This window comes from Miniopterus schreibersii, assembly GCF_964146895.1.
Source record: "Miniopterus schreibersii genome assembly, chromosome: 18".
Lineage (NCBI taxonomy): Eukaryota > Metazoa > Chordata > Mammalia > Chiroptera > Miniopteridae > Miniopterus > Miniopterus schreibersii.
This window is the reverse complement of record NC_138121.1, coordinates 8,287,214-8,749,364: the sequence shown is the minus strand read 5'-3', so window position 1 is coordinate 8,749,364 and position 462,151 is coordinate 8,287,214. Positions and strand designations below refer to the sequence as shown.

At 51.8% G+C, this 462,151-nt stretch overlaps 27 protein-coding genes, 1 long non-coding RNA gene and 1 pseudogene across 59 annotated transcripts; 14 read left to right on the top strand and 15 right to left on the bottom strand.

The window, feature by feature from the left end:
• Window positions 1-5,207: 5,207 nt before the first annotated feature.
• On the bottom strand, window positions 5,208-11,487 carry PPP1R14A (protein phosphatase 1 regulatory inhibitor subunit 14A). 2 transcript variants are annotated; one of them, XM_081118147.1, is made up of 4 exons: window positions 11,215-11,487; window positions 8,813-8,893; window positions 8,225-8,257; window positions 5,208-7,285 (listed from the first exon to the last, which is right to left on the bottom strand). In XM_081118147.1, exons 1-4 carry the CDS (start codon window positions 11,413-11,415, stop codon window positions 7,157-7,159), a joined length of 444 nt encoding a protein of 147 aa, XP_080974273.1. In that variant the 5' UTR covers window positions 11,416-11,487; the 3' UTR covers window positions 5,208-7,156. The 2 variants fall into 2 exon arrangements, with proteins under 2 accessions (XP_080974273.1, XP_080974274.1); XM_081118148.1 differs by lacking the exon at window positions 8,225-8,257 and having other exon boundaries at window positions 7,073-7,285; window positions 11,215-11,476.
• A 3,841-nt stretch (window positions 11,488-15,328) lies between these two features.
• On the top strand, window positions 15,329-38,354 carry SPINT2 (serine peptidase inhibitor, Kunitz type 2). Its single transcript, XM_081119802.1, has 7 exons — window positions 15,329-16,224; window positions 31,443-31,613; window positions 33,986-34,045; window positions 35,286-35,339; window positions 35,952-36,113; window positions 36,462-36,500; window positions 37,751-38,354. Exons 1-7 carry the CDS (start codon window positions 16,119-16,121, stop codon window positions 37,915-37,917), a joined length of 759 nt encoding a protein of 252 aa, XP_080975928.1. The 5' UTR covers window positions 15,329-16,118; the 3' UTR covers window positions 37,918-38,354.
• A 4,877-nt stretch (window positions 38,355-43,231) lies between these two features.
• Window positions 43,232-45,223, top strand: LOC308548377. The gene is made up of 3 exons (XR_013997598.1): window positions 43,232-43,304; window positions 44,892-44,969; window positions 45,073-45,223. It is a non-coding gene; the product is annotated as an uncharacterized lncRNA (long non-coding RNA).
• Window positions 45,224-45,320: 97 nt separating this feature from the next.
• On the bottom strand, window positions 45,321-52,523 carry YIF1B (Yip1 interacting factor homolog B, membrane trafficking protein). 4 transcript variants are annotated; one of them, XM_081119798.1, is made up of 8 exons: window positions 52,416-52,523; window positions 48,638-48,888; window positions 48,453-48,557; window positions 48,176-48,254; window positions 47,987-48,044; window positions 46,808-46,963; window positions 46,637-46,730; window positions 45,321-45,727 (listed from the first exon to the last, which is right to left on the bottom strand). In XM_081119798.1, exons 1-8 carry the CDS (start codon window positions 52,456-52,458, stop codon window positions 45,572-45,574), a joined length of 942 nt encoding a protein of 313 aa, XP_080975924.1. In that variant the 5' UTR covers window positions 52,459-52,523; the 3' UTR covers window positions 45,321-45,571. The 4 variants fall into 4 exon arrangements, with proteins under 4 accessions (XP_080975924.1, XP_080975926.1, XP_080975923.1 ...); XM_081119800.1 differs by having other exon boundaries at window positions 45,335-45,727; window positions 48,453-48,530; XM_081119797.1 differs by having other exon boundaries at window positions 45,335-45,727; window positions 52,407-52,509.
• Window positions 52,524-54,916: 2,393 nt separating this feature from the next.
• KCNK6 (potassium two pore domain channel subfamily K member 6) lies at window positions 54,917-60,194 on the top strand. The gene is made up of 3 exons (XM_081119801.1): window positions 54,917-55,264; window positions 58,527-58,922; window positions 59,105-60,194. The coding sequence occupies exons 1-3, from the start codon at window positions 54,943-54,945 to the stop codon at window positions 59,326-59,328; spliced, it is 942 nt and encodes a 313-aa protein (XP_080975927.1). The 5' UTR covers window positions 54,917-54,942; the 3' UTR covers window positions 59,329-60,194.
• Window positions 60,195-62,469: 2,275 nt separating this feature from the next.
• On the top strand, window positions 62,470-82,454 carry CATSPERG (cation channel sperm associated auxiliary subunit gamma; the record flags this gene model as incomplete). The annotated part of the gene is made up of 28 exons (XM_081119059.1): window positions 62,470-62,542; window positions 63,623-64,173; window positions 65,426-65,570; window positions 65,867-65,993; window positions 66,174-66,246; window positions 67,193-67,348; window positions 69,040-69,214; window positions 70,134-70,271; window positions 71,309-71,467; window positions 71,685-71,804; window positions 72,305-72,355; window positions 72,456-72,585; window positions 73,100-73,211; window positions 74,222-74,380; window positions 74,464-74,576; window positions 75,385-75,598; window positions 75,907-75,969; window positions 76,095-76,293; window positions 76,414-76,532; window positions 76,653-76,733; window positions 76,824-76,880; window positions 79,231-79,387; window positions 79,573-79,636; window positions 79,753-79,848; window positions 80,109-80,198; window positions 81,850-81,942; window positions 82,031-82,130; window positions 82,215-82,454. The coding sequence occupies exons 2-28, from the start codon at window positions 63,652-63,654 to the stop codon at window positions 82,452-82,454; spliced, it is 3,753 nt and encodes a 1,250-aa protein (XP_080975185.1). The 5' UTR covers window positions 62,470-62,542; window positions 63,623-63,651.
• Window positions 82,455-86,216: 3,762 nt separating this feature from the next.
• On the top strand, window positions 86,217-92,506 carry PSMD8 (proteasome 26S subunit, non-ATPase 8). The gene is made up of 7 exons (XM_081118529.1): window positions 86,217-86,773; window positions 87,728-87,800; window positions 87,918-88,020; window positions 89,090-89,255; window positions 90,214-90,314; window positions 91,468-91,579; window positions 92,271-92,506. The coding sequence occupies exons 1-7, from the start codon at window positions 86,603-86,605 to the stop codon at window positions 92,406-92,408; spliced, it is 864 nt and encodes a 287-aa protein (XP_080974655.1). The 5' UTR covers window positions 86,217-86,602; the 3' UTR covers window positions 92,409-92,506.
• Window positions 92,507-93,375: 869 nt separating this feature from the next.
• Window positions 93,376-96,223, bottom strand: GGN (gametogenetin; the record flags this gene model as incomplete). Its single annotated transcript, XM_081118811.1, has 2 exons — window positions 93,376-93,493; window positions 94,368-96,223. 2 exons carry the CDS (start codon window positions 96,221-96,223, stop codon window positions 93,376-93,378), a joined length of 1,974 nt encoding a protein of 657 aa, XP_080974937.1.
• A 3,330-nt stretch (window positions 96,224-99,553) lies between these two features.
• Window positions 99,554-104,892, top strand: SPRED3 (sprouty related EVH1 domain containing 3; the record flags this gene model as incomplete). 5 transcript variants are annotated; one of them, XM_081118888.1, is made up of 5 exons in its annotated part: window positions 99,554-99,742; window positions 100,875-101,043; window positions 101,142-101,215; window positions 103,266-103,418; window positions 104,004-104,892. In XM_081118888.1, the coding sequence occupies 5 exons, from the start codon at window positions 99,566-99,568 to the stop codon at window positions 104,625-104,627; spliced, it is 1,197 nt and encodes a 398-aa protein (XP_080975014.1). In that variant the 3' UTR covers window positions 104,628-104,892. The 5 variants fall into 5 exon arrangements, with proteins under 5 accessions (XP_080975014.1, XP_080975011.1, XP_080975012.1 ...); XM_081118885.1 differs by having other exon boundaries at window positions 99,562-99,649; window positions 100,803-101,043; XM_081118886.1 differs by having other exon boundaries at window positions 99,566-99,649.
• Window positions 104,893-109,189: 4,297 nt separating this feature from the next.
• FAM98C (family with sequence similarity 98 member C) lies at window positions 109,190-112,817 on the top strand. Of its 3 annotated transcripts, none has more exons than XM_081119964.1 (8): window positions 109,190-109,435; window positions 109,544-109,692; window positions 109,770-109,904; window positions 110,350-110,561; window positions 110,797-110,874; window positions 110,965-111,081; window positions 111,436-111,603; window positions 112,481-112,817. In XM_081119964.1, exons 1-8 carry the CDS (start codon window positions 109,389-109,391, stop codon window positions 112,619-112,621), a joined length of 1,047 nt encoding a protein of 348 aa, XP_080976090.1. In that variant the 5' UTR covers window positions 109,190-109,388; the 3' UTR covers window positions 112,622-112,817. The 3 variants fall into 3 exon arrangements, with proteins under 3 accessions (XP_080976090.1, XP_080976091.1, XP_080976089.1); XM_081119965.1 differs by having other exon boundaries at window positions 109,273-109,435; window positions 110,969-110,998; XM_081119963.1 differs by having other exon boundaries at window positions 109,273-109,435; window positions 110,758-110,874.
• Window positions 112,818-113,919: 1,102 nt separating this feature from the next.
• RASGRP4 (RAS guanyl releasing protein 4) lies at window positions 113,920-126,079 on the bottom strand. 2 transcript variants are annotated; one of them, XM_081119966.1, is made up of 17 exons: window positions 125,948-126,079; window positions 123,525-123,709; window positions 122,965-123,119; window positions 122,826-122,881; window positions 122,090-122,221; window positions 121,825-121,978; window positions 120,530-120,703; window positions 119,219-119,335; window positions 118,203-118,478; window positions 116,470-116,550; window positions 116,286-116,390; window positions 116,030-116,148; window positions 115,775-115,919; window positions 114,995-115,031; window positions 114,760-114,891; window positions 114,530-114,642; window positions 113,920-114,060 (listed from the first exon to the last, which is right to left on the bottom strand). In XM_081119966.1, the coding sequence occupies exons 1-17, from the start codon at window positions 125,968-125,970 to the stop codon at window positions 114,004-114,006; spliced, it is 2,061 nt and encodes a 686-aa protein (XP_080976092.1). In that variant the 5' UTR covers window positions 125,971-126,079; the 3' UTR covers window positions 113,920-114,003. The 2 variants fall into 2 exon arrangements, with proteins under 2 accessions (XP_080976092.1, XP_080976093.1); XM_081119967.1 differs by lacking the exons at window positions 113,920-114,060; window positions 118,203-118,478 and having other exon boundaries at window positions 114,407-114,642; window positions 122,826-122,895; window positions 122,991-123,119.
• Window positions 126,080-128,743: 2,664 nt separating this feature from the next.
• On the top strand, window positions 128,744-227,160 carry RYR1 (ryanodine receptor 1). Of its 2 annotated transcripts, XM_081119961.1 has the most exons (105): window positions 128,744-128,815; window positions 133,744-133,863; window positions 134,827-134,931; window positions 135,997-136,071; window positions 136,155-136,233; window positions 136,577-136,689; window positions 137,002-137,095; window positions 138,211-138,304; window positions 138,459-138,533; window positions 139,007-139,163; window positions 139,298-139,462; window positions 141,118-141,239; window positions 141,742-141,937; window positions 143,315-143,450; window positions 143,532-143,627; window positions 143,712-143,830; window positions 144,552-144,685; window positions 145,155-145,396; window positions 145,932-146,124; window positions 147,049-147,265; window positions 148,813-148,917; window positions 149,128-149,231; window positions 149,635-149,718; window positions 150,527-150,834; window positions 151,637-151,839; window positions 152,772-152,946; window positions 153,117-153,325; window positions 154,237-154,631; window positions 155,592-155,724; window positions 156,542-156,702; window positions 157,137-157,302; window positions 158,039-158,125; window positions 158,281-158,507; window positions 159,689-160,301; window positions 161,749-162,015; window positions 162,366-162,566; window positions 162,916-163,027; window positions 164,086-164,232; window positions 165,616-165,889; window positions 166,483-166,597; window positions 166,684-166,816; window positions 167,029-167,123; window positions 168,411-168,546; window positions 168,750-168,936; window positions 169,021-169,129; window positions 169,488-169,608; window positions 169,698-169,867; window positions 171,105-171,325; window positions 171,502-171,592; window positions 172,493-172,633; window positions 173,015-173,178; window positions 173,296-173,374; window positions 173,599-173,688; window positions 174,143-174,283; window positions 174,549-174,623; window positions 174,725-174,800; window positions 175,152-175,275; window positions 175,545-175,660; window positions 176,865-176,932; window positions 177,035-177,156; window positions 177,615-177,664; window positions 178,034-178,094; window positions 178,186-178,424; window positions 180,350-180,431; window positions 180,971-181,101; window positions 181,340-181,672; window positions 182,539-182,779; window positions 184,277-184,364; window positions 184,469-184,561; window positions 186,064-186,234; window positions 187,210-187,269; window positions 187,546-187,683; window positions 188,213-188,325; window positions 188,480-188,576; window positions 188,837-188,943; window positions 190,420-190,471; window positions 190,603-190,668; window positions 191,840-191,939; window positions 192,242-192,321; window positions 192,405-192,481; window positions 193,046-193,119; window positions 193,742-193,759; window positions 194,829-194,909; window positions 198,248-198,336; window positions 198,429-198,557; window positions 198,643-198,747; window positions 200,913-200,994; window positions 201,526-201,713; window positions 212,938-213,279; window positions 215,538-216,344; window positions 217,024-217,094; window positions 217,672-217,822; window positions 218,790-218,876; window positions 219,792-220,043; window positions 220,878-221,008; window positions 222,061-222,103; window positions 223,247-223,377; window positions 223,480-223,540; window positions 223,661-223,807; window positions 223,982-224,116; window positions 225,771-225,927; window positions 226,293-226,357; window positions 226,447-226,547; window positions 226,730-226,781; window positions 226,936-227,160. In XM_081119961.1, the coding sequence occupies exons 1-105, from the start codon at window positions 128,768-128,770 to the stop codon at window positions 227,029-227,031; spliced, it is 15,099 nt and encodes a 5,032-aa protein (XP_080976087.1). In that variant the 5' UTR covers window positions 128,744-128,767; the 3' UTR covers window positions 227,032-227,160. The 2 variants fall into 2 exon arrangements, with proteins under 2 accessions (XP_080976087.1, XP_080976088.1); XM_081119962.1 differs by lacking the exon at window positions 193,742-193,759.
• An 88-nt stretch (window positions 227,161-227,248) lies between these two features.
• MAP4K1 (mitogen-activated protein kinase kinase kinase kinase 1) lies at window positions 227,249-242,193 on the bottom strand. The gene is made up of 31 exons (XM_081119960.1): window positions 242,006-242,193; window positions 241,779-241,836; window positions 241,569-241,659; window positions 240,300-240,364; window positions 238,828-238,883; window positions 238,692-238,739; window positions 238,469-238,511; window positions 238,303-238,375; window positions 237,960-238,091; window positions 237,484-237,546; window positions 237,302-237,383; window positions 236,736-236,852; window positions 236,421-236,499; window positions 235,893-235,951; window positions 235,766-235,809; window positions 235,640-235,684; window positions 234,647-234,689; window positions 234,059-234,221; window positions 233,898-233,980; window positions 233,448-233,532; window positions 232,485-232,561; window positions 232,332-232,392; window positions 231,452-231,560; window positions 231,312-231,370; window positions 231,003-231,106; window positions 230,341-230,515; window positions 230,018-230,080; window positions 229,737-229,826; window positions 229,582-229,652; window positions 228,881-228,936; window positions 227,249-227,433 (listed from the first exon to the last, which is right to left on the bottom strand). Exons 1-31 carry the CDS (start codon window positions 242,102-242,104, stop codon window positions 227,364-227,366), a joined length of 2,463 nt encoding a protein of 820 aa, XP_080976086.1. The 5' UTR covers window positions 242,105-242,193; the 3' UTR covers window positions 227,249-227,363.
• A 1,067-nt stretch (window positions 242,194-243,260) lies between these two features.
• EIF3K (eukaryotic translation initiation factor 3 subunit K) lies at window positions 243,261-253,838 on the top strand. Its single transcript, XM_081119959.1, has 8 exons — window positions 243,261-243,506; window positions 244,315-244,413; window positions 246,023-246,143; window positions 247,887-247,961; window positions 250,233-250,299; window positions 250,415-250,492; window positions 252,529-252,654; window positions 253,773-253,838. The coding sequence occupies exons 1-8, from the start codon at window positions 243,448-243,450 to the stop codon at window positions 253,802-253,804; spliced, it is 657 nt and encodes a 218-aa protein (XP_080976085.1). The 5' UTR covers window positions 243,261-243,447; the 3' UTR covers window positions 253,805-253,838.
• Window positions 253,839-258,226: 4,388 nt separating this feature from the next.
• ACTN4 (actinin alpha 4) lies at window positions 258,227-326,444 on the top strand. 7 transcript variants are annotated; one of them, XM_081120078.1, is made up of 22 exons: window positions 258,235-258,517; window positions 299,845-299,959; window positions 300,167-300,286; window positions 302,583-302,669; window positions 303,471-303,558; window positions 305,262-305,340; window positions 306,524-306,605; window positions 307,331-307,416; window positions 311,847-311,939; window positions 313,548-313,778; window positions 314,322-314,469; window positions 317,754-317,904; window positions 319,868-319,976; window positions 320,172-320,312; window positions 320,386-320,568; window positions 320,662-320,796; window positions 321,890-322,069; window positions 322,863-323,009; window positions 323,858-323,938; window positions 324,235-324,300; window positions 324,877-325,035; window positions 325,160-326,444. In XM_081120078.1, the coding sequence occupies exons 1-22, from the start codon at window positions 258,356-258,358 to the stop codon at window positions 325,316-325,318; spliced, it is 2,802 nt and encodes a 933-aa protein (XP_080976204.1). In that variant the 5' UTR covers window positions 258,235-258,355; the 3' UTR covers window positions 325,319-326,444. The 7 variants fall into 7 exon arrangements, 5 of the variants coding, with proteins under 5 accessions (XP_080976203.1, XP_080976202.1, XP_080976204.1 ...); XM_081120080.1 differs by lacking the exon at window positions 307,331-307,416 and adding an exon at window positions 308,408-308,493 and having other exon boundaries at window positions 258,252-258,517; XM_081120077.1 differs by lacking the exons at window positions 307,331-307,416; window positions 324,235-324,300 and adding an exon at window positions 308,408-308,493 and having other exon boundaries at window positions 258,227-258,517.
• Window positions 325,624-337,974, bottom strand: CAPN12 (calpain 12; the record flags this gene model as incomplete). The annotated part of the gene is made up of 21 exons (XM_081119058.1): window positions 325,624-327,005; window positions 327,101-327,159; window positions 327,257-327,373; window positions 329,990-330,068; window positions 330,972-331,034; window positions 331,134-331,204; window positions 331,567-331,624; window positions 332,035-332,094; window positions 332,178-332,220; window positions 332,443-332,651; window positions 332,844-332,855; window positions 333,323-333,552; window positions 333,633-333,796; window positions 334,346-334,420; window positions 334,490-334,575; window positions 334,647-334,721; window positions 335,619-335,787; window positions 336,509-336,642; window positions 336,823-336,941; window positions 337,086-337,155; window positions 337,738-337,974. 21 exons carry the CDS (start codon window positions 337,972-337,974, stop codon window positions 326,979-326,981), a joined length of 2,157 nt encoding a protein of 718 aa, XP_080975184.1. The 3' UTR covers window positions 325,624-326,978.
• Window positions 337,975-344,577: 6,603 nt separating this feature from the next.
• On the bottom strand, window positions 344,578-346,818 carry LOC308547772 (galectin-7-like). The gene is made up of 4 exons (XM_081118596.1): window positions 346,763-346,818; window positions 346,298-346,386; window positions 345,338-345,539; window positions 344,578-344,727 (listed from the first exon to the last, which is right to left on the bottom strand). The coding sequence occupies exons 1-4, from the start codon at window positions 346,775-346,777 to the stop codon at window positions 344,614-344,616; spliced, it is 420 nt and encodes a 139-aa protein (XP_080974722.1). The 5' UTR covers window positions 346,778-346,818; the 3' UTR covers window positions 344,578-344,613.
• A 3,373-nt stretch (window positions 346,819-350,191) lies between these two features.
• Window positions 350,192-352,705, top strand: LOC308547730 (galectin-7-like). The gene is made up of 4 exons (XM_081118498.1): window positions 350,192-350,245; window positions 350,899-350,987; window positions 351,737-351,938; window positions 352,556-352,705. The coding sequence occupies exons 1-4, from the start codon at window positions 350,231-350,233 to the stop codon at window positions 352,667-352,669; spliced, it is 420 nt and encodes a 139-aa protein (XP_080974624.1). The 5' UTR covers window positions 350,192-350,230; the 3' UTR covers window positions 352,670-352,705.
• A 1,544-nt stretch (window positions 352,706-354,249) lies between these two features.
• LOC308548035 (cyclin-dependent kinase inhibitor 3 pseudogene) lies at window positions 354,250-355,137 on the top strand (annotated as a pseudogene). The gene is made up of 2 exons: window positions 354,250-354,256; window positions 354,604-355,137. The product of its transcript is annotated as a cyclin-dependent kinase inhibitor 3 pseudogene (transcript).
• A 2,150-nt stretch (window positions 355,138-357,287) lies between these two features.
• On the bottom strand, window positions 357,288-364,070 carry LGALS4 (galectin 4). 2 transcript variants are annotated; one of them, XM_081118720.1, is made up of 10 exons: window positions 363,993-364,070; window positions 363,580-363,668; window positions 362,505-362,709; window positions 360,207-360,341; window positions 358,638-358,664; window positions 358,472-358,513; window positions 358,276-358,305; window positions 357,909-357,997; window positions 357,606-357,771; window positions 357,288-357,526 (listed from the first exon to the last, which is right to left on the bottom strand). In XM_081118720.1, the coding sequence occupies exons 1-10, from the start codon at window positions 364,035-364,037 to the stop codon at window positions 357,380-357,382; spliced, it is 975 nt and encodes a 324-aa protein (XP_080974846.1). In that variant the 5' UTR covers window positions 364,038-364,070; the 3' UTR covers window positions 357,288-357,379. The 2 variants fall into 2 exon arrangements, with proteins under 2 accessions (XP_080974846.1, XP_080974845.1); XM_081118719.1 differs by lacking the exon at window positions 358,638-358,664.
• Window positions 364,071-365,486: 1,416 nt separating this feature from the next.
• Window positions 365,487-373,426, bottom strand: ECH1 (enoyl-CoA hydratase 1). The gene is made up of 10 exons (XM_081118718.1): window positions 373,343-373,426; window positions 372,720-372,927; window positions 372,482-372,570; window positions 367,625-367,749; window positions 367,492-367,540; window positions 367,229-367,293; window positions 366,547-366,617; window positions 366,385-366,456; window positions 365,959-366,109; window positions 365,487-365,788 (listed from the first exon to the last, which is right to left on the bottom strand). Exons 1-10 carry the CDS (start codon window positions 373,392-373,394, stop codon window positions 365,684-365,686), a joined length of 987 nt encoding a protein of 328 aa, XP_080974844.1. The 5' UTR covers window positions 373,395-373,426; the 3' UTR covers window positions 365,487-365,683.
• Window positions 373,427-376,034: 2,608 nt separating this feature from the next.
• HNRNPL (heterogeneous nuclear ribonucleoprotein L) lies at window positions 376,035-390,441 on the bottom strand. 6 transcript variants are annotated; one of them, XM_081118525.1, is made up of 13 exons: window positions 390,390-390,441; window positions 386,023-386,141; window positions 385,160-385,397; window positions 384,951-385,036; window positions 383,858-383,954; window positions 383,704-383,776; window positions 380,344-380,415; window positions 379,952-380,232; window positions 378,306-378,427; window positions 377,788-377,989; window positions 377,200-377,257; window positions 377,004-377,099; window positions 376,035-376,443 (listed from the first exon to the last, which is right to left on the bottom strand). In XM_081118525.1, exons 3-13 carry the CDS (start codon window positions 385,382-385,384, stop codon window positions 376,385-376,387), a joined length of 1,371 nt encoding a protein of 456 aa, XP_080974651.1. In that variant the 5' UTR covers window positions 385,385-385,397; window positions 386,023-386,141; window positions 390,390-390,441; the 3' UTR covers window positions 376,035-376,384. The 6 variants fall into 6 exon arrangements, with proteins under 6 accessions (XP_080974651.1, XP_080974650.1, XP_080974652.1 ...); XM_081118524.1 differs by lacking the exon at window positions 390,390-390,441 and adding an exon at window positions 388,003-388,286; XM_081118526.1 differs by lacking the exon at window positions 390,390-390,441 and adding an exon at window positions 387,415-387,628.
• Window positions 390,442-392,326: 1,885 nt separating this feature from the next.
• Window positions 392,327-399,860, bottom strand: RINL (Ras and Rab interactor like). 2 transcript variants are annotated; one of them, XM_081118522.1, is made up of 11 exons: window positions 399,756-399,860; window positions 399,401-399,560; window positions 397,490-397,592; window positions 396,482-396,554; window positions 396,331-396,395; window positions 395,911-396,060; window positions 395,426-395,827; window positions 394,717-395,040; window positions 394,290-394,421; window positions 393,974-394,137; window positions 392,327-393,892 (listed from the first exon to the last, which is right to left on the bottom strand). In XM_081118522.1, exons 1-11 carry the CDS (start codon window positions 399,803-399,805, stop codon window positions 393,836-393,838), a joined length of 1,680 nt encoding a protein of 559 aa, XP_080974648.1. In that variant the 5' UTR covers window positions 399,806-399,860; the 3' UTR covers window positions 392,327-393,835. The 2 variants fall into 2 exon arrangements, with proteins under 2 accessions (XP_080974648.1, XP_080974647.1); XM_081118521.1 differs by lacking the exon at window positions 393,974-394,137 and having other exon boundaries at window positions 392,339-393,912; window positions 395,911-396,395.
• Window positions 399,861-401,270: 1,410 nt separating this feature from the next.
• On the bottom strand, window positions 401,271-418,011 carry SIRT2 (sirtuin 2). 4 transcript variants are annotated; one of them, XM_081118518.1, is made up of 17 exons: window positions 417,901-417,989; window positions 417,029-417,075; window positions 416,675-416,780; window positions 413,996-414,044; window positions 413,632-413,745; window positions 410,845-410,886; window positions 410,588-410,694; window positions 410,414-410,470; window positions 409,831-409,899; window positions 405,418-405,547; window positions 403,693-403,752; window positions 403,359-403,414; window positions 403,149-403,225; window positions 403,013-403,064; window positions 402,340-402,410; window positions 402,130-402,196; window positions 401,271-402,009 (listed from the first exon to the last, which is right to left on the bottom strand). In XM_081118518.1, coding segments are annotated over exons 4-17 (1,059 nt in total). In that variant the 5' UTR covers window positions 413,997-414,044; window positions 416,675-416,780; window positions 417,029-417,075; window positions 417,901-417,989; the 3' UTR covers window positions 401,271-401,853. The 4 variants fall into 4 exon arrangements, with proteins under 4 accessions (XP_080974644.1, XP_080974643.1, XP_080974646.1 ...); XM_081118517.1 differs by lacking the exon at window positions 416,675-416,780 and having other exon boundaries at window positions 417,901-417,990; XM_081118520.1 differs by lacking the exon at window positions 417,029-417,075.
• Window positions 418,012-418,260: 249 nt separating this feature from the next.
• Window positions 418,261-426,526, top strand: NFKBIB (NFKB inhibitor beta). Its single transcript, XM_081117711.1, has 6 exons — window positions 418,261-418,558; window positions 423,952-424,057; window positions 424,137-424,488; window positions 425,230-425,318; window positions 425,409-425,669; window positions 426,385-426,526. Exons 1-6 carry the CDS (start codon window positions 418,380-418,382, stop codon window positions 426,475-426,477), a joined length of 1,080 nt encoding a protein of 359 aa, XP_080973837.1. The 5' UTR covers window positions 418,261-418,379; the 3' UTR covers window positions 426,478-426,526.
• A 92-nt stretch (window positions 426,527-426,618) lies between these two features.
• Window positions 426,619-429,695, bottom strand: CCER2 (coiled-coil glutamate rich protein 2). Its single transcript, XM_081117710.1, has 5 exons — window positions 429,051-429,695; window positions 428,752-428,792; window positions 428,519-428,606; window positions 427,621-428,123; window positions 426,619-426,963 (listed from the first exon to the last, which is right to left on the bottom strand). The coding sequence occupies exons 1-5, from the start codon at window positions 429,121-429,123 to the stop codon at window positions 426,874-426,876; spliced, it is 795 nt and encodes a 264-aa protein (XP_080973836.1). The 5' UTR covers window positions 429,124-429,695; the 3' UTR covers window positions 426,619-426,873.
• Window positions 429,696-430,537: 842 nt separating this feature from the next.
• On the bottom strand, window positions 430,538-438,826 carry SARS2 (seryl-tRNA synthetase 2, mitochondrial). The gene is made up of 16 exons (XM_081117709.1): window positions 438,530-438,826; window positions 437,657-437,752; window positions 436,159-436,188; window positions 435,398-435,538; window positions 435,262-435,316; window positions 434,607-434,670; window positions 434,266-434,371; window positions 433,497-433,544; window positions 433,147-433,255; window positions 432,804-432,849; window positions 432,634-432,721; window positions 432,444-432,553; window positions 431,692-431,785; window positions 431,506-431,598; window positions 431,325-431,390; window positions 430,538-431,021 (listed from the first exon to the last, which is right to left on the bottom strand). Exons 1-16 carry the CDS (start codon window positions 438,791-438,793, stop codon window positions 430,878-430,880), a joined length of 1,554 nt encoding a protein of 517 aa, XP_080973835.1. The 5' UTR covers window positions 438,794-438,826; the 3' UTR covers window positions 430,538-430,877.
• Window positions 438,827-439,029: 203 nt separating this feature from the next.
• On the top strand, window positions 439,030-440,441 carry MRPS12 (mitochondrial ribosomal protein S12). Of its 3 annotated transcripts, none has more exons than XM_081117706.1 (3): window positions 439,030-439,094; window positions 439,343-439,410; window positions 439,718-440,441. In XM_081117706.1, the coding sequence occupies exons 2-3, from the start codon at window positions 439,362-439,364 to the stop codon at window positions 440,086-440,088; spliced, it is 420 nt and encodes a 139-aa protein (XP_080973832.1). In that variant the 5' UTR covers window positions 439,030-439,094; window positions 439,343-439,361; the 3' UTR covers window positions 440,089-440,441. The 3 variants fall into 3 exon arrangements, with proteins under 3 accessions (XP_080973832.1, XP_080973834.1, XP_080973833.1); XM_081117708.1 differs by having other exon boundaries at window positions 439,036-439,103; XM_081117707.1 differs by lacking the exon at window positions 439,030-439,094 and having other exon boundaries at window positions 439,110-439,410.
• Window positions 440,442-441,190: 749 nt separating this feature from the next.
• LOC308547400 (F-box only protein 17) lies at window positions 441,191-461,934 on the bottom strand. The gene is made up of 6 exons (XM_081117705.1): window positions 461,599-461,934; window positions 447,312-447,677; window positions 446,631-446,742; window positions 444,563-444,658; window positions 443,513-443,648; window positions 441,191-442,122 (listed from the first exon to the last, which is right to left on the bottom strand). Exons 2-6 carry the CDS (start codon window positions 447,658-447,660, stop codon window positions 441,979-441,981), a joined length of 837 nt encoding a protein of 278 aa, XP_080973831.1. The 5' UTR covers window positions 447,661-447,677; window positions 461,599-461,934; the 3' UTR covers window positions 441,191-441,978.
• Window positions 461,935-462,151: the final 217 nt, after the last annotated feature.

Below are 462,151 nucleotides of genomic sequence, written 5' to 3'. Positions count from 1 at the left end.
CAAAGGTTTGTGTGAGATCACTAGTAAACCCTCCCTCCTAGACCCCTGGGGCCTCTGAGGAAGACACTATTACTAACCCCCACCCATGCCTCTCTTCCCCACTAATCTTCAGAGGATACAGCCCTCCCCTAAGCTGCCCTTGAGATATTGGGACATGACCTTCAGAAATCTCCTTCCCAGATGGGGAAAATGAGACACAGAAGACGTGAGGCTGGTGTCACACAATACCAGGGCAACAACAATGATTAATAATAACAATTCTAAAGGTCCTGCTGATTTGGCTTTTCCTGTGTGTCAGGACCTGCACTGAACTTTTACAGGTTTTACATCACTGAATCATACAGACCATGCTTAGGAAGCAGGACTGCAGGACTTGTCACCTCAACATCACCTCAGCATCAGACAAGGGAACAGAGGCTCAGAGAGTAAGTAATACCCTCGCCAAAAGCCCCCACCCATCAAGGAAGGCAGATCTGGGATTTGAACTAAGGCCTGATTCAGACTCTAACACCTCATGCCTCCTCCCTGTGCTCCTCTGGGAGTAGGGGTGCTAACTGCCAGTGTCAGAATCCTCCTAGGCCTTCTGTGAAAATGTCATCCCTGCCCACTCACCCCAGCCCCCCCAGTCCTAGGGATTGAGGGTCTTTGTAGGCATATCCCAGAATCTGTCATTAACAAGCACCCAAGCCTTTCTGATGACCACCAAGGCCTGAGAGTCACTGGGTTTGGGGACAAAGAAAGAAAGAAGAAACAAAATGCAGTTGAAGGGAAGGTTCTCAAGCTCTGGGGCCAGGGGCGCTGCTCCTTTGGAAATGTCCAAAATCATGAGTACTAAGAAAAATGGAAGTTAAAACAATAGAAACATGGGCGTTTACTATAAAATGTCTTCCAACTTTTCTGTATGTTTGAGATTTTTCATAATAAAATATGGGCAGGGGGAATAATGAGATATCACTTTGCACCTAGTAGACTGAGTGAGAAAGCTGAATAAATTATGTGGGGATCCAGGAACCCCCATGCACTGTGGGTAGGAGCATGGCCTGCCACAGCCATTCTGGACGTCAATGTGCTCCTCCCTCCCTACAGACAAATTAAGTATACACATAGCCTACGACACAGAAATTATGCTCCTAGGTGGCATCCCCTAGAATTCTCACCTGGGTCTGTAGGGAGAGGGGCCCAGGATGTTCACTGAGCATTCCTTGTGGTGGTGGAAGCAGGAGAAAACCTGGGAGAGTGGGGCAGGTAAACTGTGGGGAGGCATACCAGGGAGTCCTGTGTAGCCAGTGACAAGATCGGGTGAGACATGCACAGAACAACGTGGACAGATCTGTATAACACAGCGCTGAGGGACAGAAGTAAGTAAAAGAGTGAGCACATCGTATAATTCCAATTACATAGATCAGAAGTATAGGCATGAAATCCATCAATATATGTTTTCTAAGAACATATGTAAACAAAAGATACTGTGGAGTGACATAGATGGGCAGGATTGTCCAGTGAACACCCCCAGCATCCCAGGAGCAAGGGCTCCCCTTTCCCCAAATCTAGCCTTCCAGGGGAGTGGCGCCTTTGGCAATGAAATGCAACATAGGCCAGTCCTCAGGGTTTTGGACTCAGAACTCCCCCAATACTGGCTGGAAAGCCTCTTTGGAGAGGCAATTATTAGCCTGCTACTGGCCCCTGGTGGGGAAAGATGGCCCCTTGGGAGGGAACATGGGAATCTGAGAGCTGACATTCCTGTCCTTCAATAGCTCTCTTATGTGGCAAGACAAGCAGATCTCCCATTTTTGTTGTTGTTAATCCTCACCTGAGGATATTTTCTATTGATTTTTAGAGAGAGAAGAACAAAGGGAGGAAGGGGGAGAGAGAGAGTGAAAGGGAGGGAGAAAGAGAAACATCAATGTGAGAGAAACACATCGATTGGTTACCTCCTGCACATGCCCCAACTGAGGCTGGGGATCAAACCTGCAACCCAGGTATGTGCCTTTTACCAGGAATCGAATTTGAGACCCTTTGGCCAGGGCTAAGGTTCATACTTTTGAAGTTTTGTTTTAGAAGTCATCCCCCACCCCCAAGTCTGCTCCTGTTATCATGGGCTGCAAAACAAACTATACTAAAAGTAGTGGTGTAAAACAGCAACCATTTATTACACTTATCTCTCATGGTTCTGAGAGTGACTGGGCTCAGCCAATCAGTTCTCACTTGGGGTCTCTCAGACCATTGCAGCCAGATGATGTCTTGGGCTGGGATCATCTCACTCACTCACTCACTCACTCACTCACTCACTCACTCACTTACTCACATGTCTGGAAGTTGATCTTGGCTGTCAGCCAGGACTCACAGCCTCTCCATGCACCTTGGGCTCCCTCAAAACATGGCAGCTGGACTCCAAGAGCGAGCATGCCAAGAGAACCAAGCTGAAGCCTTTTATGACCTAGCCTCAGAAATCACTGTTTTGGACTGAATGTTTGCGTTCCTCCTGAATTCATACGTTGAAGCCCAAATCCCAAATGTGATGGTATTTGGAGATGGGGCTTTAAGAGGTAATCAGGGTTAGATGAGGTCACAAGGACAGGACCCTGGTCTGATGGGATTGATGTCCTCATAAAAACAGACACCAGAGAGCTTAGTCTCCTTCTGACATGGCAGGACACACTGGGAGGGTAGCGGTCTGTAAGCTGGGAAGAGAGTCCCCGCCAGAACCCAACCATGCTGGATCCTGATCTCAGACTTCCCAGTGTCTAGAACTGAGAGAAAAGTGATTTGTTGTTTAAACCACTCTGTCTGTGGTATTTTGTATGGCAGCTTAAGACAGTCAGTACCACTTCCATCACACTTTATGTGTTAGAAGCAAGTCACTGAAGCTGGTCTATATTCAAGACAAGGGGAATGGAAAACCACCTTTGATGGGAAGCAGAGCAAAATATTTTGTGGACATGTTACAGTGTTATTCTCCAGTTTCTTTTCTTAACTCCATAGTTTTATTATTTACACTTAAGTCTTTATTTCATTTGGAGTCCACTTGTGTATGTGGTGTGAGGTAAGGATTTTTTTTTCTTCTCCCCATGTAGTGAAGCAGTTTTCCCAAAGCCACAAGGAACAAGTCATCCTTTCCCCCACGGAATGGCATAACATTTCTTTATGTTCCTGTACATACCTGGGTCTGCCTGTGAGTCGGCTTTTCTTTGGTATATTCATCTGTTCTTGCACCAGCACCACACTATTTTTATTATTATGGCTTTGCAGTTTGTCTTCATCTCTGGTAGAGCACGCATTCCCCTTTCCTTTTTAATGTTGACTTAGCTATTTTCACAGCTTTATTCCTCCATAAAATGATTGGAATAGGTTTATCAAGTAGCTTAAAAAAACCTATCTGGAATTTTGATTGAAATTGCTTTAAATTTGTTGGCTATTTAGAAAGAACTGGCATATGGATAATATTAAGCTATCCTATTCAAGGCCATGAATGGTGTCATTTTCTCAGATTACCTTCTATATCCTTTAGCAGCATTTAAAATTTTTTCCATGCTTATGCATCTTTAAGTGGTTTGATAAACTATAGTTTTTATTGCTATTAAAAACTGTACAGTTTTTCGTTTTTGCTTTTTTTAAAATCTTCACCCAAGAATATTTTTTTCTATTGCTATTTAGAGACAGTGGAAGGGAGAGAGAGAGAAACATTGATGTGAGAGAGACACATCGGCTGGCTGCCTCCCACACATGCCCACATGACCCAACCACCAGAGCCGAGAATCTAGCCTGCAACTGAGGTATGCACCCTTGACCAGAATCAAACCCGAGACCCTTCAGTCCGAGGGCCGACACTCTACCCACTGAGCCAAACCGGACAGGGCAAAAACTGTACAGTTTTTAAATTATATTTTAATTGGTTACTACCGTGTTGGTGAATAATACTAATTCTTGTTGGTTGATTTGGTATCAATCATGATAATCCTTTGCTAAGAGCCTTCCTGCCCTCTTTATTATGAGGTCAAGAAGCATTTCCAAGATATTTTAGCCAGTTGTGAATACAAATCATATCGTCGATGCTAGCCCATTTCTAATAGTTATCATTCTAATCAGCAAAGCCGCCAGTGTTGACCAAAGATAAAGATAGGTCAGTACTTTCTAGTAGCTTCCTCAGAGCCTGCTCTTTGAATGCAACGTCTGCTGACCATAGTGGACTAACTGACCTTTGGGGTTTAGTTATAAAACAACTCGCACAGCCACGAGGGGGCGCCGAGGCCTCACTTGTACACAAGGAGGGTTACTGTACGGTGGCCACCAGGGGGCACTCTTATTGGGCAAGCACTACTGTTTGCCAGGCGCTGTTGCAGACATCAGGAACACAGCCATGCTCAAGGCAACCGAGGAGCTAATATTCTAAAGATGGGGGAGTGTAGACGGATGATAAAATGATAGATAACTTCAGGGTGTAATGAATTATATGGAGAAAATAAATCAGGGTGACAGGATAGAGACTGAGTGTGGCTCCTTCCATAAGGGGCTCATGGACACCTCTGTGAGATTACATCTAAATAAGGACAAGGAACTCTGTGCAAAGGAAAAGTGTCTGTGGGTCCCAGAGGGGAAGAGCCTGATGGATGGAGTGGCGAGTGTCAGCAAGGGACAGAGAGGACAGGGACGGAGGCAGAGCAGTGACTGGGAGGAGCATGGAGGGCGGGGGGTTAGCTTCTGCTCCACGGCCAGGGGAAGCCTGTGGAGGGCTGTGATATGAAAGATCCCAAGATGGGCTGTTACAGAAAAATGCAAGGGTAGGACAGTGTTCCCAACGTCTGCCTTGTGTAGAGGGGAAACTACAGGTTCACACTGGCTTGTATCTACATGAAGATGTACTGGAGCCATAGCAAGATGATCCAAACAGTGACCTTTGGAGGAAAGGGAACGGGGAACTAATGTGAGAAGGAGAAAAAGCGCCTCCTGACTGCTGAGTGGGAAGCAGCCCACAGGCCTTCAAAAGCCAAGCCGGGGGAAGGAGGTGAGGGTGGCAGGTCAGGCTCTTCCATGTCACAGGGCCTGTGAGTTGCTGTTCCCAAGGGACAACTTGCTGGCCAGGTATGGTGGCCGTAGGAGCAAATGGTCCCGCTCCTCCCTCCCTACAATGAGGTTCATAACAATGCCTATTATGTGCCTGGCACTAGTCTATGGTCTGCATTTAAGCCTCACAACAACCCTGGGAAGTAGGTACTATTATGTCGTTTTAATTCTACAGATGTGGAAACTGAGATACAGAAAGGTTAAATGACTTGCTCACTATCACACAGTCAGGAAGTAGGACAAAAAGCATTTGAATCTGGGCTCTTACCCACTGCAGCATGCTGCTTCCCAGCCCTTTTGTTGTAGCCTTGTTTTCAGTCAAGTGGTATTGCCCTTTAGATAGGAGGCTGCGAGAAGTCACTAGCAGCTTAGTATGAATCAGTCAGCCTCTTCCTGCCACTGAAGAACAGCAATCATTGCTGTCGTTTAGAGGACCCCTGTAGAGTAGGAATTAAATAGCTGGGCTCTGGAGTCATAATGCCTGCAACTAAAGCCCAGCACCACTTCCCAGCTGTATGACTTTGGGCAAGTGCCATCACTAATCCGGGCCTCATTTTCCTCATCTGTGAAGTCCCCATTTTCCTGATGAGGAAACCAAGAGGTACACCCAGAACTTTAGAACCTGGGTCTGAGCACATCCCGCCTCCACAAAGATGAGGAACCAAAAACAGGTTCTGTGAGAGGGAAGTTCAGAGTTCTTAGGCCTCAGTGGGTGTCCTGGGAGATGGGCCCAGGTGCTCGGATGCCAGGAGGTGGGATAGCTCCAGTCTCCACACATTCATTCTCTACACATTTGTGTGGAGGAAAGGGAGCACTGGAAGCTTGGGCCTATCTGTGCAGGGACAGCATGGCCACCTAGAGGGTTGGACAAGCCAGGCCCTCCTGCGTGCTCCTCTTCAGGGGCACCTTTTCTTCCTGCCCCTTGGACCCCTTGGGTTGGGTGCCTGATCCTGGCCAGGCTGCTGGGAACTGGGGCCCCAACTTCAGTCAGTAGAGGCGAGATGGGATATGTGCTTTGTCCTGGGGAGGAAGACACCCTAGCTCTGGCCCAGCCGGTCCTTGTCGCAGCCCCAGCTGCGCTCTATCTCCTGACTGTACCCAGCTGGGACCACTGGTACAACTAGACCTGCTGTTAAAATACTGAAATACCTTCCAGCTTTTGGTAAATAGCCACTACCCACTTCTGATGCCCTGCACCCCCCCCCAGGACCCTCCAGGCCTCCCCAGGCCCCAGCCCAGGGGCTCTCCTGAGGGAGCCCTGGGAGACTTGCCCATCCTGATTGATGGAGGGCCCCGCCAATGTTTGATATCTTTCCTGGCTCGGCAGCAATGTCAATCCCCTGCCCGCAAGTTCAGAGTCCTCAGATATGGGTGTCCATTTCACATAGATGCCTCTGCATCCTTCAAAGTCCTGTGTCAATGACACTTTCTTCAGGTAGCCCCCCGAAACTTTTACCACCCCAAGAGTGAATGGCTCCTCCCACTCCCTGGGCTCCCAAGTACCGTGGACCATTCACCACTTTGTTCTAACCCTCTGCACACAGGCCCTTCTCCTTGATGCCAGGGGCCACCTTCTACTGGTCTTTGTGGTCTCAATTCCAATGGCCCTGCCAAGCACACAGTAAGTGCCCAATAAAATTCATGGAATGGGTGACTGTTGATGATGTGCTGTGGTGATAGCGGGCATATTTGGTCCTGTGAATCTCCCACAGGCCGTCATTCCCACAGGAGCCGAGTGCCACCCGCACACTAGGGCCTGGCTGGGACTGGGCCAGGGCTGGGGGAGGTGAGGACAGGATGTGAGTCCCAGGGGTGCAAGGTCAGCAGAGCCTGTTCTCATGCTCTCTGGCTGAGGAGGAGTGATTGAGGAGGAGTGATTTTCCATCTGTCTGGGCCAGCTGCGGGCGCTGGGAGACGAGAGCAGCAGGAGAGAGGGGGATTTGGGGGGGTGGAGCTGGGGGAAGCCCAGAGTGATGAGGGAGAGGAAAAACAGGCACTCAGTGTTATTGTTAGAGAATCATTAAATACTACTTATAAACAAGCCAGGAGGGAGCTACGAGGGGGGCGGTGGAGGGGCCGCAGAGGCGAGAGGGAGTCAGGGCCGTGAGGTCCGGGCCCGGTCCTGGAGGGGGCTCAGGCTGCGGTCACTGGAGGGGCTGGGCTGGCGGAGGCCTGGCTGCTTGTGGAGGCCTCGCAGCTTCACCAGTAGTTCCTGGACGAAGTCCTGAGGACAGGGTGGAGGGTGCTGAGAACATGGGGAGAGGTGGGGGCCCCTGCCCAGCCCAGCCCCTACGACCCAGGCCCCTGCTTCTGCTTTTTGGTCAGTGAGAGGGCGTGGAGGTGAAGTTAAGGAGGGGGAGAGGCCATAAAGACAGAGAAGACTGGGGGGGGTGGGGAAGAGAGACAGATGGGAGAGAGCAAAAGGGAAAGATACAAAGAATGAGAGATGGGGACAGACAAAGAGAGACAGGGAGATATAGAGAAAGAGAGATAGGGAGGCTGGGAGAGGGATGGAGACAGAGACTGGGACACAGAGACAGAGATAGAGATACAGAGAAAGATGCAGAGATAGTGAGAGGGAGAAACAAAGGGACAGAGAAAGAAACAGAGCCACAGCGAACATCTGAGATGTTTCTCAGGCCAAGAGATCACCAGGAGGGTCCCCGGGGACAGAAGCCTGAGCCTCCAGGACAGACAGACAGACACACAGGGTCCCTCGGGCAGCCCAGAGCTAGTTAAAGAAACATGAATATTTTTCCCTTTTAAAGTAGGGAAGGAAGAGGGAGGGGTTGGGCCACTCAGCTGCAGAGCCTGGAAGGATGGCCCCCCCCCCCAGAGATGGGAAAGGGAGCCCCAGGGTGGAGGAGCAGTAACGGGAGAGGGAAGGAGGGAGACAGCTCCCGTAGTCAGAGCGCAGCAGAGACAGAAACAGGAGACACATGGGGGAGCGTCTTGGAGGGGAGGAGACAATGGAGCCCAGTGGCAGATGGGGACAGAGGAGGCAGGAGTTAGGAAGATAAAAGACACCACTGGAGAGAGGAAAGGGCTCCCCAGAGTTCCTTCTGCTGGTTCCGGGCATGGCCAGCTTTCCCCTGCTCCCCAGAGACCCCCTCCCCCATGAGGGTGCAGGGGCCAGAACGGGCCTGTAAGGGAGAAAACTCACCTCTGTGGGGTTCATGCACGATTTCAGGAGCCCCTAAACCCCCCGCCCATGCAAAAAACAAACAAACAAAAAGTAAATGACTAACAACACCTCGACCCCTCCCGCCCCTTCCCTTTACCAACAGAGCCCCAAGCAACAAGACTATGAAGTCAGACTCCAAGGTGGACTTCCCACCTGGCTTCAAGGGAACACAGCCTGAGTGCCCCATCAAATGACTGGGGTCAGGGCTGAGTCAAGAAACTCTAGATCCCGAGAGGGCAAGAAGGTCACACAGCATTTCCTGCCTCTAGGAGAGAACAGGCCATAAGAGCCAAAGGGTCTGGCTGTGACTTCCAGCTCCTCTCTTTCTGGGCTGGGGGACCCTGGGCAGTGATTACATCTCTCTGGGGTTCACGGTCCTCATCTGGAAAATGGAGAGCAGTACCTACTTCATAGGGTTTTGTGATGATTAAATAAGTTAATAAGTGTAAAGCGATTGAAATAGTGCCTGGCACATAGTAAGTACTCAATAAACATGGAACCATTGCTCTGATTGTTAGGAAGGAGCAAGGTAGAGGAGCGGGGGAGGCAGCTTTCCCCTCCACCTACCTGGATTTTCTGGCTTCTGTCCTCTTCATTCTCTAATTCCAACAACTCGTCAATGTTGACTTCATCAGGCATGTCTGCCTCCTAAGGCAAGGAGGAGGGAAGGCTGGCCAGACGCCCTTTCCCCTCCCTCCCACGCCTTTGTCCAGGGGCTCTGGAGGAGCCCGAGGCCCCAGGGCCCAGCTGGTGGGTTCTGGAGCAATAATGTGGCAGTCAGGGACAGCACCGCCTAGGCGAGACATCTGGGTGCTGGGGGGAGGAGTGACAGATGGGTTGACAAAGGCCCAGGGCCTGTATCAGCTCAAATGCCTGGGCCCCTATGCCCAGGGGACCTCAGGGTTGGCATGGGCCTCTCTGCTTGGCCCCAGTTTCCACAGCGGGGGGAGACAGGCCTGGTCGAGTTTTGGAATGTCCGATTCTGGGATTCAGGAGAGGGGCTGGCTCTGCCCTTTCAAGGAAAAGTCTAAGCTAGGTGCGGGGGAGGTGCTGCAGCCCAGAGCCTGCTGGGGTTGGCCCCTTGCCCCGGAGGACAGAAAGGAGCACAGAGGGCCAAAGCGCAACCCCTTGTGTCCAAGGAGATGACCACCAAGGCCCGGCCTCCCCACAAAGTAGGTGGGATGAGCCATGAGCCTAACTTTAAGCAACTAAGAGGGGGACTCCTAGTATAGCCTCTTGAGGCTGAGGGCCAAATTCAGGCTGGCTCAGTATCCTTGCAGGGGACAGAACCCAGCTGTTGGAGAAAGAGATTCCCCGAGGCTACAGATTTTTTCTTCCCCCACCCAAAGTTCTGCTGACTTAGTGCAGCCTTCAGGACTGGGTGGTCCAGTGTTCAGCAAAGGCATGGAGTGTCTGTAAGTGTGTTCCACGCCTGTGGGTGTCTGTACAAGGGGCCTGGGCCAGCATGAGGGTGCAGAGGTATGTGGCATCATGTGTGTGGCCTGCACAGGGGCCTGTGATCCTGTGGGTGTGAAGTGTGTGGCTCTAGCTTAACTGTGTTTGTCTCATCATATGTATCACAGGCAACCATAGTGCCCACCGCCCGAGGGTGACCTCATAGGATGCGACCTACCACGAGCAACTGGACCTGACTGTTCATCTGTACAAGCCCATGTGTGTCTGGGAACAGAGGGACCTCGTGTCACTGTGAGGGGCCATGGTTTCTACCACCTTCACACTGTGCTGAGGATTTCTGCCTCCTGTGTGTCTGTGTACTGCTGTGACCATCAGGAACCTAGGACTGTGTTCCATAGCGTGTGTGCTGTGCAAAGTATGACTTCCATCAGAGGCTCCAGTGAAATGTCTGTGTCTGTCTGTAGCCTGTGTAGCAACACCTGAGACTATGGGTCATGCCCTAGGTGCCCAGCAGCAGCTGTAGTTTGTATGTCCATATGTACCTACAGCTTACACTGTTTTCTATCTGGGTGTAACTATCATTTCTGTCATTTTTTTGGTTTGTTTTTTAAAATCCTCACTCGAGGACATGCTTAGAGAGAGGAAAGGAGAGAGAGAGAAACATTGATGTGAGAGAGAAACATCGATTGGTTGCCTCCCAAACATGCCCTGACTGGGGACTGAACCCGAAACCCACGTATGTGCCCTGACTGAGAGTGGAACTAGCAACCTTTTTGTGCAAAGGATGATGGTCCAGCCAATCCAGAGGGGCTCATTTCTGTCATTTCATGCCTGAGTGCCTGCAGCATTTGTCATGTGGTTATTGTTTTTGCCATTACGGAATAGCGGTAATGATTTAGCTGTAGGGGTTGTAGCTTGTACTATGAATGGCTACAGCTTCTGCTGGTGTACGTCTGCGATGAACTGTAACTGTAGTCCTTTTGTGTGAGTGTAGTTGTGTTGTGTGTCTGCATATGGCTGTGGCCTGTGCTACTGTGTCTGTGGATGCTCTTGGCTGGAGCATATGTTGATCTGTAAGTGATCACAGCTTGTGTCCTTGAGAGTCTGTGTATGGCTGTTGCTTCGGTGTCTGTGAATGGCTATAGCTTGTCACTGTGCACGTCTGTGAATACTGTTGCTTCCTTTGCTATATATCTCTGTGTGGTTGTATCTCCCCTGTCACCATTTCTATGTTTGGCTTTAGGACATCCCCTCCCCCCACCCTTTCTCCAGATATGGCTGCTCCGACTCCCCAACTTTGCCTCCTCACCCCCTAGATGGTAAGCCCCTGGCCCTCCCCAGATATTTGGGCACCTCTCTGGTGATTCAAGTGGATGTCTCTCTCTGTGTCCACAAGCAGAGTGCCATCGAGGGAGGATGGCCAGGCTAGTAAGTCCAATGAGTGCCTGACCTCTGGGCGTGCGTGTGCAACAGCGAGCACAAGCAACCAAAGACCCCAAGGACGCAGGATGCCCGGTACTTCCCTTACGTCCCCATACCCCTCCCCGCCTCACCCTGCCGCGGTATAGCTCCTCCAATCGCCCGTCGATCCACTTCTCCACGTCCAGCCGCCGCTGCAGCTCCCGCCGGTCGTACTTGACTGTGACTCGCGCGTGGCGTTTCTGCAGCCCCCCGGGGCTGCCCCCTGGACCGCGGGACCGAGACGGAGCCTGCAGCTTGCTCAGCACCCTCTTGCCCAGCCGCTGAGCAGCCATCGCGTCCCGGCTCCGGACCCCCGCGCTGAGCAGCGCGCCTCCGCCGTGCGCCCACGGGGCCTCTTACGGGGCGGGGCGGGGCGGGGCGGGGCGGGGTCGACAGGGGGCGTGGCCTCGGGCTTGCCCGGGGGTCGGCCCCGCCCCAGCCGCCCGGGGCCTCAGTTTTCCCGCTTGCAACCCGAGGACTTGCCGTCGCGCCGGCGTAAAGCCCGCAGCCGAGCGGGGCTCAGGTATGGGCAGGGTCCGGAGCCCCTGGCCCGGCTGGGCGTCTGGGGCTCCAGGGCACTGGATCCCGGGGTCGGGGTACCAGGACAGGCTCTGGGGAACCGGCCTGTGTGCGCCCTCTGGCGGTTGCAAGGAACGGTGCAGGAGGTTCCTGACCACCTTTCTTTGCAGAGGAACGTCAAATCAGGAACGTCAAGTCACAATACTCACAGGACGTCATTTGTTTGTTGTTTCATTTTTCCACTCATCCGCGCATTCATTCGTTTATTTAATCGTTCACTCTACAAATATTCATTGAGTGCTTTCTCTGTAGCAGGGCAGTGAACAAGAGACAAGCCCAGTCCTCATGGAGTTGACAGGCATATTATAAGTTTATTAGAATATAAGTTCTTTGGAGAAATAGGAAGCAGAAAAGGAGGAATGTAGTGAGGGCAGGGTTGCGATTTTAGCAAGGGGGACAAGAGAAGACCCTTACCTTACTTCACAGGTCTTCCCACTTCTACTTATAAGTAGTAAGAATGATACTTTAAAACTTAATTTTGACCATGTCCCTCCCCTGCTTAAAACTATCCATAAGTAGGCAATGGTTTCTTGGATATTGACATAAGAAACATTAAAGGCCCTGGCTGGGTAATCCGTTGGTTAGAGCATCGTCCCAATATGCCAAGGTTTCGAGTTACATCCCCGGTCAGGGCACATACAAGAAGCAACCAATGACTGCGTGAATAAGTGGAACAGCAAGTCGATGTTTCTCTCTCTCTCTCTCTCTGCCTCTAACAAATCAATAAATAAAATTTTAGAAAGAAAAGCCTTCAAACCTGTAGAGAATTTTTATGAGTTTATTTGAGCCACACTGAGGACATATGCCAGAGAGCAAGATCTGAACTGCTTCAGGGAGTAACAGTTTTGCAGTTTCTTTCATGCATTTAAGATTAAGGAGGGAACTAAGGAAGATTATTTGAAGGTGGGAGAAAGCAATGCAGGGACTGGATTACAGGATAAGATCATGTGTTCTCTCTCTTTTTTTTTTTATGCTTTAAAATTTAGAAAGCCATGTAATCCTATAATTTGAGAAGTGATTTAGACCATTTAATAGTATTAAATAATAACCTGGAAGTAGCAGGTAATGTTGAGATGCTGGGCTTTAAATGACAGGGTGGATTTTAGTTCTGTTGTTTACATGTGTTCTCTTGATGGTGGTTAAGTTTATGTCAAAGGTGTGTTAACCTAGAAGCACAGAAACAATGGACAGGGCTTACTTAAAGCAAAAATAAATCTTTTACTGAAAAGTTATAGACCTGGGCCTCTTTACCCACAGTGACCTGCCCAGTTAGGAATTTATTACCAGGTCACCCGTGAGGTTGGTATTTTCGTCCACAGATGACATCCAATTTATGTATTTTTTTCTTTTGTTGCTTGTGCTTTTGGTATAACACTGTGGACTTAAAAAAAGTGGGGGAGGCGGATATGGAAAGTAACCTCGAAGGGTGATTTAATCATAAATTCCTAACTGGGCAGGCCACGGTGGGTAGTAAAACGTTTATCTTTGCCTTAAGCAAGCTCTGTCCACTGTTTCTGTGCATCTAGGTTAACACACTTTTGAAATGCCTCTTTTCAGACCCCTCCTCCTAATACCTGTTCACCCTTCCAGACCCCTCCATAACCTCCCCTGTAATACATCCCTGCCTTGCTTCATCTCACTCTCATGGAATCTTCTTTATGTTCCTGCTTAATTTCAAATTCATAAAACAAACTGCAAAACTTATTTTCCAGAGCAGCTGAAATCTTGGTCTCTGGCATATGTTGTTAGCTTGGCTCAAAGAAATCCTTATAAAAATTCTCTACAGGTTTGGACATTTATGGCAACTTATTACTTTTTTTACTTTTTAAAAATGCATCTTTATTGTTGAAAATATTGCAGCTGTCCCCTTCCCCCCCCATTGACCTCTCCACCCCATCTCCAGCCCATTATATTGACACATTTAAATTAAAAACTTTTGTGTTTCAAAGGACACTATTAAGAAAGTGAAAAGACAACCCCATAGAACTGGAGAAAAAATTGCAAATCATATATCTTATTAGACACTCGTATCTAAAATAAATAAAGAAGTTATGCAACTCAATCACAATAGGACAAATAACCCAATTTAAAAATGGACAAAGGATCTGAATAGACATTTCTCTAAAAAGTAAACGTGAAAGACAATCAACACAATAAATGATGTTCAACATTATTGGTTATCAGAAAAATACAAATCCATGATGAAATACCACTTCACAGCCACTTGGATGGCTATAATTAATTTATTTTTTAATCCTCACCCAAGGATATGTTTTACTGATTTTTAGAGAGAGAGGGAAGGAGGGAGAGAGAGAGAGAGAGGGAGAGAGAGAGACATAGATTGGTTGCCTCCCATATTCACCCAGACTAGGGCTCAAACCTGCAACCTAGGTACGTGCCCTGACCGAGAATCTGAAACTAGACAACAAATGGGTCTGGGCTGCCTGTCACTACTTGAGCCAATGAAGCAAAGAGAGTTGACTTGTATATGAACATTTACTCCAATATTGCATTTATTCCAATATTGCCAGCAAAATGGGGGAGCAGGGTGTTATCCAGGAAAATCTGCTCTAAACATTCCCCTACCCCCCATAAACCAGCTGCTTATATTGGGTAGAAGGACAAAGATTACAGGGGAAGCAGGCAAAGGAATTACAGGCCTAGGGAAGTAGGCAACATGAGTAAGAATGGGTGTAATGGTTCAATGCAGCTGGACTCCAGGTTCCCAGGTCCCAGGGGTACAACTCCCAGCCAGGTTAGAAAGTACTTTTTCTAATTGGGACAGAACAATCACAGTTAACAGAACTTGATTAATATTTCTTATAGCTATAGCTAACAATCACTGTCAACAGAGCATGATCACCATCTCTGCCCCCAAGAAATCGAACCTGCAACCTTTTGGTGTCTGGGATGACACTCCAGCCAGCTGAGCCACCTGCCCAGAGCCGGCTATAATTTTTTTAAAATGGAAAATACCAACTGTTGACAAGGATGTGGACAAATCAGAATCTTCATACATAGATGGTGGGAATGTAAAATGGTGTAACCACTTTGGAAAAGTCTGTCCGTTCCTCGAAAGGTTAAACTTAGAGTAACCATATAACTCAGCAATTCCACTCCTAGATGTATAGCAGAGAATTGGAAACTTAGGTTCACACAAAAATTTGTCTATGAATGTTCATAGCAGCGTTGTTCATAATAGCCAAAAGGTAGAAACAGGCCAGCCCATCAACCGATGACTGGATAAATAAAACGTGGTTTATCCATACAATGGCACTTTACTCACCAGGTACTTCCCGTGGGTTTTCCTCCTTTCCGGCCTGATTACTCTGTGCTTCCCTGTCACTGCCCCGACACCTATCCCAGTCTGGTGAATAATTTGTCTTCATCTCAGACTGGGAACCGCAGAGGCAGGGCCTGAGGCTGGTGTTCATTCATGAGTCTATCACCTCCCTCGCGGAAGCCCTTTCTCACACTGAATGGGGAACTTGTCTGGGTTCCCATCCTCCATCGCCCCAGCCCACGACTTAGCCCGTGCTTGCCCCTCATATCCCTAATCACTCTGCCCCTATGCTTGCGTCACCACGACTCTGGGCTGCTCCTGTCTGGTGACGCAAGGGCTGGTCTGACGTGGTCGATGCTGAATTACCAACAAGTAGGCACTTTAGGGGAAGTCGAATTTAGGAAGAATATAAATCCCTCTTCCTCAAAGGAAGGCTGAATTGAGGCGGGAAAAAGCCAGATTTCCAGGAAGAGCGTGTCTGCGCCCTCTGCTCCTGCCCCCAGGCGCAAGGCCAAGAGCGAAGGTGCGGGGACGTCATAAACCAGCCCAAGGGAAAGGGTATCGGGGAGCCTGTGCTCGGGGGGGCGTGCGCCTACCCCCAGGTCCGGCTCTAGCCCGGGCGGAGCCGACGCCAGCCCAGGCCCTTTCCCCAGCGCCAGGGGGTGGGCCCAGGTGCGCCCCGGGGGGAGCGCGGCCGCGCAGGTGCCTGCTCCCTGCGCCTGCGCCAGGTGCGCTCCGCCCCCTCCTCGGCCGGCCACCTTCGGTGGCTCCTTCAAGGCGGCCGCCATTGGTTTCAGTCTACACCGAGCATTTGGACGTGTGGCGGGGTCCGAACGGTGGGCAGTCGCCGTGTGTCACTGGGGGCAAGGGGGCTAGAGAGGAGCGTTCTCCCGCCCTGTGGGCGAAGGAGGTAGAGAGTCCTTACGCCGAAGGGCGGAAAAAGGCTTTCTTTCCGAGACTTCGGCCCGAGCGCCGGCGCGGCCCCTCAGCGGGCGAACGCACCTGAACGCGGGGGCGCCCCAGTGCGCGTGCGCGGCAAGGGGCTTCCCGCACCTGATCGCGAGACCCCAACGGCCAGCGGCTGGAAGCTTCGCCTGTGCGCGCGGCCGAGGGGAGCTAGTTGTGGAGCTAGTCATGGCGCAGCTGTGCGGGCCGAGCCCGTGCCGGGCGCTCCTCGCCCTGCTGTCAGCGCTGCTCCTCGTCGGGGCCGAAGCGGCCGACGGAGAGCGCGACGTCCACGGTGAGTGCCCGGGCGGCTCTCCTGGGAGGAGTGAACGGCCCAGAGGCCGAAGGCGGGGCGGTTAGGGGTAGGATGTGGGGGGCAGGTTGGGGTCTGAGGGGCCCTGGGCAAGGTCTGACCGGGGGGAATTGGCGGGGAAGGAAATTAGGGGCGACTTGGTGAAGCTCAGGGGGTGTGGTGGAGCCAGCTCGGGGAGAGAGAGCCTTGCGAAGGCGTTTGGCAGCTCTCGGGAGTGAGGACCGGCGGAGTCAGGGTTGAGAAAGTTTCCTGCGGGTGAGGGAGGAGACTAGCGCGCTATTGACCGAGGAACAGCACGGCCCCTCCGTGTGGCCGGAAGGGGTGAGAGGCCCGCCGGACCAGCGTCTTCCTGGCCGCAGAAAGTTTCAAGGCCCAGGAAAGCCCAGGGAGGCCTGGCCTGAGAGGCTGGGGGTCGGATTAGGTGACCTGGTGACAGAGTGCTTCAGGGAAGAAGGCCCCACCCCACCTTTTTAGATACTGGACCTCAGCCTCGCTAGAAACCTTTTCTGGTTCAACCGCAGTAGAGCGCTTTCAAGAAGGAAGGTGATTCTCGGTGATATCCACAGGAAGGAGAAGAAAAGCGAAAGTGTTGGAGGGGAGAAATTTTTCCAGATGCCAGGGAATAAGAAAAGTATTGGCACCCTGGCTGGGTGTTTCAGCTGGTTGGAGCATCATCCCGTACACCAAAAGGTTGCGGGTTCGATTTCTGGTCAGCGCACATACCTAGGTGCTGGTTTGACCCCCGTCAGGTCGCCCACGGAGGGCAACCGATGTTTCTTTCTCACATCGATGTTTCCCCCTTCCCCACCTTCCCTGCCACTCTTTCTAAAAATCAATGGGAAAAGTATCCTCCAGTGAGGATTGACAAAAAAAAAAAAAAAAGAGTATTGGCTTTGAGGAGCTGGGCTTGCAGCCATTTGATTGGTCCCTAAGAGGTTGGTGGAGCCTAAGTTGGGATTTAAACCTCTTCACTCTTAAGGAAGTTCAGCTTGAAAGGCCTTTTTTGAACAGGTGTTGTTAGAATCTTAACTGCTTGAGACAAGCACAAATGGACTTTGAAAATAACTCTTGAAAGAATTCATTGATTCAGCAAAACTTATTGAGCCCCTGTGCTATGTGTCTGGGAAAGTGCTTGTGACTCATAAGCCAGGTTTCTGCACTCACAGAATTTATATTCTGGTGGGAGAGACAGAGACAGTAAACATTTAAATAAAGAGCAGTCATCACAATATTAAATTACTAAATGAACAGGGCGAAGTACACGAATGAGGTGATATAAGATGATGGGGGCCACTCCCCCCCAATATAATTACCTAAAATGTTATTCTCTTTTTTTTTTAATATATCTTTATTGATTTCAGAGAGAGGAAAGGAGAGGTAGAGAGAGAAACATCAATGATGAGAGTCATTGATCAGCTGCCTCCTGCATGCCCCTGACTGGGGATCGAACCTGCAACTCGGGCACGTGCCCTGACTGAGAATTGGACCATGATCTCCTGCATCCTAGGCCGATGCTCAACCGCTGTGCCATGCCTGGCCGGGCTATTCTTGTTCTTGGTTCATTATTATTTAAAATTTTTTTTTTTTAATTAAATTTACTGGGGTGACATTGGTTAATATGATCATCTAGGTTTCAGGTGTTGTGGGTTTCTGTGTTACAAGATCTGTATATTGCACTGTGTGCCCACCACTTGGTTCATTGTTCTTGCAGTGTCAACCAGGATTTGTCAGCCCTTCTTCACTTTTGTAGATGAAGTAATTATGTTAAGGATGTATATATAGTACCTTCCAGTTACCTGGCCTGGACTTTGTCAAAACTGAGTTTGGGGCTAATATCTATTGCTTACTCTGATCTTACATGTATTATTTACTCCTTGAGATAACCTGGTGTGGTGGTCAAGTTACAGATCTTATCTAAGGTCACACAATAGTAATTGACAAAGCCAGCTCTGGCTGCAGAGGCCTTTTCTGCACCCAGTGGCCTCCTGGCTACTGCAGATGGCTGGACCTACTGACCTTTCAGAAGTACTCCTGTCTGACTGGGTCAGCTAATGCCCTCACTTATCTGAAGTTGTTTGTTTGAAAGCTTTCAACCATTTTTGACTTTTTTTCTTTCCCGATTGCTTTGATTTTCACTGAGTGAGGTGTTTCTCCAGGCACATGCAGCTGCATAGGCTCTGCCAGATAAGTAGGGTGGAGATGGGAAAGTGTGTAGCGAACCAAACGTTAAGGGGGCGATTATAATGGTAGATCGAGGAGTTTAATCTAAGTGAAGACACGAGGGGGCTGAGGAGTCATGGAAGGGTCATAAGGCCAATGAATTGTTGGAGGGAATGAACAAGATAGGTAGGATGTGATGGGCAGTGAGTGAGATGCATGAAGCTGAGGTTCTGAAGAGAGGCTGCAGTTATTGAGACAAGGCCTAGGCATGACCATGGGAGAGAGAGTCTGGGGGAGGGATAGGATCATTGGAGAAGAGGAGGTCTAGGAATCAAGAGGTCAGGAAGGTTCAAGGATCACCGGCCTGGATATGGAAATCACTAAGAATGATCATGGAAGGAGGAGGAGTGGCTGTGAGCCTGGAGCTAAAGTCATGGAGAAGTGAGGTGTAGTGGTCTGGGTCAGAAGATGATGCACGAAGTAAGTACGATCTTCTCTGATGACAAGATTTTTAACTGGGGGTTGGGGAGAGGATGGAGGGAGAATGGTCTGGAAGTAGCACCTAGGAGCTACTTGGAGGGCACAAGAGAAGGCATATCCTCAGGGGAGACCCGATTAGGTTAGAGATAAGAAAGGGACAATGTTTAGAGAAGTGATTGAGAAAATGATTTTGCCTAAGATAGATCTCAAGTAGAGAGCCCTAAGAGTCAGGGAAAGGGACACAAAACAGGATGATGGGAATGAGAGGTAACTCAGGAGCCTGGGACTGATGTGATAAACAGGTAAGAGGAGCATCGTGGAAAGCACAAAGAGATTATAAATTGACTGTTCCCTGAAGGCCTCAAACAGACTTTATGTAACTTGTACAGTTTCTAGAATTGGGATTTTTTAATGGAAAAATTTGTGTTTTGGCTTTGCCTGAAAATATGACCTGGCGCCACCAGGCCTTTGTTCCCACATAGCACCCATGGCTGGGGCCCATCACTCCTTTGGGACAGGCTAGGTACTACTCTCCCTAGGTGTGTATTTATTCACTTGGTCTGCCCTCTATATCAGCAAACAGTTGAGTTGTGATCCCAACCTTAAGATTATGCTCCATTTAGTAAACAGAGGTGGATAAAATAACTCTTTATAAATTGTACAATGAGTATATGTATGTGTACTATTGATGTTGAGGGAAAAACTCCTTATCAGGTGGCCACAAATGTGCATAATTTTTCTCTCTTCCCCAGGTGGTAATTCCTGGTATTTGGAGGGCCCCAAAATATATAATTTTGATCAGTACAAGGACACATAATGCATTCCTCTTCAGAGTAGAACCTCAAAAATTCCTTGCGGGAATGGTTGGTTAGGTGTAGTTCCTGTTGCCGATAACTTTATTCCAGACTGGGGCATCAAAACTTTTGTTAATGGTTACTTGGCTCTAGTTCTTGGGACTTAACACTAAGGACAAATGCAGCATTTGAGAGCCTCTACTGCACTTCAGGTGACCTTCAGTTTTCATCAATCTCTGGGGTTAATTAGTTTACCCAGAGCTTTGAAAAGGGTGAACTTTAGCAAATCTCCAGTAAGTGTATTAATAGTCACTACATTTTTCTCTTCTCCTTACCCCCATGGATAGTTAACCTGGTGGTCAAAGACATAGTGACAGGAGCTAACAGTTGGTGTGGTGATCAGCTGGGGTTCTCCAAAGTAACATCTTCTGGTATTCTTGTCCACCATAGAAGAGGCTCTTGTTCTGCTTGCAGGCAAGAAAGTTTGGTTCCAGGACAGTTTGAAATAATTATTCAACACATTTATTGAGCACATACCAAGCTTTATGTTTAGGCCCTGGAAATAGAGCACTGAAAAAGAGAGTCAGTCCCCAATCCATGGTAGTTAACTTTGTGATGAGAGGAAGACAATACGATAAAGAAATGAACAATGAATATAGATCTGGGGATGAGCACTGCAAAGAAAAGGTAGGTAAGGTTTGGTGTGCTTAATACTGAAAACATGGCCTTTGAGGTTCAAATGGTGACAATCGCTAAAGAACATTCAGGGCCTTGTTTTAGGGTCACTGAGGGAGAGTGGACCTTTCCCTGGAAAAAGAAAGTGGAAAAAGATACTTTCCACCAGAAACATTCCTTTGCCCTGGTCAGCATTTGAAAGTGCAGCCTGTTGTGGAGAAAGCAAGCTTCTCTTTCACCCCCACTGCCCCACCTGTTTCTCATTTTACCTGTCCCCGGAGCCATTTGCTTGCTCACGCTTGTCTCTTGGTAGTTGGCCAGGCAGCCAAGCCTCTGTTTGCCATGTCCTGAGGCTGACAGGGGAAGCCAAATAAGGGATAAGGTAGCCTGTGATTCATGTGAGGGGAGAGAACTCTGAAGGTCACACTGAAATGACTTCATTAACCCCAGGAGGCCTTGGTGGCCTACTGGTCACATGACTAATGCAGAATTCACAGATTAGCCCAGAAGCATTAGCTTATGGATTATGGATGTCTTTGTATGATCCTGATTGCAAATGTCATTTCGTATGTTGTTTCTGACAAGATCTTTTTGAAAACTCCCTGTGAAGGAATGTGAGGCCCAGGAACTTTGGAGAAACTTTTTTTTTTAAAATATATTCAGAGAGAGCGAGGGAGAGAGAAAGATAGAAACATTAATGATGAGAGAGGCATTGATTGGCTGCTTCCTTCACACCCCCTGGTGGGGATTGAGTCCGAAACCTGGGCACTTGCCCTGACCAGAAACGCACCACGATCTTCTAGATCATAGGTCGATGCTCAACCACTGAGCCACACCGGCCGGGCTGGAGAAACCATTTTAGAAATAAGGGTTGCCCTGGCTGGGTAGCCTAGTTGGTTAGAGCATTGTCCTAATATGCCAAGGTTGCAGGCTTGATCCCTGGTCAGGGCACATACAAGAATCAGCTAATGAATGCATAAATAAGTGGAACAACAAATTGATCTAGATCTCTCTCCCCCCCTTCTTTTCCCTCTCTCTAAAATCAATAAAAAGAAAATGAGGGTAAAAATTTAATAATTGTTTTTGAGATGAATCTCACCAATGGGGTCCTGAGTCCATGGCTTCAGAAGCCCCTTAATCTGAAGTCCCTAAATTCACATGTGATACTTTGCCCATGTGTGTCCCAGGGTCTGTCATTTAGAGTCTAAGGCATGTTCTGGGGTAGGGGAATATTAGATATTACAGTAGTTTGTGACCTTTCAGAAGGCCACTCTGTAAATATACAGTATGTCTGTGGTATTGGAATTAGGGTGATTAGGAAAACCATGTCAAGGTTCCTTGGAGGGGAGGTGATAATAAAAAGTATAAGTCGAGAAACTGCTCTAGGGAGAGGGTCCGTTAGGTTTTATAAGTTTCTGAAAATGGTCTGTGATTCAAACAAGATTAAGAACCCTGAATGTGAACTGACAGTCCCATGAAAGACTTTGAAACTACTTGTTTCCAAGTTGTTCATATGGGCTACTGTATTTCTAGTTATGAACTTAGGTAAGGGTAGAATTTATAGTCCTGTTTGAGTGATGAATAGAAAGTGACGGTGGGCAGGAGTGTTGATATCTAAATATTTTATATCTAAAATGTCAAGATTTTTAAAGTTTCTGAATTACTTATCCTAATAATGACAACTTCCAGACACCTGGACCTAGAGGAGATGGGTAGTTAGTAGTTTTCCGTCCTGTAAACAGAAGCACTCAAGTATGTAGAACCTATCTGGCTAACCAAAATAGGTGAATTAAGGCTGACTATAAAATAAATGTCAACTTGGGAATTTGGCATGGTAGAATTGAAACAGCTTGCTTACCTCCTTGGCATTCATTACCTCTTCACTCACAAAATGAGATTCTCTCAGTCCTTGGAGGAAAGGTATTTGCAGTCCAAATGGGTATCCAAGGCTTATTTATTTATTTTTTTTCTCCAGTCCCACCCTTGGGCCTTCTGTCCCTGAACTCTTGATCTCATAATAATCTAGTGGCACAGGACTTTGATCTGTGTGATAGCTTGCCATTGCCTTGCTTTAGGTGAAGATAAGGAACCTGGGTCAGAGACCAAATATTAGAACAAAAGATGCTCCTAGCGCTCAGGAAATTATAAGGGTTTGAAGTGGTGGGGGCAAAACGGGGCAGAAACCAAATATTTCTTACTATGTCACAGATATGATGAGTCCATAATGAGAGCACTGCCTAATCTTCATAAACCTCCGATTTTTTTGCATGATTTTTTTTTTTTTAAGTAGCTAGGCCTAAATCAATGAATAAGGGGGCTTGGTGAGTTAAGGAATATGGGGCTTATACATTTTCCTGCTTTATTGAGAGGCTTATACATTTTTGCTGCATGTAGTATTGTTCCGATGTTATATATGAAGAAATACTAGGAGGTTAGAAAAATGCCCCCAGGTAACTTAGGCAGATAAGAAGGAAACCAGTATTCCTGCAAGTTTAGGTCCTTTATTGGAGTTCCTACAGGCTGTAGTCTATCTTACACACTTTTGCCAAATGACTCTTCTTTATTGTGTCACTCCCCTATACCAGAGTCTTTGGTCATTTCCTCTCTACCTTGTGTGGTTTATAAGCCCTTTGAATTTAGGCTGTGATTGTAATCTTTTACCTTGTGTGATTTTTTAATTTTTTTTTTCCCCTCTCCTTTTTTCTATCCAAGGGAGTCTTGTGGCTGTAATTGAATTATAAACCCCTGGAGAGCAAGGACCACATCCCCAGTCAGAGAGAGTGGAAGAGAGAGACATTGATGAGAGAGAGGAACATCGATTAGTTGCCTCCCTGCCCGTGCCCTGAACTGGGGCCAGGGATGGAGTCTGCAACTGAGGCATGTGCCCTCGGCCAGAATCGAACCCAGGACCCTTCTTATGCTGGCCGATGCTCTAGCCACTGAGCTAAACTGGCCAGGGTGACTATTAATACCCCCTTTCATTCTGAAAAGTGTCTTGAGGATAAATTATGTAGTCACTCTATTTACATAACATAGCTATCACAAACACTTGTGGCTTAGTGCTGCTCAAGATACTAGGGAATTTAGTACATTCAGTTTTAAATACATGTAATTTTAAATTTTTTAACTGAAAATTTAAAGCAAACAAATGGGACCATAATCCATTGTCCAGATAAAGCCACTGGTGATTTACCAAAAGATACAGATGGAAAAGAAAACCTGTATGGAAACATCTCTCTCCTTCCAGAATCAAACCCAGGACTCTTCCGTCCGCTGGTCCCTTGAGGGTTAGATTCATACATGTGTCTAAATTAAAAGTTTTAAAAAGGAATTATGATACAGAAACCATTCTTTTGCTTTTTCCCCATCTCAGACTTAGCCATGTTTCCATACCAGCACATACACATTGGCCTGTTTTCACAGCTCTGGGTATTCCATTATGTGGATATCTCAGTTATTCACTGGCACAGACAAGGGTTCTTGGTGGTGGACTTTCAGGTGTTGTAGGTCTCTGAAAGCCAAGCCCTTTGTGGATGTGGTAAAAGTTGCCCCTGGTCTTTGAAACTCTTGAATTATATGACTCATTACTTTCTTTGCTTTTTGATACTGAGGAGTAAAGTGTACCTTGTCTTATTTTGTGTGTGTAAAATATGATTTTTGCATGTCCAAGGATTTTTATATCAAATAATTTCTCTTTGGCCATTATCTCTTAGAATTCTAAATGGCTTCAGTGAAGAGAGTAGAGCTGTTTTTAGTGATGGAAGGGTGTGCTACAGCGTTTTTAGCGAAGGATAAACCTGAGGAATGTATGGTCAGTGCTGTTAAAGAAATGTGAACCCTAAAAAAAAAAGTGAACCCTAGCAGTCAATGTGATAGCTTTGGACTACACATATATGATTGAGTTCTGTAGGGGTGGAAAATCTAAACAGGGTGTTTTTTATAAATGCTCTAAAAAAAGAATTGGCAGGCTGAGTACGATTTTTACATTTTTTAATGGTTAAAAAATCAAAACAGTTTTTCAAGACGTACAAATTATGTGAGATAAAATTTTAATGTCCATAAATAAGGCTTTATTGGAATGACAGCCCTGGTCATTTATTTACATATTGTCTGAGGTTGCTTTTATCCTACAATGACAGAGTGGAGTCAAAACTGTGATAAATGGTGATGGGAAAAAATAAAATTTAATTTTAAAAAATTACAACTAAAAATAAAAAAAGAACTATGTGGCCCACAGTGCCTGAAATAAGGGCAGTCCTTGCTTTGCAGGGTTTTTAACATGCAAGAATTTTCAATTGCTACACTTTCATTAAATAATTTCAGTCCTGTAACAACAGGGCTCAGATTTCAGTTACCACAGTATAGTAACTGTGAGTACTTGGGTACAGGTTTCCCCTGCTAGCCCTACATGCAGTCACAAATCTCTGTAAACTACACGTGTGACAGTGACTAGTCAGTGCACATCTGTTCATACACAACAAAGCATGTAGTTGTGTTGTCTCCTTGTTTCCCAGTGATAAACCTATGTGACAGTTTATAAAAAAGGTTTATCAGTAGAGGGAATTGGCCAAAAAAGACTCCAGTGCAGCAAAGAGAAAAAGTGATAATGTCGGAAGTGAAATTCCAGCGGAGCATAAGTGGAGTGAGTGATAGAACTGGCTGACTGGGAATGCTGGCTGTCTCTAGTTGAGAGACTGGATATGCCCCCAGAGGACCTTAGTGAGGGCCCACTTAGCCACAGAAATGTGGCAAAAAGGATGATGTCCCAGAGGAAGTAACACTGGCAAAAATAAAGTCTCAGAATATATTTATTTATTTATTTATTTTTAGATCCTTACTTGAGGATATGTTTTTCATTGATTCTGGAGAGAGAGGAAGGGAGGAGGGAGAGAGAGAGAAAAAGAAAGAAACATCAGTGTGAGAGGGAAACATCAATCACTTGTCCTTGCTGTGCACCCCAACCAGAATCAAACCTACAACCTAGGTATGTGCCCTGACTGGGAATCGAACCTGCAACCCTTTGGTTCACAGGAAAATACTCCAACCAAGTGAGCCACACTGGCCAAGGCTCAGAGCAATTTTATTACATTGAAAGAACGAAGGGTAAAATGTTGGAGGCTGATCCAAACCTAGAAGGAAGTATGACAATTCCCTTAGGCGAGTTGAAAAGATGAGTGCTCCATGGTAAGTTACACTATGACTGAAGACCATTGCAATCACTGTTCAAACTACTATTGGTAATTTTTTACAAAAAATGTAAGCTCTTCAATTTTCGAGTTTCTAATGTTTTAACTTACAGTATACTAAAGAAATATTTGTTTTACTATTTTTCATTCTGTACCTTTATAACCCATAGTTTTTAATGTTTTTACCAAAAACTTTTAAAGGTCTTGAAATAGTCATGTTTTATCCTCTTGATTTGTATGATTCCATACTAGCATGAAAGGCAAGTACTACCTGTATGTGCTACTTGGCCCATCGTAAAAGAAGTTTACTGACATTTGGTCTAGAGGAAACAGATGGTGGTTGGGAGGAGGAAGACCATTTCATGGCAGGCTTCAGGCTTGTGAGATGATCTGACTTTCTTATCAGGCCTACAGTGAGGCAGGATGTTCTTCAGTTTATAGCACTCGTGGAAGTAAAAAGTGTATCAGGGACTAGAATCCTAGGAAAGTTATTTTTGTTTGTTTTAAATGTGAACTGACTCTGAATGAGTATGAAAATATGAATAAAAGAAAACACCAAGTTCAAGATGGTTGTTAATTGCAAGTGGGATTGAAGTGAGGGGCATAGAAAGTATTTTAGCTCTGTCAATGTTTTAGTTCTTTAAAGTGTTACAATTTGATAAAGCTGAGTAGATAAACCAGTGTTATGATGTTTTCTGTACTTTTCAGAATGTTTGAAATATTTTATTAAAGTAAACTTTTAAACTTAGTTTTCAGTCAGCACAGCTGCAGTTGTGCTTTTTATTTTTATTATTTTCTGTGCATTTTTGAAGAATGATTAGACATCATCTTTTTTAGCCTGTGATTAGATTGGTAGTGCCTAGGAGCCTACCACCAGGCTACCATTTCTGTGCTGTCCTTGTTAGGAAGTGACAGCAGATGGTTCCATCCAGCTGCACACAGGGAAGTTGTCTGAGCCACTGGCTAGGTGTCTGGGTTAAAGCTTTAGTGATTTCAGAACCTGAGAAACCTGTTTTCCATGACAAAGATCCTCCTGTTTGGTAATTTTGTAATAGCTAATGTTCAAAATGCCTGCCAGGGTTTATAATTAAACTGTTCATATTTCACATAATGTGTGATTTTTAACCGGTTTTGGTGCTCTTCCAAGAGTATGTTACTGTTGTTTGAAGGCAGAAATTCCATTTTTGCATATTGCGAAGCTAGTATATCCAAATTTGGTTCCCTTCAGCTTTTCTTACTCTGTATTTTGAAAACAGTATTTAATTTAATTTTTTATCCTCACCCAGGGATATGTTTATTGATTTGAGAGAGAGAGAAACATCGATCGGTTGTCTCCTGTATGTGTCCCGGCTGGAGGAGTGAACCTGAAACCTAGGTATGTGCTCTGACCAGCAGTCGAGCCTGCAACCTTTTGGTGCATGGGACAACACTCCAAACCAACTGAGCCATCCAGCCCGGACAAAAGTGTTTAATTTTGCACTAGCATTTGTGAGCATACAAGTAGGACTTAGGACATTTTTCATGATTATTTCCTAACACTATTCTAAGACAATGTATCATTTTGTCATCTCCTTAATAATAGAATTATTCATTTAAGAAATAACTTCCTGCCTGGCCGGGCGTGGCTCAGCAGTTGAGCATCCACCTAGGATCCAGGAGATCAAGGTTCAATTCCCAGTCAGAGCACATGCAAGGCTGCGGGCTTGATCCCTAGTCCGGGACATGCAGGAGGCAGATGATCGATGACTCTCATCATTGATGTTTCTCTCTCTCTTTCCCCCTCTCCCTTCCTCTCTGAAATCAATAAAGATATATTTAATAAAATAAAAAAGGAAAGAAAGAACTTCCTGAAAATTTGTCCAACAAATCCCCCTTAGCCTTGCCCAGTTCCTTTAGTATGATGTTGTCCCTGACCCTGTAATAGAATGTGACTGAAAACAGAGGCCCAGCCAAGGGCATGGCCTTGGTGAGCCCTCAGATTGTGATAAAGGTCTTCAAGAATGTTGTGGCTTTTAGGCAACTTCAGTGTCCTGTTTTTCCCACTGCCTGGTACTGTAGTGGCTTTTTCAGTCTGAGGAGGTCATTACAGTTGTACTCCTAAGTCAGACCAGTATGAATTGAGTGCACATCCAGGTCTTCTGCTCACTTAGCTTAACCATCCAACCACACCTGTGTCCTCGTCTGTAAAGTGGGGATGTTACTACATGATTCACAGTTTTATTGTGACCATTAGAAATAGTGCACATAATGTGTCTGACATACTACTTGGTGAAGGCAATAAACGGGGTGTCAAGAAATAAGTAAATCTCTGCATTTTTATTTTAATCTGGATCTACCACAGTACAGTACTTTCACCTTTTTTTTTTTTTTAAGTTCTTTTAAGGAAGATAAGTCTGAGACGTCGTCTTATATACTGAAAGTATTTCTGGTTTCTCATACAAGCTTTTTTGAGAACAACAAAAGAGAAAATGTTTTGTTATTTGGGATGAAAGCCAAGAATATATAGCCTGTGTTTCCTAAAGGAACACTGTCGCCTTTGAAACAAACAAGCAGACACTTATTTTTCATGAGCTCACTTCTCTCAAGTCTAGAGAGTAAAAACTTATATCATAGAAACTCAAAAGCAGTTTAGTTAGTAACAGCATGTGACAAAATGAGATTTTCCTCCATTCGGCACGGAGCTTCTGTACTCACAGAAAGCACTTGTCTTGACACAGTAGGGGATGGTTAAATTTCATCTTAATTGAACCTAGTTTGGGCCAATTAATCTGCTACTTAGAGCTCTTTTACTTGAATAAGATTTGATTGAAAAAGATATTCTTTTCTCTTTTTATAAGAATAGGAATTTTCAAGTGTGCACAACAAAGTAATAAACAGTTTTATGAGCCCCCATAAACCATCACACAGCTTTGACAATTATCAATATTCTCTCCAGACACAGTGTTTTGTCTAACTTTTCTCAATGAAGAGACACTTCTAGATTTCCCTGGGACAAAAGTAAAGTTTCCCCATCTTCTCCTACTGCACCCAAGGAACCTGGAAATAGGCTGCTTTTGAAAGTTAAACTATGAAATCGGTGTGTGGTAATTGAGAGCAGCTGTGAGCAGCTGTCTGCGATAGAATGGCCTCCTGGGCCTGAATGATTAGTAAGGAAGGGACCAGCACATCCTCAGAAGGAACATTCCAGTCAGGAAAGGAAGCGTCCCAGAGGCAGACCCGAGGGAGAGGATGTGCCTGGGAACCCTACTTTCTCAGGTGGTATGCTGGTGAATGTACACATCCAGCCCGCTTGACAGTTATTTTCTCAGTATCCTCTTGTGTGCATCCCTGTGTGTGTGTCTACTACCCCTGTAAAGAGGGCCACATTCCAGGCAGTGTTGACTTCCTTCACCAAGGAAACTGCCATCCACTCCTGGATAGGCTTTTTCCCCCTGTTCTTTACAAACCCTGAGGTTTCCATACTTATATAGATTGTGTATCTGGCATCTTTGCTTATGAAAAGCCACCAAATTTCCACTCTTTATACTGCGGTCACCCTGTTGCATTGGTATCTGGTGGTTCCTACTTTGAGCTTCAATTGACCCTCTCTCGGGGTTTGTTTGTTTGTTTATTTATTTCCTCACCCAAGGATATTTTTTCCATTGCTTTTCAGAGAGAGTGGAAGGGGTAGAGGGAGAGACAGACAGACAGACGGACATTGATGTGAGAGAGACCCATTGACTGGTTGCCTCCCACATGAGCCCCGACTGGGGCCAGGGATCGAGCCTGCAACTGAGGTATGTGTCCTTGGCTGGAATCGAACCCTAGACCCTTCAGTCCACAGGCTGACACACTAACTACTGAACCAGACAAGCCAGGGCTCGAGTTTTGTTTTGAGATATAATTCACATACTATATGGTTCACCCATTTAAAGTGTACAGTTCCACCCTTGGGTCTTTTCCAAAAAGGCAGTAGCTGAAAGTACTTAGGAAGCAAGGACATGGCGGTCAGGGTGCTTCTAGGGCTCTCAGCTTGGCAGGGCATGGGGCAGGCTGTTGCAGCCTCTAGCAGTTGGGTGCTCCCTGCCTTGATGATGATTTCAGTTCAGGTCATAAGTGGATCCACTGTAGATCCTCACTGTCTTGTCTCGATAGCAGTGCTGCCACTGACATTTTACCAGCCATGTGGGTACGGCAGAATCATACACCAGAGAGCTCTCCTGCCTTATTTTCCCTGGGCCATGTTGACTGGGTATATTTTGTAACCTTTGGCACATTGTTGAAAGTACCTGCTCCAGGTACACCCAGCTGGTTCTGGTTGCTGTGTTATGGACAAAAGGTATCCCTACTTTCTTAAAAACTGCTTTTTTAAGGTATTATTTACATACCAAAGACCATTGGTACATTTACAGAGTTGTACAACTACCCCCACAGTCTAGTTTTGGAACATCTCTATCATCTCCAAAAGATTCTTGTGCGCATTTGCAGGAACTCCACGCCCCACTCTTCAGCACTAGGAATTAGTAATCCATTCCTTGTCCTATTGATTTGCCTTTTCTGGACATGCTTATGATTTTGTTTGTACCCCATGTCCAGGTAAGGTACATTTTAACTGGTGGTTTCATTGATAGTTGCTTTCAAATGAACAATTTCTCACTTCAGAACATGCTTTTCCTGCTATACCAGTAACGTGTGATTTATTGATTGGGGGGGTGGCGTTCTGGGAGGTGTTTTGCACAGCACCAACCTTTTTTGTGCAGACTGATGTTTTGTGGAACATTTGGTTTCATGTTCTTCACTGTGACACATTTTGGGGGACAAGAGAAGCACAAATCCTTCTTTGTTTTCTAGAGTCATCCTCTAGTTGATGAAGTAAACCTAACAGACATGAAAACAACTAGAAAGGAGTAAATGACAACATGGAACCAAGTGTTAGGCCCTGGGATGTTTATCGAGATGCTTATTGAGCACCCTGTGCTAGTCGCCCAGAAGGCAGATTGTGGAGGCCAGGATGTGTAGCGAGAGGCAGTGTGGACTCATGATCACGTGGGAGGGTGATACAGTGGTACAGGGCAGATGTTGACTCACAGGGCCTTTTTAAGTTGCTTTCAATCCTCCTCACTCCTCCAGGAGAAAGTCTTATTTTGATGACGGTGATACCTCCAACACTTGCTTATCTCTTACTTTTTTTAAGAGAGAGAGCAGATTGCTAGGCCTTTCTCAGGCAGATGTATCTGGCTGGAATTTGATAACATTGTTTTGTTTCCTTTGTACTAGAGTGGGGCCAGATTTGGGGGCACTTTGGTATGCTCAGGTGGGAGCCATTACAGCACTGGAGCAGAGGAGTGACCTGAGTTGCCCTTGGAGCTGGGGGTTGGCAGTGGGAGGGAGCTAGAGTTGGGGAGTTCTTTCTGAGGTTCTTGTGGTAACTTAAATATGCAAGGAGTGGATAGAGAAGGTTAAGAAAGTTCCTCATGAGGGTTGCTAAGAGTGCCAGTGTGCTTCCTTCCCAACCTCCCATCGCAGATGCTGACCTTTCAGACACAGCTCCCCTTGGCCCCCTGTAATGGGGCACGCATTCAAAAGGACCTTGAAGTCTGTTTTTTGCCTTTGAACGCCATATTTCTATACTGGATGTGTGTGTCTTTGGTAATCAGGGCAGGGACAGAATTAACATGCAACCAGAATACAGTTGGTATCTTTGTCATTAGATGATGTCCTTCTTTCCTGTACAAGAAAGGAATCACCAAGGGGGCCTGATAGTGACCCTGTAGAAACAGCTCACAGAGCAACTGTGCTGGAATTGAGGCTCTGGCCCTCCTTTTGGGGCTCTGGAAAACCGTCAGCCTCCTCTTGCAGGTCTGGGCATGTTCTTTGTTGCTGGGATTGCCCTGCCAAGCTAACTGGTCTCTGCTTTGTGTTTCAGACTTTTGCCGAGTTCCAAAGGTAGTGGGAAGATGCCGGGCCTCCATGCAGAGGTGGTGGTACAATGCCACTGGCGGATCCTGCCAGCAGTTTGTATATGGAGGCTGTGGTGGGAACGACAATAATTACCTGACCAAGGAGAAGTGTCTTGAGAAATGTGCTGATGTCACAGGTAAGACAGTGGTAGTTGAGATGTTATTACTTAGAGTCAGTTGATTCACTGGGATGTGAATTACTAGTTCTTCATGGCTGAACCTGGGGGATGTTTTAAAAAGCAGAAGAAACAGGCACAGTGCGTAGGTCGCTCACACAGTGGTTTCACAGTGGTCCCCTCTATCCTCTTCCCAGAGAGAAGAACAGGCCGGGGTAGGGGAAGGACTGCGTTTTCCTTATGACTTCCTTTCTCCCACTACTGAGTGCAGGGTCCCACACCAGACCCTGCATAGGAGGAAATGTCTTCCTCTTGAGCAGAATCCCCCACGTCCACTCAGACAGGCTTGCTCCCTGGGCATTTGGGTTATTTTTACCTCTGGAACAAATGACTTGAGGAGCTCACCCAGCCAGCCAAGTTCTGAGTCGAGTTAAAACTAGAACATACTTCCTGGAGCCCATCCTTCTTCCTGGAATCACCTGCAAAGGATTCTTCAGAACCAAGATAACAGTGACCCTGAGAGCCTCACAGTTTGAATAAAAACCTAAAGCCCCATAACAACCTGCACTGACTCTGAACTGAGCTGCGACGGACCTCTTGATGGCAATGAGACATTGGCCTTCTGGAGCCTGATCTCTCCCAAGTATTCCAGAGACTCCCAAACTACCAAACATTTTAATTGGCAGTCTCCCAAACATTGTTACTTGACTTCCTGCTGCCATTCTTCATGGCTTAGCATTGACATTAGGACTTGATTTTCATTCTGTGTCAGGATGTGCTGGTGTCTTTACTGCTCCCTGCATACCACCAGCCTGTGAGCCCGTGTCCTGCATCCTTGTGGGATTTTTATGTCTTCTCACTCACTGGTTGTAAGCTGTCTCGGCTTTGTGCTGTGCATTAAAAAATCAGATAAAACTTATTTTAAAGTTATATGTAAAGATGGGGAAAACAGTGCCCTTGGCTATGACTTGAGGTTTGAAACATACTGCTGAGCACCCAAGCCCGTGTGACTGAGCGCCTTGAGGAATGTGTTACTGATCTTTGTGTGCCTGGTGCCCAGCAGGCGCTCAACAAGTGTTTGGAGAGCTGGGGTGGCAGGGTATTGTTTTTGAATCATACAGGTGAGCTCACATTTCAGGGAGCACCTGGCAACCTTACCACATGGAGACTGAGGAAAATAACATTTATTGTAATTTTCCATCAGCTGAGATCAAGTGTGGGGGGAGGAATTAAGGGGAAATGTCATTGCTACTTTTTCTGTTCTTTTCTAATTGAGTTGACTATAGGAAGTGTACCTGCCTATTCTGGTTGTTCCTCATTTTCTCAGGAAGAGAGTTGTTTTTAACAATGCGAGCAGTAGACACTAGGCATTAAGACAGGAGGTCACTACAAGGTGGTTGTGTTTTGCTGGAGAAAGGAATAGCTGTCTTTGTTCAGAGTCTGGCCCTAGTCTTAAGGGCCCAGAAAGCTCCTTCTTGGTACCAGAGCATGTCTCCATTGCCCATCTCTTGAGGCGTCTCTCATGAGTCTGTATAAGAGCTTGAACTACGAGAGCAGCTAGGCACTGTGGCCTTTTGCCAGCATGTTCTCTCCCAGGCAGGCAAGCTCTGTGGGAAGCCACATGATAATGAGAATGCCAGTTTATTAATTTATAATAACCAGAACCACCCAAGGGACCAGACACTTGGGTCCTGTGCCTGCACCTGTAGTCCATGTAGGCAGTCCTCTCGGCCAAGTTCCCAGAAGATTGCTTGATGAAGAGAGAGGCAGAACAAGGGGAGCTGGTTTGTGACATGAATGTTTAATGGCATCTGGTCAGGCTGGCCTTGTGCCTCTCCAGAAGGTCTGTTGGGATCAGTAGGGAGATGGGGAGTCAGGGTCCCTCCCTCCTGCACCCTGCTGGCACTCCCTTTTTTGTGTTTCCTTAAGTGGCTAGCCCTTCCACCTCACCCCCTTCACTCTGTGTGTGTGTGTGTGTGTGTGTGTGTGTGTGTGTGACATAAAATTTACGATTTTAAGCATTTATAATTGTACAGTTCAGTGGCATTAAGTACATTCACATAACTTTTTATTCATTAGATGGGTTAATACAGTTAACAGGGTATTTGGCCCTGGAAGCCATATTGTCTTTTTACATTCATTTCACTTGTCTTTGCTCCCAGCAAGTCTATTTAAAGTTTAACCCACAAGGACAGTCTTGGTTCCTTATTTCCAAGTTCTGGCAGGCTTGTGGTCCAGCATGTACATTGAAAGGCCCACATAAAGGAGAAACCGGAGTCTCCATGAGATGTACACAGGGCCACAACTGCTCAGCAACACAGCTTATTTGTTTCACCAGCAATCTTGGAGGGAGGGGCACTTTCTCACTGTGTGGTTTATTTGTCCCCTCGTAGATAACATCATTGATGGTCTGGCCACCAGCAAGAATGGAGCAGATTCCTCTATCCCAAGTGGTAGGTTCTTAAAAAAACCCAAGATGGAATGAGGGCCGTCCAGATGGGTAACTGAAAGGACATTTGTAATATGGGCCTTGTACATGGGCTTCCACCTCCGGGCTCTATTGACTCAGTATTGGCAAACAGGGGCTTTGCCTGGGCTGCCAGCTTCTGGCTCCTTACCAGCATCCTTAACAGAAAGGAGGGCCGGGGGTTCTGCAGTGCTTCTGAGCTGGCCTCAGCTTCCTCCTGGGGGTCCAGGGATTGTGGTCGCTGCCCATGTGGCCCAGGCCCCTTCTCTCTAGGCTGGCCTCTGCTGTCTCACTGCCCACTCACCTGTCCTTGCCTGTTCTGTCTCCTCTCCTCCCTGTGGTCCTTGCCATCTCCCTCCTTATCCTAATGGCCCTGTCCTTTGCCGCCCACCTGTTTCCACTGCAGTTCTTGATCTCGAGCTTTGTGTTAGCTTGCTTTGTAGTGCTGACAGCAGCTGCCCCATTCCTCCTTAATGCTTAAAGGACTCTGCATCAGGAGCCTTGGGGTGAGTGGTACAGACACACTAGCAAGTCCAACCCAGCTTTCCCGAAGGCCCTGCTGGGCAAGACCTTCTGTGGAGGGAGGGAATCTGCCCCCACCCCATTGGAGGACAGCCCCCAGTAGGCTAGTGGCCACACACCGATTGCCCTCTTGGCTCTGGTCCTCTGACACCAGCACTTATGTGACAGTGGGTGTTTATTCTGTGATTTGCAGAATGCCGGAAGTTAGGCTAGAATCGCTTTCCAGTTTGCTAGGCCAGGAATCCTATGACCGTCCTGGCCATTGCTTTGCCTGGGCTGTTTATTCCTGAGCTGGCTTTTCCAAGGTCATCCAGAACCCTGGGGCACTGGCATAATAACTCTGATTTCAGTCCTGTTTCAGAAGAAAATTTCCCCAGGAGAGTAAGGGAAGGGCCTCCTCACTGTGTAGAGAGTGAAGAAGACCAGCTTCCTCATCACCCTAGAAATTGTGGCTGGGATTAGTTTCCATAGCAACCCCTGGAGTGGCAGGTGGGCCTCCCCATCCAGCATTCATTTGGTGTGTGCTGTAGAGCCCATTAGAACCGGGGGTGATAAAGTAAAGCTGCCCACTCGGAAGCTCCACACCCTTCCTTCTAGGTGCCAGTGTCCACACTCCCTCAGTGGGCCCTTCTAGACTCAGCCCCAGCCAGATCATGTGTCCTGTGTTTGTCCCAGCCTCCCTGACTTGGATGTTTGTGTTTTAGCTCCTAGAAGTCAGAATTTTGATGACTCCTCCAGCGATATTTTGAACTACGAAGGTATAACTTTAATACATTTTTAAATTTTAGATGGTAGAAAGTATAACTTTTAAAAAATATTTTTATATGGGCAAGATGTATTTTCTTCAGTTGGAATTGAGACACACTTGAGGATCTCCACTAAGGAAATTGTAGCGTGGGGCTTCCTGACCTTTCCCAGGTGGTGTAGAATGCACGAGGATGCCCCTGGGTGGCAGGCAGCAGGATGTACACAGCGTGCTGCAGGAAGCTGTGCTTCAGAGGCAGTACAGCGTGTAGGCCCTGCCTCTCCCCAGCTCCTCAGAGTCCCTGAGTAGGAAATCAGGAGCCTAGGACAGATCTCTCAGAGACTGGGTTAATACATGGAAAGTGCCTAGAACAGCGCCTGGCATAGAGGAATCTGTGTAATAACATAGTCTGGCTGTAAAGAGAATGATGCAAGAAATATGGAGGAGGGTGTCTAATGGGCTAGATTGGCCACGTCTGTAGTTCACCAGTTTCTGAAGCACCAGTTTCTGTAGAGAGACTGTTCTCCCTTGGCTGGCAGCTGTGGGACTGCCTGGGGACACTCTCACTCCATCTCCCTTCCCCTGGGCCCTGCTCATTTGTGCTCCTCGGCTCTTCCCCTCTCAGAATACTGCAATGCCAAGGCGGTCACTGGGCCTTGCCGCGCATCCTTCCTACGCTGGTACTTTGATGCCGAGAAGAACTCCTGTGGTAACTTTATCTATGGAGGGTGCTGGGGCAATAAAAACAACTATCTCTCCAAGGAGGCGTGCATGAGCCGCTGTTTCGGTGAGTCTGCCTGACCCCTTGATCCAAGAAGCAGTGGTGGGTGGGTGGCCCTCCCTCAGTCCATCCCCCATCCCTAAACCATGGCCTTGGAAAGGCTGTCATCTGGCCTCCATCTTTCTATGGCTCCCTAGTAGGGAACAGGTGGGCTTTGGCCCCAGCTGTTGGGCAGACATGTTCTAGGTCTCCACCAAGGTCACAAGGTCTTAAAGACCTCAGAAGAGCTGGCAGAGGAAGCACCTCAGAAAGAGCCCGCTGTGAAGGCCCAGGCTAAGGGGATCTTCAGGTGGCAGCAGCTCTGGCCAGGGGGAGGACTGTGAGCTGACTTCAAGGTTGTGTGTTCTCTTCCAGGCAAGCAGCTCTATCCCGTCCTGCCCCGCAGCACTAAAGGTAAGTGGCGTAAGCTCAGCTGTGTTTTGCAGTTTCGTGTTGTCTTGGGAGACCTCATCGTTCACCATAAACATCTTTAGCTAGAAAGTTGTATTTCTGCACGAGAATGGCTAGGTGGCTTGGAACATGTGATAGATGTTTCCCATTGCAGAGTGTACACGGCGGATGCTGGGGGTTACTGGAGGGGACACGTCCTGCTGTTAGGTGCGGGAATCTGCTGCACACAGGTCTGAGTCTGACTCCAGGTTTGGGATATACAGAGTTGGTCATGGGTGACAGGAAGGAAGTTGGAGACCTTGCTTTGTGAGAAGCACAGCCAGTGCTGTTGTCCCCGAGCAGTGTGGTCTGACAAGGAGGCTGGGCCTCTGGCTTTTCTGATTCTGAGTCATGGAGGGTAGTGCTTGCACAAAGGACCTGCCACACTGGTTTGGCCTCTTTCCACCTGTTTCCCTAGTAAGCAGCCCCAACCTAGCCTGCTTGCCTGCTCTGTTTTAGAGGAGGGGTGAAGCTAGAACTGGTTTGCCAGGCCTGGGCTGAAATCAGCCCACTTCTGGAGTGCTGGTGGGGTAAAGATAGAGAGGGACTCACCCCTATCTGATTCTGTAGCCAACTGGGGAGAGGGAACCAGGTAGCTATCACAGGAGCCACATTCCTTTGATGGAGCCCCACCTGAAAAGAAAGCATCTTAACTGACCAGTAGGGTGACCACTATTAAATTTACTAGGGCCATTAGGAGCACAAGGGGTCCCCTCCTGGCACTGCTCCAAATACACCCTTACCTCATTCCACAGGTAGCCTCCCACTGCTGGTGGCCCACCTTTCTCTGTGGCTGGTTGGGGGTGGAGCATGTGTGAACACAAAACCTGGGGTTTTATGTTTCCACACACCCCAGAGGTGTATGCTGTTTCCATCCTGGTGTGCAAGGGCTTGGGACTCCTGTGCAGCTTGCCCCTGAGCAGTGGAGGGAAGTAGAGTTGAAGTGCGGCTGTTTGTTCAAAAAGAAGGAACACGGTTCCTCTGTTTGTGTGCACATAGCACAGCGTCTCCCTTTTTCAAGACCAGCTTCTTAGAACTATTGTGACTCTCCTTGATGACTTCCCAGGTGGCCGTGACAGTTTTCCAGACCCTCCCAAGTTGGGTGGAGGGGGGACATCAGGCACAAGGGCTGCTGATCCTAAGCCCTATGCCACCCCACACTGGCCATGGCCCTCCTTGTCCCACCAGTCCTGAGGCCTCTCTCTCATCCCCAGTGGTGGTCCTGGCGGGGCTGTTCGTGATGGTCCTGATCCTCCTGCTGGGAGCCTCCGTGGTCTGCCTGATCAGGGTGGCGCGGAGAAACCAGGAGCGCGCCCTCCGCACTGTCTGGAGCTCTGAGGATGATAAGGAGCATCTGGTGAAGAACACATATATGCTATGATTGCCCAGTCGCCAAGAGGCTGCCCCTCTTCAGGATGCAGGACCCCCTGTTGATGGAGAGAACCTGGGGGTGGGGGCAAGTATAGAATGTGTGTGTGCTTTTTAATAGAGTGATTGATTTGTATTTTTGCAATCATTAGGGCTTTTGGTCTGTTTGTTATTTCAGAAGTTAAGAGGGCTTCCTGGCCTCAGACCAGAGTCAGGTTCTCTTTGATTTCTTTACTCCAGGTATAATTTTCTTTGTCTATATTGAAGCCTTTTGCCTCCTTTCCCACCACCATAGAAGTGATGTTTTAATAGTTTCCTTTGTTTGTTTGATTTGTGAGGTTTGTTTGTTTTTTTTAAGTAAGCAGAAACGAAAGTTTTTTATTAGAATTCTGAAAGGAAGAGAGTAAAATGTACAAGTTCAATAAAAAGGGCCTTCCCTTTTAAAATAAATTTCAGCATGTGCTTTCTTTCTTTATGGGCCTGCTAATTTAAACTCTACCAAAATTATCACAGGACACTACATGGGATGTCCCATTCTAGAAACAAACTGTTAAAGAGCATCTTTCAGATCTTTTGAAATGAAACATATCTTATATTACACTTGAATGCCCGTAAAGTTTTACCAAACACTTAGCCTTATCATCTGTGGTGAGCTCTGGTATTTTCTATTCTAGTTCCCTTTTTAAAAATTCTGGCCATACTCCACTGAATTAGCATGGGGGTTGCTCCTAATTGATTTTTTATTTTTAAATGACCCACCATGGACTGTAACCCACACCTTGAAACACTGCTTGAAAGGCACAGGAGAGTTGGAATAAGGATGCATCCTGTTCAGAGGAAGACCGAGGCCTTCCTAAAATTGGAGTGGTTCTAACCAAAATCATGTGGGCCTCATGATTTTCATATTTTCCTGCAGTTCTAATCTTCTCAGGTCTCCCATGTGCCCCTGCATTGAAATGGGGACAGGGCACCACCCTGCTGAATTCGGCCTCTGGGCTCAGTCCTAATTCTGCTGCCTACCTGTGGGTGTTCCCTTCCTGGCCAATCACCTAGCCCACCTGAGCCCTGTGGCATCTGCAGCTGGCAACATGACTGGTAGACATGGCCAGTCCTGACCAATTCTGCTGTGTTGATCCCTTCTGTAGCAGCTTCTGAATGTGGGCCCCACCCCTAGACGTTCATAAACACATTTACTTGCACAGCCTTGTCCTAATCTGGCCGATAAAAATCACACATTCTGCCACCTGAGCAGCCCTGGATTATGCCATGTATGGCAATGAAGGCTATAACTACTCAGTGGCACTGCCCATGTGGCTTAACCAAACCAGGGCATTGTTGTTCCAAGTCAAGTTGACAACAAATCCTGAACCAAAGTGCCCTGTGCCCCAGCAGTCTGTTTTTGTATGTGGGAAAGAATGAGTCATAATGTCTCTCCATGGGGCATGAGGGCTGCTTTCCAGCCTTGTGATTATTGGCAATGACATCGAAGATCAGCAGGTCACCCTTAGCTCCCTGTGTGGGTCCTAATGGATGACAGATACAGCCTTAGACTACATCCTGGCTGAAATAAGCCCTGCTCATTCACCACCTGGATGGCCAGTTAGCCTCATAGCAGCAGAACCAACCCACTGCTGTTTGGAGTTCCTGTTCATTGTAGCCTTAATTCAGGAGTGGGGAACTTCCAGCCTTTGGGTCTGGCCCTGCCAAGCAACCCTCAAGTGGGACTCAAAATTGAATAAATCTGGGAGCTTTTGAAGTTGATAATTTTGTGTGGCCTGTGAATGATGTTATAAATATCCAAATGGCCCTTGGCAGAAAAAAGGTTCCCCACCCCTGCCTTAATTAAATGCTATATGAGAAAAACTGAATAAATATTGTTCCAGCCCCTGTTAGATTTATTAGTGGCTGACAGAATGGCATACTTGTGTAAAAATTCATCAGAAGCTGGGGAGGGGGAGGGTGCGTTGGTAGAAACAGTTCTCCATGCTGCTACAGGTCTTGCTTGGTGTGCCAAGAATGCATGACCCTGACAGCTGCTTGCTTGGCCATTTCTCAGGGTTGGATTTGCAGCAAGTACCTTGAGGGATGAGGAAATGGCTCCCTTTGGATAAAGCATGCTTGCATACTGCCTGCTATAAAGTGGCAGGTCCCCAAGCTCAGTGTCCCACACTTGTCATGTAACCCTCTGCATGTGCAGGGCCCATTTGGACCCTCCACTTTGTCCCCATGGGGCAAGGGAAACCAACACAGATGGTGATGCTTATGTGGCTTGCTGTGAGTAATAAAGCCTTTTGACTCTGACCCAGGAGTCTAAAGGCTTTTGCCAGCATTTTGGAAACTACTACAGGCTAACTTACTAGCTGGTAAACAGTAAAATCAAAGCCTAGACACAATAGTCAGCTGGGTGGAGGCCAGCTGGGCTGTCAGCCCCTTGGCAACTCCCAAAGGATGGTTGTCAACATTTTCTGATTTTTAGCATTCCGGAATGCCCAAGGTCAGTGCAGCACTTGTGTCTTGTGGGAAAGGCGACCGAGGCACTGCATACTGTGTGCTTAAGGTCGTCTATCTCCTGAGACGTGGTTAAGTTCTAAGGAAACAGTGCACAGCAGGGATTATGGTGTTTATAGGACCAGGGCACTCTGTTCGTGTAAACTTCAGGAAAGAGACTAAACCAGGCCTTGAAGCAGTTGCTTTTCCAATGAGCCGTGTCAGTCCTCAGCCGTGTAGGAGTGTGGGACTCCCATGGAGGGCTGGGCCTCCCTACACCATCTTGACCTCACTGGCTACTAAAGTTGGCATTCAGAAATCTCCCTAAGTTGTAGTGATTAAAACATCAGGGTGTGCTGTGCTAGTGAAGCTTCAAGGAAGAGGAAGCTGATGTCGTAGTGAATGACATCAGTATTGCAGGCCAGTTGGGAACACAAGACTCCTTTTCCTACAAAGGAGAAGATATTGCTTACACCCTTAGGTAGGTTTTTTATTTCTACCTTTTAGGCAGAAATAATGAGGAAACAAGCAGGGGAGGTCAGTGCCATTAGATGCCAGGGGTAGGCAGGGACTGGAGAGGACAGAAGGATGGACATACTCTCATCTTAGGATCTCGCACCTGTTTTTTTCATCCAAGCATTTGTGTGCTCCTTCCCAGCTTTAATGTGGCCTCCATTTGTAAACTTGGGTCTGGGTCAGGCAGAGCAGGGCAGTAAGGGACACTCACTGCCACCAACAGGGAATAGACAGGCTCCTGTGTCCATCTTCCTCTTCTCCCTTTCAGTAATAGAAGTCCCCAGGTTTCAGTGGGTATGTGGCTCCCCAGCGAGGAACTATATTTCCCAGTCTCCCCTGCAGTGACCATGTGTCTAAATCCTGGCCGAAGGGGTATATGCTGCCTCCAGGTAGGTTCCTTAAAAGGAAGTGCTGTGCCCTCCACTTGCCCCTTCAGGAGGAACTGATGGTGGGTGGGGGCCAGCCTGTCCAAGACAACACCCTGGAGGGATTCAGAACAACCAGATGGAAGGTGCCCGGATTCCATACCCACCCACTCACCCACTCTGGACTCCCACCAGCTCAGGCTTTTGTGGGAAAGATGAAGTTATCCCCGCAATTTCTAGAAGACTGCTCATACTGCTACTCCACAACCTTCTAGCCCAGTATCCTAGAGCATGGAATTGTACCTTTTGAGGCTCAACATGAGGATCCTATTGCCAACTTCACAAGGAATCATGAGATAGATTGTGGATAATAAAACCGCACATTTGTTGAGCATCTATTTACCTTGTACCAGGCAGGCTCTGTGCAAAACCATCTACCTCATAAGGTAAGTTTTCCACTTTACAGAGGAAGAACTGACACCCAGAGTAGTTGACATATTTGTCCACAGAGCAGTAAGGTAGAGTGAGGGCTCACCTGTAAGCAGATTGATCTCTGGAACCCAAACTCATGGCCACTCTGTGCTTGCTCTAACCTGCCATTAGCACAGTACCTGGCATCCGGTAACCTCACTCATTCACCAAATGATAGCAAGCACCAACTGAGTTACGGTGTTCTGGGCTCTAAGCAAAGCAGACAGGGTCCTCACACTAACGGAACTTATGACCTGCCAGGAGAGACAGCCACTCTCATATCCTGCATCCAGTTGTGGGGAACAGCACAATCCTTTCACTTCTCATTCAGGGTAAAGAACAAAGATCTTTGATTTACAAGACTGCCTCCCATTCCTCCCCATTTTCTTTCCCTCCATTCTCACTGCCACTCTGAGGGCCTCTGCACTTGATATGCCTGCCAGATGCTTGCATGGCCTCTTCTCATCTCCAGATCTTTACTTAAAAATGACTTCACTGATGCTTTCCCCAGCAACTCCACCTAAAGTGCAACCCCTCCCCAACATACCACACAGTTACTACCTAGTCCCCTTTCTTGCTACATTTTTTTTTTTTTTTAAATATATCTTTATTGATTTCAAAGAGAGGTAAGGAGAGAGAGAGATAGAAACATCAATGATGAGAGTCATTGATCAGCTGCCTCCCGCATTTCCCCAACTGGGGATGGAGCCCACAACCCGGGCATGTGCCCTGACCAGGAATCGAACCCCGATCGCCTGGATCCTAGGTTGATGCTCAACTGCTGAGCCACGCCCGGCTGGGCTACATTTCTCTTCTTAGAAAATATTATTTTTTAAATATATCTTTATTGATTTCAGAGAGGAAGGGAAAGGGAGAGAGAGAAACATCAATGATGAGACAGTCATTGATCGGCTGCCTCCTGCATGCCCCCCGCTGGGGATCGAGCCCAAACCTGGGCTTGTGCCCTGACAGGGAATCAACTGTGACCTCCTGGACCATAGGTCAGTGCTTAACCACTGAGCCACATCTGGCCAGACAGCACATACTATTTTTTAGAATAGCTTTTATTGGGGTATAAGTTACATAAAACTCACCCCTTTCAAATGTACAATTCAGTGGTGTTTAATAACTTTACCAAGTGGTGCAACTGTCTCCATAAATCAATTTTAGAACATTTTCTCCCACTACCATTCCAAGATCCCTCCTGCCCATTTACAGTTAATCCCCATTCCCATTCAACTCTCAGCAGCCACCAACCCACTGTCTCTTTAGTTGCCTTCTGTGAGTACATCACATGAATGCTGTCATACAACAGGTAATCTCTGCGTGGCTCCTTTTACCTGCGATGTGGCACGTGTCAGTTCATCCTTTTTGTTCTAAAGATATATCACCTTTTGCCTATCCATTCACCAACCAATGGTCATTTTAGTCTCCAGTGTGTGTTTGTTTTTCTAACGTTCTATACATTTTACTTTGTTTCCCCCATAGAATGTCAATTCAAGAGGGCTGGAAATTTTGTTCACCTCTGTACAGCTCTTGAACTGTGCTGGACACACAGAAGGTACTCGATAAATATATGCTGCTGGAATGAGTGAAAATAAAGATAGCAGCAGGGACTGTGCTGGCCATCAGGCAGGGAGGAGGAGATGGTGACGGGCTCTGTGGAGCCGGCAGTCAGGGCAGGCTCCTCTAAGGAATGGACTTTGGAGCAGAGCCCTGAGTGCACAAGGCTGATTACTGCACAGTCGTCGTCATCCCCAGGCCCAGTCACTTGCTGTAGGTGCAGGTTGTCCAGCTGCTGGCAGTGCTGGGCTGGGCTAGAGAGAAACTCCAAAGGACATTTAGCCTGACAGTAAAGGAAGCAGGTGGCTCAGCCTGGCTCTTCCCCAGCTCCTCCCCCAGCCTACCTGGGTCCAGCCCACTGTGGGGAGGGAAGGCTGGGTTCTGCTGGCTGCCCCTTCCCCTGAGCACCCTCCAGGGTGAGATGGAGGGGCCAGGGACAACTGCAGACCTGAGCCACACTGCCTGGGTATGAATCACAGCTTTAGTCTGTTTATTGCTGCACTTGCCCCTGGTCATCTTACTTAACTGTTTGGTCCCTCAGTTTTCTCATCTGTAAAACAGGGATAGTAACAATATCTACCTTTTATTTTTAAAAAGCCAAAACAATGTTTCATAAGCATTTACTCTGTGCCAGGTACAGATCTAGGAAACTAATCCATCTGATTCTTTATCCCATATGGTAGCTGTCATTTACAGATGAGAAAACTGAGGCACAGGGAGGCAAAGTTAGTTCCCCAGATCACCCCACTACCAAGTGGTACAGCTGGACTTTAAAGTCAGCAGGTTGGTCCCAAGTTCACACTCTTCACCCTTTTAGACTGCTTGTCACCAAGCCACAGAGGGGTTGTTAAAGTAATGTCCGTGCAGCTCTTGGAACAGTGCCTGGCACGCAGTAAGCACCAAGGGACTGCTAGTGTTCTCACGGCACCCACGTCACAGGGAGCCACCCTCCCTCCCTCCCTCCTTCTTCAAAAGCAGGCATCTGACACTTTTAGGGGAAGCTGATGACAGCTCTAGTACCCTCACCAGAAATCTGCAACTGCCCACCCCAACCCCCATCCATACAGCCCAACCTCATTTGCCAAGGCCGGAGGGGAGTGGGATTTTTGGTTTGCAGTTAACTGTCCACCCTCCCCATTGCCCACAGAGAAGTTGGGCGGTGCTGAGGAGGGGGTGAGTCAGAGCTAAGGACTCTGAACACAAAGTGAACTGTGTCTACTTTGGACACACCTCTCTCACCATATAAAGTTGGACCTGTGCTCCTGGGAGTGGGGGCCTTGAAGTGCAGGAGACATTCCCTGTGCCGATCCAGCCAACTTCTCTCAGCAGCCCTGGAGTCCACCTCCAAGAAGCCTAAGGGGGCAGGCCAGGTGAGGGACCCCAACCACAGCTCCCCCAAAATTCAGGGTCTGTCAGAAACAGGGGCAGCTGGCCCAGGGCAAATCACCTCTCCACAGGGCACATCCATGGAGGAATGGGGTATATAGTGGAATGGGGGTGCTTTTGACCCCAGGGCCTTGATGAGCCTCAAACTCGGGCTTTCAACTTGGGGGGACCTCGGCCTCACTGTTATGCTTTCAACTAGCATGGCCATGGCCCCGGCAGTTCCTCAGATTCTGACAGCAGCTCCAGCAGCTCCAGCAGCTCTGACATGGAGGCGAAGGTAAAATGCTTGTCCCTCCCAGACGGGTGCTGCGGGCCAGGGCAGGGGCCAGCCGGAATCTGGGCAACCCCTTCACCAAGGAACCCCCTCTCCTCTCCTATAGGCACAGCCCCGCCCTGCAGACTCGACTCAGCGAAGCACCCCCGGCAAGGTCAAGAAGCCCAAGGTGAAAAAGAAGGGGAAGAAAGCTTCTCACTGAGGGCCTGGGCTTGGCTCATTAAACCGTCTTCAGGCCTTCTGGTGGCCTTCTGGTGACCTCCTGGTGCAGGCAGCTGTGAACCTTCCCCCGGCCGGCCCCCTTCTCCAGCGGGCCTGGCCTGCCCCCTGTCGGGCAACGGCGCCACCACCAAGGAGAGGCCACCCATACAGGGCCCACCGCGGTTTATTGTTTCCAGAACAGTGACCGCCTGCTGGGGGGCGGCTAGTGCAGCTGGGGATCTCAGCACCTGGCGTGGGGTGGGGTGGGGTGGGGGCGCAGGAGGGTCTCAGGCTGGGGGGCTGGCGGCAGCGCCTGGACCACAGCAGGGCGGGCAGGCAGGAGCTGGCAGGTGGCCCAGAGATGAGGCAGTAGGAGCAGCAGTTAGAGGCAGGGCGGGTCGCCCTCACCGCACCAGGTGGAAGGTGAGCCAGTACATGAGTAGAGGCTGCGCAGCTGCCACCGCCATGGTCAGGTACATGCGCAGCTGGTTCCGTGCTCCGCGCACTGGGACTCCCTCAGCCGCAGCCTCAGCCAGGATCTTCAGCCGCAGCGTCCGGATCTGGGGCCGGTAGAAGTTACCCTTGAGACCTCTTGGCCAGCGGGGGCACCTGGACACTTTCAGTCCCTGACCCTCTGCAGCCTCTACTTTCTCCCTCCCTAAACAGGGGCAGCTAGGGCTCTGCTTCTGGGGCTCCTTGGCTTCCCTCAAATCTAATAGATGGTGATACTCCTCCCCAGGCCTTGTGAGAAAATGTGAGGGTTCAAACCCAAGCCAGGCCCCTAAGTGAGTGAGGTGAGGAATAGCACTGTGATTACCCTGCCTGAACCGGGTGGCCAGGCTCGGCTCTGGCTGCTGTCACCTGCTTACGTTGGCCAGGTGGTAATTTAACACAAACCAGAATGCCTTTTATTTTCAATCTTGTAAATAACATTTAAGTCAAAGTTTATGCCCTCCACTTCCCACACCAAGTCATCCAAGTATCCAGAGGTGCAATTGTGATCCCCATTTTACAAAAGAGGAAGCTGAGGCTGTAAAAGAGGAAGTGATCTGCCCAGGATCCAGCTAAGCTTGCAAACCCAGGCCTAGTGAATGCTAGCGCACTTAACCAGCCCCCACTAAAAGCCCTCAACAAGCTGCTTCAAGGGTGTCAAAACTGTTAATCCTAAAGGAAATTCTGGCAGGAAAGTCCACCATGTAAGAAGAGCAGTGTGATGGTAATCACCCACCCACCTTAGCAGTCTGGCTTGCTCCTCTCTTCCTTTAGGCCCCAGCTTGGACACCCCCTCTTCCAGGAAGCCCTCCTGACCCCCAGGCTGTGGTAACCACTTCAGGGCTTCTCAGTTCAGCAATGCAGCTCTGGTCTAAACTCCCCACCTGACAGCCTCTGCTTGGATGTCTCCAGGGGAACCCAACTCTGCCCAAGAGCCCTGTGTCTTCAACCTCATGCTCCCTGGAGCCCCAGCTCACCATGAACACAAAGATAGACACACAGCACCAGCCCAGCACCAGGTAGTAGCCAATCTTCCCAAAGAGCAGGCCCATGAGGACCCCGCCAATCATCCTGGGGGGAAGGGAGAAGGCTGGTGTGAGGAAGAGTCCCAGGCCTGGGGTTGGTGGTGGGGAGATGGTGGTACTCACCCGACATATTTGTAGCCCAAGAAGGCCACCAGGTCAATGGTGGTGAGGTCGGTGTTGACGGTGACCAAGTAGAGGCTGAGCAGGATGGCCAGCACCTCCAGCGTCAGCCAGGCCAATGCGGAGCTGGCCTGTAAACCTAGGAGATCGGGGGAGAACCTGCCGGCACCCAAGCTGTCATTCAACTGGCCTGCTTAAACCCTCCCTAAACATTCACTTGGGGACAGCCTGTGTTGGATAGGGCTGGAGACCCAACAGTGACCAAGATGGATGTGGGCCCTGTCCTCATGGAAGTCCCATTCCAGGAAAGGCAGACCTGTCCTCAGTGACACCCTAGACACATCAGGGCTGGGGCTGGGGAAGCACAGGGTAGGGGAGGTGCCTAACCCAGCGGGGAGGGGGTGTCAGATAGGGCTTCCCAGAGGAGAGGACACCTGCACTGAGGCCTGAAGGAGTAAGGAGCTGGTTGGGAAAGAAGGACCTTGGCCTCTGCCATATTCAAATGACAGTTATTTTCAGTGCCACAAAGGAAATGAACAGGGGCGTATGAGCAAGAGGTGGGGGCTTAACCGAGCCTGGGGGGGTGGGAAGGCTTCCCCAAGGAAGTGACATTCGAGTGGAGACATTCTGAGTGAGCAGGTGCTCAGCACGTGATGAAGTAGGGGAGGAACATACTCCTGAGCAAAGAGAACTAGATGCAGAGGCCCTGGGATGGTGGTGCCGGGCCCAGTGGAGGCTGGAAAGAGGGCCAGAGTGGTGCAGCAGAGTGGGGAGGGACAGAGAAAGGCCTCGTGGGGGGCAGTGCGGCGCTAAGGAGCTGGGGCTTCGTCTGGGGCCAGGGGAGCTATAGACAGCTTCTGAGCAGGGTGGGACATGGTCAGGCCTGCTGTCAGGCAAGACCTTCCTGGCTGCTGCTGGAGTCAGGGTGCAGGGGGTGTGGGGTCAGGGCAGCTAGCTAGGAGAGGGAGAGGATGAGGCTGGATCTAGTGGTGGAGGCCAAGGGGAAGGATGGATTTAGAGAATCACCCAGCAAAGCTGCCACATGTGGGTGGGAGAGGGTGACCCTGAGTATGACATGTAGGGAGCAAGGTGGGGCTGTTCTGAGAGAGGGAGCCAAGAGACTCCTGACTGCCCCCTTAACCCCCAAAGCCCATGCCACTCTACCCAATCGAGTCCTCTTACCTATCCTGGGTTCCCAATGCCAGGCCAGCCACCAAGATGTAGGTGATAAAAGCCATAGCTGTGGGACGTAGACACACAGACACAGGTCAGAGGAAGGACCATCCTGGGCCTCCAGGCACCTAAACCTCTGCCCAAGACATGCCCACCCAGAGGGAGGAGGGTGCCAGGCAGTGGTGAGTAGGGTGAAACCTGGAATGTAGAGGTCAGGAGCGTTGACATCGAAGCGGGGGGCCACTGGCGTGTCCTGCTGGTACTGCACCTCCCAGTCCTGTAGGGATAGTGGGGGAGCAGGCAGGACCCCCAGAGCTGGGCTCCTTCACCCTGCTTATAGGCCCTCTCTTAGGGCAAATCACCCATCCTGCCTCTCATGCTTGCCAGGCTCTGACTCAACCCCCACCCACCACCCCCTACCCAGAGCCTGTCTCCCTCTCTGACCATGGACCCCTCAGGAGGGTAGTACTCTCACCTGGTGCAGGTACGGAAAGAAGAGCAGCCCCAGTTTTCTGCCCACATACAGGGTGTCCACAGCGAAGTAATACTTGAGCTTAGTGACAGGGATGAAGCGGTCAATCTGGGGAGGCAGAGCTCTACCTGAAGCCCTGGCCCCATGGCCCCAGCAGTCCCCCACTCCCACCAGCCCAAACCACTCACGTTTTTATCCACCAGCTCCTTGCCCTGCGCGGCTAGGCTGCTCCCATAGGCCATGGCCATGTTGGACACAGGATCAGCCAGGAAGGCTGCCTGGGGGGACGCGGAAGCTGCAGGGTAGCCCAGGCCACTGGGCCCCCGCTGGGCCCCATAGCCCCGGCTCTGGGCCGAATTCTGGGCAGAACTTGTGTCATCAAAAAGCTGGTGGGGGTCAGCCATGCCCAGCTGGGACACAGGGATCCTCCGCTTTGAGGCTGTAGGGGAGAGAGGTGGAAGCCTCATTCATTCTGTGGGTACACTTGCTCCCACCCTGCCGCAGTGGGGAACTGGCTTTCATGTTAGATGGGCTGGCCAGTCAAGTGTGTGCAGGCTCTGCTTGCTATTCATCCATCCAGTAAATATTGCAATAATTCAGCTTCAACTGAGCACTAACGACATATCAGGCCATGTTTTAAACACTACAGGTTAACTCATTTAATCCTCATAACAACCCATTGTGTTGATGCTATTAGCACCCCCATTTTACAGATGGGAAAAGCGAGCCCTAAAGAAATTCAGGTCCTTGACTAAAGTCATACAGACAGTATGAGGCAGAGCCAGGGTTCAAGTTTTTTAAAGGTCTCTCTGGCTTCATGTTGGGGGTGGGGACAGAGAGGGGAGGAGGGAGGAATCTGTTGGTGGTCCAGGTAGAAGACCAGGATGGAGGGTGGGGACTGAGGGGAAAGGGGTGGCTGCTTCTGGATGGATTTTGGAGGCAGGAGGGAGGGCCAGGACCTGCTGGAGGTATGCTTAGCTTGGATGGGGTAAGGAAGAGAAATGAAAGAGGAATATGGAGACAGCCAATTTGAACCCAGCACTCTGGCTCCAAGGCCCCTACTCCTAATCAATAAGCGATGTTGCTGCAGCCAATATTCACTGAGTTCTTCCTATGTGCCAGGCACCAATCTGGACACAGGGAACAGGGTTGTAGGGTTACAATGGATGGGGTAGGAGGCAAATCATCTGCATTGTTACTTTCTCTGGGCCTCAATTCTCTCCTCTGTAGAATGGGGTTAGCAGTTCAAGGGGAAGTGACACCAAAGCAAAGTGACACTCATAAACAGCTAAGCCCCTGGCCTGGCACCTTTCATCAATTATGACCCCCTCAGCCCTTCATCTCAATTATTTGTAGCTGGAAAACTGACCTAGGTGACCTCAATCCCAGTGCACGCAACAGTGGTTCAGGCCCCCGCATCCTCAAATCCCATTTCTCTTTTCTCTCTCCCATTTTTGGCTTAAAGAGTCACATCCTAAAAGCTTTGGTGTGAGCCCTTCCCTCCCTGTCACCCCCTCAGCCAGTGGCATTTGGGGTCCTGCCTCCTAAAGGCTCTCTGCACCACCAGGTCGAGGCCATTATATTCTGCTCTCATCCAACTTAAGCCCTCACAGCACTGAACGCATTGCTCCAAATGCCAACTTCCAACTCTGCTCTCTTGGCTTCCAAGACACTGTACCTGTCTTTTTCTCATTCCTATATGAGTCCCACAAACACCTACTGAGTACCCCCCTGTGTTAGGCTCTGATGCAGGTAGCAATGATCAAAAGGACAAAAACCCCCGCCTTCATGGACCTGATGATCTCACGATCTGTCCCTCTCAATCAGTGACTTATTTCCAGCTCCCTGAAATGTGTGACCTAATTTTCCACCCTTGCCTTGTCTTCTGCCTCTCACCTAGGGCGATAGCACCCACACCCACAGCTTTCACAGTGACACTGTGCCTTCGGCTCTGAGCTCTGTCTTCTCTCCTGTAGCCACACCCAGATCAGGCACTTCTTGGCAATGCCCTCTGGCTGCCCCTGGGCCCTGACCTCAGTCCCCAAATCCCTGATTCCCCTTCTGTCTGGCATCCAACCAACCAATCGCTAATGCTCACCCACTATGTCTCAATGTTACCCTTCCCTCTCAGACTGTGTCATCTTGCACCTCACTTAAATGTCCTCCTCCTGGGTCCTCCTGTCCATTCTTAGCTGCACCAACCTTCTCTCCAGTGGGCAGGCAGAGTGACCTTTTTAAGTGCAAATGAGAACATTTCCTGTCCTCTGCCTAAGATCAGGGCTCACGGTGTTGAGGAAATCCAAATGCCTATGAGGACCAGCAGGACCCATCCCTGCCAACCACCCTCGTTTGCTACCTTACCGATCCTCGGACAGTGGCCTCCTTTTGGACCCTGACTCTGCCAAGCTCCTAGCCCCCACAGCCTTTTTTAAAAAAATATGTTTTATTGATTTTTTTTTTTTTTTTTTTTTTTAGAGAGAGGGAGAGGGAGAGAGAAACACTGATGAAAGAGAAACATCCATTGGCTGCCTCCTGCAGACCCCCTACTGGGGACTGAGCCGGCAACCTGGGCATGTGCCCTAACTGGGAATCGAATGGTGGATGGGACAACACCCAACCAACTGAGCCACACAGGCCAGGGCCCCCACAGGCTTTTGAACATGCAATGCCATCACCTTGGAACACCTTCCCATGATTAACAACTGCCAGTGTAGCACTCAGGCCTCAGCTCAAATGTTTCCTTCTCAGACCTTTCTCACTCCTCAATATAAACACTAGCCCCACCTTGTTCTTTCTCATAATATCCAGTGATTCTTTGTTCCTTTCTGAGCACTTACCACAATTGCTAGATATATATTCATTTGTCTACTTGTTTACTCGGCAGAAGCCTCCAATGCTTTTCCCTCTCACCATAAATCTCCTTCTCTGGGTTAATTCCTCATTAGTTATACCTCTTCCAGGAAGCTTCACTGACACCCCCAGGTTAGGTCACAGGTGTAATCTGGGCCATCACAACACCTTCCTCCCAGCCATAACCACTCTGATGGCGCTACCCCCACCCTGACCCTAACCCCTCTGCCTGTGCTGCTGCTCTCATCAAAATGTCCATCACTCTAGTCTGCTGCTGTCTTCTGCTCTGCACTGGTAGCTCCATGAGGACAGGAACCTGTCGGGGCACCGCTGTATCTCCAGCATCACCCACCACAGGACCAGCCAGGCACCTTACTGATGGTTGAAGGGAGGAATGAGCGCATCACACTGTCTCCCTCAACAACCAGGCCTCCTCAACTCCTAGTCACATCCTGGATTAGTCCTTTTAGGGCCCAAATCACCTGGCTGACTTGTGTCTGAGTTTGCTGTCTGTATGCCCACTAAACTTGGAGCTGTAAGTTAACAAGGACCAATGCTATTCCGGTCACTACCAGGTACCCAACTTCCAGCACGGGGCCGGCGCAAGGGAGCTGAGGCAGGGTATGTTGAATGAATAAATGAGATACACTCAAGGAGAGTAAGAGGAATTCAGACATACAAATTCACAAAGATGGAAAAAGGAGGTTAACAGCTCAATAAACACAAGTTAAAATCTTAAATAAGGGATAGCCATGGTCCTCTTCCCTCACGGAGGGCTATGAACGCTGTCCTAAGGCATGGGCGACAGCCCATGGCCACGAAAGGGTAGGGGGTAGGCTGATCGCTTACTGCAGATCAAAGGAAGTCGCGCTTTACTGTTCATCATACAATATCCTGCCCAAAGTTGTTTTCTTTCAAAATAATTTCCTAAAGAAAAGAAGACTCGACCCCAAGGCACCCCTACCCGGAGCTGGCACCCCTGTCCGATGTCCACCTCGAAGCTCTAGATCCCTGACTTCGTGACCTCAGACCCGCAGCGACCTCACCAACTGCCGCGGCGGCCCCGCCACTCCCCCGCCCTCCCGATCACCTCAGCCGGCCACGTACGCCACTTACGCTGCCGGGGAGTCCCCGCCGCCGCCAAGCCTGCCGGGTGCATCCTTAGCCGCCGCCGCCGTCGCCCCAGCCGCGGTTCGAAATGTGCCCGCCCGGCTCCCGTAGCCACGTCCTACCGGCGACGCGACAGCCAATGGGCGTTACGATAAGTCAGAGGCCACGCCCTCTTGCGGAGGCGTGGACGAGTTGGCTGTAGGTAAGAGGGGAGGGCTGGAGGCCCGGGGCGTGAGCCGAGAGTCAAAAACGGAGCCGCAAGAGGGCGGGGCAGGGAACAACCCTAGGAGTAGACGGTGTGGTGCATGATGGGAAATGTAGGTATCGAGCGACGAGGCCGATGGGACATGGAGTCCTCTACGGACAGACGCGTCTCCGAGAGCTCGCTGAAGCCAGGGAAAGGTGCGGAGCAGGGAAGGAGAAGTCCGTTCGTGTTCCGGAGCGGCTAAGCGGAGTGGTGCGGGCTCTGACCCTTATGTAATCTTGGTAGACCTTAGATATTAAAGTAAATGTGTAGAGTGAGAAAAGGACATTCAGCAAGTTAGGCGGGAAGAACCAAGGTGTCTGTCTTGGAACATATCTTTAGACACTTCCCCAGAAAACCATAAAAATGCTTTGCGTTGTGACCTGGCTTTCCCAGTCCTCCAAAAACACTCTCTACACCCCCCAGCACTCACAGCACACAAAGGCACACCAGCAAGTGAGAAGCCCTGAGAAGTAAGTTTCCTTAGTCTCTCCTCTCTTTGTCCCTCGGTCTCCCCGTGTGTCTCACTCGGTCTCCCCCTTTCTCTCCCCGCTCAGCCTCCCCTTTTCTGTCCCTCACTCTCCTCCACTTATCTCAGGCAAAGATAATGGTAGAAGTGACTTTCTGGGCAGTGATAGCACTCCGGAAGGATGTCAGCAAGAGACTGTCACTGTGGCTTTCCCTTTCCTCCTCTGAGACAGTCTTTTTGAGGGACCTCGAAGACTGTTCTGGTCTCTCAGTTGTGAGTCCTGGCTTAGTCACAGGCTTTCTTTTTGAGTGAGGTGCCCCCATTCCTGTCCTGCACCTCTGGATTAGCATCTGTTCCTTGGGCTCTACCACCATTTTCTCATCTTCTGAATATTTTTTATTAGTAAAGCAAGAGTTTTAGCTTTCTGCTGGCCTTGTGTTCACATGGTCACACCTTACCAGTTTTGTGACTACTCCATTTTTAAGCCTAAAATTTCTCATCTGTTTAATGGAAATAATAGAGGAGGGGTTGAGGATTTCATACAACCTCGTGTCCACAGGGCCTGACATGTTGAAGCCTTTGATCACTGGCCCCTACTGTTACTGTTGTATTATCAGGCGTCTCTTCCTGTGAGTTCTCAGCCCCAAGTTGGGTTCTTCCCCAAGAGCTGCGGCAGTTTTATAAATAGAACCAGCCGGGGTATGTCTGAGCTGGGCCCCCAGCCCCACTCCTGTGCCAGTCGGATGTGGTCAGGATTCGGGGCTGCGCTCCGGAAGGCAGAGAGTTCCAGATGGAGGGGGATGTGGAGAAATGTACAGAGAGAACAGGAAAGGAAAAATTCCCTCTTCCGTGGAGGTGTGGATCTGTGGATCTGCCTGGAAAAGAGACCCTGGCTCATTCCTGTCCATCCTTAGTCTCTCACTTCGGGTATCTCCTTCCTCTGGAAGCTCTCTTGATCTCTCAAAAGCTGAGAGAGCTGCCTCCTCTGGGCTCCTCAGGGCTCCCCAGTGCTCTAGGCATCCGCCATCCCAGCCCTGGTCACTCTGCCTGTATTTCTCTCTGGGCTCTCACTCTGGTGAAGCACTGGGAGCCCCATCAAGGCAGGTTCCAGAACTGACTTGGTCACTCACTGCTGCGTCCCCAGCATCACCCAGCAAAGGGCCGGGCACAAAGTGGCTCCTAAGCAAAGATTTGGTGAAGAACTAAAGATCCCGACTCCGTCCTGAGGGCGCAGGAGGCACCTGTCCCTGTGGCGTCCTTCGTTGTGAATCAGACCTCCCTGCGGCGGACGCAACTCCACTCCAGAGCGCCCGGCTCGGCGAACGGCGCGAGGACTGGATGTCCGTTTGTCCCCTTGTAAGACGAGCGCCGTCTTCGTGGCGGAGCGGGACGGCGCGGAGGAGCTGGGACGCGACTCCCGGGGCCGCGAGCAGGAGAGAGCTCGGATTCTTTCTGACCAAAGGAGTCGAGACGCCTGGGACGCCGAGCGGGAAGGGATGGAAGGAAAGCCAGCATGGCCCCGCTCTTTCCATCCCGCCCGTCCGCTGGGTCCCGGAGCGCTGAGCTCCACCCTCTCATGCTAACACCTGGCAGCGGGGCGTGCCTCAGTTTCCCAGAGGCGGGGCGCCTCTCCACCCCCGCCCCTCCCCTCCCCTCCCCTCCCCTTTTTCCTCTCGTTCCTCTTCGGGGCGTTGGTGGCCCAGCCTCGAGCACTCCGGAACTGAAGCTGGGCGCCGGGCCATCGGGAGGCCGGGGCCACGTCAGCGGAGCGGCGGGGCGGCGGGGCTCGGGGAGCCTGTGGGGGGCGGCGGGCGGGCGCCATGCGGCGGGGCGCGCTCCTGGCGGGCGCCCTGGCCGCCTACGCCGCCTACCTGGGGCTGGGCGCGCTGCTGATGTCGCGGCTGGAGGGGCCGCACGAGGCTCGGCTCCGCGCGGAGCTGGAGTTGCTGCGGGAGCAGCTGCTGCGGCGCAGCCCGTGTTTGGCCGCCCCCGCCCTGGACGCCTTCGTGGAGCGAGTGCTGGCGGCCGGCCGGCTGGGGCGCGCTGTGCTCGCCAACGCCTCGGGGCCCGCCAACGCCTCGGACCCCGCCTGGGACTTTGCCTCTGCGCTCTTCTTCGCCAGCACACTGGTCACCACCGTGGGTACGTGAGCGCCGCCCCAATCCCCAAGCCCTCGAGGACCCGGGACCCTCACCTCATCCCTGCCCCCAGGGGCACCCGGAGCTCTCAGGAGATAACCCTATCCCAGCGGATCGCTCAAAACCCTCAGAGAACCCGGGATCCACAGTCGTGGGACCCGCCCCCCTCGGGAAGCCCTTGTCCAAGCCTCTACTCCCAGTTTCCTCCAGGAGGAGGGCTGTACTCAGAGTATCTTCCAGGGAGCATCTGGGACATTATTTCTCTGCCTCAGCCCCCTTGGAGACCCGGGTCCGTCCAGTCCCCTCTGGGGCTAGGACTACCCTCAGAGACCTCCAGCAAGGACCCTGGACCTGAGACCCTTACCCTCTCTGGACCGGGACCTCAGCCACCAAGGACCTCTGCCCTTCTCTCTGGGCTCCGAATGCCATCCCCTCCAACAATGTCTCCTGACTGATGACATATATCCTTCCTGAACGCCCTTTGGGAAGTCCTACCCCAACCTCCTTCTGACCCTGGTGCCCAATGAGAACCCTGGATCTCCAGACCCCTCAGGGTGTCATCACTAAAGACCTTACTGCCAGGAGAGATCCCTCAGTGAGGACCTGGGGCCTCCCTCTGAGAGGTCCACTTCTCTGGATCTAGACCACTCCCCTGCAAGGGGCCCTGCCCTCCTTCATCCCCACTCCCCAGCGGGTGAGCCCTGACTCCAGACACAGGCCCCCTCTCCACATACCCCACTCCATCTTAACATCTCCCCTGTACTGGGGAGCCCTCAATGCAGAGTTTTCTCCCAGTAGAGACACTGGTTTTCTCTGAACCTGGAATTTCCATTTTTAGCAGCCCTCAACTACGTATGTGTGAGAGGGACCCACTGTGGAGGGAGTTGGATTACCGTCTGGAAGTCCCCTGGCCAGGACTCCCTCCCCTCCAATCCCAAAACTGACTCGAGCAAAACCCCTACTGCTTTCCAAGCCAGGGACTCCCCACAGGAGCCTCTTTCAACCTTTGAACCCCTCGTTGAGACTCTCACCACTCTCTGGACCCTGACACCCCTCAGCAAGAGCCCTCGACCTCCTATCAGGGACCCCAGGGCCCTCCACACACACTGTTGGTGAGAGCAGAACCCCCCCCCACACACACACACACAGGATACCAGCGCAGGGACTGCTTTCTGCACCTACTACCCCTGCCCTGAGACCCCCTGTGCCCAACCTTCATGTGCCAAGAAAGGGAATCTCCTGGGCTCCTGGAAACCTTCCAATCTCTAGGCCCACAGTGGGGAACTCCCTGTTTACTCCAATGCTGCCACAGCCTGTTTTGGATCCAAAATTCTCCCCTCCACTGAGGATGCTTCAGGCCCCCGGCATCCCAGAGCCCTTCAAAGTGTCTAGTCAAAACCATTACCACTTTCCACCCTTGACACGCTCAGGACCTGAGACACCCACCCCATCCCCTCACCCCCTTAGCATTGTCCACCTTCACCATGTCCTCTCAGCATCCTTGGGTTCATAACCCCCTCAGCCCGAGGATTCCCCTCCCAATCCTATTTGTGATCCAGAAAATGCCTCCACTGGTACCTGTCCCCTCTTTCCTCTGGACCCAGGATCCATTTCAAACCGGGACACTGGCCTCTGATTTCAGATTACAGACTCCCTAGATCCCTTTCTCTGAAACCAACCTCCTCAAATGGGACCAACCACCTCCCCCAAAGCCCTACCTGGGAAATCCCTTCCCACCTCAGCTCCCAGCAGACCTGGGAAAACCCTGTTGTAAGGCTCTGCTGGTCCTTCCACATCCCTTCCCCCAAACTTCCTTCCTCTTCCTCTCTTTGCTTGGAATTTGACCTGGGGGGCGGGGCTGGGGGAGGGCTAGGGCAGGCCTAGCCAGACTCCTAACTCCTCCTCCCCGCCTGCAGTAGCTGGTGGCCTTTGCCTTTGGTGCCCCATTGTGTGGACCAGCAAACTGAGGCCATGGGCAGCAGGGCTGGACGCTCCTCTCACACTCTGTTCCGCTGGCTGGGCCTGCCCGAGCGGCTCCCGGGCTGCACTGGGTCACATGAGTATCTCCATCAACCTCCTCCCAGATCTTGGCTTCTGAGAAGTTGTCCCAGGCAGGACAGGAGAAGAAGCCAAATTCAAGGCAGGTACTGCCTGGGTTTGAATCCCTGCTCAGCTGCCACTCAGCAAGAGGTCTCAGTGTCCTCCCTCATCCGTAAAATTCAGATAACACTCCCCACTTCACAGAAATAGTAAAACCTGGTAGAGGACTTGCCACATGTGGCTTTAACTCAGCACAACAGCCTTGTGAGGCAGGTACCATTAGTGGCCCTATTTTTTTTTAGCAATACAAACTGAGGCCCAGAGAGGCTGGGCACCCTGCCCAAGGACACACAGCTAGGAAGGTGTAAGAGTGGAAGTCTGAACCAAGGCCCTCAGGCCTCAGAGTCCTATGCTCTTTTTTTTTTTTTTTTTTAAATGTATCTTTATTGATCTCAGAGAGAGGAAGGTAGAGGGGGAGAGAGATAGAAATATCAATGATGAGAGTCATTGATCCGCTGCCTCCTACACACCCCCTGCTGGGGATCAAGCCCACAACCGGGCATGAGCCCTGACCAGGAATCGAACCATGATCTCCTGGATCATAGGTCAATGCTCAACCGCTGAGCCACGCTGGCCGGACAAGAGGATGTAACACTTTAAAATAAGGTAGTCTGGGAAGGCCTCACCAAGAAGGTGATATTTGAACAGAGACCCAGAGGAGCGGAGAAGGGATACCTGAAGGTAGGGTGTTCCACAGGGAAAGAACAGACAGCACAAAGGCCCTGGGGGGGGAAGTGTACTTCCCTGCTTGATGGCGTGGCGCCTTGTGGGTCATGATGAGGACTTTGTCCTTTCACTTGAGTGGGATGGAGCCACAGAAGGGCTCTGAGCAGAGAAGGGATGTAATTTAACACTGGTGTTCATAGCGTCCCTCCGGCTGCGTTGGGAGGGCAGACTGTGGGGGCAAGGGGCTTGGTGGAGGGAGGCCTGGGAGGAGACTACCAGGGTAGACACGGGGGTGGGGTGGGGTGAAGTGGGTGGGTTTGGGATCTATTTGAAATTTGAGATGACAGAAAGTGGGTGTGAGTGATAGGGCAGTCAAGAATGTCCAGAGATAAGAGAAACAGGGGCAAGTTCAAGGGTAAAATTAGGTCTTGGTTTAGGGTGGCCACAGACCCCCACGTAGGGGTGCCAAGTGGGCAGAAGAATTTCCATTTTTCCCGCAGGTTATGGGTACACTACGCCACTGACTGACGCGGGCAAGGTCTTTTCCATCGCCTTTGCGCTCCTGGGCGTGCCGGCCACCATGCTGCTGCTGACTGCTTCTGCCCAGCGCCTGTCACTGCTGCTGACCCATGCGCCCCAGTCCTGGCTGGGCATGCGCTGGGGCTGGGATGCCCGGCAGGTGGCCCGCTGGCACCTGGTGGTTCTGCTGGCGATCGTGGTGACCACCTGCTTCCTGGTGCCAGCCGCAATCTTCGCCCACCTTGAGGAGACCTGGAGCTTCCTGGATGCCTTCTACTTCTGCTTCATCTCTCTGTCCACCATTGGCCTGGGTGACTATGTGCCCGGGGAAGCCCCTGGCCAGCCCTACAGGGCCCTCTACAAGGTGCTGGTCACAGGTGAGTAGGGTGGCTGGCTCCGGATCAAGGACGGGGACAGAGCCTTGACCTGAAGGGCATGAGGGGAACCTGGCCTGTCTGAAGGGGAAGCTGAGGGTCACAGCCCCACCCTCGGGGGTCCGGTAGCCCCTTGGGCTGCCTGGGTTCTGAGTCTACCCATGGCCCCTCTGCTGTCTCTGCAGCCTACCTCTTCCTGGGCCTGGTCACCATGGTTCTGGTGCTGCAGACTGTGCGCCACGTGTCCGACCTTCATGGCCTCACAGAACTCATCCTGCTGCCCCACCCGTGCCCTGCCAGCTTCCATGACGATGAGGATGATCGGGTGGATATTCTAGGCCCCCAGTCAGAGCCACGCCAGCAACTCACCACCAGCTCCCACCCTGACTATGCCTCCATCCCCAGGTAGCTGGGGCAGGCACCTTGAGACTGGATGGACCACATGACTACAGCTGACATACTAGACCGTCATGGGCACATGCCAGTGCTTGTGAGAGCACTGCCACCAACTGTCCATCCTTTGTCGTACCTGCCCTGGGCTCCCCAAACACCTGCATTGCTTTGTTCTCCTGGCCCCTTCTCTCATCTCCCACACACTCTGTGCCTCTCTGGCTTCCTCACTGTCTGTCTGTCCTTCTCAACATCTCTTTGTTTCTTACTTTTTTATTTTTAAATATATTTGCACACTTAGAGATATCTTCTCTTTTTAAATATATCTTTATTGATTTCAGAAAGAGGAAGGGAAGAAGAGAGAGAGATAGAAACATCAATGATGAAAGAGTCATCATTGATCGGCGGCCACCTGCACGCCCCTGCTGGGCATCGAGCCTGAAACCCCGGCATGTGCCCTGACCGGGAATTGGACATAGGTCAATGCTCAACTGCTGAGCCACGCTGGCTGGACTGTTTCTTTCTCTTTTATTCCATCTGCTTCTCTCAGGCTATGCTGACTCATTTCTCAGGCAAATGCCAGCAATATACATATGTGTATATGTGTGTCAGTTTTTCTTTCACTATACACAAGTGGTACCTAGTATGGTGAGGTGGTTACCATTACAGACTCTGGAAGCAGAGTCCCTGGGTATAAATCTGAACTCTGTCACTCCCAATCAGGGCAGGTGATTTTGTCTCCCTGTGCCTGAGTTTGCCAATCTGTGAAATGGGAGGATAACAGCACCTACCTCATGGACTTGTTAGAGGATTAAGCAATTTAATATCTGTAAAGCTCTTAGAACAGTGTCTGGTATTCATTAAAATGTTGGCTAATGATTATTATCACTTCTGTACTTGGTTTTTTATATTATATAAGTTATATAACACTATATATTTTTCAAATATTATTCTCATTTCTGCACCTTGGTTTTTTTCACCAACCCAGTGTAATTCATAGACAGTTCCAGAGACAAAAAAGTAGGCCTCATATCCTTTCTAATGTCTGCAGTGCCTCCTCTAGGACACACATCCCATAAATTATTCCAACATCTCCTTAATGGACATGTGGGTGGTTGGCAGTCTATGGCATAAAGGATGCTGCAAGGTGTACCTTGTACATCAAGGCTAACAGAGGCACCTCCCCCTCATGGGACTGTATTTCTAAGTAGGGGTGCCATGAGAAGACCACAATCTGTCTGACTCTCCTCCCTGGCCCATGGGGCGGGCTGGGGGTGGGGAGTCTAGACATCCATCAGCTGTTCATTTACATAGAACACCTATTCTGTGTTGGACAAGGCTGGGAATAACAGTGACAGAGATGTCTGCAGTGCCTCCTCTAGGATGACAGCCCTGGGCCCTGTCATCCCGGAGCCTGTGATTCTATGGGAAACAAATGCTCATGGCCTAGTGTGGTCAGGGAGGGATAGGAGCTGGTCATGAATCACAAAGACCCCAGGGAAAGAAAGTGGTAAGCCACTGACAAAGTAAAGTATCTCAGAAGGTGCTACAGCATGTGTATCCTGGAGGGCCGAGAGTGTGCCTTCTCCAGGAATTCAAGTTGCTCTGTGTGACTAGACTGCAGGCTACACAGGTCCATAGAGGGAAAAGAGATGAGCTGGAGAGGAAGGCCAACAAGCCTGAAGTTATGCAGGGCCCTAGAAACCAACTTTGGAGGTTTCCCTGAGGTTCCAGGGAGTCCTGGAAGGTTTTAGAGCACTGGTTCTGAAAGTGTGGTCCCAGACCATCAGTATCAGCATCACCTGTGAGGGGGACCAAAGTTTACCTCCCCTAAATATGCCTTTTAGGATACTGATTATTTCAACCTGGTTATTTTTAAGAAACAGAAGATAGAGGACCTGCTCCAAGAAGGGAGCTATCATCATAGATACTATAGTTTAATATGAACCAGGTGTGATAGACAGGGAGGAACCTAGAAAGGCTCATTTGATCAAAGTCATCTCTGTGTCCCAGTGTTAAACATGGCTCCGAAAACATTTATTTACCAAACATTTGCTTTCCATCTCCACGTGAATTGCCTTCCTGCCTTTGAAGTCCCAAACCATAACCCCCACCTCTCCTTAGCTCCAGAATGGCATATATATCTCAACTGCCCAAAGCCTCTTTGGATCTGCTGTCTTATGTACATCTGTACATCTGTAATAAACTTGTGATGTTTTCTCTTGTTAATCTGTCTCATATTAATTTGATCATTAGTCCAGCTAGAACACAGAAAGGTGGGAGGAAATTTTATTTTTCTGCCCCCACACCTGGAAACTTGCTAGAAATACAAATTTTCCAGCCCGACCTCAGACCTCCTGAATAAAAAACGCTGGGGGTGGATCCCAACAACCAGTTTTAACAAGCTCTTCTGGAAAGTCTAATACTCGTTAAAGTTGGAAAACTACTGGTTTAACGTAAAGTCAGCTTTGCAGTTCATCAAAAAGTCATGCTCTGGCCCTAGTTGTTTGGCTCAGTGGTTAGAGTGTCAGCCTTCGGAATGAAGGGTCCGGGGGTTTAATTCGGGCCAAGGACAGGTACCTGGGCTGCAGGCTCCATCCCCGGCCAGGTTAGGGTACCGTGAGGGAGGCAGCCAATCCATGTGTCTCACATCGGTGTTTCTCTCTCCCCCTTCCACTCTCAGAAAAGCAATGCAAAAAACATCCTCAGGTGAGGATTTAAAAACGTCATGGTCTGAGTGCTTAATGTTAGGCATCAAAATATAAACGGAAATTGTTAACTTACGGAATATTTGCTTGTACCAGGCACTCTTCAAGTGTTCCCGTATTGACTTCCCACAACTCTACACGATGGCTGCCTTTGTTCCTGTTCTGTAGAGGAGAGTGTTAAGCTGCCTTCAGATTAATTCCCACAAGGAGACCAAACTTTTCTTTTCAGGTGTAGAATTTTTTATTTAAAAGCCTGATTGGGTAGGAGCGGGCGTAGGTATCACAAACTGTGTCTCCAGCACCCTCTGCCGGCCAGGCCCCGCGCGCCTGGGTGTTGAGCATTACCTTCCTTTCGCCCCCAAGCCCCGGGAGCCTGTTACCATGGAGACAGGCGTGCCGGCCCGGCCTGCCACTCCAAAGGCGGAAGTCGGTTGCGGAAGTGCGGGCGGCCATTTTGAGACCGGGAAAAGTGGGGCGGGACTGGAACGGCCCAGTGACGGTTGGCCGGTTTTACCTGAGAGACTGGTACCGAGGGGTGGGGAGAAAAGGGAGGTGCCTAGTACCATCCCAGGGAAGGGGGAGAGGCAAGGAAAGGGCAGAAGCAGGGAAAGGGTGGAGAGTGGAGGGACGGGGCAGAAGAGGGACGGGGAGGAGAAAGGGCGGGGCGAGAAGCAGGGAGATGAGTAGAGGCGGGGCTAGAGGAGGCCGGGCATAGAGCCCATTATAGTCCAGGGCTTGGTAAGGGGTGGTGAGGAGAGGGGGCGGGACGAAAAGGAGTCGCGGTTCGGCGAGGTGAAGATCGAGGCGGTGCTGACCTACCTGGTAGCCCCGGCGTGGAACGAGGAGAAGGTGCAGGGCGAGGAGGGTTCAAAAGGCAAAGAGAGAGTTTCTAGGAGGGGGCGGGGAGCAGGCTCTGGAAGTACGGCTGTCAAGGACCAGCGGAAAGAGAGCGTCGCTAAGGGGCACGTTGAAGAAAAGGGACCGAGCCCGAACCGATCAGAAAACAAGCTCTAGAAGAGAAACAGGCGGGGACAGGGGATGGGGCGTAGAGACGGTCCGAGACCGGGGGAGGGGCGGCGCTAGGCACAGGATCGGGTATGCAGGTAAGACCGGAGCAATGACAAAGTGGCAGTGCGAAGAGAAGTGGGCCTGCGGGACAAAAAGTGGGGGCGGGGCGAGGTATAGATGGGACGCAGCCAAAGCGAGAAACAGAATCCGAGAGCGGGTGAAGAGTAGGGGAGGGATGCAGAGCAAGCGCGGAGAAGAACGACGGGGAAGGTTAGCGGGAGAGAGGAGGAGGGGGAGGGAAACCAGGAGCAGGGGCGTGGCCGGGAGTGACGGCAGGGGCGGGACGTGGAGAAATAGCCCAAGTGGGGTCTCGCGTTCCCGCAGATGCAGCACCTGGGGAGGGAACGACGTCTGGAGCAGAGGCGGGACCCAGAGCAAGGGCAGGGGTGGGGTCAGAAGCCCTAGCAGAGGGGAGGCCTGGCGCAGGTGCGGGGCCAAAGCGCAGGAGGCGGGCGAAGCGCAGGGCAGAGGTGGGATCTCAGAAGACGGCCCTGGAGCGCAGTCTTGCCAGCTGGTGTTGATCCCCGCATTCTCCAGGTTCGAGCCACGCTGCGCACTGCCCCGCGATGAACACTGCTGCTGGCCCTGCGTGTCCGAGATTCCGAGTCCCGTGGGCGCTGTGGTCACTGCTGGTGCTATTGTCACCGGGGAGGCTGTGGGCTATCCATGATGAACCGAAGTGCACCTGGCAGGTTGTCCTGAACAAGTTCCAGACGGTAGGCAAGAACGACGGGAATGACCCCTTCTTCGATCAAGAGCTCGGGGACACAGTGAACAGCTTGTTTGACCTACTGGTGGCCACGCCTTTCCACGAGGAGGAGGTGAGAGGACTGGGGTCAGGCTTTCGGGAGAGGTCCTGGACCTGCACCCCACTGGGCTCTGGCCACTTGCCCATCCTCTCCTTGCAGTACTATATGGGCTTCCCTTACTACCTGAAGATCAACTACTCCTGCGTGGTAGAGGTGAGTGCAGCTGGAGGGGGCTCATTCTGTGTGAACCTCAGTTTTCCCATCTCTAACGTTTTAATGGTGGTGGCATCACCAACCCTGGGGGCGCCTAAGTATTCACAATGGCCAGTGCCCCACCAGGCACATAGTAGGTGCTCAAGTAAGCATTTTTTGTTTTTTGCCATTTAAAAATTTGAGAGCTAATTCACATACCATAAAATTAATCATTTAAAGTGTACAATTCAATAGTTTTAGTGTAGTCACAAAATTGTGCAACCATCACCACTATGTAATTCTAGAACATTTTCATCACCTCAAAAAGAAACCCTGTACTCCCACCCCTCCAGACCTGGAGACTACTAATCTACTTTTTGTCCCTATGAATTTGCTTATTCCAGACAGTACAATATGTAGCCTTTTGTATCTGGCATCTTTCACTTAGCATGTTTTTTTGTTTGTTTTTTAATCCTCACCTGAGGTTATTTTTTCCATTGATTTTTTTTTTTTAATCCTCACCGAGGATATTTTTCCATTGCTTTTCAGAGAGAGTGGAAGGGAGAGAGGGAGAGAGAGAAACGCTGATGTGAGAGACACATCAGTTGGTTGCCTCCCGCACCCACCACGACCAGGCCAGGGATCGAGCCTGCAACCGAGGTACGTGCCCTTGGCCAGAATCGAACCCAGGACCCTTCAGTCCTTGGGCAGATGCTCTAACCACTGAGAAAAACCAGCTTGGGCGTATTTCCACTTTTTTGGGGCAGTTATGAATAATGCTGCTATGGACATTTGTGTACAGGTTTTTGTGTAAACATGTTTTCAGTACTTTGGTATACACTTAGGAACCGAATTGCTTGGTTATATGTTAACTCTGTGTCACTTCTGAGGAACTGGCAGATTGTTTTCCAAAGCAGCTGCACTATTTTACATTCCAATCTATGAGGGTTCCTGTTTCTCTTCATCCTCACCAACACTAGTCATTGTCCATCTTTTTTATTATAGTAACACTAGTGTGTGAAATGGTATCTCACTATGGTTTTGATTTTCAGTTCTGGGTGCCAGGTTCATTCCCACCATCATGATTTTACTTATCCCATGCTGCCCTTTTCTATGTATTCCCTGCATTCAAATTCTATCTGAAGACCTTGGCCGTGGACTCACCTCCTCCAGGAAGACCTCCTGACTCCCTCCATGGTTCCTAGCCCCTCTGCCCCTCTCCTAGCCTGGCCTGTCCCCCACCCCAGCTCCAAACCTAGACCAGGTTCTCTGACCTTCCCATGGTGGAGAGTCTGTTCTCCCTTTCCAGCCCAGGAAGACAGGCTCCTAAGGGGGGGTCAGGGCAGAGGGGCCCAGCGGTTATCTTAAGGACACACCTGTGGGGCCATCTCGCCCTCAGACCTCCGAGGCTCAGGTCCGCAAGGGCTTCCTGACGGGGCTGAAGCCTATGGTGCTGGTCACCTTCCAACCCTCAGTTAACTTCAATCACTGGAAGTTAGAGCAGCTGCAGATCGAGATGGAGGCAGCCCCATTACGCAGCAAAGGTGGGCTGAGGGGTGCCTGGAAGGGTCATAAACCTGACAGGAGCAGGGGAGGGATTGCTGGGGGCCTCAAAGAGGTTCATAACTTGGAAGGGGAGGCTGGGGTCATCAGAGGGGTCCATGACCTGGTGGGAATGTGGGGTTTGTTGGGGGCCCTCAGTGGAGGAGGGCATGGGGAGGAGGTCTTAGCAGGTTCCATGGCCTAAATGGGGCTACACAAAGGGGTTCATGACCTGGAGAAGGACATGGGGAGTTGCAGGGGGATCCCAGCCACCTCAGTGCCCCCTGCTTACCAGCAGAGCAGTGCAACGAAGAGGAGATGTGTACCATGAGCTGGTACACGCCCATGCCCCTCAAGAATGGCAGCGTGGTCATGTATGTGGATATCAGCAGCAATGGCCTCGGGCCCTTCATCCCCAGTAAAAGGTGCCCTTCCCCATGCCTGTGGTAGGGGGTAGACTGGGAGGGACTTCCTCATATCCAGATTCCCTAAGAAGCCAGGAGGAGACCAGTGGGAGGGAATAAGTTGGGGAGAAGACTGTCAGCTATGGCAGGAGCCCCTGAAACCAGAACCTTCGCATGTACCTGCCTCACACCTGCTGCCAGGTTTCAGGTGAATATCAATGGCTTCCTGAAGAGAGGGGAAGACAAAAGACCCAAGTTCACTGTGGGAACCGAGGTAAGGGGCCCAGACAGTGGAAACTGTAGAAAACATGGATTAAAGACAGTGGGCTGGGGCTCTGATTACTTCCCACACAAGTGGCAGGCTCCACTTTAAGGGTGCTTACTTTGTGCCAGGCCCCAGATGAAGTATTCTGCTAAACACACAATCACGCTACAGTCTTCACACTGACCCTGTGAGGGGAGGTACTCTTACACACCCATTTTAGAGAGGAGAAAACTGAGGCCCCAAAGGGATGGAACCATTTGTCCAGTCTCTCAGCATGTACATATGGACTTGAAACTGTGTCTGCCTGACTCTTGCACCCATATTCTTAATCACAGTGCATTCATTCATTCATTCATTCATTCAGCAGGCTCTTACTGAGCACACAGGGCAGCCCTGTGGGAAGAAAACAGTGAACACACAGACCCAAGTCCCTGACCTCTTAGAGCTGACATTCTAGTGGGAGAGACAGACAGCAAACCAGTACACATGAGATCAAGTACATTCCATAGCAGGCTAAAAGGCGGAGGGTGCTCTGGATGGAATTCAGACAGAGTGCGGAGATCGGCTCTGCGCAGGAGGGGACTACAGTGTTTGATGGAATGGTCAAGGAAGGCAGAATTGAGAAGGTTGACATTTGAGTAAAGCCTTGAAGGAGGAGAGGAGGGAATCATGCAGATCCTAGGGGAAGAGCATTGCATACAGAGGGAAGAGCCAGTGCAAAGGCTCTGAGATGGGAATGTGCCTGGTCAGTCTGAGAAGCAGTGAGGAGGCTCATGTGTCTGGGAAAGAGTGAGCAAGGGGGAGAGTGTGGGGGGATGAGGTCAGAGAGGTATGTGGGAGCAAATTGCTTGGGGCTTTGTGGGTCAGGGAGAAGACTTTGGCTTTTATCCTGAATGAGATGGAGCCATGGGAGGGTGGGGGATGTTGAGCAGCCCTCCTTCCCCTCCCCTGGCAGCACTTCAATCTGAGACCCCAGTACTTCGTGAAAGTCCCGTCAAGGCCTCTGTGGTACACTGTGGGCCAGGCACCTGTGCTCATCCTGGGGGAAATTCCTAAGGAGAAGTACATTCTGCTGACTGACTCCAGCTTCAAGGACATTTTTCTTGTGGAGGTGAGAGGTGCAGGGCAGATTGTGGGCTGGGGCCCCTTGAAAGGTGCTGGCCCTCAGCCCCTAAAATGGGTTGCAGCCTGGGCCTATGGAGGGGGCCCCCAAAGACATACCCATCCCCACATGAGGCAGATAGCATGAAGGAAGGACATAAGACTCTGCAGCCAGACAACGTGGGTTCAAATCCTGGTTCTGCTACTTAGTCTTTTTGTATCCCATTTAGTGTTAATATTCAGATTCTGCCCTGCAGAAATCTTAGGTGTTTGATTATGGGGTGCTGCCCCAGGCCCCACTCTGAACCTGGGGAGGGATGAAGGGAGGGAGGGAGAAACATCAATGTGAGAGAGACACATCAATTGGTTGCCTTCCTCATGTATCCCAACCTTGGCCAGGCATTGAGCCTGCAACCAGGTATGTGTCTTTGGCCAGAATGGAACCCAGGACCCTTCACTCTGCGGGTTGATGCTCTAACCACTGAGCAAACTCAGCTAGGTCTAACATTTATAATACCCAGAAAAGTTAGCAATAACTCCTTATTATCATCTAATCTAATCATAGTCAATTTTTTCCAATTAGCTGTAAATGTCTTTTAAAGTTGCTTTGTTTGAGTCAGGATCAATACATGGCATTTGACTGTTAAATCTCTTAAATCCCTTCTCACCTGTAAGTCTGCTCCCCACCCTTGTCTCCTTCCAGCCCCCTTTTTTCAAACAGTTTAAGAAACCGGGCCTTTTGTCCTATAGTATTTGGCTGCTTACTTTTTCATGGAATCAATTCACTGTTCCTCTAACCCTGTGTATTTGTCAGCTCAAGCTGCCCTAATAAGGTACCACAGCCTTGGGGGCTTAAACAAAGAAATTTATATTCTCACAGTTCTGGAGGCTGGAAGTCCAAGCTCAAGGTATCAGCAGGGTTGGTTTCTGATGAGACCTCTATCCATGGCTTGCAGAAAGTGTCTTCTCTCTGTGTCCTTACATGGCCTTTTCTCAGTGTGCGTGAATGGAGAGAGAGAGATCTCTGGTGTCCCTCTTCTTATAAGAACAAAGATTAGAGCCCCACCCTTATGGTCTCATTGGACCTTAAATATCTCCTTAAAGGCCATATTTCCAAATATAGTCACACTTAGGGGTTAGGGCTTCAACATATTAATTGGGGAGGGGAACATAATTAGTTCATAATACCCCATATTGCCAATAAACTGGTAGTGAGCTCTAGAAGCTTGATTAAATTTAGATTCAATCTTTTAGGCAAGAGCCTTGCATTGCTGGTGCTTTCCCACTGTTGGCGATATTGCCAGTGTCCTTGATCAGTCAGTAAGTTCAGATAGTGTCAGTCTGACAGCCATCTGTGTTCCTGTTAGAGCAGGATTATTAAAAATGTGCATCAGGCAAAGCATTGGGTCTTTTGGATCCATGCGGGCACAACCCTCAGGGACCATTGAATATGCTGTGCACTGTTCAAATTTGGGTAACACACAAAGCCCCAGGCTCCTGCCTGGCTCACCTGCTTCCTTTGACCATGTTGGGGAAGTTTGGCCACTAAGGTGCTGCTGCAGGATGAGCAGGGAGGGCATCCTGGGGGCAGCTGCATGTGTCCATCCCAAGCAGTTGTCAGAGTAGGAGCCTCCTCCCAGGGCAGGATGCAGGGGCTGAGTCCAAGGCCACCCGCTTACCGCTGGCTGTACTCCTCTGCAGTTGAGCATTGACAGTTGCTGGGTAGGCTCCTTTTACTGCCCCCAATCCAAGTTCACCGCCACCATCCACGACACCATCGCTACAGAGAGCACCCTCTTCATTCGACAGAACCAGCTCGTCTACTATTTTACAGGCACCTACATCACACTCCATGGGAGCCACAACTATGGCAGCGGTGAGGGGCTTGTGGCTGGATCACATGCCTAGGGGTCCGTGGCATCTTGGACAAGGGAACTGCCTGTTGGAGCCCCAGGGGTTCACCTGAGTGAACCCATCCACTCACTGTATTACCTGAGGCTGGTATTTCCGTGGGTGGGGAGGCGGGTGTTGAAGGGCCTCTCCAAGGTCCTGAATCATCCTGCCCATCCTGCAAGGCTGTCTCCCACTCTCTCTCTGCTGGGGTAGGGCCTTCATCCAGGCCTTCCCAGGAACTGGGAACCAGCTGAGGGAAGAGGGAGGTTGAGAGTGAAGGGAGAGAGAGAAAAAGTCACACTCATGCACATGCGGGCACACACTCGCAGACACATAGTCATACAGACAGAGTGTCAGAAAGACAGAGACAGGCATACGGAGAGGGGCATACTGAGAGAGGAATTGGGGGGTGGGTGCGGAGAGGCATAAGGGTCGGAGAGAAAAACACAACCAAGAAGATGTTGATTTCACACATAGATCTAGGGACTTACTGTAGCTGATAGGCCCCTCCTGTGCTGGCTGTGGTGACTCCCTGTTCACCCAGCAACTGCAGACTTTTATACTCTCAGAAACCTTGGGAAAGAGCTTCTTTTTGTTAGTGGTTGCAAGCTGGAACTGTCTCTGATTTGCTCTGCTGGTCACATACCCAGCTCGGAACCAATGGCTCTGGCCAGGGGAATGCAAGGGAAGAGTCAAGCCCAATCAGAACCTCCTGGACAGAATGTGAGCCAGGAGGATTTTCTCAAAACCAGCTGGGGCCCTGTGCCAAGGCTCTCTTGGTCAGCACACTGAGCAGCTGCTCCAGGGGGAGATGATGATAACAGACTCATTACGGCCAAGGGAATGTGGGCGGGGGCACAGTCCAAATGTCTGGGCCTGAGGCCCCATGCTGGCCCCCACAGAGAGCTGGGTTCGTGTACTGTCCAGCGAGTGCATCAAGAGGCTGTGCCCCGTGGATTTCCATGGCAATGGCTCCGAGTACATTATAGCCCTCACTGCTGGGAAGCACGAAGGTTACCTCCACTTTGGGACCATCTCAGGTAAGGATGGAGGCCTCTGGCAGCCCAAGAGACTCCTCCATGCCCTCTCACCTCCAAGAATCCTGACCTTAGGCTCTCACCCTTCACCATGTGCCTTCAGAAGGAATCCCAGGCTGGAGGCTGGCCCTGTGAGTGGGGATGGGTTTAGGCATTTGTAGGGATAGTGCCTGGGGTATATTATATATCTTGCATTATATGTTTGATTTCAATGGGCAGAAGTCCAATTCAAAAATCATTTAGGCATAAAATGTGGACTTATAAATGAAAAGACAAATTGACAACTTCAGACATGGCTGGATCCAGGAGCTCACAGGGTATATCGTCAAGACTCTGTCTATCTCTTGGTAAGGTAGTATAGCATAGCAGGTCTAGAGACTGCTCCAACACTCCCAACCTACTCAGTCACCTGTTTTAGACGCATGACTTAACCTCTCTTTTTGGCCTTATTTCATTAGAAAAATGGTGCTAATGATACTACTAGTACCTCCTTCATTGTGTTGATATAAAGATTAAATAGCCCAGCCTGTGTGGCTCAGCAGTTGAGCATCAACCTATGATCCAGGAGATCGATGTTCTATTCCCGGTCAGGGCACATGCCCGGGTTGCAGGTTTGATCCCCAATGGGGCATGTGCAGGAGGCAGCCGATCAATGACTCATCATTGATGTTTCTATATCTCTCTCCCTCTCCCTTCCTCTCTCTGAAATCAAAGATATTTTAAAAAGAAAAAAAGATTAAACACATTGCCATCTGTAAAGCTCTTAGAACAGTGCTAGGGACACACTGAACGCTAGAAAAGGGTTTATTATGAGCCCTGTGAGTTAGCTTCATTTTCAGGTAGATAACTCCTCTTGTGGGGGTTAAGGAGGGCTCCCAGGAGCTTGAGGATCTCCCACCCCCAGGGTGTACCCTGATTGGCAGATTCTAGGTCTCGTACCTAGACCTGAGCCAATTACTTTGACTAGAGACAGACACAGATAGGCCAGGTATGAGTGACTGAATAGCCAGGGGGTGAGACCTGTCCCCTGGAATCCGTAGGCCTATGGAGTGGCTGGGGAACGGGCATTCCTCTGTGGTGGGGTGCCTGTTGGGCTGAGAATGGAAGGGGCCTGAACATGGACCTGCCCTGCTCCGCAGATGGCAAAGTTTCCTTCGAGATGCTGCCCAGGAAGCAGTCCGTGTGCAGAGAGTTACAAGGTACCCATAGCTCAGATGGGTCTGCAGTGGGCGGGTGTGGGGATCTAGGGTATGGGAGAGCAGGGGAGAGTGGGAGAGGTCACGGGTAAGGGAAAGGAAGGGCAGTGTCATGGAGAGAGGTGGAGAGTTACAGGGATGGGATGGGGTGGCAGTCACCAAGAGGGAGGAAGTGATCAAGAGAGGCCGGGTGGGGGGCTGCTCTGACCTTCCCTTCCAGTTACCATCTGCTCCATTACCTGGGCTATATACATTGAGAATGAACAGGATCTACTGCTGCTGGTGGAGATAGAAGACATTTTTTCCAGGAAGTCTTCCCGGGTGGTCCGCTACAACCTGAGTAATTGGGGCACTAGGGGTGGACAACGGGAGGGAAATGTTGCTCATGTCACTCCTGGGTAAGGGGTAGTGACGGAGAACAGGGTTGGTGGGCTGGAGAAACAGAGCAAGTCAATGTGCCTGGAACAGAGCTGGAAAGGGAAGGGAGGGAGATTGAAGAGGTGAGCAGAAGCCAGGTCTGGAAAGGCCTGTGGCTTCCAATAAGGAGACTTGGTTTTATTTTACCTGAACCGAGAACAGGGTGTCACATGTGGTTGTATAGGCTGTGCACTGCTCGGGAGAGCGAGCCGGAGGAGGCAGGTCCTGTGCCCTAACAGGACTGTATCTTCTCAGAGGCAGTGCCTTTGTATAATTCCCATAAAGAAACAAAAAGGGCCAAGAGTCCCAAATGGGAAGCCAGTGGAGGGTGTTTGGGAGGAACTGGGAAGCTGGTGCCTTGCCCAGTCTACGGTTTGTGAAAGCGCAGGTCCTCAGGCGATTTTGCTGTGTTCTCCCCTGTAGTCACTGATTACCTGGCCATCCTCTACACCATCCCAGAATTCATTCCTGATGGTAGGATGGGGAGGCAGAGGGGGGTCAAAGGTGGGGGGGCAGGAGGGGCCCAGCTGACCCCGCCTCACTGCTGTATCCACTCTGCCTCTGTCCCGGCCAGCTCAAGGCCTGGAGTTCCTGATGATCTTAGGGACAGAGTCTTACACCACCCTCCCGATGGTACCCAAGGGCATGTCCTACAACCCATTTAGCCACCTGCTGTTCATCTGGGGCAACTTCCTCCTGCAGAGGTAGGGGCCTGGGCATATCCTGCTTTCCCAGCCCCATCAGGGTGGGGGGCCTTTCTAAAGTCACCAGGTTTTCAGTTTGCCCAAGTCCAGAAGTTATGAGGACTGGGATGGGGAAAACACAGGCTGGGGTGGTGAAGGCTAGGATGGGGGAAGCTATAGGAGCCCTGATGTGAGGGTCCAACCTATGTGAGTGATAGAAGGCACTGTCTGGGGAAGGTGAGGGTGAGGACACTTTTTACCCCTCAGGAACCTAGGGACCCCTGAGCCAACTCCATGAGTTGTTGGCAATGTGCCAGGTTGGCCCAATGCTCCTGTTTACAGATGGACAGGGCACCCATAGGGTTTGGAGTCAGGGGCAGAAGCCAGAATCCCAGGCTTCCTTTGCATGTGCTCACAAAGCTAGTGGAGAAGTGAGCAAACAGCTCTCATGTTGTGTTCAGCCTGGACTGGGGGAAGCAGATACCCTCCAGAGGTCTTACCTGGGCACTCCTAGCTTCCATCTCTGTTCCTGCAGCTATGACAATGAAAACTTCATCTTCCTGGCGGATTTCCCCGTGGAGCTGTCCATCAAGTACCTGGTCAACTCATTCCGTGGGGAAATAGCTATTGTGACAGAGACTGAGGAGGTGGGCTGCCCTGCCTCTCTCCCACTTCCTCTCTGCCCACCCCAAAGCCCAGAGGTCTCCTTTCTTCCCCTGTGAGGGTACAGGAGCCAAAGGGAACACCTCCAGGGACTGTGGGGAAGAGCAGCAGAAGCTCTATTCATAGCTGAGAACCCTGGAACTCAAAGAGGCTAAGTGTCTTTTCCAAAGTCCCTCAGCAGAGTGAAAGGTCTGTGCTCAGAGTTATATGATTGGATTTCCAGAGGCAGCCTCTTTTATTTCATCATGCAGGCATTCCCTTCATAAATATGGAACACTTACTGGATGCCTGACCCAGTGCTGGGGACACACTGGGCCCTGGGCCCTGCCCTCACAGGGTGACAGGCCAGTTGGGAAGACACATTCACTCCCAGACAGTGACAGCTGAGGGTGGTCAAGCTGTAGCAGGGGCAGTCAGCACCTATGGACATTCAGAGAAGGGGCCTGACCCAGTCTGTATGTGTGTGTGTGTGTGTGTGTGTGTGTGTGTGTGTGTGTGTGTGGAATGGCCTCACAGAGGAGGCCACATAGAGGGGGTACATCCTGGAGGCTGAGGCTCATGAGGAGGTGAGGTCCAGAGTCAGATGTGCTGGGGCCATGGGGGGCAATCAGTGCAGAGATGGGAAATTGAGGCCAAGGGGATGGTGATACCGTGGAGAGAGTGAGAAGAAAAAGAGAGAGCTCAGTCCTAGGAATCCCAGCCATTAGGGGGTGTATGTATGAGGAATGCTTAAGATGCAAGTAATAGAAACTCCAGCAGACTGAAACATTGAGGAAACTTATGGCGAGCTGCAGCTGGAAGCAGAGGTAGTGGGTTCTGTGAAGCAGAGAGGTGGCACTATAGAGAGAAGGGATGTGAGCTCACCTGGTCCCAGCTAGAGGCGAACTCCCAAGCCTCACCCCTCAAGGAATGGGGCCATCACACTCAGAAGAGGGAAAGGGGGGTCAGAAGTCCCCATAACTCTCACACATACACCTGGCTGTTGCACCCCCAGATCTGGTTCCTCCTGGAGGGCAGCTATCGGGTATACAAGCTGTTCCCGTCCAGGGGCTGGGAGGCGTACAGCAGGCTAGAATTGATGCACCAGTCCACTCTCTACACCTCCAAGGAGACCATGGTCACTCTCTTCTATGAAGACAGAAATCTGTACCAGGTGGCAGGCAGGGGCTGTGGGGAGACTGGGAGGGGGGAGTGCAGGTTGACACCAACTCACCTGGCCCTGCCTTCCTCCTGCAGCTGGTATACCTTGAAAACAACTCTCGGGGCGAGCTTGTCAAGAGGCTTGTGCCTGTGGAGCACATTTTGATGTACCATCAGCTCAGCAGCCCCATAGTCTTGCAGCAGCAAGAGTAAGAAGATACGGGATGGACCACAGCAGTAGTCCAAGAGCCCCAAACAATTCCCACACAGAGCTCCCATTCCAGAGGGGGTGGGACAGAGACCAAGCCATCCCCAACTGACAACCTCAGGGCCATGATGGGGGAGGTCAAGGTATATGAAAGCTCAAAGGAGGGGCCCAACCCAGTCTGGGGGGAGGAAGCATCAGGGAGGGCTTCAAGGAGGAAGAGGTGCATGAGCTGTGTGTGACCTGTTAGGAAGGATTGGCCAGGTAATAAGATGGAGAAAGGTATTACAAACCGGGGAACCATGTGTGCAAAGGCCCTGCAGAGGGAAGGAGGTTGGGTGTTTGAGAACTGAGAGAAAGTTTAGTGCAGACACAGTGCATGGTGGTGGCAGGGCAAACAAGGTGAGCCAATGGGCATAGGAAGACCTTACACTTCATCTTGAGGGTCCTGGGGAGCCATGATGGGATTAAGGGGAGGGACTGTCTGGTTAGATTTTATTGTGTTTAATAATAATCCTCCGGGTCACCTTTGGAGGAGCCCAGGAAGGGGTGGGGGGTGGGGAAAAGGGAGGTGGAAGGACTCTTAGGAAGGGGAAGAGAGTCTAGGATGAGGTCCAAGGCTTTGGCCTGAGGGACCCAGGGACTTCCCGGGGAATGTGTCCAGGGGCACCAGGGGCTGAGGCTGAGAAGGAAGGGCAGGGTTGGATTAGATTTGGGAATCAGCAGTGCAGGGGTGGGAAACAGGCCTGTGGAGGCTCTTGGGGCCCCGGGCACAGGAAAGTAAGCCGCTATCCCCCACTACCACCGCCCAGGGATCACGTGGAGCTCTCCTTCACCAACTTCTGCCCCTTCACGAAGATGCATCTGCAGAACCTGCCCAAACAGCAGATCTACTCCCGCCAGGAGCGCTACAGGGTGCGGCCGCCAAGTGTCCTGCATCGCTCCGCCTTCCACAGCCAGCACTCACTCGCCATCTATCAGGGCCTCGTCTACTACCTGCTGTGGCTGCACTCCAAGTACGACAAGGTGGGCACCTGGTGGCAGGAGGCTGTCCCAGGCTGGGCCTTGTCTGAGACGGAACTGCGGAGGCACGGAAGGCGAGGCCTGTGGGGCTGGAGGGACTGGCCGCGGAGGGGGCGGCGGGGGCGTGAGCAGGGGTCCGAGAGACGGCTTTGCGGCTGTGGCTGTTGGGCTGAAAGCACGACGGGCCAGGTTATGACCTTTTGCTTTAGGTTAAGGGCTGGGACTGAGGCTGGGAAGGGGTCTGGGGGCGCTGCCGGCCTGGGGACTCCCCGCCCCGCCCCGCCCCCCGACGGTACCGGCGGTCTCAGCAGCCCTACGCGGACCCGGTGCACGACTCCACCTGGCGCTGGTGGAAGGACAAGAAACACGACCAGGTGCGTGGAGAGGGCTGCGAGTCCGGGCAGGGGTGACCCGGGACCTGGACCCCCCTCCCACCCCCACCGCCCCACTCCCGCCCCTCACTTGGGGTGCTGATTTTGCCCCGCCTCCCATGCCCCAGGATTACTACTACTACCTGGCGAGCAACTGGCAGACTGCGGGGAAGGTGCACATCGACATGGACAACTACCACAAGGTCCACGACTTCAAGGCCGAGCACCAGCTGCCCGAGCGCATCTACCTGGACAAGGGCAACAGCTACAGCTTCTCCATCTTCCTGAACATCCGGGGATACTCGTTCAAGTCTCATCTGAACCCTGGTCGGTGGGCGGGGCCTGCGTGGAGTCAGAGGGAGGGGGTTGGGGGGTTGGGACCTGAGCACCATGAAGGTGGGGGTCTGGTCTGGTTCCAGGCCTTAACCTCTCCTGTGCTCCAAACAGCCCAACTCTACCAGGCACAGAGCTCAGTGGACCTGGGCGTGGTGGTGGCGGACCCAGGCTGCATTGAGGTGATTGTGAAGCAGGAGGTCTTTGTTAATCGCAATTCGGTGCTCTTCCAGGTGAGACCAGGTGGTGAGCTGTAGGGGCAGTGGACCTGTTGGAAGCTCCTGGTACCCTGAACCGTCCCCTGGATCTTTGGGCATGCCTGCTGACCCTTTCATTTTCTTCCCCATCCCCAGATTACGCTCAGGGATAAAAGGTTTTGCTTTGACCAGGCTGTTAGTGGACATAACTACATGAAGACCTCCATGCTGGTCAAGGTGTGGTCCAAGCCTGGAGAGGAGGGAAACAGAATGACGGGAAAGGCTGAGCCCATGGGACCCACCCTCAACACCTGCTCCTACCCACAGGTGGTGGGGTCGACTGGGTACTGCTTCCAGAAAACGGACCAGGGGCCCCGCATGCAAGTATTGGACCTTGGAGTACTGGGCCCTGTGCTGGGAGGGAAAGGGTTGGGTAGAGTGAAAACAGGACTGATTCTTTGTGCTCTCTGGGAGTCCCACCCACACACTCCTTTCCTCCGTTTCTGTTTTCAGAAAGGGATGCCTTTACAGTTATGTAGCTTGCACCCAAGCTTATATGTTCCTTCTGATACTTTTCTTCAGAGGGAAGTAATGTATCTGTGACATAGGCTTCCTTTTCTTTCTTTTTTTAAAAAAATATGTTTTTATTGATTTCAGAGAGAGGAAGGGAGAGGGAGAGAGAGAGAGAAACATCAATGATGAGGGAGTCATTGATTGGCTGCCTCCTGCACACCCCCTGCTGGGGATTGAGCCCAAAACCCAGGCATGTGCGGGGACCAGGAATCGAACCTCGATCTCCCAGATCATATAGGTCGATGATAAACCGCTGAGCCAGGCCAGCCAGGCTGGACTTCCTTTTCCAATTGGCACAAAGGCACCATGTGAACCAGCTTGGCCCTTTTCTTACATGTAGCTCTTCATGTGCCCACTTACATGTGCTTTGTTCACTCCTTTGGGCCCTTGGTTCTTCAACCGCTTACACATGTAATATCCCCTTTGCACAGAGGCAGACACTGAGGCTCCAAGAGGTGCAGACATCTGCTCAGAGTAACCCAGTGAGCTAAGTGGTAGAGGAGGGATGTGACCCAGAGGCCTTGTTCTCACCCACTTCCCTGCCCACAAACCAGCAGACAGACCCTGGTACTCCTCCCTCCTGGCTTGGTATGACCCAGGGCAGTAAAAATGGGGGTTATAACAGCCTGAACACCTTGGATTACAGGAGCTAATTCGGGTCATGTGCAGGGTAGCGTGACTCACCTCAGTCTCCATAAGTTTCATTTTTTTTAATTAAAAAAATTGTTTTAAAAAATGTCTTTATTGATTTCAGAGAGAGGAATGGAGAGAGAGAGAGACAGAAACATCAATGATGAGAGAGTCATCATTGATCGGCTGCTTCCCGCATGCCCCCTACTGGGGATTGAGCCCGAAACCCAGGCATGTGCTGGGACTGGGAATCGAACCTCGATCTCCCAGATCATAGGTCAATGCTCAACCGCTGAACCATGGTGGCCAGGATCCATAAGAGGGAATATGTTTCATATGTTAGACTAAAGGAACATGGAGTGGCAAGTGTGGTGGGATCAGGGCGAGCAAGGAGGAAAGTGGTGAGAAATGAGGTCAAAGTGGGGATGGGGGCAGATCACATGAGGTCTAATGGACCACGGTGAGCAAGATAGTGCTAGGGGAGGGCTCTGAGCAGGGCAGTGACTGAGGTGTTCACAGGGGCCCTCTGGCTGCATGTGTTTGCGGAGGAGAGACCAAGGAGGAAACAAAATTAGGCAGGCAAGAGTAGGGCAAAGGAGCTGAGAGATGGGAGAGAATGGCTCTGTTTTGAAGTCTAGACACAGGCTATCTGAATGGACTGGATATGGGTATGAGAGAAACAAAGGTTTCCAGGATGAGGCCAAGGCTCTTAGTCCACACCTGGAGGGATGAAGTGCCATTAGTTGAGATCGGAGTGGATAGATTGAATTGGAGATGCCCACTAGTGAGTAAGTGGCTGGTAGGTGTAGTCTTTGGCCTGGGTCCAGCACGAGAAGCGCTTAATCTATGGCTGCTAACTCATCTGCACAGCCTCTGTGAAACCCAGACCACAGTTTCTGGATGCCCATGTCCATTTGACAATTGGGTGACACCCTTGGGCCCTACCCCTGAAATGGGCCAGGGGTCATTCATTCTGAAGACAATGTCACAAGGGTTCCCTGACCCCTTCCCTCATATATCCCATGCTCCCCCAGGTCAATTGCTTGAGAATTCAGGCCCAACTTCAGCCCTGTAAAGTCTGCCTAGGAGTTGGCTGCTTCCTTGGTGTAAGCGTTATTGTTATTGTTTTGTATGTCTTTCTCTGGAGGCAGCTGGAAGCTACCTGGCCCAGTTTGGATCCCAGCTCTACCACTTAACAGCTATGTGGCTTTGGATAATTAATAAGCTACTTGACCTCTCTGTGCCTCACTTTTGCCATCTCTAAAATGGAGGTATTAATAGCCTCTACCATGCAAGGCTGTTTGGAGAATTAAATGCACTTGAATGTGTAAAGTGCTTAGAACACCAGTTCCTTGCACACAGTAAAAGCTACATAAGTGTTCGCAGTTATCAGAGTATTGTTTTAAGGAAAAGAATGATCAGCTTGCCCCCCTGGGTGAGGGGGAGCCTGGCAGGTAGTGATAGTGTGCGTGGGAGGAGGGGCGTCCTCTCCTTCCCACTTCCCAGGTGAGGATTTTCTCCTTCCACTCAGGGAAACCTGATGGTGCCGGTGCTTATCGGCTGCCCACCGGGCAAGCGCCTGGCCTTTGACATCACCTACACGCTGGACTACAGCAGCCTGAAGAACAAACACTACTTCGACTGCGTTCGGGTGGACCCCGAGATGCCCTGCTTCCTCTTCCGCAACAGTGCGTGTCCGAGTCCAGCCTCCTCCTCTGCATCGTTCACTGTACTCTGTCCCCCCTTTCCTCCCTGCCCCTTACCCCCCCCCGCCCTTCCCCTTGGCCTCTCTCTCTTTTCTCCCCTCCATCCTCCACTTCTCGAGCCAAGGTAATTTCTCTTCCTCCTGGCCTCAACCCCTTCCAACCCACAGTGTTCTACCCCTTCTTCTTGATCCAAGATTTGGTGACGGGAGACTCGGGCAGTTTTCAGGACAGGTAAAGGCTTGGTCAAGCCAGCGGTGGATGGGAGGGGGGAAGGGTAGGGGGGTGGAGTTGGGGGGGGCGTAGCTATGACCCTGAGGCCGGTCGGTGTGCCCCTCTGTTCCTGGCAGCTACCTGCTGAAGGTGGTGGGCGGTGGGCCCACCCTGGACACCATCAGGGAATACAGCGAGGAGGAGATCTACCGCTTCAACAGCCCCCTGGACAAGTACTCCACGTGGGGCCCAGCCCAGTCCTCGGGTCTTCCTTCCCCTGCAGGCCCTTTTGGATTCCCAGCCCCGGACCTCACCCTCGCCCTCGCTGCAAGCCCCACCCACCTCGGTGTCTCAGCCAGGCTCCTAAGGTCCCACAAACTCTTGTCCAGCCCACGATGTGAGGCTCCAACCCCGACCCCCCCCTCCCTATACTGCCGGCCTCCCGGAGTGGGAGGCTGAGGCCCTGCCACCAACGAGGTGCCCCGCCCCACAGCACAGACAGCCTCATCTGGATGGCCAAGAACTCAACGGTCTCCAAAAACTCGCCTTTTAGCATCATGTCCCATCAGAACTTGGGCATCGAGTGAGTGCACACCCCAGCTGCTGGCCCTTTGTCCCCCCATATGCCCACAATCTGTTGGGCCTGTCCATCCCTTCTGCTTCTGGGAGACCTCTTGATCCCCAGGCCACACTGACCGCCTTTGTGTTCCTCAAATGGGGCTGACCTTCACGGAAGCGGGATCTCTGTCTGCAGTGCTGGTCCCTCTTACTTTGTCTTCAGGCCTTAGTTCAGATGCCTCTTCATCTAGGAGGATTTTTCTGACTGTTCTAGACGGGACAGTTGCCTCCCATCCTTCTGTGCTAGCCCGTCCCAGCTTTGACCCTCTGTGTTCCCCATCCCAGCCTTTGTGTGTGTGTGTGTGTGTGTGTGTGTGTGTGTGTGTGTGTGTGAAACTTTAAAAAAAAAATCTTTATTGATTTCAGAGAGAGAGGAAGAGAGAGAGAGATAGAAACATCAATGATGAGAGAGTCGTCATCAGCTGCCTCCTGCATGGTTGGGATCGAGCCCGCAACCCGGGCCTGTGCCCTGACGGGGAATTGAACCTTGATCTCCTGGATCCTAGGTCGGTGCTCAACTGCTGAGCCACACTGGCCAGGCCCCACCCCAGCCTTGACCCTCTGCCTGTGCTTCCTCCTGTTGAAGCCCTGAGCACTTGGCCAAGGATTTAAAAAAAAAAAGAAAAGAGGAATGCCTGGGGCTCTGGCAGCTCTGTCTCAGCCATTATCCCCTTTAGTTTTCAGACTGCCCTTCCTGGCACTGTAACCCTGGACTGGGGCCTGTCTCCCTTATAGGTCCAGATTCAGAATAAGCTGAACATAGTGTCTGTGGAATGAACAAATTAATTCATGGTAGGCATTACTGACATCTGAACGGAGGTCCTAATGATGAACAAAACAATGGAGGAGCGACTTAGTATACAGGGGCTCAATTACTATTTTTTTATTCAATGAAAGGAAGACAATGGTACCATGAGCAAATAACAGAAGTGAGTGAGTGAACAAAGTAACCAACTTGCACCCAGCTGGCATTCAGCCTGTGTTTGTTGAACAAATGAATAAAGGAAAGAGTAAATGAATGAAGATGTGATTTTGTACCTAGTAGGTGCTCAAGCTGTGTTTGTGGGATGAAGGAATGAAGGCAGCAAGGAATAAGTGAGGAGGTGGCACATCATAGGCATACAGCCCAAAACCTAGATCAGGGGTGGGGAACGTCCGGCCTGCGGGAAGGCATTTGGTCTGGCCCTGCCAAGGCCTCACCAAAGAGAAGCTGTTCCAGCCATCACATTAGGGGTGAGTTCATTAAACGTTTGGTCAAATATAGCAGGCTCATTTTTAAGTTGATCATTTTGTATGGCCTGCGAATGATGTTATAAATATCCAAATGGCCCTTGGCAGGAAAAAGGTTCGCCACCCCTGCTCTAGATGAATGCATAGTAAAGGGAACTGGCAAATGGACGGGGGAAGGAGGAGGAAATGGATGAGTAAGCAGGGGCCCTGTCCCTTGCTAGGCCAGCCTCACTGGGTGAATGAGTGGAGGAGTGAACCAGGGATACAGGTGCAAGGTTGTACCCGGTTGGTGCTCACCCAGAGTTTTGGGGGGCAGAGGGAGAAATCGAGGGTGGGCATGTGCTATGCATGATTTGCAGCACAAGTGTCTGAACATGGGCCCCTAGGTGGCTGTGTCTGGAGAACTCCCCATGCCACGACACCGTTCCCCAAAGCATCTTCGCCCCCGAATTCTTCTTCAAGCTGTTGGTGAGCAATAAGTAAGCCAGGCATATGGCCCGGGTGGGGTCGGGGGCTTCCTGTGGGGTGCCTGGCTCCTCCCCAATCCTGGACCCCTTCTCCCCCCAGAGGTGTGGACAAGAGCACATACTGTGACTATCAGTTCACCTTCCTGCTGCATGTCCACGGGCTTCCACTCAGTGCCAAGCGCGCCATCTTCATCTTCATGGTGAGTGGCTGCTCAGGAGCTGCCCTGCGAGGTGGAGGGGCTCCCCCAGGCTGCCCAGCCACGCCTGTCGTGTGGTTTGTGCAGGTGACAGCTGGCGTGTTTCTCAGCCTGGTGTGCCTCTACATCACCTTCTGCCTCTTGCTGCCCCTTATGTTGAAGGCCTGCGACTCCCTGCGCTGGAAGATTAACAACATGATTGCCTCAGATTCCTACTACACATACAGCTCCTCCTCCAAAGCCACCCTTGAGAACAAATCTAGTTCTGTCTTCAAGGCCAGCTCCAAGGCTGAGCCTGAGGGAAGGGTGAGGAAGTCACTGGCCTAGGCCTCTTACCTGTCCCACCCACCCTCATTCCCTACTTCCTGGGCCATCTTTGAAATGCCAACTGTCACCCATTCCCACCTTTCTTTCTGTTTTGCTTGAATTTTTATTTCTCCTTCAGACCACACAGCTACATAGGCCATTAAAATAACAAAATCCTTCTGTGCCAGCTGGTAAGTAGTGGCTTCTCTGTGTGCCTGCCAGCTCAGCTCCGCCCTAGGGTTTCCCCAACCTCTCTACAGTCCAGCAGGGTCCTCCATGACCCAGGCCCATTGCTATGGCCTGAAGTCTGTTCTGACTGTTCAGTGCCCAGGTTTAGTACCAGTCCTTAAAAATTTCAGATGTCAACACCTTAGCTTAAGGAGAGGACTCTTGAAAGGTTAGGATCTTTTTTTAAAAAATTTTTTTTATCTTTATTGATTTTAAAAAGAGGAAGGGAGAGGGAGAGAGATAGAAACATCAATGGTGAGAGAGTCGTCATCGATCAGCTGCCTCCTGCACACCCCCAACTGGGGCAGATCGAGCCCTCAACCCGGGCATGTGCCCTGACCAGGAATCGAACCATGATCTCCTGGATCCTAGGTTGATGCTCAACTGCTGAGCCATGCCCGGCTGGGTGAGAGGTTATGATCTTTGTTTTAGTTGCAAGTAGCAAAAACTTCACTCAAATAGTCCAAATGGAAATAATAATATATGGGTTTTGTCAAGATAAGCTTCAGGTACAGTTTGATCCAGAAGTCTTCAATATCCACAAAATTCTCATTCCATTTCTCTGTAGCTTTCCCTGATCTGCCCTACTCTGAGTGTGGTCTCTGACCTCAGGCCAGCACCACTGCCCCCCTCTGCCCCAAGCTGAGGGTACACATCCAAGTGTCCTATTGTCCAGAGGAAGAAAGGGCTGGAGTCTAACATTCCCAGGCTGTCAGTCCTGTCAATCACTCTGATTGGTTAGGTCATAGGCTCACCAGTTTACTACTCACACTGCCAGAGGGATTTGACCTTGAGTGGTTTAAGTCAATCAGAGCACGCCCCTGGATCTGAGGGAAGTCATTCTTATCCTAATTTAACACTTGTCTTTGTGTGTGTGTGTGTGTGTGTGTGTGTGTGTGTGTGTGTGTATAAGAGCATTTCTTAAAAGAACAATGTGCTATCAAGAAGGGGGAAAAGCCCCAGCCAATGAGGTTCAGTGGTTAAACATCGATCTATGCACCAGGAGATTGCCAGTTCGATTCCTGGTCAGGGCACGTGTGTGGGTTGCAGGCTTGATCCCTAGTGAGGGGTGCGCAGGAGGCAGCTAATTGATGTTCTCTCTCCTGGATGTTTCTTTCTCTCTCTCCCTCTTTCTTCCTCTTGCTCTAGAAAATACAGTTTAAAAAAACTTTTTTTAAAAAAAAAAAAAGGGGAAAAGGAAGCTGAAAGGCAAATAGCAAATGCATGTTTGTACTCCACTCCCTGTCTACACAGTGGGCTCAACTCCAGCCCCTCCCCAGAGGTCTCAAGTGAGCTGACTCTGGGAGTCCTATGACTACCCCTCTAATCCCTCATTCTAGGAGTAGAGGCCCAGGGGACATACGTTCTGAAGGGACAACAGGGAAGAGAGCCAGACCAGCTTGTCCATAAGGAGACAGCTCCAGAGCAGACAAGGCCAGAGGTCATGCTATTGAGCTTGGGAATTATCAGAGGAGCACTCAGAACTGAGAGGCTGAAGGATGTGGTCAGATATTACAGTGTCCCTGGTTGCCCTGTGGAGAATGGCTCAGGACTGGAGGCAGAGATCCCAGGGAGGCAGTAGGCCAGGGACCTGGGCAGAAGAGGATGGTGCTCGACCGAAGCCTGGTTGAGGAAGGAGAGGAGCAGGCAAGAGGGAGAGATGCTTAGGGAGGCCTAGTGAACACGCTGTGGGGTGGTGGGACACGTAAGGAATAGGAACAAGGGAGAATTTAAGAAAAGGCCCAGGATCTTAGGTCCCGGGGGACAAAGAAGCCATCCCTGAGATCAGAACCAGGGAGAAAGAGCAGGTTTGGGAAAAACACTGAGGCCAGTTGGGGTCATGGTGTGTGTAGGAGATCTGGGAGACTTCTAGAGGGAGGCTATGCAGGAGGCTGCAGGAACCTCAGGTTTGGGATTCAGGAGGGAAGTCAGGGATGCGCAGTAGAGACTCGTCTATCAACAAAATCAATTGCATTGATGCAATTATGGACGATGTGATGAAATGACATCCTGTTTTGACCCTTCCTAGTTCGTTCAGGCTGATTTCATACCAGAATCCATGGACACCAGAAGGTAGTAGAATAAAATATTTAAAGTTGTGAAAGAAAACAACACTAGTAGAGTAGGTAAATGTGCTTCCCTTCTCCCACGACCACATCAAAATTACAGCAAAACTACAGAACCCCCTGAAGTCTAACTGAACTCCTATAACTAAGGATATGCAAAAGAAACCACAACAAGACTGGTAGGAGGCGTGGAGATGCAAAATGGGCTGGTCCCACACCCACGTGTGGTGGTTAGAAATCTGGACGTCCCTATAATCCAGGTGATTGAGGTTTGATTCCCTGTCAGAGCACATGCCCAGGTTGCAGGCTCAATCCCCAAGAGGGGGCGTGCAGGAGGCAGCCAATCAATGACTCTCATCATTGATGTTTCTCTCTCTCTCCTTTCTGAAATCAATAAAGATATATTCTAAAACAAAATCTGGAGGTCCCCCCTGAGGAGTGAGGGGTCCTAGCTCCACACCAGGTTCCCCAGTCTAAGGTTACTTCACACCATATGCAAAAATTAAGTCAAAATTAATAAAAAGTACACGTGGGAAAACAAATATTTTATAAAAAAAAAAAAAAAAAAGGTAAGGGTCTTTATTGTAGTGTTGTTAGCGGTAGCTAACAAACAAAAATAACCCAAATTATCAAAATGGAAGCATTACATGAATTTGGTATATTCATACGATGGAATATTATACAGCCATCTTTTTAAAGGTGTCCAATATATGTCCCTTGATCTCCAGGGATAGCTTTAATATATTGCTAAAAAGCATGTTGCTTTTATTTATTTATTAATCCTCACCAAAGGATATTTTTTCCATTGCTTTTCCAGAGAGAGTAGAAGGGGGAGCAAGAGAGAGAAACACCGATGTGAGAGTCAAGACACATGGATTGGTTGCCTCCGGCATGCACCCTGACCAGGCCAGGGATCAAGCCTGCAACTGAGGTACGTGCCCTTGGCCCCAGTCGAACCCAGGACCCTTCAGTCTGCCGGCTGACGCTCTAACCACTGAGCCAACCGGCTAGGGCAAAATCATGTTGCTTTTAGAAAATATGTATCTTATGATTCAGTTCTTAAAAGCTTTTTTAACTGATACCGCTTATTTTACATATCCATTCATTCACTCCTTTAACAAATTTTATTGACTGTCTACTACATGCCCGGAATACAGCAGTAAAGAAAACTGATAAATATCCCTGCTCTGGCGGAGTTGACATTCTAAATGATGGTGACAAGAGAGTTGGGTCTGAGAAAGAGTGGAAATGTTGAATATGGAGGAATCGGGGAAAAGTTGGGAATCTTCCGCATGTATGAGGCATTTAAAGCAGGAAGCCTGGATGATTTTTGTAGTTTGTGCGTACTTGCATAAACTTGGAGACAATGTGGAAGTTCGCACTGAGAGACTAGAGAGAAAGGCCTAGGTTACCCAGGCTCTTAAAGCTTGTTTATAAAACGGAAAGAATAACACAGCTTTCCAAATGGCTCCACCACTGCCACCTCTAGGCTTCGAGAAGCTGCCGTGGAGTTGGAACCTCCAAGACAGAAACGTAGCGTCCGGAAAACCGAGGTTGAAGCCAGGGCAGCCATATTGATTTATGGGAAGTGTGGAAGCGTTGCGTCTACAGCCATTTTCAGTGAGGGCAGGAGGCACCTTTCAGTCACCATCTTGAAAGACAGAAGACGGAGCTCAGACTGATAAGTTCATTAAGGGCCGGGCTTCGAAGGCACCGCCCCGTCAGCGACTGAACGCTAAGCACGGTGGGCGGAGCAGAGCAGACGTAGTCCCGCCCCCGGCTTTGGGCTCCGCCTCTCGGCCGCACTTCCGCCGGGCGAGCGCCGGTAGGCGTGGCTGCCGTAATTCGCCCCGGCCTTTTGCCGCATCACGGAAGATGGCGGCCGCAGCGCTGAACGGGGCCGTGGGCTCCTCTAACTCGGGGCCTTCGGCGACCTCGGGAGCGGTCCTGCAGGCCGCGGCCGGCATGTACGAGCAGCTCAAGGGCGAGTGGAACCGCAAAAGCCCCAACCTCAGCAAGTGCGGGGAAGAGCTGGGCCGTCTCAAGGTAGGGGTGCCCACGGGCACTACGAGGGGTCTAGACGGAGCCGAGTTCCTGGCCGCGGGGGAAACCGCGGTGCCGACGGACCAGGTCGGGGATCCAATAGAGTGAAGGATACGGAACAGCCAAAGGGCTAACTCGGCGGGGTGAAGAAGTGAGAGGGGCCTGGAACCGACCAAATGCGGCCCCGCAGTAGGGGGGTGATGGAAAGAGTGGTCTTGGCACAGCGAGTAAGAGGTCAACGTTTTGGTGCTTGGAAGCCAAACTGGCTGGAGTGGGGTGTGGGAGCTTTTCTGGTGGCGGGTTCTGGACAAGACCAAGTGGGGAATGAGGACTAGATAGGGTGATGAAAGAAGCCTGAGATAATGGGGCGTATGGTGTAGACCAGACCAAGTTTGGGTCTGAGAGATTTGGGGTTACGGGAGTATCTGTGGGGAGTGGGAGGCTGGACTAAACCTACAAAAAAAAAATCTTATAGTGGAGGATTAGAGTGGGGTTCATGGTGCTTCAGACCAACTGTGTTTGGGAAAGTGCAAATAACTGTGAGCTGGACCAAGTTTGGGGGGGGTGTCAGATAAGTGGGGTGTGGGCTGTACTATACTGGAGGTTAGCATTCCTCCAGTCTGGTGTGGATTTAGGGTGGAAAGGCATGGGAAAGGCCTACCAAGAACTGAAGGTGCTAGTGTCCCCCCACCCCCTTGATTCCGTTGGGCCAGGCATGGATTTTGTCTCCTGTTTCCTCAGTGGGGCTATTAATAATTGTAATATGAGGCAATCCTGACTGAGTACTCAGTGCTTTATGAGGACTGCCTCCTCTAATGCTCATAATCTCGTGAGTAAGGGCTGATGCTCAGCTACATTTTCTAGATTGGGAAACCAAGGCCTAGAGAATGTAAGTAATCATTACTTGGAGTCCCATCTTCTTTCCTTCCTTTTTCCCTTTCTATTCCTTCTTGTCAGCTGGTTCTGCTGGAGCTCAACTTCCTGCCAACCACAGGGACCAAATTGACCAAACAGCAGCTCATTCTGGCCCGTGAGTATCACTGGAGTTGGTGGAGGGTGATGCGTTGGGGGTTGTGGCAGGAGTGGTACAGTGGTGGTCCGGAGGAGGACTCAGTCATCTCCTGAGAACCTGCCCTGTCACCCACAGGTGACATACTGGAGATTGGGGCCCAGTGGAGTATCCTACGCAAGGACATCCCTTCCTTCGAGCGCTACATGGCCCAGCTCAAATGCTACTACTTCGATTACAAGTGAGGATGGACTCTGGCCCTGACGGGGGTTGGAGGGGTTACATGACAGCTCTTTGATCCCTGGTGCTCTAGCCTGGGAACTTCCCCTTTGCCTAGCTCCATCCCCAGAGGCTTCAGGGTCAGGGAGTTCGCCTTGAGGTCCTGAGTCTCTGTTGGTCCTCAGTCTGTCTTCCCCTCCACATTCCCACACTGCATTTCCACTCCCCAATGTAGCCACCATCACCTTTCATCTGCCCTGATCCGGGCCTTGACCCTTGGATTATTCCTCCCCTGCCTCCCCATGGCAACCAGTAGGATCTTTGTGATACCAGAATTTGACCATGTTGATCCCATGCTTAGAATCTGTCATGACTCCCCATAGCCCTCAGGTTCCAGGCCAAGTTCTTTCCTGTGGCCTTCAATGCTGTACCAGCCCTATTCCTAGCTGCCCCCATCCCAGCCCTGACCCCTCTGCCTGTGCTTCTCTCACCACAGGCCTGTCTCTCTTGCTGGACTGTGAGCCTCCTAAAGGCAGGTGGGTCTTGGTCACTGCTGTGTCCCAGCAGGCCCAGGGCATGGACTCAGTTGGATATGTGTAAAACCTGAGTTTGAAACTGATTTTTGTCACTTCCTGTTTATGTGGTCTTAGGCAAATGGCCCTACCTCCCTAAGCCTTACTTGCCCCCTTAAAATAAGGGTGGTGATTCTTAATATCATAATCATAGCTAACACTTATACAGTACTTATTTGTGTCGGGTATTCTAATTACTTTATCTAGGTTAAGTCATTTGATTCACTTAACCTTCATTCATTTAACTCCCCTCTTGTGATATGGATAATGTAGCGATACCCATTTTACAGCTGGGGAAACCAAGGCTAAGTCACTTTACTGAAGTGAGGTCACTTACTTGGGCCCATATGACTTGTGACTTCTTTGTACCTCTGTGGACATCAGTTTCATATGAAACCCCAGGACTCAGTACCTCTCCAAGGAGACAGCATGAGACAGTCATCAGGGTTCCTGGAACCTGGAGTAGGGGCACAGTAGGTACCTAAGTTCTTACCTTGGTTCCCTCACCCTGGTTCACAGGGAACAGCTCCCCGAGTCAGCGTACATGCACCAGCTCTTGGGCCTTAACCTCCTCTTCCTGCTGTCTCAGAACCGGGTGGCTGAGTTCCACACGGAGTTGGAGCGGCTGCCTGCCAAGGACATTCAGACCAATGTATACATCAAGCATCCTGTGTCCCTTGAGCAAGTGAGTCTGGAGAAAGGGGAGGGGGCTGGCTAAAGGGGGCGGTGCAGGGACAGACATTAGGGAGGGTTTTCTGGAGGAGTGGGTAGGGTTCAACTATCTTTCAGCCCATGGACTCATTTGTTTATTTGTCCAACAAATACTGAGCACTAGCCATGTGCCAGGCACTGTTGTTGGTTTTCAGACTGTACAGTGAACAGAACAGATAAAATTCCTGATCTTGGGAGCATGACATTCAGATGAGGAAGCAGACAAAAACCAAAAAAATTAAGTAGCCCATATGGTCTGTCAGGTATTAAGTTGGAGGAAAATAGAGCAGGAAGGAGGGTGGAGAGTTGGGGGCAGGGGTGAATTTTTAATAAGGGTGGTCATGGAAGGCCTTACTGAAAACGTGAAATTTGTAAACAACTTGAGGGATGAAGAACCCAACCATGTGGACATCCAGGGGAACAGTGGTCTGGGTTGAGGGAGCTGTCAGACCAAAGGCCCCAAGACAAAAACATGCCTGGTGTGGCTGGGGAGTAGCAAAAAAAACTGTTTCTAGAACAAGGTCGGTAGGGTGAGGGAAGAGCCTTAGTACCCGAGGTTTCATGGGAGGATTTGACTGGTGGAGGGAGGCTGGGGGAGAGGGCAGTTAAGGCAAACAGCACAGCTTGGGCAAGGGAGGAATGGGCTTGCGGTGCATCCAGCTCTGTTTCCTGTGACTGGGGAATAGATGAGATGATTACATACCAGCCTAGGGGAGGCTGGGAGTGTGGGTGTTTATATGTATATGTGTGTGTCTATGTAAGTAAACCAGGGAGGCCTTCCTGGTAGAGCGGGTGCCATTCTGCATGAGAAATGGGTGTTCTAGCAGAGTGGGGCTTATGGAGGCCCTGGAAGTATGCTGAAGCCTTGGCGGATAGGCCACTGTGCTGCCTCTGCCTCATCTTCTCATCTTTCCCACGCTTCGTCTCTGCAGTATCTAATGGAGGGCAGCTACAACAAGGTGTTCCTGGCCAAAGGCAACATCCCCGCTGAGAGCTATACTTTCTTCATCGACATCCTGCTTGACACTATCAGGTGCATGGGGGACCAGGGGCCTGTGGGGTTCAGAAAGAGCTCAAAATCTGGAGTCAGGCAGCCCTTCATTGGATCCCATCCTGACCACTCCTGAACTGGGGAGGCTGGGCACATCAGTTTTCCTTTTCTATGAACCGTAACTGGACATGAGATTGTGGAAAAGAACCCTTATCTTGCTCTGGGCAGTTTACGAGTGTACCCATACATGTCAGACCCAGAGCATGGATGTGATACCCAGACAATGCTCAGCAAACAGGGACCATGCTGCCTCTCTTAGAAATGTTCCGTGAGTCATATGACCTCCCCTCAGATCACCTAAACTGTGGAGCCCTTAGTTTCCACTTCTTTAGAATGGGACCCTTAAGTCCCACTAGCCTTTCAGGGGTTGCTCTGTGCACAAATGGCATCACAGAGGAAGGTGGGCATGATATTTACAAGTCCTTTGAGGAGTAAAAGGGTGTCCAGGTGGTGGCAAAGTATCAGATTGAGATGGGTTTCCACTGCTTGGGTGGCAAAGCCAAGCCCAAAGAGGTGGTGGGAGTGAGGAGGGTAGTTTTGCAGGTTGAGGTTATTTTTAATTATGAAATATTTAAAACCAACAGGAGGTGAAAAATGAGTGCCCACATAGTACTTGGCCTAAGAGATACAATACTTCAGAACAGATGCACTCTCCTTGTCATTTTCTTTCCCCACAGCTAACCCCTTCTCCCGTTTCAGTGACTCAGTTCCTCCCTGTTTTTCTACTCAGCGTTGATCATGATACCTCTTGGCAGGGGTGCAAGGAATCCCCTCAGTATTGGATCTAGAAATGGAGTGCAGCACCCTTGTGTGTGGGGGTGTTATGTAAAGAGACCCCCTTCACGGGAATCCCAGGCTGGCTTTCAAATAGCCTGACGTTCTCGTGACTGGGAGTGGGATTCAGAGTCTGGGCTTGGAAGCCAGAGAGACCTGAGTGTGGCTCTGGCTTTGCAATTCTGGTCAAGCTCCTCCCTCTTTCCCTGAGCCTCCATTGGTTAAACAAGACAGGTAACAAACATATTCCCAGTAGTCGGTGCTGAACTCTGAAGGGTCAGAGCTCACCCATGTCAGACCAGGGAGAACAGGGCCTGGAGTGCTGTTTGTGTAAAATAGCAAGAACCGCCTCTTCCCCCAGAGATGAGATTGCTGGATGCATCGAGAAGGCCTATGAGAAAATCCTCTTTACTGAGGCCACCCGGATCCTCTTCTTCAACACACCCAAAAAGATGACGGACTACGCCAAGAAGGTGGCTGGGGTGCAGGGGGTCATGGGGCCAAGGGGTGCACTAATAGCAGTGAGGGTGGCCTGGAGGGACACTGGAGCAAGACTGGCCAGGTTTGAAAATCCAGATGTGTAACCTCAGGCAAGTTGCTGAACTTCTCTGAGCTTCAGTTTCTCTATCTGTAGAATGAGGCTAGAATTTAACATGTGGGATGAGCTTAGCACAGCATCTGATACAAGGTGGAGGTGGATACACAGCACATGTTGGCTGTTGTCCTTATCAGAATTCCTTGGAGGTTGCAGCTTTTCCCCACACAACTTTGCTTCATTTGGTCTGGGGTATTTGTGCAGGAGCAGTGCTCCTGGAGATGCTGGTGCAGTGACCCTGGCTAGAAGAGGTGAAAATGCACTTGAGTGATGGTGAAAGCTGATATTTAGTGATCATTTTACTCTGGGCTAAACACTATTCTCAGCACTTTACAAGTGTTGATTGAATTCTCATAGCAGACCTAGGGAGGAGTGTGATTAGGGTCCTCGTCTCAAACATGGGAGAAACTGAGGCACAGAGAGATGAAGTTACTTGCCTAGAGTTTTGCAGGTAGATTAGGGTTGGTGAGTAAAGCAAGCCAGGGCCTAATGGGTAAGTGCTGACTAGGGGGTGGGGAGGGGAGCCTATGTGATCACCCCACCCATCTGTCATCCTTCCCTTTCTGCAGCGAGGGTGGGTCCTGGGCCTCAACAACTACTACAGCTTTGCCAGCCAGCAGCAGAAGCCAGAAGATACCACCATCCCCTCCACGGAGCTGGCCAAACAGGTCATCGAGTATGCCCGGCAGCTGGAAATGATCGTCTGAGCCCAGCAGGCACTGGGGTGGGGCAGGGCTTGCATTATTGAGAGCAGTTGTAGTGCAGGGTTTCCTCCAATAAAACTGAATGGACATTTTGTCTTCTAGGCCCTTGTCTCCTGGGGTGAAATGGTGGGGAGACAAATCTTTGTCTCTGGAGAATTTGCAAGTTTGAGGGCTCTCTGGGGTCAGCCTTTGTCCAGTGGCCTTTGCTCAAGGTATCAAACAAGTGCCCCCTGCAGGGTTCTAGTGGCATTATGGCTTGGGGGAGCACAGGCCTTGGGTAGAGGGACTGTTGCACCCAGCTGTGGACACAGGGCGAGGCTAAGGCACCAGAGTTTTTTAGTGAAGGGATGAAATGCCCCAATTTTAAAAAGTATTTGCAATGAATTAAACCAGTTTTTCAATGACATGCGAAATGGAACCCTTGTGTAGGCTACCACTTTGAGACCTCTTGGAACAAAAGGCATGGGCCCTGGCATGGACTTGCCTTGGTTCCCACCCTTCCTGAGCCAGTGCTATGACTTACGACCTCCCACACCTCCAGCCTATGTTTCCTGCCTTGAAATCCTTGAGATGTTTAGGGCTGAGTCCAAGTCTAGCTGAGCCATTTGTGGGATTTTCAAGTCTTCCAGAATTAGTTTCTCCAGCTGTAAAATCAGAGCGATCACCCCTGCTTTCCAGAGTGATTTGTGCTGAACACTTGAGCTTGGCATGAGGTCAGCTCAAAAATGGGGCTGATAGTATTAAGAGGAATGAGACCACCTCACCCTGGATGCTGGATGAATGGAACTTCGATTGCTGTTGCTCTGTGTCCAACCTCCTGTTTCTAGGATGTGGTGCCTGCATGGAGACTTCTCCCCTCCCCACCCCACTCCTTCAGCCCTTAGCAGATGACTTGACAGGCAGCTAGGCATCTGGATGGTTGGTTATTTTATTGTCGAGGGGAAGGTAGAAGCCATTGAACAGACTACACTCAGTTGGAATGGGTGGCCTGCAAGTCGAAGTGCTCCAGTCCGGCTACCAGGGAGCCGGCCAACTTGATGGTGGCAACCCAGGATGGCTCACTCAGGTGGTTGGTGGGTGTGCTCAGCCTAGGATGAAGGTAGAGTCAGCAGGGTCTCGTTAAGTAGTCAGGCCCTTACCCCTTCTAGGCTTCACTTTTTCCATTTATGTGAGGGACCATGTGTGAATATCCCATAGGCACTCCAGGCCAGGGCTGTATCCATTTAAGTAGGAAAGGGGACTGAGGGTTGATGATAGTGTGACATCCCTCCCACCCCCAGCTGAGCTCCAAGGGGTCCAGGGCAGAGGGTTTCCTGGTGACTCAGGATTCTCAGGAGCCAGGGACAGATAGACCTTGGTGACCTATCCTGAAATTCAGTGTGTGGGGTAATTGGATTGATGCAGTGTGTCTCCCCTGGATCTGAAGACTCAGTAGTAGTCTCTGCAGCACAAGGACTGGGATATCAGTGCCCTCGGGCCGCCAAAACCTTGGATCCCAGTCAGAAGTTGCCAGAGGCTGGAGGGAGGGGTGGCAGTCTGAGGGGCTAGACCAGGGGCTTCCTTTGGAGTCCTGCATTTATATCCATTTGGTTCCAGAAGACATCTCGCCTCCCATCCCTGAAGGGTTTGGAACATGATCCCTCTTGGTACTCCCAGGGACAATGTCAAGGCTGTGAAGACTGTCAGCTGGGACCAGCTTCCATCCCCCTGATGGCTCCAGAGAGTAACGAAAGTAACAAGAGGGCCAGGGGTCAGCTTGGAGGTCTGGATACCAAAGGGATGGGCCAAGGTATTCCTTGGAGCTCAGCTGGGTTTGAGATGCAGCCAAGAAAAAGGTCAAGGGTCACCTGGGATCATGAGCAAAAGGGCTGAATGGTACTCTATCCAACGAAGTTGGGTTTGGGGATTAAAAAAGGCATGCCCCCCCCAACTCCCCTTCCCTAACCCCCCTCCTCCCCTCACCAGGCAGACACGTTGCGTGGCAGGCGGCGATGGCGTGGCTGGTGGCGGCAGTAACACTTGCAGGGACAAGAGTTAAGCACCTGGAAGGGCGGCCAGTGGCGCCGGGCACCAGTGTTAGCCGACCCCGCTGGAGGAGCCCCACCACCACCTCCTCCACCACCGCTGTCAGTCATGGTAGCAGCCGTCCGTTCGCGAGGACCCTCTCCAGCCGCGCCATTCTCACGAGTCGCGGCCCTGGCAGCGCGGGGTCCCTTGTTTCTGCGCGTACGGACTTTGACGGGCGTGGGCGCAGGTGGCGATGGTTCGGCCTTAGTGGGAGCTGGAGCCGGGGATGGGGCTGGGGCCTGGTCGGCAGCCAAGGCGAGGGGCGGGGCGGGAGCCTGGGCGGACTCTAAGTGGCCTGAGCTTGGGGTTGGTGGGAGCGCTGCAAGCAGTGGCATTGGCTCGAGAACTGGTGGCTGCGGTATGGGCGGCGGCGCCGGAGGCGGGGTGGGTGGTGGTTTGGGCGGTGGCGGAGGCGGTGGCAACTCCTGTGGGCCGGGAGGCCCGGGGCGCACAGGCTCTCCATTGGTGGGTGCTGGGAAGATGAACATAGGAGGCGCCAGCAGGGCGGGAGCGGGCCTCCGGGGCCCGGGAGCTGGGTGCATCTGCCCTGGCGGAGGCTGAGGGGAGCCCCAGGGACCTGAGAGCGCGGCTGCGCGCCGTCTGGGAGCCCCGATGCCTCCGCCAGCTCCATTGAAGCGGAAGTGGCGTTCAGGGCCATCGGGAGGGCTCACCCAGTCAAATTTGGGCTTCGAGCCTGGGAAGGTGGTGTAGGGTGGCGGCGGAAGGGCCCGGGCGTGGGACGCAGGCGCCAAGGGAGGTCCAGAACACCCCTCGCCATCTCCGTTACCGCCCTCTGCTTCCTGCGTCCCCCGAGGGACCTCTCCCGTGGAGCGAGCCGCCCCAGGAGCCAGGGGCCCTTGCTTCAGGACCTCGGCGTAAGAGATGGCGCCCGAGGCAGTGGAGAAGAGTCCCCTGCCTCCGCTGCCCCCAAGAGAGACTTTGGCGACTAAGGAACTCGACGCTGCCGCAGGGGGCAGAGGGGGCCCCGACTTGAAGGTGACTTTACACAGCAGACTAAGGCCAGACTCGGAGGCCGCAGGCCGGGCCATTTCGCCCTCGCCTGCCTGGGGAGGCGCTCCTCCGCAGGCCCCACCGGCTGTCGGGCACTCGCTGCTGCGTCCGACCAGGCTTTCTTTCGGGGTTGCGACGGGTGTGGCCAGAGCAGGACTTATTCTGCGGTCGGGGGTCTGCCGGTCGGAAGGCAGCGGGGGTGGCGGCTTTCGCGGCTCCAAGGGTGGTGGAGTCGGGGATGGGGCCCTCGGGACAGGGTCGGGGTCCTCTTCGGTTCGGGGCAAGGGCGGCGGCGGCGGCGGCAGCGGGCGGAGGCTCGGAGGGTCGCCCTGGCCGCGATGGCTTGCCTCCAGCAGACCTCGGATCCGGGGCACCGGAGTGCCCGTGGGTTTTCGCCACTTAGACGGCGCGGGCAACAGGGTCCCCACGGGGGGCGGGGGTGGTGTGGAGACGGCGGCCGCAGCCGCCTCCTCTGAAGGGGGCGTCACTGGCGAGGGCAGTTCTAAGGTCAGGGGCAGGGGCGAGGGTGAGGCCTGGGGCTCCGGGGGTGCCAGGAGTCCCGGGGCCGCTGAGCTGCTGGGGAACCAGACGCCCAGCCCGCGAGCGAGGCGTATGGCAGGGGAGGAGGGGGTCACCTCGGGCTCCGCCAAGGGCGTCCGGCGGGAGTCGGAGGAGCGGTCTGAGGCCTGCTCTTTTCGGGATCCCCCGCCCGCGGACGGCTCCGACTGCACGTTCCCCATTTCTGACGGAGGTCGACTACGGTCAGAAAAACTTCCACGGGTCAGTCTGCCAGGTCTGTGGGAACCCGACGAGGCTGGCTGTACTTGGTCCTACCAAGACCCACTCAGGCACCAGTCTCTAGCCGCATTCGAGTTTCCTGACTCTCGACGCTCACGCCTTCTTCCCTATGACCCTACACAGCTGCTGTTCAGACACAGGCTCTGTCCTCTCAGTTTTATAAGGTTCCGTCCCTCCCTGGCTGCTGGTCCTCTTTACAGCGCCCCGCCCCTCTAGAAACCCCTCACCTTAACCCCGCCCATTAGGGACGCTACGTAGCTCCTCCCTCATGGGTCTCATGCGCCCCGCCCCTCAGGTCGCATCCCTACACTTTGGCCACCGCCCAGATCTCCAGGCTTCAAGACCCAGGTCTTGCCCGCTTTCCTGTCACTCAGGCCACATCACTGATGATGGCTGTGCTCAGTAGCCTGTAAGGCCTACAAGAAGTTCCAGCTTCTCTTCCCGCACTGTAACCCCACCCCCACTCTCTGGTCCCGCCCCCGATTGTCGGGGAATAGGGCCTCCTCAACACCTGCCCGGGTCCGACCCCGCCTCCGCCTAACAAATTCCAGGTGTTCTAGTCATGCTAAGCCCCAAGTCCTCACCTCTAACCCTCCGATCCCTTTCTCTCTCTCGATCATTTGGGGCCCACCTTCTACCTAAGCAGTGGCGGATCTTCAAGCCTCACTCAAACTCTTCCCGCTCGAGGGAGGCCTGCGGGCCTCCGCACTCAGGCCCCACCCCTTGCCCCAAGCTCCGCCCTTAGCTCCTCCGCCCAGAGGTTCCCACTCACCGATTTCTCCTGCCCACCAAAGTTCACACCGCGGCCCCGTGGGCCCAGGGCAGGTCGGGGAACGGCCGTAGCAGAAAATAACCGAAAAGAACGGGGGTGCGGGTGAAGGCAAGTGGGCGAGGCAGCGAGGGCGGACCCCGAGATCTAGGCCCCGCCCCCGGGCTCGAGGCCACGCCCTCCTGTCAGAAAGCTTTAGGCCGGCCCCTTACGAACCTGGACCTCCCTTTGAAATACTCGGGTGTCTTCTTCCTCGCTCCCAGGCTTCCGAGTTCTAGGCTCCACCCCTTCAGAACGTTCTCCTTAGCTCCTCCCCTTTACAATGCCCCGCCCCTCTATTAACCCCTCTCTCAAGCCCCGCCCATTAGGAACACTGTACACAGCGCCTCCCTCACGGCTCTCTCGCGCGCCCCGCCCCTAAGACAATTTACTCCTCAACTCCCAAGACCCTCGGTCCTGCGCCCACCCAGAAGGCCTTTCCACTGTCGACCCGCCCCCTCCATGACGCACTCGCGGGTCCGCGCCTTAGGCGTCCTCAGTCTCTCCTTTCCCGAGCCCTCCGACCTCGCCCCCTTGTGAATTCTCCCTTCTCGCCCCACCCCTTTTCGAACCCTGCCAGGCACTTAGCCCCTTCCATTTAGTACCCAAAGCATAGACCCTCGCCTCTTTAGAACGCTGAGGCCAGACCATGTCCCGGACCCCTTCCCCACATCCTCAGGAACCAAGGGTGCGCATGGGTGGCAAAGTAGGGGATCCTTTCTGGATCCTGGGAAAATGGGGGTTGGGGGGCTGTTCACTGGAGCCGGTGCCGGGCTCTAGGACCCAGCGGGCAAGTACGCCCGCCTCGCGTTTACACCTCCCCCAAGCCGCCCCCTCCCCCCCACCCATCTTCCAGGCTCCCCCTCCCTCCCCCCTCGCCCCGGCTCCCGGAGCCCGTCTCTAGCGCCGCCGGAGCCAGCGAGGGAGCCGGAGCGAACAGGAGGAGGAGGAGGAGGCCACGTCGCCGCCGCTCGGAGCCCGGCCGGAGCCTCCCAGGCAGGTGCCAAGGAGGGCGAGGGGGCGGGGGCTGTCCTGATATGGGGGCGGCCTGGACCGCGTTGCGCCTCCTGCCCACCCGGGCGCCCCCCACATCCCGGCTGGAAGGACAAGGGGATGGGGGCTCCTAAACTGCGCGGCAGCCATTTAGGGTAGCAGTCTCCATTTGGGGGGCCTGGACTTCCTCCGAGGATGCTCCATTCATAAAATTCCGTACAGGACCCCCACCATTGAGGAACTGTGGGGACCACTCCCCCCGGGAAACAGATATGTGGGGAGCATAGAGCACCCAGAAATCCCGGCGTCCCGTCACTGCTAGGCCCTGCAGGGGACCCCTGCCCTTTTTCTCGGCTTCACCTGTTGTCGGGGGAGGCGGGCGGACAAAGGAAGCAGTGTCACGTGACTGCTCATTCACAAAATCCCATCCCATTGAGAAAAGGGGGCTGGGGGCGCGGGCGGCGCTGAGGCCGCCCCTTCCCCTATTGAAGGGCCGGGAAAACCCGGTAGCCTGCTAGTGGGGGAAAGGGCTACATCTCGTTTCATGGATCCCTAAGTCTGGGACGCCGGGGCCCCTCAGCTAGGTGGTAGTGAGGGGCTGGACGCCGATAAGGATTACTGGGCGGAGGGCTACATCTCCTGAGCTGGGGGGCGGGGTAAGATGGTTTTGAAGGATGCTGGGGCGGGAGGAGGAGGGATCAACCCCCCTCCCCCCCGCCAATCTCTCCCCTTCACCTTCCTTCGGCTGGGGCCTGAGGGAGCAGGCTTGGTTTTTTGTGAATGAAATGCTCTCTGGATGTGTCTCGGTCGCCGATTTCTGGCTTCCTCTGCCTCCATCTCCCTTTCGGCCTCTCTGGCCATTTCTGGTTCTCTCCCTGACCATCTCCCGTTGCTGGGTGACTCAGTGAGCTTTGCATCCGGTCTCATTCATAAATCCGGGAAGGAGTGGGGGGAAGAGAGCCTGGGTTTCTCACCCAGCCAGTGGCCTGGGAGGCAGGGTGCAGAGGCAGTGAAGGGGGACTGGAACTGAGTCGATGGGCTCTAAGAAAATACATATGCGCAGGCACCCAGCTGTGAGGGGGAAGGATGGGTGGGGCTGTGGGTCTGAGAAGGAAAGAAGGAAGGGAGGCGGGGGTTGATGGGGGTGAGCAGGAGGGGGAAGGGAAGTGGAGGCTGGGGGAGTTCGGATGGGGAGGAGGAAATGGGTATGGGAAAAAAGGTAGATAGGGAGAAGGTTGGGATGGGAGGAAAGGGATGGCATGAAGACGAAAAAAGCCAGACTGGAAGAAGGGCGTGGGGAAGAGAAGGTGGGTATTGGGGGAAAGGTGGGAATGGAAGGTAAGCTTAATATCAGTCGCGAAGGTTGCAATGGATCCAGAAGTGAGAAACGAAGAGGGGAGATGAGGGTTGGGGGAACATTGAATGGAAGAACAGGATTGGAATTCACTGACCATGTCGTCCCTGTCCCCCCACCTCCAGGTACATGGTTCGGGTCCGAGCTGTGGTGATGGCCCGAGATGACTCCAGTGGGGGCTGGCTGCCTGTGGGGGGCGGGGGCCTCAGCCAGGTGAGCGTATGTCGGGTCCGAGGGGCCAGGCCCGAGGGGGGGGCCCGCCAGGGGCACTACGTCATCCACGGGGAGCGACTTCGGGACCAGAAAGTGAGCCACCGTGGGGCATGGGAGTAGGGTGGGGGCCTGGGGAAATAGAGAAATGGGCCTGGGAGTGCAGAGGTGAGGTCAGGTCATCTCCAAGCCTGGGAATCAAGCCTGGGTGTGGGATAGAGTTTGGAAGTGAATATCTGTTCTATGGATAAGAATCAGGAGTTTCAGGAACATTTGGGGTATTAAGCAGGTCCTGTCCACTGCCATCACCTGCTGGCCTCCTCACTGCTCCCCTGGCCCTGCTCCCTCCCCCACCTCAGTGTGATCCACAGGGGCTCTGCCAACCAGCAACTCGAAACTGGGATCATATCCCTCCTCTGCTTAGAACCCTCTCATGGCTCCATCTTGTTCAGAGATTTTCACCACAAGGCCCTACACTCTTGGCTCCTGTTTGCCCTAAATATATGGAGGCATTTGGTGGGGGACCATCTGTAAATGTCAAATAGGGTTTACAATTTTACATTTGGGTTCAGCAGGCATATTCTGGGCTGTCTGGCACAATATGGAAAGACAGTGTTAAAGTTTCAGTTGGTGAGGTAGAAAGATCTGGGTGGTTTGCAAAGGCTTGGGGGAATGGTTGCATTTCAGAGCAGTGGTCAGAAGGAACAATGCATGGGGATTGGAAATGGTTGAAAGAATATAGTGACGTTGGGCAAGGATGAGATACATCTAGGGTGTTGACCAGCATGTGTGGGAAAATCTGTGGGAATTTGATAACAATTTGGGGTAGCATTTTGGGAGATTATTTGGGCACTGAGAGGGGATTAACAGTAATATTTTTTGAGGTGTTTAATAAACTTTGGGAAGTACTATTGAGTCAGAAGGAGGATATTTGGTTATCAGAAGGGGACTAATTAATTGTTTGAGGCATTCAATAGATTTGGGATTCCTGCTGGGATATGGGGAGGGGGATAGGAAAATGTAGAGATCAAGGGGTTTGGGGGAAATATTGGAGTATCAGACATGTGCTCAATAAAATTGGGAAGTGGTATTGGTCAGGGTTTAGGGATCCACCAAAGATTGAGAAATGAGGTTTATAGGATGCTGGGATATGCAGAGAGGCCAGGGGTGGAGAAGTCCTAGGCATGGCTGGATTCAGGTTTCTGACCTAGCTCCCTCCTGCCCTCAGACCACCTTGGAGTGTACACTAAGGCCAGGCTTGGTTTACAACAAGGTGAACCCCATCTTTCATCACTGGAGCGTGGGTGACTGCAAGTTTGGGCTGACGTTTCAGAGTCCTGCAGAAGCTGATGAGTTCCAGAAGAGTTTGCTAGCAGCACTGGCCGCAGTGGGTCGAGGTGAGTGGTACAGGTGGTGGGCACTGGGGGCTGAGGTGGAAAGGTGGGAGAAGCTGGGGCCCATGGAACTCAATTCTCTGTTTCTCTCCCCACCCCAGGCTCGCTCACCCCCTCCTCCTCCTCTTCCTCCTCCCCTTCCCAGGACACCGCAGAGACACCCTGCCCTCTGACGGTGAGTCTCCAGGACCAGCTCTGCTGGAAGGGTAGGGGTTTATTTCTATTCTACAAACATTCTTGAGCACCTACTGTGGATCAGGCATCATGCCACAAGCTGGGGACAGAAATCTGGGCCTAAACTATCAGGTCAATTCAGTTCCAGTTACTAGTTTCTGATCTGTCATGATAGAACATATTCACACATTCATTCAAGGTTATTCATTGAGCACCTTCAATAAGCAGTGTTTTAAGCACTGGGGATATATCAGTTAACAAAACAAAGTCCCTCTCCTCATGGAGCTTTCTCTTCTAGTGTGGAAAGGCAGGAAAAAAAAAATTTTTTTTAAAGATAAACTATAAAAGATGGATAAATATTAAAAGAAAATGGATGAACAAGTTAATGACAAGTCTATCCTTTTAGTTTCTCAGGGTATAAACCTTGGAGTCATCCTTGACTCCTCTCTTTTTTTATGCCCCTCATCTAATCTGTCAGCAAATATTGGTTTCACTTTCAAAATGATAAGACTCTGCCTCCAACCTGGTAACTGCGCAACCTCATCTCCCAACTAGACCACCCCACCAGCTTCCCATTGTCAACCCTCCCTTCTCCTAATACCTCTTCCTGTACACAGCCAGGGGGGACCCCATTGACATCTAAGTCAGATTATGGCCATCCCCCACTCAGAACGTTCCCAGGGCTCCATCTCACTCAAGGTAAAGGACAGTCCTTATAGTGGTTCATAAAATCTTACACCATCTGGCCCACTCCTTTTTTCCCTCTTCCTTACTCTGCTTCAGCCATACTGACCTCCTCACTGTTACTCCAAAAGGGCAGGCACATTCCTGTCTCAGGGCCTTTACACTGGCTGGTCCACCTGTCTGAAACACTCCCTCCTAAATTTCCACGTGGCTCATTCCCTTATATTTTACACATGTCACCTTCTCAGTAAGGCCCTCCCTAAGAAACCTGTTTAAAATTGCAATCTCCTAATGCTCCTTATCCTATTCTAATTTTTCCCCAGCTTCTAAGATATTTTCCTTTCCCAACAGACAATTTTCTTATCTTTTAGTTTACTGTCATTCTCTCATGCTAGAATGTCAACTCCTGGAGGGCAAGGATCTTTTGTTGCTTTCTTGCTGTATCTCCAAGGCTTAAAACAGGCCTGGTAGGTATACAGTAAGTGTTCAGTAAAGATGTGTTGAATAAATTTATTGAATCAATAAATGCACAAAATGTCCGATGTGATTTGGCATTTGCTGGGAACAGTGGGAGGGAGTTGCTTGAGAGCACTGAGGAACAAAACTGGTTCCCTGGGCAGACCAGGGGGACTCCCAGGGTAATGGGAGATGCAGATGAGACCACAAAGATCACATAGACAGTTCTCGATTATTGAGCGCTCACTCAGGAAAGATGCCATGCCTTCCATGCTCCATCTCACATCCTCACAACAGTCTCTGTGAGCCTGGCATGTCGTGGGTGTTCAATGAATGGCTATTGAAGATAGTAAACAGATGAGGTAGGAATGATTCCCAAGTTACAGAAAAGAAACTGAGGGTCTGAGAAGTGATGTTTCAGCTTGTAAAGGACAGAGCTTGGTCTGGGTGGGAAGGAACAAATTCTAGGTGGGTGAAACTGCCCCAATAAAGGTGTGGTGGTGAGCATGAGGCAGGAAGGCAGCTGACTGGCCAAGGGAGAGGGCATCTTAGAAGGGAGAAAGATGATGTTCTGTAGGTTGGTGAGCTGAGCAGATAAGAAGAGGGGGTCAAATAATAATAATAACCATTTCCAGTTCTTCCTGAACTGCAGGCATGTGTTATGCCCTTTACAGTGGGGTCTAACCATAGCCTTATGAATAGACACTATTATAATCCCCGTTTTACAGAGGAGGAAACTGAGGCTCAAAGAGATGAGCTCACTTGCCGGAGTTCACACAACCTGTCAGAGGCAGAGCCAGGGTTTGAACCCAGGACTGTCTGGTCACAGAGCCCTCGCTCAAAATGGGCGGGGGGTGGTCTATGTGAGGGCATCGGCCGGGCCGGGCTCTGAGGCCGCCAATCTCCCCCAGTCTCACGTGGACAGCGACTCCTCCTCCAGTCACAGCCGCCAGGAGACGCCTCCCACCACCGCCGCGGCTGCAGCGGCCCCTATGGTCACGGTGGAGTCAGCTTCTGGCTTCGGGCCGGTCACGCCCCCCCAGCGCCGACGCTCCTCTGCTCAGGTGCACCCTCCAACCCCCAGCAGAAGTCTGGGGCTCCCCACCGGGCACGGGGGTCCTGAAGTGGGCAGGAACTGAGGCTGCAGAGTGGAGAGAAGCCACAAACACCCTAAGGGATGGCTGACCGAGTTAATGGGTGGGGTACGGGGGAGTTTAGAGGCCTGGGTTCCTTGGAGGTTTGGGTGAGGGCTACTGTGCTCCTGGAAATTTTGGATCGTTCTGAATTCCAGAGGGGTTTCGGGGAGCACTCGGACAATGAATTCTTGTAATATATTAGGGGGTTGCTCCCGGATTTTGAGAGAGGACAGGACTGGGAGTCTGGACTACTGGATCCTTAAGGAGTGGGCTCGCTGCCTGGATTCTTCCGTCTGTCCCTAGATTTCCTCGGTCCCTGGGAGAGGAGTGGGCTAGGGGTTTGGAAGTCTGCTGGATTCAGGCCCCAGGGTCCTCGGATGCATGGTGCCTGCGGAGAGGTGTTTGGTCTCTCAGCTTTTCTGAGTCTAGGATAGATTGGGATTGTGGTGGGAGGTGGGGATGTTGGAGATCACAAACCCCGCTAATGGGTTCTCCTGTGCCTTCATCCCACAGAGCTACCCTCCGCTCCTGCCGCTCACGGGATTTCCGGAGCCCTCGGAGCCCCCGGCCGGGGCGGGGGGCCCGGGCTGGGGCAGCCGCGGCTATGAGGATTACCGGCGCACGGGGCTGCCCGCGCCCCTCGCCCTGTCCACTTGCGTTGTCCGCTTTGCCAAGACTGGCGCGTTGAGGGGTGCAGCCCTGGGGCCCCCCGCCGCCCTACCAGCCCCTCCCCCGGAGGCTGGGCCCCCGGCGCCAGCCAAGGCCTCGCCGGAGGCGGAGGAGGCAGCGCGCTGCGTGCACTGCCGCGCACTCTTCCGCCGCAGAGCCGATGGGCGTGGCGGCCGCTGCGCGGAGGCCCCAGACCCGGGCCGCCTGCTGGTGCGCCGCCTCAGCTGCCTGTGGTGCGCCGAGAGCTTGCTCTACCACTGCCTGTCGGACGCCGAGGGCGACTTCTCGGACCCGTGCGCCTGCGAGCCGGGCCACCCACGCCCTGCTGCGCGCTGGGCTGCGCTGGCCGCGCTCTCCCTGGCAGTGCCCTGCCTCTGCTGCTACGCACCCCTGCGTGCCTGCCACTGGGTTGCAGCGCGATGCGGCTGCGCGGGCTGCGGGGGTCGCCACGAGGAGGCAGCACGGTGAGGATGGCTTGGTGGATCTGGTCCCCAGAACGAGGACCCAAAATGGAGGGTCCAGGATCCTGGGCTCCGTTCGGACCCCAAACCTAAACCTAGGCACACCTGGAACTTGGAGCTCGAGTTTGGATTGAGAGGCCCCAGACTTGGAACCCGGACCCCAAATCTAGAATTGAGGGATCCCAGGCCCGGCTTCATTGAGCTGTCTACCCAAGAAGTCCCAGGCACCCTGAGTTGTGGCGTACTCATCCTGCTGTCCCCCTTCTCCCATGGCCCAGGCTGAGGAGACTCCAGTCATCCCCAGGCTCCGCACCTCAGGCAGGCCTGGGAGCACACAGAGTCCTGACGGCCGCAGGGCCCTGAAAGAACCCTGACTGAACCCTCAGATTACAGCCCCAGAATTAGGAGTTTCAAATATCTGACCCTGCCTGTATGTAATTACTCCCAGATCTTGAGATCACAGGGCCCAGAAGCATCCCAAATGGTTCCTGAATGCTCACCTAAAATTTGGGACGTTTGTATCTGAGGTGTTCTTCTAGCCCTAGGACCCCCGAGACACTGAGCGCTCTTAAAATGCTCTGAGTTCTAGGATATACTCAAATAGAAGTTCTCTAACCAAAATGGCTTGGGAGACCCATCTCAGAGTCTCAACCTCTCCCCCTCCAGATATCAGACTCCAAGATGCTCTGGGATCCAGGAATCAAGGACCACTGTAGACTCCCCATTCCCCCAGCCAATGTTCCCAGGAGCTTTGAACTCCATATATAGGATGCTGAGGTGCCTAATACTTTCGGATTAGGACTGAAGGCCACCAACATCTCAGGGCCAAAGACACTGGTCCCAAATCCTTAGATAGCCCTCTTAGACTTGGATTGCAAGCCCCAGAATACCCTGGAATCTTTGGCTTCTTTTTACCTATAGACCCCCCAATCTCCTAAAGGCTGGAAGCCCAGCTCCCAGTGGATGGGATGTTCATGACAACCCTGACCTCGGTCTCCTTGGTTCCCAGACCCTAAGTGACCCTAAGGTGCTTTAGGAGCACTGAATCCAAGACCCCAAGGTGCCACTGACCTTTCAAATTCAGGGCTCAAGCCTACACAGCATTGGGATTATCCCTGACCCAAGACCTTGGTCCCTCCATACCAGAGACAGGTTTGAGGTGCCCCAGGGCCCTAGCACTCTTGGGTCTGATTTCTTTGGACTCAAACCTCTCTAGTCTGATATTCCCTGTGACCTGCCACCCCTTACATTCTGCTGTCCATAGGCCTCTCAGACCCCAAGATCCCGGACTCTGGAGTTCCAGTTCTAAGGGCCCCCGCCCATGTCCCCAGCATCCCACAGAGTGAGGGGATAACCCCCTACCATTTTGAGCTTACGGTTTTGGATTCCAGGACTGAGAGTTCCTGGAACTGAGAGTCTCCCCACTCCCATCTCTAGGACCCAACATTGCCATAGATGATTGTCCAGGCTGTTCCCTAACCAAAGGCACATGGCCGAGGTGGTGAGTGGGCTGGAATTTGCACTACTCTCTGCTGGCCACACTATGCTCTCAGAGGAAGGTGTGCCTTTTTCCAAGTTGCACAAAGGCACTGTTGGGGCTATGGCTCTGTTGGTGCACACACACTCTCTCCCCAGCCTTGCAGACTCTTTCCCAAGCCCAACCTTGAGTCCTAGCCCTAGTCCAAAATTTTTACGTTTTGCCCTCCATTAACCCCTTCTCTTGCATCTCAGAGTTGAGGGTTGCTTCAGGAAGTTTGAAAGCCTGTTTCATGGCCCTCTGAGACCCCTTCTCCCCCTTGAGGAAAAGGGGTATGCCACAGTCTCTTTCCCCTGAGTGGAATGGGACTTCCAGGATCCCTCAGATCTGATGACCTGAATAGGGGTGGAGGGGTCAAGGTCTTGGAGCAAGACCACCTCAATGTTGTATGGGCTTGGGACCTGCATCTGGTCCCAAGCATCTGGAAACGTGCACTTAACCTTTCTTCAATACCCAGACTTGGGTGGCCTTGTTGGGGTTCAAGGAATAGGTCAAGGGGGCTGGAGAGATAGAGCCTTCTGTCACTTTAAATGATTAACTATTTATTACATCTGAAACCTGTGAGATTCAGCTCTCCCAACCAGACCCTGGGATGGGTGAGAAAAAATGGGGGTATCCCTTTCATCCCCACTCTGCCCGGCTCTCATCACTGTCAGACCCACCAGAGCTGAGGGCAGAGGGACTGGGGGCTGGGGCACCCTGGGTCCCCATCCCCCTCTCTGTGCCTCGGTCTCCTCCCTTCCGTGGTGGGCGGGGGGAAGCTCCATTCTTAACCTACCTCGTTTTGGGGAGGGGTGGGACAGGGGACCAGAGTGCTGTAAGGTGCTGTGGGATCTGCGAATGAAACGGTGGGGGCTGGGGGAAGGTTCCCTCAGCACCACCTCTCCCAGGTCTCCCAGTCCCGCTTCCTGATGATACCCACCTCTGATCCATGAATTCTCTTCATCACCCCAAAATCGGGTGCATGGAGGGCTGACCCTGGGAGCCAGGAAGACCTCACACCCTGGAGCCCCCAGGCCCAATTTTCCAGCTGCTTGCCCCTCAGATTGGATACTTGGCCCCCAGACTTAGGGGAGGCACCCTGACATTTATCTTCCTGATCTTGATTCCAAGCCAGTCTGTGACCTCAATATTGTTATTGTCAGTGCCGGCTGAAGTGGTGGGGGAGCCAAAGACCCAGCCTTGTCATCGGGGGAGGGGGCATGAAATATTCGCTCCAAGAAATGTCTTCGACAAAATCTCAGCCTGTGTTCTTTATTGGCATTGATGTGCCCCATCCACTCACCTTCCTGAAGTGCCAAAGCAGTGTCCTACCCAATTCTCTTCTCTTTCATGTCCTTTAGTCCCAAGCAGACCCTCCAGCTGAGTTTATACATTCCATCAAGTGCATTTATGGAATGTCCATTATGTGCCAAGCCCTGTTTTAGGCTCTGGAGATAAAGCAGTGAACAGAACACAAAAATTTCCCACAAGTTGCTTATGAACTTTATAGTGAAGGATACAAATAAATGATGCTATAAATGATATGTATCATAGAGAAAATGTGGAGATGAGAGAGGAAGTCTGTTTTAGCCAGGGTAATTAGGTTATGCCTCATTGAAGAGCAATTGAATAAAGCCCTGAGGGAGTTTTGTGGATATCTTGGGGTAGGGTGGGGTGGGGAAGAGCTTTGCAAGTAAAGGGAAGAGTCAGGGAAAAGCCGTGAGGGAGGAGCATGTCTGGTAAGTCTGAGGGACATCAAGGGAGCTGGAGTATCTGGAGGGGAGGAAGCAAGAAGGAAGGTGCTTAGGAGATGAGGGCAGATCTGTGGGGCCTGCAAGCCGTTGCATGGACTTTGGTGTTCACCCTGAGGTGGAGCTATGGGAAGGCTCCAAGCATGGGAGGGATGTGACCTGACAGGTGTTCACAGGTGCCCCCTGGCTGCCTGTGGGGAACAGACACTGAGGAGGGAGACAGGGAGGAGACTTATGTAATGGTCCTGGGGGAGACAATGGTGCACAGGGCCACGGTGAGAGCAGCGGAGGTGGCGAGAAGTGTTTTGAAGGTAGAGTTCACAAATTTAGATATGGAGTTTGCTATATAAAGAGTCAAGGTTATGACTCCAAGATTTTGGCCTGGGCAACTTTTAATGTTTTATTAAGGTCAACGGAAGGCCTGAGGACCCGGTCTTGAGGTAGACAGGACTAAGATGGAACCAGGTTAAGGGTAGGCTCTGCCCCTGAGGAGGAAGTCCTGGCCTTTGTTTGTCCCTGAGCCTCAACACTTAGCCCACTCCTACTCCCAGCAGAATTATCTAGGAACTACTGGGGAATAAGAGTCGATAAGAGATTAAATCTGGAACAATTTTAACAACAGCAACAAGACAGTAGCAGTAGTAGTAGGTTAAGTGGTTAAAAGTGTGACTTTGGAATGAGATCTGAATTTGAGTTCTGACACCACCACACATTCAGTATGACTTACCCTCTCTGAACCTGTCAGATGGGAATAAGGTTATTGGCCAGTGACACACAGGAAATGCTCAATATGTTATTGAGTACCACCCTATGTGTCCACTAAGCACTTACATACAGGACTCCAGCCCTCACAACTGTAAGAGGTTAATTATCCCCATTATAGGACAGAAAGGAACTTGGCAGGGACACATGCGGTGAGTGGTGGAGTCATATCCCAGCCCTTGTTGGCCTTACTCCTAGGGTGTAACTTCAATCACGGTGGCATGTTGCACCTGCTCCTCTCTCCAAGGCCTGGGAGACAGACGCGTGAAGGCGTGACAGGCACATTGTGATCCACGAGGAGGGCCTCTGTTGGGGATGGGGTGTGAATTGTAAGCTCTGCTTTCTGGGTCCCCGACGTAACTCCAACCCTAAGCAGGGAAGGAGGAAATAAGTTCTGGACTTGGAGCGGAGTTGGAAGAACACTAGGTCTAGGCTGCTTTAAGAGCAGAGGATATTTGAGGGAGGCTGAGGAAAAGAAAATCGAAGGTACTTCCACGTTGCAGCAGTAGCGACACCCGCTGGCCCGTCGCGACGGCCGCGATCCTGAACTCACGCTCAGGGTTTTCAGAGCCGGGAGTGTTTCCCGGGCAGGGATTAGCTATCGCGAGGGCGGCGCTCTAAGCTTCGGCGCGGGCGGGCCTGCGGCGGGTTCCGCCTCGGTGCGCACGCCGCTCCTGGGGCGGGGCCTCCCACGGACCCGCAGGGGGCGTGCGCCTGGCGAAGAGGCGCCGTTTCTATGGAGGGGGAGGAGGCCGCTGTGGCGCGGGACCTGCAGGCCCTGGGGTACGAGGCGCGGGGTATGGCTGGGGGCGGTGCTGGAAGGGGTAGGTTTGCCCTCAGAAATTCTTATGGCCTCCCCCGCCCCCTCTCGCTGCCTCGGCGCCGCCGCAGGTACGAGAAGTTCCTGGGGGCGGCGGCGCTGGGCCCTTCGTGCCCAGACTTCAGGGCGCTGTGCGCGCGGCTGGCGGCGGAGCTGGCGACTCTGGGCGCCTTGGAGCAGGAGCGAGAGGAGGGCGCGGAGGCGCTGAGTGCAGGCGAAGGTACGTGCGGAGCTGCAGGCGCCGGGGGCGGAGCTCGGGTGCCGCCGCCGCGCCCTGACGCCTCCCGCCTCCCACAGGCCCCGGCGCTGAGGAGGAATTCCTGCGACAGTTGGCCCGCCTGCTGGAGGAGCTGCACTGCCCCGACCGCGCGCTCGGCGACCCGGACTGTGCGACCGCGCTGCGGGAGCCGGGCGCGTGCCTGCGCCTTCTGCGTGAGCCCGGGGCGGGCCGGGGATGCGGAAGCGGGCGAGGCTTCAGCCTCTAGAGTGGGCGGGCTCAGCACTTTGAGGTGGGGCCAGGGTTTTCCCGAAGGGGCGTGATCCGAAGGTAGAAGCTTGCGTGAGGGTCCGAGGTGGGAGGGGTCAGGACCTTGGGGCGGGCTTAGCGCCCTGGGGGGCGGGGTTAGAATTTGGATGGGAGGGTCTTGAAGCTCAAGTGGGTTGGTTTAGGTGGAGCCTGGCAGTTGGTTCTCAGGTGGGCGAGGTTCGAAGTCCGAGGAAGGGACTGGGTCTCAAAGTGGGTGGAAATTATTTTGGAGCTGGAGCCAGGTGGGCGAAACTAGAAAGAGGGAGGTTTTGAAGCTGCTGGAGCTTTTTGACCCAGGCGGGTGGGCTGGCGGCACTCCTAGATTGCACCACTCCCTTTCCCTACTTTCAGGGTTTCTCTGCACTGAGCTCCAGGCTGCCCGCCTCCTCCGCCTGCACCCCCGGCTGGACCCCACCCTCGCCGTGCCACCACCCGGTGGGGAGGGGGCAGAGGAGGGAGCTGGCATGGTTCAGGAGCTGATCCTTATCCTCCAAGCCCTGGGGCTGCCCAGACCTACGCTGGGGACCCTCGCCAGCAGGCTGCTGCGGGAGTTGCATGCCAAGGTAGAGAGCGAGAGTCCTCTCCGCATCAGAGCCACCACACCTTACTTGCAGGGGAAGAGCCCTTTCTTCAAAAGAGGCTCTGGGAGGAGTGTACCCTAGCCACTGCTGTTTTCTGGAAGTGTGACTGCCATTCTTGATTCTGTGGTCTGGGTCCTCAAGGCTGTGGGAAACTAGGGTCCACGGAGAGTTCTTACAGTTCCTTACAGTCCAGACAGCCTCAGACTCCTTCCATCAGGTCTCAGAGCTGCTGCCTTCCCTGCCCCCAGGATCCCTGCAGCCCCTCCTAAGCTACCCGCTAGACGCACCCAGATGGGTAAGACTTTGTATGGCTGTATGTAAATACTGTCCTCATTCAGAGATGGTAGTGAGGGGGACCTGGCATGACTAAGACCTTTCTCCCCAGGAAGCTTTGGAGTCCCTGTGCCAAAGCCTGCAAGGTCAGTACTGGTGCCGCCGTTGCCTCCTCCTCAAGCGTCTGGACCTCACAACATCTGCATTCCACTGGAGTGATCGGGCAGAGGTGTGGGCATAGGACTGTGGCAGGAGCAAGGAGGCCCAATGGTGGGAGCTACCCCTGCAGGGAAGAGGAATGAGGGCCAGGAATATTATCCTCTTGCATGTTCTGAGGCCCAGGACAATGTAGAATCTTGTGAGGTTGGAGCTCTAGAATATCAGGGCCTCCAGGGCATTCTAGATTTCAGGGGCCTAGAGCATTCTAAAATTCCCTGCTCTGAGCTGGGAGTGTCTTCAGAGCTATACTTATTTAGAGATGTGGGAAGTGAGACCCTGAGTGAGGAATAAATGCTTCTAAAATGAGAGATTCCACCTTGGTTGGCTCTTGGGCATTTTCTCCATGTCCCTTCATTACCCCCAGGCTCAAGGGGAGGCCATGAAGGCAGTGCTGATCCCAATTCGAGAGAATCTGACAGCAGAATCAGATGTCTCCATTGCACACATCCTGGCTGCCCGAGCTGATCTGTCTCGTCTTGTCCCAGCCACAAGCAGGGCTTCCCGCCGAGGGACCTGCTGTGCCATCAACAAGGTGGGCACCTGTAGGTGGGGAAGGGCCCCAGAATCTTTGGCCTTCAAACTGGCCTTTCAGCCTCTACCCTGGCCCAGCCTTGTCCTCTCCTGCCTGGGTACCTGGCCTCTAGACTCGTCACCTCTAATCCACCCTCTCTACATGGCAGTTGGAAGGATATTTCTAACTCAGAAATCTGGCCATGTCTCCCCTAGATAAAACCCTCCTATGGCTCCCCAGTGCCTTCAGAACAAAGTCCAGCTGAGCCCCCTGCCCACCTCTCCAGCTTTGGCTTTAACTCCTCCCCCAACATCTCACCCTGTTTATTGTATTAGTTTTCAGCCATTTTAAAAGCAGAAATACCCTTTGTTTAAATGATTATGTATTTGGCCTCATACCTCTCTGTTTAAATAGTCTTATACTTATGTGAATGAATATTAGAGAATAAAGTCTAGCATAGCAAAGAGTAAAGTAAAACTTAAGAAAAAAAGTTATTTGCTTGAGGGAAATACAGTAAGTAAATAATATTATAGGTGATGCTTAGTGATGGATATTTAGGAAAAAAAACCACTGGTTTGCTGGAAATGCTATACAAAGCCCCAACTATGAAATAGACATAAATTGAGGTGTCCTCATTACTACTGGTGGGGACTTGGACCTCTGCCATCACTTTCCACTCTCACTTTTATTTCCCTCTTGCTGAGGCCCTGGAAACCCAGTTTGAAAGCTCCAGGCCTGTATCTTCCACCATTCCAGCCCCCCAGACCCTTCCACCCATTGTACCCAAATAGTCAACATCTGCCCTTCCTTTTTTAACCTCATGTTGTTCACTTGGCTTTCTGGCCCCCTTGTCCAAGATACTTTTCTTCTCTGGAACTCAAGTCTAATCAACTCTCAGGTGCTTATGGGCAACGTGCCAGACCGAGGGGGCCGCCCAAATGAGCTGGAGGCTCCCATGCCCAGCTGGCAGAGCAGAAGAGAGGATGGAGGCGGGCGGAAGGCCGGCCGCCAGTGCTGGGGCCGGAAGAAGAAGAAATAAAGAGGCCTGGTGGCTGTGTCCTGTGTGAGATGCTGATGCTGTTGGTAGTCTCTGGGGCGTCAATTTGAGGGTTTTTCTTGGCACCTGGCACCCAGGCTCCACATCTCCTGTTCCTGAGGCCCCAAATGTTCTCCCCCCCATCCACCATTTAACACCAAGGACCATGTTCTCTGGAAAATAAATTTAATTTATGACAGCTGTAGGACCCATCTCTGGAGGGGGGCAGATCAGGGGTGCATGGGTTTGAGGAGGAGAAGGGGGTCTCAGTCCCTTGGGTCTAAGTAAGGCCCCTGGTGTTCTGACCCTCAGAGTCCTTTGCTCTTCAGCATCACATCTTTCCTTTCCTGTAGGCATGGGGAAGGTGACATGTAGGCATTGGATAGACAGATACCAGGTACCCACCACGTGCCAGCCCTGTTCTAGCCCCTGGGGATAAAGCAGTGAAAGGTGCAGCTAATGAAAATCTGACTTTTGACAACAATAATGATAATGAAATGTACAGTTGCCAGATGAGGAAAGGACTTTAGAGGAAAATAAAACAGGAAGGTAGGATCGGGACCATGGGGAGATTGCAACTTTGAGTATGGTGAGGGCTGGCCTCACTGAGGTGACACTTGAGCTAAGTCCCAAAGAGGGAGTCATGTGGGCCTCTGGGGAAGAATGTTCCAGACAGAGGGAACAGCCAGTGCAAAGGCCCTGAGGTAGGAATATTTTTGGCATGTTCTAGGACCATTGAGGCCAGTGTAGCCGAAGCAGGATTCGTAAGAGGGCAAGTGGTGGGAAGTAATAGGGGCAGATTGTGTGGAGTGGGCTATAGTGAGGGCTCTGGCTTGAAATGGAACCATGTGATCAGACTCAGGTGTCACAGGCTCCCCTTTCCACCCCTTCTCTAGCCTTCTCTCCTGTCGACCCCAGCATTTGGGACTCTGTCCATCCTATCCCCTCCCCCTCCTGATGCACGCTGACTGTCAGTATTGCACATTGGTCAGAAGCTTTTGTTTTAGAGGTAGACAGAAAACTTGGGTTTGAGTCCTGCCTCCAACACTTAGGAGCTCTGCCACCTTGGGTGAACAGAGCCTCAGTTTCTTCATCTGTAAAATGGAGATTTAAGGAGTTGGTGAGATAATGCTAAAGTTTAAACGTATCCAACATGGAGCTGCATACGTAACTAAGTGCAGGGAAAGGGAGTGTGATTAATAGCTACTCTGATGCAAAAGAAGAAAATAACTTTCCAGGGTAAGAGATGATGGACACTTCAATGCCTCAACAAAGGCAGTGTGAATGCAAAGGAGGCAGTCCCTTTGGGAGTTCTGCTGGAGGCCCAATAACATGACTTGGGACTGGCTCTGTGGGGAGGGAGGGAGAGGAGACCAAGGTGATGTCTAGGTATTCGGCTTGGAGGACTGGATGGGTGGCGATGCCATCGTTGGGAGGGGGACCTGGAAGGAGGAAGACATTGGGTGGTATGGGGGGTGTACAATGTCCAGATGTTTCACTGCCAGGAGCAGTACCTCACCAAACTTTTGTTAAGTGAATGAATGAATGTCCCCTGTGGACATTTTAAAAACCAAATCTGAGAGTCTCTGCCTTTGAATGGTGGAATTTACTCCATGGACATTTATTGTAGCTCCTGATATACTTGGCCTTATTCTTGCCATCTTATTTTATTTTTTCTCCTTAAAATCCTTTTTCTATTCTAGTGGCTATCCCTTTTCCCCCTCAACATACTGAAATTTCTATTTTTTCTAACAACAGTAAAAATTGACCAGAATCTATACTCTCCTACTCAAGTACTTAAGGACTTTGGCACCTTTTTTCCCATGCTTCCCCAAATCTGTTTGGGTTCTCCAGGCAAATGAGTTGGTCTCCCCTGTATCCAGCTGGGGATAGGGGGGAGTCCCTCCTCACCGTCTCTGGTTCCCAGGAAGGGTGTGGGAGCTCTGTCTGGGTCCAAGCATGGTGAAGGTGGCACCCCATCTCAGGTTCCAGGGAGTGTGTGTAGGAAAGACTGTCCTCAGAGCCTGTTTGTGGGGTATGGGCGGGAGGAATGTGGGTCTGTTAAAAAGAACTTCATGGCCTTGGGATTAATCCCTACGCACTGAGCCCCCTTCCCAGGACTGCAACTCCCTGGGTCTTACCACAGCTGGCATGGGGTATTGGTGTGGGTGGGACGGGGGCTCCTGGGGGGCTCATATCGCCTTTGACCCCTGGTCTCTTACACTCCTCCTTCACCCGGTCTCTGCAGTGTTTGTGGCAACACAGCCCACAGTCTAGGGGAAGGCAGTGGTTAGTGGCCAAAGGCCCAGTCCATGCCCTTACTCTTCCAGGCTGCAAGTCCTGAATTCCCTCCCTCCTCACTGATGTCCTACTTACCTCGACAGCGGTAGCCTTGCTTGGTGACACCCCAGAGCTGGGGAGAGAGCAGAATAGGTTACCAAAGTTAGGGGAGGGAGGGATGTGGATGGGGTGGGGGCTGTTCAGAAGTGTGGAAACCATCCAGGTTTTGGGAATTCTCAAGGCTAGAGGCTTGGGATCTGATGATTAAAGGAATTTGGAGGTTCTCTCAAGCTTGGGGAGTCATCTAGGCTATTAGAATTGGGTCAGATTTGGAATTCTGCGGGCAGGGATTGTGTCTGTTGTTTCCTGTTGTGTGCCCCCCCACATACACCCTGAGCCTAGAACTGTACTGGCATACAGGAGGTACTCAATAATATTTAGCGAATGAAAAGCAAATTTGGGAAGGCCAAGGTTTATAAATTAGCCTTGGCTTAGAGACTGAGATCTGTCCACTATCCAGAGTTTGAGGGTACATTTGGAAATTACCCAGGGTTTGAATTATCTAGAGTCTAGAGACTTGGAGATCGGTTGATTGGACATAATCTACCCAGGCTTGTAGATTAAATGGGGTTTTAGGTGTTATGCCTTTCTTGGCAGTTATCCAGGATATAGGTCATCTGGGATTTGGACATAAGCTAGACTTTGGAATCATACGGATGTAGAGAACATCCAATGTTTAGGGTGTAGATGAAGTGTAGGGGTTATTTGAGGCTGAAGGATTTTCTGGATTTCAGGGCTGGCTTCTGAGCCCAGACCGTGAGGAGCTAGGACACTCAGAAGATGGGCCCCACGGGTGATAGCAGGCCAAGTACTCACGAAACCACTGCAGCTGTCACAGAAGGTGGGCTTGCGGAAGGTGACCTCGTGGAAGGTGTGCAAGAAGGCCAGGCCCAGCTTGGAGCAGATGGCACTGGCCCGGAGCAGGTATCCCGTTAGCTCCTCTCTGCTGAAGGAGCCACTCCTGGGGGCAGAGACCTTGCTTCAGCGTGACTGGTCCCCTTCTTCCAGACCCCAGGTCCTAGTAACCCCAGTATCCTCATCTGCAGGGGACCTAGGAGTCAGACCACTTACTTCTGGCGCGGGGGTGGGTGAAGCCCATGGCAGGCGAAGGGGAAGTTGCCTGAGAGTCGCTCAAAGTCCTCAAGAGAGATGGTTCCCCGGCCTTCAGGGTCATAATTCTTGAACACGGACTTCAGAGGAGCATGGGAAGGGGAGAGTAAGGCCAAGTCATGATCCCTTCAGTCTCAGATCCCCTCTCCCAGGTCAGAGCTATACAGATAGCTTCCTTCCTGGCCCTCCAGCAGCCAGGCCACAGTCCCCTCCTTACCTCCACCAGCTGCTCCACATGCCGACCCAGGGTGGCCCTGTCGGGCTTGGGTGTCACACCAGGGGCCCATTCCACCACCAGGGGTGCTTTGAAGGGGGAGGGTGGCTGGGGCAGGGACAGAGGGGCACAGTGAGTCAGTGCATAGGCATGGGTTGGAGGTCAGAGATCAAGGGTCGGGTCTTACCAGATTCTTGGGACAGCGAGGCTCCCGGGCGTAAGAAAGCTCATAGATCTCGTCCTCCGTGTAGAAGAGATCCAAGGAAAGCTGGGGGTGGGCAGGGTGTTACAGACCCTCTGTCTCCATCCTCCTACCTCCAGCCCCCTCCTCTCTGGGGACGCCTAAGGTCTTCTCTCCCACTGAGACCTAGTCACTCTTCACAGCACCTGTCCCCTAGTACAGATGTGCCATTTTCTCACCGAGGCTTTTTTGATCCTACTTAAAAACCCCTCCCCCTTTCCATGCCTTTTTCTGCCTGAACTGTCTCTATCACACTCACCTAAACGCCCATATGATTTACTTATTTGCTTTGTTTTATGGGCTGTCTCTCTTACTAGGATGTCAGCCCCACAAGAACAGTCAGTATTTGTTTTTTTTCTGACTTGCTCACTGCTGTGAAACTAAGTGCCTGTAGCACTGCCTGGCTCACAGTGGGTGCTCAGTAAATATTTGGGCTGATGGCCATTTAGAGTCAGCAAAACACAGGGCCTTTGGCAGCACTCATATTGGGGCAGCACCAGCTTCCAGGGCAGGCCCCACACTTAGAAGGATCCCCACTTCATTTAATGCCCTGCTGTCACCATCTTGAAAGTCTTAAGAATTTGGAACAAGGAGGCCCACATTTGGGCCCTGCAAATTATGTAGCTGGTTCTGTGTTAGGGTCTGAAAACCAATGTTTCAGTCTTAGACTTGGGGATTTAGACAGGGCCCTCAAAATCCCAGTCTCTTCATTTATAGAATTATATTCTAATTCCTTAGACTATTAGAATATATACAGGGCAGGCAAAAGTAGCTTTACAGTTGCAATACAAATAAAACAACAATAATTAATAGTACAGGAATAAACTTTTAAATACTCACAACTATAAACCTACTTTTGCCTGCCCCCGTATATATGTGTCACCAGAATCATGCACTTCCAGTCTTAGGACATAGTGTGGTGGTTCACATATGCTACACACATGGGTTTTGAAGCTGGCCTGCCTGGGGTTCAGATCCAGGTTTTACTGCTATGGGAGAGTGGGCAAGTGACCTCACCTCTGTAGCCCTGTTTCCAAATCTGTAGAATGGGCATGATAAGGGTCCCCACCTTGGAGTTGTGCAGATGGAATGGAGTGCCTGGCCCAGAGTAAGTGATCAATAATTATTACTAGCTTTTAGCTTAGGTTTCTAGATATGTTAAAGCTGGAATTTTGGACTAGTGATGTGAGCTCAGAACCTTGGAGTTCAGAATTGGGAAAGCCCAAAGCAATTCTAGAGCTCAGATCAATGGATACTTGTGTTGCTGGGGCAATGGGAAGAAAATGCACCATTTATGTAGTGCTCACTGTGTTCCAGATACTAAGGTAAGCACTTTATGTGAATTATATTATTGATTGGTTCTTCTCAACCACTCTCTGAAGTAGATCCTATTAGTCCCATTTTGCAGATAAGGAAACTGAAGCCAAGGGGTTAAGTGACTTGCCCAAGGCCACACAGTTAGGAAAAAAACCCTACAAGCTCTGGTTTCAAAGCCCAAACATCCCAATGCTATTCTCTCCTGGCAACGCAGCCCCTCACCCACACAGGACCTAAACCTCAGTACCCCAGGCTCAGCGTCCAGGAGCCCCACCAGGGCAGGGCAGGGCAGGGCAGGGCAGGGCAGGGCAGGGCAGGGCAGGGCAGGGCAGGGCAGGGCAGGGCAGGGCAGGGCAGCTCACTGTGAGCAGATGCAGCAGGTCCTCATTGGCACTGCAGGGGGGCTGCTGCTTCTGGAGCAATGCCAGCTCCTGCAGCCTCAGGTAGAGGCTGTTGAGCTTGGGAAGGTGCAGGCGGTCATCAGGCAACCTACTGGGCTGTGCCTCATGCAGGGACACCAGGTCCTTGAGATGCACACCCAGCACAGGCAGCCGGAAGCCTGTGCAGCCAGCCCAGGTGCGGCGATAACAGGCATAGTTGTTGTGGGCAGAGAGCAGCTCAGTCAGCTCCAGCAGGGCCTGTGTGGGAGGCCATGTTTAGGGGGGAGCAGCATGTTATTCGGGAAAGCAGGTTCTCCCTTAGCCCCCTGGAGGGGTGTATACTTGCAGCCCCCTGTGTGCGCTCCACCTCCCCAAGCCCCTCCATGTCCCACATTGGCCTCAGCATCTTCTCAAACTGCTCTTCCTCTTGGGTTGCCAGGCTAGAGAGATTTTTCCAAAACCCATTTCTGATCATGGATGCTGCCATCACTCCCAAAGGTCCCCTAGCTCCCCAGTGCCCTCTGGATAAAGCCCAGACACCTTAACTGAGCTAGCAAGGCTCACCTGATCTCCCCCTGGGCATCTTCTGCCACTTCCTGACCTCAGCCACACACCGTACTCACGAATGACACACTCTCCCAACACTCCCAGGACATCCTATCCCACGCTCCTCCCATGGGTGCCCCAAATGTTGGCATTCTTGGGGTGTCGTTTACTCCCCACCTGGACTGCAAGTTCTCCGCTAGCATCTCTCTCATCTGTGTCTCTCCAGTCCTGCTCAGGACTGGACATGCAGAGAATAAGAGGGGTCAGCATGACAGGTGGATGGATGAGTAAAGAGGGAGGAAGAATGGCAGAGAACAGAGCCTGGGGGTCTGTTGAATTTGGACAAGCAAGGTCTCCAGATGGCTCCAGGGCCCAGGGCAGGGATGGAAAGGGTTGGAGAAAAGGGAGGGTTCAGGACCACTGAAACTTTTGGGAGGGTAGTGGGGCCTCACCTTGGTGCTGTCAGGGCTCAGGTGGGCATGGGAGTCCTTGAGCCTGGAGATGGCACTGTGACACAGGCCCCCAGTGACCGCCATCAGTGTGTTGAAATTCTGCAGCTGGTGGAGTTTCTAGGAAGGGAAGGTGATGCAGAGGTGATGGGGGTCTCATGGAGCACAGGCAAGTTGGGGGTTCAGATGACTGCATCCCAATTGAGAGTATCCCAGTTGAGGTTGGGGTCTCAGGCATGCTTGGGTGTGGGCCAGTATGGACATCAGATAGGTGAGATGTGTCAGGCCGGAGTGGGCCACAAGCAGGTACTTAAGCATTAGACGAAGGTCAGGCAGTTGATAGACTACTGTGAGGTCAGAAAAAAGTAGAGGGAGTCAGTCGAGTTTGGGGAGCTGGACTAGACAGATGTGTGTCAGACAGGTGTGGGGGATTCGAACAGATGTCAAGGTGTCAGGCACCTGGAGGTCCGACTGCCCAGTCAGACAGATGCGGAGAGACAAGAAAGTCCAGCTCCTGGCAGGTGTTAGAAACCAAGCAGAGGTGAATGGGGCCAGAGTGATATGGAGGAGTCGGATAGCCGTGAGACAGGTGTGGTTAGCTGGACAACAGGGGGAATTGCCTCGGCCTCCCCTTTTCCTAGTTTGAAGGGCGCAGGTCGCTGCGGGGAGAAAGTGGAAGCGGCGAGGAGACCCCCAGGCAGACAGCAGAACCGCAGGTCTAAGGGGCGGGGTAAGGGAAGCGAGCGCGCGGGGAGACGCCGGAGGAAGGGCGTGGTTGCAAGGAAGTACGCAAAGGGGCGTGGCCGCAAGGACGTACGCAAGGGGCGTGGCCACGCTGGGGGAAGGAGGGCTTCCCTTTTCTCCAGAAGGGAAGGAAGGTTTGCAGGGGAGGGGCGTGGCACTTGGGGCGGGGCCAGGTAGAGATCAGAAGTGAGGGGAAGGGCTGCAGTCACTAGCCCGAAGGGGTGGCTGGGGCCTAGGGACTGGGGTGGAGGATGCCGCAGAGGTGGAGGCCAAGGCTTTCATTGCCTTGGACACAGAATATTCGGGTATAGGGCTTGAAAGACGGGGCCAGGAGGGGCGTCGTCAACTGCCAAGTTTAGGACCGCGGGATAGGGCCAGGAAGGGTTCAAAGAGGTGATATCAAGGCCAAGGAAGAAGGGCTCTCACAGTCCTGGTAAGAACCACAGGACTGAGGCCTGAGGGGGCGCGGAACGCAGCCAGGACATGGTGACGTCATCACCTGGGATGACACCTGGAACCGAAGGAGTGCAAACTCCCATAAAGCGAGCAGAACGGCGGGGCGGGCCTCACCTGTGCCACATGGATGAACTTGTCCAGCACCTGTGCGCGCTGTGTGGGTCCCGGACGGCTCAGCACCATGACCTGCACCCAGCGGGACACGCTGTTGCTGAGACCTACGGATCCCTCTAGGGCCGAGGAGGCCCGCACGGAGCCCTGTAAAACGTAGTCTCGCAGGTCCTGGGGCTGGGGATGAGGTGGGCATCAGGGTGGGCTGTGGCGCTCAGGCCCTGCCCCTCACACGCCCATCCCCTAGCCATCATGACCTCCTATGTCCTAGCCTGGCTGTCATGTCCCTGAGTCACCATGGCCAAAGTCCAGTAAGTAAATGTTTATTTATTTATTTATTTAATCCTCACCTGAGGATATGTTTACCAATTTTAGAGAGAGGAAAGGAGACAGAGAAACATCGATGTGAGAGAGAAACATCAATCAGTTGCTTCCCCTGTGGCACCTGGACCAAGAATCCAACTGCAGCCTAGGTATGTGCCCTGAATGGGAATTGAAGCTACAACCTTTTTGTGTACAGAACGACGCCCACATGCGCTCTGCTGTGTGTGTATGTGTGTGTGTGTGTGTGTGTGTACACAATCAAGAAATGTTCACATTAAGAAACCAGAGCCCATCAGGGTTATCACTTTGTAAGGTATATAAATGTCTAATCACTATGTTGTACACCTGAAACACAATATTGTATGTCAACTGTCATTGAAAAATAAATTTAACAAAACAAAACAAAAATATAAAACAAACAAAAACCAGATCCTTACCTCCCCTTAAAAGGATGATGGCAATAATTAACACTTACTAGATTGAAACATATGAAATTACCATTGGGTAGGTAAAATATGATAGCATTTACTCTGGACCAGGCACTGACTCTATTTTTAGCATTTACTATGTGCCAGGCATTGTGACAAGCATTTTCAAACGGACATATTAATTCAACTCTCCTAATCATCCAATGAAGTATTATGACCTCCATTTAAAAAACAACACCTGAGTCTCTCCTGTCCACTCTCTCTGAAAAGCAATGGAAAAAAATATCCTTGGGTGAGGGTTAAAACAAAACAAAACTGAGTCCCAGAGAGGGGACTAGTTCAGAGTTATACAGGTAAGAAGGGGCTGATGGGTTTGAACCCCAGGGGCTCTGTGCTCAGCCAGCTTAATTCATTTTCCAGGACCTTCTAGCACCAAGTTTGAGAGTTTGAGATCCCTGCCCAAAGTCCAGGCCAGGGTCCTTTCAGTCCCAGCCAGACCCCGACCCACCACAAGCCCTCCCTAGCTGGAGGGAGGGGGGTTCTCACCATGATAGACTGAAAGGACCGGAACTCCAGGTAAGTAAGGTGCTGAGCCAGCTCCCCTGCCTCCAGGTGGTCAAAAAGCAAGGACACTTTGCACTTCTTGCCCAGGCCTGGGCTGCTCATGCAGGGCGGGGGGCCAGGGCCACCAGGGCTCAGGCTGGGGGTAAAGAGGGGCAGGGTATTGGAGGGGCTTAGGGTGGAGGATGTGGGGGTATGGAGGGAGATGGCAGAGTGGAGGTGAGGAGGGAAGGAGGAGCGGCTGACTCACAGGTTAGAGGAGTCTCCCAGGCTCCTCTGGGCTGAGTTGCCTTCCTGCTCCACAGTGGCCCAGAAGCGACCTATAGCCTCTTCTAACTGGGGCTCCTGGTGCACTGTCTCAGGGTGTCGGGTCAGCCAGTACCTGAGGGTGGTTTAGAGATGGTGGGATGAGGCTGGGGGTGGTGGTGAGGGTAGGGAAGTTCTCTAAAAGGGGTCCCTTGGTCTGAGGAATCTCTAGGTGCTGGGCTGGGGGATCTCTAGAAGGTCAGGGTTTAGAGAGGCACCAGGCTTGTGTGGTCTCTGGGATTAGGATTGGGGGCCTCTTCGCACAGGCTGGTGGATCAATAAGACATAGGCAGGGGATCTCTTGGAAGTGGCATTACTAGGTGGCAGGATAGTGAGGAAGTCCCAGGGGGTGAGATTTGAGGGGACCAGGATGAAGGGGGTCTTAGAAGCTAGGCTGGAGTATGTGGGAGCTAGGGGTTTGGGGATCAGAGCTAGAGGTGTCAGCACCAACTGTGAGAGGGTCTGTGGGGTCTGGTTAGGGGTCTCTAAGAGGTGAGGATTCTAAGAAGAACTGGGAGGATCTTAGCAACCAAACCACGGTGTCTGAAAGTGGGATTTGGGGGAGCAGGGATGGATGGATCTATCGGGGACTGAGCTGAGGAGTCTCTGGAAGGTGTTTTAGGGGAGTAGCAGGGTGAGGGTCTTTGGTCATGGATATGGAGGTCTTCGCCCAGTCCTACCTGACCAGGTGACAGATCTGCAGCCGCCTCAGGTCCTGCGTGTTCCCTGTGGCCTCCTGGTACTTGAGTTCTGGTTAAGGCTCTGATATCCAGCATCCCAAACCTGCCCTCTCACCGTGTCCCTATCTCTCAGACTCACATATCTGCCTTCTGCCCTCCACCCACTGCTCATGGTGCTGGGAGGATATAAGGTCAGAAGACGGGCAGCAAGGTGGGCAGAAGGCAGCACCCAGCTGTGCATGGCCAGTACCATGTTGAGAATGTGGTCCCCGCGGCGCAGGCTGCCAGCAGAGTCTGGGGATGGAAAAGGGAGACTGTTCAGAATGGCCTCCAGGCAATGAACTGCTGTCTCCAGAGCTAGTTGGACCACTTGGTTCAAACCCAACCCTGCTTGTGACTCCCTGCATGAGCTTGGGTAAGCAACTTGGCCTCCTTCAGCCTCGGTTTCCGGGTCTGCACTATGCATGAATCAGCACGGTGCCTGGCAGTCATGTTGCAGATGGAAATATCATGAGACTTCCTCCCTCTTCACATCTCAGGAAAGAAACTCAGGTGTCTCTCTTATCTCTTATGTAGTGATTGAGATTCATTCAACACACCCTATGTTATACCCCTCCCCCCAAACTGAGGCCTAGAGAGAGGAGAATGCTTGGCCCAGCCTTAGGATTGGGGAGGCTAGCCAGGGAGGGGGACACTCACCAAAGGACTGAATGCATTTCTCCAGAAGCTCATCTTCACTGCAGCTGCCCTCTTTCAGTATGTCCAGAGCCATGGAAGCCATGACCTTGCTGATTTCCCGGGGGCTGGGGCACGTCTTGTGGCGGCGGGCCTGGCGGAGCCGGCCCCGCCCTCCTGTCTTTCCTGGGCATTCCTGGTGGGACTTCCTGTGGGCATTCCCCCCAGGGAATCATGGGAATCCCTTCCTCCAGGCAGGCCCCCAGAATCCTTCTTGACCTTAAAGCCCCAAAGGCAAAGCCCCAGGTTATTCCTGACCTCCCATGGACTCATGGGAGCCTCCTCCTGCAGGTAAACTCCAAGGGTCACTCCTGTCTCCTTCAGGGAATCAGAAAAAGACTCTCCAGACTACCCTGAACCCCCCACCAAGAGAATCATGAGAGATGACTCTCTAGGGAATCATAAGAAATTTCTTCTCCAGGCATTGCCTCCAAATTCCCCTTGACTATACAGTCCCAAGGCATCATGGGAGATACTTCCTGTTGACAGATTCCTGGGCTTACTCCGGATCTTAAAGGGAATTATGGGCGAAGATCACCAGAACCCTCTTCTCCCCAGGGGCATCATAGGAGATTCTGCCTTCAGGGAGACTCCTCAGAATTCCTCTTGGTTCTCCAATGCTGTGCCTTCTTTCCCCAGCCCTTATGAGAGCAGCAGACCCCTGAGATTCCATCTCCCTCTCCTCCCCTACTCTGATCCCTCCACCAAGCCAGCCCTTCTGTAGGACTTGAGTCTTAGCCCTCACTTGGGTCCCTGGATTTGGAGCCTAGAGAGAAAGTATTGGTGCTCTTCAGAGCTGGGTGGGGTCCCTGAAGCTGAGACAGTTTCAAGGAAAGTTTAAAAATAACCCTCACTCTGCCTTGTGCCTCCCCAAGCCTCGAGGCTGGTGTTGCAGTTGGGGAAAGAGGGTAATGGAGAGACAGGAATAGTGGAGGGAAGAGGGAGCAGAATCCAGGCAGAATAGCCTTGGCTTCCACAAGTCAGGCAAAACGAGGTTGGAGAAATGTATGCTGGCTGTGCGGCTATGTCAGTCACTTAGTTTCTCTGGACCTCAGTTTCCTCATGTGAAAAAATGAGAGTCATCCTTGGATCTTCCCCTTCCCCAGGGACCTGCTATGAACATTCAATATCTTGCCCTTCAAAAGTGTGAAGCAAGGGACTTGGTTTCCTTAGGCCTGTTAAGTGGCCAGAGGTGGGGAACTTGAACTTGAGATGCAGAGAGAGAAAGTGATGGAGCAGACTAAAACCAGGCCTGGGGCATGGAGCCAGAAATAGGGAAATCCTCAGAACAAGGGCACTGCCCTGTCCCTGGCACATCCAAGGTATTGAATGTTGTTGAGTAGCAGCTGGCATTTATTGAGTACCAAATATGTCCTGAGTGGAGGGTTGAACAATTATCTAGATCAGTGACTCCCAAAGCATGGTCTCCAACCTATACCAATAGCATCACTTGGGAACTTGATATCAATACAAGTTCTCAGGCCCCACCACAGTCTCCCAAAGAATCAGAAACCTTGGAGGTGAGCCCAAGCAACCTGTGTTTTGCAATCCCTCCAGGCAGTTCTGATGCATGCTCAAGCTTGAGAACCACTGGTCTGGAGTCTCCCTGAGGACTTAGGCAACCCTCTGAGAAGGGACTCTGATTATTCAATTGACAAAAGAAGAAACTGAGGCACAGATCAGGTAAGTGACTTACCTAAGATCATGCAACCAAAAAATGAGGCAATTAGGTCCCAAACACTAAACTGCTGGATATTATGTCTGTACATCAGAGACATGCTGGAGGAGACTGGAGGAGCTGCCCAGACTAGGAACCTAACTCTCATCACCCTGTGAGGACAGGAGGGCCAGCTTGCCTAGGTAGTAGAAGCCCATTCCAGAACCTGCTGCTATAGCCAGCTACTGGGCCCTTGCCTGCAGACTGTCTGCCCCCTGTAGTATCTGAAGCAGCCAGGAACGGTTAAGAGGCAGGGGAGTCGCTTTGCCTTGTGTCACATTCCCCTCTCTGGGGCAGGGCCTTGCAGGAGCCTGGAGTTTCCAGTTCAGGGGGCAGCAAGCGACTGTGATGGGGAACCTGGAAGACCCCACGGAGAACAGAGAACCCAGCCTAGGGAGCTAGGATGAGTGTGGGGGTGGGGAGAAGGGGAAACAGAGCAGATCCTGCTCCAGAGAGAGCGAGGACAAGACACAGACACTCATACAAAGAGCCCCAGCCCTGGCTGGCTCTGGACTCCCTGAAGCATCTTTCCACCAGGTGCCCCTTGCTCCTGCCCATGCTCCTGGAGGAGCCCCACACCCTACTAACTGGTTAGTGCCTCCCAACCTTCCCATGCAGCAGGAGGCCCAGAGGCTTTGGGCACTCCCAGTCTCCTCAAGGGTCCTCTCACCTCTTGCTGTCTTTTCTGTTCATGCTTCCTGGGGGTGGGGCTGCAGGGGGTCTTGCAAGAATCTGGCTCAGCTCCTCCCCCTTCACCAATGCTCCAGCTTCTTAGCCTCTTGGGAGCCGGGGCCTCCTCAGTGCTTGGGAAGGAAAGAGGAACTGCCCCTCCCCACCCAGGCCCAGGCCAGGGGGAAGGAAGAGGCTGGGGAGAGACCAAAGGCTCCCCTCCCCCCACATGGGGATCCCTTCAGGCTGAGGTTTCCGGTGCTGCTGGCCCCCACCCCCAATCGCCCAGCGGGCTCTCTCTCTATCTCCCCATCTTTCTGTCTCTAGACCCGTGATTCTCTGTTCTGTCATTTTCATACTTCAATAAAAGCAGGGTTTTTTGTTTTTTTTAAAAGTAGACCTAATATGACACATTTATGTAAAAACACACTCAAGAGAAAAGTCTCTATTTCTATAAGGACATATTCATGTATGCAATGCACAAAGCTTTGAATGGAAAGTTACAGACATAATACTTTGTATATTTCTTCTTAAGTTTCTTTTACTCCTACTTTAATCTTAATAACACCATTTGTACCCCAGAAAACATTTTCACTTTATTACCTTTATTGTAACAAACCTTTATGTATGTCTACTGTGTACCACACACTGTTCTAAGGGTTTTTAAAATATTTACTCATTTAATTCTTGCACAATCTTAAAGAATGTTATCTTATTATGAAAACATTAGAGATGGAGGTAAACCCTCCATTAGAGATGGAAGTAACCCCCCTCCCCATCCCACTGTCCCTTTTAGGCAGGGGTTACCAGTAGCACATGTCATTGTGTTTCATCTGCACTGTTGGCTGTGTGTTTATTTGGGTACATGAACACATGCTCCTAGAAACACACTTTTCTTTTGAGTATATGTGTGTTTTTCATTTACCCAAATATGTCATGCTTGACATATTTTTTAATTGACATACAAAAAAAAAAGAGCACAAATCATAAGTGTTTAGGTTGGTGAATTATGACAAAGAGCATATCCATGTGACAATCACACAAATCGAGAAACAGAAGATTCCCACCCCTACCAGCCCCTTGGAGCTCCTTCCCGGGGCTACCTCCCAAGGCTTAACCACCAGTCTGATTTCTAGCAGAGGAGTTTTGCCCGGTTTTGAGCTGTATATACATGGAGTAATTTACTGTGTCTGGCTTCTTTCATCTAGCATCACGTCTTTGTAATTCTTCCATGTTTTCCTATTTGGTTGTAATTTATTCCTTATTTTTAGTTATATCATCTTTCATTGTGTGACTGTCCTAGGAATTGTTGATTGATCTTCCTGGGATGGGTGTTTGAACTGCTCTCAGTTTGGGGCTGTTGTGAATACTGCATCTGTCTTTTGATGACCATTAAAGGGTACAATTCAGTAGGGTACATACTCAGGAGTGGAGTAAATGGGTCATAGTAATTAATATGATTGCGCCAAACCTAGAGTGTTATTCAATTCAACCAGAGCTCTCTTAGAATTTGCTCCTTTCTTTTTTACACCAAATGAGGTCACCATGGGTGTTTTTTTCACACCAGAACATTTAGAGCCCATTCTCTTTAGTTTTTCCATGACGTGACACAACATAGTTTCAGACCCTTTTTCTGCATCTCTCCGTCTTCCTGCTCTTTTCCTTTCTCTCTTCCCCAGCCTCAAGCTGTGCTCTCCATGTTGTGCTGTCTGCCTGTCTCTCAGCCCATCTCCTCGGCACCTGCATCTCACAGGTGAGGTAACGTTCCTGAGCTGAGCTTGTAGTGTGAGAGTGCAACATGCACACAAAGACCTCGGCTATGGCTATTATTCCTGCCTCATCAGTTTTTATAATAATGATGGTAGTGATAATAATAGCAACACTTGCATAACATTGACTATGCATTGGTTCTGTTTTATTATTTTCCCCCCCAAAATCCTCACCCGAGGATATTTATTGTTTCCATTGCTTTTCAGAGAGAGTGGAAGGGAGAGAGAGAGAAACATCGGTGTGAGAGAGACACTCATCCATTGGTTGCCTCCCACATGCGCCCCAAGAGGGGCCAGGGATCAAACAGGCAACGGAGGCACGTTCCCTTGGCGGGAATCGAGTCAGGGACCCTTCATTTCACCGGCCGCCGCGCTAACCACTGAGCCAAACCGGCTGGGGGTGGTTCTGTTTTAGGTGCTGTGGATAAATGATCTCATTTAATCCTCGCAACAGCCCTGTGAGATAGGTACTATTAATATCCTTCTTACCAGCTGGGGAATCTGAGGCACGGAGAGGCGAAGTGACTTGTCCAAGGTCACACAAGGGAGTGGCAAGGTTGGGACTCGGACTCAGACTATGTGGCTCAGAGGTCTTGCTTTTAATCACGACGTATGCTGCGTTTTAAAGCCCGGAGACCTAGTGCACGTCCCGGCTCTGCTGTATGACATCACGCAGGGGCTTCCGGCTCAGAGTCTCGGCTTGCTCCCTGAGTGGGAGCAGGAGGGCCCCTTCCTCACCGCGGAGGTGGAGACGGGGCAGCTACCTCCCAGACACTCCCTCCGCGCTAAACCCTCGCCGATTCGGGGCCTGTGGGCGGGGCTCCGGCGAGGGGGCGTGTCCGGCGTAGTCCTGGCCCAATGGGAGCCCGGGGGCGGGGATCCCCTGCCAGCTCTGTCCAGCACGCGGGGCCTCCTCGCAGTTCCATCTGCCGCGCTGGCCCTCGGGTGTCCCCGGAGGCCTCCGACCCCAGCCCGCCCCGAGCCCGCCCCCCGGCCGAGTCCCCTTCCTCCTGTCCCCCGACCTCAGCGCCGGCCCCCCCGGCCTCGGCATCATGGGTGACGGAGGAGAGGGCGAGGATGAGGTTCAGTTTCTGCGGACGGTGCGTATCTGCGTTAGGGGGTCTCCGGGGCTACTTCTCGGGTTCCTCCGAGCTGCCTGTCCCGCTCGCTGGTGGTCTCTGACACTCGGGGTCTCTTCCTCTGTCCCTGCGGGTGACTGTCACTCTGTCTTTCTCAGTTTTTGTCTCTCTTCCACCCCCACCTATTTCACTACAGAGAATTAGCAGACTTTGGGACTGCAGAATGGGGAGGGGGACCTTCGGCCTCCCTCTCTTCTGACTTTAGCGGCTTGTCCTGGAGAAGGGGACCTCTGAGGGAGCACCCTCTCTCACCACCCTGGAAGCAGGCACTCGTGGAAGGTGGTACTAATTCCTGAGCTTAATTTAGCAGTCCCCCCTTCTCTCCAACCTAGCCCTAATTCTCTTCTTGCCCCAGGCTCTGACCTATTTAAATTCTTGAGGAGGGGGCTGGGGTGGGCTGGAAGACCCAAGTCCTCTGAACCCCCACCCCTTGAGGGTCTTCTGGGGGGTCCCTCAGGTTCTGGGTCTTTCTTCCCCACTTTGGTTTTAGGGAGGAGGGTCAAATATGGCTGTTGATAATCTCCAGGCCATGTCTTTCCCTATCCATCTCTTTGGGTTGTTTCTGTGTCTGTCTCCCTGTCTCTGTCTTTGTCTTTGTTTCTTGGCTTCAGGTCCTCTGTGTTTCTCTGGCCTCTCTAGCTCTGTCCCCACATCTCTGATCCTCCACTGGGGGCAGGGATGGGAATTGGAACAACAGGTGTCTCTCCCAGAATAGCCACTCTTCTGGGGCTGGGCAGGGGACAGGGAGCGGATGGGGGGAGGAGCTGCCCGTCTTGGAGTCCTTCCCAATTTTCCCTCCCAGTGGATGTGGGGTGTGAGTATGGAAGGAGATGTTCTCTCTTTTGGGCCAGGTCTGCTGACCCTGCACTAGCCCCTCCCCTCCCCCTCTGGGCCCTAGGAAATGCTGACACAGCATTCCGGCCCCAGAATAGGACCCTGGTTCTACGGTCTGGTTTCCTGGGAGGGAGGAACAAACAACTGGGGCTGGTAATGAAGGGTAGGGACAGCTGAACATTTGGCCACAGGAGGGGGCCTAGCTTCACCCTAGACTCTTACCCCAGCTCAGTCCCTTAGCAGACACAATGGGTTGGGCTATCTTCTCCTCTGGGCCCTAATGAGGCCATGGCCAAGGCCATCAGCCCCTGAGTCCTTCTGAGGCATCTAATTATATCCTCGCTGCCCTATCTTCTGAGGTAGGGCCCTATCTTTATCTCTCTGGGAGATCTGAGGGAAACCAAGGTATGAGTGGAATCACTTGCCCAAGGTCAAGGCCAGGAAGTGTCATCTCTAGATGCCTCTGGGGCCCAGCCCTCCTGCTTTCACAAGAGGAAAACTAGGCTCGGACTTGCCAAGGTAGCCAGTGTTGGGTTCTAGAGGCCTGGCCCTGGCATCTCTTGGCCACAGACGGAGTGTGTTTTCCTGAACTTTATTGAGGTTGTGTGGTGGTTTTCTCTAAACTGTTATACCTCATTTCACCAGTAAGAAATATATTTTATATTGTAACCCAGTACATACACATACATTAGTTAAAAACCAACTTTGTTGAGGTATAATTGACATATAATAATTGCACCTCTTTTAGGTGTTGCAGTTCAATGAATTTTGACAAACTCTACACAGTTATGTAACAAGCATCATAATTAAGACAAAACATTTCTTTTACCCCAGAAAGGTGCTTCTTGCTCTTTGCAGTAATTCACCCTGTCCATCTGCTTTATGTCACTACAGATTCCATCAGTCATTCTAGTGTTTCGTATGCAGTTTATGCTCATTTGTCTTGCTTCTTTTGCTCAGTGTAGTATTGTAGACATTCATCCTTGTAGCATGTATCAAAAGTTCATTCCTTTTTGGTGGCGTGTAGTATTTCAATTGCGTGAATATAGTAATTTGTTGATCAGTTCACCTGCTGATGGACATCAGGCTGCCTCCCATTCATGTTATTATGGACAAATAAGGTGCATTCACACACACACACACACACACACACACACACACACACACACACACACATGCACACACACACCTATTTTTAACTGAAACAAGTTTCATAAAATGTAGGTAGCCCTTAGAACATGACGAGCATGTTGGTATTTTTTGTTCTTACTCTACTTATTTCCTTTTCTAAGCATGATGGCTGTGGACCCCTAAACTCATTTCATTTCCCTTTGATGGGTGGTTACCTCTAGCCCCGCTCTGGCTGGGTTTCTCAAAGCTTGGCCTGGGTCAGAATCTCCTGGGGGCATGTTAATGGTCCAGATTTCCTGCTCAGGCAGAGCCAATGGATCAGGCTCTTGGTGCTGGGTGGGGGGTGGGAACTGGTGCCGCAGGGAAGCTGCATTTTAACCAGGTCACCTCCCTTCATTTGATGCCCGAGAAAATTAGAGAATCACTGGCATAGCGATTAAGCCCCTGTCTCTGGTTCAGGCCTTGGCCTTGCCATTTGCCTGCTTCCCAACTTTGGGCAAGTAATTTTTCTTTTTCTCTCCCAGCTTTAATGTCCTAATCTGAAAAATGGGGACAGGGCTCACTTTGGCAGCAAATATACTAAAATTAACAATGGGGAGAAAAAAAATGAGCCATAAGGACCCAAGGGACCGGTGCAGATACCTCTCTGAACTCATCTCTTTCCTCTCTCCCCTGGCTCCTGCCGCTGCCACCATCTGAACCCCCTGGTTCTCCCCAACACTCTCGGCCCCTCCAGCCACAGGCCTTTGATCACGCTGATTCTGTCTCATTATTTGGATAAGGTTTGTGGCTTGGGATAAAGTGTTAGGCTCAGCTCAAATGTCACCTCCTTGGAGAGGCGGCCACTTCATCCCCTCACTGATGTCATCCCTACCCTGGGGAATTTTTTCCATTACACTTATCACTGACATTTAAATTATGAACCTACTCACCTGCTTATTGCGTCTCCTCCACAGGATGTCAGCTCCATGTGGACAGGGTTCTGTCTGCTTTACTCGCTGCTCTACATCCAGCTTCTAGATCAACAGCAAATGCTCAATGGCTGTCTATCATATGGACATAAAGCCCTGAGCATAAGGCCTAGCAGACAGTAGTGCTTGGTAAATGCAAGCTGGATGATTCCTATGAGTGAACAGTGCCAAGATGTCGTGGTTGGGGATTACAAGACAAAAAAGTTGTGGGGCCTCCTGCCAACAGGTCCACCCTCCCTCCCTCCTCCCACGCTGGATGGACTGAGGGCTGTCTGTGTGGGTCAAAGCCCAGGACTGGAATATGTTTGTGTGATATGCTGGAAGGGCTGGAGGCTATGCGACCTCAGGCAGGACACCTAAGCTCCTTGAATGTTTCCTTAGCTACAAGATAGAATAACCACTGCCTCCTTCAGCAGCTACGGGCTGTGGTCTCCATAATTTTTTATTGAGACCTCTGTTAGCAAAAGCAGGGAGCACTGCCCATGGACACTTGTACTAGTTATAATGGCAGATATGGGCTACCAGAATCCTGTATTAAGAGGTGGTCTAGTGTTCCAAGAGTATGGCATACAGAACCACACAGGTGGGATCAAATACCAGGTATGCCATTATGTGAACCTGTGGCCTCAGTTTCCACAGGTTCACATACTAGGACTTACCTCACAGGGTTCTTGTGAGGATTCAATGAGTTAATACACGTTAACTTCTTGGAATGGGACCCAGTACATGAAAATGCTCCTATTTTACTTACAATTTTAAATTTTTCAAAAAAAATATGTCTTTATTGATTTCAGAGAAAGGAAGGGAGAGGGAGGGAGAGAGATAGAAACATTAATGATGAGAGAGTCATTGATTGGCTGTCTCCTGCATGCCGCCTACTTGGGATCGAGCATGCAACCCGGGCATGTGCCTTGACTGGGAATCAAACAGAGATTTCCTGGATCATAGGTTGATGCTCAACTGCTGAGCCACACCAGCTGGGCTAAAATTTTAATTTATAATCTTGAAAAGTTGCAAGGTCACTTTAAAGAACTCCCATACAGCCTTCAGCCATTCTCTCCAAAGTGAGGATTTGCTATATCTGCTTCCTCTCTCTCCCCCGCGTTTCCCCCCCCCTTCCTCTCTCCCTCCATCTATTTTCCCCAAACTGTTTTAGGGTAAGTTGTGAAGATGATACCCTTAACCCCTAAATACTTTAGTATCTCCTAAATATCAAAGGCCATCTCTTAACAAATCACAGTACAGTTATCAAAATCAGGAAAATTGGTATTGTGATGGTACCGTTATCTAATTCACAGTCCTCATTTAACTTTGACCAGTTGCTGCAGCACTGTCTTTTTTTTTTCCTTTTTTTTAAAATATTTTTTTTAGAGAGGAAGGAAGAGAGAGAAACACTGATGTGCGAGAGCAACATCGATCAGTTGCCTCCCTCAGGCACCCAAACTGGGGATAGAACCCACAACCTGGGTATGTGCCCTGATTGGGAGTCCAACCCACCACCTCTTGGTGTACAGGATGGCACTCCAACCAACTGAGCTGCCTGGCCAGGGCAACGATTCTGTGTAGAGAAGGCTGGGCTTAAAAGCCATTGAACTTGAGGGGTCCATGCTTTCCACCCTCCAATGGCTCACCTTGAGGACCCCACTGGGAGGCCTCTGGAACCAGCTAGACTGGGGTTCAAATCCCAGCTCCCCCTCTTATTAGTGGTGTGGCCTTGGACAGCCATGTCCCCTCTTTGAGCCTGTTTCCCCATTTTAAAATGGGGGTGACACTGGCTCCTATTTCATGGGGGCATTAGAAGCATGTGGAGTGTTCAGCCAGGCACCTACTTGATAAATTGCAAGGGTGGGTATCCCTTTCATGGGGACAGGGTGGGATGAGTGGCATGGTATGTGGCGTCTGTGGGGTGAGGGTGGATGCCAGGGAGTCCTGACTCCTCTGTCCTGGCCCCAGGATGATGAAGTAGTCCTACAGTGCAGTGCCACCGTGCTCAAGGAGCAGCTCAAGCTCTGCCTGGCGGCCGAAGGCTTTGGCAACCGCCTCTGCTTCCTGGAGCCCACCAGCAATGCCCAGGTTAGCAGGGGAGGGGGAGCGGGGCCAGGGAAGAGAGGTCTAAAGGGGCACAGAATCTGGGGTCCAAAGAAAAGTGGTCTGGGAGTCGCAAGAGAAGGTGCTGGTAGGAGAGAAAATGGGAGGGGCCTAAGAGGAAAAAGGGGCTGGACCTCTGAGGAGGGAGGGGCTGGGGTCTTAGGAGGCAGGTGTCTGAGATGACAGAAGGCCTTGGATCCGAGGTGACAGGGTCTGGAGGGGTCAGGAGGATGCTAGCAGGGAACTGAGTGTGTGTGTGGCGGGGAGGCTGAGAGGTGGAGGGAGCCTGGGGTCTCAGGGTGAGGTGGACTCAGGGTTTGAGAGAGGAGGTCACCTGAGGGATGCGGGGATGGCTGGGAAAGGGAGGGGGTGTGGCATCTAATGGGGGAAAGGGCCAGGGTCTGCAAGGGACAGAGAGCCTTGGGCCCAAAGGGGGAGGCTGTCTAGGAGTCTGAGGTGACAGGTGGGAGACTGAGGAGGGTGGCTAAGGGTGCCCTCCTGTGATTCTGAAGCAGTGCTCACAGTGTCCAGGGCAGGAGGCAGGGGCTGGGCTGCACTGTGCCGGCGGGAGTGGGGTTCCCTCTGCAGTGGAGAGATCCGAGTTACCTGCAGGGGAATCGGAGGAGCCTCCTGGAGTTGGGCGGGTGCAGTGTGTCTGAGGGTGGGGGCACGGGCTGAGGCATCCTTTGAGGTTAGGTGGGGAGTGTGGTGCCTGAGAGGAGAGTGGTGTGGAAGCTTCTGAGAGGTTCAGGTGGGGTCAGGTTTGTGGGAGCACGCAGTTTGTTCTGTGTCATTGGTGAGGATTCAGGATGTCTGAAGCTGGTGGCAGAGGGCAAGACTTCTGGGGGTTTGGGGTCGAGTCTGGGTCTCCAAGGGGTGTGAGTATCTAGAGGGGGGGCAGGTCTTTGGGCCTATAGGCCCTCTGCTCACATCTCACCCCCCCTCTAGAATGTGCCCCCCGATCTGGCCATCTGTTGCTTTGTCCTGGAGCAGTCACTATCCGTCCGAGCCCTGCAGGAGATGCTGGCCAACACTGTGGAAGCTGGAGTGGAGGTGAGGCTCCCACCCCAGGCTGAGGGTGGCTGGATGGGTGGGAGGACCGGGCATCATTCACCATCTGCTCTTCCTCTCTCTGCCCTGCCCCCACAGGCCCTCAATTTGGATAAGTGGGTAGGTCTGGCCTTGGGTGTCACCTGTCCTTCCCACCTCTTCTGACCCCAGGCCTGCCTCTTGGGCTCACATCCTGCATATGAGGCTGGGGGGTCTCCCTCAACCCAGTTGTCAGGGCTGTGAAGCCCAGAACAGGCCAGGAAGGAAGGAAGGAAGGGAGGAAAGAAGGAAGGAAGGAGGGGAGGGGATGGGGGCTTGTGAGCCCCCGTCCCCACTGCCTGTTACTTCCTCCTCTTTCCCACCCTTTTTCTGACCCTGATCCCAGCTCTTCTCCGCATGGGACCTCTCCCCTCACCTCCCTTATCCCAAGTATGGGTCCCCTCCGTTCCAGGAGTGGGTCCGCCATGTGATCATGTGGCCCCATCACATGGCCCCCTGAGCATGGGCATGTGAGAGCTGGGATGGAAGGCCTGTTGCCATCGAGTGGCTGGGTGTCACCCCCCAGGAGGGGCACAGTCTCCCTGTTCTTGGGTGTATGTGGCAGCACAGGGCAGGTCTCCACAAGTGATGTTCAAATCTTTACAACTGGTAGGACTGTACCAGTGCACACCAGCTGCGGCTCAGCCGTGATGCGACAGGTTAGAGTAAAAGGAGCTGAGGACCATGGAACATGAGATGCTGGGGCTTCTCGGAGTGTCTTTGGTACCTAGAGGAGGGGGCCAGCCTCCCTGAGGGACCTGGGGCCTAGTAAACAAGGTGGAGGAGGCAGGAAGGACAGAGTGGGCTTTGGGGGATATAAAACACCCCCCACCCACAGACTTCTCAGAAACAGAGCCCCTGCTTCCAAGGGCGGGGAAACTGAGGCAGAGAATCTGTTGAGGGTCTGAACTGAGGCTTCCTTGCATCCAGGCCTGAGCATGGTATTTTATGGGGATCACATTCCCACCTGGGATAGGCCAGATGTATTGGGCATCTGTTCTCACTCTGTGCCCTTCATCCCCCCCCCAGTCATCCCAGGGTGGGGGACACAGGACACTCCTGTATGGCCATGCCATCCTGCTCCGGCATGCACACAGCAGCATGGTAAGTGCATCAGCAAGGGGTCAAGGGCAGGGGCAGGGGGGCAGTGCCTGCAGGAAGAGGCTGACCCCCTTCTCTGACCTTAGTACCTGAGCTGTCTCACTACCTCCCGCTCCATGACGGACAAGCTGGCCTTTGACGTGGGACTGCAGGAAGACGCAACAGGTGGAGGAGCTGGAGGGGGCAGGATGTGACAGGGACAGGGCAGGTGGGAAGTTGGGGCACAGGTCTATAGAACTATGGGTGTGGACACGGGAATGCTCTGGGGGTAGCAATGGGGGCTTTGGGACAGAGTCTGGGGTGCAAATGGACACATTTGGATGGGGAGACTGAGAAAGCATGGGGGAACCATAGGCAGAGGGTCTGAGGACAGAAATGGGAATCTGAGGCAGAGAGTGGGTGGCAGAAGTAGGAGAATTTGGGGCAGAAGGCTGGGGGGCTCAGGACTGGGGAGGCCTTGGGGAGAGAATTCTGGGCAGCCATTGTCCTGAGAGCCCTACCTCCGCAGGAGAGGCCTGTTGGTGGACAATGCACCCTGCCTCCAAGCAGAGATCTGAAGGAGAGAAGGTCCGAGTTGGGGATGACCTCATCCTCGTTAGTGTCTCCTCTGAGCGCTATCTGGTGAGAATCCCACCCCCTCATGGCTGCTATTGCCCTTGGGTTGGAGGCACATGGGGTCCACCCTGTCTCCTTATCACTGGTTAGCCTGGTCTCTGGCCCCAGTGTCCTGACTCCCAATTTGCAGTTTTCTGAATTTGATGCCCAATTCCTGGTTTCTGACACCCTATCTCCTGACTCTGTCCTGGTTTCCTGACCTGTGACCTCTGATGTTCTGTCTGCCGGTTTCCTGGCTCCTGTCTCTGGTTTTTGGCTTCTGCCTCTGGAACTATTGCCCCCACCACTCTCTGACCATCGTCTCCTGGTTGCCCTCAGCACCTGTCAACGGCCAGTGGGGAGCTCCAAGTTGATGCCTCCTTCATGCAGACATTGTGGAACATGAACCCCATCTCCTCTGGCTGTGAAGAGGGTAAGGGTTCCCCTAGTTCCAGCCCCTAAACTGAGACCCCCCAACATAGACTTCCCATACTGCTCCCAGACATGCCCAAACAGAACCTTGTTAGCTCAGACCCCAAACTATGACCCTCACACTGAGATCTCCAACTGGCCCCAAATCCAGATCTCAGGATCAAACTCCCCAACTCAGACTCAAAGTATTGGTCCCCAAAGCTGACATGCCAAACTCAGGTCCTGGAGGCCAGGCCCCTAAACTCGAATCCAAGCTTAGAACATCCAATATGGAGCTTATTCTCAACCCTAAGCCTCAGGTGACAAGCATAGACAGTGACCTCAGACCCCCAAATTAAAACTCCGATCCCCAATCCAAAACCTTGAATTCAGACTCCAAACCTCAGCCAACCTACCTCAGACCTCCACCTTCAACCTCATATCTCCAGAATCATCTCTCAGATCCAGACCCCCATGCTAAGACCCCAAAGCATGGCCCCAAAACATTGATTCCAACTCTCACACCTCAAACCTCAGAGCCCTAAGCCAGACCCAACCTGAGAATCAAAAGACAGATCCCAAAACGCAGGCCTGAATCTCAGACCCACCAACTTCCAGTTGTAAAGCCCAGATCTCTCCAAACTCAGACCCCAAAGCTCAAACCTCCAAACCTCAGACCCCAAACCTCAGCTACCAGCCTCAGACCTTCAAAATCACACTCAAAATTCAGATCCCAACTTCAGAGCCAACTCACCATACCTCTAAATCCAAACCCCAAGTCAAGCCCTGGAATGCAGACCCTAATATCAGGGAATATGACCCCAAACCTCTAATCCCGACCTCAAATATACAAACTCAGACCCTCAAATCCCCCAACCTCAGCTCTGCACACCCAGACCCCCAAACTTTGATCCCCAACCTCAGACCCCAAATCTTAATGCCCCCACTTAAGGCCTCAAACTTAGCCTAAATCTCAGACTACACTTCACACTCTGAAACTCAGATCTTTAATTTTAGACCCCCAACCTAGCCCCCAGCCTCCCCTAGGGGAGAAGTAGGTTCCTGGGCTCCCCTTTGGCTCCCAGACTTGTCTGGGGCTCCAGCCCCACAGTGATCATCTTCCTTGCTCTTCTCCAGGCTTTGTGACGGGAGGCCATGTCCTCCGCCTCTTTCACGGACACATGGATGAGTGCCTGACCATTTCCCCTGCTGACAGTGATGACCAGCGCAGGTCTTGGTGGGGGACAAAAGGGCTTGGGGTCTCAGGGCAGGGCAGGGGGAGTGCAAAGGTCCGTTGAGGGGCTGGGGCCCTAGGTGGGATTAGGGGTCAGATTCTGGGGGACTGGAACCTGAACCCCTGACCTCACTCTTTCCTGTGTCCCCAGACTTGTCCATTATGAGGGTGGAGCTGTGTGCACCCACGCCCGCTCCCTCTGGAGACTGGAGCCTCTGAGAATCAGGTGGGGGCCTTGGGGTTGAACTGGGGGAGGGGATAGGGGCCAGGGGGGTTGTTGGGAAGGGAGAGAGGGTCTTGAAGGAAAAACTGAGGAAGAGACTGGAGGGTTTTGAGGGAAAATCTGGGGAGCCCAAAAGAGTGATGAGGCTCTCAGGTTCCTAGAATCCTGGAGTAAAAGGAGGTCTTGGGGGATGGTAGGGGGTCCTGAGTGAAAATGTGGGGAGTGGAGGGAGATAAAGTGATGGGTCTGGGAAAACTGGGGACACCAGGGACATCTGGGGAGCCTGGGGGAAGCTGTGAGGGCCTGAGAGGGGATTAGGGCCCCTGAAGGAGGACTGGGGAGCCCTAAGAAAGATCTGAGGAAGGCTTAGGGCACCCTGGAGAAGGACTTGGGGTTCAAGGAGGTTTGAACTAAGACCGTGGTGTCCATGGGACACTTGGGGGGTCCTCTGACCCCCTTGATCTCACCCTCCACAGCTGGAGTGGGAGCCACCTTCGCTGGGGTCAGCCGCTTCGCATCCGCCATGTCACCACGGGGCGGTACCTGGCACTCACCGAGGACCAGGGTCTGGTGGTGGTTGATGCCAGCAAGGCGCACACCAAGGCCACCTCCTTCTGCTTCCGCATCTCCAAGGTCGGTGGGGTGAGGGCATTCTCCCTCACCTGGAGCCCCAAATCCCACATCAGCCCCCACTCTGCAGTCTCTCAGGGGGGCTCCCCTATTAGCTGCACAGCAGAGGAGCTGACCTCTGGCCCCTGCTCCTGCAGGAGAAGCTGGATGTGGCCCCCAAGCGGGACGTGGAAGGCATGGGCCCCCCTGAGATCAAGTATGGAGAGTCACTGTGCTTTGTGCAGCATGTGGCCTCAGGCCTGTGGCTCACCTATGCCGCCCCGGACCCCAAAGCTTTGCGGCTCGGGGTGCTGAAGAAAAAGGTAGGTGCCTGGAGGGGAAGGGAGGAGACTGGGGGGTGTTGGTGCTTGAGCCTTCAGGGCTTTGAAGATGGGACTGAGAGAAAGATGCAGGCTGGGAGAAACCAAGATTGAGAAAGACAGCAAAAAAGGAAGAGAAATCCATATGTTAATATATATGGAGAAGGGAGAGAGAGAAATAGAGAGACAGGGAAGGCAGAGACAAAAAGTTATGGAGACAGAAAAACAGAGAAAGACAGAGACAGATGGAAAAGACAGAGAGTGACAAGCATACTGAAGATGACATGCAACAAATTAATGAGTATCCCAGTTGTTTTGGATGTGCGTGTGGGAAAACAGGCCAGCTCTGCAGACTTGTTCCCCACCCTCCCTGTGCTCAGAAATGGTGAGTCAACTGCCTTCAACAAAGTACATAGTTTTCTAACTGAGGAGTGGGAAAACTACTTTTGACAAAGGGAAGGTCATATGCAAAGGCCCTGAGGTTGGAATGAGGTTGGTGTATTGCAATAACTAAAAGAATATCCAATTTGCTTGGAGCAGAGTGAGCGAGGGCGAGTAGAGGGGCGGAGATGAGACAGAGGGGGTAGGAGCAGATCGGTGGGCCTTGTGGGTCATGGGGAGGGTCCTGGCTTTTACCTTTATCGCGCATGAGATGGAGCCACAGAGTGTTCTGAGCAGGACAGGGAGGTGACCCGATTCACAGGGTTCCTTAGCTGCTTTCGGGAACAGATTGTGTGTGAGGGCCAGGGAGAGGGGGTGGTATAGAGCTGGAGTAGAAAGACCAGGGAGGAGATTGCTCGGAGGGTACAGGTGGTAGATGACGGGAGAGACCCAGGGTGAGGACTGTGGAGTGGGGAAACATGGTGGATTCTGCTTGTATTTTGAGAGCTGAGCCAACAGGATTTTCTGATAGATTTGATATCAGGATGAGAGAGACAGAGGTTGGGGTGATGCCATGATTTTTACCCTGAGCGACCGAAAGGATGGACGTGCCATTAACCAAGTTGGGGACAGTCAAGTGTCAGCTCAGGAGGACAGGGTTCTAAAGTTTTACCCCCAACGTCTATAACAGAGTTACTCAGTAAAGACTTGCTGAGTGAATGAGTGAGAAGACTAAGGAGGCAACTGTTTGCAAAAAGAGCAAGGCTTGTAGTTGGAAACATGAGCAGAGAGGGTGATATTTACAGCCGCAGGACTAGAGGAGGTCAGCTCAGGGGAAAGCTGGCGCTGTGATGGCTTTACTCACAGAGGGTGTCAGGCATTCTGTCTGGGACATGTTAAGTTTGAGGTGCTGCTACAGCGCTCTGATGGGGGAATGTTAAGCCATTAGTAGATACAAGTGGAGAGGATGTGACCTGGAGAGAGACAAGATAAGAGAGAGACAGAGAAGGGGAGACAGGGGAAATGAAACAAAAGCGTGCAATATAGATGAGAGACATAAGGAGAGGGAGACATAAAGATGGACAGACAGGAACAAAGAGACAGAGACAGAGAGAGACAGAGATAAAAGGAAAAAGACAGAATGAAAGACAGAGTCAGATGAAGAGGGATAGAAGGGAGGGACTGGCAGAGAGATTTGGTGGAGGAAGAAGGCAGCTTTGGGGCTAGAATCTGGGGAGCATGGCCCCCTCCTGATTTCTCTATCCTTCCACTGCCAGGCCATGCTGCACCAGGAAGGCCACATGGATGACGCGCTGTCACTGACCCGCTGCCAGCAGGAGGAGTCCCAGGCTGCCCGCATGATCTACAGCACGGCTGGCCTCTATAACCAGTTCATCAAGTGAGCCACCTGCCCACTCTGCCCGGTGCCAGGCCACACCTGACCCCCATGCTCCTGGCGTTCAGGCACCTGACCCTGTTAATCTCTACCTCTGACATCCACAGCCCTGCTAACAACCACATGACCACTAACCTCTAAACTCTTGACCTTTATACTTGGCCCCTAATCTGACTTCGCATCCCTCATCACCGTCTTTCACACCCCTGACACCCACACCTTGGCCCTGGGCCTCCCCAGACCTGCCTCCTGCCTCCAGGACACAGGCATGAGTCCTAGTTCCAGCTCTGCCCTTGGCCATGGGTGACCTCAGGCCAAAGCCCTTGCCTCTCTGCATTATCAGCCTCCCTCTCTGTTAAATGGATGTGTCTGTGGGAGCCCTGCGGGGACTGGGAGTGGGACTGGAGAGCGCCTCACCGACAATCAGCATTCGCGCCCCCCCCCCCCCGCCCTCGGCGCCCCCCCCAGCCCCCCGCCCGCGCTGAGATGTGCGCGATTCCCACAGGGGCCTGGACAGCTTCAGCGGGAAGCCGCGGGGCTCGGGGCCGCCGGTCGGCTCAGCGCTGCCCATCGAGGGCGTCATCCTGAGCCTGCAGGACCTCATCGGCTACTTCGAGCCGCCCTCGGAGGAGCTGCAGCACGAGGAGAAGCAGAGCAAGCTGCGCAGCCTGCGCAACCGCCAGAGCCTCTTCCAGGAGGAGGTGCGGGCCGGGGCGGGGCCTGTGCGGCGGGGGCGGGGCCTGTGCGGCGGGGGCGGGGCCTGTGCGGCGGGGGCGGGGCCTGCGGGGGCGCGGAGGCGGAGGTCCGAGAGTCCCAGGTGCAGACCGAGGGGCTCCAGGGAGGACGCCGCTGTGCCAGCCCCGCAGGGCGGCGGGTCGTGGGGGACACGAGAGGGGTCGGAGCTTAATAGCCATAGAACAAAATAAGCTTTTCTGGATGGGAAGAAAGAAAAACGAGAACGCTTTAACATTGCATCTTTCAATTAGAACTCTTCCCCTAGGTGTGTAAATGAAGGTGGGCGCAGAGTTCTGGATTCTTTAGCAGGGCTTCCCCAGGAGTGGCCCACGGGCCCTCGGGGGAAGAGTCACTTTTACAGAATCCTAGCCAGAGACCCCCCTGTGCCCACAAGGCAGGGCCCGGGTCGTGGGGGACAAGAGGAGGGGCGCAGCCTCCAGGGGCAGGATGTCTGGCGGAGCCGGGGCTGGGACTGTGAGAGCGAGAGATGAGGGGGACCGGCCTTGCTCCCTCACCTGCGAGGCGGGGCCAGGTCCTTGGGGAAGGCCTAAGAAGTCAGAGGATGAACGCCCAGAGGCTGCGGAGCCGGGCGGTGTCTGGGGGGGTGCGGCCTGCGGGGTGCGAGAACAGAACCAGAGTGGGGCGTGGGGGTGGGGGTGGGGGCAGGGCCAGAGGTGGGTCTTGGGAGACTGAGAGGACAGTGTAGGGAGGGACCTCAGCTGGGGTCCGGGGCTAGCAGTTTGTGTGTTAAGACAGCACGAGTGTGTATCGATTCATTGATGAAATTATGGTGCCTAGATATTTAGAGGAACTGCCTGTGTTTCCCCTGGGAGTCATGGTTCAGGATTCCCTAACTCAGTGTTCACCGGGGCTTGACAGAACCTAAATATCAGGAGTAACAATTGACTGTATATGTTTTGTGTGATTTTCTGTATGTCTGTTATAATTCACAATTAAAAAGGACAATAGATTAAATGTAAAACAACAACAAAATCTCTCTGATGGTTCGGGTGGAGAGTGAACTGGGCCAGCTGGGACCAGGAGTGGGGTGCTTGGAAGTGAAAAGAATGGAAAGAAAACTGGGAAGGAGAAGCACAAATTCAGCCCTGCTGCTAATAAGGCTGTATTATGTTGGGGACGGAGGCACAGAGGACAAGGACTGATGTGGGGAGCTAAGAAGGGGAGGAGGGTGATGGGAATGAAGGGGGACATGGAGCTAAGGGTGCTGGTGTAGATCTGGGAACTCAGTCACTAGTTGTTGAAATGTGAATTAGTAAATCCAAGAAAGGCAAGGAACTGGGACTGGGACTCCTGTGGTGACTCCCTTGTCTTCCTCACCTTAGGGGATGCTCTCCCTGGTCCTGAATTGCATTGACCGCCTAAATGTCTACACCACTGCTGCTCACTTCGCTGAATTTGCCGGGGAGGAGGCAGCCGAGTCTTGGAAAGAGATTGTGAACCTGCTCTATGAACTCCTGGGTAAAACGTCTAGTTCTGATTTCCCCTAGAGCTCCACAGGTCCCCAGTACTGTTGGGTCTAACCCATCTCTTTGCCCTCAGCCTCTCTGATCCGTGGCAATCGTACCAACTGTGCCCTCTTCTCCACCAACTTGGATTGGTTGGTCAGCAAGCTGGATCGGCTGGAAGCCTCATCTGGTAGGAGAGCCCATGGGAAGAGACAGGGACTTGGGGAAGGGAAGGGCCACAGCCACCTCACCTCTCACTCTATTAACCATGCAGGAATCCTAGAGGTGCTGTACTGTGTCCTGATTGAGAGTCCCGAGGTCCTGAACATCATCCAAGAGAACCACATCAAGTCCATCATCTCCCTCCTGGACAAGCATGGGAGGAATCACAAGGTCAGCCCCTCACCCCTGGCTTCTCACCCTCTTAGCCCTGAACCCTTACTCTGGCCCCAGAACTCAACACTCCCCTCCCTCCCGTCCCCCAGCTTATCTCTTACCTGGACTCCTCTTCCATGTGCTTTTGTTTCAAGACAAGGTCTCTAACTCATGATTCTGAAATGGATTCTGGGCCATAGATGTACTTCATTAGATCTCTGAAATATTTTTTAAAATTTCCTATAATTTTCCAATTTTATAGTCTTTGGTGGGGTGCATATACACTCTCCACTTTGCCACAGGTCCTACCAGTTCATGCTGCATTATTTCTAGCCACGTCACAGATTTGCATTATGTACCTGGCCCCTGAAGACACTAGTTTGCAACCCCTGCTGATCTCAAATACCATCCTGACCCTTATGCTCTCTCACTGATCTGGCCCTTGCACTCTTCCCCCAACATCTCACCTCTAATCTCTTACTGCAGTCCCTCATTTCTTACATTGCTGATGCTTTATCCCAACTCATATGGCCCCTACCCTCTCACCTGATCTTTCTCTTTGATCTTGACCTTTCTCTGTGATCCCTGACCTCCTACTTTCTCTACCTCCTCTTGGTCAAAGTGCCCATCTCCTGCCCTGATACATCCATCATCCTTTACTTGTAGCTTCTCACCCAGGGCCTCCCATTGGGACCTGCGCTGGCGCCCTCACATACTCACTTCTGACCTTGACCTTCAGGTGCTGGACGTGTTGTGTTCCCTGTGTGTGTGTAATGGCGTGGCCGTGCGCTCCAATCAAGATCTCATAACTGAGAACTTGCTCCCTGGCCGTGAGCTTCTGCTGCAGACAAACCTCATCAACTATGTCACCAGGTCTGCCCCCTAACACCTGACCCTAGCCTGACCACACCCTGACTCGGAGACTCTACACCATGTGGCTGTCTCCTCCTCCATCTCCCACCTTGGACTTAACACCTGGTCCACTCAGCTGTCTACTCTTGCCCAGCTCACCCAGCATCCCGCTCTTGTCCTCTCTCCCTGCTCCATTTCTGCCTCTCTGTTCCTCTCTCTGCTTCTGTCCCTGTATTTCCCCTCCACATTTCCCCCTGTCTCTCCCATCTCTCTTTCTCTGTCTTTGGTGTTTCTCTGTCTGTTTCTGTCTCTGCTTTTTCTCCCTTTGTCTCCATTTCTTATTCTTTGTCCTTATGCCTCTGCCTCTCTCTTTTTCCTGTGTATATATCTTTCTCTGTCTGTCTTTCTCTCCCTCTCCCCCAACCCCTGCAATAACCTGGCTCTCTCCACCTTGCCCTCATCTCCCTCTCTTGTTCCGTCTCTCCTGCAGCATCCGCCCCAACATCTTTGTGGGCCGAGCAGAGGGCTCCACACAGTATGGGAAATGGTACTTTGAGGTGATGGTGGATGAAGTGACTCCATTCCTGACAGCTCAGGCCACCCACCTGCGGGTGGGCTGGGCCCTCACTGAGGGCTACAGCCCCTACCCTGGGGGCGGCGAGGGCTGGGGCGGTAACGGCGTTGGCGACGACCTCTATTCCTATGGCTTTGATGGGCTGCATCTCTGGACAGGTATCTGAACCCTTCCAGGGAATGATCAACCCTGACAATTGACCCCAGGGTTTCCAAGTCTCTCACCACACATCTTAGGGTTCTTGGGATCCTGACCCCCAAAAGAGGCCAACTTTTGATCCCTCACTCCTCATTTATCAAGACCTTGCTGCTAGAGCTTCCAGAATCCTGTCCCTAACACATTTCTTCATAGCCTCCAGAACTCTGACCCCAGGGGATGTGTGACCATAGGGATCCCAGAAAACTGCCCAGATTTTTATGACCTCTGATCTTTAACTTCTGACTGCGAAGGATCCAGAATCCTAACTCCAGGAAGGCTTTCATCTCTGACCCTACAGCTTTCAGGATCCTAACCTCAGGGGAGCCTTGACCTCTGCCTGTTGCAGAGCTACAGAACCTCTGTGGGAACCCTTGACCTTAGGGTTTCCAGGATCCAAACTCCATAAGATCCTCTAATACCTGCCCCTTGTCTCTTGATATCATTGGTCCCATGGGACTTCTGACTTCTGACCCTTCCCTGGTGACCCTGCTGCAGGACACGTGGGACGCCCAGTGACTTCCCCAGGGCAGCACCTCCTGGCCGCGGAGGACGTGGTCAGCTGCTGCCTGGACCTCAGCGTTCCATCCATCTCCTTCCGCATCAATGGCTGCCCCGTGCAGGGTGTCTTCGAGGCCTTCAACCTCGATGGGCTCTTCTTCCCTGTCGTCAGCTTCTCAGCTGGTGTAAAGTAAGGACTTGCCCTTGTCTCCTTGCTAGTCCCCAGACCTGGGACTGTCCTGAGACAACTTCCCCAAGCACTGCCAGGACCCAGCAACCCACCATCAGGACTGACTGTGTGAAGGTCCCAGTGAACTCTACATGACCCCGGCCCTTTCAGTGTCCTCCCAATGACCTCAACTTCTCCCCAACTCCAGGTTCTTCTGGTGACCTCCAAGTGTCCCCCAAATTTCACAATGACCTTCTAAAAACTTCAGACTCTTAAATTACCTCAGACTGTCCCAATGACTCTGTGTTACTCCAGTGACTTCCAAATGACTCCAGAATATGACAATGATCTTCTAATGACCCCGAAACCTCCCAATAACCCCCCCAATGATGTTGGGCTTTCCTAATGACTCCATGCTCTCAAAATCTTCTCAGTGACTCCAGCATCTCTCAATGGTCTTTCAATTGCTCCATAATCTCCCACTGACCCTTCAGTGACCCCAGATATTCCAAAGACCTTTCAATAACTCAGCCTTTTCCCAATGACCCCCCCAAGCTCTGAGGATGACTTTCCAGTCACCATTCAGTGGCAATTATAGTTATCTCATTGTTACACCAGATTCTCAGTGACTCCCAAGTGACCTTCTTGGTCTCCCCAAAACCTTCCAATATCCCTAAATGCTCTGTTGACCCAGCTCCTCCAAAGAACCCGTGACTTTACGTTAACTCTCCAATGACCTCATACTTTCCTTCTTTGACTTTCCAATGATTCCCATTGACCTCAGACATTCTTTTCAACCTTAAAATATCCTTTTTGACTCTTGAATAATCTTTATCCTATGACTGCCAGTGATCTCAGGTCTCCCCAGAACCTTCCACCAATCCCAGGATTGCTCCCTTACCCCACTAAGCACTTACCCCACCAGTGACCCCACTCTCCCATCAGGGTGCGGTTCCTCCTTGGTGGCCGACATGGTGAATTCAAGTTCCTCCCGCCACCTGGCTATGCCCCATGCCATGAGGCTGTGCTCCCAAGAGAGCGACTCCACCTGGAACCCATCAAGGAGTATCGGCGGGAGGGACCCCGAGGACCCCACTTGGTGGGCCCAAGCCGCTGCCTCTCACACACCGACTTTGTGCCCTGCCCCGTGGACACTGTCCAGGTAGTGCCTGCCCTGCAGGGGTTTCCTGGGGAGGCAGGCTCCCTTGGGAGCCAGGGAGGTGGGGAGCTGAGCTGGAAGTTGGGAACCTTGCTCTTTAACAGAGGGGGAAACTGAAGCCAAGAGGAGGCAAAGGGCTCTCTCGAGGCAGACTCCCAGTTTCAGGGAGTCCTCACTTTAGCCCCCAATTTACAGTTGAAGAAAACAAGGCCCAGATAAGTTGAGTAACCTGTGCAAGTCACTCTGCTGATTTGAACCAAGGTGGTGTGACTCCAAAGTTTGTGATCTTATCCACTACAATTTGTTGGGCATCTCTTCTATTCTAGGCTACTCCCAACACTCATTCCAACCCGAACCCCCCACCTTTCCTCCAAGTATGTTTCTGTAGCAGGAGATTTAATTCATGTTCAAGAGACTGACCACGCTGTGGCTCAGTGGGTTGGAGCATTGTCCCATACACCAAAAGGTTGCAGATTCAGTCCCTGGTTGGGGCTTATACAAGAGGAAACCAACCAAGGTTTCTCCCTCTCTCTCTCTCGCTCTCTCTCTGTCTCTCTCTCTCAAATCAAAAAGCATGTCTGAGGGTGGAGGATTTAAAAAAGAGAGAGAGACTGACCTCAAGGGTTTGATTTTCAGTATGCCACCGTAGGCATGTGGTTTCACCTCTCTGTGCCTCAGTTTCTTCATCTGAGAACAGGGGATAACAATAGAACCTACCTCATGGCATTGCTGAGAATAGTAGATAAATTAATAATTAATATATGCAAAGAGCTGAGCACATTCCTGAGTAAATGGTAAGTACTCATATAGTTCCTGCTAGTAGCAGTAGTAGCAGTATTATTTCAGGGATGAACTTGCCACTGTCTAGCCAGGCCAGAGCCCTGGATTGGCTCTCCTTGATGTCTCCCTCCCCAGCCCCCCAGCCTGTGAGTCAGCCTCACTGGTTGTCCACTCATCCTCCTGGACATCCCTGCACCCCTCTCCTATCCTCCCCATGGCCCACCCAGGTTCAACTATTATTATCTTCTGCCTGCAGAACAGTGACAATATAAACATTGATTAGGTACCTACCATGTGCTGGACATTTCAATGGACTATATAACATTTAATAGTTTATGGATGTGATTTCACTGAGTCCTTGTGAGTCAAGTATTGTTCAGATCCTCACTGTACAGAGAAAGAAAGACACGTAAATGTTCATTCAGCTAACATTTCCTGAGCATCTCCTCTGGGCCTGGCTCTGGGCTGGGCAGGCCTGGGGAAATGGCAGGGACTGAGGAAGCCCAGGTTCTGTCCTCATGGAGCTCCCAGGACATGGGAGAGACAGACCCGTTCACAGATAATTTCTTTATTCTGACGATGCTGAGTCCTTATTGGCTGGTGTCAATCCTGGAGTCAGGACAAGGTGATGGGGAGCAGGGCTCAGAATAGCAGGAAAGGTCAGAAGAGGACTTTGAGGGTCTGTCCAGAGTCCGCACATGTTCTCTGGAAGAGGGGTCATGGTATGAGCTGGAGGGAACTCAGGGGCTCACAAACGTCTTCTACCCCAGATTGTCCTGCCACCCCATCTGGAGCGTATCCGGGAGAAGCTGGCAGAGAACATCCATGAACTTTGGGCGCTGACTCGCATTGAGCAGGGCTGGACCTATGGCCCGGTGAGGGACGAAGGATGGCCTGCAGCGTCAGACTGGACTTGCCGGGGGCAGGGTCACTATCAGGAGGGGCCGGTGGCTGAGAGAAGGGCCTTTGGAGATGGGGTGGGGGTGTCCTTGGGTTTCCAGTGGCAGAACTAAGGGGGGGGGGTCAGGGTCAGCCTGGGAGGGTGGGGGAAGGAGAACCCGGAACTTGACTGTGGGGTCCTCCAGGTTCGGGATGACAACAAGAGGCTGCACCCGTGTCTTGTGAACTTCCACAGCCTTCCAGAGCCAGAGAGGAACTACAACCTGCAGATGTCGGGGGAGACACTCAAGTGAGGAGCTGCCGTGGGGCAGGGGCTGGGCCTGCCTGCTGGCGGGGAGGCAGGGAGAATGAGACAGAGACTGAGAGAGAATGAGAGAGACAGAAAATGGCAAGAGAAACAGAGAGGGAGGCAGGGCTTAGGAGGCAGAAACAGACATAGGGCAGAAAGAGAGAGACAGAGGGGAAAGATGAACACAGTCAAAGAGATACGGAGACAGAAATGGAGAGAGATAGGAGTCAGAGAGACAGAGACTGAGACAGAGAGAGGTGGGAACAAAGACCCCAGGAAGCTGAGGAAAGATATGGAGAGAGCTGGAGACCCAGAGAGAGACAGAGGCAACAGGGCCTGTGGGACAGGGACCAGGGCTAGGGGGCTGGGTGGGGTGACTCTGTACCTATGCCCCCCGCCGCAGGACTCTGCTGGCACTGGGCTGCCATGTGGGCATGGCAGACGAGAAGGCAGAGGACAACTTGAAGAAGACAAAACTCCCCAAGACGTGAGTGTGGGCGGCCTGGGTCCCACCTGGAGAAGAGTGGGGGGCTGGGGTGGTTGAGGGATCCTGTGGGGAGACTGGGGTCAGAGAAGAAAGGACCATGGGTTATGGTGAAGGTCATAGGCTCAGGGGTCAGGGTTCTGGAGCCAGTGGTGAGTGTCTCGGGAGGTGTTAGGATTGCGGAGTTGAGTTAGGAGTTCCAGAGGGAGACTGGGAGCATGTCAGGCCCCAGGGTCAGGCTCTGCCATAGAGGTAGGAAAATGAGAGAACAGAGGTTGTGCCTCTAATTTAGAGGCCAGGAATCAATGGAAAGAGGTGAGGAATTGTTGAATTGTAAATAAGGGATCCTAAAATTACAAGTGAGAGGTCCTGGGGATAGAGATCAGGGTTCAGAGGTCAAGGACTCCCAAGCGAGGAGTCTGGTGCAATAGGGTCTTGGGGTCAGAGTTAAGAAACCTCAAAGTTAGAAGTAAGAGGTCAGAGCATTCCAGGGTTAGAGATGAGGCTCCCCAAATCAAGATAGAAGACTAATGGAAGCCAGAGTTCCATGAAATCAAAGCTTTTGCTAGGGTGACAGGATTCTGGAGTCAAATGTCAAGTATCTCCAAGATTATTCAGAGAGTCATAGAACCCCAATGTCAAAGATCAAAGGTCAAAATAATAATTTAAAAATAAAAAGGCCAAAGGTCAGAAATTCCCAGATTCGAGGCTCCTGGGATCCTGGGGACAAGGGTCAGTTCAGTCAGGGATCCCATAGCACAGAACCCAGAGTGGAGGGGAGGTCTCCTCACCAGCACCACCCCACCTGTAGGTATATGATGAGCAACGGGTACAAGCCAGCGCCACTAGACCTGAGCCATGTGCGGCTGACTCCTGCACAGACCACATTGGTGGACCGGCTGGCGGAGAACGGGCATAATGTGTGGGCCCGAGACCGTGTGGCCCAGGGCTGGAGCTACAGTGCTGTGCAGGACATCCCTGCACGCCGAAACCCTCGCCTGGTTCCCTACCGCCTGTTGGATGAGGCTACCAAGCGCAGCAACCGGGACAGCCTCTGTCAGGCTGTGCGCACCCTGCTGGGCTATGGCTACAACATTGAGCCACCTGACCAGGAGCCCAGTGAGTGCTACCTCCAGCCCAGGCCTTGACCCCTGATCTCTGAACCAACTCAACCTCCGAGTGGACTATATCCACTATACTGACCCCTTCTCCCAACCCTGACCTTTAGTTTGACCTCAGTCCTGAACCTGATCTTAACCACTGACCTTGACCTAACTCAGGCTCTGCCTGGGTTATGGCTGCAACACTGAGCCACCAGACCAGGAGCCCAGTGAGCACTGACCCTGACCCTAGACTCCAATCCCTGACCCTCAGCTATGACCCTAACCTCTAACCTCTGGACTATAGCTACAACATGGAGCCACCCAACCAAGGTCTCAGAGACCCCTAATTTGACCCCTGACCTATCACTGACCCCTAATAGCAACCTTGACCCCTATGGTCCCCAACCTTCAATTTCTCAACCTCTGTCCCCAACCCCAATTTCTATTTCCTCCATGACCCTGACTCTGACTTCCTCTCTTTGATCCAGTTCTCAACATTTGATTCTAAACATCAACCTTTATCTCGACCCTTAATCCCAGACCATGACCATGACTGACCTGACTTTCTCCCTCTATGTCTCTGTCAGTATCTCTTCTCTGAGAGCTCTGACTGCTAAAGACAATAAGAGAGGAGTCTCACTCAGTAGGTCCCTTCTACCTTTTCCTGGCTAGTATGAGATTCCCCAATTCTCCTCTAACACCAAGCAATTGTCCCTCTTCCCCTAGACTAACCTTTGCTGGTCTCTCCCACCAACCTCTCATGTCTTTGGATCCACTCCCCACCCATCCTCTTTGACTCTGGCTGGCCCTGTTTGTAGGTCTGGTGGAGAGCCAGTCCCGTTGGGATCGGGTGCGCATCTTCCGGGCAGAGAAATCCTATGTGGTGCAGAGTGGCCGCTGGTACTTCGAGTTTGAGGCAGTTACCACGGGCGAGATGCGAGTGGGCTGGGCCAGGCCTGAGCTGCGGCCTGACACAGAGTTGGGAGCTGATGAGCTGGCCTATGTCTTCAACGGGCACCGCGTGGGTACCTCCCTGGGCTCCACTCTGCTAGGCCCTGTAGTCCCTCCCACAGCTCATACACTCTAGCCCTGCCTCTATCTGTGCCCCACACTGTCCACCCATTCCTGCACCTACCTTACCTCTCATCCATCCATCATCCATCCATCCACCATCTTTTACTCTTTCTCTATCCATTCACATGTCTATCCATCATCCATCTCCCTAGTCAACCATCCATTAATCTACCCACAAATCCAACTATCCATCCATCTGATCATCTGTCCAGATACCACTTAACCATCCACTTTTCCACCTATTCATTTGTTAGTTCAGCCACTCACGTCTTTAATTAATTTGCAATTCATTTATCTATCCATTCATCTATTCAATAATTTTATGTGTGAATCCATCAATTCATTTATTTATGCACCACTCATCCACCCAACCACCCATTTATCTGTATATCTGTCTAAGCTTTCTTCCTTCCCTGCATCAACCCTTGTAGACTCAACTTCATTTCATTCTTCTAGCCAGTCGTACACCCTGCTTCCCATCTGTCTCACTAGCCGTTTACCTATTCTGGGGCATATTGGGTATATGTGGGTCTGTATGGGGGACACTGATAGGTTCCTTTTCCTTTCCTTTCCTTGCTGCCACCCCCAACCCCCCACTATCACTTGGTGGTCTGTATAACCCCAGCCCCAGTCATGGACACAGTAGAGAACCCAAGCAGAAGGGAAGCAAAAGCATAAAAGCCTGTCCCTTACATTCCAGGGATCATGGATGCAAATGTGGGGAAAGATGGGGACATGTGGGGTGATTGCTGCTCTGTCCCACATGCCCTGGACCTGACACCTTGCACGTATATCTTTACATGTCTCTCCTTGCTTTCTTATGTCTCCATTTCTTTGTGCATCTCTCCCATGCCATGTCTCCCCCTCGCCTCCTCACAGGGCCAGCGCTGGCACTTGGGCAGTGAGCCATTTGGGCGCCCCTGGCAGTCGGGCGATGTTGTGGGCTGCATGATCGACCTCACAGAGAACACCATTATCTTCACCCTTAATGGCGAGATCCTCATGTCCGATTCAGGTTCTGAGACGGCCTTCCGGGACATTGAGATTGGCGATGGTGAGGGCCAGCCCCATGGCTCCTTTCTGGTTTTCTCCTGCCTGGCCTGACCCTACACTGCCCCCTCCAGCCTCCTGCTCTCCCATCCTCCCTTCCATGCTATCCCCTCCCCACAGACCCCTGCCCTGCCCAACTATCTCACCTCTGCTCACCCATCCCCTTCCCACCAGGCTTCCTGCCCGTCTGCAGCTTAGGACCCGGCCAGGTGGGCCACCTGAACCTGGGCCAGGATGTGAGTTCCCTGCGGTTCTTCGCCATCTGCGGTCTCCAGGAGGGCTTTGAGCCATTTGCCATCAACATGCAGCGCCCGGTCACCACCTGGTTTAGCAAAAGCCTTCCCCAATTTGAGGCCGTGCCCCTTGAGCATCCCCACTATGAGGTGAGGACCGACCTCGCTCAATACTCTCTGATTGGCCTCAGGACCTCACTTCTCCCACAATTCCCTTCCTTGAGTTTCTCCTTTCCTTCAGGCATCTGCCCCTTATTTAGGCCAGGTTGCTGCATTTTCCTTATCAGAACCCCTCATGGCCCTTAAGAGGGTAGTGACTGAACAGGCACCGAGGGGCTCAGCTGTGTCTCATTGTCCTGTGTCTCCTTCTGGGTGCTGGGCACATGGGCATGTTCACTCTGGAAACTCGAGGTGCTATGCACTTATGATGCACGCACTTTTCTGAGTGTTATGTTTCCACTTATAGGTGTAACAACATTTTTCCTGGGGAGCCTTTACCAAACCCTGGGCTGCTGTCCCGAGGAGGTCTCCCTGAGAGACCAGGGTGGCAAGGCCTCTGTTCCATTCACTGCTGTGTTCCCAGCACCTGAAGCAGTGCCTGATACACAGTAGTTACTCAGTAAATATCTGGGTGGATGGATAGGTGGACAGGTGGACAAGTGGACAGGCAGATGGGCAGATGGATGCACGGGCAGGTGGATGGACAAATGGATGAATGGACGGGTGGATGGACAGATGGATGGGTGGATGGATGGGTGGGTGGATGGATGACTTGGTCAGGAGTAAGGCCTGTGCATAGGTAGGTTGTGAAAGCTCCCCAAGTGATCCCAGTGTCTGACCAGGGCTGCCACTGTACCAGGTGCCCAGACAAATGTTCACAAAGGGCTGACCACACCCCAGGATAAGCCGTGTGCCCCATGGGGAGTTCATCCACCCAGACGAGGGGACACCTTTGGCCGATTCTCACACAGGTGCTTTAAGGCCTATTGGTATGTGACCAGGTTTAGGACCAATGGCCTAGCCCACCCATCAGGTTCAGTGTTTCTTGCCCCTTCCCCCAGGTGGCCCGTGTAGATGGCACTGTGGATACGCCCCCCTGCCTGCGCCTGACTCACCGCACATGGGGCTCCCAGAACAGTCTGGTGGAGATGCTCTTTCTTCGGCTGAGCCTTCCTGTCCAGTTCCACCAGCACTTCCGCTGCACTGCGGGGGCCACCCCTCTGGCATCCCCTGGCCTGCAGCCCCCTGCCGAGGATGAGGCCTGGGCAGCAGAGCCTGACACCGACTATGAAAACCTGCGCCGCTCAGCGGGGCGCTGGGGCGAGGCTGAGGGGGGCAAAGAGGGAACTGCCAAGGAGGGGGCACCCGGGGGCACCCTCCAGGCTGCAGCGGAGGCCCAGCCTGTCCGGGCCGAAAATGAGAAGGATGCTACCACAGAGAAAAACAAGAAGAGAGGGTGAGTCAAGGTGGGGCAGGGTGGAGCCCGGGGTCTGTCCTGGGACCCCCAGTTAGGCAACCTCAGTAACTTGAGAAACCCCATTGTATTCCAAGCTGTCCCCATATGTGCTAAGGGAGTCAGAATACCGAGGGATCCTAGCATATCTTGGGTGAACACCATTATTTTCCTAGGAAGCTCTAATTTCCCTGAGAATGTAAAATTGGGATACCCTACTATATTTATGGAGAACTTTGCTGACCTTGGGGTACCTGGTGGTCCTCAAAGCATTTCACCCAGTGGGCTTCTTAACCATGGACACTAAAGAGAAGACCTCAGTATCTTGGCAGAGTTGACCATACCCCAAGTTATCCCCATGGTCTTCTAAATCAGGGTCATTGCTGTGTCTCAAATGTACCCCCAAAACTATTTCAAGGGACACCCTCAGAAGGCATTAAACTTGAATTGAAATGAAGTCAGCTTTCCCCCTCCTATGGCAGTGGTTTTCAATGGGATATAGTCCTGTATCTTTTGGGGGTGTTTGGAAATTGTGGAAGATTTTGGTTATCACAGTTTCTGGGGTGCTGCTGCTGGGGTCTCCAGGGATTCTACTTGCTTTCAGTGTACAAGACAGTGCCACACACAAGGAATGGTCCTTTCCCCAATTACTTTAATGCCCATATGAATAAGACATGAGAAATGCTGACTTAAGGGGACCGCTGTATGCCCACAAGGGAAGCTCCGTGTTCCCAAATGCACCTCTAAATTTGGGTCAGCCAGCACCCACAAACACAGAGTGCAGCACTTGAATGGATTAGGCTGGCACAGTTGGGAATTCCTCCTTTCTGGAGCAGGGCCTTGGGTATGAGAAACAGGATGTAGTTAGGACAGGTGTGGGGGGGCATGAATGTTGTGGTCAGGAGGACTGGAGGACTGGGCTTGAGAGCTGGTTCTTACGCAGCCTCTCCTCCCCACCACCAGGTTCTTATTCAAGGCCAAGAAGGCCGCCATGATGACCCAACCACTAGCCACTCCCGCTCTGCCCCGGCTCCCTCGAGAGGTGGTGCCCGCCGATAACCGTGATGACCCTGAGATCATCCTCAACACCACCACGGTGTGTACCGAGGACCTTCAACTTCAGGAACCCCTCAGAGTTCACACAATTTTATGCTGTGGCCCCCAGTAACTGCCCATACCTCATATACACTGGAGACCTCAAAATACAGCACATACTGATTTAGTCCCTTGGACTCCTGGATCCATAGAGCTAGGGGCCTAAAAGTTGCTGAGAAAACTATGAAGTTATAAAGCACAATGATATAACTCCCAGGGATCTAAAAATCTAAGAGATAAACCAATATAAACTTGGGACCCCAATATTTGTGTTTACCCATATAAACTCAATATATCCAAATTTAATTATTCTAGTATATTCCTGGGGACAAAAATTTACAATTATTCCAATAGTTTGGGGATTCCCCAAATCTGAAATATTTTCTGAGACAAACAGCCTAATGTGAGGATCATGGGTAACCTGGGTGCCACTTGGGTAAGTCATGTCACTGCTCTATGCCTTCTTGTCTATGGAAGCTCTATGATTTTCCTAGCAGTAAAATGGGGATAAGAGTTAATTTGTGAGCTAATTAGTGAGCTGCTTGTTAGACATTATTTATTTATAACTTAGCTGTAACCTGAGGAGAGACCCAAATTTGGGGGTTTCACAAAATCGTCCCAAAGGATTCCTGAATTTAGAAATACATCAGTAGACACAGAAACAGAGAGACATAGACCCAGGGGGGGATCTCAAATTTGGCGACTTCTTGTCAAACTCCCAGGAGACACTGAGAATCCAGAGAAACCCACTTAAAGTCCCAGGGAGGCCCCGTGTCACCATTTTTCTGGGCTGACTGGTCCCCCCTTTGCCTCTCCAGTACTATTACTCCGTGAGGGTCTTCGCTGGCCAGGAACCCAGCTGTGTGTGGGTGGGCTGGGTCACCCCTGACTACCATCAGCACGACATGAACTTTGACCTCAGCAAGGTCCGGGCAGTGACAGTCACCATGGGGGATGAACAAGGCAACGTCCACAGCAGGTGCAGGGGAGGGGTGGGGACTGCGGGCGGCGGGAGGTCAGCGCCGGGCACCTGGTTGGGAAGCTTCCCTCCTGTTCCCTCCTCTCTCCCTGTTTCTTTTCCTCCGGGGGCTCTTGCTCTGCCTTTTCCCTTCCTCCCCTTGTTCCATTTCTTTGTTTATTCCTCTTTCATCTCCCCCTCCTCTTTCTCCCTCACCTACTTTCTCTGTTCTCTCCTCCTTGCTCCCTTCCTTCTCCTTCCAGAACAGCCCACCAGCTGCTAGCTCCAAGGGGCTGGGGTCTGGCTGAGGGGTTTCAGTGCTCAGGCTGCAGGTGGTGGAGGTTTGGGGTGAGCCCTGAGATCATGGTGTTCTAGGAGCTTGGGGAAGGGGGTGTCCAGGGTCCAGAGTGCCTTGCCTTAGGACCCCGTGCACTGACCACCCCTGTCTCCTCCAGCCTCAAGTGCAGCAACTGCTACATGGTGTGGGGCGGGGACTTCGTGAGCCCCGGGCAGCAGGGCCGGATCAGCCACACAGACCTTGTCATTGGCTGCCTGGTGGACTTGGCCACAGGCCTAATGACCTTTACAGCCAATGGCAAAGAGAGCAACACCTTTTTCCAGGTGAGCCGAGACCTCTGCAACTTAGCAATTGCACCCTGTCCCAGCATCCTGGGACAACCCTTCCAGGAGGACAACCCCTGGAGGCCAGACCTTAGAAAAACAGGACAAAAACAGCACCTAGTCTGTCCTCAAGACAGGCCAGAGCTGGGAGGTCCCTGGGAACTTGCCTAGTTGAACCATCCATTGAACTGAGGCCCAGAAAGGAGACAGAGAGTGCCTTGACCTTAGGCTAATAGGTCCATATTCCCTTTTAGGCTGGGCACCACCAGTCGCCACCTTTTCACCAATCAGGGAACACCCTATGTGGGCCAGAATCCTAAGGTGGACTTTTCCTTTTCAACATTTTTTATGAAAAATTTCAAGCATACAGCAAAATTAAAGGATTTGTACAGTGAACACCCATATACCCACTACCAAGAATCCACCATCCATGTTTTACGGTGGCTTTATCACATATTTATTCACCAGTCTACACATTAATCCATCTAAGTGTGGTCCCTGGGTCAGTGGGGTCTGCATCACCTGAGAGTTTGTTAGAAATGCAAACTGGCTGGATCAGAGGCCGTGTGGTCCAGAGGTGATTTCAGGGCCATTGTGGAGCCCATAGCGCCTTAGTTTGGATCTGCAGGTGCCAGCAGGATCAGGATGGGCCAATCAGCCCCAGAGTTTGGGTTCCAGAGTCAACACCACCTGCAGCTCAGCGTCTTCCTCACCCTGCCCTGTTCTCCCTTGCCAGGTGGAACCCAACACGAAGCTCTTTCCTGCTGTCTTTGTCCTGCCCACCCATCAGAATGTCATCCAGTTTGAGCTGGGGAAGCAGAAGGTAAGAGTGCAGTTATGGGACAGGCTGGGGAGGGAGGTATGGGAGGCCAGGCTGGAAGAGTAGCCAAAGGGGAGGGGACAATCTGGGAGGTCTCCCTGGAAGTAGGGTGGCAGGACAGAGGGCTGAGCATCCTGACCCGTGCACCACACCCCCAGAACATCATGCCGCTGTCAGCTGCCATGTTCCTGAGTGAGCGCAAGAACCCGGCCCCGCAGTGCCCACCACGGCTTGAGGTGCAGATGCTGATGCCCATCTCGTGGAGCCGCATGCCCAACCACTTCCTGCAGGTGGACACGCGACGGGCTGGCGAGCGGCTGGGCTGGGCCGTGGAGTGCCAGGAGCCACTAATCATGATGGCACTGCACATTCCCGAGGAGAACCGGTGAGGGCCAGCCCGGCTGCCTGGGGATGGCAGAGGGGGGCCGGAGGAGGGTATTGTAAGTCCCCTAGGTAGAAAGGCACAGACCTACCTTATTGTTCCCAAGTAACACCCCAGGGAGCTGAAGATTCATCTCAGTGGACCCCAGACACACCTCGGGGGCCCAGACTCAGCCCAGGCATCCCAGATGCACTCCAGGAAACTCCAGACCCACCTCAGGGGACCACAGACAACATCCCAAGGGGCCCAACCCACCTTACAGGGCTCCAAACCTATCTTAGGGAGCCCAGACCCACATCAAAGAGCCCACATACACACCAGGGGCCTGGGCATTACTTGGAGAGGCCTGGATGCACCCCAGGGTCTCTCGGGCACACCCAGGAAGACTTCGGATGTATCCCATGGAGCTCTTCTAACCCACTCCAGGGGACTCAGACACACCTGGGTGGACACGTGTTCACATGGGTGGCAAGAATGCTCTTAGGGACTCCGAACATGGCCAGGAATCCCAGACTCACCCCACAAGGCTTTCGATATGCCTCATCTTTCCTTTATTCATTCGACACATGGCTTTGAGCTCCTCCTATGTGACTGGCAGCATTCCAGGCTGGAGACCACCAAGCCCTTGTGAACAAACATTCTAGTAATGCTCATGTATAACTTATTGGGCTCACACCCATCCTGGGGCCAGACACCTCCATTTATTCAGTCAACAAATATTTATTGAACACCTGCTATGTGCTAATCCTGTTTAGGTGCTGGGAATATAGAAAGAAAAAAAGCAGGCAGAAATGTCCTTCCCTGGTGGTGCTTACATTCTAGTGGTGCTCAGATGTAACCAGGGTACTCAGACCTGCTGGGGGTGGGGGGAGGGGGATCAGGCCCAATTCTGGATCCCAGATACACCTCAGAGTCACCAAATATTCCCCGTGAAGTCTCAGATACCCCAGAGTGCCAGACATTCCCAGGGCACCCCCAGACACCTTAGGGACTTCCAGAACCATTGAGAGACTCCTAAACCCAGCTCCATAGACCTCACAGAACCTTGGCCAAGCAGAAAACTGGGATTTCTTGCTGGGGCTGCCAAAACTCACTACACACCTCTTTGCCTCTCTGTGGTCTGTGTCTCTGTCTCCCACCTCCCCTGCCTGCTCTGTCCCTCTCTGCGGCTCATTTTGCCACAGGTGCATGGACATCTTGGAGCTGTCCGAGCGCCTGAACCTGCAGCGCTTCCACTCCCACACCCTCCGCCTCTACCGTGCAGTGTGCGCCCTGGGCAACAACCGTGTGGCACATGCTCTGTGCAGCCACGTGGACCAGGCGCAACTGCTGCACGCCCTGGAGGATGCACACCTGCCCGGGCCCCTGCGTGCTGGCTACTACGACCTCCTCATAAGCATCCACCTGGAAAGTGCCTGCCGCAGCCGCCGCTCTATGCTCTCTGAGTACATCGTGCCCCTCACGGCTGAGACCCGCGCCATCACCCTCTTCCCACCTGGAAAAAGCGAGGATAATGGTCCCCGCCGGCACGGCCTGCCTGGCGTTGGCGTCACCACCTCCCTTCGGCCTCCACACCATTTCTCACCTCCCTGTTTCGTGGCTGCCCTGCCAACTGCTGGGATAGCAGAAGCCCCAGCCCGCCTCAGCCCCAGCATCCCTCTGGAGGCCCTGCGGGACAAAGCACTGAGAATGCTGGGGGAAGCAGTCCGAGATGGTGGGCAGCATGCACGTGACCCTGTTGGGGGCTCTGTGGAGTTCCAGTTTGTCCCTGTGCTCAAGCTTGTGTCCACCCTGCTGGTAATGGCTTCCTCCTGCTTTCCTCTGTCCCACTCTTCCACAGTCCAAATAATCTGTCCATCCATACACCGACTCCCCTTCCCTTTATGTACCCAACCACCCATTCATCTCTCCGTCTATGCACCCTCCACCTTTCAATTTATCCCTCCATCATCCACTCACCCTTCATTCACTTTTCCTTCCATTCATTAATCTGCCATCTATTCATATTTTCATTAAACTCTGCTTTCCATTCATCCACCCACCGTCATTCATCCCGCTACTTATTCTTCCATTCTCCAACCACATATCCATCCATCCATGTATCAATCTGTTTAGCCTTCAATCCAGTTTCCCATTCAGCCTTCTGTTCACTCACACATCAGTTCATCCACCATTCCATTTATTCATCTGTCTACTTACCCATTTACTTACTAATCTATCTTTTCTTTCATACATCCAACTATCACCCTGTTTCTACCTGTGCATCCATACCTCCATATATGCCTCCATGCACCATCCACAGATCCACCCATTCTTCATCTTCCACCTACCTGTCCACCCACACATACATGTCTCTATCCAGATATATGTATTTTCCACCCATCAACCAACCTGCGAATCTATCCAACCACCTGCACTCCTTCATCCACTCACCCATCCACCGAGCCTCCATCTTCTAGTCACCCTTTATTTTATGTACCCTTTCATTCACATACCCACCTAATGGCTCACCCATATACCTACTGCAAACCCACCCAGCTTTTCATACAAAAAATTATCCATCCATCCCACCCCATCCCATGACTACTCACCCATTCATCTGTTTACCCATAAACTCATTTACTTGCTGGTGCGTCTATCAAACCACCCATTCACCTACCCACCTATCCATAGGTCATTTGTCCTGTCACCTGTTCACCTGCCATAGTCCCCCACCTTTAACTTCACCTCTCCATTCCTTATCCACCCACCCATCTTTCTCCTCTTCAACCCTTACTGTTCCGTCTATTAATTCAGCCACCCAGTTCTCCCCCCACTCATGCAGGTTTCCCTTTCTCATCTCTTCTCCCCTTTTACCTACCCACTGCCCTCCCATCTGTTACCATCTCCATTACATTGACTGAGAACCGGCATGTGCTGGGGGCTATAAGGGCCTCCACTGGGTGTGGGGTGCGTCCAGCTCCAGAGGCACATGTGCTCCAGCTTGGGAGCGCAGACACTCACTTATGAAGGGAGAGGTGCTCACGTTTAGCTGTGTGGTCTGGGCCATGCGGGCGGGACCCTGGATCTGGATCTGGGGGAACCTTAAGGGGGATGAATGTGGGGGCAGAGGACTGCCGGTCCTGCCTGTGGGAGGAGCCGCAGAGCCAAGGCAGGAATGACGGCTATGGGCAGGGGAAGCGCGTCTGGGAGGTGATGCTGGGACTGGCTGGGGCGCAGTGAAGGACCTGGCTCTGTTCCGCAGGTGATGGGCGTCTTTGGCGATGAGGATGTGAAACAGATTCTGAAGATGATTGAGCCTGAAGTATTCACTGAGGAGGAGGAGGAGGAGGAGGAGGAGGAGGAGGAAGATGAGGAGGAGAAGGAGGAGGATGAGGAGGAGGAGGCCCAGGAGAAGGAGGAGGAGGAAGAGGAGGAGGAGGAGGAGGAGGAGGAGGCAGCAGAAGGCGAGAAAGAAGGCTTGGAGGAGGGGCTTCTCCAGATGAAGCTGCCTGAGTCTGTGAAGTTGCAGGTGGGCTGGCTCTTCTCACTTTCCAGCCTCTGGCCGTCTGGGGGGAAGGCACAGTGGGAGGCTCCAGTCTGGGCGCTGGCGTGGGAGGCACAGTGGGAGGCTCAAGTCTGGGGATCTGGGCCGGTGCAGAGAGCAGTGGAGTGCTGCTGGCCTGGAATGATCTGGCTGGGTTAAGTGGGAAATTAATTGGAGCAGTGAGATCATGGAGAAGTCTGGCTTAAGGATCCAGGCAGATGATGGTGGCTGAGCCAAGTCAGAGCCACTGAGAGGGGACTGAAAGCAAGAAAAGCTTCAAGGAAGCGCTGATGGCCTTGCTGGCATCCCTCCTACTGCGTGGCTGTTCCCCACAGATGTGCCACCTGCTGGAGTATTTCTGTGACCAAGAGCTGCAGCACCGGGTGGAGTCCCTGGCGGCCTTTGCAGAGCGCTATGTGGACAAGCTCCAGTCCAACCAGCGGGACCGTTACGGCCTCCTCATGAAAGCCTTCACCATGTCTGCAGCTGAGACTGCCCGGCGTACCCGCGAGTTCCGCTCCCCACCCCAGGAGCAGGTCCTCTGACCCCTGACCCTGGTTGGCCTTACTGTCTAAGCCCCAACCTCAACCTCTCCCCTACTCTGATCATGAATGGTACTCGACCTCTAAACCCGTACTTGATCTCTGACCTTAATGATATACTTATCTCTTACTTTCCTACCGATCTCTGAATTAACTTGACCTCTGAGTCATACAGATCGACCCTGACCCCTTTCAGACCTCTAGTCTCCCAGATAGCCTTCATTAACTCACACTTTGGCCCATGGCCTTAGTCAGGAACTCACAATTGAATCTGTGATCTTTGACCACAGGGTTCCTGCTCTGGGGTCTCTGACCCTCATTCTGACCTTTGACCTTTTCCTAGATCAACATGCTAGTGCACTTCAAAGATGGTCAGGAAGAGGAAGATTGTCCTCTCCCTGAAGAGATTCGACAGGATTTGCTCAAATTTCATGAAGACCTACTGGCACATTGTGGTAAGGAGAGGGGATCAGAGAACCCTTCTCCCAAACTTCCTCTTGAGACCTCTCCTGAAGTTTCCCTAAGATTTCCTGATCCTAAACATCTATGGCATTGGTGCTATGTAATGGTTGGTTGATTGGTTGAATGAATGAATGAACAGATGTATTAGTGAACAGATAGATGAGTTGAAGGTATGTTTACATGGGTATTTGGGTGGATGTGTATATAGATGGGTGGTTATAGGCAGAGGGATGAGAGTAGAGAGATGGCTGGCTGGAGGGATGGATGGATGACCTCCATTGTTCCTGATGAGAAGTCAGCTGACAGTCTTACTGAGATTTCCTTATAATGTGTTGTTTTTCTCTGGCTGGCTTTCCAATTTTTCTATTTACCTTTGCCTTTAAACAGTTTGAGTATGATGTGTCTAGGTGTGGAGCTCTTTGAATTTATCCTACTTGAAGTTTAATTTCGTGGATGTGCAGATTAATATTTTTCATCAAATTTGGGAACTTTTGGTCATATTTCTCCAAATATTTTTTCTGCCTCTTTCTCTTCTAGAACTCTCATTATGCACATATTGGTACACAATGGTGTCCTACAGGTCTCTGAGGCTCTGTTAGTTTTTCTTCATTATTTTTCTGTTTTTCAGATTAGATAATCTCTATTGTCTACCTTCAAGTTCACTGATTCTTTCTTCTACCAGCTCAAATATGTGGTCATACCTCTCTAGTGATTTTTAAAGTTGTTATTATACTTTTCAACTCCAGAATTTCTATGTGGTTATTTTTTATATTACCTACCTCATTATTAACATTCTCTATTTGATGACTCATTGTCATCATGCTTCTCTTTAATACTTCAGACATGGTTTCCTTTAGCTCTTTGAAGATATTTGCAGTAGCTGATTTAAAAGACAAATGAAAAAACATGTAGACATATAAAGAAACAAATAAAAAAACCCATGAATGCACACATGAATGAGTGAACAGATGAAGGAATGAAAAAGTGAATGATTAAGCATAGGAATAGCAAACAGATGAGTGACACTCCCTCCCTTCTTGACCACCTCCAGGAATTCAGCTGGAGGGGAAGGAGGAGGAACCAGAGGAAGAGGTCACCCTGAGCAGCCGCCTGAGGAGCCTGTTGGAGAAAGTGCGGCTGGTGAAGAAGGAGGAGGAGAAACCTGAGGAGGAGCTGCCCGCTGAGGAGAGCAAACCCAGTGAGGACCCGCCCACTAGGGGGGCTGAGGTGGGGCAGGCGCCCCTGTGCTTGGGGGGCCACTAGGCCCAAGACAGGCCATGAAGAGTAGTGCAAGGGAGGGTAAATGGTATTAGAGAGGAGGAGTGGAGGGCGAGGAGGAGTGGAGGGAGAGGAGAGAGGAGGCGTGCTGGACGTGTGGCCCAAATATGGGGCTGCACAGTGGGTGTGCTGGACCAGGGCGGCATATGGCCCTCCAGAGCAGATTTACATCATACATGGCAAGTCCTGCACCACCATGGCTTCCATGTCCTTGTGGCTTTTTGTTTTCCTTCTCTTTCTTGGTGAAATTATTACCATGCTGAGGGATTAGAAAAGCAGAGTCCCTGATGTTTTACAGGGTTTATTCTACAACATTGAGAAAACTATTACTGGGCCAACTCTGGGCTAGGCACTGTTGGCAGGGCTGGGGAATAGAGTAGGGGGAAGCATCAAAGTCCCCGCCCTCAAGGAGTTTAGGCTATTATGACAGATACAAATATACATATTGCATAATGTCAGGTGGCCAGGGGTGTTAAGAAGAAGAATAATTGAGTGAGAGGGAAGAGGGACAAAGAAGGAGGAGTGGAATTGCAGGAGCGAGGTGTGCAAAGGTCTAGGGAAGGAACAGCCAGTGCAAAGGGCCTGAGGCAGAGACATGCTTGGTATGTTTAGAGGCCAATGTGGCTAGAGCGAAGTGTGCAGGTGGAGGGGGCAGGAGGTGAGGTCAGAAGTGATGGTCCAGAGTGGGGAAGGAAAGTAAGATGAACACATCACAGGTCATGGATTGACCCCATCGTTTCATGCCAGTGCCTGGAGGTTTCTTTTAACCCCGAGACACAGGAGATATGTCTTCTCTCCTAGAAATCCTGGAAAGAAAAAGGGTTGGGGGAGAAAGAGGGACAGAGAGCTAAATGGATGCTGACTGAAGGAAAGGCGAGGCCCAGGGAGATCACCAGGGAAAATAAAAAAGTTATCTGACATCATTTTCAAATAATAGTGAAGTGTTCGCAGTTTTTCTTTGTGTCTGTTGACTCTTGTGATGAAAAGTGGGCAGCACATGGAATCGAGGCTTGAGTGTTTAGAGGTGAAGGAAGAGCTTATAATAGTGCTCACGGGTTCTCTGGCGATTCAATTTTTTTCCTCTTGAAATTTGTAGGGGCCTTTTGGAAGGGGTATTAGGGTGAAGAGAACAGAGAGACTTTTAGGGCAATAGAAAAAAATCTGCCAGACTCCGTGCACTCCTGGCAGGTGGGGGAGGTGGTTAATAACTGGGAAGACACTGGAAAGTGGGGCCCCTTCTGCATGGTTTGGGCTTAAAGCCCTGGCCAGGCATAGTGTATTGAACCTTGTGTCCCCTTCCCAGAGTCACTGCAGGAGCTGGTGTCTCACACAGTGGTGCGCTGGGCCCAGGAGGACTTCGTGCAGAGCCCTGAGCTGGTCCGGGCCATGTTCAGCCTCTTGCACCGGCAGTACGACGGGCTTGGGGAGCTGCTGCGCGCCCTGCCCCGGGCGTACACCATCTCGCCGTCCTCTGTGGTGGACACCATGAACCTGCTTGAGTGCCTCGGCCAGATCCGCTCGCTGCTCATTGTGCAGATGGGTCCCCAGGAGGAGAACCTCATGATCCAGAGCATTGGGTGAGGCTCTGCCCCCTCCTTGACTGTGCAAGTCCCAGGGGAAGGGAGGGGGGACCTTCTGGGCTCCAGCTTGTCCCCTGTGTTACATCCTCTGGATAAGATAATGTCTCCTTCCTCCACCTCCTATCCTCTGGGTGATATATTTCCTCTGGTAGCTGGCTCATCTCCCTGGAGAATGTCCCTTCCCTTTACCTCTCCACACCCCCCCCCCCGGGGTAACAGATCCTGCTCCCCTGTGACTGACTCTTGGCACAGGTTTTACCCTGTTGGAGCATCAGTTTCCTCACCTCAAATGAGGAAGAGCCACACCCACTTTGTAGAGTCTCCTTGCAGCTTCAGTGAACTCTTGCTTGTAGCAGTAGCAATAATAATAATAGTATTGAGCACTCACTTAGTGTCAAGTGCTTCAATCAGTCACTCAGCAAACATTTATTGAGCACCTACTGTGTGCCAGGCCATTTCTGGGCACTTGAGGATATAACAGGCAACATGACAAAGGTCTCCCTAGGGGAGCCCACCTGGTGATGGCTCCCCCAAGAATCTGGGGCTCTCTCTAGACCTGGGCCCCACCCACACCCTCCATCTATCCCCAGGAACATCATGAACAACAAAGTTTTCTACCAACACCCGAACCTGATGAGGGCACTGGGCATGCACGAGACGGTCATGGAGGTCATGGTGAATGTCCTCGGCGGTGGTGAATCCAAGGTAAGGGTCCTGCACAGGCTGAGGAGCTCAGCGGCAGGGGCCATGGAGGGCAGGCACTGACCACTGGCCGACCCTGCCCACCCCAGGAGATCCGCTTCCCCAAGATGGTGACAAGCTGCTGCCGCTTCCTCTGTTACTTCTGCCGCATTAGCCGGCAGAACCAGCGCTCCATGTTTGACCACCTGAGCTACCTGCTTGAGAACAGTGGCATTGGCCTGGGTGAGTACTCCCGAGCCCAGTGCTGCCCCCCAGACAGCAACAGCCCAGAGTGGTCAAGCCTGGGATGGGGAAGCACAGGCCAGAAGAAGCACCCGACCCAGGCTGGAGAGGGGTGGTCAGGGAGGGCTTCCCAGAGGAGGTAAGATAAGCAGGAGAGAGACAGGTGGCTTTGAACCTCCAAAGCGCATTCTCACCACCTCTGTCCCCCACAGGCATGCAGGGCTCCACACCCCTGGATGTGGCAGCTGCCTCTGTCATTGACAACAATGAGCTGGCCTTGGCATTGCAGGAGCAGGACCTGGAGAAGGTGCGGAGGGAGGAGGCCTGGACCCTGTGGGCACCTGCTGAGTCAGGACCCATTCTGCAGGGCCATTCTGGATGGTCCAGGACCAAATCAGAAAGGGAATAATTTTCAGGGAAAGAACAGGACCCAGTCACTCATTCACGGGGCTGAGGGCAAATTGACGCTCCACCCTCCCCAGCTGTGTGGCGTTGGCACATTTCTTCGCCTTCTGTGCCCCTACTTCTGGGTGTAGCGCTGAAGGGCATGGCTCTGGAGTTCAGCAACTTAGATTTAACTCTCCCCACTCCCTTGTTGCGTGGCCTTGGACAAATGACTTAAATTCTCCAGGCCTCTGTCTCCTCATTTGCAGAATGAATATAATAATTAAAACAATGTTATAGAGTTGGTCAGAGGATTAAATGAGCTGATCTGTGAAAGCATTTACAAAACAGTAAGCACTCAGTAACACTTATCCACTATTATAGTATTTGTTTAACAAATATTTATTGAGCACCTGCTATGTGCCAGGACCTGTGCAGGGCAGTAGGGGTATGGCAGTGATTGAGACAGTCAGGAACCCTTGTCCTCAATCTAGTTGGATAGTGTAGTTGGGAGGATGGATAATAAATGAGATGAAAAGGTAAAATATGTGGCACATTAGCTGGTGATGGGTGATAAAGAGGAAAAGAGCAAGCAGGGGAAAATATCGAGTGTTAGAAGGGCGTCCAAGTTTAGACAAGAGCGGTCAGAGAAAGCCTCCCTGAGAAAGGGACATTCAGGTAAAGCCATGAAGGGGGTGAGGGGCCTGCGGACCCCAGGGGGAAGGGTATTCCTGGCCGGGGAGTAGCTAGCCCAAGGCATGAGGCGGGAGTGGGCCTCATGATTTTGAAGAACAGTAAAGAGACCAGCATGGCTGGGGCAGAGGGAGCGAGGGGTGAGTGGTGGGAGGTGCGGGCAGAAGGTGTGGGGAAGGTTGTGTGGAGGGTCTTGTGGGCCACAGTGAGTGTTCTGGCTTTTACCAAGTGTGATGGCACTACCGGAGCATTCTGAGCAGGGGGAGGACATGACCCAATTTAGGTGTTTGCAGGGTCCCTCTGACTGTGTGTGGCACAGACCGGGAGGGAGGAGGGAGCCCAGAGTAGAGGCCCCCTGATGGCAGGTGGGAGATGAGGGTGGGCCATGAGAGTTATCGTTTGCCGAGGGTTCCAGAGATAATCGGAGTGTGGAGCATCGGGGATTGGCAGGGACCTGAGACTTGGGGAGGAAGGTAGTGTGGGTCTGGCCTCTGGCTGAGCCCTCCTCTGCCCCCAGGTGGTGTCCTACCTGGCTGGCTGTGGCCTCCAAAGTTGTCCCATGCTCCTGGCCAAAGGATACCCGGACATCGGCTGGAACCCCTGTGGTGGCGAGCGCTACCTGGACTTCCTGCGCTTCGCTGTCTTCGTCAATGGTGAGGCAGGTGGTGGCGGAGGTGGCAGCTGAGGCTGGGGTCACCGGCCAAAGCCTCCCTCGAGTGTGGCCCACATCTGGAGCTGCAGGCCTGGCCTGGGCAGGAGGTGGGGTCTGGGCATGAACCCTTGAAGTGCTGGGTCCAAGGCTGCCCAGGGAGGGACCCTGGGCTCATGAGGCCTCCTGACCCCACCGAGCCACCAGGTGAGAGCGTGGAGGAGAATGCCAACGTGGTGGTGCGGCTGCTCATCCGCAAGCCCGAGTGCTTTGGGCCGGCCCTGAGGGGTGAGGGCGGCTCGGGACTGCTGGCCGCCATCGAAGAGGCCATCCGCATCTCCGAGGACCCTGCAAGGGATGGCCCGGGTGTCCGTAGGGACCGGCGGCGTGAGCAGTGAGTCTCTTGCCCCCTCCTCAACAGAACCTGCTCTCCTCTTCCCTTTTGCTGCCTCCCCACACCACCCTCCTTCCCCTGCAGCTTTGGGGAGGAGCCCCCCGAGGAAAACCGGGTGCACCTGGGACACGCCATCATGTCCTTCTACGCTGCCTTGATTGATCTGCTTGGACGCTGTGCACCTGAGATGCATGTGAGAACCAAAGACCGAGGGTGGGGGCAAGCACGGCCAACCTTAAACCTCTTTGTTCGGTCATTCAAAATTGGTCCTGGGTTAGGCAATGCTGGGGACACAGCAGTGACCAAGGCAGCCCCAGACCCCACTCTCCCAGAGCTCCCTGTCCAGTGTGGTGGAGGACCAGGCAGTGAGAGCACAGGGTGGTCAAGGCTGCATGGGAGATGCACAGGCAGGGGCAGGGCTGTGTATCTTGGAGTTAGCCCCGTGAGAAGGAGTTCTGCTCCACCTGCCAATCAATGCATCAGGAGGGACAGAGTGGGGTAATGACCAAATGGGTTATGGCTTCCCAATAATATGCCCCTCTCCCCTCCAGCTAATCCAAGCTGGCAAGGGTGAGGCCCTGCGGATCCGTGCCATCCTGCGCTCCCTCGTGCCCCTGGACGACCTCGTGGGCATCATCAGCCTCCCACTACAGATCCCCACCCTGGGCAAAGGTGGGATGGGATGGGACTCATCAAGGGGGTGATGCTGGGGAGAGAGTTCTGAAGGGCATCCCTGACCCCCCCCATTTCCTTGCCCACAGATGGGGCTCTGGTACAGCCAAAGATGTCGGCATCCTTTGTGCCTGACCACAAGGCATCCATGGTGCTCTTCTTGGACCGTGTGTATGGCATCGAGAACCAGGACTTCCTGCTGCACGTGCTGGACGTGGGATTCTTGCCCGACATGAGGGCAGCTGCCTCGTTGGACACGGTGAGTAGCCTGGCCACCCTCCCTACTTCCAGAGTGGGAAGAGTGTGCTCTGAAATTGTGTGCACATCCTGATCCGCCCTCCCCCACCATCACATAGAAGACAGAAGACAAAACCAAGGAAAACTGAGTTCTGGGAAAGGGGGTGGTGGGATCTCCAACACCTCAGGTTGTAAGAAATTATCCTCAGTGACAGCTCACAAAGATCATGGAGACACAAAGACCTGAGCACAACAATACTAATGACAGGTGACAATGCCAAGTAAGGTGAGGACTGAGAACTGACCACTGGTTGGGCCAGATGGAGGTCACTGGTGACCTTGACAAGCAGTTTCAACAAGGCAGTGGGGCAAATGCCCTACTGGAGAGAGTTTAAGGAGCCTGAGAGGTGAGGTGTGGGGACAGTGAGTGTTGACAGTCTTTACACAAGTTGGTGACAAAGAAGGCAGAGGGACGGAGATGTGCTGGAGGGGTGACCTTGGTCAAAAGAAGTCTCTTCTTAAGATGGGAGAAATAGCCGTTAACTGGGAAAAGGAACACAGGAGCGTGACCCTATAACCATCAGCTTATCAGAAATGCGGGAACAGAGAAACAAGCCTACTGACACCACCAGGAAGTGACCAGGAAGCCAAAATGTAGGAAATTCCTTTGGACCAATGATCCAGTTACTCCGGCAAATAAATACTATTAAAAGGGGGAGGAAAAGGGACAGTTGCAGATGAAAAGACCTAAGAGACCCATCAGCTAAACATAGTATGTTGATCCAAACAATCTCAGCTAAATGCAAAGCAACTTTTGAGACAATTGGAGAAAGCTGATCATGAATATTAAGACATTGTTAATTCTGTGAGGTGTGATAATGGCAGCATGGAAGGTTAAATAGAAGTATTTGTCTGAATGGAGACACATATTTGGGTATCTTTGGGTAAAATGGTATATGGCTGGTGTTGCATGAAAATATCACAGGAAAAAAGGTGGGGTTAGAGGAAATAAACATGCGGAAGGTGGAAACTGCAGAACAGTCTCATCGAGGTAAAGAGGGTTCACTAATTGGCTTCTCCACTTTTGTACGGGTTTGAAAATTTGCACAGTCCCAAGTAATAAGGGAGTGGAGACTAGGAGGAGCAGGTTTGGGGGACAGCCCAGAAGCCTGGGCCGTTTGCTCCGAGTTGTCCAGCGCGAGCGCCCGGGCAACTCCAGGAGCCAGCGTGGGGCCTGACGTCCCCCGTCTGCGCCCCAGGCCACTTTCAGCACCACGGAGATGGCGCTGGCGCTGAACCGGTACCTGTGCCTGGCGGTGCTGCCGCTCATCACCAAGTGCGCGCCGCTCTTCGCGGGAACCGAGCACCGCGCCATCATGGTGGACTCGATGCTTCACACGGTGTACCGCCTGTCCCGCGGCCGCTCGCTCACCAAGGCGCAGCGCGACGTCATCGAGGACTGCCTCATGGCGCTCTGCAGGTGGGGCGGGGCGGGGCGGGGCGGGGGCGGGGCGGGACCCGGGGCGGGGCGGGACCGGGGGCGGGGCGGGGCGGGACCCGGGGCAGGGCGGGGCCAGGGCGGGGCCGGGGCGGGGCGGGGCGGCGGGCTGCGGGGGCTTCAGGGTGAGAGCCCGCGCCCGCGGGATGTCCCCGCAGGTACATCCGCCCGTCCATGCTGCAGCACCTGCTGCGGCGCCTGGTGTTCGACGTGCCCATTCTCAACGAGTTCGCCAAGATGCCCCTCAAGGTGAGCGCGGGCGCTCTGTAGCGCGCTTATTTCCGTGCCCCGCCCACCCGGTGCTCCGCCCTCGGACTGGGGGGCTCATTTCTGTCAGCACCCCCAGGCCAGTTAAATTGCAAATGTGAAGCCATTCTGTAGCATTCTCGTTTGCCTACCGGGGTTCCCAGAATATTCGCTTTGCGTCATTGGTGCCTCTAACACTCTCTAATTAATGTTTAATTTGCTTAACAGTGAGCCAGCCGGCACATATATTAGCATATATTTGCATGGGGCACACCACTTTCCCTAAGTGGCATGCTTGTTTTCATGCCCAGACCACCAGCCTTCTACTATTCAAATGAGTACATTTATTTTAATAAACAGTACCACAGCTATTCTGAATATTTGCACACTGTCTCTCCTGTTACTTTTTTTAATTTGCAAGCTAGTTTTCCTAAAGAGATATTTCCAACTCAGATATCTTGACTATTTTGCATCTAAATCAGTCCCTATTTCAAATTTACATATTGGATACGGAGGCCCTCTTCCCAATTACCATATATCTGTATGGAGTGCTGCTAATGTTTCTATTTGGCATGATAATTTACATAAGAGCAAACCACTGCATCCACACGTCTGTTTACTCACAACCCTACTCATGGATTGCTTGTGTAAAGCAACACCAGACAAATCCAGCTCCGGTTTAATGCCCATCCTGACTCTAAATTAGAATTGCTAAATTTGCATATTAAACTGTCCAGGACCCCTCCCCAATAAGAATACCATTCCCCTCATTAGCACCATTTGCATAACCCACACCTCCTTTATAATGTAAAAGCACTGGCAGCCCTGGGCCTCCCATGACTTTCATTTGCCTGCCACCTGCTTTTGTCCCCTCATTTGTGTGTCCCCCTTATTCCCACCCAGCTCCTCACCAACCACTATGAGCGCTGTTGGAAGTACTATTGCCTGCCCACCGGCTGGGCCAACTTCGGCATCACCTCAGAGGAAGAGCTGCACCTCACAAGGAAACTCTTCTGGGGCATCTTTGATTCGCTGGCACACAAGGTCTGAGCACCCAGGAACCCTGAATGAAAGCTCTTTGGAGGGGGTGGGGTCCGAAGTCAGGAATCAGAATGAAATCCCTAAATGTGGGGTTCAGGGAGGAAGGCAGTTTGAATCCAAGAGAATCCATGAGTTGGACCTCTGGTTTGTGTGTCATGGAAGATGGGATGAGCCTCTCATTTGGGGACCTGGAGGAGGTAACAGGATAGTTTGAAGGTCCAGATGGGACTGAGGTTTGGGTTTCAGGAAGAGAGACTATAATTCATGTTTGTGGGTGCAGGGAGGGGGGTGGCTGATGGGAGGGGTAAATTTGAGGTCATTGGGCTCCAGGGACTGCAGGCTCAGCCAGGCCTGCAGTGACACCCCTGTCCCTGGCATCCCCAGAAATATGACCCAGAGCTGTACCGCATAGCTATGCCTTGTCTGTGCGCCATCGCAGGGGCCCTGCCCCCTGACTACGTGGATGCCTCTTACTCATCCAAGGCTGAGAAAAAGGCCACAGTGGATGCTGAAGGCAACTTTGATCCTCGGCCTGTGGAGACCCTCAAGTAAGACCTAGAGGCAGGAGAGGGTGGGGCCTGGGGGCAGAGAGAAGTAGAATGTGACTGTCAGAGATGGAAGGAAGGGCCAGCCCCACCATCTGCTGACCCTGTGCCCCCTAATAGTGTGATCATCCCAGAGAAGCTGGACTCCTTCATTAACAAGTTCGCGGAGTACACACATGAGAAGTGGGCCTTCGACAAGGTTGGCCTCAGGGTCCTCCCCTCCCCAGGAACTCCTAGCCCTGCCTCAAAACCCTAGCTTTCCTGAGACCCTTAACTCTTCCTGAGACCCACAGCCTCCTCTGGAGCCCTCAGCCCCTCCAGGGTTCCCTCTCTGTGTTCCCCCAGCTGCTGTCTACCCCTCGTCCTGCCCCCACCCTCAGCTCTGTGGTAACACTGCCTCCCCCCACCCCTTTTCACCTCCAGATCCAAAACAACTGGTCCTATGGGGAGAACGCAGATGAGGAACTGAAGACCCACCCCATGCTGAGGCCCTATAAGACCTTTTCGGAGAAGGTGACCAGGCCTTGGGGGCCAGTGTCAGGGTTCTGAAATGAAACCTCCAAATTTGGGGCTTCAGGGAGGAGTGAATCTGCTTCACGGGCTTGTATCTAGTTAGATCCCCCTCCATGGACTATGCCTTTTCCGTGAACTTGGTTGCCTCCCCCAAACCCAGGACTCCTAGTGTTCCTTCTGGAAGAGCCAGAGAGCCTGGGTTTGATTCCTTGACCATACTTAACTTCTCCGAGTCTCGTGTGTAAGATGGGACATTGAGAGTTTGTTCGGGAAGCTCTGTTACAGAGCAGGGGAGAGACCTAGGTTCGAATTCTACTGGCCCACTTCCTAGCCATGTGCTGGGGGCTTCCCCCTTCTTGGGATCCTGGAAGCCAGGAAAGCTGAGCCAGGATCTCATACCTCCACCTTCCTCTCACCTCATTCCACCAACTCCCCTTTCTCCTGTCTACCCCAGGACAAAGAGATCTACCGCTGGCCCATCAAGGAGTCCTTGAAGGCCATGATTGCCTGGGAATGGACCATAGAGAAGGCCAGGGAGGGTGAGGAGGAGAAGACGGAGAAGAAAAAAACGCGGAAGATCTCCCAAAGTGCTCAGGTGGGGGCGGGGTCATGGGGTGGGAGCGGCTGGAATAGGGCCAGGGAGGAGGTGGGATGAGGGCTGGAGGAAGGCCAGCAGCGGGGTGCAGGAGAAGGCCCAGGAAGGGAGAGGGCAGAGGAAAGAGGAGGGGTGGCTTAGAGGCAGGGCCTTAAGGAGAGGGTGCAGAGCAGGGGCCTAGGGCCAGGTGAGGGGGGTAGACTGGCTCCCGGCCTGGGCTTCCTGCTAACCCATCAACCCCCACATCTCTCCCTTGCCCTCCCAGACCTATGATCCGAGAGAAGGCTACAACCCCCAACCGCCCGACCTCAGCGGAGTTACCCTGTCCCGGGAGCTGCAGGTGAGACCCCTGACCTTTTATTTGGGGGGTGTGGAGGTGTCTGTTGGGGTGGGGAGGACATCTTCTGAGTCTGGGCCTTGACTCTCCGCATCCACTCCCAGGCCATGGCCGAACAGCTGGCAGAAAATTACCACAACACATGGGGGCGAAAGAAGAAGCTGGAGCTGGAGGCCAAGGGTGAGGGTGCCCATCCCACTCCCGCTCAGGTCCCCCTTCTCCACGGCCTCCTAGTCATAGGCTCTGGAATCATAAGGGCTTACGTTACAGTTGTGTGACTTTCACCTTCCACAATTGCTTTCATCCCCTTGAACCTCTGTGTCTGCTTTGGTATGGTGGGAGTAATGGCGTTTACTACCATAGGGCTGTGGTGAGCATGGGACGAGCATCCTAAAGCAATGTTTTGGTTATTTTAACTCTGTCTTTATTACAATAATCACATAAGCCTTCAACTGCAGGAACCACTTCAATGAGAGTGGGAGTGGCCTGGGTCCCTCCCAGCCCCCTGATTTCTGATCTTTGCCACCCCAGGTGGTGGGACCCACCCCCTGCTGGTCCCCTACGACACGCTCACTGCCAAGGAGAAGGCACGAGATCGAGAGAAGGCCCAGGAGCTGCTGAAGTTCCTGCAGATGAACGGCTATGCGGTCACCAGGTACTTGTTCAGGGAGCTGGACCTGGGAGCAGTGGGGAAGAGGGGCAGGACTCACCAGGCAGCGGCTGGGGGAACTGAGGCCAGTGTAGGGAAGGCAGGGCCAAAGAAGGGAGGAGGCTAAGAGGGTGGGGTCTGGAGAGAAGGGGTAAAGAGGCAGGCCCACTCCAGGGAGGAGCTGGGAACTCGGGCGAACAGAGTTGGAGCTAGAGAAGGATGGGAACAGGGTGTTCTGCGTCTGGGCCAACCCTTCCCTCCACCTGTCCATGCAGGGGCCTTAAGGACATGGAGCTGGATACATCTTCCATTGAGAAACGGTTCGCCTTTGGCTTCCTGCAGCAGTTGCTGCGCTGGATGGACATTTCCCAAGAGTTTATCGCCCACCTGGGTACAGAGAAGTCCCTCCCTGCTGCCCACCCTGCCTGGGACCCCAGTCATGCATGTCTCCTTCCTCCCTCATCTAATTGCTGTGCCAGACAGTGTTCCAGGTGTTGGAAATAAGCAGAGAACAAGACAGACAAAGACCCCTGCCCTGGATTCCGACAATTAACGTCAGAAATAACTAAATCTCTGCACTTGTCGGAAGGTGGTTAGTGTTATGGAGAGAAGACTATACTAGAGCCAGCTAAGGATTGTGGGGAGGGGAGCATTCCAGAAGACCTTGATGGACAGAGGAGGGAGCCGTGTGGACATAGGGGGAGGGTATTCCAGGCAGAGGAACAGCCAGTGCAAAGGCCCTGAGAGGTCCCTGCTACGAATACTACGCCCATTTGGCTGCAGCAGAGTGGCTGAGGGGGAGAGTGAGAGGAAATGGGGTCAGAGAGGTGACAAGGCAGCCTCTGGAGTGGTTTCTAAACCTATATAGAGCTCACATTTATTTCAAAGTTTCACATTGGAAGTGTTCGGGGTCTTTATTTAGAAGTTTGGTGATGCTTTGGTGATGAGAAATATGCCATAGGAACTTAACTCTTGTTTCTATCAATTAGCCTATGGTCAAGTGGGTTTCCTTATACATGGTTTTGCTTGAAGTTGCAGTTTCCAGGAACCTAAGGAGGATGTTAAACGAAAACTTACTGTATACAGACCTCCAAGGTGGGAGGAGATGGTGCGAGGATGTTTCTCACGGTGCCAAAACAGAGCACACACATAATAATTAGAGTCAGCATTATTATTTTAAGAGTGTTAGTTATTACTGTCACCATCATTATTGTGTTTCAAGTTGATTTCCGTTTTAAAGTTACCAATATTGACTTCTTGTTTCATTTGGTCTATCATTCAGTAATTCCAAATTTACTCAGTGCCAGGTATGGACGTTCAGGAAGAAAAGGGCTGTGATAGGAGAGGAGGGGGACATTCCATGGCCTTGCCCCATCCCAGCTTGCCCTCTTCCCCATTCTTAGCCTCAAGAAGGGTTTGATCAAGGAGTTAGGGCAGCCGATGAAAGGTAGGAGAGAGGGGTTTATCTCAGGGCCAACAAAGTGACTTCATGTCCAGAATTTACCTCCCATCACACCCTAACTCTGCCCCATCATAACACCCTGAGTTCCCTAGCCTTGAACACACCGTGACCCCTTTTTGCCCCCCGCCACCAGAGGCTGTGGTCAGCAGTGGACGAGTAGAAAAGTCCCCTCATGAACAGGAGATTAAATTCTTTGCCAAGGTGAGAGGTGGGCTCAGAAGCTGGAGGGGGCTGGGAATTGAATGATGGGTTCTCCTCACCCTTCACTCAGTCACACTTATCTCCTCCCCACCCCACCCTCAGATCCTGCTCCCTTTGATCAACCAGTACTTCACCAACCACTGCCTGTATTTCTTGTCCACACCAGCCAAAGTGCTGGGCAGTGGTGGCCACGCCTCCAATAAAGAGAAGGAAATGATCACCAGGTGGGCTACCCTGTGACCTCTGACCCAGTGCCCTGACCTCACAGCACTGTATCCCTGGACCTTATACTCCTATGGCGCACCTTAGGGCCTCTGGCTTGGGTGCTGGGCACTCACCACCTCTGCCTGCTGTCCTGGTGTGCCCAAGACCAAGGGCTTTCCCAGGACACGGGACTGTCATGCAAACAGGTCGCCCAGTCAGAAAGGCAGACCAGCCTCCCCACCCCACCCCCAACATGCCAGCTCTTGCCAGTCACTTTCAAGCTTACTCATCTCTCTGCCCCTCCCTACCCCTCCTGTCTCCTTTTTTTCCTTCCCCATCATCCTACCTCCTCCTGGCTCTGTCTTCTGTCCCTCTCTCCCTGTCCCTGCCTCCTCTAATTGTGTCATCACCGCCCTTGTCCCCTTGGAGTCCTTGTACCCTGCTTCCCCTGTCCTTCTATTTCTTTCTCTATCGTCAGCCTCTTCTGCAAGCTTGCCGCTCTTGTCCGTCACCGAGTCTCTCTCTTTGGTAAGTAACTTTGCTCCCTGAGCTCTTCTTTATCTCCCCCCTCTTCCCTCATCACCAACCCCACCCTAAAGAAACAAGGCCCAGGTTCATGCCTTAATTGTAACAACCTTTACTGTGTTCTTTCCCTGGACTCGACGTGGACTAGGTAGACTTGGGGACAGGGCAGTGACTTGGAGAGTCCTGGGCTGTGCCCTCATGGAGCTCCCAGACCAGGGTGGGGGAAACAGACTCATCACCAGAGAGTAGGAGCCTGAGGGGTCAGGGCTTGGATGGGGAGTCTGGGTGGGAGTGGACAGAGATCATTTGGGGTGAATGTAGAGGGAGGTACTGTCCTGTAGTCCTTCATCCAAGCTCGTCTTCCTCCCTCAGGGACGGATGCCCCAGCTGTGGTCAACTGTCTTCACATCCTGGCACGCTCCCTGGATGCCAGGTAGGGCTACAGGTCATGGTGCCCATTCCTAGATTTTCCGAAATCTAAACTCTCAGATTCTAGAACTGTGGTGCCCCCACTTCACTCCTAGGACGGTGATGAAGTCAGGCCCCGAGATCGTGAAGGCTGGCCTCCGTTCCTTCTTTGAGAGTGCCTCAGAGGACATTGAGAAGATGGTAGAGAACCTGCGGCTAGGCAAGGTGTCACAGGCACGCACACAGGTGAAGGGTGTGGGCCAGAACCTCACCTACACCACCGTGGCCCTGCTGCCCGTCCTCACCACCCTCTTCCAGCACATCGCCCAGCACCAGTTTGGAGATGATGTCATCTGTAAGGACTCCTGACCCCAAGGGAAGAGGTGGGGGGTGGGGGGTCAATTCAGCCAACACCACCCATCCCTGTGTGCCAGATAGAATCCTCAAGTGTTTAAGTGTGTATTTATTGAGTGGATTTATTGCCATAAGCAAAGTTTGCGTTCACTAAATTAGTAGGTGATAGAATGAGTTGATTAGGATATGAGTTCAGCAGCTCTAGCCAAAGAGTCTAAATCACCAGTTTAAGCAAGACAGAATTATATTTTTGTCTCATGTAACAGTCTATTTGTAAGTGGATCATAATGTCAGGATCCCAGGTTCCCTCCATTTTGTTGCTCTGCCATCTCTGAAATATTGCTTTTACCCACGTGGTCCAAGATAGCACACCATTATATCCTTATTCTAGCCAGTATGAGAGGAGAAAAAGCAAAGAGGAGGGCATCTCAGTTTTTTTAAAGGAACAACCTAGAAGTGGTCCTCATCACTCCTGCTTACATCCATCCCATTGGCCAGAACTTAGCATGTGGCCCATGTTGCTGCAAAGGAGGCTGGGAAAGTAGCCTTTATTCTGGGAGGTCATGTGTAGAGATAAATATTGTAGGTCTATTATTAGAAAGAAGAGAAGTACAGAAAGAAGGTAAGAGCAGGCACTGGGAGTCAATTAGCAGTGTCTGCCATGTTTATTCTACCAAATGGCACCTCACCTGGGATCTTGTGACAGAGTACACACAGTGTGTGACATACTGTCATTAAAAAGACATAGGCAAGATGAAACACCCAATGGGGTGTCAGGATATTGTGTGTTCAGGTACTCAAAAGTACCCTATAAGATGTGGCCTGGACCATGGGGGAGCTGGAGAAGGACAGGAAGGGTTGGCAGGAGAGGTGCTCAGGAGACTGAGGGGACAGGCTGTGGAGGGGAGGTGTTCAGCATGAGGTACAAGGCCCTGATGTGCGGGCCTTGGCACAGTGGGGCCTCCATGAGACAGACTAGGGAGAGGCTGAGGTCACTTTAGGACTCAATGGTTGTGAGCAGCCTGCAGAAGCCCCAGGGGAGGCATCCAGAATGGACTGTAGGGCTTATGGGCTATGGGGACTGAGGGATAGTAGAGCCATATCCCCTCTCGCTGTTAATTTGAAATTAGAACCTAGTGATAAAAGTAAGAAAAGTAGCACTTGGATGGGGTTTTCCCCCCAGAATTGTTAAGAACTTGACCCATTTGCTTTACCTTTCACTTTATGGGTGAAATGTTCTGCAGACTTTCCTGAACTTTTGAATGTGAGTTGCACACATAGTGACATCTTATCTCTAAATATTCAGCTCGTGTCTCCTAAGAACTTTCTCTCATGTAACCACTATATCAATATCAGCCCTAACCTGACTATATTTAAATTTCCCTATTACCCTCAAAATGCTTTTGATTTTTTAAAAAAATTCAGAATCCAGTGAAGTTTTTCTCATGGCTTTGTAGTCTCTTTTCAATCTAGAACAGTCCCCCTGCCCTTTTGCCTAGTGACATTTGTGAAGTTGATGAGGTCCTTAGCCTGACCTTCCCAGGAGAATGTGTGGCTAACCTGAAATTGTCAGGATTGCATGCTTGTTTGCATTTTTCTGGAGAGAGTTCCTGTCACTATCATCAAAGAGATCCATGACTCCTCTCCAAGGGGAGGACAACATGAGCCTTTATTGAGTGCCTGCTGTGTGCCTTGTTTTAATTACTTTCCAAGTATTAACTCATTTGATCCTCACAATAACCCCCACGAGGAAGATACTATAATTATCCCCATTTTACAGATAGGAAAACAGACCAAGAGAGTTATATTTGATCAAGTCACAAAACTAATAAATAGCGGGCAGATCTACAGCCCCTGCTCAGGGCAGGGGGGTTGTGGGCACTGGTATGGTGGGCACATCCTTGACCCCTGTTCTCTCTCTCTCAGTGGATGACGTCCAGGTCTCATGCTACCGAACACTGTGCAGTATCTACTCTCTGGGAACGACCAGAAACTCTTATGTGGAAAAGTAAGAGGAACAACCATAGTTTTTGAGCTGGAGTGGGCACTGTGGGGGCTCAGGGAGGGGAGGATGCAAGAGAAGATGGGGGAGTGAAAAGTAGGGGAGATGTTCAGTCTTCAACAACAGACACCTACGTTGTGGCAGCTGCAGTTCTCCAAGGTGGCCACATGAGGGCACTCAGGGGAAGGCCAACAATGGAAGCGGCGATCCCAGGCGCTGGAGGGGTACTTGCTGGCCCTGATGCCAGGTTGTTCTTCGCTGGGGAACAAGTTTGCCCTGGAAGGGGCTTGCAGAAACAAGGGTGGCACATAGCCATAGCACACTGGGGGCACTGGGGAGAGCCCTGGCAGTGCCCATGTGGGCTCTCCTGAGCCAGGATCACGAGTGGAACAAGAGGGCCCTGAGGGAAAAGCCACGTCTATGCCCACGGTGAGCGGCAGCTCTGCTCCAAAGGGTTCTGGGGAGAGTCACTTCTGGGGAGGCCAGGGCTGGGACGCAGGTCCAGGTGGAGGAAGACATGGGAGCTAAGGAGCTCCCTCTTCCAGGCTGCGACCAGCCCTTGGGGAGTGCCTGGCCCGCCTGGCAGCGGCCATGCCTGTGGCGTTCCTGGAACCTCAGCTGAACGAGTATAATGCCTACTCAGTGTACACCACCAAGTCTCCCCGGGAGCGGGCCAGTAAGTTGTGTGGGCTAGGGCAGCTGTCAGGGTCCCATTCCACCCAGCACAGGACCCAGGGCAGAGCCCATTTTGGGGGTAGTGTGGCCCAATCTGGGCCCTGAGGGGCTGGGGATTCCCAAGCTTGGGGGTGCTCCAGATTGGGGAATCCCAGGGTTTGTGGGGACCCTAGTATATGGTATGGACTGATGTCTGAGGGTAATGGGTTGGCATGCCCTGATCCCTCCCTGCACCCCAGTCTTGGGGCTCCCCAACAGCGTGGAGGAGATGTGCCCTGACATCCCGGTGCTGGAGCGGCTCATGGCAGACATCGGGGGGCTGGCCGAGTCAGGGGCCCGCTACACAGAGATGCCACATGTCATTGAGATCACGTTGCCCATGCTGTGCAGCTACCTGCCCCGCTGGTGGGAACGTGGGCCTGAGGTGCCCCCACCCGCCCTGCCTGCTGGGGTCCCCCCACCCTGTACAGCTGTCACCTCTGACCACCTCAACTCCCTGTTGGGGAATATCCTTCGAATCATCGTCAACAACCTGGGCATTGACGAGGCCTCGTGGATGAAGCGGCTTGCTGGTGGGTCTGGGGGCGTAAAGCTTTGGAGGGCTGGGGCCCCTTGATCTAATGGTCTGTTGGGGAGATCCCGGGGTCCATGGTCTCCTGGGAGTTGGGAGGAGTCAGAGTCTAGGTTTTCTCAGGATTAAAGGTCAAGGGTCATCACAAGGGGTCAGAATCTCAGGTTCAGAGAGTCTGGGCTGGATGGATGGGTCCGGGGAATCCTCCAGGCTGGATTCTAAATTTCTGTAGCCTTGGAGGGGATTAGGTCAGGGTTTAGGAGCTGGGTCAGAAGCCTGAGTTCCTTATGCAAATTGTCAGAGGATGAGGTCCGTGATAAGAATGGGGTTATAGGTCAGAGGTCAAGAAATTAATCTTTAAAGGGTTGGGATTTCTGGTTTGGAAGTTCCGTGTCAAAAGTTGGGTCAAACTAGAGATGGGGGCTGGAATCGGAGGCCAGGATCAGAGCCAAAGGCTGGGGTAAGAAGCCATAAGTCAGAAATCATGTAGTGAGGAAGAGTCTGGGAAAGGACCAGGTCAGAAGTTAAAGACTAGGGTGAGAGGTTACAGGCTAGGGTAAGATATCAGCTAAAGATTCAGTTGGGGTCAGAGGTCAAAAACATGTGTTAGGCTGGGATCATAGGTTAAGGTTAGGGGTTATGGTTGGGATCAGGGTTCAGGGGCGATGTTAGAGGTCAGGGCCCAAGGTCAGGTGTGGGATTAGAGATAGATGCTGGGGTCAGAGGCCAGAGTCAGGCTGGGGTCAATGATAGCTGCTGGGTCAGAGGAATCATGGGATGGAAACAGAGGTCAGAGATGGGATCAGAGGTCAAATGCTGGAGTTAGAGGCCAGCCAGCTATGAGTGTCCCCCACTTTGCTCCTGCAGTGTTTGCCCAGCCCATCGTGAGCCGGGCTAGACCAGAGCTCCTGCACTCACACTTTATCCCGACCATTGGGCGGCTGCGCAAGCGGGCGGGGAAGGTGGTGGCCGAGGAGGAGCAGCTGCGCCTGGAGGCCAAGGCAGAAGCTGAGGAGGGTGAGCTCCTGGTGCGGGACGAGTTCTCTGTGCTCTGCCGGGACCTGTATGCCCTCTATCCTCTACTCATCCGCTACGTGGACAACAACAGGTCAGCATGTCCCCAACCATCCCCTACATGCCCTAGCCTGACCTCTGGCTTCCCGGAACCCCATCTGGCCCTTCACCTTCTGACTTGCTATAAACTTCTTGCAATTCTCACTCAACCTTCCGACTCCAACCCCATTGCCTCTGGCTCAACAAAATCCAACCCACTGGATTTGCTCCCTCCTGCCCCTCTGTACCTCCTAAACCTGAGCCCCTGTACAGTTGCAACGTCAGCCATAAGGAGCCCTGCTTTACCCTCCAGCACTGGGCCTCCAGGCTTGGGTAGATGAGCTAGCTGTCTGATATTTGTGCAGTGAAGCCCAATCATCGGGCCTTCCTCTGTCATTGGGAGAAGAAAGGAAGAGTCCAGATGTTGCCAGTCTCATTTTCCCCAGAAACACAGAGCTTTAATAAAATTGCTAACATCTCCCTAAAATCAGAAACTGTTTAAAGAATTATTAACTCCTAGGTGGAGCCTAATCCAGGGATAGTAAATGAATTTCAACTCCACTACCATCCGGGTAGGAAAATCTTTTAAGGTTGCACAGGGCTTTGTGAGAAAGCCCTGTCTGTTGTGGAAGCAGGAAGGGATGTGGTGGTGTGTGCGCTGGATACATCTTTGCACACCCATCTCTCTCCTCACCAGTGGGTATTACTACGGGGTAGATTCCTAGGAGTGGGAGTGTTGGGTCGAAGAGTTGTGTGTTGCGACTTTGTTCATTTGCATTAACATGGATAAATCTCACAAACATCAGGCTGAATAAAAAAAGCCAGGAAAATAAAAAACAGAGTACACATCGTATCACTTACTTATGTAACGTTCAAGAACAGACAAAAATAATTCATGGTCTGTAAGTCAAGATAAGGGTCATTTTTCAAGAGGAAGGAAGTAGGTGTGGCTGCGAGGGACACAAGGGTAGTTCTGGGGACTGGAAATGTTCTATTTCTTGACTTGAGTGGTGGTTACACAAGTGTGTTCACTTTGTGATAATTCATCAAGCTGACACTTTATATGTACGTTATATTTCAATAAAAAGGTTAAGAGCCCTAACCAGTTTGGCTCAGTGGCTACAGCATCAGCCCATGGACTGAAGGGTTCCGGGTTCGATTCTGGCGAAGGTCACATACCTTGGTTGCAGGCTTGATCCCCAGCCCAGCTGTGGCGGGTGTGGGAGGCAACCAATAGATGTGTCTCTCTCACATCAATGTTTCTCCTTCTCTCTCTCTCCCTCTCTCCCTTCCACTCTCTCTGAAAAGCAATGGAAAAAATATCCTCAGCTGAGGATTAAATAAAAAAGTTAGAGAAAGAAAAAAGTTTGTAAAGCAATGGTCATTTAACAATTTTAAATGATCTGAATGGCCAGCCAGATTACCTAGAAAACTCCACCCCTTCCTTTGGAGTCTCCTGGTCCCCCTGATCCCCTCCCCTGAGATCCTCTGTGTGGAGCCCTCTCCTGGGTGTCCCACCCCACTCCTCACCTGCCCTTTCCCTGATGCCCAGGGCGCACTGGCTGACGGAGCCCAACCCCAGCGCTGAGGAGCTGTTCAGGATGGTGGGCGAGATCTTCATCTACTGGTGCAAGTCCCATGTGAGTCCCTGCTCACTCCACCCTCCCCTCATACCTGAGAAGCTGCTGCCCCGAGGTGCCCTCCCCCCACCCTGTCTGACCCCTAGTACTACCTCTGCCACCAGAACTTTAAGCGTGAGGAGCAGAACTTCGTGGTCCAGAATGAGATCAACAACATGTCTTTTCTGACTGCTGACAACAAGAGCAAAATGGCCAAGGTGGGAGCTTTGCTCTGGGAAGTGGCCTTAGCAGGGAGGGAGGGAACACCCCCCAGGCTTCCTACCGGCCCCCTCCTCATCCGGCTGGCTGCCCAGTCCTGGGTCCTGGTCACATTCCCTGCAGCCCTCACAGCTTGGTCCTCTCTCATCTTGCATTTCCTTCCTCTTATCCCCAGGATCCCATGTCCCTCTGTCCTCTCCCCCATACTTCTCAGAACCGCCCTCTAGAGGGTTCTAAAGAACAAACAGGCCCACCCTGATGGAGGTCTGGGAGGGCCCTACTAGGGGATGCACGTCGGTGGGGCAGAGGAGCTTGGGTCGGGCCAACTTGGAGTTAGGCCCGGGGTTGTCTGAGGGACTGGGGTAACCCTTCTTGTCTCTGTCTGCCACCTGATGAAGCAGGCGGGAGATGTACAGGTCAGCCCCTCGTCTGGAACCTTCTGCATGGCTCTTGGCTAATACCCTCTTCCCCACAAACCCCAATCCCTGCACCCCCTCCAGAAAACCCCTGCCCCGCCCCCATCCTTGGCCAGCCACCATCCTCTTTCTCTCCCCCCTCCTCCCTGCCCCCAACCATCTATTCCCTTCCCAACCCTCAGCTTTGAGCAATTTTTTTTTTTTTTAACTTTTATTAAAAAAAAAAAAAAAAGACCACCTCTCAGCTTTACCCAAAGCATTGAAGCATTGTGGGCTGAGGTCGTGAGGAACGGGAATGGGGTGGGACAGGCACGCGCATGGTGAGTTTAAGGCTTGGGCTCTGGAATTAGACAGACTTGGGTCAGAATCCCGACTCTGGCAGTTGGCTGTGTGACCTTGGTCAACAGTCATCCTTTTGAGCCTCTGACGGCATTGGGCCAGGGCTCTGCATGTACGGCCTCCACATTGTAAGCCGGTGTGGATGTGGCTCTGGCCAAAGCGTGTCACCAGGGCTTCTCATTGGCATGACTGGGGTGGTCCTGACCACGGGTCTGCACACAAGGCTGCAGAACATGGCTGTGGGACTCTGTGCCCCATGTTTCTGTTCCCAGATCTTTCTGGATCTCTCTTGCATCTTCTGTCTTCCTGTCTCCTTGTACATCTCAGTCTCTCTTTTTCTTCCAACTTCTCATCTCTTGAGACCCTGCATCTTTATTTCATTCTTGGGAACTCAGTCTTGATATGAAGTGTGGGGTTGTGCATGTTGTTTGGGGGGGGGTGCTGTTGTACTGAGAGTTCTTAGGGGATTCTTGGAGCCCTCCAGAGGTTAAGAAAGGCCTGGAATTGGGAATCTGTAAGGGTTTGGGACAGGAATTGGGAATTTGGGATAGAGGCTTGGGGCTGGGAGGGTCAGGGCTGGGCATCTGAAGTGAAAAATCAGCAAGGTCTGAGGCAGGCTCTGGGATTAGGGAGGGGCTGCCTGGTATCCAGGCTGGGGGCTAGAGTATGGACAATGGTGTTGGGGTGGGAACCGGGCACGGGCTGGGCTGGCACTCAGGCTGGTGCTGAGCCCCATGTCCTCGCAGTCAGGTGGCTCAGACCAGGAACGTACCAAGAAGAAGCGCCGGGGGGACCGGTACTCTATACAGACATCTCTGATTGTGGCCACGCTCAAGAAGATGCTGCCCATCGGCCTGAACATGTGTGCACCCACTGACCAGGACCTCATCGCGCTTGCCAAGACCCGCTATGCCTTGGTGCCTGCCGAGCCCCATTTGGGAATCTGCCAGGATCCCACTCAGCACCCCACTGAGCCCCCAAGACCCCAGGAGCCCACTGGGAGCCCTCCCTTAAGACCCTACTGAATCGTTCCCCAGGACCCTGAGGACTTACTGGGCCCCTAGGATGTCCTGAGGGATGCCTCAGGATGCTAAGAACCCCACTTGGGAAACTGCCAGAGCCCTGGGACCTAAGGACCCTACCTGGGACCCCACTGAAACCCAGAAATATCACTAAGACCCTCTCAGATCCTCCCCACACAAGCCTTCCACCAGCTGCTGGGGTGATGGGGCTAGCCTTAGAAGGACCACATTGAGCCTTCAGGGACCCTACTGAACACCCTCCCCCAGGCCCTTGCCAAACCTATTATGACCTTGAGGACCCCACCCAAGATACCATTAGTACCCTTGAGACTCCTCTGAGACCTCCTCCAGGACCACCCATAACTCTTTGGGACCCAATGATCTCCTCATGATCCCACTGAACTTCTGGGACCCCACTGAGCTCTCCAGCTCACCACCTCTTTCCCTCAAGACCCTGCTGGTCTCTCCTTCTGGACTCTACTGACACCCAACTGAGCCCCCCAAAACTCTCAGGGGCCCAGTGAGCACCCTATGACCCTAAGTAGCCCTGCAGAATCCTAATGGCCCCTTCCCTAGGTCTACACACAATCCTCTGAGGTCTCAAGAATCCATGGGATCCATTGCCCCTGCCCCTGAACCCTCTTAAGCCCTCTGGGACTCCAAGGAGGCCTCGCAAGACCCCACTTACCCCTTGTATGGAATAACACCCTCCCCCTGATCCTTTTCAGCTGCAGGAATCCTAAGAAGCCCTCTGAGGATCCTGTCCTAAGACCCCCAGCTGCTGGGGTGACGGGCCTAAAAGGGAAAGGGTTGTGGGTCAAGGAGGACGTGAGCCCTCCGGAGTGACCCAGCCTGGCCATGTTTCCCCAGAAAGACACGGATGAGGAGGTCCGGGAATTTCTGCATAACAATCTTCACCTTCAGGGAAAGGTACGCCTCCCTAATGTGCAGCGGGGCACGCCGGGATAATAGCAACGATAAGAGCCAACTTTTGAGCACTTACTATGTACCAGGCATCAAAAGAAGGACCTCAACTTGTACTCACTCCCCATTGAATTATGCTTGATGGCAGTGAAAGGGGGCGGGGCACCGAGCAGCCTCGCTGAGCGCAGGGCCATGCCCCACCCCCACCGCTCCCGAAGCCCGGCCAAGGGCGTTGGGGTCAGGGTGGGGGTCCTCACGCCCGCCGACTGTTCCTCCTCTCAGGTGGAAGGCTCCCCTTCTCTGCGCTGGCAGATGGCCCTGTACCGGGGCCTCCCGGGCCGCGAGGAGGACGCGGACGACCCCGAAAAGATCGTGCGCAGAGTCCAGGAGGTGTCCGCGGTGCTCTACCACCTGGAGCAGGTGGGCGGGGCCCGCGGGGTCCAGCTGCGGCGCCGCGCGCGGACGGGCAGGGGGCGGGCCCTGAACGCGTGGGCGGGGCCTGGGGGGAACCTCGGCGTTTCCCGCGGGGCAAGGGGCGGGCCTTGGGTCTGTGGGTGGGGCCTGCGTGGAGCCTTGAGTTTAAGTCGAGGCTTAGGATGGAAACTTGGATCGGCGTGCTCAGCCTTGGGCCCGAGGCAGAGCTGTCGGCCTGGTCGTGGGGCCTGACGGGGGCGACTGGACTCTCTGGGGAGGGCCTGGGGTGGCTCCTGGAATGGGGCGGAGCCTGGGCAGAGGCCCTGGCCTGTGGGCGGGGCCTAGGAGAGGCGCTTCGGTCTGGAAGCTGAGACCCGATGAGAACCTTGACTCTGTCAGTGGAACCAAGGTGTTTCTTCGGTCTTTTCGTCGGGCCTGAATTTGGACCTGGGCACAGATGGGCAGTTTCACTCGGGCTGGAAGTGGGGGTCAGGCTAGGGGCAGAGTCTGGGGACGTGACATTGTCCCCCGCCAGGTGGAGCACCCGTACAAGTCCAAGAAGGCCGTGTGGCACAAGCTCTTGTCCAAGCAGCGTCGGAGGGCGGTCGTTGCCTGCTTCCGCATGACCCCCCTGTACAACCTGCCCACGTAAGACACCCCGGGCGGAGGGCGCTAACCTCGGAGAAGGGGTGGCTGAGAGGGCAGGAGGATGGAGTGCGAATGTTGGTGGAGGCACATTCGTGGGAGGTCAGGAAGCAGAGGGCAGAAGGTCCCGCTGTCACCCCGCACCTTTCTCGTGCAGGCACCGGGCATGTAACATGTTCCTGGAGAGGTACAAGGCCACCTGGATCCTGACTGAAGACCACAGTTTTGAGGACCGCATGATAGATGACCTTTCAGTGAGCTGGGGCCTGCCTGGGGGTGTGGGGGCAGACCTGGATAGGGCTGGGGCTGAGGCTGCCTGTTGCACACCTCCAGGGGTCACCCTTCACATTGAGGGGTATAAGAAAGGTGGCCTCTGGCTTGGGCAGAACCGGGGGTGGAGGGGCTGCAGGATGTGGGGCATGTGAGAGAAAAAAATCCAGCCCATCAGGGCTATGGGGGAGACAGGAGGGGATACTCTAGAAGTCCCTCCCCCAAGCCCCACACGTCCCCCCAGAAAGCTGGGGAGCAGGAGGAAGAAGAGGAAGAAGTGGAGGAAAAGAAGCCAGACCCCCTGCACCAACTGGTCCTGCACTTTAGCCGCACTGCCTTGACTGAAAAGAGGTGAGGACCCTTCCTAGGTCTTGGGAAATGAGCCCACCACCTCCCTGCCCCCAGCAACCTCCCTGTTCCTTCAGAGACCCTCTGTGTCCTAAGGGAGCCCCCAGGCTGATCTTTCAATGTCACTTTACTAGAACAGGCAGGGCCACCATGTACCCTTGTGCAGGCAGAGCACTTAACAAGCGCATCTCTGAAGGTTTCACATCACAGGCAATACCAATTTTGACTTTTCTAGAAGAAAGTGTCTTGCTCAAACAAAACCAGTTTATTATAGGAACAAACCAGTAAATTATGACAAATTTCCAACAGAGGGAAGTGTGGAAGGGGGCCCTTTTTCTAATTCACACAAAGGCTTCATATGGGATAATGACAGTCTTGGGAATAAATAACAGTAGTAATGGTGCTGCTGCTAACAGGTGACATTTATCAAGTGCTTATTATTTGTCAGGCACCACGCTAAGCACCTGACATCTATGTTCTCTCACTCAATCTTCATACTATGAGATAGACACTATTACCCACTCCTTTTTGGGGACAATGAAATGGTAGCACAGGGATTTATTTTTCTCACATAACATGAAGTCAGGAGGCAGTGACACAGTGACAGTCACAGGGTCATTCAGGCTGACAGGCTTGCTCAAGCTTTCTGAGCAATTCTGAGCTTTTGTCTTGTGTCACAAGATGGATGCTGAACTTCCAGACATGACACATGCCAGGCAGAAAGAAGGGGAGAGAATTTTTTTTTCCCTCTAAGCAAGACCAAGATCTTTTTATGCAAGAGAAGCCCTCCTTGGTGGGCTTCTGTACATATCTCATTGTCCAGAATTCTGATATCAGGCCATCACTAGCTGCAAAGGAGGCTGGGAAGTTGAGTGTCCTGGAAAAGCAATGACTCTGGAGTTAGACTATCCAGGTTTGAATCCCAGTAGTAGCTGTGTGACCTTGGCCAAAAAGGATCTTTGTGCCTCAGTTTCCTTGCTGGTAAAATGAGCCTCGTAATATACCTACCTAATAGGATTATTGTGAGAATTAATTTATATATATAACTTAGAACAGGGACTAACATAGGGTAAACATTTAATAGGTCTTGGCCATTATTATTATTATTGTGAAGCCCAAGGACAGGGTGGTTGGTTATAGTTGTCAGGGTGACAAGATGGACCCAGAAACTCCAGGCTTCCATCACACCATTTTAGCCACCCCAGTGGAAAGGGAGCAACTCTACCAATAGCTTCAGCAAAATTCCCCAAATGAGATTCACTGGACCATCTCTGACCTGCTCTTGTTGCCAAGCAGGTAGAAAGTACTGATTGGCTCAGCCTTCATCACAGGCCCACTCTGGCAATGGACAGTTTGCCCTGTGTGAACCACACAGGCTGAGCATGGGGAGGGGTGGCTTTCCAAAGGAAAACTGGAAGCTGCTATAAGATGGGGGTCCTCTCCGTTGGGTCCTGACTATCTCCCTGATTACTTCTTCAGCAAACTGGATGAAGATTACCTATACATGGCATATGCTGATATCATGGCAAAGGTGAGGCCCTGCCCCCATCCCTGGCAGGTTCCCTTCTCCTCAGTTGCAATGTCTGTCCACTGAAAGGACTGGGGGTGGGCAGAGGTATCTCCTCTGTTCCCCACCATTACTAACTGATGCCCCATCTCCAGAGCTGTCACCTGGAGGAGGGAGGGGAGAACGGTGAAGCTGAAGAAGAGGTTGAGGTTTCATTTGAGGTAGGTGGGATCAGGAGGTCTGGAGGAAAGGGATGGGAGGCCCTGACTTCAGTCATCCCCATTCATTTAGCATGCATTCACAGAGCAGTGCTCTGGGCCAGGCCCTGTGCTGGGTGATGTTGGGGACACAGCAGTGACCAAGTCAGTCCACTAGGAAGACAGAAGCATCAACCAGACAGTAACAGCACAGAGTATTCACGGTGGTGATGAGGGAAGCTCAGGCAGGGGGGTCAGGGCTTGGGAAGCCAGAGCAGCTCAGGGCACCAGGGGGAAGTTCAGGGGACTGTGGTGGCCCAGGCAAGGTGCCTGACCCAGCCAGAGTTGAAGGGTGGCAGAGAGGGCCTCTCAGAGGAAGGGATGTCTGAGTAGGAGTATGCCAAGTGAAGAGAAGAAAGACGTTTCAGGTAAAGAAACAGCATTTGCAAAGGCCACACAGTGAGGAAGATCTAGTAGACGTGCAATTAACCCATCCGCTCATCATTAAGGCAATCAGCAAGCATTTCCCTGAGTTTCTTAACCTTTTTTTGTGCCAGGGTTCCTTCTGTATCTGGTGAAACCTTTCTCACAATTATGTTTTTAAATGTATAAAATGAATTCATAACAGAGGAAATAAGCATATTGAAATAGTTATCAAAATATTGTTTTTAAAATTTGTGATACAGTAATATCTGTGCTTTTTAAATCTATCCAATAAGATCTAACAGTGGGTCCGGTAGCTACTGTAAGAGATAAGTAGTGAATATAAACAATATTTTGAGATGTTTACAAAAATGTGACATCTGTGATTCTTATTGATGATACAGCCACGGGTTCTGCTAATATCGCTGATTTATGGCCTCATCTGTAATGGGAAGAATTGCTACATTTCAGTTAGAGGGTGGTAAATATAACATTTTTCTTCATTCAAGTTCACAGACCTCCTGGATTTTATCCATTGACCCCTTGGCTGTCTGTGGGCTCAGGTTAAGATTGCGCCATGCTCAGCCCTGCACTAGGTGCCAGAGACAAATGGCAGACTTCAGTCCCAAGGGATAGAGGAGGTTTAGGAGTTGAAGGAATGAACCAGTGGCTGGAGCAGGGATCACAGGGGTGAGGGACAGGGCTGTGAGGGGAAAAGGCTGGGCTGGTGAGCCTGAACTCACTCGGCACCACGGGCCTGGCTCTGCCCCAGGAGAAAGAGATGGAGAAGCAGAGGCTCCTGTACCAGCAGGCGAGGCTGCACAACCGAGGGGCTGCGGAGATGGTGCTGCAGATGATCAGTGCCTGCAAAGGTGCCCTCCACAAGCATCTGGCTCTCCTGAGCACACTCATCCTGTCTTCAGTCTCCCCAGCCCACCCATTTCCTGTGGACCCTGTGGCACACTCCCACCCCTGCATGCCTGTGGTTTGCACACACCCCAGCCCTTGCATGTTCCAATTGTCTTGTGATTTCTCACTCATCCTTCGGGCACGATCACATTCACACATTCCTCCAACCCCTTCTCTCACATCCCCTGCAATGGCTGCTTTCTGGTGGATGGAGAACACCGATCCCAAACTGGGTAGACCATCTTTTGTCCCCTGCCCCCTCCAGGAGAGACGGGAGCCATGGTGTCCTCCACCCTGAAGCTGGGCATCTCCATCCTAAATGGGGGCAATGCTGATGTGCAGCAGGTAGTAGTCGAAGGGATTTGGGAGGAGGGCTAAGAGGGTGGGAGGTTCCTGTGTGACTAAATGGCTATGCCCTGAACCTGCAGAAAATGCTGGATTATCTGAAGGACAAGAAGGAAGTTGGCTTCTTCCAGAGTATCCAGGCGCTGATGCAGACATGCAGGTAGGCTCTAGTGCCCATCTTTTAGTGAAACTGGTATGCTGTGGCCCTACACCCGCTACCACTTCCAGTTCTAGTTCCACTCTCTTGGTTCCAGGAACAGAGACCCATTCAGACTAGCTCAGATGACAGGGAGTTTATTATAAGAATTCACGTGCAACAATAAGGAAGGCAAAATGCAGCCCTTATGGATCCAGGCAGCTGGAACTGGAAGGCTGTTGAGAACGGAAGGGGCACCCAGCAGCAGGGAATCGGGTTCTCTCTGATGACCCCTATTAATGTGACTCTATGACTGTCTGCCTTTGCCTCCCTCTCGCTGTTGACCCCTCTGTAGCTTTTGCTATCTGATGGTTTCTGTACCCCCCCTATTTCAACTTGTACATATTTCACCCTTGCCCTGCGTTACTTCACAGCTGCCACCGCATAGCTTCTGCCAGCTTAGTTCTTGCTTCCTCTCGCCCTCTCACTCGTGGTTTCCCACGGCTCTCCACCTGCCACCGTGGGGGGCCGCAGGGCTCTGGAAGGGGGCCTCAGCATATCTTCCCATCTTTCCTTGCTTCTCCTCAGCGTCCTGGATCTCAATGCATTCGAGAGACAGAACAAGGCGGAAGGCCTGGGCATGGTGAACGAGGACGGGACCGGTGAGGCCCCCTCTTGGGCTCCCCTCTCCATGGGATTTCTTCCTTCAGGATCCGCCCCTCCCCCAATACTGCCCACAGCTCCTTCCCCCAAGACACCCCTCCCCAAGAGCATCCCCAGGTCCCCCCTTCCCGTGCAATGGTTCCCAGTCCTGCCCCTCCCCCATTCCCCATAGTCCCCACCCCTGGGTGCCCTTGTGTCCTGTACTCTCTCATCCATCCACCACATGGACCCCGCCTTCCACAAGCCCCAAGTCTCCCACCCTGGTTGCTGTTCTCTCATTAATGTCCCTAATCCGGGTTAATCAAGTCTCCTCTTTGCTGTGTTGTGATGTGTTTAACCTTTCTGCCCTGATCCTTGCCTCCTGCCTCTCCACCTCTACCTGTCCCTCTCTCTTTCTCTTCCCTCTTCTTTCTTTCCCAATGCTCTTACCGTCACTTCCTACTCTCTTCCTGGCTTCCTTCTGTCTCCTTATCGCTCTTTCTGTGTGGGTTGTACCCTTCTCCACGTCTGTGTCTTCGTCCCGGACCGTGTGTCACTGTGTGTGTTTCTGTCTCTGTCTCCTTCTGTCCCTTTTTCCCTCTTTTCTCCTGCTTCCTCCTCCCATCCTGTTGGCTGCCCCAGTCATCAACCGCCAGAACGGTAATTCCCCCAGCCTATTCCCCGTGCTGTGCTACTCTGCCCCCCCTTCTAACCCCCACCTGGGGGCTGAGGATCTGGGACATTCAGGGAGGAAGAAATTCTTTTGTGGGTCACTGTGCCCGCGGAAAATCTTGAGATCAGGGTGCACAGACCAAGATTCTGGTCCCAGATTAGCCACTAAGAACATCTGGGACTATGAACCATTCGCTTACCTTCCGTTGGCCTTAGTTTCCCTGTATATAAAGTAGGAGCTAGAGCAAATGGCAAAGGTCCCTTTCCAGATGGATGTTCTCGGGTTTCCAGACCCAGATTCGCAGTCCCCGGGTGGGGTGACCCCCATTCCCACCCACCCTGCTCCCCGACCCCGCATTGGTGGGGCCCGCAGTTCCCATCCACCGAGCCGAACGGTTGCCCCCGGCTCCCAGGGGATTGGTGTGCGCGCGCGCGCGTGCGCGCCTGCTCTGCGCCTGCTCTGGTTGGCCCGTTCCCCGTCCAGCCTCCCCTCTCTCTTTCCTCTCCTGTGTCCCTCCTGGATGGGCTTCGTTCAGATGCCCTTGGTGATTGGCCCCTGTTCACACACACTCCCTGCTCCTCCTGGATTGGCTGTTTTCAAGGCATCTGAGCCAATTGGCTGGCTTTCGATCCTATCCCACCCTGCTCAGAGCCTTTGCATGAAAGTGACCCCAGCCCCCATAATCCATTAACCCCACGGTCCTGGAGGAGTGCTGAGGGAGGTGCTGTTTGAATCTTTGCTGGATCAAGCAGACACTCCCGGATGGCACAAAAGTGGTGACATCAGAGGGACACTGATGTTGTAGGAAGACACTCAAGGTCCCAACTTCATGACTCAGGGCCCCTCAGGTCTCCATCAGCTGTCCCGGATTCTGAAATCGGGACCCCCTGGTGTCATGGATGTCTGTGGCCTTTACAGTGTCTTTGAAGTGGTGGCTGCTCCTCCCCGCACCCCTATGCTTTGTGCATGTGTGTGCAGTGTGCATGGGCCATGTGCGAGTGTGCTTTGTTCTGGCCCACCTGACCCCTTCTGGGCTCTGCCCCTTTTCCTACCCAGGAGAGAAGGTCATGGCAGATGATGAATTCACCCAAGACCTGTTCCGATTTCTGCAATTGCTCTGTGAGGGGCATAATAATGGTGAGAAGGAGAGGTGGGTGGAGAGGGAAGGAGGCTAAGGTTTGGGGACAGTCTGGAAGAGTTGCCTGAGTTCGTCTCCAGTTCCCTCCTCCCCTTATCAATGATGGCCTCACCATCCATCCTTGATCCCATTGTCCATCCTTTACTTTCAGCCAGGGTCAAACCCAATGCACCCACCTTCCTAAATCTCTTTTGAATTTCTGGAGTCTAACCATTTTGCTGTACTTTCACTTCCTCCGGCCAACCCAAGTCTCCAAAAGCAATCTACCAGAAGCCAATTTAGCCAGAAATCAATTTGCCCAAATGAGCAATTAGCCACATGCCATTTTTCCACAGGCATTTTGAAGTTGAGTAAATGTGGTGGATTTCCATACTTTGGGTCTGTAGAGGAGGGAAAAAAACCACATGGCATTTTTCAATGCATCTATAGAATCACTTACTAATTTGCTTATACTTTGCCAGGAGGAATGACTACAGGTTCTTTCCTAACTTAAGCAAGAGTTTTCACATTTGTTCTGGTTCAGGCAATTTAACCAGATCAAGGATGACCGGCAAGTTAATTAAACTCATAGTTGGTGACAAAATATAACCCCTTGTGGCACATTCAGCTTATAACACTAAAGGAACAGCCCAAATTCTGTCCAACAAACATTCTACCCAATGCCATTTCAGTCTCAGGGTTGCGGCTGTAATGCTTAGCAGGTGATTATGAAATCACAGACTGCCCAGAAATTAGCCTTCTTGACAAGAATGGGAGTAATTATAAATCTAACTTCTGTAGAACCTGTGCCCACTTGGCTAGTGTTCTCTAAGGTAACTGATTTATAAATATCTCTAATCTTCATTCTATTTAAAGATCTATTGCTTTACATTCTCAAAAGCTCTTATGTCCACAACTCATTACTCTTCAATGCTTAATAAATACCCTTCTGCCACATAACTAGGGTTCCCTTTCTTTAATTTCAGCCAAAGTAGAATCACTCTTTGGGATTTAAAATGAGTTTTATTCTCTGGGTCTGTGACTTTTTGGAAATGAGAATGTTCTTAATGGGGGGGATTTCTCTCTCCCAGCAAATTTGTGATCTGCCTAAGTTCTTGGATTCATTAACCAGCCCAATCAAATATGTATTTGAAATATATTTCAATCTCAGATGCCTTGCATGTCTTGAGTACTCAATACAATTCAAGCAAATGAATTGTACTTGCTCAAGTCTATGAGAGTATTCTCAGCTGATAGAGTTCTTTACAAGACTGGAGAGCTGTATATCTAACCATTTAGGCATATAGTCCGATTTCAATGAACACAAAGGAGTTAGCCAACAGGGTTGATGAGAAAACCTGTATATTTGCTTATAAAATTGTGAACATTTGAGTATACTTTATCTATAATGTGAAACCAGGCAAAATGGATATTTAGCCTGACACAGTGATTGTGAAGTGGCTATGGGGAAGTCGGGGAAAGTGAGACACGTGTGTGGGGGGTGCTTTCAAGGGCCATTAAAGCCATCCTGTGCAACATGACATTGCTATAAACATTAAAAGGGCTTCACTGAAACCCATGTTTGTTGCCTTGATAATCTGATGATTTGATCATTTGGCGAATGGGTGGTTCTCAAACTTAAGCATGACCGAGAATCACCTGGAGGCTTTGTTAAAATACAGACTCCTGGGTCTCGCCCCAGGATTTCTAATTTAGTAGCTCTGGGGTGGAGCCCAGGAGTGTGCATTTCTAACAGGGTCCCAGGAGATGCTGCTGATTTGGGGCCACACTTTGAGAATCACTGCTCCAGAGTGTAGCTCTTAACCTTGGCACTTTCTTTAAAGCCCTTTAAGAACAGCTAACATTCATTGAGCACGTATGTACCAGGTGCTGTCCTAAATCCTTTATGTATGCTAATGTATTAAAACCACAGACAGCTCTATAGAGTCTATTGTGACCACCGTGTTACCTATGAGAAACAGGCAAGTCTGTACTACACAGAGAGGTTCAATAACTTGCTCAAGGTCACACAGCTGGGAATTCATGCAGCCAACGCCTACTTATCTTTCAGGTCTCAGCTCAGAGGTCCCCTCCTCCAGCCTTCCTTGACTACCCGGCTGGGTCAGGCAGCTCCTCTGGGCCCCTGCAGTCCCTCTGAGTTTCCCCCATCACAACCCTGATCATTCTGCCCAGTATTCCCCACCAACACTCCTGCCACCAATGAACAGTGTATTATTATTATTACCACATTTAAGTAGAGAGAATGGTCTAATAAACTCCCAAGTACCCATGATCACTCTGTTTTAATAGTTATAAACTTTCTGCCATTGAACAATGTTTTTCAAATAGTGGGAACCAACTCACCAGAGGGTCATGAATCAGTTTATCATAGAGGTTCTTATCCTAATTGCACATTGGTATGCCTGGGAAGCCTTAAAAGGTACTAAAGCCCAGGTTTCACCCCCCAGATTCTAATTTAATTGGTCTAGGGTGGGGACTGAGTAGTGGGATGTTTAAAAATGCCTCCAGGTGATTCTAATGTGCAGCCAAAGTTGAGAGGTTGAAAACTACAGATTTAGTGGGTTGAGATCAGAATCCTTATAGTTAATGAGAGAAAATACCAGGCTGCATGGCACACAGTAAGGGTATGTGAAACTTCTGTGTCAAGTATATGTGGATGTAATTTCAGATTAAACACATGTACTGGGTCTCCATGTAAAATGGGTTTCCTACCATAGATTGCAGTTAGAAAAGAATGAAAATTACTACATGAGATTATGAGCTTCACAAGGGCAGGGATTTTGTTTTCTTTTACCGCTGTATCCCAAGGGTCTAGAACGGTGCCTGGCACATAGTAAATGCTGAATAAATTTGTCGTACCAAAGAATAAGTGGCGAATCTTCATCTCCCATTAGCACACAGTATATGATCAATAAATATATAATGAATAAATGAACAAAGAAATGACAGATGTTTATCTCCTCTGGCTTTTGGTAGGTGCTCAATATTTGTTGGATAAATAAATACACAAAAAAACAATCTCCATTTACCCTGCTACACTGTAGGTGCTTCAGAACCATATTTTGGAAAGTAATCAATGAATAAGTGACTGACCCTTTACCACATCTTGCATGTAGTAGGCCCTCAATAAATATTTATTACATAAATGAATAAATGATCCTCCATCTTCCTCAATCACAGAGTAGGTACTTGATAAAGAGTTATTACATTAATGATTATATGCCTTCCATCATACAACAGGCACTCTATTTAAACACTTACTGCATTAATGAATAAATGACCCACTGTCCACCTCCCGTAGCACAGGGTAGCTTCTCAATGAATGTTCATTTCCTAGATTTCCAAAACTACCTACGGACACAGACAGGGAACACGACCACTATTAACATCATCATCTGTACGGTGGACTACCTCCTGCGGCTCCAGGTGAGGATGTGAGGCTGTGCAAGGTGTGACCTGGACCGGGGACTGGGGCCGTCGTTGGCCCAGCGCCCCCTCACCTCCTGTCGACCCCCCAGGAGTCCATCAGCGACTTCTACTGGTACTACTCCGGCAAGGATGTCATCGAGGAGCAGGGCAAGAGGAACTTCTCCAAGGCCATGTCGGTGGCGAAACAGGTGTTCAACAGCCTCACCGAGTACATACAGGTAGGGCCCGCCCTCTGCGGGGGGTGGGGTGGGGCAGCCCGCGTCCCGCGCAGGCGCTCAGGCTGCGCTCCGGCTCTGCCCGCAGGGCCCCTGCACCGGGAACCAGCAGAGCCTGGCGCACAGCCGCCTCTGGGACGCCGTGGTGGGATTCCTGCACGTGTTTGCCCACATGATGATGAAGCTAGCTCAGGTTCGGGCGCCTCAGTTTTACTCCCGGCTGCTTCAGGGCACCCCCATCCGGCCAGTCCCCAAGTCCTGCCCCTCCGCTCCCTTTCTCACCCAAGTGCTCCCGGCATGTTCCAGACCGGTCCCCTCCCCGAGGCCAAATCCATCTTCCTTCTGGATTGGCGCTCTCTGCATGACCCCGCCTCCGCCTTTGCCCACCACCAATCGGCTGGCTTCCCATCCACACTTCCATTAGTCTGGTGTTTGGGCCCGCCCCCCGGCCCGGAGCTCGTCTATGATTGGTTGGTGTTCTTTCCTCTCTGATGAGGTCATCAAATTCAAACAGCCCCAGGGATAGGATGCCCGCAGGCTTCTAAGTGAGGGCCTGGGGCTGGAGGAGTTCTCCTGGCTGTAAGGTCCGTCTCCCAACTCTAGAACCTTCGTGCTCCCCTTTTCCCACCACTCCCTCCCCTTTGCGGCCTAGTCAGTGTCTGACGAACACCACCTGCATTTGCTCTGCTTCTGTCTGAACAGGCTGCCATAAATGAACACTGCACCAGGGCGCAGCGTCTGAAGGGGAACCACTCACATCCTAGACATCATACATACATCCGTGTATTAATTACCATAATTTTCCAGCAGATGGCAGTAAAGTGTTCTGTATATTATTTCCCAACAGGAAGAGTCTTCTTCTAATTTACTCAAAGGTGCCACAGGGGCTGGCAGAGACCCTGTATGGTATCATCCAACTTTTAGAAAGGAGTTAATTTAGGAATGCAATTGCTGAGTGCAATTGAAATCGAATGTTGGTGTAATCTTAAGATTCTAGAGACAGTTGGAATCATAGCATAGTTTTAGACCCCGCAGAATTTATTCATCAGCCATGGTCTAGGTTAGGTTGCAAAGGCCAGACATCCAATGCAAAGTGGTGGTTTATGGGGAAGGGGCGGGGAATGATCAGTTCACATCACAGTTTCAGGGCTTAAAGTGATGTCAGCAGAAATGTCTCTCTCCTGTCTGGCTTCATTCTCAAGCAGGCTCTCCCCAGGGGTTGGAAAAATGGTGCCCTATGCTTTCAAGCACCCCACTAACAGCTCCAGAGGGAAGAGAACCCCTTTTTCACAGGCGCTCCAGGGAAAGACCATCAGTTCTTTCTGATTGGGTTATTGGGTCACATGCCTATCCTGAGCCAATCATGGGGGCCAGGAGAAAGAAGTCTTTGATTGGCCAGACCTGGTCATATACTCACCCCTAGAACCAAGAAGGTGGGTTTAGCCTCACTTGCTCTGAAAGTGGAATTAAGAGAAGCCAGGGCTGGATTCTGGGCAGGCATATGCCACAGGCACCCATCCATCTCAGGGACTCGCAATCCTGGAATGTTAGAATCTTAGAGTCAGAATGCAGAGCTTTGGAATTGTGGAGATGTGTTAGGATTAGAATCAGCAGCTCCAGAACTAGCATTGGGTAGAAGGAGCCTTGAGTCCCATTTCTCTGCTATCCTTTCCCCTCCTCCGTTTTATTAGGTAGAACCATATGAAATTACTACTTTGTGGGTCAAAACGGTCAAATATTGGCAATTTTTATAGCTCAACCTAATACAAATATGGGCCAGGAGGCAGAATTTTGACCATGTTGAAAGCTTTTCTGGACCTTACATGAGGCACTGTGACAGGGGAGGCAGTATGTCCCCACATTTTCCCAAATGTCTTGCCAGAAAGGTTGTGCCTTCCATCCTTCTTCCTGAACCCAGAGTCCCACTTTTTCCATCACACATTCATTCACCAACCATGTGCCTTGCACCCATCATGGCCAGGCACAATGCTGAGCTCCTTCCCAGATCTGTGTCTCTGACCCAGCATTTGCCCCTGTCTGCCTCTGTCTGTCTCAGCCCCAAGCGTCTACTCTGCAAGCCCCATACTCCTCCCAGTCCTTGTCTGCCAGCCCTTGCCCCTACACATCACCTGTTGGGCCTGCTCCCCCTAAATGCAAACCCCACCCCCACACTTTTGTCTCTCTACCCCCTTCCCCTGCTTCCGAGGAACATGTCTGGACTCGGGTTCCCTCGGAGGTAAGAGGGGAGGAAAAAGAGGTCTTAGGCCCTGCTGGGTGGTGAGGAGCAGAAGCAGCTGGAGAGGGGGCAGTGTCTCTGCAGAGACCAGTCCTCACATAGCTGTGATGTGGGGTCTCTAGGACTCAAGCCAAATTGAACTGTTGAAGGAGCTGCTGGATCTACAGAAGGACATGGTGGTGATGTTGCTGTCACTACTAGAAGGTAAACACCTTCTGGGTGGGGGGAAGGGAAGGATACAAAGGTACAGACAAATCTGAGAATGGACCTTTGAGGCCCAGGATATCCTAACCTTCAACCCATCTCATATCATGTCAATATCAATGGGTTGATGAAGAATTCACATTAACAAACTTAGCACTTATTGAGAACTTATGTGCCAAGCCCTGACTGTGCATATATTAGTTTATTGAATCCCCAGAAAAATCTTAATAAGGTAGGTGGTATCTGTCACTTGCCATTAGCTTTTGCCATCGTTATCTTTATTAATGACTCCTTCAGCTATCCAGGAGGTGGACAAAGACAGCATCTGCCAGGTTCACGCATGATGCTGATTCAGATCAGGAAGTGACCCATGCCCTTTGAGGGGAAGCTTGGGTGCTGGCCAGGGAAGCTTCCACCAGCACAGTGGGTCCTGGGGAGCCATGGGTAGCTCTTGAGCTGGAGAGGGAGGCAAGCCATGGGACTCCAGAAAGGAGGCTCTGCTGGGCCGCACTGACCTGGGGCTGCCTACAGGGAACGTGGTGAACGGCATGATTGCCCGGCAGATGGTGGACATGCTGGTGGAATCCTCATCCAATGTGGAGATGATCCTCAAATTCTTTGACATGTTCCTGAAACTCAAGGACATCGTGGGCTCAGAGGCCTTCCAGGACTATGTCACTGATCCCCGTGGCCTCATTTCCAAGAAGGACTTCCAGAAGGTGAGTGCTGGAAGGTAGCTGGGAGTGGGTACCAAGTGCCAGTCATACACTTCCCGCTGCCTGCCGTGGGCAAGACACTTCTCTGTGAGCCTCAGTTTCCTTATCTGTGAAATGGGATAAAACAGCCCTTGGGGTTGTTTTCAAGGTGAAATGCATTAACACAAATGAGAAACATTACTTCTATTATTATTAATAGTTATAATATTATTATTAATATTATTATAATAAATAGAGATCAGTTATTTAGTTGATAAGCATCTACTGGGTTTCTCCTCTGTACCACAGATACAGCAGTGACTGAGATAGACACAACCCTGCCTTCATGAAGGTAATAGTCTAATGACAGAGGCAGTCACCAGTGGCCATGGCAGGTCTAAATAATGAGGCTGTTAGGAGGGAAATGCAGGCACCAGCTTCATTCAGGAGCCTGCTCACCTGCCTCTGTCAATCCCTCCACCCCAGCTTTACCCTCTCTCTCCCTATGTAACCCCAGCTTGTCTGCTCTGAGCCTCAGTCTCCTCCTCTGTGAAATGGGGCCAGGATAATAACATTCACTATCTGACAGGACTGCAGGGAGGGTGGGCAGTGCCTGAAACACAGGAGCACTCAAGAGCTGTAAGCTACTATTTTTACAGGCATGCCCTGGAGATAATGCAGGTTTGGTTCCAGACCATAGCAATAAAGCTAATATCGCAATAAAGCGAGTCACAAATTTTTTGGTTTCCCAGTGCATATAAAAGTTATGTTTACGCTATACTATAGTCTGTTAAGTATACAATAGCATTATGTCTAAAAAACAATGTACCTACCTTATTTTTAAAACCCTTTGTTGCTAAAACTTGCTAACTATCATCTGAGCCTTCAGCAAGTCATAATCTTTTTGCTGGCACAGGGTCTTACCTGCAACTTGTGGAAAAAACAATACCTGTCAAGCACAGTAAAGTGAGGCATACCTGTACTATTATTGCCACTGGATCATTTCCATCACCATTTTGTTTACTTTTCCTTGTGAAGTAACTTTAAGTTTATAGAGAAGTTACAAGAACAGCCCATCGAATTCCTGAATACCCTTCACCCAGATGCCCACATGTTAACATTTTACCACATCTGCTCTATGATTCCCCTTGACCTCTAAGTACTTTAGTGTGTGTCTCCTGAGAACATGTTCATTCTCTTACACAACCACAGAGCATTTATGCAAACCGGGCAGTTAACACTGATGTAACACTGCTACCTGCAGGGCTTATTCAGTTTTCATTCATCTTTTTCCCCTGTCAAGCGTCCAGTCCAGGATCAGGGACTGCACTGAGGCCTTCTGTCTCTTCAGCCCCCTTCAGTTCGGAACCCTTCCTTGCTCTTTGTCTTGCATGACCTTGACATTTTTGAAGAACAGAGGCCAGTTGTTTTACACAATGTCAGACAATGTGGTTTGTCTGAGTTTTCATCATAATTCAATTCAGGTTACACATCTTTGGCAGGAATATCATAGAAGTGATGTGTCTTTCTCCGTGCATTGTATCAGGAGGCACGTGACATTGCTTCTCCCCATTCCTGTTGGTGTCAGCTTGACTCCCTTGGTTAAGGTGGTGCTTCCCAGGGTCTCCACTGTAAAGAGACTATCATTCCTTCAATATCTTGTGAGGACCAGCTTTGAAACTATGGAAATATTGTGCTCACCTTCTGGTGTTAGAACTCATTGATAATCCTTGCCTGAAATGATTATTACTGTGGTAGTTGACATATGGTGGTTTTCCAATGTCATCATTACCTTTACCTTGATTAGGCACCATTTTACCATATGGAAGAGTTTTTTCCTTCTCACCCATTTATTTAGCCATTTATCTATTTATTTATTCATTTATATCAGCATAGACTCACTGCTTCTTTTATTCTAGGAGTTGCAATCAATACTGTTAATCAGCATCTAAATAAGCTCAGGGTGCCCTCAGAGTGGCTCAGTTTGTTGAGCGTTGTTCCGTACACTGAAAGGTCAAGGGTTCGATTCCTGGTCAGGGCATGTACCCAGATTATAAGTTCATCCCCCATTGGGGTGCATACAGGAGGCAACCAACTGATGTTTCTCTTTCACATTGATGTTTCTCTCTCTCTCTCATTCCCTCTAAAAAAAAAAAATCAATTAAAAAAAAAGATGGCCAGAACTTAAATAAATAAATAGGCAAGCTCAGGGTCTCATGAGTTAAGATAAAATGCCTCATACCTCTCACTTGTCCTCGGAGTCTCCCTGCATCTCTCCCCCCATCTCAGCCATTCCTCTCAAGAGCTGTCTTCCCTGGCTCACTCCTTTCTCACCTCCCACTCCTTCCCTGATTTCGGGCTTGCTGGTGTCTTTCCCTGTCACTCCCCTCAAACTACCCTGACCAAGATCATCAGTAACCTCTTCACCTCGACTCTCTCCTCTGACTTACTATGTGGGCACTTGCCTGCCCCTAGCAAGGCCCACTTTTCTAGGTGTCTGTGCCACACACTCCTGGGACCTCCACCTTGCTGCCAATCCCTCACAACGCCACTGTCCCTGAGCTCTCTACCTTTATTTTTTTCTAAAATATATCTTTATTGATTTCAGAGAAAAGAAGGGAGAGGGAGAGAGAGGTAGAAGCATCAATGATTAGTCATTGATCGGCTGCCTCCTGCACGCCCCCTACTGGGGATCGAGCCTGCAACCCTGTCATGTGCCCTGACCTGGAATTGAACTGCAAACTCCTGGATCCTAGGTTGATGCTCAACTGCTGATCCACACCAGTCAGCTCTGTACTTTTAGGAATTTGAAGAGCTAATATGTCTCATGTCTTCACACTGTGCCAGGTCCTAGGTGCAAATGAATTATAGATGACCCTTGCACAACACGGGTTTGAACTGCACAGGTCCACTTATATGTGGATTCTATTCAGTAAATACAAAATCAGCACTTTCTATCCCCAGGTTTTGCATCCACAGATTTGACCAGCTGTGGCTGGGAATCTGCAGATGCAGAGGACTGGCTGTATGCATTGCTCTATGCTACTTTATACAAGGGACTTGAGCACCCATGGAGTTTGGTATCCACAGGAGGTTCTGGAAGCAATCCCCCTCGGATGCCAAGGGATGACTGAAGTTTTGGGGGAGTCAAAATTTATACATGGATTTTCAACTGTGGGGACCAGTGACTGAAACCCTGTGTTCAAGGATCAACTGTAGTTCATCTAACCCATATAGCAACCTTAAGTGGGAAGGACTATTTTTATTACCATTTTGCATAAGTGGAAACTGAGGCACAGTGGGGTGAAGTAATGTTCTTAAGGTCACACAGCAAATAAGTAACAAGGCTGGGATTAGAACTCAGGAAGTCTAGCTCCAGAGAACACTGCCTCTGGATTCATTCATTAATCTAGTCCAATAAATAGTCCATGAGTGCCTCTCAGGTGCCAGGGCCTGGCTGGGAGTCTTAGGCCTACTCTCAAGGCTGGCAGAGTTAAGGAGAGAGTCTCAGTGGGGGCTGCAAGAGAACCAAAAAGCACTATGCAGAAGCTAAAGTGCACATCATTCATAATTTAAAAATGATTCTGCTTAGCAAAGGAAACCATCAATAAAGTGAAAAGGCAACCTATGGGTTGGGAGCAAATGTTTGCAAACAACAGATCTGTTGAAGAGTTAATATTCATACAACTCAAAAGCAATGAAACCAGTAACCCAATTTTAAAATGGCCAAAGGACCTGAATAGACATTTTCCCAAAAAGAACATATAGATGACCAACAGGTCCATTAAAAGGTGCTCACCATCACTAATCATCAGGGAAATGCAAATCAGAACCACAGTGAGATTTCACTTCACATCTGTCAGAATGGCTTCCATAGCAAGACAGATGACAGGTGTGGGCAAGAATGTAGAGAAAAGGGAACCTTTCTTCATGTTGGTGGGAATGTAAACTGGTACAGTCATTATGGAAAACAGCGTGGAGGTTCCTCAAAAAATTAAAAATAGAACTACCACATGACCCAGTAATCCCACTTCTGGGTAAATATCCAAAGGAAATGAAACCATTCTCTCAGATACTTGCACCCCCATGTTAATTGCAGCATAGTCACAATAGCCATGATAGGAAACAAGCTAAGTGTCTGTTGGTGGATAAGTGGATGAAGGATCGATGTTAGTGGATATATATACCCACGCACAATGGAATATTATTCAGCCTTTTAAAAAAAGGAAATCCTGCCCGGCCGGGCGTGGCTCAGCAGTTGAGCATCGACCTAGGATCCAGGAGATTGGGGTTCGATTCCCGGTCAGGGCACATGCCCGGGTTGCGGGCTAGGCAGCCTATCAATGACTCTCTCATCATTGATGTTTCTAACTCTCTCTCCCCCTCCTTTCCTCTCTCTGAAATCAATAAAGATATATTTAATAAATAAATAAAAATAAAATAAAAAAAGGAAATCCTGTCATTTGCTGCAACGTGAATGAAACTGGAGGGCATTATACTAAGTGAAAAAAGCCAGTTAGAGAGACAAATACCACATGGTATCACTTATATTTGGAATCTAAAAAAAAAGTCAAACTTGTAGAAACAGAAACAGAGAGTAGCAAAATGAGTGGGGTGGGGAATAGGGAGAGTTGGTAAAGAGTACAGACTTTCAGTTATAAGATGAATTTTTTCAAAAAATGGGTAAAAATCTCTGGACTGTTCAAGGCTTCACAAATCACAAGATTTGGCTGCATATACACAACACTTTTGTAGCTCAGTATCTCTGTTTCACAAAGTTACAAACAACCTGTAACTTTAAAAGTACGTTGGTTTTATTTTTGAATGAGTAATACATTCACATGATTACATATGTAAAATAATGCCCTGGCCAGGTGGCTCAGTTGGTTGGAGCTTCGTCTTGTGCACCAAAAGGTTTTGGGTTCGATCCCCGATCAGGGGGTGTGTGGGAAGCTACTGATCGGTGCCTCTCTCTCCCTCCCTCTCTCCTTTCCTCTCTCCTTCTCTCTCTCTCTCAAATCAATTAAAGACCATTTTTTAATGTAAAATATAACAAGGTATGAAGTGAGAAGTCTCCCTCTCCCCTCTCCCTCAACCTGCCCTTCTCCGACTCCCACTGCTGTAAGCATTAGTTTCTTCTGCACCCTTCCATCATTTTTTCCAGATATTATTTCTCTCCTTTCTCTTCCGATAGGTAATGAACTACTTACACTAGTCCATATCACTTAATATATTCTGGAGATGCGTATTTTCACAGGTCCCAGCACTGCACTTTGGTCCTGTAGGGCTCATCTGGGACCCCTTGCTTTGCTCCCACCCTACCCTCCGCAGTCAGGGCTGCCGTGGAGAGCTGTGCACCTCACAAAGGTGCGGTTTATGGCGCAGAGGCCGTGGGTGTCTAGGAGACGGAGCAGGGGTGCCGAGGAAGGCTCCCCGCGGCCCGCCCGCAGTGCTGGCTACAGCGTCGCTCGCACACGCGGCGTTCTGCATGGGCCGTTATATCTAAGAACAAGCTTCCAAGAGCGGCGTTGCTGGGGTGAGGGGTAAACGCGCTTGTCATCCGGACAGATTTTGCCGTCCATTTTCCCCCTCATTAACATCATGTGAGAGTGCCTGTTTCCCCACAGCCTCACCACCAGACCGCACTGTCAAATATTTGGATTTCTGCCAATCTGATAGGTAAAAAATGGTACTGCATTGTAGTTTTAATTCACACTTCTCCTGGTATGGGAGCAGTTAATCATCTTTCATGTTATTTCTTTCATATTAGTTGCTCAGTGAAACGGCCATGCCCTTGGCTTACTTTTCTCTTGGGATGTTGGTATTTTTATTCTCGACTCTAGGAGCTCTTTATATATTAACTGATTATAACTTTGTTAGTGATAGGAGTTGCACCTATTTTTTCAAGTTCATCATTTGTCTTTTGACTTCGCTTATGTTATTTTGTTTTGTTTTTGTCATGCAGAATACTTAATTTTTATGTAGAAAACCATTTAAAATATTTGGTTAATTTTTAATGAAACTGATAATACAGAAATACAGTCCTCTTGTAAAGAAATTCAGAACTTACAACTATGATTGAGGTCACCTTTGTCCCCACCCCCAATCCTGTTCTCATCTCACTTCTACAAAGGCTACCACTATTATCCATTCTCCGTTTTTTTTATTTCCATATTTCCATTCATATATAAATCTGCATTAAACCCATATAGCATTGTTTTATGGTTACTCAAGTTCTTGATGGTTGACAGAGTTCTTGACAGTTTGCAAAACACATCTCCATTAATAAGTACTTTGCAGAGTCCAAACTGCTTCAGTTTGGAAAGCCATTTCTGGTGGTTGAGAACACATTAAAAGCTATTAATTTATTCTTGGTCAGTACTGTTTTGAGGCTTTATTTTTTAATCTGCAAATATTTTTGGATATACATATAAATTAAAAGACTCCTTTTTAAAAATATCTTTGTGGGGATATAATTCACATACCATAAAATTCACCCATTTAAAATGTACAATTCAATGATTTTTTGTTTTTAGTATATTCACAGAATTGTGCAACCATCACTACAACCTAATTTTAGAACATTTTAATCACCCCCTCAAAAAAAACCCATACCCTTTGGCAGTCACTTCCCATTCCCCCCCCCCCAGTCCCCGGGCACCCACTAATCTACTTTCTGTCTCTATAGATTTGCCTATTCTGGACACTTTATATAAATGGAATTGTACACTAGTTGGTCTTAAAAGGCGTTCCTTTTATTTAACAAGCCACAATGTCATTATCACCCCTAACCAAAACCCAAACAAAAAATATTCACAATTCTTTACATCGTCAAATATCTAGTTGGGTGTTCAAATGTCCAAATCTCATAAATATCACATATAATTTTTTACAACTTCTTTGAACCAGGATCCAAACAAGGCCTACCCATTGCAATTGGTTGATATTTCTTTAAACCTCCTTTTATCTACTGCTTCTCTCCATCACTTTTGCTTTTCCTGGCACTTTATCTGCTGGAGACCCAGTGATTGGTCCTGTAGAGCAGCAGGCACCTGGCAGAAGTACAATATGAGCAATATGCATAATTTAAAACTTTCTAGTACCCATGCTTTAGAAAAAGGGAAAAGAAACATGTGAAATTATTATTATTATTTTAAGCCTCACCCAAGAATATATTTTCCATTTATTTTTAGAGAGAGTGGGAGGGAGGGAGGGGGAGAGAGAGAAGAAACATGGATGTGAGAGTGACACATGGATTGGTTGCCTCCCACACCCATCCTGACAGGGACCAGGGATCGAACCTGCACTCCAGATACTTGCCCTTGACCAGAATCGAACCCGAGACCCTTCAGTCCCCAGGCCGATGCTCTAACCACTGAGCCAAACCAGCCAGCGCATGTGGAATTATTTTTAACAATATGTTTTATTTAACCTAATATATCCAAAATATAATTTCAACATATAACCAATTAGAACATCATTAAATATTTTACATTCTGCTATTCATACTAAGTCTTCAAGATCCAGTATCTATTTTTTACACTTCGAACATATCTCAGTTTGCTCCAGCCACGATCCAAATGCTCAGTAGCCACGTGCAGCTGGTGCTACCGTGAAACAGTGCTGTTCTTGTCAAGTTCCACACTGTTTGGATCTGGCTGATGCAACTTTGTCGCATCACCTACTGTGTTCCTTGGTCCCCCGTTTCCTGTAAACTTGGACTTAGATCAAGGAGCTCGATCAGACTCAGCTGTGGAATTTTTGTTTCTGTTTTTGCTGTTGTTTTGCCAGCACCTCCCTTTTCGGTGCTGCATCCCTCTGCAGGAGGCATATCCTGTCCTGGTTTTGTGATGTCAGCAGCCCTCATATCAATGCCCAGACACATGAGTTCACTAGAGATTGCAGAATGGCCACCTTCTCATTTCTAAATGTTTCACCACTTACCCAGCATTATGTGATTTTCCAAACTCTTCACAAATCTTTGTATTTTTACAATATGCTTTTCAGTTTTTTATGGTTTAAAAAACAAGTTCAGAATTTTTTTTAAGGGGATTTTTTTAAATTTCAAAAACTGTAACAGTTACAGACACTTCTCTGTTTTCAAGATGCTTAATTCATTTGACAAATATGTGTTGAGCACGGTGTGTAGTAGTGAGCAAAACAGAGATCCCACCCTCAGAGCCGATGGCCCAGTGTGGAGGGGCAGATGAAAAAAAGTAAATAAAATAATGTCAGATTATAATCTGTGGTCTGAAGGAAATGAGCGGGGTAGCTTGTGAGAGAGCATGGGCTGAGTAAACACTGTAAGCTGGGTGGTCTGGGAAGATCTTTCTAGATGAGGATATTAAAGCTCAGAGCTGAAAGTTACCAGGTGAAGGTGGCGCGGGGTGGGGAGGACAGTTGCAGTATCCCAGGTGAAGGGCACAGCAAGTGTAAAAGCTGAAAGGTGGGAACAGAGGGATGCAAAGGGGGCCGTAGGGCTGGGGAGAGCTGTTGAGGGCGAGAGAGGGAAGAAATAAAGTCTGAGAGATGAGGGGGCAGACGTGCAAGGGGGTCTAGTTGGCTGCAGGGAGGACTTGGACTTTTAACTTGAATAGATGGAGCCAAGGGAGGATTCTGAGTGGAAGTGGGGGGTGGCAGAATGTGGTCTGACTCAGATGTTTCCAGAGTCCCTTCAGCTGTGTGTAGGGGACAGACTGTGGGGACAGATGGGGAAGGGGGAGACCAGGGAGGAGGTTGCTGTGATGGTCCAATGAGAGACAATGCGGGGGGCGCGAAACCAGGGTGGGGTCCATTGAGGGGGAGAGGGTGTGGGTCCTTGATCTGTTGAGAGCAGAGCTGACAGATCTGCTGATGGATCAGGTGTGGGTGGTGAGATGTAAGAGAGGAATCAAGGATGACTCAAAGATTTTAGCTTCAGCTCCCGGGTGGGTGGTGATGCAGTTCCTGAGATGGGTAAGACTGTGGGAGGACAGCTTTTGAAATCAAGAGTTCAGTTTTAGCCATTTCCAATTTGGGGTAGGGATCTGCAAAGAGATGGCAGGTAGGGTTTCAGTTGTGTCTGGATTCTGGAGAGCAGTCAGGGCTGGGATGCAGACTTGGTCATCACTGGTGTGAGATGACATCCAGAGCCTTGGACCTTAATGATATCTCCATGGAGAGTGTATATTTAAAGAAAAAGATGCCAATTCCAGGCCTGGGGTCCCCCAACCTCTAGGGGCCTGGAAGAGAAGAACATTTTAACATAGGAAACCGACTACAGTCAGAGGAGAAGGTATTTTGAAAGCAGGGGGTGGACAAATGGCCGATGACGAAGAGAGAGCAGCGAATCACAAGAGCAGAGTCTAGGACTGAATGGGGGGGATGGATTCCCAGGCCCCCACTGGGTGTGGAGGGGACTTCTAAGGGGGACAGTGTCACACGGCATCATAAAGGGAGGAGGACATCGTTCTGTGGAGCAAGGGTAGGTGAGGAGTTCCTGTGTGATTATGTCTCCACGCTCTGCGGTTTCTAGAGCCCTTCATGATTTGCAAAGCGTGTTACTCATTTAGAAAGCATTTTGCAAAGTTCTTGGCTACAAAGCACTTTTTAGAGACAGAAAATTTCGCTTTTGTTCATTCCCCAGAGCAGCATTTCTCAAACTGCATGTTGCAACCTACCTGTGGGTCATGAAATTAGTTTAGTTAAGTCATGACCAGCATCTTTAGAAAGAAAATAGAACATTACAGAGTGAGTTGCACAGTGAAAGTCAGAACTGTGTCATGAAACCTCTTTTCTATAAAATGTATTCTTACTGTGGGTGCAGTCAAAACATTTGAAACACTGCCATAGAGAGCCTCTTACATAGGAGAACGGCACCAGAAGGTTCAATGTAAGGGTCATGTGCAAAGTAAAACACTGGAAACAACTTCAATAAAGAGTATTATATTTATGAAAAAGGAATACTACACTGCAGTGAAATAAATTCATTTGATCCAGATATATATCAACATGGATAGTTCTAGAAAACATACAGTTGAGTGAAAAAAAGCAAGTTTCAAATTACATGATTCTTTAAATTAAAAAAAAAAACTGCACAGGATACATATTATTTATTTATTATTTTTGTGGGAAATGATGGGATATAGGTAGTTAAAGTATTGACATGTTTGGAAGGGTGCACCGACTCTGGGATAGTGGGTACCTTGGGGGTGGGGGAATGGAACAAGAGAAGGATACTAGAGAGGGCTCCAATCATACCTGTAATGTTTTAGCTTTAAAATATGTAGTATTTGAAAATATCTCATCATGAGCATTTGTTAACTCTGGGGTGATGAACATATGACTCTCTGTTACCAGGTGAAATTCAGAGGCCTCCATGTGTCAGGTGTCAATTATTTAGTTGCTGGATATGGGGGGGACACTTGGTTGTGGCGTGTATTAGTCAGGGCCTTATCCTCGAGGGGGCTTACCTGGAGGAAAGAGTAGTTTCCTAACTTGGAGAAAGAAGGAGCTGTGTGGACAGGGCTGGAGGACTCGCCTTGGAGCCAGGGACACAGCCAGCCCAGGAAGGAGGCCAGGGGGAGAAATGCCACAGCTCCATTCTCCTCCTGCTCCCTGACCCCAACTGGTGGGACCCCACCTACAGCCAGGGGACCAAGAGAGCTGCTGGTGCAGACCGTGGGTGCCATCAAGCAAGAGAAGGGGGAGGAAGGCAGGGTGGAGAGGGGCCTGTGTGACACAGAGAGAGCTTGGGGCAGCATCTCTTACCAATTACTACACGAGGGCTTAGTTTCATCGGTTTGCATCTTACCGTCTCTGACAATGGGATGCACCTTCCAGCGGATGGTGGCTCACCTTTGTGGAAAAGCAGCATTTCAGTACTTGAATGGCTGGTACAGCCTTGCCCGGGCCAACAGGCTGAGCGTCAGCCTCGGGTGCTGGCGATATGATTCTGGACTTTTCCGTCTCCCTGAAAAGTCCACAGTTGTTTTAAGAGGAGCTTTGAGCCCAGCCCGGCGTGGCTCAGCGGTTGAGCATCGACCTAGGATCCAGGCCATCAGGGTTCGATTCCTGGTCACGGCACGTGCCGGGGTTGCGGGCTCGATCAATGACTCTCTCATCATTGATGTTTCTATCTCTCTCTCTCCCTCTCCTTTCCTCTTTCTGAAATCAATAAAGATATGTTTAAAATATATATATATAAAAGAGGAGCTGTGAGCTCCCCGGCCACCCCGCTGACCTCTTCCCCGCCCCTGCCCACACCCAGGCCATGGACAGCCAGAAGCAGTTCAGCGGCCCGGAAATCCAGTTCCTGCTGTCGTGCTCCGAGGCGGACGAAAACGAGATGATCAACTGCGAGGAGTTCGCCAACCGCTTCCAGGAGCCGGCGCGCGAGATCGGCTTCAACGTGGCCGTGCTGCTGACCGACCTGTCGGAGCACGTGCCGCACGACCCGCGGCTGCGCACCTTCCTGGAGCTGGCCGACAGCATCCTGGAGTACTTCCGCCCCTACCTGGGCCGCATCGAGATCATGGGTGCCTCGCGCCGCATCGAGCGCATCTACTTTGAGATCTCAGAGACCAACCGCACGCAGTGGGAGATGCCCCAGGTCAGGGCCGCGCGCCTGCATGCTGGCCTCCCGGGGCTTCGGGGCGTGCTCCTCGCTCGCTGGGACCCCACTCGGGGCTGTGCATGCTTTGCATGAATGGCCTGGAGATCCTGGTGGGTCCTTGCTCTGCACGTGCAAGCCCATGCCTACCCTTCTGCACACATTTTATGGGCCCTGCAGTGCCCTTGCTCACCTTCCCAGCAGAGCCTGGTGTGCCCTCTCTTGGCCCTGGCCTATCCATGCCCACATTTTTTCACATTCGGTTTGAGGGCCCTGGGGGACCATGCCCTTGCCAGCCACTGTATGTGCCCCCAGGTCCTAGCGCTAGCACACAATGCCCATCCCACCTATTCTGGACCCACATCTCGCACACTCACTCGGAGGATGCAGCCCTGGTGTGCCATATGGCTGTCCATTTAGTCATTCACCTCCTACATGCTCTCACTGTAGCCTGGCACACTCATGATCACCCATGCACTCTTGGACCACCCTTTCAAACATCCCATAGGAGTCCCCACATGTCCTTGGCGGCGAGGCCTACTTCTTGGCCCTGGCTCAGCCCCTCCTATGCCCAACCCAAGTGTTTGCATGCCTTTACACATTCACTTACCCCGAGAGTACACTCATATGGTCTTAGCACACCCCTGGCCTACCTCACACACTTAGCTTGTATATCCTATCACTCACTCTCTGCCACTTGCACATGCCCCTGACACACCTCAGCCCCCAGCCGTGCCCTTGCCCTGGTGGCCCTCCTGCACACACACACATTGCACACCAGCCTGCATACACCTTGCATTCCCCTTAAACTCACACTTCCGTTTTGTTCCTCGTATGCCCCCAGGCACCTGCATACTCGGCCACACATTCTTGCACACCCCTTCCCACTTGTAGCCCAAGAGGCTTTGACTCCCATCACCTCCTCACCAACTGGGCCCCTCATGTCTCCTCAGTGGACACCTAACTCATGCACAGCTGCGCTCATGGCCCACACCGAGCCCTGTCCTCATGTCCTGGGCCCCTGCAGTGATCCTGGGGCCCCCTTGCACACTATGCCTGCCTCACATGCACTGACCCTATGAATTGTAGACCCCTCCCTCCACCCCCATTTTGGCCTCAGGCCCTTGCATGCCTGCCCTGTGTGCCCATCTCCACATGCACACTGAGCTCCACATGGTCACATATTTCCCAATCTTCCCATTTCACCACGCCCTCGCACCCGATTCCTCCCTTAGTCCTGGTGCCCTCTCAAGGCTCTTGCACATCAGCTCCTTCCCATAGCCCACAGGAATCCTCAAGAGTTTGCATGCTCAACTATGTCCCTTGGGGTACCATTGCATACTTACTACCACCCCTAATGTGGCCTAAAAGTGGTTGCACCATCCTTGCACCCAGATGTCTGCCACATCCCTGCACCCACCAGAAGTCCAGGTTCACCCCTGGCCCTTCATACTCCTGTCCAGGCTCAGGGAGCTCTGCCTTTCCCTTTGCCAGTCTCATGCTCCCCACGTGACACTCATTCCTTTAGTGTGTTCCTCTAAACACAAACTTCCACCTGCTCACCCCTTCCCGGCCCACTTTCCCCTGCTGGTTGGGAGTCCACATGTGCGGGTGTGGACCTGGAGCATTCCTGCAGCGGTATAACAGTAGCAAACACTACGTGGCACTTATGAGGTGCCAGCTGCTGTTCTAACCCAGCATCTATTAACTCACTTAACCATCACACCAACTCTATAAGGTAGGTCCTATCATTGTCCCCAACTTATGGAAGGGGAAACTGAGGCCCAGAGTTACATGGAAATCACCCAGCTACTCAGTAGCAGAATAGGGATTTGAACCCAGGCAGGCTGGCTGTTGTCTCAGGCACTATGTTGTCTCTCAAGGAAGCTAAAATCATGGATTCTGGAGCCAGCTCGTTGGGATTTCCAGTCCCACCTATGTCACCCCTCAGCGATGTCCCCAGAGCAGTGACTTTCTGGGTCTCCGTTTCCTCATCTGTAAAATGGGGTTAAGAGCCCCTAGGGGTTGTTCGTGAGGGTTGAACAAGGTACTATATGCAAGATGCCTGGTACGGGGCCTGGCCTTGTTGAAGTTCTTACAAGAGGACCTACAAGGGCTATATACGTTTACTATTAATAACGAAACATTGATTTCGCTTTAAGCGATTAAACTCTACTGAGTATAAAACAATATCGTTAATAACGAGGCGGAGAGCCGAGGCCGCTCCGCTGACCCCGGGCCCCGCCCCCGCGCCGCAGGTGAAGGAGTCCAAGCGCCAGTTCATCTTCGACGTGGTGAACGAGGGCGGCGAGTCGGAGAAGATGGAGCTGTTCGTCAGCTTCTGCGAGGACACCATCTTCGAGATGCAGATCGCCGCGCAGATCTCGGAGCCCGAGGGCGAGCCCGAGGAGGACGAGGACGACGGGGCGGCCGAGGCGGGCGCGGAGGGCGCGGAGGAGGGCGCGGCGGGGCCCGAGGGCGCGGCGGGGCCGGCGGCGGGCGCGGCGGCGAGCGTGGCGGCCGCGCTGTCCCGGGCGCTGCGCGGGCTCAGCTACCGCGGCCTGCGGCGGCGCGTGCGGCGGCTGCGGCGGCTGACCGCGCGGGAGGCGGCGGCGGCGGCGGGCTCGCTGCTCTGGGCGGCGGTGGCGCGCGCGGGCGCGGCGGGCGCGGGGCTGGCGGCGGGCGCGCTCTGCCTGCTCTGGGGCTCGCTGTTCGGCGGCGGGCTCGTGGAAGGGGCCAAGAAGGTGACGGTGACCGAACTGCTGGCGGGCATGCCCGACCCCACGGGCGACGAGGTGCACGGCGAGCAGCCCGCCGGGGCCGGTGCCGACGCGGACGGCGAGGGCGAGGGCGAGGAGGCCGGCGACGCGGCGGAGGGCGCGGGCGACGAGGGGGCTGCGGGCGAGGCCGGCCCCGGGGGCGCGGACCGCGCTGTGGCCGCGGCTGACAGGGGCGGCCCCTTCCGCATCGAAGGGGCCCCGGGAGGCCTCGGGGACATGGGTGACACGACGCCGGTGGAGCCGCCCACGCCAGAGGGCTCCCCCATCCTCAAGAGGAAGCTGGGGGTGAGAGTGCGGCGGAGGGGCCGGGGCGCTTTGGGGCTGGGAGAGCTTGGGGTTAGGAGAGACGTGAGGGGGAGGGAGACCCTCAGAGACAGGGATGCGCAGAGAGAGACAGACAGACAGACACTCAGACACAGGAATGGGCTCAGGGGTGGAGACCTGGAGAGAGGCTCCCGGGGGAAAAGGTGGTGTTTCTGGGAGAGACATATCTGGGGCCACAGAGAGCGAGAGACCCCAAGACGGCATTTGAGGGGAAACAGGACCAAAAACTAAAAACAACCGAGGTGGGGTCAGGGCCACTGGGAAAGGTGCTGAGAGATACAGACGGTTGTGGGGAATAAGTCGCCCGCGTGACCAGGACCCCCCAGTGTCCTCAGGCCCTTGGTGCTATGAGTACCCCATGAGGTAGGCTCCTCAAACGGATGGGAAACGTGGGGAGAAGAGCCCCGTTTGGAGTCAGCCTGAGCCTGCACCGTGCTTGGGCAAGGTGCTCCACCTCTCTGAGCCTCAGTCTCCCTTCTGTAAAGTGAGAGTCATAATCCCTCTTCCTTCCAGTGGGGGGGATTGTAAAACTTAGGTGGCCCCAGGGAACTGAGCAGAAGGGGGCACAGAGGTGAGCAGCGGGTCAGCTCAGAGAGGCACTCGGGTGGGGGCTCGGCTCTGACGCTTGCCCTGCCACCAGGTGGATGGAGAGGAAGAGGAGCTGCCTCCAGAGCCAGAGCCAGAACCTGAGCCCGAGCCCGAGAAAGCCGAGTGAGTGGCCTTGGGGCCCAAAGGGCACAGCCTCTATCGTTGCCTCCCTCCTGGACTGCGAGTCTCCTGAGGTCAGGGCCCGAGCCAGGAGGCTGTCCTGGTCACCCAGTGTCCTCAGCATCATCTAGCCCAGGCCCAAAGGAGGGGCTCTGTGAAAGGGAGAAGAGAAATGAGTGTTCCTCTCTTACCCCCAAGTCTTTGGGGGTACAGGACTCTGCCCAGAACACCTCCCCCTATGCTTCTCCTCAGTCTTCCTCATCTTCCCCATTTTGGCTCAAGCCTACCCTGACACACACACCCCCCCCCCTAAGTTGAAGAGGTGTCTCCTCTGGGCTCCCACAATGCTTTGAGCATCCTCACGCCAGCCCTGACCACACTGGGTTGCCAGTGCCTGGTGACAGATCTGCACTCCACTGGACTGGAGCCCATGAAGACAGGGCCTGAGGCTGTCTCATCACTACGTTCCCAGTACCATCTACACCTGGGCCAGGAATGGGGGTGGGCCCCCAGGGCACGGCTTTGAATGAATGAATGGACAAATTGCCGGGGCATCTCCTCACTCTGTTCTGCCCTGCAGTGCTGAGAATGGGGAGAAGGAAGAAGTCCCCGAGCTCCCACCAGAACCCCCCAAGAAGACAGCACCTCCTCCACCCCAGCCAAAGAAGGAGACCAGAGGTGGGGGCCTGGAATTCTGGGGAGAACTGGAAGTGCAGAGGGTCAAGTTCCTGGTGAGGACCCAGCAAGGGCATGCTGAAACTCCCTCTTCACGCCACCTCTCCCCATCCTGTTCTTGAGCGAGAGCCAGGCTGGGAAGAGGCAGAGATGGCCCCAGACGGAGCCAGGACCTGGGCACAGGGCAGCATTTTGAGGTCCCCCACTTGGCTCTTCCCTATTTCAACCTCCACACCTTTGCTCATCTGAGGCCACCTGCTTGGGCATCCCACTCCCATGCTGGAGCTAAATCCTCTGTCTGGAGCTAAACCCCTCTAAGGCCACAGCTCTGTTCCTCTTGCCATGGCCTGTTTCTTGGCTGTCAGCCTTCGGGTTGGAGCCACCCCACCAGCCCCAGCTACTCCTATTGGGGGGACCAATAGGAGAATTCATCTCATCCAGGAAGGAAGATGGGAGGGCATTTGGGAGAGGAGAGCCCAGGGCTCCATCTCCTGTCTCCTCTCCCAGGGCCAGCCGGACATGAGGGGCTAAGGGAAAGATGCTGGACAGAAGGTAGTTCCGTGAGGGTTTCTGGGGGAAATGAAGATGGAGAGAAAGGTGGAGAGGACAAAACAGGAAAGATGGAAGTGGGTGTGCTCTGTCTGAGGTAAAGCAGACAGGGTAACCTCACACAGGTAACCTCTGCAGCAGAGCAGAGGGGTTGGGAAACTGGACTCTGGAGCTTGACTGCCTGGTTTCAAACCCCAGGTCTGTCACTTCTTGGCTATGTGACCTTGAGCAAGGCATCTTGTCTCCCTGAGCCTCAGTTTCCTCATCTATAAAGTGGGCATACCAGCAGTAACCACTTCACAGAGTGGAGTGAGAAACAAGTTCATGCAAATAAAGCTCTTAGCCCAGGTCTTGATATACAGTAGGTACTCAATAAGTAGGAGGTTGTGGGACCAAATATTGAGGACCCAGGTGCTTGTATTATGGGAAGAGGGTGGCCTGCGAGCTCTCTTTCTCTTTCTCTCCTCATCATAGAACTACCTCTCCCGGAACTTCTACACCCTACGATTCCTTGCCCTCTTCTTGGCGTTTGCAATCAACTTCATCTTGCTGTTTTATAAGGTAGTGGTCATGAGGGGCCAGGAGGATCTGGGCTGTGGGGCGGGAGGCTCAGCCCCTAACAAGTTCACAGGGCCCCTGCAGTTCACCAGGGACAAGGTGTTGAGCCCGGGATTCCCAGAAGGGTTCAGGCTGGACACCTAGATCTTGGGACCCCACTGGGGTTGAGTGTGGGTGTGTGGGTTCATCTGGACAGATGCCTGAGTGCCTGTAGGAGTTAGAACAGGGAGCCATTTCTGGGTTCCATGCTCAGCTCTACACTTGTCTGCCCTATGTCCCTGGGCACAGGCCTTCGCCTCTGCAACACTCATTGATTCAGTTAAACTTCTTGGTTTTCACATAAGCTAAAGAGAAATTTGTAGGGAGGAGGAAATGGGAAACTCATGGAATGGAAGGAAAGGGTTAAGAACCAGGCCTCCTGAAGGACAAAGGGATCTTTGGGGTCCTGTCAGGGATCTAGGTAACAGGACAGAGAAGTGTCTAGCAGAGTGATCAGAGCATGGCTCTGTGAGATTGAATCCTGGCTCCATCACTCACTGGCTGCATGACTGAGAACAGTACCTGGCATACAGAAACAGCTGTGTAAATGTCAGCTACTACTGATTTTAGTATTAGTGTAAATATTAGCAGTCAGTCTCTTTAAGGCTCCACTACTAAGATGATCGACTCTGCGTTCAGTTCTCCTGTCACTCAGCTCAGGAGTGAGATTCCCAGGGCAGAGTTTGATTTGCTCGCTAGGGTTCTGGGCCCACCCCTTGATCTTGATTGACAGTCCTTCCAAGACTATATCGAACCGGGGCCCAGTACAACTCAGAAATGGAGGCCGTTAATTTCTTTAGTGGGTTCTGCTATTGGCTGACCAAGTGCTAGTTCACCGGGGTCACCCCGCCCCCGTGACTGACCTCTGCTCCCCTTCAGGTCTCAGACTCTCCACCAGGGGAGGATGACTTGGAGGGCTCAGCAGCTGGGGACCTGGCAGGCACAGGGTCTGGCGGCGGCTCTGGCTGGGGCTCAGGGGCCGGTGAAGAAGCTGAGGATGACGAAGATGAGAACATGGTATACTACTTCCTGGAGGAGAGCACGGGCTACATGGAGCCTGCCTTGCGCTGCTTGAGCCTGCTGCATACACTGGTGGCCTTTCTCTGCATCATTGGCTACAACTGCCTCAAGGTGGGCCATGACCATGTTTCCGAGCAAGGGCTTGCATGTTGAGGGTAAGGGGACTGGCTGAGAGAGGCCCTGGGGCAGGGGCTGGGGATCTCACACAGTGGTTGGGACAGAGGGGCCCCTGATGTTGGGGTAAGGGCTGGGGGATGGGTACAGGATTGGGGTCTTTAGCAAGAATATTCAAACTGGGAACTGATGCGGGTCATAGCTGGGGATCCAGGTCCTATGACTATGTTCATTTCTGGATCAGGAGGCAGATTTTGTTATGTGGAGTATTTTCTGCATGTTGGTCAGTTGGTGAATTAAGATCTCTGGGGTCTTTGGGGTCTCAGATATAACATGGGTTCTAATGGGGATGTGGATTCTGACATCAACTATGCCTGAGGTTTGTGATCCCCCATAAGCAGTGTTATGAGAGTTTCAATTTGGATTCCATAAGCGCTGACCATTTTAGCAAATCTTGATATTTTACAATTAGATGAACAGAGTTCTTTAGCTTAGAACTTTCCCATATGCTGTTCCCTCTGCCTGGAATGCTTTGCCCCACTTCCACCTCCTTTCACCTACCTCTGTTTTATTCATCTTTAGGATCTGAGTTCAGACCTCCCTCCCTTGGGAAGCCCAGGCTGCATCAGGCACTACTTCTGGGCTCTCCTGCTTTTCTCCCATCCTAGCCCTGACCCCTCTGCCCCTGCTTCCCCATCCCTAACCTGATCACTGGGAAGGCTCCTCTCATGTGGGGGCTCACAGACTCCTTCAAGATATCCTGGCACCTGCTGAGGCTGTGGTCTCCTGAGGCGCCTGACGCCAGCCCGTTTGCCTCCCTGCACAATCTAGGTGCCTCTGGTGATCTTTAAGCGGGAGAAGGAGCTGGCCCGGAAGCTGGAATTTGATGGCCTCTACATCACCGAGCAGCCTGAGGACGACGATGTGAAGGGGCAGTGGGACCGTCTGGTGCTTAACACGCCGTGAGTGCCCGGCCCCCAGCCTAGTGGGCGAGAGCAGAGCTGGGTTTCCACTCCAGTCCTGGCCTCCTCCAAAGACCAGGGTTTCGGTCAGGGCCAGCCCTGACTCATTCCCCCGAGCCTTGGGCTTCCTCTCTGTAATGCAGACACATTTCGTGTGCACTAAAGTACCTGCAGGGGTGTTGGACAGTTGGACACTCCTGGGCCCTGGCCTTGGAGATTCTGGTTTAGAAAGTCTGGAGTGGAGCCCAGGAACTTGCATTTTAAACCCTGCCCCCATGTGGGATTCTCACCCAGGCGCTGTGAGTGGGAAATACAAAATCATTTGTTTTTTAAACTGAGCCCAGAGAGGGAATGAGAGTGTGTGAGAGCAATGTGTGGGACTGTGGGTAAGCGCACGATGAGCCTGATTATCCTGTTGTGTCAAAGAGCAAGGACGTCCTTGCTGAAAAATGGCACCATGCCAGCTAGGAGGGGCTCCCCATGAACAAATCAGGGACAACTTGAGCATTGAGAATAGGGAGTACCATGAATTAAAACACATCAAATAGGTCTAAATCCATGGATTCATGATTATCTCCACTCCACCCCATCCCCTTGCAAAAACAAAAACAAAAACAAAAAAACATTGGTTACCTTTGCAGGGTGCTAGGGCATCAACTTATCAGTCAGAAAACTGGTCAGTAAAAGGCCAGAATCATCAAGTAACATTACATAAAACTGTGTGAGAAGGCGCACCCCTCCCTCCAGAGCTGGAGCAGGACCAGGCGACTGGCTGGGAGTCCTCCGCACTTGAGTGCAGGTCTGGGTCTTTTTGTACATCTGGGCTCTGGATGCAAGCCCCCTGCCTCACCTGGGCTCCACCAAAAGACAGCAGTGGGGGTAATGGTTGGCCTGAGGCAAACTTCACTAGGCCTAGGTCTTCAGAGCTGGACCCCAGGTGAGAGTGCGGGGTCCCCTGTAAGAAAAACATTGGTATTTCAAACCACCCTGGCCTGGCTTGTGGTTCCTATTCCCTCCTGCTCTGACATCTTGTGGTCTATCTCTCTTGACAGGTCCTTCCCCAGCAACTACTGGGACAAGTTTGTCAAGCGGAAGGTGAGAGGGCATGGATGGGGAGGTGGCAGGGCCTCCGGGGCTGGTTCCCTTGCTGCCACCAGGCCATCCCAGCCCTATCAACGACTTGCTCTGTGTGCAACCTCAGTTTGTTCATCTGGGAATGGGCATACTAATCACCCCTCCCTCTCTGTAATAAGATGATGCAGGTAATGAGCATGGCATAGTGCCTGGCACAGAGTGAGTACTCCATAAATATTAGCTTTGAGGGAGGAAGTGAGGCATACTCTTATAAGCACACAGACTCAGGAGCCAGATCACCTGCTTTTCTACTCCGAGCTGTGTCGACCATTCTGTGCCTGTTTCCCTCATATTCAGAGTGAGGTGATAATAGGGCCAACTCCATGGGGTTGTTGTAAAGATTATATGACCTACTACATGAGCAGTATTTGGCATAAAGGAAAACACTAGATAAGTGTTGGCCGTTACCATCATTTATTCACTCAACAAATGTTCATTGAGTACCTACTATATGCCAAGAACATTCTAGAGACCTGGAATCCAGCAGTAAACACAACAGTAATTCTGATACTCGAATTGGAAAGACATTTGATGAACATGTTTATAGCATTCAAGTGGTGGTAAGTGCTCTAGAAGAAAAAAGGCAGTGAAGAGGTGTGTGTTGGCCAAGAAAGGTTGCTCTTTCATGTAGGGTGGTCAGGAAAGGACATGCTAATTCATAAGGAAGTGAGGGAGTGAGCCAGGTAGAAATCTGGGGGAAGAATCCTAGGAAGCGGCAACAGCCAGTGCAAAGGCCCTGAAGCAGGAGTGTTCCTGGTGTATTTGAGGAACTGAGAAGAGGTGGGTATCTGCAGCAGAGTGAGTGAGGAGGTGAGTGGAGGAGATAAGTTTATAGATGATAAGTGACCCAATTATATATGATTCCTTGCTTACCTACCTAATAGTAAGAAATTATCCCAATTAATTTGACTAATGATTCAGCTGGACCTTTATTGTTATTGGGCTCTCTCCCTGAGGATCCAAAGAAAGCCCTGGCCCTTCTCCCTAGGAAAATGTACCCCCAATTTCTCACACAAAGTTCTTAGTGTCCCCAGAATCCCCTGTGCTGGTCATGGCCCTCCCCCACTCCAACTGTGTCTGCATGACCCAACCTCTTCTGTGCAGGTCCTAGACAAGCATGGGGACATCTATGGGCGAGAGCGGATCGCCGAACTGCTGGGCATGGATCTGGCCTCATTGGAGATTACAGTCCACCATGAGCGCAAGCCTGAACCACCGCCCGGGCTGCTTACCTGGTGAGCTGGGTCAACCCCATGCAGGCCTGGGGCAGGCAGGGAGTTGGCCAGGGTTCTGACCCTCGGGCATCTGGCCATCCCTCTTCTCCCCACCCTTCACAGGCTCATGTCCATCGACATCAAGTACCAGATCTGGAAGTTCGGGGTCATCTTCACAGACAATGTGAGGAGGGGTCAGTAGGGAGGGAGGGACCTGCTGGAAAATGGCCCTAGTAGCATTGTGGGCCCCTAGGCATCCCTGACTAGGGACTGACTCCTGACCCCTGACCCTGTGTGCCCACAGTCTTTCCTGTACCTGGGCTGGTACATGGTGATGTCCCTCCTGGGACACTACAACAACTTCTTCTTTGCTGCCCACCTCCTGGACATTGCCATGGGAGTCAAGACGCTGCGCACCATCCTCTCCTCTGTCACCCACAATGGGAAACAGGTGTGGAGGGGACCTGATGGAGGGGTGTGAGCCTGGCAGGGATCAGCTTAGCAGTCTGAGTAGGGGTGGAGGGGCGAGGGGCAAGGCTGGGCCACCCAAGTAAAGGAAAGGGAAGGCGGGGCAGGGGGGAGGGGCAAGCCAATCGCGCACTGACGTGCCCCTGCCTGTCCCCAGCTGGTGATGACCGTAGGCCTCCTAGCGGTGGTGGTTTACCTGTACACCGTGGTGGCCTTCAACTTCTTCCGCAAGTTCTACAACAAGAGCGAGGATGAAGACGAGCCTGACATGAAGTGCGATGACATGATGACAGTAAGCCCCTCCCCCTAACGCTCTTGGGCAAGTGACTTAACCATCCCTGACCCTTAGTTTTCCCTGCTGTAGAGGGGGTTAATAATAAATAGTACCTGCCTCGTAGACTTACTGTGAGCTGACGCTTGTGAGGTACTTTGAACGGTACTGGGCACATAATCAGTGCTCAGTCAATGTCAGCCCCTGGTATAGCATTATCTGAGCCTTTAAAGCTATTCTTTTTGGAAAAGCACTCAGGCAAAGTGTCCCTGCCACTCTGTCCCAAGCCGTGTGATCTTGGGCAGGCTACTCAACCTTGCCATGCTCTGGGGTCCCCGCCTGTCAAATAGATGTACAGTAACAGTATCTACAGCCTAGGGTTGCTTTTAGGCCTCAGTGATGCTCCCTGACCATCTTAGACTTAAATATCTGAGAACAGTGCCTGGAATGTATGTGTTAAGGATTGTAAATGTTAGCTACCACCATCGTTTTCCATAATTGGAAGTTTCACGGAAGTACCAGCATGCCACACGTTTCTATTTTGTCTTCTATTACAATAATGGTGGTCATAACCTAAACTGAGTTTAACCTACTGGAGGCATGGGGCACAGTTGAAAGGATCATCTCAGGTTTTTATCTGAGAAAATGTCCTATAATCTTGGCACCATGCTCTCAGGACACAGTCCAGCTCCTCAGCCTGACATCTGAGACCCCACCAAGCCTGGTCTTGCCACTCATAGCCTTGTTTCCACCAGTCACTGGCCTTAGCTTTTCCCCAAGACATCTGGGTTTTCTCACTTCCTGGGGACACAGAAATAGCAAATGTGAATCTCTCCCAAGATCCAGATAGGTGGTGTCCCCCACTCTGCATAGAACTTTCTCGTGGCTCCCTAATGCCACGTGGATTAAACTAAATCCCCTTGCCATGGTTTACAAAGCCAGGGAAAAGCTCAAGTTGCTGAGTCTAACCACAGTCTTTCTTGCTTTTTGCTCTCTGGCTGCCTCATCCTCTTTCACTTCCCCTGAGATTATGTGTTTCCTCCTAACCCAAGCCCTTTGCTTCTGACATTCTCTCTGCCTCCCACCCTGGCCCTACATGCACACACACCCCTTCACTTGACCCCTATTTTTTCCACTTAAATGCTGCCTCCTACAGGAAACCCTTTCTGACCATTGGTTGGGCCTCATCTCTCTCCCTGCTCTTGCTCACAGGATCTCTATTTTCTAACCTCACTGAACCTCTTTCAGTTCCTCACGGGAGCAAAATATATTCTTTCCTCCCCAGTGGTGACGTAGCACATGTGGTTTTCTCTGCCTGGAACACTGTCTCCCACCTAACACCTGCTTCATGTTCCAACTCACACATGTCCCCTCTTCCAGGAAGCTGCGCCTGCTCACCCTGGCTCTCAAGTTTCAAAGCTTCCTGTGCTTCCCCATCTTACCCTAATCACACTGTGCCTCCCTCATCCCAGCCCTGACCCCTCTTCCTGTGTTCTCCCCTTCATAGCCCTGATCATTTCTGGTGCCATGTTTGTGAGCCCTGTGAGAGCAGAGCCCAGGGCCATCTCTGTCATTGCTGTGTCTCCTGCCCCACTAGCCCAGGGCCCCACAGAGACTCGATGAATGCCGAGTTATCGAACGTGTGACCAGTATGCTTCTCACCCTGTCCCTGCAGTGTTACTTGTTTCACATGTACGTGGGTGTCCGAGCTGGTGGGGGCATCGGGGATGAGATTGAGGACCCAGCAGGCGATGAATATGAGCTGTACAGAGTGGTCTTCGACATCACCTTCTTCTTCTTCGTCATCGTCATCCTGCTGGCCATCATCCAGGGTCAGTGCTGCTGGGGTTGTGGGAGTGGGCTCAGGGCCTGCAGGCAGGCTAGCTCCTTTGAGTGCAGGCCCAGAATCCAGCCTGATTGGATCCATATCCTGGCTCTGCCCCTCCCTACTGTAAGATTTTGGGCAAGTCACCTCTCTGGGCGTCAGTTTCTCCATTTGTAAAATGGACATATTAATGACATGACCCTCATATATATGGTTGTGAGAATGAAGTCAGTTCATAGGTGGTAAGTGTCTGGCTCATAATAAGTGCTCAATAAACACTAGGGATTCGTATTTTTAGGAAGCAGGATGAAATTAGGGAGAGGAGGGTGGGTGGCTCAGAGGTGAGGCACTGACTTGCGCCCTGCCTTCCAGGTCTGATCATCGATGCTTTCGGTGAGCTCCGGGACCAGCAAGAACAAGTGAAGGAAGATATGGAGGTAGGTCATGTCTGGGGCCGACCCAGAGGGATTACGGGACCCTGGAGAGTCGAATGGGCCGCCACTCCGATGTTTCTCACCATCCACAGACCAAGTGCTTCATCTGTGGCATTGGCAGCGATTACTTCGATACCACACCCCACGGGTTTGAGACCCACACTCTAGAGGAGCACAATCTGGCCAATTACATGTGAGCATGGGCCTGCTGGCCAATCAGGAGGGTGGGGGCGTGGCCACCGACAGCTAGAGGGGGGATACTGGGCCTTGGCCAGTTAGGGAAGTGGGTGTGGTGTCCGTGGGGGAGGGTTCCAAGCCAGGTAATCAGGAAAAAGTAAGGATGGGCCTGACCTGTCTACCGCGCTCCCTACCCAGGTTTTTCCTGATGTACCTGATAAACAAAGACGAGACAGAACACACGGGTCAGGTAAGGGGGTGTTACTGGGAGGACAGTGGGCAGGGACGTGGAGAGTTTTAATATAAGGACAAACAGCAGGTGGCGGTAAGAAGCTCATAGCCCTATCAAGCGTTTGAAGATGTGGCCAACCTACTTTCCCCCATCCCCCAACCCCCAACCCTAGGAGTCTTATGTGTGGAAGATGTACCAAGAGAGATGCTGGGACTTCTTCCCGGCTGGCGATTGTTTCCGCAAGCAGTACGAGGACCAGCTTAACTGAGTCCCGCCCCCAGCTGGCCCTTCACCTCAAGTGCCTTATTCTCACAGCAAGCCTCTTAGCCCCGACCCCTCCCAAGGCCCTGGGGAGGGTAACCATGTGCTGGAGAAATAAAATCTGTGCTACACCCCAACATCCTTGTGTTGGCTTGTTGACCTTTTGGTGGGAAGGACATCTAGAAAATCTGTCCTCCCACCAACCTCAGAGAAACAAGATGACAGCAGAGGCTAAAGTCATGTTTATTGGGGCAAAGGGGCATATCCTGACCACTACTGTGTGTCAGCTGGGAAGGGTGGGACAGGGAGTGGTTCCTAATCCCCCCCCCCCCCAGGGACTCATTCCTGGATATAGAGGTTACTGGGAGCAGTAGGATCATCTGCTGGGCGTGTCTCCACCACCACAGGCCTGAGGAAGGAAGAGAGAAGTCAGTTCAGGCATTTCATTCATCCATTCATTCATTCATTCACAAAGGAATTAATAGAGATTGTGCCTGCATGATGCTAGGCTGTAGCCGTAAAAGAGCAGACATGGTCCCTGAACTCAATCTAGAGCAGGAGACCAACGTGAATCAGTGAATTACATAGTGCAAAGAAGCACTGGGCACACAGCAGGGACACCTAGCTCCAGGGGGGTCAGCCAAGGTGCCTCCAAAGAATGGATGGTGGAGCCTGAAAAGGCTCAGGAGGGAACTTGGTGAAAGGACAGGGGAGAGTGTTCTGGGCAGAGAGAACAGCCTGTGCAAAGGCCTTGAGGTGGGAGAGAGGCTGGGGCATGGCTGCAGAAGTCATGGTCTTGTAGGCTGTGGACAGAATTGGGTATTTATGTCGAAGCCACAGGAGAGTTTTAAACAAGGGGAGGGACAAATTCAGATTTGGAATTTAAAAGACCCCCTGGCATGTCAAAAGGTCACAGAAGATCCTTGAAGGGGCTCTTACTGGTTAAGTATGGGAGTATTTGAGCCTCAAAATAAATATAGTAATAGATTATATATAACCCATAGAATAAAATGGAAATCCATGAGACTATGTTGAAATACACACACACACACACACACACATAAATGGTGGAGAAGGGACAGCTTTTCCCTACAGTAGAATGCCAACTAATAAATGTAGAAGGAATGCCCTGGACAGTGTGGCTCAGTTGGTTGGGTGTCATCCCATGCACCGAAAAGTTGCCAGTTAGATGCCCAGTCAAGGCACATGCCCGGTTTTAGGCTCAATTCCTGGTAGGGGGCATGTAGGAGGCAGTGGATCCATGTATCACTCTCACATCTGTTTTTCTCTCTCTCTTCCTCTCTCTAAAAATCAGTAAAAAATATTTTAATAAATAAATGTAGAAGGAATGATAGAAATAGAAAAATCCCCTTTTAGTAACCATCCTAATAATAGATTCAGGCAAAAATCATCTATAGCCCTGGAGGGGTAGCTCAGTTGGTTAGAGCGTCGTCTTGATATACCAAGGTTTTGGGTTCAATCTCTGGTCAGGGCACATTACAAGAAGCAACCAATGAATGCATAAATAAGTGGAACAACAAGTCGATATTTCTTTCTCTGTCTCTCTCTTCCTCTCTCTCAAAAAATAGGCATCATGTCTGTAATTTACACCCACATAGTCAGAAAAAAATATATATGAGAAAGCTAAAGCAAACGGGGTTTTTAAAAGTTAACATCTAGGGAAACGGTGTACGGGTGTGTAGTAAATGGATGATAGGGGGCAGAGATGGAAACAGGGAGACCAGGTTAGAGAATGTCCAGACCAAAGATTCAGGTGGCTGGGAACGCCTCAGGATGCCCTCTCCACATCAGAAGCTCCCCTCCCAGATCCTCTATCCCCTTTCCCAAGTCCATACCTGGGGGAGCCAAGCAGACGGAAGGTGAGGGTGGGGTCTCTCAGCTCCTGAAGCAGCTGGGGGAGAAGATGTGTGTGTCAGTATCTAGAATACTCCCCGTCTCCCTTAAAGAGAAAGGGGTGGGGGGAGTTCTCTGAACTCCCAGCCTTAGATTCATAAATAATCATTCTTGCTAATACCACTCACCAGCTGTGTGACTCAAACAAGTTACTTAACCTCTCTGTACCTCAGATTACTAACTTGTGAAATTGCAGTACCTACCTGATAGGTGATCATGAAAAGTAAATAAAATACAAACATGTAAAGGCAGATCTGACACATAGTGTTCTTTGAGCTAAGCACCATTTTCACCCCATCTTCCAGATGAGGAAAGTAAGGCGCAGGAAGGCTAAGTCATTTCCCTAAGGTGACTCAGCTGGATTCCAACCCAGGCAGCCTGGTCCACGCTCTTAACCACCCATATATCTCTATAGTGACTCCTATTTTATAGTTGGGAGACTGAGGCTCAGAAGGAAGCAAAGTCTTTTGCACAAGTTCACACATGGCCTGGGATGAGCTCTGGACCCCAGACTCTGGAGTAGAACAGGAACCAGTCTGAACCAGTCCTCCAGGACTTCACGCCCTGTTCTCCTGGTCTCTCTCATGCGTGAGATGACCGAGGTGGGAGGGGCAGGTTGTAGGCTTGGGATGGAGGGGCTTACCTGGTCAGAGCCGAGAGCCCACACCTGCACTCCATGCTTCCAGAAGGCCTGGAGCCGCCCTCCGACCATAGCTGGGAGGAAAGCAGCGCCTGTTACCCTTGGGTATCACTTGAGCCTCCTCTCTGTACCCCGGGCCCTCCCACCCCTGCACGTACCCACAGCTTCCACAGCTTCCGTCATGGGGATCTCTGGAGTTCGAAGTCCCCTGACTGGGGCCCCCTCTGGAGTCACCAGCTTCAGGGACCCTAGAAGAGGGTAAAGAGAGGGCTCTAAGAGAGGTCTTAGAAGGTTAGTCACCGTTACCCAGGAACCGAACAGGAAATTCAGTGTGAGAAGCAAAGCAGGACGGGGGGCAAGGCCTGGAGAGACTCAGCGCTTCTGAGGCACAGGGTCTGGAGAGCGGGAACAGTGCGGGGAAAGAGAGGACCGTCCTTACCGTCCATCAACACCATCACCTTGTCTTCCTCCACCTGGGTCACCTGAACCGGTCCCTTGTGCTCTGTTGGAGGAGAAGAGGTGCCAGGGCCAATTCCGCGGCATTCCGCCTTCCCCCCGGCACCGTCCCCATTCCCGAGCAAGAGGCTAAGTCCCGCGCATCACGGCGGTCCCTCCGGGGCGCCCACCTCACCAGGCGCCTACCGGCCTTTCCCCCGCCCCGCCTCCGCGCCAAGTTCAACCCCCTTCCCAGGGCGCCCCAGGCTGGGCCCCGCCCCCATCAGCCCCGCCCCCAGCCCCGCCCCCGCCCCCGTTCCCGCTCACTAGTGCTCATCTCGCCCAGCCAGCAGGAGAGCGCGCCGAAGCGCACGGTGTGGAAGAGCACCGACTTCGCCGGCCGCCCGGCGCTCACGCCGATGCACACGGCGGGCAGCTCGGAGCCGGGGCCGGTCAGCAGCGCGAACACCGGCAACGGCGTGGGTAGCGGGAACAGCACCTGCTGCGGGGGGGGAGGCACAGGCTCGGAGGAGGCGGGGGGCGGGGCCGGGGCCTTAAGGACTCTGGGCCTCAATCTCGGGAGGTGCCAAATCTAGAAATTTCAGGGGGTTTAGGTGGTGCCTCCTTAGAAATGGACAGGTGTGCCCGCAGAGTCGTCGTGGCTTCCGTTTGGGGGCGTGGTGCCCTGGTCACAGAAAGGCAGGGCCCCCCTGGGGGCGTGGCCTCAAAGGCCGCAAAGTCTCAGGGGCCCAAAGGACCTGAATAGGGGTCTCCTTAGAGACCCCAGGTGGGGAGGGGCCGAGGGGGCCTGAGGAGTAACTAGGCCAAAGTGAGGGGCGGAACTTGAGGATTAGGAAGCTGTCAGAAGCGGGAGGCTCCCGCGCCGACGGCAGGTGAGCAGAGCCTTGGGGGAGGTTGGGAAGAGGCCTCGAGTGGAAGTGGCGTTTCAGGGAAGTCTCTACAGAAGCCAGCCTCCCCAGGCCCCCTACCCGGATCAGCAGGAACTTGTTCATGGGCTGGTACCACTGAAGCAGGACCACGGAGGTCTCCAAGGCCCCGCACAGGAATGGGCCCCCGGAGCTCGCGCCCTCCGCTGTGGGGGTGGGTAAGGACATGTTAGGGTCAGTCCTCTCTCCCCTTTCCCGCTCCTCAAAAGGCCACACATCTTTCCCCGGGCTCGGGATACCGTGCCTTAACCGCAAACCCCTAAGCTGGATGCAGCCCAAGCCCCCCACCCCCACCCCGCCCCGCCCCCCCTCCCCGCGCCCAGTCCAGGCCTCCAGGAGTTTTTCTCTCACCCACGCAGCACGCCCGGCAGCCTTTGGTGTCCTGGATCTTGGTGGAGACCATGTTCTTTCTGCAGAAGAAGGTAGGTGGGAATGGAAGGTAGGCAGGAAAGGGGATTTCAGGGGCCTGGGGTGCCATTGGGGGCTGATACCTTGCCAGGAGCCGGTGGGGACTAATATGAGAGATGGGGCTTCCTGCTCTGGTCTCTTTCCTCTCCAGCAGGCCCAGGATGCTATGAGAATACAGGTGGGGGGTCTTTCCTGCAGTGTGCATATACATAGGGGGAGGCAGGCAGTTATAGGACACTGGGCACTCCCACCTTTCCCCATAGCTTCACCAGGCCCCATTGCCTTGTCTGAAACTCACAAGCCTTCAAGCCTTAAGCACTTTTCATTAATTATTTTTCACTTAACATGTTTTATACACCCACTGTAGGCCAGGCACTGTGATTGGCCCTGGTGAACAGTGGTAAGTAAAAGAAATACGTTCCTTGCCCTTTGGTGCTTGTAGGCACATAAACTATGGACCCTTAACTAGTCAGATGAAGTTATACACATTGCCAAGTTTAAGAAGAAAACTATCTAGAAACTTTTAAATTTGTCATCACAGATATTAACTAGCTCATGAGTCCTATTTGGCTTGGAATTTCCCCATAAATTAGAAATTCTTTTACACAAAGTGTTTATAAAACAATGGCACAAAATTTTCATCTATAACTTGCTCACTCTATTTTTGTAGTGCAGGGTAAATTCTAATTGTCATCTGGACATCAAAGAAAAGTAAACACTAACTTATTGTAGAAATTCCCTCAAAACTGACTTGAAAGGTGGGCCCATTTCATAGATGGGGAAACTGATACTCAGGGAGCAGACATCTCCTGCCCCAAGTGAAAGAGTGACTGGAACTTGAACCTCAGGCTCTGTGAAGGGGGAACCTAGGCTTTTGTCAGCTATGTCCATCTACCTCCTAACCCCCTGACCCTCAACCCCTTAACTTCTGACCATATCCTTCCCATCCCCCAACAGCCAGACCTGAGAGAGACATGAGGACATTGTTGATGGAGTACACCCAGGTAGTCCGGCTAGGAAAGAGCTGCAGAGAATGTGGGAGATGGCTCCTGTAAGACCCCAGCCATCCCCAGCTCCAGCCCCCACCCTCGGCCCATGCTGGGTACTGTCCCTCACCATCTCCAGCGTGGCCTCCTGATCATTCCGGTTCAAGATGAAAATGCCTTCCTCTGCCCCTAGGATCAGGTGCTGGTCTTGGGGAAAAGACACAAGGACAGTGGGACCTGCCTCATCCTGGAGAACCTCCCAGACCCCCATCTGTCTGATCCCAAGCACTGGTACTCTGTCCCCCAGCGCTGACCCTCAGTTCTCTAATTTTCACCCCCCACCTCAACACTCCCAGCCTGTTTCCCCAAATCTGAACTAAAACCCTGACCCAGTCCCTCTAACTGGTCTCATTCTCACCTACCTCTGACTTCTCACATTCTGGTCGTTCTTCCATCACTGACCCACAAATCCTGACCCTCTGTCCCCTCAGGGCTGACCCAAACATTAGACATGCCCCTCTGAATAGCCCTCTAAGTCCTGTCTCTCTTTTGCCCTCCCTAGCTCTGGTCCCTGAAGGCTAATCCTGTCTCAGCACTGATCCTCAAACTTGACCCCCCAAATATGGCTTTTTCTGTTCAATGTGACACTCCTCAAACCCTAAGCTTTTTAACCTCTCATTGACCTTGTCTCCATATCTTTGAGCCCCAAACCCTGTCCATTTCTGCTACATTCTAATCCCTAAATCTCCTGACCCCAAAATGCTGATCTTAGTCTCTCTACCATTAATCTCCAACTGAGGTTAATGAGGTTAATGGGGCCCAACTGTCCCCATCTCGTACTCCAAACTTTGCTCTTTCTGCTGTATCTGATACTTGCAGCCCCCAAGCCCTAATTTTCCTAGTTTTCACTCACAAACCCATCTTCACACCACCCATCTTTGATCCCCAAACCCCACTGTAGCTCCAGGCACTGTCCCTGCCTCAGCTTTGCCACTCCCCACCCTATTAAGAGCCTCCCTGGTCCCTGCCTTTGCACCTTCCATGGAGGTCCCTCCCCATCCCCCCACACTCTGTGACCCTCCTGAATGCCCACCCTTGGTGGAGGGGTGTGTCCAGGCAGCCGTGCTGTGGATCCGGAGGGGGCAGCCGTTGAACAGCTTTACAAGAAGGGCACATCCCTAGGCAGGCACAGGGAGCAGGGCAGGAGATCCAGCACAGGGGAGGAGCAGACAGGAAGGGCAGTGGTTAAGGCTCTGGAGCAAGAGCGCCAGGGTTCAGATTCTGCCTCTGCCTCCTCAAAGGTTTATGACCTTGGCAGGCTACATATCCTTCTCTGCCTCAGATTCCCCCTCTGTGAAATGGGGACAATATCTACCTCTGTCTGTAAAGGTTTACACCATGTGAAGACATGAGACCAGCGTCCGGCACAGAGGAACTGCTCCGCAGATGTCACCTGTTGTCATTATTGGTCTTCCCACCCCCACCCCACCCAGCACCCCCAGTCCCATCTAGAGGTGTGAGTCCTCAGCATCACTGGCCTCACCTTTTTCTTCATCTTTTCCTTCTTGGGGGGCAACAGTGGGGGCTGGTCAGACTCCTGAGGGGCTGGGTTCCAGAGTGAGGGTTCTGAGACAGGATGGGGGGAAATCAGTCCCCAAAGTCCTCCCACCCCTGCCCTCCTCCCACCCTAGCCTGCCCCGGTACCTGAATGGGCAGTTAGATGGGGGCTTCGGGTGGCTGGGGGAGGCACAAGATGGGGGGTACGTGGGGGAGGCCCACTGGCACACCGGACCAGCACCCCCGGGCTCAGCTGCCCCTCCTCCCCAGGCCCCCCGGGACCCTCGTCTGATGGAGACCGGAACTTGGGCTTTGGAGATAGAGAAGGGGGGCGGGCAATACATTAGATGATCTCAGAGACAGGACACCCTGCCTTCCCAGCCCTGCCTCAGCTAGAACTGAAATTTGGTCATAGCCCTGACCCTCCCTACAATGTCCTATCACCACTCCGGCTTCCCCCTCTACCCTCCCCACCCCCATCAACACACTCCAGCAACTAAAGGGTTCATGGGGGGTGCACCAGCTACTGACCAGTGTCCATCAGGCTAAATATTTGGAATCACACCTGTAGGTTCAGGGATGCAACTTCCATACCCCAATGTGCTCACTGTCCCATTTCCCAGACTTCAAGGGACCCGGTGTCCCTGACTCCAGCCCTAGAATGCCCTGTATCCCAGCATCTAAGGACCCTGACCTCCTGGCCCCCAGCCCCCCAGCTCTGGCCCAGGACCTCACCTTGGGGGGCAGCGGGGGAGGTGTGTCCTCTGCAGGGGTGGGGCTGAAACACAAAGGTTAAGCAGGTGGGGGTGTGGTTTGGGGCTGGATGTCTGAGCTGGGAAAGGTCAGGGGTGACTTGGTCTGTGTTGGAGCTGAGGACTAAAGGGCTAATTAATAACCCTGATGACAATACAACAGCAACTCTTGGAGATCAAGTGCTGACAAGGCATCAAGTCTAAATCTTCATGGTGACCTAGCAACACAGATTTATCTGAACTCCTGGAGGTCAGGTTCTCATGAGTTGCCCAGTGCCCATGCGAGCCCATGACAGGCACGAAGGGAGCCCTGAGGCTGGTACTGGGCCTGTGGGCTGGGACTGCTGGGGTTGAGGTTGGGGTTCGAGACCCAGGGTCTAGCATGGGGAAAATTCCCAAGGGCCAAGGTTTGGTCTGAGGTTTCATGAGAAGATGAGGAAAGATGAGGGCCTATGGTTGAGGGTTGGGGCTACCGTTGAGGTCTGGGGGTTGGAACAACATCTGGGAGGAGCTGGGGGCTGGGATGTGGCAGAGGGTCCAGGACTGAGCCAGAGAGATGGGGAAAGAGCTCAGGTTAGAACAGAAAGAACTGGGGGCTGAGAGCAATTGGGGGCTGAAGTTGGGAGTCAGGTCAAAAGTCCTGTGAAAAGATGGAAGGAAGGTGGGGACTGGAGTTGGGGTGGGGTTGGGGGTCAGGGGTCTGAAGTGAAGGAAGGTGAAGGATTGAGGTTGGGTGGGGTTAGGGAACAGGGGTTGGGGAGGAAGGAGAGTGGGAGCTGGGCTGGGGGTCAGGTCGGGGTCATAGGTTGGGGGTGAAGGAAGGTGGGGCTGCATTGAGGGTCCAGTCAGGGGTCAGGGATGCATGGTGGAAGGAGAGGAGGGGCTGAGGTTGGGGTCATGGTGGAAGCAAGGCAGGGGTTGTAGAAAGGCAGGGCCAGGTGAGGGCCTCAAGAGCTGAGGGCCCAGCCTCTCTTACATGTCCACGTCATCGTAGTCATCGTCAGACTCCGACTGGTGCCTCCTGAGGAGTGACAGGCATGAGCCTCAGGCAGTTCCCACACATATCCTAGCCCCCTCCCCTCCCGGCCTGAGGGTCCCTCACCTAGGACTGCTGCTCCTGAAGTCTTCAGGGGGCTGTAAGCGAGCCTGTGGGATAGTAAAGGGTCAGCAGTGGCCTAGGGGAAGGGGAGGGTGTCTGAGGCCAGTGGGGTGGGAGAGGGGCTTCTCACAGTTTCAGCTGCAGGTCTGGACTCCATTGCTCTGAGCTTCCTGAATTCCATGTGCTGCCCTGGAAGTTGGGGAGACGGGGAGGTAACACACAGTGAGCTGGGGAGATGGATTCAGAACTAGAGTAAATTGGGGGGTTTGGGGTGGGCATCTTAGGATTAGAGCTTTTCCTTAAAGGGAGGGATCTTGGTTTACAGGGGGTCTCATTTGGGGGCCAGGGTTTGGGATTAGGGAGGGGGGGGGCTCAAAGTAGCGACAGAGTGTTCCGTTTCAAGTTCCATTTGGGTATCAGGGGTCTGCCATATTTCTGAGGTCTCTTTGGGAGTCAGGGTGGTAATGGGAAGCCTGGTGGGGTCTGTTTGCAGGTCAGAGCAGTGGGTCCTTTAGAATCACCTTATAGGTCAGGTAGTGATGAGGTTCTCTGGGGTCTCTGAGGGTTTGTTTGGAAGTGATGAGTGATGTAGGGGTGGAGGGGGTCTCTTGGATCTATTATAGGGTCAAGGGTTCCCAAGTTAGAGGACTCTACTCACGATAGCAATCTGCATCTGGAACCCCCAGGGTGCTGGCTCGGTGGGTGGATTTGATCCGCCGAGGGATGGCAGGGGGCAGCTGGGCAGAGCGGCAGCAGCATCAGGCCACTGCCTTCTAGCAGCCCCTCCACCCTGTGGGCCCAGCCCGGAGCCCTTGACCCTCCCATAACCTCTGTGCCCTCAGCCCTGTGCCAAGCCCCCCACCCTTCCTCCCATTTATCCTTGTAAGAGAAGCAGCAGGAAGGCACAGGCAGGGGGCACAGCCTGAACAAAGGCTGGGAGGTGCCAGGGCTTCTGTCAGCAGGGACGCCTCACCTCAGGCTCCTCATCGTCAATCTCACCAACAGGGGCCCCCTTCCCTGGGTTTCTCAGTTTGTCAAGAAGATCCAGGATCAGGCCTCTATTGAGCCCGGGCTGCGACACCAGTTGATGCTGAAGGAGGGGATGAGGGTATCAGCAGTCAGAGGGCTGGTGTGAGGGAGAGGCTGGGACAGGGGCTGGAGAGCCTGTCTAGGGGAGCAGAGGGAGAAGGCGGGAAACTGGGGAACTGGCAGAAGACTAGGGAATTCTGAAAAGTCTGAGGTATTAAAAGAATTCAGGGATCCCGGTGGGGGGCTTGGAGAATTCCATTCCAGAATACACCCAGGAATGGGTCTTGAGGCCCTTGGGAATTTGAGTTTTAACAACTCAAGATATCTTGGGAAAGGGTCTGGGGTACAAGCTGGAGGGTCTTGGGGCACCCTGGGGAATTCTGAAGGACTAGGGACTCTGAGAGGACTATGGGGTTCTGTGGAACTAAACCATCAAAGTTCTAGGGGTCCATGCGACCCTGGGGAATTCTGGGGTGAGCTTGAGGAGGGTTTGGGGGAGGGAAGGTTTACACTGAGCATCTTGGTGGCACTGGGTCGTTTCTTGGGGTTCTTGGTGAGGGAGACTTTGACAAAGTTGTGGAAGGCAGCCGACCTTGGGAGGAAGAAGCCAAGTTCTGGGGTGAGGGAACCAGAGACATTCCCATCAGACCATCAACCCTGGCTCTGCCCTCCCTCCCATCACCTCCTCCTACCATTTGCCTTTTTCCTTTAGCCGTGGGGGCTGGTAGCCGCTCTTGGTCATGAGGAAGAGAACCCTACAAGGGGAAGGAGAGTACATGGAGTTCAGACTCCCAGTGGGGGCTAGAGGGGCTCCCAAGAGCACTGAAGTCAGCAGAGAACCAGTGAGGGGCAGAATGAGAATGAGGCTTAGGTTTTACCCTGCACTGAACCGCCACTTCCAGGGGACACCACGTATCACATTATAGAGCTACGAGAGTCACAGAGGGAGCTCAAGGTGGGGGTCCCTGAGCTGGGGGTTCCCGGTGTGGAGGGCTAAAGAAAAGGCTTTCTGGGTTGAGGGGATCCTTGGGGGTCTCAGGTTGGGTTTTGAGGAAAGGGAGGTCTCCTGTAGGTGGATCTTGATGGGGGGAAGCAGGCTGATGGGGGTGTTTAGAGTCAGTGCTGGGTGGGGTCTCTGGGCCCAGGGCAACCAGCCACACCTGCCTACCTGAGAGGGTGCACATCAAAGAGTGGTGGCTGTAGCTCAGCTAGTTCGATGGCTGTGATGCCCAGAGACCAGATGTCACATAGCTCGTTGTATCCCCCCTTCAGGGCCACGGCCGCCACTTCTGGAGCCATCCTGGGGGAAAAGACCGACCCTCAGAGAGCCAGGGGTAATATAAAGAGGGGAAGGGGAGACTCCATGATGTGGGGAGTGGGAGGGAGGAGAGAGACAAAGAGAGAGAGCAAGGCAGAGGCTGGGAGATGGAGCCAGAAGAGTCCCAGAGGTCGGGGTGGGGAAAACTGGTGCCCCTCACTCCACCCCCAGCTGCCTGCCAGGCATCCCTCACCAGTAGGGTGTCCCAATGAAAGAGAGGCGTCGAGCCAGCGTTGCCCCAATCTGGGCCGAGATACCAAAGTCAGCTGGAGGCAGAGGGAGAGACATAGTGACTTAGGGTCCTCTGTCCCCTCAGGCCCCTAGCCAGTCTGCCTCCCCAACCCCCCAGCCACACTCACCCAGTCTGACCTCCCCAGAGTCATTGATGAGGATATTCGCTCCCTGGGGACAAGAGGAGGGATTAGAGGCTGTCAGAGACCACCACCCCTAGCCCAACACTGCCTCTGCCCCTTGGCCCCCTACCCCTGCCCCATAGCTCCCTACCACCCTAAGCCCTCCAAATACCACTCCCATCTCCTGGGCCCCCCATCCACCAAGGCCACCTTTCTGCCCCTAGACCACCTTAATGTCCCGGTGTATCTTCTTCTGTGAGTGTAGATAGGCCAGTCCCTGGGGTGGGGGTAAATATGGGGGCTGTGAGAGCCTGGGGCTGGAGCAGGGCCCTGCCCCCACCCAGGCCCACCAGGCCTGTCCTCACCTGGAGCACTTCTCGGCAGACGTAGCTGATCTGGAGCTCTGACAGGGGGCCCGTCACTGCAAAGGTCACCCCAGCACAGTGTTGGCTGGGAACCAGGAAATCTGGTCCTAAGAGCCCCTGGTCCCCACCCAAACTGGCTGAGAGGGTGGCATGTGGGGAGTGGGATGCAGGTACAGGATGGGACAGGTGGGAGGGGTAGTCAGCGACAGGGAGAGGTAGCAGGCAATCAGAAGGCAGACAGAGACAGATTCATTCAGCAGACATCTACTGTGTGCCAGGCACTGTGGTAGGCACTGGGGACGAAAGAGACGGATCCCTCCCCTCATGGAGAGAACATCCTCGTGGGGAAGATCAACAATAAGCCAGATAACTAAGTAAAATACACGGTACGCAAGATGCTAATAAATATAAGAAAGAGCAAGAACGAACGACAGGAAACGCGTGGGAAGGCTATGACATTTTACACAGGCTGGTCAGCGAAGGCTACTCAGCGAAGGTGACAGGATGACAAAAGACGTGAGTAGTCCTGCTTGGAGGGGAACGAAAGCCAGCGCAGAGGCCGGGAGCTGGGAGGGTGCCTGGCAGGTGTGGAGAGCAGCGAGGGGAGGCGAGGGCAGGGGAGGGGAGACAGCAGGGGAGGTTGTGCAGCTTGGGGTGCAGTGGGGTCAGGCTCATGGGCCACGATGAGGAGCTTGGATGCCACGGGAAGGCTCTGAGCAGGGGGTCATGGGGCTTTGCAAAATGAGGAAAGGCAGAGAGACAGAGAAGAGGGAACAGAACCACACTGAGACAGAGAAAGAAAGATGGTCGGAGACCAAAAAGTGGGACGATGTACTGAGAAAGAGAGACAGAGGGTGGAGAGGAGCGACAGAGAAAGGCGGTCAGGGAACAGGTCTGAGAGTCTGGCTGTGTGAGTCACTTCCTCTCTGTGGGCCTCAGTTTCCCCACCTGAGGACTTCTTAATGAAGTCCTTTCTTTTCTAAAACTTGAGGTGTGGGCTGGAGGGGGACACAGAGAAGGTCAAAGGCAGAGGTTGGCATCAGAAATTGAGAGATGATCACACCCCACCCTCAAATTCTCCAAGACAGTGAAAAGCAGGCTGAGAGAAAGAATCAGAAATTCATTCACTCATTCACTGAAAATGTGGGCACCTACTATGAGCCAGAAATGCAGAAATACTCAAACACGAATAGACCTTGGTGAGAAAATGCAGACACAGAGGAAGCTAGGGAGGGGAATGTAAAAAGATTGGGACTGTCAGGTCCTGGAGGGGAGGGCCAAAGGCCCAGGTCCTCCATTTGGTCACCACAGTGTCCCCAGCATCATCCAGACCAAGCCCAGGCCCAGAGGAGGGGCTCACTGTGTGAAATATGGACCAGAAAAAACGGTTCCAGGAGACACAAACACAGAGAGGCAGGAGAGGTAGATTGGAGGGGCGGGGGCTGCCTGGGTCCCCTTGCCCTTCCTCTCACCTTGGTAGATGTCCTGAAGAGAACCAGCCCCACAGAATTCCATGCAGATCCAGAGCTTTTGCAGCCTACAACAGTCCAACAGTAATAATAATAATAATAGCAGTGATAAATTATTATTTATTAGACAGCCCCTTGCTCACTGTCTTGTTCCCACATTTTTGTTGTTTTTTTATCCTAACCAGAGGACATATTCACTGACTTAGAGAGAGAGACGGAGAGAGAGAAACATCAATCACACCAAACGTGCCCTGACCCCCAACCAGGGATCGAACCCACAACCCAGGCATGTGTCCTAACCAGGAATCTCACCCGAGACCTTTCAGTGCATGGGAGGATGCTCCAACCAACTGAGCTACACCAGCCAGAGCTCTGAATTTTAAATGTAAGAGCTGTCATCTCTAACTCCTCTTGCCCACAGAGTGAAATTATCCCACTTTCATTTTATAGATGGGGAAGTTGAGGCTCAAAGAGGAAATGTATGTTCAGGATCAACTGGACTCAAACCCATGTCTTTGGGCTCCTAACCCAGGGTATCCTCTGCTGTCCCATGCTAACCTAGGAGACAAGGCAGAGATCTCACAGGTTGAGGAAGTTTGGAGGGGACACAGAGGCCGAGGGTGCCAGGTCTGAGGAACAGAGTCATTGGGGCATCTGGGATGTTAATGTGGGGGTCAGGTAATTTAGGGGTTGATATTCATATTAAAAGAGCAGAGAGTGCCTGGCCAGGCATGGCTCGGCGGTTGAGCGTCACCTAGGATCCAGATCTCGGTTTGATTCCTGGTCAAGGCACATGCCCGGGCTGTGAGCTCGAGCCCTACCTGGGGGTGTGAAGGAGGCAGCCAATCAATGACTCTCATCATCGATGTTTCTCTCTCTTTCTCTTCCTCTCCCTCCCTCTCTCTGAAATCAATAAAGATATATTTTTTAAAAATAAATTAAAAATAAATAAAAGAGCAGAGAGTGAAACTGGGGTGACCAAAGGGCAGGATGATGAAAGATTAGTTTTAGGGAACTTAGTTTCAGATTTGGTTACTATGAAGAGATCAATTTTTGGGCCCCCTGGTCAGAAATGGGAGTTCTGAATTGGAGGTTAGATTATGGGGTATTCTGGTCAGAGATGTGGAACTTTGGACCTGGGATTAAATTAGGGGTGACTCAGTTAAAATGGGGTCCAGGATTGGAGGTCAGGTTAGGGGGTACCCTGGTCAGGAATGGGGGTCCTGGGGTAGGGGCTGGGCTGGGTCCCAGGGCAGATCTTAGGGTCATCACCAGAGATAACTCCCATGGTAGGCCACAATGTTGGCGTGCCGGCAAGTTTTCAAGATGAGGATTTCCTTATGAAGTGTGGAAACATCATCATCTGCAAGGAGAGGCAGGAGAGAAAAGTCCACTGCAGGGAAGTAGTATGGGGAGGGGGCGGGGATCCCAGTGTCCCCGGAGGTGGGGGGGTGGGGAAGATCTCCTGGGTCCTCTCCTCACCAGGCTCCATCTTTACCATCTTCAGTGCCACTAGGTCCCCCGTCACCTTGTCTCGAGCCTTGTAAAAGGGAAGTTGACAGTCAGACAGGCTCCGTTCCCCCCAATCCCTCTTCAGCATGCCTGAGCCAACATCAAGGACTGGGACCCTTGCTCATTCCCTTCCCTTCTTGGACTTCACCCCAAAGGCCGCTGGTTAGAGGGTGATGGAGAAGGAGGAGGGTCCTCACCTTGAAGACTTCTCCATAGGTGCCGCCACCCAGCCGCTGCAGCAGGTCGTAGTGGTCCCGGGGGTCCTTATTAAAGATGTCGGGGTCCAGAAGGTCCATTCCTGGGAGCCGGAGCTGGGCCTCCGCCCAGGGGCCAGCAGGGCCTCAGGGCTGGAGTGCTGGCACCTCCCTCCCTCCCCACACGCCCTGCACCCGCCTTGCCTCCACCGGCTGTGGCCTCCCCCTTCCCCACTCTCGTTTCCTGCCCCAGCGCAGGGCTGTGCAGCCGGCTCCACCCCTTGTCCCCTGGGCCCTGAAAGCCTGTGAGGGACAGCTTGCCTTGGGACCCAGGGGACCCCTCTCCACCTTCAGGGCCCTGGGCTGAATGTAAATCAGATGCAAACTATCTTAAGTGTGACCCGGTGGGTACCTCAGCACCCCTTCCCCCATTCTGGGTGGTGGCTGAAAACCACAGTTGAACCTCTGCTGAGTGCTTGAGGATTTGGCCACAGCCCAGAGATGGCAGGTCTGCACAGGGATGATCATTCAGTGCACATTACTGTTCACCTTGGGCAGATATGCACTTAGTGGAACACCCCTGTTCAGTGAGCAGACCAATCGACGTGCAAATGCCTGGATACCCATGTGCACACATGTGGGTGTACCCAGAGCCCAGAGCACATTCACCCACGTATATAACGCATGCCTGTGCATTTATGCCTGCAGTGTGCAGAATCTGTACCCATTTAACTTTTGAGGGCACATTTAACTTGTGGGGCGCTCGCCTTCACCCACAAGACTGCGGACTGGATACAATTCTGGGGATCCAGGAGCCCCTCACCCCTGCCCCTACGGGCAGACCATCACAGTAGTTTTGCAGGCCCCTACCCCTGGCGTTAGGCTGAAGCGTGGGGACCAGTTTCAGGACTTGAAACCATGGAGCTCAGAATCCTGCCTCAGGGGCCCAGGCCTCGGTGAAAGTTGCCCTCGGAGCTTGGACCATGGGGCAAAGGGAAGAGTACTAGGTGTTTTCCAACAGTTTTGTGAGTTCAACGCAACGAGCAACGCGCCGTGCGCGCGCGCCGTCAGAAATTCGCCTCCAGCCCACGAGTTCGCGCGCACGTCCTGGGGACTAGAGCGCGACGCCCGGGAACAGCTTAGCCCCGCCTCCTCGCCTGGAGACGGCGCGCCAGCGCACTGGGCTAGACTAAGCTTTTTCTCACGCTGTTGGCCCAGTTCGGGTGGAGCGTATGCGCACGCGCCAACTGCGCTCGCTGAGAAGTCACGTGGCAGCCGGAAAGCGTGGCAGCCTCCGCGAGAGCCGTCCTCTTCAGCGCCCCCGGGACTGGAGCGAAAACAGCGACGTATTTCCGTTTCCGCCATCTCTTCCTCTTCCGGTCCTCTAGGACGCTGCACAGGCGGGTTCTTCGGCTCCATCCCCCGTGTGGGAAGCGATCGCCGTCATGGCGATGTTTGAGCAGATGAGAGCTAACGTGGGCAAGTTGCTCAAGGGTATCGACAGGTCTGAACCCGGTCGGAGGGACAGCTTCGGGCCAAGTGGGGTGGAGGAGAGGCTTTCTGGGGACGGCAAGGGGTGGTGAGGATCCTGGGCTTGCCCTAGGGTGGGATTTTCCAGTCTTCTGGAGATGTTAAAGGAAAACAGCATTGCAAGCGCCTAGAGGCAGGAGATAGACTTGTCTTAAGGCCTCTCTCAGCCCCTAAATTTTCCTCTCTCTCTCTGTTCCTCATCCTCTCAGAGCCTCTTCGTCTCTACCTTCTTTTCTTATATCATTCATTCAACACATGTTCACTAAAATCTGTCAGTACTGGCCAATGTTGGGGATCAGAGGTGACCAAGACAGCCTCGGGCCATGCTTTCGTGGAGTTTCCAGTTCAGAGGCCAGACAAAACCAACAGTAGACAGTGATACCTGAGTGCATCAGAGATGTGATGGGGGAAGCACAAACAAATTGGTCAGAACTGGAATGGGGGCAGCTAAGGAGGAGAGAATGGGGGCCGAAAAGGGAAGGAAGGGGGGGTGTTAAAGATGTCCCAGAGCCCAGATATACAGACTGCAATGGCTGATTGTCTGAGAGGTTGGGGAGGCATCCTAGGCCTTAGACCCAGGCCTCTGATGGGATTTAGAGCTTAGGCTCAGGTCTGGGATATGGACTAAGTTTTATTATTAGAGTTTACAGAGCTGAGTGCCAAATTTAAAGGGAAGAAAAGGAGGGAGGAGCATGTTTCTGTGCCCACCCCACCCCCATCCTCAAAGTCCCTCGCCTCAGCTTCTGTCTCCTCTCTGCTCATCAATCTTGATTCTTCTCTAGGTACAATCCTGAGAACCTGGCCACACTGGAGCGCTATGTGGAGACACAGGCCAAGGAGAATGCCTATGATCTGGAAGCCAACCTGGCTGTCCTGAAGCTGTGAGTGTCTGCCTCCAACCCCAGCCCCATGCCAGTGGCCAGCAGGGTACCACCCCCAACACTGGGTGGTGCAGGAGCTGGAGATAGCCTGCAGCATCTTTTGGTGTACAAGACTAGGAAGCTAAGGAAGTTAGAGCAGGAAGATGGATGGTTTTTTAAAAATTAATTACAAAACACACATACAGACTAGTACACAAAATAAATACAGCCGGCCCTCCATATCCACAGGTTCCACATCAGTGGAAAGATTGAAAACATTCCCCTAAAAATGTGATGGTGCTGATGTGCACTGTGTAGTTAGGCCTACTATGGTTACATCTGTATTAAACACCTACAGACTTTTTCTTGTTATTCCTGAAATAATACAGTACAACTACTGTTTACATAGTATTTAGTTTTGTTGGGTATTGTAAGTAATCAAGATTATTTAAAGTGTACAAGAAGATGTGCACAGGTTATATATAAATACTGCAGCATTTTATGTAAGGAACTTGGGCGTCTGTGGATTTTGGTATGCACAGGGATCCTGGAACCAATCCCCCGTGGATACTGAGGGATTACATATAGTTTAACGACTAATTATAAATGTACCCATATGATCACCACCCATATTGCAAAGTTGAGTGTTGCTAGCAACCCAGACCCTTTGCCCCATATGTTTCACATGTTTTGTGCCAGCCAGTCCTGCCCCCCACCTTGGTAACTGCTCTTAGGTTCTCATGGCCTGACTCTGTGAGTTAACAACACCTCCTGATCACCTAACTCAGGATTGGCTGCTTTGAATGCTTTGAACTTGATATAAATATAGTCCTGCAGCACGAGCTCTTCTGCATCTGGCTACTTCCACTCAGCACTGGGTTTATGAGGTCCAGCCATTTTCTGTGTGGCTGCAGTTTGCTGTTGTCATTGCTGTATAGTGTCCCACTGTATAACTTCGTCCTACTTACCCATTTTCCTGTTGACAGACGTTTGGGTTCCTCCCCTTCAGTACTTTATTGGCACACTAACAGCTGTGTAATTTTTACAGATTGCATAGCCTCTATTTTGATATCTGGAAAGTGGAGATAACAATGCTTGTATTTGTGGGGTTGTTGAGGTTATTGGTGATAATCGTTTCTTGGGGAGTACTTGCCATGTGGTAGTTTTTGTGCTATAAGCTTTGTGTATGTTAACTCATTTAGATGCTGTATTGCCTTTGTGAGGTAGATATAGTTGTAATTGTCCCATTTTGCAAGGGAGGAAACTGACGCACAGAATTTTAAATGAGTAGTCCACAGCCACTCAGCAGGGAAGTTTAAACCCAAGCAGTCTGGCTCCAGAGCCCTTACCCACTATTCCAGACTGCTACTATGTACTCATTTATATGTGAATCACTTAACAGTATCTATCATACTGGGTGGTTGTGAGGATTAACAGTCCATGTCTACAAAGCAGGAAAGTAGGGTCAGGGAAGTCACACAACCAGAGAATGCTGTGGTTGGGATTGGAGCCCAGGCATGTCCAGCTCCCAGGCTCTGGGTCAAAGCAGTGTGTAGCCTTCCTCACACCTGGTGAGGCTTCTGGGACCTGAAGATGCCACCTGTTCCTGTGTCTCTTGTTCTCTTCTCAGGTACCAGTTCAACCCAGCCTTCTTTCAGACCACTGTCACTGCTCAGATCCTGCTAAAGGCCCTCACCAACCTGCCCCACACCGACTTCACACTGTGCAAGTGCATGATTGACCAGGCCCATGTATCCTTCCAGCTTTTGGGCCCAGGTGTGTGGGGGAGGAGTCGGGAAAGAGATTATTTCACAGGGAAGTGGTCTGTGAGTTTAGCCACAAACACTTGAGTGCCTACTTTGGGCTTAGCCCGGTGCTTGGTAGGGCTGGGGCCCTGTGGTGGTTAAGAAAGGCCTGTCCTCTGCCCTCACACAGCTCATAGTCCAGTGGGGGAGACAGGTCCTCTGTTAGTAACACTCTGGGGTAGTTAGGGCTTGGGGTTAGAGGGGCCAGAGGAGACACATGACCCTGTTTGGATGTTAGGGAGAGCTTCCTGGAGGAGGGACCATCTGAAAGATGAGAGTTAGGTGAAGTGGTAGGGAAGGTGATCCAGGTAGAGGAAACTATGTAGGGAGGCCTGGAAGAAAAGAAGAACTCAGGCTCTTTTATTTATTTTTATTTATTTTTAAATATGTCTTTATTAATTTCAGAGAGAGGAAGGGAGAGGGAGAGAGAGAGAGAGAGAACATCAATGATGAGACAGTCATTGATCGGCTGCCTCCTGCATGCCCCCTGCTGAGGGTCAAGCCCGAAACCCAGGCATGTCCCCTGACCTGGAATCAAACCACAATCTCCTGGATCCTAGGTCAGTGCTCAACTGCTGAGCCACACCAGCCAGGCACTCATGCGCTTCTAAAGGCCATAGAAGAAGCTCAGCATAACCTTGCCAGTTTTCAAAGTAGAATTCAGTCAGACTCAAAAGGGCACGAGGGAGCCATAGAAGGCTTTAAGGCTGCAGAGTGATGGGAGTAGATTTATGCTTTAGAAAGATCTTCATGAGGATTCTAGCTGAGTAAAGACCACCAGGCCAGAGGCAGGGTGGCTGGGGGCTGGGCACCAGGCAGAAGCCATGAAGCTGGATTGCCGGCTGAACTCCATTTTATGTATCCTCATTGCCTAACACAGTGCTGGCCTTCAATGAAAAAATGTTGTGTGAAAAATCAATGAACTGGATTCCCCCACACTCCATTTGATTTTTTGTGGCTGGTCTAACACTTGGCCAGGAGAGCCTCTACCTTTCCATTAATTATTTGAGAAACTTGGCAGAGTCTCCATACGTGCTGGGCCCTGTGCTCGTAGCACTCACTGTCCCAGGGCTGTCACACCTTCCTGCCCATTAGTGACTAAGCTGAGAAATGGCCGCTTACTCACTGATCCTGTTCTGCCAGGTGTGTCCATGGGAGTCCCTGCCTTTTGAGAGATTGTCCACCTTCCCCAGGGTTCTGCTTTGGTGGTTTTGAAAAAAATAGGCATACAGTATATTATTAAAAGTATAAAAGTATACAGGGGGTGAAAAACAAGGCTTCTTTCCCCTGTCCCATAGCTATCCCACTCACCTCCCAGGAGGCAACAGTTGCTGTTCTTGGGGACCTTTCCCCAGATATCCTGTAGCTGGATAAGTAGAGCTATGTGTGCTTACATACACATGTGTCCCCCACCCGAATGGTTGGCTCTTATACACATTGTTGTACATCTGGCTTTTTTTCATATCACATTGTGTTTTGTCACGTTCTATACGAGTTGGCTCAATCTCTGGACAGCCCATCATGGATGTAATTGTCCCATTGGATCATTAGATTGTCTCTCACCTTTGCCATTACCATCCATGCTGCAGTGACCAGAAGGAGAGAGGGAAGGAGAGAGGGCTGGCCCAGGACTCAGCAGCAGCTTCCTTAGGCTTCTGGACCATTTTCCCTTAACGTTTCCTCCTCCAGCAAGAAGAACAGCCCATCCGACAGATTTTGTACCTTGGAGACCTACTGGAGACGTGCCACTTCCAGGCCTTCTGGGTAACTTCCCTTGAGTCCAGGGGCGAGATGGGTGACTGGGCCACACAGAGCTGGCTGCTAAAAGTAATGACCATGCCTGTGGGTTGGCTGCCTGTGTGCTCATGGGCCCTGTGCTCAGGGCTTTGCAAGCAGAATCTCATAGAATCATCATCCTCACACAGAGCCAGGACTCCCAGGTTGTCCCCTGTGCCCACAGGGCTCAGGCTGACACACGCATCCTTCCAGTAGAAGTCCTCCATCGCCTGCAGGCGAGCCCTTTCTTGCTCTAACCGGAACCTGATCCTCCACTTCTACAGCCTCCCAAGTGGGAGCCACTGCCCTAGACTTGTCTTCAGCAGCAATTGCCCCCTCCTCTGGCCGTGAATGTTAAACATTTCCACCCTCAGACCACTTCCTCCCAGCTTTCCAGCTCCTTGCTGTGAGGTCTCCAACCGACATTCTTGGGCTGACCTGCACTGTAATCCTCTGTTCTGCTTCCTCTTTTAGCATAAATCCTGTGCCTCCCCCCCCCCCCGCCCCCACGCATGCACACGCACACACTTGTATCTGAAATGATGAGCGAGGCTGGAGAAAAGGCCATCCGGACCACAAGACAACCCAGGTCCACAGTGCTCTGCCCCTCCTGGCCTAGGCACTTGCTTCCCTCCCCAGTTTATTTCCTCCCCACTCTCCTGGACAGCTCTTCAGACCTCCCCCACCCCCCCAAGCCTCTGCCCTTCTCACCTCGGCTTATGATCTGGCTGCTTGCTTTGCGGGAAAATAGAAGCAGCCTAAACAGAACTCTCACACGTTGCTGGCCTGGCCCTGACATCATAGCAGCTGACTGAGTACTCTGCAGTTTTAGAAGGTGCGGTGTCCCTCCTCCTGTCCCAGGCCACCCCTCCCCTAGTGCACTGTCCCCTTTCCCTTGCACTCACTCGTGGCATCACAACAGCAGTTCTCCCCACTGTCTTACAACACCAAATGTGGTCTTCCTGGATTATTTGTGTCGCCACAGAACATGTCTACCCTGGAGTTTATTCTAGCATAAAAAAGAAAGCTCTCCCTGACCTCCACACTCCCAACAGCCCTGCCTCCTACCCCCTTTCTCTGTGCCCCTTTACAGCCACACTCTTAGCTAGGGGACTGGCTGCCCAGTTTGCCTGGGTCTTTCCAGGAAAGACCTCAGTTTCAGGCAGGTGGGGACTGTTGGTCACCCTGCTCCTGGGACAGGTTACCTGTGGTCAGTCCCCTGCTGTCCCTGTTCACTTGAACCCACTCCAGGCTTTTGTGACCAACCCTCTGACCCTGTCCCCAACACAAACACTCCATGAACCTGCTCTTGTTGAGGGCAATAGTGACTTCCCTATTGCTAGATCCAGTAGGTAGTTCTCAGGCCCTTCGTACCTGTCCTGTTGGCCCCTCTGATGGACAGTCACCCACTGCTTCCTCAAATCCTTTCATCACATGGCTTCCAAGACAACCACTCACCTGACTTTCCTCCTACCTCGCTGGCTGTTACTCATTGCCCTTGTGGCTTCCTCATTTCCCTCAATGCTGGAGGGAGCCCTTGCTGGGAAGATGCCATTTGAGCAGAAACCTGAAGGAGGTGAGGGTGCTAGCCATGTGGGAGGGAAGTTCTAGACACAAAAACAGCCAGCGCAGCCCTGGCCAGGTAACTCAGTTGGTTAGAACTACGTGGCCAAGTTTGCAGTTTCGATACCTGGTCAGGACACATACAAGAATCAACCAGTGAATGTATATGTTAAGTGCAACAACAAATTGATGTTTCTCTCTCCCTTTCCCACTCTCTCTAAAAATCAATAAATTAAAATTTTTTAAAAGCCAGTGCAAAAGGCCCTGAGGTGGGCGAGCACCTGGTGTGACAGGAGCAGTGAGGAGGCCCCTGTGGCTAGAGTGAGGGGATGAGTGGAAGGAGTCAAGGGCACAGATCCTGTGGGGCTTCATAGGACGTGGTAGGCCTTTTCTCTGAGAGGAGCAAGGTGAGGTAGTTGAGTGCATTTTGCTCATCTGTATCTGCTGCCTCTCTTGGGACTGGGTTCTGTCTGCCAGGTTTAAACCCCAGGTCTAATTTGGGGCAAATCACTTAACTGTACTGAACCTTGATTTCTTTATCTCTAAAATGGGCATAAAAACAGTAATGTTACATCATAGGGTTGCACACAGAAGGATGGCTGGCATGTGGGGTGAATGCGCAAGTGTTAGCTTCAATTGTTAATATTATTAATATTAGCATTCTTGATATTATTAACACTGTTATTCTTCTCACAGCAAGCCCTGGATGAAAACATGGACCTTTTGGAAGGTATAACTGGTTTTGAAGATTCTGTCCGGAAATGTAAGTTCCTTTTTGAGACTGAGCTCCCTGGCATGGGGAAAAGGGGGTAGGGAGTGGCAGCAGGGTCCTGGGAGGGGGCATCATTCTTTACCATCTTTGTCCCTGACCTCTGCAGTTATCTGCCACGTTGTGGGTATCACTTATCAGCACATCGATCGCTGGCTGCTAGCTGAGATGCTTGGGGACCTGACAGGTAAGGTGCTTTCTCGGTTCCTAGTGCCAGTCTAGGAGGTTCGGGGTAGTCTGGGGCAGTGGGCCATAGTCAGTTTCTCCAATGGACCCATCCCTTCCTCACCCAATGGTTATTGAAGGCCCAGCTTAGGGAGGAAATAAGGTATCCGTATAAGACATCCCCTTCCTTGGGGGAGATCTGTGACATTCATTCATTTATTCTGTATAAATTATTGAATGCCTACTTTGTACCAGACACTGTTCTAGGTCCTGGGAACATGACAGTGAATAAAACAGAATGGCTCAGATTTATTCTCATGGAGATAGCATAACATAAATTAAGATGTATGTGGCCAGTGACAACTCATTCAAGACAGCTTGTAGAGCAGGGCGGGGCCAGCATTTGAACATTTGCCTCACTGGAAAGAGATGGGCAGCCTGAGGACAGAGCAAGTGTGAGGATCCTCAGGCAGGAGTGCCCTGTCACATTCCCTCAGTGGCTGGAGCAGAGTGTGTGTGGGTGGGTGTGGGGGAAGTCGAGGGCAGAGAGGTGGTGGTGGGAGGTAGATCTCTGGATACAGCAGATCCTCCTAAGGACTTTGACCTTTACGGTGAGTGAGATGGAGCCACTGAGGGTTCTGAACAGGGAGGGACGTGATCAGATTTCTGTTTTAAAAGATCCATCTTTTTCCTCTCCTGAGGATATTTTTTCCATTGCTTTTCAGAGAGAGAGAGGGAGAGAGAAACATCAATGTGAGAGAGACACACTGATTGGTTGCCTCCCACACGCACACTGACTGGGTTGGGGATCGAGCCTGCAACCGAGATACGTGCCCTTTGCTGGAATCAAACCCAGGACCTGTCAGTCCAAGGGGTGATGCTCTAACCACTGAGCCAAACCAGCTAGGGCAAAAGATTCTTCTAAAAAGAAAGAAAAAAGTGTGTATTTCCCCGTTTTTGCAAAAAGAAACACAGGAAGGCAAATAAAAGATAAAGAAAATGGGGCAGAAGTGAGGGGGTGAGAACAGGGAGGAGAGAAGGGGGGGTTGGGGTGAGATTTCTCTGAGTACCTTAGACAGTTTTGCCATTTGATCGGGTAGTTTTTTTGTGGGTTTTTTTGTTGTTGTTAGTGGTAATGTGGGTTTTTTTTTGTTTGGTTTTTTTTGGTGTTTTATGTTTTTATTGACTTTTCAAGAGAGGAAGGGAGAGGGATAGAGAGAGAGAAACTTCGATAAGAGAGAAGCATCATCAGTCGGCTGCCTCCTGCACACCTCTGCCTAGGGATGGAGTCTGAAACCTGGCCATGTGCCCTGACCTGGAATCGAATCGTGACCGCTGGGGTTCCTGCTGCTGAACCACTGAACCACTCCCAGCTGTGCTATTGTTTTTAATGGGAGCTAACTTTTATTGCATACTTTGTGTCAGGCACTGTACTGTTTTACATCAGATAGTTGTTTGACATACTTAAAAGTGAAATTAAATCAAAAGGGGATGAAACAACCCTTAGAATTGAATATAAAAAGAAGCAGATGAATCTGTATTAAATTGATAATGGTTATACAGAAGACGATTATTTCAAGTAACAGTACACTCTGGCCCTACATCCTTAGTGGCATATTTTGGAAGGGCAAAAAAGAACTGCAAAGAAATTCTCAAACCTGATACCACAGACTTATTGTTAATGGTGATGACGACATCATGGTTTTGAAACCATTTCATGTAGGTTGTGGGAGAAAGCAGATAAGTAAATACACTGCTGCTATTAGAAACCAAGATTTGATTTGCACTGGGAGAGAAAAGAGATAAATAGAAAATAAAAGAAGCTAAGACAAAATCCCTGTGACGGTAAGGATAAGAAAGGTAAAAAGCTCCCCCTGGTGGCCCTTTGGAGAATGAACCTTAGAAGCCCAGAGGCGCTGTTGCTGCTGTCCAGTAGAAGATGCTTTTGGCTTCTGAAGCAGTTGGGCAAGGAAAGTGCCCAGGCTTTTGGCTCCCAGGACTCCTGGTACTGCAGTCCTGGGGTGACCAAAGACCCTGTGCTACCTGTGTCACTTGCAGACAGCCAGCTAAAGGTGTGGATGAGCAAGTATGGCTGGAGCGCTGATGAGTCAGGCCAAATCTTCATCTGTAGCCAGGAAGAGAGCATTAAGCCCAAGAACATTGTGGAGAAGATCGACTTTGACAGTGAGTGGTGCCCCCAAGGCCTCAGGCTGTGGGGTTCAGGGGGTGCCCTTCCACAGAAACCGGGGCTGGTAGATATGTTCTGGTTCAGGGCTAGGAAATCTGCATCTGCCAGACTCTACTGACCTCTTTTGCCATGGGGCTTCTACCCAGGAAGGAATGGCAGGGGTACTGGCTGTCCTTCCCTGGAACTTCCAGGCCCTGTGTCTTGCCCTGCAGCACTCAGTAAGACTTCCCAGGGCAGGAGGGGCCTTGTGGGGTATCCCCACACACTTACTGGTCCCAGGGGCTCTGTCCCATTCTCTCTCCTTTATCCTTGGGGCTCCCGGGGCCTCAGCCCTGGCATCTGCTAAAACACAACAGAAGGCCAGAGAGTGCAGACTGTGGAGTCAGGTCAGTGGGTGGGAATCTTGGCTCTGTACTTTGTGGCTGTGTGATCTTGGACAAGTGACTTTACTGCTTTGTGCCACAGTTTTCTCATCTAAAAATGTGAGGAAGACAGCACCAATAATTATCACAAACATATTTCCTTACACTTAAGTCATTTGGTCCTCATATCATCCTATGAGGTGGGTACCATTAAAGATACATATTGGTACAACATGGCTTCTCAGTGCCAACCACTTAACTTGGTACCTAATTGAGGAGCCAGGTTGAGTGGGGCACTTGGGGACTGTGGACACTCACTCTGAGGTGCCCGTTCTGTGTGAGAGCTTAACTGGAGTAGAGGGTTCGGTGAGGAGATGCAAGTCCAGCACAGAGTGTCTTACAAATAGTACATGTTTCTATGATAGTAGCAAGTAACACTTGCTACCAGGCATTGTTCTAATGCATGTCATTTAATCCTTAATCCTACTGTCCTAGTTAGGGTAGATGCTTCCTACAGATGGGGAAGCTGATGTACCTGGTACCTGGCAGAGCTGAGATTGAACCTGGGCCTCCTAGCTCCTGAGTCCCGGCTTTTAACTATTGCCCCAAACTGCCTTTGTGATGGTGATTAGGGCCCAGAGGGGGTTGTAATCTGTTGACTCTAAAGAATTGTGGGTGCTGTGGTTGGTGACTGGCTCCTCATCTCCCATTCTTCCCACATTGACCCTGGTCCCACCTTCTTTTCTCAACAGGTGTGTCCAGTATCATGGCCTCCTCCCAGTAACTTTGCAGGCATTTAATAAAAATTTGTTGCGTTAGCCTTGGTGTCTCCTTATTGGCTTCCTACCTCTGCCCTTCACCCACCAGAGGGAGCCCAGGAGCAGGCCTCTGGTCGCCCTGTGCTGGGGCCCCCTAGCGGCAGGGCTTCCATCTTTTTTCTTCCCTTCTACTTCCTTACCTGCCCCACCCCTGCAACTGACCTTCCACCCCCACCTTCCTGATCTGTCAGGTCACCAGGACTGGGCGGGCTGCAGTGAGTCAGCAAGGAGGGGAGAGTGAATGGGTCAGGAGCCCAGCCCTGCTGCTGGATCTAGCTCAGGCTCTTTCCTCATGAAAACCTAGCGGAGCAGGAGTGGGCCCCCAGGGGTCCTGGTGAGGGCAGGCACACCTTTGCCCTTGGGCCTCACAAATGCAGGCACTAGTGGCCCCGGGCTATGGCTAGAGAGTTGAGGGGGGAATTCTGGCTGCTGCTCAACCCTTTGTGTGTCCTTGGTCTAGTGACTCTGCCCTGTTTCCTTAGAAAGGGGGAGAATGGTGCTCCTTTGTCAAGTAATTTGGATTTTCAGCCAGGCCATGCTCCCCCATCTCCAAATCCCAGCCTGTGCCGGTCAGGAAGTATAGCTCACATCACTCAGTACTTAACTGGATTGGTTATCTTTCCCATTTTAGACATGAGATATTCCAGGCATCTGTCAGAATAACCTTGGACAGGTGTCCCCCTTTGTGCTTGTGTGCAGAAAAGAGGTGGGGACAACAGTGACTGACTTTGAGGGGAAATCGAGGAAATGAAAGGCCATGATAGATGCACAGCCCTCAGTGTGGACCTGCTGCTGCCGCCTGGGGGAACAGCTCTTCATTCTCCCATGACTGGACTTTGCCTACGGAGAGTGGCAGTGCAGGAGCTGCCAACTCTCTGATCCGCTGGCACTCACACCCATCCCCGGGGCATGGATGTGAGGAGCCAGGGCCAGGCAGGATACCCTTTGCCCTGGGTTCCAGACCTGAACAGGAGCCAGGAACTAGGGCGTGTTCAAACGCTGGGCACAAAGGTTACTTCTGCAGCTCAGGACTTGGGGGCCAGCCACAGACAGGAGGTATAGCAGGACAGAAGACGGATGTTGCTACCCACCCATTTGATTGTGTGGGCATCTTCTCTGGGTGCGCACAATTCCCACTCACCCACTTGGCAGGTGCCCTTCTGTAGGATATAACCCCTACAACTGGCCACGTCCACTGCAAGGAAGGGGAAATAACCTGTATCTCCTTTGGAAGCCACAGCTTTGCCAGCTTGCTTTTGCTCTGGGAGGATCATAATCCTTGAGCAGCTAAGAAGCGTGGCTCTGAAGAAAGACCGCCTGAGTTCAAACCCCAGCCCACCGGTCTCTGGGTTTGATAACTCTGCCTCAGTCTTACAGCCGGTGAAATAGTAGTCGCGAGTTAATGCACATGAGAAGTTCAGAGCACCTTGGCACTAAGAGATCAAACTTGTAGCCTGTCTTGATCATGAGCTCACATCTGCTATTTCAGCTGCTCCCATTGTCACCTCTGGACATCCCAGTATCTTTTCCTGTTCCCACCTTGGGAGGATACAGCCCTCCTTTGTTTCCCCTAAGTAGCACTAATAATAGGACAATAGTGCTTAATAAGTTCTGACTACAGTCTTGAGAATTCCAAGAAGTGGTGCAGAAATGGTGAACCCAATGGCATACCCCTCAACTCAGTCCCTTCCGGTCTCTTTCTGCCCACTCTGAGCCCCTGCCCTGTTGCCCCTTGACCCTCAATAGATGGTAGCTATTATTACTGCACTCTCCTTGGATGACTGCCAGGAAGTGGCCTCAAAGCTGGCTGACAAAGGGAGCCCTTAATTTAAACATTGCCTGGGACCATCAGCTTTGTCTCTCAGCCCTAGTTCTGGGAGGTTCTCAGTGTCACCAGGAGCAGGCAGGGTAGGGCAGATGGCCCTTAACCTGAGGGCCTTTCCTGTGCTGACCAGGCCCAGCACAAGAGCCATGGGCTTGTTTGCCAAGTCAGGCAGAAAGAGGCTGCCTGCCCCAGCCCAGCCCAGCCCAGCTTTGTAAACCACCAACACTCTTGAGTCTTTGGCTAGGTCCTGGCATCGTCCCCTGGGAAAGTGGGCTGCTGCCCAGGCCTTGTTCCCTTCCTTTGCTTGCCATTGGAGGTGGGAAAAGATCCTTGCAGCTCTCATACCTGGAGGAGCCATGGCTTTTAGTCTCCATCCCCAATAGAAAACCTGGAGCTGTCTGGAGTCTTGACTCTGCTCTTTCTTATTCCTGCCCTCCCCCAACCCCAATGAAATTCATAACAGAAAGTCCTGTCAGTTCTGTTGTCCCCAAACTTCTCACAGCTCTCTCTTCCTCCAAGCCCCTGGTCCTGTCCACCCTTACCTGGACCATTGTAGCCTCCTCACTGGGCTCCCTGTGCTCAATCCACCTTCTATAATCTGTTCCCCTCATGTGGCCAGGGGGACCCTTTGCACAGCCGAATCAGATTCCAGCCCTGCTTAAAATCCTCCCTTACTACCCATTGCATTTAGAGTAAAATTTGTATGTCAATCAGATTTCAATAAAAATACTCAAATTTCTCACTGTGGTTTTTTTAAGTCCATTCATTCACCTAGGGTTTATTAAACTATCTTGGGTGAGGCGCTGCTTCAGAGACTAGGGATACAGAAGTGACCAAAACAAAAAGGCCCAATCTCATGAACAGATAAATACAATAAATCAACAAATCATATAATATGTTAAATGGTGACCAGTGCTCTGGATAAAAATTAAGCAGCAAAGGTGTGGGATGCTATTTTAAATAACTTGGTCAGGGAAGATCTCACTGAGGAGGTGATGTTGCCTCAGAGACCTGCAGGAGAGGAGCTGTGAGCCCTGGGGATTCAGTATCCAAGGGAAAGTGATCCAGGCAGTGGTAACAAGGTATCACCAAGTATAAAGGCTCTGAAGCTGGAGCAGGTCTGGTGTGTTCCAGAAACAGCAAGGAGGTCAAGGAGGATTACAACGTGGCAGGAGTTCAGAGAGCAAGGGGCAAAGTGGGAGGTGAGCTGGGAGGGGAAATGGGGACCAGGACAACCAGGACATGGAAGACCTTGTGGGTCTGGCTAATGCGACAGGTGTCTCCTTTGAAAAGCTGGACTGGGCTGGGCCAAGGCAGGGGAGACTTCTATACCTTTGCTCCTTTCCTTAACTTTGACTTGTCCTCTGAATGCGGTGCTATGGGAGGGGGGAGGGTTCTGGGCAGAAGTGGGAGGGACTTGATCAGGGTCCCTCTGGCTTCTTGTGGGAAAGGGGTCTGGGGGAGCCGGGAGCTGGTGAGGAAGCAAAGACAAGGCTAAAGCAGATGGGACCAGAGTGGGGCCATGGGGGCTGGGGAAAGTGGTAAATTCTGTATATACTTTGAAGATGGAACTGAGTTTCCTGAAGAACTGCATGTGGGGTGTGAGGACAAAGAGGAATCGGGGACCACTGCAAGGTTTGCTGCCTAAGCAGCAGGAAGGATGGGGGCTTCATTACCGAGAGGGGGATGACTGCTCGGTGATCAAGTTTTGGGGGGAAGATCAGGAGCTTGGCTTTAGATATTTAAATTCAAGATGCCAATTAATGTGGCAAGGTCGCTTATCTGTATGCATTTGCTTATTTATTGTTCCCCCTCCACCCCCAGCCCCCATGTTAGCCACTTGAGAAGCAACCACGCTTATCATGCTCAGCACTATATCCTCGGCATCGCCCAAGAACAGTGATTGGCAATATAGGCGCTCAGTGAATGTTTGCTGAATGAAAGTCCAAAAAGTCCTCTACCTTCCCAGCCAGCCAGTGTCTATTCCAGTTCACCGAACTCGCCCGTCCATTTCGTGAATCCTGCAGGTCTTTGTTCCAACGCTCTCCTCCGCGAAGGCGGCCCTGACTACATTTCAGCTCGTGCTTGATTTCTCTCCATAACACGTTTCACCTTCGAATACACTACACGTCTTAAAATTTTGTTTGCTGTCTCCCTTCACTAGAAAGTAGTTCCATGAAAGCGAGGATTTTTGTCCATCTTGCGTCGTGCCAATGCGTAAAACATGGCCTGGCCCACAGTAGGCGTTTAGCAAATACTTGCGGAATTCGTGTTGCTGAGTGGGACTACCTTCCACGCCTGAGCAGGTTGAGGCCTGATGGCGAGACCCGCCTCGTGAATCATTCACGACGGGCCCCGCCCACACGCGGAGAACGCGCGCGCTCCGGCGGGAGAGGGGCCGCCGCTCGTACCCGAGCTGACGGGGCGACGGAGGAAGGGGGCTCTGCGCAGGCGCCGAGCTTCCCCAAGGACCGAGTGTCCCTGCGCTTTTCACGTTTGTAGGCGCGCGCGCCAGTGGGAGAGGGCGGCGGCGACGCCGCGGTGCGCAGGCGCGGCGGGCAGTGCGCAGGCGCGGGCGGAGGGCGGGCTGAAGCAGCTGAAGCAGCGGCGGCGTCGGCGGCAGCAGGTCGGTCAGAGGGGCGGGAGCTGAGGCGGGAGCGGACCGGCTGGTGGGCGAGCGAGAGGCGGCGGAATGGTGGACTACCACGCGGCGAACCAGTCGTACCAGTACGGCCCCAGCAGCGGGGGCAACGGCGCAGGCGGCGGGGGCAGCGTGGGCGACTACATGGCCCAGGAGGACGACTGGGACCGGGACCTGCTGCTGGACCCGGCCTGGGAGAAGCAGCAGCGCAAGGTGCGCGGCCTGCGGGCCGGACGGGCCGGCGGGGGGCTTCCCAGGGAGGCTGGGGGCGCCCGGAAGGGGGTCGGAGGTCCTGAAAGGGAATTGGAGGGTCTGTGATGGGCAGTGGTGGGGGGGTTTCTGAGAAGGAATTGGCGCACCTGGGAAGGGGTCTAGAGTCCTGAAAAAGAATTGCAGAACTTGAGCAGGAATCGGGGCTCTGGAAGAGTAATTGGCGGCCCGGGAGGGAATGGGAACGTCTACGGAGGACGCCTCAGGAGCCCAGGGAAGGAATTGGGGAAACCGAGGAGGTGACTGGAGACTCTGAAATGGAATTGGGGTCTGAGGCGACATGGAAGGGTTGGGGGAGTCTGGAATTTGTGGGGGCAGGACAGAATTGGGCTTGGGGGAGAGTCTGAAGAGGAGCTGGAGGGTGGGAGGGGGTTATTGGGAGTGAAGAAAGGTCTGCAGAGCGTTGGAATTGTGGGAGCCTCGGGGTGGGGGAGTTCTAAAGGGGATGAAGATTCTGGAAGTCCGAAATGGAGGAGGGGTGGTCAGGAAGGGATTGTGGAGTCTGAAGAGGAGTGGGAGGACTAAGGCTGGGAAGACGGGAGGAGGGGTTAGGGCTAAGGAGGGGAGTGGGTGTGAAAGGACACCGGGCGTGGGGCGCCACGGAGGCCCGAGACTGCCCTGAAGGGAGACCTCAGGGACCTGTGCATAAGAAGTCCTTGAAGGGGGTGAGGTTTATTTGGGGTGCCCCCTTTTAAAGGGAAAAGGGAAGATTGGGAGACAGGAAGCATAAGGAATGGATGAGGGATGGAGAGGCTGCAGGGGATAGAGAGTATTTGGAGTTGTTTTGAGGAGGGTTTTCTGAGCTGGTGGAAGGTTGAAAGCACAGGGGAGGGTTGGAGGAGCCTGAGGGGAAGGTCTGGAAATTCCAGGTGAGACTGGTGAGAGGGAGTGTGAGCTGGAGTGGAATGGCAGATAGTGGGAGGGAGGTTGGTTTAGGGAAATGAAAGTCACTGGGAAGGGACTATGTGAGGGATAGACGGAGAAGGGAGTTTGGGGTGGGGGGCTTCTGGAGGTGCAGCTCTGGGATTGGAAAGTGTGTCTGTGTTGTGCAGGGAGGAAAAGTGGGAGGAAGAGGTGAGAGTATCAGGAAAGAATTGTGTCTTGAGGGGGGCATGAAGAGCTCCTAAAGCAGGGTCTGTTTTTAGGTGGCACTTTGGGGTATGGAAGCAATTTACGGGGGATCCACAGTGGTGAAAGGGGGAACAGAAGAAGTGGGAGGCCCAGGCAAGGTGGTGTGTGTCTGGGAGGGGGGAACTCTGAGCTGCTGTGAGAGGGTTTGAGCGTGTGCTAAAGAAAGTGTGTTGTGTGTTGCACAGACCTGTGTGGGAGGGGGTTGTTACAGGTGTGCTCCAGGAGGGTGGGAGGTCCTTGGGAGTCAGAGGCGTTGAGTGTGTCCCTGAGAGCTGAATTTTCTTCCCAGATTTGTTACTGGTCAGTTCTGTGGCCTTGGTAAGACCCTTGATCTCTCAGTGCAGTTCTCTCATCTGGTTCTACAAGGACGGACATGCATGGTGTTGGGGCTTTGGGAGCGTGGGTTTTGTGGAGCTTTTTCAGGAACATGGGGGCAGACTCAAGGGAATTGAGCTGAGGAGACTGGAGAGAGCTACTAGAAGGAGGGTGTGAGTTGGTTCCTTGGGGCTCAGTGCAGGCAGCCCAGTCTGGAGGGGAAAGGGTGAAAGGAGCAGCTGTTCCAAGCCGTCCCTGGGGTGGGGCCTGGCATAACCTTGGGTAAATTACCAACCTCTGCTTGAATTTCCTCATCAGTGGTGGGGGTGGCGGCTTGGGGGTGGTGTCCATACCCATTGTCCCACCTATCTTAGGGTGGGCAGGCTGAGATAATATGACAAAAAGTGCTTTTTGATGGGAAAGGGAGATCTAGTCTGCCGTTGGAACAATAGTTTATTACCAGAGGCAGTGCTGGGTTGGAAAAGGTTAAGAGTTGCCAAGAGACCTGGAAAGTTGGGATGGGAACAGGGGGCCGAGGGGTTGCTGTGGAGAATGTCTGGGATCTCTCTTCTCGCAGTCCAGGTGCTTGACCTCAGGTGGTAGGAATGGGAGACCTTCCTTCTCCCTCCCTTCCTGTCTCCCGCCACTCCCTAAGTGACTCTTTTGCTAGCTCAGTTCCACTCTCTTCTGGGAGTTAGGGTGTGTGCTCCTTTGTGGTTATAGTCTCCCTTCACACTGGGTGAGGCTGGGGCTCCATCCAGCTCTGGGCGGGGACCAGAACCCCAAGGTCTTGCTGCTGTGTGTCATTTTTCCTCTTCCCGTTCTCAATGACCAGGCAAGGTTGAGGGAAAGGGTGGCTCACAGTGTGCTCCAATACTAGTGCTTTAGATTCTCAGTAAGGGCCAGATTCCAGTATGTCCTGCTTTATACCTACTACAGCAAATATTTACACATAGCTGTTCTTTGGGGGAACATATTGCTTCATGGCTGTGCACTTTCCTATTATGAGGTAGAGATCCTTTATGAAAAGGGAAGGAGTAATGGAAAAAACTATATACACAAGTTTGTGCTGTTCTCTCCCTTCTAAGAGGAACCCTCCCACCCCCCAAAACACACACCCAAATAGGATGGCTGGGTTTTTTCATGTTGCATTGTTGCTTTAGTGAATGACAGATTGCCCTCTTACCTCTTCAAGGTTGAGCCACTGGACACAGGGAGAGTGGCATTTCTGTGTCTTGTACATACTCACTCTAAGAAGCTGTGTCCAGGACATCTGTAGTCCCTTAAAGTGTGTGGAATTGAATTCTTCTGGGAATTAAGCAGGGGTTGGCCCAAGTCAGAGGGTGTGTGTAGCTCCTGTGGTTCTCATTTTTACCTAAAGCTTTTACCTTTGCTCTGACTTCTAGGGACCTCTGTCATTAAGGCATTTCCTGATAAGTAGGTTAGCAACAGTTATGACAGGAGAGGACCCAGAGTGTTCTCCTGGGAGATGGGGGAAGGACTGGTCTGGTTTTTGAGTAAGTTCTCCAGCAATTATAGTTCTGGGCCACAGTTCCTTCTCCCAATTTCTGAAAGGGGCTTGGGTAGCCTCGTCACTTCCTCCTCTACAAGACAGGTGAGGTCTCGTGACAGCTGCTCCAGAACTTATCACAGCAAGAGGAAATGCCTCCTTTGCTAAGCTTGAATGTTCATTGAAACATCACTTTGCAGGGCCTCAGTGTTTAGACCCTTAGACCCTGACCTTTGGCTTCGGCTATATTAGGTGTGAGTTAATTATTTGAAAGTTCTGATAGGTTTTGTTTTTCTCCAAGTAGGTTTTTCTCCAAGTTTAGGTTGATGATGGAGGCCCCAAAGTAGCCATCTGTTATTTTGTTCCATTACTCTAATTGTTTGCCTCTTAGGATCTGGCTAAGACTAACATGTCCTTAGCAGTTTTCCAAATTGAATAACATATTTACTTTAAAAAACAAACAAACACACAACAGAACACAACCACCACCAACAACAAACTCAGTTGTCATCTAGAAATAAGACTGTGGGGCGGGTATACTCTGCTCTCTTGGGAGAGGAGTAGGGGAAGCTACTCAGCTGCTAGCACTACGTAGTTTTCCTCTCCCCTGATGTGTTTTAGAACATGGCTTTTCTGATGACTGCAGAAGTGGTGAGGTGTGGGAAGACAGCCTGGGAGTACAGCGTCCCTTGTAGCCACTCATACTCATTCATTTGAGAGCTGAAATCCTGTTGGTGCCCTGAAGTGGTGACTGCTGCTTCATCTAATCCCAGGTGGTTCAGGGTGTGGGCCCAGGATTGCCCTCCACCTTTTGAAACACCCTCCGTGGTTCCGGCTTTAGAGACCAACCAGGAGGCTACTTTACAGCAGAGAGCTGACTCACTCTCCAGTTGGAAACTGGTGCAAATGGTTTCATTTAATGGCAGCCAATTGCCTGGCCTTGAGTGGGCTGCTGTGTAGGGAAAGTTTGGTGAAAGTTTTGGAGGAAAACAACCCAGGAAATCAGGGTGGTGGCTTAATATCCAGGTGTTTGCTGGTGCTGTTAAACTCCTGAGATGCAGTCAGGGAGGTCAGTTAAAATGTAGCCTTGCACTCTCAAAATGTCCCCTTAATCAGATGTCAAAGTAGCAGGGACAAGACTGGATTCCAATCTTAAACCTCTGGATTAGGGAGTTCTGCCATTTAAACGTATACTACAATCATGGCAGACTTTGGCCAGACAGTGCCCATTTTCAGAGTTAACTGAATGAGTGGTATAAATTATCTGGCAGTGTTATTTAGCAGATGACTGCAAAGAGAATGGAGCCAAAAAAGAACTGATTTGGGAAGGCTCAAGGAATTTCTGAGACTATCGAGATGAACACTAGGTTTTTGCTGTATTGATTTATAGTGTGCTGGGACTTGTACAAGCCTTTGACCAGATCTAAGGGTTGTTCTTTAAAAAAACAATTCCCTTGCTGTTTTATTGGGGGGAGGGGCTAAAATAACTAGCGAATAGCTAACTTCCAAATTTTCTGAATAGCTAAACTGTCAACATGTTTATCTCTTCCCTGACATTTAGTATATTCTAGATCCCCCAGCTTTATCCCTGTTTCCTTCACTTAGTGATGTCCATGTTCTCATCTTCACTTTCAGTTCTCTTCCCTCAGTTTCCTTCCGCTGCCTTTATTTATGTATTTATTTTACAGAATAACAAAAGCACTCCTGTTACCTTATGTCTTCCTTCCCCCCTTTTCTTTTTTCATGGAAATAGGAGGCAAGTGATAGCAAGTTGGTAATTCAATGGCAGTGGTAACTGAAACACTGACCTACTAAAAGGTAGGCGGAAGTTTCTACTTGGGCAGATACAAATCCTGTCATCCATGAGGTTTGAAAGAAGTCTTTATATCATGGGTGGTTTGAGTCTCCAGGATGAGTTTAAACTTTGAAACATCAAAGGACACATATAAGGAAAGTTAGTGTTACAGTATTGGCAGTGTAGGCTACAGAATTTGTTATAAAGTGTCTGAAAGAGGCACACGTATCACTTGCTTTTCTTGAAGGTTTATGAGTTACATTTTAGTCAGTTTCCCAGGTATCAAGTAGTGTAAGATTCAGTGAATCAAGAGAAACAGGTAATTTTAAAATTCCAGCTTCTATTTAAAGAGTTATCTTATTGAGAGGAGAAATTAACTGACTGGCTGGGAGGAGAAGGAACCCGCCTCCTCCAGAAAGTGAAATCTTTGCATACATTTAACAGGCAAGAGTGTCCTGGCATCAGTGCTTGGGAAGTTCTGTCCAAGTAGCAGTCTCCCTGGGATTATAAAAATCCCTGAGCATTTGCCTTGGTGGTGTGCCTTTTTTGGTTGTGTTGTTCTTTTATGTCCTCCCTCACCCCCTTTCCCTCATAAACAACAGATGCCTTTACTTGGAATGTCCATGGGAAGTCTTTATAAAAGCTGGTTGTATAACTTGGTTGTTTTCTCTTTAGTCTGAGCAGCAGTTACTCTGGAAGAGGCCAGTGGCTTTTTTCTTAAATGTATATTATTGATGTGTTATCTAAAAGTGAGTGGATTGAGCTTCCTTGGGATTTGCTATTTGCCACCTGCTTCTGTACTGGCTCCTGCATCCCTGGGATGAGTCCCATACCCCCAAGAGTGGGGAACCTTCCTGTTTTTAGAAGGGAGAGTGGTTGCTCAGCCAGAGCAGTTATCCTAGCCCCCACCCCGGTGTGATTTTCCTAAGCCAGTCATTTGCGATTTTTCATACCCACTTTTATTTTACATCCTTTATAACTTTAAGTCAATTTGTCTTTTTTAACTTGTTTTCAAAGGAAAAGTTGTATGAGTGTGGTAAATGGAAAACCCAGCTTCTCTGGCCATAAATAGGAAATGGCAAAAATAAACAGGCTGAAAACAACAACGTTGCTAAATTCTAGCTAGGTATCATTCCTGCTGAAGGCTCTGGGCCCCAGGCCTGCTCCCTTTGTTAAAAAGAGATTGGCAGGTGTTGGTGAGGTGCTAAAGGCCCACAAGCAGAGACTTTCTCTTTGAAATAATCAGAAGGTTTACAAGAGAATCAAAGCGAATAACCTTCTCATTGTGATTCAAGGTTTAATGTAGGAAGTGGATAAGCTTAAACTCTCCCATGTGTTGGTGCCACACTTGGAAAAAACTTTATCTCATTGGACTCGGGAAACATTCCATGACTGGCAGGGCAGAGTGACGTACCCAGGAGGGCACCTCCTGTCTCGCTTGCCTAGTGCCCCACCATACTAGACTTGAACATGTCACTCATGACTGGCTGACAGGAGATTTACCTTTGCTTCTAAATGTTAGGATTTTTTAATTTTTGTTTTTTATGAAACCCAGGCCACGTGGTAAATATAAGAATTGCAGATTCATCACTTGCTCCCCACACAGCTTTTTCTTTTTAGGACTCCAGCTTTCTTACACATATACACTTAAAATTTGGCTGTTCCCATGAATCAACTACGCTGCTGCCCCATCTGGGTATTTGGATCCTAAATTCTGAAAGGAAAGCAGTGCCCTCCTGCAGAGTTAAGAAAGGCTTATTTAAATGTTTTTCTTCCAAATATCAGAGCAGAACAGATTCTTTGTCTTCCAGTGGAACTATCCAAACAGGGCAGAAATAGTTGGAAGTGGCAGTTACTGTGCAAAACACAGTGAAGTAATCTTGGGAAAAATTGTTGATGGTGTTGAAATGATTGAATGGGATGCTAGAACACTAGCAGTACAATGGCATTTGTGTCTACGGCTTCGGGTAGAAATAAAGAAGACATTGTGGTTTGTTTTGTGCTTTTTAAAGTTTCCCCTCTAAAGGTGTGGGACTGAGTGATGTCTGTCACTGGCTTTCTAGTGGGTTTTCTTTTCATCTTTCCCCCTCCCTGACAGCTGTTGAGAGTAGGTAGAAGCCACAGTCTAGGTAGATGGGAAGGCAGGCAGTGCTCCTTACTCCTTGTTTTCCATGTGTAAAAGGAACATATTTGGTTTTTTAATCTCCGAAAAGCCCAGGGTAAAGAGTTTTCCCTATCTTACCTTCTGTGCAGTAATGACTGATCCCAGCTCTTTTTTTTTTTTTAATTTATCTTTATTGTTGAAAGTATTACAGGTGTCCCATTTCCCCCCCCAATTGACTCCCTCCACCTTGCTCCCACCCCCTCCCCAGGCCTTCACCCCGTTATTGTCTGTGTCCATGGGTTATGCATATATGCATATAACTTCTTTGGTTAATCTCTTCCCATCCTCCACCCCCCCTGATCCCAGCTCTTAATGTTTTAATTAGCAGCCATCCAGAATGGGGGCATGGCTGGAAGTAAAAGACCGATCTTCCTCCCTCCCTCCCTCCCTCCCTCCCTCCCTCCCTCCCTCCCTCCCTCCCTCCCTTCCTTCCTTCCTTCCTTCCTTCCTTCCATACATGCTTCATTCTGATGGTTGAGAGGGCCAATTTGAGGTTAGTAAAAACATCACAGGAGGAAGTTTGAAAGTGATTCAACAACTTAGCCATGTTGTGGAGGTTGCTTGAGGGGGTTGTCTGTGCAAAGATGGTTTGTGCGTCTTCAGCTTGCAGCTTGCATTGTTGAAATGACAGGCATGCCTTTACCAAGCGCTGACTAAGGGCAGTCCTGGAAGTCATTGGCCTCAACACATTAGTTGCTCTACTATCAACCTAAATCTGGGTGTGTGAATGAAAGGTATTTAATGATATTACCATGGAAACTCAGTTGCTTACTGTTTTGGGGAGTGTCTTTGAACCAGAGGGAGGCAGCCCTGCATGCTTGGTGACCATGCTGAGTAGGGGGATGAGGGGCCTCTGTTCCCTGCCAGTCCATTTTGTTGACTAGGGGCATGTATTTGTGCCGGGGGGGGGGGGGGGGGGGGGGGGGGGGGGAGTATGCTGTGAAAGCCGCAGTTGGTTTTTGTGGCTGGGACGTGTGCTTTTTCTCTAGGCGTTTAGAGTTGGAATCTCAGCTATGTGACTTCTTAATAGCAGGGCAAAATGTGCCTGCATCTTTTGCCTGCTTTCACAAACACTGACAAAAAGAACTCAAGTTTCCAGCAAATCCCAAGCACAGTTCATTCCATGATAACATTTTTAAAAATCCACTTCCTTCCTGCCCCAACTCTTACAGTAAATAAACCAATTCCCCCCCTACTATACTCCCCTTCTTTAAGGAAATGAGCATCTTTGCATTAGACTCGGTGTCTGGTGAAAATATTAAATGCTTTTACCAAGTGCTTCTTTGGCTGTTGTTGGCATGACTTGTGTTTGGAAGAGTCAGTTGTTGGGTTTTTGTTTTGTTTTTTAATTTTATTAGCTTTGTATCATCCTTCAGTTTTGGCCTATGAAATAAACTCAGTTTCAGAATACAAAATGTCTGGAAGCAGCCAGCTTGCCAAGCTGGTTCAAGGGCAGTCTGATGAATCAACCCTTCTTACAGGCTGTCTGCTAACCAGTCCTGGAAGGTATCCAGACAGTAAACATCACCAGGATTGTGAGGCAGTTATTTTTTTTCTTTTTTCTTTTTTTGATCATTTGAGCTATGCTGCCAAGTCTGGTAGGATTTGATTTTCTGTAAAACAGAAAGGTCTGTATCAAGATGTCTTTTTCGGAGATGTCAGGCCTGTAGTCTGATCCAGTACTGTGCCTACTGATGGGGGGGAGGGGGGTGAAAGGGGATACCTAGACCAGTTGAGGGGGGCTTCTTAACCATTTCGAGAAACAAACTTTCCCTTTCCATTTGTACCTTTCATTAACTCACAACTCAGGGACAACCCACAGAAGAGAATTCAATCCATTGAGGTCTGTGAACCATTTTAGGGATGATTGGTTAATGGATCATGGCCTAAAGCTGGGGAAGGTCAGGAAGCAGCTCCTACCTGCTGCACAGAAACATCCCAGAGATTCAAAGGGAACACACGTTAACCATAAAAATAGATGGCTCACAGCACATTGAATTCTCTTAGCTACATTGGACTTGAGAAAGTTCTGGGTCTCTTTAATAAACAACCACAAAGCTTCCCTTGCCAAATACGGCCTGCTCCAGGGCCATAGGGTTAGCTTAGAAGACGACTTTCTTGCCTAAAAATAAATGCATGTTCCCATCGAGCATTCCAAGCATAGTTTAAACATGAGACTTCTGAGTAGCCATTCAGGCTCTGTGAGTTTAGTTATGTCAGAGCGTGGGCAGTTGAGGGGCTTTGGGGAGCTGCTCCCTGCTTTGGGATTGACCACTGGCTACTCAGAAAATCAGATGACCAAGTGCAAACCACCTTCCATCTCATTTCTATATGTTCTTGATCTACTCACAGGCAGGTGGGGGAGACAGAGCAAGCATGTAAATAAAACAGGATTTTCAGATAGGCTTATGTACTAGGAATTAAAGAATAGCTAGCATATTACTCCATGCTAAACACTATTCTCAGTGCTTTACATGGACTGACTTGTGTAATCCTGTGAGGTAGGTGGTTGCCTTTATAGGACAGGTGCAGAAATGAATCCATGGAAGTTTAAGCCACTTGCCCAAGTGACATAGTTGGGATTTGAACCTGGAAGGTTTGGCTTTCGAGCCTTTGCTCTTATTTCTACACCACACTACAGTCAGGTGATTGAGAATGGCCTAGGGAGAGGCCATTGAGGAGAGGAAGATCTATGAAGGCATGGCATTTTAGCTGGTTCCTAAGGGGGGGTGAGGAAGAGGGAGCCAAGAGTACACTAGGCGAAGGCTGTTCCAAGCTGAAGGAACAAGAGTGGAGGCACTGAGGAACAGAAAGAAGGCCAAAGTGGTTCAGGGCAGGGCATATAGAAAAGATGGGCAGAGCCAGATCTTTTAGAGCTTTGTTGTTGGAAATGGTGTTGAGGCCTAAATTCTGCAAATTTAGTCCCTCTTAGACTCCAGTAGGCCAGGAACCTCATGCTTCCAAAACTCTGTCACTGCAATCCTTTCCTCTCAGGCCTCCTGGACAAGCCAAACCAGAACTGACTTCTAAAGTGGGAACCCCAGAACTGTAGAACATTAAACCAAACAAAAGCTTCAATTATCTCTGTGATCACTGCTGCAGGAGACACCTGTGTTTGATTAAAGCCTTGGTAACTTTTAAATCTGGAGTTTTACGGCACTGTGTACTCTTATGGCTTTGTAGTGTCTCTTAGAGAGCTTAACTTTTACCCCATGAACAAATTCCAGCCCTCTTCTGTCCCATCAAGAGGCTGCTTGATTTACAAAGCATCTCTGGTAAAGTGTTGTGTTTCCCTCTTTGAAGTGGGAAGCCAGGAAGCCTGAATTTTTAAACTGGCTCTTCTCCTAGGTCCTCCCTTTCTCTGTAAATCCCTCTTCCATTTACTCAGTATCTCCCCCTTGTTTTCTTTGGTCCGGGAGAGCTGTAGCCAGGGTGGTTGTAGTTTAGAGAGACAGACATGCAGGCCGATTCACTCTGAGGCATTTAGCTTTCCGCACCCCAACTGAAAAAGCCAATCCAGGAACATGTAAATTTCATTTGGCCCATGGCTCCCCATTTGAATGCACACCTTGTCAAACTAGTTATGTGGCTTTTACTCAGAGAGGGAAGAACAGAGAGAGCTTGGGGCCATCAGTAGACACTCCTGACTGTACACACAGCACTCAGCAAGAAGCTAAGTTCATGGATCATAGAGTGTCCATTGTGAACATGAGCTGGGATTCTCTCTGCCCTGCCCTTAATGCGATTTGGCAGCAAAAATCATCCCTGTCGACACAAATATAAAGGAGGGAGTGAATATGAAGGTGTCTTGTAATGAATGGCGTGGCCAGCCTAGCTGCTTCAGCTGGAAAGAATATGGTGAGGTTTCCATTCTCCTGGCAGCATACCCATGTGAACTTGTTAAATCTTTTAAGTAGTTGTATAGGAGGGGAGATAAGTGTGTGTGTGTGTGTGTGTGTGTGTGTGTGTGTGTGTGTATCCTTATTCCCTTAAATACAAAAAAATAAAAACTTCCCCTTTATGGAAGAAAGTGTATGGTAAATGGAAAATGTGTCTGATTATACAGTCCTACCCCGCGTTTGGGATACAGCTGTAAGTTTCCATGGTGGGTGGCTTAGGCATTTGTGCTGAGCTGAACCCGCTCCAAGCTGTTCCTGCACTTAGGAAAGTCTTTCTTTGGGGGAAGCTGTCTCTGTCTTTCTCACTGTAAAAACTGGAAAGTTCTTTGAAAGACATCAACAGTCACTTGGGTAGCAGAATTAGGGGCCGCTGACCGAAGTGGGTCTGCGTTTTATAACCAACCAGCATCTTGTGTAACATGAGTTGGGGCTTCATGGGCTTTGGAGTCCAGCACTCAGGTAGAAACATGACCGCCAGGGCCAGACGACAGCCCTCGCTGGGCCCCTCTGCAGAGCAAAGCTCTGCATCCAGCCTTTGGGGGTATGAGAGAAACCGGAGACCCGGCCCATGCTCTCAAGGAACGCACGGTGTAGTTGGGGAGAGAGCAAAGCCACATGAGACCTCAGAAGGACACTAAGCTGCACACCGACAAGCCCACAGCACTCTGTGTCCTGGGAGAGGAGAGGGGTGAATAAGGGCAGGTGGGGTCAGTCATGGAAACTTTCATAAAGGAGGTGAGTGTGCAGGAGGGGTGGGTCTCCCCTTCCCCCCCCCCTGCTACGGGCATGTTTCTGGGGGCAAGTGTTAGGGGGTCCTGTGTGTGCAATTGAATAGCTTTCTTTAGCTGCTTCTTATGGGCAGTCCTACCAGTTCCTTTCCCTGATGAGCATTGTCTTTTGGGAGTTTTGCATTTGAGGCACTATGTTGGGTATTTCTTAGCCATGCCTTGGGAGCTCTGAATAGCAAGACCCCAGGTTCTGAATCCGAATCTGAATCCATTCACAGGTCCTGTTGCTTTCAAGGCTATAGTGGGCAGGTCAGATACCTTCCTAGGTGGGAGTCTGCTTTGACTGATACTTAAGGCATTTGCTTTCAGCTTGCTGATGGTCCCTTCAAAATAAGCATAGGTTTTAGAAAAAAAGTGAGACTCCCTTTTTATGTTCAAGGGTCTCTCCAAGTTTTGTGCCTTACGACCCCTCTGGTGTGTGAAGCTGCCACTGCCCCCTAGTCCACCCAAAGCTGGAACTGGTAGTTCTGTATTGAGATCATGGAAATGAATGGGGTTGACTCCTGGCAGGCTGGCTGGTTTGGTGTGCCACAGTTAACATGCTGTCCTTGGAATAAGGGTGGCCTAAAAGTGTTCTGCCTTGAGAGTTTATTCTTGCCTGCCAAGCTCAGCTCCCAGGTGCTATTATTTTTCTAAATAAATGCCTTAGAGTTGGCTTGTGGAACTTAGAGTTCCCATCCTAGGAAATACTCCAATGTGTTAAAAAAAAAAAAAAAAATTTCATTCAGATGCTCATGGCCAAATGTGTGACTCAAATACTGCAATGCCCTTGATATGCTTTCCCAAAATTGACATACTTGAGTTGCACTCAAGCCCTACTGCTAGATAAGGTTAGAGTGCTGGCCCATGCCTTTTTCTTCGTGTGGTTCCAGGTTTTTTTTTCTCCCATAGATGATGCTTGAGAGCCATGACATAGCTCAGCTCGTGCAAGTAAAGTAGTGGCTGAAAGCATTCAGGAGAACCTGGCCTCCATCGTTTAGGCTGCCTGAGACCAGTAGGTTTGCTGTGGGAGGATTTGGTGGGGATGGAGAGAATGGTAGGTGTCTCCTGGAATGAACCAGTCTCTGTAGCTTGGGCACTGGAGCCCTGCCTGTGCGTTAGGGAGAGAGCTGCAGGATATCAGCACAGCCCATTTGTGTTTCCTTTTGCAATTTGTTGCACCTTCCAGACGGGGGTTTGTCTGATGATCCTGGAGAGTTGCCTCTTTCTGCCCTTTGAAAGGTAGAGGAGTTAGGAAGGTAGACATTCTTCCAGGAGAGAACCTCGGGCTCGTTAGTTGTAATTCGGGAATGCATTGCTCTACCCACGTTTTGAGAGAGGTTTCTGGGGGAGATGTTGCAGAATATTCCAGGTCAGAAAGTTTCGTGCATGAACCCAGGTGCTGGGAGGACACACCTGCTCCGCCAGTGGGTTAGCCGATAGCACCCAGCCTACCCACCAGACGACAGAAGGCGGCTCAGATGTCCCTGGGATTCAGGCTGTCTCTTGGCCCAAGCAGCTGCAACCTGGGAGGGGGTGTTGAGAGCTCTAAAGCTCCTGTGGGAAGATGCTTCTGGTGACAGAACCAGGAGGTGGTGAAAGGTATGTGTGGGAAGAGGGCTGGAGTCAGAGCACAGGCTTTAGAGGGAGACAGGCCTGGGCTCCATACTCATCTCTTCCACCTACTGGTCCACCTACTGGACTTAAGCCTCAGTGTCCCTTGAAAAGGGCCATTATCCTACCTCACAGGATGATTCTGGGATTAAATGAGATAAATAGTGTGTGTAAAGCACTTGTACAGTGGCTGGCACATTGTCAGTGCTCAATAAATGTTGTTTCTGAAAATGTTTTCAGCAGCTCACCAACCTGTGTCCAGGTGGGATCTGCTGCTTGAGCTTCCTCCTTAAAAGAGTTGAAGGGGTCCGCTGCAATGTGCAGCTCAGTGGAAAGCCAAACCACATACCTCCTTTCCTGAAGTCCTCCCCCAGGGAGCTCTGAGCTCCACATCCCGCCAGCAACTTCAAAGAAGCAGCCTCTGTCAAGTGGCAGCTGGCACTTGAGCTGCAAGTGACATAACATAGCCCTCTCCCCAGCCTCTGGGTCCATCTGGGCCTTATTACCTGGGGGGTGGCTTCTTGTTTCAGAATTGCAAGCCCTAAACAGTTTTGTGTCTGGATGAGCCATAGACAGTGTGGGCAAGGCTCTTTCATGAGTAACTCAGCTTGTTATTAAATTTGGGATCAGCCAAGGGGCTCTTTCCCTGTTCCCCTTCTTTCCCTTTCCCCCAAAGCAAGAACACAAACAAAAACTTACTAACTCAAGTTAGAGACAACCTACGGCCTCAAGGCAGGCCATCTTCTCTCAGCTGATAATGATGTGGAAACAGGAAGCCTTCCCACTGATAACCCCAAAAATAACTGTTCCAAAATGTGTGATGCGGAGCTTTGAGGTGTGCAGGAGCCTGTGCCCTGCGGCTCATCTGGAAAGAGGAACCTTCTAGAGGGGTTAGCAGAGCCATGCCCCTTCCAGGCCTCCTTCCCAGTGCTTCTCATGCCTGCTGCTTCAGCCTCTTCCACCTTCCTCCTGCCCCTCCTCTTCCCGAGGTCACTTCCTGATGCCATTCCTCATCTTAGCCTCTATTCCCCCCCAAAAGCAATCAAATCCACAACCTAATAAGGCAAAAGAATGAGGAGAATGTCCGCCTCCCAGCCTCTCCCCTAACACGGCAGGCCTGAAGCAAATTTGGAAAATGTTACTAGGGAGCACCAACTGACTGGTGTTGGGGGGTGGGGGCACCCATTTTCAGGAGCTGCACATTGTTGGCAGCAGGCGGGACCCTGTAGGAGGGCCACCTGGTTGTGGTGGTTGACACCCCTCTCACACAGAAAAGTGCATGGGAAAGGAAAGTAACAGCCCAAGTCAGCTGCACCTCCAGTTGGGATTCTGCAAACCAGGAGTACTCAGCACAGACATTGAGTCCGCCTGCGAATCTGCTTGGAGAGATTTTCCTTCATTGCAACTGGGATTCGGCAAATCCAAATACTTTCTGCCTCTGAGATGAGCCGTTTTCCTCCCCTTGATTGTACCAGGGTTAAATTAGCCTGGGCATTAATTAAAACGTGTCAACACTTAAAGTGGGGCCCCTGAAACCTGTCACATCTGCATCATTTTCCTGTGCACTTCAGCCCTCTCCCATGCGCAGTTTCCATTCTCGGGAAAAGGAGGAACAAGCCCCTCTCAGCTGGGGCCCCTGGGGGAGGGGTGCTGACTGGCCAGACCTGCTAGTTTGGGAAGGTCAAGTTTAGTAATTAACCTGAACACTCAGGGAGGAGGTGAAGGAACCCTGGGGAAGGGGGCTGAAGGAGAAGGAACCGTCTAAGGTTGGGCCAGGTCTTTCAAATTGCTAATTATCAGCAGGCATGAGGTCACCCGTAAATATATCTAATCCTATAGCTGTAATTAAGTTGCTTGTTAGACATGCAGGGAAGTTTTATATTTTTAAAAGGAAAACACAAAAAGTCTTTGTTTCGACTTGACAGGATGGCTCAGAACAGGCGGAGGACTCAAAGCACAAGACTAGTTTCCTGCCTTAAGAGCCTTACAGGAAATTCACTGCGAACAATATTGGTGACCCTGCCAAAGAGGCAAACCTGGGATGATGTCATTGTTCAAAGCTGTCACCGCCAAGTATGGCCTTGGGAGCGGAGGGTTAGTGGGATTAAAAAAAGAGTGTGAATATGTGTGTTTAGTTGTTTCTAGAAAAAGCAAGTCCATTGGAAAGCTGGGAGGAAGAGAAATCACAAGTGTTGGGTCTTTGGCATATTCTTAGCTAGGTCCAACTTCCCTTGTTTTTCCAAGTTTAAAACAATTCTCTATTTTTGCTCCTCAAAATGCTGCTGCTTTTTCAGAGATGGCCTTTTCTGAGCCATTTCCTATTTAGTGCTTTCTTGGGTAACTGGCTGTTACAGTCTGGGATTTATGACCCACAAGGCAGGGTGCTAAGTTAGGCATGAGGTAAATGCCTGCTGCTGCTCTGAGGATGAGAGACTCCATTGTTAAGAAGTGTGGAAACTGAGGCACGACTAGCTTAATGTATCTGTTTCTTTCACAAAAACCGTTTGGTAAACTACCAATGCCAGTGAGTTGGTATCTCTGAGTTGTTAATCTTTTTCATGTGCCTCCAGGAACCGTCTGGAGCATCTTTGAAAAAAGGACAAACTTTGCATCTTGTCATCTGGCTGGAAGTCTAACAGAGAAGCATAAACACAGTCTTAAAATGAAAGCAACAAAAATAAACTCGAACCAGCCCTGCATGAAGACATTAATGCAAAATATGCAAGCTGGCTTACTATTTATATGGCAAAAGGCAGTCATAAGAAGATCCAGGCCTGGTTAAGGAGCATTATGTCTTTTGAGGTGCCCGTTCCTTAGAATTCCAAATAAACCATGGGTAATTTACTCAGATGGGGTATAATGCAGTGTCTCGTTTCATGCTTTACACAGTCCAGTTTCTTGATGAAATGCTAATGCAGGATCAAGTACAGTTAAGAGTGTCCCCTGCACCTCCCTCTCTGTAAAAACATCCTAATAGTTTCAGAAGGAAGTTTGAGGATTAAATAGGAGAGCCATCTAAGTTTCCTGTGGTGCACATCCTGTGATGTGTTAGTATCTCCCCATCCCCCACCCCATTCAGCTGACATTTACCCAGACACTGTTAGGCTTAGAGATACAATAAGAAAGAAAACCAGTGTAGCTCTTGTCCTCATAGCAGTTACATTCTGGAGATGCAGATTGACAATGAATGGAATGGTGGAAGTGAACCATATATTTAGGGTGACATGTAGATGTGACTGTGGTCTTTGATTTACTGCTTACAATTTAACTGAAACAGGCCCATTGGCATTGCTTTCCTGGGTTTGGAAAGGATCTTTCCAATATGCTGTATGTGTCTAGGAGCTCAGATGTTCAGGGCTACCTCTCTTATAAATTGACTTGTAGATGAATCCTGGGTTTCATAAGCTCCCCAGAGCTACAGAGTCACCTTGAGATCCAGCTTTTCCTGAAACTGCCGTGGCTTGGGGCATGTTACTGGAAAGAGATGACAGATCTAGGCAAGAAGGATGCATCTCCTGGCCCAGGACACAGACTTCACGGGTATCCCCCATCAATAGCACCTAGAATTTCTATGTGGGAAAAGCTTAGATGGCTCGGTCTGGTCTCAAGAGGACGGGCAGAGGACTAGTCTAGAAGCTGCAAGCATGCTTTTTACTTAGATTGAGTAATCTGAGACACCTGGGGAGGAGCTGGTGGAGAGCATCATGGTGGGGTGATGGCAAAAGCTGCAGCCATTGCCTGAAAAAATGGTTGGTTGCCCTTGGATTGCTTGAGCTGTTGTTTGATTAAGGAGCTGCTTTATACACTTGGAGCCATGTTTTTGTGGTAACTGCCAGGAAGTTGAGCCCATGTGGCCTCAGGAGGTTGGTGAAGTTAGCACCACTTTTTAATTGGCTGATAACCTCATGGTCTGTCCCTGGGATTTTGATTTTGGGGACACTGGAATTGTTCTTGGAATGCTGGCTTACTTGCTCATTAGGTAGCTTGAAGCAAGAGTTGAGAGAAGAAGGGAGAGGCAGTTGCAGCCCAGCCAAAAATCTCCAGGCTCAGTCTTCAATGTATGGAAACTTTAGTGCTTTTCTGATCTTTAGTGGAAATAGCTGTTCACTCTTAGCACCAAATTGGAAAGTGTTGGCAGCTGAAGGGGGTCATTCTTCCAGAGGCCTGCAGAACCAGTATATCTGGTGTTTCTAATATTTTCCTTTGACCTTGGATATTTGCATGATTTTGACCCTGTCTCTGCCTCTCCATGCCTTTCTCCTCCATTTGCCCTATCTGAGCCTCCCAGCCGTACCATTTGGATAGGGTGCCTGGAAAGAATGCCTCCTAGGTCCCCCAGGAGATTTGGTGTTTCCACTTAAGGAAGTTGGGGACCATGTAACATCCTCCATTCCCACCTGGGATTTCAGGCTGCATGTAGGAACATAGGATCATGGTGGGATGCAGGTCAAAAGAGGTTGGAAGCTGAGCTATCTTTCAGGAATAGTGAGGACAGGTGGCTCCATGGGTGGTTCTGTCATCCATGCCATTGTGAGGGGAATGGATGTGAGTGCTCCTGGTTTCCTTCTGGAGCTCTGAGGGACTATTGTCCTGGATTATTATTGTAGGGCAGGTGACAAAATCCAGTGAAATAGCCTGGGTGGGGATAGGGAAGCCACTACTCAGCTTCAGTTGATTGTGACAAGGTGACGACTTCATTTTCCTAGAATTTGGAAACCCAGAATTTTATGGGGCAATTAACTCAACCTAAAACACACGCGCGCGCGCACACACACACACACACACACACAACCTGCAAGCCATACAAAACGGGGCCTATTTGGCTCCAGAGTTACCCACTTGTGACCTTTGACCTTGGATATTTGCATGATTTTGACCCTGTCTCTGCCTCTCCTTTTTAGTTCCTTCTTCCCTCTTAACTGGGTTGCTGCTGCTTATCCTTTTACTGGGAAGGAGAAAATCCATATTCTTTTGCTCCTTGGTGACAGCTCTGATAAAAGGTGGTTGAAGTGAATGGCGGTAAAAAAAAAAAAAAAAGGGTTGTCATATCTGTGGTTTCCCATTTCTGGACTTTTCGCTTTTTACATTACCATAACTAATTGAGTTGGCTCCTCAGAATTCCTCTCACCATATACATATTTTTAGGGTCTGGCAAAAATAGTGGAAAGGTTTTTTTGTTTGTTTGTTTGTTTTAGAAGCCTCCAAAGAACACTTTCATACAAAGGCAGCTATTCTGCACACACAGTAATCTGGTGAACAGTGCCAACCTTCAAAATTAACTGCCACTTCAAAAGTTGCCCCCAAGTGGCAGAGGTACAGAAGTACTCATATAGGGTTGACCACTTCAGTTTCACTTCTGGGAGGTATCGGCAATCCAGGTTTTGTGAAAGAGATCAAGTCTAAGATCTGTTAGATAGAAAAGTGAGAACACAGCACTAATTATGGAGGAAAGAGTTGATGGGTTTCAGAAAAATGCGATATACTAAGTGTGCAATAAAGTTGTTGACTTTTGAAAAAAATTGACACTTATCCTGAAAAATTCATGCAGTTTTTTTTCTAAGCTCTAACTGAGTCCCCTTTTAATGGGATTAATGAACTCACAGCAAAGACTACTTATCAAACTGCATTTGGAGCTGTCTGTCTGGGAAAAGTCAGGAAACTCTCCGTAAAGACATTGCCCTCAACTTTAACTTTTTTGGACTCTGTTGCCTCTGCACTGGTTTGAGTATTTCCTGGCCCGATTGTTTTCTCAAGCTGGCCTTGAGTCCTTAGATGTTATTTGTGCCTAGAAATAGCTGGGGGAAAAATGGTTGTAATGCTTTGCATTGCTCACTGCCTCTCCATGGATGGAAATTCTGCAAGGGAAAAGGCTTTTCACTCAGAAAAACAGCTGGACAGTGCAGACTTTACCACCAGCCTAGCCTGTGCCATTATGCCCCAGGGCTGTCACTTTACCACAGTGATTAAGATGAGAAAGTTTCTGGCTCTCCACAGATTGGCAGCCCACGGTTCATTAGGGTAGACACCAGAGCAGTAGGAGTTCTCATAAGTGGGAACTGCCAGCTATATGGGCAACACAGAGGTGTTTGTTATATGAGGTTCTATTTTTTGATCTGTGTTCCTTTTGGTGGATTTGGAAAGAATGGAGGAGGAAGGAAATGAATTAGGGAGGGGAAGGGAGAGGTAGAGCAACAGTTTGATAAGGATGAGAATCCCTCTCACCATTATTTAATAATTGATCCCAGCATGATTAACAGAGAAGGTGGAATCATCTATCCATTCAGCATTTATTGAGCAATTACCCAGTATGTGACATAAAGGTACCAGATAGAGATGTGAACAAAAACAGTTTTTCCTTTCCTTGTGGAGCTTACAGCCCAGTGAGGAAGAGAGGCATTAAACCAGCAACAACAAAAATCCCAAGTATATAGTGTTCCAAATTATGAAGGAAAAGAGCAGAGCCCTTTAAGAGGGTGGAGTGGGGAACTTGCTGTAGACTGGGCAAGAGCCATTATGGGAGCCCTTTTTGAGATGGTCACAGTGAAATGGGACTGGAGTATAAGCAGGAGCCAACCTTGGAGAGGAGCATCCCAGGCAGGAGTCCTGAGGAGCATGGGAGGAGAACTGGATGTTAGGGGAGAGGGAAGTGTGGTGTGAGATGAGGTCAAAAAGGTGACAGCAGCCAGAATATGCCTCCAGTGAGGACTGTGGATTTTATTCTAAATGAACAAGAAAGCATGGATTCTACAAATATTTATTTCATTCCTGTCACTGTTTTAGGCACTGGGTATACAGCTCTCATTGCACTCCCAGTCAAGTAAAAAACCATGGAAGTGTGTCCTTTTTTGATGCTGGGACAGATCCTGTGATAGTTTATAAAGTGAATAGCGCTTTTTCTTCTATTCAGTTTATCCTCACATCAGCCTTGTGTTTTTATCCACAACTTACAGATGAGGAAACAGATTGAAAGAGGTTATATGACTTGCCCAAGGTCATTCAGCCAATAAATGACAGAACCAAGAATCAACCCTACTCTTCTCCTTTTAAGTTATTTCTCCCACGTCAGGGCTGAGCTATTGGTTCTCTTCCCTCTTGCTTCCCACCCGTAGTAGTAAGCTTCAGGGCTTTCAGTGATCCTCAGACTTCAGGGCTGAGAGCACATCAAAGCGCCTACAGTTTGGGTCCTGTAGGATGGGCTATGGAGAGGGGACAGCCTAGTCATGCCAGTTGATGGGCGTTTCACCTTCCTCTCAGTGATTGAGTGACACCTTTGGGGAGAACCTGTCTAAATGATGTTGTGAAGTTGGGGTGTTGACTTAGCTCTCTGACGAAGTCTTCTGGGTTCATTCTGCCTATGTATGGCTTCATCTCAAAGAACAGGTGATGGCAGTGGGAGTTATTTTCTGTGTTGCTGGTGGGAGGTGCCCAGCTGCATTCCTTTGTAGACAAGCACAAACTGGATATTTTTGAAATTGAAGGTCTGAAACTAGCCAAGGAGTGAGTTCAGGTCTGAAAAACATATGGTGAGAGTACGGCCAACCTGGCTTGGGTGTTGCCTTCTCGACTCTTGTTGCTTTTTAGTAAGCCGAGAAATATCTCTCAAGAGGGAGGATTTTTATGAAAGTCTCAAGCACGTTCTTTGTGACTGACAACAGAGGCCTCCAGCTATCAGAAGGACTCAAGTCCATCTATCATATGCACTTTGGCTGATGAGGTGCTGGGCATAGGTTTCAGCCACTATCGGGGTTTCCTGATGAAAGGTCAGCTGGATGGACCCAGCTCTTCATCGCCCAGCTGAGAGGCCTCATAGTGGGAGAGAGCAGGGCCTGGACACCCGAGGTGCATAACCTGGCCAAGCAGGGGCTGCAGCTGGACCCGCCTGTGTTCTCAGACTTTCTCCTGCGTTGGAGGCTATGGACCGGCTTCTCATGAACACAGGTCATGAAGCCAGAGAGGTTCAGCTGCTGATCCTGGCCCGGTACTTACTGCCTGAGGGACCTTGGGCAAGGAAGCCTCAGTTTCCTCATCTACGAAACGGTCAATAATGTATCTATACCAGGACTCAGTGCAGTGATGTGTCTGGCACTTTGTAGAAATCAGTAAATGGTGGCTGTTTTAATTATTACTCTGTCTACTGAGGGCAGGGTTTTGGGATGAAGTCTTATGAGGTCTCATCCTGTGGTGTCTGGAGTCCCAGTAGGAGTGATTGGTTGGGGGAGTGAGGGTTGGGACTTTCTTCAACCAGGAAACTGCAGCCCAAGAACTAAGGCATTAGAGCTGTCTTACGATGTCTAAATTTGAAACCAGCTGCTCTTCGAATATTGACCCCTAGTTCTAGCAACTTGAACTGCTAGGTATGTACGCGTTAAGCATTTAAGGGGTCTAGGAAGCAAGACTCTTAGAAAGAGGCAGCAATCTCTTACTCATCCTGATTATCTCAGACACAGGGTGGTGGATGGAGCCCATGAGGTTTAGGGGCACACTCTGGGCATTCTTGGGCAAGAAAATTAAGCCAGAGGCCAAGTGCCTTGTTCAGTAGTGTCCTGCAAGTGAGCTGGAGACTTTGCTGAGGGAGGCCAGTTGGCCCCATAGTGCCTCTGATAAGGCTAGAGGAGGTATTTTGTGTCCTGTGGAACACCATATATGCCCTTCCCTCTGGGAAGCCTTCCACCTACGCAGGGCCTCTGGGGCCGGATGTGGAAGGTAAACAGGCAGCCCTTCTGTTCTTTACCACAGACAGGCCCGGAAAGGCCCGTGTTTTAGCTTTTCATCTCAGGAAGCCCTGAGGTCCCCCAGCTCTCCTGAAGCAGCCTCATTGTGTCTTTGCAGGAGCATAACCAGTGCTCTAGTTCCTGGAGAACCACTGTGGCCCAGGTGCCGATGCTGAAGTTTGAGCAACAACTCCTGACCCTCTCCAACCCATTCTCCACACAGGCGCCAGATAATGTCCTGCTTGAAATCTCGATCAGGATCCTTTGCCCTCAGGATCAAATCTGGAGGTCTGCTGGGCCCTGCAAGATCTGTTCTCTCCAGCCTCCTCTCTCCCCACTCCATTGTATCACTGCACACCAGCTGCCTGGGTTCCATGCTCTTTCCTATCTGTGGAGCCCCCTCTCCTCTCCAGATCCCCACTTTAGATCTGAGTTTATGTTCCTGTTTGTAGGGAAGTTGGGCCTGACCCCTCTGGCCTAGGTTCTGTCCCTCTCTCGGTGGCATGCCTATTACCCCCACTTCTCTTTTTACCTCTAACTGTCTTTTGCTCTCTCTACCTACCCCCACCCCCCTCCCCATTAGACTGTGAAGGCTATGAGAGCAGAGACTGAATCTGTTTCTTCCATTGCTCTGTCCATAGCATGCAGGACAGTGTCTGACAAATATAGGTGCTCAATAAATATTTATTGAATGAGTGGATCAGTAGCTAGCCAGTCAGGCTGATAGAATGGACCTGCCACCCATCTGTCCATCCATTTATTTGAGGACCTCACATGGGACAGTACTTCTGCTTGGTGTTAGGGGCAGAGATTGATCGCCCACAATCCCTCTTCTAAGGAAGAGGTTGCTGTCACTTTCCAGGCCCAGGTTACCTCTGCAGGCCAGTTGAGTACCATCTAAAAGCTGGACCTATGCTAAGCTGTTTGCTCTGGAAGATCACAAGAATTCCTCCCCTGGACACTTCGAGGCAGCCAGCTGTCCTTGAAGAGTTCTGTATCAGTGCTTGCCAGTTATGAGACACACATAGGATGCTTTTCGAGTGGGGAAAGAAGGGGAGATAATAATCACTGTTGCCTGGGGAGGTGAGAGAGTCATTGTTAGGACAGAACTCATCCTATTTTATGCAAATATTTACCAAGCTAGATGTCCGTGTGTCATGTACCAGGCACGGATCTAGGCAGCAGGGACGCAGGGGTGATCAAGACAAGAGAAGGCCTCTGCCCTCAAAGTGATACATGTGGCTAGACCTTTTTTTTCCTTTTTTAACTCTTCCCTTTTATAAAGAAATTGCTACCTATAGGTCAAATTAACTTATATAGTAAGAGACAATAAAGAGGTTTGTTTTTAGGGATAGCTAAAAACATAAAAACATAGCCCTGTGGTTTAGCTGGCTGGCTACCTTCCTGAAGCCCAGCTTACTGTTGTACTGAGCTCTGGGGCAGCCCACTCATCTCCCTGTCCTGAGCTGAGCCTGGAGACGCTCAATACCAGGAAAGGAAGCGCAGTCTGGGCTATCTTTGGTGGCCATTGTTATTTATGGGGCATTGGCAGAGAAGTCAGTACCATGGAAACTCTAGAGAAAGATAGAGGCTGCTCGGTGTGGTTGAGCAGAATTCGATAGCTCCTCAGCGCTCTCCAGGCCATGGGACCCAGAACAACACGGCCGCCCTGTCTCTGCTGTTGGGCTTGTCCTTGAGCTTTGTCTGCCATGTCCCTCCACACCTTCTTCACTGTCGGCATGAGCGATGCTAGGGAATCAGCCACTCTGTGTTCTGACTCCCTGCCCCTGGGACCTTCTCTCTGTTTGGGAGACAAAACCTGAGACTGTTTCTCCTTTTAAATGCAACTTTGTTCTTCAGGAGAGGAGGAAAGTGAGAAAGAGATGGCTTGTTCATTTGACGATAGCAAGGTGTGCTCCAGTATGCCTTTGAAAAGGGCCGTTTGCCTCAGCAGCCTTTACTGGATAATGAAAGGAGGGGAATACAGGGAACTTAATGGGAATCTGAAGCCAGAGGAGGGGTGGGAGCAGTTGAATCTGTCTCTTGTAGGAAAATTGAATGTGGCTGGATGGCCCACAAGTTGGGATTTTATCTACCCTGGGAAAAAGAAACGTGCTTGGATATTGGCCTGGTGCTCATTGATTCTATTTCCTCACTTCCCACATAGTTCTCAGCCCCACAGCTCCTGAGTCTGCTCTTTCAAGATCTCTAGAGACTTCCATCCCTGAGGGGGTGTGTGCAGCACCACCTATTCAGGATGTATTTGGCACCTTCTATGTGCCAGATACTGTGTTAGGTGCTGGAAATACCAGTGGTGGTTCCTACCCTCTCTTCTCAACCTCTCTGTAATGCATGATCCTTTCAAAAAACCACACACACACACGTGCAAAAGTAGAAAGAATCCTTATGTACCCATCGCCTAGCGTCAGTGATTATCAGCATTTTGCCAGACTTGTTTCATCAGTTTCTCCCAACACACTCCCCCCTCAGAGTATTTTAAAGACAACCCCAGACTTCACCTATAAATGCTTCAGTGTGTTTCTCTAATAGGTATAGATGTACATGTTTTTGATATAATTACAGTTACGCTTGATGCTTCTGACCATTTTCTTCAGACTTGTAGTCAAAATGCCTTCCTTGACATGACCTTCTTGCTGTTTCTCTGACTCTTCCTTCTCATTCCCTGTCTCCGAATTCTTTTTCTCTCCCCGCCTCTTAAATGTGGACATTCCACAATGTCCTTTCCCTGGAGGATTTTATCAGCCCACCCTACCCCGGCCGTAAGCCACACTCCTCCATGGATAACTCCCATTCCTCTAGCCTTGATGCACTTACCACTCTCCGGAGCAATTGTTTACTGACATGTCTCTTTCCTCTCTTAGACTGGGAGGTCTTTCATGGAGGAGCCTTGTCTTATTTCTCCCTATATTCTCAGCACCAGCACTATACCCGATCATATAAGCTCAGGAAATGTTTCCATGAGTGGCTGAATGAGATGTGTGAACAAACGACCTTCTTGCCGAGTTTAGGCTTCAGTTTCTGAACGCTGGCTGGTTGTGCAGTGCATTCTTCATTTTCAGCATGTCCCCAACGAAACACCTTTTCCAGTCCCCCTCTGGGTTCTGCATACCCAGGTTTGACATTGCCCTATCCATAAGTTATCCAAGTCCGAAACCTTGGAATCATCTTTTGTCCTCACCCTGTCTGTAATGGGAGCCAAGTTTTACACATTTTTCTGCGCTCTCTCTCAGAATCCTAACCTTTCTCCTTTCTTTTGTTACTACTGTTATCCTAAATCAGGACCACATGTGGGTGCTTAAAAGTGCAGATTGTAAAGTCAGACAGCCTGGGTGTAAACTACAATGTAGCCACTGGCTACCTTGAGCTGTGTGACTTGGGGGAAATGCCTTAAGCACTCTATGGGGATACCATCTGCCTCCGGAGGCTGTGGTGAGACTTGAGTGTGTTAGTACTTGTGTGCCCTTTGTACCATGCCTGGCACACAGGAAGTGTGCTACTGTTGGCTCCCACCACCACCACCACCACCATCATCATCATCATCATCCCTGCATTCAGGTCTCCTGAAGCGGCCTACTAACTGGCTTCACTCCAGTCTCCTAATTCACCTCAGTGTCTCCATGAACATTATCTCTTCAAGACTCATATCTAACCAGGTCACTCTGAGAAACCTTCCCGTCCCCCCACTATCCAGAGAACAAATCTTAGTTCTTTGGCCCCTCTACCTTCTGACCCCAACTGACACCATCTCCTGCCGCCTCCCTTTAGGGGTCCCCAAACATCTCCATGTTTGTGTTTTTTGCTCTTGATGTTCCCACTACGTGGAGAAACCTTCCCGGGTCACCACCTATCGGAATAGCTCTCCTCTTTCATGGCCTGGATCAGGTGTCATCTGACCTCTGCTGTCCTCAGATCACACTGCCCAGCAGGGACTGGCTCACCAGTGTCCCTCTCCAACTGGACCATGCACTCCTCCAGAGGAGGACTGGCAGGTTCTGTGGATCTCCCCAAACTCTTGGCTGTGACTCCCTGTACTTGTCCTGAAACTCAGCTCCCCCAGGAGATGGGAAGCTAGCTACACGAAGGTCAGTTTCACCTTTGTAGATGTTTAAACAAACTCAGACTTCCCCATTCTCTCTGCCTTTAGTTCTTCCTTTTTTTCTCCCCCCCCCCCCCCAGAGGACAGGATGCTGTGGAAGTTAGAAACTCATGGTAAAGGTTTGCTCCCGCTGGGCAGAATGGCCGCCTGCTTTGGGCAGCTCTGCCATGAATTCAGGTCGCCTTTCTCTGGTTCTCCCCATCAGGTTCCATCTGTAGGCAGCAGGCCAGACACTGGGAGAACTTTAGGATAACAGGCCTTCTTATCTTCCCTTTGTTGCTCCACCTTCCAGAAGGGAGCAGGCCTCAGCCATCTCAGACCGGAACAGCAGCACATGTGGTGTCTGCCTTCCTCCAGCCGCCTGCCACCCACAGAGCAGAGAGGATCAAAGGCTTTAGCCAGGAGGAGAGGGACCAGAAACTCCTCTTTCCCCTTCCCTGGCTTGGCCTAACAGAGCCCTGTCCTCCCTTGATCTGGTGGGTTGTAGGGGCTACTGTGAAAGGGGCCACAACCATTTGGAATTGATTTTGCATGAAGGATTGAAGATTTAAAGCAGAGCTATTTTTTCAACAGCACAACTGTTTTTTAAGTTGAGTCTCATGTGCATCTGCCATATAATAAAATAGATTTAAAAAGAGCTACTGAGGTTAAATTTTAGTAGGGGCACCTACTCTTACCCCTGGCAACCCTCAAGGCAGAGCTCTTTTGGGAATGCTGTTTGAAAATCACTCCTTGGTATAACTTCCACTTCTCCGCTGAAGGAAGTGGTCCACTGTTGTTGCCCTTGAAGTGTCCTGTGAAGTGTGTTGTTGTTTACCTTTAGGCCCATGTGTTTCTGAAGAAGATGGGTTGAGGTCCTGGATGCATCTTTGTGCTGTGGGGCCTTCTGGTTCTGTTTTCGTGCGTGTGTTTATGTGTGTGTGTATGTGGAGGGGGGTGTTGCTTTGACAAAGTACAGCAAGTCCTAGCAGCTCTGCCCTCAGAGTTCTCTCAGTCTTCACTGCTGTAGCCCTGCCATCCACATGGCCTCCGGGGATATGTTCCCACACCATAAATCCGGTCATATTACTCCCCCTATGGTCACTGCCCCCCACGGCCTATAAGGTACAATGTGAACCAGCCCCTACTACTCTTCCTCTAGGTCCCCTGGAATGATCTTCTTCCTACTTGTCAATTGGTTGGCTTTTTCTGTTTGTTCAGGCTCAGATGTCACCTCCATAAAGAAGTCTTCCTTTACTGGCTAAACTTGATTCCCTACCCAGCTGTCCCCCCTCCTGTAGTTACTCTTTGCTACCTTACCCTGTGTTACTGCACCATCACTGTCTAATACCTTCTTTTCCTATGCATTGTCTCCTCCACTAGTACATAAGCTTCATGAGGGCAGGAAAGTTTGTCCATTTAATTCCAGTGCTCAGAATAGTAGGTGGCATGTGGTAGCTCAATACATTTTAAAATTGGAATGAATGAATGGAGTTTGGGAGAGGCTCAGAGCAGTGAGTCTTGCCCTTTGGGGGGGGACACTGGGCTGCCTGGGAGAGGGTGTCTGTTGCCAGCATTTTGGGCCCATGCTCGGATGACCCTGGAATCCTATGAGTGCAGTCTCTGAACCCCGACAGGACTTGCTTTTCTGCTGCAGCCTGAAATTGATTTCCTTTAGGCCTTGCCTTGAACCTGGCTCTGTGAACAGAAGGAGGTGTCTAAGCCAGGTCTCCCCTGCCATGTGTGGGAAGGAGAGTGAATATAGCCACTTGGCCTGAGAGCCACTAACTTTCCCCCACCTCTTCTCTGAAGGCACACAAAGGCAGTTGGGCTGCACCTTTGTTTTATGAGTCACCAGTGATTAGCCGTCATAAATTGTTGTTTCCTATACTTTCAGAGCACCTTTATCTTCTATGCAATCCTGAACGGATTTGATGCAGGATCAGTTAACATGTGGTGGTGTCGAAATCTGTCATTGTGCCCATATAAGGCAAACTCCTCAGGTTACTTTTTACCTTGGCAGAATCACAGGAATGTCAAGGTAACCAGGACACCTCAGCATAGCTCTGATTCTCACTGGGTCACCTGACTTGTCCTCCCTCTCCCATGACTCACCCTGCAGCCCAGCACTAGGCCTGCTGAGCTTGTGGTGGATGGAATTGGCCAAGGGCCTTGTGGACACCACTTGGTTTTACGTCTTCCATAGAGTGGATCAAATGAGAGAAACTATGTGAGTTGCCTCACATACCTCACATGGGGCCCGACAGGGAGAGAAACAGAAATGAAAGCAACCTTGGCTAGACTTGAGGTTAGTTAGGAGATGAGGTGGGTCCCAGCTCTGACACTTACCAGCTCAGTGACCATGGGCAGATCACTTCAGCATTTGGAGCCTTATCTATAAAATGTAGAGCACTCAGAACAAATCCTGGTACACAGAAAGTGCTCAATAAATGAGTCACTTGTACAGTTATATTAGGATAAGGCATACAGCCCACCCAGTCAGCCCCTTAGTAGCTTTAATGGGGCATATTGAGCCAGCACATTAAGTTCTCCCCTGGAAAACAACCCACACCTTCATGATGGCACCCCATTACAGCCCACCCTCCCATACACAGAGCTAGACACTCCTTTGTTGTTACAGAGCCCGGAGTCAGATCTTTCTTTGAAAGTGGTGGGGGCCCCTTTCTCCTCTGACATCACACTGTTCTTGGAGACAGCCGCCCCTTATGACTGCTCTGTGGTTTGGCGGGGCCTTAGTACCAGCCCCAGGAAAGCCTTGTAGGTAGGGCGAGTCAGGGTGAGAGTCTATAGCCTTGTCAGTCTGCCAGGGCAAATGGTTTCACCATTTTTAATGGAGCAATTATGAGTCAGAGGTTTCAGTCTCTCTTTACTGGTTCCTCCCAATCCTGTAATTACTCTTTGGCTATAGAACCTTATTTTGGTGTGTTTTTTGGTGGTTTTTTTTATGACTCTCCCAAGATACTATTAATATTGTCCATCTTATGTGTCCAAGGGGTCTAAGATGGAGTGAATATGACAGAAAAAAAGAGACCCCAAATCCAGAATGATTTCTTAAGCCACAAAAACTGTGTCCCCAACACCATCCTAGTGCCATCCCAGGAAGTAGAGCCAGCACCTGCTTACACAAGGCCAAGGGTGAGTGGATAATTCTGAACACTACCAGTTACTTGTTGGCATACTCCAGACTCCAAGCCAGGAATTTCTGGTCTGAGGCACCTCCCAGATTGACTGATGGGTTCATTCATTCCCTCATCCAGTATTCACTGAGTCCCTGCTTGCTGCCAGCCCCAAAGAGAAGATGTGTTGAGCCTCAGCAAAGGGCAGGCTGGCTGACAAGTACCCAGCATCTCTGTGGGCCCCCTGCCAGTGCTGGTCCACTCAGAGATGCAAGGAATCGATCATGCAGATAAATGCCCTATATTCTCTCAGTCTCCAAACTCACCCTGCTTCTCAAAGGGATCATCTTACAGGCTCTGAGAGTGGGAAGCCAGTGGGCCAGAGTGAAACAAGGGCATGTCTGTGAGCACTGCCTCAGTCTCCAGTTTCCCCCAGTGTGTCAAGAGCACAGATTTCCAGACCAGCCCCCTTCACCCTTGCCCGTGTGCCCACCCGCAGAAACCCCTCCTTGCTTTCACTGGAGCAGGAGAAGGCTTCTAACCAGATAGGCAGACCGGTGAATCAGAATGTCCCAAAATGGGAAAAAGATCAGCGAGGAGGAGCTTCAGTTGTCAAAGGTGAAACCCATACCACTGTTAGAGCTCACTCCTCGGCTTGGCATGATTGCTCTTCCACCAGCAAGAACCAATTTATGGGTCTTGTAAATTCCAGCAGAAAAATAGCTGTCTGCTAGAAGGTCAACAGAGGGAGCAATGGCAGTATTTGCCCTGCCCCCAAATGCCCCCAGCCTGCAGCATTCTTTGCACCTCTCACTTTTATTGGGAAGTTCACAAGGTGGCCCCAGTAGCTCAGGGCAGAAGTAGCTCTTGCATGAAGAATCCCATCATTGCCCCTTCTGACTTTTTTCTCCTCAAATGCCAAACTCTTGTTACTGTATCAGCAAGCCTGTGGGTAGATTTGTCCAGGCTAGACTGTTAATTCTAAAGACTGGACCCTCTTAGGCACTTGTTATGATTCCAAGCTACACAGTCTCAAGGCCAGAATTGGCTCGCTTGGGTATCTTTTTGTAGGATCAGAGTTTAAACCAGACGATCTTTAATCTCCCCTCCCACCCCGAAACCTGAGCTCAGCTGTAAGCCATTGAAAGTAAATGGGGTTTTTGTAGCTCAGGCTCCCTGTTCTCCAGGTGAAGGGCCTCTGTGCCCGATCATTTCACAGCAAAATGCCAGATGGGGCCAGAGGAAGCGGAGGGCAGGTCCCCAGCCTCTGCTGCTGCCCTAATTTAAAAATTTCTTTTTGGGAGTGGAAGTTTTCTCTTTTAAAAGTAGCTATTTCAGGTAGGCCTCACCCATCTCCTTCCTGCTGAAAAGTACTCTTTTGAGAGCTGAGCACTGCCTCTTACCTCTACCCTGTGGGTCCTACCTGCCTTTAGTTCAGATGCTTATCTCTCTGTGGATGGGGGGGGGCAGGCTCTTCCCCCTTTGGCAGGATGCAGCTCTGTGGCATGTAATCTCAGTGGCTTTCGGTTGGATGGTTGGTTGGTTGGTTGGTTGGTTGGTTGGTTGAGACAGGCTCAGACTGGGACACCTCCCTATCTTGGGCTCCCCATCTCTTGCTTCTCTGGGGTGTCTTTTAGCATTAAGAGATCAGTGCAGCCTAACAAATCCAGTGGCAAGGGCTCCCTGGTTCTACCTGGACCCCAGATCCCTCATTTGTAGAATGAGGGGGTTAGATTAGAGTGGTGGTTTTCAACCCAGCCACATGTTAGACTCACTTGGTAAATTTTGTAAAATATCATTGTTTAGGACCCACCTTCAGGAAATCTGATTCATTTGGCCTGGGGTGAAGTTCAGGCAATTTTAAGAAACCCCCAGGTCCCACACACTTACTGTCAGTTGATTTTCAGTAAATAGTGCTGAGAGAACCAGATATCCACATGCAAAGGATGGAGTTGGACCCCTAGTTCACAACATATACAAAAACTCCAGCTGGATCAAAGACCTAAATGTAAGAACTAAAACCATAACATTTAGAAGAAAACATAGGCATAAGTCTCATAACCTTAGGAATGAGGCAATGGCTTATTCGATATGACACCAAAAGCATAAGCTACCAAAGAAAAATAGTTAAAATTAAAAACATTTTTGCTTCAAAGGACACTATCTCTCTCTCTCTCTCTCTCTCTATATATATATAGATATATATATCTATATATATATATATCTATATATTTTAAATGTATCTTGATTTCAGAGAAAGGAAAGGAGAGGGAGGGAAAGAGAGAGAAACATCAATGATGAGAGAGTCATTGATCGAGCCCACAACCCCGGGCATGTGTCCTGACCAGGAATTGAACCCCGATTGCCTGGATCCTAGGTTGACGCTCAACTGCTGAGCCACGCCCAGCCAGGCAAAGGACACTGTCAAAAAAATGAAAAGACAGCCCTCAGAATTGGAGAAAATATGTGCAAATCATATAGCTGATAGTGGTCTAGTGTCCAGAATATATAAAGAACTCCTGCAATGCAACATGAAAAGATAACCCAGGTTTTATTTAAAAAAAAAAGGACAAAGGACTAGAATTTTCCAAAAAAGATAAACAAAAGGTCAATAAGCATATGAAAAGATGCTCAGTGAGATACCATTTCATACCTACTAGGATGACTATAATCAAAAAGTCAGATAATGAAAAGTGTTGGTAAGGATTTGGAGAAAGTGGAGCCCTCATACGTTGCTGGTAGGAATGTAAAATGGTGTGGCCTCTGGCAAACAATCTGGTAGTTCCTCAGATAATTAAAACAGAGTTACCATGTGATCCAGCAGTTCCACTCCTAGGCATTGACCCAAGAGAACTGGAAACATGTCTACACAAAAACTTGTACATGGATGTTTGTAGCAGCATCCTTCTAACAGCAGAGGTGTATAATAGCAAAGGTAGAATAATCCAAATGCCCATCAACTCATGAATGGCTAAAATGTGGTACATCCATACAATGGAATAGTATTCAGACAAAAAGGAATGAAGTACTAACACGTGCTACAGTGTGGATGAACCTTGGACATGTGCTGAGTGAAAGAAGCCAGTCACAAAGGCCATATACTATATGATTCCATTTATATGAGATGTCCAGAATAGGCAAATCCATAGAGACAAAGTAGATTAGTGGTGGTCAGGGGTTGGGAGGGAGGGAAATGGGGAACGGCTGCTAACAGTTTGGGAGTGATAAAAATGGTTGGGAACTCGATAGTGGGATAGTTGTATAACCTCATGATTATACTAAAACTCGGTGATTTTTATACTGCTTTAAAGGGTTGAATTTTATGGTATATGAATTATAAGTCTTTAAAAAATATTTACTTTCTGGATTGGAAGGATCTCTGAAAGCAAGAAAAACTAGGTCTGATAATGATATTCCTTTAGTTGGGTGGTTAGGCTGAGGGAGAGGAGGTTTGAGAGGTCACTTTGTGTTAGCCACCAGGGTGCAACCAGCAACATGTGGAATCCTAGAGGGGTCTGGCTTCACAGCTATAGTGCTAGTGCTGAGGCACCTTCCTGACCAGGAGCAATGCAGTAATGAATACAGCATCTACTGATACCTCTGCTGGGCTGTGTGGTAGTACAGTGCTTTCTCTCCATTAGCCTATTGCGTGTTCACATGGTGTCTGTTATCCTCATTTCACAAAGGAGGAAGCTGAAGCTTAGAGAGGTGAAATTTGTTTTCTGAGGCCACACACAATAAGCAGCGAAGCGAGGCTTTGAACTGGCATTTGTTAAGATCCAAGAGCCTGTGCTCTGGAGCTCTATGTCACGTTAGTCCCTCCTCAGCCTGCCTTCTTCCAGCCCTTGAACCGTGTACACCAGTACAAAATGGGATGAAAAACCACGAGGACATAAATGAGTGGACATGAGAAGTCCCAGTACCATTCCATTTATTCTAGGATTTACTGAGCACCTACTGTGTGCAAGTCAGTGGGGTCCTACAGCAAAAAAGATCCCACTCTTGGGGAGCTTATGTTACACTTGGGAGAGAGACTGGTTATGGACAAAGAACATCATTTCTGATAGTAATAAATACAGTGCATAAGACAAAACAGAGTAAAGTGATTGCATAGTGGAGATAGTAAGGAGACGGGAAACCCTCCTGGATGATGACCTCTGAGGGAAGTGCTGAGTGATGAGCGAGCAAGAGCCAGTCCTGTAAGGAGCTAGAAGAAAGTCTTAGGCCAGTTTCCTAAGGAAGGGGCTGCACTCTAAAATTGTCCGTTACAGCAACACATGCATGCTTTCTGGCACCTCTTGGGGTTGGCTGAGGCAGGAACATTGGCTACCGGATGGGGCCGGGGCTGGTTTTTTGGATGGACACGCAGGACCTTTGGAATGCTTACTACTCCACTCCTCAGTATTTATACCTCTCCTCCAACTGGGAAGTCAGAGATTTTTCATGTAGGCCAAGAAATCTCCGAATAAGGCAACGTGAGGCCGGCACAAAAGAAGCATTCCATATTCCCTGTAATTGCTTTCAAATTAGCTTATGTCGTCATGGGACAGGCACACACAGCATGCCCACTCTGCCCCTGGCTAGATATATGGAGTTTGGTCCTGGATGGGCAGCCCGTTGTGTCCCTACACCACAGTACCCATGCTGACTGGGCTGGCTGAGTCTCCTATTGCTGCACCCACCTCAGTTGTGGCCATGTCATTGTGACTAGTTCATTTTCTATCTCTCAACCTGGTTTCTGGTTTCTTCAAATTAAGTAAACTCAGTGGGTCTTCAAACAAGTGCTCACATGTACCATCTCAAGACTGTTCCTGGACATATCCATGCAGATATTGCCAGGGCAATTGCCTTTTTGCCTGGGCCCCTGGTAACCCAGATTCCAGAAGGTTTAGCCTTCAGGCCCTGAAAGTGCTTTTACAACTGGCGATGAAGCCCAAGGCCAGGGGAGCAGTCTCCGCTTTCAGGAACTGAAAAGGTGCTCCACTGGGGCCAGGCCTTGCCTGAGGCCTGGCATAGCAGGGCAGATGGGCGATAAGAGGGGTGGATGCCTACCCTAGGAATAAATAGCTCTCCCTCCCCTGTGTCCAAGCCCCAGACACCGTTTCTGAGGACCCATGGAAGCAGGAACTATGGGCAGCGTCAGAGGCCACAGCAGGCAAGGTGGGAGTTCAGGAGGTGGGACGGCGCCCTCCCCCTCAAAGCAGCCGGTGTCCCAGCGGAGCTGCAGACCCTACACGGTATTGCAGAGATGAGGTTTGAAAACTAGCACCCTAGGAGCCCTGTCTTGCCTTCGTGTACCCTGGGGAGTGTGCTGTGTCCAGTTCTAGTCAGCCTGGGCCTGGGGGAAAGACATGCAGCTGGTCCTGGGACAGCAAGTGACCTACAACCTCCTGCTAAAGAGGTTCATGGTGTACACAGCGGAAGGCAGGGTATGCAGCATGAGGCAGCTAACAGGTTTTTCCTAAAATCTTGTCATGTGTGGAGTCAGTGGAATCCACATGTGAGCCTCTGCCGGGTGCACAGGAATAGTGCAGCCTTTGACACTGGTCCAGGAGCTCTACTCTGCTAATAATCAAAGTCAGCACTCAGCCTAGGGACTGGGGGGGTGTCCTGTTTCTAGGCATTGCAAGAGACTCCATTCTGGGCTTAGTGGAATTTCAGCTTCCACCAAACATTTCCCTCCACACCACCCCCTTCAGTCCTAAGAACACGTTGTATAGCAGGAATTCATGGGGAAGAAAAGGGAAGAAAAGCTTGTTAGCTGGGTCCGCTGCATTCCACCAGGATCCTTCTTGCACTTTTCATCCCTCTGTCTACTGGAACACCACTGGGTTGCCAGTGTCTTTCAAATGTTTGTTTCTTACTCAGTGACCACCCCAGCATAGAGAGAGTTTACCTCTTTGGGTTGGGAGAGGGAGTCATCGATGAATGGCTCATTAAAGCCCACTGCCACATTCCTGGCTGCTTAGGTCACCTCCCGAACAATATCCATCATTCATTTACCCAGCCACCCCACATCCTGGCAGCTGGGAGGGGTCCCTGTGACACAGGAAGGACTTTATGACCAGCCATGCCAGGCCTCCTCCCTCCCCCTACATACAGAGTGACAAGGCAGAAACAGCTCTGGGGCCCTTCTGAAGCTTGCTTTCCTGGGTGCACCACAGGGCCTCAGCACAGGGAGTGGTGACAGTGGATCCCAGTGGAACCAACAAGCTCTTCTTTCTTCTTCTACCCCTCCCTCTTCCCCACTCATACCCGGCGCTATTTTAGCAACCAGAGAAGAATCTCTAACAGGCTGCCAGTATGCAGAGGCAAGTTTGGGAGGCTCTTTGTGGTTTTGTTCACATGTGTTCTCAAAGACAGACGAGTCCACATCCTTCCTTCCTCCCTAGATAGGTCAAGGGCTGGGTGCAAGCTCCCTTCACAGGATGACAGGAACAGACTTGGAGCAGCAGGGCCACCATTGGCATTGTGCCTGTCTCACACACTGGGCCCCTGCCACCCTCTAAGAAGCAGGCCAGCTTTTGGAGGCACAGTCCTGCCTGCCTGCCTGCCTGCCTGCCTGCCTGCCTGCCTGGCTTTGTGAGCTCGCCTCCAGCTTAGGGAACTGAGGTGGGGCTGGAGCCCTTGCTGACTTGTCTCTGCTGGCTCTGCTTTGCCCATCTGGTACCTGATATTCTACTCAAAACATTGTAGAATGAGTGACTGCCCCGTGTTTGTGCTGATTAGCCGTGTGGCCCTAGACAAGTCACTTAACCTCTCCATCTCAGTTTCCTCATCTTAAAATGGAGATATCTCACATGATCATGTTGAAGGTTTTAAAGAGTTACTGTATAAATAGGAAGAACTAGCAATTAGCAGTTATTGCATAGTTACCTTTAGCATGCCCTCTTCCCCATCAGAATGTAAACTCTGTGTCTGTTTTGCTTCCTCCCATGGCAAGTACCTAATAGGGGTTCCAAGTCAGGATTTGTCAGCCAGGTGAATGCATTGAGTGCCTCTTAGAGATGAGGCGCTGGGGACACGGCCACGTCTCAGTCAGTGCTGCGCCTGGGAAATGACCCTTGACAATAAAACACAGATGAGCTCGATGCTTTTGCCTCTCCCTCCTCCCAACAGAGGCCAGTACCTTTGGGCCCTCCCAAATGAAATCGACACCTTGAGCTGGCATTTTCAATATGGCTCCTTTGCCTTCCTCCTCCTGCCAAATTTCTCTCGGAGCTCTCTACCCTCTTTCCTGGTCATCCCACACTGACCTTTGTCCCTTTCAGCTCAATCCCTATGCAGCGGCAGCCAGCGTGACCTTTTGAAGGCCCCATGAAGTTGGCCTGCCCTCCTCCCGGCACATCTCACTCCTTCTTCTCTAACCTGCTGTTTGCACATGTTGTTACCATTATCTGGAAAGTCTCCCTTATTTTTGTATTAACTCAGTCTTAGTCTGATCAGAGTTGGAGAATCACCTCCTTAGGGAAACTTCCCCATGTCTACCCCTTCCACTAGGTCAGGAGTTGTACCCTAGCACACGGAACCCTCTCTTCAGCTCCCTTTCTGGGAGAAGGAGGGAGGAGGACAGGTGCAGCATAATACCTGAGAGCATGGCCTCTGGAGCTTAGTACCTGGCATTACATTCAGCTCTGGAACTTTCCAGGTATGTGACTACCTGTGGGCAAGTCACATCACCTCTCAGACCCTCGGTTTCCTCATTTTTAAAATGGGACAATAATAACACTGACCTCAGAAGATAGCTCTGAGGATGAGAGAAATTAATACATGATAAAGTGTCTAGAACAGTGCCTGGCACATGGTTAGCTGTATAGAAGGGTCTGCTATGGTTATTATTGTCATCACTTTTCCTTCTGTAGCTGAGTATTTGCTTGATAAATAAGATCCTCTCCCTCATCAGACTGGGAGCTCCATAAAGTACAGTCTGTCCGCTTTGGCTCACTATGTACTCCGTCCAGGGCCTGGCCCTGGGTTGACACTCAGCAAATACTTGTCAAGGGAATGGATATGTACCAACCCCATGGTCGCCTGAGGCATTGGGAACAGGTGGAACCTGTCATCAGTCAGACTGAGAATTTTGCATAGCTGAGGGGGGTTGTGCAGTTTGCCACATGAGGCCTCCATCTATAGAAACCACCCCTTGGCACTATCCACCCCACACATCTTAGTCTAAGCCGGGTAGGGAAAGGAGTGTATAAGCAGAATGTTATTTTTGTAACCAACTAGAAAAAGCTGTGAATTTTTAATGTCCTATTTGAATTCCGGCTCCTATTCACCAGTCATGCTGCGTGGAAAAGTGGCCTCTGCATTTCCCTGAGGATGGCCTCACAAGGTCATGCTTTCCTTGCCCAGAACTCAGGGATCCAAGAGCCTCCAGTGTCAGTAGACGCCCCTCAGCTTTCAGGAGAGAAAACAGGGCCAATCAGCATGGATTGAGGGTGGGAGGCCTGCCGGTAAAGTTCCGTTTGTGTCTGTCAAGTTCAGGAGGGAGTTCCCTCCTCACCACCTAGGCCCGGTGAGGGGATCTTCTCCCCAAACACGTGCTCAGTGTTCTACTTGGGACTCTGCATGCTTCTAGCCAGGGAAACAGAGTACATGGCAGAGTTATCACTTATTTAAAAACAGATCTTTTTTAACATATGTATAGTGCTGAGTACTCAATTTGTGCCACGCACAGTCCTAAGTGGTTTACTTGCTTTACTTTGTCTAATCTTCATTTAAGTGAAGAGATTCTTTATTTCATCAACAAGGAAGCCAAGGCTCATTGCTTGCCCAAGGTTGCCTTAATGGCAGAGGCATGATTTGAACCCAGGTCTTTGTGAACCCCAAGCCAGAGCTCTTGTTCACTGCCCAGAGAAGATGAGCAAAGGACAGAGATGGGGCATGTGTTTGGAGGGTGGATAGCACAGTGACTTGTAAGGAAGGATGGTGTGAACTCAAAAAGGCTAGGTTTGTTCAGAGCCTCCACAGGTTGGAGTGGGGACTGTCTTGAGAGGATCTCCTGCAGTCTTGTTTCCATTCCAAACCATGGGGGTGGGGTAAGGGCCTTTGCAGAGAGGGAGGCGGCAGTGTGGATGTGTGTACACACACAGTTCATCTGACACTTTATTTATTATTATTATTTTTTTATTATTTTTTTTTAATCCTTACCCAAGGACATTCTCAGAGAAAGGAAGAGAGAGACAGAGACATCAATGTGAGAAAGAAGCATCGATTGGTTGCCTTCTGTATGTGCCCCAACCGAGTATCGAACCCGCAACCCAGATATGTGCCCTGACTGCGAATCAAACCAGCAACCTTTCCATGCACAGGACAGTGCTCCAACCAGCTGAGCCACACTGGCTGGGCTCATCTGGCACTTTATGCCCGCCCTGTGTCAGAGGCTTTAAAGCACCCTACCCCACATTTAATCCTTACAGCAGCTACAGGAGGTAGATTCTTTTAAGTTTATCCTATAGAGAAGGAAACTCAGGTATAATAAATAGGTCAAGTCACTTGAGTGGAAACAGAACAAGTAAGCTGAGAAGCTGGCATTCAAACCCAGACCTGTGCCCCTTCAGAGCGTGCAGGCATAACCCAGACAGGCTGTGGCTGTGGGGTGCCTTTAGACACATGCTCGCAGACTGGGTGCCTAGATCTTGGCCGCAGCAGCAGCAGAACACCAACGGAGCTTGCCCTCTGCGAACTACCCTCCTGCATCCTCAGCCATGAGATGTGATTGGCCACTTTGCTGCCAACAGCATCTTTCAGGCATGTGCAAGAGCAGAGGCTCAGCATCCCCTGCACTTCCTGCCCCGGCCCTGCCTGCTGCTGCCCTTGGCTTTACAGGGAAGCTTGAGTTCTGCACATACTCACTGCTCACCACTGAGACCAGCTGTGCTTTGGGCATTATAAAGATATGTAAGATGTGAGAGGTAAATCCTACCCTGTGAGAGTGTGCACATGTGCATGGAATCTAGGTAATATCCAGATGAATGGAGGAGGCTGTCAGAGAGGTGCTGAGGGCTGTGTGCCGATGAGGGCTGGCAGGACACAGAGAAGGCACTCTGTGGAGGAGGCGGGCAGGATTTTAGGAGAGGAGGAGATTCTGAGAGGCACAGGGATGTCTTGGGAACTGCTCATTATTGAGCACCTGCTGTATACTCTGCAGGCATTGTCAACTTGCATCCTCACCCTGGCCGTGACCCCGGTACCATCTTTATCAGCATGTTATAGATGAGGAAGCAGATGTTAGGATGGGTAACTTGCTCACATGAGTGGTGTAAACAGCATCCTAGCCCTGGTTTGTCTGAATTCAGAGTTGTATAGAGGGAGTGTGGGAAATGAGGTAGGGAAGGTGAATTCATATCTTCCTTAATGGTAACCTGCTTGGTGGCCAGAGCTTGAAGTAGCTTACTGTTGTGGGAGGCAGGAGACAATGCATAATTGAGAAACCATACAGGAGATCTGCACAGAGGGGGTACGTCCAGGTCCGAATCAGGTCAGAGCAAGCAAGCTGGTGCAGGTGCTGCAGAGGAGCCACCCTTTGGGCTGATTTGAGGGAAGGGCAGTTGCTGGCTAATGTGAGGCAGGAACAAGGCAGTAAGAGCTTCATGCAGGAAGGGGTGTCTCCTAGGCTGAAGAACCCTTCATGTTGTTGAGAGGCAAGTGAGGGAGCCCTGGGCCACTGACAGTCCCATCCTGTCCCCTACCCCCCCACTGGAGTTTGGAAGGAAACCTCTTGTGGTCCCCACTATAGTACAGTGTATTAATTAGGCAGCTTCTTTGTCTGAAAGGACCCTGTGTTGATTCTCTGAATGAGCAGGACTGGTGACACTAATCAAAACACATGGTGTTTGGCCAGAGGCTCCTTGGAAGCCCCTCACTCCCCACGTGGCCTTTGCCTATGCCTGGGCATGGAGTGTGCTCTTGCACCTTCCTGGCTGGCTGCCCACTCACGTGCACACTGACCCCTGCAGAATGAGCGGGGTAGGGGCTCCTACAAGAAACAGATGCGGGCTTTTTCCAGACCCTGCTGCAGGCAGCTGAATGGGCCGGTTTCCCCAGAAGTAGTCTGAGCATGTCCACCTTAACTGGTATGACGTGCTTCCCTGACGCTGACATCTGATAACATGCCCCAGCCAGCAAGGAGCTGAGTGCTAGTCACCACCAGGAGGCCAAGTGCCTTGTACTTGGGTGTTCTGTGTTCAGGTTTGGGATTTGGGCTTCTTATTCACTGCCCTCTCTACCTGAAAACTCCCTTTCACCTTCCAGTGTCCTCAGGCCCAGTGATCCTCAAACTTCCTCCTCGGAAACGGTTGCCTGATGGGGGCGGGGGAGCTGCCTCCCACTTGGTTTGCAGCTCTCTCTAAGATACATTGATCTTAAGATTTGGAAGGGTGGGGTGTGGAATGTTCCTCAGGGAATAGAGGATGTGTGGCCTATAGGGAAATAAACTTTGGAGACATGCACAGGGGAGGTGCTTGCTGTTGGGCCACCCAAAGCTCCCAAGGGAGACTGACTTGAGGAAACTTTGAATTTATAGGAGGCTTTACTTTTCTAACTGCTTTTCTGTCCCAGGTCATCTCTGTGCAAGAGATGGGGAAATGGCTGCCCAAGCTTCTACGTGAGGGGAGGGTGGGTAGAGGCAGTGCCAGCTGAGACTTGTGATCTCGTTCAGTCTGCTGGGTGAATGAGGGTTGGCTGTGTCTGTCCAAGAATGCATAAGCCCTATCCCCTGCCTCTTGTTTTCACACTTGGGCCTGGTGCTCAGTCAGGTAGGTTTGTGTGACTGAATGAGCAGACCACAGGCTGTGGCACCGCTCTCTGCTATGTGTGCTGAACTCAGGGTGTCTCAGAGAGGGCACTTGCTCCAGGGGTGGCAGACTTAGGTTCCAATCTGTGCTCTGCCATTTTCATCTAGGTGGTTGTGCAGTGGGTCTTTTAACTACCCTGAGCCTCAGTTTCCTCAGATTGACCTTCCTGGGTCATTGTAAAGATTAGAAACAGTATATATACATATATATAAAGGGTGAAGCCCAGGGCTGGACCCCATGGTGGCCATGTTGTCCTGGGGTCAGAGCTAAGGCCCAGAGAAGCCCCAACAGCCACTCTGACCCTCCCAGTCACTCTCTGTTCTGCTTCCCTAGACCTTCACAGCCTGGTGCAACTCCCACCTACGGAAGGCCGGTACACAGATCGAGAACATCGATGAGGACTTTCGAGATGGGCTCAAGCTCATGCTTCTCCTGGAGGTCATCTCAGGTGAGGCTCCTCTCCCACAAAGTGCCACCCACACCTGGAAGGGGTGCCCTGTCACAGCAGGCCCCCGGGACATGGCCCACCCCATCTGTCCCGTTGCTGTTGGGAGGAGTGAAGCCTATTCAGCAGCAGCAGCAGCAGCAATGTGTCTGAGCATGGGTCTGTTGGGGTGGGGACCCTACAGCTTTTCTTTGTTCTCTTCTTTCTTAGGAGAGCGGTTACCTAAGCCAGAGCGGGGCAAGATGAGAGTGCACAAAATCAACAATGTGAACAAAGCGCTGGACTTCATCGCCAGCAAAGGAGTCAAGTTGGTCTCCATCGGGGCAGAAGGTGAGCCTGGGTGGGGCAGCTCAGTTTCTGACCTGCAGGCTCTGAGGCCGAACCTCTGCCTTCTAAACAGAAGTTGTGTTGGTGGCAGAGCACTAGGGGTGCTTAACGCCCTGATACACCCTCAGCAGTGACCACAGTGATTGTCTCAGTGTGACATTGGGCCTACAAGTTCCCCTCCCCTCCATCCGCAGAATAATCCAGTCCAAGACTGGGGAATCCAGTGCCCCTGATCACGTGGGGCAGGCATCTTCTGCAGGGGGAGGAATGGCTTTGACTTGGACTCTGGACACCTGCATTTGCCCTCCTTGTCCTGAGCCTGAGAGACACCAACGGACACGTGACATAGCGTCTCTCTCTGCCAGAAGCACATTTGCCTTTAGGTCCTGCCTGGTATCTGTAGGCAGGAGAGGATGCAGAGGGAAGAAGGGCACTCGAGGCCCAGTGTCAGGGCTCTGGGCAGGGAGGGCAAGTCCAAAGGTCAGTGACCAGACTTTGCTGGCTACACAGCCTGGGAGAGTTTGGCCTCTGACTAGATACCCAGGATCCTTCTGTGCCCCTCCGAGCCCTCCTGCTAGAGCAACAGTGTGCTATCTGTCCAACAGAGGGTTCTTGTCTTGTGGTCACAGGCACTTTTAGAGACTAGGTGAGGCCTGATGGAGTTCAGCCGCTCCCCATCAGCCTGGACTCACAGTTCTGCTCATTAGTCAGAGCAGTTTTCCTATGCCGACATCCATGTTGTCCCAGCTTTTAGAAAAACAAAGAAAACTAATTGCCATTAATGACAGTACTCTGAGAGTTTGGCTAAGACTCTAGGCCAGAATGCCTGTAGAGAGTTCCAAGACTTACCCCCGCCCCTGCTGCCCCAGGACCTCTCCAGAGAGGGATGCCAAGCCTTGAATGCCACAGTCGAGGTAGTTGGTGTTTGTTTAAAAAAATCACAGCTCCAAAATTCAATCAGGCATGGATCTTTCCTCCTGGCTGCACTCCAGCTTTCTGCTTCTCACAGCTGCATTTATTTTGCTCAAATGCTAGTCTGTAAATACAGAAGGGGTTAGAGGGGAGACCAACCCGTAGCAGTCATCAGTTTTCATTTGGAGAAAAACTCAGGCTAAAAATGTTCTCTGTTCTTGCCCAAATTGGTTCTCTCCCAATCCTGTGACCATCGGGCCTTGGGACAAAGCTGGAGGGCAGCCTACTAGAGACATTCCGAGGGCTTGGAATACCTGAACACCCCAGCCCCCACCCTGCTCCATCTCCGTATCCCTCTACAGGATCTACGCAGTTGTAGGAACATTGCTTCCTTATGGGGGTTATGAGAAGGGGCCGAGTTGGAGGCACAGCTGCAGGTCCGAGAAGCAGCTGGTGGATGTGTAATGAGAGAAGCTGTCTTCTTCCCCTCCCAGGAACTCTCTAAGCCCTCCATGACCAACTTCTCCATGTAACCAGCTGAGGGTGGGAGCTGTGACCTCCTCTCCAGATTGCCCGTCCCCACCTCTGGGTGTCTGGCACTTAGGAGGAGCAAAGCATAGTTTTCCTGAATGAATTGCTGCCTTCATCCCACATTGGGAATCCTCTACCTGGTTTCCGGGTCGAGTTCTTGGCCCTGGAGAAGGGCTGCACACATTCTTCTTCCTCTGCCTCCACTGCAGCAGGCTGCGCATATTTTCTTATCCTAAAACTAAAGCCAAGAGCTGCCCTCAGCCATCAGCCCATGGCTTCAGTTGGGGAGTTCCTACACCATTACTAATAGAGCCCCCCGCCCTTTTCTCTTGAGTGTGTCCTTGGGGAAGGTTGGGCCCATCCTCTGGGTGACACTACACCCCCTTTTCAAATCAATCCCTCCCTAGAGTTTTCTGTTCTTAAGGATCCGTGAGCAGGGTCTCTTGACATGTCCTTCCATCCTCCCTACCCTTTCTCCCTGCATCTTGTGTGCTGAGGTGTGTGGGGGCAGAGGACATTTAGAGGACTGCTACAGGCACATCTGCTGGACGGACTCCTGGATGAGGCACTTGTCAACAGAGGGCTGGGAGCAAGCCTCTGGGAGGAGCAGTCTTTTAAGCTGGGTCAAGAGAATGAGCTGGTGGGGTGGGAAGAGGCTTGCATGGCCAAGGACATGTGTTTAGATGCTTTTGGGACAGTGCTTCCCAGAGTGTTCAGGTGACTTCTCCAGTGAGGGAGGTGGAAGATAGGCCTGGGCAGCTTGTCAAACGATCAGAGCTAACTTTAGACATGGTAGGAAGGCTGCCTGGAAGGGAGGGGGCAACCTTCTCACCCTTTGTCCCCTCCCTGCATGCAGAGATTGTGGATGGCAATGCGAAGATGACGCTGGGGATGATCTGGACCATCATCCTCAGGTTCGCTATCCAGGACATCTCGGTGGAAGGTAAGAGCCAAGAGTCCCGCTGACAGTCAAGAACCACTTTTTCTCCCCACCCCGGTTCTACCTGAGTTAAGGAGAGTTAGATTAGGATTTCAGGCATTTTGTCTTCATGCTTCAAGCTCGTCTGTTTCCCAGTGTCCCTCACAGGGCCTGGCCCTGCACAGGAATGGTTAGTGGAGATGCTGGCCCAGGCTGCAGAAGAAAGGGTCCCCCTCGAAGCCACCCAGTTCTGGTATCCACCCAGAGCACTTTGCTCTCACAGCCTCTGTCTCGGTGGACCCTTACTTCACCCTTGTGAAGGCGGCATGATCAGCCCCATTTTACAGTCAAGGAATCTGAGTCACAGAGACATTAGTGAGAGTCAGGTTCTCCCGAGCATCAGTGCCTGCCTGTTCCCACCCTCTGGCCTTTTCCTCTATGGACCTGGGATCAGTCCAGGCCACCACCGACACTTTACTTTGTTCAAGGAGACGCCGGGGCTAGCATCAAAGGCTTCTTTGATGATGTGTCCTGGCAGTAAAAGGTACAGGCCTTGTGGTCTGAAACATGGCACAGGTTCAGACCTTGACGTTATTCTGTCACTGCTACTTCCTGAGGTGACCCTGGGTAAGTTACTTCTTGGGGCCATGTGCGCAGATCGGCGGTTAGGATCGGCAGAGGCCTGCCCATGTCTGGAATGGGAGGAGCTGTTACTACTGTCACTGCTACTGCTGTTCTGTCTGGTGGCCTGTCCCCCTGGTTCTGCTTGACCCAGAAGAATGGTTTCCTCTGAGCCAGTGCTCAGTGTCATTGTGTGTTTTGCAGAAACCTCTGCCAAGGAAGGGCTCCTTCTCTGGTGCCAGAGGAAGACCGCTCCCTATAAGAATGTCAACGTGCAGAACTTCCACATCAGGTGAGCACAAGCCAAAGCCCAACGCATTCCTTGCCTCTTCCTGGGACCAGAGGCACTATCCTCCCACCTCCCTTCATTTCTTGGGCTTTCGTCATGTCTGAGTTGCCAGCCCTCAGGGAGTCCCTCCCTGACACTAGTTCCTGTGAGCTCGTTGTAAGGTCCCTGCATCCTCTCTGAGGAGAGGGAAGAGGTGGCGGCGGCAGTGGCAGTTGCCTCACTGTCCTGGACTGACGGCTTTAAAGGCCCGTTCTGTGGCCGGCCTTACAGCCTCTTCTTCCTCCCCAAGCACAGTGATTCTCAGAAGCAACAACAAAGCTCTTTTTATTTTTTTCATTTTGACCACTCAAGAGGGACCCGTCCTTAGAGCTGCTAGTGGATTGAGTGTGGGGAAAATGTACTTTGTCCACTCCAATGAACAAAACTCTGCCCTGTGGTGAGCTTGCTGTCCCTTGGGTGAGAGGGAGAGGAGACAAGTCCTCCGTTGACAGAACACAGGCAACCATGGTCAGCACCACTAGAGATCCAGGCTGGTAGGAGGCAGTGTGGCCTGGGGGTGGTCCTGAGGTCAGGTCCACTTGGCTCTGTGATTTCACCCCTCTGAGCCTCTGGTGTCCTCTTAGGGTGGTTGGACCAAGGAGGGAGCACACATAGGAATAAAGTTCTTCTGTGTCCCCAGGCTCTCCAGGGCCCCAGCACTGGATGTTGGGGACCTTTCCATTGTGCTCTGCCAATAATAGCGCATGGTCCCTCCCTTGAGCTCCTCTGTGTCTCTCTCTTTTCCTGCCATCAACTGGCTGGTCCTCTTCGTACTTGTTCATTTATTTATTCAACTGGTAAATATCTATGCAGTGCCTAGTATGTGCCTAGAGTGGGGACACAGTAGCACCAAAATGAGTCCCCACCCTCGGAAAGTTACATTGCAGCAGAGGGGACCAATAGCTGAAAAGGTGCAAATAAACCAACAACATAATTTCAGGTAGTGAGAAGTGCTATATATACTAAGACCACAAAATAGAGTGAGGTGATAGAAAGTAATAGGGAGAGTACCTTGGTCAGGAGTGGCCTTCCTGATGAGGTGTCATTAAGCTTGACCCCAGAAGGAACCAGCCCTTAGAGGATATCAGGGAGAAAAATGTGACCAGTCTAGCTTGTGACCAGTTATTTTGCCTCACAGAGACCCTCATGCCAGCCACATCCTGGCATTTAGCCAGTCTGTGGGTCATGTCAGCCAGGATGCGGAGGTCATGCGACACAGGCACCGGCCTTCCGCCGTGGGCCATCTGCCCTCAGTGGGCCTGTCCAGTTCACTGGAGCCTTGCATGTACACTTGTCATGTGTCAGGCCCTGGAGTAAATGTTTCCATATTTACTTATTTAATCCTCATGACAACCCTCATGAAGTAGACACTGTTATTACCCCCATTTTATAGACGTGAAAACTGAGGTAGCAATTGGGCTTGCTCACGGTCACACTGACAGTAAGTGGAAGAGCTGGGATTTGACCCCAGACCTCTCAGCTCCAGCAGTCAAGGTCGCAGCCACCCTGCCATACCGTCTCCCTGCAGTGCCTGGCATACACACTAAACCACCTCAATAAATAGGAATCGATCATTGCTGTGGGTGCCCAGAGCCTTTCCGCAGCACTCCCATTACAATGTGTGGGCCTCCTCCTCCACCTCCTGACGTTGGCCTTTCCACCCCCAGCTGGAAGGACGGTCTTGCCTTCAATGCCCTGATCCACCGGCACAGGCCTGAGCTCATCGAGTATGACAAGCTGAGAAAGGTATGCATCTTGTGTTCCCCTCAACAGCCCATAGGTACCCTGAGTCTGACCCTAACTCTGGGTCATGTTCCCCATTACTGGTGTCCAAAACTGGATTTTGTGATCAGATGGGCAGGCTAGAAGAGCCTTGTGCCAACTGTCACCAGACCTCTGGCTTAGTTCTTACTCCCTTGCTCCCGTCAGAGACTGTCCCTTTCTCATTCCATGGGCGTTGCAACCACCAGGTGTTATTTTAGGGCCTAACCAGCCATGACTTCTAGCTCCCCTTCCTTAACTTCTGGATTCTGGAAGCATTCCCTCTCTGTCCATGGAAAAGAGGGGTAAGGAATTCTGAACCATCACTGCTGGCAGACATTTCCCAGGCAGGGTCCTGTTCTAATTTGCCTGTGCAAAGCTTGTGACCCTGTTAGCCCCAAGCCCTGCCCTCTAGGAGCTCCCAGCCTTATGGGGAAGGCAAGACAATGTATCCTGAGTAAGCCAGCCGCCTGAGGCCATGCACCGGTGCTCAGGCTGAATGGGGTAGGGAGGGAATAGGTCCTAACAGTATGTAGGGGAAGGATGGCACACCTGGACTGGCATGATCGGGAAGGGCCTGTGGAGGGGGTGGCAGCCCAGAGCCAGAGAGAGGGCATTCCAGGTAAGAGAAGCACGGGCCTCAGCCCGTTCAAGCTACAGTGAGTAATGGAATTGGGCTGTAGCTGGAAAATGGTAAAGGCACATGAGGGAGGTTCCAAGTGGAGTGGGCTTTAATCCCATAAGCAGTGGGAGACAGAGTGAAGGGATGGTTCAGGGAGGTTGGAATGTAGAGACTCTTGGTTTGCTCTCCCCCAGCCCCCAATCCAGTGCTGTCTCAGGTCTGGCCAACTTTCAGGGGTTCAGGACAGGGGGCTTAATCTGGGGTCTGTGGATAATTGGAAATTATAAGAAAAGAGCACTTTTTCTGGAGAAAAGTTCTCTAGTTTGTCCACCAAGATTTCCAGAGACGTTCCTTTGCGTCAGAATTGACTTTATCCAGGTGGTCTCCTCTCCCTGCAGCAACACAGGTGGCTGAGAACTGCCTAAAATGGACCCTTTCCAGTCCTACCCCTTCCCCAGATCTCTTCCAGGCCACTCTGGGTCCCTTTTGCCTCTGCATCCTGCCCCTACCTGAGTTCTTCCTCCTTCCCTCACTTCCATCCCCCAGGATGACCCGGTCACAAACCTGAACAATGCCTTTGAGGTGGCAGAGAAATACCTGGACATCCCCAAAATGCTAGATGCTGAGGGTAAGTACATCCCTTTTGTTCAGTCAACACCTCTTTCATATACATCTTACGGTAACTTCAAAAAACTGGCAGAGCCAGTGAGAATGGCTGAGTGAATCTGGGTGAACCTGGGAAATGTGTCGCCAGGGAACCAGAGCAGGAGCAGCCTACGCAGGCCAGACATGCTCAGGGATGGAGCAGGGTGAGGAGTGGGGGAAGGGGAACTTGAAGAGGATCGACTCTGGGAGCTACCAGAGCCCTGCCTGACCCAGTCCCACACCTGGGGGAAGGCAGAGAGCGAGGTGGCCAGGGAGGGGTGGCTCCTCTGAATAAGCAAGGCCTCTGCCTACCGTGCCTGCTGCAGGTTTGGAGTTCAGAGCCCATCAAATTGTAGTATTTTTTTTTCTTTTCTGGCTTTGCTCCATTTCCCAGCCATGCACCACCCCCAGCCACTGGAGGCCCTTGGGATTGACTGTCCAGAAGCCCCTTGAGGCCATTCTCAGAGAGAGGAAGTGGCCTCATTTTAATCCAGTTCCCACAGCTGTGGCCTTTCTAGAGACCACAGGGATGGAGGGGCTGAGGGTGTGGCTGAGCCTACCAGAGTCACCAGGGGTTACTGAATCAGCTCTAAGGGTCCTTCTCCCGGGATGGCTGTGGCCTTGGGGAGCCTTTGGATCCTGGTGAGTGACCATTCCTTCCCCCCCCCACCCCTACTTGGGCAGTTTAACCTTGTCGTTCACTTGCAGACATCGTGAACACGGCCCGGCCCGACGAGAAGGCCATAATGACCTATGTGTCCAGCTTCTACCATGCCTTTTCAGGAGCGCAGAAGGTACCGGGCAGGGCCAGGCAGGCCCACCTCGCTGCCACTGCCCAATGCCACTGCTGCCTCTCGCCTCCCATGCTCACCTCATTTCTCTTGCAGACGGCAGTGGCCTCTCTCCGACTGGAAGCCACACCCCAGCTCCTTGGCATTGCCACTGCCCATTTAGTCTCTTCACACACTGTCTATTGAGTGCCCAACCTGTGCCAGGCTCTGTACTAGGCACTGAGAGTACAGTGGTGACTGAGTCAGGCAGGATCTCCTCTCATGGAGGTTCCATTCTAGTGGGTGAGGCAGACAACAGGCATATCCATAGATCAAGTCATTTCATGTGATGATAAGCACAGTAGAGAACATGGGACAGGATTGTGGGACACAGATACTTGAGGGCTGCGTTAGCTGGGGCCATCAGGGGAAGCCTCTGAGGGGTGACATGAACAGGCACTTGGAGTGATGAGCAGGAGCTGCCATGTGAAAATCTAGGAAAAGCATTCCAGGCAGAGGGTAGAATTAGTGCAAAAGCCATGAGGCAGAAATAAGCTTGGCTTATTCAAGGAATGGCTGGAGAGGAATAAGTAAGGAGAGGAGGATTGAAAATGAGGTCGGAGAAGGTGACAGAGCCAGGCAATGGACTATTATAGTCTGAGATCAATTATTTGGGTTTTATTCTAGGGCCCCAGGAGACTGTTAGGTGGTTTCTGCTGAGGTGGCAGAAATTCTCTTATGTTTTCAGAAAGATAAGTTAGGGTTTAACCCCTCCAGCCCTGATGGCTAGTATCACAAGCCCAGGCCTGGCTAGGAGAGGAATCCACCTATTTGGACACGCCCTTCCCCTCGCCAAAACCTTAGCTAGATGGGCCCGCAAAGCTAGAGCCAGGGTTTGGCTTCCAGTCCAGAGCAAGCGCTATTCTTCCCGCATGAGCCTAGGGCCTGGTCCCAGCCACCCTCCCTGCATCTTTCACTCTCTCCTGCCTCTCTCTCTCTTTCTCTCTCTGTGCAGATATTGTAGGCACTCTGAGGCCAGATGAGAAAGCCATCATGACTTACGTGTCCTGCTTCTACCACGCTTTCTCGGGGGCTCAAAAGGTGAGCTGGGGTGGGAGCACACCTGGCTGCTGTGGCTGGACGCTTGCCCTTGCCGTCCTCCTTATGTCCTCACCATCCATCTGTGGTTGGGGTTCCTGGCCAGGCCAAGGGCCACCATGGCCTGAGTACTGACCCGGTCAGGCAGGTTTATTGCTACCATGGGCTTCAGTGTCACCAGTGAACCAGAGCTGGTCTAGTGCTGACACACCACAGATATTCTCTCTGTGAATACAGGAGATTGGTTGTGATGTCTCAGTTACTCAGGGCAGTTGAGTCCCAAATTCACATTAAATTTAGCAGAGCGGCAATTTGGACCTGTGCTCCTGACCACTCAGTTGCCCCCACCCCTCTCTGTCCGTGATCCATGCTGGGCCACCTACTTTGTGCACTGGCTGTGCCCTTTCACTGGGAGTAGTGGCTTTTCTACTCCTCTCTGCAGCCCCTTCCCCTACCAAACGGCCCGGAAAGGCTCAGCCTGAGCAGGTTAAACTGTTCTCTGAGACTGTTCTCTGGGCTCCTGTCCCCAGCAGCTGCACTGATACAGGCAGAGTGTTCACAAGTGTGCCTGTTCCCAGTGGCAGCTCTCCCTAAGCCTGGCTGACCTCATGCTGCACCTCTCAGGGGCCCTCTACTTCCATGGGAGGATACCCAGTTGCCTCTGAGGAGAGAGTCCACATGGAGACCTGGGCACCTCTGTCCCTTTCGCATGCCTCCTGGTCTCTGGTTGTAGGCAGCAGTGTACTCCCAGTGACCTGAGTTTGTGTCACTGGTTGGCAATAGGGCAGTGAGGAGAAAAAGAAACTAGTTCTCATTTATTGAGCATTTACTGCATGCTAGGCACAGACTCTTAGTTCCTTATACATCCCTTACATGGCAGGGGGATTGCTGTTATCCTCAATTAAAAGAGGAGGAAATTTAAGTTCAGAGTGGGTAGGTAGCCATCCTTAAAGTCATAGGATGGGGACTGTGTCTGCTGCCTCTGTGGACCGCCTTCTTCAGAGCCCCACGTCCAGCATGTGCCACCCTGTGGAAGCCTGCCCTGTCCGACTCTGCCACCTCTTAGCAGTGTGACCTTGGATAGGTCGCTTCACCTAGCTCAGTTTCCTCATCTGTAAAATGGGGATTTTACTAGTACCTGTCCCACAGGATTGTTCTGAGGATGAAAGGAGCACATGCAGGCAGAGAGCTTAGGACTGTGACTGGTACATGGTCGGGTAGTCAGAGCAGCCTTGGCCTTGCCCTCCGTGGTTTTTCCCAGCCCTGGGCCAGAGAGTGTTCATAGCCTCCTTCCATTTACCCAGCATGTGGTTAGAGCTTGTGTTTGGAGTGTTCTGCTGGAGGGTATAGGCACGGAGAGTGGAGGGGGCCCCCACCTTACTGAGAAGGCAGGGTGGGATGGGGGTGGGCAGCGATGGAAGATTCCTTGCCACAAATCCCAGCTAACAGCACACATGCCATTGGACTCCCCACTGTGGGGTCCATGCCAGCCCCCACATTGCTCTTGTGAGAGTGCTTTCTCTTTTATAACAGCTACCCTCCTGTGCTTAGAGCTGAACTCTGTGTAGTGAGGGGACAGGAGGCCTGGAGGTATATGTGGGAATGGACACTGGCAGGAAGGCCCAGGTCAGAGCACTTCGGTGTTTTGAGGCAGCCGGGCCCCTATTGTAAGGGAGGAAATAAAGTCCTGGCCCTTGGGAGCTGCCGTTCACCAAGGCAATGCAGGATCCCGGCTTCTCTAGCCCAAGTTCGGCTTCCCCCAACCTGTGCCTATGTCTCAGGCCAGCCCTAGAATGCTTTTTATTATTGCTGCTGTCTTTTCCCCATCAACTCAAGCCCATCTCTCTCTTTTTTAAATTTTAATTGAATTTATTGGGGTGACATCAGTTAATAAGATTATATAGGCTTCAGGTGTACAATTCTATAGTACATCATCTGTAGATAGTATTGTGCTCACCATGCCCGTCTCTTGGAAGAGCGCTGTCTGGAGTTTGTTGTGTTTTGTAAATGCAAGCAGAACCCCAGCCTCCACAAGTTAATCCCATTCTCCCGAGAGTTTATTTCTAGTCACTGAGGCATTTGTTCCCTATTCACTCATTCATTCGTCAGTTCAGCTACCTAAAACACAGTGAGCCCCAGGCTGGGTGCCAGGAATCACGCAGTGAAACAAAACACCTGTGACCAACAGCTCCCACCTTTGTGGGTCTGCACAGCAGAGCAGGTGTCAGCTTGGGGTACCATTCTGTCTTCCAAGTGAGGGGTCAGGGTCTAACCTCCATGGCTGCCCTGAATGCTGCGACCTTGGCTCTGCTTCTTGCACTCCCTTTGGGCCGGGTGTTCACTGGCCAAGCCCTTGTGAACCTCACCTCTGAGGAGCACTGCCTGGAGCCATTGGCAAGTGTCCTGCAGCATGATGCAGGGTGCGTGTGTTTGTATGTGTGTATGTGTTTGCACACTAACCTTGGCTGGTCCCCAACTCACCTGCCTGCTTGTCCCAGAAGCAGAGTGTGGATGGGAGAGGCCGGCATCAGTGCCTGTAACTAGCCGGTCTGGAGCCATCCCCAAGCCTCTCTGTTTTCCTTCCCCACCACTCTGTAGACCCTCCTCACTATTTCTGTTCCTGTTCTGTTGCCGTTTCAACTCTTCCTCTTGGACCCTTTCTGTGCTTCCTGAAAGGTACCTGGTCTCTCCTTTCCCCGTGTGGAACCCCTCACTCTCCTCCACTCCTCACATTCCCCCTCAGCAGGCCAACCCAGGACAGTGTTGTATAGTTCTGGGCAGAGATTAGTCACTGTCTCCACCACTCCCTGCTCTCTGAATCCCCTGTTCCCTTCTGCCCTGTGGATGGTGACTTTGGCCGAAGGAGCCTAGCGTGCTCTGCCTGTTCACTGATCACTAGGCTTCTCTGGGGGACACCAGCATCCCCACCCACTGCCCTCTGCAGCCTGCCTTCCCACCCAAGGAGAGACTTCACTCAGGGCTTGGCCTAGTGGAGGACCCCACCCGGCCTCACCCAGCCCTCCTCTTTGTGGCCACTGAGAGTCTCTTAGTCCATTTCCTCCACCGTGGGAGGGCTTCCCAGTCCCTCTCAGCATCCCCAAGGTCTAGGCTAAGAAAGCCGAGGGGCCTGGCTATCTGGGCAGGGGCCTGAGCAGTAAGCAGTGCAGACACAGGCAAGGGCTGTCAGGAAACAGGCACTCAAGGTGCCATCTTGCTGAAGCTGCACTTCCTTCCTTCCCTCCTTGGGAAGTTCTGTGTAGACCATGGATGAGCCAGCTTTCAAGGGACATGCTTGTCAGGAGGGAGGGTCACCATCCCCCATGCAGCCCTGACTGTGTGTACTTCCTCCACCCCAGGCTGAGACAGCAGCCAACCGGATCTGCAAGGTGCTAGCTGTCAATCAGGAGAATGAACACCTGATGGAAGATTACGAGAGGCTGGCCAGCGATGTAAGTGCCGCTTTCCCCACCCCCAGTGATATCAGTAGAACTGAAAGATTGGGTCACCTTTGTTACCCTTGGCCAGAGGTCATGTGACATTTGCAGAGTGGAGAGCAGGTATCGCAGTGAGAGTTTCTAGAAAAGGTGGTGAGGTTACAGACTGGCATTCACCCAAGCCAGTATGTGATGTGGCTCTCGGGTTGGTTTCACATGGTTAAGGGTCTAACTGGTCTGTCACCATTCCAGCTGGCTCCTGGGGTCTGGAGCTTGGGTTCCAACGCAGATACTCAAGGACAGAGTTTTCTGAACACTGCATTGCTTTAGAATCATCTGGGAGCTTTTTAAGCATTGATATTCCTACACCCTCCCCATAGAGAGGGCAACTCAGTAGGATAGAGAGAGACCAAAAGCTGATGCAGTGCTGGCCAGAACCATGGTTGTCATGGCAGGTCCTGGGCAACAAGCACTACAGGCACAGGATCTGCCCTCTCATATCATCCCCTTTCCCAAGTGAGGAGACTGAGGCCCAGGGAGGGTCAGGCGCACGTCCACTATCACACGGCCAGCAGGACAGAGAGCTGGCATTCAGACCCAGGTGGCTCCATTTCAGAGCCCGCCCTGGAACATCAATTGGGAACGTGGGTGTTCAGTAAATTTCTCCTGGATTCTGTCCTTTGCTTTTAAAATTTCCATATAAAAAAGTTAAAACAGTTAAGTTCCCCAAGGGCAGTAATGACTGCTCTTCTAGACCAATGAGTGGTTCCCAGACACTGAGATACTATGGACCAGGAAAACTCTGAAAAGTATTTGACAGCCAACCTATGGTGGCCAACTTTTTATTTTGCCAAGTTAAGGGGATATTTTAAAAAGAAAAGGCTGCCATTTGTTACCACCATTATTTCTAACACCAGGAAAAGGTTAAAAGCTTTATATCTTAGAATCCCAGCCCTTCCCAAGAAAGGGCATTTGGCATCATGCGTGAAGACGTAAACACACAAGGATGCCCTTGTCCATCCTTTTCTCATTTTGCCAGAACTTCTCATTAGGAGCCACTTCTCTGAGCAAATCTAAGATGCATAATAACCGATTTTACTGTCCTGAGATTGTTCTAGAACATAGTTTGTTTGCTTATTTGTGCCCTGTCCTCCATCAAAGATATGAGTGGCTCATAAAATACATGTCACCTTTTTCAATTCTATATTCTAATTTTTTTACATCCCAGGCCTTGTGCATGGCTCTGGCTGCCCCCAAGAGAGCCAGGCATGCTGCAGATTCTGCCTTTGAGCCCTGACAGTCAATGAACAGGGAGGCAATGAGACCCTCAGATAGTTCTGAGCTCAGTGGCAGTGGCCAAGACACATAGGGGGGTGTGATGGGGGAGACCACCGAGCAGGGGCCCTGATTAGATCTGAGGAAGAGGAAGACCAAGGGCAAAGGCATGAACAGGAAGTAACCAGCGAACAGCACAGTGGTTATGAGGGGCCACATGTTCCCAGAATTCTCTGCCATGGGATCCCATCAGGTTTCATGGAGAAGTCAGGCTGGAGAGCAGGGGTGGCCCTGCCAGTGCTCAGAGGGCCCCATGCAAAGGCCACATGGCTTCTCATGGGCCCACAGCTTCTGGAGTGGATCCGGCGCACTATCCCCTGGCTGGAGGACCGTGTGCCCCAAAAGACCATCCAGGAGATGCAGCAGAAGTTGGAGGACTTCCGTGATTACCGGCGCGTCCACAAGCCCCCCAAGGTTCAGGAAAAGTGCCAGCTGGAAATCAACTTCAACACTCTGCAGACCAAGCTGCGCCTCAGCAACCGACCTGCCTTCATGCCCTCCGAGGGCAGGATGGTCTCGGTGAGTGCAGGGCTTGGGGGCAGAGGGAGCCAGGGCCCAGAAGTGCAGATTCACCAGACAGCCCCCAGTCTTATTGTTTGGCCAGTATAGTCTCTTAACTAGAGTGCACAGCCTTTTGGGTGCAGAGGTGGGATGGAGGTACATTGACACTTGACCACCACCACAACACCCCTCTCCCCATCACTCTCTAGATTTTTACACCCATCCTCAAACCACACACCACAGTGTGGAATTGTTTAAATTTGTAACCCCAGTCAGCCATGACTCTAGGACCACTACCAAGTGCTTGAGACCCCTTCTCAGTGTGAGACAATATTCCCTAAACAGTCACTTGCTGGTTTTCATTGCCCCATCCATAGCATTCATTCATTTTCTTTTGTTCATTTAATGCAAAAGAACTGATTGTTGGGCCCTGTCAGGGTACACAGATACAGCAAAGCAGAAGGTAGACATCACCCAGCCCATTGCAGCATCCCTCAGGGAAGCATCGCCCTTCTCGGTGCCCCAGCCCCTATGATAGTTCTGCCCTCTCCTGCCCTGCAGGATATCAACAACTGCTGGCAGCACCTGGAGCAGGCCGAGAAGGGCTACGAAGAGTGGCTGTTGAATGAGATACGCAGGCTGGAGCGGCTCGACCACCTTGCAGAGAAGTTCCGGCAGAAGGCCTCCATACATGAGGCCTGGACTGATGGTATGGTCCTCCCAGCTCCCTTGCTCCATTCCTGTCTTTCAGACATACACACACACACACTCCCTCCCTCCCTCCCTTTCCTGCTGCTTGGGGGCATGCATGTCAGAAATGCTGCTTTGGGTTTATCCAGCCCCAGACAGCAAGAAACAGTTTGGAATCTGGTCCTTTTGCCCATATGCTCTGGTCTCAGAGATTACTTACAGGTGGGCCCCGTCCTGGGTCATCGGAGGGCTGTCACCCAGGAATGCAGCTGAGCCCCATATGTAGGGAAGTGACCCTGTCCCTGTCCACTCTGCCATGTCTTCTGGGGCAGGGGTAGGGGACAGGTTCACCTATCCCTGGCAGCCTGTGTGCAGAGTCTGCCTTCCCTCTCCACACCGTTTGTGACCGAGGACCTCACACTGGATGTATCTGTATTCCCAAGCATGGTCCTTAAAGGCAAGGCCTAGAGCCACTTCCTGACCCACAAAGAGTGCTCACCTACTGCCTGCCACCCAGAGCCTCCTTCCAAGGGGCCTGGGCCACTGCAAGATGGCTTCTCCCAAAAAGGCAGCGAGGCCTCCTATTTCTCGGCAGCTCCACCACAGCTGCCTGTCCCCTTGGCCCAGGATGTAGAATTCCGTCATGCCCCTGGCCCTCAGTCAGGACCCACACCATGCTTGAGATTCCAGATACCAGGGACCTAAAAGCCTTCAGGAAACAGCCAGTTCCTGGGAAAGCCAAGAGCCATCCACAGGACTCCCACACTCCCACTTCCTTCCCAAGTGTCTCTGCTCTCCGGCTATTACCAAACTCGGGGGTGGGGGGTCACCCACTACCACCACTCTGCCGAGCTGATCTCACACTTTTTTTGCATAGTTCATGGTGGTTTTTCATCCCTACCATCCCCACAGTTCACCATGAGATCCTCACTGAACTTCAGGGGAGCTCTTCCAGTCCCTCTCCCAGCTGTTTGTCAGGCAGCCCCAACACTGACCAGATGCTCAGACCTACCCAGAGGCCCCTTCCCTGCCAGCATGCAAATGCACAACTGCATAATCTGCAGACCTGGCCACACGTCACTGTGTCCCTGGCTACAGCCCAACTAATGCCCTCCTCACATTAGCTCAGGCCAACTGTTCTCCAGCTGCTGCTGCCAGATCAGAGCAATAACCTAACCCTCCTCTACCAGGGAAAGAATGCAAAAGGAGATGCCAGAAGGTGAGGCAAGCAAGAGGCCTGGGCCTGGGATGCAGGCACCTCCCTCACGCCTCAAAGAAATAGCACCCATGGTTCTACCCCCCCGACCCTGGAGGAGGGGATGTGGGCATTTACTTCATTAATTCATTCATCCCACAAATAGCCTCTTGAGCCCCTTCCCCATGCTCAGTAGTTCCTCAGGTAGGTGAGGTCCCTGCCTGGGAAACTCACAGGCCAGCAGATTTTGGTATTTCTCACATCAGAGGGCTTCGTGCACACAAGTGGATTTTTACAGCACCCGCATCCCACATTTGGACTGAGCTGTTTTCTCCTGTCATTATCCATGTTTTGCATGTCATTCCACAAGCTCTGGGCATCATCCTTCTGGATTTCCCTTCTAGGGCCTCTTGGCCCATGTTATCAGCTCTTTAGTCCCTTACCTGGGGCTCCAGGAAACCCTGGGAAGATGGTCTCCTGATGCCCAGGGGTGTGGGTCTGATGACCTACCTACCAGCATTCTTTCCCTGGGAGTGACGCAGGGGCTGGCCTTCATGTGAAGGAGTTTAGGGAAAGTTGGCGTAATCTTGTGCCAGGGTGGATCGACTCGCTCAGTGGTCTCCACACACCCCCGCCCCACTCCTGCCTCCCCACAGGCAGGTGCACAGGCACTTTGGCATCTGGCCTTGTGTCATGAGTCAGCCCAGAGCCCCCAGGCAGGCCTGCCCACTCTCATTCCCAAGACCTGGAGTCCGAAGCCTCTGTACCACCCACGTATGCAAAACAAAAGGACAGACCAGCCTCCTGACCCTTCTCAACATCCCTCACAACCTATAGGGGTGAGCCTCCATGTAGATGCTTCACAGAAGGCTTTTGGGTTATCTGGGGAAAGAAACAAAAATGAACTCCAATTCCCTTTCGTGGCTGCCCCTTGGCGTGCATCCAAGGTGGCCATGGCTGTGGCCCACTCCTCCCAGTCGCCCAGTGCATCCCTTGCCAGCCCTTGCTAAAACTCTGCTGAGGCAGAGAAGTGGTAACCTACTATTTTGGGTTCCCACCCTTGGGAAAAAGCAATTTGGGGAAGGGAATTGCAAGCTTGCCTTTGTGGTTAAGCGTCCTACCCCAGGGCTGGGGCGGCAGGGCCAGTGGAGTCAGTCTCCCAGGCTGCTGCCTACCGCCTGCCAATGCCAGGCTCTGTCCTCGGGGTGACTGAGATTGCCATGGTCCTGGCTCTGTGCCTGCCCTTCTCAAACACCACCTCACTGAGACTTTAGGCACTGGTGTTGGCCCCATTTCACAGATGAGGGAATAGCTGGAAAGACTGCCTGCCATTCCACTACTCTGGTGCCAAGCTGGGGGGGGGGGGGGGGGCGTCTCTGAGCTGCCACTCTAGGGGCAGCCCAGGGCAGCCTACCTGAAGCAGTACTGGCATTTTCCACCGGTTCTGCAGTACCTGACTGTGCTTACAGGGCTCACTTAGGCTTCTGTCCTGGGGCATATAATTAGCTAGGCTCCAGGTCTAATAACAGTGTTCCTCCCTTCCTTCAAAGGGCCTGATGACAGGCCCCACCTCACTGCACATGGAAAGTCCTTCAGACAGTGTGTGGCCTGTAGATGTGTGATAAGACACACACACACACACCCTGCCAAGGGAGCCAGCCTCCAAGTGCCAGGGAGCAAGCAGAGGAGTGGTGGGCTCCAGGAAGAACCCTGACTGTCACACTTCCCCTTCCTCTGCCCTGCTGAGGCATGGGCTGCACCCAGCCTCTTCTCCAGATCACAGCCCTCCACAGATGGTAAAACAGCCCAGTATTACAATCTCCTACCACTCATGGACACTGAGTTTAGAACACGCGTGTTGAATTGGGATATCTGGCTCAGGCCCACCAATACCACAGTGTCTTCCAGCTCCATCCAGGATGTAGTTGGCCTTAGAGATGCCTAGAAAGGTCAAGGAAAAAGGTTCCGAAAGTTTCTAGTTTTCATGGCACCATTCTTAGCTGGATGGGTTGTGGGTCTGCCCATTTCCTCCCCCTGGTTGGACAGGCCTCTGGTGGACTCCTGGTACCCTGTTGTCTAAGTGTGTCTTGCCTTCTGCCCACCCCCAGGGAAGGAAGCCATGCTGAAGCACCGGGACTACGAGACAGCCACCCTCTCAGACATCAAAGCCCTCATCCGCAAGCACGAGGCCTTCGAGAGTGACCTGGCTGCACATCAGGACCGTGTGGAGCAGATCGCAGCTATTGCTCAAGAGCTCAAGTGAGTGCGGGCTCATGGGCCCATCACCTGCTTCCCCTCCAGCACACCTTGCCCAGAGAAGTGGTGGGCTGCAACCGAGGTTCCGCTGCCCCATGCCTGGAGCGGGGGCTCCCAGCCCTCTCCACCCTCGCCCCTCCTTCAGATGCCAGGGCCTTATGGGGTGATGCCTTTGCCCATCTCTCGTCTTAGGAGAAACTTAGTGGAACCTAGATGCTCTGACCCTTGTCTTGATTCTTCAGGCTCTAGAGGTCCCTGGGCTCCTCTTCCCTGCCTGCCACACCAAGGAGATCCCTGGCCTCTGATAGGGTGGGCAGCCCAGCCCCCCACCCCCATCCCTGCTCCCTCCCCAAGGGACTTGGCTGCGCTGAGTGCACAGAGAGCCCATTGTTCTGCACAACTCCTTCCCTCTCCTCCTCAGAATACACTATTGTAAGGCCTTCCAGGCAGCCGGGTTCTTTGCCCTCCCTTCCCTGCCCCAGTCAGATAAACTTGTGCACACAATTAGTACACTGAACCTCCAGAGCCAGTGAATGGGGGCCTTATTCCACCGGTGCAACAGCTAACAGCAGGGAGGACCCAGGGAGCAGGAGGCCCAGGCCATTACTTCGTGGAAAATCCATAGGCCCTGGAGGGGCAGTGGGGCTCCCAAAATAACTATCTGTTCAAAAATAGGATCCTTGGCTAGAACTGCCTTTCTACAGACACCCCTACCCTGCCACAGTCATCCCAGAGTTCTGCTTGTTCCTACATGGCTGGGGCCGATCATGATGCCCTATGGAGCTCCATGCCAGGGAGGGCCAGTTTTTACTCCCTGACTCATTCCCTCCACATTGCCCCGTTTGCTCACCCAGAGGCAGAGGTACCATGGGGCCTTCCTATACTGGAACACAGGGTCCCTGTTGGGGGCACCCCTTGGGGTCCTGCAGACTCTCTTGGGATAAAACCCCTGCATCTGGCACACCAGGCTGAAGAGCAAGACCACAGACAACAGATTTCCACAGGGATCATGTGGGGTGGGACGTGAGCAGGTTCCTTAGTTGACGGGTGAGCTGCTAAGAAACAGACTTAGAGTAAATCCTAGGCCAACCTACTTCTCCAGCACTGGGAATAGCCATGTGAAACCCATTACCCTGAGCCAGGGAAAGGCTGTCCCTGAAGCAGCTTTCTGGAAAGTAGCCCTGGAGGAGAGAAAGGGAAGGGCTGTTTAGGGTGCTGTTGGTTCCCCCAAAGATGAGTCAGAGGACCAGGAACCGGCCATAGTGAGCCCTGATGGACAGCCTGGCTGAGTGTTGATTAATGGTGGTGATGGAAACTCCAAGGGCACTCAGTGCTCTACCTGTACCAGTTTACTTTGTCCCCCAGCCTGGCTGACTGATAGCCTTAAATGTTGATGTCTTCTGACACCCGTGCTACAGGGGGAACTGAGGCACAGAGAGGCCAAGGGCCTTGCCCAAGGTCACACAGCCAGAAAGTGGTCAAGGCAAGAAGGGAGCCCAGGCCACCTGGCCCTTGAGCACAGCCTTGCCCCCACTCCCTCTCATGGCCTTGCCTGCTCCCCCCAGCCCCTGTATCTAGGCAGGTGGCACAACCATCCGGTCCCCATGTCCTGTTCCTTTCCAAAGTTGTTCCCTGCTCTCCACCCCTCACCATGCCACCAAGGTTTTGCCTGTACACACTGATTCCCTAGTGCCCTGCTACTAAGAGTATCGAAGTGTCTGGACCAGAGTAGATGGGAATCCTGGGGCTAATGGGGTGAAGTGGATGGCTGAGGGCCAGGAAGGACCATCAACCCAGGGTTTCCCAAACCTAAGCCATTTGATTAGTAATACCTATACCCTAATCAGCTCACTTTTTTCTTAATTATCACTTGCTTAAAATGGGCCTGGGGCATCTGGGGCAGGTGGGTCTGGGCACACCCTTTACTGGCCCCTGCGGGTCTCACCACACTCTCACCCACCTGCAGTGAGCTGGATTACTACGACTCCCACAACGTCAACACCCGGTGCCAGAAGATTTGCGACCAATGGGACGCCCTCGGCTCTCTGACCCACAGTCGCAGGGAAGCCTTAGAGGTGAGGGGGGACAGTGTTACCCTGGAGCCTGATTACCCCACTGGTCTCAATGCCCAGACCCTTGAGCTTCCCCTGACTCACCCAGAGGGGACATTCTCTGACCCCTCAGGGCCCCCATACCCCTCCTCACCATTCACCCCCCTTCTGCTTGCTGACTGACCTCCCTCTTCTGTCCCTGCCCCTCCCCACAACCAGAAAACAGAGAAGCAGCTGGAGACTATTGACCAGCTGCACCTGGAATACGCCAAGCGTGCAGCCCCCTTCAACAACTGGATGGAAAGTGCCATGGAGGACCTCCAGGACATGTTCATCGTCCACACCATTGAGGAGATCGAGGTCTGCCACTACCCATTCTTCTCCTGGAACCTCCAAGAGGCTGGGCAGCCCCTCACCCCTTCTTCTTTCCCAGGGTCTGATCTCAGCCCATGACCAGTTCAAGTCAACACTACCAGATGCTGACAGGGAGCGGGAGGCCATCCTGGCCATCCACAAGGAGGCCCAGAGGATCGCCGAGAGCAATCACATCAAACTGTCAGGCAGCAACCCCTACACCACTGTCACCCCCCAGATCATCAACTCGAAGTGGGAGAAGGTGGGCAGAGCTCTTCAGGGCCAGGGCAGGGGCAGGGCTGGCCAGGTGAGGGGGCCACCACCCTGACTGCTCCTGCTCCATGCCCTTCCCCAGGTGCAGCAGCTGGTGCCCAAGCGGGACCATGCCCTCCTGGAAGAGCAGAGCAAACAGCAGTCCAACGAGCACCTCCGCCGCCAGTTTGCCAGCCAGGCCAACATCGTGGGACCCTGGATCCAAACTAAGATGGAGGTGAGCAGCCATCGCCCTAACCCTGCTGAGCTCAAGGCAGAGTTGGAAAAGAGCCCCCGGTAGGCAGGAGGCCAGTGAACAGAAAAGGTTGCCTGCCCCTGGTGGGACATCTCCTGTGCTCCCAGGGCCAGTGGACGTGGAGGCCTAGTGGGTGTGGGTCCCAGCTTTCACCAGCTGGGGGTCCCTGACCTTTGTGGGATTAGGAGAGTAGAGTAGATCAACAATATGAATGGAAATGCAGTGCCACCCAGAGGTCTGCTTGGCTGAGGAGTCAGATAGAGGTAGGTTCGAGTCTTGCCTCTACCTTTGACATGATTGTGAGCTCAGGCACAATTTAACCTTGCTCCTCAGTTTTCTCTAAAATGGGGATGAAGAGTTATTTCATTCGCTGCACAAATGCTGCCATACACTGCTCAGTGCCGGCCCTACTGCAGGCACTGTGTTATAGCTGTGATCAAGGTGTTCCCAGCTTGGACCCTGGAGGCGTGCTTACAGTGACCCTCGTGGCCTAGCCACGGGAGGGTTGTAATGATGCCAGTTGCCACCTCTGGCCACCTCTTACTAAGTGCTCCCTACCTACCAGGCACACGCTGACTAGTGTGGCCTCAATGAAACTCACTACAGCCTGGGAGGGGTATAGGATGGTCAGCCCCAGTTCAGTGCCAGCTACACAGTGTGGCCACCAAGGGAGCCAAGGCATTGCAGGTGCCCGTGCTCAGGAGCCACAGGCTCTAAAGTCAGCTAGGCCTGGTTCAGATCCTGACTCTGCCTCACAGAGAAGTTGCTCTGTTTGGGCCTTAGTTTTCACATCTGTAGATAGGGCCTGTCATAGGGAGTCCAGGGTGCATTGAGGTTAGGCATGTGTAGCACTTAACACAGAAACTCTCAGTGCAGCTGATTTTACACTGGATGGGGGACTGGAAGGGACCATCATCAAGTCACAGGCCTTCCAGGTCTCTGGACCCTGGGCAAAAGCCCCAGGCTGGAGGCACCGTGGCAGGGAGGCAACCAGCGACAGAGATCTTCTCTGGGGGGCTAGTTGTGGCTGAGGGTCCACCAGCCCCACCCCCAGTGGCACCTGCCTTGTGTGCAGGAAATCGGGCGTATCTCCATTGAGATGAACGGGACCCTGGAGGACCAGCTGAGCCACCTGAAGCAGTATGAGCGCAGCATTGTGGACTACAAGCCGAACCTGGACCTGCTTGAGCAGCAGCACCAGCTCATCCAGGAGGCCCTCATCTTCGACAACAAGCACACCAACTACACCATGGAGGTATGCTGTACCGTCAGGTGCCCCACACCCTGCTTTCCCTGTCCCCAGCACGGGAGAGCCTTGTGCAGTCCAGTAGGAAAGGCGTCTGCTGCTTCCTCTGTCTCCTCTTTTACTCTGAAAAGACTAGATCAAAATATTTACACATTTTAAAAAATCACTGTTTCTCTAACATTGTGCTCCCATCACCATGACGACACATCTCAGGACAAGCTGAGAGAGCTGGGAGGGCAGCACCTACCCCTCTGTAACCCCAGCACTGGGTCCTCGCTTGAGGACACAGATCCACCCAGTGTGTGCCAGTCTGTGCCAGTCCGCAGCCAGGTTACACTGTCAGGGCTGGTTGTCATCACATTGGTAGCTTGAAATCATCCATGATGACAGCATTTACAGCATGCACGTGACAGATGCCACAAAATGGGGGATATTTCTCCCCAGAAAGCCAGTTACATATTGCCCACCATACTTCTGTAAAGTTTTCACATGGACCCTGCCCCTGTATTGGGCCCTGGCCCTTTGCTACATCTGTCACCAGATATATACTAAGGTGACATGAACTTTGCTGGTGGGCAGAGGCAGCAGGTAGGTGCCATGCCTCTGCCCCTGTGTGCAGATGAGGTGCACAAGAGAGTGTGGGCCTGCACTGGCATTTGGGAGAGTTAGAGTGAGCCTCACTCTATGCCACACACACCCCATGTTGGGAGGACCCAGTTCTGAGCCCCCCTCAGCTGCAGCTATGGTGGTCCTAGTACTCCCACCAGCCAGGCCTGCAGTCATGCCCTCCCTACTCCTCCAGCACATCCGAGTGGGCTGGGAGCAGCTGCTCACCACTATCGCCCGCACCATCAATGAGGTTGAGAACCAGATCCTCACCCGAGATGCCAAGGGCATCAGCCAGGAGCAGATGCAGGAGTTCCGGGCATCCTTCAACCACTTTGACAAGGTAAGCAACTCCTTCTGCCCCTTGGCATCTTCCCTCCCTGCTGTCACCATTGTCACTGTCCCATCTTGCCCCCTTCATCTTTGCATCTGTCAGTTCATTCACATCATAGTTGTTCCATACCAGCCACTGCTCACAGGGCTTGACAGGGCCTCAGCAACGGAAGGTGGTGCCCACACACATCACCTCAACCACATCATGAGCACTTCCCTTGGGAATAGAAGGGGGTCCTGAGCCCTGCTTCAGGCTGTGCTTCCTTGCCAACCTGCCCACGAGACCCTGGGACAAAGTTCCAGCACACCCAAGAGTTGAGAACTGGCCATGAATCTAGTTCACACATACACACAGATTTTGTCTGGCAGCCCCTTTGGAAGGGCCTGAGTGCCAGAGTTTGCCCCAGTCCCCACTCATTGCTGGGCCTGATGTGTCATCGCCCGTCTTCCACCTGTGGGTAGGAGTGTGCAACCTCCGCCCTGCACCGTCAAGCAGGGACCCTGATGTCTCACACAGGATGGGGTGCAATCCCTTTTCTGCCACCCCAGACCCTGGAGGCAAGGTGTGCTCTCCCCTCCCTCTGAGTCCTGGTACTCGATTCTCAATTCTTTACCACTCAACTCCCCACCCTGCTCTGGCCCCAAGGACGTGGGAGGAGCCTCTGACTGCCCTCCAGGCCACTCACACCCCTCCATCTGCCCCAGCGTCCTTGTCCACATCACCTCTAATTCTGTGTTTCCCTCCTCCATGTGTTCTCCTCCCCCTGCCCTCTGCATGTAACCCTGGCCCCTCTCCCCACCTCTGTGCGGCCTGGTTTCCACACCACCCCTTGCACACCTGCCTTCGGACACCGGCAGGACCACGGCGGGGCGCTGGGGCCAGAGGAATTCAAGGCCTGCCTCATCAGCCTGGGCTACGACGTGGAGAATGACCGGCAGGTACGCGCACCCTGGGCCCCAGCGGACCATGGCATTAACTGCTCTTCTTTCTCTCTCCTTCTGTCTCCCCGCCCTTGCCATTTCACTCCTCTCCATTGTGTTTGCCATCTTACCGGCTCTCTTGCCTCCTTCCTACCTGTGTCCTTCTGGAACCTCTTCCCTTTACCTGGTCTCTTGGGGCCGCCTCGGTCTCCCCTGCTCCTGCCACTGTCCTGTTTCCTTGCTGTGCACATGGGGCTGCCCCTCTTGCCTACTGTGGGCCTGGCCTCTTCTGCTGTCCCTGCGTCCTCGAGCAGAAACAGACAGGCAGCATGGACTCCGATGACTTCAGGGCTCTGCTTATCTCCACAGGATACAGCCTGGTATGCAGCCTCTGCCTCCCTCGCTGCTGTGCCACTCCTCCTCCTCCCCCTCCTCCCTCCCCCTTCTTCCCCCCTCCTACACCTCCTCTCCCTCCCCCCTCTTCCTCCTTTTCGTGCCACCCCCATCCAGTTTCAAGGTCCTCGGGGACACCCCTCCACCAGATCAGTGCAGCCTCCCTTCCCTCCTCCTCCTGCTGTACCTGCTGGGCTGGGGTCCCTCCGATGACTCCCTGAGCCCCCCACCCCCTTTCTCAGAAGTCTGCAGAGAGCAACTCAGGCCTCCGCTCTCTCCCCTTTTCTTTCTGTTTTCTCTCTTTCTCCCGCCCCTCCTCCAGAGCTAACTTGTGAGCCTAGGGCTGAGGAGCAGCAGACCTGTTTGATCTACACCCCACTCCCCACTTCCCAAAAATGTGGGAGGGGAAGAGGAGAAGGCACTGGTCCCTTGGAGGCAGGCTGACAACCTGGCGTGTGCCCTGGGGTCGGGCCCTGCCCTCCTAGCTGGGTTCTGCTGCTCCAGCCCCGCCATCCTGCCCTACTCTAATGTTGCCTGTCCCCTGCCCCACTCCTGCCTAACAGGGCGATGCTGAGTTCAACCGCATCATGAGTGTGGTTGACCCCAACCACAGCGGCCTTGTGACTTTCCAAGCCTTCATCGACTTCATGTCCAGGGAGACCACCGACACAGACACAGCTGACCAGGTGATCGCCTCCTTCAAGGTCCTGGCTGGGGACAAGGTAAGCCAGACTCCTCTGAGCACCTGGGGCCAACAGGAAGAGGCTCTGCAGGCAGGACTGGGCATGAGGGGCTGGGGGCCACTGTGGGTGCAGGTGGCCCAAAGTCCCGCCCTGCTGTCCCCAGAACTTCATCACAGCTGAGGAACTTCGGAGAGAGCTGCCCCCTGACCAGGCCGAGTACTGCATTGCCCGCATGGCACCATACCAGGGCCCTGATGCGATGCCTGGTGCCCTTGACTACAAGTCCTTCTCTACAGCCCTGTATGGCGAGAGTGACCTGTGAGGCCCCCATGGAGAGCCCTGACCAAACACCCCCTCCTCACAGCCTCCAGGAGGGGCTGGGGGAGCCCCTTTCCCTACTGTGGGGCCTCCCTGGTCCTGCTCCTCTGACTCTGTATCTATGCAAAGCACTCTGTCAGTCCTTTCTGGGGGGTGGGGGGGTGGGCAGGGAGGGGCTGGGGCAGGCTCTCTCCTCTCTCTTTGTCAGTTGGCCAGGAGGTTCTCTTCCCCCTCCCCCTGGATAGGGGTATGGGAGACTTTTTGGGGTCAGCACTTCTGGTCTGGTAAATATATATGATGTGTTGGTTGTTGTTTTTGTTTTTTTTAACTATGTGGAGGGGACAGGGGATCCCCACAGCAAAACAGGTCCCCTCCAGGCCCAAGGAATGCCCTCCACAACCTGCCCCTTCCTTCCTTTGCTCCCGAGGTCCCTTCAAGGCCTCCCACATCCAGGCCAAAGCCCTATGTGCCTTGTCCAGGAACTGCTCACGCCTGTGATGAGCCCAGCAGAGGGCACCACAGCCCAATAGGAAAGAGGACCCCACCCTGCCCCCTTCACCCCTCCTCCCCTCCTTTGCGATTGCCAGGAAATGAGGGGTACAACTCAGTGCCCCCCCTTTCCGCAACAGAGGAGTGGGATTGGGCAGCCCAGCCTTTTACCCCTGACCCCAACCAGCTCCCACCTTGCTTTGTCTGGACTTGCGTCTCGATTTTCTAAGGACCAAAACCAAAAAAAAAAAAAAAAAAAAAAAAAATCACAAAAAAAAAGCTATAAAAAAATTAAAACTTTGAGAGAATTACTATTTACTTTATTAACTTACGGATTTATTATATAAATATATATTCACCTAGCAACATATCTTTGCCGCCTCTTGCTCTCATAATGAAGACATAGCTGATTTGCTCCCCTCCCTCAGCCCCTTATTGATTTTTCTGTTGTCTGTCATCAGGCATGGGTCTCTGGGGACCCTCCTGAGGTGGAGGGTGGGCTGCTGGCCTGGCTGCCTGTTAGTTGATGGTTTTGTTCCTTTCTCCCACTCCCCTTTTGTTTTATTCTGATTTTTTTCTTGGTTTCTGGATAAACCACCCTTCTGGGGACAGGATAATAAAACATGTAATATTTTTAAGAAGGCGTCTACTGTATCTTCTCTTTTTCTAGCTCTCTTCTCCACTTTTCAGCAGGGCAGTGATGCAGTACCTCTCCTCAGAGCGAGGCGGGATCTGGGGGTGCCACAATCCCTGTTCCCCATGAGTGTGTAAAATAAGAGTGCTGCTGGGGGCCCAGTCAAGGCCAGGCACTGTTCTGAGCACCCAGCACTGACTCATGTAGCCTGCCCAAGAAGAGCGCTGCCGATCTCCCTGTTTATAGGCGAGGAGAGCAGAGCACAAAAGGGCAGTGACCTGCCCAGTGTCACCCAGCTGGTGAGTGGTAGGGCCAGAAATCAACTCCAGGCAGGCCGGCTCCCAAGGCCATGCTCTGAACCGTTGCCTGATGTCAGAGCATCATCCCCCATAATGCCAGGCAGGGAGGTGGAGGGGCCGGGGGAGGCTGGTTTGGCTCAGGACCCCCTTGCTGTGGCATAAACCCTGGTCCAAGCTGACAGAAAGGCAGGGCTCCCAGCAGCTCTCCCACCTCCAGCTACAGGTGCTCCTGTGCCGAGATTCTAGGAGAAGTTGGCCACCTCCATCCACTGGGTGAGAGAAGGCAGTGGGCTTGAGGCAGGGGTCTCCTGGGACGCCTGCCTTAGCCGCCCTGTGCTGCCCCCTCTCTCCAGCCTGCACTCACCTGTCTGCGGGTCAGGCAGATGACACCCTCGCCCCCGTCCAGGTACTGGCTGCAGTGGCCTGTGCAGAGAGGGGTGGGTGAGTGCCCACCATCCCAGTCCCCCTGCCCTGGGAGAAAACCTCCCTGTGCCCCGCCCGTGCCAGGGGTGGCACTCACGGAAGATGCAGGTTAGCTGGGCCACACAGGACACAAAGCGTTCAAAGTCCACACGCAGACGGCTGTCCCGGTAACGACTAGTAAGTGCCTGGGTCAGCTGGTTGTTGAGGTGGAAGCCTAGGGAGAGGCTGCCTCTGAGCCTGGCCTGCCATGAAGCCTCCCTAAGCATGGCACCATGGGGGCCTGTTCCCACCTCTCAAATCCCAGCTCTGCCTCTACCCAACTGGGTCACTATGGGTCTCAGTTTCCTCATCTGTCAAATGGTAACTATGACAGCCCCGACTCCATGAAGTGTGAAGATGTTCTGTGTAGAGAGCTTAGGACAGTGTCTGGCACATACCAATTGTGCCAGTGTTTCTACTACTATAAATGGCAGCATTTCTGCTAGTGGGCCCTGGGATATTTTTCTGTGTAGAAAAACATTCTATCAGTTCCATATGGAGCCAGTTTCTTTATACTCCATATTGGGATTTCTAAAGTTTAGGAAACATCTCTGATGAGGAATCTAAACAGGCTTCTCAAAGCTGCAAACACTGGTTCTCCCAGGTCACAGATAACGCTTCAGGACTCAAGGTTGCAGGGTGACTGCTCCTCCGTGTCCCCAGGTCTAAATAAATAGTTCGAGGATAATTTCACTGGCTTTTGCTGCCTCCTAAAGCCCACCCCCCACACACTCTGTGTGTTCATTTAACAAATACTCATCAAGTGCCATCACGTTGTGCCTTGTTCTGGGTGCCCTGGAAAGTCGGGGGTGGGCAGGGCTGCCCCTCATCCTGATGGTGTGACCGCTGGCCTGTGTCTGCCCTCAGGGTGGAGCTTCTGTGCCCAGAGTAATGGGAAACCCCAGGCAGAGGAGGTGGAAGGGGCAAGAGCCCTTCAGTTGCCCCCTCTAGATGGAATTCCTGCTGTCCTTTCATGGAAATTCAGCTTCCTCTGACCACTCTCGTGGGCTCTGTCCTGTGGTGCCTCATGTGGGGTCCTGCCCAGGGTCCCCTGGTACTTGTGAAGTCCCTCACCTACTTTACCCAAGGCTCACTGCTAATGACCATGACCTCTTGGTTACCCCTCCCCAGGGCCCCATTGTCCTGAGCACATGGTGGCCCTCACAGACCGAACCTTGCCTCCCACTCTCCTCCCCTCCTCCACTTGGACCTTGGGCTTCTTGCCTCCTCTGTACATGCTGTCCCCTCTGCCCAGAACACCTCTTCCCCTCTTGGCCTGAGGCATTCCTCCTCATCTCACACTTCTTCAGGAAGCCCCTCAGATACTCCCAGCACACAGCATCGTGCATCTCCTCTGGGTCTCCCCCATCCCCACCCTGACCACTCTGGGCTTTCCCTGGACTGGAAGCCATGGGGGTCAGGAAAGGGTTTCTGGTCACCAACATAAGCTGGCCCAGGGCCTCAAGCAGAGCAGGTGTTCAGGGACTATTCATGGAGCAAAGACTATGACTGAATCGGATCAGGTTTTCTGCCAATGCCCCCATCCTGAGACTGCCCACCTGTTCCTGGGTCTCAGAGTTTGCTTCCTGCTGGTCCCCTCTCTGGCATTCCCTCCTCCAGACACTGCTGTCGCTCCTGACCCTAGACCTACCTCTCCCTCTTCCCTCTTATACATAATTTAAAATTTTTAAAGAGCCAAAGTCCTCACGATGCCTCATGGGGCTCTCCTGTCTCCCCTGCACCACCACCAATCTTTCCTTTGACCTCCCCTGCCCCACTTGGCTTCAGCCACACTGGCTGCTTGTCATCTCCACACCAGCCTCTTTGGGGTACAGGCCCACACCTCAGGGCTTTTCCACTAGTTGTTTTCTGCCTAGAACAATTGCCCAAGTGTCCCCAAGGCACACTCCTTTGGGTCTGCTGAAACCTCAGCAAAGCCTCCTCTGCCCGCCCTGCCTCACCCCTCCCACCTCCTGCACCCTGAGCTGCTTTCTTCTTTGGCCCCAGCACTTCCCACCATCTGACCTAGGTGCTCTGTTGGCTGTACCACAGAGCGCCAGCCCCTCCAGAGTATGTCATCAGTTTTCTTCTGCCTAGTGCACCAGGCACGTACCAGGCGCTCGGTGATACTAACAAACAGTACAAACTTACACCTTTCCCTCATCCTCTCTCGCCCCTGCTGTCTGTCTGGGACTCCATTTCTCACTGTCCCTTCTCTCTGATTCCATTCCTCCCCCTCTGTCTTGGGCTCCTTTCTTTCCTTGCCTGTCCCTGGATCTTTGACCTCCCCGTGTCTTACCCTTCACTTCGCTGTGCAGTAGGTGCGGATCTGGGAGTTCCTGTTTGATTTCCCTCCCCAGCCCCCTCCACACAAGGGAGAAGGTCGCACTCTCGCAGCCACCCTGTGTTGGAGCCACTTTACAGAGGGAAGTAGAGGCTCAAGGAGGTGGGCACATGTGCCCAGGGCAGGGCCCCAAAGAGTAAGTCCAGTTAGGATTCCGACCCAAGCTCGGGAATACAGGACATTCTGCCTCCATGCCCTGGGGACCAGGGCCTCTCAGACACCAGTGCCTGGGCCATCCCCTTCTCACAGGGTCCTTTCCCCACACGCACAGGATTATCCCTCTTGGCTTCTCAGGGTCACACAGTCCCTGCCAAGAGCTGACAACAAGCTAAGATGTCAGTTTTGTGGATGTTGGCAGCTGAGTGGGCTGCCGGGCCTCTAAGGATAAGGGGCAGGAGGGGGAGCGGATCCTGTCCCCACGACTCACCCCAGGGCCTCTGTCCATACCTGCAGCATTCAGCGCCAGCCTCAGCTCGTGGGAGTTCATGGTCCCAGACACGTCCTGGTCAAACTTGTCGAATATGGCCTGGGTGGGATGGGGAACAATAGGTCAGGCCCACCCTCCAGGCCCCTGAGCTCCCTGAAGAGGGCTGGAAGGGAGTCTCGGAGGCCAGACAGCCTGGGTTCCCACCCCAGCTCCCTTCCTTCCTGGCTTCGTGCCCTGGGGAAGCAGCTTCACCCCTTTGGGCCCCTGTTTCCCAGTATGTAAAATGGGATCAACAGTAAGAGCAATGCCCGGCTGGTGTGGCTCACTGGTTCAGCATCGACCTAGGATCTAGGAGATCACCGAGACCGAAGTTTGATTCCCAGTCAGGGCACATGCCCGGGTTGCAAGCTCGATCCCCAGTAGGGGGCGTGCAGGAGGCAGCCAATCAATGACTCTCTCATGATTAATGTTTCTCTCCCTTCCTCTCTCTGAAATCAATAAAGATATATTTTTTAAAAAACAGTAAGAACAGTAACAAGGTTGTTGAGGACATGCTAAGACTACCCACAAGGGGCCTAGTGAGGGCTCAGTAAATGGTGGCTTATCACCATTATTAGTATACACAGGCCTTAGACCATTTGCTTCTCTTGTGGTTTTGGCGGGTAGGGTTGGGGGGGATCTCCACCTCCCATTGCTAGACAAGCAAAGTTGCCTCCAAGGGGAGGTTACTGGCCTGAGATCACACAGCCAGAAAGGGGCTAAGCTGAGAGCTGAAATGCCAACCCGGGACCAGAGCCAGTGCTTGTTCTTGATGCCTGAGCTGGTCATTGCCCCGAGAGGGACCACAGAGGGTGATGGGGCAGGGACATCCCAGCCAGATCTCTCCAAGCTGGCATGGTATGGGCCAGTCCCCCTACTCTGCCAGCCCACAGAGCATCTGTGTCCCTGTTAGTAAAGTGTGTCTCCTTCCCAGAGATGGCACCACCCAAGGCCCCACTTTACCTGCCACTCCCGGAGGTGGCCCCAGAGCTGCTGGAAGTGGTGAAAGGCCAGGCGTCGCCCATGCTGGAGATGGCACATCTGGTTAAAGTCAGTCCCCAGAAGGGGAGCAGAGGCCCCCAACATCCCCATCATCCCTACCCAGGCACGGCTCCCATCATATACCCCAAAACACTGCAGCAGTTGCTCACAGGTCCTGAGTCCAATCTCTCTGAGGGTCCAGGTGTGGGTTCTGGCTACAGAAAACAAAAACCCTGAACTCCTATGGGCCAGCCATCATTGTGAGTGATAGGGATTACTGCACCCCCATTTTACAGAAACAGGCACACAGAGTCAAAGGATTTCTGGTAACTAACCGAGCTGGGATTTTTTAAGGGGGTTCTGAGTGCTAGTAGCAGCCACACTCCCTGCCTCTCCCTTAAAGGAAAAGGGCTTATGAGTGGCTGTTGCCTTGCCACAGGACCCATGTATGAGGAAACGCCATCAGGCTGAGCCCAGGGTTCCTGAGGCCTGACTCCCAGCAGCAGCATAGATTCACACACATAGGGGGCCCCGTGAGGATTGCTCCCCGTGAGGACCACTCTGATCCCCAGCTCACCAGGCTCCAGGGCGATGCTTAATAAGGTCTGGAGCTGAGTGGCACTGAGTTCTTCCTCCTGGTCAAGGAGAGAGCCAGTTATGAGGCCATTCACTCAGGAAGCCATTCAACAAGGCGCTGGGGACAGAGCAGATGGCCCAGGCCTGCCCTCTCCAGAGCTCACAGTCCAGGGAGGGTGGTCAGGGCTGCAATGGGGAAGCCCTGGGCTGTGGGATCCCATAGAGGGCATGTGACTGACCAGCCTGGGGAGGGTCAGGAGAGCTTTAAGCCAAGGGCAGGAAAGAGGAGGGAGTAGCCTGGGCAGGGGTGGGTGAAGGGAGAGAGCTCTCAGACGGAGCAAAGGCCCTGAGGCAGGGGAGAGCTGTGAGCATTTTGAGAGGTCATGCAATTTAAGAACAGAGGGGGGAAATTAGGCATTCAGGGTAAGGGAAGGGGTGGGACCCCTTAGCCCTGTCCCCACCTCCTCACCTCTCCTGCCAGCTCCTGAAACAGCTGCTCCAACCCCAGCTCTAGGGGAATGTTGGGGGCCTGCGGGGTGGGGAGAGTTTAGTTGTAGCCAAGAGGGTCCCCACCCCCACCCCGTCGTGCCCCCTCCTGGGGCAGCCCCTCACCGCCAGAGCGTGCAGATCGGCGCTGATCACGTCATCGATCTCCCTGCAAATTACAGACCGGAAGTGGGGGAGGGGCTGCTCACCCCGCTCCTGGGGACTGGGGCGAACGGGGTCTCAGCTGAGGGATGGGTGGGGTCTAGGCAGGATCCTGGGGCCCTGTACTGATCCACTGGGGCCACGGATTCCGGAGATGAGTCAGGGGTTCCCCCTCCCCCAGGCTAGCAGGGCCAGAGATCCCGAGGGCGGATCGGGGGCCTGGGCTCACACGGCGGCGTGGCGGCGCTCGGAGAAGATGCGCAGTGTGAAGTCGGCCTCCTCGCCCTCGCGGGCGGGGCTGGGCACCACCAGGTAGTGGCCGGGGCTCAGGCGGCAGCGGCGGCTCACGTCGCGACGGGCGCTTAAGGGCGAGCGGTCGGCGCGCAGCAGGCCCCGCAGGAGCGCGCGACTCTGCGAGGAGTCCCACAGGCCCAGCAGCTGGGGGGCCGGGAGGGCGTGACCAGGACGGGCCAAGCCCCCGCCGGGCCCTCCCGAACGCCCCGAGAAAACCCGCTCGTGCACCCGTCACGCCAAGCGCCCAGGCCACCCTGGTCCCACTGCAGGTTGTCTGAGGCTTTAGGGCTAGTTTGGGGATAGAGTTTGGGATCTGGGGTCCCATCGGAAACCCACCTCCTCTGGGATCTGTAAGAAGAGCAAGGGGAGTCAGGCTGCGGGTGGGGGGGACCCTCAAAATTCCCTCCCTGCCTCCTCCATACCCCTCCCTCTCTTTTCTTCCCATTCCACTCTCATTAAGCCCCTGGCCCTCAGTCCCTGTCCAAGGCCCTCTCTGACCCCTCCTGGATCCCTCCCTCTTATCTGCCTTCTCTGCTCCTTGCCCCTCCCTGATCCTCAGCCCCCGCACCCCTTTCTCTGACTCCCTCCTGACCCTTCTGACCCCCACCCTCTCTCTGCCCTCCTAGCCCCTCAGTCTCTCCCTGACTCCCCTCTGATTCTCTGATTGCCTTAGCATGCGCTAGAGCCCAATCTCTCTCTCTGCCCCTGCCCTTAGCCTCCCCGGCCCCTCTTGGCCTTCTCCGATCCTCCCTTGGCCCCCTGCCCCTCCATGTCTCCCTGCTCCCTGCCACCTCTCTGCAGCCCAGGGGTCCCACCTGGAACACGTGGAAGCACACAGTGAGGTACGTGAGGCCCTGGGCCCTGAGGCTCCGCCGGTTGCGCTGGATGAGTGACAGGAGGACAGTGCACTTGGGGACTCGGCGCCCTCGGGCAGGGCGTCGAGCCCCTGCAGCCCTGCAGCCCCCCCAGGGCCAGTCTTCATCTTCATCCTCCTCGTCGGGCTCCAGCAGCGTCAGCCGGAACTGGGGGTTGGTCCAGAAGGTTTCTAGAAGCGGAGAAAGAAATGGGGTTACCGGCCTGCTACAGCCCCCGTGATTGCCTCTCAGGGTCCCCTCCAGACCTCACCGGCAGCAGGCTGGCTCCCGCCGGAGTTGAAGCCTCGCACCCAGCGGCCTTGGAAGATATGGGTGTGCCAGCCCCCTCCGGCCGGGCTGGGGCCCAGCACCTCGGGGCTCAGTGAGCAGATCTGGACTGTGGTGAAGTGTCGGAGGAAGTCCTGCAGCTCCATCCTGGACAGTGGACCGCAGTCAGACCCGGCCCAGCCCCCAATCACAAGGACGCCAAATTCCTCAACTATTGTCAAGTTCCCTTCTGTCCACCAAATAATATGTTTCCAGAATGACCCCCAAATCCCTGAGCCCTCCAGGTCCCCCAGGTTTCTCTACATCCTCAGGAATGCCCCACAAATAGCCAATATCCTCAAACTCCCCTCAAACATTGTCAATTACCAACAAATGTCCTTCAGCCCTTCAATATTGCCAAATCTCAAGAAATGCCTCGTGTCACCAAGCCCCTCAATTGCCCTAAATATTATCCATCCCCCTTCAACCTCCCAGAGATTACTATGTTCCCAGTCCCCCTAAAATTACTACTAATTCTTCCTCAACTCCCTCAGATAGAAGCCCACCACAAATTAGTGCTCATGTGGACAGTTTCTCCCCATTAGGACCCATCCCCATGAACTTCTGCCTTTTCCCTTCAAGCAGGACTTGCCCCTTCCCTGAGCCCCAGCAGGTGGCACCCCTCCCTGGGGCAGGGTGGGGGCCTCTCCTACTCACCAAAACTCACCGTCCTCCTTCCTCACCAGCAGGGCATCTCGCCACTCAGTGGGGAGCGCGTCCCAGCGCGGGCAACTGGGGAGACCGGGGTGTGAAGGCTGGGCAGGTGGGACGAAGCCCCTCCCCCCCCCAGATCCATCCCACCTGTCGCTCCAGGCCCCGGTCCACTCCACGCGGCCCCATGGGTTCCGCAGCCGCAGCAGCTGCACCTTGGTGAAGCCCAGTGACACCTGAGGGTAGCGTCATCAGTGGGAGTTAGGGCCTGGACACCCCCTGCCAGTCCACCCAGGGGGTTGCTCACCTTGTGCGTCCCCGTGACTGAATAGGCATGTCCCTTCACCAGCCCATCTTCTGTACGGTACTCGCCCCGATCACTCTGGGCAGAGGACAGGATGGTGAGGCCACGTTGAGGGACAGGACCCCTCCCTCTGATCTGTGCCTTCTCTGCTCCTTGTTCCCTCTGGAGGTCCCATGTGACTGGGGTCTGCTGGCTGGGACTTGGAGTTGCAGGCAGGGGGAGGGGTTTGGGTGGCTGCTCCTCTCAATCCCACAACCTCCTGCCACCAAAGCAAAGTCAACCAGGGCACCCAACTGAATGACACAGGGCTCCGAGAGGGGATGGGAGTTGGTGAATGAAGGCGAGAGAGGAAACAGAGAGAGGGAGATGGAGACAAGAGACAGAAATAGATGGAAAGAGGAGAGGAACAGAGACCTAGAGACAAAGATACAGAACAGGCAGGGGCAGGAGGCCAAGAAACACAAAAGACAAAGTGAGTGAATGAATGAGTGAGTGCGTGCGTGCGTGCGTGCGTGCAGGGTTAAGTACATGGATGAGTGAATGTTAGACTGACTCAGTGAGTGAGTGACTGTGTAATTGGGTCACAGATGAACATAGGACCCAAGCTGAGCCCATTAAAATCAATCCTGGGCTTTTTCCTGGCATTCTCAGAAAGAGGTACTTTTCTTTTTACCCCTGGGGTGGTGGGAGTAACTGTGGGGGCCTCTTTTGTGCCCATGAAGGGAAAGCCTGCCTGAGAGTGAAGCTAACCTGGAACCAGGAGTAGAAAAACATTCACAAGGTCTGCTAAACACCTTGATCCAGCTGTGCCTGAAGCTCATTAGTTATGAGAGCAAATAAATATCCTTTTAACTTGCTCGTGTTTGATTTGTGAGAAAGACTAAGCCAACAGTAAAAGGCAGGAGGACACAGGATGCTTCCTCCTCCCTGTACACTGGTCCTGGGGGGTTCTCCATGGGAATCCGACTCTCTCACCAGGGCAGTGGCACCCACGAGGGACTCCTTGGCCAGGGCGTGGCGCAGGGCGGAGAAGAGGCCTGGGACGTCTTGCCTCAGGTAGAGCACCTCCCCCACACCGCCTGTGAAGTCCACGAAAGCCTCATTCATGTGGCCACCTCGCATCGCCTCATAGGAACCGTGGAGCCTGTGGGAGCAGGTCTGAGATAGGGGTGTCCGTGGCATGTACAAGCATTTCAGGATCTGGGGACCTCTGTCCCAGGGTGTGCGGTCCCGGGGGCTATTCCTGAAATTTGCAGACTCTTGAGGTGGGGGACTGTGGCACACTCTGGAAGCCTTTGGTTCCTGGGCCACCAGGACTTCGTGATTTGGGGGTCTCCAGAGAGCTCTGTCAGAATTCTGGGCACCCTGAGGGCTGTGTCTGGAACTTGGAGTCTCTGGGAGGTCGAGGTCCTCATGGGGCTTGTCGAGGATTTCAGATCCACAGGATGGGGAAAAGCAAAGATTTGAGGGTGCCAGGTCTTACACCCAATATTTTGGGGAGTGCTTTGGGTTTCTCAGTGGATCAGGAGAGATTGTCTGAGAGTACAGGTCCCCCAAGGGGATAAGTCTTAGACTTGGTGACTCCAGGACCTGATAAGAGACTTCAGGCTCTTTAAGAATTCTGGTGCTTGCTGGGTCTCTAAGAATGTTTTGTGTGACCTGTTGGTGGAGGAAGGTGTTTACAATTTGGAGGGCCTCAGGGGATGGTAGACATTAGGGTACCAGGGGCTGTGACTTGGTTTGGGATCCTTAGCTAGGTGTCTAGAAGATCCCAGAAGTTGAGGGGATCCAGGGGGTCCCATGTGGTTGGGCTCTGCTGGCTGGGACTTGGGGTTGAAGCTGGGGCGAGGGGTTGGGGTCCTTACTTAGCATAGGCCTTTTCCAGAAGGGGGGCCCAGAACTCGTTCCGTTGCTCTGAGCGCACAAACATCAGCTTCCCCTCACGCACAGGCAGCTTGTCATCCACCACGACGTCCACCCAGCAGCCAAACTGCCAGAGCTGGTGGGGAAAGGGCAGGCCCCCGCTCAGCTTCCAACCTCCAACCCCTCCTGGGCCCAACCTCTGACCCCTGACCTTGCTGTACCTGTGCAAAATTCCAGCCCCAAGGGAACAATGGCAACTATGAAATCCATGTCCCCTGGGGGAAACTGAGGCATAGACAGAGAAAACGAGCTTTACCTGGAAGTGGAAGATGCCTGCATAGCCATCTCGGAAACCCTGTCCAGGGGGCACCACTCTGCACAGGAGTCGGGGGTGCAGAGTGAGGGAGGCAGCAGCAGCAAGAAACCAACAGTTACCTTGGAGGAAAGAAGGCTAAGGCCCAGGGAGAGGAGAGACTGAGGGGGAGGTGGGGGGGGGGGGGGAGATCGAGGGCAGAGGTGTCAGGGTCCCAACTGTAACTTGCAGGATTTGGGGACTCTGGTTGGGTTCAGTGGTCTCACCCAGACTCCCCTGACACACATCTGTCCGGCTCATGTCCTCACAGATGAACTGGGGCTCAGCACAAAACTCCTGGGGGTGATGGAGATTCCAAGCCTCAGCCAGGAAAGGGAGAAAAGGAGCAACTGGGACATTAGTTGCCTGAGTCCCCTCCAACCCTCACTGCTCCAGAGTAATGAACACCTCCAACCCCACTGGAGGATTGTAAAGCCTCCTGGCAGGCGTAGGCTTCCCTCGACTTTCCGGGACCCAGGGTGGCTGAGCCTGCTCTGGGCTGGTCCCACAGTCCAGGCCCCCTGCCCTCCTCCCTCAGACCCAGGAGTCCAGGCCCCCAGCCCACCTCCCTCAGACCCAGGAGTCCAGGACCCCAGTCCTTCCTGCCTCAGACCCAGACCCAGGAGTCCAGGCACCCAGCCCCTCCTCCCTCAGACCAGACCCAGGAGTCCAGGCCCCCAGCCCCTCCTCCCTCAGACCCAGGAGCCCAGGCCCCCAGCCCCTCCTCCCTCAGACCCAGGAGCCCAGGCCCCCAGCCCCTCCTCCCTCAGACCCAGACCCAGGAGTCCAGGCCCCAGCCCCTCCTCCCTCAGACCCAGGAGTCCAGGCCCCAGCCCCTCCTCCCTCAGACCCAGAGCCAAACCCCGAGCCACACTTTACATGGGGCCTCATCCATTTTACTCCTTTGGCCTTCTCTGAGTCCGGCCCCAGCTGGTCATAGCCGAGAGCATCTGGGCCAGCAGGGAAGTAGGGATCTCGGAACAGGATCCCCTCATCCAGGCAGGCTGCTTGGATTGCCTCATAGCTCTGGCCTCTAAAAGGCTTCGGGTCCCGGGCTCCAGGTCCTTCCTCCTCATCCACCAGCTGGATGGTGACCTTCCCGCTGCCACACGCCATCTGGATACTCCAGGCTCACAGGCTCGCCCCAGGCCCTTTAACCTCCTGAGTCACGGGGGGTGGGGCCTCCCTCCCTCTGAGCCCGGATGGGGGTCTTTAGGCAGCGAGAAGCCTTCCCTCATTAATACTAATTGATGGTTTGGGGTGCAGGGGAGCATGGACGCCTCTTCAGTGGTTTCCTCCCCGGGGCGTGGGGCCTTCAGTTGTGGCCAGGATAGCAGCTTAATGGGCTTGGCCAGCAGCAAGAGAGGAGGGCAGAGCTGAGGGAGGACCCGCTGCCACTGTGGGGGTTCCTAGAAGGAGGTCAGTGTGAGGGGTATGTTTCTGCAAGCGTGTCCCAGCGTGTCTCCCTCTGTGGGGCTGGGGCAGCATGTCTACTGCTGTACCCATTGCCTCCCTCTCGCCACCTGACATTTTCTCTGCCTGCCTTTGTATCTCCACCTCAGCTTCATTCTCTGTCCACCACCCTCATCGCCTGTCTCCCTCTGGTTTTGTCTTTGTCCGTATTTCCCTTGTCCCTCGCCCTCTTTGTCTCTTTCTCAGTGTGCCTGCCTCGCTGCCTGTCCCTCTCAGCCCTTCTCTCTACCCTATAACTCCTCAGTGAGCCGCAGCGAGGCCAGAGCCATCAGGACGCCCAGCTCCCTCCTCCCCGACAAAGCAGGTCTCAGCTTGGCTGCCTCAGGCAGGGCTGCTCTGGGCTGGGAGCCCGGCCCCCCGGTGACCATGACACCCTGCATTGCCTGCAATGACTCAGGGCCTGGTGGAGCAGTGTTTCTGCAAAAGGATGCTGGGGCCATTGGAGGAAATGGGCGAACTAGGCTCTGAGAGGCCAGAAATTCACCAGTTTTTGTCCCAGCAGACCTTCCACCCTCAGTGCAGGTCTCCTGCCCTGGCAGAACCTTGTCACCTCTGTGGCACCCAGATGTCCCTCAGCTTTCTGGCATCTTTCCCTCTAAGTGGACCAATAGATACTATTTGAGCCCCTCAGCTATATGGCCACCAAAAGAGGGTTATAAAACAGGTTTTCTTCCTGCAGAATTGTCAAGACCACCCCCACCTGCGTGAGGCAGGTGACAGTGGTTAGGAGCCAGAGAGCCTGCATTTGAATCCCTACTCTACAACTTGGATAAGTTGCTTAACATTTCTGTGCCTCAGTTTCCTCATCTCTATAATGGGGGTAATAATAGGGCCTACCTCAGATGATTGTTGTGTGAGAAGCAAATGAGTTAATATATGGGACACGTTCCGAGCAGTAAGTGCTCAATAAACATCAGATGTGATGACTACATACTGAGGATCCATCTGTGGGCACCTATCACCTCTAGCCCCTGCTTCTTTTTTCTTTTTCTTTTTTAATCTTCACCCAAGGATATTTCCATTGCTTTCAGAGAGAGTGGAAGGGGGAGAGAGAGAGAGACAGAAACATTGATGTGAGAGAGACAAATGAATTGGTTGCCTCCCGCTCGAGCACCGACCGGGGCCGGGGATCGAGCCTGCAATGGAGGTACATGCCCTTGGCCGGAATCGAACCCGGAACCCTTCAGTCCACAGAACCACACTCTAACCACTAAGCCACACCAGCTAGGGCTCTAGCCCGTTTCTGCCACTTCCAGAGTCACTTCCTCCATCCCGCTATCTGTTCACCGTCCCACCCTAGGAGGTCACAGCCCTCTCCCGTTTTATTTGCCCCAAAGTACCACTAACAGTAGGAGGAAGCTTTTAGTAAACCTGACTGACATCTTGCAGTAACCAGGAAACAGCTACTTGTGAAAACTACCTGTTAGATCACCAGACTTTTGTCGGTGGCCTTCTCGAGCCTTCCTGCCCCCACCCCGCCTCCATCTGCAGGCCCCTCCTGGCCTCTGCTCCTCTGAGCTGCCTGTTGGCTGCCGAGTTACAGGGCTCTGGTCACATCTCACAAACAAATGTTCTCTTGGCCCTCACTCCGCATTAGCACCCCTTACATCCAGGTGTAACAACGGAAAATTATTACCCACCCACTATTCTTTTGACATTGTTTCTGTAAATGCTGACTTTAATGTGTGTAGCTTGTAGATAAACAGGATGTTTAAGAATCCTAGAACCACCTGGCCCGGGGAGGCTCAGCAGTTGAGCATCGACTAAGATTCAGGAGATCAGGGTTCGACTGCCAGTAGGGGGCGTGCAGGAGGCAGCCGATTAATGAGGACCCTCTCATCATTGATGTTTCTCTCTCTCTCTCTTCCTTCTTCTATCTGAAATCAATAAAGATATATATATATTTAAAAAAGAATCCTAGGGGGAGGAGAAACAAGATGGCGGTATAGGTAACAGCTGCGCCCGCCGCCTCCCGCAACCACATCAAAATTACAACTAAAATCCAGAACCACCATCACTCAGAGCCTCCTGAAATCTGGCTGCACAGAAGCCCCACAACCAGGGAGCTGAAGAAGCATCGAGAGCAGTAGGAGGGGCGCAGACTCGGGCGGATTGGGGCTGAATTGCGGAGACGCGGCCGCGGGCCCACACCTGGTGCCGTGGTTGAAACCCGGAAGGGAATCTCGGCGGCGGAGGTTTCCCGGAGGAGCGAGGGGTCCCAGCCCCACAGCAGGCCCTCAGCCCAGGGCTCCAGGGCCGGGAAGAGACGTCCCCACAACTTCGGGCCGTGAAACTAGTGGGGACTGTCCCTGAGGGTCGCGAGGCTGCGGGAGCCCCAGCAGCTCCTCTTAAAGGCCTGAGCACAGACTCACTCCGACGCGGTCCCTCTGAGCCCAGCGCCGGGCAGCAGCCTGAAAGGCCCTGGGACACTCGGGGAGGAACTAACCTGCCTGGAATCGGGGCGAGAGGTGGAGGGCGGCTTCCTCCCAGGCAGAGGGGCTGGCGGAGGCCATGGCTCCTGTGGCGAGTCCTCCCCGAACACAGCTGGCAGGCAGGCGCCATCTTTGAATCGCCAGCACCTGACTCTCACCTTTGGCCCCGTCCCATGATTCCCGGAGGCCCCGCCCCTCCCCACCTGCAGCTCATCCAGGCCATTTCCAGGGGCTTTTCTGTGCAAGTGGCCTCTCGGGCCTCATGCTTAGGACTTTCCTAAAATCTCTCAAACAAGCAGCAGCGTGCCCCATACAGCTTGATAAGTGGCCCCAGGCCTGGCACTAGCGGCAGCTGCATTGGCTCATAGCTTGGCCTCTCCTGGACACCGCCAAGCCCAGCACAAGTAGCAGCCAACTACGGTTTGCTGTGTAGCTCATGCTGGGTGGCCCTGAGCAAGGCACTGGCACAGGCTGACTTTGCTCCTCCCGGGAGCCCCAGAGACAGTGCACCTGGTGGTCAGACTCGACCATGCTGCATTACAACCCTACCACATCCACGAGTGACACTCAAGGGGCGCACTTGGTGAACACCAAAGCTCCACTGAAGTAAATCCTGCTCCATAGGGGTGTCTCCAGCACAGCAGCTCTTTGGCTGTAGTTGCAGCTGGTCCTCACAGCTCATTGGCCTGGGAGTCAAAACCTCCTAGTGATGCCAACAGCAACCAAGGCTCAACTACAACAGGACAGTGCACACAGCCCACACAGGGGAGCACCTAGAAGGCCAAGCTCAGGTGACTGGGGAGGCTGAGCCACTGAACCCTACAGGACACCTACTACACAAAGCCACTCTACAAATTCCAGAAGACATAGCAACTCTACCTAATACATAGAAACAAACACCTGGAAGCAGCCAAAATGTGGAGGCAAAGAAACATGCCACAAAGGAAAGAACAGAAGACATCTCTAGAAGAGGAACTAAATGAAATAGATCCAAGCAAGCTAACAGAGTTCAAAATAATGGTTATAAGGATGTTTAAGCAGACTGTTAGGGAAATAACTGAGAAAATCGATAACATAATAAAGTACCAATTTGAAATGAAGGCTACAGGAACTGAAATGAAGAATAATTTACATGGAACCAACAGTAGAGTAGAGGTTGCTGAGAATCAAATCAGCAATTTGGAACATGAGGAAACAAAAAACACCCAACCAGAAGAGCAAAAAGAAAAAAGAACCCAGAAATATGAAAATAGTATAAGGAGCCTCTAGGACAACTTCAAGAGGCCCAAGATTCCCAGAAGGGGAAGAAAGAGACCAAGGAATTGAAAACCTATTTGAAAAAATAATGACAGAAAACTTCCCCTACCTGGGAAAAGAAATCGAGTTACAAGTCCAGGAAGCACAGAGGGTCCCAAAGAAGAGGAACCCAAAGAGGCCCACAGCAAGACACATCATAATTAAAATGCCAAAGGTTAAAGACAAAGGGAGAATCTTAAAAGCAGCAAGAGAAAAGCAATTAGTTACCTACAAGAGAGCAACCATACGACTGTCAGCTGATTTCTCAACAGAAACTTTGCAGGCCAGAAGGGAGTGGAAAGAAATATTCAAAGTGATAAAAAGCATGGAACTACAACCAAGATTGCTTTACCCAGCAAAGCTATCATTTAGAATTGAAGGTCAGATAAAGAGCTTCTCAGACAAGGAAAAGCTAAAGGAGTTCATCATCACCAGACCAGCACTACAGGAAAAGTTGAAGGGTCTTCTTTAAGAAGAAGCTAATGAACTAAAGAATCTGATGAACTAAATAGATCCAGAGACATTGATGCATGCAACAGACGATCATATTTCAGAGGAAAGAGGGAAGGGGGGTGGAGGGTGGGAGGAGATTAACCAAAGAAGTTATATGCATAACCCATGGACACAGTTAATAACGGGGTGAAGGCCTGGGAAGGGGGTGGGAGAGAAGTGGAAGGGATCAATTGGGGGAAAAAATGGGATACCTGTAATACTCTCAACAATATAGATAAATTTAAAAATTAAAAATAAATAAATAAATAAATAAAATAAATAAATAAATAAATAAATAAAGAATCCTAGGACTGGTCCTGGTTTGGGGGATTCTGAAATCTCAAACTAATAGAACTTTCTTCTTTTCTAATAGGTGTAGTGCTTCCTTAATTTCAACTCATTAAAAAAAATGCTTTTAGTTTAGGGCAAGGGAAGGAAGGTTGGCATGGAATATTTTGATCAAAAAAGATGGCAATCACCCTAGCCAGTTTGGCTCAGGTGCCAAACTGGCCTGGGGGCTGAAAGCTCTGGGGTTCGATTCTGGCAAAGGGCATGTATCTCAGTTGCAGGTTTCATCTGGGCATGGGTGGGAGGCAACCAGTCGATGTGTCTCTCTCACATCTATGTTTCTCTCTCTGTCTCTCCCTTCCTCTCTCTATGAAAAGCAATGGAAAAAGTATCCTTGGGTGAAGATTAAAAAAACACAAAAAATGGAAGTTAACAGATGGGTCACTACCTAATCACTATCTGAAATTTGGACTGTATGGATGCTGTCTGTACAAATTGCTTTCAGTGTTTAAAAACTACATGACACAGACAAATAAAATAAAAATTAATTCGTTTAACTGTGAGCCTTGAGTACCAGTAAATGCCACTTTCTCAGGTCTCCCACTGAACGAGGGGGACCCCACATTCCAACTGCCCACCCTGAAATATATTCAGAAGGGAGGGGCGATAGAGGTGGAGGTTCGAAAAGTGCAGAAAAAGTTCAGGTCCTGAAAGGGCTCGAACCGCTCCCGGGCGTGGGGGTCCCCTAGGATTTTGCCTTGCTCCGCAGGCAAAACAAAGGTAAAACCCAAGGCCCCCGCACCGACGGCTAGGACTGCAACATCCGCTTTGGCCACGAGGGGATGACAAGTCACCAGCTTCGAAAGGGCCGGGGCGCAGAGCCCGGGACACATCCTGCCAGGGAGGGGCTCCGGGCTTTATCAGGACCCACTGTGCCGGGCAGGCATCCTGCCACCGGCGGGGCTCCATCCATAGTCGATCGGAACACCACGCGGAGGTTGAGGGGCTCAGGGCCCTCGCGTGGTTCCGGCCACCGCCACCCTAAAGGCCATTTGGTGGCGACCCAGAGACCACCCACCCCCCCACCCCCGCCCCGACACCAGATAATCACCTCCCGGAGGTCCGGGGGTGAGCTGAGCGCACGCGCCCCTTCCCCTTCAGAACCATATGGGGGAGCGCAGGAGGATGAAGTGTGAGCATGGGGCCCCCCACTGCAGCCGGGACCCAGGAGCCCCGCCCTTCGGGTCCCCATCTCCTCCGCGGGGAAATCTGCAGCTGCAGTACGCGTCTGCCCCGCAGCGCACGCGAGCGGGGGCTTGTCCGGACCCGCGGACTGATGGCAGGCGGGCGACGCCCCGACCTGCTCCCCAGCCCCGCCTGAATGTCTCCAGGCACCGAGAGGCCAGGGGGGCTCGGAGTGGGGGGGATCAGAGGGTAGGGACGGGGGCCTAACAGAATTCATGCCCCATCTCCGCGAGGCCCGGGTATCCCAGGACCAGGCCTGTGGTTTTGTTAAGGTGTTGCCCCGGGACCAGCCAAAGGCCCGGCCCCGCAGATCGCGACCCTCTCACGCGTTCGGACGCCAACCGCCTCGCACACCCAGGCCCCGATCCCGCCTCGGCCGCGGAAGCGCTGTGTGACCCTAGGCAGTGTCCTCCCGTCTCTGAACTGCTTTCCTCGTCTACGTGAAGGAGACACAGACACACACCAGGCGCCCAGACCCGGGATAAGACTTTATTCGCCGTCCAGGCCCCGCACTGCGCCCCGACGCGGCTCAGAAGACCTTCACCGACTCCAGCTGCAGGTCCCCGCCCACCTCCAGGAGGCGCACGCGCGCCGGCGGGATGCGGTGGCGGAAGTGGTGGTATTCCGAGTCCCCGACCACCGCCTGCGGGACGAGGGGCGCGTCACGCTCGGGCTGAGGGGGCCGCCTCCCCGCTGCTCGCCGACTCCGCCCCGCGCCCGCCGTCCGCCCCGGGCCCCGGGCCCCGGTGGGACAATGGGCGCCTGTTCCTTCTAAGCCCTTGTCCTGAGGATGCCTCAGTTGGCTGTTGGCAGCCGAGCGCTTCGTGGGTGTCATTAGCGCCAACCCGGCGTCCACCGCCTCCCTCGGGACGCGCAGATTTAAAGTGGCGAACGGCTGGGTGCTGCGGGGTCTGCAGCGACCACTCCCTCTGGGCCTTGCTGCTGCTCCCTGGCTCTCAGCCCGCCCTTGCCCCTGTCCCGCGGTCCCGACCTCAGGTGCAAATGAACAGGGGGCCCCACCTCTCCGCCAGGACACCCACACTCTGGCCACCTCAGTCTCGCTTGCTCCTTCCTTGTCCCTACCTGCCCTTGTGGCACTACTGTGGCTGCACCGAGGGAGAGAGAGGGACTGAGGACACCTGCCCAGCCTTGGCCACGCCTTTGCTCCCCACTTCTACCCAGGGCCTTGCTGGCCTTCCCCAGCCACGGGAGGAAGCTGGGTCTTGGTGCCCACCCCTGGGGCAGAGGCGCACCTTGTAGCCTTGTTCCGTGGCGATGAGGAGCACGTCGAAGGGCTGCCCACGCTGAAAGGGAAGGCCATGGCCACGCTCCTCCTGGCCCCAGGTTCCCTTCTCCATGGTGTTGAAGACCACTGTAGACTCGTCCATCCGGGGGTTGAAATGCAGGGCAGCCTCAGCACCCTCCTCCTCACTGCACAGCAGGTTCACATAAAACCTGGTGGATGGGGGTAGGTGGCATAAGTCAGGAGGGAAGAACCACCCAGACCAAGGTCAAGGGCTAATAGATCAGGACTCACCATTGCAAAGGCACATCGAAATTTACAGGGACCTGAGTATGTCACACAGCAGGAAGGAGGGGTTGTAGACAGGAGTCTAGGGAACCCAGATTCCAGGGCAACCAAACACTTATTGAGGGCATGACCACGCATCCACCTGGTAAGAGTCCCTATGCTATGGCCCCGGTCCCCTTCAATTCCAGAGTCTGGGAGTCACCAAGAGTCCTGGTGCTGATGGCCAGGGTGCTCCAGATTCCCAGGGCACGCCCAGTTCCCAAAGGGCTGGGAAGAACACCAGGGACCCAATATTTACGGACACCCTAGATTCCTAGAAAACCTGAAGTTCCTAGACCCAGGAAGCCATACAATTGATTGCTTAGGCCCTCAGAGGCCCAGGGCACCTCCAAATCACAAAGACATATTTCCAGAGTCCCGGTGACTCAGTTTGGAAGCCATAGAACTAGAGATAGGAATCCTGAAATGGCCTTGAAAGCCCCAGATTATTAGGGACCCCTGCTCCAAAATTAGGGGACACATCTGTGAAAACATCAGATTCCAAAAGGCTGGTAATGGCCTGGGGATTCCAGACCCTGGTGGGCAAAGGTGGCCCAGGAGCCCTCATCTCTGGGCTGTGAGAAGCTGGGCTGAGACCTCCCACCCCTTACCTCTGGAACCTGGGGTCACACTGGAGTCTCACCTGCCAGCTTTGTCGGGGACAACACCACGAATTCTCATCACGGAGCCCGCTCTGACACCCTCGGGCAGCAAGGTCTTGTGGGGCACATTCTGCAAGAGCCCGGCGGGGAGGGGATGAGTGGACCAGGGACCAAGGAGAGGGACAGGTGGGTCACCCCAGGGGGAATACAATCAGAGCAGCACTATCAGAGAGAAGAAAGGCACCGGGAGAAGCAAAGAGAGTCAGACACAGGGAAAGAGTTGGTAAGTGAAGCCTAGGAATTAACAGAAAAATATTCAGAGAGAGAAACCAAGAGGACCTGGGAGCATCGGGATGGGTGGGTCCACCCAGAAAGCAGCACCCAGACACTTCACAGCACACTCAACCACCCACCTTCTCCTGTGAAACAGGAGACCTCAGCCCCTCCCCCACTCTGGTGCAGCCTTGGGTCCAACACCCCCCAACCCTAGGCCCTACAACACTCACAGAGCTCCCTGCCATGGCTGGGACAGTGGGACAGACAATGGTGGTGGTGGTTATGGCTCCTGAAACCTTAAGTAAAAGGCAGGTGTGGCTGGGCCTGATGACTCACCCCCTGTCTTTCCACGCCCACCACCCACACCTGGCACAGACACTAGCCCTGGGGCCAGGGTGGCCCAGCACCCCCTTCCTGGGGCCTCTCACCCTTCTCAGTCACTGTGGGCTCCCAGCTGAACTGCCCCTCTCCTTTCAGCTAATGATAGAGGCAGATAACAACAACAACAATAATAATAATAATAATAACAACCTCAAAAACCAAGAAGGCTCCTTGAGCCACTGTCCAGCCAGCCCTATCTTCCTGCTGCCTGGCAGAGAGAGAGGCCCTTATCCCATTTGTCCTGGAAAACTTGAGTCTTCGGAGGCCAAGTTGGAGGTTCGAACTCTGACCCCTCTCTCCCAGGTTAGGATCTGTTGCGTGGGGCTAAGGTTGTGTCTCCCAGGAAATTCCAGGTATGCTTCTGTAATATGCTGATAACCATGGCAACAACGACAATACTAAACAGGGAGCTCTGGCTCTAGCCAGTTTGGCTCAGTCCTTAGAGCATCAGCCTGGGACTGAAGGGTCCCGGGTTGGATTCTGGCCAAGGGCACTTACCTCCATTGCAGGGCTCCATCCCAGGCCCTGTTACTGGCATGTTCAGGAGGCAACCAATGGATGTTTCTCTCACATCAATGTTTCTCTCTTTCTCTCCCTGGGGAGGGAGGATGGGCAGCTAAACTGAGTGAAGGCTGCAAGCTCCCCATTTTGTGGAGAAGAAAACTCAGGCTTAGAGAGGGGCAGCCTCTGAGCCAAGACCTCCCAGCAAGGAAGGGGCCAGGCCTGGGTGGGAGTCCGGGCGGTGTGCCCAGGGCATGTCATGGCACTTGAAACAGAGGACAGTGAGGGTTGGCGGTTATGGCACCAGCAGCTGGGAGTGGAGAGATTCCCAGGATGATGGACTCCATGGCTCTTCCAATTCTTGTCCCAGTCTGCTCTGCTGTATCCCAATGACACATCTCCTCGATTGCCTCATCGTGGCTGCACATTTCTCCACACGCTGCCAACCTGCAAGTCTACACTTGCCTTGGTGTTGGGCCCAGTGTTCACACCCAGGCTGCTATCAGTCTGATTTCTGGTTTATTTCTGATAACTCAGACGCTCACCCTTGATGATTCTTACTCATTTGTGGGCAGTATCTTCACATCAGTGCTGGAAATACATTTTCGAGAGCGTTGCCTTTCATTTCCAAATAAATAGGGGATGTATTTTTTCCCCAATACTCTGTTCTCAAGCTCTACTCCACACTCATAAAGCCTGCGGATTTAACAGAATACTTTGACGAGTTTTGTCAAATGCATAGGAAACCTGTGCAACCACCACCCCAATCCTGTTTCTTCCAGGTCCCTCCACAACATGGGGAGCTTGCAGCCTCCACTCAGTGCAGCTGCCCATCCTCCCTCCCCAGGGACTTGTTCCCCCTCCAGCACCAGCACCAGCACCAGCACCTGGGCTGCCTCCGGCTGGGGAGGGGTGGGGAGGGTGCGGGAGGCCTGGGGGCGTGGGGGAGGGCAGTGGATCAGGTCCTGAGTCTGGTTGTCTCCACCCAAAGTTTCCATTCTCCATTCTGGAGCAGTCTCTTCCCTGGGGCAGGACAGTGAGGGGTGAAAAAGGAGAGGAGGGCTGCTGGGCTGTAGGAGGGGTCTCTGCCTAGTGCCCCCATTCCTCTTCCTTGACTTCAGAACCCCCTTTCAGCATTCTCCCTCCTCCCCATCCCTACCCTTCCTCCCCTGGGTTTTTCTACAGCCTTAGCCCATGGCTGCTGGACATGGGCCTGGATGGAGGGTCCCACTGTGTTCTCTTCCTTGGTCTGGGGGTGGGTAGGTCCTAGGACACCACCCCCTACTCCACTCCTTGTCCTGAAAGTAGGTGGGAGAATGGCAGTAGTGCTGGGAAGAGGAACAGGAGAGAGTACAGGACAGGAAGGCATAGTCAGAGGCAGGGAGAGACAGAGACAGAGAGGCACAGGGATGCTAGGGCCTTCAGGAAGACAGAATCTTCCAGAGATGCAGAAAGCCAGAGACACAGTCACCCTAGCATTGCACAGCCCTGTGCTCTGGGCAAATTGCTCCCCCTCTCTGAGCCTCAGTTTCCTTGTCTGTAACATGGGAGAGACCCATGCCTGTCCCAATGGCCTCTGTGAGCATCACTGATCTCTTGCATATGCTGGCCAGAGGCAGAGGCTCAGTAAATGGCAGCTGTTATTTCTCTTTCCTTTTTGCCCATATTTCCTGAGCATTTACTGTGTGCCAGGCACTGCTCTAGGCACCAGGGCACGGCATTGAACATCAGGCACAAATCCTGCCCCTTAAGAGCTCCTTTTTTTAAAAATCATGACCAGAGGATATTTTTTCCATTGCTTTTCAGAGAGAGTGGAAGGAAGAGAAGAGGAGAGGAGAGGAGAGGAGAGGAGAGGAGAGGAGAGGAGAGGAGAGGAGAGGAGAGGAGAGGAGAGGAGAGGAGAGGAGAGGAGAGGAGAGGAGAGGAGAGGAGAGGAGAGGAGAGGAGAGGAGAGGAGAGGAGAGGAGAGGAGAGGAGAGGAGAGGAGAGGAGAGGAGAGGAGAAGAGAAGAGAAGAGAAGAGAAGAGAAGAGAAGAGAAGAGAAGAGAAGAGAAGAGAAGAGAAGAGAAGAGAAGAGAAGAGAAGAGAGAGAAAGAGAGAAACATTGATGTGAGAGAAACATCCATTGGTTGCCTCCTGAACATGCCAGTACCAGGGCCTGGGATGGAGCCCTGCAATGGAGGTAAGTGCCCTTGGCCAGAATCCAACCCGGGACCCTTCAGTCCCAGGCTGATGCTCTAAGGACTGAGCCAAACTGGCTAGAGCCAGAGCTCCCTGTTTAGTATTGTCGTTGTTGCCATGGTTATCAGCATATTACAGGAGTATACCTGGAATTTCCTGGGAGACACAACCTTAGCCCCACGCAACAGATCCTAACCTGGGAGAGAGGGGTCAGAGTTCGAACCTCCAACTTGGCTTCCAAAGACTCAAGTTTTCCAGGACAAATGGGATAAGGGCCTCTCTCTCTGCCAGGCAGCAGGAAGATAGGGCTGGCTGGATGGTGGCTCAAGGAGCCTTCTTGGTTTTTGAGGTCGTTATTATTATTGTTGTTGTTGTTGTTGTTATCTGACTCTATCATTATTAGCTGAAAGGAGAGGGGCAGTTCAGCTGGGAGCCCACAGTGACTGAGAAGGGTGAGAGGCCCCAGGAAGGGGGTACTGGGCCACCCTGGCCCCAGGGCTAGGGTCTGTGCCAGGTGTGGGTGGTGGGTGTGGAAAGACAGGGGGTGAGTCATCAGGCCCAGCCACACCTGCCTTTTACTTAAGGTTCCAGGAGCCATACCCACCACCACCATTGTCTGTCCCACCGTCCCAACCATGGCAGGGAGCTCTGTGAGTGTTGTAGGGCCTAGGGTTGGGGGGTGTTGGACCCAAGGCTGCACCAGAGTGGGGGAGGGGCTGAGGTCTCCTGTTTCACAGGAGAAGGTGGGTGGTTGAGTGTGCTGTGAAGTGTCTGGGTGCTGCTTTCTGGGTGGACCCACCCATCTCGATGCTCCCAGGTCCTCTTGATGCCTCCTGTTGGTTTCTCCCTCTAATCTGTTAATTACTTTTTGTTGTTATTAAGCCTCACTGGAGGCTATATTTTCTATTGATTTTTAGAGAGAGTGGAAGGGAGGGATGGAGGGAGTAAGAGAGAGAGAAACATTGATGTGAGAGAGACATATAAATTTGTTGCCTCTGGCACGCAGCCCCCCCAGGGCTGGGGATTGAACCTGCAATCCAGGTACATGCCCTTGACCATAATCTGAACCCACGACCCTCTGGTGTGTGGGAGGCCACTTTAACCACTGAGCACAGAGGCAGGGCTCTGTTAATTCCTAGGCTTCACTTACCAATTCTTTCCGTGTGTCTGACTCTCTTTGCTTCTCCCGGTGCCTTTCTTCTCTCTGATTGTGCTGCTCTGATTGTATTCTCCCTGGGGTGACCCACCTGTCCCTCTCCTTGGTCCCTGGTCCACTCATCCCCTCCCACCCGGGCTTTTGCAGAACGTGCCCTACAAGACCTTGCTGCCCGAGGGTGTCAGAACCGGCACCGTGATGAGAATTCGTGGTGTTGTCCCCGACAAAGCTGGCAGGTGAGACTCCAGTGTGACCCCAGGTTCCAGAGGTAAGGGGTGGGTGGTGTCAGCCCAGCTTCTCACAGCCCAGAGATGAGGGCTCCTGGGCCACCTTTGCCCACCAGGGTCTGGAATCCCCAAGCCATTACCAGCCTTTTGGAATCTGATGTTTTCACAGATGTGTCCCCTAATTTTGGAGCAGGGGTCCCTAATAATCTGGGGCTTTCAAGGCCATTTCAGGATTCCTATCTCTAGTTCTATGGCTTCCAAACTGAGTCACCCGGACTCTGGAAATATGTCCTTGTGATTTGGAGGTGCCCTGGGCTCTGAGGGCCTAAGCAATCAATTGTATGGCTTCCTGGGTCTAGGAACTTCAGGTTTTCTAGGAATCTAGGGTGTCCGTAAATATTGGGTCCCTGGTGTTCTTCCCAGCCCTCTGGGAACTGGGGGTGCACTCTGGCCATCAGCACCATGACTCCTTGCCAACTCCCAGACTCTGTGGAAATGAAGGCAACCCAGGCCACAGCATAGTGATCCTTGCTCGGTGGATGAGTGTCCAAGAAATGTTTGGCCCTCCTGGAATCTGGGTTCCCAGTCCAGCAGCCCACAAACCCTCCTTCTGTGGTGTGTGACATATTCAGGTCTCTGTAAATTTGAGTTTGTTTAATGGTGATTCTTAATTCATTGGCCCTTGACCTTGGTCTGGGTGGTTCATGGCTCTTGATATCCATTCCTGCCACTCCCCGCCCCTATTCTCCCTTCACCAGGTTTCATGTGAACCTGCTGTGCAGTGAGGAGGAGGGTGCTGAGGTTGCCCTGCACTTCAACCCCCGGATGGACCAGTCCACAGTGGTCTTCAACACCAAGGAGAAGGGAACCTGGGGCCAGGAGGAGCGTGGCCATGGCCTTCCCTTTCAGCGTGGGCAGCCCTTCGAAGTGCTCCTCATCGCCACGGAACAAGGCTACAAGGTGCGCCTCTGCCCCAGGGGTGGGCACCAAGACCCAGCTCCCTCCCGTGGCTGGGGAAGGCCAGCAAGGCCCTGGGTGGAAGTGGGGAGCAAAGGCGTGGCCAAGGCTGGGCAGGTGTCCTCAGTCCCTCTCTCTCCCTCGGTGCAGCCACAGTAGTGCCACAAGGGCAGGTAGGGACAAGGAAGGAGCGAGCAAGACTGAGGTGGCCAGAGTGTGGGTGTCCTGGCGGAGAGGTGGGGCCCCCTGTTCATTTGCACCTGAGGTCGGGACCGCGGGACAGGGGCAAGGGCGGGCTGAGAGCCAGGGAGCAGCAGCAAGGCCCAGAGGGAGTGGTCGCTGCAGACCCCGCAGCACCCAGCCGTTCGCCACTTTAAATCTGCGCGTCCCGAGGGAGGCGGTGGACGCCGGGTTGGCGCTAATGACACCCACGAAGCGCTCGGCTGCCAACAGCCAACTGAGGCATCCTCAGGACAAGGGCTTAGAAGGAACAGGCGCCCATTGTCCCACCGGGGCCCGGGGCCCGGGGCCCGGGGCGGACGGCGGGCGCGGGGCGGAGTCGGCGAGCAGCGGGGAGGCGGCCCCCGCAGCCCGAGCGTGACGCGCCCCTCGTCCCGCAGGCGGTGGTCGGGGACTCGGAATACCACCACTTCCGCCACCGCATCCCGCCGGCGCGCGTGCGCCTCCTGGAGGTGGGCGGGGACCTGCAGCTGGAGTCGGTGAAGGTCTTCTGAGCCGCGTCGGGGCGCAGTGCGGGGCCTGGACGGCGAATAAAGTCTTATCCCGGGTCTGGGCGCCTGGTGTGTGTCTGTGTCTCCTTCACGTAGACGAGGAAAGCAGTTCAGAGACGGGAGGACACTGCCTAGGGTCACACAGCGCTTCCGCGGCCGAGGCGGGATCGGGGCCTGGGTGTGCGAGGCGGTTGGCGTCCGAACGCGTGGGAGGGTCGAGATCTGCGGGGGCGGGCCTTTGGCTGGTCCGGCCGCAGCCCATTGCAGGGCAGCGGGTGGTCAGCTGTCGGTGACCTGGCGGAGTTTTGAGGGACTCGAGCCTTCCCTTGGTGCCCCCTCCGCGGATCTAACGAAGCTCCACTCAGTGCATCTGGACGCAGGGAAAGAGGCCCCGCGGACCTGGCCGGTTGGAGACCCGGGCCTCGCGGAGACGGGGCATGAAGTCTATCAGGCCCCAGCCCCGCCCTCTGGCCCCATCTCTCCGCGCTGCCCTGGCCTCTGGGTGCCTAGAGGCGCTCGGGCGGGGCTGGGCGGGGCGGGGGAGTCGATCGGGGCGACGCGGGCCTGGCCTCAGGCCCCCACCCGTGTGCTCCCCAAGGCAGGCGGGTACAGCAAAGCCGCAGGTGCCCCGTGGAGGGGACTGTCACGCGAAGGGCCGGGCTCCTGGGTCCCCGCTGGCGTAGCGGGCCCCATGCGCACACATCCCTCCTCTGCTCCCCCAAGTGGTTCAGGACGGCAAGGGGAGCCTGCGCTCAGGCACAGACGCCCAGCTCACCCCCCCACCACCACCACCACCAAGGGGGTGATTATCTGGTGTCAGGCGGGTGGCTGAGTCACCACCAGATGGCCTTTGGGGTAGGGGTGGGGTAGCGAGCGCCCCGAGCCCCGCCCCCCCCCCCCCCCCCGCGAAGCGCTCTTGGGCCTGTGTCTGGAGCCCGCAGGTGGCCCGCTCGGGGCCGGGTCCCGGTTCTCGGGAATGTCCGTTTGCTCTTCGGGCTGCAGGCCGGGGACCCGCGCACCTCCGGACGCCCCGCTCCCTTCCCTGGGGGCCGCTGCCAGCGTCGCGGGCCGGTTCCTGACAACCTGAAACCGCGCGGTGGAAGGACCAGGCCCGGCCCGGGACTTGACTCTTTTCAGAATGTGGTTTCCTGCCCCGTGGGACCCTTCGGCTGAAGCCACCCCTCCCATGCCGGGCCCTTGAGAATGCATCTTTGGGTAGGCCGAGGAATGAGGCTGTTAACCTAAAAAAATAAAAATAAAAACAAAAGTGAGAGGCAATAAGCGTTTGAGATCACAGAATTGCAATTGAGGGCATAGATCTGCTTAGAAACCCAAATAGTGTCCAGATTTTAGGGTGAAGACGAGGGGTTTCATGAAAAAGGGGAAGGGAAATAGTCACATTTATTGAGGCAGTTCCTCTGTAAAAAAAAGATACAGAAGAACTAAAGAGTTATGGTACACAAAACATATTCGCTTTCTGCACCAGAGGGTAACTGTCAAAATACAGAGTTAGCTAAGTGAATAGAAGAAATGAATTTCCACTGGTGCCAGCAAATCAAGTTACTCTTTAGCTATCTATAGGCATGGCTGGTTACTGATTATAAAGAACGTCCATCGTTATCAGTCCTTGTGGCCAGGATGTCTGCTTTCTTGTTAGCTTTCCCAAGGATTATCTGTTAGACAGTGTTGGTTTGGCCCAGTCCAGAGGTTATTTTGGCCTGTTCAAACATTTCAAAAGTTCAAGGAGTAAGACTGCAAGGCAGTTCCTCTGTAAGGCTGCTCTGGCTCCATTTAAAAACAGCTCCACTTCGGGCTGCCAGCGACGAAGCCAGCTAGCTCACTGCAAACAATGAGTTTGACTCATCAAAATTAAAATATATACAGGGTGGGGCAAAAGTAGGTTATTGAAAATAAACAGACTCCAGTTTCGATATCAGGGCTACTGCCCCTGTCAGGAGCGAATTGTTCTCAGTTTCTGGGTTTCTGGGTTCTTCCAGGTTGTAAATTTAAAGATGCTAGAAGAAATAACCAAAGAGATACAGAAGAACTAAAGAGTTATGGTACACAAAGCATATTTGCTCTCTGCACCACAGGGTAACCGTCAAAATACAGAGTTCCAAAGCTTTTGGACCTCTGCCAGCCATATGGCGTCACCATTCATTGTCATCCAGTCCCGATGGAGGGACTCCTGACAGCCAGCTGCTGTGCAATAATGGAGGAGCTTGCAGTCTGCCTTACAAATAATCAAAAACCATAAGACACTATTATGGAGCAGTGCAGACTTGTCTTTAGCCTCTTGTCTCCCACTATATCTGTCTGACACAGTATCACCACAGCAAGCCATAGACAGCCCCTGAGGAGCGGGAGCAATACAGACCATAAAGCAATGTAATTATCTACACACGTCCCAGCATGAACTAGCTGCACCTCTGTCATCAGGAGAGTCACTATCAACGTCTGTATCTACATAAAAAAAGAATTTTGAAATATATATATAACCATGTCTGAAATTTAAGAGTTCTCTAACATAATTTGTTTTAAAGTGAAGCTGCTAGTGTTTTCAACCTGATTGTAAATGTATATGTGAAGTGCCCAGTCAGTGTGGCTCAGTTGACTGAGCATCGCCCTGTGCACCGAGGTTGCAGGTTCAATTCCCGTTCAGGGCACATACCCGGGTTGCTGTTCAGTCCCCAGTCTGGGCTTGTACGAAGGCAACCGATTGATGTTTCTCTCCCTCTCTCCCCCTCTCTCTCTCCCTCTCTCTCTCTCTCTCTCTTTTTTCTCTCTCTCTTCCTCTCTCTAAGCATATCCTCAGGTGAGGATTTTTAAAAATGTATATGTGAAGAATTCCTAAAGCTTTTATTGATTAAAAAAAAAAAATGGCTCCACTTAACGTTAGCTTTTCACAAGGGGTCACCTCTTCCAGTGGAAAACCTGAGAAAGTCTGAAATCCCCTAGTCCCCCAGGACTTGTTGAATAACTTAGTTTTTACTTTTATTTGTATTTGTCAAGGATTATAAATATATTTTTTTAAACTTTGTACAGATAACATGTACATATGGCACAAATTTCAAAAGTATGCAATGTAAAGTACAGTTATTGGCACCACTGGTGGAGGTGGTTGGGGTCCTCGAATTTGCTGATAGTGATCCATTTTATTGATTTCCTTATTGGTTAATCCTCACTGGAGGATATTTTTTCCACTGATTTTTGGAGAGAGTGGAAGGGAGGGAGGGAGGGAGAGAGAGAGAGAAACATGGATAGGTTGCCTCCCACACAGCCCCCCACCAGGGTGGGGTGTTGAACCCGCAACCCAGGCACATGCCCTTGACCAAGAATCAAACTTGAGACCCTTCAGTGCTTTGGCTGATGCTCTAACTACTGAGCAACACTGGCCAGGGCAGGAAAAAAATGTTTGTACTGCAATTACAACTTTCTTCATTTCAAAATAAATTTTAAAAATATATATTTTATATATGCACTGCTCCATAATAGTGTCTTATGGTTTTTGATTATTTGTAAGGCAGACTGCAAGCTCCTCCATTGCATATATATATATGCAAGAGAAAGTCCTCCTTTATGAGAGTAAACATCTGTTACCTATGTCTTCATTTCTTGGGTATCTTTCAAAAAATCTTCTGTAAACACACCCATATGCAGTTTCTCTGCCCTCATTGCATAAACAGTAGCATCCTCCACCCACTGACCTCATTTTTGTCACTTAGCAAATATATCTGTGTCCGATGTCACTCCCTTTGCTGGCTGCCCAGTGCTCCATCCCAAGGAGGAGCAGCCGAATGCGATGGTGTCACAGCATCTACTACAACAAACCATGCCTCAGTCAGGGTCCTGGGGCCCACGTCAGCCTAGCGCTCTTATCCTTTTTATAATCTCTGTTCTGATTATAAAATGTATGTGTGTATATTCCAGAATGTTGAGTAACAAAATTAAAGTCAGCCCCAATTTCACAGTCCAGGTAATAGTCACTCTTAGTACGTGCATGTTTCCTTCTAGCTTTTTTTTTTCTATAATAGTTTATATACACTATACCTTTGGGGGAAAATTGAAATATATACAAGGTGGGGCAAAAGTAGGTTTACAGTTGTGAGTACAAAAAACAGTTTATTCTTGTATTATTATTTATTAATTACTTTATTCCATATGAACATTAGTAGTGTTCATTCTTTTTTTTTTTTTTTTTAATCTTCACCTAAGGATTTGTTGTTGTTTTTATTGATTTGAGAGAGAGGAAGGGAGAGAGAGAGAAACACTGATGTGAGAGGGAAACATTGATTGGTTGCCTCCCTTACTCGCCCTGACCAGCGATCAAACCTGCAATCTTTCTGGTGTAGGGGACAATGGCCCAACCAACTGAGCCACCCGACCAGGGCTAGTGGTGTTCCTTCTTGATTTTAGATCATAGCTGCTGTGAGGAGTGAATGGGCTGATACACATAAGGCCCTAAGAGCAGCATTTGGGTAGGGGCGGGGTACCTAAATTTACTAGGATGGGTGGGTGGATAGACGGATGATTGGAGCCTGAATGGACAGTGCACGACTGAACCAAGGAATGAAGGAACCGTGCAGGGGGCAGGGGGTGAACGGAGTCACATTCACTCATTAGACACCCTCGGACAGTTTATTAGAGGCTTAAAAGGGAGTCTTATGGGGTCTTTCTCTGTGTGTTCCCAGGGGTTAAGGTCCCAGGAATAGATCAGATCTGGACGTAAGACAAGGTGACATCACCCTCGATCTCCACAGTGTCCACCCTCTGGAAGGCTGAGAGGCGATGGGAGAAGTCGAAGAGGTGCTGGCCATTGGCGTAAACTTTGAAGCGGTCAATACCACAGCGAATGGACAGCTGCAGGGAGAGGGGCGGGCATGAGGCCATGGCCAGGACAGAGGCAGTGGAGGGAAGGGGGACAGAGAGCCAGACTCACATCAAAGAACTGGCCATAACCAAATGGGTTATAAGAGAGCTTCCTCTCCTCAGATCCCCACGAGCCGTTCAGATAGCTGTTCCGAACCACAGTGTCCTCGGTGATGCGGGGGTTAATGTGGAGAGCCACATCCCCTGAAGAGCCCACCTTGAAGTTGATGGCAAACCTGGGGACAGAGAGGGAGGTGAGAGTCAGAAGGGGGCCAGCACCTGGTCCCCAAAGGAGGAGGGGGCTGGAGACTGGACTCCTGGGTCGAAGGGAAGAGGGAAGCCGAGGATTCCCACTGCAGCCTCAGTTCTCTACCTCTTGCCAGTGGGGGGCACATAGCCCTTGACTATGATGGTTTTCCGGGCTGTCAGCCCCCCTTGCAGTCTTCCTGTAAATGGCACAGGCTGTGAAAAGAGAACATGGTGTCCCATCATCTCAGGTCACCAGAAACCAGATGCAAGGACCAATTTTCAGAGAGGGGCCCCTGCTATCCCCAACCCCTGTCCCCTGCCCCACCCTGACCACCAACTCCTCCTCCCTCCCACTTCCCATCCCCAACACCTTCTTCCCACTCTATTTCCTGCCCTCTCGGGGTCCCCGTGGATCAGTGTCCTTAACCCCCCTCAGTTCTTGCTTCCCCACAATCGCCCACCACAGAGCCCTAAACTGCAGGGCTCCTTACCGGGTTGAAGGTTGGGGGTCCCTCCATGGTCTGTGAAGTGAAAAAGAAGAAATATTATTCTAGAATATTCAACAGATATTGAAGACACACCTACGGCATCTCCAGGGGCTGGATTAGTGCTCCTGGGAATCCAAGAACTAGGACCCACCCAGTCCTCGCCCCACCCCCCAGATGGCCACACAGCCCTCTCACTCACAGGCAGGTTGCTTGGCGGGGGACAGCAGCTCTGTCCGGGACCCTACATGGACAGAAAAAAGGCAGGAATGGTGAAAAGGACCGGGGTCCTTCCGCTGCCCTAGTACCTACTCAGCCACCAAACCCCACCTCAAGGGGAAATTTGTCACCCACCAGCAGGTACTTACTGGGTACGCTGGGATAACCATGGGGTTCTGTGGGCACAAGAGAGGAGGTGACAAAAGGGACTCCAACTAGGGCCTGGAAGGTGTTAAGGATGCCTGCCCTGGGCTAGCCTACCACCACCATCCAAGGGAACTCTGGTGTCAAAGGGTGACACACAGGTGGCTCATTAATGGAAAGGGACTGGCTGTGTTTAGGGATCTCCAGTGCACAATGGATCTCACTCCACCCCTTTGGAAAAACCTGGTCAATTCTATTCTTGAACCCTCTCCTACCCTGGCTTCCTGCTGTCCCTCCCCTGCCCCTCTCTGGCCCCAGCAATCCAGAAGCTGCACAGTAAAGTGCACATGCCTCCCAGGCCCACACACTACCCCTGCTCGCCTCATCCTCGACCACCGCCCCTCCCACCCCTCACTCCACGTGCCCACCACCGGGCAACAAGGCGCCCCTGGAACCAGCCAAGTTCTGTGTCTCAGGCTTTCTCAGTCTCAGTGTGCCTCTGTTTCTCTCTCTCTTGCTGTCTCTCATCCACACCTTCTCTCAGGTGGTTCCTTCTGCCCAAAACACCTTTCCCTTCCCTGGTTTCCTTTCATTCACTCTCTCTGTTTCCTCTTCTTTCTAACGGTCTCCTCTCTGCCCGGCTTCCATTTTAAGCAGGTTGTTCTGAAGGCCCTTCTCTGAAGGCCTTATTGTTAGTTTTCCTAAGCTCTCTGTGCCTCAGTTCCCACATCTGTAAAATTGCGCTGATGATCAGCAGAGCACTTTCCCTTGGAGGGGCTGGGAGCGCTTATAGGCTGGGCTGTGGGGCCCTCAGCTGAAGGGCACGTCAGGAGTCTGGAGCCCGGGCTTCCCCGAGTAGTTCGAGCGCGTGTTCTGGTGGCCATTTGTTCACTGCCGACCCGCAAGTGGCGTTTCTAGGTCGTCGGGTACGTGTCTGGTCAGCTTTCACAGGAATGGGAGTGTGGGCCAGCCCACAGCCCCACCAACAATCGGTACCATGTGCCTTTGTCGGGGTGTCTCTTGTAGGTGTGTGGTGGCTCGTGGTGATTTTCACTGAGTTTCTGGGTGACCAGTGCTGTTAGGCAAATCCTCACTAACTCGTTTGCTGTTCCTGAGGTTTCTGTTCCTCCTTATCTTCACTTCCTGGTTCAACTTACATACCTCCTCCTCCAGGAAGCCCTTCCTTAAGACTCCCCAACACTCCTGTAAGTCCCCCATCCCGGCCCTGACCACTGTGACCAACACCAACTGGTGACATAGTAGACTGTCTTGGTCCTCTGGGTCCATGGTGTCACCCAGCAAAGGGCGCCAGGACATAAAGGAATGTGGGAATGAATTAATTAAAGAAAGAAGCAGCCCAAGCCTGAGTAGCTCAGTCAGTTAGAGCGTCATCCTGATACGACAAGGTTGTGGGTTCAATCCCTGCTCAGGGCTCATACAAGAATCAATCAATGAATGCATAAATAAATGGAATGGCAAATCTCTCTCTTTCTCTCTCTCTCCCTTCTTCTCTCTAAAATCAATAAATTAAAAAAAAAAAAAGGAAGCAAATAAGAGAAGGAGACCCTACACACCTGGCTTGGGGCCTGCCGGCCTCCAATGAAATTGATTGACTGAAGCTCCAGGTCCCCATCCACTTGCAGGTGAGTGACCATCTGTACAGGGATCCGGTGCCCAAACTCATAGAATGGATCTCCATTTACCACCACCTAGAGGGCAGGGTAAGGTCAGAGTCAACACCCATGACGGGGAAGGTAGAGACAGGAAGCAGGGACAGGGGTCTTTTTAACTTGGGGGCAAAAGTCTTGGGGCTGGCCCTAGCTGGTTTGGCTGCGTGGACTGAAGTGTCCTGGCTTTGATTCCAGCCTTGGTTGTAGTCTCGATCCCTGGCCCTGGTCAGGGGGCGAGTGGGAGGTAACCAATCGATGTGTCTCTCTCACATCGATCTTCCTCTCTCTCTCCCCCTTCTACTCTCTCTGAAAAAGCAATGGAAAAAATATCCTCAGCTGAGGATAAAAAAAAAGTCTTGGGGCTGAGCTGGGTTAACCTCAGAGTCAGGAACCTTGGAGTCCACAATTCAGAGGTCAAGCCGGGGTCAAAAGTGAGCTCACAGATTGGTGGATCCAGGAGGGCACAGTTCAATTCCCGGTCAGGGCACATGCCCGGGGTTGCAGGCTGATCCCCAGCAGGGGGCGTGCAGGAGGCAGCTGATCAATGACTCATTACAGTATTGATGTTTCTATCTCTCTCCCTCTCCCTTCCTCTCTCTGAAATCAATAAATGTTTTTTAAACGTATCTTTATTGATTCCAGAGAGAGGAAAGGAGGGGGAGAGAGAGAGAGAGAGAGAGAAACATCAATGATGAGAGAGTCCTTGATCGGCTGCCTAGCCTGCAACCAGGGCATGTGCCCTGACTGGGAATCGAACCCCGATTTCCTGGATCCTAGGTCGATGGTCAACTGCTGAGCCACACCCGGCAGGGCAATAAAAATATATTTTTTTTAAATAAAAAAGAAAGCAGAGGCTCCAGGGGATAGTGATCAGCTTGATGTCACACACTGGCAAAGCTCAGACTCAATCCTTGTCTGCCCAAACTCAAACCATGCTGCTAACCTCCAGAGATGAGGTTAGAAATCTGGTGCCCATATTAGGGCAGATAAAGTTCAGGTGGGTGCCCAGCCCTGCGGTTCCCCTCCAGGAGTCTCCTGACACGGGGCATGCAGGACGCATGTGCACAGGGTGTCTGCTCAGTGTCATCTATGGGGAGCCGGACGCGGGGATGGAGTGAACTCAGAGTGGGTAGGCCAAGAGTCCTGCACAAGCATCGGAAGGTGCAGACCAGGTGTGACAGCAACACAGGGGCTCTGACACACAGGTGATAAGTGGGAACAGAAGCAGAGGGGACAGCACAGCACAGAGGCCACACGTACTTAAAAAACCAAAGAAGCAGAAATAGATCCAGGCTGAGAGCAGACAGGATAAAAGCTACCCCTGGGGGCGAGGGGACTGGCAGGGACATGAGGAGGCTTCTGGGGCTGGATTTGGACTTGGTGCTGGTTATGAGGGTGCGTTCTCTTATCACGTGAGCTGTGTACACAAGGCATATACTTTTCTGTACCTGGGTCACACACCTCACTAACACATAAAAATACACGATAGCAACCAGTCACAGTGTGTGGGTCTCATTTGGGCCCTGATTCAAACAAACTATAGAAAACAAACAAGGCGTTTATGGACATGTGACACTAAGCAAAGGACTGTCAATTTTTTAGGTGTGATCATGGCATCAGGACTGTGTTCATAAAAACTGAAATACTTATGAGTGCAGGTGTGTGCTATCTGGGGTTCGTTCTGTAATAACTTGGGAGGGGACGTGTGAGGTAAGGGAGAGAGCAGAGTCTGCCGGGACTAGGGCTGGCCAAGGAGATGCGCTGCACTGTGCTCCCGCGTCCTTGCATGTTGACAGCTCTCCAGAGAAACAGCAAACACACAGATTTCGCAAGAACACAAGGAACAGATGATATACATTAAACATATCAGAGGCCTCTCCCCGGTGGAGGAATGGGCATGAGAAAAAGAGATGAGAGAAACAATAAGCGGGAAAGAAGGGCAAGGAAAAAGAGAGGTAGCAAGGGAGGAGGGGGGGCAGGGAAAGGAAGAGAGACCCATGGAAAGAAGGGAGGGGGGGGGAAATGGGAGTGGGTGGGAAGGGGAGGGGGAGGGGAAGGAAAGAGGAAGGGGGAGGGGAAGGAAAAGAGGAAGGGGGAGGGGAGAAGAAGGGAAAGAGAAGGGGGAGGGGAAGGAAAGAGGAAGGGGGAGGGGAGGAGAAGGGAAAGAGGAATCGGGGAGGGGAGGCAGCCCGGAACTCTGACCTTGTAGTGCTCGGGCAGGACCATGAACACCAGCTCGAAGGGTGAGCCCTTGCGGAAGGGCATGCTCCTCTTCTTCTCCTCGTTGCCCCACTGGCCACCCTGCTGCGAGTTGAAGACTACCTTGTCCCAACCGTCAAAGCGGGGATTGAAGTGGAAGGCGATGTCTGACCCCGGGCCCTGTCCCACCACGAAGTTCACGGAGAACCTGGGGGGACATGAAGAGTTGTGCCCCTGGCCCCACCTGCCAGCCCCGGAGGCCCTCCTCTGGGAAGCCCTCTCTGTCCCACCTTGTTCCAGGGTTCCTGCTGGGGCAACCCTGGCTCTGTTGACCAGACAGGAGGGCCCAGGAGGCAGGTTCCCACCTCCCCCTTCACTCATTCACTTTCCTCTCCTTTATTTTTTTGCTCCCTTTCCTTACTGGACTCTTTCCCAGCCCCCCTTCAACAGGCCTGCCTCTGGGACTCCTGTGTTCAGCTTCAGTCACCTTGGGCCAGGCAATGTCCCAGGAACCCAGCATCTATCAATTCAGGCCTCTTGCTCCCTCCCTGCCCTGTAGGCCATTCCCCACATGCACCTAGAGGGACCCTGTGAACATCCAAGTCAGATTGCCTCCCCTCACACCAGCATCCCCATAGTTATTCCATCCAGACAAGTGCACACGTGTCTCAGGGCCTTTGTACTGGCTGTTCTTTCTGCCTGGAGTGCCCTTCCCTCAGATATACCCCAGGCTCCCTCCCTCACCTCCATCAGGTCTTTGCTGAGTTGTTCCCTTCCCAGGGAAGCCTTTCCTGGCCACCCTATTTAAAGGGACAGTGCCATACCCCCTCTCCCCCACATCCACTCCCCATCTCCCTTCCCTCTCATGGTGAGCCTCCCTGACCTCTCCCAGCCCCAGGGCTCTTCTCCTGATCTGATCCACAAGCCCTGGACTCCCCAGATCGGGGCTGGTCTTTGGCCATCAGGTATGGTGGCCTAGAGTCCCTTCCCAACCAGGGTGGAGGAAGGAAGAGAAGACCGGAAGCCCCCAGGTTATAGGCCCCTTCTCAGCCTAGCCTGGCCTGGGGGAGGCTCTTACCTTTTCATGTGCTCACTAGCCACTCCTTGGATGTAAATGGACATTCCCACACTGAGACCTCCAGGGATGGGCTTGTTGTAGGGCAGAGTCTGTAGAAGGGGCTCAGTGAGGGGCCTCGAAGGCCATCTGCCTATTGCAGCCTTTCCCCCTCATTGAGAAGTCCCCCACTCCCTTAAGCAAAGGAGAGGAAACTAAGGGGTGAGGGATCAGTGTGATGATGAAGAGGGCTGAGAGTTTAATATAGACACAAATAGCCTGAGTGACAGGGTAGGTGCCCCAGGGTCACTACTGGGTAAATCAGACCCAGGGGTCGGGTGGATACCTCCGAAGTTCGGGGTGAGAGTAAATTGGTGTATGGGGGTCGGGGTAGAGCTAAGCCAGGGCCAGGGTTAAGGCCCAGGCCAGTATCTCACCGGGTTGTAGGTGGGCTGGTAGCCAGGTGCAGGGACAAAGGCCATCTCGAGAGGCTGGGCTGGTAGCTTGTCCTGTGAGAAGAGCTGCAAGAATGGGATATGGTGACAGATGGCAGTGGTGGCTGGCTTTTATACCTGAGGATAAGGGAGTGGCAGGCAGGACAGGGTTCACGGGGTCCCTCTTCTGAGTATCCCAGGCTCACATCTTCTTCTAGGGTACCCTTAGTCTCCCTTCTCTCACCAGCCTCAGTGGTAACCAGTCAGAACCCAGATCACCTGGGCGAGGCCTGGGGGGACTCAGATCAGGGACCCCTCTTCTATACCCTTTTGAAAAGAGAAAGTGCTAGTGAACTTTGGTCTTGCCAGCACTTTTACTAGAGGCCATAAAACCCTGCCTGGACCTTTGTTAGCAGAGGGTGGGTGAGGTCAGGCAGGTTGGGCAGGGCAGGGCAGGGCTGCAGGTGTGGCCCAGAACAGGTGGGCAATGGAAACAAGTGAAAGTAGGGAGGAACTGGGTGCTCTTGACACTCCAGGAACTGTGAAAGGAACTAAATTGATTGTGTGCCTACTACATGACTTAACCATGACTTTCTATTGTGTACATAGTGGTTTAGATCACTGATATCTGCAGCCAGAGGTTCTGGGCTCAAATCCTATCTCTGCCACTTCCTGGCTGTGTAATCTTGGGTCAGTGCCTTAATCTCAATTTGCCCATTTGTTCATTTGTAAAATGAGGATATTAAACAGTATCAACTTCATAGGTCCTTTAAAGAAATCACTAATAAATGCTCAGAACAGCCTAGCTGGCATGGCTCAGTGGTTCAGCGTCAACCTATGAACCAGGAGGTCACAGTGCATTCTGGTCAGGGCCCATGCCCGGGGTTGTGGGCTGATCCCTACTCAGAGGTGTGCAGGAGGCAGCCAATCAGTGACTCTCTCATCACTGATGTTTCCCTCTCTCTCCCTCTCCCTTCCTCTCTCTGAAATAAAAAAATATATATAAATAAATAAGTTCTCAGAACAGGACTTGTCATATAAAAGGCACTAAATTAATGTTTGATCTCTTGTACTCATTTCAAACAAACCCAGGAGGGTGGAATTGTATGTATATGGATGAGAAAACCTAAAGATTAAAGAAATGAGGCAGTTGGCTGGAACCTGGGTAGCAATTGAACTTTAGCCAGACTCCAGCACCAGATCCCACTATGCAGTGAGTGGGGGCCAGGCAGGGTGAACGCCACCTTCAAGCCTGCAGCAGGCACGGAGACCAACTGTAGCCTTTCAGCCCATGTGATTTTTGCTTGTTCCACCCCGGCTGGACCTTCTATTGGCCCTGGCCTGACCACTGCCAGCTCTGCATGGTCATCACCTGTGTGGCTCCCATTCCACTTGGTCAAAGCTCTCTCCCCAACCTTCAGCACAGCTGTGGTCCATGGACCCTCAGGTGCATCTTAGCCCCTTCCCACCTCTCCCATCTCCAATAAGGACGCCGGGTTCTTGACTTTGCTTTATTGTTCGTGGGGTGAAGGTATGATCCTGGGCATGAAGAAATCAGGGTTAAAGTTATAAACTGGGCGACTGGATGAGAAGGCAGCAAGGTGACCATCTTCACTAACCCTCCGTCTCTGTGGAACCCAGGCACCAGGTGGGGCAAAGCCAGACCCCTGCCCGGGCCTGGGACGTGGGGGCTCTCAGAGCTTGGAGAAGGTGACGCTGTTCAGTTCCTTCTTCTCCATCGCTGCCTGGACAGACTTCACGATGTCCTGAGTCTGCAGCATGCTCATGTTCCAGGCGGCCTAGATAAAGGGGGCAGAGAGTAATGGAAAGGACAGGGCCAATGGGCCAATGAAAAACAGGGACACAGCAGCGCACCAATCAGAGGAAAAGGCCTGTAGAGGCCGCTGAGCCCTGATTGGTTGCTCTGGAATCAAAGAAGGGCTGTGATTGGTCAAATGGAGAGCCTCACCATGTAGTTGAGGCCCTCGGCCACCGAATGGTCCCGGGAGTAGAGCAGGTTGACTTTAGTGCCCTGAACCGCCACGGGGCTCTTGCTGGAAATCTCGGCCGCCAGGGCGAAGGCCGCGTCCAGCATGGCCTCCTTGTCTGGGAACACTCGGCTGCGCATGAAGGGCATCAGGAGTCGGGTCTGACAGGGTGCTCTCCCGTCCCGCCCATATTAGAAGTGGCCAATCACAGTAGAAAGCGGAAGACACCCCCCTCCTCCCGTGAAATGGACGGGTCAGGTCAGGGAACGAGACTCCAGGATAAAGAACTGACCACTCAGGGGGGGAAGCCACATGGAATCCGTGAGTGAGGATCCACGGGGACCCCAAAGAGCCCCACCCAGGCCTGGCTGCCCCCGAGCCCTTCACCAGCACCGGCGCAGCCCTACCTGACCAGCCCACTGCCCAGCGCCTCGTCAGCCATCATCTTGCGGGCGGTGAAGGCCAGCTCGTTGACCAGGCTGCAGGAGGGCGGCGCGTATGAGGGGACAGCGGTCCTCCCAGGTCCAGGAGATGCGCTTCGGTCCCCTCCCCCAGGCTTCCTCACTCACCTCTGGTTCCCGATGACTCTGGGCAGCCGCTGCAGCGTTCCCACATCCGCTGCCAAACCCACATCCACCTCCTGGGGGGAGCAATCCCGTCAGTGCTTGGTCTCTGTCCAATACTGGCCCCCACGCAACCTCAATGCCAGTGAAATTCTGCACTTACAGCGGAGGTGCCATCCACCCCTACCTCAAACACCTCTCCCCTCCATACTCCATTCCATGTTTTCCCCATAAAGATTCCTTCGGGCTAGAGTAGAGCCCACTTTCCAATTCCTGGGCCATCTCAATTCTTCCGGGCCTGCCCCGTCTCTCTCCAGAGGGACGTCCTTCTTAACCTGCTTGGTTCACTCCCTCACTGTATGCATGGGCTGCATCCTGCCTCCGGCCCTCTCAGGCACTGACCCCATAATGCAGCGCCCCCAGCCTGCCCCCTGTCCCCATATATTACTCACTCCTGACCTAACCTGGAGTGCATGACTCACTCTTGACTTCCTCCACGGTCAAGCCTTACTTTCTAAGGGTCAGTTCTGGTTAGCTCTCCCATGAAGCCCTCTGGGCTGACTCCAGGCCCTCCCTCCTCACCTCCACCTCCTTAACCTGCACTGTCCCTGCTCTGCCTCCGCTGTGCCACTCAATGTCCAGCATTAAGCAGGACTCAAGGAAGCAGAAGCTCGGGAGGATGACTCACCTTCACCTGAAAGAAAGCATCCTGGGCACAGTACCGGATGTCACAGGCGGTGATGAGGTCCACACCTGGGAGGCAGAGGCCAGGGGCACTAAACAAGGGTACGGACCAACCCCTTCACCCAGATCATGGCGTTGCACGTTGGTACAAAATCTAACTAGCAACAGATCTCAGGCTGGAGGCCACTGGCTGAGGCGGAAGGGCAGCAGCCAATAGGCGCCCAGCCAGAATGAGTTCTGGGATGGGGGCTGTGGATGCAGACTCACCTCCGCCAATGCAGCCCCCGTGGATGGCTGCAATCACCGGTTTCGGGCACTGGAAGGAAACAGGAGGGGCGGGGTCAGGGCTGGCCCACAAGAGGTCGACAGGAGGGATGCCCTCCCAGGCCCCCAGACTCACCTTCTCGATGACGCTGAAGGTCTCTTGGTATCTGGTGATGAGGCCACGGAGGAACCAGCTTATGCGGGCAGCATCATCTCCTTGAGGCTGAAGGAGGTCTCCAGCCATCTCCACGAGGTCCAGACCTGCAGGGGAGGTGTGAGGAAGCTCACGTAGCCTCTCAGGTCCTACCCATTGCCCCAGCTAGAGGTGAGAACCCAGGCCCAGCCGATTTGAACCCTCAAACCACCACAGTGGAGAAAGCTGCTCACATAGGGCTTAGCAAGGGATTGTGAAACAAATCTAAGTTAACAGTTATTGAGTCACTACTCACTGTGTCCTCACAACCCTATGAGGTGGGTTCTATTACTATCTTCATTTTAGGGGGTAAACTGAGGGACGGGGAATTTAAGTCACTTGCTCAAGGTCACACTGGCTTGTGAGTAGAGGAACTGCGATTTCAAACCCAGGCCCAGGGGTCATGCTTTTCACCATATGCCAGGCAGCCTTGCAGTCAAGCTCTTGACTTGAGCAATTGAGCCAATGGTGCTAGTGTCTCCTGAGATGGGAAGGCATGAGATGGAGCAATTCTGGGGGCTCCAACTGCACTACAATCCCAAATCTGACCTTTCCTCCACTTGCCAGTCTCCATGACCCTTACTCTGGTTACCATTGTGGCCCCTGGCCCCATGCTTCCACCCTGCCCCCACAGCCTGCTCCCCACACACAGCCAGAGGGAACTTACAGACACTTCAGGGCCCTCTCTTCTCCTATGCCACTTACTTAGAATAAAATGCAAGGTCTCTGCCAACACTTTACCAGCTCTACACAAACATCATTTCCAACCTATTCCTTTGGGCACACATGCCTCCATCAGGTGTTCCAACTACGCAACACATTCCCTCCCCAGGGCCTTTGGGCCTCCTGCTCCCTCTGCCTAAAATAGCCCTTCCCCCTGCTATGATCCCAAGACTGATTCCATCTCTGTCCAGGCCACAGCTCAAAGGTCACCTCCTCAGGAAGGCCCGCTCTGGCTACCCTGGCTAAAAAGCAGCCCATCACCCTCCATCTCCTCCCTCTCCCTGTCTCCTGCTCTACCCTCCTGTTATCACATAATTATGTGCTTATCTCGTTTAGTACCAGTGGATGAGAGCTCCAGGAGCAGAGGACTTTTTGTCTCTTTGTCTACCACTGTATCCCCAGTGCCTAAAGAGAGCCTAGTACACAGTAGGTGCTCAATAAGTGAACAATACAGACAATTCTTGCCCTCATGGAGCTGCCCTTCTATGGGAGAGAGAGACACAAATGAAAATACATTCTGTCAGATGATGCTAAATGTTAAAATAAAACTAAAGGAAAATAGAATGTAATGTGTATGTATGTGTATGTGTACAGTGAGGACTACTGCAGTATTATACTGGGTGGTCAGGGACCCTGTCACTGAAAAAGCGACATCTGAGTAAAGATGTAGAGGAGAAGAGTCAGGAACATCTGGGATAAGAGAGTTCCAAATGTCAGGAACAGCTAGTGCAAAGGCCCAGTGGTAGGAATGGCCCTGGTCCGTGTGAGGACCATGGAGGAGGCCAGGGTAGCTGGAGTGGAATGAACCAGGAGGAAAGTAGGAAGAGTCAAGGTTGGTAAGGTGACAGGGCCAGCTGTATGGGGTCTCATGAGCAAAGGGGAGGACTTTGGCTTTTACTCTAAGATGAAGCTATGGGACAGTTCCGAACAGAATCATCCCTCACTTCTTCCTCCTTGGCTTAATCATGTCCATCCTGCTGCCTGTCCTCTAACAACTCAGTTAACAAACCTGAAAAATCCTTTCTACGTACATCCACACCCCCCACAAGCCTCCACAGCTTGTTTAAATGAGATGGGAGGAGTGTTGGCTCAGGGTAGAGCTGAATTTGCGCAAGTTTAATATGTTTAAGAGGGGACCTCCTGTGTGACTTTGGCCAGGTCACTTCATCCTCTGGGCCTTCAGTTTCTTCTCTGTAAAACAAAGGTAAAGCCCTCCTGAGAGCTGATGAGGCTGCAAGGCTTCAAGGACAGAGCCTGAGGCACTTTGAGCAGTGCCTGGCAGTTAGGGCATCACAAGTTGCTTTTATTCTAGACTCCCTTCAGTGGAGGCCAGAACCATCTGGATCAGCCCGAGGGCTTCTTCCACTCCATGTCTGAGAAGCCCACAGGAGCCATGCTTACTCCCAGAGCAAGCCCAGCTTGGCACCTTGTGACCCCTCCCTGCACTGGTTTTTCTGGTTTATCTACTTTACATGGCCCTGCAAACACTGCCTTTTATAACCCCTTGAAGTAAAGGGCCTTTGACCAGAATGCAAGCTGTCCCCCTCCACGGTAAGAACCTTTCACTGCGAACAGCCAGTGTGGCTCAGTGGTTGAGAATCAGCCCATGAACCAGGAGATTATGGTTCGATTCCCAGTCAGGGCACATGCCCGGGTTGTGGGGCTCCGTGCCCAGTGGGGGGTGCAGGAGGCAGCAGATGTTTCTCTCTCTCCTTCTCCCTTCCTCCCTCTGAAATCAATGAAAACATATTTAAAAACACACACAACGAAACAAACACTCACTGCAGTGAAGTCTGGACATCTCATTCCTCTGTGAATTTTGAAAAGTTTTGGGTATCATTCATAATCATAGTGACGCTACTCATAATCACAAATAACAACAGCTGCATTAGAAAAGTTTTACATGTATTGACGTTTCATACGGATGCACTCATTGAATCCTCACAGAAACCTGAGGGGGGGGGCTGATAGCAGCGCCATTCTCTTCAGATGAGGAAACTGCAACCCAGAGAGGTGAAGGGATGTGTGCAGGAGGCACCAGTAGGAGGGGGCTGGCTGCTGGGGCCAGAGCCCTTGCTTTGAACCAGCGTGTCAGATACCTGGGTTACAGTCACTTAGCGGTTATCAACAAGGACCCTGCAGCCAGCAGCCTGAGGTCAAGGCATTCTGAGGAACCTTGAGAACCTGAGCAATTCAGTCAAATCGATAGGTACTGCAAGCAAATGCTGGTGGCAACTATATGGCTTGGCTTCTTAACCCTGCGGGGCCAAAGTTCAATCTGGAGATTCCTTATGAAATTCTAGCAAAGCAGATGCAAAAGAGCTTATGTGATCCATTACTATTCTTGTCACATTTATGCAAATAACAGGCCAAATTTGCTGAAACTAGACTTACACAATAAATTAGTCTTAGCTATATTTGATAAGGTGAGGGTGATTTTAGAGAGAAAAGCTGTTTCAATAGGAACCATAATGTACAATTGTGGGTATTCGATTCCAGTTCTGTTAATTGTCTTTAAAGTCTAATTTTTCACCCTGGCTGGTGTGGGTCAGTGGTTAGAGCGTTGGCGCATGAACTGAAGGGTTGCTGGTTCGATCCTCAGCCTTGGTCAGGGCGGGTGTGGGAGGCAACCAATCGATATGTCTCTCTCACATCGATGTTTCTCTCTCTCTCTCTTCCTCTCCCTCCCTTCTACTCTCTCTAAAAAAAAAAAAAAAATCAATGGAAAATATATCCTCAGGTGAGGATTAAAAAAAAAAAAATTTTTTTAATCTAATTTTTCACCAGTGGGCTGGACTGGATCCTGAATTTTTCTAATAAAAGTGTTTGGTTGCAGCCCTCTGAACTAGTTTTTTTTTCTGCCATCCTTTGCCTTGGAATTAGAGAATTAAAACTGTTTTTTCTGAGCCTTCCAACTGTAAACCCCAGTCAGACAACATAATGTAAATCTCAGGTAAGTTATCACAACAGCTCATGCTTAGATGGTTCTAGTGACTGGTACTGTGTAAGCTACACTGAAAGCTTGCTTGAGCTGGTGTCAGGATGTTCATCAAGGATGTTCAGCCTGTGGGCCAGGAGGATCTGTCCGATTGTCACTGCCTGACTTCATTCCAGCAAAAATGAAGCTCTGAACCTTTCATCTGAAGGTCTTCTCTAGCGGCAGTCTTAAAGACTCAGAGCCTAATGTGTGGTTTGCTCTGATTATTACTTAGAATACAGGTGTCCAGGCCTACTACTTAATCTACCATGGCTGTGGTTCCTGCTTGCAAACTGAACACTACAGTGCCTCCCCTAAGGCTCAGGGACCATTGAGGAAGAGGTGGGAATGTGAGATTGCAAGATCCAAATAAGAGAGCACAATAGGCAGACAAATATGACTCCATCTTATGAGTTAATTCTCCCTCTTAATAGAACCCAGACCCAGCTGCCCTATATTCCTCAAGACTGAGGAATGATCAAAAGAAAAGGGGGATGGTAACCACATAGAAACTTCATTTCTTTAATATGATCTTTTCTATTTTCTTTCCTTTTGATTCAAACTGGCCTTATCCAGCACCTGCCTTCTTCCTTGCAGGACAACTTCCTTAATCATTAAGCTCTCAGGACAGTGAGGTCCTGATCAGCATCAAATAATCCTAGGAACAAAGCCTCGGGTCTACTGACCACAGAGACAGAGTTCCCGTCAAACTAGAGATAACATCTAGGCCTAGTTGTGTTTCAGCTCTAGGCCCAGAAAAGAGGCCCACGGACACCATGGCTGACATCAGGACAAGATGCTCTGATCACCTAACCCCTACCCTGGTTTCAACCAATCAGTAGAGACCATGACCCTGACCACAACCTTAATTCCCTGAGTCATCATGATTAACAATTTTTCCATTAAATCACCCATCCCCTGGAATCCATCCAGGAGCCAGGTTTTTGAGTATTAGCTAACTTGTCTCTGGATGTAAATAAACCTTTACTTTTTTTGCTGCATAAAAAAACAAAAAAACCAAAGCAGCAGCAGAAGCAGCATCGCTCTATTTCCAGAAGCAGGGGAGACTGGTGGGGGTGGGGATGAAAAGCACCTGGTACCTGAAGTGAACATCTTTCCTGCACCAGAGATCACCACAGCCCGGCAGTCAGCATCTTGTGCTATCTTGTTGAAGCACTCCACCATCTCGCTGTGGAGGAGAAAGGAGTGAAGAAGGGCTGTGTCTGGGGTGGGAATCCCCTACCCTCATGTCCAACTGTCTCCCACACCCCACCCCTGCCCCATCCCTCAGTCTCTGCCTCCTCCTGCAGGCAGGCCTCCAGGATCTTCAGGCCAGACCTCCAGAAGGCCTTGTTCATGGCATTCCTCTTCTCGGGACGGTTTAGCTGTACGTGTAGAATGTGTCTCTGGGCAGCTGTCACACGAAGGGACTGATAGTTGTGGTGTGGGGCTTCACTGGGGGCTTCTCTGGAGGCCTCATCTTGTGCAGAGGAGCTCATGGGGCGAAGGCTAAGGTTGAGACCCAGGTGCGTGGGGGCTGTCAATCCTGGGGAGGCAAAAGAAGGAAGAGCCTTTGATGACCCCATACTGGGGACAGAGCACCTTCAAGAGCAAAGGGCACACATCTCAGTGACACTAGACTGGGAAACACAGGACCCTTACAGACCTCAGTTTAGGTAGATACAGAGTTTAAGATTAGGGGTGCAATTATCAGCGACCACAGTCTGAGGACCACTTCTGACCCTAGATCGTGGGATTGATCCCAGATTAGGGACAGTGAGCCATCAGCGACCGGACTGTAAGACAGGCCAACAGAACTGAGGAGCCCTTGGACGGCAACACACGTTCCCTGAGTTTAAGGGCCCCGGACCCTGCTTGGCCTGGGACAGGCCTCCCGGTCCTATGATCTCTCAGACAGCGTGACAGCGCAATGGACCCCCAGAGGTCAAGAGGTGACTCACGCCACATCAACAGATCGCGGAGTCTGCGAGAAGCCGCCATCGCCGCCGCCATTGCTACTGAGTTGCTGGTGTAACCCGATAGGAGGAAGCCAAAGGGGCGGGCACAAAGGCAGCCATGTTGGGGGCGGGCCTCAGGCCGAAGCCTGACGAGGGAGACGCCTGCCTCCGGCCATCTTTACTAAGGGCAACAGGAAGTAGCCTTGGTCAGTCAGCTGAACGGACCCTTTGGCCCAGTAGGAACCTGGCCTAGAGCACATTCCTGCATAAAGTTCACCACAGCGCTGTTTTATAATGGTGTTAAAATTGGAGACAGCTTAGGTGTCCAAGGACATAATGGCAAAATAACTGCAGCCCTGATCAACTAGTGCCGTGTTAAAAGAAAGTTTTCTGGTAGTTTACACACGTAAAGGAACGGAAACATGGGCCAACATTAAGCTCTGATTGTATGTTTAAACTCCCACACCACCACGAGGTCCTTTGTACACAGGAACCTGGGGCTGGGTAAGTCATTATTTCACCCTCTAGGCTTCAGGGGTGTTGAAGAGGGGATTTATGTGGACCTGAAGTCCATGTTAAAATAATTTCCTCAAAAAAATAAAACTTCTATGGAAAAAGCCATTTAACCCAAGAGCACAAGTGCTGTAAAATGCTTTGTCTGCTCGTTAGGGAGATGTTCACCAGGAAGTGAACCAATGTCTTCCGGCGAGAGAGACTGTAGGAAATACCTGTCTTCTTAACAAAGTCAAAGGTAGACGCTATTGGAAGACAGAGCCAGTGACTGTCCATCAAGAGAATTTCAGTTATCTATGCAATAGAAACTCAAATCGCTATGCAAATACCAAGATATGAGAGAAATAATGTAAAGATGTAGAAGTTAGTATTATCAGCATAAAAGTTATAGAACACTGTGCACACTATATATGTACAGTATCTTTAGGAGACTCAAAACTGCTAACAAGGAATAATGTGCTGGGAGACAAAATGATGAAATTTACTTTTTACCCCCATGATTGACTTAAAAACAAATCGCAGATTTTTTTAAAAAAAAATATCTTTATTGATTTCAGAGAGAGGAAAGGAGAGGGAGATAGAAACATCAATGACGAGACATTGATCAGCTGCCTTCTGCGTGCCCCCGACTGGGGATCAAGCCCGCAACCGGGGCATGTGCCCTGACCGGGATTCGAACCCTGATCGCCTGGATCCTAGGTCGACGCTCAACCACTGAGCCACACCCAGCCAGGCCAAATTGCAGATTTTTAAGTTTGTGGCTGCAAGGTGAACTAGTTTCTCCTTGTCCAATGGTTCTATTTCAAAACTTCCCCACGTGAAGCAGTTTCATCTGACAATTGCCATGTCTTCAGTAATGTTAATCTGAGTTTCAAAACTTCACAGTAAATTCCCAAAGCAGGTTTTCTCGAGCACATGCATGAACAAGGTGCTGCAATTTTGACTTGCTCCTCTACAGGCTGCTTCTTCCATCATGAGCCATGGTCCTTAAAGCAGGCTCCTTCCAGGTTGTCACCCCTCACCCCTATATACACAAGTTCCCACCTACCACAACTGGGGAGTACCTATCACATTGCAATTGTATATATGGATCCTTTAACCCAGCAATCCCACTGCTAGGAATGTACCTCCACAATACCAGTGAAATTGGCTAAGATATTTGTTTCAATATATACAGCATAGTAGTAGTTTACAATAGCAAAAAGTTAGAAATTACCTTTGGGCCCAAGTAAATCCTAACACAACACTGTACAGTACAAATAGTTTTATTAAAAACAAAAAAAATGGGCCTTGGCTGGGTAGCTCAGTTGGTTAGAGCACCATCCTGATACGGATACACCAAGGTTGCAAGTTGAATCCCAGGTCAGGGCATACACAAAAATCAACCAATGTGTAAGTGAAACAACAAATCAGTTTCTCTAAAACCACTAAGTAAAAACTTAAAAACAAACAATAAAATGTCCAGATGGAATTCCAGACCATGCACCTCCCACTCACTTCCTTGTTTTGCATACACCTCTGTTCAACCCCACAAGTCACTGCCCAATGTGACACAGGGGGGACCCACCAAAAATTGATAAAGGACCTGGGAAGAAGAGTTCCACTTTTATTGTTCAGAGGTTTTATTTTCCAACCTTATTAAAAATGCAGGTAGTGTCCTGGCTGGTGTGCTCAGTGGTCAGAGCACTGATTCCCAGTCAAGGGCTCATACCGGGTTGCAGGTTCGATCCACAGCCCTGGTTGGGGGCTTATGGGAAGCAATCAGTCAATGTGTCTTTCTCACATCATTTTTCTCTCTCCTCCTCCTTCCCCTACTTCCACTCTCTAAAAACACCAATGGAAAAAATATCTTCAGCTGAGGATTAGCAACAACAAAAAGGGCATTTACTTTACATGATAAATTTCCCTCGAAGTTTTCCTTTTTTCTCCCCAACATCATATATTTTTTAAGTGACTGTCCTACTAGAATGAGCTTGCTCAGGCAGGATTCATGAATAGTGCGCCACCAGGACTCCCAGCTTTTCCTCAATATTCCTTAACTGCTAGCATCTTTACTAGCCCACAGCCCTGGTTCACCCTGTTCCTCTCAGGGCTGGGTCTGCAGCTCCCCATAGCTTGCAGCCCTAGCTTGAAGACCAAGTGGGAGGGAAGCAGACACCACCCAGAATCCCAGAAAGTGCTGTTAATTTTCCAAACAATTTTATTGTAATGTGCCAAGAGTACATGGGCAGCACAAATGTATGAACAGGAAAAAAAAAAATCACATGTACAATAATTTTTAAAAAGTGAAGGTTAATCTTGGGAGATATCAATTCCCTTCCCCTCCCCTTCCATTGTTTCCATTATGGTTAAGCCGCTAACCTAGCATTTAAAAAAAAAAAAAAAAAGAAAAGAAAAGAAAAAAAAGGAATACAGGAACTTTTGCAAAACAAAAACAAAAACAAAAACAAAAAAACAACAAAAAACCAAAAAAAAACAAAAACCATAAAGAAATGTTTTCCTGCTCAGATGGGACTTTTTCTCGGCACCTGGTTACGAGGCGTGCTGAGCAGTGGAGAAACACAATTTCAGGGTGTAAGGGTATGGACCATCTGCAAAGGAGAAAAGAGGTGAGGCTGAGTACATCTCTGGAGGCCCCTCCCCACCCATTCCCCTCGCTTTGCACTCATCTTTTTCTACAGTTCAATTGTGGAGTCTTAACTGGTCACTGCCCAAAGACTTAAAAACAAGCCAAAAATGCACAAGGCATTTCTTCTTCACTACCATGGAGAATCCCATTCTTAGCTCCGTTGCTGGCCCAGAACAATAGGCCTGCCCCAGGATCTGGGTGGGCAAATTTTACCTGCTGGCTAATATAGCCCCTTTTCTGGGTACTAGCTGAGCAGCCTCTGACACAAAGAATGCCAGCTACCTGAAGGACAAACATGAGCAACTCCCAGCGGGCAGAGCAGGTGAAAACAAGCAGCCATGCTGGCCCTCCCATGGGGACCATCGGGATATTCTCCTGGGAATCAGGTCCCAATGGTCTGTGTCAGTGACAATATGAAACTCTCTGGGGCTCTATCTTGATAGGAGGAAGACAGCTCTTGCCTGAAGCCAGTCAACCCATTAGACCACAAGGGAGATGACTGCAGGATACACAGATACTCACTTGGGTTTTTCATCTGGTAATGGTTCAGGAAGCCCAAAGTCTCCAGGGCATCACTCTTGGATTCCCACTCCAGCAGCCCAGAGGAGCTGCGTTCACCTGATCAGAAAGCAAAGGTTTTAGGCTGACCCAAGCATGAACTAGGGAGCCACCCATCTACAACCAAGGAATGAGAGAGAAGGCCGGGCAGTTGACTCACTTTTGCCTGAGAATACTTTCACAGAAGATGGCCGTTTCACTCCCAGCTCATCACAGATCTACAAGACAGAAAGTAGATGCAGAAACACAAGGAGTGCCACATGGCAGAATTCAAGCAGACCATGCCCTGCATGACCCAGTGCTTCAATTTTTTCCTATCTTCAGCTGCTATTTGAAGATGTTGGCTCTAGGTAAATGTTTGATGAACTGAATACAAGGACCAAAGTCCAAGTCTGCCAGCCAGACTTCCCACCCTAGTTCCCTGACTGTGCCCTTCACAGGCCCCTCCCTTCAGATGTTATCTGGGCACCCCAGGGCCTGCCTAACAAAGGGGATGTTTTGAAATTGGACTCGGATCACCACTCCAACACCCAGACAAGGAGAATCTTTCCCAGCAAAGGTATAGCCATCCTAGCTTGCCAAAAATGTTAAAAGCCTGGCAAACTACTCTGTTGCTAGATGTCTGGTGCTGTCCCAGCACCCAAACCAGGTCCTGGCAGAGCAGAAAATCAATAGGTATTTGTTGAAAGACTAAAATGAATGGCCCACTTAGATGGCTGTGGTGAGGGACCAACTCCATGGCACCCACCTCAAAGAAGTTCTCCTCGGTCACCTCCAGAGGGGCATTGAAGAAGTGCAGCACGTTGCTTGGGTGCTGGATGCGGTTCTTGGCTGCCTGCTCCGGAGTGGAGAACCGATTGTTCCTTGATTCACTGAAGTCTTTGTAACTGGAGGACCCGTCTTCTAGCCCATATGACTGACCAGGCATGATGGCAGGCTGCTTAGAGACACTAGGGAGAAGGAGGAGCCCTTTGTCAAACCTAATGTTGTCCCCCAAGCCCTCCACTGTGGCCTCATTCCTGAGATTCAGTACTGTATGCCTCAGAGGGCATTGCGCCACAGCTGAGGCAAGGCCCACACTTTCTCCCACTGCTTCGAGAGAAGCACCTGGGAACACACCCACCACACCCAACTCCTGCCTGAATAAGTACCTCTACCTCACTGTGCTCCACTGCTGGGCCCTGTCCAGAGTGGGCCCCATTTTCCTTCCCTTTACTCCCCAGTCCCTTGCCAACGCATCCCACCCCAAGGAATCTGGGCACCTACCAGACTTTCAGCTTCTGCCCAAACATGAAGTTGTTGTTGAGGTGAGTAATGGCCCGGTCCACAGCATAGCCATCAGCCATCTCCACCATGGCGGCCCCCGGCTTGCTTTTCATAAATTTCACCTTGGGGAGAGCAACCATGGTCAGCAACACTGCCCAGGGGCCAGGGACCCCTCTCCTGCCCCTTCCAAGTTAGTTACAAGTAACTCCTGCTTCCACACCCTGACTTATGAATGAGGAATCAGGAGAAACAGAAAAGCATGCTTGGCCCACAGCAAGTGCTCAGCCCAAGGTAGGCAGGAGAGCCTAGGTAGTGTTTTTCTAACCGTAGGACACGACCCATAAGTGGGTCATTTAAAGGAACCAACAGAAAACAGGAGGCATAGTAAAAAACCAAGGCAGCTACTCTCATGAACATTTGTCTGTTAATAAACACACAAACTTATTTAGATATTGGGTCCTGATGTAAAATACTTCTTTATGTGAGTTGCAGGAAAAACACTGGAAAACAGTAAGTGTCAGATCTGAAACCAGGCGATATGGCTCTAAGTCCTACTTCCACAAAAAGGTCTTGGAACCTGAACCTGGGCAAGTTATTCATCTTCCATGCATTCATTTCCTCATGTCTCACTAAGGATTCTTGTGAAAAATCAAACAACTTACAACACAAAAGCACTTTTAATACTGCCTAGTATAGGAAAAACACTTAACACGTAAGAGCTGCTACACTGTTATTAACGGGCCAAAAGATACTGCAAATTCAAAACGTTACAGATGGACAGTCACCTATCAATCAGTCTCAGCTAACTGTCCCACAGGCAAGGCAGAGGCCCAGTGTTGCCAGATCATCTGGAGAAAACCCTCATACAGTGAGTAGCCCTGGCCAGGTAACTCAGCTGTTAAGAGCGTCACCTTGATACACCAACACTGCAGGTTCTGCCTGGCCGGGTGTGGCTTAGTGGTTGAGCATCAACCTAGGAACCAAGTGGTCACTGTTCGATTCCGTCAGAGCACCTGCCCCAGGTGTGGGCTCGGGATCCGCAGTAGGGGTGTGCAGGAGGCAGCCTATCAATGATGTTTCTATCTCTCTATTCCTCTCCCTCTAAAAATCAACATATTTAAAAAAAAGATTGCAGGTTTGATCCCCAGTCGGGGCACATACAAGAATCAACCAACGATGCATAACTAACTGGAACAAATTGATGTTTTCCTCTCAAACCAGTAAGTAATGGCTGGAACTGAACTCGGGACCCTTCAGTCCATGGGCTAACACTAACCTCTGAGCAAACTGGCTAGGACACCAGTATTAAAAAAATATTAATAGTAACAATAACCACAATGGGTAAATTTCACAAATCATAATATCCATGTAATGTTAAGTATTAGCAACTTTAATGTGTTAGTCCCAGTTTTATCAACACTGCAAATTCAAAAATAAATGGACAAAATACCCACATACAGTAAGGATTAAACAAACCCTGCCTACAGCAGGTCACCTGATTAAGCGAGTTACTCTCTCTGGATCGGCTTGCTCGTAGCCAGGCGACCGACCTCTGGCTCTTTCCCCCTCTTCACTGACTGGACAAGCCACGAGGTTCAGGGCCTCCCAGGTCTACAAGGAAAGCAGTGCACCTTCCAGAAACTCACCTTCTCCACATTGCCGTACAAGCAGAAGACATTGAAGACTCGGTCACAGTTCATCTTAGACTGATCCAAGCCATAGACCATGAGCACAGGGCTGTCGGCGTGGGGGCCGTACTCGGGTGGTGGGGGAGGGGGTGGGGGGTGCCCATACTGGGGGCCGTAGCGACTTGGGCCCCGGCGGTGACCCCCCACTGGTGGGCCCATCCTTCTCCCTTCGTAGTGAGGTGGGGGGGGGCCATAGCCCTCATCATGGTAATGGCTGTGGTACCCACCATGGGGCCCTCCTGGGGGGTGGGAAGGAAAGAGAGGGAGGGCGGGTGAGAATTTGCGTGGCGGGCGGCGGGCAGGGGCACATGAGCCACGGGAGTCCACGGAGGGGAACCCCCTGCCCTCACCATATTCTGCGGGGTGATCTCCCAGGAGAGGGGGCTGCCTCTGGCGTTTGTTAGGGTTGCTGCCAGGGTCACCTGTGGACAGAGAAAGCAGTTAGAGCCTAGCTTGATAAGAGGGGTGGCTCTTTCCCTTCTGACTAAAGGCTAAGCTCCAAGTCCCTTAGCTCCTACAAGCCTGGTGGAAAACCTCCCTCTCTCAGAAGGGCTGCTGGAGCCTCCCTCCTGTAGCCTGCCTGAGGGTGGGCATGAAGCCCAAGGTTGGAACCCACTTTGCCTCCTCTGCCCTACCAACTAGGCTGCTTTCCTTTCTCTGGAGGATGACATCAAGTTCTGGGCATGTCATCTGCCCTGGCGGGAAAAAGCCCAGCTCTTGGACCCTCTGGGGAACTTGCAGCTGCTACGGAAGCTAAAAGATTATGGGGGCCAAGAACAGCCCCCATGAAGGGAGAGGAGGTTAAGAGCAGAAAAATAACCGAAGAAGGGCAGAAAGAAAATACCGACTGGTCCCCAAAGCCCCAAGGTTCTAGGAGCTCCACACTCCTCTTCTCTAGGCCCCCCTTTCTCAAAGCCGATCCCAGTAACCCTCCCACCCAGTCACATCCAACCTGAGGAGGGACTGGAGGAAAGGACAAGCAGGGCAAAATCAGAATCAGTTCATATGAGCAATCATGTACAAGGCATCAACATTCTCAGACCCAGACAATGGCGCAGATCCACCCCCGACTCCAGCTGTTCATTAATTGCTACCATTAACTTAGCGCTTGAGTGGCAGACACTGTGCTAAGCGCTTTACAGACATCACAGCTTCTTAAATTCCTCACAACAACCCTATGAGGTAGGTTCTGTTTTAGCCCCATTTTACAGATAAAGAAACTGAGCAATTAAGTTCAAACTGAGCAGTTAAAAGACATTTTGGCCCAAGGTCACAAAGCAAGTTAGTGGCTGAACCGGGATTTGAATCCAGATCTGGCTGACTCCAAAACCCAAGGCTCAAGACCACTGCCCTTTCCTGCCACCCGGCCTGCATTTCATTTTCAACAGTCATTACAAAGATGGAATAGGACTACTTACAGCAGAAGTACAGAGTACAATGTCCATTTGTCACAAAAAACAAATCTGTATTTTCTCTTACCATTGGACGCTTCAACAGTGAGTTAGCACAGTTCTGAAAGATGGCGTCCCATCAAACATACACTGCGACCCTGCATCACATGGTTTTACAGTCATAAATACAAGTTACAGTACACATCCGCTACAATTTTTTTTAAAGAATTGCTTTAACAGTCAATGTTTTGATTAAATCAAAAATGGCTCACAGATGTTCTGTCCTCAGAAGATATCAGAAAAGTGGAAAATAAAGGTGTATGCAGTGGGTAGTGTCCCTCCGTGTTGTCACCTCCTCACATTGTGTGCTGCAGTGCGGTGCTTCTGGCTGTGTAGCGCTCCATGTGCGTGTCTCCTGGTTATGAAGTGTGCCAGTGGCCCCACTATGCCCGAGCTTTTGGCCTTGGGAGCGCGCCCGGTTACCCGCCAGCAGGTAACTGTGTACCTCTGAGCTGTTTGGCTGTCTGGTTTTAGGTCTGTTTTGGTTTTCTGATTTTTTTTTTGTTGTGGTTTAATTTTTTTTTTTTTTTGGTTCCTGATCTCCAGTTGGTGCAGATTATGTTGGCAGCTGTTGACTGCAGAAAAAATAAAAATATCGAAACAAACAAAAAAAGAAGGCCCTCCCCAAACCAAAGGACTTAAAAAAACAAAACAAAACCCATATGGCGAGGAATGGAGAGAGGATCCTATTGTCTTGGAGGCCCATGGAATCTACTTCAGTCTGTGAAACGTTCTCCGAAAAGAGCGCCGTTGGCTGGCTGAGAGCTCTGTTCTCTGTGTTTCCTACTTCTGTGTACATTCTCGGGTTCGAGTTTGCTTGGATTTTGACCTTTTAATGTTTAATAAAAAAGCAGTGTCTGCTGCCATGTTGCGTCTCTTTCTCTGTCTCTGTCTGCCTCTGTCTCTGTGCTTGTAGCTGTTCCTTGGAGCGCGGTGTGGTGTTCTTGATGTAGTGAGCTCAAGTCTGCGGCTGTTTCTGGGGACGTGGTGGAGGCTGCATGTTCTGTTTTCTCCAGGAAGAACTAGTGGTTTCTACCCTGTGTGTTGGTGAGCAATGTGCAGAGGCAGAGCCGCTGAAGTATGGTTCCTGAGGGGGTGGCGAAGCACCGCCCTCACTCCAGGTTACCTCATCAGCTCTCGTTTTTGACCCCCAGCCTTGGGACAGCCAAAACTGAGAGGCATCAAAACCAATGCACAGCCAGCCCCTGCCACTAGCCCCTGCTGGTCTGCACATCTTCTACTTATGTTCCTTGGAGAAGAAATGGTTGGTTGCCATGTTTCTGTTAGCAGTCATGTAATGCCATTGCCCGCTCTGGTACATTCACTTGGTCACCAATTTGCCTCTGACCTGGAGGGAGCAGCCAGGCCCACAGCACCCATTGTGAGGGTCCTGGGGAGAGTCTAGCCCACCCTGCTCACTGCTTCCCAGCTTCAAGGATGAACAAGACAGGCCTGGCTAGAAATGGGGAGCCTCTGGCCTCCCAGGGCCTGTGAGATGTCAGCAACCAGCCTCCTCCCTCAGCCCATGGCCTAGTCCAATGTATCAGACCAAGACAGACACAGAGATGGACGGTCTTGCTGAGGCGTTGCTGCTGCTTTTCAAAGGCAATCCTCCATCTCTCCCTCCTATCCAAGGCAAACCATTCTTGACAGATTCTAGGAGGGAGTGTCCATTTGGGCCCCCTGCAGAGAAGTTGAGTCCCCTCTACAAGGTAAGGCATGCTCCCCCCTGCTCCAATCCAGGGTCTCCCCCCTATGAGGTCAACTTGCTCAAAGGCTCTGCTCCAAGGGCCCAGGAGCCTTCACCTCCCCAATCCTCCCCCCCCCACCCCACCCCAAGCAGCCCCTCAATAGTGGACAGCAAGAAGACCATTCCTGGCCCAGTGAGAATGGAATCAGTGAACCTAAATAGGCTCCTAGAAGGGATGCAGCAGAATCCACTTGGGAGCTGCTATTGGTTTATAAACCATCGCCATGCCCAACACTCAGTGAAGCCCTGCTCCCCACCCAATTCAAGCCTCTACCTTGATTCTGCACCCTCAGCTCCACCAAAGGGCCCCAAGCAGCAGCTAGAACCCAAAGAGAACCCTCACTCACCCTCTCCCACTAAAGTGCCTTCTCTAAGAGCTGACCCAAGGCCCTCCCATGTTCACAGGGAGCCCAATGGCATTACATAACCCTGAGCCCAGGTCTATGAGGTGCGCTAGTCAAGTGAAGGCAAGGCGGGTGTGTTTAGAACAAAGTGGCCATCAGGATTACCTTGTCCACTGAGGTTGGGGTTTGTATAGTCCCAAGTATCCTGATCATTCTTGAACACGTTCAAGCGTGTAGGCTGTAGGGACAAGAGAAATCTTAAGATCAGCCAGGACCCAGCTCACCTGGAAGCTGATAAGCAGTCACTTCCCAGACCTACCTTCGCATATTCTATCTTCAGAGTGCAACAGCCAGAGTAGATATCAGCCCCATTGAGTGAGGCCTTGGCCCGCTGGGCACTCTGCACAGAGTCAAATGTAAGATAAGTTAAGGATAAGCAGCTCTTTGGAAAGGGCTTCAAGCTGGCCCAGAGATGAGGATAAGGTAGCACCCAAAGACTGTGCTACATGTGTGTTTTGGGATGTTTACTGTCACAGCCATGCCACTAGCCACTCGTATGGAGACGGGCTGGAGCGCTACCCTGGATCAATAGTCACTGGCCAGAGTTCTTTCATGATCTACACTCCCAACCCACCAGCGCAGAGGTGGCAACCTCCTGTGTCACCACTCCAGGCCAAGCCACCTTCTTCTTGAGTCCAATCCTCTCTCTCATGCTTTGACTAAGCCTGGATAATCTGTGAAAAACGCCAACCAGATTATGTTCCTGCTCTGAAAGTCCATCAGTGGCTTTCTACTGCACTGCTGTTGAGCATGCCCTATTAACTTCTTCCAATGTCCATAGAGAACCCTCTCCCCTGAGTCTGTTACTCTTCAGTTGGCAGGTCATTTGCTTTCTCCAACACTAAGCTCCTGCCTGAGGACTTTTTAAAAAAATCCTCACCTGAGGATGTGTTGTTTTTTAAATTGGGGGGGGGGGAGGGGCCGACACTGAGAGAAACATTGTTCAGTTGCCTTCCATACCTGCCCTGACTGGGGATTGAACCCACAACCTAGGTATGTGCCCTGACTGGGAATCAAACCAGCAACCTTTCAATGTACAGGACAACACTCCAACTAACTGAGCCACCAGGCCAGGGCACATCTTAGGATCTTTGATGAAGCTGGGGGCTAAAATACCCACCTCCTCAGATCCCCCTTGTATCTCACAGCACCCTTCACAGCACTTTACATTCTGCACTTTTATACTATACATCTGATTGTTTATTGATGGCCCCTCCCATCAGACTGTGGGCTTTATGAAGGCATCTGGCACATGGCAGGCATTCAGTAGATACACGCTGGTTAAAAGGATGGATCCCTGCCCAGCTCTGGGGTCCCACCCCAAGGAACACCTATTCCCTAGCAAAGGATATTCCACCATGGCCTGGACTCCATTCTTCCGGAAAATGACAATTCTCTGGACAGGGCCACAAGGGTTACATATAGTGTAAAGAACATCCTGTAAAAGCAAAGATGAGCAAAATGAAAGGGCACTGGCAGGTCAGTCTGGCTTGGGGACAGAGAGAAAGGGAAGAAGGGAGATCTCACAGAGGAGCCTAAAGGAATTTCTGCTGGCACACACCGTGGTAATGGAATAGATGGGGTTCAGGATGGTAAAAAGAAGCACACTGTTGACGCTTCGGGAGTCATCCGAGTCTCCAGGGCGGGAGATCTTCTGGCTGGTAGAGTAATTAACAAAAGCTGGGTGCCCAGCAATGTAGATTTGGTTGTCGGCTGCGTAGTTCACAGCATTGCAAGCCCCCAACACATCTTCAAACTCCACCAACGCTTGTCTCTTTTTAGGCATTACCACCACATAGCTGGCAAAAGATAATACAGGTATCAATCCTCTTAGAAGTATGGAGACAAGAACAAGAGAATGACAACAAGAATGGGAGAATGGCCTTTAATTTCCTGTGAACTGACTCCTTCGTGGCCTCTGAACTCCTGTGTATTCTCTCATGGCTTCATGACAAGAACACCCTTGTCTTAACTGGCAGAACAGGCAAAAGAGATATAGCTTTGGCATTACCTCCCCTGGGAAGCCTTCCTTCCTGACCTCTCTTCATCTAACTCAGTCAAAAGCCTCCCATAGATTCCTGAGCTTCCCCTATTGCAGTGCTGATCACTGTGTGGGCAACTACCTGAGGAGTCCAGGACAGTTTTGTTCACTGCTCTATTCCCACATTTACTGAGCATGTGCCACATACTCCGTAAATACTTGCTGAATAAGAAAATGCTGATTAAAAGGTACAAAGTAGATAGAGAAAAAGGGCATGGAACATAACATAACCTGATCCAAAGTACAAGGGCCAAACCAAGAGCAGAGAAGCCCCAGAACCCATACAAGGGACCCTGGACTGAACTGGCCAAGTCACTTCCAACCAGGAATCGGCGACACATAAGACACCAAAGAGCCAACTAGCCTCTGTCTGAGTGGAGTACCTGATGGGTCCAAACTCCTGCAAGGCTTCCACAAGGTCAGCTTCCACCACACCGTCAATCAGGCCCCTGATGTGGACAACTGGGGAGGCAGGGGTTTTGTGCGGGTCATCGTAGTTCTCCTAAGAAGCAAAAACAAGACTTTATTTTCTGCTGTACGAGATGGTGGTTCACTGGCCTGTGTTGTTGAGAATCTAGTCAGATAAGACAGTCGAGTATCACCCAGGAAGGACACACAAGTCAGACAATAAAGGACAGCAATATAAGCCAATCACCCCAAAAAGATTCTGGGTCAGCAGAACAGAGGCCCTGAGTGGGCGGCCACTTATGTAATGCCTCTTGCTGTAGTTTCTGAGGAAAGCAGAAGGGAGGACCACACAGATCGCTTATCTTACATTCATCCCGAAACCTGTCTCTTCCCACTGGTCAACAAAATGGGGGAAAGAAGTGGCTTGGAAAGTGGATACCAGTGGCAGGAAGGGCTCACACAATTCTCTGCTGCAGTATGAATCAGGCAATCTCTTTGCATCAGCCCCAACTTCTTTGCCCTGTCCCCAGTAGAGCAAGCTACAACCATCACCCAGTCAAGCTTTACTGTTTCCTACCACTCATCTGCAAGTCCAATCAGGATAAAAGAGCATGGGCCTCAGAAGCTGTGGCAACCAGGCCAGTCCTGACTACTTCTAGTCTTTAATCATTTTCCCACCAAAATCTGTGCTGGGAAAAACATCCTAGGCCAGACTACAGAAAAAGTGAGGAATGTCTTCCAAAAAGATGAGAAAGTTCCACCCACAGACAGCAGCTTTTAAGAATCAGAAATAAAGTAACTTTCTTCACTTCTGGTGGGCTCTAGGCCTCGCCTCCTGTCTGAGCAGCAGGCAGAATTGGATTCTATTTCAGGAATGAACCACACAAACAACAGGAGGCACACACATGTCTGATGGTTACCAGGTTCAGCGGTTTGGAGTTCCACAGCCCTGAATTCTAATTTCAGTTTCTTCCCTCACTAGCTTTATGACCTAAATGAATCTTACCTCATCTCTGTAAGACAAAAATAGTAAAACCGTCCCCTATCTCATAAAGAAGTGTTAAAAATTCAATTAAGATACCTTTAAAATGTGTGGAACAAGGCCTGGCACAGATTAAAATGCTAATAAATCATAGTACAGATCACAGCTGAGCCCTGGAAAACCCTGCAAATGGCTGACTGGAAGAGGACTTTATGAACTTGGAGGGAGGAGGGAATGGGCTCTAAGCCAGAAGGAACAACTGGTGGTCTATTCGGAGGAGATCAAAGAGACTGAATCCCTTCCAAAATGCCCACCCGCAGGGAACATTTTGATTCGTCAAACCCCCTGCACCCAGTTAACCCCTGGAAATTATAAGCAAACTTGCGATGGCTCCAAAGCTTGGCTCGACTCCCAAACGGCTAAAAAGACCTTTCACAAGCCTTTCTTCCGCTCTTCAATGCCCACAAAATAGGGGCATAATCTATTCTAGGGGAATTATCCTCAAATCGACTTCCGCTTCGAGACAAACCAACACGCTATAAAAATTAAAGTGATCGGACATAATTCCTCTTGGGCGCGGAGAAGGCCACCGCCCACCCGTTCCCGCTCACGCGGTGCCCCCCCAACAGCCCACGAGGCCCAGGCGGGAGAAGTGCGCCTGCGCATGGGGCCAGGGAAGAAAACGAGGAAAAAGCGTTCCGCCTCGTGCCCGCCCCCACCCACACCAGCCCGCGGCGCCTGCGCACTGCACCACCCGCAACGCGAGCTCCCCACTCTAAATAGCGCCTACACGCAAGCGCCTGTCCTCGCGCAAACCCCGCCGTTTGCCCAACGCCTGCCCCTCCCCCACCTCGTCAACGGCGCGAGGGCAGGGGCGCGTGCGCAGAAGCCCCCTCTTCCCAAGAAATACCCTCAAAATGAGAAATTCTCCCTCCCTTCCAGGCCACCCCCGGGCCTATGGCCCTGGCCTCACCCCGCCGCCGCCGCCCGCCGCCCCGGATCCTCCACCACCGCCGCCACCGCCTCCGTGCTGGTCGCCGGCGTTGTCAGTCTTGAGCCGCTTCGGGGCCCGGCCGCCCTCACTGCCGCCGCCGTAGTAGCGGCCACCGCCGCCTCCGCCGCCCGCCGCCGCCATCTTCACCATCGCTCCCGACCGCCTCCGCTGCTCCTCCGGCTGCTGCCTCTGCTCCAACCGCCGACGCCGCTTCTCCGCCCGGGGCAGCAGCCTCCGCGACATGGCGGCGCAGAACCCGCCTCCCCCCGCCTCTCATTGGGGGAGGGACACGCCCGTCACCCGCCGCCCCCACCCGATAGGGGGAGCCACTGGTCCCGCCGCGGGGGGAGGAAGCCTCCGCATGCCTTGAGTCCCTATTGGACAAAGCCAACACCGTTCTGCATATGAGCCCGCCCTCATTTGTTTGGGACACTCATTATAGGCGAGCTCTTTCTGCCAGTCATCTCACTGACCCTGCAGCCTTAAAATAAACTCCAACTTGATAGGCCGGAATTTTGGCACCGCGCTCCCCATGCTCCTGAAAAGCCCCGCCTCCTTCCCACTTTCATTGGTTTTTTGGCTAATCCATCAAACCGAAAGCTCTTAGTCTTCCAGTCACAACGACTACCTTCCCCGCGCCACTGGACAAGAAAACAAGGAAGCCCCTCCCTTTTGCCTCTCTCCAGTGGTTATTGCAGATCCTTATCTTCTGCGTCTCCCTCACCACACGGTAGGACCACTGGTGGTCTCCGATTGGGTGAATAAGGGGAGCCCACCCAGTGAGAGCTCTTTGGCGCAGCCTAGGAAATCATCGAAGAGGAAAACGCATGCGCGTATACGCTTTCGGGCGCCTCTGGAGGCGGGGCGACCCTCTCAAGGAGCGAAGGCCTGGAGGACCCAGAGTATTTATTACGTGACTGCCAAGTGCCGCCCTGAAGGCTAGACCAGACCGAGGGGCAACTGCCAGTGCAGCTCTCTGCCCATCACTATATTCTGTTCCTCTCCACCTTAAACCTTCACAGTGCCGGAAGGGTGTTTTAACCCAAATCTGTCCCTTTCCGTTAGTAAAAAACCTTTCGGACCCTGTCCACTTCGCTGGCGTCATTTCACCACTCCACTTATAAATTCAGTAACTCAGTTGGTAATCACCTGCCGCGCACCTCTAGATCTTTGCTGGGGCAGTCCCACCTAGAACACCACCCTTCCTGCCGGAGCTAAGGAATGATTCCTTCTTTTCGTGCGGTCTCAGTTAACTCTGAAAAGTTATCCTCGCCCCTACCAGCCTAGAACCCCAGGGCACGCACCCCCATGATTACTCCGGCCAATGGTTTTCACGGGACAGCCCTGACCTCTCCAGGTCTCACAGTCCGGTGACTGTCTTCCTTTAGCACGGAAGTCGTGTATGGGCGAGGGAGCGGTGGTTCCTGCCTCAGCCTTAGGGGGGCTGGTCCGCCTACCAGGCACCGGGTCACAGCACCCGGCACGGTGCTAGCGCTCTGCAAACGGGGGGTCGTTATGGTATTCTAAGCGTCCGGCGGGCCTTCCTCCGGGACCGAGGGCTCAGAGTCTAGGGTCCAACGATGCCCACTAGCTGGAACCTGGAGGCGGGGGACCACTGCTCACCCAGGATCCCGCCCTAAGGGTTCTAACGCTAGGGGGCTGCCTGCTGAGGGGTGCGGGGGAGACACTACGTTTAGAAAACTATGATAGTCATGGGAAATGCGGGGGACGCCATCAAATACGCTGCGGAACCTTTCCCCCCAAGTGAGAGGGGGGATCCCCGAAATAGGGGTCCTCGTGGAAACTAAGTTAGAAATGGGGTCAGTGGCACTAAGAGCGTAGGGCAGGCATGTTGGGTCTGCGGGTTTGGGGAGATAAGAAAGTTGGGGGTGGGATGATGGGGATCTAAACCAGCTCTCAGTCACACTGGGAAGATCCAAAAGGCCCGCAGAATCGAGATGAGGGGCGGTGCCGCGACTTTGACACGTGATTCGGGCGGTCGGATCGAGCCACGGCTGGTCCCACAGAAGGGCGGGGTCGAGAGGTCCGGACGTCAGAAGAATGCGGTGGGGGGAGGGGGAGAGAGGGGCCCCACCCCTGCGCGCCCCCGCGCCCGGCCCGGACGCCCCTCGCGCCGGCGCGCGCGGACCCGACGCGTCGGAACCGTCCTCTGCGCGGTAGTTCTCAGCTACTCGCCTGCCCGCGCGCGCCCATGGCAGGTGACCCGGAGGCCGCGGCGTTCGCATCCCCGTGCTCCTGGCCTCCGTCCCTCCCCCCCTTGCTTTCCGGCGGCGGCTACTGGCGCGGGCGGCACCTCCCACCCATTCCCCCGCACCCCTCCTGGACCCCTCGCCCCTATCCCCTACCAGCTCGGCGGCGAGCCTGGCCGGCCGTCCGGAATCGAAAAGAGAGCAGGCACGGGGAAGTTTTGGGAGAGGGAGGGACGGGCCTTAAAGGGACCACGACCTCTTTTCAGCATGGGGAAAAAATGGGGAGACGAGAGGGGGGCCAGACCGAGAGTTGCTCCGCGGTTGAATGGAGAAAACAACGCTCTAATGGAATGGGAAGACTGTAGGGCCGCTGCGTCCCTTTTCCCCAAATACCCCCAACTCTTTAACCGTTACTTCCCCTCACAGAAATTATGCCTCTTGGTAAACCGTCCTTCGCCCTTGCACACACATCCCCAGGCACCACTGATCTGATTCCTGTCACTGTGGGTTAGTTTTCATTTTCTAGAATGAAATTATATAGCGTGCACTCTCATGTCTGCGTTTTTTCATTCAATGTAATTATTTTGAGATTCATACATGTTGAACAAGAATTCATTCTTTTTATTTCTGGGTCCTGTTCCATTGCATGGAATAGTTTAAGTCACCCCCGTTTGTTTACTGAGTCACCCATTGATGGACATTTGGGTTGTTTCCAGTTTTGGCGATTACAAATAAAAGTGATATGAACACTGGTGTATAAGTCTATGTGGACATTCCTTTTCTCCAGCATATATACATATGCCTGGATCATATGGTAGGTGTATACAGGGTGTCCCCCAAAAATGTATACACACTTTAACAGCTGATAGCTCAATTTTGAAAATGAAATGCATTTTAACACTGCCTTTATAACAATCAAAATGCAGATATACATTTTTTGGGGACACCCTATATTTAATGTAAGAAACTGCCAAGCTATTTTCCAACGTAGTTATACCATGGTGTACGTACTTAATAATAATAAACTGGTTGAACAAATAGGCTTGATTTTAATTCATTCATCCTTTCATTCAAAACATATTTATTGGGCACTACTCTGTGCCAGGCCCTGGGGACTCTGCAGTGAACAAGGCACACAAAATTCCCACCATGGGGAGCTAAGGTTTGACTTACAACCTCTCTCAGCATAGGTGATAGGGTTTAGAGGTTGGGAGCACACATTGCTCAGGAGACAGATGGCTTGGGTCCAAATCCTGGCCGTGTGGCCTTGGGCAAGTCCTCTTATCTGTGAGTCTTACACTGTAAAAAGGGGAAGAGAGTAATGCAATCTTTGACTCCTAAGGTTGTGGCCTTGTCAGTTCACAAACTGGCTCCTGTACACAGAGGGCAGGGAGAGAGCCAAGAAAGAGGCAGACCACTCCAGATTGGTAGGTGGAATAAGTAAGGGGATTTTGAGGCTTGTCCTGGGCTGCTGCAAGATGAGTAGATCTCTGTAACCGCATGCCAGGATCTTAAAAGTTTACATAGAGGCCTTAACTGGGCTCAGTCACATGTACCATCCAGATGATTTCAACATCACCTTCCTCAAGGCTATTTCCTTGGAACAGCTCCTACTATGGGAACAAGTACATTCCAAGGACAGAGGAGGGGATGAGGAGCTTCTAATTGCCCAGGTCCAGCTTAATGGTCAACTGGTGGTCACATCATCTCCATGACCTCCAACAGGCACGCAAGCCACTAAGCATTGACTAGTACCCAGAGAATAAATGGCGGCCCATTGTATTTGGATTTACATTTCCCTAATTTTTAGTATCTTTTCACATGCCTATTAGCCAGTTGTTTATCTTAAGTCCTTTGCCCATTTTTAAATGGGCTGTTTTGGGTTTTTTTGTTGCTGAGTTTTGGGAATTCTCTGCATATTCTGAATCTTAACTCCTTATGATTTGCTAATATTTTCTCCTTTTCCGTGGATTTTTTGTCCTGTTGTTTCCTTTGATGCACAGAAGTTTTTTTTCCTTCTTTCCGGCGCCTTTGAATCGAACCCAAGATCCTTCGGTCCACAACCCAATGCGCTAACCACTGAGAAAACCAGCCAGAGTGCACATAAGTTTTTAATTTTTGCAAAGGCCTGAGGTGTGTGGGAACAGTGAAGAGGTTCCTGAGGCTGTAGCAGGTGAGTGAGGAGGCCAGCGGGAGGAGAGGAGAATCCAGAAGGTCATATGGGGCCTTATGAGCCTCAAGAGCCTGAGGAAGGACTCAGGTTTTCACTGGGGCCCATGTGACCTGACACCTGGGACCTGTAGCCTGGGAGAACAGTGAAACTTGGGATATACTGGGTTACTACACTTGGTCTTAGCCAAAAGGCTGAGAAGTGATGGGATATATTGGGTTTAAATAAAATGTTATTCAAGTTAATTTCACTTGTTTCTTTTTAGTTTTTAAAAATTGTAGCTACTGGAATATTTAGAATTACATGTGTAGCTTGCATTGTATTCTTATTGGACAGTGCTGTTCTGAGGGGAGAGGCAAGCCTATGGACAATTAACACAATAAATAAGTATATTATATGGTACAGTGGTACCTCGGTTTTCGAATGTAATCCGTTCCGGAAGCCCGTTCAAGATCTGAAACGTTAGAAAACCGAGGGATCAACAGCGGACAGCGAGGCCTCAGGATCTTGCCCGCAGCAGAAGCCACGTGGCATGTTCGACTTCCGAGGTGTATTGGAAAACCGAAGCATTTCCTTCCGGGTTTCTGGCGTTCGTAACCGAAATGTTCGTCAATGGAGACGTTGGAAAACCGAGGTGCCACTGTATGTAATATACTTACAACTTTTATGGAAAAAATAAAGATCAGGGTAGGGACTATATCAGTTTCCTGTTGCTACTGTAACAAATTACTGCAAACTTAGTGGCTTAAAAAACACACCAATTTATTATTTTGCAGTTCTGAAGGTCAAAAGTCCAAAATAGATCTTAGGGGTCTAAAACCAAAGGCTGAGTTTCTGCTGGAGGTTCCAGGGGAAAATCCAGTCCTTGTTCTTTTCAGCTTCTAGAGGGTGCCTGCATTCTTTGGCCCCTGGCCCTCACTCCAACCTCTGCTTGCATCATCACTTCTCTTCCTCTGACTGACCCTCCTGCCTCCTTCTTATTAGGACCCTTGTGATTACATTGGGCCCACCAGAATCCAGGATAACCTCTCCATCTTAAGATCCTTAATTTAATCACATCTGTAGAGTCTTTTACCATGTAAAGTAACATAGTCACAGATTCTGGGGATTGGGAAAAGGACATTGGGGGGGCAGTGTGCATCATTCTGCCTTCTACAGGGAGGGTCAAGGGAGAGGAGTTATACAGTTTTAGACAGATGTGTCTGAGAGAGCTTCACTGAGACTATGAAATCTGCCTAAAGATCTGAAAGAAGGGAGAGAAGGAACAGTGTAGATATTAGGGAAGGGCATTCCAGGAAGCAGGAACAGCCAATGCAAAGGCCCAGAGGTAGGTTGTTCCCTTTTCCTGGGATCTCCGCCTCCTTGCTGCCCCTAAACAACAGGTGCCCATGCATCTTGCTTGAAGAGCAGAAAGGCTTGAGACTCCTATTCGTCATTGGTCTCCTGGCACAGTCTGTATTCCCCAGGGTTCCTCAAAGGGCAGGTCAGCCTTCGGGGACAGGCAGGAACCTGGGTCAGAAAGGCAACAGGGCCAGCCTTCCCCTCTACTCACAGTCCAACCAGTGGTCACCTGGGCTCTGGAGTGGCCTTGTCCTTGCAGCGTCCGCCTGCGGTGCCACTGGCGCAGGGAGGCACTGGCCTCGGAACTGAGCCGCTTGGGCGCCCATCCTGCCTCAGGCTGGTAGTGGGCAATGTGGTAGAGTGCCCCAAACCATGTGGTCAGGTAGTACCCAACTAGGGGCAAGAAGGAGAGGTTGGCACAGCTCTTCTGGCTTCCCTGGTGGCCCGAAGGCCACTTCAGTTTGCCAGCTTTCCCTCCTGCTCCAAGGTGAGGCTGTTTGGGGCGCCCCCTGTTGGATCCTGACCTTCTGGGGATGGGGGCTCACCTTCTCCCAGTAGCTCTTCAGGATCCAAGAGCTCCATAAGAAACTCCACATCCAGCTGTGTCTCCCCAATGTCTGGACTCCAGATAAGCTCTTCAGTCAGCGCTGGGAGGAAGGCATCAGCGCCCAGGGGCTCTGGGGAAGCCCAGGACAGGCTCAGAGATGGATGGGGGCGTGCAGGCCCCTTACAACAATCCCAAGACCACGAGCGCTGGCTGCCCCTCTTGTTGCTTGATGTGCAAACGCCTCTTACCTGACCTCCGGGCCTGCGTGGACACCTCCCACAGAGCGTGCTACCCTTGCCCCTTGTAGACACCTCCCATAGAGCGTGCTACCCTTGCCCCTCGACGTGCACACAGGCGCCTCCTAACGGGCTCCCGCAACACTCAAGGCGGGTCCGCATCCAGGTAGACGCAGACTCCTCCTTTACCTTGGTTCTCGCCGGAAGCCAGGCCCGCGTAGATGTCACTGCACACCGCCAGCAGCATCGCCACCTTACGGCGTGGGGCACAGGCAGCGTGAAGGTGCCGGAGGCGTGAGTGGACGCGGCTCCGTAGGGTGGGGGCGGGGGCGGGGCCCTGCCCCTCAGGCCCCGCCCCCTGAGCGCCGGGAGGCCCCGCCCCTGCCCGCAGGGCTGTTTGGCGCCTCCGCAGTCGCCGCAACTCTGGGGCGCGGAGCGTGCGGAGTCGCGTCCACAGGGCTGGCTTCAGGGGCGCCAATACCGCCCGGCACAAGGCCGTCTCCACCGCGGGGCCTGCAAGGGAAGAGTCGCCCGGCTGACCCACGGGCACCCGCTCGCTCCACCGACCCTCCCTGGCCTGCCACCACCCCTTCCGAACTTCTGGGCACCCACAGTGTAGACATGGGTATGAACACGCGTGGGAGAGGGAGCCTGGGTGTGAATACCTGCGTGGGAGAGGGGATCGTGGCTGTCACACCTGTGTGAGATGGGGCGTGGTGAACCGAATAGGTGGTACTATGTGTAGGAAAGGGCGTGTGAGTGGGAAAGGAAGCAGGTGTGCACAGGGATGCAGAGGAAGAACTTGGGTGTGGACACGTATGTAGGGCCAAGTGATGGCAAATGTGAACGATGTGGGTTCAGGGAGTGGCCATAAGTTCCCTCCCAGTTCTCCCATTACCAAGATCCTCGTCCTTCTGGGGGAGCCCAGGCCCTCTGCTCCCAAAGACAGCCCTGACATTGGGATCCTTTGCTAAGTGATCCTGGAGGTCAGTAAGGAAGTGCCGCACATCCTGAAGCAGCTCCGTGGCAGGGTCCCCAGGTCTGTGGGAGCCTCCGGCGTCTGAGATGACACGGGCCTGAAGGCCTCGGAACTGCCTGGCCACATAGCTGCTCCGGGCCATAGCCAGGGCCCTGATATGACTAGTAAGCACATCCTCTAGTCCTTCTTTATCTTTGTAGTCGTCACCCTCCTCTTCCTCCTCCTCCTCCAGGCTGGCCAGAGCTAGCCCAGGATGGTCTACTTCTGGGCTGAGTGGGCCTTCGACCCAAGAGACCCGATGAGGGCTGGGGTTCCTGGGGGCTGGATGTGAAGAGAGGGTTAGTCCCACAGAACGGCAGCAGCAGCTCCCTCATCTCAGGGACCCAGGGCCCTGCCCAGCTAACCTGGATCATTTTTCTTGGTAGTTTCTGGAGGTGTCTCTGGGGGAGCCTGTTCCATCCCCTGCCCTCTGTGCGACTCCAGGTAGAGCTTGTTCATCACAAAGAACACCCTCCCTGAGGTATTGAGCTGGACACTGCCAATCTGTAGAGGATCTGGGGGCCAGCAGAAGTGAGGTGTCCCAGATGTCCAAGGGGCCAGCCCTGGTTCCTTCAGGGCATCAGGAGACTTAGCTCCCAGACTCATTACTGTAGGAGCTGTGGCTTGGGACCTGGCCCGTCCTTGCTCAGGCCCAGGAGTCACCTCCCCCTCTAGCTCTCTTAGACTCTCCCTCAAACCTAGTAGTCTGGTCCTCCAAGTGCCATCCTCCTGGACCAAGTAGGCAGAAAGTTGGCCTCTCCCTCCCTTAGAGAACCATGCCTCACCTGTGTGCTGTTCCCCAGGCCCTAGAGTGGGAGGGGGCAAGAGTAGCGTTCTGGGCAAAACATCCCTGAGAAAAGATAAGTGGGAGCTACAATGTGGTTAAGGTGTCTTAGGGAAGGATCTCCCTTAGTCCTTTTGATGGGTAACCTGTACCTGCTGGCTGATAGGAAGGCCAGGAGATGGGGCAGGTCTGGCATGCAGAGGTTAGAGGACTCCAGGGACACACCTGGGGGAGGGGCAAGGAGGGAGAAGTTAGAAAACACGAGGGGTGGCAGCCTCCTCTTCCCTAGGACTCTTTCTTCCCAAGTCCTGAATCCCCCCAAGAACTTGCAGAACAGGGAAATTTCTACTCCTTGTAGTCCCCATCTTTTCGTATGTCTTTATGCTTGTATCCCACCAAATATTCATTCATTAGACAAGTTTTTATTGCACATCTTTTCATTCCTAGATACTGGGGATACAGTCTTCAAAAGGCAGATATAATCGTTGCCTTCCTATAGCTTACCTTTTAGTAGAGGGGGACAGAAAATAAATGAGTAGAAAAATAAAGATAAGTGTATTGAGTGCTATAAACAAAATGGAGTAATTGAAAATAACTAGGGCTATCTTAACTGTGGTGGTCAAGGAAGGTTACATTTCTACAGAGGACTGAAGGATGGAGACTAAATCAGTCATTCAAGGAAGAGCATTAATTCGGAGTGAACAAATGCAAAGGCCCTGAGGCTGGGACTCATCTAGTGTGCTTGAGGAACAGAGAAGAGAACAGTGTGGCTGGAGCAGAGTGAATGAGGGGTGGCAGGTGGAGAGGTGGGCAGGTTGACTACTGAAATACCTTATAAGCCATGATGAGGATTTTAAATTTTTATCTAAAGATATTGCATATCCTTTGCAGAGTTTAAGGCAGAAATGTATAACATCTGATTGACTGAAATACCACTCTGGCTGCTGTGGTGAGAATGAATTGCAGGAAGGAAAGGGTCTGTGCAGGGATACCAGAGAGAAGGCTACTGAAAGGAGGCCTAGGAAAGAGGTGATGGTGGCTTGGACTAGGGTGATGGAGGCAGAGAGGAATTGGGAAGATTTGGGAGATATTCTGGAAGTAAAGTTGGCCGTTCTTGATAAATTTGCTGTTGACTGGAAACTCAGGGGTAGGAACCTCACCTCCAGGAAGCTTCTGGATCTGGTAGGTGTTGACTTCCCCTGGTGAAGGTCCTGTCCGCAACACCAGGACCTGGCTGGGGTCATGTCCTGTGACCAGGAAACTCTGGGGGGTGGAGACAAAGGTCAGCATGAAGAGGATTTGTCTACATAGATGTGTTACTTTTGCATGCATAGCATCCATTTCCCTTATTTGGGGCTCCACACCCCCAATTTCCTTTAGAGAACCCCACTCCTTCTCAGTCCATGTCAGTCAGACTGACTCCCCACAAGTCCTCAGAGTGGGTCCATGACCTGACTTAGCCAACAGGAACCACTGTGATTGGTTCAGAGATGGGCATGTGACCCAAGCTTAACCAATGGGAATCTTCTACAGGAATTTTGCTGCAGCTCTTTGGGAAGAGGCCTCTTTTTTAAAAATAAAATAGTTTATTGATTTTTAGAGAGAAAAGGAGAGGGTGAGAGAGAAACATCAATGTGGGAACTTAACATAGATCAGCTGCCTCCGACACACCTCCATGGGGATTGAGCCCACAACCCAGGCATGTGCCCTGACTGGGAATCGAACTGGCAACCTTTTTGGTGCACTGGATGACGCTCATCCAACTGAGCCACACTGGCCAGGGCAAGAGGCCTCTTTTTACACTGGTTTTGCCAATCTGGTGAGATGTGGTGCTGAGCTGGGGACAGCCATCTCTGACAACACAAGGAGAGAGCTCCTCCAAGGAGGACACTATGGTAGGCTGTTAGTTGTCTTATCCAAATCTATCCCCTATTCCTTGCAGAACGCCAGCTTTGCTCAGGGCATTAATATGCACAGCCATCGAAGATGAATAATGGTGCTTCCCGTCTCTGGCTGTATAACTCCTAGATGAGCTTTAAAAAATATTGCTACTGGGCCCCATCCATTTATTCTGAATCAAATGTAAAGGCTATTGCTTTTGCTGGTAAAAGAAACAGATGGAACTGGTGCTTCATTTCTTCCCTTCTTCTGGCCCAGAACACACATGTGTGCTTGGACCTGGAGTAGCCACTGGGCAACTATGAGGAACATCCAAGAGAACTGTAGATGCTGCCCTTGATGCCACCCAAGCTGCTGAACTAGAGCCAGCAGCTGCCTTTCTGGTTGTTAGAAAGATGAATGCTATCCTGGCCAGTGTTGCTCAGTGGTTAGAATGTCGGCCCATGCATTAAAGGGTTGCAGGCTTGATTCTTGGTCAAGGGCACGTACCAGGGTTGCAGGTTCAATCCCTGGCCCCGGTCAGGGTGTGTGCAAGAGGCAACCAATCGATGTGTCTCTCTGAGATTGATATTCCTCCCCTCCCCTCTCCCCTCCCCTCCCCTCCCCTCCTCCCCTCTCCCTCTCCCTCTCCCTCTCCCTCTCCCTCTCCCTCTCCCTCTCCCTCTCCCTCTCCCTCTCCCTCTCCCTCTCCCTCTCCCTCTCCCTCTCCCTCTCCCTCTCCCTCTCCCTCTCCCTCTCCCTCTCCTCTCCTCTTCTCTTTTCTTCTCTTCTCCTCTCCTCCTCTCTTTCTCTCTCTTCCTCTCCTCCCCCTCCCTCTCCCTCCCTTCCATTCTCTCTAAAAATCAATGGAAAAATATCCTCAGGTGAGGATTAACAACAAAAAAAAGATAAATGCCTATTTGTTTAAACGACTATAGAATGAGTGTTTGTTACTTACAGCCCCAAAACATTCAGAATTCCCCAAGAAACAGGATGAAGAGAAATGTGTAAGTTGTCTGATCCTCAGGCCCCAGGAATTCCTGAAATTACTCCTGGGTTTTCAGTCATTTGAATCAATAAGTAGCCTTTTGGGTTTGCCCTGTTTGTGTTGTGTGTCACTAGCAACTAGGAGTCCTAACTGATTCAGGGTGTCATGGGAGGGTCAGAAAGGGTCTCCAGCTGTGAGTACTCACCCCCGGTGGCCACAGCTCCAGAAGGGCTTCTGCACCCTGGGCCTCCAGCTCTGGGATCTGCCACACCCCCCATGTCCTCTGCAGTCGAAGAAGTGGCTCTGGGGCTCCAAGGGTCCCTAAGCAGATTTCGCCTGCTCCATTCTCCTGTGATGGGACCAGTCTGGGACATGCAGGGTCCAGGAGACCAGGGGTCAGAGGTGGGCAGTTGGACAATGAGGGGGGTCAAAGGTCCAGAAAGGAAAAGCCCAGAGGTGAAGGGTCAGAGATGGGGTTCAGGGTCCTGTGTGGGGGCAGCATTAGATGCTCCTGAATCCTGGGGCAGGAGACGGAGACCCCAGCCTCCCCCAGCGCTCACCTCTCGCCATCGGTGGGGCCTGCCAAGGCCTGGTCCTCTGGCTGGGCCATCTTCAGGATGCAGGAGGCCAGCAGGCCATGGCCTGGCCTCTGGCAGGGAGGAAGATAAGGCTCAAGGCTGCTGCAGTTCAGGGGTAATGTTCAAAATATTTGCAACCAGTATGGCAGAGACCCTCGCCAATCAGAATGGACCCAAGGCTTCTTTCTGTGCCAGTTGTGAATTCTTTCATCACTGGATGGTGGGGTGCTCTGGGATCCCGGGAGGGAGGTCAGTGTGTCTTGGGGTGGGAGGAGAGGGAGAGGACTCAAAATGGCAAGCATTTACTAAACGGTGGGGAAATATTTCAGGTTTTAACATCCAGTGCAGCCGTGTGAATGTGGACCAGCTGAGTAACAAGCGTAGTCAAAACCCAGTGCCTAGAAAAGGGCTCGGTCCATAATCAGCTCCATAAATGAGACGAATGTTATACAACGCCCCCTGCTACTCCCTTCCCAGTCTATGGAGGGACCCTCAAATATTGCCCTCCTACATTTTTTTATGAAAAATTTCAAACATTCAGAAAAATGAAAAGAATTTTACAGGGTACATCCCTATACCCACTACCTAGATTCTACCATTATTTTACTCTTTGCTTTCTCACATAGCCAACCCTCTATCTGTCCATTGGACCCCAACCTTTAACCAGGTACAGATGCCTATAGTGGGTTACCAGTTGAGGTGGGCATTTTTGAATAGTTCCCCTGAAGCATTCCTAGGAGTAGGAACCTGGATCTAGACATCCATGCATCCCACAAATATTGGTTACAGGCCCAGAATTAGGTGCTGGTGCCCTGGGGACAGAATAGGCCCTGCTCTCAGGGGCATCCATTCTTTTTGGGGTAGGTAGAGTGGATGGATAATAAACAGCTAAACAAATCAACCAGCCCACTGACCAGAAGCCCAGGGTGTCAGGAAGGGGGAACCAGAGCAGGTGCCCTGTCCTGGAAGAGGCAGGCAGGAGGGATGGGGGAGAGAGGCAGATGCTCACCTGGGTCCCATGAGAGGGGGAGGAGGAGGTGGGTGGTGCTGGGCAGGGCAGGATGGGGAGCTGCCTAATACCAAAGAAGGCGGTGTGTGTGGGGGGTAACAATGCCAGCTGCTCTGTCCCTGGAGGCCCCTACCTGTTCTCCGAGGCTGGAGGAGCAGGAAGTGAAAGTGAGCCTCACAGAGAGGAAGCTGAGCTGGGGGGGAAGAGGCGGGGCTGAGGGGTTATCTGAAATCGACCTTCCTCCCTCTTTCTGGGTGCTCAGGCCTCAGGTGACAAGGCTTTGGAGAAAGGGACCCTGGCAGACTGGAAGTCCAGGGGTAAGAGCTATGAGGCTCCCACCCACTCTGGAGTCCCCTCTCAGCATCCCTTGCTTTGTTTCTCACAAGAGCCTGTAGATGTCCGGGTTTCCTTAAGTGGCCCCAGATCTCACCCCTCCCTCCCGCTGCTTCCCTGTGAGCCCACAGAAAGAAACTGCAAGGCCAGACAGCTGATTGTTAGTTTTTTGTTTTTAATTTATCTCCAATAAGCAACATCATCTGCTCATCCCCGCATGGGAATTGGGTCCTGAGTGAAGGCAGCACAGCCTAGCACCCACTTGGGGACTTAGAGGCAGAGAGGTGGGAGGCCTTCAGGCTCAAAGCCCATTTTCTGTTTGGAGAGGCCTCAGCCCCACCCAGGGTAGGTTAAGTTTTGTCTACTTGGCCACAGGTCCCTGGGAGCAGTTCAGAGTATGGGGGCCCTGGGGCCCTGTCCTGGGACAGTTAGAAATTTGGAGGCCCCCTCCCTGGTCTCCCAGGAGCAGTTAGAGATTAGGCGAGGTTGATCCTTGCCTGGGGGTGGTTAGAGGCTCCAGGCTATTAGAAAACGGCTGCCCAAGCCTCAGCCCTCAGGATATGTTAGAGATTTGCCAGGGTCAGGGGGGCTGGGACCCCAGTTTTAGGAGGGAGTGGTTATGAGATTGAGGGACTGCTCTGAGCTCTCCAGACAAGAGCTGCAAGTTAGGGAGGGCCAGGGCTGGTTGGGGCTCAGTGTCTCAAAGGAGCTGAGTGTCCTGCCTGGGAGACACAGGTGTCACTGGGATTTCTCCCCCTCTGTGGTCCTGGCCTCCTCCTTGGGGGCAGGTGGGGACTTCCTGGGGGAAGCTGATGAGGTGGGGTTGGGAATCCCCGACCCTGACTGAGCGTCAATGCTGGCATGCTCCTTCCGGACAAGGTCCTCCAGCTCCTTCTGCAGGGGACAATGTTTCCAGAGGTCAGAAGTCACCATGCCTCATGGGGTCAGAGGACCCATGGGGCAGGGGTCCAGGGACTGGGTTGAGGGTGGGCTGGGGTGGCCCAGGCTCCTCACCTTCCATCCGAGGAGGTCAGCAAGAGCCAGGCAGCCCTGGTCACAGTCACCCAGCCAGGCCACATCCCTGTGGTTGAGTGAGAGTCAGATCTCCCAGGCTTGCCCCGGGCCCCTGCCAGCTCTGCCCTGTCCCTGTGCCCTCACACCCTCCATCCCACCTTGGACCTGTCCCTTGCAGGCTCCACCCCCAACAGCAGACCCAGGCCTCACCTGTAAGCCTTCTTGGAGTCGAAGTCCATGCCTCCTCCGAGGCCCATCATCATTCCCAGGAACGGGTCAGTCTGCAGGGAAGCAGGGGCGCGGGGAGAGCTAAGAGCACTGGGTTTACATCCCAGCCCTGTGACTTTGCTAAGGTGACATGGCCTCACCAAATCTCAGTTTCCTTATCTGTAGAATGGGGATGATCCATGAACCCACTGCTAGGGTTGTACTGTCAGTGGGTTAATGCAGGGACATGCTTACAACAGCGTCTGGCACGTGGCATGTTTGCCCGTTCGAGGAAACGTCACTCTCCAGAAGGGAGCCCAAGGCTGGTGACTGATGCCACTGAGCAGGTCCTGGCTCCAGCTGCCCTGACGCTTCAGTCCCAGAAAGTGCAACATCCCTGTTCTGGCTTCAGTGGCTCTGAGTTGGGGTTATGTCACTTGCTCAAAAGGGTCCTAAATTACCCAAAGGCCTGCGGAGTTTTAGAGTCAGGGCAGCCGAGGACTGATCCCGCTGAACCCTGGAATCCCTGGTCCTGAGTTGAGCGATCTGAACTACTGGGTTCCCTACAGACCCCTCCCTTCGTTCCGAGGAGGCCAGTGGGAGGGAATGGGGACCCATGTGGGAGAGAGCAGGCAGGAAGAACAGAACGAGAGGGTGCCAACAAAAGCCCACTCACCTGGCCAGTTTTCTCCTTGTTGATGAGCAGGCGGGGGGTAGAGAGGGGTGCCCTGGGGGGACGGTGAGCTGAGTGGTGAGGACACATCCTGGCTCCCCGAGCCCCCAGCACCCCCCAGCCCTGACCCCCAACCTACTTGCCGATGAGGGATGCGAAGGGCTGCACCTGCAGGGAGGTGCCCATGATGATGAGCAGGTCAACCTTCAGGAAGTCCTGTGAGGGGTGCAGCCGTGAGGGCTCCATGGCCCCCAGCCCACTACAGCTCCGGGGGGAACTGACCCTCCCCAGGGCAGGGCGCAGGCTGTCCCCACAGGGGCTGCACACAGGGCGGTGCAGAGACACTTACTGACTGAATGCAGGAGAAGAAACGTGCTGGGAGGTTCTCGCCGAAGAACACGATGTCTGAGGTGGAAACATGGACAGACAGACAACGCAGGATGGAAAGGGACAGTGAACGGGGGAGACAGAGACAGGGATGGAGACGAGAAAAGGCAGGAGCAGAAGGCAGACCTCAGGGCTGGGTGGGAATGTGAGCAGCAGGGACAGGCCAGGGTATGGAGCCCTCTCCCTGGAGAGAGGGTAAGCAGAGGCGGGGTGACGGCGACTGTGGCCTTCTCGGGAAGGGGTTGGGGGGGTCCAGTCCAAGTCTCCTTTGGTTGGTCCCTGGCCCCAAGGCTTACCAGGCTTCACCACGCTCTGACACTTCTCACACTTGGGAGTGACCTCCGAGAAGATCTTCTCTGGATGTGGAGAGGGGAAGGGGAGGAGGTAGCGAGAGGCTCTGGGCTGGGGGCCACAGCCTGCCCTGCCGCCTCCCCCTGCCCCTGCCTTCACTGTCCACACAAACACACCCAGTCACCGGGGAGCCTCCTGGGGTGTCTGCCCTGCTCAGAAAGGACCCCCCTTCTCAGAGAACTGCCCCTCCCCTCCTCCACGCCCCAGGAGTCCAAGGGTGGCTCCCAGCACCAGGCTTCGCTGAATGAAAGAATCAATAAATGAGCAGACACTTGCTTCTAACAGGGGCCACTGGACTCCCCAGCTCCTGACCTGGGGAATCTGGAGTCAGTAATGAAGCTCTGCCTGTGAGTCCTTGAGGGCAGCCCTATTTCCTCCTGGCTCAGAGAGGCCTGGTGGTCCCAGCCGCACCCCACACCATCCTTGCTTACTGACTAAGGAAACTTGAAAAGCATTTTGTCATTTGCAACCCATAGAATCCTAGCTCGTTCGTTCAACTATTCATTCATTTCTTTGACAAATATTGAGAGCACTGTTTTAATGTCTGTCATTTACTTTAAAACATTTCTGCGCTGACAGTGTGCTATTTTGTGGGTGCCGCATGTGGTACTGCTATAAGTGAACAGAATGGGGTAATGTTTATTGTATGTCGCCCCCAGCTGCGTGTGGCCCGGCTACTCAGGCCTCCTCACGTTGGGGGGGGGGGGGTGTCAGCTGGTGTTTCATCAGAAAGGCCACACTCCAGAGGCCCTACTACAAGTGCTGTCCTTATTTCCCATGGACACCAGGGGCTTTGTGAAGTCAGCATAAAGAATGTCAGAAATGGGTTTTCATGGGTGAAATAAGTGTCTCCTTAATCCACACAGTGGATGTCAGTAATAGGCTCTTGCTGGCATTCAAGAAATGTGGATTCACTGGATTTTTTCCCTTTTTTTTTTTTTTGGACACTCTGCCCTTACATGAACAGGGACTGTGACTTTAGCAAGCCTTATAGTCTACACCCCTGGCGGCAGTCCCAGACTTTAACCCTGACCAGGCCTGTGTCCGCTTCACACTCCATAGATTCTGCTCGCCTGAATCTCATGGGCTAATTGAGTTCTGTGCTTCTCGTACAAGTGCTGTCTGTCCAATATGGTGGTCATAGCAGATATGGCCTTTTACATTTAAATGAATAAAATTTAAAATTCAGTCCCCCGGTCCCAATAGTCACATTTCGAGTGTCCAGCAGTCACATGAAGCCAGCGGCTGCCATACTGGACAGCGCACATATGGAAGGTTTCCCTCATCTCGGAAATTCTGTTGGACAGTTCTGCTCTTCGTAGAGCTGAGTTCTGGCTGCCTTGATGAGCACCTTACATATGATAGGGTTAGAGCCCCTCATAGGATAAAGAGCTGGGGTTTCATGACCTCAGAGAGCAGGCTGTGTGACCATTTGGGGTCCTCTCTGTGTGGCTGAACGGGGTCTGGAGCTTGTATCCATCACAACCTGGCTGTGGGGTGGTGATGGAGCAACAAAACTCACTGTCCCCTCGAATCTTTGGAGGCTGCCATTATCTACTAAAAGAGCCACAGAGCTGTGCTGACAGAACAGGACACATGGGGGAGGCCCTGTCCCTGGCGCTGAGGAGTGCGCAGGAGGCCTGCATGCGGTATGAGCTCCAGTCCCTCACCTTTCATCCAGCTGAGAGTGTATTCCTGCCGGCAGAGGGGGCTGACACAGTGCGATGTGTAGAAGGTTCCATGGGCCTCCACTAGGTCCTCGGGCTCCAGCCCAGCCACTCGCTCCAGGGTGTCTATGTTCTGGAAGGAGAGAGGGAGGGAAGAGGGTTAGGAGTGAACCACACTCTCAGGGACAGAAAGCAGAGCAGGGAGCTGAAGCCGAGAGAGACCAGTGGGACAGGGAGAGAGAAGGAAGGGAAAAGCAAGGGGCAGGGTGTGTCTGAAACTTGTTTATTCTGATGCTGCTGCTGAAAGGGTAAAAGTCATGGACACTTCAGACACGGCTCCGAACTCAAATGCGTATGAAAATCAGGCCCTACGGCCACCACCAGCTCATATGGCACTTTTCTGCAAATTCAGGCCACTTTGCCTCCATTTTTCAGATCATTTGTTTTGTCAGAACCACACACTTTAGTGCCACCTACTAGAACTCTGTTGAGATACTGTGCAAATGTACAATGTTTCCATTGTAAATGGAGCCCACTCAGATGCGGAGTCATTGTGAAGCACCCAACCTGCGCAGTAATGTGGCAGCCCTTGCCAAGCAGTAACACAAATAAAAAACTCAGGAGGGGCTATTTGTTTTTTTTTTTGTTTATTTGTTTGTTAATCTTCACCCAAGGATACTTTTTCCATTGCTTTTCAGAGAGAGTGGGAGGGAGAGAGAGCGAGAGAGCGACATTGATGACTATTTTAATCACACTTTTCCTATTTAGCAGTCAGGTTTCTGACTATAGTCGGTTCATTGATAGCACCTTAACCTGTATTCTTTTAAGACAGAGATACTTTTCTTATTGACCAAACAAGAATAGTCTCTTCCACATACACATTGGTGCTCTCTCATTTTTCTCTAAACACACAGCCTGTCTGGAGCAGCTTCTGTCTGCCCATGAGGCAGGTGCTGACGGAGGACACTGGCAGACGTTACAGAGCTGGCCTGTCACATGTAGCCCACAGCTGAACCGACAAGGTTTCCTGGAGATGCCATGGCCAACTGAAAGGTTCCTTTCAAGGGCAGATGGCCCCAACTGCTCTCTCTGCTCCCTGCCAGCAATCAGCTTACCCCCAAAACATGCTGACAAGAGTCACTGTTCCCAGACTCTGGGCAGCTTTCCCCTCCCCCTCTCTACTAGAAATCCTAGTTTTGCCTTTGTTACTTGATTCAGCCTACTACTGACTGTCTTGTGCCTAAGCAGCGTGTGTACAAATAACTCAATAACGTGTAGGAGAACTGCCTAAATGCCTGTGCTCTGACGCCATGTGCAATCAAGAAACCACAAACAAAAACAAAGAACGAGGCCAACCTGTTTGCGCTGATATGAAATGATCTCACTGAGATGTTAAAAGGCAAAAAAGCACACAGGCAATGGCTACAGGATGTGAAAGAAACAGATTTGAATCTGTGTATCTGCTCGCCTAAGTATAGAATACCTTCAAAGGGGACACACGAAGGTGTCAAGAACAGTGGCCTATAGGGAGCGAAGGTGGGGGGGTGTCCAGCCCAAGGAAGTTCTGTCCCAAAGGACAAACACTGAACTGAGATGAGACACAGAACTGCTGCGTGGCCCCAGTGCCTGGCAGGAAACGGGCCATGGAGAGGAGGTGGGCCCTGGGCAAGGGTGAGTTCCCAGAGCGGGCGCTGGCCACTCAGCTCCAGCCGGCTGTTCTCCCTGGGAAAGCCGCCCAGGATGCAGCTCTTCCCAGTTTTCAGGAGACTGAAGTCTGGATTTTCACCTGAAATCCGATGCTTACTTGCTTCCCTTTTTGTTTCAAAGCATCGTGTCCCTGGTTAACACATCACCAAAGGCAGCTAAAAGGCATGACGCTACTATGTGGATGTGGATATGGAAGGGTCTTCCAGACAAGGGGTCAGGTGAGAGAAAGCCAAGTCCAGGGAGCATCTGAGATCTTGAGGACAGATATGTCATCAGTTTGGCTCAAATAAACACTTATAATAATAATAAAAATTTTAAAGTATGGCTGTGCATTACCAAAAGGCGAGGTGAGGTTCCTTTAGCTGCCCAGTTACACAATTTTCATGACAAGTGAAAAATAAAGAGAGGCAATAAACTGGTTGTTAAAAAAAAAAAAAAAAAGCCAAGTCCAAATCCTATGCACAGTGCAAATGCCACATGTATTTAAAAGACCGTTTCACTGCAGCAGTCACAGTGAGCTGAGTGACCAGGACAACTGTTTTCCTATTTGAGTGGATACTCGTGCTTGAGATAAAAATTGCATGAACATCGCTTCAGAATTGCTGCGTTGTCACAATTCAGAAAGTAGCAAAGACAACGTGTTCCAGGAAACTGGGTCAGTGACTCAAACAGTGGCTGAGAGCAAGGAAGAGGTTGTCGAGTTTGAAAAAAATGGTTTCATGAAATGTAAGAGTGGAAAGATTTCTTCCACCTTTATCTCTTTTGGGTAGTATGCCGTTTTGAATATTATGCGGAGTTAAATTCATGCATTAAATTTTGCGACTGGAGGGGGAATGCCTGCAGAGTACACTCTGACCCCTGAATGTACTCATGTTGGCTCTCATGTAAAAATAGCGGGCAGCTGCTACGCTTTCATGGTCAAGGGCAGGGGGTTTTGCCTCTGCAGAGCTGGAAAGTGAGCCCACTGAGCAGCCCTGACCGGCCGCTGCCCTGGGCCTGGGCTTCTCATGCTGGCACCCTGTGATCTCATCCCGCCTGGTGCGTTTAAACATTTCTATATGCTGCCCCTCCGCCTCAAGTCTAGACTCCTGTGTCCAACCATCTGTCCACATCTCCACATGGACATCTCAACCTCAAAAGGCCTCAAAGCAAACTCCTCCGCCGCTCCCACCCCCGCAACCTCCCACCATCTCAGTGAAAAGCAGCAGGTGCTCAGGCCGAGAGCTGTCCAGTCGTCCTTGACTCCTCTCTCTCATGAATCATTTCACATCTAATCCATCAGCAAGTCCTACTGGTTCCATCATAACCCGCCCCTTCTCCCCCTTGACAACCCGCATCCTGGCCCAGCCTCTTCGCAGGTCTCTGCAGCTCCCTTGCTGCTGTGCCCACAGTCTAGCCCCTAAAGGTAGCCAGAGGGACATGTGACCTCATCCCTGCCCTGCTCAGAGCCCTCCTGTGGCACCATCTTGCTCATGGTAAAGGGCCCCGAGGCCCCACATGGTCTGCCCCTGTCACCTCCCTGACCTCGTCTCTTCCATTCTTGCCCGCTCAGATCCAGCTTCTTGAACACACCAAATGCAGTCTCCCTCAGGACCTCGCACTGGCTGTTCTCTGCCTGGAACCACTCCCCCAAGATAACCCCATGGTTCCCTGCTCCCCTCCTTCGGGTCTTTGTATAAATGTCCACTTCTCAGTGAGGCCTTCCTGATGCCTTGTTTACAACCCCCCACCCCCCACACACAGAGGTTCAGCTCCCCCTTTCTGCTTAATCCTACTCCAAAGAACTTGCACCATCTGCCGCACTAGATAAGCCACTTATGCATATCGTGTCCACGGTCTCTCCCCACATTAGAGTGTCAGCTTCAGGAGGGCAGGGGGTCTGCTCTGTTTGTTGCCAGCAGGGCCTGTCACTGGGTTGACACTCAGGAAACATTTGTGACAGAAGCTGACAAACAGGGATGCCAGCAGGGCCAAGGTGAACAGCCCACGAAATCATGCACGGAGGGTACTGGCTTCAGGTGAGCTGTTTGCATCACGTCTGAAGCACATCCGTGGATAAAGCTGACCCTCTGGGAAGAAAGGTGGGGTTTATCCTGAGCCCGAGCTCCTCCCAGGAGGTGACTGTCCCCTTCCCCATCTCACCACCAAGAGCACGTGTCCCCATTTGCAAGATGTGGACCTGCAAAGAATCCATCCTCCCCCTGGTGGCAGCTTCTGGGGCTGCAGGCTCCACGTGGCCAGGTGCGCGAAGGGAACATTAGAACACCTATTTACTTACATTCATGGTTCTCTATTTTATAATTTGGGGTTGAGGTATAATTTATAGCCTGCACGATGTCATGTAATTTCAATGTATAATCATAAAACAAAGGTAGAGGCACAAACATTTTTTACTGTTAGGGTGTGAGATCCCAGAAATCTTGCTGACCAGTCCAGGAGCCAGCACGGTGAGCTGTCCTTGCTGAGGCCCTTGGCTGAGCACCTGACATGTAGGAGCCAGGGACACATGGTACATATGAGGCCTTTGTGCAAATTATAAAAGATGCCCCTTTCTTAACACACTACGGCCACCCAGGAGGATACTGTCATAGTGTACAGATTTTGTTAGATCGGGTCATTCTGGTATCATCTGCTGGAAAACCTTAACACGGAGGTGCCAGGCCACATGTCACCACCCTCCTCCTCCCAGCAGGCCCACAGCCCGCCTACCTGAGTGTAGCAGCGCAGGAGCAGCCCCTTCTCCTTCAACAGGCGGATGAAGTAGTGACACAGGGTTGGCTGGAGGGGAGCAATCATAACAATGCTGACAATGACAGAGGCAGTCCCCACATCACCACGTGCCCGTCACTGTTCTAGGCCCTGTGCCTGTTATGCCTCATGGAGTCTCACATGGACCTTGCAAGGCAGAGACCATCATTACCCCATTTCACAGATGAGGCAACTGAAGCTCAGGGAAGCTGACTGTCTTGCCAGAGTCGCACAGCTGCCAAGTTGTCAAGTTGGGATTCGTACAAAAGCAGCATGTCTCCAGGGTCTGGGCTTTTGAATGTATTGTTAACTCATTGAAGCCTCACAACAACCTTTTTCATATAATATTGTCAGCTTCATTTTACAGATGGGAAAACTGAGGCTCAAGATCAAAAGGGCAGGAAGTGAGGGATCAGAAGTCAGACTCAGGCAGTCTGGGCCCAGAGTCCATGTACTTAATGACCACATGATATTTGTCCAAGTGGCCCTTCCCATGCCTGTTGTCCACCAACCTTTCCTGTTTCCCTGGCAAAAAAGAGCTCACCTTGAATTGCCCAGGATAGAGTTCCTTGGCGAGGGCGAAGAAGGGCTCAGGATGTTTCTGTGAGAGAGCGAGCAAAGGGCAGGTGGGCACCCAGATGTCTCCGGTGACATAAGAGCAGATGACCCCATTCTGCCCCCCACTCCTATCACTGCAGACATTCCTCCCTGCACATACCTTGAAGTAGCCAATCTCAAAGATGGCCTCTGGGTAGGGAAGATGGTACTTCTGCAGGTTGGCATAGAGGCCCGTGGATGGGGAGCGGAAATCGGGGATGCCCGCGGCTGGGGGAGGAGGGGCAGGGAACAATCCATCAGGGACCTGGGCCCCATCTATACCACAGTGACCCTCCCAAGTGAGAGCCAGAACACGGCTCCCCCCAGACCCTGGAATGGGCTCCCCCGGGGGCGGCTCCTGGGGGAGGGGGCACTTACCCGTGGAGATTCCAGCTCCCACCAAACAGATGACCCTGCGACCTGGAAGAGAGGAGTTTATGCATCATGTGACATGGTTTGCTCAGCCCCCAAAATAACACCATCTATCACAGCCCCTGACACTGTTCACTCGGTGCCAGGCCCCGGGGCAAACATTTCAGATCCATGAACGGAACTCCCAACCATCTTGAGGCAGGTGGTGTTAGCATCCCAATTTTAGCCCAGCTGGTGTGGCTCAGTTGGTTAAGCATCGTCCCACGCACCAAGAGGTCGCCGGTTTGATTCCCAGTCAGGGCACATGCCCAGGTTGCAGGCTTGATCCCCAGCAGGGGATGTGCAGGAGGTAGCCAATCGATGTTTCTATCTCTCTCTCCCTCTCCCTTCCTTTCTCTCCAAAAAAAAAGAAAAAGAAAAAAAATCAATAAAAACATATTTAAAAAATGTTTAAAAATAAAAGAAAAAAATAACATCTCCATTTTACAGATGAGGAAACCAAGGCTCAGAGAGAGGAAGCAGTCATATAGCTGACTGGTGGAAGACACAGTATGGGAACAAAGAATCTACTATTTGAAATTATACCAACTTAGATAGTCAAGAAAAGGCCACTTGGAGAAAATTTTCTGCCCTAACCAGATCTAGACAAAACTACATCTTTTTTTTTTTTTTTTTAATATATCTTTGTTGATTTCAGAGAGAGGAAGGGAGAGGGAGAGACAGACAGAAGCTCAACGATGAAAGAGTCATTGATCGGCTGCCTCCTGCATGACCCCACACTGGGGATCGAGTCTGCAACCTGGGCATGTGCCCTGATGGGGAATCAAACCTTGATCTCCTGGATCATAGGTTGATGCTCGACCACTGAGCCATGCTAGCCAGGCCATTTATAACTTTTGATTCCCCCAAAACTAATCTACTAAGAGCCTACTGTTCACTGGAATCCTTACCTATAACATAAAGAATCAATTAATACATGTTTGTATGCTACATGTATTATATACTGCATTCTTACAATAAAGTAAGCTAGAGAAAAGAAAATTATTAAGGAAATCATAAGGAAGAGGAAACCCATTTACATGTTGAAAAATCCATTTACATATTGAGAAAAATCTGCATATAAGTGGACCCATGCATTTCAAACCCGTGTTGTTCAAGGGTCAACTGTGTATGTGTTTGCTATTATGCTTTGAGTAAATTGCACTAAATTTCTTGAGAGCCATGATTTGTAAACCTATAAGCACTCTATTTTCCCATTTTCACCAGCTTTCAGAAAAGAGGATGGGAAGACGTGGCAGGGGTCGAATCACTTCACAACAGCCCAGCTGCCTCTTCGGCTGCTGGCTGGCAGGCGGCCCTGCCACACAGCCCTGGCATCTGGCCGTCAGCTGATGAACAGACACAAGTGAAGCCCTGTGAACCGGGCACCTCTGGGGTGTTCTGTCCAAAGGAGGACAATAAGGGTGACAAAGGCTGAGGCTGGCCACAGCCTTGGCCCCTGGCTTCAGTCTCAGGGATGCCCTCAGACCAGGCCGGGCTGGACCCAGTGGAGGGCCACTGGGGAAGGAGCCTGTGCTCTGGATTCAGGGGGCCTGGGGCTGAGCCTTGACTCTGCCTCTAGGTAGCTGTGTGACCCCGCACCAAGTCACAGCTTCTCTGGGCCTTAGTTTCCTCCTCTGTCCAGATCACTCTTCTAATGATCCCACAGGTATAATTATGTGAAGATCAAATGAGAGGAGGCCGGTCAAATGCTTGGCCCAGTGCTTGGCAAACAGTGAGGGCTCAATTAACTGTTATTATTTATTATTATCCCCTCATAGGCCCTCTCATGAGCCAATTATCCTAAAATCCAGGGGCAGGCAGATGGAGGAGCAAAAGCTTTGGAGCCATAGCCTGTGTCCTCTGGGGCACACCCGAACCAGAAGCTGGCTGCAGACAGCTGAGGGCCTGCCCAGGAGACAGAGCCCCAGGAGGGAGCCGGCAGCAGCTGGAAGCCAGGGAAACTGGAGAAGACGCCCTCAACAAAGGCCTGTTCAGGACCCTCAAAGGGTCGATTGTTCTAGTTGAGGACTGCCGGGCTTGGTTTCTCAGACTCCGGTGACCTCAGCTCGCTGCGAGAAATATAAACTACATGGTGACCCAGTAAAGAGTCACCTACACACTAGCTGAAAGAAGCTTCCTGTAATAATTAATAATCACAGGGAACCCTTACACAGCTCTTGCTATGCTCCATGTCCTGTCCAGGGCATTTACATCTTTATTAATTTTTTTACCCCCTAATAACTCTATGAGGTAAGAACTATTATTATCACCTTCATTCTATCAAATAGGCCTGGCCAATCAGAGTTCAGCAATGGAGATGTGGCCCAGGCCTGGACAATCAGAGACACAGTGATTGGTTTGTGGTAAGAACATGACCCAACCTGCACCAACTGAAGCCTATCTTTGCTCTTTTGCTTGAACCACTGGGAGAGGAAGCTCTTCAGTGGGATCTGCGAGGCTGGTGGAACTTGCATTTGGAGCTGCCAGGAGCTACGTTTACCCCAACACAGAGGAAAGCAATGCCTAGAGGGTTCTGATTTTTGACAACACGAAGCCACTTGACCCAGCAGTGCTTCAAGCTGGAATTCAGTTAAAGGGTCAACAGACTCCTTTTTTGGCATAAACCAGTATGAATTGGTTTTCCTGTTATTTGTAGACAAAAGGTGTGAGTGGTTCAAGTGGCTGGGGCTGGGAAGTCACGTGGGGCCAGGAGGCGGGAAGTGGCCCAATGCAGGTGGAAGGGGGACTTACAGCGCTCGCTCAGCATATAGTGGGCCACCCCTTCCAGGGTCAGGTTGTCCAGCAGACGCTCCTTCTGGGTGCCCAGGCCCAGTGTCTGGGAGAAGAGATTCCGCAGGAAGTCCACTGGCCAAAAAGAAGAGAGACAGCAGTGGGCACTCAGCTCGGGTGCAGAGGCCTGGAGTGGCCCTGCCCCAGCCCAGGGATCCCCTGCCTTCCCACAACTGAAGGCTCCATTCCCAGCCCAGCCAGGGGCCTCCTTATTACACACCTGAATGTCACCCCTGATGGAGGTGAGGGGCATCACTCTGACCCCTGCCCTAAACCGCCCCCACCTCAGCCCCCACAGAACCCGGCTCCTAAGGAAGATACTCACTCTCTGCTTCTCCACCAGCCGCTCCTTCCTCAGTGTCGGAATCTGAGTCCTGGAAGGGGTGGGGGTGGGGTGGCCAGGCCCAAGAAGTGGGATTAGGAAGTGGGTGGGGTGACACCCCGGTTTGGGGAAAGGCTTTGGGTTGGGAGGTGGCCCCAATGAAACGAGGGGTGGTGGAGGGACAGCTCTGGGGGGTCAGTGTGTGGGCTCTGGGACAGGGCACCTGTGTTGGGGACCTGGCTTGCTACTCCCAAGAAGCATAATCTCATGTGAGTGGCTTTGCTTTTCTGTCTCAGAGCTCCTCATCTTGGAGATGGAGCTCAGAGGGCACCCACTTCAGCGAGCTATTGTGAGATGAAATGAGTTAAGTATGTGAGGTGCTCAGACAGCACCCAGCGGGGTAAGTGCTCAGGAGGCGCTGACTATTGCTATTCTATGTGCAAGCCCACATTCTCTCCTTGCATCCCCTCTTGTCCCCTGTAGCGTGCACCTGCCACCTCACCAATGTCACCCATAATAATGGAATAATGCCAGTGAAAACACCTCAGTCTTCACCCTGTGGCTGTCATCCCTCCTGCTGGAAGCCCCAGATAGTGCCTTTCCTACCCCTCCATCTCCTTTATTGACTCCTCCCCTTGGCCAGGCTCCTAAATTGTAGTTCTTGGGACTCTGTCCTGGGCTCTCCCTGCTTTCTCTCTCCACCTTCCCTGGGGTAGTCTCCTCATCCATGCCAATGCCCTGGGACCAGTCACCAAAGATGCCACCTCTCTGATCCAAGGTTCCTATGGCCTCCTGGATGTCTCCCTCTAAGGGACCCAAGGCCCCTCACTCCCACTGTGTCCCAAATTGGCCTCAGCATCTCCCTCAAACCTGCTTCTCCTCACAGGCCCCATCTCAGTGCGGCCTCCATCTCCCAGTCTGACAGATGCATCCAGCCTCCCTCCCCTGCCCTCCTGCCATAATGCATCCCATCCCCAGTGCTCCACCTGGTCTAGCCTGTCCTCTCCCCTTGGGGACCCTATCCCAGACTCCTACCTAGGCTCCCAGCATCAGTCTCCACCTCCGATCTACCCCTTTTCCCTCCGTGTGATGGCCTGTCTGGGCTGGTCCACTCCCATCAACTTCACAGGTCTTTCTCTTTGGTGTCTCCAATCTAATCATATCACCAACATCTACAAGGTCCACCATGATGTCAAGATGAAGCTAGGGGTTTTGTGTTTGCCACTGGATGTCCAGCACCAAGAACAGGGTCTGGCACCCGGCAGGAGCTCCAGTACCGTCCACCACTGATGGAATGAATACTTGTGTGCTAGCCCAGGGACGGGCCCTGCCATAGCTCTGTCTGGTAAAAACTATTCTGACCAACTCGCTCTCCTGCTTAAAACCCCTCTAATAACCCCTTTCCTCCATCACTCACTATCTGGTTCCAGGTCTTTTTGAATAAGAACCTCTCTTCCAAACATATTTAAATTTTTTATTGCTTTTTTGATTTGTATAAGCTTTGCAAAAAGTCTGACTTTTAGACAAGGTGTAACTTGGGGCGCCTGCCTCATAATTGCACCCCTCTCCCCCTGAGATAACTATTAATGGTAATTACTCCAAATTTTTTCTCTGAATAGGAAACTCATCATTTTCCCAGAAATGGGACACAGTGCTGCACCCTGCATCTCCTGCAGAACAAGAAACTATAGACCCACCTCATTCTCTAAAGCAGCTGCATAGTGTTGTATTGTAAGGAGGCCCCATAGTTCATTTAACCCGTCTACTGACAGCCACTTGGGCTGTTTCCAGTTTTGCCCCATTATGGACAATGCTGCAATTTACGCCCTCGAATCTCTCTCTTTGGGGCTGAGGATCCTTTTTTAACATTAAACATTTTTCTCTGACAGTGGCCCTGCTTTGGGATCCAGGCGAGGGAGAAGCCCTGGCCTGACAGGAAGCGCTTATACTCTATACCTGTGAGGTGCTGTCATGGAAGCTTCTGCATTGCCTGCAACTGAGCAGCGAGTTCACTGCTGGGAGGCAGGGGGGAGGCTGGCATTCTTTCAGGCTGCAGACAGTGAGGCTCTGTGGAAGGACTCAAGGGCCCTGCCCAGCATGTGGGAGCAACTCGGCTTAAGCAGGAGCTAGAGGTGCTCGCAGGGCCTTCAGGCCTGTATAAGTCAGCCTGCCTACCTCTACCTGAAGCATCTGGAAGGCAGTGTGCCACGTGCTGTGGGTTGCAAACCCCTCCCTGCTCCTCTAGCTGAGGGACAGAGGACAGGACACTTAACGACTGTGCCTCAAATTCCTCATCTGTACAATGGCCACAATAGGCCTTGACCCGCACAGGAATGCTGGGAAGATGAAATGAGATGATGCCCATAAAGCACTAAGCAGAGTACCCGGCTGAAGTATGTACTCAATAAATGCAAGCCAGGCATACAATTAGCTGACCGCCCCCAGCCACCACCTACTGAACACATCACACTCTTCCAGGCACCCAGGGCTTTGCACATGCCGTTTCTCACCTTGCCTAAGAAAATTCTAAGTCATTCTTCATGTACTATAAATGTGTCTACTTCAGTCTGACTCCTAGACCAGCCTGGGGATTCCTCCAGGGAAGGGAATGGTTGGAATCTCTGTGACCCCACAAAGTTTCCTCTGGGCTCCCACAGTGCCCTGAGCTATTTTCATAATTACCCTGTAGGGTGATTTTCTAGTCACTTGTCCATGAGATCTGTGAGTTCATGGACCAAGTTGGATGCCTGTCTCTTCCAGGAGCAGCATAAATGAGGTTCAGAAGGGACTGGGGGATGAGGCAAGGAATGAGGAAAGTTCAGGAGGGCAGGCCTGGGGTTGAGGCTGCACACCCTTCTCTGGCAGTCCTCAGAATCCACCATTCCCCAGGAAGCTGAACTGGGAGGTTGGGGCGAGGGATTGGGGCTGTGAGTTGAGGGCCCTGGGGTAACTCTCCCTTCTGTCACCTCCCCCCAGGGGAGTGGGGTGTGGGAACAAGTCCATCTCTCTCCTTCCCTCCACCCTTCCCCATCTCACCTGAGCCTCCTGCACCTTCCCTGCCTGGGTCTCCAGAGGGTCAGAGGCTGGGGGAGGAGGGGGAGGATGTGGTTACAGTGGAGGGAATGGTTAAGGAGTTACGAAGGGCTTCAAGGTAGGGGGCGGAAGCAAGAAGACCCACCAAACTAGTTATACTGGGGTACGGGGTAGAGGTAAAAATGCAGTAGAGGGAGGGAGGGGGTGGGGAAAAGCGGAGTGGAGAGTGTTGGGAGGAGAGGAGGTTAGTGAGGGACGAAGGGGCTGAGACGTGAAGGTTTAGGAGAGGGAAAGAGAAAGTAAAGGGTACAAGGCATGGAGGACTCCTTAGGAGTCCAGACGGACATAATAGTTTAAGTGTGTGCGCAGGGAGGGTTGGATTTACAAACAGGTACGTTTAGAAAGGAAGAGAAAAGGTAAGAGATACTCGGACTGGAGATGAGTGTGGGAGAGGAGGTGCGGTGGGGACGGTATGTTTAGGAGAGGCGCAGGAACTAGAGGGAAGAGATAGGACGGGACACCAGGGGTCCCCTAGCATCCTACAGTTACCCCTAACAACCAGGTACCCTTAGCAACCGGGACAGCAGCAACCTAGGTCCTTATTAACGAGGGTCTTTGGCGACCAAGGTGCGAGACACACGCAGTGATTAGTAATTTGGGAGACATGGGAAACGGACCCTTAAAACCTCGCGACCCAGAAGCCCACCAACCTAGCAATATGGATCACTTAGCAACGGCCCCCCGAACTCCACTCCTCCCCATGCAGCCCCTATTTCCTGTCCCACCATGCCCGCCCTCGGGCCCCGGGGCCTGCAAGCCCTCAGCCAGGCCCCGGCACGGCCCGGCCCGACCCTCCCACCGACGTCCCGACTCACGGTCCGGCTCGGCCATGGGCGCCGGGGCGGGGGCCCTCGGGGCTGTCACCGACTGCTCGGCCCCGTGACGGTACCGGAAACAGTAGGGGCAGAGACAGGACAGAGAACTACAATTCCCAGCAGCCAGCGCGGCCTCATAGAAGCTTTCGCACAATACAGGGCGCACGCCCTTCTTAGGTAAGAGGGAAAAAAAAAAAAGAGGTTCGGGACTACGAGTCCCAACGTGCCCCGCGCCAGTAGCCACGTTGATAAAGGGCGCCAGGAAAATGTGGGAACTAGTAGAGAGCCGTAGTCCATATGGAAACTCTGATTGGTCATAGTGTGGTAGGGGGCGGGGCGTGAGAGATTTACCTTACTATGATTGGGTGGATCAGGGGGGCGTGGTGGGGAAATTCCCCGCAGGGCGGAAGCTCCAGAACTTTAGGCAGAGCCCAGCGACTGGTGGGCGACCGCGGGGGCCCCTGAGGCTTGGGGGGGCCATGGCCGGGGTCGCGTGCTTGGGGAAAACTGCGGATGCCGACGAGTGGTGCGACAGTGGCCTGGGCTCTCTGGGTCCGGACGCAGCGGCCCCTGGAGGACCGGGATTGGGCGCGGAGCTGGGCCCGGGGCTGTCGTGGGCGCCCCTCGTCTTCGGCTACGTAACTGAAGATGGGGACACGTGAGTGAACCTTACGCTGCCAAACTGGGCCCTAGAATACGACATCTAACTCCCTATTAGTCTCTGATCCCTGCATCACAACCTCTCACTCTTAAATCTGACTTCTGATGCTTGACTTCCTAAACCCTCAAGTCCTAACTTTTAATAAAATCAATTTCCTACCCAGCTGAACCTAACCCATAATTTCTGACCTCCTTTACTGAACACTGGTTTTCAGAGTTCCACATGTCTTTCCATTGATCCAAAATTCTATTTGACCTTCCTGACCCCACTCCTGAGACCTTTATTAGAATTGTAGCTCAGGCAGGCACCTCCTGACCTCTAACCTCCACAAATATGTATGGTCTTTGATCCTTCGCCCCTGATTTATGAGCATTAGACCTTTATTTCCGAAATCATTACTTGGCCTTTGAATCTAAGATCCCACCTTCTGAGCACTAATCTTCACATCTCACATTCAAAGAGAAAATTTGTAAGCTCCATGACAGCAGGGATTCGTCTGTTAAGCAAGTATTTATCAAACACGTTTCAGGCCCTGTTTTAGGTGCTGGTGATTAGGCAGTGAAGAAAGCAGACAAAAACTTATGCCCTGTGGAGTGTACATTCGAAGGAGAGGGGTATACAAACAGAAGGACTGACAGAAAGATGGGAAGGGTGGAAGGGAGAGAAAAAAAGAAAGAAAGGAAAAAGAGAAGGAAAGAAAAAGACACAGAAAGACACCAAGTAAGAGAGAGAAAAGAGGGACCAAAAAAATGACAAAAATTAAACAGAAAAATGGTATGCCAGAGGGTAGTAAGTTCTTTGGAGAAAAATCAGGCAGGAAAATGAGACAAATAGATTATTTGGGGAGAGCATTCTGGGTAAGAAGGTGAAAAAAAAAACAGCTTGGAAAGGCCCAAGCGAGGGATTGTACCTGGGGTTTTTGTGTGTTGTGTTTTCTGCTGTATCTCCAGTGACTGAATAGAGCCTGACCCATAGGTGGCACTCAATAAACACTGATCTTTCAAAGAACCCAGTTGGCTTCATTAATTTTCTCTCTTTTCTTGGCTTTCTATTTTATTGATCTCTGTTCTGACTTTGATTGTTTCCTTTCTTCTGCTTCCTTTGGGTTTGGTTTTTTCCTTTTTCTAGTTTCTTAAAGTGGAAGCCGAGGCCATTGATCTGAGACCTTTCTTTGTCATAGGTGGTGCGCACTGTTAAGTTTCCTCAGCACCGCTGTAGCAGTAGCTCACAAATTCTGATTTGTTTGTTGTGCTTTGACTTTTATTCATTTCAATACAACTTCTCTCTTGATTTCTCCTTTGGTCAGAGGATTATTTAGAAGTATGTTATTTAGTTTCCAGATATTTGGAAGACTTTCCAGATACCTTTCTTTTATTGATTTTTAATTTACTTCTTTTGCGGACTGAGAACATACTTTGTATGAATCGAATTCTTTTAAATTTATTAAGGCTTGTTTTGTGGTTCAGAATATTGTGTGCACTTGAAAGGACCATATTCCGGTGTTGCTGGGTATAGTGTTCCATTCCACTATGTCTCGGCCTTTGTGCTATTGTGGTCATACGTTTTTCTTGCACATGTGTCTAAAATGTGTTCTCTCAATTATCGAGAGAGACATATTGAAATCTCTACTAAGAATTGTGGATTTGTCAGTTTCTCCTTGTAGTTCTATTAGGTTTTGCTTGATGTAATTGGACACTCTGTTATCAGGGGCACAGATGTTTAGAATTCTGTCCTCTTGCTTCATTGACCTCTTTCTCCTTATGAAGTAACCTTCTCTATCCCTGGTAATATTCCTCACTCTGAAATCTACTTTGATATTAAATAACTCTCTCCTGCTTTCTTTTGACTCACTGGCATTAGAACAATACACCTTATTCTAAGTTCTATTGGAATACAGCCCTGCTCATCCGTTTCTATATTGCCAGTGGCTGCTTTTATTTTTTTATTATTTTTTTAAATCCTCACCCAAGGATATGTTTTTAGTGATTTTAGAGAGAGAGGAAGGGAGGAAGAGAGACATGGATCGGTTGCCTCCCATATGCACCCCAACTGGGATTGAACCTGCAACCTAGGTATGTGCCCTGACCAGGAATCGAACCCGCATCCTTTTGGTGTACAGGAGGGCACTCCAACCAACGGACAACCTGGCCAGGGCCACTCTTTTGTTTTTAACCTATTTTTAAGTATTTATATTTAGAGAGCTTCTTATAGTCAGCGTATAGTTGAATTTTGCTTTTTTAGCCAATGTGACAATGTCAGCTTTTTAATTAGAGTGTTTAGACCATTGACACTTAATTATTGATATGGTTATGTTTAAGTTTATTATATTGTTATTATTAATTTTCTACTTATCTCTTCTTCGTTTCCCTTTATCTTCCTTTTGGAACAAGTACATTTTGTTCCACTGTATTTGTTTGTTGGCTTCTTAGCTTAAACTCTGTGTTATTTTAGTGGTTGCTCTGAAAGGCAGGACTGGCAGACTCTGGGCTCCAGGCAGAATCTGGCCAGTCACCTGGTTTTGTGTGGCTGTGAGCTAAGAATGGTTTTTACATTTTTAAATGGTTGAAAAAAAGAAAAAGAAGAATATTTTGTTACCAGTGAAAATCATGAAATTCCAATTTCAGGCTCCGTAAATAAAGCTCGGTTGGAATACAGCCCCGCCCATCGTTTCCATATTGCCAGTGGCCGCTGTGGCATCACCCAAGCAGAGCAGAGTATGTAAAGAGACCACATGATCCACAAAGCCTAAAATATTTATCTGGCCCAGCTGGCCGTGGCTCAGCGGTTGAGCATTCACCTAGGATCCAGGAGATCAGGGTTCAATTCCCAGTCAGGGCACGTGCCAGGGTTGTGGGCTCGATCCCCAGCAGGGGGTGTGCAGGAGGCAGCCCATCAATGACTCGTCATTGATGTTTCTATCTCTCTCTCTCCCTCTCCCTTGCTCTCTCTGAAATCAATAAAGACATATTTAAAAAAATATTTTCAAAAGATGCTTACATAATAAGGAAAAAATCCTTTCTGTTGTCCCCTAGTGGACCTGTTTTCAGCGTTTAGTCCTTTGTGTAGATCCGTACTCCATTTGATGTCATTTCCTTTTGCTTGCAGGTTTCTTTTACCATTTCTTGTGGTGTGGGGCTGCTGGTGATGAGTTCCTTCGGCTTTTGTGTATCTGAAAACATCTGTATTTTGTCTTTGTTTTTGAAAGCTGTTTTTGCTGGGTTAAAAATTCTGGTTGGACAGTCATTGTCTTTGAGGACGATGTTGCTCCATTGTGATGTTTTGCAGTATTCCCTAGATGGAATCTGCTGTCATACTTATTTCTAGTTCTTTGTACTACTTAGGTATCTTTTTCTTTGTCTGCTGTTAAGATTTTGGTCTTTATCATTGGTTTTGAACAGGTTTTTTTTTTTTTAATCCTCACTTGATGACATTTTTTCCATTGGTTTTTCAGAGAGAGTGGAAGGGAGAGAGAGAGCGAGAAACATCGATGTGAGAGAGAGACATCGAGTGGTTGCCTCCCACTTGTGCCCCAACCGGGGCTGAGCCTGCAACCGAGGTACGTGCCCTTGGTCAGAATAGAACCCGGGACCCTTCAGTCCGTGGGCCGACGCTCTAACCAGTGAGCCAGACCGGCTAGGGCTTGAACAGATTTTTAAGTGATGGATCTTGGTGTCATTTTCTTGGTATTTCTTGTTCTTGGCAGTCATTCACCTTGGCTCTGATGGTTTAGAGTTTTCAGCAAGTTTGGAGAATTTTCTAGGTATTATTTCTTCAAATATTTTTTCTATCCAGCTCTTTAGGTACATTGTCCCACAGCTCACTGATGTGCTTTCCTTTTTTTATTTTATTTTATTTTTTTAAATATATCTCTATTGATTTCAGAGAGAGGAAAGGAGAGGGAGAGAGAGAGATAGAAACATCAATGATGAGAGAGTCATTGATCGGCTGCCTCCTGCACTCCCCCGACTGGGGATCGAGCCCACAACCTGGGCATGTGCCCTGACCAGGAATCGAACCCCGATCGCCTGGATCCTAGGTGGACGCTCAACCACTGAGCCACGCCCAGCTGGGCTGTGCTTTCATTTTTAAATGTCCTCTTCGTGTTTCATTCTGGAGAGTTTCTGTTGTGAATTCTTCAAGTTTGTTGATCTTTTCTTCTGCAATGTGTAATCTGTTGTTAATTCCATCTAGTGTGTTTTTAATTTCAGATGCTGGAGTTTTTATGTCGAGTTCAATTCGAATCTTTTTCTTTTATCATCCATGTCTCTACTTAACTTTCAGAATATGTGAGACGCAATTATAATGAACTGGTATTATAATTTGGTATTTTTGTTTGCTAATTCTGACATCCAGATCATTTCTAGGCCAACTTCATTTGATTGATTATTCTAATTATGGGTCAGGTGTTCCTGCTTCTTTGCATGCCTGATAATCTTTGATTAGATGCCAGGCATTGTGGGTTTTACCTTGTTAGGCTGGTTAGTTTTGTGTTCCTATAAATATTTTTTCTATTCTTGAGTATTGTCCTGGGTTACAGCTAAATTACTTATAAGTAGTTTGATCCTTTGGGATTTTGCTTTTATGATTTGTTAAATGGGTCCTGAGCAGTGTTCCATCTAGCACTCATCATTCCCCACTACTGAGGTAAGACATTCTGGAACATTCTACTCAGTGTTCTGGGAATGATGGATTTTTCCTATTCTGGCTGGTGGGAATAGTAGGCACTATTCACAGCCTCATGTGAGCAATGGGCATACTTCTCTAATCCTTTTGGATGATACTTCCTTCAGACTGGGGTCATTTCCCCACGCCCATTCCCTGATCAGTATCCTAAATACTCGAAAGGCTCCTCTGCAGCAGTCCGGAGCCTCTTCCTTTGCAGCTGTCCTCTCGGGTGCTCTATCTCCTGACTCTAGCTGCTTGCCCCCCACCCACACATGCACACATTGGGCTCCATTTTCTCACCTCAGGCAATCTGCCAGCCCTGCCTGGGTTACCTCTCCCTGCACCTTGGCTTGGAAATTCTCAAGACAGTAAGCTGTGGCAGGCAGTCGAAGGCTTCACCTCATTTGTTTCCTGTCTATCATCCATTGCATGACACACTTGTGCAGTATTTTGAAAACTGTTGTTTTGTATTCTGTGTTTTGTCTGATTTGTTGGTTGATTCAGATGGAAGGGAAATCTGGTCCTTGTTTGAGAGGAGGTAGAAGTCCTACTTAATAAATATTGATTAAACAAATTTTCTGAATTAACTCAGACCTCACCCTCTCAGATTCCTGACAACTGGTTCTAGAACAGTGGCTAGCACACAGTAGGTGCTCCATGTTTATCGAATGAGTGAATCCAAGTGTACGTGACCTCCGTGTTCTAACCCCTGTCCTTGTCCTCAGGGCACTGCACTTGGCAGTGATTCATCAGCATGAGCCCTTCCTGGATTTCCTCCTAGGCTTCGCCGCTGGTACTGAGTACCTGGACCTGCAGAATGACCTGGGCCAGGTGAGCTACTGGACTCTAGTGTAGAGCTTGGGGCCAGGATTCTCAGTGTGACCTCTAACCCTGCGCTCTGCTCCTACAGACAGCCCTGCACCTGGCAGCCATCCTGGGGGAGGCATCCTCGGTGGAGAAGTTGTATACAGCCGGCTCCGGGTTGCATGTGGCAGAGCGTGGGGGCCACACAGCGCTGCACCTGGCCTGCCGCGTGGGGGCACACGCCTGCGCTCAAGTGTTGCTCCAGCCCCGTCCCCAGCGACCTAGGGGAGCCCCCTACACCTACCTCACTCAGGGCTCTGACCACGCCCCTGACACTGACCACGCCCCTGACACCGACCGCACCGCTGTGCCCTTATACCTCGAACCTGACTTGGAGAAGGAAGAGGATGAGAGAGAGGAAGACTGGAAGCTGCAGCTGGCAGCTGAAAACTATGATGGTGAGGGCCCCCGGTCCCTGAGCAGGGCCAGGTGACAGCACCTCGCTCTGGGCTCAGCTCTCCTGACTCACCCAGGCCTGTGGAAAGTAATACTGAGTCTTCAGGGAGCCAGGCATTGGGACCAAAGACTCCCACCCAGGCCCCGGATTATTGAGAATTGGCAGTGTGGGACCCAGGACCCCCACCTGGAGGCTCCAGATCATCTGGAACCCATAGGCCTAGAGCTCCTAGGCCAAACCCAGTTGTTGGGCCTAGTTTCCCCCAGCCCTCATGGGAAAAAAGACCTTTTTCCCAGGGCCCTGGTGTCTGAGTCTCAGCTCTCCCTTCTCTAAGTCCAACTACCTGGGACCTGGCCCCTTCACAAAGGGACTGAGGTCATCCCGGACCCAGTCAGTGTTTAGGGTCCACCCCAGCCCCCCCAAGCTCACAGGTCCTTCAACTACTCAGGACCCAGGAATTTGAGTTCTGGGTTCTTTGTAAAGTAAGACCAGAGATCAGGTCTCCTCGCCCCAAGATCCAGGCCCCAGACCCACAACCTAGGCATTGGCACTGCCAGCCAGTTCCAGTCCATCTGAGACTTGGGTGTTTGCAGTGCAGGTGCCTCTTTGATATACCCAGAAATTCAGGAGCCAGACCCCAAACTTGGTCACCCTCAGGCCACAGAGCCCTCCCCTGGGATTGTGGCATTAGGGGCCCAGGCCCCTCACCCCCATGGTCTAATGTCAGTCATTCTGTCCCCAGGCCACACCCCCCTCCATGTGGCCATCATCCACAAAGATGCAGAGATGGTCCGACTACTCTGGGAGGCAGGAGCTGACCTCAACAAATTGGTGAGCTGTCCTGGGGAGGAGGTGTGGCAGGATGGGGGTTGTCCCAGAGTGGAGCACGGCCTCCTCTGACCTCTCTGCTACACCCCACAGGAGCCCACGTGTGGCCGGAGCCCCCTGCACTTGGCAGTGGAGGCCCAAGCAGCCGATGTGTTGGAGCTTCTCCTGAAGGCAGGTGCTGACCCTGCTGCCCGCATGTATGGTGGCCGCACCCCGCTGGGCAGCGCCATGCTCCGGCCCAACCCCATCCTTGCCCGCCTCCTCCGTGCACATGGAGCCCCTGAACCTGAGGATGAGGACGACAAGCCTGGCCCCTGCAGCAGCAGTAGCGACAGTGACAGCGGGGATGAGGGCGTGAGTCAGGAGGAAAGACTGGGCGGCCCAGCTGGGGGCTCAGGGTAGATGGGCAGGTGGGAGGGGGGACAAGAGAAATTAGGCAGCACATGGAGACTGACCTTGGGCTGTTGCAATTAGAGAACTCGGGCAGGAACGCGAGCAGGGCGAGTGACCTGGACGGGGGTGGCCGGGAAATTAAGGCAGTGGCAGAGGGAGAACTCAGGCAGAAGCAGAGAAAAGACCTCGCTGTAGTGATTGGTAAATAGGCAGCAGAGAGCAGCAGTGTGGGGAGTGATTTTGGGGAGTTGGAGAACTCGGCTGTGGGAAGATGACTTAGGGCAGGAGCGATGGGAACACTGGCAGCGGTGGGGAGAGACCTTAGCCAGCGGTGAGGCTGTTTCTTTGGAAAACCCTTGGGCAGGGGATGATGTTGGATGGTGGGAGTTGAGGAATTTGGGTAAAGGCAGAGGGCAGGGGTGAAGGAGGGGGACCTCAGTGGCTGCGGCTGCTGAAGAACTGCTGAAGCACCCAGGCTCCAGCTCCAGCAGTAGCGGTGGGAGAACACAGGTGACCTTAAAAATGGTGGAGAGAACTAGGAGCAGGGAAGTTGAACTAGGAGCGGGGAAATGTGGGTTTCAAGGCAAGACCCAGTTCTTAGGTTGGGTGGGAGAAATGGGCAGTGGGCAAGGTGGCAGCCACCTGAGCCCCTCTGCCTGGCCTCCTCTGCCCCCAGGATGAATACGACGACATCGTGGTCCACAGTGGCCGGAGCCCAAACTGGCCACCTACCCCAGCTTCAAAACCTCTCCCTGATGACCCCATCTGACTTAATTGTTAATAGGATTTCCAATTTAATAAAACCCCGGTTCTGACAACTGGAGATTAGATTGGCTGTTGCCTTCCCGGTCCGTGCCCCCCCCTTCACTCCCAGGCGCCACCCCTCCAACACTGAGTGCCGCACAGTAGCCTCGGGGGTTTTCTTTGTACTTTATTCACTCAGAAGGGTTGGAGTGGGTTTCGTGGGTGGTGGAGTGTTTCCTGAGTCAGTATGAGCCTAGCCCCTCTCCCCAGCACAGACTTGGCCCCTCAGGCTGGTTCCAAGGTACTCCTCCCACTCCTGCGGGTTAGGGAGTGGAGTGGGGCACCAGGTGAGGTGGGGGCTTTGGGGGTCAACAGTCCTAAGCCATAGGATGAGTCAGGAAGGAGGACATGAGGTCAGGAGTCAGCCCTCCCTCCTGAGCTCCTCCCCCAGCATCTCTGTGGCCTTCTTCAGCTCCTCTCTCACGTGCTCCAGCCGCTCCACATCCTGCTCCTGGTGGGATCAGAAATGGGGTGGTCAGCACCCACCTTCAAAGGCAGCCACACCAGTGGTCGCCCATGCATGTGGGCCATGTCAGCTCACACAGTGGCAGCCAGCAGTAATCATCCTGGTCATCATGGGCTGCGATAGTGACCGCAGTGGTTGCCATAACCCTGGTAATGTTGGCCAACACGACCAGTGGTGAGGGCTATGGTGCCTGCCATAGCCAACAGCAGCATACATAGGACTAGCAAAGATGCCCGACTTGGATGCCATGACCCATTTGGGAGGTGATGGCCATTTTGGTTCCTGCCACCAATCATGGAGACATCTTAGTTTCCATGACCCAGCAATAGCATCCATCTATAGTTCAGTGAACCAGGCACAGCAGCCTTTTCATGTGGCCAATTTGCTCGGCAGGAACTAGCGTGGTGGCTAACTCAGACACTGCACGAATGGTGGCCATGTGGGTTACTGTAATCAGAATGGTGGCCATCCGGGCTAAGTAGAGGCCCTGCTTCAATGTGCTACCTAGTCCTGGTGTCAATCCTGGTCACTGTGACCCATTCATGGTGGATCATGCTGTTTATGGCCCAACACTGGTAGCTGTTTGGTAGGAACTCCATGGACATCTGGTAGACCCTACTCCCCACTGCCACCTCCACTCACCTCCCTCTCTGAAGCCTCTTCCTTCTCCTCCTGCTGGGACTCGGTTTCCGGCTGGCGGTGGCGGTGGCGCAGCAAGTCCTCGTGCCTCTCTCTGCCCCGGCCCTCGGCCCCCTGCCACAGGCTGCGGCCCCCGCCCAGCACCTGCACGCCCTTCTCCTCGGCCTCGAACTGGGCCGTCTCCTCGTGACTGGCCTGCTCTGCCACCCGCTTCTGGGGGCCCCCACCATCCTCTAGCCGCTGCTTCCACAGGCCCTCGAAGGTCTCCACGGGCCCCCTCTCCTCCTCCTCCTCATGGTCCTCTTCCTGGCGGAGCCGGCTGTGGAGCTGCTCGCCGATGGCCTGTTCCCGCACCTCAGACTCGTGGGTCCTCTCTGCTGCTGCCGCCTCCTCCCTCACCTCCTGGCTGGACCTCGTCTCCCCGGCTTCCCGCTTCTTGAACTCTCCGACCAGCAGGCCTTTCTCCTCGGTGGACACACAGCCGTAGGGCTCTGTCTCACACATCTCTGGGGGAAACAAAGGATGTTTTTTGCACAACCAGTTGGGAAACATCTGGAGGAGTTCTGGGGCCCACCTGCAGTCCCACAGGGGGACTGCCCAGAACTGGGAGAGGAGGGTCAGGGCTGAGGCCATCCCCTACCCCGCTCCTGTATCTCTGTGAGGAGCCCCAAGGGTGGGCTGGGGGCCAGGCTGGACGCACTGGGACAAGAAAGGGGCACGGCCACCTCCTCTGCCAGCCAAGAATTGAGCCCAAGCAGGAGGGGAAGGAAGAGGCTTCAGAGAGGGAAGTGAGTGGAGGGGGCAAGGGAGGCTCTGGGATCAGAGGACACCCTCCAGGCAGCCCTGGACAGAACTTGGGCGGGGGGGGTCCCGGAGGAGCTGGAGCCTGGGCCCTCCTTACCTTTGTGTAGGAGAGTCGTGCAGGGGCCTCGCTGGGCCTGACCCAGCGTCAGCACTTCTGTGACCACCTCTGCCAGACAGCGGGTCAGCTGGGGGTGAAGGTCAGAGGGGAGGTTGAGGGTAGGGCAGATAGGGGTAAGGAGAGCAGTTGGAGAGATGATCATGCAGGAGGCTGGGCAGGGAGGGCCAAGACTCCAGGGAGATGAGGCAGGGCAAGAGGTCCACACTCCTTACCTCTTCCTTGGAGGGTCTGGTCGCCAAAGGAGCAGCGGTGGCTGTGGAGGAAGGAGGTGGGAACTGGGCTCAGGACCCCCAGCGCTGTCCCCCGTGCTGATCCCAGCTCCAAGGGCATCCGGATATGCACAGTCCCCTCCCTGGCCCACCTGCCAGATGCACTGTCCCCACAGGGAAGCTTGGTCCATTAAGTCTCTCATCAGACCCCACTGGGCATGCTGTCCCAGCCCCCAGTCACCCGAGTCCCTGCTCCCCACACTGGCTGCCAAGGTGCCCCCTCCCTGATTTCTGGCACTCACATGCCCCCAGCAGCAGCAGCAGCATCAGGGACAGTGGCAGCAACAGCAACACGGAGGGCCCGCGGTGCTGCATGGTGGCGCTTCCCGATTGAGGACCTCAGTGCTGTGCGGACCAGGGCAGCAGCTCTTTATAATCCTCGTGGTGGCCCCGCAAGGGAGGAAGTGACGTCACTGCCGCCCCCTCCTGCCGCAGGCAGGACAACAGCTGTGGGGCGCCGGCTTGCCTGAGACCCTCAATTATTCATAGGGACCCACGCTCTGCACCCGCTCCCCTCCGGCTTCTGGGACCTCAGCACATCATGGGGATAGGGAGATTGCCACAAACAAACAAGGTCTGAGCTTAAGGCCTTGCTGAAAGGCAGCCTGGGTTCGAACCAGCAGCAGCCATTTACTGATGGACCTCATCGGACCCCTATCCTTCCTTGGCCCCAGTTTTCTCATCTGGAAAGTGGGTCTCATAGCCTATTCCTGAGGTGGTGGCTGGGCTCTGCCTGACTCCCAACTCCACAGCTACCAGACCTACAGCACTGGGACAATTGCTTTACCTCCCTGACTCCTGTTTCTTCATTTGTAAAATAGGGTCTGTGACAACCTACTCCACAGGCGAGGCTTGATGGCAAGAAATAAATAAATGAATGTGTGTATAAGCTAATTTAGGCAGTTCTGGGTACTGGGAACTGCTCAGGTCGGAGCACCTTCGGTCCTGTAAGTTTTATTGAGCACCTACTATATGCCCAGTGAGGTTGCTACAGTGAAGGAACTGGCAAACTGCCCTGCCCTCTTGGAGCAGACAATTGAGAAGGGGGTGACAGAAAATACTCAAATACTATGTAAGGAAGGAGGAAGAGAAGGAGGGGCCTTGTGAGCCACAGTGACAACTTTGCCCTTTCCTGAGTGAGCTAGAGCTACAGGAGGGCTCTGAGCAGGGGGCACATGCCTGGATGCCCATGTCACAGGGGCCCTCTGGCTGTGTGCGAGACAAGGAGCAGGGAGACAGCAAAGAGGCTGCATGACTCTCCACATGGGAGACAGCAGTGGACAGGAGCATGGAGGGGTCAGGATGGGAGAGGGAGTTCTGGAAACATTTTGAAGGTGGAGCTGCCTGGGTCTGCAGACAGACTGGACGTGGGTTAAGGGGAGATGAGAAGGACATGTAGGGCTGTGGCCGGAGGAGCTGGGATACTCCACATGCAGTAACGGGCACACCCAGGGAAGAATAAGTTTGGGTTTCACTGTCTGTGCTGCCTATTGGCCCCCTACCCGGAGCCAGGGACAGGGGTGAGGTTGAAATGGGTCATTGTGAGGTGCCACTGTCCCAAAGGGGAGAGGCATTGGCATCCTCTCAGCTCCCCCAGTGGTCCACGTGCCCTGGGCGTTGCTGGACACTTCCAGCCATGGCCTGTGATGACTTAGCACTTCTGAGCAACTGTCCCGCACCCCCGCAAGTCGCCCAGGACCATCTCCCTTGCTCACGGATCCACAAAGACCATTGTTCTGACCATTTATTGGGGGCCTTCTGCTAAGCACTGAGGGGGAGAGGGAAGAAGGAAGGAGGCAGAGGCCTCTCTCCTTCCCCCACCCCTAGAGCCTTCAAGTCCCCAGATGTCCTGCTTCCCAGTACAGGTTGGGACCCCCCCAATGACATTAGGGTGACTGATTCTGAGGCAGCAGGGAAAGAGAGGTGGACCCTGGAGTCCACAGGCCCAGGTGTGGTGCTGACGAGGAATACAGGTGTCAGGACAGGCTCAGGGCCATATGTCCTAGGGGTCCAGGGTCCCCTAAACTCCAGGAAGCAGTGAAAACTGGGTGGCTGATGAGGACGAGTCCTCAGCTCAAGGCAGGCTGGCCCGGGAGCCGAGGCTTCTGGCGCTGGTTGGGCCCGATGTACTGGAGAGGCACGTGGGTGGGAGCTGTGATCCGATCAGTGCCCAGGTAGGGCTGGAGGGCAGGGGGCACGAGGACAGAGCCATCCTGGGGACAAAGCAGGCCTCAGGATGCTGTGGCTGCACTAGCTCTCCACCCTCTACCCCTCTGGGTACGATCCTTTGGCCCCCCCCCACCTTTTTAAGATTTCTTTATTGATTTTTAGAGAAAGGAAGGGAAAAGGAGAGGAACACCAATGCAAATGGGAAACATCAATCGGCTGCCTCCTACACGCCCCCCACCAGGGATCGAGCCCACAACCCTGGCATGTGCCCTGACTTGGCAATTGAACCAGCAACCTTTCAGTGCACAGGACAGCGCCCAATCAACTGAGCCACACCAGCCCCTCACCTTTTGCTGATTGCTCTCTAGGAGGGCGATGAGAAGGCGGGGGACAGCACAGGCTGTGGCATTCACCTGGGAGAGAGGCATGCTCAGGCTGAGGCCCACTGGCTGGCCCCAGGGAGGGCTGAGGTCGTGTGGGTGGTGTGGGCGGTGCAGGCAGGGGAGGCACAGGAGTGCGGGGGCTCACCGTGTGGGCAAACTGCAGCTCCCCAGCCTCTGTCTGGAACATGATGTGGAGGCGGCGGCTCTGGAAGTCTGTGCAGTTAGAAGCACTGGTGACCTAGATGGGAGGTGGGGCGGGCTAAGAGGATCATCTATGGGGGGCGGTGTTACACTCCTTCCACCCTGTGTCCCCACCGGGGTGGGAGCTCACCTCACCATAGCGGCCCCGGCCTGGCATCCAGGCCTCAATGTCGAACTTGCGGTAGGCGGGAAGGCCCAGTTCCTGGGTGGGCATGTCCAGGACACTGGACATGGAGAAAGACAGGGAAAATTCAGGGGGAGGGGAGGAGGAGGGAAGAAAAAAATGGAGGCGTTGGAAGAGAAGGGAGCCAAAAAAGTGGGCACCAGACGTAAAAAAAAAAAAAGAGATAGTGGCAAAGGGGACACCTCCTTGAGGCAGGGATGGCGATGGAGGTGATACAGGAGGAGGAAGCAGGAAGGGACTGATAGGAAACAAGGCTGGGGAGGAGAAAGGGCATGTGGCGGCCTCTCCAGGCTAGTCCCACCATCTGTAATAATGGCACCCCATATTTTTGTAATGGGTCTCCCAGAAAAGAGTCTGCATTTCTCAGCATCTTTTGAAAGCTACGTGAGACTGACAGGGGAAGTAGACCTCCAACATCTTAAAGGCAAGGGGTGTGCCCCACCTTCCCACTGGGTGGTGAGAAGCTGGCTGGGCCTGCATGAGAGGGAGCACCCTAGGGATAGGGAGCAACAGGAGGGAAGGGGCCTGGGTCTTGACCCTGGAGCACCATGCTGCTTATGCTGCAATTACAATCCCATAACTCGAATCAAAACTTCAGAGATTGATAGGCAGGCAGATAGCCTCTATATAATCCTAGCACAGGGAAAAGGGGGCAGGGGGAGAAGCATCAACCTCCTACCCCCCCACACCCTCCGCACCGAAAGTGCAAGCCCAGCTCTGTCAAGATCTCCATCTGCAGGGACAGAAACTCCTCCAGCAGCTGCGAGCTTTGTTCCAGCCCAGGGCCTGTCACCCCAAACATCTCCACCTGGGGCAGGGTAGGGGGCAAAGGAGTCAGGAGACCCTTGGCTGTTGGGGTGACCCCCCCAAAGTCCCTGCTGTACTAACCTTGGTGAAGTGGTGTACTCGATACAGCCCCCACGGCTCTTTCCCCGTGTCTGTTTCTGCCCGGTAGCAGGTACTGGAACAAACCATCCTGGAGGAGCAGGGAGCAGGAGTCAGGGAAGGGAGAGGAAATGTCACAGGTGGGGACAAGGTGGACAGGAACTGGGCATCACCTGATTGGCAGGTCCTTGAAGGCCACGGAGTGGTCCATGAAGTAGCCTGGGAGGAGAGGGGGACAGGGTGGGTCAGCCAGGACCCACCCCCCCATCCATAGGAAACTTTTGTGAGGATCAGAAGGGGTATCCCCTCTGCAGATACAACGTTGTGTCAGGCATGTGGCTGTTGCGCAGTAAACAACCTGAACAACTGTACGCGTTGGCCCCGGGGCTGCCGAGATATCCTGGGCAGGCAGCCGTCACCTCCCAGGATGCTCTAAGTTGCCCCCCTATAATTGCTCCTGCTCTGAGGGCACTGAAGGTGTACTCACCACCACCCTGGCCCCAGGCAGGTGCTCACCTGCAAGCCCCACCTCCGATGTCCCGGCCAGGTTGAGGTCTTCAAAGCGGGAAGGGTCAATGTTGTAAATTTGGGATGGGTTGGCATTTGGTGTCATCCCACAGCCTTCCTGAGGAGGCCAAGCCACAGAGGTCAGGGGACAGATAACCACAGACTCCTCCATTTTGCAGTCACAACCCTTTCTCCTCCCCTAGAAACATCTGGAATCACTGTGGCCTCCCTGTTCCGTCCTGATCCCTCAAGCCAGCCCCAGGGCAGTTTCCCCAGGGGAGACAGACTGGCCTCCCTGCCTGGCCTCCAAAATGGGGCCTGACACACAGCTTGGTGTGGAGGGCAGAGTCCTCACTCACAAACACAGCTCCTCGGAGAAGGTCTGGCACCGTCATGGGGGTGAAGCCCTGTGGGGGAAGGAAGGGGGTGAGAAGCACAGCCAGGACCCCTACCAGAACCCAAGCTCAGGCCTGAAGAAGGGACACTGCAGATGGGCCAATGGCACCCTCTTGTCACTCCAAAGTCCATTCCATGTCAGAGGAAGTTGAAGAAGGCCTGAGCAGCGCGCTTGGAGCTGGCCCCAGGCCCCGGTGTCCCTGTCACTGGGACCCTCTTCTGGTGCTTCATGGTTTCCACATACATCATACCACACCAGGCAGCCGGAAGTGTAGTTCAGTTATACCCCTCCCCTGCTTAAAGCTTTCTGTGGCTCCCCAGGTCATGTTCAAGTCCCTCACCATGGCCAATGCCCCATGCATTCGGCCCTGGCTGACCCTGCAGTTTCAATGGACCCCATGTTTCTGCAACACTCCCTTTACATGCAGGCAGGAGGCAGTGAGTGCAGTGGTTACAAGTGTAGGCTCTAGCCTTGAGCCTGCACACTAGCTGAGAAGACTTGGCCTACTTACTCCCCTTTCCAGGCCTCAATTTTTCCATCTCTAAAATGGGGATAATACTAGCACTCACCTCATAGAGTTGTCCTAAGAATTAAATGTGTCAGTGATACATGTAAAGTTCTGAAAACAGTGACTGGAACAGAGATCACACCCCCTCCTCACTGCCTTAAGCCTTCTGAGCTCAGCTTCAATGCCATCCCCTCCAGGCAGCCCTCCCACCCTTGGTTCATACCCGGTGGATGAGCTTGTTTAGTGTGAAGTTGACTAGGCCGTGTTGCAGGAGGGCTCCAGCCCCACGCAGGTAATAGGAGCGGTGGCCAGACACGTGGGATAGGCGCCTGGGAGACAGATGGGCAGATAAGTGGGGACATATGGGCCAGGGCTGGGAGGGCAGAGGGGCACTCCAGTACCCCAGGGCAGAGGCCCAGCTGCCAAACGGGGACCGGGCATCAAACATTCATGCGGGGTGTGGCCCTGGTGGTTCCACATCCCATGCTGGGCCGGGGGGGCAGAGCCGGCAGCCAGCTGTTGGGGTGGGGAGGGCTGGGAGGAGGGGGCCAGGAGGGGGCTCACTTCTGGCGGATGATGTCGAGTTTCTCGGCGATTTCCAGGTGGCCCCGGGGTTGGAAGGAGAAAGCTGGATGTAGATGAGAAACAGTGGGTAAGAGGGGGAGAGGTACGAGGAGGAGAGTGGGGACCCGGGACAGAGAGAGAGGAGGTTAGAGACAGCGGGAAGGAAAGGCAGTAAGACAGAAAGAAGGGAAAGGAGAGAACAGAAGGCAGAAATGGAAAAGGGACAGAGAGGAGAAGAAAAGACACAGAGAGAAACAAACTGAAAGGGACGGAATAGGACGGAGGCAGAGCTGGAGCTGGAAGGAGATGGAGGCAGAAGCAGAAAGGAGAGGAAGAGAGAAGGAAAGAGAAGGAAATGCTAGGTGGAAGGGAGAGAGAATCAGAGAGAAGGGGAGACACAGAGAGCCAGGGAGGAAAAGCCCATGAGAGGTGGGGCCAAAGCACGGGGGCCAGAGACAGTTGGACAGACAGACACTAGTGGGCACACAGGCGCAGGGTGAGAGGGCCTGATGAGGGGAGAGAGTGGATGAAAACAGAGCTGCCCCACACAGAGAGCCTCAGCAAGAGCCCAGAGGGGCAGGGGATGGAGTCCACACACCCCTAGACCCCAGGGGCCCCACCCCCAGCCTGGGGTGCCCGAGCCAGAGTGGCCCACCTGGTTTGTCTCCGATCACATGTAGCACTTGGGCCTGGCTCTCATCCCCGACGGGCTGCAGGGAGACAGAGAGGATCACCAAGAAGGTGGCACTGGGCAGGCCCCTGACCTCCCTGATGCCCAGCACGGGGCTTACCACGTCTGGGTGGGTCTGGTTGGGCAGCCTCAGTGCCCACAGGTAGAACTGCTCCTCAAGTAGGGCCTCCTTGGGGTACAGGAGTGTGAGCTGCTTCCGGATCTCCTGGCCGCGTGCCCGCAGACTCTGATACTGGGGGTCCTGGGGAGGGTGAGAAGGGTCAGCCCAAGACAGGGTGGGGGAGTCCCTCTACCAGTCTGACTTGGATCCTTGCTGGCAGAACCACTGTGGTAGACATTTGTTACCTCCTCTTTTGGCTCAATATCCTTAATTTCCTTTAGGGAACCTCCCTTCTCCCTTCACCTTTACAAGGCACATCCATGGGGACATGACTCAGGCCTGGATTACTGGAACATTCCATTGCCTTGGCCATAGTGACTGGCTCAAAAGATAGGCACATGACATAAGCCAAACTTAACAGAATCGGCTCTAGGACTATGGCTGGAGCTATCAGGGAAGAGGTTCTCTTTGCACCCAACCCTGCCTCCCTTTCCCGGAGGGGAGAAAGCTGGTCTGGGAATAAGAGGGAAGCAGAACCAAATATGGAGCCAGGACCTGGATCCAGCGGTACCTGAAGCTTGCATTTTAGTTTCATGAATCAATAGAGCTTGGTTTTCTTTTTTCCTTACTCCTGTTTGAGTTGTCACATACAATGGAGGAATCATGACTGTCACTGTCACATACAACAGAGGAATCATGACTGATATATGCTGCCTGCCCCTCCCCACCCCCAAGGGACAGGACGTTAACCCCTGTAGTACCTGTTGCGCCTGATTGTTGTCTCGGTTCGCCTGGTGGAAAGAGACAAACAGGGTGATTGGGTTGATGAAGTTGCGGGTGGGGAGGAGGGAGGGTGAAAGGTCATACAGGGCCGGGGGATCTGAATTCCTCGCTCTGTGAATGCCTGGCTGGGTCCCTCCCGACTGTGCCTGTGTCTGTCAGTAAAGCTGGGAGGCGGCAAAATAACGTAACAATCACCCCGTCGCCCTGCTCACTGAGTACTGCCTGTGCCTGGCCCTGTGCAGAGGGCTCTCACACGACCCTATTTCTTCATAACCTACTCCACAAGGCTGGCATCAACGTGACCCCGTTTTGTAAGTGAGAAAACCAAGGCTCAGCAAGATAGTCTGTGAGAGTGTACTTGGAGGCCCGTGACCAAGGGCCTCTCTGATGCTGAGCAGCAGAGGGTATCAGAGAGACCTGGGCCTGAATGCTGGGTGCTGACCAGCTGTGTACCTTTAGGCAAATCTCTTCCCCTCTCTGGGCCTCAGAAAGTCTGTGAAATGGAATAACAGGACCTCCCCGGCTGGCTGCATAGCTTCCCCGAGAAGTTGCACTGGCACTTGCTGACCATTAACTGAGACCAACTGTGTTGTTTTCATGGGCTGCCCCGTGATGCTTGTGGCCCAGGCCCCGGCTCACACACAGTAGGTCCCTGGGAGATGTAATCAGTGTTGCGAGAGGCCTTCGGCAGAGTGGTGACAAGCAGCCCCGATGCCTGGCCGCGAATCCTGCCTCTCCAGCTTCCTGGCTGTGAGACTGAGGCACATTTTAACCTCTTAAGGCCTCAGCTTCCTCAGCTGTAGAATTGGGTTTGTGCTGTCCCTGTCTCTGAGTTGTGAGAATTAAGAATAAGGGAAGCACCTAGAACAGTGCCTGGCACACAGTGATTGGTATATAAACGCCTGCTATTATTTTTATGACTGTTTCCCAGCCCTCTGTGGGAGATGCTGTTGGGTGTTTAATCCAAACTCACCTGCCCTCCTCCCTCCTTTCCCACAGAGCCCTGGCCCAGCTGGCCCTCCCAGGCTGCCTGGAGCTCAAGGAACGTGGGCCCAGCTGAGGATGCCTCTTGCTGCAGACGGGTGTGGGCGCAGGGCTTTTGTGTCCCTGAGAATGAGAGAACCCTTCTGGAGGCTTCAGGGAAGATCTCCCTGCTCTTGGAAAAGGCACTCAAGCCAGAGAAGTTCCATTTTCTGCCTCTGGCAGGGTCGCTGGAAGAAACACTGTACTAGGGCAGCCATCTTGGAACTGCGGGAGGGGAAACTGAGGTCAAGTCACTACAGTGAAGTCACAGGCGGAATGAGAGGGAAGGAACCTGGGTTGGGGATGCTGGGAGGTGCCCAGGGACACCTGGCCCTGGAAGGCTTGTTATGCGAGGTAATGAATGTCCACATCCTTCAAGTTCAAGTTGGGTTTCTCATTAAAAGCCAGAGGCATCTTGGCCCCAGCCCACGCAGCTAGGACCCCCATGCTCACCATCAGGGCCCGCACTGACTCGGCCACAGCCACCTTCTCCTCCTCCAGGCTCCTGATCTGCTCCCGCAGCTGCCTCAGCTCCTGCCACGTTGCGATCTGGGGTGGACACAGCAGGGAAAGATGTGAAGCGGCACTGTCCTCTGCCCCTTCTGGCTGGAGCCTCACACCACTGGCCGCCCGGACCAGCGGTGGGGTGAGGAGAGACCCTCACTGGCCCCCAGAGCCATTCTTTCCTCCTTCCCTTCAGTAAGAGGACTTCCTGACGCTCCCCTTTCTCAGGCCCCTTGGATTGGATGATGGACCCTAAGGAGAGCTGAACAGCTGAACAGAACAACATCCTAAGGGACCCAGAAGGAAGACGAAAGGACCTGGGCACTGAAGGGCATGGAGCTGAGGCCGCCGCCGGCCCTCACCTTTCCACTCCCTTGTGACAGCAGAAGAGCCTCTATCCTCGGGGCTGCCACAGCAGCTGACCCTGCACTCCCCAAGACAGGGGTCAGGCGGGGCGAGAGAGACCAGCACCCCCCCAAATCTGCTCCTCCTCCTTAGGGATAGCCCCACCAACCCCCGTCCCCCTTTTTCTTTTGGATTTAGCCTTAGGCGTGAAGTCGAAGCACAGAGGGAACTGACACCCAGTTCCTAGCGCAGAGATACCCCGCGCGCTTTATGGAACAGGCGCATAATGGGCGTCTAGAGAGCAGGCCCTTCGCACTCTGTCGACAACTGGCACATGCGTCAGGTCCTAGCACAATACTGGCTACACTTGGGAAGGAACGACAATTCCTGCAGTAAGATCGCCCCTGCTGGAGAGAGTCTTGCAAGCCCGTTCGTCCGTCGAGCACCCAGTCCGCTGGCCCGCGCAAGCGCACTCACGATCGCCGGGAGGTCGTCCGGCCGCAGCTCCCCCTTGCGGTGCTCCAGGGTACGCGCGGTTTCTTCCGGGCATGTACACAGCAACTCCACGTCCAGTTGAGGGAGCGCGCTGTAGCCCTCGCGTGCGTGCTCGTACAGGAGGTTCCGGTCCCGTTTCTCGGATGCGAAACTTCTTGGGCTCTGGTTGCAGACGCAATGTCCCCGGGGCCGGAGCCCTCGGAAGGCCGCTAAAGGCCACAAGCGGCGCGCTACGGCCGCAGCCATCTTGGCTGGGAGACAAGGAGACACAGCCCTTCGTCCCGCCCACTTCGCGTTTAGACCAATTGCAAAGCAGCCGTCCTGCTCCGGACAAGCCACTCAGACCCAGGAAGAAATGAGCCGCTCCCGTATCTCAAAAAACCGTTCAATGAGGGACGTTGACCAAGATTGACTCTGTCGTTCTCCAATCGCAGCCTTTTCCACGCCCCTTTGGTGTACGTGAGTGGCAGAACCAGCCAATCCCTGCCGGGCTAACCCCCGGAAGTGGCTAGAGGCCGGATTCAGCGTGTCTGCGGGCCCTACTAGGGTCGGTGAGGTCGTTGGAATCCTGGGGTCCCCCAAACCTCCCCGGTTCTCTCCTTAGTTTCCCCTTTACTTCAGTATGCGGGCGGGGTTGGTTCGGTCCCCGAGAGCCTACCCAGAGCGAGGCGTCAGAGGAAATTCCTTAGATTTTAACCAGAAGATCCCGAGAGCGGGAAGGGGAGAATTTGGATCCTAGCACGACTACGGCCACTTTTCCCTCCTCGTTTCTGAGTCTCTTATCCTCTAACACAGGGACGCTGCAGGCGGCAGGATGTCCTGGTCCAGCCTTCTCCGTGGCCTCAACATGTCCCTAAGTTATGGTAAGTGGGGGTCTTGGGCTGCAGAGACGAGGCTGGGTGAGGGTTACCTCTTCTGGGACTTCTTTGCCTCTGCCTGTTTGTTGTCATTATTCTGTTTAAACAGCATTAAAATGAGTTAATTCATGTAAAATGCTTAAAGTAGAATCTGTTAGTTATTATTGTTATCTGTGAGTACTCCGAGATGTAAACAGACATCTTGTAAAGGGCTTAGAACAGTGCCTCGAACACCAGAATTGAGTTGCTGGTACTGTTATCTGTTCACTGGGATAAGAACCCACCTCTGCCCTCCTGGGTTGTGTCTTTCCAGGCCTAACCCTGGTCCCTCGGCTCTGGGCCACCCGCCCCATGGCCACCCTGAATCAGATGCACCGCCTGGGGCCTCGAAAGCGGCCGCCTCCACGTCTGGGCCCCACGGAAGGCCGGCCGCAGCTGAAGGGCGTGGTTCTGCGAACGTTTATTCGTAAACCCAAGAAGCCCAACTCGGCGAACCGCAAGTGCTGCCGCGTGCGGCTCAGCACGGGCCGCGAGGCCGTCTGCTTTATCCCGGGGGAGGGCCACAGCTTGCAGGAGCACCACGTGGTGCTTGTGCAGGGCGGACGCACCCAGGACCTGCCCGGCGTCAAGCTCAAGGTTGTGCGTGGCAAGTACGACTGTGGCCATGTGCAGAAGAAGAAGTGACCACCAGGGGCACGGTGTGCTGGGGTTCCCGCAGAGTGAGAACCTTTGTCTCTGGGTTCCTGCAATATCCTTGGGAAGCTAGGCCACCTCTAGAAGCAGCTGGTCCTGGTTCAAATCCTGGCTCCACCTCTTCCATCAGAACCACCAGTAGCCCATAGGGGTCCCGAGTGTGAATTAGAAAAGGGCCCCCTCTGCCGACACCCTTGGTGTCCACGTAGAGTGTTGGTGCAAGAGGCTTCTTCTGGGACAGTACCACTGCCCTCTGATGGGAAGGGGTAGCAATAAACACAGGCCCTGTGGTTCGACTGTACATCTTGCCTGGTGTTCACCCTCTGTGTGGTCTTGGCAACTCACATGCCCTCTGAGTCTGTTTCCTCTATTAACGGCACCCCCTTTCTTCGGTTTGATGAAGATCAGTCACTGTGAAACATATGCGGATGGCTACTCTGTTTTAAGGTTTGGAGTATGGTGGTAGCACCAAGACCCATCCTGCAGGCCTGGTGCCTGGGCAGGGAAAGGCCCGCCCTCAAGCTTCCTCCTGAAAATGGCAGTAAATGTAATTGTGGCGATTCAGGGTGGGGGGTTGGTGTTGCTGCCTACATGGGAGCTTCTCTTCTGTGTTATTCTCAGAATCACACACCTGGGTTCAAATCCCACCTCTACCTTAGTTGTTCTGTGACTGGGTTTATTTGTCCCCCCCCACACCCCTGGGCCTGTTTTGTCCCTTGGTAAAATGGTCCTGAAAGTAATACTGCCCACACCTGATCATATGCTTGGCCACGTTAGATTTGAAGATTAGGAGTTGTGCTTATATCCTTGGCCTCTGGAGCCTGACTCGGATGCCAGTTCTGCCTCCCTTACTTACTGGCCAGGTGACCTTGGGCAGGTCGTTAAACTCTGAGCCTGTTTCCTCCTGGACTAAATGGCATTGATAATGGTGCCTGCCCAAGAGCTGTTCGGTGCAGCCGTGTATCCTGCCTCTGTTTTCTGCAGTGCTTAGCACACCTAAAGTTCTCACAATTGAGAACATTCCACAAAGCCTTTTAGGACCAGTGGGGGGCAGATAAGTGCATTGATTACAGACAAGTCCACCACCACCACCTCATGTTTAGCACCAATTTTATTGAGCTAGTTTGGTGGCTGTGCCCACCTGGGGAGAGTAGGAGACATGAGGGGAGTTGGGACAGGAGAGCTTTCCCTCATGGCACACCTTGATCATGGAGTTTGTATGCAAGTGGGCTGAGTGGAGAAGAGGGTGTTGCCTTACAGGAGCCAAGCTTCCCCTGAGGTCTCAGATTCTGCAAGAAACAGTGCCAGTCTGGCCCAAAGGGGAGGTGCTGAGGGGCAGTGCTGGAGGAGGTTGCACGGGCCCCACAGCTGAGTCCCAGAGACTCCCCAAAACAGAAATGGTTCCCTTCGATGCCCCTGGTGGTCCCCTAAAGGGCAGGCTTTTCTGACTGGCCTCTGCTCCCTGCTAGCAATCAGCTTAGCCCGAAAACAGGACAAGAGACACTGTCCCAGATTGTCAGCAGCTTTTCCCCATAAGCAACCCTGTCTTGGCCTTTGTTTTTTGACTCAATCTATCAGCTGACATCCACACATGAGAAAAGGATTTGCAAGCAAAGTAAACGTCTCAGTTATTCCTTGAACCCCCTGACTCGGGAAGCTGTGAACAGCCGGGTTGGATCCCTGGTTTCTCGAGCAGCACATGGGCCACGATGCAGAAGCAGCAGCACATGGAGTTTGCTGGAAGCTGGTGGGGAACAAGCCACACAAGACTCCCAGCTGTCCCTGGGCATCCTCTGGCTCCTGGCTACAAAGTTGCCCTTGATTGGCAATGATGTCTGGCAGGTGGTAGTAGGTCCTGGAAGGCCTGATCAGGCTGATGGGCTATGATAGGCGGATCCTCACCCTCACGCTGGAGTGGGTCACAAGCGCGCCGTAGTGCCCCACCCAGGAGCGTGTGTCTCTCCCATACTGCTCAAAAGACACATATCGGATGCCCTTGCCAAAGTTGGTGAAGACGTGGGAGACCTGCATGGGGAAGGAGAGCAAGAGAGTGAGGACCTATGGGCTCCTCTTCCTCCACCAACTGGACAGATACTCCCCCAAATCAAGTAGGTGCCAGGCCGTGCTCTAGGCACTGGGGATACAGTACTGAGGAAAGTGACACAAAGACCCTGCCCAGGTGGAGTTGACCATCTAGTAGGGGACCCAGACACTGAAGATAGGTGGGGGTAAGGGGCAGAGGGAATTCTGCAGGAGGGTGGGCTTGTAAAGTGAGTAAGCTGAAGTGACATTTGAGCAGACAGCTGAAGGAGGGGAGAGAGCCATGTGGGGATCTGGAGGAAGAGTGTTCTAGACAGAGGATCGGTCAGTGCAAAGGCCCTGAGGTAGGAGTATGATGAGCAAGCACAGTGAAGGGAGAAGTAGGAAATGGGTCAAGGAGGTAATCAGCAGATGGTGTGGGGCCTCTGGGCCATAGAAGGGCTTTGGCTTCTGGTTTTTAATCTCTTGGAATTTTTAAGTTGACCTAAAATTCACCTAAGATAAAACGAACCATTTTAAACTGTACAATTCAGCGGTTTTTAGTACATTCACAATGTTATGCAACCGTCACCACTATCTAATTCTGGAACATTCCCTCACCCCAGGGAAAAAACCCTCATCATATCCATTAGCCATTACTTCCAATTCCTCCCTCCCCCTAGCTCCTGGCAACCTATCTGCTTTCTGTCTCTGGCTTTGCTTATTCTGGACATTTCATATAAATGTAGTCATACAATATGTGGCCTTTTATGCCTAACTGCTTTCACTTAATACACTGTTTCCAAGATTCAGCCACGTTGTAGCGTGGATCTGTACTCATTTCCTTTAATAGCTGCATGATACGACTTTGGCTTTTGCTCTGAGATACAGTCATGGGAGGGTCACAAGCAGGCGAGGCTGTGATCTGACTCACTTTGTAATGGGATCTTTCTCGATGGTGAGTGTGTTGGGCGGTGGGAGATCAGGAATGGAAACAAGACCACCTGAAAGGTTACTTTGATGACTGACGTGTGATGATATTGACAGCGCAGGTTTGAGTACCATTCTGGGCTTGAATCAGACCCTGCACACTTTAGTGTGACTTTGGACCAGTCACATGACCTCCAGTGCCTCAGTTTCCTCACCTCTAGAATGGGGATAGAGCAAGAATTTTGGTTGCTCACTGCATTCCCAGCACTTAGAGCAGTGCCTAGCACACAATAGGTGCTCAATAAATGTATGTTGAACAACTAAGTTACTGTACTAAAGAGCTAATAGGGAAAACTTGGGACAGGGCCCAAGAATTGTTAGCTGTTACTATTATAGATAACCAGCTGTGAGGCAAGCGGAGAAGGGAATCAGAGCAGAGCGAGAGGTTAGGTGCGCCTGGACCCACCTGTCGGCAGCCTCTCTCAGTCCACTGAAGGACCGGGTTGGGTGAGGCCGAGAACTTGACCACTTCATTTTCGTACACGTCCAGAAGGCGGACCCGGAGCCGGTAGATGCAGCCGCAGTTCTCTCGGGCGCCCCACCTGCCAGGTGGGGGTGAGCCTTGATGCCCCCACGACCCACCCAATCTTTCCGTTGGGAGGAGGGAGGCTGAGGGCTGGGCTCCCTGCACTTTGATCTGGGTGGCACACACCCATACCCCATACCTAGAGCTGTCAGTTTGGGATTCCCAGAGGGTACTCCAAGGGTGGGGCCAGGGCCTGGGGGAGGAGCCAGAGCCTAGGGAAGGAGCTTGGGCGTTCCTGGGGTGGGTACTGGAGACTTGGGGTCAGGTGTGGTGGGGGGCGAGTATGGTGCTCAAGAGAAACCACAACTTGAGGGAGGAGGAGACCCAGCAGTTCTGGAGAGGAGCCTGAGAGAGCAGGAATTTGGATGCTCTGGGGAGGAGTCAGAATCTCAGGGAAGAAATTGGATTTTTTGCAGAGGAGCAAGAGCTGGAAGGAAGAATCAGAGCTTTGTGAAGGAACCTGGGAGCTCTCTGGAAAGGAGGGGCTCGACATAGTCCCCACAGGCTCTGAACCAGCCAGTGCCTCTGGCCCAACTCTGTCCCTTCTGAGCCTCCGTTTTCAGGGCACAATGCTCCCAACCTTTCTGAGGCCTTGGTGACCACAAGCCCTTAGGGTCAGGGTGGAGTTGCAGGTAATGGGGATGGAGTGGATGAAAGGAGATACCTTATTTCAGACCAAGCCAAGCCAGTCAGTGACCCTCTGGGAAGAGGATGGGGAGGAGTGCAGACTGGGGGCTCTGGGCTCCCCGAGGCTCTGCCCTCCCTGGCCCTGCAACTGTGAGAACATTGCTTCCCCTCTCAGCCTCACTATGAAGCGGGCGCAGAAGCAGTGGCCAGCCCATGGAATCGATGGAGGCATGAAATGAGCCTCCTCTGCAGAACTGCTGCCATCACCCATGGTTCTGGGGACAGTTGCCATTCTTCACTCACCAGTCGGCCACACAGATCTCAATCTGGTCACTGTCCAGCAGCTCCTGCCACACCCCCTCCATCACCAAGTCCACAAGCTGCCTCTTGAAGCACCATCTGGGAAGCAGAGATGGTGGGGGGCGTGGAGCAGTCACAGCCCAGAAATCACCTCCTCCCAGAAGCCTCTTCTGCCAACCCTGTCAAAGCAGCCCCTCAGGGTTTGCTCTCCAGACAAGATGTGTGATGGGCTGGGCATCCCCATTGGCCTCTCACATCGCTCTACCATTTCCCACCCTGCCCTGGGCTCCAGGAGGCTGGCCTAGATGCAGGCCTGCCCCTAATATTTGTGGGGACCTGGGCATTAGCACAAATGGAGGCCCACACTGAGCAGGGAATTCTGGGGTCTCCTAACGTGGGGGCTCAAGGTATGAGGTTGTATTGCCTGTATGGACTGCTCTCCCTTACCCTCTCCTTCCTGTAGGGTCAGCCTTTACCCCTGCCAGGCCTACGGGTGGTAATGACCCTTCTCCCCACTGTTACTAGCCTGGGGGGCATGTACTATCCTTTGTGGTCTGCCTGCCCTACACCTTTGTAAATAGCCCTTCTCCTGCTTTGGAATATGCCATGATATAGAAATAGTGTCTTACTGGTGGAAGAACTGATAAGTTGCCCAGTGGAACAGAACACAGTGCTCAGGGATAGAACTAGGTATGTATGGGAACTTCATTCCACGGGGAAGGGACGGGTTCTTTAGTAGATGGTGTTGGGGAAAGGGTCAATATATAGAGGTGGGGAGTGGGAACTAGAACCTTAGCTAACACCACATTCAAAGGTGGATTAGTGATCTAAATGTGAAAGATTTACTACGAGATAAACTATGATTTTACTAGAAGAGAGTATAAGAGAATATTGTTAAAGTCTAAGGATAGGAAAGGATTTTTTTAAAAACAATTTCAAAAACAAATTCTAAAGCAAAAAAGGGAGAGATGAATTTGATCATATGAAAATAAGAACAGAGAACACCATGGGCACAATTAATACAGATGGTAGAATGGGAGATTTTTGCAATGTCAAGGATGGACAAGGGACAGATATCTAGAACCTACAAGGAATTCTTGTGTATCAACAAGAATAAGACATCTGCCCTATTAGAAAATATGAGCAGGCAATTTATGGAAGAGGGAATCGAAAAAACTAACAAGCATATGAAACATGCTTAATTTGCATGTTTCAATTTAAATTGAAACATGCAAGTTAAAATTAAAACAGCAATGAGATATTACTTCGCCCCTAATATACTGGCAATGACTAGAAAGCTGGATAACGCCATGTGAGAATGAATGGTTGACTATGCCGGCAGGGGACAAGGTATAGGGTAAGAGGATAAAAAGAATCAACCAACCAGACTGTTCTCTTGTCTTCAGAGCATTTATCACAATCAGAGGCTCTGGAGCCTGATTACGTGAGTTCAAATCCCAGCTCTACCATTTACTAGATGTTGGTTACCCTCTGTGCCTCAGTTTCCCATTACAAAGTGGAGATAACAATACTATCTATGTCACAGGGTTGCTGCCAGGATGAAGAGTTCTATGTAAAGCATCTGCCAGAGAATAAGTACTCTAGTTGTTTGTTGTGTTCTTGTTATTTTACTGTTTATGTGTTTAATGTCTCTCCCCCCTTCATCTAAAATGCAAATGAAAAAAGCAGCAGGTTCTTTCTGAATTTTCCTTGTATCTTGACATATAAAACAGTGCCTGAGCCCTGGCAGTGTGCCTCAGTTGTTTGGGGGTCCACCCGTGCACCAAAAGGTTGCCCGTTTGATTCCTGGTCAGGAAACATTCCTGGGTTTCAGGCTAGATCCCAGGTGGGGGGCGTGCAGGAGGAGCAGCTGATTGTCTCACATCGATGTTTCTCTCTCTCCCTTTCTCTCTCTAAATAGCAATTTAAAAATCTTTAAAAACAAACTAAAAAAAAAGTGCCTGGTACATGTTGATTGCGGGGAGGGTGAAGGTGGGTGGGGATGAAGACGGTGGGGTAGTGCCCCCCGCCCTCCTTGAACCTCTTGCCCCAGGAATCAAGGACCACTCACTCGAAAGAAGTCACGAAACAGGTCTGGGAAGGAGCCCCCGGCACCAGCGTTAGGTTCTTTTCCACCGCCCAGCCGTTCCCGCCGTGTTCCACCTCCCAGCCTCTGAAGCCCTCTGCGGGATACAGCGCGGCTGAGGACCAGGGACGCTCCCGCCACCTCGGCTCCTCTCCCGGCCCCGCCCCCTCCCACCCGGCCCGCGAGCGCCTCCGGCCTTGGCCCCGCCCACTCGCTTAGGTCCTCCCCGCCGCTGTCTTGCAGGGAGGCCTCAGATTTCCACGCAAGCTCCGCGCCCACCCACACCCAGTCGGCTTCTCCCCAGCCCTCCGCTTGCTCTCTCCTCTTTAGCCACGCCGACAGTCTGCAGTCCCAGCGCCGCGTGGTTCCTGACACGGCGGTCCCCTGGCTCCTTCTGCTGTCTCGCCCGTCCACTTCGTCCCCTCTATTGCGGCCCACAGCCCCTCGCTCCTCCCCGGCCCCTCCCTCGCCTCGCCCACCCAGTTTCCCAAGGGTCTCTCCCTCGGCCACGCCCCCTGACGCGCAGCCCTGGCCCCGCCCCTATTCCTTAGTCCCGGCCACGCCCACTCAACCTCCTCACTGGGTCCCCACCCCACCCTTCCGTCGGACCTACCGGCCCCGCCCCTGGCCCCGCCCCCGGCGCTCGGCCCCGCCCCCGGTACCCACGCTCTCCGCAGGAGTTGAAGATGAGGTTGCGGCGGAGGGGCGCCCGCAGGCAGTAGCGCGCCAGGGCGCAGAGCGGGAACTCCTCCTCGTCCTCGCTGCTGGGCGGGCAGCGCTGGGCGACCGCGTAGAGTGCGCGGCCCTCGGCGCTGCGGTCGCGAGCCAGCTGCAGCAGCCACACCGTGGGCCCGTCCACGACGTCGCGCCACGCGCGGCACACGGAGCGGCAGCACGTCACCAACGCGCGCGGAGGCACGTGGCTCAGCACCTGCACCAGCAGCTCGGGGGGCAGCGCGTCCAAGGCCATGGGCGGGTCCGCGGGCAGCCGCCGGCGCGAGGGCCGGGCGCCCATCTCGGGCGGCTGGAGCCCTGCGGGTGGAGAGGGGTTGGTGGGTCAGGGCAGGCTGGCCTCCTTCCACCTCCCCCAGGACGCAGGGTCCCTGCGGCCTGATCGTGATCCCACCGGCTTTAATGGACGGCAGGGGCACTGCCACGGCGGCGAAAACTGGGCACCTCGTTCCTGCCACCCGGCTCCGGAGGGCGATCGGGGGCGAAGGGCTTTTCCTCTTGGGCAAAAGACGGCCAGCCAGACCACGACCCCACCAGGACTGCTGACCGCGGCCTCCATCTCTGGCCTGCGCACCTACATACATGTGCACTTTACATATATGACCATAAGCACACTGAAGACAGACTAGAAAAACCACCTGGGATGAGACCAATTCCACCCCATCCCGCAACCTGTCCCAACTCCTCAGGCCTCTGGAATTCACGAACTATCTCAGTCTCTTCACTGAACATTCTTGCCACCTTGCTCCAAGCAGAGCCCAGCTCTCCTGTGGCCCTTCCTAGTGGGCAAATCTCCTTGCTCCTTGGTGCTGCTTCCAGACAACTCTCTCTCCACCCTTCCCCAAAGCCCCAGCTATGAATATTTTCATCAGAGTAGATGGTACCCACCTTGTAAACCATCTGCCGGCCCAGATCACTATTCCACACTTCATGATTTTAGCTTCAGGTACACTGCCACCCCCTGCTCCCATCATCTTGTTGATTTCCATATCCAGGTTGGCGATCCTTCCTTCTGCCCCCCTGCCTCTCTGTTCCCTGGCCTGCCCTCCTCTCAGCACTTCCCTCCCTTGGTCACTCTTAGGCCTTGTCTCAATCACAGCCTCTTCAGAATCTCAATCTCAGGCATCTCTCTCCACCCATCACCTCTCTTTCCAGCTCTCTCAAACCCCCCAATCCTTCCAAACCACGGTGATCTCCCATCCTAGATGCCTACCCCCTTTTCACTTCCCTTCACTCCTCAGGTCTTCAGTTCTTCCTAATCATTTACATTCCTTGATTAAAGATTAAAAACATTATTTGCATACACCCTGCCTCCTCTGGCTTCCTCCTACACGTGACCCTGGTTAAATTCAGCCCTCCACCTACCCTATGCCAGTACCCACACAGTTTAAAGTGGCTAAAGAACAATACACAACTCCGCTGGCTGGTCTCACTTCAAATTTGTGAACTTGACCCTCAAGCCCCTAAAGCTGTCCGGCAAATAGATTATGTTTCTCTTATCCACTCACTCTTCCTTCCTATAGATAACTATTTCATACCTTCTCCCCATCTCCTATCCCACCACACCACCTTCCACCTCTTCACTCCCTCCTTGCTGCTGCTGCTTCTTTTTTTTCTTTTTTTTTTTTTTAAATATGTCTTTATTGATTTAGAGAGAGGAAGGGAGTGGGAGAGAGAAACATCAATGATGAGAGTCACTGACCAGCTAGCTGCCTTCTGCATGACCCCAACTGGGGATCAAGCCCACAACCCAGGCATGTGCCCTGACCGGGAATCGAATCTCAGTCTCCTGGATCCTAGGTCAATGCTCAACCGCTGAGCCACACCGGCCTAGCTCTTTGCTGCCTCTTTTGCAGAAAAAAATACAAGTGATGAGAAGCGAACTTCCACAGGCCCCCACTGCTCCATCTCCCACCTGCCTGCCGGGGGCCCACACGTCTGTGTATGTCCGTCCATCCCTCCTACACACTCCAGGCCACGGTTTCACAGATGTCCCCTTTCTGCACCTTCAGTTCCCCCTCTGCACTGGACCATTCCTCTCAGCCCACACAGCATCATCTCTCTCACCTGAAAACAAACCCTCTCTTGACCCCACCTCCCCTTCCAGTTATGGCCCCATTTCTTTGCTCCTCTTTATAATAAAACATTTCAAAAATAGTTGTCTATACTTGCTGTCTCCGTATTTTCTACTCCTGTTCTCCCCTAAACCTTCTCTAAACAGGCTTTGCTTGTCTCCACCACCCTGAAATGTCAAGGTCACCAATGACCCCCTTGGTGCTGAGCCAATAGTACTGTTCAGCCCTCACCTTGCTTGACCTGTCAGTAGCACCTGACACAGTGGGGTTACTCCTCCTACACTTGGCTCCGGGCCACCACACCCCCCTGCACTCCTCCCATCTGCCCGATGGTTGCTAGTCAGCTTCCTTGGCTGTTCCTCCTCCCTCTAATCTTGCAAAGTTCCACATTCGAATCCCCTCTGCCCTCCATCAACACTCAATCCCTTGGGGATTTCATCCATTCTCCTCACCTCTTACCTGGGCCATCTCTCTCCCCGCTTCTTTCCCCAACTCTCTGATCCTCATAAGCAGCCAGGTCAGACGTGAATACCTGCGTCAGATCCTGTCCCTCCCTGCTCAGATTCCTCCTGTGGCTCCGTCTCACTCAGGGTAAAGGCAAAGTCCTCCCTGGGGCCCACAAGGCCCCACATGGTCAGCCCCCCTCACCTCCCTGCCCTCATCTGTCCCTCACTCACTGCCCCAGCCACACCAGCCTCCACACCTCAGGGCCTTTGCATGGGCTATTTCCTCTACCTGGATCCAGAGGATTTTTTTGCTCGCCTCTGTACTTACTTCAAGTTTGTGCTCAAATGTCAACTTCTCCATGAGACGTTCCTGGCCACCTTATTTATAATTTCAGAGCCTCATGACCATCACCTACTCTCCCTCCCCTGTTCCTTACTTTATTCTTCTCTCAAGCTCCTGTCGCCTTCTAACACACTCAGCACCTAAGTATGTATAATTTTCTTAATGATCTTTTATTATCTAAATATCTGTGGACACTGTAACCACCATGAAGACAGAACTATTGTTCTTTGCATACTGCACACCACAGTGTCCACGCCAGTGCCTAACACATAATACGTGTCCAATAAAGAGATTAAATGAACGAATGTGTGAATCATCTCGCTAGTAACCCACGACACAGATCAGGAAACTGAGGCACAGTGAGGTGAAACACCTTTATTCAGCAAGAACTCAATGATTAGCTAAAGACCTAGTGAGAAACTCATTTCATTTCTCCATCAGGGGCAGAACAGCCTAGTAGTAAAAGCCTTGAGCCTGGCCCTGGTTGGGTAACTCAGTTGGTTAGAGCATCGTTCCGATGTGCCAAGATTTCAGGTTCGATCCTCTGGTCAGGGCACATACAGGAAACCACCAATGATGCATAAACAAATGGAACAACAAATCAACGTTTCTCTCTTTCTCTAAAATCAATCAATAAATTAAAAAAGCCTTGTGCCTGGGTTTGAGTCCCAGCTATGCTTCCTGTTAGTTACATGACCAAAGGTACTTCACTTAACCTCCATGTGCCTCAGTTTCCTCTTCCGAAAATGGGGATGTTAATGGCACCTACTTCTGAAGTAAAACCACTGGGGTCTCCTAAATAAGTGACATTAATTTAACATTAAGCACTAAATTGTGTTAGCTACTCTTATCACACATCATAAAAAGATGACAAGCAACCATTTAGTAATGATATTTTCATCTGGTGACATTTACTGGGCCCTTATTAAGCCGCTGTGACATTTCAGCTGGATCATCTCACTGAGTCCCATCATCTTGTTTTAATAGCCAAAACGATCCTTGGAGGTCGCCCTGGGTTAAGAGGCTGCAATGATCTAATGCGTGTTCTATTACCTGATGCCAGTAAGTGCTCAATTTCTGTCAGCTGTTGAGACTTTTAAATAAATTGATTAAGGTCTTGTTAAGAAATAAGCCTGTCTCAGGCAAGAGGTCTGTGGACATGGCAAGAAGCCTGACACCTCTTCACCCCCCTACAGAGTGACTCAGTTGTGGAGACAGGCTTGAGAAACTAGGGTGTGCTTTGCTCCAGGTGGCTATTAGCTGCATGAAGAATTAGCTGCAATTTACAATCAAGTCCACCAGCTTGCCTGGCCAGATGTGAAATTCATGGAGTGCAGCTCCCTGGGTGGGGTGTGCAGTGGTATTAAATACATTTATAATGTGTGCAACATCACCACCATCATCTCTAGAACACTTTCCATCTTTTAAAACAATAATTCCTTCCCTGGCCGGTTTGGCTTTATGGCTAGAGCGTTGGCACATGGACTAAAGGGCCCTGGGTTCGATTCCAGCCAAGGGCACGAAACTTGGTTGCAGGCTCGATCCCCGGCCCCAGTCGGGACTCATGTGGGAGGCGACCAATCGATGCGTGTCTCTCACATTGATGTTTCTCTCTCCCTCTCTCCCTTCCACTCTCTTTGAAACAGCAATGGAAAAAATATCTTAGGGTGAAGATAAAAAATAACAATTAAAATAAATAATTCCCCATTACGCCTTCCCTTCCGCCCCCAGTAACCACTAGTCCTTTATTTCCGTGTTGTTGTTGTTTAATCTTCACCCGAGGATATTTTTTCCATTGCTTTTCAGAGAGTGGGAAGGAGAGAAACATCGATGCATGTGTCAGAATTTCCTTCCTTTTTAAGGCTGAATAATATTCCATTGCTTATCCGTTTATCTGCCGATGGACGAGGGTTGCTTCCACATGTAAGCTGTTCTGACCACTGGTATTTTTGCTGGTGTACTTTTATATCATTTTACTTAAAAATTTGGAATCTTTTGCATCTTGAGATTGTGATCAACGATTCAATGACTCGCTGATGAACATACGTGCTGAACGGCAAGCAGAACTCTGCGGAGAATTCCAGGCCGCACTCAAGTTTCAACCTGGGCCGAGGGACGCTCATCCAGAGGGCTGGCCGCGGGCGCCCGTTTACAGAAGCCCGTCAGACTGCGCATCTGCGCACTTTTTATGAAAGGTTTAAAGAAAGAAGGAGGGCCATAAAATGAGACCACGGTCCGTGGAAAGGAACAAAAGATGCTCAAAAACCTCTCCCCAAAGTTATCAAACATAAGATAGGGCTGCTTTAAAATGAAGTAAACTGTTTAGAGCACCTTTCTCTCTCTTCTCAGCAGTTCCTCAACTTGTATAGGGCCAGAGGCCTTTTTATGGTGGCTGGAAAATCGTGCACAAAAATAACCCATGACTCAGTGAAGACACCATTGACACGGTTTCTTTGCTGCCGTGATGCCCACAATAACCATTATAATTTTTTTTTTCACAGCTCAGAGATCGACTGGGCTCAGCTAAGCAGCTCTTCGGGCTGCACGCAGTTGCCCTCAGGCAGAGCCCGGGGCTGTCACCTGAGGGCTTCCTCAGTCCTATGTCTATCACCTGGGGTGGGGAGGCTCCAACAGCTGGGGCTGCACAGCCAGTTTTCCATCTCCACGGGGTCTCTCCAGCTAGGCTATACTTCTTCCAGGGTATACACTTTGACAGAGACCAAATAATACAATTTCATTTTCAAGGCTCATGACTCATTGAAGTTTCATTTTATAGTGTTCTTACTTTTTATTAATTTTAACCATCTTATTTCAATTAATTTTTATTTTTATTAATTTGATCAACTGTTATATTAGAATAACTTATATGTAACTCAGGTATTTATCAATGTTCTTACTTGAGGTGATATTTATACATTTTAGTGCTTGATATGTCGTTTCACTTTTTTAAAATGAATTTGGAAGACTGAACTGTTACTATGAAGAGCAATATGTCAGTATTAGGCTGAAAAATACTCACGGGCATTATCATCGTCTCCCCTTCTTAGGAGTGTTTGTTCACTGTATAATTATTTCAACTTTCTGTATGCTTGACAATTTTCTTTTTTTAATCCTCACCTGGGGATATTTTTTCCATTGCTTTTCAGGGAGTGGAAAGGAGAAACATCGATGTGAGAGACACATTAATTGGTTGCCTCCTGCACTCACCCCGACTGGGGCTGGGGATCAAGCCTGCAACTGAGGTACATGTCCTTGGCCAGAATCAAACCTGGGACCCTTCAGTCCTCGGCAGACACTCTAACCACTGAGCCAAACCAGCTAGGGCTTGACAATTTTCAGAATAAAATCACAGGGGTAAAAAGATCCAACTGGCAAAGAGTCTGCGTCCATAAAGCTATTAGGACCCTTCTGCGTGGGGCAGGCAGCACCTCAGGGTTACTGCCCCCAGCAGGATGAGTGATCAGGAGCTCCCATATGGAAGCAGAGGATACGGGTTCAAATCCTGATTCTGCCTCTTCCTGGACAGGTCATCTCTCAGGTATGTTGCTGACCTCCAAGACTTGTGTGTAATACAGGGATAACGATTGCTCTGCCTCAAAGGATTGACAGGAGCAGTGAAGGACAAATATCCCTAAACCTGCCTAGGATGCAAGGAGTAAGACCCAAAGGTAATAAAACAATGAATAGGTTTTAGCCCCTTTTTAAAAAATATGTTTATTGATTTCAGAGAGAGGGAGGGAGAGAGAAACATCAATGATGAGAGTCATTGATCGGCTGCCTCCTGCACGCCCCCTGCTGGGGATCGAGCCCACAACCCGGGCATGTGCCCTGACGGGGAATCAAACTGTGACCTCCTGGTTTATAGGCTGATGCTCAACCACTGAGCCAGGTAGGCCGGGTGGGTTTAGCTCTTGAGGATTTGATCACCTGAATGAGGAACCTATGGTGAGATGCCCTCGGTGGATTCACCTTGGAGAGAGGGAAAATGGGAGAGGGGAGTGGGTACCTAAACTCTGACAAGTACCCGCAGCACTCATGTTGAACTTGAACTCTTGAGGGAGAACAAGTAAGCAAGCCACCAGGCCAATGTCCAACAGTACCCCCTGGACACATAGTCACCAGCGTAAGCTGGGGTATGTCGGTGTTGGGGCTCAGGGTGCATTTCTGTTGTGTGTGCACACATGCATGTCTTTCCATTTATATTTACACAGGAGTCCTATTGCTCCCCAGGATGTGTACCTTAAAAAAAGAAATTACCTTTATTGGTGTATAATTTACATCCAGCGAAATGCACACGTTTCAAGCGTATAATTTGAGTTTTAACGACTGTATACAAGCATGTGACCATCACCACAACCAAGGTCCAGAACATTTCTATCACTCCAAAAGGTTTGCCCGTTTGCCGTCAACTCCAACCCTCACTCCAAGGCAACCGCTAATCCTCTCTCTGTCACTACAAATTCAATTTTCTTTTCTAGAATTTCACATAAATGGAATCATACGGTGTGCCAGTTATCGATTTACTGCCTCACAGTCCCAAGTTGCTAAACTGGAGTTTGGCCCTTTCAGTCTTTTCCCTTGGCTGGCTGACGTGATAACCTTTTCCGGTAGAGGGAGCCAGAGAGATGTTGCAAGAGGGAAGGATTTTGCTTCCAGCTTCCAGATGTGGTTCCCCAGGGCAGGCAGCTTCTCCTGCCCAGTCCTGCAGTGTGCACGCTTCTCCAGTGGTTGGCAGTGGGCAGCACCCCAAATGCAGCCAGCACCTCCCCCTGGCACCCACCTCAGGTGGTTTCTTAGCCAAGTGCCTCTGGCGAGACACTTCTTTGTGAACTGCTTTCTCTAGCACTGCTAGAGAACTGACTTCTGGTAAGTTCCAGAGGGTGGATTTCCAGCAGATTCCACAAGTACAGCACTATAGAGATTCCTTTGCCCTTTAGTGAGTCAAGGCCAAGCGTTTTCCAATGAGATCAGGGTCCCGGGGACCGTCATGGAGCTGTCTTAGATCTTAGGGTTAGTGCTCCTTCTATCTGCTGTTTCTACATTCTTTAGCATTCTCTTTATTTCTTAGCAACCAATCCCTCTTACTCTAATCCCCTGTTACAATTCATAACTATGTATATTAAGCATTCTCTCTTCAAATTACTGTGTGGACTGACAAATATAGTATATGATCCCTGTGTCTTCTTTCACTATAATGACTGAATGATTCATCCACACTGTTGCACGGATCAGTCAGTGGCCCATTCCTTTTTATTGCTGAATAGCATCCCATTGAACAGATAAACTAGTCTGTTTATCCACTCACCATGATGGACATGTGGGTTGTTTCCAGTTTGGGACAATTATGAATAAAGCTGCTATAAACATTCAGGTACAAGTGTTTATTTATGTGGGTATATGATTTCATTTCTCATGAGAAAATGGCTGGGAGTGGAATTCTTGGATCATGTGGTAAGTGTATATTTCCCTTTTCAAAAACAAACGCAAACAGTTTTTTTTTCAGCCTGATTGTGCAATTTGCATTCTCAACAACAATGTTTGAGAGCTGCTGTTGTCAGCACCTGGTATTGTCAATCTTTTTAGTTTTAGACAGACTGGCTTCCTTCTCATACCTTCAGGAGGTTTTCCTCTACCTGACATTCTCCCTCATTCACCTTAACTCTTTGCTCTGGAATTGTAGTGCCCGTGCTCTTTCTAACCTGCAACAAACGGTTACATGAAAATCATCAGTAAGACAAGATTAAAATCCTTTGCTCTTTGGAATTATTTTCGTGTTCAGAGTCAGTGTGGCTTTCCTTTCAAGAAGGCAGAAAGAGATACGGACAACCAGGGCCATAATGGCCTACGTGAGCCTTTGGGTAGATTTTTTTTTTTAAAGGCAGCCCTTTTGGGTGAATGCAACCCTGGAGTCACAGGGCCTGGTGGTCAGAGCAAGGTCTGGATCTGAGCCTCCACTCCCACCGCCACCCCAAGCAAGTCTCATAATAATAACAGCCTATAGGTGCCTGGCCTGTGCTAGATGCTCTGGAAACAGTATCCCAGGAATCCCAAGTTGAAATGCCTACAAGAGACAGGCAGTATTCTAAATGAGGCCGACTAGGTGGGAGGAACAGGGAGTGGTGAAGACTTGGGCAAATCAGAGAGAACAGCCCAACTGGAGGCTGGGCCAATACTCACTCTGCCTGCTTTACTGCCAGGTAGGAAGGTGGGCCCAGTTTGGCCACATCTTCCAGTTTTTCAAAAGAAACCGGAAATCCCAGTTTTTATGTGAAATCACCCATTTTTAAATGTCAGAAATGTATTTGAAAAATTAAAGCACAGTATGGGCCAGGTAAGACATCTGCAGACACAGGAACAGACTGCGGTGGCTGTTTTGTGGCTTCTGTATGATCCCAGTTGACCTTCACACTAGGAAGAAATTGGGGCCCAGAGAGGTGAAATGACTCACATAAGGCCACACAGCAGTCAGAGCAGAGTGGGGCTTGGATCTAGGCAGTGTGCTCTCCCTCCCAAAGGGCATCCTCTCTATGTACAGCAAAGAAATTAAAAAGCAAAGTGAGCAGGAACAAGACCATTAACATAATGAAATGTCGATATATCTTTGAAAGAAAGCAGATAGAAGTGTGGAGGCTGGGACAGAACTAAGGTGGGGACTGTGAAGCCTCCAGGACTCCCAGAGGCCCTGGACCCAGAATCAGAGGTTCAAGGGGCCCAGGCTGGGGTAGGCACACAGGTCAGGAGAGAGCAGAGTGAGGACAGAGATTAGTTCATCTTTGGAAAAACTGTGCCTATTGGCTCCCTGATCCCTCTCCTCCCTCCCTCAGGCTCTGCCACTCAGATTGAAGGCTGCCAAAAATTAAAGCTATGAGAAACTGCAGGAAAAACAAAATACTGTTTAAGAAATCATCGTTCAAATATGATATACACTAACCTGTATCCATGTCTTGTCCACTTGAAAAAGTGCAACAAAAAGGAATCCATTTGACTTGGGGGCAGTCTCCTTACAGTAGCCCTGTTTATTAGTTTTCATGGGGAGACGACTCCTTTTTTTTAAGATATAATTGATATACAACATTTTGTAAATTTAAGGTATACAATGTGTTGATTTGATACATTTACATATTGCAATATGATTGCCACTGTTCGCTCTAGCTAACACCTCTATCCAGTCACATAATTATTTCTTTTTTGTGGTAAGAACATTTATAATCTGGCCTCTTAGCATAAAGATTGTCTTTTCAACAAATGGTGCTGGAAATCTATATGTAAAAAGGTGAATTTAGTCCTTTACATCACACCATACACAAATATCAATTCAAAATGAATCACAGACCTAAATGTAACAGTTATAACTCTTTAAAAGTTTTTAGAAGAAAACAGGAGAAAAATCTCATGATATTTGGTTAGGCAAAGATTTCTTAGATACAACACCAAAAGTATAATTCATTAAGGAAATGCAAATTAAAATCAAAATGAGACACCACTTCATGCCCACTTAGAACTGCTAATGTTCAAAAGGTTGGTGAGGATGCGGAGGAACTGGAACCCTCACATATTGCTGGAAGGAGCAGACAATGGTACAGCCACTTTGGAAAACAGGCAGTTATTTTAAAAGTTGAATGTTAAAAAAAAGAAAGTTAAATATAAACTACATTGAAACCCAGCAATTCTACTACTAGACTATCTACCCAAGAGAAATGAAAACATACATCCACAGACTTGATTGCAAATGTTCATAGCAGCTTATAAATCTGGAAACAATCCTTATTGTCCATCAACTGGTGAAAAGATAAATAAAATGTAGTCCATCCATACCATGGAATACTATTGTTCAATGATATAAGGAATAAAGTACTGCTACATGCTACAATATGAATGAACCCCAAAACAGTATATATGCTAAGTTAAAAAAGCCACATACTGCATGATGTATTTATATGAAATGTCCAGAAAAGACATATTTAAAGATACAGGAAGTAGATGAGTAGTTGCCTGGGGCTGGGCATGGGAACAGAGAGTGACCACGAATAGGCACAAGGGATATTTTGGAGGTGACAGAAATGCTCCAAAACGGTGGTGATGGCAGCACAATTCTGTAAATTCACTAAAAACTGCTGAATTGTACACTTAAAAGAGCTGAATTTTGTGGTATGTAAATTATACCTCAATAAAGCTGTCCGAAAAAAACCCTGCAAATTTTATACAGTTAAAGCGTGTAAGACTTACACGTGGTAACACAGCAGACTGTCGATGTCATCGACCTCGACAGACAAAAGATGGGAAATGAGAGGTGGGGGGAGGGGGACCAAGATGCTGGGCTCACCTACTTTATATCGTCCTGGGAATCAAGAGCTGCCAGAATAAAAAGAAAAAACAATAGCAGTGAAGCATAAAGTGTAAAGTTACAAAGGTAAATAAGAAATGATCTAAACAAAGTACAGTTATTAAAAATTGAAGCAGGGCCCGGCCGGGCGTGGCTCAGTGTTTGAGCATCGACCTAGGATCCAGGAGATCGAGGTTCGATTCCCGGTCAGGGCACATGCCCGGGTTGCGGGCTCCATCCCCAGTGACTCTCTCATCATTGGTGTTTCTATCTCTCCCTCTGCTGCCCTCTCCCTGAAGTCAATTAAGATATATAAAAAATAAAATAAAATGTTAAAAAAAAAAAAATTGAAGCAGGGAGAGACGCGGTGGGTTAAATGCCATCTTTCACAGCAGGTAGTAATAGACGGTTTGGAATTTCTCTGTTTCTCTGCATTTCACTGCCTTCGCCCTCTCATTACCCAGCCGCCCTCCGGGCCACAGCGCGGGTGAAACGGAGGCAGTTACTTGGCTTTTCGGTATATTCTAATTTAATTACATCGTGTGTAATGAAGATCGACGCCTGGCCCTCGACAAATGTCAGCTGCCACTGTGACCCTGTGACTGTGATTAGCAGTCTGTGTGGGCACACGCACGTGTGGGGCCAGGCGGCCACCGCAGCCTTGACAAGAGGAACGTGGGCTAAGGGGAGACGTGCTTAGGAAGTGACGGGATGAGACGGAGCAGGACACAAAACTGCACCAGTGGCAAGATCACAGTCATCTGAGGAATTTTAAACAAGGAAAAATGCCCTGGCCTGTTTGGTTCAGTTGGTTGAGTGGCCTCCTATGCACCAAAAGGTCGCCGGTTCGATTCCCCATCAGGGTACAGGCCAGGGTTGTGGGCCTGATCCCCAGTAGGGGGCAATCCCCAGTGCAGGAGGCAGCCCATGGATGTTTGATGTTTCTCACATGGATGTTTCTCTCTCCCTCTCCCTTCGTCTCTCTAAAATCAGTAAAAACATATTTTTGGGAAAAAAAAGGGAAAAGAACAAGCCAAGTTCAAAATCCATCTGTAGAAAAAAGAGGGAAGGGCCCCAAAGCAGTTAGGATAGTAATAGCAGTTACTGGCAGGTGAGCAGACTAGTAGGGTAGTTAAGAAAAACCCTTCACGAAATACAAATAGCTACTGTTAACTGCACACGAACCCTGCTCTAGCGCATGGGAAGTGCTTACAGAATCTCCCAGAAGTCCCACAAACCACCCCAAGAGGGAGGCGCTGTTTTTCAGCCGGGGAAACTGAGGCTTGGAGGAGGGACTCAACAGATCCAACGTCCCCAGACAAGCGAGTGGCAGAATCAGGATGTGAACCTCAGCGTGGAGGCCTGGGTTTGTGCCACTGTGCACATATCTTCATCTCGTTCTCAGTTTCTAAATTGCCTTTCTGGTCCCCCAATTTTTACCATAAAAATTTCATCGTATAGAAAAGCTGAAAGGATAGGAAAACGAACATTCACTTTGCCGTATTTGCTTTCTCTCTTTCGATGAACTCTGAAAGCTATCATGTGCAGCTTCTTAAAAATGGTAATGTCGTTCCATAGGCCCAGCTGCGGCCCCACTCAGCTGCCTCCGCATACTCAGCGTGTGAACCATTTCCCCCCTTGTCCCAAGGTTTTTCTTCTCCCTAACAAGGTCGGGGCCTCACACAGTGTTGGGATGGTTTTGTCTCCTTAATCCCTTTTAGTCTAAAACAGTGCTCTGCCTTTTCCATTTTTTCCTCAAGAGATTATATTATTTTTAATCATAGAAAAAGACAAAAATACCCAACCCAAGACAGACCCACTTCTCTTTGATTTGTGAACCATATGTCTAAGTTGACTGGATAAAAATAGCATTGAAATAAATATAAAAATTTTATTTCATAAAAAAAATGGATTTTTTAGCAGACTCCTCAGCCAGGCCTCATAAAAAAAATGGGAGTCAACAGATCATATATATATTTAATGGAACAAGAAATACCAGTTTAAATTTTATGTGACAAAAGTAGCCAATAGAGAAGCCAAAAGGAATGCTGTGATTACACAGGGGGCAGGGAGCTGGGCAGGGATGAAAGCTGTCCCCACCTATTTAGCAAGGGATTAGTGGACATTGCCTAAAAGTTGATAAACTAAGAAACAATCCAAGAATTTGCTTTAAGGATCTGGAAATAACTCCCGGGGGGGGGGGGGGAGCAGAAAAAGGTTTGAAGTGATGTACCACGGATCACAAGCTACTTCTGCCATTTTTGAAAAGTAATTTAATCCCGCACATTTTTAACTGGTTGCGGGGCTGGGGGGGGGGGGGGTTAAAGGGCTGTTATCTGTCGTGCAAAGCTCTGTCCTGTTTGTCTTTTGTTCTTGTGTGTTACTGGGGCATTTAAAAAGTTGCATTTATTTTAAAAGTAGGTTCGTCATCTGGCAGTCTTTCAAACAGGGAGTAAATAAATGCTGTCTAAACTCGACCTAACAGCTTGCGGAGTGTGAAAAATACGACTGAAGAGCAAAAGTTAACGTAGAAGGAGGACAGGGCTGAACTTGGGAGGAGCGGCCGCCGCTGCAAACACGCCGCGCCCCAGCCGCCGGGTCGCGCGGGCGCTGCGCGCTCCAAGGCTCCGGCCCGCGGGCTGCGCGGGGGCCGCCGCCCGGAAAAACGAAAACCGCTGTTGGCAAAAGTGGTCAGACTCGCCGCGGCTGCCGCGACCCGCGTGGGCCGGCCGCTCGGGGCCGGGATTCCCGTAACGGTGGCCTCCGCGCACGGGCGGCGGCCCGGGGAGGCGCTGGCTCCAGACCACCCGTCTAAAGGGCAAAGCGACCTGGGCCTTTCCAAGTGCGTCGCGTCACTAACTCTGGACTGACGGGGACACCCTTCAGCAGCGACAGCCCGGGACGCCGGAGGGCTGGGAAGGGGCGCTAGGGGGCAGGGCTCCCGGGGGTCCGTTCCTCAGGGCAGGGCCGGGGGGGGGGGGGGAATCCTCCCGGGGGCGCCCGACCTGGGAGTGGGGCCGGGTCCCGCGCTCACCTGGCGGCCCGCTCGGAGGCGGCAGCGGGCTCGATCCCCTTCCTCACATAGCTCTGGGAGGCAGTCGGGGGGGCTCACCGAGGTCGGCGCCGCCCAGGGAGCCCCGACGGCCGTGCGGTCCTCTCCGGGGACGGGGGACTGAAGGCGGGCGCCGGGAGCCGGCGGCTCCGAGACCCCGCAGCGGGCGGGAGCGACGCAGGGGCGGGACCCCGGAGAGCCGCCGGCGCCGGGGGCGGGCCCAGCTGCTGGCGCGCGGAGACCCAGCCCCGCGCTTGGCGACCCGGGGCCCGCCCCTTAGGGGGCTTGCACTTTCCCCACGTGGTCATCCCGGGCCCGGGCGCCCCGCCACGTGAGCCCCCGGGCCCCAGCGCGCAGCCCGGGCACCTCCTCGGCGCGAGTTCCCCCTTCCCGGCGCCCCCGCCTGGGAGTGGTCCCCGCCGTCCCTCCCCCCGAATCCCTCTTCCCAGCCTGCCGCCTACGGCCGCCTCCGCCGTTCAAAACTTCCCTCTCGCCATCTGTCCGCGGCTGGGAAGCGGCCTGGCTGTGGCTCCTG

Coding starts and splice junctions, on each gene's coding strand:
- PPP1R14A (XM_081118147.1), bottom strand. CDS start 11,415: ATGGCTGCTCAGCGGCTGGGCAAGAGGGTGCTGAGCAAGCTGCAGGCT. Junction 8,258..8,812: donor ACAGAAGCCAGAAAATCCAG/GTAGGTGGAGGG, acceptor CGGGGGGTTTAG/GGGCTCCTGAAATCGTGCAT. Junction 7,286..8,224: donor CGTGCATGAACCCCACAGAG/GTGAGTTTTCTC, acceptor CCCTGTCCTCAG/GACTTCGTCCAGGAACTACT.
- SPINT2 (XM_081119802.1), top strand. CDS start 16,119: ATGGCGCAGCTGTGCGGGCCGAGCCCGTGCCGGGCGCTCCTCGCCCTG. Junction 31,614..33,985: donor GAAATGTGCTGATGTCACAG/GTAAGACAGTGG, acceptor GTCCCCTCGTAG/ATAACATCATTGATGGTCTG. Junction 35,340..35,951: donor CGATATTTTGAACTACGAAG/GTATAACTTTAA, acceptor TTCCCCTCTCAG/AATACTGCAATGCCAAGGCG.
- YIF1B (XM_081119797.1), bottom strand. CDS start 52,458: ATGCACCCGGCAGGCTTGGCGGCGGCGGGGACTCCCCGGCAGCGTAAG. Junction 48,045..48,175: donor TCCTGACCTCTACATTCCAG/GTTTCACCCTAC, acceptor TACGTCCCACAG/CTATGGCTTTTATCACCTAC. Junction 45,728..46,636: donor TGTCTATCTTTGTGTTCATG/GTGAGCTGGGGC, acceptor TACCGGCCCCAG/ATCCGGACGCTGCGGCTGAA.
- KCNK6 (XM_081119801.1), top strand. CDS start 54,943: ATGCGGCGGGGCGCGCTCCTGGCGGGCGCCCTGGCCGCCTACGCCGCC. Junction 55,265..58,526: donor CACACTGGTCACCACCGTGG/GTACGTGAGCGC, acceptor TTTTTCCCGCAG/GTTATGGGTACACTACGCCA. Junction 58,923..59,104: donor CTACAAGGTGCTGGTCACAG/GTGAGTAGGGTG, acceptor CTGTCTCTGCAG/CCTACCTCTTCCTGGGCCTG.
- PSMD8 (XM_081118529.1), top strand. CDS start 86,603: ATGGCGGCCGCAGCGCTGAACGGGGCCGTGGGCTCCTCTAACTCGGGG. Junction 87,801..87,917: donor ACAGCAGCTCATTCTGGCCC/GTGAGTATCACT, acceptor TGTCACCCACAG/GTGACATACTGGAGATTGGG. Junction 88,021..89,089: donor TGCTACTACTTCGATTACAA/GTGAGGATGGAC, acceptor CCTGGTTCACAG/GGAACAGCTCCCCGAGTCAG.
- FAM98C (XM_081119963.1), top strand. CDS start 109,389: ATGGAGGGGGAGGAGGCCGCTGTGGCGCGGGACCTGCAGGCCCTGGG. Junction 109,693..109,769: donor GGCGCTGAGTGCAGGCGAAG/GTACGTGCGGAG, acceptor CGCCTCCCACAG/GCCCCGGCGCTGAGGAGGAA. Junction 110,562..110,757: donor TGCGGGAGTTGCATGCCAAG/GTAGAGAGCGAG, acceptor GAGTTCTTACAG/TTCCTTACAGTCCAGACAGC.
- RASGRP4 (XM_081119966.1), bottom strand. CDS start 125,970: ATGAACAGAAAAGACAGCAAGAG. Junction 122,882..122,964: donor GGAGGGCAGAAGGCAGATAT/GTGAGTCTGAGA, acceptor CTCAAGTACCAG/GAGGCCACAGGGAACACGCA. Junction 119,336..120,529: donor AGTTCATCCATGTGGCACAG/GTGAGGCCCGCC, acceptor TTCCCTTCCTAG/AAACTCCACCAGCTGCAGAA.
- RYR1 (XM_081119961.1), top strand. CDS start 128,768: ATGGGTGACGGAGGAGAGGGCGAGGATGAGGTTCAGTTTCTGCGGACG. Junction 166,817..167,028: donor GAACAGTGGCATTGGCCTGG/GTGAGTACTCCC, acceptor TGTCCCCCACAG/GCATGCAGGGCTCCACACCC. Junction 174,624..174,724: donor CCCTGTCCCGGGAGCTGCAG/GTGAGACCCCTG, acceptor ATCCACTCCCAG/GCCATGGCCGAACAGCTGGC.
- MAP4K1 (XM_081119960.1), bottom strand. CDS start 242,104: ATGGACCTTCTGGACCCCGACATCTTTAATAAGGACCCCCGGGACCAC. Junction 235,685..235,765: donor TTCAGGAGCAGCAGTCCTAG/GTGAGGGACCCT, acceptor GTCACTCCTCAG/GAGGCACCAGTCGGAGTCTG. Junction 231,107..231,311: donor CTGCCGGGCGTGCTGCGTGG/GTGAGAGAAAAA, acceptor CCACCCCCACAG/CGGAGGGCGCGAGCTCCGGG.
- EIF3K (XM_081119959.1), top strand. CDS start 243,448: ATGGCGATGTTTGAGCAGATGAGAGCTAACGTGGGCAAGTTGCTCAAG. Junction 244,414..246,022: donor AACCTGGCTGTCCTGAAGCT/GTGAGTGTCTGC, acceptor TTCTCTTCTCAG/GTACCAGTTCAACCCAGCCT. Junction 250,300..250,414: donor TGAAGATTCTGTCCGGAAAT/GTAAGTTCCTTT, acceptor TGACCTCTGCAG/TTATCTGCCACGTTGTGGGT.
- ACTN4 (XM_081120078.1), top strand. CDS start 258,356: ATGGTGGACTACCACGCGGCGAACCAGTCGTACCAGTACGGCCCCAGC. Junction 306,606..307,330: donor CAAAATGCTAGATGCTGAGG/GTAAGTACATCC, acceptor GTTCACTTGCAG/ACATCGTGAACACGGCCCGG. Junction 323,939..324,234: donor ACGTGGAGAATGACCGGCAG/GTACGCGCACCC, acceptor GTCCTCGAGCAG/AAACAGACAGGCAGCATGGA.
- LOC308547772 (XM_081118596.1), bottom strand. Junction 345,540..346,297: donor GTCCCCGACAAAGCTGGCAG/GTGAGACTCCAG, acceptor CCCATCCACCAG/GTTTTATGTGAACCTGCTGT. Junction 344,728..345,337: donor CCACGGAACAAGGCTACAAG/GTGCGCCTCTGC, acceptor CTCGTCCCGCAG/GCGGTGGTCGGGGACTCGGA.
- LOC308547730 (XM_081118498.1), top strand. Junction 350,988..351,736: donor GTCCCCGACAAAGCTGGCAG/GTGAGACTCCAG, acceptor TCCCTTCACCAG/GTTTCATGTGAACCTGCTGT. Junction 351,939..352,555: donor CCACGGAACAAGGCTACAAG/GTGCGCCTCTGC, acceptor CTCGTCCCGCAG/GCGGTGGTCGGGGACTCGGA.
- LGALS4 (XM_081118720.1), bottom strand. CDS start 364,037: ATGGCCTTTGTCCCTGCACCTGGCTACCAGCCCACCTACAACCCG. Junction 362,710..363,579: donor GCTAGTGAGCACATGAAAAG/GTAAGAGCCTCC, acceptor ATGTCCCCCCAG/GTTCTCCGTGAACTTCGTGG. Junction 357,998..358,275: donor GACCCCCAACCTTCAACCCG/GTAAGGAGCCCT, acceptor CTCTTTTCACAG/CCTGTGCCATTTACAGGAAG.
- ECH1 (XM_081118718.1), bottom strand. CDS start 373,394: ATGGCGGCGGCGATGGCGGCTTCTCGCAGACTCCGCGATCTGTTGATG. Junction 372,571..372,719: donor ATGAACAAGGCCTTCTGGAG/GTCTGGCCTGAA, acceptor TCTCCTCCACAG/CGAGATGGTGGAGTGCTTCA. Junction 367,294..367,491: donor CGGGGGCTGCATTGGCGGAG/GTGAGTCTGCAT, acceptor TCTGCCTCCCAG/GTGTGGACCTCATCACCGCC.
- HNRNPL (XM_081118523.1), bottom strand. CDS start 388,266: ATGTCGCGGAGGCTGCTGCCCCGGGCGGAGAAGCGGCGTCGGCGGTTG. Junction 385,037..385,159: donor CCATCTATTCCATTACCACG/GTGTGTGCCAGC, acceptor TTGCTTTTACAG/GATGTTCTTTACACTATATG. Junction 377,258..377,787: donor CCGAGGAGAACTTCTTTGAG/GTGGGTGCCATG, acceptor TCTGTCTTGTAG/ATCTGTGATGAGCTGGGAGT.
- RINL (XM_081118521.1), bottom strand. CDS start 399,805: ATGGCCCAGCCAGAGGACCAGGCCTTGGCAGGCCCCACCGATGGCGAG. Junction 395,041..395,425: donor CCAGAAGGACGAGGATCTTG/GTAATGGGAGAA, acceptor CTTCCCTTGCAG/GCCCCGCGGTGGAGACGGCC. Junction 393,913..394,289: donor TGAAGAGCTACTGGGAGAAG/GTGAGCCCCCAT, acceptor TTTCTGACCCAG/GTTCCTGCCTGTCCCCGAAG.
- SIRT2 (XM_081118517.1), bottom strand. Junction 413,746..413,995: donor GGCTGGTGGAGAAGCAGAGA/GTGAGTATCTTC, acceptor CTTTTTGGCCAG/TGGACTTCCTGCGGAATCTC. Junction 403,415..403,692: donor TCAGAGCGTGGTGAAGCCTG/GTAAGCCTTGGG, acceptor TTTCCACCTCAG/ACATCGTGTTCTTCGGCGAG.
- NFKBIB (XM_081117711.1), top strand. CDS start 418,380: ATGGCCGGGGTCGCGTGCTTGGGGAAAACTGCGGATGCCGACGAGTGG. Junction 424,489..425,229: donor GGCAGCTGAAAACTATGATG/GTGAGGGCCCCC, acceptor TTCTGTCCCCAG/GCCACACCCCCCTCCATGTG. Junction 425,670..426,384: donor GTGACAGCGGGGATGAGGGC/GTGAGTCAGGAG, acceptor CTCTGCCCCCAG/GATGAATACGACGACATCGT.
- CCER2 (XM_081117710.1), bottom strand. CDS start 429,123: ATGCAGCACCGCGGGCCCTCCGTGTTGCTGTTGCTGCCACTGTCCCTG. Junction 428,124..428,518: donor CACGACTCTCCTACACAAAG/GTAAGGAGGGCC, acceptor TGTTTCCCCCAG/AGATGTGTGAGACAGAGCCC. Junction 426,964..427,620: donor AAGAGGCTTCAGAGAGGGAG/GTGAGTGGAGGT, acceptor TGATCCCACCAG/GAGCAGGATGTGGAGCGGCT.
- SARS2 (XM_081117709.1), bottom strand. CDS start 438,793: ATGGCTGCGGCCGTAGCGCGCCGCTTGTGGCCTTTAGCGGCCTTCCGA. Junction 433,545..434,265: donor TAAACAAGCTCATCCACCGG/GTATGAACCAAG, acceptor CTTCCCCCACAG/GGCTTCACCCCCATGACGGT. Junction 431,022..431,324: donor TAGAGAGCAATCAGCAAAAG/GTGAGGGGCTGG, acceptor CTTTGTCCCCAG/GATGGCTCTGTCCTCGTGCC.
- MRPS12 (XM_081117706.1), top strand. CDS start 439,362: ATGTCCTGGTCCAGCCTTCTCCGTGGCCTCAACATGTCCCTAAGTTAT. Junction 439,411..439,717: donor CAACATGTCCCTAAGTTATG/GTAAGTGGGGGT, acceptor GTGTCTTTCCAG/GCCTAACCCTGGTCCCTCGG.
- LOC308547400 (XM_081117705.1), bottom strand. CDS start 447,660: ATGGGCGCCCGGCCCTCGCGCCGGCGGCTGCCCGCGGACCCGCCCATG. Junction 446,743..447,311: donor CTTCAACTCCTGCGGAGAGC/GTGGGTACCGGG, acceptor TGTATCCCGCAG/AGGGCTTCAGAGGCTGGGAG. Junction 444,659..446,630: donor TGTTTCGTGACTTCTTTCGA/GTGAGTGGTCCT, acceptor TCTGCTTCCCAG/ATGGTGCTTCAAGAGGCAGC.